Source organism: Petromyzon marinus, chromosome 42, assembly GCF_048934315.1.
Source record: "Petromyzon marinus isolate PM22_M1 ecotype Great Lakes invasive population chromosome 42, UKy_Petmar_22M1.pri1.0, whole genome shotgun sequence".
Taxonomy (NCBI): Eukaryota; Metazoa; Chordata; class Hyperoartia; order Petromyzontiformes; family Petromyzontidae; genus Petromyzon; species Petromyzon marinus.
In genome coordinates, this window is record NC_133708.1 from 12,501,944 (window position 1) to 13,053,017 (window position 551,074).

General features: G+C 49.3%; 6 protein-coding genes and 1 long non-coding RNA gene across 13 annotated transcripts; 5 read left to right on the forward strand and 2 right to left on the reverse strand.

Annotated features, from left to right (window-relative positions):
• The first annotated feature begins 26,748 nt into the window (after positions 1-26,748).
• Positions 26,749-46,757, forward strand: ALG12 (ALG12 alpha-1,6-mannosyltransferase). 2 transcript variants are annotated; one of them, XM_032969517.2, is made up of 10 exons: positions 26,749-27,239; positions 27,343-27,517; positions 29,703-29,835; positions 30,283-30,456; positions 34,281-34,475; positions 34,949-35,052; positions 35,924-36,153; positions 36,378-36,547; positions 37,512-37,587; positions 38,153-46,757. In XM_032969517.2, exons 2-10 carry the CDS (start codon positions 27,365-27,367, stop codon positions 38,427-38,429), a joined length of 1,512 nt encoding a protein of 503 aa, XP_032825408.1. In that variant the 5' UTR covers positions 26,749-27,239; positions 27,343-27,364; the 3' UTR covers positions 38,430-46,757. The 2 variants fall into 2 exon arrangements, with proteins under 2 accessions (XP_032825408.1, XP_075929650.1); XM_076073535.1 differs by having other exon boundaries at positions 26,749-27,517.
• A 33,677-nt stretch (positions 46,758-80,434) lies between these two features.
• Positions 80,435-271,828, forward strand: LOC116951108 (uncharacterized). 5 transcript variants are annotated; one of them, XM_076073536.1, is made up of 80 exons: positions 80,435-80,883; positions 82,840-82,911; positions 91,041-91,286; positions 92,326-92,506; positions 93,601-93,763; positions 94,435-94,528; positions 95,031-95,207; positions 102,356-102,513; positions 103,743-103,872; positions 110,024-110,143; positions 110,630-110,788; positions 113,803-113,922; positions 117,051-117,197; positions 121,658-121,777; positions 122,142-122,303; positions 123,357-123,500; positions 124,085-124,231; positions 124,539-124,694; positions 126,516-126,689; positions 128,040-128,156; positions 129,459-129,608; positions 131,096-131,158; positions 133,267-133,406; positions 135,578-135,704; positions 136,848-136,991; positions 137,299-137,483; positions 138,122-138,166; positions 138,971-138,988; positions 139,744-139,788; positions 142,594-142,662; positions 143,293-143,373; positions 143,720-143,755; positions 145,186-145,230; positions 146,143-146,211; positions 149,004-149,099; positions 150,379-150,405; positions 150,938-151,000; positions 169,616-169,678; positions 171,748-171,807; positions 175,165-175,200; positions 177,058-177,102; positions 184,006-184,041; positions 185,311-185,355; positions 186,853-186,888; positions 188,155-188,190; positions 189,072-189,104; positions 189,818-189,889; positions 192,087-192,146; positions 193,045-193,080; positions 200,908-200,988; positions 207,846-207,881; positions 209,282-209,326; positions 211,382-211,453; positions 213,691-213,735; positions 215,476-215,511; positions 218,230-218,271; positions 218,860-218,940; positions 229,247-229,282; positions 231,347-231,382; positions 233,489-233,569; positions 234,301-234,336; positions 235,016-235,087; positions 236,100-236,144; positions 236,693-236,728; positions 238,425-238,460; positions 239,110-239,205; positions 241,921-241,983; positions 243,255-243,290; positions 243,558-243,593; positions 244,665-244,712; positions 246,524-246,559; positions 247,029-247,169; positions 248,183-248,392; positions 249,342-249,377; positions 255,189-255,251; positions 257,742-257,814; positions 259,565-259,605; positions 261,244-261,315; positions 262,290-262,334; positions 264,312-271,828. In XM_076073536.1, exons 3-80 carry the CDS (start codon positions 91,214-91,216, stop codon positions 264,519-264,521), a joined length of 6,525 nt encoding a protein of 2,174 aa, XP_075929651.1. In that variant the 5' UTR covers positions 80,435-80,883; positions 82,840-82,911; positions 91,041-91,213; the 3' UTR covers positions 264,522-271,828. The 5 variants fall into 5 exon arrangements, with proteins under 5 accessions (XP_075929651.1, XP_075929652.1, XP_075929653.1 ...); XM_076073537.1 differs by having other exon boundaries at positions 91,048-91,286; XM_076073538.1 differs by lacking the exon at positions 264,312-271,828 and adding an exon at positions 262,970-263,249.
• Positions 247,083-255,735, reverse strand: LOC142930620 (uncharacterized). Its single transcript, XR_012946575.1, has 4 exons — positions 255,600-255,735; positions 255,180-255,256; positions 249,573-249,630; positions 247,083-247,452 (listed from the first exon to the last, which is right to left on the reverse strand). It is a non-coding gene; the product is annotated as an uncharacterized LOC142930620 (long non-coding RNA).
• A 27-nt stretch (positions 271,829-271,855) lies between the features above and the next one.
• On the forward strand, positions 271,856-343,265 carry LOC142930618 (uncharacterized). Of its 2 annotated transcripts, XM_076073540.1 has the most exons (34): positions 271,856-272,337; positions 274,488-274,520; positions 275,942-276,004; positions 277,021-277,056; positions 277,865-277,945; positions 282,826-282,894; positions 283,607-283,642; positions 284,749-284,808; positions 286,290-286,334; positions 287,833-287,868; positions 289,849-289,884; positions 296,355-296,414; positions 297,606-297,731; positions 299,066-299,137; positions 303,852-303,887; positions 304,072-304,131; positions 309,253-309,297; positions 311,718-311,753; positions 316,776-316,811; positions 317,063-317,119; positions 317,797-317,868; positions 319,566-319,637; positions 321,242-321,277; positions 323,263-323,343; positions 324,672-324,725; positions 326,195-326,248; positions 326,653-326,715; positions 327,687-327,749; positions 330,371-330,487; positions 332,313-332,390; positions 333,707-333,760; positions 337,218-337,266; positions 339,288-340,929; positions 343,167-343,265. In XM_076073540.1, exons 5-33 carry the CDS (start codon positions 277,943-277,945, stop codon positions 339,656-339,658), a joined length of 1,977 nt encoding a protein of 658 aa, XP_075929655.1. In that variant the 5' UTR covers positions 271,856-272,337; positions 274,488-274,520; positions 275,942-276,004; positions 277,021-277,056; positions 277,865-277,942; the 3' UTR covers positions 339,659-340,929; positions 343,167-343,265. The 2 variants fall into 2 exon arrangements, with proteins under 2 accessions (XP_075929655.1, XP_075929656.1); XM_076073541.1 differs by lacking the exon at positions 271,856-272,337 and having other exon boundaries at positions 272,344-274,520.
• A 2,238-nt stretch (positions 343,266-345,503) lies between these two features.
• Positions 345,504-354,673, forward strand: LOC142930619 (kunitz-like toxin PcKuz3). The gene is made up of 3 exons (XM_076073542.1): positions 345,504-346,826; positions 347,322-347,506; positions 348,567-354,673. Exons 1-3 carry the CDS (start codon positions 346,811-346,813, stop codon positions 348,603-348,605), a joined length of 240 nt encoding a protein of 79 aa, XP_075929657.1. The 5' UTR covers positions 345,504-346,810; the 3' UTR covers positions 348,606-354,673.
• LOC116951203 (laminin subunit beta-2-like) lies at positions 352,754-384,566 on the reverse strand. The gene is made up of 13 exons (XM_032969686.2): positions 384,392-384,566; positions 383,205-383,277; positions 380,124-380,460; positions 377,584-377,768; positions 376,337-376,581; positions 375,750-375,962; positions 370,769-370,913; positions 368,002-368,209; positions 367,418-367,559; positions 361,847-362,023; positions 360,574-360,925; positions 357,870-357,989; positions 352,754-357,226 (listed from the first exon to the last, which is right to left on the reverse strand). The coding sequence occupies exons 2-13, from the start codon at positions 383,257-383,259 to the stop codon at positions 357,087-357,089; spliced, it is 2,319 nt and encodes a 772-aa protein (XP_032825577.2). The 5' UTR covers positions 383,260-383,277; positions 384,392-384,566; the 3' UTR covers positions 352,754-357,086.
• A 43,661-nt stretch (positions 384,567-428,227) lies between these two features.
• On the forward strand, positions 428,228-537,460 carry LOC116951167 (uncharacterized). The gene is made up of 5 exons (XM_076073633.1): positions 428,228-428,414; positions 518,044-518,168; positions 531,508-531,763; positions 533,325-533,657; positions 534,809-537,460. Exons 1-5 carry the CDS (start codon positions 428,391-428,393, stop codon positions 537,458-537,460), a joined length of 3,390 nt encoding a protein of 1,129 aa, XP_075929748.1. The 5' UTR covers positions 428,228-428,390.
• The last annotated feature ends 13,614 nt before the right edge of the window (positions 537,461-551,074 follow it).

Here is a 551,074-nt window from a genome sequence, read left to right on the forward strand (position 1 = left end):
AACCGTAAGTCGCCACTAAGTGGCGGTGACTTCACCACGGCACTTGTGCCAGGCCATGTGCACGTTGAGGCCACGTGAAGTGTCGAACGCCCGCTGGCAGGAGGTCACGGGGCAGACTCAAGTGCCACGGGTCGACTGACTGAGATGACTGGCACCACCTGTATCCCCTACTGTGCCAACTTGCTGTGCTTTAGCCACCCGGCGCTCCGCTCGTTGTTAACACCTAGTTTAACACACACATACAAAACCTCTTGCTGAATGAGTTTGGTGTGTTTTCCTTCTCGGTGTATTCCAATCGTGCCATTGCCGTCATGTTGTGAGACAAATCCATTCGGGAAATATCGCATACTTGGAAGAAGGGCTAATTGAAGAGATTTCGTTTTTCCTCGGGGAATTTAAAAAAAAATCCTCCAAGTCGACTTTTCGACGTAGGGGGCGCAATATCCCCCGCACGCTACTATGGATTGTTACAATTTAACAAGTAGGCTTTCGCAACCAATATCATCCATAAGTTGTGTGAATATTGTAATAATTAGATCAGCTCTGAGAATTCACAATTGAGAGTTGTGTGAATATTGTAATAATACATATTTACGCGATCTAACCCAAAAAAAACTTTTATTATTAATTATTACAATCTTTACACAACTATCAATTGTGAATTATCAGAGCTGATCTAATCCAAAATAAACCTTTATTATGAATTATTACAATATTCACACAACTATAAATTGTGAATTATCAGAGCTGAAACGGTACAATGCCAATTGTAACACGATTCATAATTGATTTATTTGGTTAGACCGCATACAGTATATGCTCTGGCCAAATTTGTGTCGTGAAAAAACTTCCGCCGCCCGACACAGCCAAACAAATGTAATTGTCACTCGATGTACAAGCATTTCATGCTCCCATTATTATTATCGTTTCGGAACTCACCGGTCAGTCGAAAAATGCTCAAGACCAGATTTGGCAGCAAATTCGATGCACCGTTTTTGTTCGAAACTGCGTCAAGGATCATCAGGGCAAGGATCCAGAAAGTCACAGCCATCAACTCGCTATACGTACTTCATAAGCAGGATTAATTACAGGAAAATTGCCCGCATTTGAATCCAGGCTTTGGGCAGCATCGGTTCTGTGTGTGTGATGTCTGAAGCGACCCAGTCACCTCTGTGATTACCACCTACGAGCAGTCACTCGCAACAATCACTGTTCTATGGAATTGTAGAATTTGCTATGAACTCTCAGGGCATCATCAACGTTATCATCATAATCACGATCATATTAATTTTCCCGTCATCACTATAATTAACATCGCCACCGATGTTATTAACGTCAGCACCGTTATCGCTCCTTCGTTGTCTCCACAGTTAACGTTATTGTCATCAACACTCACCAATTTTTTTTTCGATAAAATATGAAGAAATTGACGTATCCTTTACGAACGCTGAAAATAGAAACCCCCCAGGCTTTTCTTACCGCGCACATGTAAGGGAAGCAATTGCAGATCCCATAATCTTTGAGAAATTAGACGTTCACAATGTCCTTGTATTATCCAATTAAACGACCAATTAACGTTAATGCATCCTAGCACTGACTATGTCTGCTTTTGCCTGTGCCTATGTGTGTGCTTTCCTTCGGAGGGGAGCGGTAGTGTCGCGGTTAGCACGCTGCGCTATGAACTCAGCGACCCCAGTTCGATTCGCGCTCACGGCCATCACCAATGACGATTATCTGTACCGGTCCTGGGCCTCCCCTAGGTCGACTCAGCCTCAAGTGAGTACCCAGTGCGGTGTATAAACATCGCCACTGGAGAGACAAAGGCGGCCGGGTGTGGTGCTGGCCACCCACCCCCTCGTGTGCCGTTCCGGCTTTCATAGGTGCTCGCCAACAGCACTTGCCCCACCAATCTGTTAAGGCTCTGTGGGGGATCTTTGTATTTTTGCTTTCCTTTGTAAGCGGTGCGTTGCTGCGTGCTAATTGCAAAGCGTATGCTGTGCTGTGTGCGAAGGGGCGGAACGTTTCACGCATCGATTCTTCCACTAATATCGATTTTTGTTTTGTTTTTCAGCTCACGATACACGCAGAGAATCGTTCGTGTACGAATAGATGCTCTATAGATGCTTTTCAATTTCGAATATTCGTTTGCGAGTGGGGTGATTTGATTTAGCTCTTCCTTCAGCCACTAGAGGCGCTACATTCTTCGCAATTTAACAACTAAATAGAGCATAGCAACAATTTACTTATCTTATATACATAATAGTTGTTTGTCTTTTAGTTTCATAATAAATGTTATGTATACAACCCTTTGGCTGATTTTTAAAGTGTTACATGAACAGGACAGGTGACGTGTTATCATGTAAAGCAATACGTGAAAAGACCTCGGTTTGCAATTCATGAGTAAAACTCTACTATCTACATAATATACATAGACGTAAAATGTAAAAACTTAAATATCTTGGGAACAGTAGCCAATCAGTTGTTTTAATCGTTATATTTGAATTCAGCACGTCAAAATCCATAACAAACAGCACATTTCATCTCTCAAGCAGACGACGTCTAAATAATTGTAGACCAGTGTCATTTTGAGTTCAACTCACGAGACCACGATATCGCAACGACGATCGTTGCACAGGGTCACAGTGGTCACAGTTGTGCCTCACAAGCAGCACGGGCCTGGGTTCGAATATTATTGTAGGAGTTTGATTCCAGACTCGTACGGCTTTCGACGTGCAGTTTGTATGTTCTCCGGCACCCCTGTTCTGGATGGGTTTCTTCTACCTTCGCGAGGTTTCATAAGCTAAAACATATAACATTGTATGAGTATTGACCAAACATTCCACAAATACTTAGTTGGGATTACACATAACAATCCTCACCCCCCCCCCCACCCCACTGCGAAAAAACCTGGTAGGACCTTTCTGGAAAAAAAGTTGCGAGACTTCTCTGGGCAAACGAGCGTACTAGCAATAATAGCATGATTTTTTATTTTATTTCAGTCTCGTCCCCGCCAGCGAAATGTGGAATTTCCTCCACTGGTTCGGGTTGTAATCAATAGGTCAGTGTTCTTCATGGCAAGGCCCGCTGGCCACCGGCTGCCTCTGCTGGCCTTGATTGCGACATTACATTGTAATAAACTTACAATACAGCTCACCTTATGTTTGTCCTCATTATACTGGGGCACCATAGGGTTAAGGGAATATAGGATACAATAATATAGGCTACAAAAATATAGCAATACTATGGATAGGCGTACCTTGTATTCTAGTGTTAGTGCCTTACACTAAGAATCCCTACTCAAAGCCAGCCTAACAGCGTTTCCGGGAAATGTGGGTGAGTAATGAAGGCCTGGTTACAATGAATGTATCGATGTACACATATGCAGTCTCCTATTCACTGGCACATTGCGCGTGTAGTTCCATTGAGCTCAGTCAAGCGCTAAAATAAAATCTGTTCTCGCCGACTGGGGAGATTTAATTGACATAATGATCAAATGCTGCCATTTGAAGGAGTTTACCGTGCTAACGAGAACACCATAATGCTATTCTGTAGGTGTGTGTGGCAGTGTGTGTGTGTGTTTGTGCAATGTGTGTTTAATTTTTATCATGTGTTTTTCTTGTGTCTGTGGATTGATTTGCTTCCCATATGCATTCGTCATACATTAGCATCATCTTCATCAGCGGACACAGTCGAACCTCAGCTAGGGGGACAAATACTGGGGGCATCCCTGGTCTGGCGAGCTGAAACGTTTGGCTCACCACGATTGCAATAATAATATATGGTGGAGGCGGAAACAATACACATGTGGATGTATCCATGACATATATATATGAGTAAGGGTCGTGTTGGGACACGTTGGAGGTCAGGCGAGGACACACTACAAAATAAATTAATAAACACAACGGCAATCAGAATCTTTATTTAGACTGGAAGAGGAATCCGATGAGCTATTAAGCTCTTTGTTTATACAGATGTCCAGTATCGGGGCGGGTCAGCAGAGTTACAACGGAAACAATACAACAACACACGATATGAATGCAACACAGAGAGAAAACACACGTGCAAGCAAATCACTAGATGTAATGCAATCGGTAAGACGGATCCAAGGCGAATTGTCTGAGGACTGGAGGAGAGAGATTTGGTGGGAGGGAGTAGAACGCTTCCGTGGTGTGAGGAACGTCAATTGAAGTCCTTACCCGAAGATGATCTGGCGTGGACTCCTTATTTCTCACGTACGAGATGAGTTCGACTGGATGTAGAGAAGAGGCCAGCACACGTGTGTTGAGTTAGGGTTGCTGAAGGTCGGATTAGCTCATTGGTAATGGATGGCATTTGACGTCCTTAAAATGTGTGTGAACGGGTTTATGTAATACGCACATGAATGTGTGTATGTGTATTGTGAGTGTCGACCGAAACAATTAATAGTAGTAATTATGCATTATATATTATATATTAGTGAACATTCCAAAGTATATGGTATGTAAATCGTATTTTTTTTACAAAATTCTGATGGGTTTTTTTTTTCATGAGCTAACCTGGTCTGGCTATCCAGTTTGATTGTGACGCCAGCGATGACATCATCATCATAACTACCACCACCAGCATTAGCAACACTACCACATCATCATAACTACCACCACCAGCATTAGCAACACTACCACACAATCATAACTACCACCACTAGCATTAGCAACACTACCACACCATCATGACTACCACCACCAGCATTAGCAACACCTCCACACCATCATAACTACCAACACCAAAGACAAAGGTCCCTGGTGTAGCCTTAGCAGACTGTTGGGGCAAGGTGCTGTTAGCGATCACCTATGAATGCCAGCACGGCACACGAGGGGGTGGGTACCACGCCAGACCGCCTTTGTCTCCCAAGTGGCGATGTTTACACATCATACCAGGTACTTATTTGAGGTTGAGTCGACCTAGGAGAGGCCCAGGACCGGTTCAAATAATCGTCACTGGTGTTGGCCATAAGCAGGAATCAAACCCGGGTCGCCAGGTTCGTAGCGCAGCGCGCTAAAAGCTTCACTACCGCACACACACTACCAACACCACCACCTTAATTACCACCCATGATTATCATAACCACTTTCAACACCACCATCATTAACACCACTACCATTATATCACTACCGTCATCACTACAACTACCAGTAGCAGCGCCACCACCATCATCGTTTTCTTTAGACATGCTTTGTGTCTTTAGTTTGTTGTCCTTCCCCCCATACCAACGATTAGCATGGTTGGCTACGTAAGGTGCAAAAGTAGTTGAGCATGCAAACACATGCATACATCATCACGACCAACACCACCACCACCACAATCTTCGTCATCATCATCATCCAGACTCATATCAGCCGCATCACAAGACGACCAATCAAAGTGTATTGGTCGCATACACAGTTCAGCTGATGTAATGGCGGGTGCAGCGAAACGCTTGAGTCAGCACCTCCACGGAAGTGCAATAGAATGTCGAACAGATAAACAACAAAACATTTGAAAGAAAAAACTAATTTGGAAAGACTTTAGATTTTTACTTTCAGTTCATGCTGTTAGCTCTCATCAGCAAGCCATAGCATGATAGACTATAACTAGTTCACACACCCGGTGGTTTGAAAATGATAATCTAGCAAACTGGCACCCTGATAGACTAGCAAACGGAAGTTCATGAGTTCATTTGGAGGGGGGGGGGGTTGAATCTATCGTCCGTCATGATTATTGCGGTTATATGAGCACCACGTTCTGACAAGTCAACATTCATTTTGATGTGGGTAGTATGACGAGTGCCATAGGAATGTGGAATTTTCCACCACTGGCTCAGGGGCCTGCAATAGAAATTAGTACTTTGCGATGGCTTGTTTGAGTCTGGAGACCATTTGACTTGAACATCTGGAAAACATATTATGCCAATAGAATGCGATACTTAACGATGTTAATTTCTTTTTTATGCGAATTTGGAGAGCGTGGGTTAATTTATTTATTCAATTATCCAGACTGCTCCACGGTAGCGTCCTGTCATGTAGACGTAGTGCTCTGACCGATTATATTTGGAAACCCAGCAGAATGTGCAAAGCAAGCCTTACTCTGCTGATGAGGTCAAAGAGGTCAAAACCAGAGCAGAAATGCTGATGACTACAAGCAACGTTGGGTCCGGAGGGCCCCATAGTCGGATGGACTAAGACATGTTTATTTTCATGGAGATACAGAACGGTGGTCTGTATTTATTTTATCACTTGCTAATGTATCTTCTCTTGAATGGGAAAGCAGATGGAGCTTCCTCAATGCATTAACCGGCGTAGCGTGCTTATTAATGTTGTATAAAGAAACTAGTAAAACGCTCGCTGGCAACTCTAAAAGGGCTGATGGACCAGGTTTACTCAATCCTGACATGATTCAGATATCCAGCACGAGGCACGGGCGACTTTTCTCAGATAAGGTCAAGACCCCTCTATTGAAGCTCATGTGTATTGCATTGATGTATTTAAACACAAGCTAACCAACAAGGACTGTGGTAAGCCTGACTCAGTCCGCTATACTTTTACCCCTAAAGCCTCACCCATTGCCGTGACTTTAACCTCGGAATTCAATTACCACTAGGTATCTTGCAAAAGCAAACATTCGCCCATATAGCCTACTTAGATTGTCGGCAGCGAGTGCTGTTAGCGAGCACCTATTAAGGCACGGCTGAGTGGTGTGACCCCTTCGTCTACCGAGTTACACAATGCACTCGGTATTCATTTAAGACTGAGCCTACCTAGGGGAGACCCAGTACCGGTTCAAATATTCGTCGCTGATGTGAGTGGGCATCAAACTCCAATACCGCGGGTTCATAGGGCGAGTGCGTTAACCACTGAGCCACTGCTCCATGTACACAAATGCAAAGACAAAGATCCCCCGTATAGCCTCAGCAGACTGTTGGGGCAAGTGCTGTAGGGAGCACCTATGAAGGCCAGAACGGTGCACGAGGGGGTTGGGTGGTCAGCACCACGCCCGGCCGCCTTTGTCTCCCCAGTGGCGATGTTTACACACCGCACCAGGTACTTCATTTGAGGCCGAGTCGACCTAGGGAAGGCCCAGGACCGGTTCACATAATCGTCACTAATGTTGGTGGCTGTGAGCGAAAATCGAACTCGGGTCGCCGGGGTCGTAGCGAAGCGTAGTGCTAACCGCGACACTACCGTGCGTGTGTGTATATATTTGCGTCACAAATGCACACACACACACACCTGCTGGGTAAAGCGAAGCACGCCATCTGCACCGACAGAATGTGTAAACAAGGGAATCCCGAGAAGCGGCACGACACTCGGGTTGATGAAACTGGGTCTCGGGTTGATCCGTGGATTGCGCTTCGAGGCGATGTCGGAGACTTTGGATCGGGACTCCGCGGAACGGGTAGAGGACCATTTAGATCTGGGCCCTTGAAAACGTTGATGATGTCAACATTTAATTTCACGTGAAAGGAGCCCATGGAAGCCAGATGCTTCAAACTGAAAAAGAGCACAATTTAGAAGAGACACTGAATTAGTTATTCATTTTTCAATTGTATTTCACTTACTGGTATGACCTTAAGAGTGGAGCATTATACAACTACGCAACGCTACCCTGGTTTTTTCGGTAAAGTCACGTAGATAAAATAAAATAAAAGAAAAATTTATTTTTATTTTACCTACGTGGCTTTACCGAAAAAACCAAAGAGTATGAATCCTTGCAGTCACGAAAGCTTTAAATCTACACAACGCTAGTTTTAAGTGGCTCTCGTACGACTGAATCAGAGTCAGAATATGTATTTATACCGGAGGAATCCGATGAGATACAAAGCTCCAATATAACAGATGTCTAGAAAGGGGCGGGTAAGAACGTTACGACAACCGGACCTGTCCCTGCCGCGGGAATGTGGAAATTCTACGACTGGTTCAACACAACACATACGCATTGCATGTATGCAACGTCAACATGGAACTCCATCTCCTGAAGCTGTACAACACACAGGGGCATGTGGAAACAAAGGACACGAATATCTCCCTGTATACACGTTGTGTTTTTTGTTGTTGTTAAGAAAATAGACATCGCCACAGCTTACTTTGCACAGAAATGCTCATGAATGTAATTGACCAAAAATGCGTGTGTGTGTGTGTAGCGGTTAGCGCGCTGCGCTACGAACCTGACCAACCGAGTTCAATTCCCGCTCACGGCCAACACCAGTGACGATTATTTGAATCGGTCCTGGGCATCCCCTAGGTCGACTCAGCCTCAAATGAGTACCCGGTGCGGTGTGTAAACATCGCCACTGGGAAGAAAAAGGCGGACGGGCGTGGCGCTGGCCATCTACCCCCTAATGTGCCGTTCCAGCCTTCACTACCACTCCCCACCCACTCACCCACCCACTCACCCGCCCACCCACTCATACACCCACCGACCCACTCACCACAATGCTTATCACAACTCGTCTATTTCTGCATTTTCCCCTCGCACCGCTTTGCTTTGAAACCCTCCCCCCCACCGCTCCCTCCCCCACCCCCCCTCAATATTTTATTTTTCAAAGCCCTCACGACCCTGCTCAATTCATGTAACGCAATGAACTTTTATCTATTACACCTTAAGTGGTACTGTTTGTTGCTGCACACTTGGCGTCTTAGGCCTTTGCGCATTGTGCTCACAGCAACTGGGAATACATTGTAGAAGAAAAAAACCCTCATATGCCAAGCAAAAGTCACTTACGGAGCAACTTCTACAACATTTTTTCGCTCGTCCATTAAGTGCCGCGCTCTTCAATGTTGCCCATTGATGGCCGAGAAAAGCCCTCCGACTCTAAATAAAGAACGGACTCAATCGCTCCGTAGACACACATTATAAAGTCACTAAATTATGCATCGCGGCGACTACGTGGGAATTTGCTTCCTCGGTGGCCGCAATTCCAGCTTACCAACAACGAGCTCGGGCACTCCTTGCTCTCACCGGCGAAGATGCCACAGGGCATCGAAGACAATCCTCGTGAATGGCGATACCGGACAGCTCTGTGAACTCCATGAATCCAGAGGTCGCCGATTCGATCTCCTGGCGTGGCAGTTGAAACCGGTTAACTTAAATCCGCTCCCGACTCTGTCCAGCCACCGTCATGCATGGGTAGGTGGAGCCACGCGCGGTGGGGTCAAGTGTGGTGGGGTCAAGTGTGGTGGGGTCAAGTGTGGTGGGGTCAAGCGTGGTGGGGTCAAATGTGGTGGGGTCAAGTGTGGTTGGGTCAAGTGTGGTGGGGTCAAGTGTGGTGGGGTCAAATGTGGTGGGGTCAAGTGTGGTGGGGTCAAGTGTGGTGGGGTCAAGTGTGGTGGGGTCAAGCGTGGTGGGGTCAAATGTGGTGGGGTCAAGTGTGGTGGGGTCAAGCGTGGTGGGGTCAAGTGTGGTGGGGTCAAGTGTGGTGGGGTCAAATGTGGTGGGGTCAAGTGTGGTGGGGTCAAGTGTGGTGGGGTCAAGTGTGGGTACTCCCACCACTTCCGCGCCGTTCCTGCCACCATCTGAGTGCGCAATAAATCTGCAGGGCCGTACAATTTTTTTCTTCCATTTCTTCTTCGGCTTCCTTAATTTTACATCGTTACTATCCTCTCGCCGTCACAATCAAGGCGTCCGCCGCGTGGACATGGGTTCGCTGGCGAGAGCGAGAAGCCCACTTGTCAACCCCCCACTTATCTTATCGTATGCTGACAAGATGGTTGCGTGAGGCGGAGCCGCACTTACGCGCTTGTACAATCTGTGCCAAACTGTTCCGAAGAGAAATTCATTGATTGTATTTTTATTCCCCCCCCATCGTATCGTGGGGGGCGTGGGGGGGGGCAGATAAAACGTGAAATACGATCACGCGCATGGGTGAAGAGGTCAGACGTGTAAAGTAAATCTTTGTCTTCGGGGTACACTTCGTAGTCAATGAATGACCGTGAGTTACAATATGCAATGATTGGCAGGTCCATAAATTGCTTCCTGTTCCCCCCCCCCCCCACGAGGATAGTAAAATATAAATATCGGTAAGGGATGTTCACCGATAGAAAACTTAAGAATGCTGTTAAGGTAAGGTTCGTATTAAATAAAGCTTGATGGCTCAGCCAAGGGTAATTTCATTTTTCACTCGATATTTTCCGGAACGCCACTAGGCTGCTTTGGGATTGTTAACATCGGCATAAGGCACTACCACGAGGGTGCGTACAACAAGGCACGCCTATCCATCCGAAATAATGCTATACAATTATTAATCCCCCTACTACTATAATTCTACGGATAAGTTGATTCAAATTGAGTGCGACATAAGCCGAGATGGACGTGGTGTGCCAAAATAATTGCCCAGAATAGCGTCGCTGACTGTCCAGAGTGGAATGAAGGAAAACAAATACCGGCCTCATTCTGTCCAGCGACATGTCTTTGCCCAAGCCAGGCCCGCACTGGCCATAGGGCATTCCGGGCAATTCCGAGGGCCGGTGGGCCGGGTCTGTGTGGGCAAATTGCAAATGTGATCAGAGTAAAAAAATATATATTTTCTAACATTTGATTACCTCTAATGTGTATGCGCTTAATTCTTCCTCACCGGCCCCATTTGTTTTATTGACCCAGCCCCAAATGGGGCAATGAGATTTCACGGCAAAAATCATGCCGAGACGTTGTCACATCGCCGCAGCATCTTGCTACTCCGTAGCCCGAATTTGGGGCCCGTATGTGTTAACAAGTGTTTCACGAGTGCCTGGGCCGATTTTTAGTTCCAGTCCGTCACTGGCCCAAGTCCTCTGACTCGTCGAAGCAGTCAATGTGATGTCTCTCCCTTGTGTGTGTTCCCTAGTCCACGTGTTTTCTCTTCGCTCTGCTTTATCGCCGACTGGCGAAAAAAAATACGTGTTGCCCTGCGCTGCTCACATGGTTACGGTAACTGTCTACAAATGCTGCTCCAATTTCCATTGCTGGCCGAATTCACATTCGCCACTGGTAGAATGTGAGACGTGGGTGCATAACATCGCGCGTGTATCCCAGCGTGCAAATGCGTATTGAGGGGCGCTCTTATTTGTTGACAAGTGTGAGCCAGTAGTGGAAATTCCACGACACTGTGGCAGGGACAGGATCTCCACAAGATGGCCCCTTTGGACTTTCCCCAGTACTATTCAGTTGACTCTGGAGGATTAATAATGATGATTACGATGATGATGACCTTACATTTCAATAAATTATGTTAACGAGCGGCGTAACATTTTATTGAAATACACACGTATGGTGTGGTGTAATGCCCAGCAGGCGGAACTTGCAAACCAGAGGTCGCCGCTTCGATCTCCCGTCGTGGCAGCTGAAACGATGGCGAAAGTTTCTTGAATCCCCTCCCCCCCCCCCACACCTGCCCTACCCAGCAGTACACAAGGGTGCAGCTACAGTGAGTCGATCGGCAGGTCACGTGTGGTGGGGCAAAGCGTGGGTACTCCAATTATTCCACGATGCCTGGCCAGCGTGAAAGAGTAGGCCAAGTGCCCTCGAGAGGAGCTATTTGGACATCTCTCCAATAGAAACCTATTCCACCAGCAGTGGCATAAGTCAGGAATTGCAGGGCTGAGCCTTTCCCTTACACGCTTATGAACACTGCTTTCACAAAGAGCAGATGTTGGCTTTTGAGCAACCGTGCATGTAATGCCGAGGATGTTACACATTAAATGGCAGGGAAGGGTATACAGCTCGTCAGTTGGGCGGGATCGGGGGGCTGTGGCGGGGAAATCGCCACGAACGAAGGGGAGATGTTCTCAAGAACGGGGAGGTTGCGATGGGTGAGCAGCCTGCGTGGGTTAGAGTCGGGCAAGGATTCCAAGACAGACGGGGGGGCACCCAGAGGTCAATGACTACGAGGGTAAACCCAGTGTGGCATCGTAACGACATTATCAGCTCAGGGGGTGCCGGAAAGCGGTCAGATAGCGCCCGAATATTTGATTTGAACTCGCACGGTCGCACCTCCAGCTATTAATACATTGCGGCCTCGTCTTGCACTAATCACATCGTCGTTACACTCACGGTCTCGAACGTTTAACGCCGTGGGGGCTTACACCGTCTTCGCAAAATTCAGCCACTATTACATTTTAAATTTTAAAGCATTTTCACCAATCAAAAAATCTATTTAAACCGCGTTTAAAATAAGTGCTTCGTCCTTTTACGCTGTTGTTGTAAACATATTTCATGGTGGTTGTCAAGGGGGGCCCGAACTCGTAGCTTTGGTCACCACGGGGGGGAGGGGGGGGCTCCCCCTGCGTGGCTCTACCATGGTCACGCTGCTGGGGGAAGACCTCGAGCCACGTGGTGGCGATGAGACCACAAGAGGGGTCCTCAGAGGTCCGTTTTAGACCGTGTCACAGGCGCGTGGGATCGGCCCACGGTCGACAATCACGAAGCTGTCAACCCGTACGGTTTACTACCCCGTATTGTTGTCCAGGGAAATTGAGTTTGCAGGTCCATTCGGCGTACAGCCGTTTCAATACGGGCAAAAACAATGTTTGTGTCTATTTGTTTGTGTTTCTCCCTTGTGATGGGACTTTGTAGGATGATCGTTGAGATTTATAAGGGCACGGGTGTAACCAATAAGGTCTGAATTGGTCTGTAATAAGGTACGGCACTGATAAGGGGTTGACAGGTGTGGAATCATTGCGCGCCACTTTTGCCTGTCAGTGGGTCACACTCCCTCCAAGTTATTTTGATGGTGGCCGATGACAAGACGACCACAATGCTCTACCTCAGCAAATGCTGATGGGGTCCTCCCCCACCCCCCATATGCGTGTTCTTCGTGTGTGTTGCTTGAAACTTAACAGGCGTGGGATCTTGCAGCAGGAAGGAAGCGATGGCGAGTGTGTGTGTGTGTGTGTGCGTGCGCGTTGACGCCATCGGCCACCTTGCGATAATCGTTCTCCGCGTAGAGCATTCATTTATCCGTTCGCGTACAGTGCCCACGACGTGAATGCGAATTATTGCTGAGCTCCGGTGGGGACACCGCGTTTTGTTTGCAATGCCGCCTATTGTCAGCGGAGTTTGGGGCAGCGCGTTTCGCCCGTGGGTGAGCGACTAAATATAGCGGCGATGTTCGTCCCCCCGTTGATAGCCCCCCCCCCCCTCGTCTCTCTGATGGGAGGGCCACGGCGCAGGAGGAGAAAGAAGGACGGCAGCTCGACGCGATGTCGCCACGTGCGCTGCGTGAACTTGCTGCGTGCGTTCGGTGAGAGAGCGGGCGAAGTGTGGTTCGCATCCGAGTACGAAACTCGGGAGGTAGCAAAACACTGGGGTGCGTTACGTTCGCGAGACGTCGGGCGAACAATCGTTAAAGAAGGGCCCACCTGTTACAAATGAACCCTCGCAACACTTTCATTGCTTTTGCTGCCCTTTGTCAATCCACTGCTGGAGGAAGGTTACGCCGTGACGATACGCTGCGCTGGCTAAGTGTGGGCCGGTGGATGAGGTGCCGAGGGCTGGTTTCAGATATCATTGCACGCCCACGTCACTCTCCGTGGCCAGGAATCACACTCAGGTTCATGCCAGATTCAAAGTGCTATCATCCCTCGACATCCCAACACCAGGTATCCACGTGTGCACCGACGTCGTTTATTTATCCAGGAAAGCGTTGCCGAGTCACAAGGGTTGTTTTAAGAGCGGCTTGAATGGGGAAGTGTTTTTTTGTTTTTCGGTTATGGTAGGAAACTGGAGTACCCGGAGAAAATCCTCACCACGCATGAGGGTACAACGTTCAAAAGTCCACGCACAAAAAATCACGAACCCACTAGCTGCCCGGCCATCTCCTGGCCACCTCGAAGTGTAACGGATTTGGGAGTTTCGCATATGATATGCAAGCTCAAGGGATGTTCCCGATGTTCCGATGTATCTGGAAAATGTGAAAATGATGGCCTCGATGTAAAATATTGGATGATCCCGAATTAAATGTTTTCATTCGTACGCAAGTAGGGTATAGGAGGTAACGTCGCTTTCACAATGCCCCTTCGTGGTTGCCCTACCAGATGTGTTGTCACTTGGCATCGGGTGATATCACAATGGTGAGCACGACGAATTATTGAATTTGTACAAAATGAAAATTATCTATAACAAAAAATGTTTTTCGAGATCTAAAAAAAATCCTTAAATCCCAACCTCATCCCAAGCCATAATCCACCAACCCTTGTATCTAAGGTGTTGCCACACACGGCTTGTAAGCAATATTTTCTGGGCAATGTGGATGTGCAGGAGGACAGTGTGTGTGTGGGTGTAGTCAGGTTCAGCACGACGCTCCAAGATTGCTTTTATCCACAAACCATGCCATCGCTTCCCACCCCACAAACACTGACCATGGCTGCGGCAAGATTTATGCTTTAATCTTCCCATGAATTTTTTTTTGCCGAGTTTCATTTGGAGCCACAAAATTACCAGGGACGATGTTGGGGTCAGGGTGGGGTCGGCAGTGGGAATAAGTGGTGGGGGATATATTTACTGTACATGTCGTACCGGGTTGGTGTATGTGTGTATATATACAGCACGTGTGTGGATGTACGTGTGTGTGTGGGGAGCGGTAGTGTAGTGGATAGCACACTGCGCTATGAATCTGGGTAGCCGATTTCGATTCCCTCTCACGACCAACACCAGTGACGATTATCTGAATCAGTACTGGGCTTCCCCTAGCATGATTTAGTCTCAAATGAGTATCTGGTGCGGTGTGTAAACATCGCCACTGGGGAGACAAAGGCGGCCGGGCGTGGTTCTGGCCACCCACCCCCTCTTGTTCCATGCCAGCCTTCATAGTTGTTCGCTTACAGCACTTGCCCGTACAGTCTGTTCAGGCTATACGGGGGATTGTTGTCTTTGTAGTCGATAGTACACTACCCTGCAAACTAGGGGACCTGCGTTTGATTCCTGTTCACAGCCAACATTCGGGGTGAATATCTAAACCAGTTCTGGGCCTCTCCGAGGCTGACTGAGCCTCAAATGAGTACCTGGTGTGGTGTGCAAACATCAGCATTGGGGATGCAAAGACGGCCGGGCGTGGTTTTGGCAAAAATCCCCCCTATATCCTTAACAGACTGTTGGGGCAAGTGCTGTTAGCGAGCACCTATGAAGGGCGGTACGGCACACACCCCATATGCTTTGCTGAACAGATGCGCATTGCATTTGTCTGCCATTCGCTTCCACTCGGGCAAACTGTGCAGTGAATTAAAATGATTTGATTTAAAACAGGCCACATACTGCAGGGAGGCACTGCACTGCCAAAAGGTAAAATTGAGTGCGGGCAGCGAACAAAGGGAGGCTTTTGGACATTTCAGTCATTCTTTAAAACCACCACGGGACTCATATCCATCGTGAGCACACACACTCCAGAACCGAGCTATACGGGTTTTTTTTTTACTCCCACGGTTACGGGTGCCTGGAAAGATAAGTGCGTGATTTCCCTTCCAATGCAGTGCCTATTTCCGTGCTGCAATTGGCCGATTTGAATTCCTAATCCTGTCCATTGGTCACCTTTTTAATTTCGCGATGACGTAATTGCTTTCCGCATCACGGGTCAGGTCCGGTTGCCGCAGCCGTCTTGGGATTTCTTGTTGTTGCTGTTGCAAGACAATGCTTCGACTGCGCCAAGGTCAAGAGGTCACCATGTCCAGCGTGTCGTTAATGCCACTTGCACCTCGCCATTGCTTCCTTCCTTCTGCTGAAACACGCGGCAGTCGCACAAGCGCTAACATTGCACCTGACTCGCGTCAGAATCAAGACTCGTTTCTATTTTTACACCGTGGGTGAATGGTAGCGCCTCCAGTGGCTGCACGGTCGATTCTCAGTCGCCCGATCGGACGCACACATCGTTGAGCTGAAGAATCGATATGAAACCATGAATCACTGGTAGCCACTCCCACTTTTACTCCAAAGTGAACCACACCAATCTTATTAATCCAGAGCACGTGTCACGATGTGGTGATTAGTTGCTGATGGAACAATGATCAGGAGCTAGCTAGTCCTCTCCAAGTCACTACCCGAGGCTCATCTGCCTTTGGTGATGCTATGATTGTCCAGGGTCTCACTACCCTGGGTCATGCTATGATTGCCCAGGTGTCATTGCCTCTGTAGTTATTCTTTGCCCGCAATCCCACAACCATTGCACAGTGGGTAGCAAACTAACCTCTGAACCCAGTGAGCTGTGTTTGATTTCCAGCCACGGCGACAGATATCGGAACTGGTCTTGAGCCCTCGCTTCGCCAACCTACAATATTTATCATGCATGCATTTATTGTTAATTACGGACGACGATGATGACGACAATCATATATTGATCATTGATCACGATACTTGATAGTAATAATGATTGATGATTGTCATAATGATGAGAATGACTATGACTGATGATTACGATGATTGATAATGATCATTGATCTCACATTTTGATGATGATAATAATAATGGTGACAATATAACGATTACAAAAAATCCGATGACGATAGCAATGAAAATTATAAGAATGATGATTTGTGATCATTATAATGACTATCATGGCTATTCTGACCCTTGACTGGAATTAAAAAATGCGACCGTTCTGTTTGGCAGTGGTGGAGTGACTGTACACAGGCCATCAGTGCCGTTCGGTTGATTGAATGCCCTGCCGTGTCGAGCGTGAGTTATGGCTGGACGCTTCATAAATTCCAGTGATTCAGCAACTGCTGCTAATAAAGATTCGCCTTCAATCCAAGCCTCACTCTCAACGTGACGCGAAAGCCGTGATGCTTGCTGCAAGTGGGCAATTGATGTCTGGCTGCCCAATGGAATAATGCTAACAGGTCATCCGCGACGTCAATCATCTCCCCCCGCCCCCTACCGCCGTGTTGATTTAATCCCGCTGTTGTCATCATCGTCACCATCAATGGGGACGGTGACACGGCCCAGCGGTAGCGCATTCGCCGCTCGCCGCAGAGGTTCCGCGGTTCAAACCCAGCGGCCGCCCTGGTTAATACCGCGGTGTATTAACCGCAACGTTTAAATGTTCAAGGTCCCGTCATTCAATATAGACATTGCGCGCCAGAGTCGTCCAAATTTGCCGGATTTTAAACATTGCATTTCTCGAAAATGACCGAATTAGGTGATGCAATGCGATTGTCTCCCCACCCCTTCCTGGGTGACACAAGCGTAGTAGCAGAAACAATGAATTATCTTTCCACTGCACTTTCCAGACTGCGTGTTCCAGGGTTACCTGGAGAGTGCGTACTCACAAGGCATTTATGGGTAGGTTGGGAGGGAAGGTCGGGATTTACGTATATGGGAAGGCAGGCTGGAGTTTGAGTAGGCAGGCAATTGGGTGGTTCCGAAAGTAGGTAGGCAATTATGTGCGTAGGTTGGTAGATAAGAAGTTAGGTGTATGCATAGGTAGGAAAGACGGTAGCAAGTCAAACGGGTGGGTAGGTGGGTCGATAGGTAGGTATGTAGGAAGATCAGTCGGCAAGCAAATAGGTGGTTAGGTAGACAGGCCAATACTTAGGTAGAGATCAAAATGTGTAATTAGGTGGGTGAGGAGGCAGGTTGGCAGAAAAATGGATGAGTGGGTGCTCTGTCATCAGATGCGCCCTTTAAAACATTCAATATGCCGACTTATTTTCATATTTAATCAACCAAAGTGGAACATCAACTGCAATACAATGCAGCACAGCATTAAACAAATTCAATCTCAACAAAATTGCCGATGCATATTTCTCCCTATTTTTGGTTATTTTTGTTTTGTTGAAACAGTGGAGCAATTTCAGCCCGACGCGGCCCTTAAACTGCCATCAAAATTAGCATTTCTTTTGTTTTACCGCACCTCCGACGTGAATGCTAACTCCTAACACCACCCACCGCGCGCCTGAAATGACTGTGATTAGCTATTGATATTGGCCACCAACACGGGCGAGATGAACACATGTTATTGGCAGGCAGTGCATTGCGTTCATTTGTACGTATACCCCCCATGTGCCAACAGAGTAAAAGCATAGATTGTTCGTATGTATGTTGAACTTCTTTTGCACCGTACAAAGCCACCCGTGCTAATCGGAGGTGCGGGCTAAAAAGAGGTGTTCCCATTATTCGTGTACTTAATGCAAGGTGACTGTGGGTAGAGTGTCCTAGTCACAGTTGGAAGGCTGCGAGTTCAAACTCTTGTTGGGGATCAACTTAGCTCATCGCCCCTCGGAGTTTCATGAAATGGAATCAACTTTCGGGAAGGTCAACAGGGGTTACACGATGTAGATAACGGTCCCGGATATTGTAGTAAAAATACAATCGCCATAATATCTTCATAATGTCCTTTTCCCCAGGAAGGTTTTACTGAGTCCAAAGATTATTCATCAGGAGGATGTTTGTCCACTGCGATGGCGTGTTTGAGGAATACTGGAGTGAGTTTTTACACGGTCATTTTGATTGGCCGAGGATATCGACTGTACTTCTGAGAACTCATTTTCAGTAGCAGGTGGCTGCAATTTGGATGTGAACCAAATTTCTCTCATTGGTGGCAGCTCAGTGCTGAGACTCCAAAGCCACTAGACCACATCTCCTGGACATCTGTGAAAAAGAGCTTGATAGCTCTTCGGATTCCTCCAGTACGAATGCCAATTCTTCTTCTTCTTTGTATTCTTCTCAATACAAATGACCTTGAGATTGTGTTCATCTCCGTCATCGGCTCCGATCCAAAGGTAAAAAATTCCACATTGCAACAGAAGGGGTTATAATTTCTCCATTACGGCAACAACCGTTTACTTCCCGTGATATATTGATGCTCATTTTATTGACCCCAGAGGTAAGATGAGCATGATTAGAGTCGACTCCTGACCAGAATTTGAACTCTTGATTCTTCCAAATGTGAGCCAAGTGCTCTAACCGTAACACCATCTGGCTGGATTACAACAATAAAAACACATATACACCTGTATGTAATCACGAACAGCAATATTAACTTTGAAAATGCCTCTAAATTATCCGCGAAAAATAAACCCATCAAGGCAAACGATAATTGTACATTTCGCTTAATGTGACGAACGCTGAATATGCCTTGCAAGAGAGCGAGGCGGGCCTTCGGGGCGGACTTGTGCATATGGCGCGGCGGTTACACCGTGTAATCACTGACGGAGAGATCCATTCTCCGGCGAGCTCGCCAGCCACGTCCGCCATCATTCCGCTTGAGCTTCCGTGCCAAGCCGAGCAAAACTTTCGCGTCGCCTATCGCACTAAGTGGCGTTTGCGTGTGATGTAGAGGCCGGCCCCGCGGGTAGACCTTCAAATAGCGGCGAAGCCGCAGATTTACCAAACTCTTAAGTCGTGCGCTGCATTTAAAATTGAATCGCGAACGACCTGCGACTGTGCCGGCACAGTTGAGTTCCATTGAATTTCCCAATTATTTAATCAGTTGACTGTCTCCTCTTGAGATTCATCGAGCCCATTTAGCAAAGAGATGGATTGCGCCAGTGCAGGAATGCATGGACGTTTGTTGACGTTGACAGAAATCAGCTGATAGACATCTCTCAATTTTGGATTTTATTTCTGGCTGTGATGCGAAGGAATCTGGCGGGGTAGAATTGTTGTTAGGATCCTTGCTTGTTTGGTGGAGTTCACATCCCATTGAGCCTTTCATCACCCTTATGATCATTACCACCAATACTATCATCATCATAAACACGATCAACTTTATACCATTGGCAAATTGGCATCTTAACCTGGCATAGCCCACCCTGAGGTCAACTCAGTATGAACATAGCATCTTGCTACTATGATTTGGTGTGGACATCATCAGCAGCAGCATCATCATCATTGACATTGCTCATCATAAAAACAGGACCGCTGTGTGTGAAGTCAATAGTGGTTATCCCCATGGAGAGACTGGTTCACACCTTTAGAATTTTTAATTTCCACCACTGGCATATGACAATCATTGTTGCCTCATTGCTCATTTGGGCAGAGATACATGTTTACTCCTTTCACGTTACAAATAGCACCTACTCTCAGAAAGAGTGCTCGTATGTTAGCAAGCACCTATTAAGCCTGGTGGATGTTGTGGTCAGCACCGCACATGCCTGACCACTACTGTCTGGCAATTGCCGATGCTGAGCACTCGTATGTATGTATATGTATTATGTTGAACTTTTTTTTTTGATCGTACGTAGCCAATTGTGCTAATCGGAGATGCGGGGGAAGGACAACAAACTAAAGTAGGTACTTACTTTAGGCTGCGTCAACCTGAGGGTGACCCAAACCAGTATTAGATACCAAGTCAGCACTTCTGATCATGTGCATCATGCTCAATAATTGAACACAGACTGTTGGGATTGTAGAGCACTCTGTGAACCGCTACACGACCACTCGCCATAACACAGGCTATAATAATAACACAGATGATGTAACGGACTCTGATGCTGTGACTTGCCAACGGATTTCAGTTTTTTTAAAAATTCACGTAGAGCGTGATGGAATTATAGAAACCTGATCAAATGATCAAAGTGTATAATTCATGGCAAGCGGGGCACCATTGATCAATGGAGACATGGATTTGAATCTGGGTTCAAGCCACCTATGGTACAGCTGCGTTCTCAAGCATAACAAGCTGATGACCTCAGCCCATTTACCAATGACTTTACAATAAAGCATCACCTCCGATTGTAACGATTGGCTATGTACGGTGCGAAAAAAGTTCAACATACATATTTATATTGGTTATCTCATTAGTTCAAAATAAAATATTTTTCTTACAATTATATATATATTTGTTTGACAGCAATGAAAATAACACTTCTCGGTAGCAAAGCCATTTTTTGAAATTCCACATTCCCATGGCAGTAACATCCACAATGGAAAAAGAAATACAATCTCTAGTTGAATATAACCACACTATATTATGTTTCAGGTGTTGTTGAAGACCTGACTCACACTTGAAAGTTTTCAAGTTCAAATTCCAGTTTGGTGTCCACTAAAGCTCATCATTGTCACTCAGCGGGTGGGTAAAAATAGTATAACGCTGTGTACACGTGTTGTGATTGCTGGATAAGGGTCTTCCGATGCCATGTGGGTTGTCGGGATTATTTAACCATACTTCACTAAACCGGTCAGTGCAAACCGGTCTGGGAGCACAGACGTGGGAACATGGACAGTACAGTACAATGCAATGGATATTGCTGCACTGTCCTCTATTGCCCACCACATAGCCCCGCAGCCTATGACACCCGTTATGCACAGCATTCACTCATCCAGGCACTATCCAGGCTCTCAATCCTGTTTGGCTTTATTGAGATGTGATGAGATCGGGTGCTTTCCATTTGATTCTGTCATATCCAGGAGTAAAAAAAAAAGTTAAATTAATATTTCCCAGGTCGCTGGTAAACTGGAGTAGGCATGCGACCAGCAGTCACGACCGTGGCAAGTGGTATACTGGATGTGGTGTGCGGTTGCGGAAAGCTTTTCTGAGTCACCAGCGTGGACATACCCGGCTCATATATTAATCCACGGCCGTGCCACCGAACGAAGTCACCGATGGTCGGCCGATAAGCGAGACCCTTTTGAAACCCAGTGGCCCAGGGCTACCAGTAGAAATGAGTGTCGTTACCCCATGCTCAAACGAGCAGAAATATACTTTGACTGTGTCGTAAAAATGCTTTGTTCTTCATAGATATGCGCATTTTTGGCTGCGACACAACAAACACAGACACTGCTGGGCGTTGTGTAGCGAGACGTTTGACGCCACGAGGCTGCATTGCAGTAGTGACGTTTTTGCTCGCACCGTACCTCTTGCTGAGCAATGCAATTACTCTCCTAGTCAAATGTCCTATTGATTTTTGCCCATTGATTAGTCAATATTCAGATCAATGCAAACCTAACATATGGTTGTTTCTAGTTAGGGTATGTGTGTGTGTGTGGATATGCATGTGGCCGAGTGTGCTCGTGTAAAGAGAGGCACGCACATATGTGGGTGGTCGTGCTCGAGTAGGCTGTCTGTCCATTCTCTTCTCTTGTCCTGGTGTTGTGGGGAGCAGTGGTGCAGCAGTTAGCGAGCTACGCTATGAACCCGGCGACCCGGGTTCGATTCCCACTCACGGTGAACACCAGTTACGATTATCTGAACCTGTTCTGGGCCTCCTCTAGGTCAACTCAACCTCAAATGAGTACCTGGTGCAGTGTTTAAACATCACCACTAGGGAGACAAAGGTGGCCTGACGTGGTGCTGGCCACCCATCCCCCTAATGTGCCTTGCCGGCCTTCATAGGTGCTCGTGAACAGCACTTGCTCCGTCAGTCTGTCGAGGCTACACGGGGGATCTTTGCCGTGTGAGTGTGCTCGTTGTAACGAGGCATGTACATATGTGGGCGGTGGAGTTCGAGTGGGCTCTGCCCTTTTTTCATGCCATGGTATTGACCTACGTCAGTATGGTCTTTCGGGAATGTATATGACAGTGTTCTTTTTGTATAAAAATGAGACGACGCAGCCCAGGATTTATCTTGGGTTGATAAAAGGGGCATTTTTTTTAAATCCTGAGTCTTAGTATACAATAAAATGAGATATCCATTCGTATTCGTGGCAGAGTAGTACAAGCCACCGTATCAAAATACGGTCCATGGAAGTGGATATGACGGAACTACCTCTGAAATCCCCTCAAGTGACCTCTGGTCCACACACAGTAGACAGAAGTCCTTCCCACCCACTCTGCATATGAGAGTGTCACATGATAGTCACAAATAAAATGTATTCTCAGAGCTGGAATTTAGTTAAATAAAGTGCAGAATCGAATTTAATGTAACGTTGTTTTTAGACTGTCAATGATCACGGGCTACGACCATTTATTCACTCTACTTGAGAAGCCGGTTTAATCACAGGCAACTGTTTGGATTCGTATCCAGGTGCAGTGTTGCCATCCCAGGGCTCTGACCTCCGAGCCAACTGGCCAACTCAGATGGACTTGAAATAGGACTGCCAATGAAAATGATTCCTGTCCCGTGCTAATTTGGACAGTCGGAAACGTTTGGCTCTTGGCTTGGCCACATGCAGACATGTACAGAAACCTACACCCACCTACCGGCGCTAACATGAACACACACACAAAAACTTGCATGCACACACACAAATCGATGTCCTTGCTCAAACTGTTGAGGGAGGTGGTCATCTCGGTTGGTGGCCCTGGGAATGGTGGAAATGCCATGTTCCAATGGAAAGGACCAGTTTATACAATCTACATCTACTGTTGACTACCCACAAAGTGGTACTTATTGTATTGACAAATTTCCCCCATAGGCTAACTTAACCCCCAACTGAGATTGTAACTGCTAACCTTCCAATTTCCATGCGCTCTCAATGACAGTGCCACCTGGCCATTCACACACACACACACACCTGCACATATAATTTTGCGGACAATTAAATACTTGTCCTCCAAAGGCGTACGTACTCAGCTATGAAGGAAGTACGCTTAATTAAATATCTGTAATGGGCCAAGTTGGCATGACAGTGCACTTTACTTGAATAAATGATGTAACTTGCGTTATTGAAAAGCGCCGAGAAAGTAACTCACTCGTATGGGGCTACAATAGAGCACTAATAGGTTTTAAAAATAGAGCAGATTGGCCAGCAAATTAACTTTTCAGCCATTCTCATAAATGTCACATACAAAACACTACCCGTTGACTGAATCAATGGCTGTGCTATTAAGACAAGTTTTTATTTTATTTTACAAATCAGTAAAGCTCTCAGCTTTGTATGAAAAAAATTTAAGAGCATTTTATGTTTGCTAAAGGCTCTTAAAACTGCTCATTATCCTCTCAAGTATCATCATTTATACGAAAGCATTGTTTCTGGCATCTGCCATCTCAATTTAATAAAAAAAAACAGATTATAAAATACTGCAACTATTGGGAATTTCAATGCACACCAGGTTAAGCACCTTGAAAATTGGGAATGGAACCTAGCAAGAAGATGTTGTAGATATACTGTAATCAGTTAGTGGAGGTTGCAATGGGTGGGACATCTGTTCAGGATGGAGAACAGGCCAGGCATTGGAGTCGCACGCATCGGTCAGCAACCAAGAGGAAAACCTAAATATAGAGGGTTATAATAATTGCGGAAAGCCTCAATCCAAATGGGGGGATTTTTTCTGGAGGGAACCATATGAGAATATTTATTCAGATCCAATAGAGTTTTTAGTATGTCAAGGCACCTGGAGAAAACCCACACTCAGAGCACTGCACAGTTAGGTTCAATAATCCATGACTCTAGTGCCATCTCCTAGCGGATTTTATCAAGAAGAGAAGGTTGTGATTGGTGGGGCACGTGTGAATGATGGAGGAGGCCAAGGTTACCACGGCAGGCATTCGAGTTGGCAGCCCAAGGTCAGTAACCAAGGGGAAGACCTAAAACCAGATGGTGGTCATGATGAGATACAAGAGGAAAAGGTCGATGGTTTGGCAGAAGGAATGCATAGTGAGGTGTGGCAGCATCATTAGCATCTCTTGACATTTTGTCCTTGGGACTTATATTTTGCACGATATTATATTGTTGTGGAGTAATAAGTAACAAGAAATGCCTTACTGTAATCAGATAACCAAAGATAAGGCACAAGTTATTCCATATTATTAGTCCATTTCAGCGTGTGACCAACAATCGTTACTCATCATTTGCCATTTTATTACTGTTTATGATTACTATACAGTATTACACACCGTCAGTACAAATTGTATTACAATGTTACACTCTTATGCTTGGTTCTTTCGGTAAAGTCACGTTGAAGGGAAACAATAAAATAATAAAAAATATATAAAACAATATTGTTTTATAAATATATATAAAACAATATTTTTTTTATATATTGTTTTAAATATATTTTATTATTTTATTGTTTCCCTTCAACGTGACTTTACCGAAAGAACCAAGAATATGAATCACTGCAGTCACGAAAGCTTTAAATCAAAATGTTACACTCATTCTAAAACCTCGTGTAAACAGTAATCACCCACTAATTATTTTTTAAAAGTATCCCTCCCAACGCTGATACTAGAAAACACTGTTACTGCTTATTGGGCCTTGCCACACATCCCATCGGAGCAGTTTTGGTTTTAAATGTTGAAATGCAGGCATTGAACGACTGGGTCACCTCGCCTATACTTGACCCCAACAGATTGAGTTAAATTTCGATTTTTTTTTTGGGATCGGTGACAAAGTGACATGACTTGCTCCTGTAATGACACCGAGATGGTGGTGGCAGTGGTCAGTAGAATAACAATTACCGCTTCGTGTATTTTATAAACCAGTGTAAACTAAGGGAAATGTTCACCGACGGTGTGTCTCATGGATCTTTTTTCAGAAGTGCATTGAAAATGACTGTGATGATGGTGTTAATGGTGGGATGTTATTGATGGTGTTTCTAAGCAATGGTGGATCAAGAATGGCCGATGGTAACGAATGATAACGTCTCTATTAAGCAAAGAGTCAAGAATCATGGTGATAAGGCTTAGATTTTTTGTTGTTGGGGTTATTCAGCAGCGCATTAAAATAACATATTATAAAGAATCATGCTGGTGGAAGTGATGATATTGGTGATGGTAGTGGTAATGTTGATGGTGTTGGTGGTGTTAAATCACTTTTCGTTCGGGTGTCGTGAATGTATGATGGGGCTGTAAATGATGTTATTTATGGTGATGTTTCTGAAGGTGTTGGTGATAATGATAAGTCCATTATTTTGAAGTGGATTAAAGATAATGATTATTGTGATGCAGATTACAGTGATGGTTGTTACAATAATTATAATTATGATGGTAATGATTCAGATTATGATGATGATTGTGCGGATGGCGATGCAGATGAGAGTGACAATGACGTTCCACGAAAACTCGTTATCTGCATCCCATTTGCTTCCTATTATCCGCGATGACCCTCTATTTTACCCATAATGCAAAGTGAAACTGCATCCTAACATCCGCGAACTTTTAGCGGGTAAGAGGAGTCTCTCTGTAAATTCATCCTATGAGGTATTTTCCGGTAATCGGCGTTACATCATTCGTCCTCATATTCATTTTTTTTCACAGACATAAGGAGTCGTGCTCTCAAGTTATCATACTGTCCGCGGGATTATTCGATAAATTTGTTTTCCCTGCGGCTAAGTAAAATAAAATCGCAGATAATAAGATCCGCGATATTGGTTCCCCACATCGCCGCGAAGACGGCGTTCTCCTTCATTTGACTGTGACTGAACACCACGTTATGTTTAACGCGTGCTTGAATGAGCACTAGGTAAACATCGAATGCATTTAGATTATTGGGATTATGTTGCTGCTTTAAATTTCTACGTGATAAGCCACTTTGTTGAGCTATCATTTGTGGCCCGGTCGCTTGTGAAAAATAAGTTAATACCTCGGTGGTCTTCACCTGATGAGATAAATAAATTTAGTATTATTTGTATATATAGTTTAAGTTATTTTCTTACTTTTCCTATACGTTGCACTCAGATCGTCTTTTTTTGTATTGTTTATTTTTGTAACGTTCTGACCCGCCCTACTGGACATCTGTGAAAAAGAGCTTTACAGCTCACCGGATTCCTCCAGTATATATAAAAAATATTCTGCCTGGAAACCGATCCAGTTTTGCTTTTAATCCTCAAAAAGGGCCCGAATCCTCCCGTTGCTAGGCAACATCTTGGCTGGACCCGTTACCATGGCAATGGGGACCCCCCCCCCCATTCTCCTCCCTACCACCACGCTCTCAAACTTGATTGGTCGAGAGGGCATCGCTGCGTCACGTGGCTACTCTCAACGGGCGGAAGCGTCGTCGTGGACCGCAAACTTGTGGAGTAAAATAAAAAAGAGACCGTCGATAGAACGTCGATAGAACGGCGTACACTTTGACGATCGGGTCGGGCGGTGGGAGGGTTAACGACGACACGTTTAGCATTGCAACTTACTGCGTGGCCGCAACGCAAACACACAGAAACAAATTGGATCGGCGCGACCCTGTCGCTCAAAAAGAAATCATCTGCTTCTTTCGGCGGCCCTCTTTGTGAGGGCCGTCGCCTCACTGGAAGCCATTGAGCGTCGCGGGTTGATGACACTCGGAGGGGAGGGGGCTGGCCCATCTATTAGCCGCCTGTTGATATTTCCCCACGTAAGATGGTCGCTTAGCTTTCAGTTCGACTTCCTGTGGACCGTCAACGCCGCCGCAACTTGTGCGACTTCTGTTTCATAGTCGCCGTTCAACCACGTGCCGGACCGGTCCCCGTAAGCCGATGCATTCGTGTGTCGCTTCGACACAAAGCGATACACTCCCCCCCCCCCCGCCGCTTAATTGTACATACGCACACCAATGTTGTTGAATTTGCAGTGTTAATGTACAGAGAGGCATCATGGTGGGGGTCTCCCTGCACGCGCTGGCGTTGTTGATGCTGGGCGCCGTGTGCTGCGTTCACCTCGCCGTGTGCCCCTTCACCAAAGTGGAGGAGAGTTTCAACCTCCAGGCAGCACACGACCTCCTGTACCACGGCTCCGACCTGCAGCAGGTGCGTGCCTGGCCCAGGGTACAAAGCGGGGCCGTAGCCGCAGCGCGGGCGCTCCCGCATTCCTGAATGTGTCAACAATGAGCCCCGTTTAACACGTAGACGTTTCGCGACCAATGTCATACATAATACAGGGGTTGTTTTTTGGGGTGGGGGGGTTAGATCGCGCAAATATATCAAAGTGTGGCTAATCACAAATCTGGCTGTTGGCTGATGAAACTAGTTGTAATTGCTGGCGATAAGTCGTACTCAGATTGTAAATGGTGTGGTTTTGCTCTCCAACACACCGGTGTGCTGTATTAGTAACGAATTGGCATGTTCTGTTTACGTGACAAATCTTACGAATTGGTTGTGGTGTGTATAACGACACTTTTATATATTTACGCTACCTAATCCAAAAAAAGAATCTGTATTATGAATGAGCCCCGTGGTGTGATGCTGATGGTGTTGTTGCGTGGGGAGCGGTCGTGTTGCGGTTATCGGAGCTGCGCGAACAAACCTGGGCGACCCGAATTCGATTCGCGCTCACGGCTAACACCATTGATGACTATCTGAATCCGTTCTGAACCTCCCCTAGGTCGACTCTGCTTCAAATGAACCTCCCCTAGGTCGACTCTGCTTCAAATGAGTCACCCACCCCATTAGTGTACCGTTCTGGCCTTAATAGGTGCTCGCTAACAGCACTTGTCCCAACAGTGTTAAGGCTAAACGGGGGTACAGCCTGTAACATTCTTGCTTCACTCATGTATTCATGCCTACCTTATTACAGACCAATTCAGAACAAGAATGACTGATTAGAGTGGTGGTAGTGCTGCTGCCTTCAATTAAGATGATGTGGCGAGATGTTTTTCTACCTCGCCTGATTTACAGAAGGCTCGTGGGTTCAATCCCGACCATGACACCTGTATATTTGGAGTTTGCATGTTCTCTTTGACCGTGGTCGTTTGTGTTTTTCCCCTAATCTAGAATCAACATGCGTTTCGAGTATTTGGCCGCTATACATTTCCACGTGATAAGCCACTGCATTGGGCTATCATTTGTGGCCAGGTCGCTTCTGAAAAAGAGCTGTGTAGCTCAGTGGGCCTTACCCGGTAAAATAAAAAAAATCGTCGTATTCAGTAGTGACAAAGTGATGATGACGTTGGTAATGTATTCAGCAGTGAATTGAGAATGGCTGATCATGGCGTTGTTGATGATGCAGCCCCTCTGGTAAAGGCCACGTTGGTGCCCTCTTGTTGACGATCCATTTCAGCAGGTCCTGGTTTTATCCCAGGTGGCTGAGCCCCAGATTCCAACCCATGAATTCAGTTGCCCAGATCCCGGATACACATCGATGAGCAAATTATTCATTGCACACTTCAATTGTGAATTACACACCCGTCAACAGCTTATCAGTGCCTACCTTATTACAGACCAATTCAGAACTTATTGGTCACCCCCGTGCCCCTTGTAAATCTCAACGTCCATCCTACAAAGTCCCATCACAAGGGAGGAAACACAAACAAATACACCAATTTTTCTTTGCCCGTATTGAAACGGCTGTACGCCGTATGGACCTGACAACTCAATTTCCCTGTACAGAAATACAGGTAAACCGTATAGGTTTACAGGTATGGAATTACACATTATAAGCAAACATGGTTATTCAACCAATTCTAACATTTACATGTAAATTATGAGAAAATTCGGAAAGTGAACATGTTTGACTCTGTGGGCTTCAAACCAGGCCACGTGCATTATACACGCAGATGTCACATGGCATGTTAGGTACGATGGGAGGACCCATGCAATGGCTACATTTGAGCCTTTTGTTGTCCAGACATATACCGTACTGTAATTTTTGTTTATTAAATACTGTAGTTTAATTGTTTTGGTGGCTCTTTGCCTTGTAATATCACTGATAGCCACGCGGGGGCGTCACAGTGTCAACCAATGTGGCTGAAGCGGATATATCTATCAAGCAGAAAGCTGTGATTAAATTTCGAGTTGAGTAATATTAAACACTAATTTAAATGAACTATTTATCCGTTAATTGATTTTATTGACCCAGAAACCACGATCGTGGCAGAGGGCATATAAACGTGCATGCAGGGTTTGCATATCCAAGGGTTGCGCTCTTTGGGTAGCGTGAATGATTACTTTTAACGATGAATGATGATGGCGATGTTGATTTATTTTTGCTGTGCAGTACGATCACCATGAGTTCCCGGGCGTCGTTCCTCGATCTTTCCTGGGTCCCCTTGTCATTGCTGTAATGGCTGCCCCATGGATGCACCTCTCCCACGCCCTTGGAGCTAGCAAGTTCGTCTCCCAGTACATAGGTAAGTTGCATTATACAAATGTTGTGAATCGTGTTATGTTGAATGCCATGCATGTAAATATATGTTCATTAAAAGTAATATTTCCCTTCGTGCTCGGATTGTGCACGTACATGTGGGGGAGCAGTGTGCGGCTGCCTGGTCATGTGCATCCATTATTGTGGACGGACGTACATACGTGTTAACATACACGGCCATTCACTCGTGCATTTGGTGTCGTGTGCAAGCTCAATGTGTTCTTGTGCACTGTTAGCGTGTAAGGGCACTCATGTTAGTACGTGCATGGGTTATTTGCGCGACTGCCTGGGCACGGGTGCACGTGTTACGGTGTGTGACATTTCACATGACCACAAGGTGCAGCTAACTTGCCACAAGTGCCGCGGTGACGCCACCGCCACCGTGTGGCGTACGGCGTTGCTCTCGTGTGTACGTCTTTGTCCGTGCGTGCAGTGCGCGGCTGCCTGGGCGTGTGCGTGCTGCTCGCGCTCTGCCGCTACATTGGGGCTGTGCGCGCGGCGTTCGGACACCACGTGTCTGTGTTCACGGCGCTCGTGACGGCGAGCCAGTTCCACCTGCTCTTCTATAGCTCGCGCAGCCTCCCCAACTCCATGGCCCTGCCCCTCGGTGAGTCGCCCGCCCCCCTGTCCTCCCTGTCTCTGCATCTGTCCCCTTAACGTTCTCTCCCCAACCTATCCCCCTCCCAGTTCACCTGTCCTGCTGCATCTCTCTCCTACCTAGCCCTTCAGCTGTAACTCTTTTTCCTGTCTGTCCATTTTCCTAAAATTGTATTTACACTTGACTTAAAGCTTTCGTGACTACAGGAATAAATATTCTTTGAATCTTTCGGTAAAGCCACGTAGATAGAGAAAATAATAAAAATAATAACAATATCACGACGTTTCAATCGCAACACAAGCAATCACCTGATGACGATTGCTTGTGTTGCAATCGAAACGTCGCGACATTGTTATTATTTGTATATTTTTTTCTATCTACGTGGCTTTACCGAAAGACCCAAAGAATATGTATTTACACTGTCTTCCTATCCAATCCTGCCTGTTCACCTCCTGCTGTATTTCTTTCATATTCCATCAAACTACTCTCTCCACTACCTCACTCTTCACCTCTCCGATCTCTCTTTTATCACCCATCTATCCATACGTCATGACCTGTTCACTATTTAATCTCGCCCCTTCATCTCCTCGCCGCTCCCTGTCTCTCACCTGTTCGTCTTTAATTATCCCACGAGGCGCTTTGATACGATTTTCCGCTAAAGGTGTTATGTGTGCAAAGTCAAACAGCTGTTATTTTGTAAATACACAACTGGGCTATGTGTCTTGGGCTGGCACAACACGAGTGTGAAGTTTCGTTAATGGGGACTGAATCTCATATTCATACACGCCACCACAGCGCCATCTAGTGATATCTCAGGAGTGTAATTGCATTTAGTACGTTTAACACCGTAGTCTTTCGCGACCGATATCCACAATACAGGTTTTTTTGGGTTAGATCGCGTAAATATATAAATGTGTCGTTAAACCCACCACCACCCGACACAGACAATTATTAAGGTTTGTCACATAAACAGAACATGCCAATTCGTCACTAGTACAGCACACTGGTGTGTTAGAGAGGCAAGCCACAACATTTGCAATCTTGAGTACGACGTTTCGCCAGTAATTACAACTAGCTTCATCAGGCGACAGCTTCATCCTCCTACATGACAAACCTTACGAATTGGCTGTGTCGGGTGGTGGCGGGTTTAACAACACATTTATATATTTACACGATCTTACCAAAAATACCTGTATTATGCCTTTAGTACATCTACCAAAGGCTCTGGATTAGGAGAAGCTCCAGAAAGTAAAAGGCAAACCAAACTATGGGATCGTTTTGAAAAAAATGTTTTATAATCGAGAGAATGCATTACTCTGGAGGGCTAGAAAATCATAAAATAAATAATTGAATGCGACGTTTCGATTGCAACACAAGCAACCGTCATCAGGTGTGAATGAATACAAGCTCGGAGAGAGGCACACACACACAGAGAGAGAGACACACATACAGAGAGAGACACAGAGAGACAACACACACACACAGAGAGAGACAGAGAGAGAGACAGAGAGAGAGAAACACACAGAGAGAGACACATACAGAGAGAAAGACAACACAGACACGGAGAGAGACACAGAGAGAGAGACAAACACAGAGATAGAGAGACACACATGGGGGAGAGACACATAGAGAGACATACGCAGAGAGAGACACACAAAAAGTGTCTGTGTGTGTGTCTCTCTGTGTATGTGTGTCTCTCTCCGTGTCTGTGTTGTCTCTCTCTCTGTATATGTGTCTCTCTCTGTGTATGTGTCTCTCTCTGTGTATGTGTCTCTCTCTGTGTATGTGTCTCTCTCTGTGTATGTGTCTCTCTCTGTGTATGTGCCTCTCTCTGTGTATGTGTCTCTCTCTGTGTATGTGTCTCTCTCTGTGTATGTGTCTCTCTCTGTGTATGTGTCTCTCTCTGTGTATGTGTCTCTCTCTGTGTATGTGTCTCTCTCTGTGTATGTGTCTCTCTCTGTGTATGTGTCTCTCTCTGTGTATGTGTCTCTCTCTGTGTATGTGTCTCTCTCTGTGTATGTGTCTCTCTCTGTGTATGTGTCTCTCTCCCTGTCTGTGTTGTCTCTCTCTCTGTATATGTGTCTCTCTCTGTATGTGTGTGTGTCTCTCTCTCTCTGTGTCTCCGAGCTTGCATTCATTCACACCTGATGACGGTTGCTTGTGTTGCAATAGAAACGTCATATTCTATTATTTATTTTCTTTTCTTTCTACGTGACTTTACCGAAAGAACCAAAGAGTAATTCCTGCAGTCACGAAAGCTTCAAATCAAGCCAGAAGAATGCTTTAAAATGGTGTCTACTGTATTTTTTTTTATAATAATGAAACTAAAACATGGCTTCCAGAAGATAATGTTTTATTCTGTTGAGGTGTCTTACTGAAAATGGTTTTGAATGCGCTCATTAAAAATGGGGAGAGATGTTGTGCAGAAAGACAATTCTGAATCACGGGTTGTGGTCGTCTACCCTCTGAGTGGTATTGTATTGTAATAGGTTTTTACCCTTTTATCTGGCACCAGATAAAAGGGTAAAAACCTATTACTATATCTTGCTACTGGCAAAGGAGGTCTCATAGTGGTATTGTATTGCTTGAGAGAAATGTCTTCCGGGAGACAATCTATTCTCTGCATTAAAATACACCCCCCCCCTCCCCAACATTTGCTTTCAAATGTAGTGATACAATTCCATCTTATAATATCGAGAATACGGTAAGTTGCAACACGCGGTGCACGCTGGGAGCTGTCCACGTTCAGTCAATGGAGGTCATCACGCGCCGTGAACATTTGAAACCCCTTGACGGCCGCGCTCTGTGTCTGTGACTGATTAACCGTGGTTACGGATATAAATGAGCACATTACAATTCGCAGCGGCGCATTAAACCATTGCTTCAGCCGTAGATGTTGTTTCGATGGTGAAATGAAATACCCCAGCTGTAACACCTCCAATTTTTTTTCTACCAATTGTTTTATTCCATTATAATGTCTGAACTGAAGCTGGGCCTCACCTAGCCCGACTGAGCTTTAAATTAGTATTTGTACGGTTTATTAACACGAGCCCTCCTGATGTTGTGTGCCGTGCCATATCTCATGGGTGGTCGCTGACAGCACTTGCCCAACTGTCTATGTAGGCTTCACGGGATGTCTTTGTCTCTTCACGAGTGTGTATCTGCTTGACGGCAGTGTTGGAAGGAGTGGCTGCGTGGCTTGGCACCTCCACGACGCAATAACCAAACCACACGTCTCTCCCCTGGCTCACTTTACACATCTCTCTGCTTGTGTCATTCTCTGGGTTCTATGTCTGTCTCTCTGCTTGTGTCTGCTTGTTTGTTTATCCCTGCATGTGTGATTCTGTGTCTTGTCTCTCTGGGTTTTTCTCGCTGCGTGCATCTCCCTGCCTGTGTCTCCCTGTGGGTTTATCTCTGCGTCTATCTCTCAGTACTTGTGTCTCCCTGCCTGTGTCTCCCTGTGGGTTTATCTCTGCGCCTGTCTCTCAGTACTTGTGTCTCCCTGTTTGTTCATACTTGTGTGTGTGTTTTTGCTGCGTTTGCTTCCCTGCCTGTGTGTCCCTGTGTGTCTCCCTCTCGGTTTATGTCTGTGTTTGTCTCTGTGCTTGTGTCTCCTTATTTGTTTAAACCTGTGTGTGTGTGTGTGTTGTCCTGTGTTTGTCTCTGTGCTTGTGTCTCCCTGTTTGTTAAAACCTTTGTGTGTGTGTGTTGTCCTGTGTTTGTCTCTGTGCTTGTGTCTCCCTGTTTGTTTAAACCTGTGTGTGTGTGTGTGTTGTCCTGTGTTTGTCTCTGTGCTTGTGTCTCCCTGTGGGATTATCTTCGCGCGACGGCAGTGTTGGAGGCGATGGCTGCGTGGCTGGGGAGCCGGCACGCCGCGTTCGTGTGGTGTTCGGCGTGTGCCGTGCTGGTCTTCCGCGTAGAGATCGCGCTTCTCGTCGGGCCCATGCTGCTGCTGTCGCTGTGGCGACGGCAGCTGAGCGTGGCCGACGCGCTACGCCTCGCTGTGCCCGCTGGGCTCTTTTTTCTCGGTATGTGCGACTCTTTGTGGGGTCAAAGTTAACATCGTCACATTCATCATCAGAGATGCCATCACTGGCATTGCCACCGTTGTGGTATTTGTTGATATCATCACCTTGGTCTCCATAAAACCCATCAAATTCAAATATTCTTTTCACCTCCCTCAGTCTGTTGCTTGTCCAATGATAATTTCAGCTTGATTGCAATGCGACAAACATTCGCACAGTGTATCCGGGTTCACCATCTAATATCGGATAAGTTTGCCAGTGAAGTGACTGCCAGAATATTTAAAACATCTTATCTTGCAAGGCCATTCCCTGGCTCGATGTGATCTTAGACTACCCACTGCGAGAGTCCCAAATGATAATTTCTCTAAAACTAATCGCACAACGCCGCCGATGGCCACAATGGAAATGTAATTTTAGAGGATTTTCTCTTTTATGAATGACGGAATGCAATGATGATCCTTATCTTTTCATTTCAGGGCTGACTGTGGCTGTGGACTCTTTGTTTTGGCGCCGACCATTGTGGCCAGAAGGAGAAGTATTCTGGTTCAATGCCATCCTCAACAAGAGCTCCCAGTGGGGTGTATCCTTTGTTCCCTTGTGTTCGATAATTGATCATTATTCTCTTTGCTTGAATAATAATCATAATAATGATGTGATTTATTTATTTTTTAAAAACCTCGCGGTATCTCAGACGCTAATTTTTTTTCAGGAGAATCCTTAATTGGGAAGTACGGCCAATTCATTTTATTGAATGAAAGTTTTGAATGTGCGATTGAACCACACTACCCAGAGAAATCCACGCTTTAGGGGTGGCTAACAGCCCAGGGTCCACGACTGCATAGGTTTTTCATGGCCATGCCTTTCTGGGTTGTACCTCGTGTCATTTGCTACAGTGTCCTGACGTTTTGCTCCACTTCCTTGGGGGGCTTCTTCAGGTTCTGAAGAAGCCTCCCAGCGTGTCAAACTACCCACTGGAGAGCCATTCGGCACTACCGTGAAAACTTACACGACAAGTGTGTAATCTTGCAGAAGGAAGGATGTGATCAGCGTCGACCTCTCAACTTTAAAGGTTGGTGAGATGGCGAGGGTTGCCACGGTGGCATGTTGTTGACTACCTCGCCTGGTATGCAGGATGTCGTGAGATCGATCCTGACACTGACGCATTTTTTCTCTCCCCATGGTCGCGTAGATTTTTCTCCGAGTCCTCCGGTTTTTCCCTCCACATTTAGAAACATGCGTTTAGAGTATTTGGCTGATATACATTTCCACGTGATACGTCACTTGTCGTTGGGGTCTCATTTTTGGCCAGGTGGCTTCTGAAAAAGAGCCATATAGCTCAGTGGGCATTACCTAGTAAGATAAAAGGAGTTTAGTTGAAGAGTTGAAAAACGTTGCGTTTATATACGTATTTAACCTTGACCCTTCCTCGACTCGCCCGTCGCGTCGCGCAGACGCAACCTCTGCCCTGGTACTTTGTGTCGGCTCTGCCACGAGCCCTCGCAAGCAGCGCCCCGCTCGTAGCGGTGGGCGCGTGGTGCGACCGGCGCGTGCTTCCCGTGCTGCTGCTGCCGCCGCTCATCTTCGTTTCGGCGTACTCGGCACTGCCGCACAAGGAGCTGCGCTTCGTCATCTACGTCGTTCCCGCGCTTAACGCGGCGGCGGCACGAGCCTGCGCCCTCGTGTGAGTAAGAGCGCCCCCGCCCCCATCGACGCTGCACCGTGCTGATGATCCTTAACCCTTTCCCCTTCCGACGACGTATATGTACGTTGGTCCATCTGTCAACGCCGCGCAACAATCTTCGCGTAAACGGCCTGTATCTGAACTGGGCATCCCCGCCACTTTTGCACAGAGCTCGAATTTCGATCTCGCTATCCATGCATCGCTCTGTTTCTATCTCCGTGCAGCTTTAACACCGTGCACAAGTCGGCGTGGCGCAAGCTGGCGGCGCTGGCCGTGTGCGGGCACCTGGCGCTGAACGGCGCGTACAGCGCATGCCTCCTGTACGCGTCGTCCCACAACTACCCCGGCGGAGAGGCCATAACACGGCTGCACGAGCTGGTGCCACCGTCTCAGAGTAAGGGGAACGCGGGGGGGAGGGGCGGGAGAGAGGAGCTCAGAGGGGACGTGGGTGTGTGTGTGTTTTTTTTGTGAGTACCTAGTGCAGTGCGTAAACATGGCCACTGGGGAGATAAAGGCGGTTGGGCGTTGTGCTGGCCACCCCACCGCTCTGTGTTTAGTGCCAGGCTTCATAGGTGACCGCATAACAGCACTGCCCCAACAGTCTGTTCAGGCTATACGGGGGATCTTTGTGTGTGTGAAGGTCATAAGTGGGGAGCGGTCGTGTAATGGTTAATGCGCCGCACTACAACCCGGGCGACCCGAATTCGATTCCTGCTCGCAGGAAATACCAGTGACGATTATCTGAACTGGTCCTGGGCCACCCCTAGGTCGACTCGGCTTCAAATGAGTACCTTGTGCGGTGTGTGAACATCACCACTGGCGAGACAAAGGTGGCTGGGTGTGGTGCTGGTCACCCACCCTCTTCGTGTGCTATGCCGGTTTTCATACGTGCTCGTTAACAGTACTCTCCCCAACAGTCTGTTAAGGCTTTATATGTATGTTGAACTTCTTTCTGACCATACGTAACCAACAGTGCTGATGGGAGGTGCTTCACGGGGTGTCTTTGTGCATGCCGATCGCGATGTTGCAGCTAGTGGCGAGAGTTGAAGGATGGCGGTGCTAGTGAGTCATGATGGAAATTGAGTTGGTGGTGCCATTGTGGTGGTAAGGGATGGTGGTTGTGAGGTGTGGTGGGAGGAGTGACTTGTGGTGGTGAGGTTGTTGTGTGGGGTTGTGGTTAGATTTGAATGGTGATGGTGGTAAGGTGTAGCAGTTGTGTGGTGAGGGATGGTAGTGGTGGTGATAGGGTTGAGGGGTGATTGTGGTGGTTAGTGCGATTTGTGGTGGTTATTTACTTTGCTTCTCAGTTCAGGCTAATTGTTCTTGATGGTGATGCACTTTGTCTCTCCCCCCACCAGATGTCTCCATTCACATGGATGTAGCAGCAGTCCAGACTGGCGTCTCAAGGTTTACGCAAATTCATGATCACTGGAGGTATGATAACACACAAAGATCCCCCATGTAGCCTTCGAAAGACTGTCGGGGGCATTTCCTGTTAGTGAGCGCCTATTAAAGTTGGCACGCCGCACTAGGGTGTGGCTTGTACTCCCAACCGCCTTTGTTTTCCCACTGCTGATGTTTTTTTTTACACACTGCACCAGGTATTAATTTATGGCTGAGTACATTTAGAGGAGGTCTAAGACCCCTCCACGCATGTTAGCCATGGCTGGGTGCAATTACCCGCGCACACGGAGACAAACGTACACAATGCACGTACAAACTCGTACACAAACACAAAAATACGTACACCCACATAAACAAAATATACTCGTACAGTTAATGCTGCGTGCGTGTTTCAGCCATAACATATGCATCTGCTGTGAAGCAGACGGCGTTCAAAGATGCCGTGACTTTATTAGGGTGCCGGTGTCACTCTCAAATTTGCCAAATTTCCCGCAAAAAAATTTGGTGAACCGTGGCGCCTTGGTGATGAGAACGGCGCTAGTACCCGGCCTCCTCGACTATAGCGTGCTGCCGAACGGCGCTTTGCCTGCCGCAGGTATGACAAGCGGGAAGACCTGGACCCGAGCGATGTGGACGGATCTCTTGCGTACACGCATCTGCTGCGGTCGGCCGAGGTGGCCCTGGCGGGGCTGAAGGAAGGCCCTTTCTCCAGGACCCACCGCATCCTGCATGTCGCGCGCGGCTTCGTCGGGGTCTCGTTCGATCGCCGCCGATTTCCGCCTTTCGCCGTCGAGCTGCGCCCCGCCGTGGTGCTTCTCGTGCGGAATCCATACGTGGAATCGGTGGAACTCCCCGGTGGCCTAGTTGCCTGAGGTCGCGGCCGGGGCATGGATTTGTGGCAAAGGAAGGGTGAAAAGAAGAATGAGCTCGGCTCAGAGTGTGTGTGTGTGTGCTTGAAATCTTTTTCGTTGCACGACTGACTGAAAGACAATGAAAGGAGACCGTTACAATGAGTGCCACTACTTCCTTCTGCCAGGTTCCACAGTTGTACCGGTGACACCCGACCTCCAAAGGTCTGCTCTGACAGTTTCATTATTTCCACCACCTGGCTTTCGTATTCCCCTTGGGCACTGACCTGTGGTTGCCACTCCACTGCCTGTCTCATTAACCTGCACTCCTCCCTCACGCACACATGTCCCACTCACCACAGCCTCCCCTGTCTAATTATATCAACGGTGCTTACCTGCTGCATCGGATTGGATGGTTGTCTCCCATCGTAATCGACGATGACAGCCCATCGATTTCTGTTTGTGTTTACGGTGCAGGAGTCCAGTAGGGGGCACAGGTGGTGCATCGGCCAGTCATCTCAGTCGACCCGTGGCACCTGGGTCTGCCCCTTGACCTCCTGCCAGCGGACATTCGACACTTCACGTGGCCTCAACGTGCACATAGCCTGGCACAAGCGCCGTGGTGACGTCACCACCACTCCAGGGCTGCGTTCAATGGGGCAGAGCACACTTCTATTGTCGGCCCAGAGTGCGGCATAACAGGAGGCAACGGTCCGACGGGCCGCCTCGCCGAACGATCGGTGGCTCGGGTCAAAGTCAAGCCAATCGGATGAAGCGCCCTATCTTCCTGTGAACTCCCGGTTTCTGGATGTGACACGCGCGCCCATTGGCTGAGCTGGTGCGTGATGTCACCCGCCGTTGCGAGGGACTTGGCATCCTTTTAAATCGTCTCGGTTGAAAACTCATTTGCTGATAGAACTCCTTTTTGTGTTTAGTTGTCCCACCCCGCACCTCCGATTAGCACGATTGGCTACGTGCGGTGAAGTTGAACGTGCATACATCCTAACAAACGTGCCGTTCGCGTATAGCTAACGTCTGCCGTGGCTCCACGACAGAGCCCTCTGCCCATTGAACGCACCCCTGATGTCATCCAAGCTTCCAAGTAGCCGTTTACCTTGGGCTACTATTACATTCCTATTATCCTCCATGCACCCAAAAATCCATGAGGTTTTTTTTTTTACTTGCGGCTTTGGTTCCAGGGGGGCTCACAAAGGCTCAATGACAACGTCAGAGCAATCGGCCGGCACCTGTGCGGTGTGGGGTATAAATCCCAGGCACTGTTATAGAGTCTCCCTGTGCAAAATATATTTTGAAACAAGCATCCCTCTCCCATTGACAGCTTTGAGCCAGTGGTGGAGAGTCCACATTCCCTCGCCAGGAGTCAGCCTCCTCTACTCCGCAGAGCAAACTCTTTACCTTCCATGAAGTGATGCTCATTTAATCTTTCCCGGAAGGATGATGGGCTGGGATGATAGAAATGCGAATATCAATGACGGTTGTTTATCCAGGGAAGTCTCGTTTACTTCTCGAGGATTTTTCAATAGGGTCCTGAATTTTAATGTTTGGCAGTTTTCTCATGGAGCATTATTGCATTTGGAGTAGGCATAATTACCCAGTGAAAACCCACACATACATTGATTACACGGTGTCACCACCGTGTAATCAATACATATGGTTACGCAACAGTTCTTGTACTGCCATCTGCTGGTCACTCCACTGCATCTGCATTCATCATCACCATCACCCTTGGTTACCGACCTCTGGGTTCCACTCCAATGCCTGTGTCGATAACCTGCCCCCTTCTAACCCACCACAGCCTCTTCACTGTTATCGCTCTTGCATGTGACTGTTTTTGCAAGGTTCACCAGGTCCGCCTAAAAATTCCTGAATTGCAGTCTCATGTCGCCAGCACCGCCATGTTCACCGCTCCTGGCTGTCCGTCCTGAGCGCGGAGCTGGCCTGGAAAGGAACACCGCGTGGATTCTCCCCACTGAGCGAGCATCTCTTCTGAGCCTGTCGCACTCCGCCGTAAACGAGTGCCGGTCGAAGAATTGTCCTCGTAGCCCCCCCCCAAAGGCTCGTGCCGTCCCATCCCATTCCATCCCGCGCCGCCACACCTTACTCCCTCCCAGGGAACGTCTGAAATCCGATACCCGCGATAATGGAAGTGTTGTGGGGGGTGAAGACAAACGCATCGTGTTTTACAACTGCCGGGCGTCTGCAAAAGGCACCCACCCTGAACCCTGTAATGCGACACTTCTGGCGGAGGGGAATGACTGGTTATTTGCCACTAAAGTTATCTCGCGTCGTTAATTGCGCATTGAGTTGGTCCTCCCACACTTTGGCTATGGTCCGGGTGCGCGATTGCCGCCTTTCTGTGTCGTGTTATTGGCCGGGTGGTGTTGTGGTTGGAGCACACGCCTCGCAATCAGAAGGGCGCAAGTTCAAACACCGGTCGGTCTTACTTGGGCCCATCATTAACATCACCATCGTCCTCCATGAAATAACGTTGCCCTTTTGTTACCCATGAGAGCTCCCACCGAGTTCAAAGGACATTTCTTTCGTAGGGTCCTTGTGTTGTGATGTTTGGTACATTCCGTTGATGGGCGTTTGGCTTTATGTTGGGAGATATAACCAGAGTGCCTCAAGAGAAACCCACACATGTCAAAGGGATGGGGGGGTAACGTAGTTTTTTTACTTGCAGACCTCAGGTCGTGAGTCATGCACTCTTAACCACAGCTCTACACAGTGGAATGATCGCCATGCAATGTGATGAAGGTTAACACAACACTATTCGCCGTTAACTTTTTTACACACTATCTCTTTGAGCATAATGTGCTCACCTCAATCGGTTGTCCTGAGCCACTGGATGAAATTCCACATTCTTGTGGTGAGGGGACCAATTTATCCGCAGGATTATTAGCACAATTGCCACTATGCGATGTTACACACGTGTGTGTGTGTACATGTACAACACTTCGTCATTTCACTGCTGGTTGAGGGCCTCCTCCCCGTGCCGTGAGGGTCATGGGAATTGTTTGGCCATACTTCACCATGCTGGTCAATGCAGGTTGATGAAGGCGTGGGGGGGCATAGATGTGTGGATGTGTGAGCGTAGAAAGTCCATTGCAACAATGTATTCATCTGCACTGCTTGCCACCCACCACGTAACCCCCCCCCCCCCCCCCCCAGCAGCCTATGACATCCTGCTGTGCATGGTGATTGCCCATCCAAACTCTGTCCAAATTCGAACCTGTTTAGCTTCCGAGGTCTGATTCGCTCGTTTGCATTCCAGGTGATGTAAGAAGCGTTGCCTCTGCAAGTAGCGCTCATTTAAATCTCCCAGAAGTATGATGATGAGAATGATGGCGACTGGATTTGAACCTGAGTAATAGTAATGCCCTTTTGCATTGTTTTATGCATTATGGCCAAGGATTTTGACCCTTAAGTTCATAACCTTGGAGCCCTATTGCTCCAGTAAAACTATTCCAACCTGGAATGTATTTTATGGCAAAAGTACATTAGCAATTCATTGTCGACTGTAATAGAATAATAATGAAATTTAAATATATTGGTTTAAATGTCACATGGCCATGTTCTCCCTGCTGTGTAAAGGATTAAAAAGGCCACTTGAAATCTTTTTTTAAAGATAAATCCTTTGAATGATCTTTTCCACAGCCATTCTGACGAAAGGGCAGACCGTGGGATTTCCAAATAGATTCTTCATTTCATGACATGATTCTGATAGCAAAATGCTTTTTAAAAAATTGATATAAGCAAAAAATATAATCATGAAAGCAGACCAAGCGAATATATAACGGTTAATTCACTGTGCCACGACCTAGCTCCCATTGGTTGAATCGGCCCTAAACGAGTTTGTGGTGCAAGATATAAATGCCAGCACCGGGGAGACAAAGGTGGCCAGACATGTGTGGTGCTGGCCACCTATTGTGCCAGCCTTAAGTGCCCTCCAGGCTTATTATTCTGTTTGTTGACTCGGGAAAGTCTCATCGAGTCTCGGGATTATTTTTATAAGAGTCCTGCCAATTTTTTTTTACAGTAGAGGCCGATGTTGCCATGTCTAATCCCAATGGAGTGATTTTGCGGTGTAATTTATCAAATTTATATCGTGGTGCCGGTAGCACACAATGGATTTCTCTTGCGAATTACGTCATGGCATCTTAAAATCCACTGTGAGCGAAGCAGACGGACCGAAGTATTTATATGGTTCAAACCCACCGCAGTATTATCCAGGGGCGGCCATTGGATTCTAACCGCGAACCTCTGCAACAGCGGCAAACGCTCTCCTGATGGGCATTGTCACCTCCCTATAATGCGTGTACCTACAGTCAATAAGGATTAATCGGGGATCTTAGTATATGTGTGGGCGTGGTGCTGGCCACCCACCCCTAGTGTGCCGTGCCGGCCTTCATAGGTGCCGGCTAACAGCACTTGCCCCTACAGTCTGTTAAGGCTACATGGGGGGTCTTTGTAGGTGTGCGTTGTCGCGTCAGTGTCACCTGTCAATCGAAGAATATTCCCACTGAGAGGCATCCCTTAATCCGTGACGGAATGTAACAGCTGATCATGTACAATCATATTGAAGTAAAAATGACGAAACCAACACTGGAGCGCTTTGGGCTGTGAAAATTTTAATTTCAAAAGGGCACGCTTTCATTTCAACACTGAATATAGTGACATTTTTTTAACATCCACGATATCGCTTTGCTCGATTTTTTTTCATCATTACACTTGTATCCTTTTAATGATACATCTCAGTTATGGGCATGTAACACTTATGTTAAGTAGTAATAATTATTCGCGTTTGAAAACCTCGCTCTGCGTAGTACTTTTATAACAGGGTCCTTCTGTTTGGTAATTTCCTTCGGTTTTTTTAGTGGTCGTAGAAACTCGAGGGCACAGCGAAACCCCGCATAGAAAGAGGAAAATTGTTGCAAAGGTAAGCTATCAACCTACTTGCACTGCCGTTTGTGGGCAGTGCAAGCATCTTACATACATGGTGACATCATCTTTGTATGATCCACCAACCCCCCCACCTGGCATGCATCCACGACATCTGGCCAAATGTATTCACAGTGTCTCCTGCTGAACAGGCAGTGTTCTTTACCACAGGTAACCCTGAGCAAGTGGTGGAAAGTTCACGTTACTATGATGGGGGGGCGAGTCTTTGCAAAAGACCACTACAGTCTGTTCTTTCACGTGGTAGTTGCGTTCCTGAAGTACACCACGTTATGGAAAAATCGCGTTATAATAATGTAGGGTAAAGCACAGTCCGCGATAACGTGAGATGCGTATGCAGGCTTAACAAATAGGGGCGCGTGGGTAGCATCTAGATTCTAGAAGCATCCCGCCTTGTGTGATGCTAAGCTAAGGCAGCCATACGACCGCCTATTTCTACTCGCGCGACGTAGTTCTGTTCACTCAATCGCGTTATATCCAATTGGCATCCGCGTTATGAAAAATGTACTCCCTAATGCACTCGTGGCATATTCAATTTGCGTTATGAAAACACGCGTTATAGGAGAACACACTGTACCTTCGACCTCCCACAAAGGGGGTGACTTTATTAAGTGAACAACATATGCACGTCTCTGTGAGTTTGGATCATTTTATGGTAGGTATATCTGCAACGATGGAGCTGCACGTGTACTTGGCCATGCCACTGCTGGAAGAAGGACCTCCACTAAAAGAGAACTCGCTCTGTTAGTGGGTATTTTGGCATTACTCTTCCACGCTGGCAAGAAGTCTCGGAAGAGATTAGTGTATGTTTATACCGTTGCGCTTAGCCAGAAACATCAGAAAACCGTACGAAGACTGCACAGAGGCTGTGTGTTCTGTAGTCCAGCAGTGGAAACGTGGAAGACTCCTTCACTCTCTGAGGTGGCTGCTTCTGTTTGCTCTTGGTAGCAAGTGTTTTAGTAAAAGGAAAAATAAGTTCCCCATCACAATTTACAATTAAATATATTAACATTATGCACCATGTTTTACACAGCAAAAGAGTTGCCGTATAGAAGCAGTGCTGGAAAGAAAGCATTGGTCCAGAATGCCCTGATGGAATGTCCACATTACCATCTCTTAAAAATATTATGGCCACATGTTTAGCTCTTTTGGAACTGGTGGTCTGAACAAGGTTTGGATCATTGAACATGCAATTTGGTGATCAGGTGGCATGAAAAGCACGCGGGAGTCGTGCCTTCCCGGTGTTTGAAAGCACACCTTTATACGTCGTTTTTTTACCCCCTTCCAGAATGTCCACAAAGTCAATTGACATTTTCTTTCTAAGCGATGTGTTCTGTGACTGTCGTATACATAAGAACTTGTCCTTCCTCCGCACCTCCGATTTGCACGGTCGGCTACATACAAAACGAAAGAAGTTCATATAATAATACTTAAGACACACTTACTTAATCTGTCAAACTTTGCATTCCTGTTGGGTGTCTTATGAGCTGTTGAGTATCTTTTTTTTATTTATCCATTTGCATCCAAGAGCCACCAATAATTGGATATCTGTGACAATCGCCCACATCGTCAGACAAAAGCCTCTGAACCTGTGGGTTGTGGGAAAACGTCCATTCATGCGTCAAGTGATTGGCAGTGAGGTATTTCTGGTTTAGGGACAATTGCCAGACACTTTTGAGTCACTTGACAGATACTAACAACAGCTGTCGTGAAAATACGAGGCAAGCGGTTACAGGTAGGGTACCTTGATTGTATGTTTGAACTTCTTATTACAAGCAGGTGGCAACTCATTGAGGCAGCAAGTCTCTTCTGCAAGGCAGACTTTTTGGGATGTTAAAGTTAGTGTCTTTGTTGCTCAAGTGAGCATTTCGAGTGTTGGAAATGCCATCACCATGTCGGGGGCCGAGACTACCCATCGAGCAGCTTCCTGTTGACTTCCCCATCGCACAGAAGCAATTCGGTGACAGCAGTCACTCGTCTTGGCAGGACTCTCAACATCTTCCAGAGTCTTGGGGCGCCACGGTGGCGAGATGTTAACTCCTTTGCCTGGTATGCAGGAGGTCGTGGGGTCAATCCCGACCCTGATGACGCCTGTATATTTGAAGTTTGCATGTTTTCCCCGTGGTCGCGTGGATTATACTCCGGGTTCTCCGGGTTTTCCCTCCACATTTTGGAACATGCGTTTACAGTATTTGGCTGCTGTAAATGTCCACGTGATAAGCCACTTCGTTGAGCTATCATTTGTGGCCAGGTCGCTTATGAAAAAAGAGCTACATAGCTCATTGGGCCTTACCTGGTAAAATAAAATACAAATTGTTTAGTAATGTTCACTTGGATGCCGGTGGGCCAGACTTGCGTTGGAGACTGCTGTCCGGTCCAGCAAAGTTGCCCCTTGTTATTTTGAAAGCCCGATCTGGATCAACGTAGTTCAGCCCCGACCCTTGGCCGTGCGCAGTTGTGACCTCGCCAGAAGCCAGCCAGGTTGATGCTGGACATGTTGAGGGCTTCAGAATCGTTAAGCACTTTTAAAATAAATCTAAAAACGTGCTTTTTTAAACTGGCTTTTAATTAGCTTATTCTTAATGTGTTATTTTTATTTATATCTTTGCTAGAATTTGTTACGTGATTTTATTTTGCGTACAATTTCACTTTTATTGTTCATGCCTGTTTAACACTATGTATTGCATTTTTTTTAATTTCAACGTACACACACACGTACGTTCTGATTCTGATGTGTTCTAGTTCTGGCGATGTACGTCGGAGGATCAAATGTTCTGTGCATTGCTCCCCCCACCCCTTGCCCATCATCCCCCAGGACCACGAGAGATGATGACACCTCGCGGAGGCCTTAATACACATTTATATAGATCTTGGATGATTATAATCATGATGATGATTACATAAATATACGGTGGATGTCATTTAGAGGAACTGGCCCACACCATAGGAGTATGGAATGTTTTGAACTGGCTCTCCCTGCTGCCAAAGGAGATGAGCCTGTCGATCACAGAAATGCAGACTTTGAAATGTCTTAATCTGGAGGCAGTCCAGGGCACGTTATAATGTGAGGAAGGAAACTAAAGACTAATACACTCTTGTTTTATTTTTGTTGTTGTAAATATAGGACTGCGCATTTGTGCCGTGTGCATTTTTCCACTCTCTGTAGCAGTAGTAAATGTTTGTTCTTAACCACAGTTTGGATGTAATATCCTGGACACTGCATCATGGACAGACAGTGGCAAGAGAACACATTTTTCTGTTCTCTTTAATACCACACATGTGTGTGAACTTTTATATTTCCGAGCTCTTTAGAAGTCAAGCGGTTGTAGAGCGTGTTTCTATTTATTTTGTGAATAAACAGTGATGAGTGTGTGTGTTTGTAAGACCGGGCCATTATGTACTCATCATTCATTGTCAGCCATGCTCTATGCACTGCTGGATGAAGGCCTCCACACTTTCTGTAGATGATGAGAAACTCATCCTATCAAAACGTGTGTGCAGCTTGGAAATGAATAAGAAAAATTACTAACGTAAAAGGTTATTTCTATAGACTGCAAGGGTAGCTATTAGGGCCAGGGGATTGGTCCTCCCGTCGTAATCAATGTGTCACATGATCTCAACATATGACTGGACATATGTAGATAAAGAGCTTCATAGCTCATCGGATTCCTCCAGTATAAATACATATTCTGAACATAATGCACTCGCCGTTGATTTAGACCACCGACTCAAAAAGGGTCAAGAGTGCGTTGTTGGGAATCATCAGTCCAGTCCACTTGCAATCGTATGGCCATTCTATTGACAAGTCAATATGGGGGGGAAAAAGGTATGGTGATATCACGTGACATGCAAGGCATGATGGGAAAACTGATCTTATGATCACAATTATCCATTTTTTGCTGTCTAAAAGTCGCACTGTACGTGCGTGTACAAATAGCTTCATCGTTTGGCGGAGCACATTGCCACGGAGGTATAGCTCCACTGTGCTATACGTGTCGCGCGGGAGATATCACCTGTATTGGATGATCATGACCTGCGTGTACTCTCGGTGTTGACAGGTGTCAGCACAGCAGACGCCGTTGGCACATTGGCGTGACGATGGCAGAAGCGTGTCGATCGTGCTGGCGATTACGTGAAGTGACCGACGTCGAAACTAAACTCTCTTTTTTTACCAGGTAGTGCCCGCTGAGCTATGTAGCTATTTTTCAGAAGCGACCCGACCACACACATGTTAATATCACGCGTTGAGAGCCACATACTCTCAACGCGTGACGTTGTTTCAAAATGTGGAGGGAAAAACCGGAGGACCCGGAGAAGAATCCACGCGATCACGGGGAGAGACGCCGCAGACTCCAAATATACAGCAGCAGGCGTCAGGGTCGGGATCGAACTCACGAACTCCTACATACCAAGCGAGGTAGTTAACATCACCTAGCCACCACTGTGTGGCTATTGTCAAAGGGTTCTGTTTACTGTGTATACTCTACCTCAACTCCAACGCAGGACGACGTCAGCTCCAATGGAAACCAAGTCATTATGAAGAATAAATGTGTTCCCCCGAATAAATGAATGAAAGCTGTGCCGCTCAAAGGCCCCGCAGTGATTTGTTGTAATCTTTGAAGTTGGTAAACTTCACGCATTTTCATTGAAAACAAAACATCTAATTTCCTAAGTTCTAATGTTAATCAACCAAGATCATTTCCCCATGACTGGCAATGCGTATTTTTGTTTGCAGTGAGACAGCATGAGTGTTAACTCGTTTGTGTAAGATTAATATGATGTGTGTACACACAGAGAGAATGAGAGAGAGGGAGATCGTTTAATGCGCCTTGAAAAATGTATCAAATGTTGGGAACGATGGCTCACGCACTCCCAACGTGATACCAAAGCCACACTCACACAGTCTCCGCGTGGGAGGGCGCACTTGGGATATATCAAACAAAATTAAAGCGCCGAAAATATTTTTCATTTACATTGGCAACACTCCCGCTTTCTTATGTGGTTTTGGAGACTTTCGCGCCGGCCACAATAACCAGTAGGGTTGTACTGTACAGCGGAAGCAATCTAACCAATGTTCTGCACTTAAGCTTTTGGTGGGAACAAAAATGAGAGGATGGCGATGGTCTACCGCGTTAAGACCCCGTTAAACTGCTTCAGAAAGCAGTTTCATGGAGATCCTTTAAAGTGCTAAGTTGAGAATTCATTGATTTGGAACTGGGGTTTTGTTTGTGTGTGTTTTTTATGTCCTTTCACCCCCACCGCACGTTGGGTCAGCGCGGTTGGCTACATACGGTGCAAAAGAAGCTCAGCACATTTCATATTATCGTCGTTTATATTGAAGCTGCATGAAACCCCACTGAGATTAATCATTATTGTCGTACGTGAGAAATGAAAATGTACTTACCTTTTTTTCTTACAAATCACAATGTTTGCTCACAGACTTTAATTTAAAAACACATGGCCTTTACAAACGCACACAATGTATCTTTTTTTTTTTTTACAATGATGCCACGGGGTATTCATTGGATCTTTGGCAGCAGAGGGAATGGATTGATTATTTGGTGGAAAATGTTAGGGAAAAAACCCCTATTTGTACGAGGGGCTGACACTCAAAAATCTGTACTGACAGTTCAGCATGGCACGTAATTACTCTACGCATGTATGTTGAACTTCTTTCGCACCGTACGTAGCCATTCGTGCTAATCGGAGGTGCGGGAAATTATTAATTACTGGGAAATAGCATGTTTCGAGTGAGATATTACTTTAGCTTACTCAAAGGCAGAAAGCAGTAATCTGGCTTGATTTTGTTTGCACTGTCTAAATTGTACTTTCACCGCTTAGCATGTACAAGTTGAGTACTCTTTCTGATTACTCTCATTTTAAAGAAGATATAGAAATAAATTTTAAAAAATAAAAGGGCGGGGAGAAATTGCATCACCAGCTTGGATTAATTATCACAACACAAAGCCTATAATCCTAGCATCATCCAACGTGTTTTCCATTAAATAGCTTATTTTTTTTAATGTAACTTAACGTATATAACCTTCCAAATAATCAGATCTCAATGCCTTGAAAATACCTCTTATGTTATTTACATTAAATAACTTTCTAGAACCTCAAGTAATCCGTCATGAGGCATGACCGATGAACAATAAACCCTTCCCACTGCTCCATCTCCCAACCACCTCACACCCCAGAGACGGCTTTGGCGTCTGGCAGCGCGCGAGGATCTTGACACGATCCACCAACCCCCACCCACGACGTGACGAGCGCGCGAGCGCCACGTCCGTCTCGAAGCGGTCCACGTGTTTTCGCCGCCTCATGAGTCGACTTCCTTCCACAGACGTCGCGTGTGGAATATGACTTAGGGGTCGGGTGGCCTCTACCGCATTGCCCAAACTGGGCCGGTGCCCGAAGCCGCCGAACTAAGGAGGAAGAGGAGCCGCCGGTGCTTTGATGCGATGCCCCGTGGCAAGGCGGAGAGATCCCCGCGTGTCTGTGGTGCGAGTCCCAGAGTTCTTGTCTGAGTTTCGAGTGGAATGTTGTTCGTGATCCAGACTTACAGACACTCTTTTTTTTTGTTAAGACAAATGACGTTTCGGGCAGTGACCCCTTCGCCATAGCACATGTTCTCAGACCAGTGGCTCTGAAACATTGACTGCAGCCTTGCACCCCTTTGGTTTGCAATCGTTACACCAATGTATTAATTGTTTGAACAAAGTAGTTGTACAAAGTAAATTGTAACTTACGCGTCCCGTGCTTAAATTTGCGCTTCGATGATTTACCTTCGACACGATCTGCCCACGTCTCTCACCCCCAGAGAGGACATCTCACACCCCCAGAGAGGGCATCTCGCACCCACAGAGAGGGCATCTCTCACCCCCAGAGAGGGCATCTCACACCCCCATTTGTTGTTCCTTTTAAGCCCGCGGTGTTGTCGACGAACGTGTCGAGCTCGCTGTTATTGTTTGTGCTTGTGCATCGCTACGAACGGAGCATCACCGTCGACGGAGCCACCATCGAAGCTCCAGCCTGGCACAAGCGCCGTGGTGACGAACGTCGGTTGTTGTTGTTGGTGGTGTGTTTGCGTGCAAACCGCGAGATGTCGCCTGTTATTGCTGCTGCTGTGTGTCTGAAATGTATCCGGCCTACGAGGTCGACCGGCCAAATTGTCCCCGAAACAAATATTTCGGGAGTGATTGAGGTTTGAGTGCGACCACCCGTCTCTCTCGTGTCTGTGCACGCCGAAGCTTGCGCACGGACGGCCGGGCGGACACGTAACCTCGCACATCGACAAGGGCCAGATTCACGACGAGAGTGACTTTTTGGATGAAGCAACAACATGTCCGACGTGCCCAGTTGTCCATGAAGATCGGGCTGTAAGGGGACTTTCTCCACGGCTCATTGTCATGAGGGTTCCACGCCGACTGTGGAAATTGTGCATTCATGTGGCAGTCATCAATGTCTCCGTAGGATCCTCCATGGACTCACCCCAGCCTACTACTCCCCTCCACGCACTCTCCTACCTCTCTCCTCTCATCTCACTCGCACACACACAAAGACACACATACACACATACACACTCAATCTTGCACGAGACAAAGATCCCCCGTATAGCCTGTAACAGACCATGGGGGCAAGTGCTGTTAGCAAGATGCACCTATGAAGGCCGGCACGGCACACGTGGGAGTGAGTGGCCAGCGCAACGCCCGACCGCCTTTGTCTCCCTCGGGGCGATGTTTACACATCACACCAGGTACTCATTTGAGGTTGAGTCGACCTAGGGGAGGCCCAGGACCGATTCAGATAATCGTCACCGGTGTTGGCCGTGAGCGGGAATCGAACTCGGGCGGCCGGGTTCGTAGCGCAGCGCCTTAACCGCGACCCCACCGCTCCCCACAGAACACACACACACACACCCATCAACAACAACCGCCATTCGCCACTCACACGTCCACACACACACGTACACATACAGACACGAACACACACTCACACATACGTACACACACTGACACTTATACAACAACCGCCATTCGCCACTAAGTGGCGGTGACGTCACCACGACGCTTGTGCCAGGCCATGTGCACCTTGAGGCCACGTGAAGTGTCGAACGCCCGCTGGCAGGAGGTCACGGGCAGACCCAGGTGCCACGGGTCGACTGACTGAGATGACTGGCTGATGGATCACCTGTGCCCCCTACTGTGCCAATCTGCTGTGCTTTAGCCACCCGGCGCTCCGCTCGTTGTTGTGAGCGGCGCTCCGACTACCTCCAAAAGCCCAGTAGCGTCCTTTACGAGCCTCCTCCACAGAGGCCGATCTTGACACCGCTGGTACCAGTCATCGGCAAGTCCACTCAGCTCCACGTCCTCCTGTACCACATCACTCCATCTCTTCTCTATCCCGTGCCGCGCCCGTTTAGCCCCCTCGATCCGGCCGAACAAAAACTGTTTCGGCATGCGGTGGCTGGGCATGCTGGCTACATGACCGAGCCAACGCAGCTTTGCCTGCCAGAGGAGCTCACCGATGGGACCTTGCCCAGATCTTTCAAGGATTTGTGAGCTCCTCACACAATCCAGCCTGGTTAAACCCAGGATGGATCGTAGGCAGGCTAGCCTAAATGTTTCTAACCAGCGAAGATGTTCGATTAAGGGGGTCCACGTGTCGCAAGCGTAGAGAAGGGAGGGAATGACCGTGGCCGAGAAGACCTGAAGCTTAGTGCGGAGCGACAGACCAGGTAGCTTCCATACAGCGTTACGCAACCGATGAAAAGATATTGCCGCTCGACTGATTCGTAATGAGACCTCTGCTTTAATGGTTACTCCGACTATACAATCCGCAAAGCAATCACTCAAACCATGAAGAAAGACCCTCTTGAGGAGCCTTTCAAAACAATCACTTTACCCTACATTGCGGGGATCACAAAAAAGATCTCCAAAATCTTGAATAAACACAAGATCCAGGTCCGTTTCAACATATTACATAAAATCCGTGATCTGGTTCCGTCTGTAAAAGATGTGATTCCGGACATACAATACCCTGGTGTCTACAAACTAAGTTGCCTCTGTGGTAGTAGTTACATTGGAGAAACCAAACGCCATGTCTCGGACCGCATTCGTGAACACAAAGCAGACCTTAAACACGGTAGGACCAACATCTCGGCCGTGGCAGATCATTGTTATAATTCAGTAGGCTCACATGACATTGACTTTTCCAAGACAGAGAGATTCGTTCATGAGGCTATCCACATATACAAGCACAGAGACAATTTCAACCGAGAAGATGGATTCTGGCTTAGCAATCATTGGAAAGATTTGATAAACCATTTCAGGTCTTAATTGATTGTTCACGCTTACAGTGGCTTTCAGACAGCATACATTACATTTTTCGTCTCCCCCCTCCTCTTTTCAGAACATAGATGGACTAGTCCTTCTAAATAAACTGCCAAATCGCTGCGCGTGGCGCTAACGTTTTTTTTTATAAATAAATAAATGCACCGTTTAAAAATAAATAAATTTATGCAAACCGACACACCTGATGACAGCCGTTTGTGTTATGGTCGAAACGTCGTGAGAATTTGTATTGTTTTATATATATTTTATTATTTTATTGTTTCCCTTCAACGTGACTTTACCGAAAGAACTAAGAATATGAGACCTGTGCTGTTAAACTGGAGCCGGTCATAAGCACACTGCCCAGGTATGGGAAACTCTCCACTCTCTCCACAACTGCCCCATCACCAATTGGGAGATACACCCACATACCCCCAGTGTCTCGGTGAAAGTGTGAGTGGCTGGGGTCAACTTGACTTGAACACATGTTACCAGTGGACTTGCACTGGCTGAGACGTTCTTTTAGGTGCCAACAGACGCCCAGGGCAGGTTGAGCGAGGAGGACTGACCTCTTTCACCTCTCTGTGCCACCTTTTGCCCCCAAACACAAAAAAAACCGCCTCCTAAGCTAAATCACGTTACTCGTAATTGCGGTGTTCCGCCGGCTTACACTGGAGCTCGGGGGAGATCCCATCACAACAGTTGTGTAATTGTAAGCTCTGCGTCAGGAGCGTAACTTGCGTGGGGCAAGCAGCGGTGTCTCGCCCCCCCCCCACCCTCCCCGGTGGTGGGCAAAGCTTCGAGTTGGGCCCCCTCCTTGACAACCAGTGTGAGATAATTTTCAACAACAGTTGTAAAAACAACAAAAACACGTATTTAAAGCGCGGTTTGAATTTATTTTGTTTACATATGAACATGCTTTCGTTGCCACGTTCTTTTTAAAATTTTAATCAGAGCAGGAAACGTTTGGGAAATTAAATATTAGGAGGGGGGGGCGGTCCCACCTGACCGCTTACCGCACCTCCCGAGTTGACAATGTAAGCTACTATGCTACGATTAATCGACTACTACTGTGTATATCTGAACATGTTTACATATAAATCGATTTTAACAATTTTATAGCATTCCAGCGCAGTCCTACAATTCGCTTGTTCACGCCACTGCTGGTCTGCTTTTTTGTAGCCTGGCCAGACGTCTTATGTCTCGGAGGAGTTTGAGTTTGAGTCACCAACACTTCATCCCCACTAACAACACGGATCTGCCACTCAACTGCAGTGCGCACATTTATACCCTGCTCCGTGGGCTAGAGGCGTAGCGGGGTGGCATTTCATGAACTTGAAACATCGTTTCAAATGCCGCGCCAGATAGTCGACTTGGTAACCTACAGGATTTGCGAGTCCACCACAGCAGTATGGATAAGAGACGGATAATTACGTGCGGATGAATTTAGATCACGGGATCCATCCGTGCGGTGCCTTCCCCTATCTCGGCATGGATATGGGGATGAGACAGAATTGGATCTGGAGTCACTTAAATAGAGCTAGCGCACCCAACCCCAACAATTCACACTTTGCAAAAGAATTGCTTCCCCACAAGTCAGCCATCCAATTAATTTAACAATGTTTTCCCTCCAGGCTAGGCCAGGCCACATTAAGAAAACCATACTTTTTGGTTCTTTTGGTAAAGTCACGTAGGTAGAAATAAAAAAATAAAGTTAATCAAATCACGACGTTTCGGAGGCAACACCAAGCTTCCGTCATCAGGTGTAACTAGCACAGCAAAATTACTGTAAAGAGAGCTATTTGTGATAAGAGATAATACCCTATGTAATATCTCTTATCTCTTATCACAAATAGCTCTCTTTACAGTAATTTTGCTGTGCTAGTTACACCTGATGACGGAAGCTTATGTTGCCTCCGGAACGTCGTGATTTGATTAACTTTATTTTTTATCTCTACCTACGTGACTTTACCGAAAGAACCAAAGAGTATGGATCATTGCAGTCACGAAAAGTTCAAATCTAGAATTCACATTAAGAGAAAGCCCAAATTTATACGACGAGGTTATTTTGTTCAGGCCCATACCTTCATCTCACTACAATTTGGATCCCGCATTTAACCACACGTGGTTGGATTTCCGAATTCAAACCGAGGGCACCAGTGGTGCCGACAGCGGGAAAAATGTCAAGCCGGGAAAAAATCATAAACCTCCGACAACAACAACCTCATTGGCGAGCTTGCAGACCGCATTTGGTTGTCCTGCCGCTAAATCGGCAAAAATGCCAGTGATTTTAAATATTCCGTCGGCCCCACGATATCCTCTCGGTCTGGTATTGCCCTAGGCTATCGTGAACCAAATGTGTTCTGTTATCGACAAGCATCTCTTCGCCTTCCATTTAAACAGCAAAAAATTTCCACCTAGGCACCACCCCTGGGCAAAGGGAAAGCAGATCCCTTTTCATTAACAGTCCCATTCCAAAGGCGTTTGCTGTTTTTTTTTTATAACTCTCTCACCCTTTTCACCTCTCTCAACACTTACAGCTTCGAGCGTGTTCCTTTTTAGACGTGGCTATGTTGATGTTTTGCATTGTGGCGCTGGTGGTGGTGGAGATAGCAGCGAGTCCCTTGATATTCTAACCAGCGATGTCCTACTGTAGTTCAGAATGTTTCGTGTTAAGCCACGCGGCGAAATTTTTTTTCACTAAATGTTTCTGAGACGATTAATGGAAAGAAGACGTGGCTTATTGTGGACACAAAAAAGAAGAAATACAAAAGGTTAAGGTGCAGCCCGAAAGTGTCTTGCTCATACTCCTGTTGGCAGAAGGGCCTCCGCTCGAGGGAGCTCTGGACAGCCTCTCTCGAGAGTATTTTTTGAGTATTTTTTTGCCTGATCTTCCCCACTGGCCGAACATTTTGGAAGAGGTGGTGAGTGCCCACGTTTTATGAAATGTGGGCACTCACCACGAAACACCACCTGGGTGGGTAGAGGCGGAAAGATTTCCAAAAAAGACTTGCTCCGTTGTTTCAGCTGCCGCGTCAGGAGAATGGATCGTCGACCTCTGGATTTGAAGTCCACTGCGTAAACCGCAACAGCATCACAATATAGAACACAAACAACAATTTCCTTGGAAAATGCCCCTGAAATGTCACGGTTTAACCCCCCCCCTCCCCCAAGCCCACCTGCCCTGTACCCAAAGGCTCAATGTTTCCCCAACATGCTAGCAGGACTTGTTTCTCATTTTACGAACTCGGTGCGGCCGATAAGAGACGCGTACTGACCCACAGCCGCTAAATCTCATTGTAAATGATGCGATTAATAACGAACAGCTTCTTTGTCAACCCACTGCTGGAGGAAAGTCTCCCCCATGCCCTACGTAAGTCGTCGGATTTGTCTCACCGTGCTTCCCCACGTTGGTCAGCATGGGCTTTTGTGAAGTGAGGGAGCCACAGAGACCAGTTCCGATGTCGCTCGCCGCTGCCGATAGCCGTCGCTGGCCGGGGAATAGAATTCGGGTCACCCGGGTGTAGAGTGCAGCGTGTGTTCTATAAACCGCTCGCCACCTCTGCGTCTATCATCTGGAAAACACTGGATAGCCCTCAGCTCAAAGGCACGACAACAACAACAAAAACAACAATAACAACTGCACAGCTACGGCTTCCACCTGTGGAATCCGCCTCATTAGTAGGTCTGGGACGAGGCTTCATCGCCAACAACATAAAATGATGCCCAAAGCACACATAGGGAACATTTACTCCGCCACCCCCCACCAGTTAAGTGCTTTGAGATTCTGGGACAGCTGAGAGCAAATGTGCGTTTTTCAATCTCTCCCTGGCCTTGCATCTCTGCGCCAAGTCACCCCCTCCCTCTGCCCCAGCCTCAACTTTAACAACCCCATCGCTCTCGACTGTGTGTCCACATACACTGTACACATTGGCCTGTTGCTGCTGCTGCTGGTAGGTTCTTTACAAGGCGATACGGGAGCAGAGCGGCAAGCATTCGTGGTGCGCCTGGGGGTTTTAAGGGGTTCGGGTTTCGCGTTTGAGCTCACGGGAGCAGTTGGGCGAAGTGTTGAGGTCAAGCCCGGACTGGCCACAGAGCAGCAGTCCGTAGGGCAAATGCCCAGGTGGGCCGGTCTGGTCTGAGGGTCAGTAGGCCGGTCTGTTCTGAGGGTCAGTGGGCCGGTCTGTTCTGAGGGTCAGTGGGCCGGTCTGTTCTGAGGGTCAGTGGGCCGGTCTGTTCTGAGGGTCAGTGGGCCGGTTTGTTCTGAGGGTCAGTGGGCCGGTCTGTTCTGAGGGTCAGTGGGCCGGTCTGTTCTGAGGGTCAGTGGGCCGGTTTGTTCTGAGGGTCAGTGGGCCGGTCTGTTCTGAGGGCCGGTGGGCCGGTCTGTTCTGAGGGTCAGTGGGCCGGTCTGTTCTGAGGGTCAGTGGGCCGGTCTGTTCTGAGGGTCAGTGGGCCGGTTTGTTCTGAGGGTCAGTGGGCCGGTCTGTTCTGAGGGCCGGTGGGCCGGTTTGTTCTGAGGGTCAGTGGGCCGGTTTGTTCTGAGGGTCAGTGGGCCGGTTTGTTCTGAGGGTCAGTAGGCCGGTCTGTTCTGAGGGCCGGTGGGCCGGTTTGTTCTGAGGGTCAGTGGGCCGGTTTGTTCTGAGGGTCAGTGGGCCGGTCTGTTCTGAGGGCCGGTGGGCCGGTTTGTTCTGAGGGTCAGTGGGCCGGTTTGTTCTGAGGGTCAGTAGGCCGGTTTGTTCTGAGGGTCAGTGGGCCGGTTTGTTCTGAGGGTCAGTAGGCCGGTTTGTTCTGAGGGTCAGTGGGCCGGTTTGTTCTGAGGGTCAGTGGGCCGGTCTGTTCTGAGGGTCAGTGGGCCGGTCTGTTCTGAGGGCCGGTGGGCCGGTTTGTTCTGAGGGTCAGTGGGCCGGTCTGTTCTGAGGGTCAGTGGGCCGGTCTGTTCTGAGGATCAGTGGGCCGGTTTGTTCTGAGGGCCGGTGGGCCGGTTTGTTCTGAGGGTCAGTGGGCCGGTCTGTTCTGAGGGTCAGTGGGCCGGTTTGTTCTGAGGGCCGGTGGGCCGGTCTGTTCTGAGGGTCAGTAGGCCGGTTTGTTCTGAGGGTCAGTGGGCCGGTCTGTTCTGAGGGTCAGTGGGCCGGTTTGTTCTGAGGGCCGGTGGGCCGGTTTGTTCTGAGGGTCAGTAGGCCGGTTTGTTCTGAGGGCTGGTGGGCCGGTTTGTTCTGAGGGCCGGTGGGCCGGTCTGTTCTGAGGGCTGGTGGGCCAGTCTGTTAGGGGACATTTAAAATGTGATCAGAGTAAAGATGAATAATGTTTTATTACCTCTAATGTGTATGCTTAGTTGCTTATTTACGCTTTAAGTTGGCAGTGACAGGGTGGGGGGGGGGGGCTCCACGGGGGTGATCTCCCCCCCCCCCCTCTGCTCCCCCTTGAAACCGTGACAATTTGTATTTTATTGACGTTTACCACAGAAAATTCATTAAATGTTTGTTTTATTCATGTCGGGCCCTATTTAAGGGGCGCCACGTTGGCGAGATGTCATCTCCCTCGCCTGGTATACAGGAAGTAGTGGGTTCGACCCTGACCCTGACGCCTGCGTCTCTCTCTCTCTCTCCCCGTCGTCTCGTGGATTTTTCTCCGCGTTCTCTTCTTCTTCTTTTCCCCTCCACATTTAGAATCGGCGTACATTAAAGAGTATTTGACTGCTATAAATTTCCACACGATTATGATAAGCCACTTCGTTGAACTGTCATTTGTGGCCATGTCGCTTCTGACAACGACGCTAATAGCTCAGTGGGCCTTACCTGGTAACATTTTAAAAAGTTTGGTTGAGTATTTAAAATGTTGGGATCGGCCCAAATCCTCCGTGTCGACTGATAACCGAATGTCCATTGAATGCGCCTGGTCTCATCCGATCGCACAGGCTTAGGAGGCTTCAGCGTGGCTGGTTCCTGCGCGGGAGACTGCGTGTGAATTTCAGGGGTTTTGGCCTCGGCATGCGTGCAGGCAGTGCGGCATAGCAGTGGCTCGGTCTGTGACATTGGGAGTGTGACCCAGGAGCGTCACTCGCAAGGCATCTCCCCGCCCCCCGGTGGCTAAAGCTGCGAGTTTGGGCCCTCTTGACAACCACCATGAGATATGTATTCAACGACATTGTACGAAAAAAAACTTTCTAAAACGCGGTTCAATCTTTTTTTTTTCATGAAAATCCTTAATGATGTGATTAGACAAGATGAGCCGCGATTTATCTAGCCGAGGTGCGACCGTCCGAGACAAATCAAATATTGGGGCCACATCTGACCGATTGCCGAACCCCCTGAGCTGATAATGTCGTTACGGCACTGGTGTGACCTCTATTTGTATGCTGTTTGAGTTTCCCCGGGTATTCTGGTCCCCCTCCCCAAAGACAAAGAACCCCCGTATAGCCTGAACAGACTGTTTGGGCAAGTGCTGTGAGCGAGCACCTATGAAGGTCGGTACGCCACACGAGGTGGTGGGTAGCCAACACCACGCCCGGCAGCCTTTGTCTCGTCAGTGGCGATGTTTACTACACACCGCACCAGGTACTCATTTGAGGCTGATTCGACCTAGGGGAGGCCCAGGACCGGTTCAGATAATCGTCACTGGTGTTGGCCGTGAGCGGGAATCGATCTCGAGTCACCGGGTTCGTAGCGCAGCGTAGCGCTAACCACTACACTACCGCGCCCCACTGGTCCCCCACCACCACACACACACACATGCCAAGCACGTGTTCATGGAATTGCCACACATTGACTTTAAACTCAAGAGAGGCTTTACTCGGTACATAAATGCATCATTATTAATATCAATTTACATCGATTCCAAAACAAAGCATGCATTGAAACGACCGAAAGTGACTTCACACCATGTTTTTTTAAGGAACATCCTTCAAGGGTTTGTCTTTTCAAAACCTCCGAGAAGTCGTAGTGCATCTCTCCGCCACGCTCGAATTGTAAAGTTAACCATCCATTATACAATCCTGTCAACCCATACGGTGTACCCGTGTTCTTGTCCAGGGAAATTGAGTTTTCAGGTCCATACGGCGTACAGCCGTTTCCGTACGGGCAAAAAAAAAGTTTGTGTCTATTTGATTGTGATTCTCCCTTGTGATGGGACTTTGTAGGATGAAAGTTAAGATTTATAAGGGGGTGACCAATAAGGTCTGAAATGGTCTGTAATAAGGTTGGCACTGATAAGGGTATGATTGTACCATGGGTGCATATCTGGGTTGTGCATTGAACATGCTTGCGAATAAATAAATATGTATTGATACATCTATGAGAGAGCTGGTTTAATAATTATCAGCTGCTCCTCACTTGTCGGGGGCAACGACTCGGTGCCCAACGTGACCGTCAAACGGATCAGCAAGTAAACCCGATGACACCTTAATAAACACTAAACACCGGTGTCGCATCTATACCCCCCCCCCCCCAACACACACAACCCCCCATCCTCGTCTTACATCGGTAACTACGTTGTTGTGTGGCTTAATTTTCAATATTCCTATTTTTCGTTTTACTATCACAACGGCCGTGCGGATATTCGACGACGGCTGACCGAACAAGTGCGCTGACCAACAACCAACCCCCTTGCCTTTTGAACGACTCTGAGAGGCATCTTCCCTGACAAGGAGCGCAAGTTCATGACCACCCCCGACAGCGTCTCTCATCCCGCAGTTATATAACCAACTCGTGCCTGCAATTAGAAACGATGGCGCGCGCGCGCGACACCAGCCGCTTCTGCGACCACGTGCTGTTCACGTTTGCCACGGCCGCCACTCGGGAATCCTCTTGTGTTTCCGCGTGTGGCGTACGAGCGATGCCATCGAAGAAACGAAGGGATAAAGGCCTTCTTGCTACGCCACCTCGGTCATGGGGCGGGGGGGGGGGGAGGCAGTGCCGGATGAAGCGAGTGGGGGGGCCTGTAGCATATGTTTTAAAGGGGCCCTAAATAGAAAATAAACACGTAAAAATAAAAAACAAAACATGTTTTACTTGCATAGTAAAGTAATTGTACTTTTTTCATTTGCTATATGGCCAGATAATACGACAAATTGTTAACCTTAAACATCCAGTCGTTCGTAAAAGTTGAAGGCGGTATAGTACTATAGTAATAGAGCAAGTGCAGAATCACTGAACCGGAATTGATAGCTTTAAAGCATTTAGCGTGGGGACCCTTGAAAGTGCGGGGCCCATAGCTGCATTTGTGGCTACTTTTTCTACGAGGATAATCCGCCACTGGGGGAAGGGGGGGGCGTTTGACCATACTTCACCCATGCTGGTCAGTGTGGGTTGATGATTATTTTGCTACTATACGTTTCCGCACGAGAAGCCACTTTGTTGAGTTATCATTTGTGACAAGATCACTTCTGAAAAACAAGTAGATCAGTGGGCTTTAACTGGTAAGATAAATATACAAGTTGCTTCAAAAAAATGTAAACACTTCAGAGAATTTGCAACAATACCACGTGACATGTGCTGCTGCCTCCGGGCTCTGGAGATCACCTGGAGAAGATTCCAGGCCACGTGTTGACAATGATGGCGAACAAGTGGATACTCTTTGACTTTTGGAAGATATTAACATACATTTGTTATCATGTTATGTCTTCTTTGGTTATTTCGGTAAAGTCACGTAGAATGAGAAACAAATAATAAATTAATACAATAGAATAACACAATAGAATTCTACACATCCACAGGCTTTGACTTTAACATAGCCATTTCTGTGACCAGTCAGAAGCTAATCACTCAGCTATTTCAATGCTAAATTCTCCTGTTTGATTTGTACTAGGTGCCTCTGTGGATGTGTAGGCTTTGACTTTAACATAGCCATTTCTGTGACCAGTCACAAGCTAATCACTCAGCTATTCCAATGCTAAATTCTTCTGTTTGATTTGCACTAGGTGCCTCTGTGGATGTGTAAGCTTTGACTTTAACATAGCTATTTCTATGACCAGTCACAAGCTAATCACTCAGCTATTTCAATGCTAAATTCTCCTGTTTGATATGTAAACCCCTTTGTCAAGGTGCCTCACTTCTCTAAACCAGCTTAAATATGCTACGAATCTTAACAACGTTCATTGAAGCTCTGTCGTCCCGACAGGTCTGTTCCTTTCACCTGAAGAAGGCCACTTGTGTTGTGGCCGAAACGTCGTGATAATTTTATTGTGTTATTTTATTTTATTAATTTATTATTTTATTCTCATTCTACGTGACTTTACCGAAAGAACCAAAGAAGATGAATCCTTGCAGTCACGAAGGCTTTAAATCGATTTTTTTTATAATGTATTATCTATTTTTTTTCCAATAAAAACTATAGGCTCATTTCAGTGTTAAAATTTTTTGAAGCACCCTATATATAGTTTCGTTTTATTTCTATATTTTTTTAAGTATTTTTTTTACATATTCTTGGCTCTTTCGGTAAAGTCACTTAGAAGGGAAACAATACAATAATTAAAATATATTTGTATTATTTTGAATAAAAAATATATATATTTTATTGTTTCCCTTCTACGTGACTTTACCGAAAGAACCAAGAATATGAATCCCTGCAGTTTACGAAAGCTTTAAATGAAAAAGTTATTTATTTACCTTTCCTATACTTTGCAGTTCTATCGTGTTTTTGTATTGTTGTTGTAACGTTCTGACCTGCCCCTACTGGACATCTGTGAAAAAGAGCTTTATAGCTCATCGGATTCCTCCAGTATAAATATCTTTTCTGATTCTGATCCTGAGATTTCGCTTGCCACCGATGTCAGCTGTGGCCAGGAATTGAACTCAAATAACCGGGTTCGTGTGGCATTGCACTAACCTCTGTGCCACTACTCAATCCTGAATGAGTTAGTCGATTAGTGAGTGTAGCGGTGTGTGAGTTGGCGAGGGTGTAAGTGAGTGAATGAGTGGATGGGTGGGTGAGTTAGAGCGCACGCGATTGAGTGATGTGGGTTGGTGATTGAAGGAGTGAGTGGGTGATTGATAGATTTACAACTCTGCCTTTTCTGTAAAGTTCCGGAATTAATTGGAAATTCTTTGGAGAAAAAAAAATGCCCGGTAGAAACGTCTGAGATATAATTGAGGGATATAATAGTTGGAGGTAGCCGGAGGGAGTGGGTGGGTGGTTTGGCTGGCTGGCTGGGAGGGTGAGTCAGCGGAAGATGGAAAGTGTTGCAGGGAATGTGCCTGTAATTTTGCTAGAACGTGGAAAAAAGTAATCGCTGCATGAAATTCAATATCGGTCTCATAATCATGATTTCCGAATTTAATTCCATTAATATGACCCGGTATGTATAACTGACATTGATACACTCACACGTACCTTCTTGGTCAAGGCTATTGAAAATGTTTATGCTTTGGGGTTTTTATGTAAAATAGACAAGTAAATAACAGAGTGTCTACGTGGCAAGCAGATTTTGGGCCATTTTCATATCCAGCGGCAGCTTTCAAAATCATAAATTCCCATGGCAGGGCCAGTATGTCTATGAGATGACAATGTTGACTTCCTCAAATTTTATTCCATTGTGTCCACCACGCTCAGGCCACTCTTTTATTTACAGAACCTTATCATCTATGCCAACGTTTTGAATAATCAGAGATGGATGAAATAGCGTTAAATATAAATTCAAATTTAACATGATGGGTTTTTTTTTTTATTTTGTCGTGCAGTCATTGGTGACCAATTTGGCCACCCAAGTATAGCCATCAACGGCGTCTGGATTCGAACCCAGGTAATCAGCATTGTTGGCCCGGTGCTTGTAGAGATTTGAACGAGTGGACACTGAACCGCATCACGAACCCTGAAACTGATCTGCTCGCCGAGCTGCATTGGCTTCCGGTTGCCGAACGGATACATTGATGAGGTCGCACTAAGTACCACACAAATTGCTCGCCACAAATGAACCACGACACCTCGCTGATCTCGTCAAGGAGCATGAACCATCTCGCAAGCTCCGGTCATTCTCCCAGCGGCTTTTGACTAACCATCGAACTAAGACAGTCACCGCGTTGCGCACTTTCAGATGTGCTTCTGCGACCGTCTGGAACGCTCTTCCTTACGATATTAGAAAGCCAGTGGGAGCTACGCACTTTTAAATCTACATTGCAAATATATTTATTTAGAACTGTTTTGTGTGTTTTAGTTTGTTGCACGTACGTTGCGAAATAAGTTCAGCATACAAATACAAAGACCCCCCGTATAGCCTTAACAGACTGTTGGGGCAAGTGCTGTTAGCGAGCAGCACCTATGAAGGCCGGCACGGCACACGAGGGGGTGGGTGACCAGCACCACGCCCGGCCGCCTTTGTCTCCTCAGTGATTTGACCTAGGGGAGGCCCTGGACCGATTAAGATAATCGTCACCGGTGTTGGCCATGAGCAGGAATCGAACTCGGTTCACCGGGTTTGTAGCACAGCAAGCTAACCCCTACGTCACGTATATACACGTACATACATGTGTAGTGACTGACTCAGGGACACTAAGAGCAGGAGGCACTCTGGTTTATTAACACGACCTGACAGTAACACTGAGTAACTAAAGTTCCCAGTCAGGACGGCCGGTAGACTGCCTGACTGGCGACGCCGAGACAGTGAAGACGGAGACGGGACCCCACTCCACACCACAGCCCCGAGGTCTCCTCCAGGGGGCCCCTCTTATATACTGCCAGCGTGGCCTGGCTCCGCCCCCGGCATGTATATACACACAAACATACACATACAAAGACAAAGATCCCCCATATAGCCTTAACAGACTGTACACATACATACACAGACATACACACATACACACACATATATAAACACACACACACACGTAACTAAAGCTTTGGAGGAACGGAAGAGGCCATGTGGTTGAAAGTGGAAAGTAACATATTGCCTTGTTTTTATTGTCCTTTCTGTTTCCACCCTCGGGCAGATTAAACCCCGAGTGTACGACTCAGGAATTTGGTCGGATCAGGTATCTCTGATCCACGTGCGCTGCGCCTGTGTCAGCCCAACACCAGTCGGCAAATGAAACACGTGGCGGGGGAAGGCTCTGTGGTCCTTGCTCCATGATCATTATTTGCCTATCGGATCATTATGACGCCACTTTATCAACAACCAATTAAACAACACTGCCCTTTGGGATGTGCAGGTGTGGGCTTGACAAGTTGCTTGGTGCTTAGACAAACCCCAATGTGTGTTGCGTGTGTGAGTAGTGCTGCTTAACGCATTATACACGTGTGTACGTGCAACATTAGTAACAGTAAGCATTCTTTATTTAAAAAAAACACCGGTGCAATTGTCATGTTGCTGGGCAGGTGCTGTTTTTATGGCTGGATTCATTGCCTTGGTGGTCCACACCAAAAACATCAGTGGCGAATAATCTTCACGGGTGATGCATTGGTCTCGGTCCTCCTCCCCGAGGTTGACACGGGCTTAATTGAGTACCTGGTGCAGTGTGTAGACGTCGGCTGTTCGCTCACAGCAGTGGATCCATCAGCCTGAGAAGGCTTCACGGGGATTGGGAGTCTTTGGGGGATGTACGTGCGCGTGTGTGCGTGTGAGTGTGTCGACACTTCACGTGGCCTCAAGGTGCACATGGCCTGGCACAAGCGTCGTGGTGACGTCACCGCCACTTAGTGGCGAATGGCGGTTGTTGTATACGTGTGTGTGTACTATGCGTGAGTGTGTGTACTATGTGTGTGTGTACGTGTGTGTACATCTGTGTGTACGTGTGTGTGTACTTATGTGAGTGTGTGCACGTGGCGATTATCTGAACCAGTCATGGGCCTCCCCTAAGTCGACTCAGCCTCAAATGAGTACCTTGTGCGACGTGTAAACATCGCGACTGGGAAGGCAAAGGCGGTCTGGCGTAGTGTTGGCCACCCACTCCCTCGTCTATCGTTCCGGCCTTTATAGGTGCTCCCTAACAGCACAAAAACCTTTATTATGGAGTCTGTCAAAGGCTACACGGGGGAATATTTGTCTTGCACGTGTATGTACACAGCCAGGTAACGGTGTGTACTCTATAAAACATAAATTCTAAGATCTTAATTTCTCGTCCCTTGCACAGCAGAAACACAACCGCATTATAGAGAGGCAACCCTTGAGAACAATGGTGGGAGTGTTCATATGGGCGTAGCCATGCCATACTCTGCTAAGCCTCTTTGAGATTACAGCCAAAATCCACCTCGGTCTGGCGTATTTGTCAGTCCAGGTCCTCCCGCGGTGCTTAACGTTTCGCTAAAACACCACGCTCATCCTATCTCAGTCGTCATGATCGTCAGCCGCCACGATTACCTGCGCGACTGTCGTCATTGTAATTTCATCATCGTGTTGGGGGTAGGTACACTGACTACCCGCCTATTGATGGTGCATCACTTGGTGCAGGCGGAACTCAGTGCATTGAAAAGAAACTGACAATTTGAACGTCCTCTTTGGTTCTATTGGTAAAGTCTAGAATTTGAACGTCCAAATCTGGGAGATCGAGTGACGAGGTCAGCTCGTCTGCAGGCGCTGGGTGGATGCTAGCATCGCATGATCTTGAGAGGTATGTACGTATGTTGAACTTCTTTCGCACCGTACGTAGCCAACCGTGCTAATCGGAGGTGCAGGGGGAAGGATAACAAACAAAAAGCAGTTTAAATGAAACGAGTTTTCAATCTAGATGATTAAAAAGTGCATAGCTCCAGTGGCTTCCTAATATCGGAAGCAAGAGCGTTCCAGACGGCCGCAGAAGCGCGTGGGAAAGCGCGCGCGTTGCGGCGACCGTCTTTGTTGCGAGGTGGCAAGGGCTTGTGGGAAACCTTCATCCAACAGTGGATTGATCATAGCTGACGATGACAACGACGGCGATGACGATGACACGGAGAGAGAGAGAGAGAGAGCAGCAATTCAAGCGTTTGCCCATAATGCATTAACACAAAAATAAAAAAGACACTAAAAACAACAAATCGCGTGGCGTAGAATCACCAAGATTGCGTTAGCGTGCGTGCAAGGCGTGTAACACAGAAGGCGAGAGACGGCATCGCCCCTTTCACGGAATATGGGGACGCACTGTGACGTTTTAATTAAAACACCACCACCACCACCCCCTTCCCACACGTTCAGTACAAACCAACCCCTGTAGCACAACACTCCCTCTCTCTCTCTTCCTGGCTCAACCTCCATTGGCTTTCACCGCGACATCTCGCGACAGTTGGCCCCATTCCGTGTGATTTGGTACATCGGCTCAAGTCGCGTGGAGGGCAGCACACACACACACATGTCGCGTGGAGGGCAGCACACACACACAACCCGTCACGTGGAGGGCGGCACACACACACAACCCGTCACGTGGAGGGCGGCACACACACACAACCCGTCACGTGGAGGGTGGCACACACACACACAACCCGTCACGTGGAGGGTGGCACACACACACACAACCCGTCACGTGGAGGGCGGCACACACACACATACCCGTCACGTGGAGGGCAGCACACACATACACATACCCGTCGCGTGGAGGGCAGCTCACACATACACACACCCGTCGCGTGGAGGGCAGCACTAGGGAGACAAAGGCGGTCGGGCGTGGTGCTGGCCACCCACCCCCTCGTGTACCGTTCCAGCCTTCATAGGTGATCGCTAACAGCACTTGCCCCTATAGTCTGTTAAGGCTATACGGGGGATCTTTGTTTGTGTTTGTGAGTGTGTGTGTGGTCCCCCTCTTTAAGAAGGGGGACCGCACAGACTGTAACAACTACAGGGGCATCTCACTCCTCAGTGTGCCCGGAAAGGCCTCGCCAGGCACGCTGAGGAGAGGCTTGCGGAGCCCCAATGCGGTTTCAGGAAAGGGCGGTCCTGCACAGATGCCATATTTTCTGTCCGTCTGCTATAGCAGAGGTGTAGGGAATTCCAGCAAGAATTCCAGCAAGACCTACACCTACATGTCTGCTTCATTGACCTGGTCAAGGCCTATGATACCATCAGTAGGCCTGGGCTCTGGGTTGTTCTTCGTGCTTTCGGAGTCCCTGACCCTCTGCTCATGCTCATTAAGGACCTTCATGATGGTGAGCGGGCCCGGGTAAAACTACGTGGCCGGGAGTCAGAGCCATTCCCTGTACACCTTGGGGTGCGACAGGGATGTCCTCTGGCTCCCACATTATTTAACATCTATTTTGACCACGTAGTTCGTGAACCCTTCAATAGCTGTAACGGGGGAATCTCCATTTGGTACAGATATAATGGGAGGCTGATCGATGCCCGGGTGCGGTCAAGGGATGGCTCCCTATTGGTCAACCACGTTATGTATGCCGATGATTTGGTAATAGCTGCTCATTCAGAGGAGGAGTTGGAGACGCTGCTGCTGAGACTGGAGCGTGCCACTAAGAGATGGGGTCTTACCATCAGCCCCACCAAACTAAGCACCTGCCAGGGTATTTTGTACCATCGGACACTCCACCCCCACAATTCCCAATCGGTGATGGGGCAGTTGTGGAGAGAGTGGAGAGTTTCCCATACCTGGGCAGTGTGCTTATGACCGGCTCCAGTTTAACAGCAGAGGTCTCACTCCGAATCAGTCGAGCGACAATATCTTTTCATCGGTTGCGTAACGCTGTGTGGAAGCTACCTGGTCTGTCGCTCCGCACTAAGCTTCAGGTCTTCTCGGCCACGGTCATTCCCTCCCTTCTCTACGCTTGCAACACGTGGACCCCCTTAATCGAACATCTTCGCCGGTTAGAAACATTTAGGCTAGCCTGCCTACGATCCATCCTGGGTTTAACCAGGCTGGATTGTGTGAGGAGCTCACAAATCCTTGAAAGATCTGGGCACGGTCCCATCGGCAGGCAAGGCTGCGTTGGTTGGGTCATGTAGCCCCGCATGCCCAGCCACCGCATGCCGAAACAGCTTTTGTTCGGCCGGATCGAGGGGGCTTAACGGGCGCGGCACGGACTAGAGAAGAGATGGAGTGATGTGGTACAAGAGGACATAGAGCTGAGTGGGCTTGCCGATGACTGGTACCAGCAGTGTCAAGATCGGCCTCTGTGGAGGAGGCTCGTGAAGAACACTACTGGGCAGTTGGAGGCAGTCGCCCTCCAACAACAACGGAGGACGGAGGAGCGACGCTCACAACAACCAGCGGAGCGCCGGGTAGCTAAAGCACAGCAGGTTGGCAAGGTAGGGGGCACAGGTGGTGCATCAGCCACGCAACTCAGTCGTCTCGGTCATCTCAGTCAGTCGACCCGTGGCACCTGGGTCTGCCCCGTGACCTCCTGCCAGCGGGCGTTCGACACTTCACGTGGCCTCAAGGTGCACATGGCCTGGCACAAGCGTCGTGGTAACGTCACGCCACTTAGTGGTGAATGGCGGCTGTTGTTGTTTGTGTGTTTGTGTGTGTGTTTGTGAGTGTGTGTGTGTGTATGTGTTTGTGAGTGTGTATGTGAGTGTGTATGTTTGTGTGTGTGTTTGTGTGTGTGTTTGTGAGTGTGTGTGTGTGTTTGTGTGTGTGTTTGTGTTTGTATGTGTTTGTGTGTTTTGGTTTCCGAAGCGCCGCAGTTGTTTAGAGTTGTCGCGCGCACGTGGGGGGGGGGGGGGGCACAAAACAGAGACACAGCGGTGACCCCCCCCCCCTCTCTCTCTTGTGTTATTGACACGTGCGTGTCCCGCCGTATGAAACCACTTAAGGGTTTGGACGTGGATGAGAGAGGGTCGTTAAAGACGTGGCCCTTCCGCCACAGCGTCGTGCCCCCCACCCCCGTCCTCCCCCTCGACCACGCTCGGCTTCGTTAATTGCACCGCGGAGCCACGCGCCCCCCCCCCCCCCGGGGGGGGGGGGGCAGTGCTGTGATAGCCACCACTGGGCCAAGCCGCCAGCCACCCCCAAAGGCAAAGACAAAGATTCCTCCCCCCGTGTAGCCTCGACAGGCGTTCGTTTTGGGGGCAAGTGCTGGTAGGCGAGCAGCACCTATGAAAGTCTGGCACGGCAAACACGATGAGGTAGGGCGGTCAGCACCACGCCCGGCCGCATTTGTCTCTCCAGTGGCGATGTTTACAGTTTGCGCATCGCGCCAGGTACCCATTTGAGGCTGAGTCTACCTAGGGGATGCCCGGAACCGGTTCAGATAATCTAGTGGTTCTTAACCTGGGGTGCTCGCCCCACATGGGGGTGCGAGATTCCTCTTCTGGGGGTGCGAGACATCAGAGATGTATTTTTTTAAGATCATTTGTAAATCATCGAAACACAAATGAATCACGGGCAAGTAAGTACAACTACTTTGTTTCGTCCAATCTATGAAAATGTAACATTATACTTTTTTAAGGATTGAGAACCAAAAGGGTGAAAGGCTGCAGTAAAGGTCGAAGAACCTCTAAGATCATCTCTATCGCTGGTGTTGGCCGTGAGTGGGAATCGAAATCGGGTGGCTAACCAACACTGTGTGTTGGTTCCGATGGGCTGTAAATACTATAGAGCCAGACAAACGTGTTACACTCCGCGAATTCACCGACCACACATTTGCTCCCCCGCCTCCCCTGCCATATCTGGTCGTTGTGGATCGTGAATCGCGGATAATTGTGTATCGAATCAGCTCAGTCGATCCTGCACCACCCACATCGAAGTCCATCGGGCAGGTCATCTTGAAAATGTCTGATTTTATCTTAAATTAAATTGTAGGGTTCACAGTTCATGCAAAAGAACGGCATTGATGTCCCATTCGGACATACATTTTTAGAGCAGTTTGTTCATATAACATGGGACCTTTTTTTGCCAGTATCAAAGTATGAAAAGTAATAATAGGGTTTACTCTGGCAATAAAACAGGTGTTAAGATGTCCAAACACCAAATATAAACATTTTGCAAGGGATGTCTTCATTAACCACACGTACTTGTGGTGAACATACAAACGCAAACATGCTCTGATAATATTTGCATCATCTTTGAACTGATTGGTCTACACCAGAGACAGCCTTATTTAGGGCCTAGTCTCACCAGTTGTTCATATAGTTGATCAGAGTGCTGTGTTAAATCGCCGTGTAAAATGTATTTTTTATGCAAAGAAATCGATGGAATAAAACTGTACGATCTTATCATAGCCACGATTCAGTGTTTTCTGGTTGTAATGCAGTGACTCCTCTATTTACGAACATTAGACTTACGAACTTTCAGAGATACGAACAAACCTGTCCGTATATCCCGTTGCCTGTTCGGACCAAGAGTCGTAAGTTCAACAGCCGCGCAATAGATGGCGATAGTGGTATCTACATCTGCATAACATGAAGAACCAGTGGCATCTACATCTAAAGGAGATTATACAACTTTTAAAGCCATTCCCCGTGTTTAGTGTACATGCCGTACAACATGTTTAGAATCGACAGGAGTAAAGTTGGACTTACGAACAAATCGACTTACGAACAGACCTCTGGAACCTAACTCGTTCGTAAGTACAGGAGTACCTGTATGCAGTTTACAGATCATACAAAACAATAAAAATAATAACAGAATAAAATAATAACAATAATAAAATTCTGTTATTATTATTTTTATTATTTTATTCCCATTCTACGTGGCTTTACCGAAAGAACCCAGACGATGAATCCCTGCAGTCACGAAAGCTTTAAATCGAAACAATATTGATGTCCGATTTATTCTTATATTTTGATAGTAGTTTGTTCATATAGTCGATCAGACTGCTGTGTTAAATTTCTGTGTAAAAAGTATTTTTTTTTACATTTACAAATCAATGTTAATGTATTCCGATGTCCTCTACTTCATCTTAAAATTCACTCTGTGAGCGTCCGATCTTTTATTAGACATCATGCGGTGAGCGCATAAAAAAACTATTGCATTCCAATGTCCGACTTCATCTTAAAATTTATTTTGTGGCTGTCAGGTTTTATATTAAAACTTCATTCAGCGAGGACAAACAATGACAAACACAGACAAAGTGAGATGTGCCTAGCACCTCAAACGGTTGCCGCACTCTCCGGAGAAAGAGAACCACAAAAGTCAGAACTCCACTCACGCCGATGGCCCTACGCAATCATGACTCACACGCACAGTCCACTGAGTCCAAAGTCTGCGCAGCGAATCTGCTCCACTGAACTTCAGCTGGGAGGCCAGGAGTCAAGCTTCAGCTGGCAGCAGTCTTGGTGAGGGTAGACAGGCCTGAGCTGGACCCTCGCTCCTGCCTCCACAAGACGACACTTTTTGCGTTGCCCCTGGCTGCTGCGGCGACCCGGTCTGTTTTTTGAGTGAGTGATGGATACGATGTGGTGGTGGTGGTGTTGGTGGTGGTAATGGGACCAGGATTGGTTTCAGCACCCCACTTAATAAACAATGTATTTTGCAATAGAATGCTGTCCAAAATGATTTTTTCTGACATACGTCTACGAGTAATCTTTAAGCGTCAGGTGACAGGTCTTCAGAGGAGCATATTTGCTGCGCAGACATCGATTCGGTGGACTGTGTGTGCGTGTGTGTCAGCATTGCGTAGGGCCATAGGCGTGAGTGAAGTTCTGACTCACGGTACCTCTTATGCATGTCCCTTTGTGGTTCTAGTTCTCTGGGACGTGCAGTACCGTTTGAGGTACTACTCACATCTCCCTTTGTGTGTCTCTGTCATTGTACTCGCTGAATGGAGTTTAATACACACTCTGATATCCAGAAAATAAATTTCAAGATGAAGTGAGACATCAGAATGCAATGGTTCCGTATGCGCCCACTTCATGATGTCTGGCAAAAGATCGGACACTCACAGAATTAATTTTAAGATGAAGGACATCAAAATGCAATGGTCCTGTATGTACTCACTGAATGAAGATGAACACAATCTAACACAGAATTAAGTTAAACATGAAGTAGGACATCCGTAATGCAATGGTTTTCTACGTACTTACCGAATGAAGTTCAACACAACATCTGACACTCAGAATCAAAGTATGAAAAATAATAATGTTTTACTCTTCCCGGCAACAAAACAGGTGCTAGGATGTTCAAGCACCAAATCGAAACCCCTTGCATGGAATCGTCTCTGCATTAAGCACACGCAGTGCTTGTGAAATCATAATCTAATTATCCTCATTTTGATTGGCTAACGTCAGTAAGATCGGTGTTTCCGTCGCAGTCCGCGTTCACTTTGTACCACAGACCCAGGTGCCACGGGTTGACAGAGATGACTTGCAGGTGCATCGGGTGAGGCCACGTCTGCTATGCAGGAGATCGGGGGATCGATCCCGACACTGATTTTTGGAGTTTGCGTGTCTCTCTCCCCGTGGGCGTGTGGATTTTTTGCTCCGGGTCCTCCGGTTTTCCTTCCACATTTAGACACATGAGTTTAGCTCTATGTAGATGAATTGGCTGCTATAAATGTGCAAATGATGAGCCACTTTGTAGAGCTATCATTTGTGGCCAGGTCGCTTTTGAACAATAAGTTAATACTCAGTGGGCTCTGTCTGGTATGATGGGGATGGTTTAGTGTTGTATTTGTTTGTGTTTGAGTGATTTGTTTACCTCTCTTGAACTTTGCACTCCTTTCGAGTTGTTGTGTACTGTTTGTTGTTGTGTACTGTTTGTTGTTGTGTACTGTTTGTTGTTGTGTACTGTTTGTTGTTGTGTACTGTTTGTTGTTGTGTACTGTTTGTTGTCGTCACGTTCTTACCCGCCCCGACTGAGGTCTGTGAAAAAGAGCTTTTTAGCTCTTCGGATTCCTCCTGTATAAATATTCCGATTCTGATCTTGCTGACGTTAAGCCAATCAAAATGAAAGGGGCCTGTCAAATCATAACTCGATCCATGGACCGATTGCCAATTTATCGACACATGGGATTAATCCGCAACTTACGATTAACCCCGGCTGTTGTGTGCGTACTACGGATCGAACTGAGCGGGAGTAGACACAATTAATCGCTTCCAACGATCCACAGTGGCTAAATATGGTGGGGGGCAAGGTCACATCTCTGATGGTGATTTTGTCGCTCCATCTATTCCAGCTCCGCGGTGGCGTCGCAGCGTCGCGGATGTTTACAAGTTGTCGTGCACACGGGGGGGGGAGTGACAAAACAGAGCCCTGGAAGTGCCCCCCCCCCTGCCCCCCATCCCCCCCCCCTCGCTCTCTCTCTCTCTCGTGTTATTGACACGTGCGTCCCGCCGTATGAAATCACTTAAGGGCTTGGACGTGGATGAGAGAGGGTCCTTAAAGACGTGGCCCTTCCGCCACAGGGTCCAGTCCCCCCGTTTCCCCCGTCGACCCCCACGCCACCACCCCTACCCACCCCACTACCGCACCCTCCCTACCCACCCACCCCAACCCACCCACCCACCACACCCACCCACCTACCCCACCCACCCCACCCACCCAGCACACCCAACCCCCTCGACCACGCTCGGGCTTCGTCAAATTGCACCGCGGTGCCACGCCCCCGGTACCCCCACGCCCCGGGGGACCCAGTGCTGTGATAGCCGCCACTGGGCCAAGCCAGTAGCCACCCCCAAAGGCAAAAATAAAGATGCCCCCCCCCCACCCCCCGTGTAGCCTCGTTCGTTGGTAGGCGAGCAGCACCTATGGAAGGCCGGCACGGCAAACACCGATGGGGTGGGTTGGTCAGCACGACGCCCGGCCGCCTTTGTCTCCATCGTGGCGATGTTTGCGCATCGCACCAGACACTAATTTGAGGCTGAGTCAACCTAGGGGAGGCCCTAGGACCGGTTCAGATAGTCGCTATCGCTGGTGTTGGCTGCCGTGAGCGAGACTCGAACTCGGGTCACAAGTTCGTTGCCCGCCCTCCCCCCACACACACACGTGTCCGTCTGCTCCCGTGCGTCATACGTGACTGTAAAATCACTCAGATGTACGTTGAACTTTGTTCGCACCGTACCAAGCCAACCGCGCTGCTCGGAGGTGCGGAAGGACAACAAACTGAACACCAAAAGCAGTTCTAAAGAAACGAGTTCTCAATCTAGATTTAAAAGTGCTTAGCTCTAGTAGCTGCCTCATATCGGAGGGAAAGAGCGTTCCAGACGGACGCAGAAGCGCATCTGAAAGCGCGCGATGCGGCGACAATCTTTGTTCGATGGACAACCAGAAGCCGCTACTGCGAGGTTGAAGATGATGATGATAATAACAACAATCAAGCAGTTTATTCATGCAGAAATTCCTCTTCTGCTTGTGTTGTTGTTTAGCTGGAGCTTCCTGCATTGTTGGGACGTGCGGCCATTTCCATTTATTTTATTATCATAGTTGTTGAGCGCAAGCTCGATGTTTTGTGATTCAAATTCGTGCGTGTATATAGCGAGTGGGGAGCGGTGGTGCAGCGGTTAGCGCGGTCCTGCGCTACGAACCCAGCTACGCGAGTTCGATTCCCGCTCATGGCCACCAACACCAGTGACGATTATCTAAACCGATCCTGGGCTTCCCCTACGTCGACTCAGCCTCAAAATGAGTACCTGGTCTGGTGTGTAAAACATCTCCGCTAGGAAAGACAAAAGTGGCCGTGCGTGGTGCTGGCCACCCACCCCCTCGTGTGCTGTGCCGGCCTTCATAAGTGGTCGCTAACAGCACTTGCCCCAACAGTCTGTGAAGACTATACCGTGGATATTTGTCTTTGTGTACTGCATAGTGAAGAGACTGTGAGCTGCCAGGCATGTGTGGGTGTAGCCACATCACTTGTGTACCGTTTCAACCTCAGCTGGTGCTAACAAAACATTCCCCCAATGTCTATATTCAACCTTAAAGACGAATCGTGTTCCTTCTCTTCATACAATGTTCACATTGTTGGTTATTTCGTACATACGAGCTAAAGCTTTGTTTGACAGACACGGCATTCACTGTGGACTTAGAACACGTAAACACATCTCGCACATAGAGCCTCTTACAGGCAGTTGTGGCCTGGCTGACACGCTCGCGAGCAGCTATTAAGGCTCACGCGTGGCATACATCAGGTGGCGTTGGTGTGGCCAACACCACGCCCAGTTTCCGTTGTATTCTCTCGGATGATGTTTTCACACCACACCAGGTACCATTTCAGACTGAGCCTACCCTTGGGGAAGCTCAGGAGAGGTTGAGAAACCCGATTTGCCACCAATGTTCGTAGTGACCTGGAAGCCAACCAGGGTGACGGGGATTGTAGCGCGTTGCAGTGGCGTCACCACAGCGCTTGTGCCAGGCTATGTGCACTTTGAGGCCACGTGCAGTGTCGAACGCTCGCTGGCAAGAGGTCACGGGACAGACCCAGGTGGCATGGGTTGAGTGACTGCGATGACTCGCAGATGCACCAGATGTGTCCCCTACTGTGCCAACTTGCTGTTTTAGCCACCCGCTCGCTGTGGTGAATGTCGCTCAACTGCACTGCTACACTCACACACACACACATGTATCTTTACAGGTGACATTCCTGCCTTGCTCCACTCTAATCATTAAAAAAAAATCCATAGTTAATCATTCGTGTGGTCACCTGCAAATATTCTCTCCATCTCGTCGTTTACACAATATCACACGCACACGGGTAATCAGTGCCGGATTATCACAGTAGCAAAAGAAGCTGCAAATGCTACGGGCCCCCGCACTTTCAATAGCCCCGCGCTAAATGCTTTCAAGCTATCAATTCCGGTTCAGTGATTCTGCACTTGCTCTATTACTATAGTACTATACCGCCTTCAACTTTTATGAACGACTGGGTGTTTAAGGTTAGCGATTTGTCGTCTTATCTGGCTGTATAGCAAATGAAAAACTAAAATTACTTTACTATGCAAGCAAAAAATGTTTGTTTTAATATTTACGTGTTTTTATTTTTTTATTTAGGGCCCCTCTATAACATATGCTACAGGCCTACAGGCTCTGCACTAGCTAAATCCGGCACTGCGGGTAATGCAACCATTGTCGAGACGGTAGACTATACAAATAAGTTGATCAGATTGACGCTCTCTCGAACAAAAACGTTAGCGTAATCAAGTATCCATACTCTTTGGTTCTATTCGGTAAAGTCACGTAGGTAAAAAATAAAACAACAAAAATCACGACGTTTGTATCTTGAAAACGTTTGTATCTTGAAAATGATGTACATCTCATGTCGCGATCGACTTTGGAGAAAGAGCGATGGTCACGTGGTTCGACCGCGCTGCGCACGTGACGCTGGCGGTGATTCGAGTTGACCGCTCGTGCGAGTGGCGTCGACGGCGAGTAGTGTGTGGACAGGTCCCGGGGTGGGGGTGGGGGTTCACACTGCACCAACCCGCACTGACCACCCAGTGCGGTCAAGTATGGCAAACGACACCGCAACGACCGAGCCAGCAACGGGCAGGCCTTCATCCAGCAGTGTACGGTATCGACAGAGGGCAGTGAATTTAATATAAATGTGGGATTGCTTTTTATCAATCAAAATAACATACATTCAGGTTGAGTTAACCTTAAAAAAAACTACAACACCGTGCCTCTGCAAGGCTTTGTATCCCTATCTAGAAACATGCGTTTAGATTATTTCTATGCGTTTGCGGCCACACATTTCCATATGATAAGCCACTTCGTTGAGCTCTCATTTTGTGGCCAGGTCGGTTCTGAAAAAGAAGCTCACAGCTCAGTGAGCCTTACCTGGTAAGATAAACATTGTTTAGTTTTATTGAAATTATAATATTTTAAAGTGATTTGTTTCCCTTTCTCATACTTTGCGCTCCTATCGTGTTGTATTGTTTGTTGTTCTAACGTTATGACCCACCCCTACTGGAGATCTGTAAAAAAAGAGCTTTATAGCGCATCGGATTCCTCCAGGATGAATACATCTTCTGATTCCGTGTGCATTGGCTGCTGATGTCCTTACTTTAACCCAAGCTGCTGACACCCCCCATCACCCCCCTTTAAAATGTATATTGCGATAACAAAAATACAACAGGTAAGAAATAAATAATAGGAATGAATCACACTGCACATGCTCAGTAATGCCACTCGGTCACCTGTTGCTGTTATGGATTAATTGCACTTGGAGGCTCAACCAGGACGCATGTTGAGCTGGTAGCGCCTCCCTCTTGTCAGCCACGCCTCCTTTTATAATAGCCCCGCCCACTTTCCGTGTAACCATGCCCACTCCACACGTAGCCCCGCCCACTCTTCACGTAGCCCCCCCCCCCCACTATTCACTTAGCCCCGCACATTCCCCACGTAGCCCCGCCTACTCCCCACGTAGCCCCACCCGCTACTCGCGTAGCCCCTCCCACTCCCCACGTACCCCCCCCCAACTCCGTACGTGCCCCGCCTACTGCTTGCGTAGCCCGGCCCACTGCTCAGGGAGCTCTGCGAACCACCTCTATTGCCCCGCCCACTACTTTGGTAGCCCCGCCCTTTGCCCAAATAATGAGCTGGGCTTTGAAACTCAAATAATTTAAACTGGGACAAATCTTAATTTTCGCAAATTCTTGGGACTAGGGTTGCCGACTCTAACACAAGAACAACAACAACAACAAAAACGGACATTTGGAAATAAGAATGTCTCACGACACCAGAAGAGGGAATAACTCCTTGTAAACGCATTGGCTTCATTGGTGTATTGTTATGCAACTTACAAAACACAGGACTTTGTTTTATATCACGGGAAAACCGACAGAAATTGAATGACAATAACGTGAAAAGAAGATGATCCTGGGAAAATCATGGCAGATGGTAACCATATTCAGCACACTGGGACAGCCTCTGAAACCAGGGACCATCCTGGCCAAACCAGGACATTTACCGTGTAGATAGTATATGGATTTATTTACCCATGATAGGCTCAATGAGTCTCAAGACTCTTTATAAGGAGGGCCCTGCAAAGTTTACACGACGGGGGTGGCGACGATTTCTATGCATTTCCCAATTAAATAATTAGCAAGTCATTTTTTCCATGCGGAAAATGTTGAGTCATGACGCAGGCACATATATTGGCGTAGTCTTCTTTGAATCACGTCGACTGCGAAGCGGACGGTTTAATGTTATGGTTATGACGCTCGTATTATTAACTAGGATGGCCTGCCAGATACCGACCGTGCAGCTCTGTAATGAGCAGCAAGTGGCGCTGCGACTGGGTCACGCTACACTTGTAACCTGTTACTTCCCAGCATTGCAAATTTATGAAGCTGCCTGGCACGCGTCCATTATGTCCCAGGGAATTTGTCAATGTAATAAAAAAAAATACTTTGGCAGAAACCAAACTGAACAACGCTCATTCAAATGCAACACACAGGGTGGCATTTATATATATAAACAATAGTGTGGCAATGCGCTGGGCATGATGTCGCTTGCATCTAATCCCATGCTTTAAATATGAGGTTATTGGATCACACAAAGAGATCATCCCGAGTTTGTGAGATATCTAAATCTTTCTTCTCTGTTATGTCTAACTGTATATGCGGCTCATCAGGAACCATGGCCATATTTATCTTTCGGAGAGAGGCAGTCAGTCGTAGGCAGAGGGGGGGGGAATAAGGAAGGTCTCATAACGATATTCGTGCCACTCTTGTAGCGCAGGGCTGTGGATCACGAAGGCGCTGTGGGTTTTCAAGACAGGTATAGCCTGCACTTGAACAGGGGCCAGGGATTCGACATCACGGGCGGCTGGGGATATTAGTTAAAGGCTATGCAGGTAAGAAAGGAGAATTAGCAGTCGTCTGGGTTGTAATAGGATAGCAGAGCTCGCATCATTCCTTATTTGCTGACATTTTTGTTTCGTTACACAGAAGTGGAAATTAGAATCTAAGTAGGGAACCAAGACGTGTCGGGCACATGTGGAGGGGGTGGGGAGGGGGATGATGCTCACAAGTCCACACAGATTGGTCGTGAACGCACTTGACAAAATCCAAAGCTGGTCCAGAATTTGCCTGCTCTAACGTGCACTGGTGGAAAAGATTGCTCCGCAGATCCCATAGGTCATTGCACCACAATGTGTTTTTTTACGTGAATTAATCAGACGAGAGCATGTTGTGATGATATTAATAATGAAACAAAAATTGCACGTTGTAAGACTGAGAGAGATGGCGATGGTTTGGGGAGGCCTTCATCCAGCAGTGGATAATGATTATACTTCCACTACCAGCACACATAGCGACTTTTGTACATAGTGTATATACCTTGACATGATGAGAACATTCTGCTGCTGTGTGATGGTTAACACACCGGACCTGCAACCCAGAGGTGGCCACTTTCATCTCCCGGTGCGGCAGTGGAAACAATGAATTCCTGCCGAACAGAATCTGCAGGGGGTAACGCCACAGTCGAGCGACAGGTCACGATTGTTGGGTTTAAAGTGTGGGTAATCCCAACTCATCCAAAACGTCTGGCCGGTGTGGAAGAGTAGGCCAACAACAACAGGGGGTCCTGATCTAGAGGGGCTTTCTTAAGCTTCCAATTTAGTCCATGAACCCAGACCAGATGTTTCACTTACCATCTGAGGTGGCATATATTTAGTGGCGGTTCCAATTTCTCTACGTGGCCGATACCATTCACTGATGTGCCAATCGTTTGAAATCAGGTAATCGGTTTCTCCTTTAGCTCATGGCCTACAAGAGCGGGCTTTCTGCCAGGAGTGGCATACGCAAACAATTACAGAAGTCCTGCACCTTTATCTTGGAAATTCCAATTACTTGGTTCAATTAACTACAATAATCCTCATACGAATGTAAACTTACGCTGACAGGAACTAAACAATTAATTTCACGTACCAAAAAACCCCTAAGGTTCAGCTACAGTGGTTTCTCTTTAGAGAACATTTATAAAAGCTGTGGTTGTCACATTCTCACCAGTGAACCCATTCATATAAAAAAAAACCCCTCCTAAGTCTCTTTAAAACATTTCTTTATTTAATTTCTTTCTTCTCCCGCCCATCCCACCATTTATTTTCTTTAATTCTTTATTTTTTTGGCCACTTTTCAGGCTTTGGGTGGATATGTGGGGGTGGGTGGAGTTAGCCACCCACCACCATTGGCTCTGCTGCCCCCGCTGTCACTTGGACAAACCTCACACACACACAAGTCGCCCGTAGACCCAGTCACACGCACACACGCGCACGCACGCACGAACACACACACAAGTCGCCCGTAGACCCAGTTACACGCGCACACGCGCACGCACGCACGAACACACACACGCGCGCGTCTCATTCCTTAGCTGACACACCTGTCTCTCTTTGCTAGAGGCGAAAGTGCACGGATAAACTCACTTCTTCGACTCGCGAATGAATTGCAGGTTTGTTGAACGCAATGTCTAACTTTCTCTCTCTCTCTCGCTTCTCGGTCCGGTTGTTATTTGCTGGTCAGAGATGGTAACAGATGTGACGATGAGATGTTGTGGCTGTGTGATGCTTTAATGCTCTTCTAGACTCTCCTTATGGAGAGAGGTTTGCTACTCCTCCTCCTTCGTTGAAGGAGTGCAGACTAACAGCGGTTTACTACGCGGTCCCATAGTTTGGGTTGCATGGCCACAATCACAACCTGGCTTGTCTTTTAATGAAGGCTCTAAACTAACGATGATCGTGGTGTTAATGACGACGATGGTGCTAAGCAGGATGAACAAAGTGAGTATGGTGCAGTAATGCTCATCTCTGCTGGCAGCCGTGAGTCGGTAGTAGAAATTCCACATTGCTATGGCAAGGCTCATACCATCCAAATTGCAGTAACTGTTGACTTTTATGCATTGTGGTTGTGATGCTTGTACAATTGCCCGTGTTTTTTGGATTAGTATCTTATTTTAGTTCTTATATTTTCCACAACGACCGCTCATGATTATTGTGTACGATGCATCTCCGGAGGTCATGGTTGGTGATTCGAGCAATCAGAGACAGCTGTTGTGAAACTCTCCATCAGCTGGGGGTATGCTACGGTCACCCGACAGCAGTACAGCAAATAGGTTGAAATCATATTTGCATGCATGTATATTGTTATTAAATTATATGCATTGCGGGGTTGCTCTGCAAACTCTGCTTTTACACCAGACGCTGAACAATAATTGGCCAGATATCCCAACGCAGAATCCTCCTTGAAAGGACTCTTGAGATTCACGCTTTCCAGAGTTAATGAAGCATTCATAATAAAGGTTTTTGGGTTAGATCGCGTTTATTTATAAATGTGTCGTAACCCTCCACCACCCGACACGGCCAATCAGCAAAAAAGTGTCACGTTGACAAAAGAGAAATAATTCACTACTTTAGCCCACCGGTGTGTTGAAGAGTGAATCCACATGTACAGTTTGAGTACGACGTTTCGCTGGTAAATACATCCAGCATCATCGGGCAATTCGCCCGATGATGCCCGATGATGCTGGATGTATTTACCAGCGAAACGTCGTACTCAAACTGTAAATGTGGATTCACTCTTCAACACACCGGTGGGCTAAAGTAGTGAATTATTTGTCTTTTGTCAACGTGACACTTTTTTGCTGATTGGCCGTGTCGGGTGGTAGAGGGTTACGACACATTTATAAATAACGCGATCTAACCCAAAAACCTTTATTATGAATAATATTGGTCGCGAAAGCCTACGTGTTAAACTTAATGAAGCATATTTAGAATTATTATCATTGCCACTGTACAATTATGCGTATTATTGACCATGTATTCACACATGGATGATTATAATTTATTTTTGGACATTTTGCCAATCATCATCATGGCACGGTGTGTTAATATTTAATAAATATTTGATTCAAGAACAATGCAGATTGTAAGAATATTGGAGATTTGAGCAGAATATTCGTACATTATTCTTAATCACCAGGTATAAACACATGCGCATGTGTGACTGTGCACATGGGAGCGGTAGTGTAGCGGTTAGAGTGCTGCGCTACGAACCTGGCGACCCGGGTTCGTTTCCCGCTCACGGCCAACACCGCTGATAGCGATTATCTAAACCGATCCTGGGCCTCCCCTAGGTCGACTCAGACCTCCAACGAGTACCTGGTGCGGTGTGTAAACATCACCACTGGGGAGACAAAGCGGCTGGGCGTGGTGTTGGCACACCCAACCCCTCGTGTGCTGTCCCGGCCTTCATAGGTTGCCTCTTGCTCACAGCACTTGACCCCAACAGCCTGTTATGGCTACACGGAGGAATCTTAGTCTTAGTCTTTTTGCATGAGCACTGCATGTCCATAATCAGCCCGTGTGTGCGCGTGTCTCTCTGCTTATGTGTGTGTGTATGTGGATAACAGCTCATAAGGGAAGACGCCTGGACTGAATATTTGTCTCCGCTCTGCTCACTGACATTCCCCCTATTGACCACCGTAAGTGACGCTCCCCTTTAAATTCACCACTTTGCTCCGAGTGTTATTCATTTCCGATCCACGGTTTTACGTTTTGTTCCCCCACCCCACTCCCTTCCTCCTCATCCTGCTCATATGGTCTTCTTTGATTCCTCTCGAAACGATGGCCGGCTCGCTCTCCTTTCTGCCAATTCACCACAGCGTAAAACAAGCCACTTAGTCTAATGCTGCTACGTTAGCGGCGCACATGTCAATGATTCGGTTATGTAATGGAGGAATGTTATAATGCCCCTGGTTATGCAATGTACAGCACATTACCCATGTGAATTCTTATTTTTGTTCAAATTAAATATACGAATGTTTGTTGAACTTGTTGCGCAACGTACGTAGCCAACCGTGCTAGCCATCCATGCTCATCACTCTAAGCAATATTAATTAGTGGTGGGAAAAGGCAACATCGCCCCCATACTGACATGTTAATGCCCGCTTGGCAAGGATGGTACTACTTCAGCTTGTGCCACGCAGGGACAGTTCCCATTAGGGAGTCCCCTAGGCTAATTAAGAAACCCACAGCTGGGCATTGCTATGATTTTAAGGCGACTTGAGATTCTAGGGCAGTTAAGAGTCCAATGCTTAGAGAAATCCCGAACACTATGAATGTGTCTTTGAGATTCTTTTTTTTATCGTGGGGAGCGGTGGCGCAGCAGTTAGCGCGCTGCTCTACAAAACGGGCGACCCAAATTTAATTTCCACTCACAACCGTCGTCAGTGACAAATATTTGAACCGGTCCTGGGCCTCTCCTAGGTCGACTCAGCCTCAAATGTGTACCCGGTGCGGTGTGTAGTAAACATCACTAGCACTCGGGAGACAAAGGCGGCCGGGCGTGGTGCTGGCCACCCACCCCTTCGTGCATGCCGTTCCGGCCTTCATAGGTGCTCGCTAACAGCACTTGCCCCAACAGTCTGTGAAGGCTACACGGGGGATCTTTGTTGCTGTGTGTTTCTTGCAAATGTCATCGACCTGCATGACGTGAGCACCCCATTTGTCAATCCACTGCTGGATGAGGTCCTTGCTGCGTGGTATGGGTCGTGGAGGATGTTTGACTGTTCAGTGCTTGACAAGCACATAAAGGTCCTGGAGTGGCCTAGCCAGTCTCCAGAGCTTAATCCCATAGAAAATCTGTGGAGGGAGCTGAAGGTTCGAGTTGCCAAACGTCAGCCTTGAAACCTTAATGACTTGGAGAAGATCTGCAAAGAGGAGTGGGACAAAATCCCTCCTGAGATGTGTGCAAATCTGGTGGCCAACTACAAGAAACGTCTGACCTCTGTGATTGCCAACAAGGGTTTTGCCATTAAAATTCAAATCAATTTATAAAATTTTTGACATGCGTTTTTCTGGATTTTTTTGTTGTTATTCTATCTCTCACTGTTCAAATAAACCTACCATTAAAATTATAGACTGATCATTTCTTTGTCAGTGGGCAAACGTACAAAATCAGCAGGCGATCAAATACTTTTTTCCCTCACTGTATATCAACAGAAACGTTAAATATGGTTTGGATATTTCACGCAACTATTAGGCCTGCTGATATGCGGCACCGGAATTAAAATTCGATTCGTGAATTGAGATGTGGATCCGGTGCCCTGAGTTCGATTCCCTTCCGTGGCCAACATCGTTGGTGCATCAATGATCTTGGACCAACTCGCATTGGACATCGTGACGAAGTGTCGGTCATATGACGACCCATGACCGACACTGGCACGGTGGAAAAATCTTTCGTCCGGCGGTAGAATGCCAGAGGGGCTGTCAATTATTGATACCGTATTCAGGAACGTGGAGAACAGCGGACACATACTCCGCCACAGTTTTCATTCGATGGAGGGAAGCATTGATTTCACCCGCAGGGGCGTCTCGTGCTCAGCACTTAAAAATACACCATCCCATGGTCGGCGAAAGCGGAGTTAGTCGTCCTCCCGTCAAGCGTGGCACCATAGCCAATAGAAACAAGAAAAGCCCCCGACGAGTCGCGTTTGTTCGGGATGAGACTCTTGATTCATACTGGAGGAATCAGATGGGCTGTTAAGCAATCCGATGAGCTATGAAGCTCTTTTTCACACGTGGTGTCGTGCACATACACTCTATTCTAATTCCAGGTTAAGTGGCACTGTCGTTTTAGAGTGGTCGATGGGCCAATCTGAGAGTTGCGGGTTTAGATCCTGAATAAGGTTGACTCGACCCATCATCAATTTACCGGGTTCAATAAAATGACTACCGCTTTGTTTGTAACAGATCTACAGTGGTTATACAACGAATAAACTGGATCTTGCCAGAGGAATGTGGAATTTCCACTCCCAGGTCAAGGTCACATATGGCGATTAGCATTGGCCCCACGTTCGTGTGGATAAGTTACCAAAAAAAACCTTTTTCCTTTTTGTGCTCTTGAGTGCTCAGAAGGTCAGGCTCACAAGAATACGGGGATGAATGCTCCGTGGATGAGATAATGGCCCAGCGGATAACGTGGGAATGCTCAGTGGGCCGGGGTGTGTGTGTGTGAATTCTTGGTGGAAAAATTCTGATTGCTCGCTGGAAATAATGGTAACGATACTCGTTTAGTTTAATATGAAGTTGGTCGTGCAAAATGCATCTTACAATCGCCGAGGAACCACAGACAAGCTGGTAGGCAGCCGGATGGTGAACCGGCATCATACATTGTCCGTGCTCTACAGACCTATATATATTAAGATATTTTCGGAAAATTTATGATTTTAAACTTGTGGGAGGAAACCGGAGCACCCAGAGAAAATCCACGCGTGTGAGCAGGCAATGCTGTCGAGAAGGGACAGACGACATTAGTTCGCACTTGGCTGTTCCGGCATTCTCCTAGGCAAGCCGGGCTATGGTCGAGTTGCACAGCATCAGTGTTGGGTTACAGGCGGACATAGCTGCCACCGCCTGCCTAAGCGTGAATGACAATGGATTCGCAGCCTTTCGTCAATCCGCTGCTGGATGAAAGCCTCCACTTAACTGTGTCGGTCAAGGGACCACACTTGACCACACTTCACCATGCCGATCAGCGTGAGTTGGTCGTAAGGTGGGCGAGATGCAGGACCGGTGCCGATATCACTAGCCGCGGACATTAGCCATGGCCTGGAGTCGAACTCGCGTTGCCGGGATTCACGAGTCGGCGCGCGAACCACCACTCCACCGCACGTCCCCGCGCTGGTCAGTGCAGGTTGGTGAAGTGTGGCCGGGACCAAGGACCGGTTCCTGTGTCAATCGCCACTGATGTCAGCCGTGGCTGAGAATCCAACTCAGTTTAACACATAGGCTTTCGCGACCAATATAAATCTCTAATATATATTTTTCAGATGAACATGATCCATTGTTATTGATGTGGCGACATTAACCCACCCCTCTGCTCTTCGCGCCTGATGGGCTCATCATCGTTGCTCGACTGAAGACTGAAATGGGAGGATGTCTTCACAATTCTGGCGAATCGCCTGATGAGGCTGGTTGTAATCACCAGCGAAACTTCACCAATATTCGAACTGTAAATGTTGTGGGTGTACTCTACAACACACAACGGTTGTGCTGAAGTAGCAACTGATTGGCAGTTTTTTTTACATGACGAACCTTACTCATTTGCTCTGTCGGGCGATTGGCGGGTATGACGACGTATTTATACATTCAACAAACAAAAAAACACTTTATTATGGAGAATCTCACTCAGGTTACCGGGTTCACAGCTCGGTGTGCGGACCCACTTGTTGACCTCACCGCTCCACCCACAGCGCGACTGCCCACATTGAAGACCGCTCTGCATTGCGAGCGGCTCCTGAGCCGCCGCGCAGACAAATCGTGGCTGCCCGCCGGAGGAGGACGATTGCCGTGGGCCCAGAGACGCATGTGGGTGCGCGCGTGCTCCCACCCCCCCCCTGCTCCTCCACGTTTCGGCACGCGTGCAAACTGTGGCACCACCAACCCTCCCCCCTCCTCCACTATTGCCGCAAGAATGCGGCTTGCTGCCACATCAAGACTGCCTGTCCAGGCGTTCAAAGCAAAGAGAGGGGGCCAGCTCTCGACCATAACTCATACCGACGTCAAGCCTCCGTTCGCTCGGCGCACTGTACGGCGACGTGCGCGACGAGGCGAGGTCTCGGGAGCGCGTGCCCAAGTCTCTCCCGGCCGAAATTCGCGTCGTGCGATGTGGCTGACAGCCATCGGACATGCGTGCGTGCGCGCGCGCGTGTGCGTGCGTGCAATGTTGAACTTCTTTCGCGGCGTGCGTTTCAGTTTCAGTTTCATTTAATTGGTATAGCCCTGTGAGCCATTCGGCTCTTGAATCGGGTGCAACCGCAACAAACAAAAAAACTAAAACATGGACAGGAAAACATCTAAAAGTGACTATGTGACTGTGCAAACAGAAAATCCAGGAAAAAAACAGCAAAATATTCCACAAAAAGCACCGTACACCAACGCTGTGTGCAAATAGCATACGACGTTTCGATTGCATCATCATCAGGTACAAATGAAAGAGAAAAAAAAACCTAGTAAACTTAGAAAGGTATTGCAATACAACACAGAGAGTCGGCTAACGTAACAGTCAACACCCCACCTGGTTGATAACGTTCTTCCAAAGATTGCTCAATTTGAGAGAGAGACAAAACACAGACACGGAGACACATAGACAGAGAGAGATAACACAGAGACACACAGAGAGAGATACACACATAGGCACACAGAGAAACAACGCCGCTGTGTCGAGGCCTTAAATAGAGAGAGGGGAGGTAGAGAAATTAGCATGTCAATGCAAAGCCGTAGCCATGGAGTCAACATTGGGGGGGACCAAATCTTCCAGGGGGTCTGGGGTCCCCCCCCAGAAAAAAAATGTAAATTTGAAAACAAATTTTATGCCATTTCCTGCATAAAATATTCAACAATTTCACTAAAACATGGGATGGAATTTGTTTTATTTGATACAATAATGTCTAAGAGTGTATTGTATTACATTGCTCTGTTTTTTCTTTTTCACCTTTTCTTGTTTCATACCATGTAATGGCAGAGATTATGGATTCATAAAGTACCACGCAATCATATAAACAGAAATCTATGCATTGGTATATGAAGACAAGTACGTAAGCCAACCGTGCTAATCGGAGGTGCGGAGACAATCGTGGAAATTCTACATTCTCATGGTGGGGTCCCCCCCCCCCCCTCTATTTGTAGAAGAATCAGGCTGCACTTTTCCTAAAACGGTACTTTGTTTTTTTGCGATGATGGGCCGAGTTCATTTCCCAACCGTTTAAGTTTTTTTTTCATTCAATCGCGATGCCAGAAAGCCACCCGAGGCAATATCTGTAACAGTTTGAGTACGATTAATAGCGATGGCATGTAACGTGTCGAGGAAATATTAATTGAGATTCAGCACTCCGGTTCAACAGGGTTCCTGTATTATAACGTTTGTCCATTTCGGTTAGAGTCTAAAGAGTGTTTTGCGGTAAAAACTTACCAAAACGGTGGTTTTACGTGAACGAAAGGAAGGTAAGATCGTGATATTTTGGCGAGCGAATACGTTCACCAACAACAATTGCCATTCTCCACAGCACATGGGTCAGAGAGGATTGCATCAATGAGTAGCGTATGTTAGGCGAAATGTAAATGTACGCCTAAAATCCACTGCTGGACGAAGGCCATGCGAGTGTGTACGTTGAACTTCTTTCGCACCGTACGTAGTCAACCGTGCTCAGCCGAGTGATGGGAGTTGTGTGGTCATACTTCAGTACAATGACCGGTGCGGGTTTGGTTGAAGTTGGGGGTGGGTCAGGGGAGGGGGTATTTGGTTGAAGGTGGGGGGAGGTCAGCGGAGGGGGGTTGGTTGAAGGTGGGGGTGGGTCAGGGGAGGGGGAATTTGGTTGTTGCAGTGTCCCAGTTCGGATGTCACTCACCACTCGTGTTAGCCGTGGCCGGGAATGCAACTCACGTGGCGGGGGGGGGGCCTTGGTTCATAGAGAGAGTGATATCTAAGCTCCGCATGAATGCGGCGCTTGTGCTCGTATTGTGCCATGCACAGGGGCCACTCTGCATGTGGACCGGTGGCCTTCACTAATTTTCAGATGCGGGTGGCACTTTCGCCGATAAGACACATCAGTGCGTCAGGGGCAGCCACACATTTGAAACCATTGGGGGTGGGGGGGTTGACAGCAGCACGATGACGATGATGATGGGTGGGTGGGGTGTTTTTACATTTGTGTATTTTATGGGGGGGGGGGGGGGGGTGAGGTGGCAGGCCGCACGTCAGGGGCCGCACTAAAGGCCACCGTGGGGGAGGCCGCCGGTGGCCCCGCGGGGCCTTGCGATGTGGAACGCCGATGCTGAACGATCGGGTGGTCATGTGGGACTGTGATGGGGTAACGAATATCGGCGGGTGTCAACAATCCCACTGGCCGTGCACGTGTGAAGAACGCCGCTGTTAACCGATTTGCGTACCGGGGTGCTTTTCTGCACAGCCACAACCGGCGAGGTGTGGATCAGCGGTGGAGCGAGCGGCTCGCGATCAGGAAGGGTTGCGGAGTTCACGTGCCGGCGTGGCTAAATTAGGTGTCACTTTGTGGGAAAGTTGACAGGCAATAGTGTCACCCCCACCAGAGGAACGGGGAATTTCCACCACTGGCTCCGGGGCTATAAACAGGGGACGAGCGCCGCTTCAATGCTGATTTGAGTGAGGAAATGAATTGGACTTTGCACAATAGGGATAAAGATGAGGGCCGTGTATGTATCATGATCTGTGTGTATATCAGCCCTATGCTATCATTGTAGGCTGTGTAACCTGATCTGTATACATTTCTTTTTGCTGTCCTCACGTGAACCCAACTGCTAACTCATTGCTTTTTTAAATAATTTTAGCTGGGTTTGGAATCTTTCGTGAGTTTCATCAATGAAAACTGATCGTAATAAAGCGGTACATTGATCAAATCCCAGCAATCACGTTCCAGCGGTGTAGTGATAAACTTAACCCTCTTTCAGCCCTTGCTAATCCAATTTACGGCAACGCGTGACTACTCAAGGTGCTTGTTCCCTCGGCGCCCTGCAACGTACTTTGCTCGGCGACCAGGTTGTAGGGTCTGCGTCCAAGCGGCACGTGCAATTAGCCGTGGCCCATTTCCTCCCGCGTGCCATGCGATACATTTACTTAACAGCAATACACTGACCACTGTTGTACACACTGGTGCGCATCGGATCCCCGCACTAAACCGGACCAGTGGGCGATATAATAATTCATCGGTTCACAGACCGACGTCAAATTGGTAGGGCTCGCGATGCGCGTGTCGAATTGCTTCATACGCGCGTATAGAAATACTCAACCTGTATTTCTAGACGTGTGGACAATGCTATGTATGGCACAATGTGATTTTGTCAAAAGAACCCTGTTGTGGAAATAAGACGGTGTATACGGTATATACAGGAGTAGATTGTGACATGGATAAATTAATGTAACACAAATCATAAAATAATAACTGGCAGTCTCTTGTCCATCAACTGATCGATGAAGATCTTCCCATGTCAGTCTTTAGATTTGTCTGACCATACTTCCCCACTTTTTGTCAGTATGGGTTGGTGAAGTGAGGTGCACTGGACCAGTTCCGATATCGCTCGCCACTGAGGATAGCCGTGGCTGGCTGGGAATGGAATTCGGGTCACCTGGATTCAGAGTGCATCGTGCCGAAGCTCTGAAGTCCTCTGTATATGAAGATGTTCTCCGCCAATTAATGAGTGTTAATGTCACAATGAGTGTATCATCGGTGACGACAGTCAATAAAGCAGGATGCTGAACATATCGATTTTCGCAGCCACTATTTCCCGACATTCTCTATTGTGATTCTGACTTACCAGATCATCTCCTGATGACGTTTGATGCAGTTTTAAATGAAACATCGCGTATCTTACTCGCTGCTCAAATGTGATCGTGAGATTTGGTCCATCAACCCAGAGGCGTGAAGCGCACCGTCAAACGTTTTGTACGCGTGACAATTGAAATGTCTTTTGGTCGTGTCGTGCCATGGCGGGTCTTTACGACACAGATTGTTTCGTGACCAAACCTAAACGAAGAAGCGTTTGTGCGCTCCCCCCCCCCCCCCCGCTCGTGTGTAAGCGCTCAGGTCAGGCGTTAATCTCCCGCTCGGACCTTCATCCGCGGCGTTGGCGGCGGCGGCGTCACGCGCGCGGTGGGTGGACAAGGGGACGACGCGGGCCCGCGAGGAGGAAGGACGACGCCGCCCTGGGTGGGAGGGCGCGGGGCTACGGAGCTCGCGGGGACCGGCGGCCATGGCACTGCCCTGGGCCCGGGTGCTGTGCTGCGTGGGACTCTCGCTGCTGGCGTGCGTGTCGGCTCAGGAAGGTAAAGTGACCCGCGCTACTGCAAAGCCAGTGAGTTAATCATTCTTCATCCCATGTGGGACGCAAGGCCGCAAACGAGTTCCCTCCACTTCTTCCTGTCCTCGGCAACTTGTTGAGCCTCGCCCCGAGTGAGGTCGATCGCCGCCGCCAGCTCGCCCCTCGCCGTCTTGCCCCACGTGGTCTCCCAGGTTTCCTTTTGCCCGTTGGTGTCCATCTTCGGGGCAGTTTTTGGTATCCGGTCCCCTGGTCCATTCTGAGAACCCGACCGACCCATCCGACTTCGCCGTCTCTTGATGTCTCGTGTGTGATGTTAGGGAAACCGGTCTTTCTGGGAGGCTCAAGATTTCCGTTCGGAAATGCACGCGCTTCCCTGACGTGACGCCGATAGCACAGTCCGTAACATTAAGAAGAGGTGCCCAATAACACATTAAAGCAGTCGATCAACTTTGTGACAAAATAAACGAAAGTCAAACGTCTCGCCAACACCGCTGCTCTGTCTTTTGCCACATTCTGCCACACTTCCACAACACGTCGTTCACAAACCTCCCTCGGTCTCACTCCCTTCAAATCTGGCCGGGTGGCTCAGCGGTCAAGCGAGCGGCTCACAATTGTGAAGCTTGTGAATTCAAATACTGATAGGGGGGGTTGGCCCATCTCCACCATCATCAACCTTCTGCGTTCGAAAGCATGATTACCACTTTGTGGAGAATTTCAACAGTGGCGGTACTATCGGCGAACTCGCACCTCCGATTATTGCGGTTGGCTACGTACGGTGTGAAAGAAGTTCAACATACATGCATTCAAACTCGCCACCCACCATAGTAATGTGGAATTTCCACCACTGGGTCAGGGCTGTAAACGGAAGATAAGCGCCGGATGAATGCTCGTTCGAGCCAGACATCTCGTTGACTTGTTTTCTCTCTCTCCCCATTCAAACAGTGTACCCATTTTCTCACCTCCCCTCCACCCTCCCAACCTCGGTGAACCCCCACCCCTCACCCCCCGACCCCTGACCCCCCCTCCCTTTTGCTTTGCTGCAGTGTGCCGCTCCGTGCAAGTGGCTGACGTCGCCTTCCTCGTCGACGGCTCCTGGAGCATCGGGCGGTCCAACTTCGAGGAGGTGAAGACCTTCATCGAGGGGATTGTGGGTGCCTTCACGGGGTCCGCGCTGGGCACGGCGGGTATACGAGTGGCGGTGGCGCAGTTCAGCGATGACCCGCGGTGAGGAACCCCTTCACACCCCCACCGCTTTGCCGCGGCCGTCGCCGAAAAAGTTTTGCCGTGCTCTCGCGCGAGGAAGTTTGCCCAGTTCTCGATCAGCCAATCGATCTTTAACTGCAGCCCATCGTTTGCTTTTTACCCATAATACACCGCGGCAGCGCATAATGAGTTTGTGTACGTACTGCTGTGTATGTTAAACGGGGTCCCGTAGTTTAAATGGAGTGTGCTTGCTCATAACATCCGGTAATCTGCTGATGAGACCCAGAAGGTCGAAAACCTGTCCAGACTTCGCTTGCTTGACAGTTTTGGTCTGGAGAGCCAATAGGCCGATGGAATACCATTGACCTGGCCACTTTGCAGCCCAGTACATTGAGCAGTTTCACAAATCTACATGATCCACCAACCCTTGCCCCCAAAGCGCTGAATTGCAGGTGTGCGGCGCCACACCCAGCTTTGACGACAGACGCTCTCCGTTTTAACAGGCCATTTCCAGGACCCACCAATATCGCTCGCATTCCTCCTTCGGCTAATTCTTGAGCCCCTAATCCTTCGCTGTCCGCGCACGAAGCACACTCATGTCAGGCGCAAGGCTGCGAGGAGGCGTTTAGGCGGAGCGCCGGCCATGATCTCGACCATTTAAAGGAATCCATCGCCTGTTGCGCCATCGGAGCGTGCACCCGCAGTGTCAGGCGTCGCTGATGTATGTTTCCGTTAAAGCACTCTCTCGAGGTCGCACCTGGTGAGTGAGTGAGTTAAACTGTGTATAAACTCTTTTTTTTTATTTGACCAGGTAAGGCCCACTGAGCTATGCAGCTCTTATTCAAAAGCGAGCTGGCCACACATGACAGCTCAACGAAGTGGCTTATCACATGGAAATGTGTAGCAGCCAAATACTCTAAACGTACATCGGTTCTAAATGTGGAGGGGAAAACGAGAGGATGCACATAAAACAAAAATCCATGCCACCACGGGAAGAGAGAACACACAAACTCCAAAAATACAGCAGGCGTCGGGGTCAGGATTGAACCACGAACCTCCTGTATACATGGCGAGGCAGTTAACATCTGGCCGTTGTTTGCATGCGTGGCTCTCAGGATGGAGTTTAGGCTGATGGACTTCACGACATCTTGGGAGGAGGTCAAGTCGGCTGTGCGAGCTCTCCCCTACAAGGGGGGCAACACTCGCACGGGAGAGGGCCTCAAGTTTGTGGCCGACACGATCTTCGCTCCGTCCACGTTGCGCGCCGACGTGCCAAAGGTGCCCCTTGCTGCGCTCGAGGCTGCAAGTGCCCCCTCGTTTCTTCTGGTTCCCACGACCCCGCATTGGAGTAGGCCCTCATCCAGCAGTGGATTGACAAAATGGCTCTCTCCACACGTGTACACGTGCCTATCAGGGTTGAGGGGTAGGGCGCTCGACTCGCAGTCACAAGTTAAACTTCCAGTAGTAGGACTGACTCAGCCCATCGGGTGAATGAGTCATTGAGTGCAGTTACACTTTGGCCATCCTATGGACAGACTGTTCCCCACCATGGGAATGTGAAATATCTACTCCTGCCTCAGGGTTGCTCGCGAAGATGAGTACTGATCAATGGTTATAACAATACCCGCTGTTTTACAAAAGAGACGATGCATTTATATGATATCCTACCTGATTAAGTAATCGGCACTTAGAATGATTTGGTATATTTAATGAGCCAGGAGATTAATGTGACTTTCTAGAGAAATTAACAATGGTCCTTTTATGGATAGACTGGTCCCCCACCGAATAAATGTTGAATTTCCACCACCGACTCAAGACTGCCCATACACACAAACATCGCTTAAGGCTCGTTATAGCGTGGGACCTCTGTGACTGAATTCATCAACGTTTAGGTTTTGTGACCGTATAGTTGACAGTTCTAACCAGTGATTGGCGAGGTGCTGTTGCAGGTGGTGATCGTTATAACGGACGGGAAGTCCCAAGACTCCGTTGAGAATCCCTCAAATCGTCTCAAGAGTCGTGGGGTCACGGTCTACGCCATTGGTGGGTTCCCACCTGTCATCACCGCACTCCCACACCGCTGTGACGCATCAGCAGCGCGACACGGAGTAACAATCAAGATTTGGCTAATTTTATCACAAATTACCTCACTTCATTTGGATGCCACGTAGTGACATTGCCCCCCCCCCCGACCCCCCTGCCAGCAGATTTATGCCCACTTCTCAGGACTTTGCTGCGTTCACCTTGTTCCACACAGGGACACTATGTGTGTATGTTGAACTTCTTTCGCACCGCACGTAGCCAACCGTGCTAAGCGGAGGTGCGGGGGAAAGGACAACAAAGTAAACACGAAAACGGGTTCTAAAGAAATTAATTTTTCAATCGAGATAATTTAAAAGCGCATAGCTCTAGTGGTTTCCTGATATCGGAAAGAAGAGGGTTCCAGACGGCCACTGGGGGTATCTCAAAGACATCGATGCTGACGATGGTGACGCCGCCACCGCTAATGCCTGGAAGTTGCGTCCGTCTCGCCGTATCTCGACAGGCATCAAAAACGCGGACAAGGGGGAGCTGGACATAATATCGTCACAGCCAAGCGAGCAACACTCGTTGTACATCGACGAATTCAAGCTGTTGAGGAGCGTCCTACCCAGGATCACACGGAGAGTCTGCCACGTGTTGGCAGGGCTGTCGTTTCAGCCCGAACTCCTGCCCACTGCCGGTAACTTCCCCTGTTTCGATGCAGCCCATTCCAACCTCCGCCGCCGTGACATCGCCCCAGGCGTGGCGCGTTGGCCGCTGGTTTGCAGAGGTTTGCTGTTCGAGCCACCCTTGTTCAAGCGGCGGGTGAACTTAGCATGAAGCAGGCACCGTTTGCGAAACGTTACGGATCCCGTGACGTTCGCCGGTGAGGTGTGCACGTTTGTAATCGGGCATTGCGAAGGCGAGGGTTGCTGGATCGCAGGACTCCCTTGCCGTGGGCGTCAAGGTGGTATAACCCGAGTTCGCCAGGAGAAGGCGGTACAGCAAAAATGTTGACTCCACCTCTTTCGTCTGCATGGGATAGAGCGTTTCCCCCTCGCACACGTGGATTTTCTCCGGATGCCCCGGTTTCCCTGCACTCGTAGGCACTCAATTGGCCGACAACACCTTCATATATTGAGGACCGCAAAGCTTGGGCAATTGTTGGCGCCGGCTGATTGCTCGGCCGCTTTCCAGCTTGTCTGTGGGTCCTCCACGCCCCTCTGAGTAGGAATGGTCGCTCTTCTGGAGTGCGCGTGATGAGTTGATATTAGTATTATTAGAAGGGGAGGAGGCCCGCGTGCTGGTGCCGTGGTCAAAATTTGGGAAATGTGACGACGAAAGAAACGATAGCTCGCAAAAACAAAACCGAATTGGGAAGCGCGAAGCGACCAGCCTTAGTAGGTCCCTTCGTGAAACAATAATTAGCGGGGCTCCCACGTGACATTCACCTGCCGTTGTCGAACACATTCAAATATAGTTAGAGTGTGTTGCCTTTATTTTCCCTGGTGCTTGAACAGACGCAGTTTGTGCATTTGTTTATATATTTATTATATTCATTATGTAATCCCCCCACCCCCCCACCCCCCCTTTGCCGCCTCCCTCCCGCCGCCAGATATTTCTTGAAAACAAAACAAAGCCACAAGCCCCATCACTTGAGATGGCAAAAGTTGCTTTGCATCTGCGGGCCAATGAAACTTAATATCGACAATGGGGGTGGGGGATAGAGGGTGGGTGGGGGCGGGTGGGAGGGGGGGACAGAGAGACGAGGCGGGGGGAGGGGGGTTGAGGGGCGAGGTGGGGGGATAGAGGGGCGGGGGGAGAGATTGAGGGGCGGGGGGATAGAGGGGCGGGGCGGGGGATATAGGTGGGGGGGATAGAGGGGCGGGGGGGATAGAGGGGCGGGGGGGGCTGAAGCAACATCACCGAGACTCTTCTTTAACAAGGAATGACAGATTTGTGTTTTTGAAAGGAAAACAAAAACTCCTGAAATTCCACGGCGGTATTTGAGGAGTTACAAAGGTTAAAGGTTAAGACACAGATATGATTTCCCTGCCCCCCTTTCCTCCTCCTCCTCCGAGTATTTTTTTTATTTTACTGCCAGAAAGATGTTAACGCCGCTGTGCCTCGGAGGCGGTGTTTACGGGGTGGGGGGTTCACAAAGGAGGAGTTCTGAAAGCCGCGTTTATGGGCATTAGACGGACGACTGTCACGTCCATTGCCCTACAGCATTTTAAGAAAACACCAAGCAGGCAACACTTTCCTTTCGCGTGGCATTGGAACCACGCAGCAGCAGGGCTACCGTTGTATTGCTAACAGGGTGCCGGCGGTCGTATTGGGGTAGCTGGTAGAGTAGTCCACTTGTCCCACCAGAGTACGCGTGTTGTATTGGGGTAGCTGGTAGAGTAGTCCACTTGTTCCACCAGAGTACGCGTGTTGTATTGGGGTAGCTGGTAGAGTAGTCCACTTGTCCCACCAGAGTACGCGTGTTGTATTGGGGTAGCTGAGTGGAGTAGTCCACTTGTTCCACCAGAGTACGCGTATTGTATTGGGGTAGCTGAGTGGAGTAGTCCGCTTGTTCCACCAGAGTACGCGTGTTGTATTGGGGTAGCTGAGTGGAGTCTGCTTGTTCCACCAGAGTACGCGTGTTGTATTGGGGTAGCTGAGTGGAGTCTGCTTGTTCCACCAGAGTACACGTTGTATTGGGGTAGCTGAGTGAAGTAGTCCGCTTGTTCCACCAGAGTACGCGTGTTGTATTGGGGTAGCTGAGTGGAGTAGTCCGCTTGTTCCATCAGAGTACACGTGTTGTATTGGGGTAGCTGAGTGGAGTAGTCCGCTTGTTCCACCAGAGTACGCGTGTTGTATTGGGGTAGCTGGTGGAGTAGTCCGCTTGTTCCACCAGAGTACGCGTGTTGTATTGGGGTAGCTGCGTGGAGTAGTCCGCTTGTTCCACCAGAGTACGCGTGTTGTATTGGGGTAGCTGAGTTGAGTAGTCCACTTGTTCCACCAGAGTACGCGTATTGTATTTGGGTAGCTGAGTGGAGTAGTCCACTTGTTCCACCAGAGTACGCGTGTTGTATTGGGGTAGCTGAGTTGAGTAGTCCACTTGTTCCACCAGAGTACGCGTGTTGTATGGGGCAGTCATATGCATCTAATGGTTTGCCCCTCACTGCATTCGCTGGTTGGTGGTGGCCTTCATCTTCGAAATCTTCCTGTAGAGTTCACACGAAAAAGTGAAACGAGTCCAATCATCCAGCCGGACGTTCGTTTGCTCAATGCCGGCTGTAAATAAATAAATAATGCCTTTTTAGCGATCGACAAAAAATCTCAAAGTATTGTCGTGCTCATGGAAGTACCGGGCGGTGTTCATCTCTGTTGGGTAATCCCAAGCAATATATTGACAAATGGGATTAATTTTCTTCTACACTTAATGAATTCAATATCGCGCCATGCACCTCGTCGCTATTTATGTGCCCGCAACAAGCGTACACAGTAAATCTTATTTACTACCGTCCCTAATTGAACCGTCACCAAACATTTAAATTACATGCCACGCTAAACGCGCACATAAGCGCCTCTTATAAATTGCCCTTCATGGCATGTTTATGGAAGTGGGTGGTCAAAGGTGTTTGTGAAAGAGGTGGTTAACAAGAAAAGGACACGGCAATGTATGGCTCAATGACTTGGCAGGCTTATAATGGCTGCGTCTGAGCACTGCTGAAATCCTGGGTTTCTAGCCCCCCTTAGTTTGTTGCGAGTCTCTATAAATCTTTTTAGTGGTGGGTGGGGGGGGCGCAGGACAGATCATAATGGCCATGTGAAGTCACTGAGTCCAGCACTGCTGAGATCCCTGTTTCAAATGTGGACGGACCACAAGCCATGGCTAAACTGGATTCTGAAGTGTAATGAGTTTTATGGTCTCAACACATTTACCGATGACAGCATGGAAAACGATCAGGTCAAATGTGGGTTTTCTCTCTGTGGCCTCATTCCGGCTCTTGATGACTTGTGGTTGTGTTCTCCTGTGTGTCGGGCGGCACTGGGGAGCGGTCGTGTAAGCGGTTCGCTTGCCGCGCTGCAAACCTTGCGACGCATGTTCGATTCCCGCTCACGGCCAACACCAGTGATGGTTATCTGAACCGGTCCTCAGCCTCAAATGAGTGCCGAGTGAGCTGTGTCAAAATCGTCGCTTGGGAGACAAAGTCGGCCGGGCGTGGTGCTTGCCACCCGTCCCCTCGTGTGTCGTCCCAGCCTTCATAGGTGCCCACTCACAGCACTTGCCCCAACAGTCTGTGAAGGCTATCCGGGGCATCTGTGTCTTTGAGCACTGTGTACAGGCCATATACGAACTCTGCAACTTATATGGATTAAGGGTTACTGCAGTGACCTCAGAGTTAATTCTGTGACTTTGTCTTCCATTGAAGTGATCAATCGCTCTCGATCCTCGGTTTTGATACACGATTCATTGGATAGGTAAAGCTTCGTGACATAATTTGTTTAAGTCACGCACAAGGTCAAAGGTCGACCACTGTCTTTGTCCTCTGACCTTTTGGAGATCATTCAAGTTCATAACGACTTGACATTTGTTCTAACTATATCGGTTTTCAACGCACACATCATAAATAGCTTTGGTAAATTATTTGATTCAAGTTTTTTTTCTATCTTTCTTGAAAAAAAATCGAATTGTCTTCTGAATAAATAATGGGGTAGTGCACACCTCGGTGATGGAAATTCCACATTCTCAAGGCAGTGGCCAGTCTATGTCATTGTTGAATATAATTACTAAATAAAAGATCATTGTTAAATTATTCGATGTAAGTTTTTTTCTACCTTTCAAAAAAATCCAACTCTCTGCTTAATGAGCAATGGGGTAGTGTACATCTGGAAATTCCATATTTCCATGGCAGGGGCCAGTCGACCTCCACAAGACAAATAATGTCAACCTTCCCCAACATCCGTGCCTCCCACAAAGTGACGTCTCGCAAATTGTGTTTCTCTGTCAAAGAAAAAAACAACCTTTAAAAAATGATGCATCCCGCAAACGATCATCCCTCCGCTGGTGACGAGTAAAATCAATTGACTGAGGTCCCGCTTGACCTCTCCTTCCTTCCTACCCGCCGCTCCCAAATGAGACCGCGGGTTTCACGCCACGTCCGAGAGCGCCACCCCATCTGGAACGTCCCTAGCGAAGCGGCCGTTGACTCGGGTCAACGGCCCCTCGCCCCGCGCCGGCCGGCCCGCGTTCCCACGCTCGAAGCCACCCACGAGTGGCACCCCCCCCCCCCCGCCGACCCCCCCACGACCCCCCCTCCCGACCCCCCCCCCCCCCCCCCCCCCCATCTCTTCGCACCCTTAAAAAGAAGTCGCGTAGACGAAGAGAGAGTGCTTGTGTGCGTGGCTTTGACACTAGGAGGACGGGCGGGCGGGAGGGGCAAGAGTGGTCCTTGGGATGGGTATGACTCCCGGCGGTGGCGAGGGGACCGTAGATCACTCTGCCCACTCCGCGGCCCCCTTAACCCACCGCCCGCGTCCCATTGTTCGGTCGTTGTGGCGGCGGACGTCGGTGCCCCCGTGGCTGCCACCCCCCCCCCCCCCCTTAGCCACTCGCTCTTCTGTGACAGTCCCCCCACCCCCACCAGCCCGCGTCGTCGCAGCTCCCACGTCCGTCTTGACAGGGCGCTCCGGCGAGTCGCCCACACGGGGGAACAACGCGGCGGCGGCAGCCGGGGCAGCGAGGGTTTAACTGGGGGGGGACGGGGGGCGGGGCAGTGCGAGGTGTTGTTGCGGGGGGCTTTTATTGGGGGGGGGCGGTGGGGAGATAGCGGCGTCAGTAGGGTTCACGTGGCGTGAAGTGGGGGAGTGGTAGCGTAGTGGCGGGTTAGCGCTACGCCGCGCTGCGAACCCGGGTTTGATCCGAGTTCGATTCCCGCTCGTGGCAAACGCCGGTGACGAATACCTGAATCCGGTCCAGGGCCTCCCCTAGGTCGACTCAGCCTCGAATGAGTACCTGGTGCGGTGTGTAAACATCGTTACTGGGGAGACAAAGGCGGCCGGGCGTGGTGTTGTGCCACCCACCCCCTCGTGTGCCGTGCCGGCCTTCATAGGTTCTGCTCGCTAACAGCACTTGCCCCAACAGTCTGTTAAGGGGGAACTTTGTCTTTGTGGTGTGAAGTACAAACAAAAAAAACGTTTAGTTTGGGCTCGTTTCCTCTCGCGTGTCCCCTTGCTAAACGTGCCCCCTTGCTCCGGCGAGCGTGGGTTGGCCGTCATCTCCGTTGACAGCTCTGGAAATTCCACATTCCTCTGGTGGGGATCGGTTTAATCATACATGGGTAGGCCACTGCTCCAATGCGGTAACTCACTTTATTGGCACAGAGAAAATATTATGATGATGAGGGGTTGAGTTAAATCGTGACCAGGATTTGCGAATTGAGTACTCTGCCCACTGTGCTAGTCAGTCCCATGTGATTATCACTTCCCATCACTTCTACAGGGTTCATAAAATGGGTACCACATTGTAGATAAACTGACCCATACCATAGCAATGTGGAATTTCCACAGCTGGCTCAGAGCCCCCAACGGAGATGAGCTCCGCACAATACTCGTCAGAGCCGTGAGACCTTGACCTTTGACTTTTGCCTCCGGTGTGTCGTTGAAACGAATGTAAAGATTTATCGTTTTAAAAATTGTATTCAATTGTATGTTTTTGTCACTTACAACATACACATCCAATTGTGCTCGAGAAATTTCCATTATTTCAATTGTGGTTAGCGCATTGTATCCTGAAACCCAATAACCTGAGTTAGATTCCCAACCGTTACTCTAATCAGTGGTGATATCCGAATTGTTCCTGGGCCCCCCTTCCCTCTGTGCCATCAGCAGTGACCATCGTGGTCAAGCATGGCCTAACAAACCCCGTGAACGACACGGCATGACGAGACTTTCATCCAGCAGTGCACTGACAAAGGGCTGTGCAAAGTATAATGATATACCGGTACTCATGTTACATTTAGGCCACGGACGAGACTACAAGAAAATTTAGATGACAAATGTATATATATAGAAAAAAATCCCACCTGGAGATAGATGTTCAAACGACTCCCATGACTTCTTAAATTAATCATCAATAATTACATATACGTATTTTTTAAAGATCGCACAGCAAATGTGCGTCCAAACAGTTTCACCACTCCATGCAAAATGAGATGAATGAGGGGGACCACAATAGAAAAAAAGTTAACTGGTGCTGGACAACAATAACAACAACACAATTTGGGTGCTGAGCCACTGGTCTGGGGCTCCCAAAGCTTGGCCCGTGAGTGTCCGTGACACCCTATGCGCTACGTTGTCTCCTAGGTCGACTCAGCCTCAAATGAGTACCTGGTGGTGTGTACTAAGTCATCGCCACTGGGGAGACAACAAAGCTGTCAACCCATACGGTTTAGACCGTATTCTTGTAAAGGGAAATTGAGTTTTCAGGTAAATACGGCGTACAGCCATTTCAATACGGGCAAAAATAGAAATCTGTCTATTTGCTTGTGTTGCTCCCTTGTGATGAGACTTTGTAAGATTAACGTTGAGATTTAGAAGGGCACGGGGAGACCAATAAGGTCTGAATTGGTCTGTAATAAAGTAGGGCACTGATAAGGGGTTGACAGGTAAGAGACGAAGGCGGCCGGGCATGGTGATGGCTACCCACCTCCTCGTGTGCCATTCCAGCCTTCATGGTTGCTACTCGCTAACAGCACTCGCCACAACAGTCTTGTTAAGGCTATACGGTGGGGGGGGGGGTGTCTTTGTTTTTGTCGACGTTTGTCTGAGTTTTACTCTGACGCTCTGCCCACCCAGCGCTCGGCGTGCAGGACCTCGTGGCTCTGCCCAGGGGGCCCAGCGCCCTGCACGTTTCTTGGACGGAGCCCGCCCCGGGCGACGTCGTGATTGGCTACCGCGTGCTGTACGCGCTGCTCGACGCGGCCGGGCAGCCAATCGCCGGCGAGCAGGGAGAGGTGAGGTCTACGCACGGAGCGATGCGAATCATGCATCGCTGTCAACCCATGCGGTTTAGTCAGTATTGCTGTACAGGGAAATTGAGTCTTCAGGTCCATACGGCGTACAGCCGTTTCAATACGGGCAAATATAATATGGTAGGCACTGATAAGGGGTTGACAGGTATGCGAATGCATATGGAAAAAAATATTTTCTTTACTTTTTGCTGTATTTATCTCGATTGTGCTATCCGCTTCACTTTGCCAACCCGCACTGACCTTCCTGGTGAAGTACGGTCAAATATCCCTCATTGACTGCAGGGCATGAGGAGGCCCTCATCCAGCAGTGGAGTGGCAAACTGGCTGCACACGCGTTATCGGTGTCGCGTCATCACGAGACGGAGAATCCATTTGGAATTATCGCAAGGGCAGGGCGAGTCTTCGTTTTTGAGAACAGCCCGCGGAAGCGGATATCACAGAGCTACCCCTGAAATCCCTTCAAGTCACACTTATTCCACAGAGTAGTGAGCAGCGCTTTCCCCTCACTCTGCCAGGGAGAGTAATTTTCGTCGCATGAAAGCCTTCATCTTTAGAGATGGCATTTATCCAAATTAAGCGCTGAACCAAATTGAACATGATATTTTTATTGGGCTGAATCCAGCAACTCGCGACGCTAGAGAACCCGGCTTCGTCACAGATGGCTGCCTGGTTATGAACTTAGGAACTCAAGAAATCTGAGCCACCCAAACAGCACAATTGGAATATAGTTGGAAAAAATAATAATAGTTACTCTCACGATAATTGTGTGTGTGTGTGTGAGAAATGACGATTTACAATGTCTGAAAATGATATGGGGACGATAGAGTGTTACATTTCCGCAATGTGAGAGAACAAAACTGCGCAAGTATGATGAAGACAAGAAAAACTTTCACCCTTTCTGGCAATGAAACAGGAGGTGGTAAAATGTTCAAACACCAAATCGAAACCTTTTACAAGGAATCAAGCCTGCGTGAACCACACGTGCTTGTGGTGAACATGCAAACAAACGCCTATTGTTATTTTTGTCTTAATTTAATACTGGCAAAAAGGTCCCATTTTATAAACTGTACAAATGAGATGGAATAAAGACCGAATACATACGGAACGATAAAAAATAAAATCTATGAATACAAACTTGATCCTGAATCGTGGTGAATCATGACTTACCCCCAATCATCGTCATCGCTACTGCCGTTGTGTCTTTGTCCCAGGTGGCGGTCCGTGGCGGACAGACGACCGTGTCGTTATCTGACCTCCGACCTTCGAGCGATTACTCCGTTACCGTGGTGACGCAATACGAGGGTCACCAAGGGCAACCGATCACGGCGACCGCGCGCACCGGTAACGCAGAGCACAGCACGGCAACAACAGCCGCCGAGGTGGTAAATAACAATCAATAAATAAAGTGGTCAAGGTGAAGAGGTCATCTTGGCGACGGTTTCTGATGAAACCACACCGTTCTATTGCTTCCTTCATTCTGCCAGATCAGGCAACTGCTGCACATTAACAACAAATGTCTCACGGTTACAATTTCATCACTGCCACCATCTAGCTCGAAGTCTTTACCTTGCTACGCATTTGATATGTTAACTCTCTCAATCTTATCGCCACCACCATTTGGTTTGAGTTCTGGGTGCCCGTGTGGGTATCCTACCCTCCATCATCCTACACAACCTCCTCCTCCTGATTACATCAACAGCAATTGAGAGCTACATCCGATACAAGTGTTCTTCATTGGAAGGCCCGGGGCTACTGGTGGCCTTTAGTGTGGCCACCAATGATACAAAACTGTGAAAACACCCCATCATATTAAAAAAATAGGTTTTACCCTTTCTGGCAATAAACAGGTGTTAAGATGTTAAAACACCAAACTGAAACCTTTTGTAAGGGATCGTGTTTGCATTAACCACAATGCTTGTGGTGAACATGCAGACAAAACAACATGCTCTGACAGTATGAGCATTGCCTGTGAAACTGATTGGTCCACACCAGATATAGCTTTCTTTAGAGCCTAGTCTCAAACAGCATTCGTCCAGAGGACGCCAAAGGCGAACAGCACAAAGACCATGCCACTATCAGGGCATTGAGAGCTCGGGGTGAGCAGCTACATCGTGGGACCTCCCTTGCCAGTATCAAAATATAAAAATAGGTTTTAGCCTAAGAATTGAGTTTTTCCCCTTTTTTCTGGCAACAAAACTGCATTAACCACAATATCTGCAGTCAAAATGCAAATAAAAAACATACTATGAGAATATATGCATTGTCCTTGAAACTGATTGGTCCACACCAAGGGACGGCTTTCTTTTGACCCTCGACCCAATTGGTGCTCGACCAGATGACGCCAAAAGGCGCATATGGAACAAAGATACATTTTAGTGGAACAAACATACACTTTGTGGTGACCTGGTTGTATTACAGTGAGGGAAAAAAAGTATTTGATCCCCTGCTGATTTTGTACGTTTGCCCACTGACAAAGAAATGATCAGTCTATAATTTTAATGGTAGGTTTATTTGAACAGTGAGAGACAGAATAACAACAAAAAAATCCAGAAAAACGCATGTCAAAAATGTTATAAATTGATTTGCATTTTAATGAGGGAAATAAGTATTTGACCACCTCTCAATCAGAAAGATTTCTGGCTCCCAGGTGTCTTTTATACAGGTAACGAGCTAAGATTAGGAGCACACTCTTAAAGGGAGTGCTCCGAATATCAGCTTGTTACCTGTATAAAAGGCACCTGTCCACAGAAGCAATCAATCAATCAGATTCCAAACTCTCCACCATGGCCAAGACCAAAGAGCTCTCCAAGGATGTCAGGGACAAGATTGTAGACCTACACAAGGCTGGAATGGGCTACAAGACCATTGCCAAGCAGCGTGGTGAGAAGGTGACAACAGTTGGTGCGATTATTCGCAAATGGAAGAAACACAAAAGAACTGTCAATCTCCCTCGGCCTGGGGCTTCATGCAAGATCTCACCTCGTGGAGTTGCAATGAGCATGAGAACGGTGAGGAAGCAGCCCAGAACTACACGGGAGGATCTTGTCAATGATCTCAAGGCAGCTGGGACCATAGTCACCAAGAAAACAATTGGTAACACACTACGCTGTGAAGGACTGAAATCCTGCAGCGCCCACGAGGTCCCCCTGCTCAAGAAAGCACATATACATGCCCGTCTGAAGTTTGCCAATGAACATCTGAATGATTCAGAGGACAACTGGGTGAAAGTGTTGTGGTCAGATGAGACCAAAATGGAGCTCTTTGGCATCAACTCAACTCGCCGTGTTTGGAGGAGGAGGTATGCTGCCTATGACCCCAAGAACACCATCCCCACCGTCAAACATGGAGGTGGAAACATTATGCTTTGGGGATGTTTTTCTGCTAAGGGGACAGAACAACTTCACCGCATCAAAGGGACGATGGACGGGGCCATGTACCGTCAAATCTTGGGTGAGAACCTCCTTCCCTCAGCCAAGGCAACAAAGGAGTGGCTCAAGAAGAAGCACATTAAGGTCCTGGAGTGGCCTAGCCAGTCTCCAGACCTAAATCTCATAGAAAATCTGTGGAGGGAGCTGAAGGTTCGAGTTGCCAAACGTCAGCCTCGAAACCTTAATGACTTGGAGAAGATCTGAAAAGAGTGGGACAAAATCCCTCCTGAGATGTGTGCAAACCTGGTGACCAACTACAAGAAACGTCTGACCTCTGTGATTGCCAACAGGGGTTTTGGCACCAAGTACTAAGTCATGTTTTGCAGAAGGGTCAAATACTTATTTCCCTCATTAAAATGCAAATCAATTAATAACATTTTTGACATGCGTTTTTCTGGATTTTTTTGTTGTTATTCTGTCTCTCACTGTTCAAATAAACCTACCATTGAAGTTATAGACTGATCATTTCTTTGTCAGTGGGCAAACGTACAAAATCAACAGGGGATCAAATATTTTTTTTTCCCTCACTGTACATGAACGCTGAACAAACTAAAGACACGAACGCAATGACAAGGAATTAAAAGCGCACGCTTTTAATACAGGCACTGGCACAAATAAATATATCCTAATTCAAGTTCGCGTGTTGGACGGTGGCCAATGTGTGTATGTATGTGCACGCGCGTGTCTGGGTGTGTGTGCGTGGGAGTGTGGGTATGGAGCCTTCGCTCGGAGGTTCGGAGAGCCGTGAGGCGCTGCACGGATGGGTGGTGGTCGCGGGTTGCTGAGGAGATGGAGTCTGCCTCAATGGCCCGCGATCACAAATCTCTATTTAACTTCATCAATAAAGTAACCTGCAGCGCCACACCTATTACCATCATTAGGGGAAAAAAGGTGATCCAATCTCCGACCCCCAGGAACAGGTTTGCAGAAATGCTGAGCATTTCTGTGAGGTCCTGGGGGAGGGAAAATCCCTCGGCCAGGAAAACATCGTGGTACAATGTGAGGATGACCCTGCTGAGGCTGCGGTGCCTCAAATATTGGAAGAAGTCACCCCCTGTGAGTGGCTGGCTGAGGTGCCATCTGTTGAGGAAGTACTGAAGGCGATCCGGAGTCTGAGACCAGGAAAGGCAGCGGGCAGAGATGATCTCCCAAGCGAAATGCTGAGGGAGGGTGGCGTTTATGCACAGACTGCCCTATATGAAATCATAACAACAGTCTGGACAACTGGACGGGTTCTGCAGGATTGGAATGATGCCCTAGTGGTCCCCCTCTTTAAGAAGGGGGACCGCACAGACTGTAACAACTAGAGGGGCATCTCACTCCTCAGTGTGCCGGGAAAGGTCCTGGCAAGGATTATTCAACATCGCCTTGCCAGGCACGCTGAGGAGAGGCTTGCGGAGCCACAATGCGGTTTCATGAAATGGCGGTCCTGCACAGATGCCATATTTTCTGTCCGTCTGCTACAGCAGAGGTGTAGGGAATTCCAGCAAGACCTACATCTCTGCTTTATTGACCTGGTCAAGGCCTATGATACAATCAATAGGCCTGGCCTCTGGGTTGTTCTTCGTGCTTTTGGAGTCCCTGACCCTCTGCTCACGATCATTAAGGACCTTCATGATGGTGAGCGGGCCCGGGTAAAACTACGTGGCCGGGAGTCAGAGCCATTCCCTGTACACCTTGGGGTGCGACAGGGATGTCCTCTGGCTCCCACATTATTTAACATCTATTTTGACCATGTAGTTCGTGAAGCCTTCAATAGCTGTACCGGGGGAATCTCCATATGGTACAGATATAATGGGAGGCTGAACGATGCCCGGGTGCGGTCAAGGGATGGCTCCCTATTGCTCAACCACGTTATGCATGCCGATGATTTGGTAATAGCTGCTCATTCAGAGGAGGAGTTGGAGATGGTGCTGCTGAGACTGGAGCGTGCCACTAAGAGATGGGGCCTTACCATCAGCCCCACCAAAACTAAGCACCTGCCTGGGTATTTTGTACCATTGGACACTCCACACCCACAACTCCCAATCGGTGATGGGGCAGTTGTGGAGAGAGTGGAGAGTTTCCCATACCTGGGCAGTGTGCTTATGACCGGTTCCAGTTTAACAGCAGAGGTCTCACTCCAAATCAGTCGAGCGGCAATATCTTTTCATCGGTTGCATAACGCTGTGTGGAAGCTACCTGGTCTATCTCTCCGCACTAAGCTTCAGGTCTTCTCGGCCACGGTCATTCCATCCCTTCTCTACGCTTGCGAAACGTGGACCCCCCTAATGGAACATCTTCGCTGGTTAGAAACATTTAGGCTAGCCTGCCTACGATCCATCTTGGGTTTAACCAGGCTGGATTGTGTGAGGAGCTCACAAATCCTTGAAAGAGCTGGGCAAGGTCCCATCAGTGAGCTCCTCCGACAGGCAAGGCTGCATTGCCTGGATCATGTAGCCCGCATGCCCAGCCACCGCATGCCGAAACAGCTTTTGTTCGTCTGGATCGAGGGGGTTAAACGGGCGCGGCACGGGCTAGAGAAGAGATGGAGTGATGTAGTACAGGAGGACGTGGAGCTGAGTGGACATGCCGATGACTGGTACCAGCTGTGTCAAGATTGGCCTCTGTGGAGGAGGCTCATGAAGGATGCTACTGGGCAGTTTAGAGGCAGTCGCCCTCCAACAACAACGGAGGGCGGAGGAGCGACGCTCCCAACAACGAACGGAGCGCCGGGTGGCTTAAGCACAGCAGGTTGGCACAGTAAGGGGCACAGGTGGTGCATCAGCCAGTCATCTCAGTCAGTCGACCCGTGGCACCTGGGTCTGCCCCGTGACCTCCTGCCAGCGGGCGTTCGACACTTCACGTGGCCTCAAGGTGCACATGGCCTGGCACAAGCGTCGTGGTGATGTCACCGCCACTTAGTGGCGAATGGCGGTTGTTATGTATGGAGCGGTAGTGTAGCGGTTAGCGCGCTGCGCTACGAACCTGGCGACCCGAGTTCGATTCCCGTTCACGGCCAACACCAGTGACGATTACGTGAACTGGTCCTGGGCCTCCCCTAGGTCGACTCAGCCTCAAATGAGTACCTGGTACGATGTGTAAACATCGCCGCTAGGAAAACAAAGGTGGCCAGTCGTGTTGTGGCCCACCCACCCTCTCGTGTGCCTTGCCGGCCTTTATAGGTGCTCGCGAACACAGTCTGTTAAGGCTATGCGAAGGATCTTTGTTTTTGTGTGTGTGTGGGTGTATGCGGTTTGTGCGGTAAAGCATGTCTCCGTTTGGCATAGTCCACACTGGTCTGCGTCAATAATTGCATTCATTTATTATCAGCATGGAATGTTAAGAATATGTGCGGCAAGAGGCGCCCTCGGCTTGCTTATTGACGCCGCAATGATGATCATCGTGGCCAGTGCCGGATTATCCCAGGAGCAAAAGTAGCTACATAATTTATGCTACAGGCCCCGCACTTTCAAGGGCCCCTCGCTAAATGCCTTCAAGCTATCAATTCCGGTTCGGTGATTCTGCACTTGCTCTATTACTATACTACTATACCACCTTCAACTTTTCTGAACGCCTAGTTGTTTAAGGTTAGCGATTTGTCGCATTATTTGGCTGTATAGAAATTTTAAAAATGACAATTACTTTACAAGTAAAACATTTGTCTTTTCATATTTACGTTTTTTTTGTTAATTTAGGGCCCCTTTACAACACATGCTACAGGCCCCGCACTCGCTTCACCCGGCACTGATCGTGTCGACCGCCCTGGCCGCATCGAAATGTCCAGACACCGAACGTTTCGCACTGTTGGCAGTTAATGACAGGATAATGAGATGGCTCTCTGCCCATCTATTTGGGGAGGGGTCGTAATGGCCGTGCCACACAGCACTCAGCCAGCACCGCTGAGGTCTCGCCCCAGAAACGTGGCCGCTGCCTAATGAATTATAATCAAACCTGCAGCACAGAATACTCCACGCCAAACCACTCGAGTGTAATCCCGGCCACCTTGTTCGCGCCCCCACGTGTGTGTGTGTACATACACAGGCGTGCAAGGGGGAAGACTTTGCCTTTGTGCCTCTTTGCAGGAGACCTCTCGGTGCAGACACGCCTAAGGGTGCTCGACGAAGGCCTCTACTCGCTGAGGGTGACGTGGGACCCTCCCGCGTCTCCCGTGCAGGGATATCGCCTGACGAACTCGCCGCGCGGTAAGACCTCGAACGCACGCGACGTGACGCGGGCTACGTGAACGTCTCCCCGTGAGAGCCTTGGAGCTGTCAGCGCGCAAGCGGCATCCTACGAAGGGCGGCGCGGCACACGAGGGGTGAGGGCAGGGGGGGCAGCACCATGCCCGGCCCACCTTTGCCTCCGGAGCGGTGGTGATTGTTTAACGCATCGCTACCGGGAACTCAATTAAGGCTGAGTTGACCCGGGGGAGGCACAGGGCCGCTTCAGATATTCCGTCACTGTTCTCGGCCGCGAGTGGGAATCGAGCTCAGGTCGCCGCGGTGGTCTTGCCGGCAAGGCTGCTGGCTCCTGCCTTAGGAATGGTGAATTTCCATCACTTGGTGCTGGGTCGCCAAGGGACATGAGCATCGCCCACCGCTCGTGGGTTTTTGCAAAATCGCTTTTCGTTGCTTCGCACGCGGCACCCCACGTGCCCGCACCGAGTCTCACTTGCGCGTCCACAACAGACTCGCGGTTGGGACCCCCGCAAGAGATGAAGCTGGCGCCTGGAGCGACGTCCCACCTGCTGGACGATCTTCGGCCGGACACGGAATACGTGGTCTCCTTGTATGCGCTCGCCACGTCGGGCAACCCCGAGGGAGCGCTCACGGCATCCGGCAGGACCCGTAAGTCGTCGCGGCGCTCGGGGGCGGCCGCCCGGTCCGTGGGGCGCAGAGCGGCCGTGTCGCACGACGCTGAACCCGCCAATGCAAACGACCGCTGCTTTTAACTCGAAATGACAAAGGCTAAACTGATTTTTTTTTATTCCGCCATGTAATTCCCGCTGAGCTTACCCGAGCGAGCGCGACGGTGGTGAGATATACCCACGCTCCTATGGATGGGCGGGTATATGGGCAAGTGTTTACGTAGGTATACAAACGTGTGTGTTAATGAACGCGGACAAATGGGAGTCGGCAGCAGACAGGGCTTAGCAACAACTCGCGTTTGGTGTGCTTGATGCAGACGTCATGGAAGCGAGAGAGAGGCAGATACTCGTCTGCTGTAGGGAGATGTTAACTACCTCGCCTGGTATACAGGAGTTCATGGGTTCGATCCCGACCCTGACACCTGCTGTATATTTGGAGTTTGCGTGTCTCTCTCTCCATCGTGGTCGCGTGGATTGTTCTCGGGGTCTTTCTTTTTTTTCTGTCCACATTTAGAAACATGCGCTTTAGAGCATGTGACGGCAATAAATTTGACAAGTCAAAAAAGAGAGCTATGTAGCTCAGTGGGCCTTACCTGGTAAAATAAAAATAGTATTAACTAGTTAATAGAGCTATATATCTATTTTTCAGAAGCGACCTGGCCACAAATGACAGCTCAACGAAGTGGGTTGTCATCACGTGGACATTTATATCAGCCAAATACTCCAAACGTGATGTTGATTCTAAATGTGGAAGTAAAAAACTGAATACCTGGAGAAAAGCCACATGACCACGGAGAGATAGAGACATGCAAACTCCAAATATACAGCAGGCGTCAGGGTCGGGATCGAACCCATGACCTCCTGTATAAATGGTATCCCTTTCTCTCATAAACCTCTGCTTTATTGTGTTCCACAAGGGCAAACTCACGTCAAGTTTTGGTACAAAACACAATTTCTATGCAGATGATACACAGATTTATATCAGTTTCAGTCAATCTGATATGAATCCAACTTCCACTCCATCTTCCTGTCTGCAGTTGCTAACTGGCTGGCAGCGAATTTTCTTTAAATTAATAACGCTGAAACTGAAGTTCTCATAGTTGGAAAAAAATCATTTGTCTCTAAGCATCGTCAATCCACTGCACGCCTGCTTGACTGATTTCCATATCAGTCAACAGGCAGTCAATCTTGGTTTTATTCTGAACTCTAACCTCTCTTTTACTTCTCACATTTCCTTTATGTGCAAGTCTGCTTATTTTCATCTCCGTAAAATTGTTTTTTATCGTATCCGTAACTGTCTCTCCGATATGGCAGCAAAAACAATCATTCATGCATTTGTTACCTCCAGGCTAGACTATTACAATTCTCTATGATATGGTCTTCCCTTGTCTCTCATCCAAAATGCACATTATGTGAAAAATGCAGCTGCAAGTGAACACACTCGTACCCGTAGGCGTTATTATATGACACCCTTTTAACGATCGCTCCACTGACTACCAAATCAGTCTCGAGCCACTTTCAAGATTGCACTTTTCCTGTTTTGCCCATTTTTCATTGGCTAGCCCCCTGCCCATTTTTCATTGGCTAGCCCCTGCCCATTTTTAATTGGATAGCCCCCTGCCCATTTTTCATTGGCTAGCCCGCTGCCCATTTTTCACCTCTCATTTCAGTTTGTTCCCCACCTCGGGTTCTCCGCTCTTCTTCACTCGAGGTTTGCTGTCCACCCCAAAAATTAAACACACACCAATTTGTGGACGAGCGTTCCCATGTGCAGCCCGAACAGTCTGGAGCACTCTCCCGCTACACATACAACAAATCAAATCAATGAACTTATTAAAATCTGAACGCAAGGCCTATTTATTTGTCCAGGCATGTGCTGGAAAATAGGAATCTCTGTTATGATCCGACTGGCTCGTAACTTTGTGGCCACTCCACCACCCCTCGTTTGAGGGTTCTCCAAAATCTGGTGAAATGTTGGGATTGTTGTCTGGGGTATGGAGACCGAACTGATTTATTTATTTTCTCTGTGGTGATATTGTCTTGTTATGTGTATTTTTTTCTCGTTATTTATGTATTCATTTTCTTGTTTTTGATTTGCTTAGTAGTGGGGTTTTTGTTTTTGTGTCATCTGTGTAAGGAACTGGCTAATTGATGTGCAGCGTTGCGGGATGCAATTGCACGAACGGCGCTCTATAAAATGTAATTATTTTTACCAAGTGAGGCAGTTAACATCTCGCTACCATGGGCGGGTCTCTCTCTCTCTCTCCATCTCTCTCTCTCTCTCCGGGTGGTTCACATTTGTATCAAGCACATCAAAAGCGAGTTGTTGCTAAGTCCCGTGCACTGCCTTGTCTCATATGTACCTTCGTCACCACTCTGCACAGAGCATAGCCTTGCTCCACATCGTATGGATTAGAGGCCCTTCGGAATAGCAAGCCATTGTGCGCCATAGCCACATTACAATTTAAATGTCTTGCAAATCAGAAGGGCATGAGGTCAAACCACAGCCAGCGGTCACCTCATGCCCACAACCCTCCCTGACACTTTTTTTTGGGTTCAATTGTGAACAACAGCCATATCAGACACTCGTACATCTAATCGGCATAATCATTGGTTCACTGCAGCTCAAAAACTGACTCCTACAAGACGTGCGGTGAAGTTAGGAGAAGTCCATGTGCTCGGCATTTGAAGGCCTGGAGACCAGAATCGGTGATTTCACCGACAAGGTGTACAGGGAGGCAGTTCCATACCCGGACGGTACGCATTGACGTGTACGTTCCTGTATCTACGTAACCACTTGCCCATTCTATTCTATTATTTCGGATTCAGCTCCGTGAAATTTCCACCTCTGGCTGTCGAGGGCCACCGATGTGGATGACCACGGGCGCCCCCATGCCTTGCCCTGCGTCGCCCCTTCACGGCGGTCATCTTTTGAACGTTCCGCGAAAACTTTTGCTTCTCTCCTCTCTCTCGTCGTCCTTTTTTGTCCCTCAGTGAGGCTGGAGGGCGTGAGGCGGCTGCTGCTGCAGAACGTGACGACCAACTCGATGAGGGCCTTGTGGGAGCCGCTGCGGGGGGCCACCGGGTACCGGCTCACCTGGGGAGCCACCGAGGGTACGGACGTAGAGGGAGAAACCGCGGCCGTGGGCTGGGAGTGGGGCTGGGATCGGTGAACCGGGATAAGTGAATCGAGATCGGTGAACCGGGAACGTGAACGGTTCACCGGAAGAAAAAAAAGGGTCTGTGACAGGCGCAGCCTTAGGGAGCAGCGAGGGAGCCTTTGTACGACCCGTGGGCTCATGAAACGGGGAGCTAGCGTTGCCCGGGACGCTTTCTTTCTCAAGCCGACGACCTGTGTCTGCACATATCTACCGACCTACTCGCCTACCTGCCTAGCCACCTTGATACCTACATCACTAGCCATGCACCCATTCACCCACCTGTCTACCTGCCTACCTGCCCATTCAAACACCCACCCAATCTACATACCTATGCATTAACGTACCCATTCGCCCAACTGCCTACCCTACCCACTGACCTTCTTCGTTAAGAAACTCAAAACATTCATAAAGAACACTGCCTTAAGAGGAAGACATACAGAAGATAGGTGCCATTTTTTGGAAAATGGCACCTATCTTCACAGCACGTGAATCACGTGACAGAGAACGTTATTAATTAACGCACGCTACCAGCCATGACGTGCGGATGCTGTACTTGGAAATTGGCGACAGAAAACAACGGAACAAAAGCTGAAAATTTCCCCAGGAACGGCAACGAGAGGCTGGAGGGGGAACACGTGGATTACAGAATGGCCGCAAGTCGGAGACGCTAGCGTCAACTGTGAAATGTTCGCCGGTGCTCGAGGGAGAGCGTGCACCTGGGAGGCGCCGTCCACCGAGGAGATGGAGCAGTAAGATCCGCGAGGATCAGCTCGTCAACAACGTACGAACGTCGGCCGTCACGCTGCATACGAGCTGTGCGGACGTGCCAACGCAAGTCCTCGCACGCGCGTGTGCTGATCGTGGACTTGTGCGCTCACGCACCCCTCCATTGGACATATTCCTGAGATCAAAGGCAGCTATGGTTTAGGGATGGGGGTGGGGGTGGGCAGGGGGGGGGGGGGGCTTCTGCGTCTCAGGTTTTTTTGCTGATCAGCCCTTGACAAATCGTTCTCTAACATCGTAATCCCAGCCTCCACGACCTTGACAGCTGTTCCCTCTCGTGAGACACGAGCGCTGCGTTTCATCGGCGGTGGCAGGGGGGTGGTGGGGGAGCGGGCGTAATGGGCAGATGTTTTCTCTTCTCTCCCTGCGCCCATTTGCTCCGCCTATTTGGGCCCTCTGCTGTGCCACGCAAGCGCGTGTGCCCGCGGCGTTATTTCCTGCCACCGCCCCCCACCCCCTCCCACAGATTTGGCGTTGACCGTCCCAGGTGGCTCGGCGGTGTAGCGAGCTGCTCGGCATGGGATGAAATGTAAAGAGCCAAACGTAAGCAGTGGAGATGTGCTGCTGTCGCCGACTCGGTCGAGAGGGTTGATGGAAGAAGAAAAAAACCCCATCGGCATCAACACCAACAGCAAACGGCACAACACGAATGCCATCCGGCGCACGAGCAGCAACTCTCCCCCAACAGTGTGGCCGATGCTTCCGCTCAAGGGGCTGGTGGCTCTCATCCCACCGGTGGGCAGGGAAAATGCTGCTGCTCGCTGCTCGCTGTTCTCTGCAGTGAATCGTTGTTCGCGATGGACAGCCGAAAAAAAATAAGTCGAGTCGGTAGAGTGAGCCGCCAGCAATCGGGAGGTTTGCGAGTTCCAATCCCGGTTGAGGGCTGACTCGGCCCATCAAACCCAAAAGAGTTGAAAGAAATTAGTACCTTAAAACATTGGTTTTTCGTAGCCAATACTATGATGCTTATTAACTTTTTGGGTTATGACCTAACCCAAAATTAATTATCGATCAAAACGAGTACCACAGTTGCCGACTGCTGTCCAGCAGCGGCAACTGCGGTGGACAGTTATCGCACACGCTGCCGTCGAGCACATACACACGGCGCCTGTGCCGGCAGGGCGGAGGAACTGGGGCAAGGGTCACGGAAGACCTCATCGGGAACCCCTGGAACCCGCTCGTGGGTTAGAGAAGGGAGGCGCGGCCAGGGCGGAGCCAGGCCGCGCCGAGGAGGATAAAAGCAGCGGAGAGCGGGAGCTCCGGGCTGCCGATTCCGGGGAGTGGACTCGTCTCGTCGTCGCCGCCGTCTTCGCCGCCTTCGTGGCTGCCGCCTTCACTAGATCATTGCGCGGCCGGAGAGTTGTTGGCTGTCTCAGTCGACGCCGTCAGTGCTACACGGTCAGGGTTGTGTCTAGGCTAGGCGACACGACTAGGGAGAAGCGAGGGCGAACCTGTTCACCTGAAGGTGTTGAATAAAGAAGGTGCCTCTTCAAGAATCCCGTCTCCCGCTCCGTCGACACTACACATGTATCTACGTTGAGTTTCTTTCGCACCGTACATAGCCAACCATGCCCAAACCAGCGGAGAGACCCGTCCTCAATAATAGTAAGGTGGTAAAGTCTCCGACTGGCTCCAAGCCCTAAGCAGGAGATGATCGCCAGCGCCTCAATGCTCGCCGCAGCAGGATATCGCATCGCTCCACTTTGACGAGACCGGTATGGACAGCGCGTTGCGTTGTTACGCCTCTGCAGGCCTCTACACGCTTGATCGTTTGTGATGCGTTGGTCGCATGTCGACTGTAAGTTGCACGCTGTTGGCATGTTCATTGCGCACTGGTCGTGCGTATGCACGTGGAACTTCTTTCGCGCCATACGTAGCCAACCGTGCTAATCGGAGGTTGCGCGGGAAGGACAACAAACTAAACACAAGAAGCAGTTGTAAAGAAATTAGTTTTCAGTTGTATGTCAATGGCATGTTGATAGCGTGCCGATAGCATGGTCGTTGTATATCAGTAACATATAGGTACCATATTAGTTGTATGGCATCAGCACATTGGTAGGATGTTGTTTACGTGTCAGTAGCACGGTGTTAGTATATCGGTATCACATTGGGCACAATGTTATTAGCATGTTGTTTTGTATGCGACGACGATATTGCGAGCAAGCTGTTTGTATGCCGGAATCATTTTGGCGCGGCGTGTTGTTTGCTTGTCGCGAGCGTTTTGTCGTATTGGCAGCATGCATCGTCACCGAGTCCTTCTACCCCCGTGTCGCTCTGCTCTGCTGCTGCTGTGAGCAGGAGGGGATAGGCAGAGCGTGACCGTCGATGGCTCCTACTCCACCTTCCTCTTGCCGGGCATGAGCACCGGCAGTGAATACCAAGTGTCCATCAACCCCGTGTACGGCAGCGTGGAGGGGCCCGTGGTGACGGCGAGCGCAACCACGCGTGAGTGACCTCGCGCAGCCGCCACGCAGATCAAAAGACAAAGGTGTCCCCTGCCCCGTATAGCCTTCACAGACTGTTGGGGCAAGTGCTTTTCGCGAGGAGCACCGACTGAGGTCGGCACTGCACACGAGGGGATGGGTAGCCAGCTCCACGGCCGGATACACACACACACACCCCTATCGACACACACACGAAGAAGACACGTTCAATTTGCTCGTAATACAGACCCAAATACAACAACAACCGCCATTCGCCACTAAGTGGCGGTGACGCTTGTGCTAGGCTACGTGCACGTTGAGGCCACGTGAAGTATCGAATGCCCATCGGCAGGAGGTCACGGGGCAGACCCAGCAGGTGCCACGGGTCGACTGACTGGATGGTTGTGAAGGGCTGGTAACCCCTCCACCTTCAATCAATTACCACTAAACAACAAAAAATAAATATCCAGACCAAAATACACATACATACAAGCACACCCGTTAAAAAAATACTTTCATATACAAAGATTCCCTCCAATAGCCTTAACACACTGTTGGGGAAAGTGGTATTCACGAGTACCACCTACGAAGGCCGGAATGGTACACGAGGCTGAGTCGACCTAGAGGAGGACCAGACCATGCAATCGCGACCTGTATTGTTGGCCGTGAGGTGGGAATCGAAGTCGGGTCGCCGGGTTCGTAGCACAGCGCGCTAACCACTGCGCCACGTGTCCAGGCACGCACTTGTCATGCACACGTGTGCACTCTACGCATGGTACTTTCACGATGCGGAGGACTGTAAGCACTGCGCACAATGCCTGCATACAATCATACATGGAGACGTAATGATTGATCGTCATCATACGTGATGTCATGCGCGCACACACGCACACCCACACGCACGCACGCACACATGGCCGGCAAGCACACGGCGCGATGCATTCTTCATTAATGAAAAGCATGGCTGGCCCCCCGAGCACATGGTCCCTGGTCCCTGCACCGACGCTGCCGGCACGCACACGTTGCGCTCCGCACAAGTTGAGCGTGGGACACGCGCTGACGCACGCTCGCGTCTGTGATCGCGAGAGTGCGTGCGTGCACACGTGCGTGACCGGCGATGCCCACCCATGGTACGTGCACCTACGCATGGGGGCGCCGCAGCGGCGAGATGTTAACTACCTCGCTTCATATACGGAAGGTCGTGGGTTCGATTGGAGTTTGCGTGTCTCTCTCTCCCCGTGGTCGCCGTGGATTTTTCTCCGGGTCCTTCGGTATTTCCCCTCCACATTTTGAAACGTTTCGAGCATTTGGCTGCCGTAGGGGGGTGGCGCAGGGGGGATCGGGGTCCCTAGGCCTAGACGTTTAACATGACTCAAAACAATTAATGCGTTTGCCGAGTTTCATGAGTCCTGGGCGCCTGTGTGGTGTTGTGTACGTACGTACGTTCAACTCTTTTTGCACCGTACGCAGTGCCAGATTAAGCTAGTGCGGGGCCTATAGCATATGTCATTAAGGGGCCCGAAATAAAAAAAAATAACACTTAAATATTAAACACACGCATTTTTTACTTGCATAGTAAAGTAATTGGATTTTTTCATTTGCTATACAGCCAGATAATACGACAAATCGCTCACCTTAAACACCCAGTCGTTCATAAAAGTTGAAGGCGGTGTAGTACTATAGTAGAGCAAGTGCAGAATCACTGAACCGGAACTGATAGCTTGAAAGCATTTAACACGAGGCCCTTGAAAGTGTGGGGGCCCGTAGCAACACATGTAGCTACTTTTGCTACTGAAATAATCCGGCACTGCACACGTGGCATTACTGTAGAGAAAATCCATCCCCCCTGTTTCACACGAGTCACTTCACACACACCACACAGATTGGACCCGGTCAAACATTACTCGGGGCGGTGGAGTAAAATCATCTGCACTTTATTACTCGTCACATCGCAATTCGTTTGGTCTCAACGTTAAGAATCTAGGAGGCATGTCACCGGCAGACAGGGATACAGGTCACACATTGATTTCATCTGATCAAAGAACGTATTCCCACGGCTGTGTGCGAATCTTTTGAGCAGCATTGCAGGATTTTTTACGGATTTTATTTATTTAGTAAAAATTAACTGCGGAATTAACAACCCTTTGTGCCGTTGCCGACATATCCTTGTTGGTGTGCTCTCGAGAGCTCGGCATTTTCTTCTCACGGTTGCCCAAGCCCAACAGCGTGATTCCATTCTCTCAGTGGAACACGATCCCTCGAACGGGGATCGTGGGATCAAAGGCCCGCTTCCCATCTGTCCTCATTGTCCCAGGATCAAACCTCTTGTTGACGCTGCTGTCCTGGGGATTCTGGTGGTGATGTATGTTGAACTCCCCTCGCACCGTACGTAGCCAACCGTGCTCTTCAGAGGTGCATGGTGTGGTTGATGGCGGTGATGATGGTGATGGCAGTGATGTATGTTGAACTCCCTTGGCAACGTACGTAGCCAACCGTGCTCTTCGGAGGTGTATGGTGTGGTGGTGATGGTGGTAGTGACATGGCGAGGCACCCCGTGTAAAGGTGGCTCCAGTAAGCCGGGTCTCTCCGTGAGCACCCACCCAAATGATCGAGAGGGACGGCGGCGAGAGACGGCGCCTCCTCCTCGGTAGCTCAGCTCGGGACGGTGCGCTCCGAGTTACTCAACTACGAGGATCCTGGTTCCGGGTTGGCCCCCTTACAGAATCTAGAACCATCGTGTCCCCCCTCCTCCCCCGTTAGAGAGAGAGGCACAAGACGCCTCTCTCTCAGGGCCTCCACTGGAAGGACCTCAAGAGACCTACACCTCGACTAAGAAACGCAAACCGCATTAATCCGACTGCCACTGCCGGGAGAGATCGAACTGGCGATGCTGTAAGTTGCGAGTCGAGTGTGGTACCCATCACACCACGGCAGTAGGGCTGAACGATTAATCGATTTCAAATCGAAATCGCAATTTGAAACAATGCGATTAGCAAATTGCAAGAGCTGCGATTTATTGCGATTTGAAAAGTCCTATTACTTATTGGAGTTATTAAATTTATTATTATTATAACTTTATTTATTTAACTTAACAATTGTTCTATGTTTGATTGTTCTATTTCGATTAAACCATTTTAATAAAAACATGTTGGAAGCAATTCATTAATTTTAAGTTCTCATCCTTGCATTAGAATATATAGAGCAGTTCATATATTGATGGTATCATGTGGTAATGCTCCATCACGTGTTTTAAATCTATTACACAGTAAATATTGAACTGAAGCTTGACTTAATTTTTTTTTACCGCAATCGCAACATCTATCAGAAAAATCTCAATTAAAGATTTTCCCCAAATCGTTCAGCCCGACACGGCATCATCTCCGGCAGGAGTCAAAAAGCTGTCTCCCTGGTCAGGCAAGCGTGGGGAGGAGGACCTCAACTGACCATCCTGGCCCAGGTGGTGTCAATTCTACACGAATACGGCGGATGGCAGTCTAGCCTTAGGACGAGCCTAACCTAATCCCCGCGATTAACAACGTCGTGTTTTTTTATCACCCCCCCACCCCCTCCTATAATCGCAGTGGCACACTGCGTGTTTGGGTTTCACGAATCACAAACACAAATTCGCCGCAAATTGTCCACGAACCGGTTGTGCATGAGGCCTCGTCCCAGACCATGGCGACCAGACGCTGGCTCCGGCTGTTTTCTCCCCGCCGGTTTTTTACACCTCGTGCTGAGCAGCCATCCGCACACGTGCCCTCCACGTGCCCGCGCTCTGGACGGGAGGCCCAATGTCGAGATATACTGTATGTTCATTCATACAGTGGTCGCCGATACCCCCAAAGCAGAGGCCACTGAGACACCGCCAGAGCTGCGCGCTTTGAAATCCACATTGGGAACGGATTTCTTTGAGGACCGCTTTTTTGTGCTTGGTTTGTTGCGCCCTTCCTCGCGGCACTTCTGATGTAGTACGGCTGGATATACGTACGGCGCGAAAGAAGTTCAACGTACATACGCTCGTACAAAACACCACTCCAGTGCCCAGCACTCGGGGAACTTTGGAAAAATGTGTGGGCCTAGGGGCTTCGCTCCCCCACCTCGCCCCTTCCCCACACCGCTGGATGAAAGCCCAATATCGAGATGTGTTTTTTTTCCCCCCAAAACTTTTCTTTCGTTAATTAGCAGTTTTATTTTATTGTTCGACTGCCGTCCATACGCATTGGCGATGTCACCGCGTGACGTGAAGACGATTTTCATTCGGCGATAAACAAAACAAAATTTGAGATCGCGTGGGGAGGGGCGGTCAGGAGAAACTGGACGGGCCGTCGGCGTCACGAGACCCGTGGGACGAGATGGCGATAGCTCTGGGGCAGACTTTCGCCCAGCGGCAAATAGATCGTAGCGAGCGACACGATGATGATGACGACGACGTTGATGATGATGATGTGTTTATTGCTTTTGTGTGTGTGGGGGGGGGGGCAGTGTCGTCAGGCGTGGTGCAGGACCTGCGCGTAACCAGAGTCACCTCGAGCTCTCTGCGCCTGGCGTGGACGTCTCTGCCCGGTGCCACGGGCTACAGCCTCATTTGGGGGCCCACCAACGGTGGGTCGGCCGTCAGAGCGAGGGCAAAATGTCAAAGGTCAAACCACGTGCACGCGTGGGGGTCAAGGTCGACATCGAAAGGTCACCCAACAAAGGGAAATATGGCGTCCCCGTAAAACGAATACGGCAGCAGCGGCAGCGGCAACAGCAGCAACAAGGCGCGATGTGAATTTGCTTCGCGTCTGAATGCAATCGCATCTCAAGGCACTCAACAGCAACAAAATAAATGTGGGATGCAGTTGTTGGTTTGGGGGGGGGGGGTTAGGCCGTGCAACGATATGACCAAATTTGTGTTGACGACGTGATTGCAGGAGGCCAGGCTGTTGACGATGATGAGTGATCACGAGTAACGATGTGAATGCAGGAGGCCAGGCTGGCCGGCGCCGCTCCCAGCAAGTGGTACTGCCCGGCACGGCCTCCAGCCACGAGCTGCTGGGCCTCTCTCGCGACACGGAGTACGTGCTCACCCTGCATGCCACCTTTGGCGAGACCCAAGGGCCCGGCTCCCCCACCACGGCCCGCACCGGTGAGCTCAGCCCCTTACTCCACCCCACTGCCTGTAGCCTCAGCGTCGTCCATCCGCTCACTGGGTGACCGCCGTGGCGAGATGTTAACTACCTCGCCTGGTGTGCAGGAGGTCGTTCGATCCCGACCCTGACATTTGCTATATAATCGGAGTTTCCATGTCTCTCTCTCTCTGCGTGGTCATGTGGATTTTTCTATGGGTCCTCCGGTTTTTCCCACCGCACCTCCAATCAGCGTGGTTGGCTACGTATGGTGCGAAAGAAGTTCAACATACACATAGAGTATCTGGCTGCTATAAATTTCCACGTGATAAGCCACATCGTTGAGCTATCATTTGTGGCCAGGCCGCTACTGCAAAAAAAGAGCGATAGAGCTCAGTGGGCCTTACCTGTTAAAATAAAAAAAAAATTAGTTTCGTTTAGTTCTATTGAACGAGGGCCCTCTTTGTGCCATAGCCTGCGACGGTTGCTATGGGGAGTGTCTGACCCTGACAGAGAAATGTGGAATTTGTTCAACCACCAGCTCAGGAGCTGCTAAATGCAGATGAGTGCCAATTCGTGCTCTTTTCTTGTTGAGTAACGATGATAAACATTTATAGAACGTTGAAAATTGAAATCCCAGTTTGGCAGTCGGTTTAGGCCAATATCATCATCTTCGTCAGCACCACGAATCATACTCATCAATAATCATCATTGACTTTGCAATCATTATATTCGCTATCAATATCAACATACTAATCATCAATTTTATAGTGATCATCATCCCTTAGGAGTCGATGAAATTAGTGCCACATTGTAGGATGTCAACAATGGTCATTGTTGACTTTTAGTTTATTGACCATCCCCCCGCACCTTCGATTATCACGGTTGGTTACGTATGGTGCGAAGGAAGTTCAACGCACATACACGTATGAGGGAGGTGGAAGCCAGGGGCCGATGCTGTTTGCCTGAGCGATGAGGCATCGGTTCTCTCCGTTTTCACGGCTCCGTCCGTTGAACCTCTGCTTCTGCTGCCCCCCCCCCGCCACGCGCTTCTCTCTCCCGCGCTCTCCCAGTCACCGCGGATGATGCGGAGGCGTCGCTCCCGCTGTCGGTGTCGGACCTGCGCGTGTTGGAGGTGAAGAGAAGCAGCGTTCGCATTGGGTGGAGCGGCGTCTCACGAGCCACGGGCTACCGGATCACGTGGGGCCCGGCCTCCGGTGAGAGATTCGCGATGATGCCACGGGGCCCCGTCGCAGGATCGCTGCCGTCTCCGTCGCCGTTAAATGTCATTGCGACGATGAACGATTTGGTTTTGCACGTAGGCTTTCGCGACCAATGTTATCCATGATAGAGGTTTTTTGGTAGATCGCGCAAATATAAGTGTGTCGTTAAACCCGCCACCACCTGCCACAGCCAATTTTGTAAGTTTTGCTACGTAAACAAAACATGGAAATTCTTCACTAGTTCAGCAAACAGCATCGGGTCATCCTCAGAGCAGCAGCAGCAGCAACAGAAGCAGCGGCTTTTAGCTAGCCATTGAAACAAAGACCGCAAGTCACCGCATCGCACGCTTTCTGATGCGCTTCTGCGGCCGTCTGGAACGCTCTTCCTTTCCGAAATTAGAAAGCCACTGGAGCCACTGGAGCCACGGGAGCACTTTCAAATCTATATTGAAAACGAACTTCTTTAGAACTGCTTGTTGTGTTTATGTTGTCCTTCCCCCGCGCCTCCGATTAGCACGGTTGGCTACGTAGGGCGCGAAAGAAGTTCAGCATACCTGCAACACATTGTGGCTTTGCAGGCGGAGCGGAGCTGGTGCGCATGGTGCGCCCCAAGGTCACGTCGTACGCCATCGACGGCCTGCAGGAGGCGACCGCGTACACCGTCGGGGTGACGGCAATGGCGGGCCGGAGGGAGGGCGCTTTGGTCACCATCACCGTCACCACAGGCACGGCCCCCCGCACTCGCCCACATAGCCTGTTGTGGTTTTTTTTCACGATTTCGATACCGGAGACGTAACTACTCGACCCGAGCTAGTGATGCCTTCATATTTACGTTGCCGTTGATGATTGATCGGTCGTGATGATGATGACGCCATTGCTTCTGATGATGTTTATGATGATCATTGATACGAATGATTCTGACGGTGCTGCTGTTATCGCTGCTGTCGTTGCCACGCCTGCTCTCCATCGCGATCACTGATCGCTGCTGCCAATGGCGATGGTGATGATGACGGCAACGATGACTCAACCCAGGTACAGGTGAACGCCTGGATGTGCCGTCGCAAGGATCAGACGTTGGTTCAGTTCGGAACCTCCGGATTGTGGACAGCGGGAGCCAGTATTTGCGAGTGAGCTGGACCAGACTGGCCCAGGTTTCTGGCTACAGGCTCAGCTGGAGAATTACAGACGGTAAAACATGCACAGTGGCTGGTTCCCCAAAGGAGCGACTGCACCGTAAAAAATTGAAATCAAAGCTTTTGTCTCATTGTTGACACCGGGGTGAGAACTCATTTTACTATAGCAGCCCTGGGGTCGCCGAAATTAAAAGTGCAGGAATGCCCGCCCACCTATAACGCTGTTTTCTCATAACGCTCTTTGCCCTGAAGGTAACTTCCTGCCCGGATCAGCCCATATATGGAAGTGGGCGAGGCCTTTGCCTTTAGGGGGCGCGTCTCTGCCCATGTTATAATGGCCTTCTATAGCTGCCGTTTTGTATATATAGTGCTCCATTTACCAGGAACGCATCCTGAGCGCTATAGTTAGGTGTGCCTGGAACAAAACATACAGTAGATCACAGCAATGAAGCGAGCGGATCATCATAGCAAAAGTAACCAACGTCTCGTGGTAAATGGAAACTTGTGCAACCGTAAAGCGGCGTTCAACAATAAACTCACAAGTACCTTGAGTCGGCTCGGGTAGATTAATAATTGTTTGTCGACTGATCGTAGGAAAATTCCAGTTAGGTTAAGGAAACATTAAACGGACATAGCCCGACTGTTCTAATATGTAAACAAGACGAGGCTACGTGAGTCAAACGCATCACCCTGTCGTTGCTCGGATCATCGTGACGATGCTCGCACGTTCGGGTACGTGTGAAGGTCATTTGTCCGGAGAAGGCGGTCAAGGTGTGTCGCGGAAACAAAATAAAAAAGCTGAAACTTGGGACGAAGAACACGGTCAGGTCCGAGACGTCTGATAACCACACGTTCACTCGTCGTGCGTCAGCTGTTTTCCCGACGTCTCATTTCCTCGGCGCAGTCTGAACGTGAGAGGGGGGAGCGCTCGGGGGGGAGGGGTGGGGATTAAACTAAAACTATTTTTATTTTACCAGGTAAAGCCCATTGAGCCGTCTAGCTCTTTTTCAGAAGCGACCTGGCTTTCACAAATGACAGCTCAACGAGACACTTACCATCGCGTGGAAATTTGTAGCAGCCAAATACTCTAAATGCGTGTCGTTTCTAAATGTGGAGGGAAAAACCGGAGGACCCGAGAGAAAAAATCCACGCGACCACGGGGAGAGAGACACGCAAACTCCAAATATACAGCAGCAGGCGTCAGGGTTGGGATCGAACCCACGACCTCCTGTACACCAGGCGAGGTAGTTAACATCTCACCACCACGTGCTGGGTGGTGGCGGTAGCCATGAGAACCCTCTACGCCTGTGTTTCTTAAGCGGGAGATCAAAGTCTTTTTCCTTGAGGGAGGTTTCTTTGAGTGGTCCCTTTGTGTGACTTTGGTCAAATTAAAGTATCTGCAGGCCCCAGGAAATCCAGTGGTTTATGTCGTCAGATTGAGTCTTAAACACCGGCGGTGCGACAATGCGTTGCCCCTGACCAATTCACCAGGAATTCACGCACGCGATCTCACCATATTTTTCGGAGGTTAAGCAAGGCTGTGCCTGCATACTGCTCGGACTACCATGCATGATGGGTGTTATCGGTTATACACCGGGGCATTGGAGAGTTCAGTGCAGCAAAATCAGCTGTTGTACTGTACAGATGCACTATACATTTCGCCGTGAGACCATTGCGCTGCCCGGGTGACGCAGTCCATCAAGCCCCTCAGGGCCCGTGGGCCTCCGTGCGATTGCACCGCTTACACGCTCAACAGCCACCTTTCCCCTCGCTCCCACGCCCCCCACAAAGGGCGGGGGGGACGGGGTAGAGGGCTGCCGTTCGGCGGTCGTGGACGCCGCCGAGTTTCTCCGCGTGGTCTCCTCTCTCGGCGCAGGGGGCCCCGAGTCGAGCCGCACGCTGCGCCCGGACGCGACGACGTTCGTGGTCGACGGGCTGCAGCAGGGCACGACCTACACGCTCTCGCTGGTGGCGCTCGCCGGAGGCAGGGAGGGGTCGGCAGCGACGCTGATTGCGAGGACGCATGGAGGCGGCGCGGAGGCTGGTGGCGGTACGCTTATGCACACATGCGTGGGCAGACGCAGTTCGACCTCGTGCCCGAAGTCGAACTGCGTCCGCACCGGAGGGATCGGTTGCGCAAGGGAATAGCTCTCGAAATCGAGCTCAGGTGTATTTCGTCTTGCCAGGTTTAGATCTCAAGGGAGCAGGATATAAGTTAAATGTGCAAGATTGAGCAACCGTGCTAATCACACCTCCGATTAGCACGGCTGGCTACGTGCGATGCGAAAGGAGTTCAGCAAACATATCGAAACGAGCCTTTTGCCCGTCCAAGGACGGGTGTATTGCAGTAAATCTGAAACTTGCATGCGAAAATCAGACCGCGACGTGATATATTCATTGCATTAATTCGTATGCAATTAGTAAGGGCGCGGTGACACAGACCTATTTAATTTAAAGGTTATAATCCCTTGTTCATCATCGTGACGTCCTTTTTACTTCAATGTCTCAACAGCATTACGGAGATCACGTGACGAGAGGGTTCTGCCTTTGTAGTGAGGGTTGTGAGTTGACACTGAGGAGGGGGGAGGAGGCGCCTCGGCCCCCCATGTGGAGTGACGTCACCCGCTAATTATTATTAATGGGGAGGGGGGGGTGTCCATTTGGAGGACGTCACCTAATAATGGTTATTAATGAGGGGGGCTGTTCAATGTGGAGTTACGTCACTTGCTCATGATTATTAATGGGGGGGGGGAGGGTGTTCCATGTGGAGTGATGTCACCTGCTCATGATTATTAATGGGGGGGGGGGTGTGTCCACGTGGAGTGACGTCACCTGCTCATGATTATTCATGAGGAGGGCTGGTCGATGTGGAGTGACGTCACGAGCGTTAAGGACAGACATTCCTGGATGATTAAAGTAGGGAAACATAGAGATGCACAGAGACACCAAGAGGGGCGTAGTGATCCTTAGAGACTCGTAATGCTACGCAGAGATACGTAGAGCCATAGTCGCAAAAGAGACCCACGGAGACACATTGCGGTACACACTCTGATTTGGGAGATCGTTTTAAATAAGAACATAAGTAAGCGGTCTTGGGCAGGACACATCGGCCGTGGAAGTGACGATGTCTGGTGGTGAAGGCTAACGACGGAGTGGCATCCGTCGCGGAGATGGAGTGGTGAAATCAGCTCATGCACAGGCGCTAGGCACAATTGTTGCATAGCAAGGCCATCATAGATGGTGATAGCTTAGAGATGCCTTCATCCAGCAGTGTATTGATCGTAGCTGTTAGACAATGATGATGACCATGATGAATAGGTGTGTGCGTCTGTACATGTATGTTCGTATGTACATGTGTGTGTGTACGTACATGTGTGTGCATGGGCCTACTCCTGTCCAGATGCGGAGTTTCTGGCGGTACAAGGGTTTCGGGTGTCCGACGCGTCAGCCGGAGTTCTGACGCTCACATGGCAACCTCAGCGGCGAGCCTCTCAGTACCTCCTCACCTGGGCTTCAGGTACGGACTGTGTCGGTGGCGCAAGCGGGCAAGCGAGACTTCCCTGTGGACACCACCGGATGATATGGGGGGGCAGCCCTCCATGGGGGACGCCAACATATAATCAGGAGGAGACAACAAACTGCAAATAGAGAGCGCTTCAAAACAAATGTTAACACTTCTGAAAATTTGCAACAAGCAATGTGCTGCTGCCCCCAGGCTCTGGAGATCACCTGGAGAAGATTCCAGGGCTCGTGTTGACAATGATGGCGAACAAGTGGAGACTCTTTGACTTTTTGAAGTTATTAACATTACATTTGTTTTGATTTAAAGCTTTCGTGACTGCAGTAATTCATATTCTTAGTTTTTTCGGTAAAGTCACGTTGAAGAGAAACAACAAAATAACAAAATATATATAAAACAATAAAAAAAAAAATTCTCACGACGTTTCGACCATAACTCAAACGGTCATCATCAGGTGTGTCGGTTTGCATAAATTTATTTTGAAAACGGCATATTTATTTATTTATATATATAAAAAAAATAACGTTTGCGTCACGCGCAACGATTGGCAGTTTGCCCAGGACTAGTCCATCTATTTTTTGAAAAGAGGAGGGGGGAGACGAAATTTGTTTTTATGTATGCTGTCTGAAAGCCACTGTAAGCGTGAACAATCAATCAAGAACTGTTCATGAGGCTATCCACATATACAAGCACAGAGACAATTTCAACCGAGAAGATGGATTCTATCTTAGCAATCATTGGAAAGATTTGATAAATCATTTCAGTTCTTGATTGATTGTTCACGCTTACAGTGGCTTTCAGACAGCATACATAAAAACAAATTTCGTCTCCCCCCTCCTCTTTTCAAAAAATAGATGGACTAGTCCTGGGCAAACTGCCAATCGTTGCGCGTGACGCAAACGTTATTTTTTATATATATAAATAAATAAATATGCCGTTTTCAAAATAAATTTATGCAAACCGACACACCTGATGATGACCGTTTGAGTTATGGTCGAAACGTCGTGAGAATTTTTTATTGTTTTATATATATTTTGTTATTTTGTTGTTTCTCTTCAACGTGACTTTACCGAAAAAACTAAGAATATGAATTACATTTGTTATCGTGTTACAGTGTATTATTATCCGTTCTTTTTCTATTAAAAAACGATAGTCCCATTTAAGTGTTAACATTTTTTGAAGCACCCTGTATACAGCAGGCGTGAGGTCGTTAACATCTGGTGAGAAGACGCTTCAAATTGCCCAGTGCATTCCAGCGCCGTGTAAAAACCACGAATCCCTCTCGTCTTGGTCCTTCAGATGCCGGCGAGCAGTTCAGCACGTCTCTTGAGCCCAGCGTGACCATGCACAAGGTGACGGGCCTTCTGGGCGGCCGCGTCTACACGTTCACCATCCTACCCATGTTCCCCAACGGGCATGGTCTCCCCTCCACGCTCACCCAGCACACAGGTGACCCCCGCAGTGCATCCAGCGTGAACCGAGCCAGCGTTGTTTCTCTCTGTCGTAGCGTTAAGCCCATTGGACGACGATCTGTGAGACAAAAAAGGGGGGGGGGAAATCGACAAACAAAAACCAACATTCACGGAAAAGCCTGTGGCCTTCAGAAGAAAAATGTATTATGGGACGATATTTTCATGAAATCGCCCCTTCGTAATTGCACGTAATCAATTTCACATGAAAAAGGGCAATTGCTGAAATGTTGCCGATTATATACATCTACTCCGAAGGTGACGCAGCGTTATAGACGGACGTGTGGAGTTGTTGGCTATGCGTGCTTGTGCACTGCCGCCATTGCCATGGCATCACCAAATAATAATGTGTGGAATCTTAGTCAAGTCTGAACGAAGACGGTCTGCAATGTAGTCCACGTGGCTGTGAGGGGTGCACAATTGTCTCCTCTCTCTGTATTGTCAGGGCAGCCGGTGAGTGAACTCTCATCGTATACAGACACCGACTTCAGAATGGGAATCTTTATTCATACTGCACGAGGAATCCGATGAGCTATGAAGTTCTTTTTCACAGATGTCCAGTAGGGGTGGGTCAGAAAGTTACAATAACAAATACTACAAAAACACGATAGAAGTGCTAAGTATATGAAAGGTAAACAAATCACAATTTATTTTTTAAATAAACTATTTTTATTTTACCAGGTATAGCACACTGAGCTATTAGTTTTTTGTTCAGAAACGACCTGACCACGAATGATAGTTCAACAAAGTAGCGTATCATGTGGACATTTATAGCGGCCAAATAATCTAAATGATCGAAGCTTAAGCTTAGACAAAAGTCAACTTGGGCACACATTGTGCTCTCAGATGTGTGCTTTACAAGCGACGTCATTGAATCGGCACTGCTAAGATGAACACATCAGAAGCTGTCCAGATGGCTCGGTGGTCAGAGCACACAGCTGGCACTCATGGGATCCTGAGTTCGAGTCCAGGTAGCCACCTGTGATTGAAATCAGTTTCTTGAGGTGAATGATCTCAGCCTCATCACGTAATGAGTACAAAAAAAATCGTGACATTAATTTTGGTTCTGCGCTTATAATTCGGGTAAAATACAGCTTTGGGAATTAAACATCAGTTTGTCGATCATACGAAGGGTATTGTTCTCAGTCGTGGGCAGGGAGGTGCTTGAAGGGATCTCCAAGGTAGCTCTGTGATATCCGCTTTCCATGGGCCGTTCACTCACGTGGGTGGCTGCATAACCGTGTGAGAAATTAGAACGGATTCTGCTTTCCAAGACGCGACAGACATCGATTGTGCAATGGGGCCAATATTTTGTTTTAAAAAAATGTTTAAAATACCCTGGGATATAGAGATGAACACATTATCCTTCCGTTGCAAGCACCAACCTTCGCGCTCACACCTTAATCCCACGACCTGCTCCTCTCCCCTGTACCCCCCGCCCCGCTGCTCCTGTGACTAAACATTCAGAAGGTTTCCAGGTCGTCGTTGGGCCCCCTGTATTTGAAGACGCCGAGTCAGGTTTTTGGGAGGGTGAGTTTTGTCCCAAAGAAAAGAGACCAACCTTAAAAAAAACATTAACCCCCAAGCACGCCAACAACCGCGCGCATGTTTGCCTGCTTCAAGAACAATGAGTGCTGTTACATTCTAACGTGGGCAACACCGACTCAGTATCACGTGGGCAACACCGACTGAGTATCACGTGGGCACCACCGACTGGGGGTGACGTGGGCAACACCGACTCAGTATCACGTGGGCAACACCGACTCAGTATCACGTGGGCACCACCGGCTGGGGGTGACGTGGGCACCACCGACTGGGGGTGACGTGGGCACCACCGACTCCCGCTTGTGCTACAATCTATTTGGGGGCGGCACGCTCCGTGTACTGCATTTGCTGCCCGTTTCCTCCCCCCCCCCCCCCGGTGTCTGGAAAAAAAAAACCTCCGTTCGCCGTCAACATTTCGAAAGATCCCACAAACCCCACTTCTCACGGGCCGCGGTGTCGATGCCTCGCGTGATGACAGCCCCGGTTGCCACGACGAGTCGGGGCGGTGTCGCCGCGGCGCTTACGAATTAAACTCCGCACGACAGACATCGTCCGCTATGCGAGTTGCCCGCATGCCGCCGCACGTCGAGGGGAAGAAGGCATGCGACTTGTACGGCACGCGCTCGGCATGACGTTGTGCTCGTGTGCTACGCCCAAGCGGCTCGCCGCTTGGCTTCGGCATTAACCGAATGGAAATGCGTTGCTCTTATTCGCAGAGGGTGGCCCCAAAAGTCGACTCATGGAGGGGGTCGCTGGATTTATTTTGACGCTGGCATAAAAAAAAAACATTTCAATTGTTTATCCTGGAAGTTAATGTTTTATCTGTTACCATTATTCATTAACTCTTGTTCTTCCTGTGGTGATCACCCTGTGTGATTTGTTGAAGTAAATATAACATCCCTACTGTATGTGTTCTGAGCTTTGGCCCACCCTGTATCATGTGTGTTTAGTTTGCGTGACCGCGTTAATTGGGAGGCTCACGAGCGCAATGTCAGAGAGAGACCGCTCAGCCGAGTTTCTGGGTTTGAACTCAGACTCGAGTTTCACGAGCGTGGCAGCTTGACGCTCCATTAACGTCTGTCTGCGACAACAGTAAAGACGCAAATTTTGCTCTGTGACTTCACGTGGCTTGACCTCCCCTAAGCAATAAACACTTCAGTCCGATTGCCACGTGACAAACACTCTTCATGCGTACGTGACGGACGACGCCACGGTACATCGGCTCGTGTGGATACGCGGCCTGCTGAATTGGCCGTTTACTCAAGACGTGGGAACCTACTTAAACACGTCACTTTTGATTAACTCTTATCACCTACACTTTCAATTGGCCTCATTGCTACGGCAATCCATGGTGGGAGGGGGGGGGGAGGTAGTGGGGTGGATCGGTAGCGCGATGATTTGGTGGACTCCACGGGCAACAACCGAAGTTCTCTCACTCGCTCTCACCAGCCGGCACCTGACCAGCGTGGTGAAGTATGCTCGAACAAACCCACCGTGGGGAGGCCTTCACACGTCGGTCGGTCGGTCGGTCATCGATCGATTGAAATATCCTTTCTAAGTTCAATGTTGTGCACGCTACGCACTGGAGTAAACTAATGTACCCCCATCGTCATCACGATCCATGGGCAGATTGCTCCGTAGGTGTCTACTGCATATTTCGTCATTTCTTTCCACTTTCCTCTGTCTTGTGCCAATATGCTCATGCAGTGGCCACATCTTTCTGCCAACAATCTCTTGTCGTCGTCGAGCCATTCTCTGCCAGGTCTCCCTCTCTTTCCCATGCCTTCCATGTTTCCCAACAACACACTTTCCATTTTCCTGTTTGTTCTCCGTCCTACACGTGTGTCCAAACAGGTGCCAGTTTCCTTCTCATCACTGCCTGCATCGTCAGTTTGGCTTCTTCTCTGCACAACCTCCATCTTACTTCTACGTCGGCCACTCTTTGGGTCCAGCTTTGACGCAGTATTAATGTACCTCGCCATTAATATTACGAACCGGACGGCGGTGATGGACGCGCTCGCGCGCAAGCGACGGGCGGGCTAACGGAGACGACGCCGTGCTGCTGTCCTGCGTTCTGCGCGTCGTGCGAGCAGCGTGCCTCGGCCTGCAGGCCGACGTCGTCTTGCTCGTCGACGGATCGGCCGCGGTCGGCGTCGGCAACTTTGAGCGCGTCAGGGAGTTCCTCGCCCGGATGGTGTCGCTCTTCCCGAGGATCGGCCCCAACGGCACGCAGGTTCTCCTCCCTCCCTCCCGCCCGCCCGCCCGCCTTGCCGCCGCGCGTTCTCGCACGGACGAAAGCGGGGGTCGATGGGGTCGTCGTCGTCGTGGCGAGCGTCCGGTGACGGCCCTCGGCGCGAGGCTGCCCCGGTGCCCGCGGCTCACCCGGTCCACCTGGCCGAACGCCTTCAATCGGCGCTCCGACGTTTTGTATTTCGCGGCTCACCCGTCGCTGTCTCCCTGTGTCGTCTCTCTCCCCTTCTTCGCTTCGAGCGACGAAATATTCCTCTTCCCCTTACCCCTGCGACAGAATAATGGGTGAATAATGTGTGAATGATGTGTGAGTGAATAATGTGTGACTGATGTGTGATTAATGTGTTAATAATGTTGCATGAATCCTGTTGCGTGAATATTGTGTGAATGATGTGTGATTAATATGTGAATAACGTGTAAGTGAAAAATGTGTGAATGATTTGTGGAATAATGTGTGAATGATGTGTAAGTAATATGTGAATAATGCTGCGTGAATGATGTGAATGATGTGTGAGTGAATAATGTGTGACTGATGTGTGAATAATGTGTAAGTGAAAAATATGTGAACGATGTGTGATTAATATGTGAATAATGCTGCGTGAATAATGGGTGAATGATGTGTGAGTGAATAATGTGTGAATGAAGAGTGAATAATATGTGAATGATGAGTGAATAATGTGTGAATGATGTGTGAATGCATAATGTGTGAATAATGAGTGAATGATCTGTGAATGATTAGTGAATAATGTGTGAATGATGAGTGAATAATGTGTGAATAATTTTGTGTGAATAATATGTGAATGATGTGTGAGTGAATAATGTGTGAATGATGAGTGAATAATGTTTGAATGATGAGTGCATAATGTGTGAATGATGAGTGAGTGATGAGTGAATGATGAGTGAATAATGTGTGAATGATGAGTGAATAATGTGTGAATGATGAGTGAATAATGTGCGAATGATGAGTGAATAATGTGTGAATGATGAGTGAATAAGGTGTGAATGATGAGTGAATAATGTGTGAATGTTGAGTGCATAATGTGTGAATGATGAGTGAGTGATGAGTGAATAATGTGTGAATGATGAGTGAATAATGTGTGAATGATGAGTGAATAATGTGTGAATGTTGAGTGAATAATGTGTGAATGATGAGTGAGTGAATAATGTGTGAATGATGAGTGAATAATGTGTGAATGATGAGTGAATAATGTGTGAATGATGAGTGAATAATGTGTGAATGATGAGTGAATAATGTGTGAATGAGTGAATAATGTGTGAACATCGTTGGCCTTTGTTGCAGCGTCTCGGGATGCGTGTGGCCGTCCCGTTTCAACGTTGTTGTTGTTGTTGTGTTGTATCATATCATGTTATATCGTGTTGCTTTCACTGTACTGCATTGGTGCATTGCTGTACACTACTTATATGCTCCCGTGTCTGTGATTTTCCGTGTGTTTAGTTTGTTGTTTCCCCCGCACCTCCCGATTTAGCGCGGTTGGGCTACGTACGGTGCAAAAGAAAAGTTAAACCGCTCCAGTGCCTAGCGCTCGGGGGGAACTGGGATATTGCCTTAATTGTTTTTGAGTCTCGTTTAACGTCTGGGCCTAGCGGGCTCCGTTCTCCCACCCACCTCGCCCCTCCACCCCTCCCGCTGGACGAAACCCAATATCGAGATATGTTTTATCAATGTTTTTTTTTTCAATCAGCTTGTTTTTTTATGTTCGTACCTCTGCGTGCTGCCAACTGTAATGCCACCACCACCATAGCAGCAACAGTAGCAGCAGTCACCTTCGCTCACTAGTTTCCACTCCGCACTCAAAACGTACTTATTGTCCCCTAGCTAACCCCACGAACCCCCCTTAATCTCCCCCTCATAACCGCCACCGTTACTTTTCCCTCCTCATATTCTCATTGGATCACTTTCGCTCACTCCCCATTCCTTCGGTCCATTCATCATCATTTACCGTCATCAATTTCGCTTTCACCGATGTCACGCGCCGTCGCAGATTTGCCCCCCATTGCTTCCTCTCATCCATTTCGATCGCCTCATCTCCACCAGTACATTCATAGGCACTCACGTTAATTCCGTGGTGAAGGCGCTACATGAATCCCCCGAAGATGATACGTTAAGGCGCAGCGGCAGCATCCCGCTTGCAGGTCGCCGTGGCGCAGTTCAGCGACGACGTGACCGTGGAGTTCAACCTCAACGAGTACCGCGACAGGGGCCTGCTGGACCAGGCCATCCGCGCGCTGCTTCACTCCGGCGGACCCGGCGTGCGCGCTGGTGAGTGCCCGCCCGTGGCGGTGGCGTCGCGTTTGTTGCGCCATCACCGTCGTAATCGTCGGCAGTAGGCGGCGGTGGCAAAGTCATCGGCAGAGTCATCGCCCTGGGAACGATTAAGGGCTTTTTTCGTAAATTGCAATTAAAAGTGTCATCGTCGTGAGCTCCGTCTTCATCGCCGTAATCATCGGCAGCGGCACGAGCAGCAGCATCATCATCAGCAGCATCATCATCAGCAGCATCACCAGCAGCATCATCGGCAGCAGCATCGGCAGCAGCAGCAGCAGCAGCGGTATCGTCAGAATCGTCATCAGCAGCAGTCTCATCAGAGATTTTGGTCAGTGGCAAAAGCAACAGCGGCATTGTCATGGCGGTCATATGTTCATCATCAGCAGTGATATAATCATCATCCATAGTAAAAATGTCATTATCATCATCAGCGGCTACATTATCAGCAGCAGCAGTGTCATGATCACCGCCATCGTTATGTCATCATCATCAGCAGCAGCATTCCCATCATCAACATATCCAGCAGCGTCGCCATCATCAAAAGTTACCCATAACAGAGGTTTTCTGGGCTAGATTGCGTAGATATAAATGTGTCGTTAAACCCGCCACTGACACAGCCAATTGTAGACAAAACATGCCAATTAGTTACTAGTTCAGCACGGTGTGTTGGAGAGTAAACCCAGAACCAAAAAAACAACAAAACCTCTGATGGATAATATCGGTCGTGAAAGCCTACGTGTTGACTGATTAATTATCATCATCATTGCTCTAATAATTATCGTCAATGATTGTTAAGCTCACACTGTTAGATATGCATACCTTTGTCCGCCATCTACGTGTCTGGTTTAAGGGCGCCAGATTGACGAGATGTTAACTACCTTGCCTGGTATACAGGAGGTCGTGGGTTCGATCCAGAACCTGACGCTTGTATATTTGGAGGTTACTTGTTCTCCCTGTGGTCGCGTTGATTTTTCTCCAGATCCTCCGATTTTTCCCTCCACACTTAGAAACAACATGCGTTTAGAGTATTTGGCTGCTATAAATTTCCATGTGATGATAAGCCACTATTTACTATAGCCAGGTCGCTTCTGAAAAAAAGAGTTTGTAAATTTTAACCTTCTCCCGTTCTCCACGCAGGCCGGGCGATCGACTTCGCCATACGGAACATGTTTTCTCCACTGGTCGGCATGCGCTCCCTCGTTCCCCGCATCCTCGTTCTCGTGATGGGTACTCCTTCACAGGACGACCCCTCGGGTCCCGTGAGGAACGCGGCGTCAGCCGGTGAGCTCCTAGGTCTCACGCGTTCTTCCCCGAGCACCTCGGGTCTGTTGTTGTTGTTGTTGTCTTGGTGTGGTCTGGGATTGTTGTTGTTGTCTTGGTGTGGTCTGGGACTGTTGTTGTTGTCTTGGTGTGGTCTGGGATTGTTGTTGTCTTGGTGTGGTCTGGGATTGTTGTTGTCTTGGTGTGGTCTGGGATTGTTGTTGTTGTCTTGGTGTGGTCTGGGATTGTTGTTGTTGTCTTGGTGTGGTCTGGGACTGTTGTTGTTGTCTTGGTGTGGTCTGGGGGATCTTTGTCTGCGCGTGTCCAGGTGTGACATTGTACCCCGTGGGCGTGGGACGCGTGGACGCATCCCAACTCCGGATCTACGTCCCGGACTCGCGTGTGGGCTTCACCGCACGCTCCTACGATGAGCTCACAGCCGTGGAGGCCGCCCTCGTAGAGGCGATCTGTGCCAGCGGGGGAGGGAACGGTGGCACTGGTGGAGGCCCTGCGGTACAAATCACCAGTACACCGCCTCCATCGCCACCACCGCCGCCACCAACTCCACCACCGCCGCCACCCCTACCACAGCCACCACCGCCACCAACAACAGCAGCAACAGTAGCAGCAAATGCAGTCACCGAATTAGCAGTGATGCCACCATCACGCTCGTGCCAGGCTAGGTGCACCTTGAACTTCAAACCAGGTGGTGGTGGCGTGTCCACAGGTGTTGTGGGTTAATAGACTTACTTGGGTGACTGGAAGATGCAACTTATGTAAAGACATAAGATATATCTTCATAAATTTTATTTTAAGGTTTTCTGGTAAAACAATATTCATATAACCAGTAACAAGAAGCGCGATTCGATGCAGGTATCATTAGCATACGATATTTGGCTGCGAAAGAGTATTTGGCTGCTATACATTTCCACGTGATGAAATGCCACTTTGTTGAGCAATCATTTGTGGCCAGGTCGCTTCTGAAAAAGAGCTGTGTAACTTAGTGGGTCTTACCTTGTAAAATAAAAAAAATTGTTTAGTTTCATCGATGAACTGATGCATCACTGGATAACGAGTAATTAGTACTGCCGCTGTTGTTGTGCAAGTATCGTGATGTCTGAAGCGTTCAATGTATTTATGTGTTCGCACAGGTTTACCCAGATCCTCCATCGGGCTGTCCTGCCCAATGTCCAAGGGTAAGTCTGACTCTTGAATGTGTTGAGTGGCAGCTCAGTAACTCAGGCGACACATAATGACCATTTCAGAACACTTAGCAAACTAGACCATTGTTAGAATCTGGTGTTCAGCCACCCATTATGATTTATATTTGTATTTTGCATAATTATACTCTGATCGGGGTTGCTGCCACAGTGGTGCAACAGTCAGGATAATGAACCTGCAATCCATAGGTCACGGGTTCGATCTTCTGGCATGGCAGTTCAAACTGCGCAAGTTTCTTAAATCCTGCTGTGGTATAAATGGGTGCACTACAGATGGTCGATCGGTAAGCCGCGTGTGGTGGTGGGGTTCGAGTGTGGGGTATTTTCACCTCTTCCAAGACGTCTGGTGAACGTGGAAGAGTAGGCCAAAATAAGCTCTGGCTGCAAATAAGCTCTGGCTCCTGGCTGCAAATCGCATTTGTCTGTGGCTTCCCATAACTCTAATTCATTGGCTGTCTTTTTTGAGCGTACAAATGTTCAGTATTATTATCATGCCATTAGCATGTAAAAAAAATTACCAGAATGTTATATATATGTCTAAGTTGATACAATATTATCTGTTAAGGACGAGCAATCTCTTTCTCTTTAACTCAGCTCTCTTCCACTTGTAGTGATTACAATGCATTAGTTATGTCATTATTGATGTGCATCCCTTGATGAGACACAGTGTAATTCGCTACCCTTGAGTTTGAAATGCTTTCGTGATAAGGGAAGCTCGTGTCGTTATTACATTTCACTGAACGTCGCTGATTCTCGACTTATCTTGTCTCCCCTTGGCAGGGAGAGAAAGGAGAAATGGTGAATTCAAGACGCCGCCTTTTGTTATTACCATGAGTGCTGTCGATTTATTGGCTGATTGTGCGGAATCACTAGATTAATATATAATTATTATAATTGCATGTTAATAATAATGTGTTGTGATTTATTATGTTAAGACGCCACAAACGTTTGCAAGTTTTAATGGCACAATTATTCTGCGTACTTTGTTGCATTCTGCACACGATTTAACGACGTTTTGTGTGTAACCAATTCAACATTGTCGCTTGTGTTTTGCAACACATTTGCACGTGATTTGAGATATTGTAGACCACCATAGCAAAGTAACTTTCATCATTACTGTGGTACAGCTTAGACAGCCCAGCCTAAAGAGCTCAACCAAACCAGGGAAGGGATGTAGTCTTCTCGGTGTATGAACACATGAGTTGAAATATTGTGGGACAGATGTTAATATTGTTATATATGTGTGTCAAATGTCTATTGGAGGACGTTCTATTTATTTTGACGGTCATGGATCGAACCAGCTTGTTTTGTTTTTAAATATCTGAATTTCTAACGAGCATTAGAAATGCTCATTTTATTATGCAGAGACATGTTGCCATGGTGATTCACCTGACCTCTTTTCAGCTCACGTGTCTGTAAATTATTAACACACATTGTATAGGTGAATTTAGGTTCACTGTAATTAATTTATAACACACATTTTATAGGTGAATTGAAGTTTGCTGTAATTAATTACACACGTAAAGGTGAATTGAAGTTTGCTGTAATTCCAGGGCAGAAGAGGGAGGCCTGGTCAAGTAGGCTCCAGAGGAGATCCGGTAAGATAACACAGTACCATACAAAATCCCTAAACATCGTTGACTACATCTGTGAAAAGGAGCTTAATAGCTCATCAGATTCCTTCAGTGAAAATACGTATTCTGATTCTCTATTGTGAATTAACCTTCATAAGATACAGTATAAGGATGTATAACCTGGAGATGGTGGTGCACCATCTCCATTGTTGGGTGGTGCCCCATCTCCATTTTTGTGTGGTGCCCCATCTCAATTGTTGGGTGGTGCCCATCTCAATTGTTGGGTGGTGCCCATCTCAATTATTGGGAAGGTGTCCCATCTCAATTGTGTAGTGTCCCATCTCAATTGTTGCATTGTGCCCCATCTCCATTGTTGGGTGGTGCCCATCTCCATTGTTGGGTGGTGCCCATCTCCATTGCTGGGTGGTGCTCCATCTCCATTGTTGGGTGGTGCCTCATCTCCATTGCTGGGTGGTGCCTCATCTCCATTGTTGGGTGGTGCCCATCTCCATTGTTGGGTGGTGCCCCATCTCCATTGTTGGGTGGTGCCCCATCTCCACTGTTGGGTGGTGCCCTATCTCCATTGCTGGGTGGTGCCCCATCTCCGTTGTTGGGTGGTGTCCCATCTCCATTGTTGGGTGGTGCCCCATCTCCATTGCTGGGTGGTGCCCCATCTCCATTGTTGGGTGGTGCCCATCTCCATTGTTGGGTGGTGCCCCATCTCCATTGTTGGGTGGTGCCCCATCTCCATTGTTGGGTGGTGCCCCATCTCCACTGTTGGGTGGTGCCTCATCTCCATTGCTGGGTGGTGCCCATCTCCATTGCTGGGTGGTGCCCCATCTCCATTGTTGGGTGGTGCCCCATCTCCATTGTTGGGTGGTGCCTCATCTCCATTGTTGGGTGGTGCCCCATCTCCACTGTTGGGTGGTGCCTCATCTCCATTGCTGGGTGGTGCCCATCTCCATTGTTGGGTGGTGCCCATCTCCATTGTTGGGTGGTGCCCCATCTCCATTGTTGGGTGGTGCCCCATCTCCACTGTTGGGTGGTGCCCCATCTCCATTGCTGGGTGGTGCCCCATCTCCGTTGTTGGGTGGTGTCCCATCTCCATTGTTGGGTGGTGCCCCATCTCCATTGCTGGGTGGTGCCCCATCTCCATTGTTGGCTGGTGCCCATCTCCATTGTTGGGTGGTGCCCCATCTCCATTGTTGGGTGGTGCCCATCTCCATTGCTGGGTGGTGCCCATCTCCATTGTTGGGTGGTGCCTCATCTCCATTGTTGAGTGGTGCCCCATCTCCATTGTTGGGTGGTGCCCATCTCCATTGTTGAGTGGTGCCCCATCTCCATTGTTGGGTGGTGCCCATCTCCATTGCTGGGTGGTGCCCCATCTCCATTGTTGGGTGGTGCCCATCTCCATTGTTGGGTGGTGCCCATCTCCATTGTTGGGTGGTGCCTCATCTCCATTGCTGGGTGGTGCCCCATCTCCATTGTTGGGTGGTGCCCATCTCCATTGTTGGGTGGTGCCCATCTCCATTGTTGGGTGGTGCCTCATCTCCATTGCTGGGTGGTGCCCCATCTCCATTGCTGGGTGGTGCCCCATCTTCATTCCTGGCGCTGAACCTTAGTGGTATAAATTCCACGTGCGGTTAGCGGGCTCTGGGTTTATCCATAGAACAAGTACCCATTGACTTCCCACAAAATAGTTCCCTTTTACCACAGAGATTTACGCTCATGTTAACGATGATGGGTTGAATCGACTCACGACCGGGAGTTGAACTCATGCTCAAACCACAGTGGCCACCGGCTGGATAGTTCAAGTCTATTCCATGTGTGACCAGATGAGAACAGAATACGTAATCAATTTGGAAAGGGAGATCTTCAGAAATGCATTGATAGGTACGGAATGACAATTTTAGAAAGCAGTGCAAAATATATGGTACATGTATTAAATCACAAATTTATGCAAAACTGTAACAAAAAGCATCCAGAACAGATATTTTAAAGTACAACAATACCTTCTAAATACGCTGTTCTAATAATAATATTGATAGTGGCCATAGTTGACCCAAGCAAGCCTCATTGAGTCTCAACCGGTGTTTCAAGAAGATCCCGAATTGTGATGTTTGCCCAAATCCTTCAGAATTACAATTTTGTATGGGTAAGGGTTTCCTGAGTATGCTAAGAAAAGCATTGCATAAGAGAGGACAGACAGCATTTACATAGTATATATCGATTGGCAGCCTACTTATTGCACTTCATCCGTGTGGCCACCTTGTAGCCAAGCAGTTGTTACATTCCTAGTGCAATCAGCTAAACCCGTCTAAAAAAAATGTTGCATTACAGGTGTGCACTAACTTCCAGCACCAGCACAATTTGGAATTCATCGCAGAAGAAGGAGAATACATACGCATGGATTAATTTATGTACCGCTGTCCAACACACGTCTATCCTTGGGACAATTATTATGAGTTGTAAGGAAGCTGCCAGGTAGCAGTCAGGACAAAGTTGCATTTGCTTGTTTGCAAATGGCGTTAGTCATGTTGCCTCTAGTTTGTGTCTTCAACGTTTTTGGGCAGCTCTTTGACAAAATGTGACCGGTTTTCAATCAAGTTAGATCCCCAGTAAGAACACACATTTATACGAAGTTCCGTTTATATTGGCTTATCGTTTTACGAGGGTTATCTTTACCCCAGACAGACAGACAGCTGCACGGAGAGATGGAAATAACGCATTAACCCATTCAACCTTGGTTTTGGAAAGGGTTTGTAAAACGATTACGATATCTCGAGTTTGTCAATTGATGATGTGATCTGACTGCTATGTTCACTGCAGGGTCCTCAGGGTTTTCCTGGGAGCGGAGGCGATGGAGGAATCGTTTTAAAGGGACAGAAAGGAGAACAGGTGACCGTGTGTGCAATGTGTGATGTGTTGCACTCTCTAGATGGGTACCTAAGGGGAGCAACGGAGCAATAGTTAACGCGCTGTGCAATGGACCCGGTGACCCGAGTTCGATTCCCGCTCACGGCCAACACCGGTGACGATTATCTGAACCGGTCCTTGGTCCTCCCCTAGGTCAACTCGGCCTCAAATTAGTTCCTGGTGTGATGTTTGAACATTGCCGCTAGGGAGATAAAGGCGGCCAAGCGTGGTGGTGCTTCCCGCACACACCCACCCACTCGTTTGCTGTGCCAGACTTCATAGGTGCTCGCTCACAGCACTTACCCCAACAGTCGGAATGGCTGTACTGGGGTCTTTGTGGAAAGGGGTACGAGCCGGGGGGTGAGCCTTGAACTTCGCCTTCATTGCTTCTTCTGCGCAGCAAGGAGAACAGCTATTATTTTCTTGCTGATTTCGGAGGGATGTTGATGCTAATGATGATAAAGGCAATGATGAGACAACCCCTTCATAACAAAGATAGTATATTGACTCAAAACATACATTTTTAACAAAATTACAATGCAGAATTGGATTGTGCCATCTGTACGGCCTGTGTTCTCTGTTAATCCGTGTTGTTGTTGATTTCGTCTGTAGGGTTTGGCAGGCCAGGATGGGTTGCCAGGACAACCAGGGCGTTCGGGCAACCCTGGGCAAAGTGGACCTCAAGGACCCCCGGTAAATTTTCCACTGCACAGCTCACACTCGTCAAATCATCATCATTGCCATGGTAAGAGTTGTTTTTTGTGGTCTTTAAAAGTAGTACCACTTTTTTGGAAGTGGACAGTGTTTGCAAAAGGAATGTGAAATTTCGACCACCGTTTGAGGACTGCTGTATGTATGCTGAACTTCTTTCACACTGTATGTAGCCAACCGTGCTAATCGGAGGAGCAGGAAAGAGATGGGTGCAATCCCACGCTGGTCTTCATATCAGAGAGATGCTTTGACTTTTTAATGTCAGTTTAAGCAGTAGTGGAATGGTCGTTTTGATGAGGCTGAAATCTTCCCATTTATTCTACCACAGGGGGCGACTGGTCCTCCAGGGACACCAGGAGAACCTGTAAGTAACCCACAATACTTTGCTCTATCCCACAATGCCTTGTGGCGACGACAACGCTTTGCGGCTTTCTCCAAAGTCTTGATGCAGCACCATGAGACCCGAGATGTTCCAGGAGCAAAGTTGTAACAGATCATGTTGGAATACTGATGCTGAGAGGACTCTGCCATGGTGGAAGGGCCAAGTACGCCAAACTGGCAATCCACAGGGGTCACTGGCAGGTTCAATTTCCCGGCACCGCAGTTAAAACAACGGTGCAAGTTTCTTCATGACACGTAGGTAGGCTCTCCAACACACCGGTGTGCTGAAGTATGAAGTAATTGGCACGTTTTGTTCACGTCACAAACCTTACTAATTGGCTGTGTCGAGTGGTGGTGGGTTAACGACACATTTATTTTTACGCAATTAAACCCAAAAACCTTCGTTACGTGGAAGTTCCTGTTCACCCAGTAGTATAAATGAGCACCCTTACATTATTGAGGGTGTCACGGTCGCGAGATGTTAATTACCTCACCTGGTATGCAGGAGGTCGTGGGTTCCGTCCTAACCCTGACTCCTGCATATTTAGAGTTTGCGTGTCTCTCTCCGCGTGAACGCGTGGATTTTTCTCTGGGTCCTCCGGTTTTTCCCTCCACATTTGGAAACATATGTATAGAGTATTTGGCTGCTATATATATCCACGTGATAAAAGCCACTTCGTTGGGCTATCATTTGTGGCCAACTCGCTTCTTCAAAAGAGATATATAGCTCAGTGTGCCTTACCTGGTAAAATAAGAGTCTAGTTTAGTAATAAATGGCTATACTGCAGTTAAGACAAGCGGAAGGTTGTGTGTGTGTGGTGGTGGTGGTGGGATAAAGTGTGGGTACTCCCCGCTCTTCCAAGACATATAGCCAGTGTTCAAAAGTAGACGGAATTACATTCCATAAGGGCCCTCTAGCCCTCCCTCTCGTGGAGGCTCTTCCACTGGCAGAGACGTGGGCAAGCAATTGCCGGGCTGCACCTTTACCTGAACCAATACTGTGCATTAACATTTCCAAAGGTGTGAGAAATAATTGGTGTGTTGGCTTTGTTTGTGTGTTGCAGACCACTCAAAAAAGTTATTAAATGTTTCGTTGTGACCTCCTACGCTGTTCATCGCATTGATAAAAGGACGCTGACGATCATGGCGACAGTGATAACGACCACAGTGCTGATAGCAAACATGGCAATGGCTCGAGGAGGCTTTCATCCAGCAGTAGACAGATTGTAGCTGATCATGATGTTGACTGTGATGATGATGATCACGATCATAATGATCATCACGAGGCCGATCGTGGTCATCGTTGTGGGGGTGATTGTGGTCATGAATGCCGATGGCGGTGATCGTGATGTTAATGATGACTTCATATTGAAACATTGTGCTTGCTTATCTCCTTATCTTCATCTTGTTTAGGGGCGCCAAAGTCCACCCGGTTTGCCAGGGATAAAAGGAGAAAAGGTATTTGCTACGATAAATCTATTATCCACTATCATTAGTGTGCATCGTTCAAACCTATCAGTAAATCTGTATTGTTACGTGCCAATATCGCCCTCAATAAAGTGGGCATCGGTGGACGTGACAGCGGAATGGGAACGGTACCGGGGGGGGGGGGGTGGAGGAGGCACGGAGCGAACAGCAATGAGAGACGAAACAACCCGTCATGCCCTCGGCGGCTAACGCCGACCGAGCAGAGCGAATTGCAAGCGCGCCTCGTGAACACAATTCCGCTTCTTGTGTCGTCTTGAGCAGCGGTGCGGTGGCTTTGCTTTGCTTTGTTCACTGCGCTATGAACCCGGTCATCCCCGGCCGTGTGCAACAACGGTGGTGGGTGGCCCTGGGCCTCCCCTCCACAGATTCAGTCTCACATCGGCATTCTATTTTGAATGTCGACAATGGGGAGACAAAGGTGGCCCTGCATTGTGCTGGCTGGATTAAATGCTCGAGTGAATAGCCGCCCGCTAACAGCAGGGCTACACGGGGACATCTTTGTGTTTTTGTGCGCTTGACAATGCGCGTTTGCATGTGGCGTGTTTGTATGCCTGCGAGTGTCCTTGTGCACGTGTATGTGTGTCTATGTGTGTGTGTGTAGCGGTTAGCGCTACACTGTGCTACGAATCCGGCGAGCCGAGTGACGATTATCTTAATCGGTCCTGGGCCTCCCCTAGGTCGACTCAGCCTCAAATGAGTACATGATGCGATGCGTAAACATCGAGCAACAAGGAGAGACAAAGGTGGCCAAGCGCGGTGGTGGGCACACCGCCGCTACGTGCGCTGAGCCGGCCTCTTATTAAGTTCTCGTCAGCAGCACTTGCCCCCGTCAGTCTTGTTAAAGGCTACGCGGGGGCACTTTGTCTTTGTTCTCCTGTGCAGGGTGAGCCGGGGGTCGTGGTGGATGGCTCGGGAGGAGTAATTGGCCGCAAAGGGGAGCCCGGCTCTCCGGTGAGTTCATGGCACCGGCCGTTTCACCACACTCCCGTCGCGTCGGAAGCGCGGCGTGCCCAGAGAAGGATGCTCGGAAGTTCGCGGCAAGTCAGGGTAGAAGGCATGGCGAGGTAAAGACGCCCACGGCGAGAACGAGCAGATGGCCATGGTGGGTTCGGTGGGGCCGGGGGGGGGGGAGAGGGGGGCGGGGAGGAATGGGGGTAAGCAAGTTGGGGGTCGAGAAGCGAGTATGGCAGGTGGGTGTTGTAGGTACGATCCGGCAAGACAAGAACGCTTCACCGTAGGGGGACCATGTGCGCAGGATGAGGCAGGGCCGGTTGCCGAGGCGGGCATCGGAGAGTGGTCCCCACGAGCCCGGCGACCGAAAGGGAAGAGCTGTGAGCAGGTCACGGGGAGACCGTGCGCTGACGACAGGCGGTCTCGGCGTGGGCAACACCACCCACACGCCTCTCGGGTTACTTCGCAGCGCCGCGCGCGACAAGACTCGATTCCGGACGATGCATTCCGAGCTCTCGTGGACGGGCCCACGCCAGTGTTGGCGAGCGGGTCAAGTGGCTTTTTTGAACAATCGGCGACGTGCTGTCGCAATTACACCGCCCCCCTTCCCGCCTGCTCGCGCGCTGCGTCGGTGTTTAGATGTGATCGCCAAAACCCCCCACGCTTTGCCTCTGTGCCCTGCGAGATTAAGTGAAGGGTCTGCCTGTGCGGGTGTTAGGACACAAACAGTTGGAAGCAGTGGCGTAAGTTAGCGACATTGTCGGCTCAGGGGGTGCGGCAAAGGGTCAGGTGGGGTCAATCTTGGAGGAAGCCAAAGGTTTACTGCTCTTATTAAATTCAAATAAGGACGCGGGACGTAAATGAAAGCATTTTCATATTTAAACTTAAATGTAAACCGCGTTTTAAGTGAGTCGTTGTTTCTTTGGCACTGTTGTTGAAAACGCATCTCGTGTTGGTTGTCAAGGGGGGCCCCATCTCGTAGCCTTGGCCACCAGGGGGGAGGGGGGCACCCCCTGCCCCCATGCCGCTCGTTCCGTGACTGGTCGGCGGAGGTGTTGCAGGGATGTTCGTCCATGAGCCGAGGGGAGTCGGATGGTACCACCTGGGCTGCCAAATGTTCCCAAGTATCCACCGCAGGCATATAGATGCACGCAGATTCCATATCTTCGTAAATTTTATTATTTTTATCATTTTTATATTTTCTAGACGTTTTATATGATAAAAAATAGACAATATGCTATCGAATGTACTACGATACTCTTCTTCAAAATATTTTTCTCATAAATGGCTACGATGGTGTCCTTGCTATCATACATATCCGAGCTATATAGATAAAATGCTTACAGAAAACTATTGTTATCATTGGCCACCCGACATGGTACCGATGAGTCACATTTGAAAGGATGTGCTCCCGGGCTAATAATGCACTATGCTGTAACCCCAGCAACCTGTCTTCAATTCAGGGCCATGATGCATGTATTTAGTGATGAAGTAAGAATAATTTAGAGCACTGTGTCAATCTACTGCTGGATGAGGGCCTCTCCACACCGTGTCGATCATGGGGATTGTTTGACCCATATTTCACCGCACTGGTCAGTGTGTGTCGGTGAATTTGGCGGCCAGGAGCGATATCAGATATACATCTGCGTGTGTTTTAAATGTGTGGGAATCACATTGTGCGTGTAACACACACACACACATACACGCGCGCGCAGCACACACAGAAACAAAGCAACGGATAACGTCTACTTGGTAATCCTTCGCCCCTCATGAAGTTAATCGGATCGGGAATAAATTGAAGCGGAATAAAGGCAGAGCTGACAAGTGCATGCGTATCGAATCGTCGCCAGGTGTCGCGTCAGCAGGAACGTTTAATCCCATCCCACCCCTTGATGCGAATGGTCTCCTCTCAAGTGATCTATTGGAGCTCGCCGAGGTATGCGGCATTGGGTACGGAGCGTCCCATTCATGACGGCGGGGGGTGGGGGTGGCGGTGCGGAAGGGGTTTGTGATTGAAGGCGAGTTGTGGAAGCCGCACGGATGCGGTTGAAGCCCAGACACCCAGGTGTCTTCCTGCGTTTGCGGGACGGTGCCCATCTCTGTTGGCCGAAAATTCCACATTCTCATGGCAGGGGACAATCTCTTTGCAGTACAAACAGTGTTGGCCTGCCACGAAGTGGTACTCAACTTTGTATCGTTCATATATCAGAATCAGAATAATTATTTATACTGAAGGAATCCAGTAAGCTGTAAAGCTCAATATCCAGTAGGGGCAGGTCAGAACGTTAGAACAACAAACAACAACAAACAACAAAAACACGACAGAAACGTGCAGGAGAGGCAAACAAAAACATAGAAATAAAACTAAACCATGCCCATCCCACCAGGCATCATCATCATCTGGTTGATGATGATGATGATGACGATGGTCTTAGTCGATTTCCATCGGGGATTGTAATTTTGGACACGCCAAATTTTCCCATGTCGGTTGTGGCTCATTGCGCCCACTCTGGAGGAATGACGTTGGTGAGGTCGAGCACCGGGACGACTTGGAGCCCGCACTCCTCCGCTCGTCTGTCCTCGGACTCTGAGTCGGGCGCTCGAGGGTGGCCATGCAGCCAGAGACAAGTGCAGCGGCGACTGCTTGAACTGTTGTCAAACCACAAGTGCGTGTGTTCATTATTTCCGAACGTGCATGTGTCCTGATCTTCCCTGTCCTCCCCCCCCCACCTCCCTACCCCCCCCCCAACTCCTTCGCCCCGACTCCTCTGCGCACTCCGATATTCCTCCAGGGAATTCCCGGGAATTCGGGCCCCCAGGGATTCCGTGGGGAACCTGGCCCCCCCGGACCTCAAGGGCCCCCCGGAGAATCGGGCCTCTCTGGCAAGGTAAAAACACCGAGGAAGACGATGGTCGCCAAAATAACAGGCAGCGACGTCACCACAGCCGCTTGTGCCAGGCTAGGTTCGCTGTGACAGGAGGTCACGGGGACGGTCCCAGGTGTTATGGGTTCATCAGTGAGATGCCCGGCAGATGCACCACCTGTGCTCCCCACCTGTTACCACCACCACCACCACGACCGCCACCACCTTCTACCAGCACCGAGAAAACATCGGCCCCAAATAAACTCCCAAAAAAACCCGTAAAATCCTCCATGGCTCGAGCAAGCCCTGGGCCAGCCATTGGTGGGAAATTCCACATTCCCAGGTAAAGGATAAGACTTTCAATTAGAGACCGCCACGGTCACGGCCGTGACGTACGTGATGTTCCATGGCTTGTGGTAACCTTTTTATTGCTCGTGATTTCTTGTTTTGGTTGCCATTTCTTAATTTGTTTAATGCTTTTTAGTAGGGCTTTTATTTGCTTGGCTGTGGCTCCGTATGAGAATTGGTTCTCATACGAACAATTAACGTGCAGCGCTGTGGGATCCTATGACCCACGAATGACGCTGTAGAGACCAGCGTCATTCGTGTACGAGCCACTTCGCGCGAGGAGCTACTGTTTGCAAGTCCCACACGCATGCGAGGGGGTTCGCGTGATCTCTTTGGCCACGGGAGGGGGAACGACGCGAACGTCGCCTCGTGGAGAAAATCGCCGTGACCATTGCGCGTTACCGACCGCGGTAATTGCGTTGACTTGCGAGGGGGAGCAACTCGTGAAAGCGGCTAATGCTCAAATTATCCTCTCGCAGAGGAACTGCAATAAAGGAATGCAAACTCGTTAATGCGGTTGCCGAGGATTATGGGTTAGCAAATAAATAGACACGTGTGATTGTTTCTGGACAAAAAATATATATGTATTTCAGTTTACCAGGCAATGGGCCTTCAGGAACAATATTATCCGGCATTGTTTATGTTAAATCAGCCGAGCAGTATATACCTCCGTGATTGCAAGGTAATCAGTTAAAGTCCTGGTCGGATAATTTTTTGACCTGCTCTAGCTCATTGGAAATGTGTAATTTCAACCAGCTGGGCAGCACTGCTGTATTGTGCGTATTAAAACGGGGAGACTTTGACTGTTAGATGCGCATTATAAATTGGAATTATTATTCGATGTATTTACACGATTGGGCGAAAACGACATCGCGTTGGCTTGTGGGAATCTTGTACTGAACGCCGTTCATGCGTTTGAATGCTCTTTGCTCTCACTCCTCTTGTTTCTGCACAGGGTGACAAAGGAGACAAAGGAGAGAGGGTGAGTAATCTCGATCTCGGTGGACTCTTGTTGATTTCAGACGGTGTCCCCGGGGGTGTCCAATCTCCCGGCACGAGAGTCGTAACGATGGGATGAGTTTACTTATGAACTCATCCAACCTCCGTCCCGACGAGCAGAATAAAATGTGCAGCCCGTGATTTATCGAACGGCTGGTGGCGTGTGGAATGGGGGAAAGTGTGGCTGAGTGAGAGGTGGACGCGGTATCTTCTGCAGGGGCTCTCTAGAGAGTACTTTTTTTCCTGCTTTTCATGGCAGCATTAACCGACGGTAAGCAGATAAGGAGGAGGCTGATCACCGGTGAGTGAATCAGCGAGTGCTGGATCATCGATCACCCTGACAGCCGCGCGTTGAATTCTGTCCGGCGGTGCAGCGAGGTGGTAACCGAGCGCCGCAGGCCCAGGTGTGACAGCGGCGCTGTCGGCGGGAGGCGAGGGCAGTCGTCGCGAAACGTTAATAACGCATCGTGAATAACGCATCGAGTGTTGGCGCTGCGCTTCCGCGTCTCTCTCAGGGACCACCCGGGTACGGCGGCGGCGGTGATGGCGAAGCCACTAAAGGCAGTCCGGGCCTCCCTGTGAGTTCCGCAATGAGCACGATTGCACGCACACATGCACGGAGGGGGGGGGAGAAAGAAAAAAAATTATGAAAAGAAAAAAACGCCCGGGCGCCCTTCATCAGTGGCGTATGTACGCACGTCGGAATAGTTTCGTGCCGTCACTGAGCCAACGCGAACCGCCCACGCACGTTGCCGGCCGCCGTGCGGTGGCTCTATTGGGCCGGCGCCCGCCGATGTTCGGACACCGGATCGGCACGCCCGAGGGGTGTTTTGTGGCCACTGGAAGCCCCCAAGAGGCTGTGGCTGCTGTCTTTCAGATGCCGATGTGTGTATGTACGTAGCTGGCGATAAGGTGGCGTTGCGGGATGCTCTCCCTGCATCGTTCTGATGATCATCATTACGCGCGTCATCACATCGAAATCATCATCATCATTGTCGTCATCATCTAAAGGAAAATAAATAACGTGGGAATGGGCACACCGTGTCATGAGAACATGTATGTATGTATGTATGTTGAACTTCTTTCGCACCATACGTAGCCAACCGTGCTAATCGGAGGTGCGCGGGGTAAGGACACAAAAACAAGTTCTCGAGAAATGAGTTTTCAATCTAGATTTGAAAGTGCACAGCTCCAATGGCTTCTCAATAACAACACTGCGTGGCTTTAAATGGAAAGGTATGTACAGTATTAGGAAACGTTTCAGGCAATGGCCCTCCTTCATTGCATGAAAACAGAGAGGCCAGAGAGGTCCAGGACACTCGGAAGCTGGTCTATGCGTTTGTTTGTCTCTCGTATTGACTTTTGCAAATCACTGTTTTGCCGGAATCCCCATTGTTAAATCGTTAACTCGCCCGCAGCGCGTGCGGAGTGCGGCCTGCCCGAATCCTTTCGCGAAGCTCCGCCGGTTGCCAGACATGTGACCCCCTTGCACTGGCAGCGCTCCGCTAGCTGCCGGTCCCGTTTTTGACAAGAGTTCAAGATTCTTCTCCTCGACCCACAAGGCTGCTTAATGATGCTGCTCCCTCATGCATACCGGGACCTCCTCCTTCTCCTCCTCTCACGCTCACGGCCAACACAAGTTACAATTATCTGAACCCGCTCTTCCCCGAGGTCAACTCGGCCTCAAATGAGTACCTGGTGTGACCCGAGTTCGAATCCCACCCACGGCTGACTCCAGTGACGATTATCTGAACCGGTCCTGGGCCCCCTCTAGGCCGACTCAGCCTCAAATGTGTACCTGGTGGGGTGTGTGAAAATCGCCACTGGGAAGACAAAGGCGGCCGGGCGTGGTGCTGGCCACCCATCCCCTCGTGCGCTGTGTCGGCCTTCGTAGGTACAGTATTGCTCGCTAACAGCACTTGCCCCACTGGTCTACTAAAGCCATACGGGAATATTTGTCTTTGTTTTATCCAGCACCTTTTGTGATATCCGAGTGAAAGGCGCTTCAGAAGTGTAAATAATAATTATTATTAATAGATTTAGCTGGCAGGGCCACTGATGTGGACAAGCTGAGAGGAGCTGGAGGAGGAAGGCGTTGGGTTGAGTATCGAATTGAAGCCATGAGAAGCTGTGAGGTGCCCCCTCGTACACAGATTACAGATTACACAGATTACAGATTGCACAGATTACAGATTACACAGATTACAGATTACACAGATTACAGATTACACAGATTACATATTACACATATTACATATTACACAGATTACAAATTACACAGATTACATATTACACATATTACAGATTACACATTACAGATTAAACACAAAGAAAACGATCCCTGAATCAGCCTTATGGAGCATGGACTTAATTATACACGCACGTGGTGCATAAATAAATAACATCATATCTACAAAGCGCACTTGCAAAGTATATATGCATAATTAAATAAATTTCTTTTCGATTTAAGGCGTTCGTGACTGCAATGATTCATCTTCTTTGGTTCTTTCGGTAAAGCCACCCAGCAACATCAGCAAAGACGAACGTTTTGAATTATCTCAATTAAAAAAGAGGGATGATATTGTCGTTCTCTCAGCCGACAAAGGCAATGCCACTGTCATCATGGACAAAACAGAATATAATAACAAAATTCAAGAACTACTCAACGATGGCAGCTATACAAAAATAAAAAGAGATCCCACCAACAGCCTGGTCACCAAAACGAACAAAATTATTTCTGATTCAACAGCATTAATTGATGAGATCAAACAGTTCTCGTTGAAACCCTCTGCTGCCAGACCACCAAGATTATATGGCCTTCCAAAGATACACAAAGAAGATACACCCCTTCGTCCCATCGTCTCTACTATCAGCTCCCCCACCTACAAACTGGCACGTTTTCTGGCTGATATACTGCGACCTTTCACTGGAAAAACCACCTCTGCGGTACTAAATTCTACTCACCTGGTATCGACAATCAAAGACATTTCCCTGTCCCCAAACGACCTGCTTGTCAGTTTTGATGTGGTGTCATTGTTCACCAAAGTCCCGGTACCTGACACCATCGCTATCATTGAAGACCTGGTTCATCAAGGACTGCATACTGATGTACCCCCCCTGGTGAGACATTGCTTAACCAACACATACTTCACCTGGAATGGAACTTTCTACAAACAAACTGAGGGCACCCCAATGGGCTCCCCCCTATCTCCGGTTGTAGCCAACGTATTCATGGAAAAATTTGAAACTGACGCCATCCAGACTGCCATTCTACGCCCGACCTTATGGAAGAGGTACGTTGATGACACCTTTGTCATCTGGCCACATGGCCAGCCTGCTCTAGACCAATTCCGCGACCACATCAATTCCATACACCCAGCCATCAGATTTACCATGGAGGTCGAAAAAGATGGCAAACTACCCTTTTTGGATGTCTTAATTAAAAGGAGACATGATGGTTCAATGAGCCACTCTGTCTACAGGAAAGCTACCCATACAGATGCTTACTTGAAACTGGATTCCCACCACCATCCATCCCAGAAGAACTCCCTCATCAAGACTCTATACCATAGAGCCCAATGCATTTCCGACCAGGAACACATTACCAGTGAACTCAAGCACGTACACCAGGCTCTCAGGGCTAATGGCTACTCCGACTACACAATCCGCAAAGCCATCACTCCAGTCATGAAGAAGGATCCTCTTGTGGAGCCACTCAAAACCATCACCTTACCCTACATTGCAGGGGTCACTAAAAAGATCTCCAAAATCCTGAATAAACACAAGATCCAGGTCCGATTCAACACAGTACACAAAATCCGTGATTTAGTTCCATCTGTAAAAGATGCTCTTCCAGACATACAGTACCCGGGCATTTACAAACTAAAGTGCCTCTGTGGTAGTAGCTACATTGGAGAAACCAAAAGACATATCTCGGACCGCATCCGCGAACATAAAGCAGACTTGAAACACGGTAGGACGAACTCCTCTGCCGTGGCAGATCACTGTTACAATTCAGTGGGCTCACATGACATTGACTTCTCCAAGACGGAGGTTCTTTGCAAACCAACCGGCTACCATGAGAGATTCGTTCATGAGGCCATTCACATATACAAGCACAGAGACAATTTCAACCGAGAAGATGGATTCAGGCTTAGTAACCACTGGAAAGATGTGTTAAATCATTTCTGTTCTTAATTAATTGTATTTTTACGATGACCTTCAGACCGCAGCTCTTTCGCCAGCATTGCCTCTTAATACCTCTCACACCACGGTTAATGGTATGGTTTACAACATGGAGTATACTAGGGCCTCGCAGCTGTCTCTCTCCCCCTCCTCTGTTCCGACCATGGACGAACTCGTCCGTCTGAACGGGGCCCGTAGCTATCCGTGGTGTGGAAATTTGAGGGTAAGAATCCACCCATTTTTTCGCCATATAGCATTGTGATATATAACGACTTATTGTTGGTAGCTTAGCTGATTGGAGAATATAGAGTTTATTGATAACATGAAGGTAATTTATATTTTAGTTTTTATTGGTTCACTATATAGTACTGTGAATAGCTCAGATGTGTAGTCATTTCTGTGACCAGTCACTAGCAAATCACTCAGTTATTTCAATGCTAAATTCGCCTAGTTATTTCAATGCTAAATTCTCCTGTTTGATTTGTACTAAGTGCCTCGGTGAATGTGTATGCTCTGACTTCAACGTAGCTATTTCTGTAGCAGTTACAAGCGAATCACTCAGCTATTTCAATGCTAAATTCTATGCTAATTCCATTGTCAAGGGGTGCCTCTGCGGATGTGTATGCCTTAACTTAGCTATTTCAATGCTAAATTCTATGCTAATTCCTTTTAACAATGGGTGCCTCTGCGGATGTGTATGCTTTAACTTTTAACATAGCTATTTCTGTGACCAGTCACAAGCTAATCATTCAGCCATTTCAATGCTAAATTTTATGCTAATTCCTTTGTCAAGGCTCTTTGTTCCTCTCACACAGCTTAAAAGCCGTGATCTGAACGTGGCTCTCTCACTCCAGCGCTGTCCTACCAGACAGTCTCGCCCCCTTCACCTGATGAAGGCCGCTTGTGTTGTGGCCGAAACGTCGTGAGAATATTATTGTGTTATTTTATTTTATCAATTTATTATTTTATTCTCATTCTACGTGACTTTACCGAAAGAACCAAAGAAGATAAATAAATTTCAACGTTGAGTCGACCGGCAGGTTGCTTGGTATGGGTGTGCCTACATCTGGCCAATGTAGAAGAGTGGACCAAATTTCCACCATAGAGTTGGCTGTAGTGGAGGCTCTTACCAATAGCATTGGCATGAGCAAGCACTTGCAGGGGCTGCACCTTTACCTTTTACGCTGTGACTATTCACCAGGAGTCACCGGATTTCTTCTCGGCTATTGCGTCGACATTCTCTCCAAAGACGTGCCAAAAAGAACAAAATGCAGTCGTCAACGGACTGATTTTACGTTTGTATTTAGCACAGGTGCAAACTCTGAGCAGATACGAACCTTCCCAGGCATTAATTGAAAAATATATTATAATAATAAAATGCTCCAAAACTATTGGTCAGAAATTATAGGGGGACCATACTTTTTTAGGTCAAAATTCAAACATCGTGGTTTTCTGATCGTGAAGTTCATATATACAGACCTGGACTCTGTTTATGCTAAGTTTCAGCTTCCTATCGCTTCTAAAGCTTCAGTGGCCCTTAATCCAGTTCTGTTTTGGTCTACATCAGTGGTTCTTAACCTCCATTGCAGCCTTGCACCCCTTTGGTTCTCAATCATAAGACAAATTGTGTAATGTTAATAAATACACAGGGTGTGATGACACAACGTAGTTGCACGTACGTGGCCGTGCTTGATTTGAGTTTCGATGATTTACCTTCGAAAAAAATCTGGCGATGGCTCGCACCCCCAGAGAGGGCATCCCACACCACCAGGAGGCACGTGCACCCCAGGTTAAGGACCCACTGGTCTGTATGTACGGGCTGCTTATGCAGCTTTACTCTTTAACCAGCAGATGGGGAAATAGTCCAGAAATTTTCAATCCACATCACAACTCGTTTGGATTTAGCGTGTAAACGCACCCATGTGACACATGTTGTATGATCCATACGTAGGCGTATGTAACAATGCACAGCTTTTATCGATTCATATCAATTCTCGTGATCACATTGCACGCATCGAAACGCGTGTGAGAATATTTTTTTTTTTTACCATGAATACAAATTCGATGGAACTAAAGTATTCCTTCCTAATGTCACATTTGGGCAGACGAAATGAGCGACAATGTACAAACGAGCTGAAAACAACCCTGACAATACACTCAGAGACTCATTTAACGGGTGTGCAAATATTAATCACGTGCCTACTTTAACACTGATCCTTCCACTCAATGTGCTCGCATATCACCGCTTGGGAGAACGTATGACAGCGCTCACTGTGATTGCACAATGGAAATTAAACACTCGGCTTACGTTTGGGATAATGCAGTGAGAGCGACTTAACATGTCAGACACCGTACGAATAAGGTGGAACAATGAAAATAAATAGGTTACGTTTTTTTATCATCGTTCCATCTCCGCGGCGACCGTCACACCTGAACACGTTTTCTCCTTCCCCTGCCATTCCGTCACCAGCCTCATCAGTTGGCCATCGCCGCGTGGTAATCAACTTAGCCCACTTAAGTTTTCTCAGTCAGCGTAAGGGTCTCTGGTTCTCGTCTCCTCCCTGAATCACGTGCTCCTCCTCCTCCTCATCATCTCTCTCAGAGTAAATTACCAGCGCGCAGCTCTCCTTGCCGAACAAGATAATACTATATAGCGGTAATTGTTCTTCTTCGGAAGGCACAGAGGGAGAGAGAAAGAAAGAGAGAATATTACTGGAGTTTAAATTATGTATTATAAACTTTGCTTGATTCAATTTTAAATCCACATTCGAAAATAATCAGTTCAGCTTTGTCCAAAATCCTGATTAGCAGTCTCCCGAAAAAAAGTTTTGAGACTTGGTGAGCCTTTAATGGTGAACAATCTTAAAAAAAAACATTGAGCTCACTAGTTCTCATCTGTTCAGATGAGCATGGGACATCACTCATCCCCCACGAGGGTCAGTTGCGTAAATTCCACATGCCTGTGGCGGTGATCGGTTTTTACATCGGATGACCATTTTCTGACGTCATATAAATCTGCACTCCCTGTGTCGACGGATTTGTTGGACTTGAATTGGCGGCATTTTCATTGAGTGCGTCGAGAGCTCTGCTCCAGTGCCACCCAGCAGTATAATGCAACATTGCAGCGCTATTGCCATGGACACGACTCCAACGTGAGCTTGCCGGCCTAGCTTTGATTCCCAGCCACGGCAAAGTATTAATAGTGAGTGATTCCTGAATCGGTCTTGGCCCGCAATTCTACCCTCCAACCCCCCACCCCGACCACCGCCCCAACTACGTGCCCCCCTCCCACCCACCAATTACGACTCCCTTCCTTGACCAAGCAGTACTAACCAGTGTGGTGAAGTATGGTCAAACATTCCCAATGACCAGGGGCAGTGATAAATTAACAAAGGGGTGTTTGCAAAACGTGCCAACGAGTTACTCCTTCGGCACACTATCCAACACCGGTGTGCTGAAGTAGCATCTAATTCGCGCGTTGTGTCTACGTGACAAACCTTGCTAAATTGGCCAGTGTTGGATGGTGGCGGGTTTAACGGCGCATTTACATTCACGCGATGGAACCCAACAGCAACAAAACCTTTTGTTACGGAGGGAGGAAAATCTCTCTGCGACGAATTCACTTCTCACCAGCCAGCCAGCACTCCCGACGTCCAGCCCGGTTGCTTGCTGCGAAGTGTTGTCGCGTAGGGGGGTGGTGGACGATACAAGAATGTGCGTGCCCCTTAAAATGTGGGCAGCAGCGTCTGGTTATTGAGGCTTCCGTCGCGGATTCTTGTTTGCGCCCCATTAAGAGATAACCTTTTGGAGCGATCTCGGCAAGGCGTGCTCGAATCTCGGGCACACTTGACTTATCGGACGTGCTTTAATGTGTCCGCTGCCTACGAGACGTAGCACCGCCTGCCCGCCATCCAATGCAGGAATGAGATTTGTTGTAATTCTTTTTTTTCCTCCTGCAAATCTGTTGCCGTGCAACATGTGTGAACGGGCTGCCTTTTTAAATGATCCTGTGTGCCTTTGGGATGTAATCCCAAATCCTGCTTGGCACGGTTTCTCTCCCCCTGCTAAAAGCAGCTTGGAGTAGCGCTTGACCTTAAAATTGTTGACCCCCCCTTTTTCTGGCCAGTTTTGGAAATTCAACATTCCTTTTTCTCGCCGGTGTTGAAAATTCAACATTCCTTTTTTTTTGGCCGGTGTTGGAAATTCCACATTCCTTTTTTTTACCGGTGTTGGAAATTCCACATTCCTTTTTTTTTGGCCAGTGTTGGAAATTCCACATTCTTTTTTTTTTGGCCGGTGTTGGAAATTCCACATTCCTACATTGCGGGTGACCAACGATCTCTCTGAAGACCAGACGACTTGGAACTTCCCATGCAACGGTTCTAGTATTCGTCGAACCTGGAGGGAAAATGAGCCAGATCATCCTCTCTCACTTCTCCCGAGGTCGCTGGGGACCACACATTTCTGGCAGCAGCAGCAGCAGTCCTCTACTGTTGCCAATCGTCCCTGTATCCCATGAGACGCAGGGATGATCGTTTTCTTACGTGCATTTTTTTGTTCGCTTTATTTACGTATATTTTTTGTTATTTTTTTGCTAAGTAGTGGGGTTTTTGTTTTTGTACCATCTGTGTAATGGACTGGCTAATTGATGTTGCAGCGTTGTGGGATGCAATTGCATGAATGACGCTCTATAAAAAAATATTATTATTATTATTAGAGCCTCCTCCTCCATTCCATCAGTCCACCTTCTATCTCTGTTTTCTCCCACGAGTGTTGCCATTGCTTTTGCTGGATTTCCCGTTTGGTGGCTCTCATCCCACATAACCGTACTGTTGCAGTTTGTGTACCTAAATTACATCGATATATTTTTGTGTTCGGCAACATTCATGGCTGCCTTTTTTCTCCCCAGTGTTTGATCTTTAGACGCCATTTCAGGTACTCATTTAAGGCTGAGTCAACCTCGGCGAGACCCAGAACTGGTTCAGATAATGTTAGCCTCGGCTGGGAATCAGACCCTGGTTAGCTGGTTTCGTAGTGCGTGCATAAACACACACGGTCACACCCTCACACAGATGCAGACTCACACACCCTCGAAAACACCCATACTCACATGCACACATTCACGCAGACACGTATGCATACATTCACACACACACAGACATGTGCACACTCACATTCTCACACCTGCACACACACTCACTCGTACAGCAATACGCACACTGACAAATTCTCTCACACCCGCAGACACAGACGAAGATCCCCGGTATAGCCTTAGCAGACTGTTGGGGCAAGTGCTGTTTGCGAACAGCACATATAAAGGTCGGCACGGCACAGGAGGGGGTGGGTGGCCAGCAACACCCCCGGCCGGCCGCCTTTGTCTCTCCAGTGGCGATGCTGACACAGCGCATCAGATACTCATTTGAGGCTGAGTCGACCCAGGGGAGGACCGGTTCAAATATTCGTCACCGCTACCGCTCCCCACACAGACACACATTCACAAACGCACAGCCACACATTCTCAAACGCACTGACACACATTCACAAACACACAGACACACATTCACAAACACACAGACACATATTCACAAACGCACAGACACACATTCACAAACGCACAGACACACATTCACAAACACACAGACACACATTCACAAACACACAGACACACATTCACAAACGCACAGACACACATTCACAAACGCACAGACACACATTCACAAACACACAGACACACATTCACAAACGCACAGACACACATTCACAAACACACAGACACACATTCACAAACACACAGACACACATTCACAAACGCACAGACACACATTCACAAACGCACAGACACACATTCACAAACACACAGACACACATTCACAAACGCACAGACACACATTCACAAACCCACAGACACACATTCACAAACGCACAGACACACATTCACAAACGTACAGACACATTCACAAACACACAGACACACATTCACAAACGCACAGACACATTCACAAACGCACAGACACACATTCACAAAACACATTCACAAACACATAGACACATTCACAAACGCACTGACACAGTCACAAACACACAGACACACATTCACAAACGCACAGACACACATTCACAAACGCACAGACACGCGCTCCCCCGTATCCACATCGATACACACGCACGCACAATTCACACACTCTGTCACACCTGCACACCTGCACACGGGCACACTCGCCGACACACGCACAGACACCCCACACAGAGGTGGCCTGCAATAAGGAGACGGCTCCGTGTGGTCCCTAGAGAGCCGCCGTCTCCACAGCTCGTTAGGTGTGACGGGCGCCGGGGCTGCCTGCGCAGATACGCAGCGAAAATTCCAGGGCCACTTTGCCGCTCATAACGCTCCGGTGGTCTGATAGCCAACTCCGAGCGCATCCTCCGAGTCCTGAAACCGCTGGCTCGAGAGAGACAGAGAGACAGAGAACGACACCGCCCGGCTTCCAAGCATCCGTTGTGTTACTTGTCGCGGTTTGTAGGCGCTCGACTCGCGGCCGGAAGGTCCCTGAGTTCAACTCCCGTCGCGGGGAACTCGGCCCTCCGGGGGTCGATTAAAAAAAAAGAAGAGCTTTTTGACTTAAGACTTTCGTGACTGCAGGAATTCATATTCTTGGTTCTTTCGGTAAGGTCATGTTGAAAAAAATGAAAGTAAATAAAATTAAATTATTTTACATTTTTATTTTATTTACTTTTATTTTTTATATAAAAAATAATAAAGTATTTTTTACATAAAAATAAAAGTAAATAAAAAATCAAACAAATAGTATTTTATTTACTTTTACTTTTTATTTATTTATTATTTCCTTTTACTTTACGGGACTTCACCGAAAGAACCAAGAATGTACAAAAATGAGCGCCGATTCGCAGCGGGTTGTAATGCCGTGCAGTGGATCCGGGTCAGTGTGTGTGTGTGCTGTGAAGGAATGTGGAATTCCAGCCACGATCTCAGGCCCACCCAACCGGGACACTTTGGAAGGAGCGCCGGGGTTGGGCCCGGGTGCTTTTTGTGTTCATCATGATCGTCACTATCAATAACGACGTTACTAATCATCAATGTCATCGTCGTGATCATCATCATCATCCCTCGGGAGTCGATAAAACTGGTAACACGTTGTCGGAACAATGGTCACTGTTGACTTTTCATTTGTTGTCCTTCCCCCGCTCTTCCGATTTGTTCGGTTGGCTGCGTACGTTGCGAAAGAAGTTCAACGTACATCGGTGGCTCACTGTGGCTGCGTCGGAGATATGAGCTAGCCGCCTCCTGAGTTCCTGCGTTTAAGTCACCAGCTATTACAGATTTCTTTTTGACGCGAGACCAGTTGATTGATGGGTCCTCAGTGCGGTTACCAGTGACTGCACAAAGCAATCCCAGCACATTACCGCAGAAAATTACCACAGCGTGGATTTTTCTCCGGGTCCTCCGGTTTTTCCCCTCCACATTTAGAAACAACGTCGTGCGTTTTGGAGTATTTGACTGCTAAAAATTTCCACACGATGATAGGCCACTTCGTTGAGCTATCATAGTGGCCAGTCCTTCCGCAAAAGAGCTACATAGCTCAGTTGGTTTTACCTGGTAAAATTAAAAAAACAGTTTAGTTTTAAAATACTCGGCTTGCTTCACAGTGCAAGTTAACGGTCACGTGTGCCGGTTTCAAAAGAGAGCAAGGTGGACGCGCGCCAGGCTACAGGGTCCAACATTTGCCAAATTAAAAAAAAAACGACTTGCGAACTCCGCACTGATTGGGAAGCGACGCAGCAACATCGCCCCCCTACCGTGAGACTTAGCAGTACCCCCCCCCTCTGCCCGAGAGAGAGGCTTTGGAGACTCCACGAGGCTCTTCCCGGGTGAATGAATGTCGGGAGACCCGCTACACAGTTCGTGCTGGGGGCCGGTGCGGTCAGTCGGTGGCGATGCAACAGAACGCGCGTCGAACCTAAATAAATTAGTTTTCGATCTAGATGATGCAAAGGTGCACCGCTCCAGTGGCTTGCTAATGTCGGAAGGAAGAGCGTTCCAGACAGCGCCGGATTATCCCAGGAGCATAAGTAGCTACACGTGTAGTAGCTACGGGCCCCGCACTTTCAAGAGCCCCGCGCTAAATGCTTTCAAGCCATCAATTCCGGTTCAGTGATTCTGCACTTGCTCTATTACTATAGTACTATACTGCCTTCAACTTTTATGAAGGACTGAGTGTTTAAGGTTAGCGATTTGTCGTCTTATCTGGCTGTATAGCAAATGAAAAAAAATACAATTACTTGACTATGCAAGTTAAACATTTGTGTCTTAATATTTACGTGTTTTTTTAAATTTGATTTTAGGGCCCCTTTATGACGCGTGCTACAGGCCCCGCACTAGCTTAATCCGTCACTGGTTCCAGACGGCCTCGGAAGCGCATCTGAACGCGTCGCGCGATGCGGTGACCACCGCCTTTGTTCGATGGCCTGCAGCCGAAAGCCGCCTGCCGCCGCCGCTGCTGCTGCGAGGATGACCGGAGTGTCGCGTGATGTTGTTGGTTTATGCTCCTTGACGAGATCAGCGAGCCATCGTGGTTCATTTGTGGCGAGCTCTTTGCCGTGTAATGAGTGCGTCCCTTATAACGTATTATTCCTTCGGCAACCGGAAGCCTATGCAACTTGTCGGCGAGCGAGCGAGGGAGGGAGGGAGAGAGGTGATTTGGTGGTGGGGCCTCGCTGTCCTGCGGGCAATCCCAGAATTTAAAGAGCGCGGGCGCCTTTTATTGAACGGCCGGAGACCGTGATGCAGCCGCGTGATTATAATGGATTCGAGGATGATCATTAGTGAGGCAATCGTCACGAGATCACTTGGAGATAAGAATCCACCGGCTCATTCTTCTGCACCCCCCCCCCACACACTTTGAATGGGGCGGTGATACCGTCGAGCGGGGAGACTGCGTGTCCCTTGTGTTGCAGCAGGGGCTCGTGGTTATAGCCCCGTGGCCACACGGGTTAATACTGCTGCGGGTGTGTTAACAACCAATGATGCTTTCCTAGGTGAATACATGTTATAAAGTCAATTTGCCCAAAATCATTTTGCTGGTAGGACTGGGCAAAAACAAAATTGCTATGCGAGATTATCAACGGGGGAGACTAATTAAACGGTTGGCATTGTTATGAATAACACCGGGCCACTGCCATATTAAAGTCGACGTTCAACCGCTGGCTCAACGTGGCCAAGGGAGAGAAGCGTTTCGCCATTCTCGTTTGTTGTACAGAGAGAGGCTTTGGCCTGACTGCCAGTTAAGTGATGGTGTTGTTATTGGGTCTGACAAAACAATAACTTTGGAGTGGCTGAGAAAAAAAGTGAATTGTGGCGTGCAATTATTTTCGTATGACCAGTGGGCAAATTTGGCCTCAAGGAAAAATGAATAAATCAATGTAGCTCTCATGCTTTGGACACAATATTGCTTGTCCTTTTCTTTTATACTGCTGTCGTTTATGGCAATTGATGACCGTATTGGACATATCTCTGTAAAAATATTCATATCCTGACTGAGCACGTGAAATAAATCTTCTCTTCCCATCATATAAAAATACACCTAATCGTGAAAACAAAGTTAAGATTTACGAGTAACGGTCCATATATATATAGATGGGCCGGCGGTCGTATAAATTGTGCCAGTTGTGGAAATTCCATATTCCCATGGCGGGGACGAGTCCAGCTCATTAAATTATCAGCGCCATCATGGTCATCGGCATTTTGTGACCTTGCCAGCATCTTTATCGTCATGATTAGGAACAAAAACCTCAAAAGATATTTCCTGCTCAAATGAGCATGGAGAGGCGGTGCCCATCTCTTGGTTACGGCTCTTAGCCAGTGGGTTAAATTCCACATTCCTATGGTGGCGGCGAGTCTATCCGCAGGACAACAACCATTGACTGTCCCTCGAAGCGCGCCCTATTTTATCGACCCTACCGGGAGGCATGATGATGATGATGGACGGGGCTGATTCAACCCCCAACCAGAATGTGAACTCGGAACCTTCTGATTGCGAGCCGCTCGCTTTAGTGTTGAGCCACCACCTGGCCGGATGTGATTGGTCGTCAGTCACGATCATCCCTTCATTTTAAATGATTGCACGATTAGCGCGGTTGGCTACGTACGGCGATACGTCGCCAGCCATGCGTTGGCGTTAATAGGTGCTCGCAGACATCACCTTCACCAACAAGTCTGTAAGCGATACAGGGAGTGTTGATCTGGCAGTTGTGCTGGTGGTGATGGTGCTGGTGATGGTGGTTGCGATGGCAGTGAAGGTGGAAGTGGCACGTGCTGTGTAATTAATGTAATATTTCAATTTGCAATATACTTTTAAGTGCCGTGAATTTTCAAATTCAACAAGAGCCATCAGTTTTCACCAGACTTGCAACCGATAAAAAAATGTGTTGCAATTCACACATTTGGGTGAGAATTTAAAAAAAGCTAATTCCCTTCGGGCGACAATGTGTGAATAATTCAGTGCCTTCCCATGAAATGTTGATTATATGGAAATTAATTATATGCCTATAATCCACCCACCTCCACCCTACATCCCTACCCCCGTCTGCAGCTGAGACCTCCTAATCCATGCCTTTATCGCACACCACCTCGACAAGTCTCAACGCCCCTCTCCTCTGTGTCCTCCCCAAACCCATCGCCAAAACAACTTTCATTCTCAGCCTTTTCTCTCCCCCCGCCCCCACGCTCGACAAATGAGCATTGCGCTTCCCCTAATCCTCAGCAACACCTCCACTGGCTGCCAATCATCCCAGCTCCTGGTTCGGCCCACAAGTTACCCTGCTGTCCTCGCCGGCGTTCACCGTTGCGCCGGAGAGCCGCGTGGCCGTGTTTGCGTCTCGTACCCCCCCCCCCGCACGTCGTTTGGCACGATGCGGATACCCCGATGCGCAAATATAAACCTAAAAACCTCTCCAGTAGCGGTGCGACTGTGGGTATCGTCCAGAACACACCGTAACGACGTATAACGACGCAATGGCCCGGTCCGTAAATACGTAGGAGACATTGCAGCGATACGCTACTCCGCTGTCTCCTGACGCGGTTATCTGACTTGACCACCTGAATGTGAAATTGTAGTCGTTGTTCTCTGCATCTGCATCAGCCGCACGACAAGAATGAGTTTGGCACGATGTCCGACGCTTCCCACCACGTTTCGCTCGCCATGCCAGAGCTCACAGCACGGCGAGCGGTGAAAGTTCGTAAAGCTCTCCGAACAACGACAACAAGGATAACAACAACGCACGGTTGAATGCAAAGCACGACCGTAGAGATCCTGTGTGAACTCATCACTGCCCAACCAGCACCACTCCTCTGTAATCTCGCTCGACTCTCCTCCACGTGTTTTCCGCTCCGGGCATCCGTCAAATCTACGAGTCGATCTCCGCTTAGTGCGACGTTACTCCTTCTTCTACTCCGCGGCCTACTGTGGTCTTGAACTCACTCCCCCTTGGTGTCCACGTGACCAATGCCCTACCCTTGTTTAAGTTCAGGCTCAAAACCTTCCTTTTTTCCTCTATCTATGATTGGCTGCCTGTATCCGATGTAACAAATTGCCACTGCCCTACCTTCCTACCTACCAGTGATCATTGCCTCTTCTCTCCTGTATAGTGCCTTGTAGCCTGCTCTTTCGTAACAATAACACAAGTTCAACCCGCTCATCAATAACACTAAGCTCAATATATATTAGGAACCGTTTCAGGCAATGACCCTTCTTCATAGCAGTCACTGTCTGTTTGTCTGCAATAAAGATGGCCCATTTCCCAAAATGTTGCCTATTATATATAAAATCGCATTTTATGGCGGTGTTATTGATGAATGTGTTGATTTACTGTAATTTGAGCTTGTGTACCACTGCCAATGTACTACAAAAAAAAACCTAAATCTTATTTACTTAAAATTCCTACACCCGAAGGAATGGCTCACTGCACATAACAATCATCAAAGGTCAACAAAAGGCCCCATCAAAAACATTATTGTATTTTATTGCCTCCCAGGCTATTAATTTGTTATTCACAAATGCATACTCGTTTCAATGAGTTTATAGACACATTGTGGAAATTTTAGGTCATATTTAAATTTAAAAGTATTTACCAAAAATTCCTTCAAATGACTGTAATCATGAAATGCACGACTGTAACACAGTTGTTGTGAGCAAGTTGAAATTAAGCTCCCGAGATTTTTGCCCATAATTCCACCAATTGCTTGGCAGCACTGTTGATCGGAACACCCAGTGGGGCATGGCGAGTGAGCTTTTCCACTTTACGAAGGTGCCGCTGTTGCAGTCGTCCACGCGGCTGATGATAAATGCGTGGACGAGCATCTTCCGCGGTCTCCACAGTCAGAGCGCGATGGAACTGCGGCGCAGTTGCCGGAGCCTGTAGAAGCACCGTGCAGTCAGGCGCCTGATGTGAGTGGCAAATCGACGAGAACACCAAGGCACGCGGTTGCCTTATCCGACACTGGGATGTCGCAGCCGTCTATGTGGAGAGGCTCACAATTGACTCTCGACAGCTGATGGCGGGTCCCAAGTACGATGAATTTAGTCTTAATCGAGTTTAGCTTCAGATGGTTTGATGTCATCCGGTTCTTTATGTCGTTGAGACACAATATGAGGCTTGGAACGTGTGAGACGCCCGGGTCAGCTTTCGTACGGAAGTAAAGTTCTGTGTCGTCGGCATCTGAATACACGCCGATACTCTGACGGCGGGCGATGCCGTTGACATCACCGGTGTAAAGTCGGGAGAGGCCCGGGCCAAGTAACCTGTGTGACAGGTTACCGGCAAACATGACCCTTTGTGACCGACCTGTAATGAAGGACTCAATCCATTACAGCATGGTACCCTGTATACCATAAGCAGTTCGATGTTACAATCAACCACGTCAAACACAGAAGACGGGTATATTAAGCAGAGTAGTGTGACTTCACCGCAGTCGGCTGCAATGGGTGCGTCATGGATGACCTTCAGCATTGCCGATTGAAGGCTTGGAATGAGGCTGTTTTGCTCTAGATCGGCTGTAAGCTGTCGACATACCAATCCCTCGACTATTTTCGAACATAAATGTCAAATTGGAGATTGGCCTGTAGTTACTCTGGTCGGAGGGGTCTGCTCCAGCCTACCTCATCCGTGGTGTGACTATAGCATGGCGCCGGCTTTTTGGTAGAAAAATCCTGCGTGGAGTGAAGCATTACACATACTCGCGATGAGAGGCTGAAGTTGTGGAAGTAACTCCTTCAAAATGTGCATCGGCATTGGGTCCAGTACACAGGACTCTGTTGGACCAGCCATGATGATCGTCTGGATTTTCGTCAGCTGTAGATGGCACGAAAATACCCATCAGGGCCTGGTCTGGCGGCAGAAATGACTCAGGAGCATTGCGTTCCGTTTCTCGACAAACGGCAGCAACCTTCTGAGTGATACTAATTTAATGAGGTCCTGCACTGACGGGCAATTTGCGCTGTTTGTTATTGCGGCAGGCACTCGTTGAACGCGTTGCAGCATTTTCGCTCCGATGCGGTTCTTTTATTTGGGAACACTTTTCGCAAGATGCAGACCGTGTGCACCGTTATAGCGCAGACCGCGCGCACCGTTATAACGTGGAGTGCGTGCACCGTTATAACGTGGAATGCGTGCACCGTTATAATGTGGAGTGCGTCCGCCGTTATAACGTGGAATGCGTGCACCGTTATAACGTGGAGTGCGGCCACCGTTATAACGTGGAATGCGTGCACCGTTATAACGTGGAATGCGTGCACCGTTATAACGTGGAGTGCGTGCACCGTTATAACGTGGAGTGCGTGCACCGTTATAACGTGGAGTGCGTGCACCGTTATAACGTGGAATGCGTGCACCGTTATAATGTGGAGTGCGTCCGCCGTTATAACGTGGAATGCGTGCACCGTTATAACGTGGAGTGCGGCCACCGTTATAACGTGGAATGCGTGCACCGTTATAACGTGGAATGCGTGCACCGTTATAACGTGGAGTGCGTGCACCGTTATAACGTGGAGTGCGTGCACCGTTATAATGTGGAGTGCGTCCACCGTTATAACGTGGAGTGCGTGCACCGTTATAACGTGGAGTGCGTGCACCATTATAATGTGGAATGCGTGCACCGTTATAATGTGGAATGCGTGCACCGTTATAACGTGGAGTGCGTGCACCGTTATAACGTGGAATGCGTGCACCGTTATAACGTGGAGTGCGTCCACCATTATAACGTGGAATGCGTGCACCGTTATAACGTTGAGTGCGTCCAGCGTTATAACGTGGAGTGCGTCCAGCGTTATAACGTGGAATGCGTGCACCGTTATAACGTTGAGTGCGTGCACCGTTATAACGTTGAGTGCGTCCACCGTTATAACGTGGAATGCGTGCACCGTTATAACGTGGAGTGCGTCCAGCGTTATAACGTGGAGTGCGTCCAGCGTTATAACGTGGAGTGCGTCCAGCGTTATAACGTGGAGTGCGTGCACCGTTATAACGTGGAGTGCGTGCACCGTTATAACGTGGAGTGCGTCCAGCGTTATAACGTGGAGTGCGTGCACCGTTATAACGTGGAGTGTGCGCACCGTTATAACGTGGAATGCGTGCACCGTTATAACGCGACGCACGCGCCGTTATAACGCGGTTTCTGAGCGGTCGATGACGAACTACTTTCTCGAGCTCCGCGGCTGAGCTGTGCGATACAGCACACGGATTGATGCGGTAAAGCAGTGGCGGCGGCGTTATACCCTCATCTCACTTCTTTGTCCCACCTTGGGATGACTGCTGGATAATTCTACGGTCCAAATGCGGTTCCAAGCTTCCATTCTTATTTTTGTTATTCATGCCCTGAAATGTGTGCGCAGTAACTCCTCGCCTAACGCGTTTTTCAGCACTTTTACGGAACGCATCTACTGCTCCTGCCACTACCATTGAACGATGAATCGCTGTGCATTTCTTTCATTTCCCAGGGATCACCGGGCCCAACTGGACCCAGAGGAGAACCAGGACCACCAGGACTCAAAGGAGAAAAGGTTAGCACGATTACCAATCGATCAGTGTAAGAATGTCAAACGGCTCACACCATGTCGCTACACACCTGGGCTGCTGTGCTTCGTTGATGGTGGTGCAACGTCCATATCGTCACAAGGCAGTGTCTGCATAGTTACAATGCAACCTCTGTGTAGTTGCAATGCAATGTCTGTAAGTTTGCAATGAAGCGTCTGTGTAGTTGCAATGCAATGTCTGTGTAGTTGCAATGCAATATTTGTCAGTTTACAATGCAATGTCTATATTATTGGAATGCAATCTATAGGTTATTGCAATGCAAGGTATGTGTTTTTGGAATACAATGTCTGTGTTATTGGAATGTCTGTTATTGGAATGCAATGTCTGTGTTATTGGAATGTCTGTTATTGGAATGCAATGTCTGTGTTATTGAAATGTCTGTCATTGGAATGCAATGCCTGTGTTATTGGAATGTCTGTTATTGGAATGCAAGGCCTGTGTAGTTGGAATTTAATGCCTGCAAAATTTAATGCAATGTCTACATTATTGCAATGCAATGTCTACGTTGTTGCAATGCAATGTCTATGTTATTGCAATACAATGTCTATGTTGTTGCAATGCAATGTCTATGTTATTGCAATGCAATGTCTCTGTTGTTGCAATGCAATGTCTACGTTGTTGCAATGCAATGTCTATGTTGTTGAAATGCAATGTCTATGTTGTTGCAATGCAATGTCTACGTTGTTGCAATGCAATGTCTCTGTTATTGCAATGCAATGTCTACGTTAGTGCAATGCAATGTCTACGTTAGTGCAATGTAATGTCTATGTTGTTGCAATGCAATGTCTATGTTATTGCAATGCAATATCTATGTTGTTGCAATGCAATGTCTATGTTGTTGCAATGCAATGTCTATGTTGTTGCAATGCAATGTCTATGTTGTTGCAATGCAATGTCTATGTTATTGCAATGCAATGTCTATGTTGTTGCAATGCAATGTCTACGCTAGTGCAATGCAATGTCTACGTTGTTGCAATGCAATGTCTACGTTATTGCAATGCAATGTCTCTGTTGTTGCAATGCAATGTCTATGTTGTTGCAATGCAATATCTATGTTGTTGCAATGCAATGTCTCTGTTGTTGCAATGCAATGTCTATGTTGTTGCAATGCAATATCTATGTTGTTGCAATGCAATATCTATGTTGTTGCAATGCAATGTCTACGTTGTTGCAATGCAATGTCTATGCTAGTGCAATGCAATGTCTACGTTGTTGCAATGCAATGTCTACGTTATTGCAATGCAATGTATATGTTATTGCAATGCAATGTCTATGTTATTGCAATGCAATGTCTATGTTATTGCAATGCAATGTCTATGTTGTTGCAATGCAATGTCTCTGTTGTTGCAATGCAATGTCTATGTTGTTGCAATGCAATGTCTCTGTTGTTGCAATGCAATGTCTATGTTATTGCAATGCAATGTCTATGTTATTGCAATGCGATGTCTATGTTAGTGCAATGCAATGTCTACGTAAGTGCAATGCAATGTCTATGTTATTGCAATGCAATGTCTATGTTATTGCAATGCAATGTCTACGTTAGTGCAATGCAATGTCTACGTAAGTGCAATGCAATGTCTATGTTATTGCAATGCAATGTCTTCGTTGTTGCAATGCAATATCTAAGTTGTTGCAATGCAATGTCTATGTTATTGCAATGCAATGTCTATGTTAGTGCAATGCAATGTCTATGTTGTTGCAATGCAATGTTTATGTTGTTGCAATGCAATGTCTATGTTATTGCAATGCAATGTCTATGTTAGTGCAATGCAATGTCTACGTTGTTGCAATGCAATGTCTGTTGTTGCAATGCAATGTCTACGCTAGTGCAATGCAATGTCTATGTTATTGCAATGCAATGTCTACGTTAGTGCAATTCAATGTTTATGTTATTGCAATGCAGTGTCTATGTTATTGCAATGCAATGGCTATGTTATTGCAATGCAATGTATTCGTTATTGCAATGCAATGTCTATGTTGTTGCAATGCAATGTCTACGTTGTTGCAATGCAATGTCTACGCTGCGTTCTTCTAGGGTGGACCAGGCCTTGGTCTCCCTGGCCTCACTGGCCTCCCTGGCACAGACGGACAGACGGTACCACTCGCACCTCACCTCCTCCTGCCGCAGCCCCCGCCCGGCAGCGGTCCCACGTGGCACACTCGCACGCACAGAGAAAGTGGCGCGGCTCCCCTCGCTCCGCCGCAGCGATTTCCGTGAAACAAATCGCGTGCACGAGCCAGGTCACGGGATGTCACCCAGCCAGCGAGTGGATTTTGCGCTCGTTCCATCGTAGCGTCACGGCTAACTTGACCGTCGCGGCTGCGGCAAGAAACGGACGACTCTTCTTTCCTCGTTCGCATTGCTTCTGCCTCGAAATAATTTCACTGCAGACAAGGCAACTGTACTTGCGCTCCACAGCCCCAATCCATTACAACAGCGCAGCGAACTGAGGCTCCCTTTGCGATGCGTCCGGATTTTATTTTAGTTTTCATTATTCTTAGAATGAAATCCCAATTTGCCGCGCGCTATGGGCGCCACGCTATGAGATGACCACGTGCACCAATTAGAACGCTCCCAGTTAGTGGTGGCATGGCCACAGAAGATGCCGTCACAGCACTATCTGCCGGGAGGCGGTGGTGCGGTGGTCAAGCGGTAGGGGGCATTCGCCACTCGTTGCAGAGGTTCACGGTTCCAATCCATTTGACTGCCCTGAATAATACCGCAATTATAGCACACGTAGGCTTTCACGCGGCACTATCGTCCGGAATGAAAAGCAAACTTCATGGGTTAGATCTCGTAAATATGAATGTGTCCTTGAAACCCCGCCACCATGTGTCCTTAAAACACGCAACATTTACAATTCGAGTACTGTGACCTTTTGCTGGTTATTAGAACCAGATGGTTGTAAAGCAGGTTCTGTTTACGTGACAAACCTTACTAATTGACCATGTCGGGTGGTAGCTGGTATAACGACAAATTTATATTTCCGTGAACTAACCCCCAATTTTTTTTTATTACGTTGTAATTATAACAATACTGATTTTGATTAACAAAACATTCTGGACGCTACGCGCCATCTGCTTCACTCCCATTGGACGTCAAGCATCCCGTGACGTCATTTTGCAAGAGCAGGCCACTGTGTGTCGTTGATAGGGTCGAAATCTCCCAAGTTGCAAAATCGCATCGGACGTTACTCAGTTGGGATTACGCAGAGCAATTATCGCCCCCCCCGACCCGACCCGCTACCTGCAGCAGACGTAACCTGCCACAGGTCAGTCTCGAAAACTAAACATAACATTGATCTCTTGAATTCTGGCCTGGCTTGATTAAAAGTAAACTTGACACTATTTTTAGTCACTTTGGTAGCCCCTCCTGTTGAATGCCGCTTGTCGGTAAAACCATAGGCAAGTTCGTAATGCAATGTTGGCGCTCTTTGTTGTATTATTTTATTTATTTTATCCCAAAAAATGTGCAGACGACTTCGCGTCAAATCAGACGATGATTTGCCCAAGACAACATTTGTATTCTCTACATCAGCACGTCACCCACTCCACCTCTGTTTATTTATCATCGCGTATTTTTTTTGTTGCCTGTTTGTTTACGAATACTCTCGTTCCTTTATTATAATATCCGCACCGCAACTTTCTGGTTGTTCTTTACATTGCCTGGAGACCCGCACACACATGAAGGTGTCTTTTTTGCATAACAAGCAGCATTGCTCTCCATATTCATATGCAAAATGATTATAATTACACATTCAGCCCATCTGTTCATTGGTACAAATGTGAATTGCGGGCCTGGGGGGGGGGGGGGGGGGGTAGAACGCGCGGCGGGCGAGAGTTTTGGAGTTCGTGAGACTTTGGCTGGCGCTGCTGTGCTCGCGACGTTTTCACACCCCGGGGGGACTGGCTCCACGCGATCCGTGGTGCCGCGGCCGGAGCACGTGACCCGCGATCGCAGGGTTGCGAGTTCGAATCCGGCCCTGGGGGGTGATCGCGAGTCATCGTGAATCGGTTCATCTGTCGTCATCATCGATCTATAATCATCAATCTGTCATCATCATCATCATGCCTGTCATCAATTTATCATCATAATGAATCTGTCATCAATATATCATCGATCTGTCATGATCAGTATGTCATCAATATATTACCATCATCAATCTGTCATAAATATGTCAACAATATATCCTGATCAATCTATCTTGATCAATCTGTCATCATCAATCTGTCATCATCAATATATCACCATCAATCTATCATCTCTGTATCATTATATCATGATTGTCAAATTATCATGAATGAATTATCAACAAAGAATCCATCATCAATAAACCTTCAGTCGTCAATCAAATAACCCCGTCATCGCCATCATCAGCAACGCGGCGCTGATTATCGACATGAACGAATGGTTGAGGGGGGTCTCATAGTGGCCGTCGAGAGACGCTCAACTCCCCTGGGTTCACATCCACGTCCTGGTGCGATCCCCGACCCATGCGTCAGCGTCCCTCGGTGTGCTGCGCGGGGGGGGGGGGGGAGGGGGCGGCAGCCCGCAGAGCTCCGCTGAAATCCGTGGGCAGTCGCCAACAGAGACGCGACGATGTTTGTGACGTTGCGACGCCGCGCGGCAGTGGTTGTGACAGGGAGACACAGCTGCGGTCGGGGGGTTCCTCGAGAAGACCGCAAACGGTGGGAGGCTTTGCCGCCGGCAAGGTGTCGCCGTTCGCGTTTGCCAAGCGGGATGAGCCGATGGTCTCGGCCTGGGCACCAGCGACTGCGAACAAATAACGCGTCGTTTTTCAACCGGCTATATATAAGCAAAAAGTTTTGCCCCCCCCCCCCTCCCCGCCCCTTAACGTGGCTGCCCTAACACGTCGAAAAACAAAAAGCGTTTTCTACACATGCCATCAGCCACGCGGCCTTCTGGGAGTGCATCACTTCAGCAGCATTGGTCTCCTTGCGGGCATTCGCACCCACTAAGGAGTCGTTGTCTTGTGGGCGGCCGCCGGCGGCGAGGTGGTGCACCGCCAGCTTGCGAGGGTTTCCCGACGGGAATTCCAGTTGCCTCGTTGCGACCCCCGATGGCGCGTTCACAATGTAATTATCGGCGCTCGCTCGACGCGTTCCGCCGGTAACACCGCCATCAAGGGACAGCGTAAACAGGCGACGTTTTGAGCAATGACCCTTGTTCAGCACACGTGCTGGGAAGAGCCGTCGCAGTGTCATCGACGAACGCGTTGAGTTTATTTTTTGTTTGCGGCTGCCCACCCACTACCGTCAATGCAGTGTCACATTTAATGGGCAATATAATTGGTGATGTCTAAGAAATAAACTTTTCTTACACCAATATGGAGATCCTCCTCTCTTAGCTCATGACTCATGTAACGCATATTTAATGCAATCCATCACATTACAATTAAACTTTAATATCTTCTGTTTTTCAATGTTTTAGGGTCCAAGGGGCCCTGCCGGTACTCCAGGCATTAAGGTAATTGTATTTTTTGTCTTCACAAATTCTCTACATCTCATTAACGCTGCTGCTTCATTGAAATTATACGGCGAATAACAAGTCGACGAGAGGAATGCACACAAAGACAAAGATCCCCCATATAGCCTTAACAGACTGTAGGGGCAAGTGCTGTTAGCGAGCACCTATGAAGGCCGGAACGGTACACGAGGGGGTGGGTGGCCAGCACCACGCCCGACCGCCTTTGTCTCCCTAGTGGCAATGTTTACACACCGCACCAGGTACTCATTTGAGGCTGAGTCGACCTAGGGGAGGCCCGGGACCGGTTCAGATAATCGTCACTGGTGTTGGTCGTGAGCGGGAATCGAACCCGGGTCGCCAGGTTCATAGCGCAGCGCGCTAACCGCTACACTATCGCATAGACAAAGGTCCCCCTGCGTAGCCTTTCTCAGGCTGTTGGGGCAAGTGCCGTTTTCGAGCAGCTATGCAGGCCGGAACCGCGCACGAGTGGCTATTGTGTCGCGAGCACCACGAAGCTTGACTGCCTTTGTCTCCCCGGTACTAATGTTTACATGCCACGCACCAGGCGCTCATTTAAGCCTTGCAGGCTGGAGGAGGGCAGGTTACCTAAGCACGTACTGGGGCAGCGCGCAGATGTCGTCTGCCTACCAAGGGGACGACAACACCAGATGGTGGCGGTGGCGGGAGTGATGATGGGGAGCGGTGGCGCAGTAGTTAGCACGCTGCGCTACGAAACCGACGACCCGAGTTCGAATCTCGCCCACGGACGACTCCAGTGACGATTATCTGAACCGGTCCTGGGCAACCCCCTTGGCCGACTCATCCTCAAATGGGTACCTGGTGTGGTTTTCGAAAATCGCCACTAGGAAGACAAAGGCGGCCTGGCATGGTGCTGGCCACCCACCCCCTCGTGTGCCGTGCCGGCCTTCATAGGTGCTCGCTAACAACACTTGACCAAAAAGAATCTTGAGGCTATGCGGGACATCTTTGTCTTTGTCTGGTGATGATGGGACTGTCAGAGCAAACTTTGCAAGTCGAGTGCCGACTGTGCAACGATTGTGGATTCTGGCAGGAAGAAGGGAGCTTTGGCGAGTTCTGGTGGGATGAAAACATAATCAGCACATACTTGGTGCCATGAAGAAGGGCCGTTGCTTGACGCGTCGCCCGTTGTGTTTATTAGTGTTATTCGTGAATGTGTGAGTTCATTTTTTACATGTATGCTGAACTTCTTTCAAACCATTTGTAGCGAACCGTGCTCATCGGAGGTGCCTTTGCACCACTGCCAATGCAGCAGCACCACCACCAAATCGTTGTATGGGGGAATTGGCGTCGGAGTAAAATGTTAAGCCACGATCGTCAATATCTCTGAGATGGGACACGGCATTTCGAGGGAAAGATAGGGGCCGTAACAACCTCGTGATGTCGATGAAGCTATACATGACAAGCCACTTTGTTGAGCTCTCATTTGTGGCCAGGTCGCTTCTGAAAAGGAAGTTAATACCTCGGTGGGATTTACCTGGTAATGTAAACATAGTTTAGCTTAATTATTATATATTTTTAAGTGATTTATTTACCTTTCCTATACTTTGCGCTGAAATCGTGTTTTTTGTATCGTTTGTTGTTGTAACGTTCTGACCCAGCCCCTACTGGACATCTGTGAAAAAGAGCGCTGTTCCTCCTGCAGTATAAATAATCAGATTCTGCAATTCAGCTTCTTGAATTTGGAATAATCTGAGAGACGCATTGACTCAATGATCAACTCGCTGACTCACGCGTGCATATCATGGCACCGACGCCTCACTGCTCCTCTCTCTTAATGGTTGTAAAGAATAATTGCTGTGAATTATTATTTTACAGGGGGATTCCGGTTCACCAGGAAACCCTGGGCCTCAAGGGGACAGAGTAAGTGTTCTCAAATTGTCACTCAACTCGTGTCGAATCACAAGTAGCTTTCATTGATAATTGCACCGTGCTATCCCCGAACCTTAACCCTGGCTCTGTGAGTGCATCTGCTCAGACAAGTGGAAGGGGCAATACTTGTCTGTATGTATGCTGAACTTCTTTCACGCCCTACGTAGCCAACCACAGTAATCGGAGGTGCTACAGAAGGACAACAAACTAAACACAAAAAGCAGTTCTAAAGAAATGAGTTTTCAATCCAGATTTAACAGTGCATAGCTCCAGTGACTTTCCAATTTCGGTAGGAGGAGCATTCCAGATGATCGCAGAAGCGCATCTGGAAGCACATGATGCAGTGATCGTCTTTGTTCGATTTTACATGATTATAATAATTATTATAGTCGGCTATTGAAGCAATTGTAGATTATGCTCTTGTGGAGTAATGGTAACTAACACACTGGACTTGCAATCCAGAGGCCACAAGTTTGATCTCTTGGTGTGGCAGTTGAAACAGGGCAAGATGGTATCTCTCTTGCCTAAGATACAGGAGGTTGTGTGTTCGATCCCAACCGTGATGCTTATATATTTGGAGTGCATGTTATCCCCATGGTCACGTAGATTTCTCTCTGGGTCCTCCGGTTTTTCCCCCCACATTTAGAATCCACGTTAGTTTAAAGTGTTTGGCTGCTATACATTTCCACGTGATAAGCCTCTTCATTGAGCTATCATTTGTGGCCAGGTCGCTTCTGATAAAGAGCTATATCGGTCAGTGGGCCTTACTTGGTAAGATAAAAATTGTTTAGTTTTAGTTGAACAATGGTGCAAGGTTTTTCAATCACCCCTCCACCGCCTCTGTCTACCCAGACGTATCAATGGGTACAGCATAGTTCAGTTGATTGGCAGGTCTTGTGTGGTGGGGTTGAGTGTGGGTACAACAGCCCCACTTCTTCCAAGACCGAAAGACTCTTCGGAAAGAAAAGTCCAAAATCGCCTCTGTCGCGTTGCCTCAGGTGGAGGCCCTGCTGCTCGGAGTGATGTCATCAAGTAATTGCACGGCTGAACCTTTACAAACATTTTGATTTAAAGCTTTCGTGACTGCAGTGATTAATATTCTTGGTTCTTTCGGTAAAGTCACGTTGAAGGGAAACAATAAAATATATATAAAACAATAAAATTCTCCTCTTTTCCGAACATAGATGGACTCGTCCATCTACTAAACAAACTGTCAAATCGCTATCCGTGATGCTAACGTTTAGAAATAAATACATAAAAACCGCCACTTCTTTCAAATGTTCTTGCCGTTGGTTTTCACACCTGATGATGACTGCTTGTGTTGCAGTCGAAACGTCGTGAGAATTTTATTGTTTTTATATATTTTATTATTTTATTGTTTCCCTTCAACGTGACTTTACAACATTGTTTTGTTTTGTACTCTTTCAGCGATCGTGGTTAATATTGCAACAGTTGTTGAAGGGAGCTCACGCAATTCCCCAGTTCCAATTGCATTGCAAATTGTGCAGAATAAACAAATGCGGAATTATAATTATAATGGCGAAAAGAGAGCAGTCGTAGGACTTGCATTGGCCTGAGAGGGACGGCATTGACCCCGTGACCTGGGCGAGATTTTAACTCCCTCGCCTGGTATGAAGGAGTGCGTGGGTTCGATCCCAACCCTGGTGCCTGCTGTATATTTGGAGTTTGCATGTCTCTCTCCCCGTGGTTGCATGGAGTTTTCTGCGGGTCCTCCGGGTTTTTTTTTCTACATTTAGAATCAATGTGCATTTGGAGTATTTGGCTGCCAAGCCACTTTGTTGAGCTATCACTTGTGGCCGGGGCACTTATTCAAAAAGAGACATATTGGCTCAGTGGGCCTTATATGGCCAAATAGAAATAGTACAAAATAAATAGTTTGTGACTGTGATTCCTGCGCTCTGTTCACAGCTCTGCCTCTCCAGCTTTAGCAATTACAACAATCGTCCATCATTTCGATTTAAAGCTTTCGTGACTGCAGAAATGTTTTGAAAAAAAAAATTCTTGCCGTGGTTTTCGCACCTGTTACAATCGAAACGTCGTGATAATTTTATTGTTTTATTTTTATTATTTTATTATTTCCCTTCTACGTGACTTTACTGAAAGAACCAAGAATACTCGTCCATCATTAAAGATACTCGTTTATATTATTAATGCTTCCCACACGCATAGGTGCTGCATATATGACGTGTCTCAAAGTTGCATTTCTTTCCATACATTTTAAAAACCTTAATTCTTCCACTCTCAAAGTGTCATTTTAAACTCTTAAGTTTCAGAATGCCTTCTTCGAAAAAGTGTTTTCTGTATTGGTTCCAACTGTTTCCCATTCCCCACGTTAATATCCTTGCGAGCCCAAGCGCGGGTTATTTTTATTCCAGCCTTTCAAAATCTCCACAAAAATCCATTTTCCTCTTTGCTCAAACGCATCGCTCATTATTATTTGCACGACGCCAAGCGTGGGATTCACGACGGATTACCTGCTAGCAAGCTCTCTCCCCCCCCCCGCCACTCACCAGAGATAGCCTTCGCATCCCGTTCATAACACCACAGACTCGGGTCAGTGGCAGCTTCGTGGTCGGGCGGAGACGGGACGAGGCGCATCGACGTCGAAGAGAGGGGTCCTGACAAACCCCGTGACGTCGATGCAGCCATTTAGATTGTTTTGCTGCTATACATTTCCACACGATAAGCCACTTTGCTGAGCTATCATTTGTGGCCAGGTCGCTCCTGCTTTTGGCAGCACAGGTGGTTATACAGAAGGTCGGGGATTCGATCCCCGACCCTCACGCCTGTATATTTGGAGGCTGCATGTTCTGCTCGTGGTCGTGAGGATTTTTTTTCTCTCTCCAGGTCCTCCGTTTTTTTTTTCCATCCACATTTTAGAAACGTGCATTTGTACAATTTCGATTGTTTTTACCGCGATACATTTCCGCATGATGAGCCACTTTGTTGGGCTGTCATTTGTGGCCAGGTCGCTTCTGAAAAAACTGAGTTAATACCTCAGTGGGCTGTACCTGGGCAATTGTTGGCTCCGGCTCATCGCGTTGGCTGCCTTCCCAGCATGTCTGTTGTTCTTCCTTGCGCCTATGAATCATTTTCTCTCTCCGTGGGTGTTCTAACCAGAGCCTCCAATTCTCTCGTAGAAGCCACCAGCCACCAACAGAAACAAAAAAAGAGCAAGCTGGCAACACCAGTCTACAAAGCGAGCCTTCATTTTGTTTTCCAGTCCAGTCCGTGTACTCCAAAGTACTCAAAATCCCGTAAACACACTCCTCTCAGTACTCTTGGTTCTTTCGGTAAAGTCACGTAGGTAAAGAAATGAAATAAATAAATAAAACAAAATAAATAAATCACGACGTCGTGATTTCATTTATTTTTTAATATTTGTATTTTCTTTACCTACGTGACTTTACCGCAAGACCAAGAGTATGGATCTTTGCAGTCACGAAAACTTCAAATCTAGAACTCCTCTCGGTATTTTTGGTATTGTTTTTTGGGCATTGTTTTTGGGTATTGTTTGTTGTTGTAACTTGCTCACCCGCCCCTATGCTGGGCATCTGTGAAAAAAAGAGACGTCATAGCTCATCGAGTTCCTCCAAGTCTTAAATAAATATTCTGATTAAATTATAAAATATAGATGTCAGAGTACTGAGCAAGAGCCACTTGATAGTCTCGGGTTGAATCCAAGCAGACGTCCTCAGTTCAACTGGTTCCTCAAGTGCCGCGAATATCGGGCATCAGTCCGGTTTCTCACGAAGCCAGACAACAGCAAAACAACCATCGTGATATTAAAAATTGTTTTGCACGTACTTTGGCAAACGTTTTAGCGCTGAGGAGTCGTAATATCCTGTTTGTCATTCGACAAACAATCTGACAGCAGAGTTTATTAGATAAGTGCGACCTCTGCTTTGTCAACGATGAAGATCACTTGAAGGACGTCTTTTGGTTGAAGTCCCGCCGAGTAATAACCCTTTTCTAGCTCTTCTCTTACACACAGGGTGATGCACTGCTTTCTAAGTGACGAATGGACTCGTTTCAAAGGACGTGACACAGATAGCAAACAATTCTAATGAACCGGTCGTAGTAAATAAAATAATTGTTACAAGAAAAGTCTAAAATATTTTTAAGGTTACTTAAAATGGAATGTGTCAAATATAGGCATTGGCTTAACACTGCATAAACTGCACGAGAGAAAGCATCCATTTGGCAGCAATGGCGTTTGAAACTTCCTCTGTGATGCCTTGTGGAGGTGATACAATTCATTAAGCGTGGGTGATTTGCGAGCAACTGACTGCGAAAACAACTGCATGGTTAAGCCCTCGAACATTTGAGAACGCGTGTGGTAAATAGGTCTGCCGCCAACTCAGTTGGCAAAGGATATAAAGAGATTTTTAAAAATGTATGTATACAGTATAAAACAATGATATGAAATCTAAAACAAACGTTAGATCTTGTCACATCGCTCTTACGCAATGTCTCACACACCCCCCTCACCTCAGGGCAGACTTGACCTTGCCTCTGGTGTCTGTGCTGCTCCTGCTCTTTATTGTCTGTGTGTTGAGTGCTCAGCCAGTGCCATGGGGAGCCTGGGTTCAAGCCCAGGTTCTTTGCGTGCAAGAGAATTTGACGTGTGTCATCATCGTCGTCGTCGGCCATCGTCTATCCGCTGCTGGATGAAGGCCTCCCCAAACTGCCGCGACTTACGATTTCTCAATTAGCGGCGCAGTGGTGATGCTTGTGCCTCACAGCAAGAAGGGCCTGGGTTTTACACCTTGACTTAAGGCTTGCGTGACTGCATGAATTCATATTCTTTGGGTCTTTCGGTAAAGTCACGTAGATAGGTTCAAAGAAAATAACAAAAAGTAACTAAAAAGGACGACGTTTCGATCGCAACGCAAGCGGTCGTCATCACGAAGATAAAAGAGTGGGTTTCATTCTCGACTCGGGTGCCTTTCTGTATTTTTTATTTTTTACGCTCTCCCCTTGTTCTGCATTGGTTTTCTCAGGGATCACCAGTTTCCTCTCAAAGTAAAGAAAACCAGACACACACACAATGTAATGGGTGTTGTCCAAACATCCCAGACCCCAAAAACAATCGCCTGCAAATCACTCAGTTGGGATCGCACACGGGACAACATCGCCCTCTTCTGCCAAAACTTGGCTGGACCCTCGTAAGAATAGCCTTTGAGACTCGGTGAGGCTATCCGGGTAAACAATTGCACACACGCAACAAATCCACCTTGCTCCACCACGTGAACTCATTTCATCTTTCCATCTCCCCTCGGTGGGCGTCATCGTGGACACGTTTCGTCCACTGGTTTGGCAGTCGTCCCTCCGAGCAACGTTGTCCTGGACTGGCCCACTGCCCCGTAAATTATCATCATCTCCCTGCGCTCTCGAATCTGCGTGTTCCTCTCTCTGTCTCTCGGTGTTAATCCAAGAGTGTGTGTCTCTCTCCCTCCTCCTCTTTTTTTTTTTGCACCTCAACACACGCAGCATGGTCAGAGGTGTGCACGTTCCAACAAAAATAATCCATCCCTGCAGATTGTCCTCAGATTGTAAATGTTGTGGCTTTGCTCAACAACACTGTGCTGTACCAGTAACGAATTGGCACGCTTTGTTTACGTGACAAACCTTGCTAATTGGCTGTGTCGGGTGGTGGCGGGTTTAACGATCTAACCGAAAAAAACCTGTATTATGTATAATCCATCACTTGTTGAATGGATATAAATGATGGATGATGATGGTGATGATGATGATGGGTCAAGTGCCGAATTGCTTAAGGTTATAGAAGTAACCCGAATGTAATCCTTCCCTTTATTATTGAAGTGAATTAGTTGGTGATTCTGCTTCTGCAGCATTGGCAGCAGTGCACAAGCACAATTTAAAACAACAACAACAACAACAACAAAATCTCAACAAATTCGTCAACAACACTGCCTTAAAAAGACAAAGTGCATAATTGGTTGACTTTTCGGCTCCTCCTTCAGAGTACACATTTTCAGAGACAATGGAGGGAGCAAGAGAGGTCACAATAAAGCCCCCTTCTCTACCTATTGGCGGTATTTCTTCACGTTTATGTAATCTGACTCGACGAACCTTGTGATTCAATATTCAAAGTTGAAGTGTCTCTGTGATTAAATGACCGCGGGCCACATTTGAGCTCTGTCGGTGGAAATTCCGCATTTCTATGGCAGTATTAGGGGCGCCATGGTGGAGGGATGTTAACTACCTCACTAGGTATACAGGAGATCATGGGTTCGATCTCGACCCTGACGCCTGTATATTTTGAGTTCGCGTGTTCTCCCCGTGGTCGCGTGGATTTTTTTCTCCGGGTCCTCCGGTTTTTCCCTCCACATTTAGAAACAATGCGAGTATTTGGCTGCTCTAAACTTCCACGTGATAAGCCACTTAGTTGAGATATCATTTGTGATAGCCAGGTCGCTTCTGAAAAATAGCTATATAGCTCAGTGGGGCCTTGTAAAATAAATACATAAATACAGAATGTATATTGACAACCACTTTGGGCTTCCCACAAAATGTTTGTAACTTGACCGACCCCGGTGCAATGACGGTGTCTTCGGGAATTGAACTCGTGACCTTTTGATTGTGACTGTTTCGTCATGGCAGGAGTGTACTTTATTTTTAGTTTGTTGTCCTTCCCCACCTCCTCCGATTAGCACGGTTGGCTACGTACGGTGCGAAAGAAAGTTCAACGTACATATGGGTCATATTTGCAAATGGCTCTATCCTGGTCTCACCTGGTTAAATACGTCAATAAGTAACTTGATACTTGAGCGCTCTGACCACAGTGCCACTGGGTCAGACAATGTGTGTGTGTGTCCTTGCGTAATGTTTTTCTTTGCCACTTTCTAGGGGGACAGAGGTCCGTCTGGTCCTCTCGGGCCAAAGGTAAAGAGTGAATATCAAACTGCACATCATTCTGATTCACATCGTCATCTGACCAAATCGCCCAGACATCTAATTTTCTCATCACATCTCCTTGCTCTCCTCTCCTTCAACAGCTTCACCGGCTTCATCTCTATCGCCGCTATCTCTTTAAATTACTCACCTTAGTTGTCAGAGCTTTGCATGGACTGCCCCCCAACCCTTACCTCTCTTCTCTCATTTCCTGATATGTCCCATCACGCCCGCTCCGATCACAAGCCGCCAATCTTCTTGCTGTGCCGCCTCTACCCTGCGACAAACCTCGCTTTCGCTCCTTCTCTCTGATTGCCCCCTTCCACCGGAAAAAAAAAAACTCCCCCTCCACATCCGAACCTCCCCCTCGCTTTCCCCTTTTCGCACTGCCCTCAGGACCTGTGTTTGTTTCTCGACTGCCTTTCCTCTTCCACCACCCCTACCAGCACCACCGAAAGCCTCCACGTCGCTCCCTCCACCCTCGTCACAACCCCATCCCTTATTTTGCCATTTAGTACCGTAGTCGGTAAGCATTTGTCGTCAAGCGCCTTGGTGAAAGACGCTTTATAAATCCGAAATAGAATAGAATGGTGGAAATTCCACATTCCCGTGTCAGGGACTATTCTATCCGCGAAACAACTGCTGTTCACTTACCGCTAAATGTTACTCATGGCGCGTGGCGAGTATCGGTAATTTACAATTTGTTAGCCTTATTTTATCTTTTTATTATTATTATTAGAATATTTGATTAGACTGGGGGAATCCAATGTGCTATGGAAATGTAGCAGTCACAGCTATACAAACGAGACATGAACCAGAAATAATGCCGTAGAGTTGGACAAAAATATATATTGATTCTTCATTTGATCTACGATTCTAGGTTTGTGACGATTTAATCAAATCAACCTGTCTTGTTAGACTTGAGTCACCCCCTCCGCCAGGAATTGACCTCGTGACTTTCCCGTTGCCAGCCGAGCGCTCCTCCCACCCAATCACACCACAGCCATGGACAGACAAAAACAAAGCTAAGCAGCGTGATGAAGATTAGCCGCGATCTAATTAATCTTAATGTAAGTTCATTGAAATTAATTTCGGTGGCATCGGTTAAATATATGAGCGAGACCAAAGTGGTTACAGTGGGACTCGATTGCAAAGTGAGTTAATTAATTTGATTAAGCCAGATTGCTTGCAGGTGTGGGTGCTGCTGTCTGGGCCATGATCGTTTACCCATTGTCCCTTTTTCGTTTTTTTTCTTTCCAGGGAGAATCGGGGATTCCAGGACCTCAAGGACCCCAAGGACTTGCAGTGAGTGACATCATCATCATGATTATCAGCAAAATCATCATCGTCGTTACTTTTGTCAGTAACAGGATCATCATTATTGCTATCAACATTAATCATCAGTAGCAGCAGCATCATTGATATTGTCATGATTAGCAGCAGCATCCTAATTATCATCATCATTATTTTCACTCACAGCATCATCATTATCATCAATCATCATTTTCACGAGCATTATTGATACGATAGGTATTATCATTGTCATCATCAATGTTATTATTAGGAGCTTAATTACTATGGTTTACATCATCAAAATTAACATTGGCATCATCATCATTACTATTATTTTCAACTACGGTGTCATCAGCACCATCAACAACATCATTGTTCATAATTAAATTAACATAATCATGCTTAACGTGCTTCATATGACCGCTATCTTCATCCATTGTCACCATCATTATAATCATAACAATAATCATCGTCAGCAGAATATCTCGAGACTGCTCCCACATAGGATCTAACGACTCTCAAAAGCCCAAGCAAATGGGGTGAGAAACCTATTTGCTTTACTGCAATCCGTCCACCACCGCCGCCACATTACCCAGCAAGTTAAGCGCCTCGCCTTACACAACAACGATCTCTACTTAATCTGTAAATCTAAAGCACCGCGCGACAGAAACTGTTACTTTGTCAAATTAGGTCATATAAACACGAAAGATGTGTTCTCCGAGTTAAAATGTTTGATGAGGTCTCTTTAATATCTGCTTGGCAATGTCACGTGATCTTCATAGGCACTTAGCAAGTTTCACTAGTTCCTGTCTTAATAATTTTTACTCTATTATTTAAATGCATGACACTCGGTTTTAACGTGACATTATTGCCTTTGCATTCCTATCACGCACATTATTGTAGTACAGCGTTAGACTGATGGCCTTAATTTTAGTTGTCCTGTGGTTGTTGTTGTTGTTATTTTGACTTGCATCCCACTGGGATTTTTGCACACAGCGTCGGTGTACGGTGCTATTTCAGGAATATTTTGATGGTTTTTTCCAGGATTTTCTGTTTGCACAGTCACATAGTCACTTTAAGATGTTTTCTTGTTCATGTTTTTGTTTTTTGTTTGTTGCTGTTGCACCCGATTCAAGAGCGAATGGCTCACAGGGCTATACCAAATAAATGGAACTATGAACTATAGAACTATGAGTGGTAAATATTGCCACCGCAAATATAAAACCTTGGATATCTTATGCTGCGGGGAGGAGTGATGGTACAAGAGTAAGCCCTATGAACTCGTCGACCTGAAGTTCACTTTCAGGCTCGCATCATTGGCGAGTGATATCTAAACCAGCCCTGGAATTACACTAACTAGACCTGACCTTCATTGAGTATCGAATGAGTTTTTGTGAACATCGCCCATTAATCATGCACGCATTGCAGCCGGTTAGTGATTCCAGGTCTAGATGTAACATACGTCGAGACTTTTAAAGTGTCTTTTTTTTCATTCATCTCTTTCTTCAGGGTCTGCCAGGCCCTGCTGGTCCTCGTGGTGAAAAAGTAAGTTGATGACAAGAACATGAATCACAAGCACAATTTTTGTCAATTCAGGAACTGAAGAATAACCCAGCATGTGACGCGAATCTTGCGGTTCGTTCAGTGTCCCGGAAGCATCTTCAGGAACGAAAATTTCAAAAGTGGAAATTGGGTTCTTGGAGATGCTTGGAAGAACGTGGGGCCGAAACGTCGGACATCGTGCCGAGCAGCACGTGCGGTCTAACCCGAAAACACAGAAGAGAGCTCGACAGCTGTGAAACATTTACAAAGCCTTGACAACATTTTATGAATTCGTAATTTTCTCCTAACATGTATTGTGTTTGCTCCTGTTTTTGTTATTTAAAAAAGTACGTGTGTCGATTATTTAAATACAATCTAATTGAGGATCTCCATGCTCAAATGAGCGCAGGGAAGCACCCATCCTCAGTTGATCGTCTTCTTCCTTCATAGGGCAAGGTGACATTTTACAACGCTATTTGTACCCTATACATCGAGGCTATTAAGTAGCTCAGTCGCCTCCTTGGAGAGCTTGGTGGTGCAAGGGAGGCAATGTGGGATTGCGTGACACATGGTCTGTGAATCGGCGGTGAAGGGGGGGTACTTGTGCTGGAGCACGTGATCCACAGTCTGGCTCTGGTGACCACAGAAGTCGCATTGCAGAATGTGCTTAATGTTCCATTGATGGAGTAGGTGATTGCCTCTGCCATTACTCTGTTCCATTGGCTGACCCTGAGCCAGTGGTGGATATTCCGCATCGCCACGACCGGATGTGGATAACCAATAATGACCAATAATGGTCATCCAAAGGGTGAAAGGATTAATAAAATAATCTGCTTATATATACGTATCATGTCACCCATAGGATGACAGCTGCCGACGTCTTCCTAAAGTGGTTCTCATTTTTAGCAACTCTGTTGGGATGATGAGCCGAAGTGAATCCTTATGCGGGATTCAAACTCTTGAGATTCCAAATCTGCCCTGAGTGCTCTAACCACAAACAACTCCACCTGGCCCAATGCAATTATCTTAAAATATTAATCATTTAACAGCACCCCCCCCCACCGCCCCCACCCCATTTGCCAGACTGTGCGACAAATTGAAATATACTTTTTTTTAAATGTAACGAAAATTTCATTTCCGAAATTAGCATTGTCATACAAAAATAATCGTACTGTTCTAGAAATTCATTTCGCAGTTGCACATTTCTGTGACCCGTATTAAACAAAAAAATTCCATTGTGAATGACAAATTGTGTTTGTATATTTTCAGGGATCGTTGGGCTTCCCTGGAGAACCTGGCCCAACGGTAATCTTGCACCGTACAACACAAATATTCTTGCTGCAATAACATTCCACTCGTCACTTCCGAGATGTTAACTACCTCGCTTGGTATACAGGAGGTAGTGAGTTTGATCCGACCCTGACGCCTGTATATTTTGAGTTTGCATGTTCTCCCCGTTATTGCATGGATTTTTCTCCGGGTCCTCCAGTTTTTCCCTCCACATTTAGAATCAACATGCATTTTAGATAAATCTGACTGCTATGCATTTCCACGTCAGCCACTTCGTTGAGCTATCAATTGTGGCCAGGATGCTTCTGAAAAATGACCATATAGCTCAGTGGGCCTTACCTGATTAAAATAAAATATGGTTGAGGTCATTGTTTAGTTTCAATCTTGCACAGATTTCAAGGCATTGAAACCAACTGACCTCAAATACTGGATATTTTATAAGTCCACAAACCAAAACCATTTCACAAACAAGCAAGCATGGAGCTGTGTTCACCTCCCTATTTACAGGCCCAAGCCAGTGGTGGAAATTCCACATTACTATGACAGGGAACAAATCCAGCCACATTTTAAAATAGCAATTTACCTCCACGTGCAGTGTGGTGAAAAATGTGCGTGCCTGTGGAGGGGGGACCCGAGTTCGATTCCTGCTCAACAACCAGTAACAGTGTCGGCGAATATTTGGACGTGTCCTGGGCCTGCCTTAGGTCAACTCAGCGTTAAATCTTTACCGAGCGCTGCGTGTAAAAAAACTATAACATGGGGAAGACAAAGGTGTGGCGTTGGCCACCCCAACAGTCTGTTGTTGAGGCTATACGGGATGAATATTTGTCTTTGGTTGTCTCTGCAGTGATGCATGTGGTGTCGCGCTCATTATGGTTTGTGTTTATTTGCTGCAGATAGCTGGGCTACCCGGTGCCAGAGGGGAGAAGGTGAGAGACGCTCCGGGTTCTGTTGTGCCAACTCTATTACGGCGTGGGTGTAGGCGCGCACTCGCTGGTGCGCATTGTGTACGCGCGTGTGTGCGCGTGTGCGTGGACGTTGTGGCACACAGGCACCATGAACCTGGCGACCCCGGTTGGATTACAGCTCTCGCGCTGCCAATATCGGTGCCGAATGTCTGAACGGGGTTCCGGGTCTCCCCCTAGATCAACTCGGCCTTGAATTAAAAAAGAGCTTCGAGGCTCGATGGGGCCCTTACCCAAAAGAATTTTAACCCAATTGAGTGCCTTTGTGTGGCGTGTGCTTAGTACACATCAGCACTGGGGAGACAAAGGCGGCGGGGGCGTGGTTACTGTCCATACCACCCCCTCGCGTGCTGTTCCTGCTTTCGTAGGTGCTCGCTTAACAGCGTTGACCCCCCCTAACGTTCTTTACGGCTATGAGAGGGGCGGGCGGGGGTGGTGCGCATGCACACGTCATGTCAGTCAATTTACGTGTGACACCTGTGGCCGGTACGTTTTGTTCACGAGGCCACAAAAGTCCGCACGCGTCTAGCCCGGCTCAAGTGCCGTGGCGACGTTACCGGCGCTCGGTGGCGAACGGCGTTTTGGTTGCCACCGTGGCCATTGTTGTTGTTGTGTGCATGCGTTAATGCGCGCGTGCGCGTGTGCGTGTGTGTGCGTGCCATCGTGCGTGCGTGAAGGGTGACATTGGTTTTCCCGGACCCCTGGGTCCCAAAGGGGAGAAAGGTGAAGCGGGAGAGAGGGGAGAAAAGGTGACACTCTTTTGATTTAAACTTCTGCATCCGAAGCTCAGACACGAGACTCACTTGCGCTCCCAGCGTATTACATTTAATAATTATTAATTGCGTCTACAAAATGTGGTTTATGTTGCACCATCAACAAGCCCACGCGCAAATGCAAGCAAAACACACAAACATAGCCACATTCACACGTAAAAAGATAAAGGCAAAGATCCTCTGCAAAGCCTTTAACAGGCTATCGGGGCAAGTGCTGTTCGCGAGCACCTACGAAGGCCAGCACGGCATACGAATGGGGCGGGTGGCCAGCATCACGCCCGGCCGTCTCGTCTCCCTATGGGCGATGTTCACACACCGCACCAAGTACTCGTTTGAGGCTGAGTCGACCTAGGGGAGGAGGCCCAGGACCGGTTCAGATAATCGGCACTAGTGTCGGGCCACGAGCGGGAATCTGGTTCGTAGCGCAGCACACTCACCGCTACACTAACCGCAGGCGCACACGCACACACACGTACACGTGTGTACGTTTATGTACGTACACATGAAGACACATCTCTTGCAATAAACTCTGATTTGAAAAGAGATGTTTGAAAGAGCGGCATTTTCAGTTTCAGCTAGTTTTTGCACAATTCCTACCTATTTGCAACACACGTGTGATGTCCGTGCGTGCTTCCTAACGTAATTGTGTCTGTTGACTCGAATGTACGCGGCTCTTTTAAAACAGGTAATTTCGTTGGAACACCTTAATGTGTTATTCTATATGTCATTACAATTGGATTACACTTTAATTAAGAGATCCCTTCTCTATCTGTCTGCTTTGCAAGGCTATCGTCTTAAAGCCTTGCTGGAGTTGTCAAAGTAAAGTCTCTCTATCTATTTGTTTATTGTCTACGTTTTGTGTCGATTGCACATACATCACTAACACCATTGTATTGCTTTTTTACAGGCCTCTGTGTATATATTTTTTGTAGACGATGAAGCTACTGAAAAATGTGGTCATGTTGGTAATTATGGTGTTTGGTGGTGGTGGTGGTGACGATTCCCACCCATGGCCACCAACACCGGTGACGATTATCTGAACCGGTCCTGGGCCTCCCCTAGATCGACTCGGCCTCAAATGAGTACCTGGCACGGTGTGTAAACATCGCCACTGGGTAGACAAAGACGGCATGGGCGTAGTGCTGGCCACCCACCCCACGTGTGCTGTGCCGGCCTTCATAGGTGCTCGCGAACAGCACTTGCCCCAGCAGGTTATATGGGGGATATTTGTCTTTGGTGATTATGGTGATGATAATTTTGATATTGCCACTGCTGCTAATCCTGCTGTAATTATAACGATCACGCTTCTAGTGATTATGATGATACTATATCAAATATTCCATAAACTCTTCATTGGTCACATTGTAACTCACCTGCGATGATGACAGAGAGAGGAATGATGGCACTAATTGTTGTTGTTTCACTGCAGAATTTGAATATCCCATGATTTAGAACCGCTTTTTGTCTTTAGATTTGTTGCCCCCCGCCGCACCTCCGATGAGCATGGTTGGCTACGTACGGTGTGAAAGAAGTTCAACATACATGAATACATTTAAAACATGTACTTGAGTAAATAGTTTGGTGTTGCTGCTGCTGCTGCATTGGCAGTGGTGAACAAACAACTCAACACGCTCCTCAACAATAACGCCGTGTGTGGCCATGAAAGGAAACATTATATTAGCTGCCGACGTTTCGGGTCATGGTCCTTCTTATTAGCAAATAAAACAAGAACAATTGCGAATAAGAAGGGCCATTGCCTGAAACGTCACCTGTTATATATGTATTCATATTTTTCAGGCCACAGTTTTATTGACACGTGTTGAGTTTTATTTTTTAACTATGCCCAATATCCGATATTGAGGTTTACTTAAATAAACAATCATCACAAAATGTGATGGCTTGATATTTTATCTAAATATATACATAATTGAGGATATAATGTTAAATTATGATGATGATGATGATACGACTGAGTCGATGCAAAGAATGGCGCTGCATTTATAATGATGAAGATTCCGGCAGCAGGGGCCAAACATTTCGATATGCATTGAAATGTAAAATCCATTTTTAACAGGCAGGCTTAAGAGCCATCGCCTCTCCTGGGAAGCCAATGATTATGAATGAAGGCAATCATCCCTCCACCCACTCACGCCGATGCTCTATTTATTTCCAGGGCGTAACGGGGTTTGGTGTCCCTGGTCAGCCTGGGTCAAAGGGAGAGAACGGAGAGAGGGTGAGAATGGTTCCTTAACTTCTTGTTTTTTCACTATGCATAATGCACACCGCACGGGAGTGGCGGTGTGGCGGTGAGCACGCCGCACTTTAAACCCAGCAACCTCGGTTAGATTCCCCACTAAGTTTCGTTGCTAGGCGATGTCTGAACTGCCGTCTGCTCCCTCATCTTCATCAAACTGCGCTCACCAGCGTGGTGAAGTATGGCCAAAAACCACCACCACTATTGTGTGTGCAGCCCTTCATCCCGCTAGTGGATTGACACACACCTGTAAGTAAATGATTGTTCATTGCAACATAACGTCGGCGTATACCAATGCATTCAAACTCATGATTACAACTCGCAATACATGCTTGGAATCATGCTTTACAAGAATCAATCATTTGCGATGTATGCAGTGCCGGATTATCCCAGTAGCAAAAGAAGCTACATATGCTACGGGCCCTGCACTTTAAAGGTCCCAGTGATTCTGCACTTGCTCTATTACTATAGTACTATACCGCCTTCAACTTTTATGAACGACTGGGTGCTTAAGGTTAGCAATTTGTCGTCTTATCTGGCTGTATAGTAAATAAAGCATGCATTTACTTGACTATGCAAGTAAAACATTTGTGTTTTAATATTTACGTGTTTTTTTAATTTAGGGTCCCTTTATAACATATGCTACAGGCCCGGCACTAGCTTAATCCGGCACTAGATGTATGTTTTTATTTACGTTGAAACTTCTTTCGCACCGTTTTGTAGCCAGCCATGCCAATCGGGAGGTGTAAAATGTATGAAGGTTATATCTATATTTTTACTGGGAATAATGTAAGGTGATTGAGATTTCGAGTCTCACGCATTCGCATGGGTCCTGTTATGCTGTTGTTATTAGCTAAAGAGTTTTGTTTAATTGCAGGGTAACGTTGGACTGTCTGGCAGGCCAGGTGACAAGGTAAGTGACATTTAAACAATGCACTCGCCATGACTCACGGTGAGTTTGAACAAACATCAAAGTCGGGCAGTTATGTGCCGATGGTAAATGTATTATTCCTATTATGGCCAAGGTTCAGACACCAATTTGCCACCAGGTGCTGGAGTTGAATCCAGGTCTCTTGGATTATGAACTCTGTGACACACATTTACAGGCCACATACGGTGCACTGACAACTACACTGCCGCTCCCCACAATTTGCACGGAGGCAAAGATACCCCCCGTATATCCTTGCCAGACTGTTCGCGAGCAGCACCTATAGTATCATAGTTTCATTTATTTGGTATAGCCCTGTGAGCCATTCGGCTCTTGAATTGGGTGCAACCGCAACAAACAAAAAACATGAACAAGAAAACATCTTAAAGTGACTATGTGACTGTTCAAACAGAAAATCCAGGAAAAAAAACATCAAAATACTCCTGAAATAGCACCGTACACCAAGGCTGTGTGCAAAAATCCCAGTGGGATGCAAGTCGAACAACAACAAGAAAACTTAGATTAAGGCCATCAGTCTAACTCTGTACTACAATAAACAAAAAACATGGCCAAACCAAAAAACGTTTTCAAAATCACCAAAATAAAGCCATAAATGCAATGTAACAGTGATCATAGGAACTGTGACCGAATTTTTTACAATAAACTACATAAATAACGTGAAGGCTGGCACAGTGCACGAGGGGGTGGGTGGCCAACACCAAGCCCGGCCACATTTGTCTCCCCAGTACTGATTGTACACTGCACCAAGTACTCATTTAAGGCTGAGTCAACCTAGGGGAGGCCCAGGACTGGCTCAGACAATTGCCACCGGTGTTGACCATGAGCGGGAATCGAACTCGGCTCGCTGAGTTCGTAGCGCAGCGTGCTAACCGCTACACTACCGCTCCCCACACATGATACACACATGTGTAATGGGTTCTGGAGACACTTTGTATAGGCAACTTCTTTATTACAACACAGCACTCCAACAGTCCTCCTGATACACTGCTACAGCCTAGGGACACAGCCTACTCCTAGCGTGCCGTGACACTGCCTACGCTCTCGGGTCCTCCGCTATAATAACCTAGGGGAGGCTACCCTGACCCCACCCAGCCAAAATGTGGGTCTAGACTCTGGCTTCCTCGGACCTCGCCCTGACAAGGGCGTGGGGCCGGGAGTCCCAGAGTCCCACCACTGGCCCAGAGTCCCACCACTGGCCCAGAGTCCCACCACCAGCCCAGAGTCCCACCACCGGCCCAGAGTCCCACCACTGGCCCAGAGTCCCACCACTGGCCCAGAGTCCCACCACTGACCCAGAGTCCCACCACCGGCCCAGAGTCCCACCACTGGCCCAGAGTCCCATCACTGGCCCAGAGTCCCACCACCGGCCCAGAGTCCCACCACCGGCCCAGAGTCCCACCACCGGCCCAGAGTCCCACCACCGGCCCAGAGTCCCACCACTGGCCCAGAGTCCCACCACTGGCCCAGAGTCCCACCACTGGCCCAGAGTCCCACCACTGACCCAGAGTCCCACCACCGGCCCAGAGTCCCACCACTGGCCCAGAGTCCCATCACTGGCCCAGAGTCCCACCACCGGCCCAGAGTCCCACCACCGGCCCAGAGTCCCACCACCGGCCCAGAGTCCCACCACTGGCCCAGAGTCCCATCACTGGCCCAGAGTCCCACCACCGGCCCAGAGTCCCACCACCGGCCCAGAGTCCCACCACTGGCCCAGAGTCCCACCACCGGCCCAGAGTCCCACCACTGGCCCAGAGTCCCACCACCGGCCCAGAGTCCCACCACCGGCCCAGAGTCCCACCACTGGCCCAGAGTCCCACCACTGGCCCAGAGTCCCACCACCAGCCCAGAGTCCCACCACCGGCCCAGAGTCCCACCACTGGCCCAGAGTCCCACCACTGGCCCAGAGTCCCACCACTGACCCAGAGTCCCACCACCGGCCCAGAGTCCCACCACTGGCCCAGAGTCCCATCACTGGCCCAGAGTCCCACCACCGGCCCAGAGTCCCACCACCGGCCCAGAGTCCCACCACCGGCCCAGAGTCCCACCACCGGCCCAGAGTCCCACCACTGGCCCAGAGTCCCACCACTGGCCCAGAGTCCCACCACTGGCCCAGAGTCCCACCACTGACCCAGAGTCCCACCACCGGCCCAGAGTCCCACCACTGGCCCAGAGTCCCATCACTGGCCCAGAGTCCCACCACCGGCCCAGAGTCCCACCACCGGCCCAGAGTCCCACCACCGGCCCAGAGTCCCACCACTGGCCCAGAGTCCCATCACTGGCCCAGAGTCCCACCACCGGCCCAGAGTCCCACCACCGGCCCAGAGTCCCACCACTGGCCCAGAGTCCCACCACCGGCCCAGAGTCCCACCACTGGCCCAGAGTCCCACCACCGGCCCAGAGTCCCACCACCGGCCCAGAGTCCCACCACCGGCCCAGAGTCCCACCACCGGCCCGCACAGCGTCCCGGGCCTTACAAGGACAGCGGGGCGAGGGGGTCCAGGGTCCGATCTAGCTGCTGCTGGTCTTCCTTCTACGGCTGCGACTGGTCCCGGATCGGCTCGGGAGGTCCCCTTTTATGCCCCTTGCCCATTGAGGGGTGGGGCTGCGAGGGGTCCTAGAGCCCTCGCAGCCCCCCCCCCCCCCCGTTGGGGGCGCCAAGGGGCTTAGCTGTCTGGGGATCCTGAGCCCCCAGCAGCCCCTCCCCTCTTGGGCTGGCACTGCAGCCCCTCCCCTGACGGTACGAGGTTCCGTTCCATCTATGGCGCTACACATGCATACATAGACACACAGACGCATACACCCTTATCTGAATAAGCCTTCTAGACTGTAAAGGCAAATGCAATCAGAGAGCACCTGTTAATTCAGACCTTCACGACATGACGATTGACAATGCATGCATACACACACACCTGCGTGTACACACGTGCACACATTCGCACGCTCCAGCTTACACAGAGGTAAACACGCATGCATGTGCACACACACTACTGTCAGTGTCTTAACCGGAGGGAGCAATGATGGATCGTTTTGTTTAAAAATTTGCAGAACGATTGTAATTAAATGTTGCCTGGGCCAGGATGTAAGTCAGGAGCAGAATAATTCTTGAAACAGGGTAATACCCCAATGGGAAACGACTGTGAATCTCACAGTTGGATGTGTGAGTGTGTGCACACGATATGCATAGTACACACTAGGTCGACTCAGCCCCAAATGAGCACCCGGTGCGGTGTGCCAACATCGCCACTGGGGAGACAAAGGCGGCCCGGCATGGTGCAGGCCACACGCCCCCTCGTTTGCCGTGCCGGCCTTCATAGTTGCTCGCTAACAGAGCTTGCCCCGACAGATTGTTAAGGCTATATGGGGGATCTTTGTCCGTGTAGTTGCTAACAGCATCTGCCCAAACAGTCGTAGGCTGTATGGGAGATATGTGTCCTTGTTTTGTCTTTGTGTGTGTGTGTGGGTGTCTCCATGTCTACATATGTGTCCCTATTTGCCAGTGTATTTTGCCAGTGTCTAGTGTATATGTCATTATTTCTGCATTCTTCTGTCCAAAATATAATTACTCCAATTTATTTATGTCTGCCACTGTCTCTTCATATCACCCATCTTTTCTACGTTTGTCCAACTGTGTCTCTCGACATGCCTCTATCACTGCACCCATCTGTCTCTGTGTGTTGGCATCCATCAATACCGCTACACATTTTCACATCAGTCTGTTGGTGTCAGTCTATGCCTCTTCGCATCTGCCCCACCTTCAGCTGAGCTAAGCCTGTCCGCCAGAATCTGTCTTTGTCGCAACAAGTATCTGTGTACGGTCTCTCTATATCACGATGACATCTCAGTCTGTGTGTCCGTGGTCGTGTATAATGCTGCATCTTGCCTACCCACCCCTACTGGAGATCTGTGAAAAAGATACTTCATACGTAGCTCATCGGATTCCTCCTGGCTCACTACAAATTCTGAATAAATACAGATTTTGAATACTACACCCATCTCTCTGTGGCTTTCGGTCTGTATCTGTTTGTGTCTATATATATGTACGTGTATATGTTGAACTTCTTTCACACCATACGTAGCCAACCGTGCTAATTGCTGATTAAAACAAGTTTACTGCCGGGTATGACTTTATGGAACATAAATCATGGACATTGACATAGGAATATTCTATGGGTCTTTTGGTAAAGTCACGTAGATAGGTTCAAAGAAAATACCAAAATAACTACGAGGTTTCAATCGCAACACAAGTGGTCGTCATCAGGAAAAGGGGGTTAACTTCTAAAAGTAAACTGTAAAGGTTTGAAATGGGCGTAGCCCAAATGTCAGCAGCCAATGGCAATGCGAGTGGTGGGCAGCGACCGCGACGGTGGTGGGTTTTCCACCAATCAAAAGGCTGCCAGGTAAAAATTAGCATGTCATTGTAACATCGTTGAGCGGCCTCCACGGCGAGCGAGCTGAGGTGGCTCTGTTAATGTGAGAGATTAGAATGTTAATGTGAAGATTAGCATGTTAATGTGAGATATTAGCATGTTAATGTGATAGATTAGCGTGTTAATGTGAGAGATCAGCATGTTAATGTGAGAGATTAGCGTGTTAATGTGAGAGATTAGCATGTTAATGAGATATTACCATGTTAATGTGAGAGATTAGCATGTTAATGTGAGATATAAGCATGTTAATGTGAGAGATTAGCATGTTAATGTGAGAGATTAGAATGTTAATGTGAGATATTAGCGTGTTAATGTGAGAGATTAGCATGTTAATGGAAGATCGAAGAGCAGCAACCTCGAGTTTGGCGCGTGAGGTGGCTGTGTTAGTGTGAGAAATTTAACCTGTTGATATAACATCACAGCCAGTTATGACTTAAACTGGTTAATAACGTCCTTCCAATGATTGCTCAGTTTGTACCCATTTTCTCGGTGGAAATTGTGTCTGTGTCTGTATATATGGATGGCTTCATGAACGAATCTTTGTTGATAGCCAGTGGGTTTGCCAAGTACCTTCATCTAAGCGAAATCAATTTCGTGTGAGCCCACCACATTAAAATAATGATCAGCCATGGCTGAGGTATTGGTCCTACCGTGTTTCAGATCTCCCTTATGTTCACGAGGGACGGTCTGAGACATGTCGCTTAGTTTCCCCAATGTAACTACTGCTGCAGACACAGCTTAGTTTGTAAACACTTGGGTATTGCATGTCAGGGATCAGATCACGAATATTATGTACTATGTTAAATAGAACCTGGATTTTGTGTTTGCTCATGATTTTGGAAATCTTTTTGGTGACCCCTGCTATGTATGGCAAAGTGATGATTTTGATTGGGTTCTCAAATGGTTCTTTCCCAGTGGTTGGGGTGATAGCTTCACGGATTGTGTAGTCTGAATATCCATTCATCTTAAGAGCTTGGTGTACGTGTTCCAGTTCACTGGCTTGGTGATGATGGTCGGAAAAACATCGAGCTCTATGGTGTAGAGTTTTGATGAGGGAATTCTTCTGGGATGGATGGTGGTGGGAGTCAGGTTTTAGGTATGCATCCGTATGGATGGCTTTCCTGTGGACAGAGTGTCCCATTGAGCCATATGGTCTCCTTTCGATTAAAACATCCAAGAATGGTAGCTTACAATCCTTTTCCACCTCTATGGTGAATTTGATGGCTGGGTGTATGGAATTGATGTGGTTGAGGAATTGGTTCAGAGCTGGTCGGCCATGTGGCCAGATGACGAACGTGTCATCTACGTACCTCTTCCACAAGGACGGACGTGAAGTGGATGCCTGGATGGCATCTGTCTCAATTTTTTCCATAAAAACATTGGCTACAACCGGAGATAAGGGAGAACCCATTGGGGTACCTTCAACTTGTTTGTAGAATGTTCCATTCCAGGTGAAGTGTTGGTGAGGCAGTGTCTAACCAGGGCCGGTACATCAGCATTCAGTCCTTGTTGGACCAAATCTTCAATGATTGCAATGGTGTCAGGCACAGGAACTTTGGCAAACAAAGAGACTACATCGAAACTAACGTGCAAATCACCTGGAGAGAGTGAGATGTCCTTAATTAACGATACCAAGTGAGCTGAGTTAAGTACAGCTGAGGTGGTCTTACCAGTGAATGGTTGTAAGGTCTCGGACAGAAATCGGGCCAGTTTGTAGGTGGGTGAGTCAATGGTGGATACGATAGGACAAAAGGGTGTAACTTCTTCATGGATTTTTGGCAAGCCCTACAATTTGGGTAGTCTAGCAGCAGAGCATTTTAATGAAAACCGCTTGAATTTTGTTATTGCATGTGGTTTTGTCCTTGATGACTGTGGCATTGCCTTTGTCGGCTGAAAAGCTGATGCCATTTCTCTTTTTTAATTGAGAAAGCTCAAAGGGCTCATCCTTACTGATGTTGCTAACAGGTGTCTTAGCGTTTTTGAGGATTGCTGCGATTTCCAATCTTGCCACGTCTGCAGTAATGTGTCCCAAACCCTTAAAGGCTACCTCAACCTGGGCAATTATATCATCAACTGAGATGTGTTTCGGGGTGACTGCGAAATCCAACCCTTTAGCTAGCTAACGGGTTGGATTCGCCCATTTCCGAAATGGGGGAAAGACAGTCCGACAAGCGTACGTGCTGCCACATGCTTGGGAATGACGCCGAGAGGGACAGAGAGAGGCACGTGGGGGATTGGAGAACATCAACAAAGTCGGAGACACCACGGGAGGAGGCCGCTGGAAGGGGATGATGGCTGACGGTTTTGAGATTCGGCGTGGAGTGGCACAACCAAAGGAGGCATTTCACTCTGCTGGAGGATGTGCCCAGGCGGGACAGAGCGATGACGATGAGCGATGGCGACGGTGGCGATGTGTTGACTACCTCGCCTGGTATACAGGAGGTCGTGGGTTCCATCCCGACTCTGATGCCTGTATAATTGGAGTTTTCGTGTCCTCCCTCCCCGTGGTCGTGTGGATTTCTCTCTGAGTCCTCCGGTTTTTCCCTCCACGTTTAGAATCGTGCGTTTAGGGTATTTGGCTGCTGCTCTACATTTCCACGTGATGATGATGAGCCACTTTGTTGAGCTATCATCTGTGGCCAGGTCGCTTCTGAAAAAGAGCTCCATATCTCAGTGGGCCTTACCTGATAAAATAACAAAAGTTTTATATTTTAGTAGATGGCAACGTCTGTGAGGGAAGCCTTCATCCAGCAGTGGATTGATCATGGCTGAAGATTATGATCATTCTAAATCGTATTCTTTGTTCTTTTGGTAGGTAAAGTCACGTAGAAGGGAAACAATAAAATAATAAAAACATAAAACAATAAAATTCTCACGACGTTTTGACTGCAACACAAGCAATCATCATCAGTTGTGAAAACCACACCTGTGATGATGCTTGTGTTGCAGTCGAAACGTCCTGATGATGATTGCTTGTGTTGCAGTCGAAACATCGTGAGAATTGTATTGTTTTATATTTTTTGTTATTTTATTGTTTCCCTTCTCCGTGACTTTACCGAAAGAGCCAAGAATATGAATCCCTGCAGTCACGAAAGCTTTAAATCAAAATTTCATTCTAAATCGATTCGCCGCATATGTCTCTTGTTTATTCGTAACTGCGCACTTCTCTGTCTGCCTTGTTTCATCCACGTATGCATTCCCCGCCTACGTCTGCCGACATCGCAATCCAGTGATCTTGTCTGTCGAGCAGCGTGACAGTGCCTCCGCGCAGCTTCCTTTGACTCTGAACATCGAATGCGCCCGCCCTCCGTCTCTGCTCCCCCTGCCGCCCGTCCCCCCCCCCCCCCCCCCCCCCCCCCCCCAGGGAGATCCTGGCGCGAAGGGAGACAAAGGCGAGACCGGGCGACTGGGAAATCCGGGGCAGATTGGCATGCGGGGAAAAGAGGTAAGAAACCGCATCCGAGCCCTTGTCCATAACCCTGAACCCAGCGAAGAAAGACCACGGTCACCGCAACACTCTGGCGCCTCCATTAGCAGCCATTCTCATCGTGGGTCAAAGGTCATTCAAGCAAAAACTCAACTCTGTGCCTCCGTACGTGAATCACGTTTCTTTTTTTAGTCCGTCAGCCTAGTGGCTTTTCCAGGCCAGTGTTATCAAACAGCATTTGTGTTAGCAAGGCTAGCTTGGACCGATTTCGACAAATGGTGCCGTTTTTAACAGACGTCATTGGCAAGACGACTCTTCCTCTTTGGTTATATTCGGTAAAGTCGCTTAAAAAACAACAAAAAATAAACAAAAATTCACGACGTTTCGGCCACAACACAAGTGGCCTTCATCAGGTGAAGGGAGCGGACTGTCTAGAGGACAGCGCTGGAGTGAACACAGCCAAGCTAGAAGACGACTCTTCACTTGTCGTGGCTTATACCCACCGCAGAGCGCTGTTGACCATGCGGCGATTTGGTTGCGAAGAGGTTATCGTACTGGGCTGCGATGGCTTAGAAATACTGGGCTGCGTAGCAGTCCGGCAAGCAGGATGGCGGTGTGTCCGGAAACGTACTTAAACAAAACAAAAATCTATGGTCCTTTGTTGCTCAATTTATTCTGTTTGTGCTATTGGCATTATGTCTGAAGGCAAAGAATCCAAGGCAGCGCGATCTGCCCTGTCATATAATAGATGCGCGATAGATTTTCCACGTGGCTTAAAAAAAAATCTTCACGTGGCCTGCCTCTAAATATTGATCGTTATCCCATCGTATATGTGTTCGAGAGTTCCTGGCACATGAAGTTTCCATTTATCCAAACATCAATTAAATAATATAACATTTTAGTTAGTTTAACATGTAGGCTTTCGTGACCAATATCATCCATAATCTAGGGGTTTTTTATACATATTAACCCCAAAAAACCTATATTATGAACATTATAGTTGTTTGTACAGGACAGGCCTCCTCTACAATACGTGGCTGGCACCAATGACATGGTTTAAGTTACAGGAGAAAGTAGAGAACATACGAACCTCAAACAGAAAGACGCCCGAGTCAGGAATCAAACCCAGACGCTTCTTGCTGTGAGGCGCAGGTTGTTACCACTACGCACGTCTCCTCAAAAGTAGCCTTGGTACACTGAGGCTCTTTTTTATATAAATATATAAATATAAATACATGTGAAAGGACTAAACATGTAAGCTCTGGTGCTATTTGACAAACACCATTTACAGGGCATGCAATATTAGCGTGCACCACCGGGTTGTGGACAAGAGGCCCATTGAATTGACACGGGTTAGCGGCACTGCTGTTGGCAGCAGTTTCCAATACAAGTTTATTTATCTTATAAATTCACGAGCTTGTTTGCCCGTCCAAGGACGGAAGCTGTAATATTTACGAAAAAAATGAGCAGTGTAATTGTATCTTGTGTAAATTTAACGGCAGTGAATCTTGCACAAAACTACGTCATAAAAACCTTACTTCATGTCACTGTTACACTGTATGTAACTGACCTTCAATTTAAATTTTGATTTAAAGCTTTCGTGACTGCAGTAATTCATATTCTTAGTTTTTTTCGGTAAAGTCACGTTGAAGAGAAACAACAAAATAATAAAATATATATATAAAACAAAAAAATTCTCACGACGTTTCGACCATAACTCAAACGGTCATCTTCAGGTCAATGATGACCGTTTGAGTTATGGTCGAAACGTCGTGAGAATTTTTTTATTGTTTTATATATATTTTATTATTTTGTTGTTTCTCTTCAACGTGACTTTACCGAAAAAACTAAGAATATGACCTTCAATTTGTTCAAATTCACTGCTCTGATACTTTATTCTCTTCTGCTTTCGATCGCTGGGGTTGAAATAAATTGGTAATCGATACAATATCTGTAAAATCACCGAGAAATGTCTATTTTACCATAATGTAGAAGTCTCCTTTTGTCTCAAGTGCTGAAGAAATAAATAAAGACACCAAATCCATACTCTTTGGTTCACGACGTTTCGCTTGTGTTGCCTCCGAATTTAATGAACTTTCTTTTTATTTTTACCTACGTGACTTTACTGAAAGAACCAAAGAGTATGGACCATTGCAGTAACGAAAACTTCAAATCTAGAATTACACCAAATCCACTTTGTTGCTGCGGATAATTATTTTTCAGATTTCCTTTTAAATAAAGAAACGGCTCATTATAAATGCATGCCTATTGCACAATAGGAATTCAATGTTCCCTTTAAAAGAAAAAAAGATTAAATATAAAAGTAATAATAATAACAATTAGGAATTCCTAGACATTCTCAATCCACCAGTGAATGAAGGTATCACCCACGCCGTGTCGGACACGGAGGGAATTCTGATCATACTTCACCACACTGGTCAGTGTGCAGTGGCGAAGACAGGGAGGGGTGTGTGGGGGAGGCCGTGTCTGGTATCACGTGTCACCGATGTTAGCCGTGGTTGGGAATCGATCACGGATTCTTTGCGTGGCTGCACTGGTTGCATTTCAAATTCTTCTCCACTTTCACAAGTCACCAACCACTGTCCTCGCGGATGAGATCATGAATCTCAATGGGCTGCCGACCAGTTCGATGGCATTCATGCACCGATTGATTGTCATGTATTGATTGTTTGTCTGCGCGCTAATTGGCACTGGTCTGGTTTGAGAGTCGATGCAAATGATTTCATTGTAGAAGTGGCGTTGGCAACACATTGACAAGGATATTTTTTTTTTCAAGACATTAAACTGGTTTCCTGTTTAAACAAGCCATGGTGTGGCACTCAGTCCTGAGACAAATCATGGATATTCCACTTTACAGGGACTCCTCTACTTGCGAACATTCAACTTACGAACTTTCAGAGATACGAACAAACCTGTCCATATGTCCAGTCGCTTGTTCGGACCGCGAGTCGTAAGTTCAACAGCCGCGCAATAGATGGCGGTGGCTGTTCGGTGTCGATCACTTGCAGAACCCAAACACTGCAAGGGTTATGAAGGTGTTGGCAGCTGATAATTGTTTTTTACCCTTTTTTCGGGCAACAAAACTGAAGCATTTTTTTTACAAGGAGTCATGTTTGCATTGACCACAAGACCTGCGGTCGGAATGCAAACAAACAACATAACTCTGATCATGTATGCACTGTCCTTTAAATTGATTGGTCCACACCCGAGACAGCTTTCCTTAGAGCCTAGTCTCACATGGTGTTGGACCAGACAGTCCAGGGTGTCAGTTTTGTTGCCAGATAAAAGAGTAAAAAAACAATTATCAGCTGCCAACACCTTCATAACCCTTGTAGTGTTTCGGTCCTGCAGTGCTTGACACTGAACAGCCACCGCATGTATTTCGCGGCTGTTGAACTTACGACTCCCGGTCCAAACAGGCGACTGGACATAGTCTCACATGGTGTTGGACCAGATGGTCCAACACCATGTGCGACTAGGCTCTAAGGAAAGCTGCCTCGAGTATGGACCAATCAATTTAAAGGATAGTGCATACATGATCAGAGTTATGTTTTTTGTTTGCATTTCGACTGCAGGTCTTGTGGTCAATGCAAACATGACTTCTTATAAAAAAAAGGTGTCAGTTTTGTTGCCAGATAAAAGGGTAAAAAGTCAATTATCATATTTTGCTACTGACAAAGGAGGTTCCAATGGTGTGTTGGCAGCTGTTCACGATGCAATTGCCTGTTACAAGTTGATTTATGAAGAGCAGAAGAGAGCGACTGTGCAGACACCTCTTGGTAAGTTTTTCGAGATGGTAGAGAGGAAACGCGAACACCAAAGGGAATTAGCATCTACATCTGCAGAACATGAAGAACCAGTGGCATCTACATCTGCAGAACATGAACCAGTGGCATCTACATCTGCAGAAAATAAAGAACCAGTGGAATCTATCTTCTTGGTTCTTTCAGTAAAGTCACGTAGAATGGAAATAAAATAATAAAAATAATAATAATACAATTCTCACGACGTTACGGCCACAACACCAGTAGCCTTCCTTAGGTAAAGAAACAGAACTGTCGGGAAGACAGCGCTTGAGTGAACACTGACAAGCTTGGAAGCGTCCGTGGAATCTACATCTGCAGAACTTAAAGAACCAGTGGCATCTACATTTGCAGAACATGAGGAACCAATGGCATCTACATCTGCAGAAAATAAAGAACCAGTGGCATCTACATTTGCAGAACATGAAAAACCAGTGGCATCTACATCTGCAGAACATAAAGAACCAGTGGCATCTACATTTGCAGAACATGAAGAACCAGTGGCATCTACATCTGCAGAACATAAAGAACCAGTGGCATTTACAGCAGCGGTGGTGCAGGAGGATCACGTTTCAAGGTCGTCAACACATCGCCACCATCGCCATCTCTCATCGTCATCGCTCTGTCCCGCCTGGGCACATCCTCCAGCAGAGTGAAATGCCTCCGTTGGCTGCCACGCCGAATCTCAAAAACGTCAGCCATCATCCCCTTCCAGCGGCCTCCTCCCGTGGTGTCTCCGACTTTGTTGATGTTCTCCAATCCCCCACGTGCCTCTCTTTGTCCCTCTCGGCGTCATTCCCAAGCACGTGGCAGCACGTACGCTTGTCAGATTGTCTTTCCCCCATTTCTACTGGGAATCTGTGAAAAAAAGAGCTTTGTATCTCATCGGATTACTCCAGTATAAATTAATATTCTGATTCTAATTTTCTTTGTCAATGGGTCGCCAAAATAGCAGCAGCAACAGCAAACAGAATAACGTGCGTCCACGAAGCAAAGAGAAATCGGTATAAAAACAGCTGCGAAATCAAAAAACACTGCGCAAATGCAAATCTGTGCCAAGTAATAAACTCCCCCGCAGTGCGAGTCGGCCCGAGAATATTATCCCCAGACCACGGTGCGATCCTGGTGATCTGAGATTAACTCACGGCCATGGCTAACATCAGCAGTGGATTTGGGGCAGGCTTTCATCCAGCAATCAATCGATGATAATTATTAAACTAAACTTTTTATTTTACCGGGTAAGGCACACTGAGCTAAACGGCTTTCAACAGAAGCGACCTGGCCACACGTGATAGCTCAACGAAGTGGCTTATCGTGTGGACATTTACACCAGCCAAATACTCTAAACGCATGTTGATTTTAAATGTGGAGGGAAAAACTGGAGGACCCGGAGAAAAATCCGCGCAACAACGGGGAGAGCATGCAAATTCCAAATATACAGCAGCGTCAGGATCGGGATTGAACCCACAACCTCCTGTATACCAAGTGAGGTAGTTAACATCCCTCCACCACGGCGCCCCAGCCTGCAGTCAGTCACAGGCCCCAGCCAGGGTGGAGCGAGCACAGGCAGTGCATTTTAAAATGTTTGTAAAAAAACAGCAAAAAATATTTATAGGCCTCCTTGTTCCGCGCGACGCACTTCCACTGTTTTGTCCACCTTGAGATGCGTTCACATGCAGACGCCACGTCCATACAAATTGTTAAAGTCAACAAAAAGTCGCGAGTGGTTTCCTGCTCGAATGAGCATCAATAAGTTGCTCATCTCCTGATTATACAGCCCCCGCGGAGCCAGTGCTGGAAATTCTGCATTCCCATGGCGGGAGCAAGTCTTCCCAAAAGGCCACTGCGGTTGAATGTCCCCATAAAGTGGCGCCCGTTTTATCGACCCCGGAGGGATGTTGAGCTGAGTCAACCCCTAACCGGGAGTTGAACTCGCTTCCTTTCCGATTGCGAGCCGCCCCCTCGACCGCTGTATCACGTGGCTGGATGCAATGTAAATACAAATTTATAATTGCAAACTATCCTGTTGTGATCTGTGTGCCCTAATCACTGGGCAACCAACCCGAATTGTGAAATATTTAAACATAAATATATTAACACAAACACCCAGTATAGCAACGTCGAAAAGAAACAAGAAATCAGCGAGCTGTCCGGGCAACGTGATCGATATATAAATGTCAGCTGTGCTTGCTGAGGATTGTGATGGGACTGTCGTTTGTGTCTCATTAAAAAAAAATTCTCAGCTTCAGCTATCCGACCCCGGGACTTTGATTTATATTTCCACACGGAAAAAAACAGCCGGATGACAACAGGCGGCGGCTCTTAAGGGAGTCGCGGCAGTAGCCTCGCGCTCGCAGAGTTTGATACGTTCCGTTGGCGCGGTTATTATTTTAAGGAAAGTCTTAACGCGCCGCTCGAACACGATCACGGCGCCGCTCTTTTCATTTCTATTCCTGCCCGGTGGCGGGAAGCGGGAATCTAATTCGGGTCGCCCGGTTCGTCGGAGCTCAGTGCGCTAATCACTGCGCCGCCACTTCCCCCTCCGCTGCCCCTTCCCTTTGCGCCCACTGTGGGTTAGGACTTGGTGATGGTCAAAGTTGCACTGGTGTAATGCGTTGACGTCTAATGGTAGATGTGTGTGTGTTCTTGCCCCAGTATGGGGAGCGGTAGTGGGTAGCGGTTAGCGCGCTGCGCTATGAACCCGGTGACCCTAGTTCGATTCCCGCTCACGGCCAACACCAGTGACGATTATCTGAACCTGTCCTGGGCCTCCCCTAGGTCGACTCAGCCTCAAATGAGTACCTGGTGCGGTGTGTAAATATCGCCACTGGGGAGACAAAGGTGGCCGGGCGTGGTGTTGGCCGCCCACCCTCTCGTGTGCCGTGCCGGCCTTCATAGGTGCTCGCTAGCAGCACTTTCCAAAACAGTCTGTTAAGGCTATACGGGGGATCTTTGTCTTTTGTCTTGCCCCAGTAGTCTGGTGGTAAGGGTATATCTAAAATTGGTATACGGGGCCTTTGTTTTTTGTTCCTGATTTGATTTTTCTTGCAGGGCGAAAAGGGAGAAGCAGGAGCGCTTGGACCCAAGGTGAGATGTGTTTATTATTGTATCATCATCTTCAGCATCAGCAGCCATGGTCAATCCACTGCTGGATAAAGGCCTTCCCAAGCCCCGGCACTGTCTCACGATCCTGCGATGCAACATTTAAACTTAAGCCTGCACACTAGAGCCGATTTCATCGCTCCATCTCCTTTATGTAAGTTCTCTCCGAGGCGTTCCATTCCTTGGCATCCACCCCCTTGTTATTCCTGACCGTAGGCCATCATCCTATCTCGTTACGCGCACTTTCAGATGCGCTTCTGGGGCCCTCTGGAATGCTCTTCTGATATTAGGAAGCCACTGGAGCTATGCGCTTATAAATAATTTAGATTGACAAACTAATGTCTTTAGAACTGCTTTTTGTGTTTCATTAGTTGTCCTTCCCTCACACCTGCGATTAGCACGATTGCCTACGTATGACACCAAAGAAGTTCAGCATACATACATACATAGTGAGTGACTTCTGAGATGCGTTGTGTCAAGAGCTTCTCATTTAGTCTCACACTCGGCACAACACAGGCCGATACATATATACACACATATATACACATATATACACACATATATACACATATATACACATATATACACATATATACACACATATACACACATATACACACATATACACATATATACACATATATACACGTCTCCTCTCACTGGGCACAACACTGGGTAATATATATTAGTCTCTACTTTAGCTACGCACAGCCGACCTCTCGACATAGTCCCATCGCCTACATCCAACCACACAGCTGACTGACTGGCGTGACGATGACGGCGAAGGGAGCCATGCAGAGGATCTTCCATGCGGCCGGACGACGGAGAGAGATGACGGAGAGAGATGACGGAGAGAGATGACGGAGAGAGATGACGGAGAGAGATGACGGAGAGAGATGACGGAGAGAGATGACGGAGAGAGATGACGGAGAGAGATGAACGGCGAGCAGCGACGCAGCCAGGACTCGGGACCCCACAACAGCCCTGAACCTGCGGTTCCATCCCCCTTATATACCTCTCGGCGTGGCCAGGCCACGCCTCTGGCCACGCCCCCTTCCAGAAACTTCCAGCAGGTTCCCGGAGCTTCCCGACTAACCCCACCTTTTACCTTCAACCCAGATACGCCCCCCTTCTGATTAGTTGTTACATAACCTTGCCCATACCCGTGATTACCCTTCCAGGTCGACAGGTGGCACCCTGTTATTACACATACACGACGTGTCCTACCCAAGCCCACTTGCTTTTTATGAATAGTTTTGTCGATCTCATGTAAACCTGCCACATGTTGCATATTTTAATAATTTGTTTAAATGAATTTTATTGCAACGTTTGATTTAACGATTTTACTTTTTCCCCTCCCCTGCCCCCCCCCCCCCCCCCCACAGGGTGACATGGGACAGCCTGGGGCAGCGGGGATCCGTGGATTGCGGGTACCTGGAGAAAAGCACTCGGGATGCGTCGTCGCCATCGCCAGCGTCACCACGAGCCGCGAATCTTAGAATCTTAACTGCGCCGCACCACTCAAACGATCCGCGGGGCGGCCGCTTCATCTCTATTGGCGGCCCCCGATACGAGTTGTGGAAATTCCACGTTCCCGTAGCAGGAGCCAGTTAATCAATCAATCGGGAGGATGAAACCATTTGACATACAGTAAGATGACCTACTTTTATGTTGCAAGTGGCAGGGATGCCGCGGTGGCGAGATGTTAACTCCCTTGCTTGGTACGCAGGAGGTCGTGGGTTTGATCTCGACCCTGACACCTGTATATTTTGAGTTAGCATGTTCTCCCCGTGGTCGCATGGATTATTTTTCTGGTCCTCTGGTTTCCTCCCTCCACATTTAGAATGGATGTGTGTTGACAGTATTTGGTTTGTCGCTATAAATTTCCAAGTGATGATAAGCCACTTCGTCGCGCTATCATTTGTGGCCAGGTTGCTTCTGAACAAGAGATATATGGTTCTCTAGCGCATCACACGTGAACTGCCAGTTCACTAACTGTGGCAGTACCCATTTACTCTGCTGAGTGGACAGGAGTGGAGGGATTTAAGAACATTGTCCCATTGCTCGAATGGCCGGGGGTTTGAACGGGCCACTTTCTGGATCGCAAGTTTGGTGCGCTAACCACGACACCTTAAACAAAGCGGTGCTCGTGTTATGTTTCACAAAAGCACGACGACAGTGCTAATTATTAACTAAGTCGACCCCCGACCTGGATTTGAAACCCGCGACCTTCACATTCTGAGCCGTGCACTCTTAACCACAGTACCACCCAGGCAGATCAAATTGCCCAGGCACTCGCTAATTAGCTGCTGCCGGCTTAATCAGTGAGTTTCCACTGAAACGCAATGAATATTCAACAAGCCTTGATGCTCCCTTTGAAATGAAATTCCCTTTCATGGCCTTGAATTTCTGCCAAATCAATTATGTGTCGAATAATAACGCGCAAACCCACGTTGCTTTACAAATTTTCGTGGCCCATCAAAAAAGGGGAGAGGGGGGGCCTTCATAACTCTTCAACGTATAACCCACCGCGTTTTATTCAGCCCTAATAGTTTTCACGGTCGTCAAACTTTACCGCGGTTCATTCGGTAAGTTAAACTTGCGAATGTACCCAGTAATTTTTGTATTAAACCACGCCAGGTCCACCTGCGTAGGTGGATGTGGTGGATGTGGACGATGCTCGGGCGTCCTTATCAACGTTGCCGAGCCGAGGCTCAAAAACACCGAGTGGCCAGCAACAATCAGAAATTTCTTATGTATATAAATAGACAAAAAATATTAGATTTTTGTTCAATGCAAGGACTCAAGGCCGTGACACTGGACAACAATGACAAAAAAAACAACCGGGCCGAGACATCCACGAGGGGTATGGACCCCATCGCGATCGATCAATGGAAGGGGGGGGTGTGGGGGTGGGAACAGTCGACAACAAACGACAACACAAAGGCACTGAAGCCCTTCCTGCTTGTCCATCGTGGGCCGGGGCTACGCTTGTACCGTCAGTCTTGGCAGCCCTTCCATGGCAGCATGCATCGGCGGCAGCCTGAAACCTGACGTCGTTTGCCCGCTCGTGGTGGGGGGTGGGGCCCCCTAATTCGGCGAATTGGAGCAGTAAGTCCCTGCCACCGAGATCCTCGTTTACACCCCCATGCACGGGTGAGACGCACAATGGAATTGTCTGTTTGTGAGAATCGATTATTTCTAATTCACGCTGCTGATGCTTCATTGAGGTGAATAGAGCGGGCAAAACTGTGCAGACGGGATGGTAAAATTTGTATAAAAATGCAGATTTTTTTTTATCTTAAAAACGACCCTGAAGTTAGTGACAATTGATTCGAATCTCTGGGCAGGCAGATCATCGCATACACCCATTCTGGCTGTGTGTTGGCTATGACTGGCTGGCTGTAATAACAACCGGCCTTTTCACCATCGTGTCAACCCTCGATGACTCGTCCGGTATGTCATCCGTCTGCGGCTGGATGCAGGGGCCAGCCGGCGTCAACGGACACATCGGGGACAAGGGAGACAAGGGAGAGCCAGGTCCGGCGGGGAGCGACGTGAGTTCCCCGTCCACGAGGCCCACGCGCCACGTGGCGTTGTCTTGAACAACTCGCGAATTGAGTCATTTGCGGTGCAAACCTTTTTGTTACGATTGGACCGCGACGCCAGCGCACCGTGGCCCAATCCCACGAATGACGTCACGGAATCTTTAACGTACACTGTGAAGCGTGCGGCGCGCATTACGGTCAGTTACACCGCCGCAGTATTAACCAGGGTGGCCGCTGGAGTCGGACCGCGAACCTCTGCAGCGAGCGGCCAACCCGCTTACCCGTTAGTCCATCGGCTTTTTTTTTGCTTTCGCTCCTTTCTCACTCCCGAAGCGTCAAACCCGAGTAAGACAGCCAAGGGCACGCACTCTTAAGAGTGTCCAAGATAACGGCTAGTTTTGTTTTACCATCGCCCCCACTCGCCTTGCTCGCCCACCTATTGTGAACAATTAGCCGGGGTCCTCCTGAAAAAAAAGTCATAAGACTCGTTGAGGTTTTCTCGGCAAAATGAGCATTATCATAATACAATTATAACAATAGTGTGTTTTATTAGGTTTGTTTTTTTTTCCTTTAAAAGCATTATCCCATGAGCCTCAAAACTAAAGCTAAACATATATTTTTTTCCCAGATAAGGCCCACTCATCCGTACAGCTTCTTTTCAGAAGCGACCTGGCCACAAATGATAGCCGAACAGAGAAATGGCGTATCACGTGGACATTCATAGCAGCAGGCAAATACACTGAATGCACATTTCTAAATAATGCTTCGATGCGAGCAGCTTCCTCGTGTGGATTAGATGCCCCTTGGTGGGTCATCTGTGGAGCGGCCACTTTCCATGCTCTCCCGAGCGACGTTATAGCCTCCCATTAAAGGGTTTGTTCGGTGTCGAATTAGCTCCACGGATTCCCCCGGCCGACAAGGGCGGGCGGCGTTTATTAATGACGCAAGGGGAAGCAAGTCGACTCGCCGGGCTTCGTACCGTTGGCATTTGCACATTGAGTTTGCCGCCAGTTAAATGACACCGTGAAAAAAAAATCGGAAGGAAACAATGTAAACGATCAATCAGCATTAATTATTTTCGTGCTTCATTTTTTTTACAATTAAAATGTCACATCGGTATTCACGGTGCCGATGATGGATTGGATAACAATAAAAAGTCCCTCCCCTTGACCTGTGAACACGCGAACGCGATTAAAAAGCGAAATAAGTCAACTTGAAGAGTCTCGCTGCTCAGAAGGGCGTCCTGCAGATTGTACCCAACACTGTGCTGCAGTGGTCAAAATTCCACATTCCCATGGCAGAGGCCCAGTTTATCCATAGGACAAATTATATTGTCGAGTCAAAGTTTTCTCTTACATGGGCATTTGGCGGTGCCGGTCTCAATTGGCTGCCCCTGGAACAGCGGTGGAAATTCCACATTACTATGACAGGGGGGGCATTGTTTAATTTTTTTTCAAAAGGGACTCTCCAACAAAGATTTGAACTTATACAACTTTCTTTCCGAGTGCGAGTTCGAGTGCTTCAATCACGGCACCCCCTCCCCCTCTGCCCCAATTGAGCAGAGTGAGACTAATTAATTTGTCTTGACGATTCAATGAATTGTGATGAAAACCGGCTCTGAATTTCATTCAAGAATTGATTCGTGGATTTGTTTTTCCTCCTACCCTCTTGTTTGTACACTTCCGCTCAGTCCGCCTAATCTGTCTCATTTGTTAAGACTCATTTGGTTTGTTCAATATTGCATCTGTGCCGTCTGCCTTGTTCATACAAGCTTTGCTGTTAACCCTATAGTTTGTTACTGCCTCATTGGTCCCATCTCATTTGTACTCCCCACGCACGCTATGCCATTTGCAATGTCTCGTGCATTGTCTGCCCTATTTGTACTCGTTTGTGCTGTGCTTTGCTGCCCTTTGTTATTATCTGTCTTCTTTGGTTCGTTAGCCTAGAGGTAGCATGTTCATTGAGTGAGCAAATTCTGGGTGTGCATTGTAAGTGATCATCCTTTAATACACAATGTCACGCACGTATATCCTGGTCGTATGGATACAACATTTTACAAGTTTATTACTCATCACGTGCCTATTCATGAGCAGAGCCTTTAACAATATATATGTTAAATTTCGATTTAAAGCTTTCGTGACTGCAATGATTCATCTTCAAAGTCACGTATGTGACTTTACCAAAAGAACCAAAGAAAATATATATGTTTTTTTTATAATATGACTCTTGTTCTCTTTGTTTCACAGGGAACTTCAGGAGTAAATGGATCTAAGGGCAGTAAAGGGGACATGGTAAGTCACGTGCTTCATATGTTTAGGATACGGATTTGCATGTGTAGGGGAGATTGTTTACATGCCATAGCAGAACAAGGCACCTTACATTGCATCTCATCTCAACAATTCCATTGCCCGAGCAGTTTAGCCAAAGGGAGCCCCCAGTGGCATCTGTCCTTGTGCAGCACAATGTGGATATTAGTCTGCCAGTAGGCGATGATTGATGTTGCTGCATGGTTATTCCCAATTTAGTTTTTTTCCAGTACATCATCCGATTTGTGCCATGATGTATGGCGCACGTGGCAGCCTCTTACTCTCTTTCTGAATAACATCACGGGAGTTTTAATGTCCACCCTGAAGCAGACGGCGCATATGTTACGGTTACTACGCCCACAGTATTAATTAGGGCAGCCGCTGAGGTCGAACCACGAACCTCTGCAATCAACGGCAAACGTGCTGCCGCTCGACTGCCATGCCCTCCAGTATGAATACATATTCTGATTTCTGATGCCATCAATTTGAATGGGGCACCTCGTCTTCTGCTCTGCGCGGTGTCTGTGGGAACCTTTTGTAAACGGGTGGCTTATTGTGGGCTTGTAGGGGCTGTGCTAAAGACGCAGCCTGCGATGCAGTAGAAGCTGGGTTCAAAGCTGGGTTGGAGCCATCTGTGATTAAGTCGAATTCCCAAGTGCGGCGAGTTGATGGGAGCCAGCCTCATCGCCAATGGCTGCACATTGCGCAGCGGCCATCTGGAACCCCCTTCCCTCCGATATTAGGAAGCCACTGGAGCTATGCACATTTAAATATAGATTCAAAACTCATTTCTTTACAACTGCTTCTTGTGTTTAATTTGTTGCTCTTCCCGCGCACCTCAGATTAGCACGGTTGGCTACGCATGGTGCGAAAGACGTTCACTTTTTACAGCTTATTCCAGCTGTGGGAATAAAAAAAATGGCTCTAATTGACATGCAACGACCACTGTTTGGAGAGCTTATCAAACATTTTCTCTAGTTTGGATAAAGAAGCCTTTTGAAGTGACTTCAGAAGTACTTCCGTGATGTCTTCTTCTGGGGGGGCCTTCTCTGAAGCGACGTTGCGAGACTCTGCTGGCTGCAATGTTGATTGATAGCGCATATATATTTGTTTTTTTTTAATGGAGATTTAAATGTGTTTCTTGGGAAATGGTGTGTTTAAAAAAATTCCACTCTTTGAGCCTAAGATTGCACTTTATTTGATTCCTTAATTGGCTAAAACTTTTAAAATATAAATGTTACATTTGAAAGTATATGATTTATAACCATTTCTTTGTCTGTATTCATTTGTGTTATTATGTTTATTTGTCACTGATCTGTTATGTCTGTCATGGAAACGGTGTTTTTATCGATGAATCCCACCTTAAGAGCTTGTGAGCTAACACAGTCCTTTGAAATAAACTGGACTTGAGCACTGACGACACAACTTAAATTGTGTTCAAATTTCTATGCTGAAAAAAAATCTAATCAGTAGAAATCTAGTGGTAATTAAATCTAACAAGAACAAAACTTTCGCACCAATTGCCTTCCCATCAAGACATCAATCACTCCTGAAATCCGCTTTTCACGAATGCCAATTTCTGTTCATCCCATAGCCCCGGGTAGAAGGGGAACAATCGTCAATAAGCATTAATCGGTGGCTTTGCCCCGTAACAGTCCATTCATGGCTCATTCATCAACAAACCGCGCCCCGCTCGTTACTGATCTCACCTTCATTTATTTCCAGGGCGAGCAAGGCGTGCCGGGTCCTCCTGGGAAAGTTGTAAGTCCAATGCGAGCCTCTCTCCCACTCACCCCCCCGAGCGCCGGCAAAAAAAACCCCTTCGCTTTGCCACTTCCTGCCTGGCTAAGCAGAGCAGACGGGAGGACGGTTAAAGATCGTGGGGGGGGGGGGAGGTGTGGGGCAGTGTGCTGCTGTGTACAATTTGTTTGCTCTGTCCACTGCTGCGGGGGTTGATAGCGCGGGAGGACGGATGGTTATACGAACAGTCAAGCGACGGGGACGCGGTGGTCTCGTCGTCATCCTCATCATCATGCCCTGTCTGTGCAATGTCTGGAAGCGGGAACAGTATGGAAACCGTCAAGCTGTGTAATCGGGGCAGGTGTAAGAATTGGATTTTAATTTTATTCGTGCGCGCGCAGGGTTTGGACACTCTTAGAGCGGCGAAATTAGGTCGAACGATCCCTGCTCGTGATCGACACGACGTAGCGAGGCCTTCATCGTAGCGGTGGATGGACAAAAGGGCTTCAATGTGTACACACGTCTCCTCTTTAGTGTGGCGGTTGAAAAAATAAGATATAGGCTTCAATTGTAAGCCATTCCACGGCAACGCAGGGGGGACGGCTGGGTGAAGTCCGCTTGTTGCACCAGAACACGCGTTGGTGTATTGGCGCAGTCATCAGTGATGTACGCCTCTTGTGTGCTCGTTATGGAGCTGCGAGGAATTCTCCGCCAAACCTACAACATGATGCTGCTGCTGCTGCTGCCAATGCTGCTGCTGATCAAGATAATGAGAATGCTGCTGCTAATAATAATGCTGCTAATAATAATGATAATACTGCTAATAATAATGATAATGCTGCTAATAATAATGATAATGCTGCTGTTAATAATAATGATAATGCTGCTAACAATAATGAAAATGCTGCTAATAATAATGAAAATGCTGCTAATAATAATGATAATGCTGCTGCTAATAATAATGATAATGCTGCTAATAATAAGGATAATGCTGCTAATAATGATAATGCTGCTAATAATAATGATAATACTGCTAATAATGATAATGCTGCTAATAATAATTATAATGCTGCTAATAATAATGATAATGCTGCTAATAATAATGATAATGCTGTTAATAATAATTATAATGCTGCTAATAATAATGATAATGCTGCTGCTGCTATTTCTGCTGCTGCTACTCATGATGATGATGGAGATGATGATTTGATCTCCGGCCAGGAGTTGATCTCACAACTCAACAAGGTATCCTGGCCAGCTTCAACGGAATATGCCACACGCGTAATTTGCTAAATAAATTTCGTTTCACAGCCACGCAAAGTTGACCCGGGATCCTCGCTGTGCTGCATGCATTCGGACTACGATTCAACATGGACATGCTGATCTTTTTCCCAGTGGGGAAATGAGTAATGTTATTGACTTAGCATGGATGCGTAAATGTCTTCTTTGGTTCTTTCGGTAAAGTCACGTAGAATGAGAATAAAATAATAAATTAATCAAATAAAATAATACAATGAAATTCTCACGACGTTTCGGCCACAACACAAGTGGCCTTCATCAGGTGAAGGGACGAGACTGTCTGGAGGACAGCGCTGGAGCGAACACAGCCAAGCTCAGACCGCGACTTTTAAGCTGTGTGAGAAGAAACAGAGCGCCTTGACAAAGGAATTAGCATAAAAAATAGCATTTAATTGGCGGACTTAGCATGATGAACGGTGTAGAGGGGGTGAACATGTGCAGACCGGCGAGTGGGGGGGAGTTTACCTATTGATGGTGTGAAAAGGGAATTTAAGCTGCTGCGAAAGTTTGGGATACCACTACTTGAAAAAATATACTGTACCATTGAAAATTAGTTTAATGTTTGGTTCGGATAATTTAGCATTGAAATAGCTGCGTGATTAGCTTGTGACTGGTCATAGAAATAGCTATGTTAAAGTCAAAGCCTTCACATCCACAGAGGCACCTAGTACAAATCAAACAGGAGAATTTAGCATTGAAATAGCTGAGTGATTTATTGTGTTATTTTATTTGATTATTTTCTTATTTTATTCTCATTCTACATGACTTTACCGAAAGAACCAAAGAAGATGAATCCTTGCAGTCACAAAAGCTTTAAATCGAAATTTATGCATAAATGTGTTGAATTGTTTGGCCTTAATCTGGATTACATGGGTCTCAAAGCCCTTCTGCAGGTTACATCTTGATACGTCTCCAACTGCCTCTTGAATGCCATGATGTTCCACACAACATATGGGAGCACATTATTCTGGTCATTTACATAGGCCGAATTTATAGAGTCTGAATGTTATGTTTTATGTATTTATATAATTATATATCATGGGATCCTGCCACGGTGTAACGGTCAGCACATTGCGCTCGCAATCCAGAGCTCGCCAGTTCAGTTCGATCTCCCAGAGCACGCTGGTGGTCGAGACGAAGCATCTTCAATTTCCTCTGCCGCCACAGTTTTTCACCCATCGGGTGCGGCACAATTAGTCGGTCAGCTGAGCTGGTCACGTGGGGTGGGTTGAAGTGCGGTGGGGTAAAGTGTGGGTACTCCCACCCCTTCCAAGACATTTGACCAGTACTTAAGAGTCAGCCCCATACCCTCTTATCGAGCAGCGGCATGAGGAAGCAATTGCAGGGCTGCACCTTTACCTATATAGGTTGTTATTGTTGTTGTTTTCTCAGTCCAGTGTTTATGATGTTGTTTGCACTGCTGCTTCTGTCCCCCTGCAGATTGAGGTTGAAAAGACCCTCGCGGGAGATAAAGGCGACAAGGTCGGTCATGTTAAAGTTTCAGCAAATGCCTTTTTTTTTTGCATTCTTTTACAAACAATCTCTGATTGTATTCCTGCTCTCAAGTCAAAGCGATGTTCTACTCATACGATGCGGTGCTCAACTCCTCTGTACATCCCTGAAGCAGTGGTGGAAATTCCACATTGCTATGATGGGGGGGGGGGGCGGACGGGGGGGGAGGAGTCTCTCCATAGAACAACCACTGTTTGACGTTGCCCGTAAATTGGTGCTCATTTTATCGACTCCGGAGGAACGAGCGATGGGCTGAGTCAACCCTCTACCAGAAGCTGAACTCGCGACCTTTCGATTGTGAGCCACTCTGCCCTCCCGCTGAGCCACCCGGCCACTTCTCCCTTTCCCCCTCGCTCCTCGTTTGAGCAGGGAGATGGCGGGACTTGATTGATAATTCATCGCCGCACTCTTACCCGTGCCACCGATGTCTTCGCGGTGAAAATGAGGTCACGGCCCGGCTGTCCTCTAAGGTCGACTCGTCGTCGAGGCGCTCGTCAAGATGCCCGCGGCCAGATGCCGAGTGAGCGAGTGTCTGTGTTCTTCCCCCCTCCACGACAGGGGGAGCACGGGGACCCCGGAGAAAGTGGAATAAATGGCCAGAAGGGAGACAGAGGACCCATAGGCCTTCCCGGGGACCGGGTGAGCGATGCACTCGGGTGACGAGCTATCGTGTTCGTGAACGAGCGCGCAAAAACAACTCGCATTTGCATTGTGTTCGTAACGTGATGGACGTCTCAAACCACAGGGTGTTTTTTTTTCCCCTCCGGGGACCCCCTGGTGACAGCTGTCCCTGTGTGGGCACAGGATGAGCACAGCGTCGGCCTGAACGTGTGTTTACAGTAGGGGGACGATGATGCTCTTCGTTTTCCATCGAAATAATTTGCACTCGCTGTTATTTTCTGTTCACAAATTTGGCCTACTCTTTTCCGAATAACGCCACAGGATCTTTGACACTCTGCTCTGAAGCAGACGACGCGGAATAATATATGCTCATTAAATCCGCAGTATTAACCAGGGAGGGGCGCAGGGTCTGAACCACGAACCTGGGCATCAAGCAGCACACGCACGACCTCTCAGTGATGTCACCGCCCCATGCACACGCGTTTATATAATCTGTGTGTGCGTATGTGGTGTGACCGGCTCCGGTTTGACAGCAAAGGTCTAACTTCGAATCAGTTGAGCAGCATTATTTATTCATTGGTTGCGTAACGCTGCGTGGAAGCTATCTGGTCTATCGCTCCACACGAAGCTCCAGGTCTTCTCGTCCACACTCATGCCCTCCCTTCTTTACTCTTGCGAAACGTGGACCCCCCCCTAATGGAACATCTTCGCCGGTTAGAAACATTTAGCCTGGCCTGCCAGCGATCCATCCTGGGTTTAATCAGGCTGGATTGTGTGAGGAGCTCGCAAATCCTTGAATGATCTGAACAAAGTCCCATCGGTGAGCTCCTACGGCAGGCAAGGCTGCGTTGGCTGGGCCATGTAGCCCGCATACCCAGCCACCGCATGCCTAAACAGCTTTTGTTCGGCCGGATAGAGGGGGCTAAACGGGCGCGGCACGGGCTAGAGAAGAGATGGAGTGATACAGGAGGATGTGGAGCTGAGTTGACTTGCCGATAACTGGTACTAGTGGTGTCAATATCGGCCTCTGTGGAGGAGGCTCGTGAAAGATGCTACTGCGCAGTTGGAGGCAGTCGCCCTCCAACAACAACGGAGGACGAGGAGCGATGCTCACAACAATGAGTGGAGTGCCGAGTGGCTAAAACACAGCAAGTTGGAACAGTAGGGGGCACAGGTGGTGCATCAGCCAGTCATCTCAGTTAGTCGACCCGTGGCACCTGGGTCTTCCCCGTGACCTCCTGCCAGCGGGCGTCAACACTTCACGTGGCCTCAACGTGCACATAGCTTGGCACAACCACCGTGGTGACGTCTCTGCCACTTAGTGGCGAATGGCGGTTGTTTGTTGTTGTTGGTATGCTGGGCCTCCCCTAGGTCGACTCAGCCTCAAATGAACACCTGTTGCAGTGTGTAGCAAGCATCGCCACTCGGGAGACAAAGGCAGCCGGGCGTGGTGTGCTGGCCACCCTACCCCTCATGTGCCGTGTGCCGGCCTTCATAGGTGCTCGCTAACAGCACTCGCCCCAACAGTCTGTTGAAGGCTCTACGGGGGATCTTTGTCTTTGGTGTGCTGGTGCGTGGTATGCTTTGTCGGCCCTAATACGTGCTCACAAATGGCACATTCCTCTATGCTCTATAAGGCCAAGCGGGGAATCGCTGTATGTGGCTGGCCTCAGAAGGCAACAAATCAATAAAATTATTGATTTAAAACCAGAGTGAAAACCCTGTGAGAATCTTTTCGTGGAGACCCGTGTCAAACATGGGATGTACATGACAATTACTGTGATTGTAAATGTCCACAACAGAGTCTGGTGTTCAAACCCAGGTTTTTTTTGCCGCGATGATTAATCTGGGTTCTCAGGCGCCCAGAGAGTTGATGGTCTCAGGCCAATTGCCCAGCGGCCGTCGCGATGGATTTGGTTCCGACCTGGCTAAATTCCAGTCTCATAGAATGGAAACATATTTTTTTTGGCTGCCATGTGACGAACATTCGTTTCACAGAGTGTGTCAAAAAGTGCAACCCGCTGCTTTGTGCGTTGAATGAGGTCCCATTGTATGGAGTGCACTTGGCAGTAGCAATGTGGTCAATAGACCAACATTTGTTTAACCACCCTAACACTGATGAGGAAACCCAGTATGCGTAAAAACTGGTCCAGAGTTTGTTTTGCGTTAAACAAATGTTGCTTGACAATATTGGTCTGGAAAGCGCATCGCCTGATAGACCAAAACGTGTTTTTGTTCACATGTTCAGTCACAGGACGCAATCTTGCTTATATTTGCTTTTCAAGGGATCTAAAGGTCTTGAAGGATATGTCGGGAGAGGGCCGGTTGCAAAACCTCTCCGGCAAACCAATGCCTGATGCATGGGGTGCATTGCCCATCGATATTTCCCCAATGGCTTCTAAATCTCTTGATAAGTTGCCAGTGGGAGGACTCCACGTGCGATCAATTGGTGCCCACCACCGCTTTGTATCTCCCTGGCCTGGTACGCGATAGGCCGTGGGTTCGATCCCAGACCCTGACGGCGATGCCTGTGGTATATTTGGAGTCTGCGTGTTCTCTCTCTCTCTCTCTCCCCGTGGTGGTCGCTTGGATTTTTCTCCGGGGCCCCTCCGGTTTTGCCCCCCACCTACCACACATTTAGAAACAACATCATGCGTTTAGATTATTTGGGTGCTACTATAAATTCCCGCGTGTGGTGATGATATCAACCACTTCGATGAGCGACCATGTAGGGGCCATGTCGCCTCTGAAATAGAGGTCACAGCTCGGTGGGCTTTAGCTGTGCAAAATAAAACAGTTTAGCTGCCTTCCATATAGAATATCCTCTCAGCTACATTGTGAGCAAATATCACGTTGAGTGAGTTTCATTTAAATATGTAAAAAGGATGAGGCTGGAGCTCGTTCCACGTTGAAAGCAGCTCTGGGTCTGAATGAGGGAGAAGCGTGTTTGGGGTTGGTTTTTTTGTATGGACGGTTAAAAAATATTTCAATAAATTGGTTTGCAAACGTTCCAAAGAAATGAGTAATGGGTTGGTTGTTGGTGGTCATGGCCAGCTCCTGGTGTTATGGCAAAAGGGGGCTCGTTCTGAATCAGCTGAGAGGCATTTTCGTTCCGTCGGCTGCGCAATGTTGTGTTGGAAGCTGCCTGGCCTGTCGCTCCGCATGACGCTCTCGGGTTATCTTCCACCAGAGTCGTGCCCTCTCTTTGTGCCTTTGCAATGGACCGGCCTTTAAGGGAGGGGGGGGGGGTAAAACCTCTGCAATAACGTGCAATATTCAAGGCTGGTCTGCAGACAATACTGTTGGTTTAACTCGGCTGGACTGTGTGAGGGGGCTCACAGATATTTCAACGATCTGGGTAGAGTTTCACTTCCCACGCAGAAAATACTCAAGATAGAACTCACCCTACTTGCTAAACATGAACCTGCATCAACAAAAAGACTCGTGTGACTCACTGAAATTGTCCTGGGATATTATTAATTCAACCAGGTAGCGTTAGTAATAAAAAATTATAATAAAATATATTACCAGAGTTATATTCGGAATATCATTCTATTTTTTTTCTCTTCAAATTATAATCCAATTACGCTGTCAAGTCCCTGCGATGAAACAGACGTTTTCATTTATCGCAGTTGGTGAGTGATGTACCTCCACCTCATTGACGTGGAAGTTAACGTCACCAAACGAATTCAGCAATGTGACGTCATCATAGGGTTTGTCCTCTTTTTTCTGGCAACAAAACTGAAACCTTTTTACAAGGATTCATGTCTGCATTAACCACAATACCTGCAGTAAAATTGCAAACAAGCAAAAAAATACTATGATAATATAGGACAATGCATATAAATGCAAAACTGAAACCTTGTAAAAAGGTTTCAGTTTTGTTGCCAGAAAAAAGGGGAAAAACCCAGTTATTATATTTTGGTACTGGCAAAGGAGGTCTAATGATGTACAATGTGACGTCATTCAGATCCAGGGAACCAGGCTGGTCCTGCATTGTCCGTGTTTTTGCCTTTTTTGTTGAGCACGTGGGGGCTACATTGGAGGACTTGGAGGAAACCCACGTGTTTGAGAGGACATTCAAATGTCCACACAGATGGGTTCTCAGGAACCCATTTGCTGGGATGAATGTACGTCCTAGCTACATCGCAGCTACAGTGGGGTTTTTGAGTTTCACAGATCCACATGCTTTGCCCACCCTTGCCTCCAAAGCGCTGAAAGTACAAGTGCTCACCACCACGCTTGTACGTATGCACGTTGAACTCCTTTCGCACCGTACGTAGCCAACCGTGCTAATCTGACGTGCGGGGGGGAAGTACAACAAACTAAACACAAACAGGCAGTTCTCAAGAAATTCGTTTTCAAGCTAGATTTAAGAGTTCGCAGCTCCAGTGGCCGCAGAAGCGCATCTGAACGCGCGCGGTGCATTGGCGGTCTTTGTTCGGTGGCGAGCCAAAAGCCACTGCTGCGGGGATGACCGGCTACCGTCGGGCCAAACCTCTGATAAAAGGTTAAAGTGCAGCCCTGCATTCGCTTGCTGATGCCACTTTGCTAGTGGAAGGGCCCAACACTTGAGGGGAGCTCTAGAGGGCTTCTCTTGAGGGTGTTTTGGTCTACTCTTCCACGCTGGCCGAGCGTCTCGGAAGAGGTGAGCGTACTCACGTTCACCCCTGCCACACACGACCCGCCGGGCTGTGGTAGAACCCGATTATCCTGTTGCGTGGACAGAGGCGCAGTAGAGGGGTGACTTTAAAACCTTGCCCCATTGCCTCGACTGCCACATGGCCTCTGGGTTGCAAGAGCGGCGTGCTGACCGTTTACATTGCTGTGGCAGCATCCAAACCTCGTGTATGCCACGCTAATAGTGTTTGTTCCTCAACAATCAAATCGAAATGTTTAAGTCTCGAGAGCTGGAAGAGAATCAAATATAATCATAACTTTATATTTATGCAGTTGTTCGTTACTGAACATCTGTGAAAAAGAGCTTCATAGCTCATCGGATTTCTCCAGGATGAATACGTATTCTGAGTTTCCGAGCAGGATGAGTTGTAACATCAGCCCACTCTGCCACAAACCGCAGGGTCAATCACGCACTCCTGAAACCTGGAGTAAAACCTAGGCTCCAGGCGATGCCGGCTGAACGTCATGACGCAGCGTTGGTGCCCTGAGCAAACCACAAGCCGCCTCCTGTTCGGAGATCATTGAATTAAGTTCCAGACTCGGCGTCGACGAGTAATTCAACGTGAAAAAATGTCACGGAATGTTTTTTTTTTGCTTTAATTTAAAACAAATGAGTGGAAACATTTCCAACAGATGAAAGCGGCGTGCAAATATTCGCACGCATGCCTCCGCACATACGCATCTTCCATTACGGCCCATAATCATCTGAGAGATTGTCACTTTTCATAACGTTTGCACGGGAATGTCTCGTGGAACCGAATTCTCACGGGTGCGTAATTTGCGCTCGCCAACGGCGTAAATGGTTTCGCGCGCTGAACTCGTGATGCCGCCGATCGCTGGTTCAAACGCGACGCCGTGGCTCCGGCTGTGTTGTGTAACCGGCCGAGTGCGACCTTGAATTCGACCGGGCAGCACGAACGGTTGGCACCGCGGTATGGTCGGGGGGTAAAGTGTGGGGCACTCGCACCGCCCTTCCGAGACGTCCAAAAGAGGAAGGCCAAGTAGCGTCGCGAGAGAGGGTCTCTCACAGTGGATGTCCTTCCGCCAGTAGTGGAGTGAGCAAACGGATTGCAGGGCTACAGCCGTTACACCATTACCTATCCAAAAGTGTTTTTTTGGGTCAGATCGCGTAAATATATAAATGTGCGTCGTTAAACCCGCCACCAACCGACACAGCCAACTAGTCAGGGTTGTTACGTAAACAGAACATGGCCAATTCGTCACCAGTACAGCACACCGATGTGTTGGAGAGCCAAGCCACAACATTTAGAATCTGAGTACGATGTTTCACCAGTAGTTGGCTGTCGCCTGACGCAGCTATTTGTAAGTACTGGCGAAACGTCGTACCGGTGTGCTGTACTAATGACGAATTGGCACGTTCTGTTTACGTGACAACCCTTACTAGTTGGCTGTGTCAGGTGGTGGCGGGTTTAACGACACATTTATATATGTATGCGATCTGACCCAATACATCTTTATTTAGGATGATATTGGTCGTGAAATCCCACGTGTTAAACTGATCTTTACCTATAATGGAGCTTTTTACTGACAATACAATTCTCTCCGGCCAGGTAGTGCTGTTGTTAGAGTGCACGCCTCACAACCTCAAAGCGTACAAGTTCAATTCCCAGTCACAGGGGGGTTGGCTCGGCCGGTCATCATCGTGTCTCCAGGGTAGATCAGAATCTTTAAATTTACACTGGAAGAATCTGATGAGTTAGGAAGCTCTTTTCGCAGATGTCCAGGATAAAATCACGTGCGCTGAATTGAGCTAAATCAGCAGTGTTCATCCTATGGAAGCCAGACTCGTCCCAGACATAGGAATGTGGAATTACCACCACGTGGTCACGTCCATGAAAGGAAAGGAGCAACTGGCAAATGCTGTTTTGAGCAGCTTGAGATGCCACTGCCATTTAGATTTCTCGTGAACCCAAATTGTATTTCGTTTTATGAAAAAAATGTATAAGATAAATTCCATCCATTCTCAATCCACCAATGGATGAAGAGCAATCCACCAATGCCATGTCAGTCGTGGGGGTTTTCTGGCCATACTTCACCACACTGGTCAGGGCAGCTTGGTGAAGGGTGGTGATCGCGGGTTACCACGTTCACAGCTCGACGGCACTGTGCAGGGCACTTCGTGAATTAATTTCAGCCGGCTAAAGAAGGCATTAAAAACCCTATGAATGGCATTCGCAAGTCCAGTAAAAAATAGTTTTCCTTCATTTCATACGGAGGCTTTCACAACCAAGATGATGCTTCGCTATTGGGATCACATCAGATAGAGATATAACCTCGAATTTTGTGCAAAATTGTCAACGTTTTGCCTGCTTCTCAAAAAAATTGCCGTTTTTTTGCTGGCAAACGAAATCGGCGTGGCACATTTTGCTCCCACGCGACAGCTGACTTGGCGTGGCTCTGGTCGGGTGGTGCAGGGCGACAAATCGAATTGACAAGGCACCGCCTATTTTTCACCGTTTCGTACGCGCGAAAGGGTGTGTGATGCTCGCTTTCATTTGGGCACTCCAACATTGAGGGTGGGGGGGGGGTGAAATTCCATTGTCTCATGGCAAGGCTCAGTCTCTCGCCTGCGGACGGCCGCTGCCACCTGTCGCGGCCGCAGGGCTTCGCCGTTGTGCTGCTGCTGCTGTGCAGCTCGTCCGCTGAGTGTGCGTGTCGCAGAGCGTCTTCCTCGGTGTGATGTCCGCACATTTCGCTTCACGGTGGCTAGGAGATGTTAACTTCCTCGCCGAGGTATACAGGAGCTCGTGGGTTCGATCCCGATCCTGACGCCTGCTTTATATTTGGAGTTTGCACATTCTCCCATAGTCATATTTCCCAAGGCATTACATTAACCTTGCTCAATTCGATAAACGCATGAGCTTGTAATCCATTACACTTCGTTCCCGGGCCACCTGACACTTTGGGCATTTGAGTTCGTGCTCGGCAAACTGTGATTTCGGGATAATTCCGCGCGACAACGAAAAAAAACACGCGCGTGTTGCCAAATCGCGTCGAAATTACTCTTAGCAAACCGTTGCCTCCCGCGGGGATAATAACGGAAGCCACTTTGTGCGTTTTATTTGTTTCCAATTGATCGCGCAAGATGACCCGCGGAAACTCCCACCACAGGTTGCTGTCGTCGCCGGCGTCTCGTTAATAAATCATGCATTTGTCATAGATTCCGTTGAGTGTTAATGCAGACAAGGCACTGCGTCAGTCGCGAGATTCATTGTGAAGTAAAACAATGGGAGTATGCTCAGCAAGCTGTGCAAGCCTATTCGATAAGCGAGCCCTTGCATTCTTTTCCAAAGCCTCCTGCTTAGTTTTTTTTTGTGCAGTGACGTGCTTAAATCAAGGGCCTCGGTGGTTTGTGCGGTTAAATGGTAAAGTGTGTCTCTGCCTGGAATTATAATGTAGGCCTCACTTGTCTCTGTTGGTGGTCTTTAAATGTTGCATTCTCACTGTTGCCGTAGGACGACTTCGACATTGCACGAGGAATGATGAGACCGTTGTAGATGTTGACTGTTATGTCCAACAGAAAACTAAAATACTAAAAAAAAAACCAGAGGTGGCAAGTTAGCTCAAGGTGGCTCACAATGGGCATGTCAGGGACACCAGCTCGGCCTAAAGCTGGTTTTGAATTCGGGTTTGAGCCACTGATCATCAAATTAAGTTCACACGTGATTAAACCGGTACATTGAAACCATGGTCTCGGCCTGGTCACCAATAACTAGACAAAACAAGTAATACAGTATTACATTTGCGTTTATTGGTAATTTGCCTTTTATATACAATTGCAATTCGACAAAAGTTTGCTAAACGTACGTGGGTCCAACTACTGAAGTGACTCCAGAAGTAGTTACGTGGCGTCTACTTTCAGGGCCAGTTAACCAACACGATATACTGGACCTCTCTGAAAAAAAGAGCTTCATTGCTCATCGGTTTTCTTCTAAATAAAGCTTCTGATTCTGATGTCACGTGACACTCCTTACTCACTGTGAGCAATAAGAACGTAAAGTTAAACCATTTTCAAAAATGCACAGGCTTTTCTCAATCCACTGCTGGATAAAGGCCTCCCCATGCTGTTTCGGTCGTGGCTATTAATGTATTATACTTCACCGTGCCGATCAGAGTTGGTTAGTGAAGGTAGGCATGGCGCCAGTTGAAACATCCCTGGCCACTGATGTTGGCCGTGGCTTAGCATCGAACTCAGGTTGCGGGTTCATAGCGCAGTGGGCTTAAGCCTAAGGGCTACGCCGCAGCTTTCTGCCCAATAGGAATATAAATAAATACATAAATGTGAATTTTTTATTTATACAATTTTCGGCGCAAATAGAGATTATGAAATTTTTAAAAAATGGCTCAGGAAGAACTCCAGGAACATTTTTTAAAATAAATATCTTCGCTGCATGGGAATTTAATGAGCGGATTGAAACAACGTTCAACGAGTCTCTGTGAGACCAACCCACACAAACGTAAGAACAGCTTGGCATTTCACGAAGAGAGCAGTGGACCATGTAACTTCGCACTCGGCCAGTACATAAACTTGAATGCGGTGGACGGGTGAGTGGGTGGGTTGGTACATATCCAATTCATCGACTTTCCGACAAGGCAATTGAATGCCTAAATCACTTAGAATTGCATCTCTAATAGTGGCTCCTTCATTGGCCGTACGGAATCGCCAGTCGGGCAGTAATGCGTCACCATTAAGGCATACATTGAGGCATTAAAGCATCGCGCTGCATCTGAAGAAGTCTCCAAGTGATTTCTGGCTCAAATGAGCTTTGAGGTGGTGCTCATGTCCTGTCTGCAGCCCTGAACCCGTGGAGGAAATTCCACATTCATATGGCAAGGGCAAGTATCTCCATAGAACAACCAATGTTGACTTCCCTCCTAAAGTGGTACTCATTGTATCAATCCCAGAGGGATTATGAGCTGGCACCACTGAGTTTCCTGGATTTCGAATCCAGGCAGCTGCCTGTGATTAAACTGGGTCCTAAAGTGAATTGAGTTGATTGATGGTCTCAGCCCAGTGACAAAATGAATGCATAAAATAAAGGATACCGCATGAATGGTCCTGCACTTAAATTCCAGCTCTGAGAATAAAAATATCGCATTGACTGTCCGGTAAGAGACATTACTCTCGTACGTAGGGTAAGTGGATAAGTGCTGCTTTATACTGTGTGTGGTCTAGAGGTCACTTGAAGGGATCTCCGAGGTAGCTCTGTGACATCCGGTTCTGTGGGCCATTTTCTAAATCGAGAATTAAGCAGTGCTCTACGAGAGATACGAAGGGATATTTAATCTTGGGAAGTGATGCCGAGAGCGTATTGGGGATAAAATGTGGGGATAATTACAGGAACTAAATATATATTTTTTCAAGGAGTCGAACCCAGGTCACTGGGATCGTAGCGCAGTGAGTGAGAACACTGTGACACCCACAATTAGGCAAGCACGAAAAAAAATTAAGATTAAACAAGCTAGAAATGGATTTGTATAAGGAATTATTATTGATTCAAATGCGCCTGAGATTAAAAAAAAAAATTATATCAGCCGAGAATGAAATTGTTAATGGTAAAACTGCCACACTCCCAAATGTCACGACTTTGCTAATTTAAATGTATTTTTTTTTCTTTCACAGGGACCAGAAGGTGTAGCTGGGCCTCCTGGAGTCAGGGTAATTACCGCGACACACGAGGGATGGTGGGAAAAGTCCATGGCCTGACATAAAATGTGCTCCAGTTAATGATGAATAAAAATCTAAATGTCATCTCGACGGTGGAAATTGATTGGGTTTTTTTTTACAGGTGGGTGACATCATTTTGTTTGTGACTTAAGCGACATCTAGAAATTAATGATTTTAGAAAATCCAGAGGAGACTGGAAAAAAAACCCATACTTGGCAGAACAGATTTCCAAATGTGGTGAGAAGATGTTATCTCTCTCGCCTGGCACGCAGGAGATCGTGGTTTCAATCCCAGACCCTGACGATGCCTGTTGTATATTTGGAGTCTGCGTGTTTTCTCTCTCTGTCCCCGTGGTGATCACGTGGATTTTTATCCGGGTTCCTCCGGTTTTGCCCTCCACATTTAGACTCAACACGAATTTAGATTATTTGTCCACAACTATAAATTCCCACATGTAATGATGATGACGATGATAAAAGCCACCTCTATGATCAGCTATCAGCACGTGTGGCCAGGACGCCTCTGAACATTACCTGCTAAATAAAATATAATAATAAATATTCCTTGGGTCTTTCGGTAACGCCACGTAGATAGAAACAATAGTAAACATATCACGACATTTCGATCGCAACGCACGCAATCGTCATCAGGTAAAACAAATAGCGAGAGAGCTGCTGAGGCAGGATGTTATAAAGGTTTGCGATGGGTGTAGCCCAAGGGTCATAAGCGAAGTGGGCAGGGCTAGTGATGAAATTTGCATGTCAATGTAAGATGGGAGAGCTGAGCTACCTCCACGACGACGAAGCTGTGGGAGTGGCCATTGTATTGTGTGTATGAGCAATGTATGAGCACCACAACCTGAGAACCACTGATGGCGCAAATGCATTGAGCGTCCACGGGAACATGCAGAGACACATTACAATTGCATCTAATTTATTAATTCCTACTCAGGCCATGGAACAATCAATGATTCCTCATTCGTACCCCAGCGGGACACGGGACCTACAACTTTATAGCCCGCGTACATTTCCAGAGAGCAGGTGATGGCGGTGGCGGTGGCTTAGGTGAGACCTTAATCCAGCAGTGCATTGACCCATGGCTGTTGGTGACGAAAGTTAAATTCTTGAAGATGCGACTCAAATAGAGGTCGCGTCACAGACACTGATTGCTCCAAACGAGCAAATGGAAGAACGCTCATCGCCATTGGCAGCGGCCTTGAGCAATTTGGTGGTAAATTCCACATTATCATGGTGGGAGCAAATCTATTTAAAAGTGGCATAAAATTGTTATAAAAAGATCAGTACTATGCTCATTATGTAGACCCCCACAAGGATGAGACTTATGATGATGATCATAATGATCATGATGGTTTTTTCTGAGTTTACCCCAGACACATTTTTTCCAAATGCCAGTTTCAGTGCTCTAACCTCTCTCTCTCTGTCTGACTGCGCCATGTCCTTTCTCAAATGCTTCGGCGATCATGGCCTCTTCCTTCCACTCAGCTTTGTCCCGGATTTTTTTTTTTACTCTGGAACTTTGCATCAGACACTCTGCATGCAGTTGTTCAAACTGCTCATGCACTTAATTCGCTTCCTCCCCCGGTTTGGAATCACAGCCACAGATTTTGACATTTATTCAAATGGCCAACTATGCTCGTGTCTGTAAATGTTGTGGGTTTACTCAGCAACACACCGGTGTGCTGAACTATTAAGTAATTGTAAATGTTGTGAGTTTACTCTCCAACACACCGGTGTGCCGAACTAGCAACTAATTTACACGTTTTGTTTACGTGACAAACCTTACTCATTGGGTGGTGGCGGGTTTAACGACACATTTATATTTACGTGATCTAACCCTAAAAAAAACCTTTATGGATAATATTGGTCGCGAAAGCCTCCGTGTTAAATGATGCGAGTGTCTGCCTACTTCAGGAAGCGTTGACGTTGACTATCATCTATACTGGTAACCCATAGCTGTGCGAACTCCACCTTCCCATGGTGGGGACCAGTTTTATCCGCAGTGATAATAAATCTTCCTTTTTTTGCGTGCATGCAGGGTGACCCGGGGGAGCGAGGAACTCAAGGCGAGAAGGTAATAACGGCTCTTGCGGGGAAAGGCAGAGAAATATAAAATATAGATCTTACACAATTACTTTCATTTAATCAATATTACTGTCAGGCGTGTGGGAGCTGAAACTTGCTTAAGTATTTGAGCTCGTGCTCGGCGGACGTGTCCGGGACGTTCGATTCATTTGTATGGAGGTGATGGTGTGGAGGACGCTCCTTTTTTTTGCGAGTGCACCCGCGTGCACGCAGAGACAAACATCCCCACCTTGAACGGACTAGTGGGGCAAATGTTATTGGCGAGCAGCTATTAAGGGCCCGGAAGAGTGCACGGAGGGGACTGCGCGGCCAAGATTAAGCACGGCCACCTTTGTTTAAAAGTTACGCATACGCTCATAAGCAGACAGAAGGCATATAAATTCCCCGTATTGCTTCCAACAGACTGCTGGGTAGAAGTGGTGTTAGCGAGCACCTGTTAGTGCTGGTGGTGTGATCAGCACCATGGCCAGCCACCAGTGCAGCAGGTACACATGTAAGGCTGAGTCAACTGAGGAGAGGCCCAGGAATGATTGAGATGTTTGCAGTGGGCCTTAATCGACCTCAGGTCGTCGGGTTCGTAGCACAGTACGCTAATCACTATGCCAGTGCACCCACCCAACACAGGCACAAAGACAAAGATCCCCCGTATAGCCTTGAACGGACTGTTGGGGCAAGCGCTACTAGTGAGCACCTATGAAGGCCACCGTGGCACACGAGGGGGTGGGTTGCCACCACCACCACGCCCGGTCGCCTTTGTCTCCCCAGTGGCAATATTTACACATCGCACCAGGTACTCATTTGAGGCTGAGTCGACCTAGGGGAGGCCCAGGACAGGTTCAGATAATCGTCGCTGGGTGTTGGCCATGAGCGGAAATTGAACTCGGGTCGCCGGGTTCGTAGCACAGCGCGCTTAACCGCTACACCACCGCTCCCCACACACCCACACACGCGCCCTATCTAAAACTAATACATACACATACGCTCGTACATACATTCACACGTACGCTCCATAGTAATGCACGCTTTTTTCTCAGTTAATTAATGCACAGACACAGTTTCATAGGAACGCATGCACATGCACAGTGGTGCAACACACTCTGTCACACACTCACAGTAATGCATGCAAACACATACACAGTCACTGCAATGTATGCACACTCACACAAGACACACCGCGCCAGGTACTCATTTGAGGCTGAGTCGACCGAGAGGAGGCCGAGCACCGGTTCACATTATCGTCACTGGGTGTTGGCCGTGAGCGGGAATTGAACTCGGGTCGCCGGGTTCGTAGCACAGCGCGTTAACCGCTACACCACCGCTCCCCATGCACACTCACGCACACACAGCGACACACCGGCACACACTGGCGTCATGTCAATGACGGTGACTCAACTATTGTGTTGATGAACTATTACATTTCCTGACTCTGATAATGAAATATTTTCTTTCACGACAATTAGGGTGATGGGTTTTTATGTAAAAGTGATGGTTATGATTAAAGTTACGTATTACATCTTTTCCCTATGATAATTATTTTCATGCTGATCCTTTGTATAATGGAATTGTTATCTGATGGTTATTATGGTAATTGGATCATGATTGTGTTGATGATGAACGTTTTAATAACGGAAATGATAATGATGTGAATGTTAAAATACTTGGATGATGATGATGATGATGATTATTTCTTTAACGGTTATGAAAGCGATGATTAATATTTTTCAATGAAATGTTAATGATATAATTACATGTGCTTATTGTGATGACTGAATCTCTGCTTCCTTCTTCATAATATTGTTTTATGATTCTGTTTATTCGTATTTATTTCTGAAGATTTGATAATTTAATGGCAATCAGAAAACTATTATAATATAATCAAGGCAATTACGTAATATTTTTTCGATTATGTTGATTAGTATTTATAATCTAAGATTTGATTATTTACTGGAAATCTAATGATGATGAAGATGATGGCAATAATGATGAGAGTAGTCATGTCAGATTATTTTTATGAGGATAATGATTATGGTGGTGGTTATTGTTGGTGGTAGTGGTGGCGACTATTTATTGGTACATTGTTGTTGTTGTTGTTCAGGGAGAGAGGGGGCAACCGGGTCTTGATGGAAAGGATGGCCTTGATGGAAAAGATGGCCCGCCTGGACCTTCAGGACCCCGAGTGCGTGCCTTTGGTCCATGACATCAACATTCGTCAGTGCCATCATCTGCACAATGAAGACCGCACTGCACATTCCATCCTAGGATCCCAATGCGCAATACATGGAGAGCAGGAGACAGAACCAGGGGCAACCGACCAAACTAAAGAGGGAAGGCCACTTTAACGAGATGGGTTTTCAAAGCAGACTTAAATATATCTACCGACTCACCATTCTAAACAACGCATTGCTCACAGTTTTTGACGTTTACCATAACAAGATCCCGTATTCAATGTTGTGCGATTACCCTTATGTGGAGTAATTATATTACTCGATTGTTCTCACGATTGCCTTCTTGTAATTGACGTGCAGTCTGATTATTGGGTTGATTTACTTTCAGGAATGTAACCATGGGCAGAGAATGGCGACTCTCACAATTGGAAGGTAGCAGGTTTTAAATGCCAGGTTCAATGCCAGGATCACAATCGGAAGATGATGTCTGGTGGTTGACCCAGCCCAATAATTTTCTCCAACGGCGCTCCTAATGTAGGCACCACTTTGTGCGAAGTCAGCAACGGTCGTTTTATAAATCGACTGGCGCCGGCATATGGGCGTGGAGTTTCGAAGCTTAGCTCAGGCCATTAATGGCGATGAGCTCCACCTCACGCCCGTTTTGAGTGCAGAAACACAGGAGAGTTATTTTGATGAGACGTGTGTTGTCACGTGTGTCTAAATGTGTGATGTCAATTCACAGGGAGATCCGGGCAAGCTGGGCGACCCCGGGAGAGATGTAAGTTTTATCCCAACCAAAACCTGAGAGACATTTCTGAACGCATGTATCGCGCTCTGTAGTCACACCACGTCCGACAGTGGATGCTTCTCCACGAGTCTTAATGTTCACGAAATCGCCAACGCCCAAGCATAGCCATCCCGCTGTGTTTACGGCGGCAGATGAGCTCACGCGCACCATCAACCGTGGTGCATGTTGGGGGATCACTGCCGTTCTTGCCCTTACGCTGCCGCCCTCGTCACCAACGTCTACTGCCGCCGCCCTTGAACGGCGTGACCCCCGCTCGCTGTCACGCGTGCAACACGCCGCCCCTCCAACCGTCGTGAAATCCGTCGTGGATCTCGGCGGTCTTTGAACCGCCTTTCGCTGCATTGTTGATCGTGGCGCTCTGCTTCATAAGGCACGGCCACATCGTCTTCATCGCCATCATCCCACCTTAGTTTACGACTACCGTGGTGCCCTTGTGCGGCCCTGAGTAGGGCTGCCCAGATGTTCCCGGAGGGCCAAAGCTCGAGGCCGAGGGCAAGGTGCCACGTGGCGCTGGCCACCCACCCCCTCGTGTGCCGAGCCAGCCTTTGTAGGTGACAGCACTTGCCCCAACAGTCCGTTGAAAGCTATCGGGGGATCTTTGCCCTTTTTACATATTTGTTTTTGTGCTTTCTCTCCTAATGTGCCGCAGGGGTTGCCTGGCCTGCGAGGAGAACCTGGAATTCCTGGAGCAGTGGGGCCACCGGGAACTCCGGGAATCAACGTGAGTTTATTTGGACGTCAACGATGATACGAGACGCAGACCCATTGACGAGGTCTCCCTTCGGTCACGTCGACAGCGCGGCTCAAACAATGTGGCCAAAATGCACGTGGCCGCCGTGCTGCTCAGGAAAAAGGGGGGCTTTGTAGTCCGTACATTGAACTTCTTTCGCGCCGTACGTAGCCACCTGTGCCGATTTGGAGTAACTCATCGGCACCATCATCAGGAAAAACTGTCATCGTTGTCGTTTTTGTCAAATTCATCGGCAGTAGCGTCGACTACAAGATTTGCCTCAGTGCCTCGACTTTTGGCCGTCCACCGTATTTCTATTCGCGAGCATTGCTCAGCACTCCGGCTCGCAAGAGAGCTTTCTGCAGCAGCAGCAGCAGCAGCCGCACCTCCGATTAACACGGTTGGCTACGTACGGCGCGACAGAAGCTCAACGTAAATACGCACGTACACAGAGAGCGACTCTGAACCTCCTCTTCGACACCAACTGCCAGGTGTCGTTTCGTTTCACCGTGGGTGCCCCCCCACGCCTCCCCCCCCGTGTCTCTGCCTGCTCTCGTGGCCCCGCACCGCAGCTCACGGTGGATTTGTCCCTGCAGCGATGCTCACAGCCTCCCCGAGAGAAGCAGCACCGTTACCACCGGGCGTCGTTTTTCTCCGTGGGAACCCACTGCCGTCTGAAACGCCATCCCGCTGTGCTTTCGCTATGACAGCAGCAACAGCAGCGTTCAATTCTGCACCGAATTCGAAGAGACACTTTAAGATTCTCACCTCCTCTATCCCCTGGCTTTCGAACGACGCACTGAGACAGCGCTACACGCCTCAGAGTCACGGTCATTTGCGTCCACTGAAATATTGTACGAGATACAAATTGTATTTGTATTATTGTCTCCAATTCAGGCAAAGGGTTGGTGGATTACATAACGCTGCCCTAAGAGAGGGCCATTGCCATAAATGGCCCTGCTTTTATATGATTGCCTTGTTTAATTGTTGTGTTTGTCATCAGGGGAAAGCGGGAGAAGATGGAAAACCCGGTGAACCTGGAAAAGATGTGAGTGCTGCCCTCCTTGAACATTCCCATGATGTCATTAGACCTCTTTTGCCAGTACCAAAATGTAATAATAGGGTTTTTCCCCTTTTTTCTGGCAACAAAACTGAAACCTTTTTACAAGGATTCATGTCTGCATTAACCACAATACCTGCAGTCAAAATGCAAACAAAAAAAATACTATGATAATATATGCATTGTCCTTGAAACTGATTGGTCCACACCAAGGGACGGCTTTCTTTTGAGCCTCAATCCAAATGGTGCTCGACTAAACCGATCGGTTTGAAATCATGAGGGTCACGAGGTCAACTCAGCCGATCATCATCTTTCTTAGGTGCATAAAATGCGTACCCAAGGCAGCAGTGGCTCTCCTATGCAGTCGTTCAATCCCTTGCCATAGAAACGTGGAATTTCCACCACTGCTCCATAGTCATAGGGAAGTTTCATGGACCGGGCAACCTCGACAAACTCCATTGAGCATTGCCTCGTGACATTGTGTGGCAGTCGTGGCATTGCCGGCGTCGCGCTGCGTGCGTGCGTGTGGCGTGCAGGGTGCTGAAGGGAGCCCCGGTGAAGATGGGAAAAAGGTGAAGCCTGCACGTTCCTCCGCGTCGCCACCGCATTTGCATTTCAATTGCACTGCAATTCGCGCCGCTGTCGCATCGCCTTGCCGCCGCGACGCACGCCGTCGCGTTCCGGCGTGCGGCTTGTTGCGGCGCATCGCGTTCTGTTGCGCAGAGCAAACCTTGACTCTTTCCGCTGCAGTGCTTCCAGATGCATTGCGGTGCCTACACTCGCATCGCACCGGACGCATTTCGTTGCAGCGGGTTGCAATCACGTCTCGCCGCGTGTGCCATTACAACGCGATGGCATTGCCTCGCATTGACCCGCGGCGCATTGTTCCCACTGCACTGCATTAATTTGTCCCGCATATTGCATTGGCCCCTTCCCATTGCATTGCCTCCCCGAGTCACGTTGCCCGTGTTCATTTGCTCTGTGCTGTATTTATTTCGACCGTTCCGTCGTCTGTTTCCAGCGCGTTTCAATAATTCTGTTAAACTGCATTGCATCCTTCTCTCCGTATTGTATTAGCCATCGCGTTGTCTCTCCGCTGCACTATTCTTTTCACTGCACTCCACCGGCTTCCTGTCAGGTCTGGGATTCGTTTCAATATTGCAGAGATTTTTTTATGAATTCATGATGGGCCTTCCCCTGCCTCCTAACCTCTCTACTCTCTCTCTCATCTCACTCTGCTCCCCCTCCACCCTCTCTCTTAGCTCTCCCTTCTCTCTCTCATCTCACTCTGATCCCCCTCTACCCTCTCTCTTAGCTCTCCCTTCTCTCTCTCTCATCTCACTCTGATCCCCCTCCACACTCTCTTTTAGCTCTCTTTTCTCTCTCTCATCTCACTCTGATCCCCCTCCACCCTCTCTTTTAGCTCTCTCTTCTCTCTCTCATCTCACTCTGATCCCCCTCCACCCTCTCTCTTAGCTCTCTCTTCTCTCATCTCAATCTGCTCCCCCTCCACACTCTCCCTTCTCTCTCATCTCACTCTGCTTCCCCTCCACACTCTCCTAGCTCTCCTCTCTTCCCTCTCTCTCATCTCACTCGACTCTCCGGCACACTGTCTCCGCTCCAGCAATCAAGGCCGCCCGCAGACAGTCACCCACAGGCAAACTTCATTCAGTGGGAGCATCGCTCCTTTTGCGGCCTCTGCTCCCGAAGTCTAGAATTCTCTTACCGCTTCAACTTCGTGCAGTTAAGACGCGGCTGCCCTTGCGTGCAAATGATTACTTAAGACCCTCATCTATTTTCGTTGTGCATAGAGCTAATAATCGTTATTTTACTTTGTGTTTTTTTTATTCCCCCTGTGAAACGTCTTGAGATGCAGTTGTATGTAGACGCTGTACGAATGTGAAATAATTTTATAATTTGCTGTGCCTCTTATGATCGCATTGTGCTGACTTCTATTGCATTGCATTGCACGTTCTGGCATTGCGTTGCCTCTAAGCAATTAAGTTCTGATTTGGTTTCATCGCATTGCTTCTTGATTGTTAATGCCTTCATTAATTGTCATAAAGTAAGCATGGCATCGTCTCTTCATTGCGTTGTCTTTGCCCCTTTGCATTCTATTGCATTGCCTTTTTCATTTGCGCTGCATTGGATAATTGCATTGCACGTATATTTGTATTGGCTTGCTGTGTCCCATCGCTGTGTGTTTCCAATAGGAACATTCCATCGTATAGCATTGCAATCTGTATTAACGAATTATGTCGCCTTCAGGGGGACAAGGGGGAGACCGGCACGCCGGGGCGAGATGTAAGTACATTGTATACAAGTAGAATAGTGCACTTTGCCATGCCCATTCGTGACCAGTTGATGTCCCATGAATATACTGACCACCAGCATAGGAATGTGGAATTTTCACCGCTGGCTCAGGGCCATAAATGGATATCCGTGCTGGCCAATTTTCATTCATGCAGGTACACTCTCTAACTTGCTGCTTTAAATTGGCTCCAGTGACTCATTGAAAAAAATGGCCACATCACCCCTCTACTAGCAGGCTATTGTCCACTTGCGCGCCGGTGCTGTGTTTATCATTGTGTGCACAGGGACAGCTGCCATCAGGGCGTCCCCAAGGCAAAACAAAATACCTGTGCTTTGAGATGTTTTCTTTTTACTCCATGGGTGCAATGTATATATGCAAGCTGTTGTTGATGAGTGCCACAATTGATCAAACTTTGACATCCAGCTGTCGTGGCAGCGCATTGATTGGGCTCTCGGTCAGCCTAGGCCTATCAAACCTGTGCGGTTGACTGCAATGAAGTTCAACACAACGCCGGTGCCCAAATCAATCCCTGCCACCTGAGATGCGGAAGCCAATTCCCGAGACTGCCCCGGGGGTCAAACCCGGCACAGGTGGCAACGCTGGCGTTGATGGAACAGCTCTCTTGCCTTGTGACTGTAGGGCAGGGATGGCTCCAAAGGTGAACGGGGAGAGGTGGGATCCCCAGGAACTCAAGGAATCCCGGGTTTCACTGGACCAGCAGGACCCCCAGGGCAGGTGAGTACCCTGGGTAGTCGACGACGATGATGATGATGCTTGGTATAGATGACTCATAGTGGCGGTGACGCGGCCCAGCGATAGGTAGCGTGGTCACTGGCGGGGGGGTAGGGGTGTAAACCGCGGTGGGCGCTAAAGTCCCCCGTGGCGTCACTGAGTGGGCAATCGCGCGCCGGCGTCAGGGTTAAAATTTGATCAATTACGCGGAAATTATTCCACTGGGATTAGACTCACATCAACAATCATCTCCCGCCTCCCCGCCACCTCCCACTTACTGGTAGACGAATGCCTGCTTGCAGGCCAGGTGCTAAGTCACCGTGTGCCCGCAGGGATAGCTGCCACTGTGGGGCGAGATGCGATGTAAGTCGCTTATCGCGTTGTTAAAGCATTCTGAGACGCCCCGGCTTAGAGGGGCGTCTGTCAAAAAACAAATCGTTATCGCCGCGACGCCCCGGTGCTTTCTCTCCCAGCACTAGCCCCTACATTCGGGAATCCCTCTCCTCTTCGTCTGCCTTCGTAAGTCCTCTCCGTCATCGCCTTAATGCCAAAGGTGACACCGTATGATCGGCGAGCCTCGTCAGCTCGTCCACGGCTCACCTCCGACCCCACACGTCTCTGCCTCCGGACGCAAAGCCTCTCTGGCTCCGACAGCGTCGGCACCAGTGAGATCCAGTGGTCCACGGTGAGTTTAGGCGATGGACCAAGTCTCCCCTGCGCTTAGCAGGGAACTTCCTGGCACGGCCGTCAACACAGCTGCTGCACCCTCCGCCGCTAGTTCAGGCTCTGCCATAGGTCCTGCTACTCGCTGACCGGAAACTAGATCGCCCGGCCAAAGGCCTTTGACAACAATCGTGAGATCATGCGGGTTCCAGAACGGAGCCCACTTCACCTTCGTCTGCCACTTTTTGGGCGTTCGCTTCCTTCCTTCTGACAGATTCTGCACACGTTTCACAGTTGACAAGCTGGTGTCCTAGGTCGCTCTTACAGTTTCATCATGATCATCGCCACCACCATTATTGCCGCCACCATCGCCGCCACCACCATCGTCGCCACCACCACCATCGCCACCACCATCGCCACCACCATCGCCGCCACCACCACCATCGCCCCTACCACCATCGCCGCCACCACCACCATCGCCACCACCACCATCTCCACCACCGTCGCCACCACCACCATCGCCGCCACCACCATCCTCGCCACCACCATTGCCACCACCATCGCCACCATCACCACCGCCACCATCGCCGCCACCACCATTGCCACCACCATCGCCACCACCATCACCACCACCATCGCCACCACCATCGCCACCACCATCGCCACCACCATTGCCACCACCATTGCCACCACCATCGCCACCACCACCATCGCCATCGCCACCATCGCCACCACCACCATCGCCACCGCCACCATCGCCACCGCCACCACCACCACCACCACCACCGCCGCCACCACCACCACCACCATCGCCACCACCACCACCACCATCGCCACCACCACCATCGCCACCACCACCACCACCATCACCACCACCCTTGGTTGCTACCCTTGGTTGATTTTAGGAAGCACCCCCAAAATGTGCATCTTATATTTGTAAGAACACGGTATGTCTGAATTTAATAAAAAAAATCATTAAAATAATGAAATCAGTTTACATTACTTTAAATATACTGAATGTGGGATTACATTCGGCTACTTCTGAGACCTCTAGCATCGGTAATTAGAATCGGATTACTTTAAAATCAGGGGGTGCTGCTGTAGTGTTACGGGCAGCATGCTGGACACGCCCACAATCCAGAGGTCGATTCCTGGCACGGCGGCTGAAACAACGGTGCAAGTTGCTTAAATCCCAACACTTCTATCCACCCAGTAGAATAAATGGATACACCACGGCTGGTGGGGTAGAGTGTGGCTACTCTTACGTCGTCCGTGACTTTCGACCAAAGCGGAAGAGTTCAAATAATAATCGTAATACCTTCATTTCATATAGCGTCATTCACGCTAATAGCATCCTACAACATTGCTTTCAGGAACTGATCCACTTATATACACCACCAATGAGATCCTTCAGATCTTCTAATCTCCTTTTTACTATCCCGAGGTCAAAGCTACGTACCTGGGGGTGATCGGGATTTTGCCAGTGCAGCCCCAAGACTATGGAACGCGTTACCTCTGACAATTAGACGACGCGAATCTCCGGTGCTATTTAAATCTCTGCCTTTACCACGTAGCTGTGTGCGTGCACGCTGCTGGCTCGGTCTCACATCCCTGCTTCCAGACACGGCGGCACCTTGGGATCCCTGCTTGAGATGCGCCTTACAAACGTAAATTAATGTCATTATAACGCTGTACATTAATTACATATGAGCTTCAAATTCCATATACAGCCTCTACCAAGCAAATGAAACCCCCGACTACTCCCAAGCAAAAAAATAAAAACGAATGAACAAAGTAAGAAATGGCTGTCTCACAGCTCCCGTCTGGCGGAGACGTTTCCCCGCAAGCGACGGCTCAAGCGAGCGCCTGCTGGGCCGCCCCAGCAGGCGCTCGCACGGCACTGCCGCCGACGCCTTGCAGTCACGGACGCCGTCGGGGGATCAGGCGCCATCGACTAAAACGACTCGTCGCCCGCGCCCCCTTGATGAAACCGAGTGCACCGCGCGCGTGCGTGTGTGTTTGTGTGTGCGTGTGTGTTTGTGTTTCTTTTGCCAGGTTCTTATGGTGAAGGGAGACTACACTCAGACGCAAGGCTTGCCAGGGTCTGCAGGCGTCCCGGTAAACGGCAGACTCTTCTCGCCGATGTGAAATGCGTGCGTGCGTGCGTGCGCGCCGCGGTGACGAGATGTCAGCTACATCGCCGGTTACACAGGAGGTCGTGGGTACGATCCCGACCCTGACGCCTGCTGCTGTATATTTGGAGTTTGAATTATTCTCTCTCACCGGGGTCGTGTGGATTTTTCTCCGGGTCCTGCGTTTTTTTTACCTCCCTCTGCATTTAGAAGCAGGACGCATTTCGAGTATTTTTTTCCGCTGTAAATTTCCACGTGATGATAAAGCCTCTTCGTTGAGCTATCATTTGTGATAGCTGGGTCGTTTTTGTACAAAAAAGAGATACAATAGCTCAGCAGGGCCTTACCTGATGAAATAAAAATAGTTTAGTTTAGAGATGCTGCCGCTGAACAAGCATCGGACCGAATGCATACTCCGTATTAACATTTATATGAGTGCCCGCCCGAGTGGAGCTCTGGCGAGAGGTGGGAGTGGGCTTGGCTCACGTTGCAGAGGTCACGAATTCAAATCCCGGTTGGGGGCGGGGGCTTCGAGGTGGGTGTGGTGGCTCCGCAGGTCAGAGCGCTGGGCCGGCGCCGCTGAGAACCCTGGGTTCGACTCCAGGCAGTGACCCGTGATCGCCGCCGGACTCCCCGAGGGGATGGAGTTGATGGTGTCAGCCCGGTCAGCAATGACTGCAAAAAAAATCACATTAAACTTTGGTTTTGTGCTTGATGTGGCTGACATTCCAGCTCTGGGAATGAAAAAAACAACCGTCAGTTTGACTTTTATCAGACAAACTCATATCCGAGTGTGTAGGAAAGTGAGATCCCTACTAAGTTAAGGATTAAAGGGTCTCTCGGATTATCTTCATGGCAAGGATTAAGCGTCTTCACAGTGAGAGGTTCTTATACTGAGACAATTTGAAAAGCGAGGTTAAGCGTCATACCAGGGGACAGCGGATGGCGATGAGAAGCCGAAAAAATTGATATCATGCAACGAATTAACAACGTGGTTTACCATTTTAATAACACGTCATAACGGTAAAAAAAATCTACATCGCTACACTTCAAGTGAATGATGTCTCGCGATCTATAAACGTGGCGCGAGCCGTTGTTTTGAAGCGCAATGACTTCAGAGCCGCGGCGCTTACCAGCGCACAGTTTCCACGACGATGTGTGTCGCGCCGTGGCCGTAGATCCAAATCCACCGCTTCCGAAGTGACGCCGCTTCAGTGACTCCGCTCTTTGTGTGTGTGTGTGTGTCCACCCCCACAGGGCATTCCGGGTGTTCCCGGTCCAATGGGTCCACAGGTTGGTGAAAATAATTCGAAGACGTCGTATTTTTTCAACGGCAACAATTAATTGTTATTGTTAGTATTGTCATCTGCTTTAGCCGTCGTGAAGAAGGTGGGGGGGGGAAACATTTGTATTTATCGTGCCGGATGGAGATGGGATCTTGTTTGACATTGTGTGTTTGGGAATTTGATGCTCGTGTGGTGGAGGTGCGAGCGATCGATTTTCCTTTCTGCTTGTTGGCCCGCGCGCTTTTAATGACCTGTGTTTTATTGTCTCCTGCAGGGTGATAAAGGAGACGCTGGAGAGAGGGGAGAAAAGGTAAGCCTCGTTAGATTTTATTTGTTTATCCGTAATTTAATTTGTTTATGCAAATACTTTGAATTTTCTGGGTGGGAGTGGGGGGGGGAGGCCATGGTTGGAGTGATTAGCGACACTGCGCCATGAATACCAGCGGCCTGGGTTTGAGTCCCCGTCATGCCTAACCTCCGTGACAAGTGGTATCAGAACCTGTCCTGGGCCTCCCCAAGGCTGACTCGGCCATAACTAAGTACTTGGTGAGGTGTGCGAGTGTCAGCCCTGGGAATACAAAGGAGGCGAGGGATGGCGATGAGTCACTCCACCCTCTCGCATGCCGTCCTGGCCTTAATAGGTGTTTGCTAACAGCAATTGCCTCCACAATCGATAGGGATACACAGGGGATCGTTGTGTTTGTGTTCGTGTGTGTATCCTTGTACGTGGGGAGCGGTAGTGGGTAGCAGTTAGCGCGCTGCGCTACGAACCTGGCGACCCGGGTTCGATTCCCGCTCACGGCCAACACCAGTGACGATTATCTGAACCTGTCCTGGGCCTCCCCTAGGTCGACTCAACCTGAAATGAGCACATGGTGCGGTGTGTAAACATCGCCATTGGGGAGACAAAGGCGGAAGGGCGTGGTGCTATGGCCTCCCACCCCCTCGTCTACCGTGTCGGCCTTCATAGGTGCTCGCTAACAGCACTTGCCCCAACAGTCTGTTAAGGCTATACGGGGGATTCTTGTCTTTAGTTTGTCCTTGTACGTGCACGTGCATGGGAAGTGGTAGGCTAGCAATTTACGCACTGTGCTGCGAACCTGGCGACCTGAGTTCGCTTCCCGCACACCGCCAAACTCATCGGTAATTCATCATTTGAACTGCTTCTTGGGCCTGAATTGGTCCTGGGCACCAATGCAGTCGCCTTCGTTTCCAACTCCCGAAGATGTTCCCGCCGTGATGCCTGGTGAACGTTTGAGAGTTGATATTCTCAACACGCAAAAGCCCGACCTGGAAAAAAACTGCATCTGGATAGTCAGATGCATTTGCTAATCCTCTAAGGTACGGAACTGTCGTTGTTTTTTGTTGTTGTTGTTGACAGGGTGTGCCAGGACTTGACGGAAAGCCTGGCATGCAAGCCGAAATGGAGGTCAGTGTCTTCATTCAACTGCAACCAGAATCGCGATCTTTATTTATCCTGGAGGAATCCGATGGGCTCCGAAGCCCTTTTATCACAGATGCCCACTGGGGGCGGGTCGGCAAGTTAACATCAAAGCTAACGATAACAAACAAAACTATATGAGTGCAAAGTACATAAGAGGTATGCAAGTCAAGAAAAAAATAAGACACATGAGTTCAAGTTGCAAAACTACGTAAATTCCCACCGATTTTCAACACTAAATGCAAGGCTTGGGCCCAGGTAACACGAAACAACAACGACAACAACCATCCCCAGACCACACCGAGACAACGCACACACCACTCACAACACGTCCGGCAATGTGCACCGTCTCATCCTGGGTGGCGCATTCGTGACGGAGCGTTCGAACTCGCGACCGAGAGGTGACCATACCTCCCCACGATGCGCGACCGTACTTGCCCGCGCTGCCCAATACGTGTTTGGCGAAGGCGTAGGTGTTCGGGGCTGAGAGTGCCGTAAAATACAATGACGGATTTTGCTTCACCATCATCCGCTAATGTCGTCATCCCCCCGGCGGTTCGTCTCTAAAACCTCTTCTTACGCACGTGGCGGCGGCCGTCCCTCGAAGCGCTGCCCCGGGGGGGGGAGGGGGGGGGGGACTGTGCCGAGATTCTGAGGTCCGATGAGGTCGGGCTCATTTGTGGGGTCATTAGGTCACAGAAGGGAAGAAGTCACATGGGTTGGCTCAACCTACCATGACCTCTGGGATCGATAAAGTGCGTAACCAGTTTGTGGTAGCCGACATTGTTGTTGTGGCTGGCGTATGAAATAGCTTGGTCCCTGCCACAGGAATGTGGGGTTGGTGTAGGACCACCGGCGGAGTGGGGCACTTCCCCAATGCTTCCTCGCACGATGAGACATTCCCCCATTTGCTTGACGAGAATCCCGCGCGAACCAAATTGCGTTGCCGAACCCCGTCCGTCTCGCCGTTCGTGATTCCCCTACATTCTCCAGCAACAGCTTTCACGTGTCACCAAATGTATATATGCAAGATATAAATATATGCAACAGAAAAATATATTATTTCTAAAAGAAAATGAAGTAACCTTCTTATCGCAGATGAGCAGGATCTCTTTGAATCGTGCGGCCTGTAATAAAGTGTGAATTTTAAAAAAATTAAAGCGAGGATTTGTATTAACGCCGGAGCGATTTCATCGTTTTTTTCATACATTGTAATTCTCTCCTCTGGTATTGATTCGAACCGTCCCTCGGCTCCAAACTTCAAACCCACCAAAAATTGCAAACCCATGTCCTCGCTTGAACCCCCTGAAGAGTTGTTGCCGTGTCACCACTCCTTCAGGCTCCAGTTTACCGTTTATCCCGTACCCTTTCTGGGTTTCTTACACTTTTATTTCCTTTTTTAAAGTTGCTGCGCAATGTCAAGGACCTGTTGCAACGAATATCTAGGACAGTTGAACGACTGACATTCAAGTTTTAATCAGGTGGGAAGACAGGTGTGTGGGCGATTAACTAAACTTAACTAGTTTTTACTTTACCAGGCAAGGCTCTCTTAGCAATATACATGATGAGCCTGCTTCGTTGAGCTTTCATTTGTGGCCAGGTCGCTTCTGAACAAGGGCTATATATCTCAGTGGCGACCCATACCTGGTAAAAATGGTTTATTTCCCACCACTGTGAAGCTACTGCAGACTTTACTTCTTATCTGTGATAGATAGCGGGCGCCTTCGCCAGAGCCCTTGCGCTATCAGACCGTCGTGAATACCGGATGTGCCGGCTGATGTTGTGATTTTATTTCGCAGGACCTGGAGTCATTTTTCCTCTCCTACGGGATTGGCGTGAGTAGCGCAGTTCCGTACACAACCGTCCGTTTTTGACACAGAGTCGGTGTAAACGCGCGACCGTGAACGTCACCGCACGCTCCGAACTCGGATATCGATTGTCTTTGCTGGGCGGGCGTGGTATAGCATACGCCTGTGATCCAGTAACTGTGGGGAGGCAGGAGTTGGTGAATCACGAAGATCGTGGTTGCTAAGAGAGGGTCACTAGCTGTGCCTGCAAGACAGCCATTGGCCAATCGTGTCTGAAACAGTCCTAGGCCTATCCTGGGTGGGACTTAACCTCAATTGAGCACCAGACGCAGATTGTAAAAGTCAGCATTGGGGGAGACAAAGGTGGCTGGACGTGCTGCTGGTTACACCGGTGGGGGGGGCCTTAATAGGCGCTCACTAACAGCACTGGCCGTGAAGCTAAACACGGGCTCTTTGTCCTTGTGTTCTTTACGTGCGTGTGTTCTGTGTTCACCAGATGAAGTCTTTGAAGGAGACCCTGGAAAGGGGCGTCATCGATACAGGGGATAAACGCCCAGGAGATGTGGGCCCCCGTGGGGAAAAGGGCGACCGAGGGGAGCGAGGGGAACTGGGGCTTCGTGGCCCTCCGGGTCCAGAGGTGAGAGTTGAACTCCGGTTCGTTTAACACAACCGGACAGCCACAAGCAGCAACGGTCGTCATTTGTACCAGGTAGGCGATGACGTCACCGCGGGGGTTGTTCAAGGCTCGGTGCACTTTTGAGGGCTCGCTGGAAGGAGATCACGGGACAGTCCCAGGTGTTATGGGCTCCCTGATTATGATGATTGGCAGATGCACGCAACCTGTGCTTCCCCACTGTACCACGTCACTGTGATTTGTCCACCCGGCGCTCCGCTCGCTGTCGTGAGTGACAGGACACCGTCTGCAAACACACACAGACACACACGTGTTTGACAAACGTCACCTAGTGTCGGGGTGACCTGACTTTCAAGCGGCGTTCCAGAAAATGTTTCATTTTGTCGAGCAAATCTGCCCTTCGGTTTTTGACACGACCACACCGAGTACTTTTCAGGGCCTTGAAATGCAAGTGACGAGCCATGTTGATAAGCACTACTCAACTCATCTTTACCCGGGCTGGTCGGCCGAGACCTCCACAGCGGCGGAGGAATGACCGAGCGAGGTTCATGGGAACAGTAAATGGCGGTGGTAGTAGCGATAGAAGAGCGATAAAGAAGTGACCGACCGCCCAGTATGCGAGTGACCGGAGTGAATCAGCGAGTGCCGAATCTTCAATCAGTTTGGCCGCTTTACGTTGAATTATAAATTGTAAATTTTGATTTTAAGCTTTCGTGACTGCAGGGATTCATATTCTTGGTTCTTTCGGTAAAGTCACGTAGAAGGGAAACAATAAAATAATAGAAATATAAAACAATAACATTTTCTTGTTGTGGTTTTCTCACACCTGATGATGATGATTGCTTGTGTTGCAGTCGAAACGTCGTGAGAATAATATTGTTTTATATTTTTATTATTTATTGTTTCCCTTCTACGTGACTTTACCGAAAGAACCAAGAATATAATTACGAATTGTAATTGTGCGGTGCGTGCGTGCGTGTACGATGCGTGCGTGTCTGCTCCTTTCCTTGCGGCAGGGCCCAGTGGGTTTGCCCGGGGAGCGTGGCTTGAAGGGCAGCCGTGGGGAAGGAGGTTTACCAGGACCCCCCGGGCCTCCCGGCTCCGTGCTCACGGAGCAAGGGCCCCAGGGCCCGGCCGGGTTTCCTGGAGAACCCGGAAAACCGGGCACGTACGGCACTCCGGGAAATCCCGGCTTTCCGGGAGAAAAGGGAAACCCAGGCAGCAAGGTACGGCACAGACCCACAGATGGGGACGCTTGCAGTGCCAATGTCATCACGCGGCGCGCGATGGGAAAGGGGAAAAATAAGTGTGGCCAGATGTGATGAAGTAACGTGGACCTTTGCCGCAACCGTTAGCGGTCTTCCTAATTATTTTTACACAACCCATCATCGGCCGCGCAGGCTTTCTGGCACAGAGTTGTTCCTGTTTTGAGACCACTTTTTTGGGATGCACTCCCAGAAGGTTGTGTCAAAAATGACTTTAGCGTTTTTACATGGCAAGACAAATATGGGAATAAAGCGCTGAATACGTCATTATTAACGTTCTCCACGATGACGCTGAACGAGGTTTTGTGTAATAACATTGATGCCTGTAAACATACCGTGAATTGATCATTCACCCTTTGTCGCTGCACCACTCCTCCTGTAGCAAGCCGCCGATTTTCTCTTCTTGTGCACAACAGCAGCAATGTGTTCAGGAGCTAAGTGCCAATGTCGAGGTCTGTTGACCACGACGAGAGGGCTTCATCAGAGAGGGAGGCAGAGAGTTTGTATAGTTTTGCTATCTACCCCCCCCCCCGTCCATTGAAGGAGCGCAGACCACAACGGTGTACCACGTGGTCCTGAAGCCACTGTGGTCTGCACCCCTTCAGCATATGTGGAATAACAAAAAATCAAGCCATCCAACGACTTATTGTAGTGCAAACTAAATTGAGTGCTCGACAAGAGTCTGCTTGCAAACTTATAATCGGCCCGTGAGCGAGTTTTGTGTAAGCAAGGTGACACATTCGCCGTTCCCCTTTCTGCGCTTCTGCTGATCGGCGCTGATTTTTCAACACGCCGGCGCGGAGCGAATGGCCTCTTGTCGTGGGGTCGTTAAATCGCCGCTCCGAGGAGAGAGAAAAAATAATGTTCACGTTTGCGCTGTTGTTGTGTCGTTGTGTTAATCCGGCGCCAGGGAGAAGCCGGTGATAGAGGAGAGCGAGGAGACATGGTGAGTTTATCGCCAAGAGCTTCTCGCCGCCCTTGAACGTATTGAGACGTGTGCACTCTCTTGATTGTCCGTGCGGTAAAATGCGCTGTGGCGATTTGTAGGGTGGGTGGAGGGAAGTAAGAGACAATTTGAGTGCAGTGGTAAACGATTAAAATCAACTCGTGAAGTCGGGTTTGTGGATCACGCAGCGCTTACCGCATGCTACGAGGCTCAACGATGCACCGGGATGTCACGTGTCCAGGAAGTTGCTGATCTGACACCGACACATGAACACTCATGAACACTCATGCACACAAATATACACGCAAATATACACACAAATATACACACAAATATCACCCAAATATCACGCAAATATACACACAAATATACACAAATATCACCCAAATATCACGCAAATATACACACAAATATACACACAAATATAAAGATCCCTCCCCCCCATAGCCTTTACAGACTGTTGGGGCAAGTGCTGTTAGTGAGAACCTACGAAGGTTGGCACGGCACACGCAGAGGGTAGGTGGCCAACACCTTCGCACGACCACCTTTGTCTCCCCAGTGGCGATGTTTACACACCGCACCAGGTTCTCATTTTAGGCTGAGTCGACCTAGGGGAGGAGGCTCAGGACTGGTTCAGGTAATTGTCATTGGTGTTGGCTATGAGCAGAATTGACCTCGCGTTGCCAGGTTCGTAGCGTGGTGCGCTAACCGCTGCACCACCGGTCCCCGCTTTCACAAAAACACACGTGCATGCAAATTTAACACGTGCAGTAGTTTTGTCGTGCTGAACGTTACAATTCACAATTGATTTCCGGGCGAGGTCACGTCAGTGAAGTCTGCGTCGTACACCCTCCGATCGTCAAGAGGTCGCAACGCTTCAGGTACGACACAAGGTTTGATCAAATTAAAAAAAAGCATTGCAATGCAAGACAATACAATTAAGTGCGAACAGATTGCAGCGAGTCAAGCCACTGTGTCCAAGTGAGTTTTACCAAACTTAATTACTGCTGTGTGGGAAGCCAGCGGTTTGTCATCTTGAAGAGGATTGACTTCTGCCCGCGCCATCTCCTCTCGCTTTACCGGCGACCCACCCCCCCCCCCCCCCGGCTCCACGTAATTCGTTTGGCCTCGCTCGCCGATTTTTAATAAAAGTCTCGCAACACCCCCCCCCCGCCCCCCGCCCCGTTGAACTTGAGAGTGACGTAAATGAGCGGCCCGGCGACAGATGTCCTTCCACGGGCGGCGCGCGCGAACGTGCTAGCCGCCGTTACGTAAAAGCCGACGGTCATTATTCACCCCCCCATCAAATCCTTGTCTGGGAACCAAAAATAAAGAAAACATGAAACACCACCGCCCCAGCCCTGCAGAGAAATATGGATGATCCGGGCTGCATTAAGAATGCATGCGAGCCCTCTTAAGCCATCGCTCACCGCCCGCTGCTTACTAATGGCCACAGCGGTGCACTCCTTTCCATTTGTATCTCAAGGCAGTTTGCAGACACTGCTTAAAACGCCATTGCCCTGTTGCTCGCGGCATAGCATGCCATCAAATCGTTCAATTAGTTGCAACGGACAACAATGCATCTTTTTTTTTATCATCTCTGCGGGGCAACATGCTGCTGGGTCTCGGCGCACAGATGCGTGCGCTAATGTTGGGGAATTTACTCGCATCGTTGTGGGATTGTCGGAATCGTGGTTTCACAGGTGGTTTTCTACGGGGGTAATTTGTCAAAGCGTGCGACAAATTTAAAGACAAAAAAAAATGACCGGCAGTTTTCTCAGTTGGGGCAATAATCGCTCCCTCACGGCTAGACTCATGGTCTACCTGCAGGCCGTCGATGAGCGATCTTGTCCCACACAGGGGCAGCTACCATTGGGGAGTCCCCCAAAGGTAAAAAAACTGCACTCTTGAGATGTGTTGTTACGGCTATGAGCCCAATGGAAGCTCAAGTATTTGTTGAATCGGGCATCGAGTCGTTTAAACGTTTCATGGTTCTCTTCTGGGTGGTTGACCACAGTCTCTGTACACTCCCAGAGAGTTTAAACTTTTCCAGTTGTGCATCATCATCATCAAGCACCATCAAGTACCCGCATCTGCTGCTACCATGCTTTGTAGTCACGTGGTGCAGGGTTGTGGCCCCATAAGCATCCCGGGAGATCACAGCCGGAGATCTTCTGCATCGGCTCTCTCACGAGGAGGTGTTTTGTCTGTAACTTCTTGCAAACTCCATTCGTCTTTAATGATTGAGGCGTCCGAGGTTAATATAACTTCGCAAATAACCGCCTGTCAGCTCCCTCATATCCTCTGTGTGCATTGGCTGCCCCGCCGTGTTGGCGTTGTACAATGCTGCTGGTGAAATTAGTTTCCCTTTTAATTCATTTCCAAAATTGTGTGTAGGATGTAAAATTCTATTGAGTAAGTAAATTGGGCAGAAAATGTCAATTCCATACCACTGAGATAGCATTACCTGACACCCCTCATAGGAATGGTACCCTCCAACCTATACGAAGCAGCATGTGTCTGTTAATGTCTAGATTCGTGGACTAGGGCACTGCGTAGCGATTGGGATGTTTGTGATTTATAATTCGGTTTTGCAACAGCAATAACATTCATCAATCATGAAAGTCTGCAGAGGGTCATTTTTAATCTCGGAAATTAATGTTTAAAGTGGTTTGTGCTTTTCACAAGCTTATATCAGCCCTGATTAAAGAAGGTTATTGCCTTGGGACAAATTAATGGAATTATGTAAATTAGGGTGTGATGCATTGTGGTCCAATAATATTGCGAAGCATTAACATCTGTTACGGTACAGCTTGCCTACACCACTGTGACTCTTAGCATGGGTAGGCGAGGTGGTGGTGGTGGTGGCTCACGACTGTAATGCAGCACTGTGCAGGCAGTAGCGAGGGTTGGATGGATCACCACTCCCTTCCCCTGGGTGGAATTGAGGATCCACAACCCTGGTTGTGCCAGCGCAAGGCGCTGCAGCAAAAATGTGGACCCCACCTCTTCCTTCTATATGGAATAGAGCGTTTCACCCTTGCATGCGTGGTCTTTCTCTTGGTGCTCCGGTTTCCTCCCAGATGTAAACACTATTCATCGGTCAATAACCCCTCAATATATAGAGAGGATCACAGAGCTTGGGCAATTGTTTATGCCGTCTCACCACATCAACTAAAAACTCACAACTATTGCCATCTACTACACTATTAAAAAATATACAAACATTACCAGTAGCGACCTGGCAACAAATGATAGCTCAACGAAGTGGCTTACTACGTGGACATTTATAGCAGCCAAATACTTGAAACACACATTTCTAAATGTGGGGGGGGGGGGGGGGTGGAAATCAAAGGACCTGGAGGAAAATCCACGCGACCACGGGGAGAACATGAAAACTCCAAATACGCAGGGGTCAGGGTCGGGATTGAACCCACACAACCTCATGTATACCAGGCGAGGTAGTTAACATCTCGCCACTGTGGCGCCCCATGGCTGCTGGCTGCTGCCATTCCGGCTCGTCTGTGGTTCCTCCTCGTGCCTCCGAGTCGTTCTGTCTCTGTGCGAGAGCGAGCGATCGCTGTGCGGCGTTACAAGTTGTAATTGTTATTGTCATTGTACCATAGTTTTACGCAATACAATACAATGTATTCAACGTACAGCACATATCCAGCCGGACGGCGCTTTGGTTAGAGTGCTTGACGCGGGGCCGCAAGGTTCACGAGTTAGAATTCAGATTGGGGGGGCCAACTCGGACAACAATAATTGTCTCCAGTTTTAAAGATGTGTGTACGCGCGTCATCGCGCGTTTGCCGTGTACGGTTTATTCCATTACCTTGGACACCTGTGCAAACAAAATGTTCCATATCAAGGGGTTTCCAGATGAAATGTTTTAATGAATATGATCGAAAAACTTAATGTCATGGTTGGTCAAATGAGCACCACTTTTTAGCATTTTCACGAATAGTGTGCGTATGTACACAGAACTGTTCATGACAATGCTAAAAAAGTGGTGCTCATTTGACCAACCATGACATTGCCACAGTAATGTGGAATTTCAACGACTGGGCCACTTGCTGAGAGGAGTGCCACCCCATTGCTCACTCTGACTTTGAATTTCGAGAGTAATCTTGTAATCAGATTGCGTTATTTCAAAAATGGCAAACGTGGAATTAGATTGTTACAATTGAAACCATCAAGAAATTAGTAATTGGTCTGATTTGTTTTCAAGTATAACTCGACTGACAGTGTTATCCATTCATATCTAAAGCACAGATGCGTTAAGCAGTCCTTAACGGGCTCTCATTTTGTCGAAACTCGAGGGGAAAAGGCACAAAATACCCCACTTCGTCAATACTCATCACAGTACGAAAACAGCCCCGGCGTAGCGTAATGAGTCATCTTGCATTCATGATTATTTTGTTATGATGAGGAGACTAAATTAAAACGGTAAGTTCTATTAGCCGGCGTGCTGGCAGATTTTCACAGGGACATCGGTTTTAAAAGCTCACACGCACAGGTGCACACACACGTGTGTACACGCTGTCTAATGAACATATGATTCATATAAGGAACACTGCAAGGGTACGAAATGCCCCTTTATGTGTTTCTCAATTACTTGTTCTTTCAACTGATGAAAAATTTATATGTGTATTGTGCTATCGGCATCATGTTATGAGATGAAAAATGTATTCCTTCCACCCGAATTAGAATTCACAACCTTTTGTTCGTAAGAGCCACGTGTCTATTTACCAGAGCGGCAGTGGCTCTAACGCCGTGTAATGTAAGTCAGAGATAATGGCACAATTGGGTTGGAAAAAAAATTAAGCCGAAGCTCTCACTGGTTGATGAATGCTCCGAGCACTTAGCTGTTGTGTAACATCACTCTTTTTTTTCAGTAAATTAATCAGATTTCTTTCCGTCTAAACTTTTATACACTTATCGTTCTTTAATTGCGTAATGTTTAATCACAGTTTCGTTTGTACTTTGATTAAAATTGATGTAATTTTCCCGTGGCACGTCCTTCCTTCAGCGTAGACAAGCGCGCAGTCACACTCAAATCAGCATTTTGTAATGAACTCTTTAGCTTTAATCAATGTCAACTTGAACCATATTCCACCAAATGTAATTAGCCGGCAAAGGATAATTATTTGATAGGCGGGGAAAGGTAGGGCGTTATTGGAGAGCATGCTTACTGCGAAATCAGAACACAAGGATTGATGGGGTCAAATCCCGTCCGATGATTTGTGGCTCGGAGCAACGGGATCAGATGGAGGTCCGCAAGCGCTTGGTGGATCGTTACATTGCAGGATCGTGAGAGGCGGTGGCTGCCGCTAGGGGAGGCCTTCATCCAGCAGTGGATTGACCGCGGCTGACGATGACGATGACTGTGTAGTTGATGGCAGAGGATTTAGGATGGGCCCCCGTGCACTTTCATCACAGCGGCCATGTGAGAACGTGGTGATAGAATGAGAAACGTGTATGGCAGTAAATGTGCATTAAACAATGAGACATGCGGGTTGATGACCGTGGGGACCATAGATGCTGGAGTATAGTACAGCACAACAGTGGTTGTTCCTGCTCTAAGCTGACCACAGCGCAGCCCCGTAAGAGTCTGCGACAGCTTGTTTTGTGCATGGCGGTCACCCGTCCAAGCACTGTCCAGGCTCCGCCCTGCTTATCTTCTGACGTGTCGATGAGATTGGGCGCACTGTGGGTGAATTGTTTGTTATACTTACAGCGCATATTTATAAAAAAAAAAGTAATGACGATTAATGTGTTAATGTGTTACGCGTGCCACACCTGTTGCAGGGGAGATCTGGTCCAGAAGGAGCCTCTGGTCCACCTGGGCCTCCCGGTCCTCCAGGAATACCGGTACACTGAGCCACACACACAAAACAAAAACAAAGATGCCCCGTATAGCCTTAACAGACTGTTGGGGCAAGTGCTATTAGTGAGCACCTATGAAGGCCGGCACGGCACACGAGGGGGTGGGTGGCCAGCACCACGTCCGACCGCCTTTGTCTCCCGAGTGGCGATGTTTGCACACCACACCAGGTCCTCATTTGAAGTTGAGTCGACCTAGGGGAGGCGCAGGATCGGCTCAGACTATTGTCGCCGGTGTTGGCCGTGAGCGGGAATCGAACTCGGCTCGCCGGGCTCGTAGCGCAGCGTTGCGCTAACCGCTACACCACCGCTCCCTACTGTGACACACGCACTCACCCACGGTTACGTCATGCGTACGTTAATCGGCAGTTCTGCTTTGTGTTTGTTTGTTGTTGACCGCGTGCATTCTGAATCCACGTCTCTGCCCAGTGTCTTTCCCAGTAACTTGTTAGTCTCCGCGGGCTCTCGAAGGCCTTGCTACCGTCGCTTGCGCACAGCGCCAGGCGTGTGGCACCCACGCACCCTCGTGGACTACCCCAACCGGTGCCTCTTCCTGCCCGACTCAGAGCCCCCGTGGTGCTGCGAATGCCGTGAAAGGGAGTGCCATAGCAGGCGTGCGGATCGGGCATGAACAGTTTCCAACGCGACGCCCACCACGTCGCCTATTTCTAACTGCAGTGCTTGCCACAGCACCGTCCTGTAATTATCGGCCGGATGCATATTTTTGTTTTTATTTTCTTTCTCCGAATTGTGCCGTTGACGTCGCAAAATCCACATCTCTAGTCCCTTCTGCAACGACTCGTAGGTAGCCACATTGTAGGTCGGTGTTCTTCTTGCGTGCGCGATCAGAGGACGATATCCAAATCAAACCAAATTCAAACGAAACGTGCTTTTTATTTTATTTTACCAGGTTAAGCAAACTGGAGCAACCTGGCCATAAATCATAGCCAGGGCCGGATTAAGATTGTGTAGACCCCTGGGCTACAGGTACTGTGAGGCCCACAGTAATATTTTCAAAAGGAAAACAAAGTTAAAGAAAAATGAAATGTATTTTTTACAAGGATAACAACAAATAAAATTCAGCAATTCACAAACGAAATAACTTTTTACTTCATCTCTGGAGGCCCTCCAGCTGGCGGAAGCCCCTGGGCTGCAGCCCCTAAAGCCTTGATCCGGCCCTGATGATAGCTCGTCATCATCGAAGTGGCTGACATCATCATCATCACACGTGGGAATTAATAGTTGCAGCCAAATAATCTTAAGCGCATGTTAGTTCTAAAAGTCGAGGAGGGACAAAACCGGAGGAACCTGGAGAACAATCCTCGCGGCCAACACGGGGAGCGAGAATATGCAGACTCCAGATATGCAGCCTCCTGTGTGCCAGGCGAGGGAGTCAACATCTCCTCGCCACTCAACCGTCACATCATCGAGATCAAACTCGCACTTGTCGAATTCCACCTTCTCAGGGCAGACCTCGATGATATGGATGACTGTGTGTTGGGCAGTACACCCTTGTAGTTTTCTACAAAGCGTGTTCATCACAAGGCAATAAAAATGTAAATGTTTAGTTCTGAGAGCTGAAGTAATACAAATTTATTGGGAAAAAATCTAATATTTCAGTCACGAGGAACTCATTGCTGGTTACATTTGAGAACCCAGCTTTAATTACAGGTGGCTGAAACATGAATTCAAATTGAAGGACCTCAAGCTATTAAGCCGACGTTATCACTCCTTCACGTATCTGTCCCTCGACACATCCCATCAGACACGCTGCCTCGCGGGAGTGTATAATTTCAGCAGGATTGGCTTCACGCAAACAAGCTCCGGTGCCAGTTTCACATGCCATGGTCTCAATGAGCCGGCTCTTTTTAATTTGTTTTGTTCCAACGTTGCCGTCGCTGCACTCCGACACCGCCCTTAGCCTCGCGAGCCATACGGCTGCGTCGCGCCAAACGTGAACCCCTCTGAATCGTTCATTCATGGGAATTTGCCACACAAGACTGTTTGCAACTCACGCATATCGATGTTATGCTAATTGTACGTGGCAGTTTAATAGGGGAAGGTGGGTATGATGTTAAAGCGAGACAGTATTGTGTGTATGTCGTGCTTACGGTCCGCGCGCGCGCTCTTGAGTGTACTATGCACAAGTGGGGAGCTGGTGGCACAGCGGTTAGCACGCTGCGTTTTACAAAACCCCGGCCACCCGAATTGGATTCCCGCTCACAGCCAACATTGGCGACGATTATCTGAACCGGTGCTGGGCCTCGCCGGGAGTCAACTCGGCCTAAAATGAGTACCTGGTGCGGTGTGTAAACATCGCCGTTAGGGATACAAAGGCCGTCGGCGCATGGCGCTGGCCACCCACCCCCTCGTGCGCCGGTGCCGACCTTCGTAGGTGCTCACAAACAGTACTTGCCCCAACAGCCTGTTAAGGCTACGTATACGGTGAATCTGTTTTCTTTTGTATCGCGTGCACAGGCACCGGAAGGCTCTGGGTTGCTCCCATACCCAGGGGAGAGTGGATTCATGGGTCCTCAAGGACCAAAGGCAAGTGTCTCCTTGACTACACAAGCCCACTCACTCATTCATGATGAAGGTTTTTTGGGTTAGATTACGTAGGTATGAATGTATCATTAACCCGCCACCACCTGACACAGCCAACCAGGAAGGTTTGTCACGTAAACACAACGTGCAAATTAGTTACTACTTCAGCCCATCGGTGTGTTGGAAACGAAATCCACAACATTGACAATTTGAGTACGACGTTTCGCTGGTAATTACATCCAGCATTATCAGGCGATTTTGCCAGAATTGTCACTAAAGCCGACGTGTCAATCTCACCCACTCATTATTTTCTTCACTCATTCTTCATTGTCATCCGTTCATTTGGTTATGCATCTGTTTATTCAGTCGTTGCATTCTCCAAGTCAGTCATTCATTCATTTTGTCATCCACACATTCAGTCATTCATTAATCCGACCAACTAATAATGAATTTTGTCCATTCGTTTGGAAATTCATTCATGTAATAGCTCTAGTTTGTTTCAAATCAATGGCTCCTTTCCCATAACCATTCTACATATGTAAGCATTTAAGTGCGTGTTTGTTTGCTAGTGTTGAATTGCCATTCTATGTGTGCTAGCTGTGCAATAAATACGCGTGTACTGAACCTCCGTGTGTGTGTGTGGGACGCGTGCGTATGGGGAGCGGTGGCGCGGTGGTTAGCACGCTGCGCTTCAAACCCGGTGACCCGAGTGATGATTATATGAACTAGTCCTGGGCCTCCCCTAGGTTAGCTCAGCCTCAAATGAGTACCCAGTGCGGTGTGTAATTTTCGCTACTAAGGAGACAAAGGCGGCCGTGCCGGCCTTCATAGGTACTCTCTAACAGCACTTGCCCCAACAGTGTGTTAAAAGCAACACAGGGGATCTTTGTCTTTTTTTGGCTTGTGTATGGTGTACATGCAGTGGCATAGTTATCCAGAGTACAGGCAGTGCAACTGCATTGGGGCCCATGGGCCAGAGATAACCTTGTGAATCATAAGCCTGACAAGCGGATAGCAAGGATGTGGGTATAGCAGGCCTCTGCAGTTCAGTCGCACAGGTGTCCGAGTCAGACGCTCGAAATGTCGTGGCAAGACAGTATACGCCGGTGTTCTTCACTCATTTTACAGAGGGGCTGCCACTATTCCCTGATAAGACGTGATCAGTGGGAGGGCCGCCACACATTTGAAACAATTGGGGGTTTTACCGCAGCACGATGATGATGATGGGGGATGTTGTCACGTGTTGTGTGGTGTCGGGTGGCCGCACGTCAGGGGCCGCACTAAAGGCCACCATGGCCCGCCAGTAGCCCACAGGCCTTGCAATGAAGACCACTGATATAAGCAATGCAAAGGGCCAGGTGAGCATTGTAGATATGATTACGGTTGCGCTGGGTGGGACACGAGTGTGCAGGATGGCGAGGCGGCAGGCGGGGAGGTTTGGGGCGTGGGGGCGGGTGGGCGGGATTGCGGGGGGCGGGGAGGTTGTGAGGGCCGGCGACCAGCGGGAAGAGAAGACCTAAGAGCAGATGGTGGGAGACTGTTAGGTTGTTAGGTCAGCTCTCGGAGGTTGCATGTCTGCTGTCCAGCAGATGCGGGATTCGGCAGAGGGTCGAAAGCGTTGGCGGGGAGTGTTGGCATTAATGGCTTTGGCGGTGACAGCCTCTTGGCGTTGAGGTGAGTAGAGTTCCGTCCTTGTTGTCCTTGTCATTATCGTTGTTGTTGTTGTTGTTTGCGTGTCTGGTTTGTCTTTTAGGGAGACACGGGGCCGCCCGGATTGGTGGGATCGCAAGGCGACAAGGTGGCTCACGCGCACGCCACACAGGACGCTCCGCTTACAAACTCTCTTGGGATATTTCACGTGGCAGTTTGTTTCCTTTGCGCGTTGGCTGGCAAGGCTTATAGACCGAATGCCTCGTTTGACGATGCACCCGATGACATCCTGGGATGATGCAAATCCACACGTGAGATGATGTGTGCCCTCGTTAGCTCGGAACTTGCCAGGTGATGTCATGAAGAAGTCGATGGGGCACCTGAAAGCGGCCTTGCGGTCGGAAAAGCATGAGAAGCCAAACACATTGCCGATCATCGCCCCCTATTTCTTAAGTGGCTTACTGCGGTTTGCCATACTTTGCACTCCTCTATCGACTTTTGTATTGGTGGTTGTTGTTGTAACTTTCTGATCCACCCTTACTGGACATCTGTGAAAAATAGCTTCGTAACTTATCGGATTCCTCCCGGATAAATACAGATTCCGATTCTGAGACGAGTGCCCATTTACAGGCCATGCTACTGAGTCACATAGTTCCCACAGGGAGAGCTGTCACTGGGGGTGCCCTTTTAAAAGTGTGCGTGCCTCTCTCCCCATGGTCGCGTAGAATTTTCTCCAGGTCCTCCAGGTTTTCCCTCCACATTTAAAATCCACGTGCGTTTACAGTACAGTAAAACCTTGGATTGCGAGTAACTTGGTCTGCGAGTGTTTTGCAAGACGAGCAAACATTTTAAATAAATATTAATTTGATAAACGAGCGAGGTCTTGCAATACGAGTAGTGTATGTATACGCTTTGTCTGCCGAGCGTCACGTGATCACAACTGATGTACGGGTGCTTTGATATACGAGTGCTTTGGATTACAAACACGTTTCTGGAACGAATTATGATCGCAATCCAAGGTTTTACTGTATGTGGCTGCACATGATAAGCCACTTCGTTGGGCTATCATTTGTGGCCAGGTAGCTTCTGAAAAAATAGCTATATAGCTCAGTGGACCTTACCTGTTTAAAGAGAAAAAAAGCTTTTAGTTCATGCGGTGAGCCGGCACCAACAATAGTTTAGTTTTAGTTTAAATGTCAGAGCTCTGAGATGCCCCAGAATATGGGGCGCTCTATCAAATTCAAAACCTTTTCGTCATTATCATCATTTACATCGGTGTAAGAGGGTATTTGGCCTACTCCTTCATGCTGCACAAGAGTCTTGGAAGAGGTGGGCGTACCCCTTGTCTACCCCAACGCCACCACCGCCACCACCGTCACCACCGTCACCACCGTCACCACCGTCACCACCGCCACCACCGCCACCACTGCCACCACCGCCACCACCGCCACCACTGCCACCACCGCCACCACCGCCACCACCCCCACCACGCGCGACCTGCCAATTGACAAACTGTGGCATACGTATTGGGGGTGGATTTAAGAATCTCGCCCAGTGGCTTCAACCGCCGCCCCCGGCAGATAGAATCGAACCGTCGACCTCTGCATTGCAAGTCCAGCATGGACGTAGACCGTTACACCCCACCGAGAGCGCCCCATTGACTGTTGGTCGCCGTTACACACTGGACATCCGTGGACAAGGAGCGCTTTGTGGCTCGTGGGATTCCTCCGGTACGAATAAATGTTCTGAAATTGCTCGCTCCGCTTTGTTTTCCTGCCAAAAACAGGGAGAGGTCGGGCAGAAGGGAGAAAAGGGAGACCGTGGCGAAAAGGGGGACAAGGGGAAAGATGGCGAGGAGGTAAGCGGAGTTGTGTTTGTGGTTTGTTTCCCCTTTAACTGATCTGCGTTAATCGATTTTACATTCTTGGACAATTACGTACATGCACGGTCCTTTTGTCAGTTCACTGCTGGATGAGGACCTCCCCACAAACGTTGTGCAGGGTCGTGTGGGTCTATTGATGAGACTTCACCACGCTGGTTAGCGCGGGTTGGTGAACACAGGGAGCGTAGACGTTGAGCATAGTATAGTACAACCAAGTTATAGTTTTACAAAGATAATCAATTCGCTGCACATGAGAACACGGTTGAACCACAGCTTCCTCAGGACACAAACGTGTGTGTATGTTTGTGTAGACTTACGAATGCATACAAAAACAAAGATCCCCCGTATAGCCTGTAACAGACTATTGTTAGCAAGCACTTACGAAGGCTGGCACAGCACAAGAGGGGGTGGGTGGCCAGCACTAGCACCACCGCCTTTGTCTCCTTAGTGGCGATGTTTACACACCGCACCAGCTACTAATTTGAGGCTAAGTCGACCTAGGAGAGGCCCAAGACAGGTTCAGATATAATCATCACTGGTGTTGGCCGTGAGCGAGAATCGAACTCGGGTCACCAGGTTCTGTAGTGCAGCGCGCTAACCGATACACTACCGCTCACGCATGAATACACACACACACACAGGCTTAAATGAGTACCTGGTTCAGTGTGTGATATCGGCACTGGGATAATAATTCAGCCAGGTGTGGTGCTGGACACACCGAGCCTTCAGACGTGCTCACTAACAGCACATCTCCCTATATTCTGAATGGCTAAGCAAAGCTTCTTTGTTTGCTTGCCAAGGGCCATTTGAAAATGTATTAAACGTTATGATCTTGGCATGCCCTTTGCTTTTTTGCATTCGGTCCGACTTGCTCCCAGACATTAATTATCGAGATATCTTGTCCCTGTGTTGACTCGGTGCATGTCTGTCCATTTCTGTTCATAAACCAGGGAATGCCAGGTGACCCGGGGGACGATGGGAAGGACGGCAAGCCTGTAAGTCAGCCGGAAGTGGCTCATTCCGGAACTTCCCGGGCTTTCCCCTCTCATCTCACTCTACTCCCCTCCCCTCCACGTGCTGTATGCTCCAGCAACCAAAGATTTCTAACGAAGTACCCTGCCTCTCCCTCACCCGGTCAACCTTGGCTAAGTTAAAGGTCGCTCCTTCTCCTCTCCTGCCCCCAATGTCTGGGACTCCCTTCCCCCAGCGACCCGTGCTGTAGATTTCCTGCGCATGTTCACGGTGGCTAGGAGATGTTAACTACCTCGCCTGGTATACAGGAGGTCGTGGGTTCAATCACGACAATGACGCCTTTATATTGGGAGTTTGCGTGTTCTCTCCGTGGTCACGTGGATTTTCTCCGGGTCCTTCCAGTTTTTCCCCTCCATTTAGAATCAACGTCCGTTTTCGAGTATTTGGCTGCTATAAATGTCCACGTGATAAGCCACTTCGTTAAGCCATCATTTGCGGCCAGGACGCTTCTGAAAAAGAGCCGTAGAGCTCAGTGGACCTTACCTGGTCAAATATAAAATAGTTTATAAGTCCAGGTTCACAATCTTCCTCTTCTCCTCAGCCTCTCTATTTCTCAGCAACAAAAGTAAACACGTAGGCGTGCCTTCCTTTTTCCCAGCATGCCCCAGGTCCCACACTGCCCCCTTCTGCGGCTGCGGCGAGAGACGTGGACCCGCAGGGCGCGCCGCGCACAACTCCGGACCGCGTGGTTTGCGTTGCGTCACCGCGTTCAAAATTGAATGTTGCTCCGCAGAAGCCGAAAAAAAAGGCCCAATGCCTGCGCTTCGGTCTTTGATAGGGGGGTGAGGACGCGTGTCGCTCCCTCATACGCGCCCATGTTGTGGGAACCCAGTTATAGATCGAGGCACGCTCCGAAACAGGAGCACGGGGGGGGGGGGGGGATAAAAAAAGTCTTGTATAATGTAATAAAGCAGAATGGTGTTGCATGTTTTCTGACTCGTTGGATCTCTGAACCAGTTGGCCATGTGGTGAAAGCACTCGGCTCACAATCCTAGCCTGGGGTTGACTTAACAAGGATGTCTCCTGGACCTCGCCATGGGAATAGTGAATTTTTCTGGCCGCTGGCTAGAATGGGATGGAGACGTTTTGACATTGATTGTTACGTCGTTCAAACGAATGAGAAGCAGCACTCACCTCCATTGATGGTGCTCATCCGCTTGTGTTAATTCCATAGTCCTATGGCAGGTGCTAGACTCTGATATAGGACAATCCAATGGTCGCTTCCTGCAAAGCGGTGCTGCTAATTTTATTGGCCCCGGAAGGAGGATGATGATGCTGATGAGGGTGATGACAGAGATGGTTGATGCAGCTGCTACTATTTCTGCTCAAGATGATGATGGTGATGATGTTGAGAATGGCAATGAAAATGTTGATTGACCAAAATGATGTGAAATTGGTGGTAATGGTGACAGTGGTGGTAAATTGTGATTATTGATGATGAAAATTATGGTGGCAGTGATGCCGATGAATCCTGCCGTGGCTGCTGCTCATGATGATGACGCTTACAGCGGCATTAAGATGATGAGGAGTTTTAAGATGGTGATGAAAGTGGTAGTGTGATGATCATGATGAAGATGGGAAAATCGTCACGGTGACGACAGTCGTCACGGTGACGCTCGGCTGAGTCAACCCCTCCACCTATTTGTGAGTCGAAAGCTCGAACCACAGCGCCACCCAACTCCGTTTTAAGCGCGTGACTGTAGTGTACGTGTCTTCCCAGTAAACGAGCAACATCGGGCGAATGTTGGCATGTGGTTGAAACCTTTCCGCTCAACGTTGGCCTGACGTTACGTGTTTGCTGGGTTCTCACTCGTCTGCGTGCTTGCCGTACGTGCGTTCTACTCCCTCTGTCAGTCGCTCGCTCTGTGACCTCCACCCTCTAAGCCCCCCAACCCACCTCACCCCTTTACCTGTGCCGGTGACAACGTTCATATTTTCAGGGAGCGCGTGGCTTTCGAGGTCCCCCAGGTCTGAACGTAAGTGGCTGCAGGAAGAGCGGACGTGGAGGAGATGCGACGCGCGGAGAACACGCACGCGCACGCACGCGCACGCACACACACACACGCATGCGCACGTGCGTGCCTGCATGTGCATCAGCCCTCCTGTGTTCACAGGACTTTATAAAAAATTGTTCGAGCAAATTACAATAACAGCGAAATTGGACAGAGGCAATTTGAATAGGTATACAATTAAGTGCACGTGCGTTGTACGTGTGCTTGTATATACGAGCAGTGAAGAGGAGTGACAAATAGTGACCGCAGTGATTTTTTTGGTTTTTAGTTCCCGCCACGCAACCGTTGTCACCTGGGTTCGATTCCCAGACTGCGACGATCACGTTACCAGTTGCCAATCGGTGCAAGGACTTGTCTTGGGGCGCGTCTAGGTTTACTCATCCTAAAATGAGTACCTGGTGTTGATTGTGTATCTAAAATGTGGCACCTCGGTGGCTAGGAGATGTTAACTTTCTTACCTGGTATACAGGAGGTCGTGGGTTCCATGTCGACCCTGGCGCCTGTATATTTGGAGTTTGCATGTTCTCCCCGTGGTCGTGTGGATTTTTATCCGGGTCTTCCAGTTATTCCCTCCGCATTTACAAACATGTGTTTATAGTATTTGGCTGCTATACATTTACACGTAATAAGCCACTTATTTGAGCTATCATTTGTGGCCAGCTACGTAGCTCAGTGGGCTCTTACCTAGTAAAATAAAACATAGCTTGGTTGTATCTGCCACCAGCACTTGGGAGACAAACTTGGGCTGGCACCTGGAATCCAGGGCCACAGATGGAGTTGACCGCTTCGCCATCCCTCGAGTGAGCAGAGTGACACCGTGTCATTTCTAATTCATACAGAGGTCACCAGAGGTCGCCAGACCCGAGAGGTCACCAGTTCAGTCTCCCAGCACGGCAGTTGAAGCAGCTGATCCTCATGGCGGTACCCCGTGGTACCAAATAATACAAAATGGCAATTAAATATTTTATTTCTGAGACACTATTTTTTCCCAGGGATGTAATTAACTCCGCGACTGGGGTACCAATCAATCCGACATCAGCGCTACTCCACGATGTCGAAACGCAGCGAGGACGATTGCGCCGAAACCCTGAACGCTCGCGGTACGCACCGTAGTGGTGCATCGTGAGTACAGCTCGTCGAGATGAGTCGATTGCCGCATCGCCGACCATCAACAGACTAAAAATGACCGCATCACGGACATTATGCAAGACTCAGTGTACTATCATACCCCGGGGTACCGCCATAAGGTTAAATTCTAGAATTTTTAATAAATTCCCCCCCACCCCACTGTGAGCCTCTGTTCATCCAGCAGTATATAATGGACACACCGTAGTTATTTGGTAGGTTCCTTGTGGTGGGGTCCAGTGTGGGTACTTCCGCTTCGACCAAGATGTCTTGGCAGTGTGGTAGAGTCGGCCAAAATCGCCTCTGGAGGAGGCCCTTCTGACAGCAGGGGCGTGAGCGAGCACTTGCAGGACTGCACCTTTGCTTTCGCCACTTTTACATTTTTACAAACCATCAATTTTTACGAATTGGAATAAGTGAACATTTCAGCCAGCTTTCCAATTACAAAGCGTTCATGGTAAAATATTACATGGTAAACGTTTTAAAGCTGTGCTGTTAAAACACACATTTAATGTTTATCGACGTTTTATTTTCTAACTTATCAGAGTTGTAACGTTATCACAACAGATTAAAGGATTTAATATATATCCTGTGAATACCAGGGGGCTGATTCCTCAATTAACCCAAATAACTCGAATGTATTCCGTTACCCACAACCCCCCTTGCTGAATCTGTTGAATCTCTTCTGTCAGCAGAGCCTTGCAAGTTTTCTGCATAGAGAGATACCGCCTGAATATTAACATCTTTCCTTCCTTTCAGCATCAACAGAATCCCCTCTTCACAATTCGTATTTTATTTTTATATATATAAAAACACATTTTCAAATTACTTGATTTCGAAAAATGTTTTGTTAAGTAATCGCGATCGTACTTAATTTCCTTACCTTTCTTGTTGTTAAATGCGTGACAATTTGGCGGCTGAACCAAATTACTCTCCTTGGGGGGGGGGTTATGCAGCGATTTGCACCGCTGAATCCTTTTTGCCGTAATTGTCATAATTAAGAAATGGGAGAAAGGCAGTTAAAGCAATTTCACTTTGAACCGAGCAGCAACGTGCACGGTTATTGTCCTCTGGGCCCTTCAATTTACGTACTCGCTGGAAATCCACACGCCGTTAGCTCCCATGGTAAATGGCGAGCGGTGTCTTAACCCGTTGAGAAAACGGGTACCTCTTTTGCGAGAGACATCCGGGTTTTAATACCAAAATTAGATTTATTTAAACGCAAAAAATAATATGGCAACATTCAGGATTTTCCATTTCAATTTGCTATCCTGCAAAAGCCTCACCGGGTAATTTTATTCAAAAAATATTTTGTTTTTATTTCCCCAGTTGCATCCCGGTGTAATGTCACGAACCGAACAATCCAAATCAGGAAACTCGCGAATCAGCAGCAGAACTCTTCGTGTTGTAGAATGACCCACGGAAGCAGAAATCACAGAGCTACCTCGGAGATGTCTTCGAGTGACCGCTGGCCCACACAGTGCGTGCCAGCACTTTCCCACCCGCTCTTCCACACGAGAGTAATGTCCATCGCTTGGCGGTCAAACTGGCTCATTTATTTTCATTTCTGATATGTTGCCACGTTTAAGTGCCGAACCTAATTTTTTATCCAATTTTTTTTTTATTATCGTGCAATCCCACTGAGACTTAAGAGTAATTTGCAGCACTGCCCTGTATCGGATGAATGGCCGCAATGCAATAGTCGTCCCACGTCTGTGCCTTGCCTTGACTCCAAATGCAGCCAGCACTGGACAGATGCGATCAGGGTTCTCAGAATGGCCAAGTCCAACACAGCCGGAAAAACTGTGTTTGAATTCTGGTTTCAGCCGCCCTTGAGCAGCGAGCTGGTAATCTCAGCGTTGTAAAAAGAAAAACAATTTCAGTTTGTCGTATAATTTGAGATTTTGCGGGGAACTCAAATTGAAGGTGTTGCTGTTTCTTGTCTTTAGGTGACTTCAGAGGTATCTCCGAGACAAATAAAGTATACATTCGTGAAGCTAATGGCGGCCCTGAAGTGCAACACTTCATGAATGCCTTTCCGCTTGCTGTGAGATTTCCCAATGGATTATTTTGGCTCACGACATGACACCAATAGCAACTTTTGGGTAATTATTTTTACGCTATAAAATGTGAATTTTACGAACGTTTTAGGGGAAAAACTAATGGCCGCTAAATTTTTCAAATACATACCGAAGACGTCATCGTCGTCGTCATCGTAACAGTTAAAGAAAGATCGGCTTGGGCAGGGATGAAGGCCATTGGACGAGACTCGAGATTGAATGTCGCCTAAAGGAGGAACATTGCCGAGACAACAACCACCTTGGAGACGGAAGCGATGAGATCAAAAGTTCCTGTGCAAAATCGAGACGGATTGTGGCATCGAAGAACTATATGACGGATGGCGATACCGTAAGGGGGAGGTCTTCATCCAGCAGTGAGAAAGACAGTATGTATAGATGTTGAACCTCTTTCGCACCGTGCGTAGCCAACCGTGCTAATCGCAGGTTGTGGCGGAAGGATAACAAACTAAACGCACAAAAACAAATTATTTTCAATTCAGGAATGAGTTTTCAATCAGTGGTCGATTTGCAGCATAAATGCCTGTCACAGACAGGCCTTCCCTTTTTTCGATCTCTCTTGCAAAAGACAATGTCTCTCAAAGCGTGTCTCCCACTTGCGTATGATTGAATTAATTTAACGGCTGAAATTTGAAAAATAACTTGGTGAAGCTTTGTAGAAATCCGCGCATATTTTCACCGTTTTGTACCACGCAGACTTAATTGCGATCGTGCAAGGAATACAAGCGCTGCAAAGGAGGAGGAGAATTTTTTTTTTTTAACCTGCATGTGCATCTTAAAAGTAACAATCATCTTAAAGCCGCAGGTGACATCATTGTGAGCACAGATGGAGGCGACTCATTAGTTGGTTTGGGTGAAGAAAAAAACAACAAGAGAAATGAAGTCTATTTTTTTCTGCCTTTTTTTTTATTTAACTTCCTGTTGCTGAATTTTGCATGACGTTCCTGCATGATCAGGGATTTCCTGGCTTCCCAGGAGCACTGGGCCGCCCGGTATGTCGCCTGCAAATTATTTATATTTCCCCCCTCTTTGTTCTGAATTAGATTTCACCTTTTACTGAACGCTAGAGCACTGCCAACAACAAGCCAACAGGGTGGAGCTCAAAGTGCAGCACTCGAGCTGGGTCTACTCAGCCCCATAATCATCACCACCACCATCGTTGTGATCATCATCAAACTCATTAGCACATTTGGTAAACGTGCCATTCTACTGGTGCAAGGCTACTAGTATCATAAAGCCGTTGTGTTGACCTCCCCCCGCACCTTCAATGAGCACGGTTGGCTACGTACGGTGCGAAATAAGTTCAACATGCATGCACGAGTCGACACCGGCGTTAATTTCGCAGTCGGGAGCGACGTTGCTGTGAATCCCCAGTTGAGTCATTAGCGGGTAACTTTTCAAATTTGAACCGTAATGCTGGCTCACGTTTGGCGCAGGCCACGTAGTAGTAGTATTTCTTCTCTCAAGGTATAAAGGTTTCACCATGCACTGAATCTCACTCGTCATCCTCTTGGTCCACAGGGCTCTTGTGATTGGATAGTGCCTTGTTGGTCACCACCCCCCTGAGTCTGATCTGTTATTTGTCCAGGGTAGTTCCACCCTAACAGAAAGTGATTGTCTTTTGGTAAGACTGGGCCCCCGTCATAGGAATGTGGAATTTACACCACTGACTCAGAGCCATCAGCAGAAATGAGGACTGCCCGATGGAGTGTTCAGTTGAGCGAGATTATTTATCGCACCTCCGATTAGCGTGCAAACGAAGTTCAACATACACGAACCGATGTTTCCTGCAATAGTTAAAGATGTTTGTTTTAACAGTAATTGTTATCTGGCTGTAGAGTCTGAAAATGGCCAAGTCGGAGACATCTAGCCAACACTGCTGGATTCCTGGGTTTGAGTCCCAGCCACTTGAAACCAGATCCGGATTCTCCGAAGCAAATGAGATTCATGGCCTCGGCTCATTTACTCCCAATGGCGCAACATTAGAAAACCATCACTGCAAATTCGGTTGGTCCGCATCATTATAGCCCTGCCTCGTGAGATAACTTCGTAAAATATTACCGGCGGATTGACGCGTAGAGCACCACATTTTATTGAGCGTGAATGAGCACCGTTTAACGTCGCCTACTGTCGCAAGCCTGGAACTCGGGGTGCCGTGCTTATCATCTGCCAGATTGCCCATTCTCCGATGTGATCAAACGAACCAATGCCGGCTGTAGGAGTCCCCGAAACCGCTTTGTCTTGGTCTCGTAACAACAACCCCCGTGGAATGCAAATTGTCATATAATTGGCGCCACAGTCTAAAAAATATATATATACTGCTTAACAAAACACTCGTATAATTGTCACCGTTCTTGGATTGTTTGCCAAGTAATTAAGTGTATTGGACATTTTTATTGCATTGTTCATATTACGGGGGGGGGGGGGGGGGGGGTGTTACGTTATTCATCAATAGAGCGAGAACAAAAGCAAAAAGTAGCAATATTTAAAATGAGAAAATAAGAAGTCGGTCACGTGACTTTCATTTCCGCAGGCTGGCCCGCTTGGAACAAACAGCCCTGGGACAGCCCCCTCCCCCCCCAGCCTTTACTTGAGAGCTGTCGGCACCTGTCGTATGTGAAATTAAAAACTCCCCTTGGTCAAATCTTATCAGAGGGTTTCTCGTGAGCGTCTCCGTCTTCCAATAAGCGCTGCTTATCCGAATGGGGGGGGGGGGGAGAAGGAATTGTAAAATCGCAGTAACAGATATTTGTTTGCCCGCATTCAATTTTCGAATTGAAGCATCGTACTTCCGAGGAAGCAAATTTCTGCTTGGTTTACTGATGACGACAATCATGTATCGGGAAGAAAACAAATCAGTAGGCCCTGTGTGTGTGCCGGCTTTACGGTTCATGTTTGCCAAATTTGAAAAAATACCCAAAAATGTATCACTTGCGACAACATGGCAATCGACCCCCATTGTGAAAGCGAGCAGGACCCTGAATTTAAAAAAAACGTCTTGACACTCTACTGATGTGCTCTCCTGTGTAAATAAATGTTAAGTGGCAAGGCACGTGACTGAAAGCAATTTAGGAGTTTGGGTTGCCTCTGCCTTAGAAGTTTGAAACCAATTGAACCCAGAGTAATTTGTCCAACGCAATTCTCTCGTACGAAGCGTGAGGGTTGTTTTTTATCTCTTCCCCTTTCTCTCTCCCAAATTGCAAAAAAATATATAAGGCTCGTTGGGGAGAATTTGACCGAATATCTCAACGCATGACCCTCCTGGATATTTTTATTTATTTATTTAAAGATGCCACTTCAGAGAGCAGCTTAAAAAGTATACGGATAACTTTTATTTTTACATGATTTGTAACAATCCTCAGATTTGACATTTAAATTATAATGCACTCTGAAGTTAAACGTTGTTTTTGGTCCCTTAATTCTACTAAATGTGATGGTGTTTATTTTAACCAGGAAACTAACACAACTCTGCTGCGATTGCATAACCACAGGCCTTGCGTCGTGATATGCATGCATTTGCTGCAACACTTACATCAAACCCAAGCCACTTGCATAAAGCATTCACACATTTTTTTTATCACTTTTTCATATCATTGCGATGATTTACAAATGTTTTTTTCTGCCAAATGTAAACGGCTGTTGGGAGGCTAATCCACCAACGTACACGTACGCAGGCCTTTGTTAATCCACTGCTGGATGAGGGCCTCTGCACCCACCATGCACGGGACACGGGTGATTATTGGACCATACTTCACCACGCTGATCAGTCGGAGCCGGCTGGTGGACACAGAGGGCATATATTAACGCGGCAGCACGGCAATTCGAGTACGGCCGTTGATGTTACTGCACTGCCCATTGCTGCCCACGACATGTCCCCAGCGGAGCCCCCTGATGCACGCTAAATTATTGTAATCGCACAAACGCACTGAGGAAAGGGTTACTTTAATAATAATAATAATACGGGATTACCCGTGTGTTAACTTTCGTAATCGCATTACAGTGACGCGCTGATTTAAAAATTACTTGTAACGGATTACCCGTCGTGGGTTCACTGGCCGGACGGCACGTGCACCTCTGCCCTTGCGATACGTCGCGACGTGGGGAGACAAAGGCGGTCGGGCGTGGTGTTGGCCACCCACCCCCTCGTGTGCTGTACCGGCCTTCATAGGTGCTACTCGCTAACAGCACTTGCCCCAACAGTCTGTTACAGGCTATACGGGGGGTGGGGGGGGGGTCTTTGTCTTTGCTGCCACTGTGGAGACAAAGACGGTCGGGCGTGGTGCTGGCCACCCACTCCCTCGTGTGCCCTTCCGGCCTTCATAGGTGCTACTTGCTAACAGCATTTGCCCCTGCAGTCTGTTGAGGCTACACGGGGGATCTTTTTTTGCGTGTGATTATCGGTTGTATATTGCCCTACCAATCCGAGTAGCCTGAGTTCGACTTCCAGCCACGCACAATACCAGTGGCAAGCGGCTGCACCTGAAATGTGGTCACCCACGGTGATTCAGCCTTCAATGAGCACCGCCGCTGGGAAGACCCAGACACCTCACCCACACGCTCGTAATTCCACACTGGCTAAATACCTTCTCGCAACAAGCACTGGCATGATACAGTAACACTGTCAATATATTGAAAGCCCTATTGTCTCAAGGTATTATTGAAGTGTTTCTCATTAAGTGCTGGGTTGTTGTTGTTTGTGTGTTCAGGGTCCTGCAGGTATTGCAGGTCCCCCCGGTCCCCCTGGGCCAAAGGTAAGTTCTCTGTGCATTTGTAGTGAGTTCAACTGAGTCGCAGCCGAACTCTTTGGAGGCAACACATTTCTTTAACACCAACATTGGGTTAACACAATAACAACCTATGGTGGTGACCACCAGGCTAACTACACTAATTACAACGTAACGAGCTACAACGGACCGGAGCCCAGCTTTGGGTCCCGCTCCACGTGTTGGTGACTCTGTAGGACGTAGAACGTAGATTCTTCAGGATGACAACAGCAGCCGGTCCCTCTCGGGGACCCGGCTTCTATCCCCTGTGGCGTGGCTGGCCCCGCCCTTAGCCACGGCCACCTTCGAGAACCCTCGAGCAGGATCTCGGCCCTGACACGTGACCACCCCTGGTCCCCACCTGGGGGCCCTGTGTAGACGTTACCGGTCACGTGTCCTCTAGGGTCAACCAGAGTGCCATGGCCCTTCGTAACCCCATTACCATGGCCGGCACTTTCACACCCCATCCTGTAGGGGTCGGCACTGCACGCTGAGCGTGGTGCCACCCAGCGCTGTCTGTCAGCGCTCACCGAGCCCCTCTCGGGCCGGGACTGCACCCACATCCACGTGGTGCCCGCGATGTCACTGCACATTGAATTAATAGACACGCACGGCACACACACACAGGCATATAGGTTAATACTCCACGTATACAAAGAGCAAATGCATACAAACAGCGGTCATTCGCCACTCGGTGCCGTTGACGTGATCATCACGGTGTTTAGGCCGGGCCAGGTGCACTTTGAGGCCATCACGTGGAGTGTCGACTCGGCTGCCAGGAGATCAACGGGACAGGCCCCGTGTGTTATGGGTTGACTGGCCGAGATGATTGGCAGATGCCATCACCTGTGCCCTTCCCCGCCGTGCCACCTCACTGTGTAGTAGACGCTCCGCTCGTTGTTGTGAACGTCGATCCTCACACATACAAAGATAAAGACCCTCGCCCCCGTATAGCCTGAACAGACTGTTGGGGCAAGTGCTGTTAGCGAGCAGCACCTGTGAATGCTGGCACGGCACACGAGGGGGTGGGCGGTCAACACCACGCCCGGCCGCCTTTGTCTCCCTAGTGACGATGTTTACACATCGCACCAGGTACTAATTTGAGGCTGAGTCGACCTAGGGGAGCCCCAAGACCGGTTAAGATAATCGTCACCGGTGTTAGCCGTGGGCGGGAATCGAACTGGGGTCACTGGGTTCATAGCGCAGCGCGCTAACCGCTACCCACTACCCTACCGCCCCCCGCATACGTATACAAGTCTAAATACAATGATACACAGACACCTGCTGCTCGCCGTGAAGTGGCGGTGACTCCGCCGCGGCTTGTACCGGGCTAGGTGCGCTCTCGCAGCCACGGCGGGAGGTCACGGCGCACAGTCTCATCTCGGGTCTAGCGAGCGCCTTGCGTCACTCCTGCCCAAGTGCCGGGCCTAATGACCCACTCGGAGGTGGAGGGAGGCGTGAGTCACGTAATCAATTCCTGCCCCGGGTCGTATCACCCCTCGAGGTAAATCCCCCTCAGGCATTCGACGCGTCAGCCTTGTCACCCACCCGGGCGCCCCACTGATGTTCAACTTCGGTGGAGCGGGGGAGGGGGGCATAGGCAGCTGCCACCCGCCACCGTCATTCCTCACCCCCTGTTGGTGGGGCAGCGACCCCACGGCATGGACTCGCAGTCTCGTCGATCTCACCAACACCACACAACTCCCAGGCTCCCCCGCTTCTTGCTCTGAGTCAGGTGAAGGGCCACTCAGCGCTCTTTGACGCCTGCCTGGCGCGAGTGGTGGACATTGTTGAGCGGTGATTTCAACGGGAAGGCCTTGTTGGGGCTGCTGGTGGTGGGAGGGTAGGTTGAGTGGTAGCGGATGGTGCATGGAGGGTTTATAGAGATGAGCGGGGAGAGGTAGGAGAGTGCGTGGAGGGGAGTAGAGTGAGATGAGATGGGAGTGGGTAGGAGTAGGCAAACAACCCATTTAGGGGTGCTCTCTAGAACTCCTTCTAGTCCGAGGCCCATCCACCAGCAGTGACGTGGGAAGGCAATTGCAGGGCTGCACCTTTTAGCTTTTACTCTTAAAATTGTAGTGTTGGAAAGGTTGTTTTTTTGTGATCAGGATTTATCTCAAAATGTCCATTATTTTCAGGGAGCGAGTGGCCCTCAAGGATTAACAACAGTGGTAAGTTGTGAAAAGTAAAAAAAACATGCCTGCTTACATTGCCATACCATGGGACATTTTTCTCGTATGAAAGTATGAACAGTAAGTGTCGGAACACGGAGGCTGGGCCATGAAGAAGACTGTCTCTGGTATAGGCAAGTCAGTTTCAAAGACAATGCACACATTCATTATCAGAGCTAGTTTGTTTGCATGTTCACCACAAGTACGTGCGGTTAATGCGAACTTGATTACTGGCAAAAGGCTTGTATTTGGTGTTCGAACATCTTAACGTCTGTTTTATTGCCAGAAAGGGGTAAAACCTATTCTGCTATTGCCATATCCTCCACATTATAAGGCGCTCCAGAAAGTAAGAGGCACCACAAACAACGTGTTCCCTCGTTGTCAAGAGAGCTGTACGAGCTGGTGCCACACACAGACACCCACACACACAGACAAACAGACACACACACAACAATAACACCGCCATTCGCCACAAAGTGGCGGTGACGTCACCACGACGCTTGTGCCAGGCCATGTGCACCTTGAGGCCACGTGAAGTGTCAAACGCTCGCTGGCAAGAGGTCACGGGGCAGAACCAGGTGCCACGGGTCGACTGACTGAGATAACACACACACACACAGACACACACACACAGACACACACAGACACACAGACACACCGAGCGACTGACCGGGGGGAGGAGGAGACACGTGCAGCGTGACCCAATGACCCTGAATGTTTAAAAATATATATAAGGAGCTTTACCCTTTCCGACAAAGAATAGAGGAGTTCAGACACCAATAGACACAACGATTGCAAGGTGTCACGTGTGTATGTATATTGAACATCTCTCGCACCGTACGGAGCTAACTAAACACAAAAGCATTTCTAAAAAGAAATTTGTTTTCAATCTAGATTTAAAAGTGCAAGTCTCCATTAACCACAAAGCCTTGACAGACTGTTGGGGAAAGTGTTGTTAGCGAACACCTATGAAGGCTGGAATGGCACACGAGGGAATGGTTGGCCATCACCAATCCCCGGCCGCCTTTGTCTCCCTAGTGGCGATGTTTACTACACACGAAACCAGGCACTCATTTGAGGCTGAGTCGACCTAGGGGAGGAAGCCAAGGACCGGTTCAGATAATCGTCACCGCCGTTGGTGGCCGTGAGTGTGGATCGAACCCGGGTCTCTGCCGATCTCATCACATCGCAGCACCGACGTCCTACAACCATCGCTCCCCAGCGTCAACCATGCACGCTTGTGGTCAATGCGTCACGAATGGCTACGTACGGCGCGAAAGAAGTTCGACGTCGTGCTTGCGTACAAAACGTGCAACAGCAAAAACAAAGTGCCTCGATAATGTCGTGCGTGTGTCCGACCCTGCCCCCCGGGTGAACCGATTGCTCATCCCGTGTCCTCGTCCGCGGTGTTTACTTTGCAGGGCCCACCTGGCCCACAGGGCGGCAGGGGTCCTCTCGGCTCCCCCGGGCCACCCGGCCCCCCTGTGAGTCTCTGGCGGCTTTAGTTTAGTCTATCGACGCCCCCCCCCCCTCTGCCCTTTCTGTCAGCCAGTGTGCGTCGTGCTCTCGCGATATCGTTTGAATGGTGGGTGATTGAATGAATGGGCATGGCGTGTGACCGGTGCCGGGTCTAGGTGTAAGCTACAGCTTCGGTCTAACATTATAATCGTGGGGGGGGGGGGGGGCTCTAAATACGAATAAAAAATGCAAAGCTTAAAGTGTTACGCAATCAAATGTTGCACCTTTTGCCGATGTATATCTGCGAATATAAATTTTTACAATTGCCATGTGCATTGACCTTTTTGTGAGAATAATGAACTTTTTTTGTAATTTTATAGGGCCTCCTGAGCTTGACATAGCTCAGAGCCCCAGCATCGGCATAATCCGGCCCTGCCTATGACCCATGTCATCTACGACGCACCCGATCTCATCACATCTCCAAGGAATTAGTACTTCTATTTTACATTTATTTATTTGTAACTTGATTATGTATTCTTCGTCTCGCTGACCCGGCCCCCTTACTGGTCACCTGTGCAAAATATCTTCAGAGGTACATCGGTCCTCCTGCAGTCTAAATAAAGATTCAGATTTCTGATCTCAGATGCCAAACACAGTTTGGGCCACGCACTGTCTGACCACTGCACTCTCACCTACCTTTTGATGGATGGGTATCCGACACGCGCGGCAGGTGTTATAGGCTGCGAGGGGCTATGTAGTGGACAGCAGAGGGTGGTGCAGCAACATCCAATGTGGATACTGGACTTGTATTTTACTTCAGGGGAGGGCGGGTAGGGCGCATGAAGAGAAATAAGTTTCACCAAGACCTCCTCTTGCTTTCCGAGTTAGGAAGTCGAGCCACATGTCTTGCAGTCGCCCATTGTACGTGAAGAATAAAAAGTCAAGCTTGGTGTGGAGTGCCAGGCAATCCTGCACTTTGGAGTTGTGCTCTTGTCGATGCCTTGTCAGCATTGATTATATGACTTATGCCTTCTATTCACAGGGTCCTTCGGGTCCTCCCGGTCTCACAGGAAGAGAGGTGCGTACATGTTTCAGCGCAGTCCCTTTCGTCGAATTGAACGCTGCACCTCGGACATTCGACCTCGCCTGAAACCGTCGCATGCCTTTAAAGAATTGTGTAGAGATATTGTGAGTGTCGTGCCGCACACAAGCAGAAGACGAGCACCGTTTAATTGAACCCGGTGAGATCCCACTGAATATGAACATGCTGTCCCAAAAGTGATGGCTCCTGTTTAATTTCTCAGTAATCATTTCATTTCACTGTTACAAAATTTGAGCTGTTCAATTTTTGGAATGTCGAGAAATGTAATGAAAGTTTGCCAGATGGCAAAAGGCCTCCTTTAACAAGACAATGCCAGGCTACACTTGAGCCTGAGAACATCAGCGGCCATTGCAAGATTAGGCATGGACTGTGCTGACTCAAGAGGCCAGATCTCATCACCCTTGCACTTTTATCTGTTTGGCCTGCTAAAGGATGGCCTGTGTGGGCAACATCTTATAAATTACACTCGTGTGCACGATGATGTTTTAAATCAAGATTACTGTCAGCATCATTGTCCCTGTATGGTTACTGAAATGAGTGCGACTACTTATTTTATAATTTAACAGCCCTCGTCCTAAGAACAGACTGGGCCCCATCGGAGGGACGTGGAATTTCCATCACCAGCTCAGAAGCCACCGAAACACATCAGAGACGCATCAGAGCGTTGCGCCACACTCTTTGGAGCAAGGCCCCTGAGTCACGCGTTGGTGGTGGCCGCGAGTGTCTCCGCGTTTTACGAGCGTGCCACTTTGTTCATTTTATTGTCGTTCGTGGTGTGGCACAGGGAGAACCCGGAAAGCCAGGATCTCCTGGAAGAGACGGCGTTCCCGGAGTGAGAGGAGAAGACGGGACGCCCGGAACGATGGTTCGAGCTCACGTTTTACCCATCGCACTTCAGCGCACACTGCATGTGCATGTACTCATACGCGTGCGTGTGTGTGTGTGCCCGCTGCGTCTGTCTTAGGGAGCGGTATGGTAGCGGTCGGTTAGCGCGCTGCGCTACGAACCCGGCGACCCGGGTTCGATTCCCGCTCACGGCCAACACCAGTGACGATTATCTGAACCGGTCGTGGGCCACCCCTAGGTCGACTCGGCCTCAAATGAGTACCTGGTGTGGTGTGTAAACATCGCCACTGGGGAGACAAAGGCAGCCGGGCGTGGTGTTGGCCACCCACCCCCTCGTGTGACCGTGCCGGCCTTCATAGGTGCTACTAGCTAACAGCACTTGCCCCAACAGTCTGTTAAGGCTATACGGGGGAAATTTGTCTTTGCAGCGTCTGTCTTGTGTATTTGTGTGGGGAGAAGGCGGTACAGTGGTTAGCGTCCTGTCTATACAAACCCGGTCGCTTGGGTTTGATTCTCGGCTGTGACTAATATATCGGTGGCAAGTAGTATCCGAACCGGCCTCTCCTCGGATCAAATCGGCCTCATAAGAGTGTGCAAACATCAGCACTGGAGAGACAAAGGTGGTGTTCCGGCCACACCACCCAACTTGCATGGCGTGTCGATCTTGACAGGTGCTGTCGGCCTATAAAAATATATATATAACTAGGCCTCGTTGCCTTTGTGTGCACGCACCTGCGTACGTACGCAGGTACATACATACTAACGTACGTGTCATTTGCACAGCTTTACACGGACACACGCACGTATCATGCATGAATGTACGTGTCGTTAAACGTGTATTCATTTCAAACAATTAACTTGGAAAGATGCTTACATTTGCTGTCTCCCAGCATCGTTACTGAAAATGGGGAAAAAACATAACAATATAATTATAGTCCTTGTTCCTAAGTAGAGTTTCAAGGCGCTGAAATTCTCATTTATTATGAATCCAATTTCAATATGAAGCAGAGCAGATCAATGGGACATTGAAAATACAACTTTATATGACTTCAAATTAAGGCTACGTCTCACTCGGCTTGCTTGAGGCCGAATTTCATTCGGAGTTTAGCATTCAATTAGCTTACAAGATCCTTGAGCCCAAATCCCATACGCTCAATGAAATGCTCAGACGACGTGTTAATTACTGCGAATCAACAGCCTTATCGGAGAGCGTATATTCATCTAATTCTTAATTATGTTTGCACGAACAGTGTATGCAGTGCAGGGAGGAATCCTTTTCAAAACCTCTAAACAAAAGCCAATGGTTTGATCCTTGAACGAGCATTTCAGTGGCGAATATCTCCATTATCTCCTGTGTGCAGCCATTCATATGGTTGGAGCAAGTCTATCCATAGGACATCCGCTGTTTACTCCCCCCCCCCAACAAAGTAGTCCCTGTTTTAGTGAACCCCGGAGAGGAAGGGATTATGAGCTGATTCGACCCCCAACGTAGATTTGAACTCTCCACCTGCAGCTGGTACTGCCGCTGAGCCTCCTGGCCGGATAGCGATGCCTTCATAATTTATTCTACATTGCACCCCTTCGTTATTCCACCACTGGATGAAGGCTTCACCGTTCCCCCGTTGATTGGTCACGAGGTCTGCGGGTCACGGAACTATGTTCAGACGTTTGTCTACTTCGATTGACACGATCCCTGGCTCCCCCCACCGCATCACGAACCCACACTGACCAGCGTGGTGAAGTATGGTCAATCACCCCCCCTCCCCCCACCAAGATTGACACCGCATGGCGGGAAGCCTCCGTCGAACAGTGGAATATAAATTGCTGTTATTACGATCATGAGATTGAAGGCACGATTGATGTGCGCGCATTAAGAGGGAAAGAGTGCCGTGGAAACTTTGATGCATCGCATTTAAGGCGCACAGCGCACATCAAAGCAGAATCGTCTTCAAAGTGCACATCTACGTATCCGTGTGCTCCATTGTCCCAGCGCTATTCTGTTTGACGGGTGTTCGTAAAAGCAAATTGGTGTTGTGTGGTCGGTGGTTTGAGCGAAAGGAGACAGACAAAAAAAACCTTGGAATATTCTCATTCAGTAACCATGGGCAAAGTACATTATCACCATTGTCTCCAAGCTTCCAAGTGGTAATGATCGCTGGCCTGGCACTCACTTCGGTGACGAGACACACTGTGCGCCTAATTCGCGTGGTGAAGAAAGCTTACCCTTGCCAGATTATTTCAGATTTTAGTTTTTTTTCTCGGGCAGAATCCTGTCCGCGTTTCTCCGTGAGAACCCGACAGGGGCAAACGTGCCTTCGGCCTTGGTGGCACGGTTAATGGAAGTCTGTGAAAAGAAAACAGCTTTATAGCTCATCGGATTCCTCCAGTATGCATACAAAATTCTGATTCTGATCTATCGTGGCACTCGGACGTTGCATTTCGAGCGCTGCAAAGCTTGCATAACACTGACCGGTTAATGTCAGGGGTGATGGAAATATCCATTTGGGGTGCCCCGTGCGTTTTGCGCCCGTGACTCTTGCAGCACGAGAGCCGTTCATTTTTTTTTCGCTCTCACAATTCTCCCATTGCCCACTGAAGCCGCAATCATTCACCGATTCTCCCACCGAGTATTAATTTTATTCGCAAAATTACGAATTCGGTTATTGATGGTTTGTCATGCGAACAGAGGCACGGGAGAATCAATTGGAAAGAGGGAAAAGTCTTCAGATTCGGAGAGCTGTGATAACGCCGATGCGTGATGCAGTGACAGAGGAGGAAAGAGTGAATCCCAGATGATCGAAAACATTCACGTGATGGGAACTCTATGTGAGCCTGTATGAGTCTAAAAGTCTCTGTGTGAGTCTATGAGTCTCTAAGCGATTCTTTGAGACTCTATGTTAACTATGGGGCTCTGAGTGAGTGTTGGGGTCTCTGAGTGAGTCGAGGGGTCTTTGTGGGAGTCTATGGGCATTAGTCTATGGAGGCAGTGAATTCAGACGGCCGGAGCTGCGACAGACAACGAACGCTCGTCCCATCTGGTCGAGAAACGATGGGGCTTGACGAGGAGGGAGGAGCAGGGGAGGAGAGAGAAGGGGAGGAGGAGGGAGGAGAAGGGAGGAGGCCGCTTGAGTCCATTTGGAGGCAGCAAGACAAAACGTACAATGAGACAGCAGAAGCCAAGCAGGCCGGCTGACCCAGGATGTGGAATTTTTAACAGATGGCAGTGATGAAAATATTAATCAACAATTAGTTGTTTTTATTGTAGTCAACGATGGTGATAGGTGGACAAAAATCATAAAGCGTGACGGTGACTACGATTTGCCGACCACAGACTAAAGCACGCCTGGCTCTGACGAGATGAAGTTTTTTGTTCATCTGTATGAAGACGCAGATTAAGATATATATTTTTTACGTTATTTGAGGTTGCAGTGCTCCGAGGAAGACCAAAAATGGTAATTGACTCCAAGTGTGTATAATTTTTAAAAATTAAGTTCGCTGATTGCCTGACCCGGTGGTATTAGGAGGAGAAAATGTCTTTCTCCCTCACACCAACGATTGATAACTGAGTATTGCTTTAGTCGATTAGATTAAACTGGTCGAGGCAATTTAATATATTTTTTCTGGGACACTATTTTTTCCCAGGGGTGTACTTAACTCCGCGATTGGGGGTACCAATCAATCCGAAATCAGTGCCACACTCCGCGATGTCGAAACGCCAAACATCAGCATAACAAAATCCCTCGTCGAGATGAGTCGATTGCCACATCGCCGACCATCAACAGACTAAGAATGACTGCATCACGGACATTATGCGAGAGCCGGGGTCCCATGGTACCCCGCGGTACCGCCACGAGGTTCAATTGAAGGGCTGCACCTTGTCCTTTGCGCATATATACACAGGACCGTGTATAAAAATCGTACCTTATGCAGAGCCACGCGCGTATAACATTACAGTTGTTCATTTGAAAAATCACAAAAGGTCTTGGGCGTGCGGGGCGAAAATTAAAAGTGAAATAGGAAGGGGCCCGAATTAAATTCCAGACGCGGAGTACTGAAAGCTCCCCAGGAGGAGTCATCTCATCTCCTCCAGCGTGCGCTCGCCTTGCCTTTATTTGCACGATAGGGCCCTCTATACACTTGCACCAGGCAGTGCCACATATTAAAATATCATGTTTAATGTCTATTATTTATTTTAAGGAGGGAGGGGGTTAAATTTATTTATATAACCGAGAATATTTAGAGGAGGAAATTTACATGAGATAGGCAGGCCGAAGTTTCTCTTGTGATGTTTATTGCTTTTTGTTTTGTTTGTTCGGCAGACGTTGTGTTTGTAAAGATTCTGAATGATTGTGTATTCGGTGTGTGTGTAGCTTGCGCGTTGTGTGTGTGCGTGTAGGTTGCGTGTGTGTGTCTCTCTCAGTGTGTCTCTCTCTTCGTGTGTGTGTGTGGGGTGGAGGAAGCTTTTATAAGAGCATCTGATTTTGCGTGTGAAAATAGCCACCGGGAAGGCAAAGGTGGCTGAGCGTGTTGCTCACCACAATCACGTTCTCATGTGCTGAATTGCCCTTACTAGGTGGTGTTCGCTCACAGGCACTTGCCCTTGCCGATCAATGAAGGCAGAGCAAGATCTTTGTCTCTCTGTACGCATGGGGGAGGGGAGTGGTTACTTTAATTACTGGTATTAAATCAAGAGTGTATGCATTTATATATTAATATGTACGTGTATTCTTTAGAGGTAGAATTACGCCGCAATTAATATTGATTCTGAAGCTCCACGGTACAGCGCTTCGAACCGCATGCGTGAGAATGTATATGTTTATGGATTTACACCCGTGAATTGCAATCGCGCACGACGATTGATCTAGCGCGTTGAATGTTTGTCGGCGGTGTTGTTAATAGGGCCCTCCTGGTCCCACTGGTCTCGCCGGATTCAAAGGAGAACCCGGCTTCACTGGCCCTCCCGGTGTGGTAAGAGTATCTCGATCAAGGGGATTGACACCCCCACCCTTTTCCGTTCGTGCAGTCGCTTCCTCCCTCCCTTCCTTCCGTTCATCCGCCAGATCTCATGGTTGTTGCACAGCTCAAAATCAACCTCCAACGTCTGCTCTCACAGTCTCATCATCACCATTGGCATCACCACAGCCACCACTGCCTGGCTTTTGGGCACTCAGCACTTGTTCTAAATTTGAGTGTCGTTCAAGAACCTCTCTTACGGTATCTGAACCACACAGCTGTGTGGCTTCCCCCTGAATTAACGCACGGCTGAGACAACATTCAAGGCCCTCCCCTTACAGCCGCGCAACTCCTGGCTTCAATCTCCTGGTGTCATTTCAATGCCTGTCTCGCTAACCTGCCCCAACCGTGACAAATAACTTTTTATTTTTTTTATTTTCCTTCCTTTTTATATCCACACCTTTAAATGCATTTCGACCGGAGCTTGGCTAATCTAAGGCGAGAGCTCGTCCGTTTGATTCCGTACTATTGCGGTAATGTCCTTGTCCACTTTTGTTTAACCAAAGTCTTACGTTGTCACTGCCTTGCCACGGCGTGCCAGCCGGGCCTATTTTTAACGGCTCGGAACAATTGACACGAAGACAACATCGCATCAGCGCGTGCCTTGAGCGCGGTGGCTTTGAGTTTTTGAAGGTGAATCTGGGAATCCTGTTTTGTTTTCTTTCAGTCTGTACCTGGAACGATTGGACCTAAGGGAGACAAGGTAAGGGCTCGTGTGTGTGTGTTTTATTTCATACAGAAGGAATCGTATGCAAGGAGTTTAAATTGAAATCGACTTTCTTTACAACGCTTCTTTGTCTTTAGTTTGTTTTGTTTCCCCCGCGCCTCCCCACCTCTGATTAGCGCAATTGGTGACATACGGTGCGAAAAAAGTTAAACATACATACTTCCAATTAGCAGGGTTGGCTACGCACGGTGTTGGAATATATGTATCCGTGCCTGCATACACAGTGATATAATTAGTAATTTAAAACAATTGGTATGCATGCCATTCTTATAGCCCCAGGCTATTGCGACGGCGCTCATATTTCACAGACACGGTCTGCAGTAGTTTCAAAGTATGGGGGGCCATGACTCCTATGCGTAATCCCACATTTGAGTAATTAGCGGGTCATTTTATGAATTTTAGGAAATTTGCTAAAATTGGCAACTTCCCACCGTGACGCCGGGCACACGATGGCCTGCTCATTTTGAATGACGTCAGGGAATCATCTTTGACGTCTGCTGGAAAGAGGATGGCGCATGCATCGTTATTACACTGCGCAGTATTAACTGGGGAGGCCCGCCGGTTTAGAACCGCGAACCTCTGTAACGAGTGATGAGTGTGGCCACCACTGGGTCCTGTCAGAGCAACCCCAAGTGTGCGATTTGTTTCACTTGTTGTTACCGTTGAACGATCCTAAAATATATGCGAGGTGCGTCTGATTACCTATTAACAGTTCCCAGATTTCGCACACAATTTGGATAAAAGGCAATGAATGTAGCAGCCCCCCAAAGTGTTGGTAACCACCTAAGTTTTGTCTCTTGGCATCTCCAATTCTGCCATCTGTCTTCATTTAAACCGACTCTGTTATTAAAGTCACGAACGGTTTTAAGTGTGAATGATGTAACATTTCAACACAATTGCTATTATTGCGTCAGTTTTTTTTCTAAATCTGTAATTGTGGAATGCTTTGATGTTCTCTGCCAGCCGAATCGTTCCATGAAAAAAGAGATTATTTGGGCTTTACTCAGGAAATACATTTCTGATTCTGGTATGTATACGTGTGCGTGGGTGTCTGTCTGTCTATTTGTTTTGTCTTTTGCCAGGGGGAGCCAGGTGATGTGGCTTTTGGGCCAACAGGGATGAGAGGAGAGAAGGGCGAGCGGGTGAGTTTCAGAATCGGAATAGAAATCTTTATTTATCCTGGAGGAAATCCGACGCGCTTCCAAGCTCTTTTTCACAGATGACCAGTCGGGCGGCGGGGCCAGAGAGGTCACACCAACAAACAATACAAAAGAAACAATAGGAGTGCAAAGTTGACTCAAGGTAAGCAAGTCAGTAAAAATAAATAACTGCAATAAATAAAGTATAAAGTAAAAATTGCACGAGTGCATAAATTCCTGCCGATTTTCCAACACTAAATGCAAGCTTGGACACAACAACAACAACAGTCCCTGACCACACCAGGACAACACATGGTAGTCCCTTGATACATTTGCACATTCAAATTGAACCATCGATACGCGGTGTAGGAATCAAAGTTACAAATGACATTTGCAAAATGTGATTTGTGGTGCGGCACTGAATGAAACCTGCAACCCGTGGGCCACAGCAGAAATCGGTACCGCCTGAGGTGGTAAAATATTAGCCGTACCGATTTGTTTTATGTGACTAACAACAGGAATTTATTTGAAAAGTCACTCGTTTCAAATGGTGATCACACGATTCACTGTTGTTGGACACTTTGAAGATACTAGAACCGCTAGGGCTGTTACCGACAAGTGATACATCTGGCCTGAGCTCATAGACCACTGGCCGTGATTTGAATCTGTTTCCTTCTGATTGTTTGAAATGAGAATAATATGCTTTATACCCTTTCTGGCAATTAAACAGGAGGTGTTAAGATGTTCAAGCACCAAGTCTGCATTAACCACACGTACTTGTGGCAAAACATGTAAAAAACATGCTCTGATAATATTTTCATTGTGTATGAAACTGATTGGCCTACACCAACGACAACCTTGTTCATGGCGGTGTCTCGCCAGTGTTTGACCAGAGAACGCCAAAAGGCGAACAGCAAGAAGACAATCCAAATATCTAGAACACTAATAGCTCAGAAAGGGTAAACAAAAAAAAACAATTCTTATTTTTCATCATTTTGGATGCTGGCAAAAAAGGTCCCACATACTGTATATAGCTGCTCGACCAGAGCTATAAGTGTTCTTTTTCTATACTCTTTGGTTCTTTCGGTAAAGTCACGTAAGGATAAAATAAATTAAATCACGACGTTTCGATTGCAACACAAGCAATTATCATCAGGTGGGAAAACCACAGCAAGAAATAGTTTTGCTGAAGTGAGAGAGAGAGTTGCCGTGGTAAGAGGTTATAACCTCCATGGTAGGAGATTGCTTGTGTTGCAATCGAAACGTCGTGATTTAATTTATTTTATTTTCTACCTACGTGACTTTACCGAAAGAACCAAACAGTATCGATCCCTGCAGTCGCGAAAACTTCAAATCTAGATTATTAGTTTTCTGTTTGTGAGTCGAGCACCTTGTTGAAGATCATCAAGGGGCTCTTGTCTCGGCATGCGTCGCTAACTCTGTGCCTTTTCTATACCTGGACGATCACGTGTCGTCAACTTTAGGGAGAAAAGGGAGACAAGGGACCGGAGGGATTCAAAGGCGATAAGGTGAGCCAACCTTGATATGACAATAATAACATCGCCAGGCTTACATCTGTTCCTGTGCTTGTTTGGTCGATGAGCTCTCGCTGCATGCAGGGGCTGGGACGCTTGGGTTTGTGCGTCAAAAGAGAACTCGTCACCTGAGGACGTGCCACTGCTGAGTTCGTTTAGTTAAAGCAAGCTCCAACAAAACACGAGTCCAAATGCATGCCCCGAGTTGGCAGGAGGGAAGTTGCCACATTGCTTATAAACTCTGCCTCAATTGGCCTCCTCCTCAGCCTCGTCAAGCGCCGTCATCTCTCGAGCCGGACGAGGGGAACGTCGCTTCTCTGTCGCTGCTGCAATTCACTCCCTCCATAGACTCGCACAGAGGCCCACAGACTCGCATAAAGACCCAAAGACTCACACAGAGTAACACCGACTCGGAGACCCATAGTCTCACACGGAGACCCTTAGGCTCACACAGAAACCCATAGACTCACACAGAGAACCACAGGCTCATACAGATAACCACAGACTCAGAGACCCATAGTCTCACACGGAGACCCTTAGGCTCACACAGAAACCCAAAGACTCACACGGAGACCCATATGATGAATTTGCTCTGCGACTCTTCTTATCCGCCAAAACATTGCAAGTATTTGGAAGCAGCTTCGTTGTCCATTGTTGGTAAAATCATGGATAACAGCGGATAATAGGAAGATAATTGGGATTTCGCATGTTAAGGCAATTGTGTATATTTTTTACTTTTGGGGGGGTGGGAATGTGATGAAGTCACGTGGGAATTGCGAATGTGCCAAGCGTAGAGTGAGGCGATTTTCTTTTAATACTAAGGGTCTAGTTAGCCCCAAAATAGTGTTGTTTTATAGGGCATAGCTGGAGAAAATCCATGTTTTAGAGGTGATTCCTTTGTTATGGCCTTTTAATAATGAACAAAAGAAGAAGTAGATATTGAGTATGCTTTAAATACATACTGTGTCGTGATGAAACCAATGTCTGGGTCTTCTTTTGCCTGGCTGATACAGAGCCGTGGCCAGTGCAGTTCATTCAGAGCACAGGAGAGTTCACGCACGCGTACGGAAGCCTTACTAAGTTAGCGGAAAGTTCGGGAGGAGGATCAGAAAAAGTGAATGTGTGTGGAAAAAAAAAGTTGAATCCTTGCTTCCTTCCAGAATGCAGTCGCAGGGTTCAAATGTTCACTCCTAACCCAATACACGGCGTTCCGGCAACATTCCCACCACTGTTTTTCTCGGGCAGCGTGATTGAGTATTTGTTAATCCTGCCCGTTTGCCGCTGTCCACGTGACGCAGTATCGTGGCTTGTGAGTTTTTTCTTTCTGTCGTTATCTACGACGACGCTTTTTGTCCCCCCCCCCACCGCCCGCCCGCCTCTCGATGTTATTCGTGATCCGTCGCCGATGGCTCTTTGTGGCGGCTCACCCTCGGCCGCGTGTCGTTTGCTTCTGTTTGCCGTGCGTGCGATTCGTGCTGCGCGCACGCGTTAGGGTGATGATGGCGAAAAAGGAGATCCAGGAGAATCGGTGAGTCACGGCGAGCCTTTATCAAGACCCATCGTCTTCATCGTCGTCCGCCACGATCTCTCCGCTTCTGGATGAAACGCCTGCCCAAAACGTCGCCATCGCTCACGGACTTTGCAGAGCGACGATGCGCCGTTTCCCTTGCACGCCCGCCGATTTCATCACTCCATCTCCACTCGTGCGCGTGTGTGCGTGCGTGTTGCGCGTGTGTGTGTGCGTACGTGTGTGTGTGCGTGTGTGTGCGTACGTGTGTGTGTGCGTGTGTGTGTGCGTACGTGTGTGTGTGCGTACGTGTGTGTGTGCGTGTGTGTGCGTACGTGTGTGTGTGCGTGCGTGTGTGCGTGCTGCCTCCCTTTTTGGCTGTCAAAAGTGGACAAGAGAGCCCCCCCTGCTCTAGGATATTTCCCCCGACTCTTCCACACCGCGACGTGGTGGCGAGTCCCCCGCCCTTACCCCACCACGCTCACCCCACCGTGCTCACCCCACCACGCTCACCCCACCGCGCTCACCCCACCGCGCTCACCCGACCGCGCTCACCCCACCGCGCTCACCCCACCGCGCTCACCCGACCGCGCTCACCCCACCGCGCTCACCCCACCGCGCTCACCCCACCGCGCTCACCCCACCGACCTGTGGCGGTGCGTGGGCGACCCAGCTGTGGGGCGCACGCCAATTTTTGCACGGCGACTGAGGGGTTGGCTGGGGTGGCAGCGGGGGTGGTGCGGGGGAGACTTCATAGGCTGGCACCGTCGTTTCGAACCGGCGACCTCTGTGGAGTGCGCGCGAGCCCAGTTCGTTAACACCGCGGCGGCGGCGGCGGTGGGGAGGAGGGGGGGGGCGCCTTTGGCTTGTTACAAGCCGAATTAATTGACAAACCCAATTTAATATGATTTTTGTTGCCGCAGTCAAATACGTTCTGCTTGAGAGCCCGGTTTAATCAGCCACCTGGCCACCTCGCATATAATCAGGTTTTGTGCATTCTTATTGGGGGAGTTGATGGGGGGGCAGGGAGGATGGGGGGGCAGGGGGATGGGGGGGATGGGGGGGTCAGGGGGGATGGGGGGGGCAGGGGGGATGGGGGGGGAGGGGGATGGGGGGGGAGGGGGATGGGGGGGCAGGGGGGATGGGGGGGGCAGGGGGGATGGGGGGGGAGGGGGATGGGGGGGGAGGGGGATGGGGGGGCAGGGGGATGAGGGGGCAGGGGGATGAGGGGGCAGGGGGGATGGGGGGGTCAGGGGTGATGGGGGAGCAGGGGGGATGGGGGAGCAGGGGGGATGGGGGGGAGGGGGGATGGGGGGGAGGGGGGATGGGGGGGGCCGGGGGGATGGGGGGAGGGGGGATGGAGGGGGCAGGGGGGATGGGGGGGCAGGGGGATGGGGGGGAGGGGGGATGGGGGGGGAGGGGGGATGGGGGAGGGAGGGGGGATGGGGGGGGCCGGGGGGATGGGGGGGCAGGGGGGATGGGGACGGGGGTCTCACGGCGTGGGACTCTCGCTTCAACATTGAACATCAGGACAATACCAGGGGCAGCGTATTATTTTTTTTTCAGGCTTCACTCGGCTCATTTCTGACCGCAACGCTGACCCCCCGCGTCGGGGTCATTCCATTGCCCGCATTGAATTCATCCGCAGGGCAACATTTTCAAAGAAACTGGCGCGAAGCGGGCCAACGTAATTTCGAACAAAATTTGCATGGCGTAATGGGGGTTTGTGGCCCTTACGGTTTTGAAGTTATAATGGGAATGCGGGCCACACTAATACAACTTGTTAGCTTAATTAGGCGGCCAGGAAGGAGGCGTAATGCACCTGACAGCCGCACGCACGCAAGCATTGCATCGCGCACAACAATAACGCTGCTCGGTACGGAGTGATTGCGGACGGCCCAAGCATGCATTGCGCATATTGAATCACTATCTTCGCGCCGCAGTATTTACAATTAGCGCGTCGGTTATTTCTCTCTCTCTTTTTTTCTTTCTTTCTTGTAGGGATTCAAAGGCCAACCGGGACAAAAGGGCGACAAGGTGAGCTTCATTAACCGTGTTGTATTATTTTTTTTTATATATATATGTATCTCTGGCACGCCTTTGAACGGTGGCTGACAGGGATCGGTGCGTGCCCCTCGGGGTACTCGCAGCAACAAAAACACGCCAATGAGGCAGCTGCCAACGCAACGGTAGCCACACACCGGGGCGGCCGCTGCCTCCATTCCGGCGATGCGCGGGGCGGCGAGGGTTTGCAGCTACCTCCCCATTGTGCGTCGAGGTGGAGGCCGTTACCCCCCCCCCCCCCCCAGCTATGCCAGGAGAAGGCGGCACGGCAACAAACGTGCCCCCCCCCCCCCCCCACCTGCGCTCCGTCTGTGTGGGATCGAGCGTTTCCACGTCGCACGCGTGGCGTTTTCTCCAGGGACGCTCCGGTTTTATTCCGCACGTAAACACTCGTTGATTGCCTAATAACATTTTAATATATAGAGGACAACAGAGCTTGGGGGGGTGGTAATTTGGCATCGGCTCACCGCGTGGCTACCCGTTTCTCTGCTCGTCTGTGATTCCTCGCTTCTCCGATTCATTTGCTCTCCCTACAAGAGCATGTGAATACCCTGTGGCGCATCACAAGTTGAAGTGATGTTTTTACATTCTGCAGAGTGACGCTCGTGATTATTTTGAGTGATGTATTTCAACATCTTCGGTGAGCTAGGAACCACCATCTTAAAGAGAGGGCCCTTGCCTTCAGCACATGGGAGTTCACCAGCGGCAGTCGAAGCAATTCTCTCTCTGCCGATGAGACGCTGGATGTGACGACCGGTCCAGAATTTGCTTGTGTGGCATCGATGGCTGCCAAAATTAGGAGCTCTCTGAAGGCTGTGCAGTGGATGGACTGTGTAAAAAAAACTATTTTAAAAAATGTCGTCTTTACTTTGGTCCTATTATTGCTGCACTGCACTACAATCTCCGCTGTCTTAATTCAAATCCTCCCTAGATTCGAATCCTGCTGTCTGGAACTGGCCTGAAAAAAAATGCACGCTTGCTTTTTCAGTGCAAACATTAGCACTGGGGAGGCATTGGCAACTGGGCATATTTGATTCTGGCAAAACCAACACCTATTAGGGCCATTAATTTTTAAGCCATTCTGACCTTAATATGTGCTCACTAACAACACTCGCTCCAATATTCACACCACAGAATGGGGTGTGTTTATTCTTGGTGGTCCTACCGTTCGAGCGATCGAGAGCTCATCTCAAGTCACGCGTTCAAATGCCTGGTCAGAGTGTCAGGATTTGAAGGCAATACATTACCGCATGACTGGGGGATACAAAGGTGGCTGGCCATAATTAAATACTAATAAACTGCATTTCATTATCAGTCCACTGCTGGATGAGGGGGGCCCTGCGCTCTGTGTTGATCGTGGAGTTAGTTCTCACGTTCTCACCCGCCCCGACTGGACGTCTGAAAAATAACTTTATAGCCCATTGGATTCTTCCAGTATAAATAAATATTCTGATTCAACCAAACTTCACCACGCTCACCAGGGCAGGTTGGTTAAGGGAAAAGCCCATGTTGGGGTGGTGTTGCCAGTAGCACACTCGGCCACCTTCTGTATGACCAGCGCTGACGTTTACACAGAGCCTTTGTGGCACTGTAGGGAAGTCCCAGGCAAGGTTCGGATAGCTCTCGCCACCACTGCTGTTAACCACCGCCGGTAAAGTGGACCCGGGTCACCGTGTTCACAATGCGCCTTCTCCTCGACGTGACCACACACACAATAGCTGCTTTCAAACAGCACTCAGCCCCAGCGGAGGCCACGGAGAGATGACGAACACATTTCTCAGGGTGCCCTGATTTTTTGTTGTGTTGTAAAGCGCCCGTAATGGATGGGGAAACGTGTGAACGCGCGCTTGGCTCGCGTTAGAATCGCGGCCGGGAAAGAACGGGCTGGTGTGAGTGAGTACGAGTTTTCTCTTTGTCTTGCGCAGTGGTAGAAGCCACGGCACACGCACGTAGTAAAGTAAATTAATAGGAACACAACGTGAAGATGAATCGAAATATGCGCACGCACACACTTCTCTCTCGCTCTCTCTCTCTCGCGCGCCCACGGCTGTTTCTGAAAAACAAAAACAAAATTTAGCACCACACGGAACCACAAAACAGCAGCGCTGAGGCGTGACTCGCAACCGATCGCCTTTTATGCTCTTCCGAAAATATGTGTTTGTTCCCATTGAAATACAAGCCACGAGTGATGTAGTTAATAATTGACAAGATTCACACTGCCTAGAAAGGATAGTGGTGCTTGGGCAGGACGCGGTCATGGCTAGAATGGGCGATGGCAGATGAAAGAGCAAATTATGAAGGGATAAAAACACATCTGACGGGACGTCGTCTACCAAAAGAGACGCAGCGATGAATTCGGTGAATTGTTGAAAATTAGGATTGGGGGACGTTGTGGCGCGGCTGCTTTTTGTTGCCTTCATGCAGCAGTGGATTGACCAATGATGATGATAATCATTCCATTCTCAAAGACTTTGCAGCTGTGAGAATCAATTGCAATAATTGGGAACTCAAAAGGGTAGGAGAAGAAATGACGCAGTGGTTCATACGCTGGATTTTGAACCCTGTGATCTGAGTTGGATTGTAACCTGTAAACTATTTGTATTTTTCCGGAAAAGGCCCACTGTACTATAGAGCTCTTGTTCAGAAGCGATCTGGCCACAAATGATAGCTCAATGAAGTGGCTTATCGTGTGGACATTTATCGCAGCCAAATACTCAACGCATTTTTCTAAATGTGAAATGGAAAAACCGGAGGAGCTGGAGAAAAATCCACGCGACCGCAGAGAGAGAGACGCGCAAACTTCAAACGTACAGCAGGCATCAGGGTCGGGGATCGAACCCACGCACTCATGTATACCAGGCTAGGTAGTTAACATCTCGCCACCGTGAATTAATAACCAACATCAGTGGTGAGTGATATCTGAACCGGCTAAGGGCCCCCCTCCTTTAGCTTTATCAACTGATCTGCATGGCGAAGTAAAAAAAATCCCCCATGACCGACAGAGAATGGGGAGGCCATCATCCAGCAGTGGATGAACAAAGGGCTGACAATTGTTGTAAGTATTATTTATTGTTCCAATGTGCCGTTGATGTAATGTCATAAGGAAAATAAGTTTCCATTGGGATAAAAAGCAGTGTAACATTACAATGTATCTGGAATGGCCCCCGGAAGATGGCATCATAGAACTAATTCTAAAAACACTTCAAATAGGTCCCTCACCCAAAACTCAGTGGCACAATTTAATATTCTATAATAATAAAAAAGACTAGTTTGCCTGATGTCAATCATTGAATAGGTTTTTTCAGTTGATGAGGCTCAGTTGATGAGGCTAAAGATATACGCAAATTTGTCCTGAAAATTGGCGATAATTTTTTAGTTTGTTTTATGTGCAGTCAAAGGTAACTGGCCTGAAACCCATGGGCGGAGTTTCCGGGGGGGCACGAGGGGGCAATGCACCCCCCCCCCCAAAGTGAATACCTTTAATTTATTTTCAGTAGTTAATTATATGCACCTGCGATTCATAATGTAACGAACAAAGCGAACCCCCCCATCCCCAAATATAGAAGTCAAACTCCGCGTATGCTGAAACCATCAAGTTACCGCCCCTTGAGAAGGGCCGGACTTAACCGTACGCGTGGCAGAACCCAGGATCACGGCACCACCAATCGGCTGCCTGGGGGCGGCACCGCAAGAGGAGCCCCTTTTACAAAAAGCAAAAAAAGTCCCCTTTTAATTTCACCACTGTTGGTGGGAATCTGGCCGAGTGTTTTTTTTGGCCGCAGAGAGGCGCCCCGCGATTTTAATCCCGATTTAAGGCCGCGCAAAAGCAAACGGGCCCGGCGGATGAGCTCCGAAGGGCTCGCAAACGCCTTCGCCGCATCCGCGACAACCCACGGCCGCGGGGACACTTTGCAATCCCATCTCTGTCCCGGTGCTGCGCGGTGCAAAGAAAACCTGAGCCTGCGAAGCTGTTCCCTGCAGATGTGTAGGAATTCGTTTGCGAACGTTATGCAACGGCTGTCTCGCCTTGTTGAGTTTATGTGCCGAAGTCGAAGACGGAAAGTTACAAAACAGTATCGTATATTAATAGAATTTCGCCGACCTTATTCTGACTCCTGCAGAGGGCTTCTCGGCACTTTGCGCTTTGCCCTTCGCCCCCACCGATGACCTCCTCTTCCCCCCCCTCCCCCCCCAATGTGTGCAGATACTACTGACTATTGAATGTAGGGTGTGTAGGCAGATGTGCCTATGGAATATATTTATTTTTTGTTGGGTGAAATTATTTTTTCAACAAGTTTTGGATTAAATTTTTATCCCCACGTTTGGGGGTGGGGGTCCACTTTTTTCTATAACGTTTTCATTCAGGCCTTCTGAAAGGCTCTTATAATTTCGTTGACGGACAAACAGAACGGCGGGCTTTTATAATAGATACTGTCATCTACGCATTATATTGTATAGACGTTCCCGGAAAGTAAGACGCACCCCAAAACTTATACCCGGTGTTATGCAAATCTGCTCTCCAGCACAGAGATCCCCCGTAGAGCCTTAACAGACTTTTATACATCACCACTAGGGAAACAAAGGCAGCCGGGCGTTGTGCTGGCCACCCACCCCCTCGTGTGCCGTTCCGGCCTTCATAGGTGCTACTCGCGAACAGCACTTGCTCTGACAGTCTGTTGAGGTGATTCGGGGGATCTTTGTTTTTTTTTTTACTCATATGAATGTGTGCATGTGTCCCTGGTAAGTGCGTATTGCATGCATGTTTGTGTATTCCTATGTGTGTGCCGGGAAAGGTCATGGCAAGGATTATTCAACATCGCCTTGCTAGGCACGCTGAGGAGAGGCTTGCGGAGCCCCAATGCGGTTTCAGGAAAGGGCGGTCCTGCACAGATGCCATATTTTCTGTCCGTCTGCTACAGCAGAGGTGTAGGGAATTCCAACAAAACCTACATCTCTGCTTTATTGACCTGGTCAAGGCCTATGATACCATCAGTAGGCCTAGGCTCTGGGTTTTTCTTCATGCTTTCGGAGTCCCTGACCCTCTGCTCATGATCATTAAGGACCTTCATGATGGTGAGCGGGCCTGGGTAAAACTACGTGGCCGGGAGTCAGAGCCATTCCCTGTTCACCTTGCGGTGCGACAGGGATGTCCTCTGGCTCCCACATTATTTAACATCTATTTTGACCACGTAGTTCGTGAAGCCTTCAATAGCTGTACCGGGGGAATTTCCATTTGGTACAGATATAATGGGAGGCTGATCGATGCCCAGGTGCAGTCAAGAGATGGCTCGCTATTGCTCAACCACGTTATGTATGCCGATGATTTGGCAATAGATGCTCATTCAGAGGAGGAGTTGGAGACGCTGCTGCTGAGACTGGAGCATGCCACTAAGAGGTGGGGCCTTACCATCAGCCCCACCAAAACTAAGCACCTGCCTGGGTATTTTGTACCATCGGACACTCCACCCCCACAACTCCCAATTGGTGATGGGGCAGTTGTGGAGATATTGGAGAGTTTCCCATACCTGAGCAGTGTGCTTATGACCGGCTCCAGTTTAACAGCAGAGGTCTCACTCCGAATCAGTCGAGCAGAAATATATTTTCATTGGTTGCGTAACGCTGTATGGAAGCTACCTGGTCTGCCGCTCTGCACTAAGCTTCAAGTCTTCTCGGCCACGGTAATTTCCTCCCTTCTCTACGCTTGCGAAACGTGGACCCCCTAATGGAGCATCTTCGCCGGTTAGAAACATTTAGGCTAGCCTGCCTACGATCCATCCTGGGTTTAACCAGGTTGGATTGTGTGAGGAGCTCACAAATCCTTGAAAGATCTGGACAAGGTCCCATCGGTGAGCTCTTCCGGCAGGCAAGGCTGCGTTGGCTGGGTCATGTAGCCCGCATGCCCAGCCACCGCGTGCCTAAACAGCTTTTGTTCGGCCGGATCGAGGGGGCTAAACGGGCACAGTACGGGCTAGAAAAGAGATGGAGTGATGTGGTACAGGAGGACGTGGAGCTGACTGGACTTGCCGATGACTGGTACCAGCGGTGTCAAGATCGGCCTCTGCGGAGGAGGCTCGTGAAGGACGCTACTGGACAGTTGGAGGCAGTCGGCCTCCAACAACAACGGAGGGTGGAGGAGCGACGCTCACAACAACGAGCGGAGCGCCGGGTGGCTAAAGCACAGCAAGTTGGCACAGTAGGGGGCACAGGTGGTGCATCAGCCAGTCATCTCAGTCAGTCGACCCGTGGCAATTGGGTCTACCCCGTGACCTCCTGCCAGCGGGCGTTCAACACTTCACGTGGCCTCAAGGTGCACATGGCCTGGCACAAGCGTCGTGGTGACGTCACCGCCGCTTAGTGGCGAATGGCGGTTGTTGTTGTGTGGCTGTGTGCGTGCTCACGTGCGCGTGCCCGTGTGTGTGTGTTCTTTCATTCTTTATACACAGGGCGAGCCATCTATAGGAATTCCCGGACCCAGTGGGCAACCTGGATTCCCAGGGCAGAAGGTAACAACCCTATAAATTTACCAAAGCACTTACCAGCACACCGCAAAAATTATTCCAGCGAAGACAAAAATCCTCCCCCCATATATTTCTTCAACAGACTGTGCAGGTGCTGTTAGTGTGCACCCATGAAGGTCAGCCTAGGACATGAGGTGGTGGTGTGGCCAGAACCACCCCCCGGGCCACCTTTATCTCCCCAGTACTGATGTTTACACACTGCACCAGGTTCCCATTTATGACTGAGTTGACAAAGAAGGGGCTCTGGACCGGTCCATATGTTCACCACGGATGTTGGCCTTGAGCAGCATTTGAAATTGGGTTATAGAATTTGTAGCAGCGCACTAATCACTCCACTACCGGCTTTCCCTAAATGGACGCACGCACGTGGCTAAATTAGACACGCTGTAATGCACACAATCATTCAAAGCGTATACAATCCCAACACCCACGGGGATGCACTGGTCTCATTTACTCGGATATTTCAGTCACATTTTTAAGAGCTGAATCATTTTTATTATGAATTTACCCTGTGCAGGGGGAATTGAGCACAGCATTATATTGAGATGTGGTGGGTATCACAACGAGGATGAAATTAGCCAGAACTTTCTCCGTCATTTGTTCCCTTTATAGTATCATTATTAGCAATGCTTATGCTTGCAGTTATGTAGGTGGGCACGTGCATGTGGTGCGTGTGTGTCATCTGGGGAGCGCTCGTCCAGTGGTTAGTGCACTGCGCTGCCAACCTGGTGGCCCGAGTTCGATTCCTGCTCACGATCAACAACAGTGGTGAATATTTGAAACGGTCCTGGGCCCTCCCCTAGGTTCACTCAACCTTAAATGGGTACCTGGTGCAGAGTATCAGAACTGGAGAGACAAAGGTAGCACAGTGTGCTGTTGGTCACCGACTCTGTGTGTATGTTGAGCTTATTATGCTAATCGGTGGTGCGGCCTGTGTGCCGTGACGGCCTTAATAGGTGCTCGCTAACAGCGCATGCCTGTCTTAAGGCTTTTGGGGGGATCGTTGTCTTATGTTGTGGCGAGTAGTGCACAGTGGTTCGTGCACTACTCTAAGGGTCTGGTGACCTGAGTTTGATTCCCAGCACTTGAGGATCATCAAAAACACACGTTTGGAAAAGCATTTCCGTATACCATGCATATGCGTGATTTTTCTTCCTCGTCTATATTCTTTCACAGGGAGAATCGGGTCCACCTGGCCTCCCCGGGGCCCCAGGTCCCCAAGGGATCCAGGGAAATTCCGGCCTTGCCGGGATCCGTGGAGAGACTGGCGCACCGGGCCAGCTCGGTCCTCCGGGAGAGAAGGTGACTGACATTAATTAACCAGGCCACGGAGAAACACGTGTCTGGGATACGTGGCGAGATGTTAACTACCTCGCCTGGGGTACAGGAGGTCGTAGGTTTTGATCCCAACCCTGACGCCTGCTGTATATTTGGAGTTTGCGGTGTCTCTCTCCCCGTGGTCGCGTGGATTTTTTTCCGGGTCCTCGGGTTTTTCCCTCCACATTTTAGAAACGTGCGTTTAGAGTATTTGGCTGCTGTACATTTCCACGTGATACGCCACTTGTCTTTAGGGTCTCATTTGTGGCCAGGTTGCTTCTGAATAAGAGTTGTATAGCTCCGTGGACCTTACCTAGTAAAATAAAAGTAGTTTAGAAATAGTTTTAGTAGCTATTCCCGTTTTCTCTGAACTATAAGACGCATCCCAACTATTGGGGTTATTTTGAGAAAGAAAATGTCTTTTATAATCGAGAGAATGCCATACAACCAGCATACCCTCCTGAAACAGAGTCAGGAGACTCAGTAAGGCTTTCCTGCGTTAACAAACGACCCAATAATAATAACAATAAATATACACAGGGTTATTGTATCAAATGCACGTGGATATTTGCATACAGTCAAAGGCCAAGGTAAAAATGAATGCGTTTTCATAGTTATTGGCATTGATGATGATAATGACGATGCCACCACAACACCTCGCCGTCTCTTCTTTCCATCTATCAGATACTGAAACTGGTCACCCAGTTGGCAATTGACCCATGGTCTCGGAATCACGGGTCCGCTGTGCAGTGTTGCTAACCACAGCACCACTGCTCCTCTACAAACTATATTTACCCGTAGTGGTTTTTTATCATTTCAAACGATCGTGGGAACTATCTGAATCACTATTTTGAAAGAACGAGCTTTTCGGCCTGCCAAATGTGGTCGTGCGTGGAGGACGGTAGGAATCTAATGGTTAGGAAGGGTAGGTCGACTTGGAGACCCAGAATAGAGTGCGGGAGGGAGGACTGCAGGAGTTTACGATGGGTTGTGCGTGTGTGGAGGGGATACAGGAGGGCAAGGTGATACTGAGACAGACTTTGGAATGGCAATCAGGGGTCGGTAACAAGATGGTGACAATGATGATGACATTGACGATGATGAGACCAAACCTTGGGTGATGGTGGTGGTGGCTTGCTGACTTTTCAACTACAGTGAACCCTCGGTTTAACGGACCCCCCATTCAACGGATCTCAGATTTAACGGACGAAATCTGCTAAATCAAATTATTGTCCGAAGTTGGCCTTGATGGCCAATGCCAAAATTCCTCGCCAGTTATTTGAGATTTTGCTCATGCCACTGTTGTATTCTCTTTGCAGGGTCCCCTTGGATTTTCTGGCAGGGATGGTGACATGGGCCCGTCCGGCCCTCCTGGGCCCATAGGGCCTCCGGTAGGTGCAACACAGACCAGGATCCCACATCATAAACGTGAATTGTGTGCCAATGAAACTTGGTAAAAAAAAAAAGATATACATTTTCTTCAGTTAATCTGCACGTGTGCAATATCACTCAATACGCAGCAATTGCACGACCGTATTATTGCGCGAAGTGTCTCCTGTAGATTGAACGAGAGGGAAGTATACAAAGTTTGTTGTTATGTTGAAACATAACAGGATGACTACGTACATTCTAAAATGCGAGCGAAAAGCATATCCACTTGGGAATGTAGCTTTTTCCACAGTGGTGATGGCAAAACAAAACAATTTAATGCATAAACGTAGTCGCTCTGAAGGGGTCTTGCACATCAATGCACGGACCGAATGAGTGAAGATAGTAGCCACTGTTGTTTACGGTTCAGTTTCTTACAAACACAACGTATATTGCGAGCTGCGATCTCGTCCCGGAGCTCACCACGGGTGGTGGTGGAAATCAACATCGCAATAATTCTAATAACTTCAACTTGTAACACGCCGCACAGCGTCATCTCACTCGCGAAGGGGGAGAGAGAGAAAACAACACAGAGGTTTGGAACCAAGGGCAAGCAGGAAGGCAGCCGCGCGATGAGACAGCGCCAACAATTGCCCAAGCTCTGCAGTCCTCGATGTACGAAGGTGTTATCGACCAATTAATTAGTGTTTAGATGCGGGAGGAAGCCTAAGCTCCCAGAGAAAACCCACGCGTGCGACGGGCAAACACTCAACCCCATGCAGAGTCCACATTTTCTGCTGTACGGTATTCCCCTGACGAGCCAGGTTACAGGCATCTCCGGCGCTGCCTCCGCAACGCTGCAGCAGCCACGTGGCATAGCCACCACCGCCCGCCCCGGCACTGCGAACAAAGTCCATGAAAGCACGGGAATGGCTGGAGTGTCAATACGGATAGCCAGTGTGGTGGGTGTGCAGCGTGGGGAGCGTCTGGAGGTCTTGAATCGGTTCGACCAAAATCGATTGAATATGGCAATATATTCACTAAATAACTGAAATTGCCGGTTCTACTTATGTATATATATATTTTGTTTACACCGGTTATTTGTCAAGTATTTTTTTTTTTTCATGTAAATACAATGAGAAACATCGACTTTATAAGACCTTATTCTGTGACCTTTCCGCAAATTGTCTTTTTTTTCCGCACCTCGGCCACGGATTCCGTTAAAAACTTCCGCGGCAAAATCGTCGCCTTGATTACCTTCATCTTGCACGGCGGTGATGAGGTCAGAGCGATGGACCCCCAATGGGGAAACTCATGAGTTAAATTCCCACTCGGAGATGGACTCAGCCCATTGCTATTTGTCTGCCATCAGTCGAATAAGTTCCACTTTACGAAACAATAGTGGCTGTTTTATGGATAAAACTGACCCTTGCCATGGGAATGTGGAATGCTCACCACTGGATCAGGGCCGCCGATTGAGGTAAGCGCCGCTTCCATTGCTCGATGGAGCGTGGAGGGAGACACTTTCATCTTAGATTTACTGACGATGGCGAGGAGGTGTCATCTTCCTTGCCTGGTGCGCAGGAGGTCAAGTGTTTGATCCCGGACCTTGACGATGCCTGTTGGAGTCTCTCTCCCCGTGGTGGTTGCATGGATTGTTCAACGGGTTCTGCTGGTTTTGTCCCCCTCCACATTTAAAATCAACACGTGTTTAGATTATTTGGCTGCAACTATAAATTCCCACTGTGATGATGATGTCAATTTTAGATTTAAAGCTTTCGTGACTGCTAGGATCCATACTCTTTGGTTCTATTGGGTAAAGTCACGTAGGTAAAAAATAGAATAACAAAAAAAATCACGACGTTTCGGCCACAACACAAGCGGCCTTCATCAGGTGAAGGGACCAGACTGTCTGGAGGACAGCGCTGGAGTGAAAAAAGCCACGCTCAGATCACGACTCCAGCGCTGTTCTCCAGACAGTCTCGTCCCTTCACCTGATGAAGGCCGCTTGTGTTGTGGCCGAAACGTCGTGATTTTTTGTTATTTTATTTTTTACCTACGTGACTTTACCCAATAGAACCAAAGAGTAGGATGATGTCAGCCATTTGGATGATAAGTTATCATCATGTGCGGCCAGGTCACCTCTGAAAAATAACTAATATATTTACCAGCTACCTGGTAAATATATTTATATAAAAATGGAAGATTTTGCAATGTCACAATGTGCACTCAACAAAACTGGGATGTTAGCTTAAAACAAAGGGTCTTTTTCGATTTAAAGCTTTCGTGACTGCAAGGATTCATCTTCTTTGGTTATTTCGGCAAAAGTCACTTTACCAAAAGAACTAAAGAAGACAAAGGGTATTTTTAGCCAATTCAGTGATCCATACAGTGAGGAAAAAAAGTATTTGATCTCCTGCTGATTTTGTACGTTTGCCCACTGACAAAGAAATGATCAGTCTATAATTTTAACGGTAGACTTATTTGTACAGTGAGAGACAGAATAACAACAACAAAATCCAGAAAAACGCATGTCAAAAATGTTATAAATTGATTTGCATGTTAATGAGGGAAATAAGTATTTGACCCCTCTGCAAAACATGACTTAGTACTTGGTGGCAAAACCCTTGTTGGCAATCACAGAGGTCAGACGTTTCTTGTAGTTGGCCACCAGGTTTGCACACATCTCAGGAGGGATTTTGTCCACTCCTCTTTGCAGATCTTCTCCAAGTCATTAAGGTTTCGAGGCTGACGTTTGGCAACTCGAATCTTCAGCTCCCTCCACAGATTTTCTATGGGATTAAGGTCTGGAGACTGGCCAGGCCACTCCAGGACCTTAATGTGCTTCTTCTTGAGCCACTCCTTTGTTGCCTTGGCCGTGTGTTTTGGGTCATTGTCATGCTGGAATACCCATCCACGACCCATTTTCAATGTCCTGGCTGAGGGAAGGAGGTTCTCACCCAATATTTGACGGCCCCATCCATCGTCCCTTTGATGCAGTGAAGTTGTCCTGTCCCCTTAGCAGAAAAACACCCCCAAAGCATAATGTTTCCACCTCCATGTTTGACGGTGGGGATGGTGTTCTTGGGGTCATAGGCAGAATTCCTCCTCCTCCAAACACGGCGAGTTGAGTTGATGCCAGAGCTCCATTTTGGTCTCATCTGACTACAACACTTTCACCAAAGTTGTCCTCTGAATCATTCAGATGTTCATTGGCAAACTTCAGACGGGCATGTATATGTGCTTTCTTGAGCAAGGGGACCTTGCCCTAGGCCGAGGAAGATTGGCAGTTCTTTTGTGTTTCTTCCATTTACGAATAATCGCACCAACTGTTGTCACCTTCTCACCAAGCTGCTTGTCAATGGTCTTGTAGCCCATTCCGGCCTTGTGTAGGTCTACAATCTTGTCCCTGACATCCTTGGAGAGCTCTTTGGTCTTGGCCATGGTGGAGAGTTTGGAATCTGATTGATTGATTGCTTCTGTGGACAGGTGTCTTTTATACAGGTAACAAGCTGAGATTAGGAGCACTCCCTTTAAGAGTGTGCTCCTAATTTCAGCTCGTTACCTGTATAAAAGACACCTGGGAGCCAGAAATCTTTCTGATTGAGAGGGGGTCAAATACATATTTCCCTCATTAAAACAAATTTATAACATTTTTGACATGCGTTTTTCTGGATTTTTGTTGTTGTTTTTCTGTCTCTCACTGTTCAAATAAACCTACCATTAAAATTATAGACTGATCCTTTCTTTGTCAGTGGGCAAACGTACAAAATCAGCCTCACTGTATTTGTTTTTAGAGTTATGCCATTGTGGCGGTAGTTTGAAGCCAAAATTATTCTCATTAACAACCCTTAACCCCCTCACAAGATTGCCACGCTGATAAATACATAATTTAGACGTGTTAATGTATTGATAGCATTTCTGAACAATATTGATCTCATATTCTTCGATCTTTTGGTAAAGTCACGTAGATAGGTTCAAAGAAAATAACAAAAAATAACAAAAAAAACTCCGACGTTTTGATCGCAAAAAACTTTTCAGGAAAAAAACTTTTTCAGAAAAATCTTCAGGAAAAACCTTTTTCCTGAAGAACCTATCGACGTGACTTTACCGAAAGACCCAAGAATATGAATCCCTGCAGGCACGAAAGCTTTAAGTCAATCTTGATCTTGACTTCAGTCGTGAGAAAGCTTTTAAGCCTAGGGTAAGGAGCTGTATTGGTAAAAAAAATTCACCAACACATTGATAAGTTCAAATTAAATATTTGTCAGCGTGGCAATGTTGTCGGGTGATGGAGGGTTAATGACGAGACCTTTGGCATACAACTACTACTAAGACTAAGAACCCCCGTATAGCTTGATGAGACTGTTGCGGAAAGCGCTGTTAGCGAGCACCTGAGTCCCGCCACACGAGAGGGGTGTGGGTGACCCGCACCACCGCCGCCTTTGTCTCCCCACACACCGCACCGGGCACTCGTTTGAAGATTAATCAACCTAGGGGGAGACAGAGAACCGGTTCGGATAATCGTCACCGGTGTCGGCCGTGAGCGGCAATCAAACTGGTGCCTCTGTTGGGTCCACAGTGCAGCACGCTGTCCGCTACACTACCGCTCCCCTACATAGCCACATCCAGCGAACAAATATGGATAAAAAACCTGGATGTGTTGCTCAGGACATTGCATATTGCGTTGTTTCTCTTGTCACGTGTGAACGTCCGCGCTGTGTTTGTGCGCCGCAGGGCCTTGCGGGCTCCAGGGGAGACAAGGGGGACAAGGTAGGCCTGCTGAGCGACATCAGCCACTTGCTGTGTATCATCGGCACGCGGCGATTCCTTCAGCCAATTCTGTCATGCCCGATTCGACGGATTGTAGTAGGATACGAGGAAAATGATCGCCGGCAATATGAAGTTTCAGTTTTTTATTAATTGTCTTCACGTGACGTGTGACTCCTTCTTGTAGGGAGAGACTGGGGTAGGAACACCTGGACTGAGAGGAGAGAGAGGTGAACCTGGAATTCGGGTACGTATTTGTGCCTGTGTGTTGTTGGTGTTGTGTGAGTGTGTGTGTTGTTGTTGTGTAAGTACGTGTGTTATTGGTGTTGTGTGTGTGCATGGTATAGCGGTCAGCGTGCTTTGCTATGAACCCGGCGAGCCGAGTTCGATTCCCGCTCACAGCCAATACCAGTGACGATTATCTGAACCGGTCCTGGGTCACCCCTAGCTCGACTCAGCCTCCAATGAGTACCTGGTGCGGTGTGTAAACATCACCACTGGGGAGACAAAGGCGGCCGGGCGTGGTGCTGGCCACCCACCCCCTCGTGTACCGTTCCGGCCTTCATAGGTGCTCGCTTAACAACACTTGCCCCTACAGTCTGTTAAGGCTATACGGGGGATATTTGTCTTTGTAGTGGTTAGCGCGCTGCGCTGCGCTACTAACCTGGTCACCCGAGTTCGATTCCACTCATGGCCAACACCAGTGATAGCGATCATCTGAACCGGTCCTGGGTCACCCCAAAGTCGACTCACCCTCCAATGAGTACCTGGTGCGGTATGTAAACATGAGCTGGTGCATCTACAATTTCATCTCAGTCAACCCTGAACACGTGGCTCTGTCCCGTGAGCCCCCTGCCAGCCTTGCATACTTCACGCGATGCCCTCAAGATGCACCGAGCCTGGCACAAAAGACGTGGTGACGTTGCTGCCATTTAGTGACGAACGGCGGTTGTTGTTGTGCAAGTGGGTGAATCGCTAAAGTATAAAATATAAATAATCGATTCTTAATTCACGTTGCATTGCTGAATTGTGACGATTCATTTAATTTCTGAAATTGGCGGAATTTAGTTTTAATTGCGACAAAAAGAGCAAAAGTCATTCCTTGAGGCTGTACTCGCTTGCTACTTATAGCCCTGAGCCCTTGGTGGAAATTCCACATTCCTATGACAGGGGCGAGTATATCCAGAGAACAACCATTGTTGACGTCCACACAAAGCGGTACTCACTTTATACGACCGTGCAGGGATGATGGCCGGCGTCAAGCCCCAACCAGATTTGAACTCTCAGCCTTCCCATTTACGAGCTGCTTGCAACGAGCACCGAGCCACACCTCTGACATCGATGTACGTCAGAGTTTGCACGCATGTGCATTTCGCGGGTTTGTGCTTGCAAGACACGTACCGGTGCGCTGGGAATGTGTGAAGGACAAAGATCCCCCGAATAGCCTGAACAGGCTGTTGTGGCAAGTGCTGTTAGTGCAAGAGGTTGCCAGCACCACGCACCGCCACCTGTTGTCTCCCTGGTGACGATGTTTACACATCACGCCAGGTACTGATTTGAGGCTGAGGTGACCCGAGGGGAGGCCGAGAACCGGTTCAGATAATCGTCACTGGTGTTAGCCGTGAGTGAGAATCGATCTCAGGTAGCCAGATCCGTGGCACAGTGCAGTGCGCTAACTGCTGCACGACTGCCCTCCACATGCACAATGAATATATTATGCACGTTAAAAAAGATCCCCCGTATAGCTGTAACGGACTGTTGGTGCAAGTGCTGTTAGCGAGCACCTATGAAGGCCGGCACGGTACACGAGGGGGTTGGTGGCCAGCACCACGCCCGGCCGCCTTTGTCTCCCTAGTGGCGACATTTACACATCACACCAGGTACTCATTGGAGGCTGAGCCGACCTAGGGGAGGGCCATGACCGGTTCAGATAATCGCCACTTGTGTTGCCCGTGAGTGGGAATTGAACTCGGGTCATGCCGGGTTCATAGCGCGGCACGCTAACCGCGACACCACCGCTCCCTCTTATGCGCACACGCACGCACGCACGCGCAGAGGTGCGTGCACTGGTGCATGAGTGCGCGTGCGTCCACTTGAATCCAGACACATTTTCGCTCGGCTCATTTCTCTACCGGAGATAAGGGCCCAGTGGTTTCAATCTCTCTCTGCGCCCACTTCGCTTCAATCACGCTGCATTGAGCAGACACACACGTTATTTGAACCACACATCACAGCCATCACCCGCAGGTGCCCACTCCCCGTGCATTCACTCCAAGCCTCCTTACACATTTGGACAAAACAAAAGTCAACGATCCCCCCCCCCGTATAGCCTGTATGGACTGTTGGGGCTAGTGGTCTTTGGCAAGCACCTTGGTTCACGTATTTAAACCACTTTGGGTGCATGTCGAGATGCAATGAAATGTGAAGCATCTACTGGACATCTTCGACAAAGAACTTTATAAGCTCATCGGATTCCTCCAGCATGAATAAATATTCTGAAAAAATATGATGATGTTAAAAATGGTAAATGATGATGATGATGAATGAAGTGCCCGTCAGAGGTGGAAATTCCTCATTACCCTGGATGAAGCAACTCTTTCCATAGAATGACCTCCGTTAAGAGTTCGCACTAAGTGGTATTTAATTGAAAACGATCAACTATTTTATCAGCACCCAGGGGGGGATGCTTAGCTGAGTTGATCCCTGACCTTGCAATTTTGAACTCGCAGCTGTCCCACTGTGGAGCCCCGGTGCTTTAACCGCAGCGCCACCCGTGGCTGATTAAAGACATTTACGTGATAGGGCAAGCGCTGAATATTGAGAGACAATTATTTTAATCTGAAATGTAGTGCTACAAATAACAAAACTTAATTGAGGTGGTGCTGCTAATTGGTTCTGAAATATTCCACTCAAAAGTTACAGAGTTTACGTGTAATTGGAGCACCGTAGTTCGAAGGGGCTGTGGAAAATCGGAGCTTAGCAAATGAACGGTCTTATCTGCAGACTCTGCGGAGACATGTACGTATGCAGATTTTTTTTAAAAACGTATTAAAATGTGAATCAAATAATAAGCAGCTTTATTAAGGAATTGATTTTTGCATGACCGGCAGCCAGGCGGGGAATTTGGATTAAGAACTAAAAGCGTGCGTGTGTCTTTTTTAAGGGTTTTATTCTCAAATAATTACGGATTGGGAATTTGTATTATAGCAACCATCTCACTCGGTGATCAAACCTGTCACAACATCAGCAAACGTCAACAGATTATCCCAGTTACTGGTCGTGACATTACCCAACATTCCCATCGCTTCCTTCCTCCTGCCAAGATCACGCGTCTGTTGCAACAGTTGGCACTCCACGTCCAAGGTTTAATCTCACAGTCGCATCGCTATCGCCATCTGCATTTTTTTTAGGCCTTCTGACCTTGGCCACAAAAAAATAGCAGAGCTATACAGCACAGCGGGAACTAACCTAGTAAAATCAAAAAATATTTTGGTAAGTAAATGAGTGAAACTAGCTACTCCTCCAATGCCTCTCTCAGTAACTTGCCCTCCAACATCCTCCTCACCGTGTCTCACCCATCGCAACCTTCACCCTCACAAAGGCAAAGATCCCCTGTGTAGCCTTAACAGACTGTTGGGGCAAGTGCAGTTAGCGAGCGTTTATGAAGACCAGCATGGCACTCGAAGGGGTGGGGGGCCAGCACCACGCCCGGTGGCGATGGTTTACACACTGCACCAGGTACTCTGATTTGAGGCTAGGTCGACCTAGGGGAGGCCCAGGACCGGTTCAGATAATCGTCACTGGTGGTGGCCGTGAGCAGGAATCGAACTCTGGTCGCTGGGTTCGTAGCGCGGTGCGGTAACCGCTATGCCACCACTCCCCACAACCCCCTGCGTGACGCACAGCGGTGCCTAAGAACACAAAGGGTTCTCGACTGCATCCACGCTCTCACTTTCCCACTCTGATAACGGTGCACGGGGTGCATCCTAAACCTCTGCCATCAACTACACATTCATCATCGTCAGCTACGGTCAATCCACTGCTGGATGAAGGCCTCCCCTAGCCGCAGCCGCCGCTGCTCACGGTCCTGCGATGTAACGATCCACCGAGGGCTTGCGCACCGCCAGCTGATTCCGTTGCTCCGCGCCACAAATCATCGGACGGGATTTGAGCCCATCAATCCTTGTGTTTTGATTTCGCGTAAAAGCATGCTCTCCAATAATGTCCTCCCTTTCCCTCCCCCCCGATCGAATGATTATCCTTTGCCGCCTAATTACGTGCGATGGAATAAAGTTCAGTATGACATTGATTAAAGCTAAAGAGTTCGTTAAAAAATGCTGATTTGAGTGTGACTGTGCATTGTCTACGCTGAAGGAAGGACGTGCCACGGAAAAAATGACAAATTTTAATTAAAATGGTAACAAAACTCTTGATTAAACATTACAGAAATTTGGAAAAGATAATGGCATAAAAGTTTAGATGGAAAGAAATCTAATTAATTTACTAAAAATTAACAAGTGTGGTGTTGCACAACAGCTCTGTGATAGGAGCATTAATAAACAATGGCAGTTTGTTTTAACTTTAATTTCATCCCAAGTGCGCCATTTATCTCTGAATTACATTACACTGCGTTTGAGCCACTACCACTGGTAAATAGACACCCGCCTCTAACGAACAAAAGGTGGTTCATTCTTATTCGGGTCACAGGTCAGCTTAGCTAATGATCATGTCATGGCAGATCCAATCAAATAACACCACAGAGGTGGCCTGGTGACTCGGGAGCTAAACCATTCAGCTGGCCCTGCTGAGATCATGGATTGTAAACCTACATTCGTCACCTGCGATCAAACTGGACTGTCAGGTTTTAGCGAGTTCATGGTCTCAGCTGAGTCCATCAGTGACTGTCCAAAAAAAAAACATTCAAATGTATTTTTCACTTTCTCAATTTTGGCAAAATTCCAGCTTTGAGAATTCGAATGGTTGCTTTTTGACTTCAATGCTGCGAATATCTCGGCAGCAGAGCAGGCAGGAAAGAACAGCGGCCTGGAGAGCATCAGAGGTCACCTTAAGTGATCTGAGAATCAGTTTCCGTGATATCCAGTTGCATGGGCTATTCTCTAACATGGGGCCGATGCACTGCTCTGCAGTAGTTTCGGACGGGCATATATTAATACAATTGCTTGAGAGCGAAAGCATGGCAAAAAGATTACTGCCACTGTGTAAAGCATCAGAGGAGATCGTAAGCATGGTAAAGTGTGGCCCCTGGCATGGGAACGTGGGATTTCCACCACTGGCTCGTGGCTGCTGTTCAAGTCATTCGTATGCTGCGTACGCACGCGCCTCAACGTGAGTGTTTTGTCCCCCATAGGGAGAAGACGGAAGACCCGGATTAGTCGGTCCCAAAGGTTCCATGGTGAGAGCGTCTTACTACAGTTGGCACATGACCGGCGTTGTGGAATAATTGTGTCGCTCCAATCGGATGCCAGTCGGACGAGCAACGGTCCGCACGCTGGACTTGCAATCCTCACGGCGCGTGGCAGTTGAAACAGTGGAGCAAGTTTCTTAAAATCTCCCCCTCTACCCCCCCCCCCCCCCGCGCTCCTATCCACTCAGCAGGAGACATGGGTATAACCACAGCTAGTCGATCGTCGGGTCGCATGTGGCGGGGTAAAGTGTGGCGACTCCCACCTCCCCATTCAAGACGTCTGGCCAGTGTGGAAGAGTAGGCCAAGTACTCTCTTAGAGTGGCTCCATAGAGCTTCTTCTGTTTGGAGGCCTTTCCGCCACTTCTCCGCCGCTTGCCTCCTCTGCCCAAAAATGTAACCAAATAAAACCACATACACAGCCAAGCGAACACACTGCACCACAAACCAGCCGTTTCTTTTATATTGCATCGTAAAAAAATACAATTGTAAGGCAGCACCGAAACGAATTTGGGGTGGAGGAAGTTGCGCGGTGGATCACGCGCTGTGGATCGAGCAACTGCGGATCGTGCAACTGTGGAACATGCAACTGTGGATCGCGCAACTGCGGATCACGCGCTGTGGATCGTGCAACTGTGGATCACGCGCTGTGGATCGTGCAACTGCGGATCACGCGCTGAGCGATGAACCCGGCCGTCTGGGTTCGATTCCCGGCCACGACTTACATTCGGTGGCGAGCGATTACCCGAATCTGTTCTTGGGGCACCCCTCTCGCTCCCTTCACCAACCCGCACTTACCAGCGTGGTGAAGTATGGTCAAACACCTCCCCTTCCCCCCACATAACCGAAATGGCATGGGGAGACCTTCATCCAGCAGTGGATTGACAACATGAATAATTTTACATTTGATACATTGTTATTGTTTATGTAAGTGGACCGGCAAGAGTCTTTTCTGAGGATGGTTTTAGTGGAGCCCCAAGTCCTAAATTGAGAAGAAATGTGAATTGGTTGCTTGATTTAAATCTGTGACCCCGGTCAGCACAGAGGCCTTGGTTGTGACCCTTAAAGTTGGTTAACTCCACGCATTACCATGCAAGCAATGTTTGTGTATTCCTCCAAGGTCTAATGTGAGCCAATAAGTGTCATTGTTCCGTAACCTTCCCACGTTTCTTTTTTGTTCGTGTGAAACCACCTCTGTCAAAATCGGCAATTTAATAATGTGCAATTATTTATTTATATTTTCTGCAAAGGCCATGCCAGAAAAAACACAGAGACACAAGGGCACTCAGCATCCAATGGCCAGCATAAGCATAATCTTTGGGCACAATATAAATCAGCAGAGAACAAAACGTCAGTCCCAGATCTGCCCCTAGCAGATACCATCACCCACACCGGCCCTCTGAGAGTACATCATTTTAACAGCGTACTCTGGACCGGTTTCGACATTCAGTGTCTCATCAGCAGGGTCAGGCTCCCTTGACCTAATGCTGGCGGACCGCCAGCATGTTTATAGGGCAAAAACCATGACTCGTAGATATGGGTCCTAGTTTGACACAAAACTATATAATACGTTGGATACGTAATAAAATAAAATAAAAACAAATTACGTATCGAGGAGGATATTTTAAGCAGACATTGATTATTTATTTAGTTAATTGTATTCTCCACAATGATGTCGTGTTATGTCACATTTAGTTGAGCGACGAAGCAGCCTCGCTTAGCACCGTTGTGTCTGCCACTTGCGTGGTCTCTGCCACACAGAGGCCTGCTCTGTCAGGGTTGACGATCGTCGGTGTGACGAGCACAGTTGCCAGCTACTCCCCCACACCCTCTAGACACACATTAAATTAAAACTATATTTCAACTATTTGTTTTACCAGGTAAGGCCCACTGAGCTAAGTAGCTCTTTTTCAGAAGCGACCTGGCCACAGTTGATAGCTCAACGAAAGTGGCTTATCGTCGTGTGGAAATATATATCAGACAAATAATCGAAACGCACGTTTCCAAAGTCGTCAATAATCGTAACGACAACGCAATTTATAGCGCGCACGAATATTTCACAGATAACAATAAGTGACCGCGACTCTGAAGCGCAAATAAGGACAGCCGTCAATGGGTCATGAAACACGTTTAGATGGCTGGCAACATAAATTGTTTTTAAAAAAATGTTTTTTTAAATGGTGACGCTGTCTTGCATTGGCAGTAGTGCACGGGCACAAATAACAAAATGAACGACGCGGAGATCTCTCTGCTATGCTCGACAATGACGAAGAGCCATTGCCTGAAGCATCGCATATTTATCACACGTATTTATTTTCCATCCCCCCCGTCGGGGGTTTATTTTACGAATGAACGCCTTGAGACGAGTTTCGCGTCACAATGAATGTCACCGTCTCTTGTCCCAACGCAGGGTCTCCCTGGTCTCTCCGGAGACATTGGAACGAAGGTATGTGGTTTCCGATTCGCTGTGCGGTGGCGGTAGATGCGTTCCAAGAAATAAAACGGGGGGCACGCAAAGAGAAAGCGCGCAGGGCAGCTGCGTGCCGCGAGTAGCTCGCTCAGGACACATACTTCGTGTTGGCCCACGTCCGACCGCAGGCCTCCATGGAGCCAAATGTGTAGTGTATAGTGTTGTCTATAGTAGTGTATAGTGTAGTCTATAGTAGTGTATAGTGTAGTCTATAGTAATGTAGTGTATAGTGTAGTCTATAGTAATGTAGTGTATAGTGTAGTCTATAGTAGTGTATAGTGTAGTCTATAGTAGTGTATAGTGTAGTCTAGTAGTGTAGTGTATAGTGTAGTCTATAGTAGTGTAGTGTATAGTGTAGTCTATAGTAGTGTAGTGTATAGTAGTGTAGTGTATAGTAGTGTATAAAAGTGTAGTGTATAGTAGTATATTGTAGTTAGTGTAGAACCGCTCTTAACGACCACCCCTGTTAACGACTCATCACTTAACAACGGGCCTCCATGGAGCCAAATGTGTAGTGTATAGTGTAGTCTATAGTAGTGTAGTGGTATAGTAGTGCAGTTTATAGCAGTGTAGTGTATAATAGTGTAGTGTATAGTAGTATGTGTAGTGTAGTGTATAGTAGTGTATAAAAGTGTAGTGTATAGTAGTATATTGTAGTTAGTGTAGAACCCCTCTTAACGACCACCCCTGTTAACGACTCATCACTTAACAACGGGCCTCCATAGAGCCCAATGTGTAGTGTATAGTGTAGTCTATAGTAGTGTAGTGTATAGTGTAGTCTATAGTAGTGTAGTGTATAGTGTAGTCCATAGTAGTGTAGTGGTATAGTAGTGCAGTTTATAGCAGTGTAGTGCATAATAGTGTAGTGTATAGTAGTATGTGTAGTGTATAGTAGTGTTTAAAAGTATAGTGTATAGTAGTATATTGTAGTTAGTGTAGAACCCCTCTTAACGACCACCCCTGTTAACGACTCATCACTTAACAACGGGCCTCCATAGAGCCCAATGTGTAGTGTATAGTGTAGTCTATAGTAGTGTAGTGTATAGTGTAGTCTATAGTAGTGTAGTGTATAGTGTAGTCTATAGTAGTGTAGTGTATAGTGTAGTCTATAGTAGTGTAGTGTATAGTAGTGTAGTGTATAGTAGTATGTGTAGTGTAGTGTATAAAAGTGTAGTGTATAGTAGTATATTGTAGTTAGTGTAGAACCCCTCTTAACGACCACCCCTGTTAACGACTCATCACTTAACAACGGGCCTCCATAGAGCCCAATGTGTAGTGTATAGTGTAGTCTACAGTAGTGTAGTGTATAGTGTAGTGGCTCTATAGAGCCCAATGTGTAGTGTATAGTGTAGTCTATAGTAGTGTAGTGTATAGTGTAGTGGCTCTATAGAGCCCAATGTGTAGTGTATAGTGTAGTCTATAGTAGTGTAGTGTATAGTGTAGTGGCTCTATAGAGCCCAATGTATAGTGTATAGTGTAGTCTATAGTAGTGTAGTGTATAGTGTAGTGGCTCTATAGAGCCCAATGTGTAGTGTATAGTGTAGTCTATAGTAGTGTAGTGTATAGTGTAGTGGCTCTATAGAGCCCAATGTGTAGTGTATAGTGTAGTGTATAGTGTAGTGGCTCTATAGAGCCCAATGTGTAGTGTATAGTGTAGTGTATAGTGTAGTCTATAGTAGTGTAGTGTGTAGTGTAGTGGCTCTATAGAGCCCAATGTGTAGTGTATAGTAGTGTAGTCTATAATAGTGTAGTGTATAGTGTAGTGTAGTGACTTTATAGTGCCCAATGTGTAGTGTATAGTAGTGTAGTCTATAATAGTGTAGTGTATAGTGCAGTGTAGTGGCTCTATAGAGCCCAATGTGTTCACTTACCGACCTTTCCCCTGTTAACGACGGGCTGTTGCAGGTACAGTAAATATTAATTCATGCATCGATTAACCGTGTTTATTTTAATATTGTGTGTTTATAATGTTGTTAGTATATTTATGTATTTATATCCATGGTTTAAATATTAGAAAGTACGTTTTTTGGGTGAAAAACGTTCATTTCCATGCTATTGGAACGAATGAAGCCTTTAACATGTATTTCCTATGCTCAACAACCAAATCACTTAACGACCGGTTTTGTGGAACCCATTTTGCCATCGTTACAGGTGAGCTGTATATACGTCGCACAGAACGAGGGAAACCCGAATAATAGTTTAAGTTATGCGTCTTTGTAAATACAGTATTTTGTTGAAAGTCATCTATATTTTTACCACCCTTTTATAATCAACCAATATGAATGACATCACAAAAGCATGGACGCAACGTGGGAAATCACACAACCCTCCGATTAGTGACTGTTGGCTACGTGCGGCGTGAAAGAAGTTCAGCATACGTACATAATGTTCCTACTTTTTTTCGTTTTCCTGGCAGCAAGATCCTCCTGTTGGTCAAAAATATACAGTGAGGGAAAAAAGTATTTGATCCCCTGCTGATTTTGTACGTTTGCCCACTGACAAAGAAAGGATCAGTCTATAATTTTAATGGTAGGTTTATTTGAACAGTGAGAGACAGAAAAACAACAACAAAAATCCATAAAAACGCATGTCAAAAATGTTATAAATTTGTTTTAATGAGGGAAATAAGTATTCGACCCCCTCTCAATCAGAACGATTTCTGGCTCCCAGGTGTCTTTTATACAGGTAACGAGCTGAAATTAGGAGCACACTCTTAAAGGGAGTGCTCCTAATCTCAGCTTGTTACCTGTATAAAAGGCACCTGTCCACAGAAGCAATCAATCAATCAGATTCCAAACTCTCCACCATGGCCAAGACCAAAGAGCTCTCCAAGGATGTCAGGGACAAGATTGTAGACCTACACAAGGCCGGAATGGGCTACAAGACCATTGCTAAGCAGCTTGGTGAGAAGGTGACAACAGTTGGTGCGATTATTCGCAAATGGAAGAAACACAAAAGAACTGCCAATCTTCCTCGGCCTAGGGCAAGGTCCCCCTGCTCAAGAAAGCACATATACATGCCCGTCTGAAGTTTGCCAATGAACATCTGAATGATTCAGAGGACAACTTTGGTGAAAGTGTTGTAGTCAGATGAAACCAAAATGGAGCTCTTTGGCATCAACTCAACTCGCCGTGTTTGGAGGAGGAGGAATGCTGCCTATGACCCCAAGAACATCATCCCCACCGTCAAACATGGAGGTGGAAACATTATGCTTTGGGGGTGTTTTTCTGCTAAGGGGACAGGACAACTTCACCGCATCAAAGGGACGATGGACGGGGCCATGTACCATCAAATCTTGGGTGAGAACCACCTTCCCTCAGCCAGGGCATTGAAAATGGGTCGTGGATGGGTATTCCAGCATGACAATGACCCAAAACACACGGCCAAGGCAACAAAGGAGTGGCTTAAGAAGAAGCACATTAAGGTCCTGGAGTGGCCTAGCCAGTCTCCAGACCTTAATCCCATAGAAAATCTGTGGAGGAAGCTGAAGGTTCGAGTTGCCAAACGTCAGGCTCGAAACCTTAATGACTTGGAGAATATCTGCAAAGACGATGGGGCAAAATCCCTCCTGAGATGTGTGCAAACCTGGTGTCCAACTACAATAAACGTCTGACCTCTGTGATTGCCAAGAAGGGTTTTGCCACCAAGTACTAAGTCATGTTTTGCAGAGGGGTCAAATACTTATTTAATGTTGTTATTCTGTCTCTCACTGTTCAAATGAACCTACCATTAAAATTATAGACTGATCATTTCTTTGTTAGTGGGCAAACGTACAAAATCAGCAGGGGATCAAATACTTTTTTCCCTCACTGTAAATGTGTGTTTGTAGTCCTTCATTGCCTCCACCACGGGTGACCAAGCCCATGCTCTAAGCCATGCGAGCACAGTGCTTTGAGACGGTCATTATGTGGCTTCGTGCTACATTAGCCTCTCCGTCGTGTGGCGCTATTTGGAACACAAATGGCCCATTGTCACAGCCAATATCAATTCATGCAGAAGTGGTGGGGGGGGGAGTTTTTTGTTGACATTTTTAATTTTTCTATTTCAAGTGCCGGTAATTGAAGTATTCTTTTTTTTCTCTCCACTTTTCATTCGATGATTTCATTTAGCTTCGCGCAAAGGTGACCGGCATTTGCTTTTTGTCTAGCGTAAACAATAACAGAATCAGCTCGCCATTGCCGAACGCCTGCTAACAAAAAAAATATCTCTCGGACGAACGGAAAATGGCGTTTGTGTCGAAATGGGTTTCATGAAAATTACCTTGCCCAGTGGAAATGTTCATACCGTTGGAAAACGTGTCCATGCATTTAAGTACAAATAAGGTTCGTATTATTATTTTGTATATTCTTGGAATGTCTCAACAAAGTCTCAAGGCTTTTTCTCAAGAGAGTCCTTCTTTGGTATTGTTTGGCCGATTTCTCCAAAATAATAATGTAAGCACGTTTTTAAACAACAACATTAAAAAATAAGCACGATATGTAACGCGCGCATGTGTCACGGGTCGGACGCAATTTTCCATCGAGAACTCACGAGGCACGAAGCCAAAGCTCAAAGCTCCTCGTACACCAAACTAATTGGATGAGAGCCTGGCCGGGTGAGGGGCTGAAGAGGTGGGGGTCTAAATGGATGAGAGCCTGGCCCGCTGAGGGGCTGAAGAGGTGAGGGGCATGATATTTTCGTGTGATTTTACCCAGAGAGGTAACTTGTCGAGGGATTCTTAAAGTGTGGACAGTGACGCCGGCACACGTGGCCTGCTGTCTTTTTGAGCGATGCCACACGGGATCTTGAACGTCTGCTGTGAAGCAGACTTGCGCATGGTATTTATGGTCGAAACACCCGGAGTATTAACCAGGGTGGCCTATGGGTTCGAAACCGCGAACGTCTCTGCAAGAAGCGGCGCGCGTTCTAATGTTTGGCCGTGCGAACGTTCGGCCGTTTTACTAACGCACATCGAGATACGTTTTATTTTTGTTTAAATTTGTCATCATTCTCTTTCAGGGTGACGCTGGAAGTCCTGGGTCTAAAGGTGACAAGGTATGGATTTTTTTACTGATTTTTCCATATTTTCTTATCACCAACTGTGTTAACCAGAGGTCACTTTGGAAGGGATCTCAGAGGTATCTCTGTGATATCCACTTCCTTGGGGCCTTTACTTCCAAGGGATTGTTTCTCGCAGGTTATGACACCGAGATCACAATCTGGATAACGTTGCGGACAAAGAAAATGTATTGAATACTAAACAATGATATTTCCTGTTCGTTGTCCCCGTGATTATTACTGTGCAGGGAAACTCAGTGGGTGTTGAAGGACTGCCCGGAGCGAGAGGCAACAAAGGAGAGCCAGTGAGCACGAGCATCACCGACACCCACACCCTACAAAGACAAAGATCCCCCGTATAGCCTTAACGGACTGTTGGGGCAAGTGCTGTTAGCGAGCACCTATGAAGGCCGGCATGGCACACGAGGGGGTGGGTGGCCAGCACCACGCCAGGCCGCCTATGTCTCCCCAGGGACAATATTTAAGCACCAGACCAGGTATTTATTTGAGGCTGAGTCAACCTAGGGGAGGCCCAGGACCGGTTCATGACACCGGGTCGCCAGGTTTGTAGCGCAGCACGCAAACAGCTACACACACACACAGACACTCTTCCTAAATCGGCGATTCTTAAACTTTTCTGGGGGAATGCACCCACAGGCATGGATGCCGTGCAGGAGAAATTTTGACAGTGGCAACGGTGAAAGTCAGCATCACGTTGTGGTGATGACATGAAATTAGTGCCTTGCTAACACTGCACTGACTAGAGGCATGAATGTGTATTTAGATCTTAGTAATAATTTGCTTTTAGGAGTTTGATGGGGTAGGGGCAATTGGAAGGCCGCTCTACCAAACAGGCTGAGAACCACTGCCCTAAGTACACACCTCCTGGATGGCTCGTCATAAGTGGCAGCCAGGATCTACCCACTGCACGTGCCCCTGTGTATCTGTGCGTGTGTTAATCGCAATGTGTGTGTGTACGCAGGGTGAACGTGGCTTCAAGGGGCTGGATGGAGAGAGTGGATTGAAAGGTGACTCTGGGATGCCAGGGCAGAAGGTAAACGTGGAGCCAGAATCGGAATTCGAATATGTATTTACTTATTTATTTATACTGGCGGGTTTAACGACACATGTATATTTACGCGATCTAGCCCATAATCCTCTATTATGGATAATTTTGGTCGCGGAAGCCTACGTGTTAAGCTAACTATAAAGCTCTTTTTCATCAATGTCCGGTAAGGGCAGGTCAGAACGTTACAACACCAGACACTTGGTGTCAGGACTTGAGGATCGGGATTTTTAGTTATCGGGCACCTAACTACCATGGCATCTTAACGCTCTTTACGTGCAAAAAAAAACACACGAATCGCAGAAAGACACAATTTTGGTGAGCGTTATGAGCGTGGTGAGTGTGGCGAGCGTGGGGAGTGTGGCGAGTGTGGCGAGCGTGGTGAGTGTGGCGAGCGTGGCGAGCGTGGCGAGGGTGGCGAGTGTGGTGAGTGTGGCGAGGGTGGCGAGTGTGGTGAGGGTGGTGAGGGTGGCGAGTGTGGTGAGGGTGGTGAGGGTGGTGAGGGTGGTGAGGGTGGCGAGCGTGGCGAGTGTGGTGAGCGTGGTGAGCGTGGCGAGTGTGGTGAGGATCGCGAGTGTGGTGAGTGTGGCGAGTGTGGTGAGTGTGGCGAGTGTGGCGAGCGTGGTGAGGGTGGCGAGTGTGGCGAGCGTGGTGATTGTGGTGAGCGTGGCGAGCGTGGCGAGTGTGGTGAGCGTGGCGAGCGTGATGAGTGTGGCGAGCGTGTGGGTGTGGCGAGCGTGGTGAGGGTGGCGAGTGTGGTGAGCGTGGCGAGTGTGGTGAGGGTGGCGAGTGTGGCGAGCGTGGCGAGCGTGATGAGCGTGGCGAGCGTGGTGAGCGTGGCGAGCGTGGTGAGGGTGGCGAGTGTGGCGAGCGTGGTGAGTGTGGTAAGTGTGGTGAGTGTGGCGAGTGTTAGTGCAGACCCGTCGTTTTGGACTTTCCCTCGTGTGTGTGCACTGTTAACGCCAACCCTCTCAGAAATGCCGTCTCCACCTCCATCAAGAAGTAACGGAAAGAGACTGAAGTATAAAACCCTGGATCTGTGAGACAAATACAAAGTTTTGGATATAATTGATGCAGAGTGTTTGTCAATGCGTACGGGGTGTGAAAAGTTTGGCAAACTAATTTGGATTATTTTTCTAATTGTGGCAGGAGGCACTGGGGAGTACCATTGTACATCATTTGGAATATTGGATAATTCGGCAAGGCCACAGCCCCATATGTGTCGAATTGACATGGTTTTGCTTTGCAGTAATTACATTGTGAGTGTAATTCTGGTGCACATGGCATCATAGTCTTTTTTTTGTAATGTCACGGGATCTTGAATGTCTGCTGTAAGCTAGACCGTCTTTATTTGCTTAATGCACCAGAAGTATTCGTTTTAGTTCGCTTATATCCATGCCTGGCGGCCACATTTAATCGAATTTATTTCCATGGCGACCTAAGAAAATAGGACCACAATGCAGTTCTTCGATGAAATGCCGATGGGTTATTTTTTTGCATAATGCATTCATGCTTATTACCCACGTGTGCGTGCTGTTTAAAACTCACGCCTAGCACCAGCACCGCATGTGGAGCTCGTCTCTGACTCTTGATAAATCTGAATTCGTAACTCATCGCTGCCATCTCACCCCCCCCCCCCCCCCGTCCTTCTCTCTATCTCTGTCCCTATTGCTGCACCTTGACAGGGTGACAAAGGGGAACCGGGTCTACAGGGGTCAGTGGGAATTTCCGGACCTAGAGGCCCACTGGGAGAGAAGGTGAGAGCTGCCTACTTTGTATTCCCGTCGGGTGGCTGGAGCAGCCCTCTGCATAGAGAACGTCCGACCGTGTCCGTCCATTGCTCGCTGAGCCCCATTAGCTTCCATTACACACACAAAGTGCCTGCCACAAAATGAACCACGATAGCTTGCTGATCTCGTCTAGGAGCTTAAACCATCGTGCAAACTCAGGTCATCAACGCAGCGGCGGCTTTTGGCAAACCATTGAACAAAGGCACTTTCAGATGCGCTTCTGCGGCCGTCTGGAACGCACTTCCGTTCGATATTAGTAAGCCATCGGAGCTATGTACTTTTAAATCTCGATTTAAAACGAATTACTTTATAACTGTTTTTGTTCATTGTCTGTTGTCCATTCGCCGCATCTCCCATTAGCACGGTTGGCTACGTACAGCGCGAAAGACATTCAACTTACAGATATACGTACTGCTTAATCATCCAGTCCACATGACTCTGCTTGTGCGGTCACACAGCCCCCCACGTAATGGTTCATGAGAACGGCCAGTTGAAGTGAACTCCAGGAGAAACGACTGATGAACTTTGCGAGTTGGCCTCGAGACAGATATGACCGGAGCAAAAGTCGCGGAGACGTTTCGCGAAGCGAACGGAGACGTTTGTTGGACAACGCAGCCGTGTTTGTTTGGAATAAAATGGTTAAATTTAAGAAGCAAGTGAGAGCAGGTGCTTTTGTGAAACTAAATTTTATGATAAAGAAGTGCCAGAAGAGGAATAAAGTGTTCAGTGAGTGGGCATTGCCCGCGATCGTGTATGGTTTGAAAAGCATGTTCATAAACAAAAGTCATGGCGCAAAATGTGAAAAGTGTGCAAAGAAGCGTGGGGAGATACGCGCCTTGAATTACACCGACAGAGGATTGCACTGGATCAGGGACCAACCAACGATTATGGACGTCCAAAATGGAGTTTTTTTTGGGGTTAGATCGCGTCAACATAAATGTGTCGTTAAACCCGCCACCACCCTACACAGCCAATTAGTAAGGTTTTTCACGTCAACAAAACATTGCAATTCGTTACTCGTGGAGCACATCGGTGTGTTGGAGAGTAAACCCACAAATCGTAAATGTGACAAACCTTACTAAGGGGCTTGTCGGGTGGTGGCAGGTTTAACGTCGCATTTATATTCACGCAAAATAACCCCAAAAAACCTGTTATGGATGAAATTGGTCGCAAAAGGCAACGTGTTGAGCTGATTACGGATGTTTGTTGGACTTATTTTGCATCGTACGTCGCCAACTGTGCTCATCGGAGGTTGCGGGTGGAAGGGCAATAAAGGAAACAGTCAATGTGGTTGAGAGAGACATCACATTGACTGTTGAGGACAGTGAAGTGGGCTTGGGCTGGATTCGTCCGCTCCGAGGGATAACAGCCGATGGATGAGACTGGGAACAGAATGGGCAGAGGTCCCGTGGTTTACAAGAGGCTTGAGCTGGTTGAGAGAGATATATCGAATGGCTGAGATGGGGAAAACTTTAATTTTACACCACCGGTTAAAATCCACCAAAGGTATCGTAGAAACGTGTTTTGATAAAATGTCAGTTCTTTTTTTGTCCACTTCTCATTTATTTCAGGGTGAGCCAGGTGAAGTGGGCCTTCCAGGAGACCCGGTAAGAATTTCATATATCAATATATATAACCGTATTCTCCGGAAAAAGTTGTCGATAGAGCTATGCAAATCTGGTCGCGCACACACGGGGCACTAGGTTATCAGAGGTATCCTCAACTTTTGCTTTTCAATAAATGTTGAAAAGTGCATCTTTTAATCTGGAGAAGAAATCATAATTTCTTTGTGACATGACCATCAATTTAGATGTGAGGCTGGTGGATCACTCAAAAGATGGAAGCACGATGTTTGCTAGTCTCCCACAAATTAATGGCTTTAGGAGGGAGTGCAGGGAGTAGGTTTGTGACTGGCCACCGTGTGAAATGGAATTACACTGTTAGCATCTCGAAATTGTCAGTTATCTCATGGAACTCGGATTTATTCTCACACAGCATGAATATACAATTTGAAATTGGCCAAACAGCTTTGAGTCTTGAGACTAGGTATGGCTTTCCATGATGCTGCTTCTGGAGGTGGTGCTGATGCTGATGAGACCGAATATGAAGCTGCTACTGCTACAGTGGTTGCTGTTTATAATGATGATCATGATATTCTTGGGTCTTTCGGTAAAGTCACGTAGATAGGTTCAAAGAAAATAACAAAAAATAACAAAAACCTACGATGATCGCTTGTGTTGCGATCGAAACGTCGTAGTTTTTTGTTATTTTTTGTTGTTATTTTATTTGAACCTATCTACGTGACTTTGCCGAAAGACCCAATAATATGAATTCCTGTAGTCACGAAAGCTTTAATCAAGATGATCATGATGGTAATTGTATTGGCGACAATGCTTAGGAATATTAACAATTAATCAATGAATAGATTCTTGCACTGACAATGCATGCATAGAAATGTGCGTGTAAGAATACACGTATTTCATTTAATTAGTATATACTTTATTTTTGATAATACCACTATGGATTCCATAAACTCGTACCACTGTAGCTTCTATAGATTCACACAGCACTATAGCTATCCACATCACTATAAAATCAACATGCACCACAATGGCAAATGTTAATTAACCAATGGAATAATGCCTTCGAATCGTGACAATTCATGAAATTGTGGGGGAGATTAATTGTTGCACTGGTAACGATGCCACTGATTCAACCGCAATTACAATTTGCATTTATATAGCATCTAAATGCAACAGCATCTCAAGATGCTAATGATGGTGATACCATGATAATCAATGAATATTTCCTCTCCCATTCTTTAACTTAGTCAATCCTCCCTCCGGCGTTGATAAAGCAGAGCGCCACTTTGCTGGTGAAGTCAACGGTGGTTGTGCTATGGATAAACTCGCCCCCGACATAGCAATGTCGAATTTCCACCAACTGACACCAGTTGAGATAAGCACCACCTCCGTGGTCATCTGAACAGCGAATCGCCGTCACTTTGATGCTAACCGCACGGTGGAGTGGTGGCAGGGCGGTGAATCCACTGCGCCATTAAACCCAGCCACGTGATTTCATTTTCCAGCGAAGGCTAACATCAGTGGCGAGTGATATGCGAGCGAATCTTGGGTACCCCCCGCCCAACCCCCCCCCCCCCCTGATCCTCTTCCAAGACGTCTGGCCAGAGTGGAAGAGTAGGCCAAAACATACTCTCTAGAAGGAGCTCCCTAAACGGTGGAGGGTTAGGCATGGCACATATGCAGCAATCATAGGACCTGGCAGAGGGTGACTTCTACGCCGCTGGCCGTGGTGATCTCCCGGTTCTGACCTTGTGGGGTACCCTTCCACCAGCAGTGGAGTGAGCAAGCAATTGCAGGGCTGCCCCTGGACCTGTTTTTTTAATTTTAGTTTTAGCGATGGGCAGGCCGCGTGCGGTGGGGTGCGGTGCGGGTCACTCCCACCTCTTCCAGGATGCCTGGCGGGCGTGGAGCAGGAGGCCTAGATGCTGCCCTTCAGCGGGGCTCGCGAGGCAGCAGTGACGTGAGCGGGCACTTGCGGGGCTGCCCCTTTGACTTCTTTACTTCCTCAGGGAGAGGACGGGAGGTACGGCATCAACGGAACGAAGGGGGACAAGGGGGAGCGAGGCTTCCGTGGCCCAAAGGGCGACGTGGTGAGTACGCGCGACGCGGTGAGTACGCGCGACTTGGTGAGCACGTGGTGAGCACGCGCTACGTGGTGAGCACGTGGTGAGTACGTGGTGAGTACGCGCGACTTGGTGAGCACGTGGTGAGCACGCGCTACGTGGTGAGCACGTGGTGAGTACGTGGTGAGTACGCGCGACTTGGTGAGCACGTGGTGAGCACGCGCTACGTGGTGAGCACGTGGTGAGTACGTGGTGAGTACGCGCGACGTGGTGAGCACGCGCTATGTGGTGAGTACGTGCGACGTGGTGAGTACGTGGTGAGTACGTGGTGAGTACGTGCGACGTGGTGAGTACGTGGTGAGTACGTGGTGAGTACGCGCGACGTGGTGAGTACGTGGTGAGTACGCGCGACGTGGTGAGTACGTGGTGAGTACGCGCTACGTGGTGAGTACGCGCGGTGCCAGAGGCGTGTTGCGAAAAAGAAGCCCCGGCACTTGGGAGCAGCAACTTGGGAGCAGAAACTTGGGAGCAGCAACTCGGGTGGTTTTCGGAGTGTGGGACGCCGGGCGCGAACACGCCGCGGGTGTGCGTGCGTGCGTGTGTGTGTGTGCGTGCGTGCGTGTGTGTGTGTGCGTGTGTGTGTGCGTGCGTGTGTGCGTGTGTGTGTGCGTGTGTGTGTGCGTGTGTGCGTGCGTGTGTGCGTGTGTGCGTGCGTGCGTGCGCATGCATGCGTGTGTGTGCGTGTGTGTGCTTGCGTGCGTGCGCGTGCACGTGTGCGTGTGTGTGCGTGCGTGAGTGCGTGCGCACACCCCCAGCGGGTGCGATGGGCTCGGCCGCTCCCGTTCAGGATGCCGCAGGAGCACAGGCGACCCCAAGAGAAAGACCAAAATCCACATGGTGGGATGCCGACCATAAGAATCATCCTTGGAGGATATGTCAATCGTGTAACACGGGAAGGCACTAACGATATTGAAAACTCATTTCTTAAAGAGCTGCTTTTTGTGTTGAGTTTATTCCCCCCCCCACACCTCCAATTAGCATGGTTGGCGACGTATAGTGAAAAATAAGTCCAATGTACGTACATGCATAGCAACAGCCGTGTTGATGAGACTTCTGACAGCAGACCTTGGAGGTCTGGCATCGACACGTGCAGCAATTACGGGATCTGGCAGAAGGAAGGAAGCGATGGCGATGCTCGGTGACATCGACGCCACCGGCCATGATCTCCCAGTTATGCCAGGGCACCCTTGCCACCGCTGGATGAGACTAGTATCTCAATGACACGCTCCTGTACGTGAAGTCGCTCTGGCTTCTATGTGACTGCTGCACGATCTGTGTTGCTGGTCTCTTCCTAGGGCCTCATGGGCGAAAAGGGGAAATGTGGCAATGATGGAGTTAAAGGCGACAAGGTGAGTATTGGGCATACGCTCCTCAATGCATCGTAGCTGTTTTTCGCCATCTTTATGAATCTTCAGCATGGGATTATGGGGAATATTTTTCGTGCCTCCTAAATAGATCGTTCCCTTATTGTCATAATTTAAAAAGTCATCATCGAGACTGGGTTGTACCTCTTGCGAATGGCAGCATATATTGAGCAAGCCAGTACTGAGCCAGAACTTCCCCATTCTTATGGCAGGGACGATAACATCCTTATGACAACCGCCATTGTTTTCCCATGGTGTGGTACCTATTTAATGAATCTGCAAAAAATATTATGGTGATGATGATTTTGTTATTTATGAAGGTGATAAAGATACTTTTCATGATGCTGATGGTGATCATGCTGATGAATATTATAACTGATACCTACCAGACGATGAGACACACCACACAACTCTTCACTCCTGCCTTGAACATTTTAAAAAGCGCGTCTTATAATCCGGAGATAACGGCGAGAGCTGAAACTTAAAAAAAAAAATACAACTTTCAACCGAGTAGTATAAAAGCAGTGACCACATTTTTCTAACCAATGTAACAAAAAAATTGACAAAATATAATCGAACACCGTTCGTCAATAACACGGCTGCCGTAAAAGGAAATAATTATAAAATATGCTACGTGTTGGGCAGTGGCTCTTGGCACAGGGCTATTGCCAAACACTCCTTGCCTATTGCTTACTTGCACACTTAACCCCGATGAAAGTCAGAACTCATAAACACCTTATTGTGAAAGACCCAGCGCAGAACATCCCTGTGGGGTCGATCTTCCACAAAGCTCGTCGTCCTCCCCAAATCGCATCCACTGCACAAACCATGGCAGATGCGGACACCCGATGCGAAAAAGGAAAATATTTTTTTTTTAAACTCTCCAGTCGTGTGCGACTGTGGTCCTCCAGAACAGAGACCGGTAGGGCGTGTGATGATGCAATGCTCCGACCCACGAGTGCGAAGAAGACGTCACGGCGGCGCTGTACTCCGCTGCTCCTTAGGCGGTTTATTTGGCTTGACCACCTGAATGTGAAATTGTAGCTGATGCTCTGCAGCTACATCAGCAACCGTCTGACAAGAAGAATGAGACTTTATTCCACGGCGGTGGTGTTATTGACGAAGGAGTTGAGTTTTGTTCACTGTGACCGTGCACCACTGCCATAATGCAGCAGCATCGCCGAATGATTTGTTGACATTACCAATTTGAAAGGCGCTTTATAAAACTGACTATTATTATCGTTAATTAACAGTGCACCTCGGGGAATTCCATTTTCTAAATGGCTCTGGTTATTTTAAAGAACGCAAATCGTCTGTTAAAAACTCAAAACACTAGTGAACAACGCTGCCTCAGTAGAAATAGAAATGTATAAAATTAGTGAGGTTTTTATGTGCATAGCACATATAAACCCCCCCCTCTGTTGGTCTTGAATGCCTCTGTTTTGTTCTCCTAGGGCAACTCGGGCCTTCCTGGGAGGATGGGACTCCCTGGACCACGTGCTGACAGGGTATGACCGTTTTGTGAAATCTCCTGAATGAAATGTCGAGTATTTTTGTCGAGATGGCCTGGTGACTCGGAGGTTTCATAATGGCCGTGTGGAAGCACCACTAAGATGCCGTCACCACTGAGCTGCTGGGTTTGAATCCGGCGTTGAGACGCGCATGATTAAACCGGCGTCTCGAGTGCGGCGAGATGATGGTCTCAACTCACAGCGATCAATGAATGACCGCACAAAAAATGTACATATTTTGGCTCAATAACTTTTTTCATGAAATTTGTCTGTGAGATACGTAGTAGATATGTAAATATATTGTATGTGGGAGAGGCGCCTAATTGTCGTTCGTATGACCGAGTTGATTACATTTTTATTCCTTTATTCATTAATTTGTTTGTGTTGTGTTTTTCGGAAAGGGGGAATCGGGAGTCTCTGGAGCTCCTGGACAGCCCGGGTTGGAAGGATTGCCGGGAGCGAAGGTAAACATTCTGTTTTAAATTTTGATTTAAAGCTTTCGTGACTGCAGTAATTCATATTCTTAGCTCTTTCGGTAAAGTCACGTTGAAGGGAAGTAATAAAATAATAATATATATAAAACAATAAAAATGCTCACGACGTTTCGACCATAACACAAACGGTCGTCATCAGGTGACGACCGATATTGTTTTATATATATATATTATTATTGCCTTATTTCCCTTCAACGTGACTTTACCGAAAGAGCTAAGAACATTCTGTTTTAAACTTTATAAGACAAGATTCTAACATCTAGCGAAATCAAATGCCGTGTTTTACAGTATGGTTGGCCAAACAAGGTGACCGACCGAATATCCACGTCGCATGTCTTATGTTTATTTTAACAGGACCATTTGTCTGACTAAGAATAATACGAATATAATAATATGTAAGAAAGTAACATTGTGGCTTACGGGTCATCACCGCGAAGACCCTTGGTTTGACTCCAGGTTTTAGCCACCGGTAATTGAGCCAGCTTCTCAAAGTTGATGTTTTCAGTCTGGTCACTAATGACTTCACAAAAAAACCATTATTATTATTATTGTTCTGTTCCAACTTCATTTGCTTTCATCCAACTCAACAACAATTTCAGTTTGACGAACAACAGTTTGCAGATAATTAAAAGGCATGACCCTCGTGTGAATTATCAGCATTTGGTTTTAAGCAAACAAACTCGGGACTAGTTTCAACCTTGCATGCCCACTCTGCAACACAGGGTGATGCACTGTTTAGCTGCTGATTTCCAAATTAAATTTCCTTCACCTCATGACCTAACATCACAATTGGAATATTATTTTCTAAAGCCAAAATAAAAACATTGTTATAAAATTAAACACGAAGCATAACGGTACTTGTTTTGGGTTGCCTTCATACATTCCCGACGACGATATCTCAAATCCTACAACACTGATTTGTCATTCGTTCTGCCTTCCAGGGAGACCGCGGTCGCGATGGAGCACAAGGGTCGCAGGGCGATCGTGGAGAAAAGGGCGACCGTGTAAATATCCTCTGTCCTGTAAAATAAACAAATAGAATATTAATGGGTAATAATAATAATAACGATATCAACAAAACTTTCTTCTGCCGAAGCTTTCGTGGAGTGAAATGTCGCCCACGTGCAAAATACATGGCCGAGCTCGTCCTATATTGCATAGATTTATAAAGCACCTCGCCTCAAGGTGATTTATAATAATTAAAACATTGTACGTCAGCTGACAGTGGTTGAAATTAAAGAGTGGCGTTATTCACAGTGTTGGCGTGGCTATGGTGACGGTGAGGCGAATGGGGGGGGGGGGAGTGATTAAGGAGAGGTTGGGGTAGTGATAGGGGTTGGAGTAGTGATAGGGGTTGGGGTAGTGATGGGGGTTGGGGTAGTGATGGGGGTTGGGGTAGTGATGGGGGTTGGGGTAGTGATGGGGGTTGGGGTAGTGATAGGGGTTGGGGTAGTGATAGGGGTAGGGGTAGTGATAGGGGTTGGGGTAGCGATAGGGGTTGGGGTAGTGATGGGGGTTTGGGTAGTGATAGGGGTTGGGGTAGTGATGAGGGTTGGGGTAGTGATAGGGGTTGGGGTAGTGATAGGGGTTGGGGTAGTGATAGGGGCTGGGGTAGTGATAGGGGTTGGGTGTAGTGATGGGGGTTGAGGTAGTGATAGGGGTTGGGGTAGTGATGGGGGTTGGGGTAGTGATAGAGGTTGGGGTAGTGATAGGGGTTGGGGTAGTGATGGGGGTTGGGGTAGTGATAGGGGTAGTGATAGGGGTTGGGGTAGTGATAGGGGTTGGGGTAGTGATGGGGGTTGGGGTAGTGATAGGGGTTGGGGTAGTGATGGGGGTTGGGGTAGTGATGGGGGTTGGGGTAGTGATGGGGGTTGGGGTAGTGATGGGGGTTGGGGTAGTGATAGGGGTAGTGATAGGGGTTGGGGTAGTGATAGGGGTTGGGGTAGTGATGGGGGTTGGGGTAGTGATAGGGGTTGGGGTAGTGATGGGGGTTGGGGTAGTGATGGGGGTTGGGGTAGTGATGGGGGTTGGGGTAGTGATAGGGGTTGGGGTAGTGATGGGGATTGGGGTAGTGATGGGGGTTGGGGTAGTGATGGGGGTTGGGGTAGTGATAGGGGTTGGGGTAGTGATAGGGGTTGGGGTAGTGATAGGGTTTGGGGTAGTGATGGGGGTTGGGGTAGTGATGGGGGTTGGGGTAGTGATAGAGGTTGGGGTAGTGATAGGGGTTGGGGTAGTGATGGGGGTTGGGGTAGTGATAGGGGTAGTGATAGGGGTTGGGGTAGTGATAGGGGTTGGGGTAGTGATGGGGGTTGGGGTAGTGATAGGGGTTGGGGTAGTGATGGGGGTTGGGGTAGTGATAGAGGTTGGAGTACTGATAGGGGTTGGGGTAGTGATAGTGGATGGGGTAGTGATAGGGGTTGGGGTAGTGATAGGGTTTGGGGTAGTGATGGGGGTTGGGGTAGTGATAGAGGTTGGGGTAGTGATAGGGGTTGGGGTAGTGATAGTGGATGGGGTAGTGATAGGGGTTGGGGTAGTGATAGGGGTTGGGGTAGTGATGGGGGTTGGGGTAGTGATAGAGGTAGGGGTAGTGATAGGGGTTGGGGTAGTGATAGAGGTTGGGGTAGTGATAGGGGTTGGGGTAGTGATAGGGGTAGTGATAGGGGTTGGGGTAGTGATGGGGGTTGGGGTAGTGATGGGGGTTGGGGTAGTGATAGGAGATGGGGTAGTGATAGGGGTTGAGGTAGTGATAGGGGTAGTGATAGGAGTTGAGGTAGTGATAGGGGTAGTTATAGGGGTTGAGGCAGTGATAGGGTTGTTGTAGGCCTGGTCGTATATGTGGGACAGGGGCAGTGAGTAGCACCCAGAGAAGAGGAAGATCTGGACGTTTAGGAAAACATCCTCCTTCAGGAAAGACTGAGATTTACATGAATTGAGTGATTTGCCCAGTTTAGAGTCCACTGCTGGATCCATCTACTTCTGGATGAGGGCCTCCGCATGTCGCATGGATCACAGGAGTTATTTGACCATACTTCACCATGCTGGTCAGTGCCTGCTGATGAACGTTGGAAGCATAGGTGTTGAAGCATAGAAGTGCAGTACAGCAATAGGCTTGGCTTATCACATTATCCCCGCTGCCCCACATGACAACCAGTGGGCATACAGAGGTCACCTGTCCCAGCACTATCCAGGCTCAACTCTGCTTAGTTTCTTAGACCTGACAAGATAGGGCACATGTCCAGGTTACTTTGTCATAGGCTTGTAGCGTGCTGTGTTTATGCTCGCATATGTTATGTGGGGAGCAGTAGTGTAGTCGTTAGCGTGCTGCACTACGAACCCGATGACCCGAGTTCGATTCCCGCTCACGGCTAACACCGGTGACGATTATCCGAACCGATCCTGGGCCTCCCCTAGGTCGACTCAGCCTCAAATAAGTACCTGGTGCAGTGTGTAAACGTCGTCACTTGGGAGACAAAGGCGGCCGGGCGTGGTGCTGGCCACCCACCCTCTCATGTGCCGTGCCGGCCTTCATAGGTGCTCACTAATAGCACTTAATCCCAACATTCTGCAGGCTATGCAGGCGGATCTTTGTCTTAGTTTTGTATGTTATATTGCTTCTGATCGCCAGGGTATCATTGGCATGTCCGGGGCACCTGGGCCAAAAGGTTCGGAGGGACAGCCTGGCCCATCTGGCCCCCCTGGGCCTCCCGGGCTCCGTGGCCTTGAAGGAATTCAAGGCCAGAAGGTACTGAACCCCACGCACAGTGACATCATCATCAGCTGGAGCAAGTCACCAGTTTCATACGGTCATTTTTTTCCATAATCTTATCCCAATTGTACAGTCGGTGCCATGTCATGAGATAATAATGACAGTAGTTAAAAATGTAGGTTTTTGTGGACAATGCAATAATCCACAACCCGTTTCTTTGGTTCGGCTGTGTGACGGTAGTTTTATGCCCACCACCCAACAAGATTGTCACATTTCCAAAGATGTTCTGTTCACAGTGGGCCAGTGTGTTGAATGATTTTTTTTTAAATAACGCTCCTCACTGGTGACGTAAGAATTTTCCTGATTAGATTTACCACCAAACCACCAGTTAAAGGCCCACTAAGCTCTATAGCTCTTTTTCAGAAGCGACCTGGCCACACATGATAGATCAACGAAGTGGCTTATCACGTGGAAATTTATCACAGCCAAATACTCTAAACACTTGTTTTTAAATGTGGAGGGGAAAATCCCGAGGACCCGGAGAAAAATCTATGCGACCACGGGGAGAATATGCAAACTCAAAATATATGGGCGTAAGGGTCGGGATCGGATCCACGACCTCGTGCATACCAGGCGAGGTAGTTAACATCTCGCCACCAGCGATGCGACTACGTGTCTCTCAAACAGCGTTGAGCTTCTTCAGGTGGTGAACGAACACCGAGTGAGGTTGCATCAGATGACTCTGCATTAGCCGACTGGTAAATGCACTGCGGGCAGGGGCGGAGCCACAGGGGGGGCTGGGGGGAGGGGGGCTCAGCCCCCCCTGATATTTTGGGAATGTCGGTAATCGGGATAACCAGATATCCGGCTGCTGCAAAATGCTGGCTACCACCTTGTGCTGCCCTGCAGGCTGCCACCTCGTGCTGCCCTGCAGGCTGCCACCTTGTGCTGCCCTGCAGGCTCCCACCTTGTGCTGCCCTGCAGGCTGCCACCTCGTGCTGCCCTGCAGGCTGCCACCTCGTGCTGCCCTGCAGGCTGCCACCTCGTGCTGCCCTGCAGGCTGCCACCTCGTGCTGTCCTGCAGGCTGCCACCTCGTGCTGCCCTGCAGGCTGCCCCCAGGTGCTGCCCTGCAGGCTACTTGAGCGGCAGCCTTTCGAATTTATCGAACTTATTAGCCACGTCAGCGGCTCCGAACCTATTAATAAAGTCCGCGTTCAAATCCAATAAAATTTGTTTTATACATTTGTGGCGCCCATTGGAAAACATAAACACTGGATATCTCAGAATATTGAAGTCAACCCCCAAAGTCAAAATCCTGGCTCCGCCCCTGACTGCGGGCATTTAGGAGTCAGCTAATGCAGAGCCAACTGGTGCACCTCACTCAATCTCTGACACATTGGTCACGTATAAATTACATCTTTGTAAACGTGACAATCTTGTCGGGTTTGTGGAGGGATAAATGGCAAGAATCTTGGTGTAAAAGACTACTTTGGTGGCCGAACCCAAAACTTAAAACATATGGATGTTAATAATAAAAATCATTTAGAATTTGTAGAGCACACAGTTTTCGTTCACTCCCAAAAATCACAACATTTAACTCCAGTATTAATGAGGACTTTTATGCTTCCTCAATTCCCACTCATAACTAACATAAGTTGTGAATATCTACATCGGTTGTGAACCTCCTCTAGCTCAACTCAGCCTTAAATGAGTGTCTGGTGCGGTGTGTAAACATCGTCAAAGGTGGTGAGACGTGGTATTGGCCTCGTGTGCCATGCCGGCCTTCACAGGTGCTCGCTAAAAGCACTTGCCCCCAACTATCTTCGTGTCAATATAGGTGGTCTTTGTGTGTGTATGTAGGGTGATCGGGGTCCGGCTGGACAGGGGATGAGTGGCCCTCGTGGTGTCCCTGGAGTTCCTGGTGAGAGGGGAGACCCTGTAAGTACAACATCTTACCACCACTGTCATCATCCTTGTCATCATGACTTCCGTCATCATTGCCGTCATCATCGTCGTCCTCATCAGCAGCAGTAGGAACAGTTAGAGCAATTGAGTCGAGATGTGGTGTAGCAATAAATAAGGGTCTTGATGGCAGATGAGACGAGGAAGAGGCAATGTGAAACATGTTGCAAAGGCTCAAGCAGGAGCTTCTACAGAGTTGAGAGATGTGGAAGGCGAATGGGAACTCTTGGTCAATGGCAACGCCAAGGTGTCTGACACGTTCTAGCAACTTGATGTCAGAATTTATATATAGCACCCACGAACCTGCGGCTTTAGCTAAAAGACTTGAGTTTTCTTTAAATTCTCGGGAAATTTTAAATAATAATTTGCAGCGCTTTGTAAATCCGTATCTGAATGAAGACCTCTCCATGCCATGTTGGTCGTTGGCGTTTTTTAACCATACAATGCTGCCCTTGCCAATACCTTGAAATATCCTTTAAAAATCGGGACACAGTCCCCATCATCAGTGAGCTCCTCTGGCAAGCACGGCTGCATTGTCTGGGTCTTGTAGCCCGCATTCCCCGCCAGGTAGAGGGAGCTAAATGGGTGCGGCACAGGCCAGAAAATACATAGACTGATGTGTTATAGGAGGATTTGGAGCAGATTGGAATCGCCGATGACTGGCACCAGTGGTGTCCAGATCGGCTACTGTGTAGGAGGCTGGTAGTGTTAGGCAGAAAGCCGACACTGAAAACATTCAGTGGAATGCCAGGCAGCTAAAACACAGCAAGGTGCCACAGTGGGGAACACGCTTTTCGTACATCTGCCAGGCATCTCGGTTAACGTATAGCACCTGGGTCTGTCTGTTGACCTCATGTCAGCGAGTCATTGACACTTCACGTGGCCTCAAAGTGCACTTGGCCTGGCACAAGCACAGTGGTGATGTCACCGCCGCTTAGTGGCGATCGCCAGCGTGGGGTGGCGACGAGGGTTCCAGGTTCAGATTTCCCCTCACCTCTCATATTTGGTTAGCCGTTGCAGGGAGTCAAACTCAGGTGATCAGCTTGGTGTGCAAACTTCCGCACCACAGTATTACAGTATTTGGTGTCTGTGCGTTTCCACATGATAGGCCACTTTATTGAGCTATCATTTGTGACTAAGGTCACTTGTGAATAAGAGCTTAATAGTTCAAGGGGCCTTACCTGGTAAATAAAAAGTTGCGTTGCAATATTGCCTTGTAAATCCAAATCCTGTTGTGTTTTGTCACTTCATCACTTCACTATTTTAACCCTGAGAACTGTGGCCGTTTGCAGGGAGATTTTGGAGTGGACGGCTCGAAGGGGGACAAGGGTGACGCTGGGCTAAACGTGAGTGCTCATGTCTGGGCTGCCAACTAGGATAGACCCAAGGCTTCAGGCCTAAAGCTTCATAATGTATCACAGTGACGGGATGTGTATCACGGTGGCGAGATGTTAACTACCTCGCCTGGTATACGGGAGATCTTCGGTTCGATCCCGACCCTGACGCCTGCTGCATATTGGGAGTTTGCATGTTCTCCCAGTAGTTGCATGGATTTTTATCTGGGTCCTCCGGTTTTTCCCCTCCACATTTAGAAGTGTGCATTTAGATTATTTGGCTGCTGTACATTTCCATATGATAAGCCACTTCGTTGGGCTATCATTTGTTTCCAGGTCGCTTCTGAAAAAGAGCTATACAGTATATTGCTCAGTGGGTCTTACCTGGTAAAATACAAAAAAATGTTCAATTAAGTTAGCTATGTTCATTTTTCTCCAAGTCCTCTGGTTTTTCCCTCCACATTTAGAAGCGTGCTTTTGGCTGCTATAAATTTCCCACACAATGATAAAACCACTTCGTTGTGGCCAGGTCGCTTCTGAGCTATCATTTGTGATAGCCAGGTCGCTTCTGAGCTATCATTTGTGATGGCGAGGTATCTTCTGAAAAAGAGCGAATAGCTCAGTGGGGCCTTACCTGGTGAAAAAAAAAGTAAACCGTCACTTGGTGTAAGACTTTAATGATAAAAATAATAATTCACATTTAAATCAATGTTAACGTGGGAGGTTCCGAGACAATTTTGGAAATTACACATTCCTGTTTTGGGGAGGGGGGCCGATTTGTCTTCGTCCATATTCCAACCCTCTGCTGACTTCTCACCAAAAGTGTTACTCACTTTATGTGGATGCTGAAGGGCGGACGATGGGCTGAGTCAACCTGCTAATAAACAAATGCTCAGTTTAAAACGTAGGCTTTTGCAACCAATGTAATTCATAATAAAGGATTTTTATTTTAAACGTGTCGTTAACCCACCACCACCCGACACCGCCAATAAGTAAGGTGTGCCACGTAAACACAAACGTACCAATTAGTATACCCACAGAACCCACAACACACCGGTGGGCTGATGAATGGCTAAATGCTATTGACCTCGTCCACAGACTCGAGACTTGTCTAACATTCCACAGGTAGCCGTTGAGATAACCGAGACTAAAATTATATCTTAAATTAGCACTGCCGGTGGTGACCTTTTTATTTGCGCGGGTGATATTTAATCGCCGAGACAATGAACGAACATTGACATTCATTTGACCTGTGGGACTACTCCCAGTGGTATTTGTTTATGAAACAAGGTGTCAAGTTTCCCCCGGGTCGTAATTGCGAGGCACGCAAAGATGCACCAACTGCTTGAATGCAGCTACATTGCGAAGCTCGTGATTACGCATACACTACGTGCATTGAGTCGTGTGTGTGCGTATTAATCAGTGGTTTACAATTTGCGAGAAATATTTTCAAATTTATATTCCAATATTACAGCTGTTCCGAGTGAATTCAATTAAATTGTGCAAACAATAGAGAGAGAGAGAGAACAAAAATATATTAACAATAAAATTAGATGGCTAAAACTCATCCACAACAAAATAATTATTATTGAATAGCATCATGACCCACGAATCCGGACAGCTTATTGGACCGCCGTGCGGCTGACTCGTTGATGGCCTAGCAGTGGTTCATCTGGCTTGGTGCCATGCTTGCCAACCTTTTCAGCAAATCAAACCCGGGACATGTCTCTCAGTCAGCACTCAGTCTTTTCTTAAAACTACGCGGCAAAACAATACCGCCAGCAGATATTGATGCAAATCAGTTCCTGATGGCACCCGGACGAAGAGGCCGATTCCGTGGCAACTGTCCGGGTCCAACCCAGACAGGGGGAAACTCTACCTGGTGGCTCTGCGGTTAGGGCACTCAACTCGCCATGGAAAGGTTACAAGGTCCAAATCCCGGCCTTGGGTCGACTCAGCTCAGCCAATCGTCTTCATCCATCCGCACCTCAGATTAGCACGGTTGGCTACGTGCGCTGCGAAAAAAGTTCAACGTACATGCAGGCATCATTCTTCCCTCTTTAACTTGATCAAATGGGAGTTCCACCACTCTGGAAAAAGTCAACAGTGGTCATCCTTCATCGAGCCTGGCCATCGCTAAAACAATGTGGAATTTCAACCGATGGCTTATGGCCACCAAATCTGACGCTCGTTCGACTCGTTTATTGAACCAGGCCGATGTGTTTTGCCCAGCAAAACATTGTTTTTTTACTCGCAACACTGTTGGCAGAAGGGCCTCTGTACAGTATATGTGAGAGAGCTCCAGAGGCCAGCCTCGAAAGGATATTTGGCCTACCCTTCCACGCTGGTCAGGGATGTCTTGGCAGAGGTGGCCCCCACCACAGGCGACGTGCCGATTCACTTCATGTGGCGAACACCGCTGGGTGGACAGAGGCGGTAAGGGGGGGGGAGGGGTGAGGGAGGAGGTTTTAAGAGGTGTGCGCCATCGCTTAATCTGCCGCGCCGGGATATTGAACCCGGCGACTTCTGGATTGCAAGTCCAGCGTGCTGCTGACCGTCAATCCGCTGGAAGGTTGCTGTCTCGTAATAAAATAAAGAGATGTTTACTTTGTGTGACGGTGCGAGTAGCGGGATGCCTTCCGCTCCTCCTTAAAATGTTAGCGTCTTTTAACCTCGCGTATTAAAGCGGAGCGCGCACGCACAGCCACGCGGATGAGAACGTGTCAAATTATGGTAAAGTGTTGCCCGAGGGTTGTACGGATGGATATCTTGATGGGTGTCATTTGCGAGCGGCTAAGCCGCAGAAGTGTAAATTGACACCAGTCAAAGAAGCCAACAAAAGCCAGACCGACACGAGTGAGACGAATATATATCGACGATCCAGACATAGACAGGAAGATCGATTGGCGCACAGTCAGACGCGCAAAGAAGTCCGAACGTGCAACAAACGAGACGGGCGGTGAAAACGAGACGGACGAGAGCGTACGAGACAGGAAATACGAACGCGGAATGCGTGCCGTAACGAGACGGCACTGACGGAATGGTAACACCGTCTCTGCGTGGTCTCGCTCGGGGTGGCGAACCTCAGCGCACACCGGTCCCGGAGGTTCCGAGTAACCCCCGCCACCACGTGCCCCCCACCGCTGCCCCACTCCCGTGGAGATGAGCGCAACCCCAACGCCCGTTTGAGTAAGGGGAGGGGATTTACGCTTTGAGCTGTGTTTCGTTTATAGATATTAAACCCACAGGAAAACATCAACAAAAAACCCATTGTAACAACGACAGAGCAAAGGGGATTCATTTCGCCGACGAGAGATGGGAAACGTAGGAGGAGGGCAGGCGAACAAAGCCAAAATTGTACGAAACATTAAACCGTGACACCAGCTCCACCCTTTTTTCAAGAATCCGGACAGCATTTGATAATAAATCCCTTGTCTCCTCTCTCTCTCTCTCGTCTCTCTTCTCCCAGGAATTGGCAATTCGAGTTTTTATTCGCCAGGAGATGGGCAAGCATTGCGGTGAGTGTGGACAGACGCACGGAATTCATTTGTCCGGTTGCAAGACAGCAGAGGCGGCGGTGACCGGGGGTCCCAGGATGGGCGGAGATCGCATCGCGTGCGACCGTGCGCCGCTTTTTTTTAATGAAATCCCGTCGGCCCACCGCTGACGTTTATTTGTGAACCGTGCGCCGCTGCTGACGTCACTCTGTAATGAAACGGAGATGGGGGGGGGGAGAAATTCTATCAGGAAATGCTTCCCAAAGTCAATTCAAATTGGCCTCTTGTCCCCACCACCCGAAGGTGAAAACGCATTCTCTCAGAAACGCGATATTTATTTAGACTGGAGGAATCCGATGAGCTATGAAGCCCTTTTTTCACAGATCTCCAGTAGGGGCACGGGGTCAGAGCGTTACAACAACAAACTGTATTAAAACACAACAGGAGTGAAAGGTATAGGAAATAATAAAGGTTTTTGGGTTAGATCGCGTTATTTATAAATGTGTCGTAACCCTCCACCACCCGACACGGCCAATCAGCAAAAAAAGTGTCACGTTGACAAAAGACAAATAATTCACTACTTTAGCCCACCGGTGTGTTGAAGAGTGAATCCACAACATTTACAGTTTTTTGTACTCAAACTGTAAATGTGGATTCACTCTTCAACACACCGGTGGGCTAAAGTAGTGAATTATTTGTCTTTTGTCAACGTGACACTTTTTTTGCTGATTGGTCGTGTCGGGTGGTGGAGGGTTACGACACATTTATAAATAACGCGATCTAACCCAAAAACCTTTATTATAAATAATATTGGTCGCGAAAGCCTACGTGTTAAACTGAGGTATAGGAAAGGTAAACAAACCACTACCACAAAATATACAAATAAAACTAAACTATTTTTTTTATCTTATCAGGTAAAGCCCACCGAGCTTATTAGCTTATTTTCAGAAGCGACCTGGCCACAAATGATAGCTCAACAAAGTGGCTTATATATGTGAAAATGGATCACGTTAAAATAATTTAAATGATCTCTTTGCCCTTCATACGGTGTTTGTCGAACGGCAAATCAAATCAAAACGATTTGAGCTGGAATACGCCATGTTGGCTGTGACCAAGCATGTTTAAAACGCCAAGTTCACCCGTAATCCCACCAATCAGTCGGTTGGTAAAATTTGTAACCGGATTGGAACATCGTCAGCGGCGGTTTCCACCGAGGAAAGTGGAATTTCCCACCGTCGGTTTCACGCATCGACAACGGAGGTGAGCGTTGCCTAACTCCCATTTGAGGCGAGAGAGACTCGGAGATTGCTTCGATTTAAATGTGATCAGCGAGAGACAATAGGCTCATTGCGGGAATACGGCCTTTTGATTCCCAGCATGCGAGCCGTCTGTCTCCGTGTCTCTGTCTGCGGCTTTATCTGTCCGCGTGTGATTTCTCATCACTTTTATCGTACAAAGGCAGCAGCGCCTTTCCTGCACGACGATAGATCTACGTTTTTCATTGGAGTTTTTTTTTTATTTGTTCTCATATAGTATCCGTGCATCACACGACTTTCCCAAGGCTTGCTGCATCGTGACATCGGTCGCGGAACTCAAGTTCATGTTCAATCCAATTGTGTACATATCGTCATCATCGTCATCATGATCATCATGATCATCATCATCATCGTCGTCGTCGTCGGTACTGGTCAATCCACTGCTGGATGAAGGCCCCTCCCAAGCCGTTGCTTACCATCCCACACAATCCTACGATGTCACAATCCCACATCGCATACGTCTCATCTCATCGCTCCATCTTCTCCGTTGATGTCATCTCGGAGTTGCCTCGGCCCATCATGAATCCCTATGGCATTGTCCTATGTTAGAGAATCACCATGGAAATGTGGAATTTCCACCGCTGGCACGGGGCTATTGAGAGGAGATGCGCGTGACCCCAACGCTCATCTTAGTAACGAGTTCACTCTGACTCGTGGTCGCGACAAACGGTATCTGCCTGAATGTTGACGCCGCTCTTCTTGTTCTGTTCTCTGTTGTGATTTCAGCTTGCGGAGGTGAGTGGAGCTCTTCCCGGGCCCCTGTCGCTCACATACACAGCACACACACAGCACACACACAGCACACACACAGGACACACAGCACACACAGCACATACACAGCACACACACAGCACACACAGCACACACACAGCACACACAGCACATGCACAGCACACACAGCACACACACAGCACATACACAGCACACACAGCACACACAGCACACACACAGCACATACACAGCACACACAGCACACACACAGCACATACACAGCACACACGCAGCACACACACACAACCCACACACGCAACACACACACACAGCACACACACACGGAACACACACAGCACACACAACACATCTCATTAATTGATTGAATTTAAACTAATCCGGCCGATCATCCACTGTGGTCAGACCACTCGATTCGCAACGATTCGACACCAGCACCTTTCGTCACCCCCTGCGATTAACGATGAGAGTCATCGCCACGGTCGCAGTGACTGCCACTACGGTGGTTGCTGTTGTTGCTGTTTGTTGATGTCGTTGTTGTTGACGTCCTTGATCGATTTCACTCTCCCGTTGTCATCGCCATCGCAGCGGAAAAGTCAATTCCGTGCTGGCACGAGAGTGAGCGGAACGCAACCCTCAGTGCAGGTTTTTATTTTATGAGAATAAGTTCTGAGCAAATTCCGAGCAAGTTTGGGGGACCATTGCAGTAAACATAAAAAAAGCAATATTGAACAAAACATTTGACGGCAAAAAAATATTAAATTCCGAGTAAACGTTTGCACAGGTTAAGGTGCAGCCCTGATAATTTATAACTGGAGCTGCTTTGCCTTGCAATCCGCTGCTGCGAGAAGAGCCTCCACTCGCTGGAGGAAGAGCTTGAGAGTCCCTGCAGAGGGGATGTTGGCCTACTCTTCCACGCTAGCGTCGGACATCCGTTTCCATGGCACGTGACTCTAAATCAGTGGTGGGCAACCTGGACTTCGCCGCCCTGGTCATCTGGACGTCCATGGTAAATTGGACGTCCATGGTCATCTGGACGTCCATGGTAAATTGGACGTCCATGGTGAACTGGATGTCCATGGCAAACTGGACTTCCATGGTAAACGGTACTTTTCCCATGGTAAACTGGACTTCCATGACAAACTGGACTTCCATGGTAAACTGGACTTCCATGGTCATCTGGACGTCCATGGTCATCTGGATGTCCATGGTAAACTGGACGTCCATGGTGAACTGGACTTCCATGGTAAACTGGACTTCCATGGTCATCTGGACGTCCATGGTAAACTGGACGTCCATGGTGACTGTATGTCCATGGCAAACTGGACTTCCATGGCAAACTGGACTTCCATGGTAAACTGGATGTCCATGGCAAACTGGACTCCCATGGTAAACTGGACTCCCATGGTAAACTGGACTTCCCTAGTAAACTGGATGTCCATGGCAAACTGGACTCCCATGGTAAACTGGACTTGTTATGGAGCTGTGCACTGACAATGCTTATTTGAGCGCAGAGACATTTCGACTTTTCACTGCCCTTTGCGTTGTGTGTCGCAAATGAGAATGCTGCCCGTGTGTGGTTTTATTATTCTTCTTATCCCAGTGGCTGTTGCACGAGGAGACAACATTGACTCCCTTGGTAAGTGGTGGTCCCTGTATGGTGGCACATGTGTGGTGGTGCATGTATAATCGTGTCTGTATTGTGGTGCATATACCATCGACAATGTATGGTTGTGCATGTATAATCGTTAATGTATTGTTGTGCATGTACAATAGTTAATGTATGGTGGTGTGTATGATAGTGCATGTATAATAGTACATGTATGGTGGTGCATATATAATAGTTCATGTATGGTGGTCCATATATAATTGTGTCTGTATGGCGATTCATATATAATAGGTAACGTATGGTAGTGCATGTATAATGGTTTATATACGGTGGTTCTTGCATAATCATAGATGCAGTGTGGTACATTTGGAATTGCAAGTGCCGGGTGGTACGTGTGTAATCATGCATGCCGATTCCTGTATAATTGTGCCCGTAAGTCGGTGCATGTTTATTCACGGATGTAGGGCGGTACATGTACAATTATAATTGCAGAGTGGTACATGTGTAGTGGGTTCCACAGAGGCGCACACTCGAACTTGGAAGCAACACGTTTATTCTGAATACAACTGGGTAACTATATACAGTATAACGTTCATGGAATTGGGTGGTGACAACCACGGGTAACTACGTAACCACTCGACGGGATACTACATGCTAGTAACCACCACGGGTCACTACACATTCGGACCAGGTCAGTTAGCACCCTGCCTGGCCCCCGATGCCGTGCACGAAGACCGAAGATCGAAGACTCAACCCGGCGAGTTCCATTCCCAGAGACAGCCCGGGTCGGCGCTCGGAACTTCCCTTTTACGCACCTGAGCGTGGCCTGGCTCCGCCCTAGACAGTGCCCCTTTCTAGAGCCTACGAGAAGGTTCTGGGCCTCATGTCACGTGTCCCTCTCGCCACCCTTTGGCCCCCCTCGCTACCCTCTCCTGGTCACGTGCCCTCTCGGGTTCACCCAGACTGTCGTGTCCTGAAGTGCCCTCTCTCTGGCCCTCACCCCAAGCATGCCCCTTTAGGGCCCGCTTCTATGCCATACACGCTCTGGTGCCAGAGAGACGCTAACATGCACACTACCACCCTTCTGCCAATAGTTGGCGTCAGATGCCATAGTGAATCAATATACGTCACTACACATGTATTATGGTGATGCGTGAATAATTGAATGTGTACGGCCGTGCCTTTACAGCACACTGTGTGTGCGTGTGTGTGTGTTTAACTCGTGAGACTGGAGCGTGCCACTAAGAGGTGGGGCCTTACCATCAGCCCCACCAAAACTAAGCACCTGCCTGGGTATTTTGTACCATCGGACACTCCACCCCCACAACTCCTAATCGGTGATGGGGCAGTTGTGGAGAGAGTGGAGAGTTTCCCATACCTGGGCAGTGTGCTTATGACTGGCTCCAGTTTAACAGCAGAGGTCTCACTCCGAATCAGTCGAGCGGCAATATCTTTTCATCGGTTGCGTAACGCTGTGTGGAAGCTACCTGGTCTGTCGCTCCGCACTAAGCTTCAGGTCTTCTCGGCCACGGTCATTCCCTCCCTTCTCTACGCTTGCGAAACGTGGACCCCCCTAATGGAACATCTTCGCCGGTTAGAAACATTTAGGCTGGCCTCCCTACGATCCATCCTGGGTTTAACCAGACTGGATTGTGTGAGGAGCTCGCAAATCCTTGAAAGATCTGGGCAGGGTCCCATCGGTGAGCTCCTCCGGCAGGCAAGGCTGCGATGGCTGGGTCATGTAGCCCGCATGCCCAGCCACCGCATGCCGAAACAGCTTTTGTTTGGCCGGATTGAGGGGGCTAAGCGGGCGCGGCACGGGCTAGAGAAGAGATGGAGTGATGTGGTACAGGTGGACGTGGAGCTGAGTGGACTTGCCGATGACTGGTACCAGCGGTGTCAAGATCGGCCTCTGTGGAGGAGGCTCGTGAAGGATGCTACTGGGCAGTTGGAGGCAGTCGCCCTCCAACAACAACGGAGGGCGGAGGAGCGACGCTCAGAACAACGAGCGGAGCGCCGGGTGGCTAAAGCACAGCAGATTGGCACAGTAGGGGGCACAGGTGTTGCATCAGCCAGTCATCTCAGTCAGTCGACCCGTGGCACCTGGGTCTGCCCCGTGACCTCCTGCCAGCGGGCGTTCGACACTTCACGTGGCCTCAGGGTGCACATAGCCTGGCACAAGCGTCGTGGTGACGTCACCGCCACTTAGTGGCGAATGGCGGTTGTTGTTGTGTGTGTGTGCGTGCGTGGCTTTGCTCTCAACACAGCGAACAACATAAGCCCTATGTCGAAGAACAACAAGCATTCGGACTACGAGGACACGCTCGTCGAGGAGGACAGCTGGGACGACTCGGACATGGATTACGGTGGGTTGTCGCGTGACTCGCGCCGTCGCCTCCTTCCCTCTGCCAGGTCCCTTCAACTGTTGCACAGTCGACACCCGGCCTCTTAAAAGTCTCATCATCACTTCACGTCTCGCACAGTTCCTCCCGGAACCGCGTTCCGGATTCCCGCCATCGCTGCCACCGCTGCTATTGTCGCCACAAAAGACAAAGATTGCCCCGTATAGCCTTTACGGGCTGTTCGGGCAAGTGCTGTTAGCGAGCACCTACCAAGGTCGGGACGTCGCACGAGGAGGTGCCTTTGCCAGTAACGTCCCCGGTCGCCTTTGTCTCCCCAATGCTGACGTCTACACACCCCACCAGCTACTCATTTAAGACTTAATTGTCCTAAGGGGAGGCTCATGACCAGTTCAAATATTCGTCACTGTTGTAGACTGTGATCGAACTCGGGTCGCCGGGTTCGTTGCGCAGTGCGCTAACCACTACACCACCACTCCGACAGACCCACACGCCACCGCTGTCACCACCACCACCATCTGCTTTTACATTGTTCCATCGGCCCCGCATCCCTCTGGGTGCTACTCTCATGGCTGCATGGGTGACCTGCCATCCTACATGCATGTCCCACCCAGTGCAGTTATTGTTTTGTTTGGTGCGTATTTTGAATACACGACACTTTCCAGCCGAGTTATGTTCCGAACTTCCAATTTGCTTACTCCACCTTGCCATGCAATCTCTTCACGTGCGATGAATCAATACTAGAAGGACATAAACTTATTTTCCAGTTGCCTTGACACCGTTCAAAAGGACGTGGTGAGGAAGCATTGTTGACGACGGAGGGAGAAAATAAACTTTTTTTTTATTTTTATAAAACTTTATGATTGGACAATTATCTCGCCAGGAGATGGGAGAGAAAAAAAAACCATTAATACAAAATGAGACCGTGGTCATAACCACAACGGTGGCAGCGGTGCCCTGAGTTAAATCACGCATTCAATTTAACACGCAGCAGGCTTTCGCGACCAATATCATCCATAACAGAGGTAAATATGAATGTGTCGTTAAGCCCGTCACCACCCGACACAGCCAATTAGTAAGGTTTGTCAAGTAAACAGAACGTGGCCAATTCGTTACTAGCACAGCACAGCGGTTGTGTGTTGGAGAGCAAAGCCACAGATTGTACTCAGTGGGACGCGTGTGCAGGATGGAGGGGAGCAGCTCAACGAGTTGGGCACTGGACTGGCAGGTCAGAGGTCGGCACCCAAGGGGAAGGCCTGACATCAGACGGTAGTGGTGGTGGTGACGATGGTGGTGGTGGTGGTACTGTGAGAGCGGCGGCCCTTTGAAGGCATGCGTGAGTGAGCGTTGTGTAACAAGGGGAAGGGATGAAGCCAGACGATTGTGGAGATGATGAGACTGTGAGAACATATCTATGATGATGTCAGATGTCAGCCGTGCAACAACATCCGTGTGACGTCGAGCTGAATAATTGAAGCGATGTTGAGCTGCGGTGACGTCATCTGCGGTGCTCATTGGGTTGGTGGATCACAAACCCGCTGGGCATTTGAGGTCGCCATCTCGTGGCTTGCCAGGGTACGACTGCAGGCCAGCATGAAGTGTTAATTTTCATTTGGATGTCATCTGTAAGGGGGTTCGGTTGTTGCCCCCCCTTCCCCACCCTGTGGGTTTTCTCCGGGTACCCCCGGCTTCCTCCCACGTGTTTACATTCGCCCGCGGAGTTGGCCAACCTGCTTCGGTATAGGACCTCAGAGCTTGGGCAATCATTGACAGCGAGTTCTGGCCGCGGTTTCCCCGCGCCCTTCCGTTCAAAAGCTGCGCTCGCTTCCACGAACGTGTCTGCGGCGTTCTCCAATTAACAGGAACGACGATGTTAGAAAAATGCATCTTTACTCATTATCATTATTGCACCTCGGGATTTTGGCCTATGTTACAGCGCAGCTGTCTGTAACCGTAGAGCAACGCGCGCGTGTCTCACTCGAACGCCCGTCTTGTCAGCACCTGAAGCTGACCCCCGTCCTTCCAGAACGGTTCACGTAAGCCTACCTCCGGTAAACTCTCGCGATTCCCCTGCGCCGGGTGGCTTGCGAGTGCCGCACCGGCGAAGGGATCCGCGAGCATCATCGCCCCGTCAAGACGACGCCCGTTGTTGTTGTTGTTGTTCCGCAGACTACGAAGCGGAAAAGACGACCCAGACGCCTCGAAGACTCAAGAGGGAGTCGATCGACGTGGGAGGAGGTAATGTTCGGCCTGGCTGGCTGGCTGGGTTGCTGAGAGGTTATCTGGTCCAGACAAAAGTTGACGCTCACGATAAAGTTTCCGGGTTCCATCGTGTTAACGTAAATGTGCCGTAAACCCACTCCCCACCGGCACCTCAGATTGGCACGATTGGCTACGCACGGTTCAAAAAGAAGTTCAACATACATACATCCGACACAGCCGCCTAGAAAGGTTTTCACGTAAATAGGACGTACCAATTAGTTACCACTTCAGCACACCGGTTGTGTGTTGGAGACCACTGCACAACGTTTACAATTTTGACTGACATTTCGCTGGTGATTTCAACCATCATCATCATCATCGGGCATCTGCCTGAAATAACATTTCCAACGGCGACGATGCGCACTCGTTTGATCTGGGAGACTCTTTGACTTGGCTATGGCATGCGCAATTTGGCGTTGGAACTGACGTCCGCAGCTCGTCGGATTCTACCTTGATGAATAAAGATTCTTGATTTATGATCAGCGGGCTTGGGCCGGACACGTCGCTACTAAAGGGGATGATGGCCTCTGGTCAAGAATAATAACGGAGCCAAAGGAATGGAACGCGTCCGTCTGGTAGCAACGCCGGTCCGAGGAGATGGAGCGATGAAATCAGGTTTGCGTGCTTCGTGATAGTGAGAGCTGGTGGTAGCTGTGGGGGGGGGGGTGACAACATCCAGCAGTGGATTGAACATGACTCACGATGACGACGACGACGATGAACCTGCGGTTAATTTTGCACGATCGTTGGCCGTGAATGAATGCACGCCGGGGGGTTTTTCTGCGCACGTGGCTCCAAACAATAGAAGGAAGGGAAGAAAAAAAACATTACGCCAACGGAACCACCTCCACGTGCGCGTCTCGCAAGCCGCTGCCTGCGCTCGGCCACGCTGGAGCGTGCGCCTGCTTCCCGGCAGGGACGCGAAGGCGCTCCCTGCACAGAGACACAGCCCAGTATTGACCGACACTGCTCCCTCGCCCGAAGCTTCCGGATCGTTAACTTTCCGGAAGCGCGCGTGCGTCCGCGTTGTGTGGCTGCGTCCGCGTTGTGGGGAGCGCCGGTCGTGGCAGCGGTCGGCGCACTGCGGCGCCGCGCGCCCGCCCACCCGAGTTCGATTCCCGACCGTGGCTAACGTCGGTCGCGAACGACGTCGAAAATTGGTCCTGGGCATGCCCCAGGGTCGACTCAGCCTCAAATGAGTACCTGGTGTGGGTGTGTAAACATCATCACTGGGTAGACAAAAGGAGACCGGGTGGTGGTGATAACCACCCCATCATCGCTCATGTGCCATGCTGGCCTTAACAGGTGCTCACTGACAAGACGTGCCCCAACCGTCTGTTTAGGCTATACTGTGCCTGTGTGTACGCGGCTGTGCGCGAATCACTGCGATTATATGCGCGTGCGTGAAAGGCCACGTGTTCACGCCGTGCGGTTGTCGCTGCGTGTGTGTATCCCAATCGTGGTGCACGCACGGACTAGCATGCGTGTGTGGGGAGCGGCAGTGCGGCGGTTAGCTTCGCTGCGCAACGAACCCGGACGAAACGCGAGTTCGATTCCCGCTCAGGGCCACCAGCACCGGTCACCGTACCTGGGTCATTCCGAACCGGTCCTGGGCCTTTCCGAGATCGACTCAGCCTCAAATGGGTACTTGGCGCTCCGTGTAAACATCGCCACGGGGGAGATAAAGGTGGCCGGGCGTGGTGCTGACCCCCCCCTAACGTGTGCCTTGCTCGCTGACGGCACTCGCCCCAAACAGTCGTGCTAAGGCTATTCCAGGTGATCTCTGTCTTGTTGCGTCAGGCCCCTGCTCGCTGCCCCTAGAGGAGGGCAGCTGCTCGCGCTACACGATGCGCTGGTACCACCACGGAGAGTCCGGCCAGTGCCGACCCTTCATCTACAGCGGCTGCGGCGGCAACAGCAACAGCTTCCTCAGCCGCCAGCAGTGCCGAGATCGGTGCTCACCCCCCGGCACCGACCAGCACGAGGTCAGCCCCCGGATCCACACTCCCGACCCCCCCCCCCCGCCCGCCCCACCGCAGCCCATTATCATCGTCGTCATCATCATTATTGTCATCATCATCATCGTCGTCATCATCATTGTCATCATCATCGTCATCATCATTGTCATCGTCATCATTATTGTCATCATCATTGTCATCGTCATCATTATTGTCATCGTCATCATCATTGTCATCATCATTGTCATCATCATTGTCATCATCATCGTCATCATCATTGTCATCGTTGTCATTATCATTGTCACCATCACCGCCACCGTCACCATTAGTGTTGTCTTTGTCCTCGTGACTCACATCAATCAACATTGTAGCTCGTGCCCACGTTGTCACCACCCTCGTCAGCATTGTTAGTTCAGCCTCTGCATCCCCTATGGAAGAGAAGGCCGCACCGCCGTCAGAATTGTGATCATCACTATCCTCCACCTCTTGACCAGAAGTCGACCAGACAGTAAAAGAGAATCATTGATAAGATTTTGAAAAATATGTTTAAAATGTTCTCTTTTTATTCGGCTATTCGATCGTATATTTGTCATTATAATTTTTTTGTGCATTCTTAAATGTACGTAATGGTTCGTTGTTATGTCGATGTGAATAACGTTGGCGAATAATAATAATAATCATAGTTTCCACTTGTAACGCACTGCCACCGCACGGCGATATCTCGCTGTCGGAGGGAGCGAGGGAGGAGGGGACGGCTCAGAACGGCGAGGAGAAACCACCGACTAGCGGGTCGGAAGCCACACGATGAGCTGGCGTCGACAGCTCTCCGAACTCTGCGATTCCCCCCTAACACGTGACGCCGTCGTCGGCCACCATCGTGGGAAAACCGCTGCTACGATTTGAACTGGTCAACACGTGGCACAGTATTCGATGGCTCTCAAAGAGACACAGAGAGAGAGAGGGAACCAACGGGTGTCACCCGCTTCCACTCTGAAGCCCCTTTTCGAAATGCGTATTTCGTTTGGGCGACGGTGAACGTCGCGCGAAAAAGTATTTATTGACCGATCTCTCTCCTCGTGTCTTTAAGGTGGCGCAACCTGAAGAAGATGAACGTCTGTCACCATGACGACCTGGAAGATGATGTCGGAGAAATTGTTACTTGTAGAACATTAATAACCACTTACTGCATGGGTGTAAGATTGTTGTCAATGTTTTACATTTATATATATATATTTGCATATATGGGCTGTGTATATCAATATATGGGCTGTGTATATCAATATATGAGCTGTGTATATCAATATATGGGCTGTGTACATATAGCAATATATGGGCTGTGTATATCAATATATGGGCTGTGTATATCAATATATGATGTTTTTTGTCAGTATACAACATCCCAATAGTGCTATAAGGGACACGGACATTCAAGTGTCGTTATACCACGAGAATAAAGATTTATTTTGTTTAATGTTAACGGAAACACTTGTCCATAAATGTGTCGTTAAACCCGCCACCACCCGACACAGCCAACTAGAAAGGTTTGTCACGTAAAGAGAACATGCCAATTCGTTACTAGTACAGCACACCAGCGTGTTGGAGAGTAAACTCACAAGAATGTTTTGTTGTGGGTTTACCCACCAACACAACAGGTGTGCTGTACGAATAACGAATTGGCACGTGCTGTTTACGTAACAAACCTTTCTCATCTTCTTTGGTTCTTTCGGTAAAGTCACGTAGAATGAGAATAAAATAATCAATTGATAAAATAAAATAACACAATAAAATTCTCACGACGTTTCGGCCACAACACAAGCGGCCTTGTGGCCGAAACGTCGTGAGAATTTTATTGTGTTATTTTATTTTATCAATTTATTATTTTATTCTCATTCTACGTGACTTTACCGAAAGAACCAAAGAAGATGAATCCGTGCAGTAACGAAAGCTTTAAATCGAAATTTAAACCTTTCTCATTGGTTGTGTCGAGTGGTGGCGGGTTTCACGACACATTTATTTACGCGACCTCACTCAAAAAACCCTCTTATGGATGATATTGGTCACGAAAGCCTAAGTGTTAAACTGGAAAGACTTGTCACGGTCATTGCCGGCCAGTGCTGTTCATGCCACAACATATATCTTTCTGTCTTATCTTTTGCTTCCTTCCTTCTGCCAGATCACCGACTATTGCACAGTTGACAGGCAGCCTTAGCGGATCCCTCTGGCCGATTCTCATCTCCGACCTTAGCTCTTCCCCGCGTTACACGACGATTGGAAACTAATGCAAAGATTGAAAACTCATTTCTTTGCAAGTGATGTGTGTGTGTTGGGTTTGTTGTCCCCCCGCACCTCCGATGAGCACGGTTGGCTCCGTACGGCGCAAAAGAAGTTCAACAAAACGTCCATACAACGCGCCCCCCTGGTGTCCGATCTCTGCCTGAAACTCCGTTGTCCGTCTCGGTAGCCGCCCTCCGTGACCCTACGCTCGTGCCCAACCCGTCACGACATTCTTTCAAGACGCTACGCAAGCACGGCTGTGTCGATTTGGTCTTTCCCCCAAACTCACACTGACCAACGTGGTGAAGAATGGTCAAACAAACTCCATGGGGGGGAGCCTTCGTCCAGCAGCAGATTTACAAAGATCTGGAAATCGACGATTAACGTGGCATTGTACTTAACTCAGTCCGAGCCTAGCTGTGAGGTTTACGAATTGTGAATATATCGTGGCGCTGGCATTGTGATCCAATCTTTTTACGGAGCCTGAACACCCCGCTGCCTCTTGTTGGGCAACAACGGTCCTGTAAAGTGACACCTATCGAAGTAGCCCTTTGTATTCTAAGCCACAAGGGCCATCGGGTTAACGTGACGACCAGGGCCGCGTTGATCTCTGTATGGAGAGTGAACTTGGGTTGGACCAACGGGACATCTGGTAGTGCAGGGCCCAGTTGGCCTCACTGGCGTCTCACCCTCGCCCGTTTGCCTGCCGTGGCCTCTTCTTCCGGTTGCCTCTACGCTCGGTGTCCCTCGCGTCCTTCTGCCCCCTTTCAAAACTCGTCTCTCCCATCCCGAGTTTGCTAATCTCTTCGTGAGCTCGTCGCCCTTGTCTTGCACGCCTTATAGCGCCGCTAAAGCCAGGAACAAAGTCCACGGCCTGCTATGGAACGCAGTGACGCCACTCACTTTTTGTCGCGTTGTTCCGTAAAATCGCAGCGCGCTTGTTCCGCTGATGAGAAATTATAATCGAGAAACCCTCTTCGTCTCGCCCTCTCAAGCCACTCGTTGATGGCACACTTCCCACCAGCTGTCACGAGATCATTCTTTTTTTTTTTACAAATCTGCTTTCTAGCTGGGGCCACAGGTAGGACTCGAAGTCACATTTCGCAATGATGGCTCTTCAGATTCCTCTGGATGTTTTGTTTCCTGTTCGTTAACCTTTGTTGTTGTCCGATCTTTAAAAAATATATATTTCGGTCAGAGTTAATGTATCACCTCTGCGATTTTCTCTTTGGTATTCGTCCTAAAAGGTAGAGAGTACATTTTAACTGAATGTTGCTTCTGCTTTCATAGCAGGCCATGGACTGGCTCTTCTATCACCCCTCACGCGTTGTGGTACATTCCGAATCCAGTGGCAGTCCCTACCACTCCCCCGGGTAGCTCCGCTTTGAGTTGGACCATTTTTATTCGGAGGGAGAATTATTGTTCGATACGTGATCCAGAGTTGTTCTATGTTTCGTAAACATTCGCAATGTGTTGTTCCGTCTTGGGTGAAGATGTTTTTGTTCTTTAAAAAAAATTGTCATGAAGTTTGAAGATATTGATATACACATTTAACCTTGAAAAGTATTCAATAGGTATTGAATCTTTTCCGCTGACTGCAAACCCACAGCTCCCGCTACCCCTAGATATCCCCATCCCCCTCAGGATTGGAGGGGGGAGTGGGTAAATATTTATGGAGCTCAGCCCGGGACAGCTCCGGCTGAAATTAAGCCCTGGTCATATCAAATCTATTCATTAGCTTAACATGCCAAATACATATATAGATATTTACTTTTCTGAATATATTTTAAATAAATTGAGTAAAATTGTGTTCATGTTAGAACCTAAAGGTTAATTGTAGTGTACGTGTCATTAAGGTTTATGTTAAACACATTGAAATAAATCAAATAACTGCAGATAGTACATTTTGGATGGTAAATGGCGTCGTCTTATTCAGCAAAAACTAATATTCCAGTCATGCAGAAATTAACTTGAATTATATATAAATTTCAAAATATTGTAGGCATTTGTTAAATGTTAATTTTTAGAATGTATACTTCAAAGACATGATTAATGAATATCGCTTTAATCTCGGCGTTTTTCTTTTTTTCTTAAGCGGCTTCGTCACCGCGTGCGATTATTTTAAAATAGTGAGTAAACGGTGCTACGAACAGGCGCTCATCCGTGTGTGTGTGTGACTGTCGCCATGCGCACAACGTTAGTCACGCTAACATAGTCGCGATACCGGATTCCTCCGCGCGTCTCGGTAAAACGTTTCACTTAAAATGGCATCTTCGTCGTCGTAGTCTTCTTCAAGAAGGAATTTTAAAAAAACGATGTTGCCACGACCTATACCCCCCACACAAAAGTCCGGCCCTAAAACCGGGCCTATAAGGCTCCTGAATTTCCACGGTGAAGCCCCAAAAAGTGTGGCTGGCATTGGAGACAGTGGGTGAACATTGCCGCGCAACGTCAGATTGTCGAGTCAAATTCCATCAACAACCAAAGCCGTCATTTCTCCCCGTTGCAAAGAACATTCCTTTGACACTCAAATCTAGCGGTGGCTTTGAGACGGGGTGGAAATTCTACAGTCCCATGGTGGTGGCCGGTCTATTCGTAGAAATAGATACGATCGACGCACCGCAATGTGGTACTAATTTTATCTATCTTTTGAAGGTATCGTGGGCTGAGCCAGCTGAGCCAGCCCATTGCAATTACGGCCCTTTGTGTAAACAAAAGCTAAAATCTGAACTTAAAAAAATATATTTCTGCAGATTGAACAATAAAAAAATCAACTGAATGATGGCATCGCTCATAACAAGTAAAAGAGTTTGGTAAAAGTATAGAGGCATTTGAGCAAACAAATAAAACTCATGACCTGAATCGTGAGTTGTGCTCTCCGCTGCAGAACAAAACAAATCATAAATAATCACATTGCGAATTATAATAAAATTGGCTAGACGTGGAAATCTGGACTGGACTTCACGTAAAAAAATGGACTGGACTTTTTGTTGAAACACCATTCTTAGATGCTCTTATAATTTGTATGAGTTGATGTATCTTTTTATTTAAAAAGGTGTTACGTGGTGCTTAGTAAGACATGAAGGACAACATGCGTTGGTGTACTGTACATGTTAACAGTGTGACTTCAAACAATTAGGAATTGATTGTTCATTTTCGGTGTTATATTTTAATGAAGGATGATGATGATGTTAAACATATAAGCGCAAATGTTGAAGATTTATATTGGTAAAACCCTTGTCATGTTTTAAGAAGTCAAAAGTTGTTCTGCAATATTTTAGCAAGTTATACCCAAAAAGCACATCTGACAATGCTTGCGTTTCATTTGGGTGGTGATTACAATGTAAAGGTCAAAGTGTATCCCTGCCCATCTCCACTGGTGGCCCTGAGTCACTGGTGGAAATTCCACATTCCTATGGCAGGAGGTCCATGATTTACATCGGACATCCCCGATCAATGTTTCGCTAAGTGGTATCTATTTTAATCCACCTTATGCGACGTTAATGATGGGCTGAGTGAGTGAACTCAATGGTCGCGTGTGCTCTCACCACACCACTTAGGAGTGTTCATTAAGGTTTCGTACATTATTAATGTATTACAATCAGGCGGCAGTACATTATTAATGTATTACAATCAGGCGGCAGTAAATTATTAATGTATTACAATCAGGCGGCAGTACATTATTAATGTATTACAATCAGACGGTAGTACATTGTTAATGTATTACAGTCAGACGGCAGTACATTATTAATGTATTACAATCAGGCGGCAGTACATTGTTAAAGTATTACAGTCAGACGGCAGTACATTATTAATGTATACAATCAGACGGTAGTACATTGTTAATGTATTACAGTCAGACGGCAGTACATTATTAATGTATTACAATCAGGCGGCAGTACATTGTTAAAGTATTACAATCAGGCGGCAGTACATTATTAATGTATACAATCAGACGGTAGTACATTGTTAATGTATTACAGTCAGACGGCAGTACATTATTAATGTATTACAATCAGGCGGCAGTTTCTTCGATGTCAATAAAACTTGAAAAGATAACAGATCGCGACGCTCCGATCGCAACAACAAGTGACCGTCTTCAGGTGAGAAGACAAGCCACGTCTTCTCTCACCTGACGGTGGTCGCTGGGTGTTGCGATCGAAACGTCGTGATCTATTATTTTTATTTCTACCTACGTGACTTTACCGAAAGAACCAAAGAGTACAGCATATGTTATTCTCTTGGTTCTTTCGGTAAAGTCACGTAGAAGGGAAACAATAAAATAATAACATGTTGTTTCGGAAAATCTGCTTGGAATAAAATATACACCACCACTCTCTTCAAAGACGCCGGTGGTATTTTCCACATTCCTCTGGCCAGGAGCAGTCTGTCCGGAGTACAACCAGTGTTGACTTCTCACAAAGTGGCACTCATTTTTATTCAGCCCAGAGGGGTGATAATGGGATGTGTCAACCCCTGCCGACAGATGTGATAGCAAGTCGAGCGCTCTAACCTTGGCGTGCCACCTGTTTGACAAATCACCTTTCTAAGCGTCATGGACTAATCCACTCCGTGTGCCCTACACTTGGGCTTTGGGCCGGTCCATTTCTCCACAGGAGATCCCGGTAAAAAAAAATCAGTTGGCCCGTTAGAACCAGAATTCGCCATTCAACAAGTATAAATAACAACAAGGCTCAATTGACGATGATTTTTTAAGTGCCTTCTTGAAAATAATGTTAACCAGTCCATTGGACTTTTGAATGAAATGCAATAATTTAAAGTGTTATATGCACACTGGATTAGAATTATGTTTGCAGTCTGGTTTCAAACGTGTCGCATCAACATCGCATGTGAATGTATTTCGCCGACCAAAACGAATTGCCTTCAAATAAACGGTCGCCTTGTGTGCTCAGGAAGGTACACGGTGTGAAGAATGTGATGTGTGTGTGTTTAGTTGAACACGTAGTAGGCTTTTCCGACCAATATCCATAATATAGGGTGGGCTTTTTGGGTTTGATCGCGTAAATATACAAATGTGTCGTTAAACCCGCCACCACCCGACGCAGCGTACTCAGATTGTCAATGTTGTGGCTTTGCTCTCCAACACACCGGTGTGCTGTACTAGTAACCAATTTCCATGTTCTGTTTACGTGACAAACCTTACTAATTGGCTGTGTCGGGTAGTGGCGGGTTTAACGACACATTTATATTTACACGATCTAACCCCCCAAAAAAACCACCTGTATTATGTGTGTTTAGTATTAAAAAAAATAGCCCGTGCCGCGTCTGCGAGTGTAAATGCGAGACCCCTGACACGGCGGAAGGGTCTTCTGAACGCGAGCCCTCCAGAAGGCGACGGGCGCTGGTGGCGGAAAGAGGCTAGAGGTGGCGCGGCCCGGTTGTAGCACGGTCACCGATTTGTTGAAGAGGTTCGCGGTTCGATTGCCAGCGGCCGCCCTGGTTAATGCTTCGGTGCGGTATTAACCATAAAAATATATATGCATCGGGCGTCTAAAGATCCCGGCGCTCGCATTTCGCAAGTGTGGGAAGGCCTTCATCCGGCAAGCGGCTTTACCGTTGGTATTGGTTTTAACCATCGAGAATACGAATGAGCAACGGGAAATGAACACAATTTGTGAAAACAAAAAACGAACATTATTTTATTATTTTGTGAAAACTATATGAACCTGCAACAGGTGTGGCAGTTTCTGCACAGGCGGCGGAGATAATAGGACCAGTGCCGGAGTATCCCAGTAGCAAACGTAGGGCCCCGCGCTAAATGCTTTCAAGCGATCAATTCCGGTTCAGTGATTCTTGCAATTTCTCTATTACTATAGTACTATACTGCCTTCAACTTTTATGAACGACTGAGTGTGTAAAGTTAGGGATTTTTCGTCTTATCTGGCTGTATAGCAAATGAAAAAATACAATGACTCTGCTATGCAAGTAAAAAATTTGTGTTTTAATATTTACTTGCTTTTTTGTTAATTTAGGGCCCCTTTACAACATATGCTACAGGCCCCGCACTAGCTTAGTCCGGCACTGGGGAGGACAGAAACATTAACCTCCACGTGGTGTTGCAGATGTCACCGCCGGGAGATGTATCCGCCGGCCTGTGATGACGTGCAACGTCAGCCCTGGCGAATGTCTGAATTTGGTGTGAGTAGGGTGGTGGCTGCCATCTCACACACAGGAACCCGCACCTGCACACTATTCTCAGCCAGCCGAGTTCTACACAAAAAAACCATTGCAGCGTTACCGCAGTAGAATTGCAACACAATACCCGCACCAGGTGTCGGTGCGAATCAACGCCCTGGCCGCCCGGACGCGGATTTACAATTCCCGTGTAGACGACGCCGCCGCTGACACCCCGCGGGTGGCTGAGTGGCTCGACTCAGCCTCGAACAAGTGCCCCGGTGCGGTGCGCAAACACCGCCGCCCACGCCCTCGTGCGCCGTGTGCCGGGACCTCACGAGGTGCTCCCTCGCCGCACTCGCCCCGACGGCAGTCTGTTGGGGCTACACGGGGAATCTTTTGTCTCGTCGTCTTTGGCAGAGTGGGGTTTGCGCGAGTGCGAGCGATCGTCGTGTGAAGAGCGATGCCGGCACGATACGTCGTCGCATCGTTGACGGCGATGTTGTTGGCCCAGTCCATGCTGGCTGGCTGGCTGCTGGCAGGCTGACTTCTGACTGGCTGCTGGCTGGCTGGCTGCTGGCTGACTTCTGGCTGGCTGACTGCTGGCTGGCTGACTGCTGGCTGGCTGACTGCTGGCAGACTGCTGGCTGGATGGCTGCTGGCTGGTTGACTGCTGACAGGCTGGCTGCTGGCTGGCTGATGGCTGGCTGATGGCTGGCTGACTGCTGGCAGGTTGCTGGCTGGCTGGCTGGCTGCTGGCTGGCTGGCTGCTGGCTGGCTGACTGGCTGCTGGCTGGCTGACTGCTGGCTGGCTGCTGGCTGGCTGGCTGCTGGCTGGCTGCTGGCTGGCTGACTGGCTGCTGGCTGGCTGACTGCTGGCTGGCTGGCTGCTGGCTGGCTGGCTGCTGGCTGGCTACTGGCTGGCTGACTGGCTGCTGGCTGGCTGACTGCTGGCTGACTTCTGGCTGGCTGACTTAAGCTGGCTGCTGGCTGGCTGCTGGATGGCTGCTGGCTGACTGCTGGCTGCTCAATGACTGCTGGCTGCTGGCTGACTTCTGGCTGGCTGACTTCTGGCTGGCTGCTGGCTGACTGCTGGCTGGCTGCTGACTGGCTGCTGGCTGGCTGCTGGCTGACTGCTCAATGACTGCTGGCTGACTGGCTGGTGGCTGCTGCCTGGCTGGCTGTTGCTGGTGTGCCGCTATCCCTGGCAGACGAAGTAGAACTGGACTTGCTTGTCGATGGCGTTGCGAAGGAGCTCCGCTTTCTCCTCCAGCCCCGCCAGGCTCTGAGACCTCCGCGCCAGGATATCCTCTCCCTCCGCTACAACCTGCTCAAGGCCTGCGCACAACAACAACACGAGGGATGAGAAAGGTTTTTCATTATTTTTGTTAGGACATTTTTCTTTTAAAATGTGTTGTTATTATAAATATATTTTTTTATCATGACTTAAAGCTTTCGTGACTGCAGGAATTAATATTCTTTGGGTCTTTCGGCAAAGTTACGTAGATAGGTTCAAAGAAAATAAAAAATAACAAAAACTACGACGTTTCGATCACAACACAAGCAATCGTCATCAGGAGGGGAAAAAAACGATTGCTTGTGTTGCGATCGAAACGTCGCAAGTTTTTTTTTTATTTTCTTTGAACCTATCTACGTGAGTTCACCGAAAGATCCAAAGAACATATTTGTATTAATTTGTCGATATATTTTTCTGTTTGGTTTTGTTAACCATCATCATTATTCTTTTTAGGTGAGGACATGTTTATCAATCTGACTTTAAACGCTGCATTTAATGTTTATTTTACGTGCATCTCTTTCGTTCACGCGAATCCCATCTCTCACTATCGCCGAGGAATCACAGGCGGCCTGGACGGCAGCGGGCCAGGCCGCGAAGCGGCGCTACCAACGGTCGTCCAAGCTCTGCAGTCCTCTGTATATCAAGACGTTTCCATCCGGTTAGCAGTTCGCGCGCGAGACGTACTCTGCAAGCGCCGCATGCGGTCGCGCGCCGAGTCCAGCAGCGCCGTCGCCTTCTGCTGCAGGGCGAGGGCCCTCTGTGACGCGCTCCCTCCCTCTCCTCCTGCTCCTCCTCCTGCTCCTCCTGCCGCGGGCCACGCGGGACAGGAAAACGACAACAAAAACGTCCGCTCGTCAAGCGGCACGCTCATCGCTCCCCCCCCCCCCCCCCCCGCGTCCAAACCGATTGGACACATCCGCACGCAAATCTGTCGTCCCTGCCGTGGCGATTATCTCCGCTAGCAAACCCCCAACCCTCCCCCCCCCCACCCCGAGTACTACGCATCCCGACGGCTGGGATAGCAGGGCTGTCCGCAAGACGCACGGGACGGAGGCACCTTTGTTGGCTTGGCCGTGCTGCGCTTCACGGGTAACAATAGGGAAGACGACGACGACGGTGGTGGTGATGATGATGGCCACGCGGCGTGTCGACGAGCGTCCGCTCGTGGGGTTTACAGCGGAGAGCCCCGGCCGGCTGCCGCCGAGAAGGGATCGCGTGCCAGGGAAACCGTCGGTGCACGGGACGCGCCGCCGAGTCTTGCTTTGACTAATATTGATGACATTTGCCGCGGAAAGGTTAAGAAAGCATAACGTCTTGTCTGAGATTGATTTTCGAGTCAAAAGGGCACCGTTGTAATTTGGAGTAAACATGCCCAGCGAATTTTTTTTTTTGTCATTGCGCAACACATTGCCGTGTTTGCAAAAAGAAATATTAATATCGCCGCGTCAAAACATGTCCCGTCGCGCTCAACCGAGCGCTCGACCGTTGCTTGGATAACTGTGGAAATTCTAGAGCTAATACATGGCGTGCAAACGGATGTTACAGTGGTCCAGCCCTCGTCTCCATTGGTGTCCAGAGCCAGCCGTGGAAATTCCACATTCTGAACTAAACTATGAAACGTTTTTTTAAATTTTTTACCAGGTAGGGCCCACTGAGCTCCACAGCTCTTTTTCAGAAGCGACCTGGCAACAAATGACTGCTCAACGAAGTGGCGCTGTCATCGAGTGCAGCCTGTCGTCGCGTGCAAATGTATAGCGGACAAATACTCTAAAACGCACGTGGATTCTAAATGTGGAGGTGAAAAAGTGGGGAGAGAGAGAGAGACACGCAAACTCCAAATATACAGCAGCAGCAGGCGTCAGGGTCTGTATCGAACCCACGAACCTCCTGCATACCAGGCGAGGGAGTCAACATCTCCTAGCCACCGTGGTGCCCTTCATGGCAGGGGCCAGTCTATCCCATCGGATGACAATTGTGGTCCTCACTATAATGACCCTGTGGGGGAAGACGAAGCTCTTGGGCCAAATTGACCCCCTCCCCCCCGTCCCCCAAACGGGAATTGAACTCGTGACCTTCAAGCTTTGAGTGGCGCGCATTCACCACCAGTAGCCTCCCGGCTCGATTCACTTTGGAGGAAGGAAAACAAAGGGATCTTCTTTTTTCCCCACCGACCCCAATTTCATCGCAGCCGCGCGGTCGCCATCACGCGTCTCGCGGATATCGCAGCGCTGCTGCTTCTGAGATGCGAGATCCCATCCAGTGACCTCTGGTCTCACTCGCTCTGACAGTAACGTCCGTCGCACGACACTAATACAGATTTAGTTATTTGTTCACAATAGAGGTTTTTTTTTGGGTTGGATCGCATAAAGATATCGATGTGTCGTTAAACCCGCCACCACCCGACACAACCAATTAGTAAGCTTTGTCACGTGAACAAAACGTTTATTTGTTTATTGGATATTTTTTTTCCCCTCCACGGCTGCAACTTAACGAATTAAGTGCGGAAAACAAATATTATTGTCATGTTATTTGCGCGCTGCTATTGCTCACGTCCATAGAAAACGAATTTCTTTAGAACTGCTTTTTGTGTTTAGTTTGTCGTCGTCCCCCTCACCGCACCTCCGATTAGGGCGGTTGGCTACGTACGGTGTGAAAGAAGTTCAACATACGTACGGTTTAACACGTTGGCTTTCGCGAGCAATATTATCCAAAATAGAGGGGGTTTTTTGGGATAGGTCGCCTTAATATAAATGTGTCGTTAAACCTGCCACCACCCGATTTGCTCACACCTGATTGGCTCACAGTGACGATATCACATTTACCCCTCTATTTAAGACCGAAACAACTCTGGCTGTTGCCTGATGAGGCTGGTTGTAATCACCGGTAAAGCGTCGTACTCGAATTGTAAATGTTGTGGGTTTAATCTCCAACGCACCGGTGTGCTGAACTGGTAACTAATTGGCACGTTTTGTTTACGTGACAAACCTTCCTAATTGGCTGTGTCGGGTGGTGGCGGGTCAAACGACACACTGAGACCGTCAACACGCTGCACCTGATAACCCTGCCTTCATCCTTCGGTGAACATCTGGATCTCAGAGGTTTCCCACTCAGCGCTCTGTCCTTTGTTCCATGTGACTGACAGGGCACAATTACTCACACCGAGCCTTTTGGGGTGGGGGGGGAATCTAAATAACGCCACTTTGTCTACAATCGGTGGCTGGCCTCCAATTGACAGTCCGCCCTCTGCCATAGGAATGTGGAATTGCCACTGCCTACCTCTAGGCAGCCAAAGGAAACGATCGCCGCTCCATGCACGGTCTGCGTTGCGACGGTTACATTCACGATTTGGCCCTGTGACCTCTCATCTGCAACGTTCACATCTAATCACCTGATGATCCTCCTCCTGTTGCAGATCCTCCTCCTGTTGCAGATCCTCCACCTGTTGCAGATCCTCCTCCTGTTGCTGATCCTCCACCTGTTGCAGATCCTCCACCTGTTGCTGATCCTCCACCTGTTGCAGATCCTCCACCTGTTGCAGATCCTCCTCCTGTTGCAGATCCTCCTCCTGTTGCAGATCCTCCACCTGTTGCAGATCCTCCTGTTGCAGATCCTCCACCCGTTGCTGATCCTCCACCCGTTGCTGATCCTCCACCTGTTGCAGATCCTCCTCCCGTTGCTCCTGACCTCCCAGCCGCCTCTGTCCTAAACCTATCCATTAACTCACGTAACGATGGCAAATCCTGCACGCACACACCGGGATAAAGCAGATGATGGAGGACATTTCACGGAGAGGAAATAAAAACGGAGACGTAGGCAGAGGAGGAAGGGTCTTAAGCCAGGAGGAGATAGAGTCGGACAATCGAGGAACTGCAGACAACGGGGGCAGCAGCAGAGAAGGAGTGACCTCCCACGGATGACTGTGATGCTTTGACGCGGAGGCCTTCGGTTGCCCGGAGCGGAAAGCCCACGGAGGGAGGGACGAGCCGACGAGAGGGAAGAGACGGGCGAGTCAGACGACTCCAGGCGGGCGAGCGGGGGCGACACCACAGAGAGGATCTTGAAGACGGCGTTGGGGAGACGTTGCGGCCGACCCGAGATTGGACCGGCGAGGCACCGGCAGAGAGGATCTCCGACACCCGGCGCGAGGTATCCCGTGGAGGCACTCGTGCCCGCGCGCTTCCGATTGCTGTTGCCAACTGCTTGTTTTTTATTTGACCAGGTAATGCCCACTGAGCTAGAGAGAGCTCTTTTTCTGAAGCGACCCCGCCAGTTTCCCTCCCAATGTCGACCGGCATATTGTGCTGGGCTCGTGTTTTGTCGGGAAACAAACACAAAAAAGTGACCTGGCTATGACAAATGATAACTCAACTTAGCGGCTTATCATCAGCAGCAGCAGCAGCATCGCGTGGGGATTTTTAGCAGTCAGCCAAATACTCCAAACGCACATCCACGCGACCACGGTGAGAGAGCGAGAACAAACATACAGCAGGCGTTAGATTCGGGATTGAACCCGCGATCCCTCCAGCATACCTGGCGAGGGAGAGTCACGTGTCCGAGCCACCGCCACCACCACCGTGGCGCCCGCCCTCCCCTCTCACCTCGCCCTCCCCTCTCACCTCGCCCTCCCCTCCCCTCTCACCTCGCCCCCCCCCCCCTCTCACCTCTGCCGCGCTCTCGGCCCCGGCCGCGGCCTCCCGTGCGGCGCGCTGGGCGTCCTTCGCAGCCCGCTGCACGCCCTCCGACTCGGCGAGGAGGAGCCCCGTGCCGGACGCCAGCGTTTGGAGGGAGGTCGCCAGGCCCGGGATCCGTGCGGACGCCTCTCCAGCCCGGGACTCCACCTGCGGAGGTTATTAGAATCCAGGGCTTTTTGTCTTTTTTGTTTTATTTGGGGTTGAGCACGCGTCTGTGTTGTTCGTGGGTGGGTGGGTTAGTGAGAGTGTGAGTGAGTGAGTGAATGGGTGGGTGGGTGAGTGAGAGTGTGTGAATGGGTGGGTGGGTGAGTGAGAGTGTGAGTGAGTGAATGGGTGGGTGGGTGGGTGAGTGAGAGTGTGCGTGAGTGAATGGGTGGGTGAGTGTGAGTGAGTGAATGGGTGGGTGGGTGGGTGAGTGAGAGTGTGAGTGAGTGAATGGGTGGGTGGGTGAGTGAGAGTGTGCGTGAGTGAATGGGTGGGTGAGTGAGTGAGAGTGTGAGTGAGTGAATGGGTGGGTGGGTGAGTGAGTGAGAGTGTGAGTGAGTGAATGGGTGGGTGGGTGAGTGAGAGTGTGAGTGAGTGAATGGGTGGGTGGGTGAGTGAGAGTGTGAGTGAGTGAATGGGTGGGTGGGTGAGTGAGAGTGTGCGTGAGTGAATGGGTGGGTGGGTGATTGAGAGTGTGAGTGAGTGAATGGGTGGGTGGGTGGGTGAGTGAGAGTGTGAGTGAGTGAATGGGTGGGTGGGTGAGTGAGAGTGTGAGTGAGTGAATGGGTGGGTGGGTGAGTGAGAGTGTGCGTGAGTGAATGGGTGGGTGGGTGATTGAGAGTGTGAGTGAGTGAATGGGTGGGTGGGTGAGTGAGAGTGTGAGTGAGTGAATGGGTGGGTGGGTGAGTGAGAGTGTGAGTGAGTGAATGGGTGGGAGGGTGAGTGAGAGTGTGAGTGAGTGACTGGGTGGGTGAGTGAGAGTGCGAGTGAGTGAATGGGTGAGTAAGTTCAAGCTTCAAGTTCATTTTGTTGAGCCTGATGAGAAGTCAAGGGACCAGGATGAGTCTCATATTCACACACGCACACTAAGACAAAGATCCCCCCGTATAACCTTAAGACTTTTCGAGGTAAGTGCTGTTAGCGAGCAACTATGAAGGCCCGAACGGCACACAAGGAGGTAGGTGGCCAACGCCCACGCCTGGCTGCCTTTGTCTTCCTCGGGGCGCTGTTTACACATCGCACCGCGCACTCATTTGAGGCCGAATCGACCCTGGGGGGTGCCCAGGACTGTCTCAGATATCTATCACTGGTGTTAGTGGCGGTGAGCCGGAATCGAACTCGGGTGGCCAGCTTCGTAGTGCGGCGCGTTAACTGCAAACCACTACACTCCCCAAACCCACACACGTGCATATATATATACACACACAATCGCGTAAAGACAAACACAAACGTCTCTTATGTAGCCTACACAGGCTGCTGGGGCAAGTGCTGTTAACGAGCGCCTATCAAGGCCATCACAGCACAGAGGTGGTGGTGGGGGCTGCAGCGTGCCCAGCTCTGCCTTTGTCTTCCCAGTGCTGCTGTTCACGAATGTGTACACACTGCCTCAGATGCTTGTTTAAGGGCCAGGTCTACCTAGGGGAAGCTTAGACGGCGCTATTGGTGTTATCCTTGGCTGAGAATTTTACACGGGTTACCGGGTTCATTCCGCAGTGTGCACACCAATGAACCACTGCCCCCCCCCCCCCCCCCCCACATATAATAAGACAAATATTCCCCGTATAGCCTTAACATAGTTTTGGGGAAAGTGCCGTTAGCGAGCACCTATGAAGGCCGGCACGGCACACGAGGGGGTGGGTGGCCAGCACCACGCCCGACCGCCTTTGTCTCCCTGGTGGCGATCATTTGAGGCCGAGTCGACCTAGGGGAGGCCCATGTCCGATTCAGATAATCGTCACCGGTGGTGGCCGTGGGCGGCAATCGAACCCGGGTCGCCGGGTTCGTAGCGCAGCGTAGCTAACCACACACACGCTCCCACTCACACTTACATACAGTAACACACACACACACACAAGCAAACAGACACAAGGCACACGCTGAAGGGGCCAGCTTACAAGCAGGAATTATGGTCAGATGGAACTATTTGTCTTGGTCAGGCGGTTCATAATGGCCACGTCAAAGCACCGAGCCAACACTGCCGGGATTCTGGGTTCAAGCACTGGGGTTTGAGCACTGTTGCTGTCTGAGGACGACGGTTCTTAGCCTTTTACTGCAGCCTGCACCCCTTTGGTTCTAACAAAAATAAACATTTATAATGTTAATAAATGCACAGGGTTGATGAAACAAAGTAAGTTGTGCTTACGTGGCCGTGCTTCATTTGCGTTTTCGATGATTGAGCTTCTAAACAAAATGTGGCCACGTCTCGCACCCCCAAGAGGGGCATCGTGCACCCCCAGGGGGTGCAGCGTGCAGCCCAGGTTAAGATCCCACTGCCTTAGGACGTTCACAGTGGCCATGGTTAGAGAAGGCAGCCAGCACCACTGAAATCTAGGAGTTACAAATGCCCGCGTGTGGGTGTCTCTACGCGTATCTGACGTTTAGCTCCAATTAGTTGATCGGTCGCGTGCGGTGGGGTAAAGTGTGGGTACCCCCTCCCCCACCCACCTCTTCCGGGTTCGAAGAGAAGGCCAAAATACTCTCTCGAGGAGGGTCTATCTCTACTACTTCCCCTTGTTGAGGCTCTTCTGCCAGTAGAAGCAATTGCGGGGGCTGCACCTTTACCTATATTAAGATTATTTTTTTGCTTGTTGAATTCCTAATTATTGATGCTTGTTTACTGAGCCAAGCCTCACCGAGTCTCAAGACTCTTTTTCAGGAGGGCCCCACCACGGGTTTTCTTTTTTGCGGTTGTGAGCAATCTTTTTGCGTGAATTACAAATTGAGCAATTTACGATGTCCGGCTGTTGCCCGTCAGTCACACTGCGGATTTGTGGAGCGGGGAGGTATGGCTATGGGAGGAACCCAGTGACGTTCGATCAATGAGCTATAAACCATCATCACGCGAGCTGCGGTCATTGCAGCAGCGGCAGCGGCGGCTTTTGGCGAACCATCAAAACCGAAACGCGGTCGCCAGATCGCGCGCGCTTTCAGATGTGCTTCCGTGGCCGTCTGGAACGCTCTTCCTTTCCGATATTAGGAAGCCACCAGAGCCACACTTTTAAAACCATCGCGATTGACGAACTCATTTCTTTAGAAGTGCTTTTTTTGCGTTTAGTTTTTTTGGCCTTCCCCCGCACCTCCGGTTAGTCACGGTTGGTTACGCACGGTACGAAAGGAGGTTCAACATACTAAGATAAAATTCCCCCGTATAGCCTTCACAGAGTGTAGGGGCAAGTGCTGTTAGCGAGCACCTATGAAGGCCGGCACGGCCCAAGAGGGGGTGGGTGGCCAGCACCACGCCCGACAACCTTCATCCCCCCAGTTGTGGCGATGATTACACACCGCACCAGGTGCTAATTTGAGGCTGAGTCAACCTAGGGGAGGCCCAGGACCAGTTCGGGTAATCGTCACTGCTGTTCGCCGTGAGCAGAAATCAAACTCGGGTCACCGGGTTCGTAGCGCAGCGGACTCACCGCTTAACTAACTACTGCTCCCCATCTTTGGTTCAACATAACGATAGCCGGCCATTCGCCACGAAGCGACGGTGATGTCACCACGGCGCCCGTGCCAGGCCAGGTGCACTTTGAGACCACGTCAAGTGTCGAAGGCTCGCCAACAGGGTGGTCACGGGACGGATGCATCAGTTTCCACGGGTTCAATATACACACGACCATAATAGAGGTTGTTTTTGGCTTAGATCGCATAAACATATAAATGTGTCGTTAAACCCGCCACCACCCGACACAGCCAACTAGTAAAGGGTTGTCACGTAAACAGAACGTGGCCAATTCGTCACTAGTATAGCACACCGGTGTGTTGGAGAGCCAAGCCACAACATTTACAATCCGAGTACGACGTTTCGCCAGAAATTGCAACAACAACACCTATATTATGGATGATATCGATCGCGAAAGCCTCTACGTGTTCAACATCCACACACAGGCACGTACACATGGCTCGGCCGTGTCTGTACAACGTAGTTTCAAAGCCACTGCGAAACAACTTTATAGAAAAGAGGCTGGGCCGATTGCCATGAGAGTCAGCCTCCTCTTACACGCTCTGCGTGAATGTTTGTTCCACCGCTGCCAATGCTCTCCCTTGATGTGGCCGCCCGTTTGTTGTTATCGGGGGGGGGTGGGGGGATATTTGCCACCGCCAAACTTTTTAATCGAAAGTGAGAAAAATTTAGGGGGGTGGGTGGTGGGTTTGGAGGCGAGCCACAGAGCCACAGAGAATGTTGCGCGTGGCCTTCTGATTTGTCTGCCATGCGGGTTCACACATCGCACGCCAGGGGGGGGGGGGCGAGGTGGTGTGTGCTCAGGCATTCTGATCAGCATAAAAAAATTAATCGTGCACGGAATGTGCAAATGGCCCTTGTGTTCGTGGCTTTGACCGTTCGTCCGTCCGTTCGTTCGTTTCTCAGTCCGCTTGTTGGCGAGCGTCGCGGTGGTAGCAGCAGCATGTTGAGTAGAGCGGTCCGGACCTCCCTTGCCCTCGCGACAGAGTCCAGCACTACTACACTATATACTACACTACTACACTATACACTACACTATACACTACTACACTATACACTACTACACTATAGCAGCGTGTTGAGTAGAGCGGTCCGGACCTCCCTTGCCCTAGCGACAGAGTCCAGCACTACTACACTATACACTACTATACACTACACTATACACTACTACACTATACACTACTACACACTACTACACTATACACTACTATACACTACACTATACACTACTATACTATACACTACTACACTATACACTACTACACTATGCACTACTACACACTACTACACTATACACTACTATACACTACTATACACTACTACACTATACACTACTATACACTACACTATACACTACACTATACACTACTACACTATACACTACTACACTATAGCAGCGTGTTGAGTAGAGCGGTCCAGACCTCCCTTTCCCTAGCGACAGACTCCAGCACTACCACACTATACACTACTATACACTACACTATACACTACACTATACACTACTACACTATAGCAGCGTGTTGAGTAGAGCGGTCCAGACCTCCCTTTCCCTAGCGACAGACTCCAACACTACTACACGATACACTACTATACACTACACTATACACTACTACACTATACACTACACTATATACTACTACACTATACACTAAACTATACACTAAACTATACACTACTACACTATACACTACTACACTATACACTACTAAACACTATTCACTACTATACACTACTATACACTGCTACACTACTACACCATACACCACTATACACTGTAAACTACTATTCACGATGCACTAGTATAAACTACTACACTATACATTACTATACACTACACTACTATACACTGCTGGCAGCGTGGACGTGCCCATGCGCCCTACCTGGGCAAACCTCCTCCTCGCGGCCTCCAGGTCGTCCGTCATACGGACGTCGGATCTCGTGGCCAGCTCGAGTGCTCTCCGAGCACCCGCGAGCCCGTCCCGCACGCCGTCCGCCAGCTCCCCCACCTTCTCGGCCGCCCCCCTGCCACACACACAGAGCGTGGAGCTGAAGTTGCGCTCAACAACAACAACAAGCTCAGCGTCACCACGGCGCTTGTGCCAGGCTACGTGCGCGGTGAGGCCACGTGAAGTGTCGAACGCCCGCTGGCAGGAGGTCACGGGGCAGAGCCAGGTGACCCGGCACAGCCAATTAGTGAGGTTTGTCACGTAAACAACGTGCCAATTAGTTACTAGTACAGCACACCGGTGTATCGGAGAGTAAACTCACAACATTTACAATTGAAATACCGTGACGTTCCGCCAGGTAATTACAACCAACTTCATCAGGCGACAGCCAGAGTTGTGGAGAGATCCACCCGTTTCGGTCTTAAATAATTTTTTTTTTACATATATATTTTAAAATACATTTCAGCAACTATTCAAATAATGGAAACACGTCGAACGGCGATTCCCGTCCGGCACACCTGGCGGCGTTGGCCTCCCCGGCGAGGCGTCGCGCTCTCTCCAGGTCCCGTCGCGTCTCCTGGAGCACCTGGTCGACGCTCGCCAGCCGCCCGGCACTCCCGTGGATTTCTGCCACGAGCCGCTCCACACTGAGCTCGCTCGCAGGCAGCGCAAGGGCCAGGACCTCGCTAGCCACTCGCTCCACGATCCCCGGGTCCACGCCGTCCTCTGTCAGCGGTGGGGGTAGCGGGGGGGGGGGTCAACGGGGGGGGGGCGGAAAAGGAGTTTGGGGGGGGAGATATTTCACGACAAGGGTTATGCATATTCTTAGTTTTTTCGGTAAAGTCACGTTGAAGAGAAACAACAGAATAACAAAATATATATAAAACAATAAAAAATTCTCACGACGTTTCGACCATAACTCAAACGGTCATCATCACACCTCAAACGGTCATCATCACACCTGATGATGACCGTTTGAGTTATGGTCGAAACGTCGTGAGAATTTTTTATTGTTTTATATATATTTTGTTATTCTGTTGTTTCTCTTCAACGTGACTTTACCGAAAAAACTAAGAATATGAATTACTGCAGTCACGAAAGCTTTAAATCAAAATTTAAGGGTTATGCATTTACGCTAAGTCCTCGCCTAACTCGTGTTGTTCACACTGTAACGCGTTTTCGCTCGAACGTGGTTCTTCCATCAGGTAACACTTTGCACAACGCGGAACGCGCACCGTTATAACACAGTTTCTGATCGGACGACTATGATCTACTTCCCTGAGCTGCATGGCCGAGCGGTGTGATGTAGTCCGTGGAATAATACAGTAATGCAGTCCCTTGCCCCGCCATCTCACCGCGCGTGTGTGCGTGCCGCATCACAACTCGCCACACTTTACCGCTACATTATTTATGGGGAAATTGTTTTCGCTCAACGCGTTTTTTCGCTTGACACGGCACTTTCCATGGACGCATCCACCGCGTTAAAGGTTTACCATTTGCTTTCCCCTTGCTCAAATTGCACACTGCGCGCACGCATCTCACCGCCACCGCTGCAGGGCGTTGCAGTGCGGCCTGGCGGCAGCCCCGTTTAATACTGCGGGAGTATCGAGCAAAAGCACTACGCGTCGTCATCTTCATCACACGGGACGTTAAACATCCCCGTGACGTCTGTGACGACCAGATGTCTGTGAAAAAGAACTTCGTAGCTCATCGGATTCCTCCAGCATAAATATTACACCGATTCTGAAACGAGCATAACGATAATAAAATATGTCGTTATTTTCGGCTCTGATTCTACATTAACAGGTGAAAATTGCCACACTAACACAGCCATCTCGCTCGCTGAGCTCCACGTTGCTGCTCTGAGATCTCCCATTAACATGGTCATCTCTCACATTAACATGCTCATCTCTCACATTAACATGGTCATCTCTCACATTAACATGCTCATCTCTCACATTAACATGCTCATCTCTCACATTAACATGCTCATCTCTCACATTAACATGGTCATCTCTCACATTAACATGGTCATCTCTCACGTTAACATGCTCATCTCTCACATTAACATGCTCATCTCTCACATTAACATGGTCATCTCTCACATTAACATGGTCATCTCTCACATTAACATGCTCATCTCTCACGTTAACATGGTCATCTCTCACGTTAACATGCTCATCTCTCACATTAACATAGCCACCTCCACGCCCTCGTTATGATTGCCTTTCAATCCATCATTAGCATGCTAATTTATCACATTAACATCACTAGCCCCGCCCACTTCGTTTATGGCCCTTTGGCTACATAAAACAGTCTGCCTCAGCAGCTTTCCCCCTCTTTGTCCTTCCTCCTGATGACGATCGCTTGCGTTGCGATCGAAACGTCGTAGTTTTTAAAATTATTTTTTTGTTATTTCCTTTGAAACCTATCTCCGTGACTTTACCGAAGCACCCAAATAATATGGCTCCTCCTGTATAGAAGTTGAACATTGGAGGGTTGTGTCACCGCTGCCGTCTCACAGCCCTTTTTTTGTTTTGTTAAACAAGACCACTGTACATGGTTTTATATACGATGTAAAAGTGAAGCGAACGCTATAAGTGAATGTACTCTGTTGTATTGGCGACGCTATAACAAAACTATTCGGACTATTTTGTATTTTACCAGGTAAGGCCTACTGAGCTACATACGGCTCTTTTTCAGCAGCGACCTGGCCACAAATGATAGCTCAACCAAGTGGCTGATCACGTGGACATTCATCGCAGCCAAATACTCTAAACGCATGATTCTAAATGCGGAGGGAAAAACCGGAGTAACCGGAGAAAAATCCACGCGACCACAGGGAGAACATGGAAATTTTGAATAAACACCTGTCGTGAGCGTCGGCATCGAACTGACGACCTCCTGTACACCAGGCGAGGTAGTTAACATCTCCTAGCCACCGTGGCGCCTTAACGAAACAGCGTTGATGGAACCGATGTAAGGCGTGGACTCCCTGTGTACTCGTGATGCAATATACAGTCGTGCCTTTCTGAACATTTCAAATGATATGGAAAAATGTACGTCCCTTCGTCGATCCACCGCTGGATGAAGACCTTCCCTCGCCGTGTTGCACATCTTTGAAAGAGAGCTTCGTAGCCCATGGGATTCCTGAGGCTACCTGAGAGCACTCCACCAACTTCACTGATCGGAACAGTGGCGAATTGGGGGGACGCATAGAGTAGCGCAGAAGTACATGACAACAACGATAAGGCCCGCCCGCGTAGTCGAAGCCGAATCGCTTACCCGAGAGGAAGTGACGGAGGTTGTTGAGCAGCGCTCGCACGTCGGCGATGGCGAGCCGGGTGTCGTTGCCGGCGCGGCCTGCGCGGTCCGAGAGTTCCCGCGCCGTCTCCTTCGCGTCGTCGGCCCCCCTTTTCACCTCCTCCGCCTGTCCGAAGGGGGGGGGGGTGTGTGTGAGGGTGTGGGGGGCCCACGACCACGAGTCACGCGTGAGTCCCCCCACTGTCGGGAGGCAATGCAACGCCGGCGGCGTCGACACCCCCCTGAGCTAAGAGAATCGGCAGAGGGGGCGATGGTCATAAGGGACCGGTGCCGGATTAAGCAATTGCGGGGCCTGTAGCGTATGATGATGTTATAAAGGGACCCTAAATAACTAAATAAACACAAATCGCTAACCTTTAACACCCAGTCGTTCATAAAAGTTGAAGGCAGTATAGTACTATAGTAATAGAGCAAGTGCAGAATCACTGAACCGGAATTGATAGCTTGAAAGCATTTAGCGCGGGGCCCTTGAAAATGCGGAGCCCGTAGCTACTACATATGCAGCTACTACATATGCAGCTACTACATATGCAACTACTACATATGCAACTACTACATATGCAACTACTACATATGCAACTACATATGCAGCTACTACATATGCAGCTACTACATATGCAGCTACTACATATGCAGGTACTACATATGCAGATACTACATATGCAGATACTACATATGCAGCTACTCCATATGCAGCTACTACATATGCAACTACTACATATGCAGCTACTACATATGCGCTACTACATATGCAGCTACTACATATGCAGCTACTACATACGCAGCTACTACATACGCAACTACTACACATGCAGCTACTACATATGCAGCTACTACACATGCAGCTACTACATATGCAGCTACTACACATGCAGCTACTTGTGCTACTGGGATAATCCGGCACTGTAGGGGACATGACGAGCCACAGCTGGCGCCTGCCAATATTTTGGTACACGTGGGGAGGGGGGGGGAGAGGCCCAAAGTGCCATCATCCTCCTCTCTGATGATGGAGGTGAGGAAAACCGCACCAGCGGTAGAGCGAGCGGATTCACTCAGCCAGCCAGCACCCCCCCCACACACACACACCCCATCATCATCTCTCAGGGGGGTCGATAAAGTGAGCACGACTTGGTGATAGAACTCAAAAGCGGTTGTCCTATGGATGAACTCGCCCCCGTCGTAGGAGTGTCGAGTTTACACCACTGGCTCGGCGCTGCAAGTAGGATAGAGCATCTAAATGCGACAGCGTCTCATGATGCTAATGATGGTGATAACATGATAATCAATGGATATTTCCTCTCCCACTCTTTAACTTAGCGTTGATAGAGTGCCACTTTGGTGGTGAAGTCAACTGTGATTGTGCTATGGATAAACTCGCCCCCTGCCATAGCAATGTCGAATTTCCACCAAATGACACCAGCTGAGATAAGCACCACCTCCGTGGTCATCTGAGCAGCGAGTCGCCGTGAATGTGATGCTAACCGCAGAGTGGAGTGGTGGCACGGCGGTGAGTCCACTGGGCCGTGGGGCCCAGACGCTTGAGTTCAGTTTGCAGTCATGGCTAACATCCGTGGCGAGTGATATTTGAGCCAATCCTGGGCACATCCTCTTCCATCCCATCCGCCCCTCCTTCACCGACCAAACATTGGCCAGCATGGTTGAAGTATGGTCAAACCTCACAGCATAGGGAGGCCTTCATCCAGCAGCGGATCTACAGAGGGCTGTAAACTACTACTCTAACTGCAGTGGCTCTGGGCCACATTTACGTCATAAGGCCACCACAATTGATTGAACTTTTCTGGGCTGTCTATGACAACTTAATGTTTAAAAAAGCCATCCTTAATGTGAATGTCACGAGGTTAAAAAATGTCACGGAACCAAAGAGAGATTCATGGTTTCAAATGCCAACTTAGTTTCAAGCTGTTGCCTTGATTTGGAAGGGGGCCAAGCTACGTTTGACCGGGTTGCAAAATAATGACGATGGGGTTTTTTTTTTCCCTTTCACAATCGAGGCTTTGATTTAAAAAAAAAAATAGCAGCGTTGGTGCGCGGCGGTACAGCGCGATGTGCACGGAGCTCGTCCGCACTGCGACGCAGTGCCCAGTGCCGTCACTCTACCCGCTTCATCGCGAGTGCTCAAGCTAATAAACTAAAAACCTATCTCGTGTTCTACCAGCTGTAAGGCCCCAACTGAGCTATTCGGATCTTTTTCAGAAGCGACCTGGCTATCGCAAATGATAGCTCAGCGAAGTGGAAATGTACAGCAGACAAATACTCTAAAAGCACTTTAACACGTAGGCTTTCGCGACCAATATTATTCATAATAAAGGTTTTTGGGTTAGATCGCGTTTATTTATAAATGTGTCGTAACCCTCCACCACCCGACACGGCCAATCAGCAAAAAAAGTGTCACGTTGACAAAAGACAAATAATTCACTACTTTAGCCCACCGGTGTGTTGAAGAGTGAATCCACATTTACAGTTTGAGTACGACGGGCAATTCGCCCGATGATGCTGGATGTATTTACCAGCGAAACGTCGTACTCAAACTGTAAATGTGGATTCACTCTTCAACACACCGGTGGGCTAAAGTAGTGAATTATTTGTCTTTTGTCAACGTGACACTTTTTTTGCTGATTGGCCGTGTCGGGTGGTGGAGGGTTACGACACATTTATAAATAAACGCGATCTAACCCAAAAACCTTTATTATGGACTCTAAAAGCACGTTGAATTTTTAAATGTGGAGGGGGGGGGGAAACCGGAGGACCCAGAGAAAAATCCACGCAACCGTACAGAGAGACACATGCAGACTCCAAATGTACAACAACAACAACTCGCCACCGTTGTGCCACGATTGCAACTCGACGCCGCACGCTGTCCGCTCGCTCTCGAGAGAGAGAAGTGAGGAGCCACGGACGAGCGGGAGGGCGGCCACGCGATGAGTCGGTGCCAATAATTACCCAAGTCCCGTGGTCCTCTATGTATAGTGATGGTGTTATCGGCCAATTCACGATTATTGACATTCCCCCAGTACAGCCAGCAACCGCCCGATCCCCACCCCATACTTTTATAGGGACTCCAAGAAGCCTCCGTCTCACTCCGCGTGTCTCACTCTGGGTGTCTCACTGCGTGTCTCTGTGTGTCTGCCTCTCTTCGTGATTTGTGTCTGTGTCTGTAATTGTCTGTGCCTCACTCGTGTGTTTGCCCGTCTGTCTTGGTCTTTCGGCGGGTCTCTTTTTGGTAATTACTCCATGTGGCTGGTTGTCTTTGTGTCTGTCAGTATTCACGTCTCTCTTAGCACGCTGCGCTACGAACCCGGCGACCCGAGTTCGATTCCCGCTCACGGCCACCCACAACAGTGACGATTATCTGAACCGGTCCTGGGCCTCCGCTAGGTCGACTAAGCCTCAAATGAGTACCTGTTGAGGTGTGTAGACATCGCCACTCGAGAGTCAAAAGCAGCCAGGGCATTGTGCTCGACACCCAACCTACGGCGTGCAGTGGCAGTCTCCATAGGTGCTCACCAATAGCCTCAACAGTCTGTTCAAGGCTAAACCGTGGTCTTCGTCTTTGTTGTCCGCTGTCTGTGTCTCTGTGCGTCTCTGTCTTTGTCTCTCTGACTTGCGTCGGTCTCACTGTGTGTCTAGCTCTGTGTTGGGACCCTGGCCCCTGCCCATGAAACATGGAATTTCCACGAGTTGCTGAGGGCCACCAATGGAGCTGAGTGTTGCAGAGGGCTGACGAGATTTTCTCCGCATGTTGCGCAAGACGTAATGAATTAATAACAAATACAAATCTTTAATTTACGAATGGGCTACCTCCTACTGAGACCGACTGTCAGCCCTTTGAAAAGGAGACCCAAAGAAAAATCACATTATACTCTCGGCTCGAATATAGCTCATGAATGAAATATCCGTACGGCTTGCTCACCGATTGTGTGGACATAACGTGACACGTACTCACACGCACGCACAATGCGCGTGCATACGCACTCGCACGCGCACGCGCACGCACACTCTTGCACAAATGTGCACACACACACACTCAAATTTAAGTAATTCACTGGTTATTAACCGTGGGCGGGTGGACACACTGTGATGCAAAGAAGTCGACGTGAAAAACGAAGGTTTGTCATGTTGAACTTTTACGGATTCAAGTGCGAATGAGATCCCATGCAGAGAAACAGCAACAAAAAGTCAAAGTGAATTTCAAACTCAAATGAGCATTGAAGCGGCCACTCATCTGCTCTTTACAACCCTGAGCCACCGGTCGAAATGTCACATTCCTATGGCAGGCGCGAGTCTATCCATCGAACCTCCACAAAACGGTATTTATTTCAGCAACCCTAAATGGGAGAGGGCTCATGAGCTAAGTAAACCCCCCAAACCAGGAGATGAACTCGTAACTCTCGTGATCGCGAGCCAATCGCTCGACCAACCGGCCACCTGGCTGGATTACAAACACACATTTTTTAAACTATTTCTTTCTTTTACCAGGTAAGGCCCACTGAGCTGTATAGCTCGTTTTCATAAGTGACCTGACTATCACAAATGAAAGCTCAACGAAGTGGCTTATTATCATGTGGAAATTCATAGCAGCCAAATGCTCTACACGCATGAATCCAAATGTGGAGGGAAAAACCTGAAGACCTGGAGAAAAATCCATGCGATCACGGGGGGAGACACACACAAACTCCAAACAGACAGGCGCCAGCATCAGGATCGGACCCACTACCTCCTGTATACCGGGCGAGGTAGTCAATATCTCGACACCGCTACGAGATGTTAACAAATCAGCGGATGGGACGATCGCGATGGGCCGAAACCGCTGGTGCAGACGCCGCCATCGCCTCCGCGAGTCCTCGAATCGGCGACCCGAATGGTGACGCCGGCGCCGACTGCGGCAAGAGAGCGTGGAGGGGGGGGGGTGGCGGTAGAGTACCGTGCGGGAGACGACGTCGAGTCTGCGCGCCGCGTCTTCCGTTTGCTCTCCGGCCCTCCTCGCTCCGTCCAGGGCCCGCATGGCCTCTGCGGCGGTGCCCTGGCATCCGGGCCCGGCGCCGCACCTCAGCAGCCCCGTGGCGGCGTCGCGGCAACCGCCTCCGCCGCACGGAGGAGCGCCGTCGCACGGCGCGTCGCCCCGAGAGCCGCACACCTGCGCCGCGGTGGGGACGCCGCAATGATGCGGCGCAATGCAATGCGGTGCGACAACGTGCGACGTGGCGCAATGCAATGCGGTGCGACAACGTGCCACGTGGCGCAATGCAATGCGGTGCCACGCGGTGCAATGCGGTGCAATGTGGCGCAGCGCCGAGCAGGAAAATGGAATGGATTGCGGCGCGATGCAACGTGGCGCAGCATGACGCGTTGCAATGCCGCGCAATGTAATGCAATGCGGCACCATGCAATGCAATGCAATGTGGCACTCGCAAATACAATGCCGCAGAGTGCAAAGCAATGTGGCCCAATGTGATGCAATGTGGCCCACAATGCAATGTGGCCCAATGCACCCCCCTCCCCCAGGCGGACCTTCTCGTTGAGGCGAGCGTTGAGGCCGTTGTTGGCAGCGACGCCTTCGACCTCGCCCACGGCCGCCCCGAGTGCCGCCACCCTCCTCGCGAAGTCGCCCCCCTCCAGGCGAGCGAGGGTCTCGGCTCGCCGCCGGGCCGCCCTCGACTCCTCCAGGGCCCCCCCGGGAAGCTGCACGGCGTCGTTGGCCCGGCTCGCGGCCACTTGGGAGTCCCGGAAGGCCGAGCGGATGTTCTCGTACGCCCCTGGTTAAAACAGAAACGGGTAGACGTGGGGCACAGACTGCAGTTAAACTTAACGATTCAAACGGAGGTACGGGGGAAGGACAACGAACTAAACACAAAAAGCAGTCCTAAAGAAGTGACTTTTGTCAATCAGGAAAATAGGCCAAGGCCAGGGGCTGGCAACCAAAATAACAAGAGGAAACATTTTATTCGAATTCGGTAAAAAGAAAACGCTATTTTTCAAGAGCCGCAATGCACTGTGGGTGAATACAAGACGGTGGTCCTTAATAAATAACGTCACGAAGCACTCCTTAAAGTTCCGCAGGTTACCTACCAACCCCTGGTTTAGGACGACTAAGAAACCATGTCCTGGTTTGGTTGACAGTGGAAAAGGAAAGGAAACCCTGCCGTGTGAGTCCACCATGCAAAAGCTGAGAGAAAGCTTGTGGAAGGAAGCGAAGTGAAGGCAAGGTGTGGGGAGATCGATGGCTTTCACCGTGATGACCTCTTGACGTTGATCTGCATCATGACTGATCAGCTGATCTTTTGGAGTGGTTCGCGTGTCCAAATAATTCGGAGCACCTGATGCAAGACCACACGTGTAAATAATACATCCTCTATTTAACCAGCAAATCATCACTGAGTTTCGAGAGTACATTTTTCAGGAGGGTCCTGCATTGAGATGTTTGGCCAATTCCATTAATGAGCAGTATGTGGGAGTATCCACATAAAACGCACTCATTTATTGAGGGTAACACTCAAAGGTCTGCATAGATAGAATCAAGAAACTCTTTGGTCTACTGCCATCTCTGGGCTACTTTGCAGCGCAAACCTACAACACCTGGTATTCCCATCCAGTATCTCAGCCAATTGACAAACAGCCTCATGCCTGCTTTGCTTCTGAGATATTCCAGGGGTGCATTGGGAGGAGGCGATTCGATCAGATCGCCGCTGAATGGTCCGCGCAGACGGGTCAACGTAGGACGTGGCGAGTTTCTCTTAACGGCGACCACGACCGCCGACCTTGAAAGTCCGAGTTGACGAGGGCGCTGAGGAAGCGTTGGACTTTGGTGGCCGTGCCGTTGACGCGCAGCGCGCTCAGCTCCAGCCGGTCCAGGGCCCCCTCGGTGCCGTCGCGTCGCGAGCTCAAGGCCGACATCGCCCCGTCGGCTGCGCGCTGCCGCGAGCCCAGACGGCTGGCCAGCTCCCTGCGGCCCGGGGGGTCGCACGCACGGACAAACGCACGCACGGTCGCACGGACAAATGCAGGGACAGACGCACGGACCAACACACGGACGCGCGCACGGACGGACGAACACTCAGCCGTGCGGCCAAGACCGGTGTACGCCACTTTTGCTGCCCCCCCACGCCCGACAACCCCCCCCCCCCCTCGCCGCTGCACCACCCCCGCCCCCCCGACCCCTGACTAATATTTATTTTCCCCAGGAGAACAAAACAAAAACGTGACGTCACAATGCTGACGGATTCGTGGGAGTAAATCTGCACACAGGTAAAAGGTGCAGCCACTGCAATTGCTTGCTGGGGCCACTGTTGGCAGACGAGCCTCAAAAAGGGGAAGCTTTGGAGAGAGCCCCCCACGTCTAGAGAGTATAAAGGCCTACTCTTCCAACCTAGCCAGACGTCTTGGAAGAGGTGGGGGCGGGGGTTACCCACGCATTACTCCACCGCAGTACGGCCTGCCAATCGACTCGCTGCGGCACAGCCATGAACACGGCCAGCAGGACGGAGGCCATGGGGGTGATTCAAGGAAGACCCATGCCATCGTTTCAAGTGGCGAGCCAGGAGGGTCGAATCGAACCGGCGACCTCCGGATTGAGCTGTAACCATCACCCCAAGACATCACAAGCCCCCCCCCCACCAACCACCCCACACTTTGCAAAGGAATAAAAAATATAACGAGAAAATGTTGTCTCCGTTACACATTTGTATTTTCATCGTGGGACATTGCGTTTACAGCAGAGGGTGAGTGGGGGGGGGGACCATGCCCCGAGGCTTCCCGTAGCTACTGGCCTGTACATGTCCAACGTTGCTAATGCAACGGTGCAAGTTTGCTGGATGACACGGGCGGGGTGGGGGGCAGCAGTCGATGACTGCTGAACATGCCTCGCTGTGTAACGGGCCGTAATGTGCCAGCGCTGGGGCATCGCAGGCACAAACATGCCGCGCATCTTAATTGCCGCCGTCTCGCTGTCAAGACGCTCAAAGCCCTGCATAGATGCACTCAGGAATCCGCTGCTCCCAACCGGGGATTTGAACTCGCAACCTTCTGATTTGCGAGCCGCTCGGATCTACCGCTGAGCCACTTGGCCTGCTCAACTCGGCTGGACGACGATGACTAAAACTGATTGTCACGATTTAACGGTATTGGTGTCTAATGATGATGATAATGATTCAAGCAATCGCATTTAGATTATTACAATGATGACAGTGATGATAATGATGATGATAATGATTATTATTATGATCAAATGTCATTTAAGATCATGACGATGCCCAATTGTCGCTAATGTGACAACACTGCTTAAGGTGGTCTCTATAAAAATGGAGCAAGGATGATGATGACAATCGCTTCTCATCTAAGGCTCTTATTGTGTCAATGACGGCGGAGAAGAAGATGTCAGCAGCCTCCACGCAACCCACTCTGCAAGGTGGGAAATCACGACGAACGCCATCAACGCGGCAGACGAACACCGATCATCGATCTCCCGGTCTCCACAGCAATAACAACAAGAAGAACAACAACAATAACACGTGCCATGCCAACGGCCCTCTTCAGGACCAAACAACAACCACGTGCCAGATAGGCCCTGGGACTAGGATCCTCCAACTGGACATTGAGGGACTCTCCCGGGCGAAGTGCCAGCATCTGGCTTGACCACCTGAATGTGAAATTGTTGCGCTGCATCTACATCAGACTGACGCTGGCCGTGACAATAACGATCGCCTGACATCCACGACGACGACGACGACGTTAGCGATAACCCTGACAACAGCGACGATGACGTCAATGATAACCCTGACAACAGCGACGATGACGTCAACGATAACCCTGACAACAGCGACGACGACGTCAACGATAACCCTGACAACAGCGACGACGACGTCAATGATAACCCTGACATCCGCGACGATGACATCAATGATAACCCTGACAACAGCGACGGAGACGTCAACGATAACCCTGACAATGGCGACGACGACGTCAACGATAACCCTGACAACAGCGACGATGACGTCAACGATAACCCTGACAACAGCGACGATGACGTCAACGATAACCCTGACAACAGGGACGATGACGTCAACGATAACCCTGACAACAGCGACGATGACGTCAACGATAACCCTGACAACAGCGACGATGACGTCAACGATAACCCTGACAACAGGGACGATGACGTCAACGATAACCCTGACAACAGCGACGATGACGTCAACGATAACCCTGACAACAGCGACGACGACGACGTCAAAGATAACCCTGACAACAGCGACGACGACGACGCCGAAGAGCGTCCCCCGGGCGACCTCACCATCCTCACCGGTTCCTCCTCGCCGCGCCCTCGATCCGTTCCGTGGCCGCCCCGTCGCTGCCTTCTCCCGTGGCGGGACACGCGTCCAGCAACTCCCGCGCCCTCTGCAGGTCCCGCTCGGCCGCCAGGAACGCCTGCTCGTGGCTCCACGCGGAGCCCATGCTGCCCGCCGTGATCATCGCCTTGGCCCTGTCGCGGAGTTCCCCCACGCGGACCCCCAGCGCCTCCGCGTCTCGTTCCCAGGCGCGAAAGCACGGCTCGCACGAGCGGCACTCCGAGCTCGACAGCGGCGGCGGGGGCCTCTGCCGTGCCTCAGGCGCGCGGTTCGGCAGGGCCCCGGAGAAGCCTGCGGAAGGGAACGGTCGCTCGGCCCGTCAGACGAGGGCCGGCGGTGGCGCCGCTGTGATGAGATGTTAACTCCTGGTGCGCGGGAGGTCACGGGTTCGATCCCGACCCTGATGCCCGCTGTATGTTTGGAGTTTGCGCGTTCTCGCCGTGGTCGTGTGGATTTGTCTCCGGGTTCTCCGGGTTTTCCCTCCGCACTCAACGTGCGTTCAGAGTATTTATTTGGCTTCTATAAAGATCCACAGGGTGCGCCACTTCGATGAGCTCTCATTTGCGATAGCCATGTCGCTTCTGATAAAAGAGCTACCTATATAGCTCGGTGGGCCTTGCCCGGTACAAACACATCGTGGAGTTTATTTAGTCTGTTGAGTTTGCCGCCCGTTCTTTGGCAGAGGCTCGCTGTGCGAGGCGGCGAGCGGCCGCCCTCGTATCAGCCCAACGATTACTACGCGCCGTCAGTGGACGTTGAAGACCCCACGATTTTATTCAAAATTAGATTTGACGGTGGGGGGTTTGGGGGGATTGTGTGTGTGCGGCCATCGGTGGCTGTGCTGGGACCGTCAATTCCCTGCAGTAGGGAAGCAGGTTTAGTCACAGGCAAGCTGCCTGGATTCGAACCTAGGCTCTCAAAGGGGGCAGCTCAGAGCTCTGACCCGTGAGCCACCCAAGCGGAGTTTGTGTTCTCGGACATGGAGCAAGGGTGGCCATGACGATGGTGATGATGATGATAGTGATGATGGTTATAGGGATGATGATGGTAGTGATGATGATGATAGTGATGATGATGGTAGTGATGATGATGATGATGGTAGTGATGATGATTATGATGGTAGTGATGATAGGCTGCATTGACACAAAACCAAAATGTAAGTTTGAGGTATTCTGACTGTTGGATGAGTTTTCTGACCACACCAATAGTGGCCCCCTCCCATGGATGGACTGGACCCTGCCATAGGAATGTGGACATCCCACTGGTGGCTCAGAGCTGCCAAAGGGAAGGAGCGCCGCTCCTGCGGAGAGGCTTTGTCCTGGCCCCCCTTCTGATCTTCGATGAGCTTGTTAGATTCACTGATCAGACGATACGAATAGCAATGGGTTTTGAGTGATCCTCGCCATGAAACGTATCTAAATTTAAATGCGCACTTCATTTCGACGGCAATTTATGTCCCTGTATTGTAATCGCCGTTTTTGTTTTGTTTCCTGTGCGACGCTCCAGTGCCTCGCTTGCGCGCGTCCTTTGTGCCCAGGAAACCCCTTGGCAGCCAAAGACTTTCATTCTCAACGGCCTCCCATGATTATCATCATCATCTTCGGCCACGATCTATCCACTGCTGGATGAGTGCCTCCTCAAAGCCGTCGCCGTCCCACGGGGTCTCGCAATGGTTCGCGCACGAGCTGATTTAAACGCTCCATCTCCGCGGCAGTTCCGTTATTGTCACAATTTTTATTGTTATTCGCAAAACTTGAGAGCACAACCTCGCCTCGTTATGTTGTCGTTCACCGAAGGCGATGCTCGTGGGGAAATGCCCCCGAGGTTGAGATGCTATTTGAACAATCGCCAAGTCAAGTGGCCCCGCTTGTCTGCCAATCACAGACCTACTGACTCATTCTTGCCAACAGCGCCACACCTCACCACGTCCTCCTCGCATGTCACCTCACGGTGAGCAACAAGAGAACGTAGACGCGTGAGAGACACAAAACCGCAGTCCGTGAAGGGCACGCACACACACGCTCACCCGCGCGCGTGTGTGGGTGCGTGTGCGTGTGGGGAGCGGTGGTGTAGCGGTTAGCGCACTGCGCTACGAACCTGGCGACCCGGGTTCGATTCCCGCTCACGGCCAACAGCGGTGACGATTATCTGAACCTGTCCTAGGCCTCCCCTAGGTCGACTCAGCCTCAAATGAGTACCTGGTGAGGTGTGTAAACATCGCCACTGGGGAGACAAAGGCGGTCGGGCGTGGTGCTGGCCACCCACCCCCCTCGTGTACCGTTCCGGCCTTAATGAGTGCTCGCTAACAGCACTTGCCCCAACAGTCTGTTAAGGCTATACGGGGGGTCTTTGTCTTTGTCTGTGTGTCCTCTACAACGCATGCGTGGACACGTCGGAGTTCCGACCGCTTCTCAAATAAACCAAACTCGGCACGCAGTCCACACCCTGCCCTGGGCTGGATACACTCACGCACGTGCTGACACACAGACACTGACGCACTTGCCCCTACAGCCTTAACAGACTGTAGGGGCAAGTGCTGTTAGCGAGCACCTATGAAGGCCGGAATGGTACACGAGGGGGTGGGTGGCCACCACCACGCCCGACCGCCTTTGTTTTCCCAGTGGCGATGTTTAAACACCGCACCGGGTACTCGTTAGAGGCTGAGTCGACCTAGGGGAGCTCCAGGACCGGTTCAGATAATCGTCACCGGTGTTGGCCGTGAGCGGGAATCCAACTCGGTTGACAGGGTTCGTAGCGCAGCGCGCTAACCGTTACTCTACCGTGGACGTGTGTATGTGTCACATACTGGTACATACACACTGACACACATACAGACTCATAGGTACAGACACGCACACGCTGACACACACACTCACTGTATTGCAGACACAGATTCACTCTGACACACACAGATGCATAGACAGACGCACACACACGCGCGCTGACACATACGGACTCACGTGTACAGACGCGCAGTGCCCGTGAAGCCAAGTCCAATGCATTGTCTGCCAAGTAAATCCGAGATTGACACTCACCCAGAAGGCCGAGCAGCAGAGAGAGTTTCAGGGCGTTCATCCCTGTCGCGTTCATCCTCAAGTCGCTTGGAGTCTGTAGAGGCAAAAAAAGCATTGTGGGTGCAGGCATCGGCACGCGGTTGTGGATGATACCGGCAATGTCACGTGGGGGAGCGGTGGTGCAGCGGTTAGCGCTACAAACGCGGCAAAAGCCCCGGGATTGATTCCCGCTCACGGCCCACCAACAATCAGCGACGGTTGTCGGAACCGGTCCTGAGCTTCCCCGAAGGCTCGAACAGGTACCCGGTGCGGTGTGCAAATATCAGCACTGGGGAGACAAAGGCGGCCGCGCGTGGTGTTGTCCACCCACCCCCTCGTGCGCTGTTATCGGCCTTCAAAGGTGCCCGCTAACAGCCCTTGCCCCCAAAAGCCTGTGAAGGCTACAAGGGGGGGGGGAATCTTCGTCTTTGATGTCATGAAGTGGGAATGTTGTGTGCAATGATGGTGATTACAGTGGTGCGAGAGCAGAATAATGATGTAGTGGGGTTGTGATTAAAGAGTTAGTGTGAATAATCGGTGGTGGTGGTGGTGGTGTGATATAAACTGACGACAAAGATCTGTTGATAATAATGATGATGATAACGCGAGTGACTTTTCTCCTGGCTCTGTTCGCGTGAGGAGTCGTGGTGATCACTGAACAATCGTCGTGAACATCTCGTGATGATCCGGATGTTGTTTTGTTTGCCGCTCTCAGCCCATTTCGTCCGTCCGCTCAGTTTGTTGCGCTGCCCCGCACCTCCGATGAGCACGGTTGGCTATGTACGGTGCGAAAGAAGTTCAACATACACACTATTGTTCTCACGACACGGCCTGCCCATTCCCACATTATATAATTTACTTTAGACGAGGACGACAATGATGATAATGATGATGCTGATGATTTTGATGAAACCACGCGCATGATGCTGATGATAACGATGCTAATAACAATGGCGAGGAAGACCGTCACTTAGAGCGATGCCGAGAACAACCCGCAGTGCCAGCTCATTGCCACTGTCCTTTCGTCTTTGTGTCGCATCACGCCGCACGGCCATGCGTTAGCTGCTGTTAACGTGCGCCGGGTAAGAGATGCGCAATCAATGCACTATTCAAGCCACGCGTTCGCCCAAGCGTCGCCGCCTTTCATCCCCAGACACCGTTGCACTCACCTTGCGAATACTCCCCGCAAGTTTGATTAGAAAACCCCGCGGAGCGTTCTGCCGGTGTCTACCGCACGGCACGCGCGGCAGCTCTTGTCGGCTCTTCCCGTTGCACCCAGGTGTGTTAAATATGAAGAACCACACCCAGAGCAACCTTGCATCGTCTGCGGGGGCACACCCTACACCGCTGATGATTGTGGGCATCCCACCCACCACCCCCACCCCCCCGTCTCTCCCTCTCTCGGTCTATAACCTCCTAGCGCAGTGGGCTCTTAATCGAGGGTGCACGCATCCCCTGGGGGTGCGAGACATGGCCAGACTTTTTTCGACGGTAAATCATCGAAACACAAGTTAAGCACGGACACGTAAGCGCAGCTACTTTGTTTCATCAAACCCTCTGTGTATTCATTGACAACATAAAAAACGAAATTGTACGATTGAGATCCAAAGGGGTGCAAGGCTGCGGTAAAAAGAAAAGTTAAGAACCACTGTCCCATCATGGGGCCTCCTTTGCCAGTACCAAAATAACACCGCTTGAGACTAGGCTCGAAAGCGGCTCTGTTAGGACGTCCACAGCTGAGCCATTGCAGGGTGGGAAAGCTCCAAACGAACACGCTCAACAACAAACATTATTCACACGAGACGCAGACAAGTTGAGGATGGGCGAGATTAATTACTATTTTGTCTATGTTACGTAGCTTATGGTAATTCACATTTGGATTCCAGCTGATATTTGGTGTATCCATATGCACCAAAACAGTGAGACCGACGCAAAATCTTGGATCAGGATAACGAGGCTCCAACAACAACAATGAAAATGATGAGTCACAGAGGCAGACAGAGCAGTGGCTCTGAATCCGGTGTGGGATCCATAATCAGTTTTCATTACTATCCATCAAGGTAATTCCTCCTGCTTGTTTTTATATATATATGAATCAGCCCCCCACCAGAAAATCGTGGAGTTTCCAGCTCAGGGCCCCCAAAGAAGATGAACAGCGCACTTTGACTTTTGTGGAAGTTTGTAAATCGTGTGTGCGCGTGTGAGACTTCGTGTCTGTATGTGTAGCGGTGAGCTCGCTGCACCGCGTCCCCAGTTCGATTCCCGCTCACGGTCACCAACACCGGTGACGATTATCTGAACCGGTCCTGGGCCTCCCGTAGGTCGACTCAGTCTCAAATGAGTACCTGGTGCGGTGTGTAAAAAACATCGTTACTGGGGAGACAAAGGCGGTCGGGCGTGGTGCTGGCCACCCATCCCCACGTGTGCCGTGCCGGCCTTCATAGATGCTGCTCGCTAACAGCACTTGGCCCAACAGTCTGTTGAGGCTATACGGGGGATCTTTGTATTTCTTTGTGCATTTTTTGTGTGGCCGGGTATCTCTGGGGGCTCAATGGCCATGTTATAAATCAGGGGCTCCTTTGGCTGTGAAACCCCTAATTTAATGTAATGGGTTGGGTTTTTTTTCTTTCAAATTTTCTAATGCAGTCATTGATGAGTGAGCTGAGGTCATAAACTCACTGACAATCCAGTTTAGTCATGGGCAGGCGACACGTGGATTTTGAACGCAGATCTCACCGGTTTGGGCTCAGCACTGTGACTCGACTATTAAAGACACCAGGGCGCAGACAGTCGTGCGAATGTGGTCATGCAAGCCCCAAACGACGATGTTCCCATAAACTAAACCACTCGGTCTACCGCAACTTCAACGGAGGAGGAGGAGCAGCAAAACGACACGAAGTCTCTCTCTCTCTCTCCTGATGCCCTCTCGGCGGCGAGCAGACCTCGACGTTAAGCGCACTGGCACCGTAACACGAGACGGCGAGGCGCATTCCTTAGACCCCCGGCCATCGCAAGTGGGTTTTTTTCGCTTCCTCTTAGTGACTCATTCAATTCCATCGCAGGTGACTGTTTGGTGGGGTCGGAGAGACAGGACGCGATGATGATGATGAACAAACCAGTGATGTGGGCCCAGACTTGCCCGTTGGGCCAATGATACGCCGAGTAAGATTGTCAACACAAAACGCGTGAGCCAAGGTGCCGGGCCGGATGTTCCCTACATGGGTTGGGAGACACGTGCCGGGCCTCTGAGTGTGTGTCTGTGTGCGTGTGGACGTGTCATCGCCACTGCGGGGCGCGGTGGTGGAGCGGTTAGCGCGGCTGCGTTACGAACCCGGCCACCCGGGTTCGATTCCCGCTCACGGCCATCACCCAGTGACTATTATCTGGACCGATCCTGGGTCTGAGTACCTGGTGCGGTGTTTAAACATCGCCACTGGGGAGATAAAGGCGGCCGGGCGTAGTGCTGGCCTCCCACAACACCCTCGTGTACCGTGCCGGCCTTTCATAGGTGCTACTCGCTAACAACACTTGCTCTGACAGTATGTCAAGACTATACGGGGGATCTTTGTATTTGTCATCTTCAACCATGATCGATCCACTGCTGGATGAAGCCGCCGCCGCCACCTCCCACGGCCCCGCGATGCAGCGGATGATGGGTGGTTGGTTGCCGGGCATCAGCAAGCAAACCCCCCCGTCAGCCGAACTTAATTCACGAACAAAAATCGACGGCTAATGTTTGAACACGTTCTGGGCCTCTCCTTACATTGTAACCTGGTGCGCTGTGTAAACATCAGCACTGGGTGGGGGGGGGGGCGACAAAGGCGGCCGGGCGTGCTGCTGGCCACACCACCCCATCGTGTGCCGTCTCTTGCCCCAACAGTCTGTTAAGGCTACATGGGGGGCCTTTGTCGTTGTGCTTGCACGTGAGCGAGCCCATGTGCGGCGTTGTGTGTGCGCATTACATTCGCGGTGCCAGACGTTAGCACCGTGCTGCTGTGCTGTGTGGGCAATGCTGTCGTGTGTCGGGGAGAGAGGGAAGGAGGGGAAGATGTAGTGAGTTGGTTGTTTACCCTCATGGCGTACTCATCCACAGCAGTAAGCGGAGTGATGAGAGTCCAGGCTCGTGGATTCGATCCCGACCCCGACGCCTGCTCTATATTTGGAGTTTGCGGTGTCTCTCTCCCCGTAGTCGCGTGGATTTCCTCCGAATTTTCCCTCCACATTTTGAATCAACGGGCGTTTTGAGTATTTGGCGACTTCGTTGAGATAGCATTTGTGTCAAAAGAGCTATATACGTAGCTGAGTGAGGCCTTTACCGGATAAAAACATATATTATTTAGTTTTGTTTTGTTATACGTTCAGACTCAGCTGACTTAAGCAGCTCTCTTGCCAGCACGCTTACAGCACAAGACCGTCGGCAGTGGCTGCAGTTCAGAATCAGAATATTTATTGATACTGAAGGAATCCGATGATCTTTAAAACTCTTTGTTACAGATGTCCAGTTGAGGTGGGTTAGGACATGACAACAAATCATTTCAAAAATATATACAAATAAAACTAAACTATATGTTTCAATTTTGCCGGATGAAGCCCACTGAGCTATTAACTTATTTTCAGAAGTGGCCTGATCACAAATGAGAGTGATTTGAGGCATCTAGTGCTGGGGCTCGAACCCTAGATGCCAAATGTGGAGGCAAATATCCACGTCTCTCCATTAAACACTCAATTGAAACTACTGAAATTTCATGGCCTGTTTATAAATTTAGTATTGCTCTCAGAGCCAGTGGAACTGAGAGATTTAAAATATATACGTATATAAATTTCTCACTGTTCTTGATGGCATTATAAATTAGGCTGCCGGCCAAAGATTTGTTTAAGTGGACCATTTTTGATTTGGAATTATAAATTGGTATCGTCTTAATTGACATCACATCTCAAAAGGGCTCCACTTTTTGATTCCGTAAAACGCCGGCGGGTTATGTGACCTCATTAAAATTAAGCCTCTCATCCAGGGCTCATCACAAAAAACCTCATCCTGATCATTTCTAAGAGTGCAAAGGATTCACTATAAAAGGGACAATGCATCCATTATTATCTTCTTAAATATTACGGTCTGATTAATTTCCCCATGAGACCTAGAAGCCCATAGACTTGACATATCTAATTTTGGACTACAACTTCATACAAAACTGGAATATTCATCGCTGCCATAAGTATGTGGAATTTCCACCGCTGGTTCAGGCCTGTTAAACAAGAGTTGAGCACTGCCTCACTGCTCATTTGAGCTGTAAATCCCTTTGACTCGTACACATAGCACACAGTACACAGTACACTGAACAGACGTACACACCACGCACACGATCGTCGCTGGGTGCCTGACGTAAGTTATAATGGTGTTCTGGCAAGGGCTACAAAGATGACATTTGTCACAGATACATAACGAATGCGTTATGTATTTTCATCCGCTGCGTCGTCGCGGTTCGTGAATTCGCAGTGATCCTTGGTCACCTGGGTTCAATCCCTGGCCAGGATGCACAACACCAGCTGGCCGATTTGTACCTGAGCGAGTTCTGTGGCCTAGCCTAGGCTGGCCTAGCCAAGCCCTCTCACGTGTGTGCAACCGTTCTTGACAATACTCACTCACAACACTTTGCGCTGACACCATGAGAGACTAAAAACGATTTACAATTTTTATTCACCAGGTAAGGCCCACTAAAGCTACATATCTCTTTTTTTCAGAAGCGACCTGGTCACAAATGATAGCTCAATAAATTGGTTTACTATCATGTAGAAATGTATTGCTGCCAAATACTCTAAACGCATGTTTCTACATGTGGAGAGAGATGAGCCAGCAGCCAACAATTGCCCGAGCTCTGCGGTCCTATTTATATTGAGGTGTTATCGGCCAACATAACGAGGTGTTTACATTGCAGGGGTCGTGAAAGGGTGGCGGTGGCTTGTGGGAGACCTTCATCCAACAGTGGATCGAACATGGCTGATTATGATGGCGATGATGATGCGAAATCAAACATCACACTGTGAACGTATTATGGCACACGATGCACGCACACTCGTTTAAGTATGTACATACTTACCATGCTGTAGATGTAATAGGTATAGGCTATGGTATGTGAGTTTTTTTTAAGGACCTGGCATTTAATAGCGTATTCTTAGACTGGTACAATAAATGTACACGACGTGGCTGGGAAGATAATGATGGCTGGACCTGGTAGAGAGAGAGAGAGAGTGCGTGTCAGGCAGTGGTGCTGTAAGAATCTGCGGACAAAATCGACAAAGGCGTGAATCCCTGGTGCTGATGGATTTGACATTTGGATTAATCACTGTGTGTGTGCAGCGGTTAGCGCGCCGCACTACGAAACCGGCGACCCGTGTTCCATTCCCGCTCACGGCCACCAACACCACCGTGCGAAAATCTGCACCGGTCACGGGACTCCACTAGGTCGACTCGGCCTCAAATGAGTGCCCGATGCGGTGCGCAGAAATATTGCCACACGGTGGTGGGCACCCACCCCCCTTGTCGGCCTTCGTCGGTGCTCGCGAACAGCACTTGCCCCAAAAGTCCGTCAAAGCTACATGGGGGGATATTTGTCTTTGTATTCAACAGACAAAGATCCTCGCATATAGTCGTGCAGATTGCTGGGAGCGCGTCCAGTTTAGAGGGGGGGGGGGCAACCTGTAAAAACCCGCACCCCTGCTGGCCGCTAGGTTTAAGTGAACCAGTCGCACGATTCGATGCGAGTATCGTAACCACAAGGATAGGCGTTAATCTATACGCGTTACTTTCGTCTGCACGTACGTGCGCGTCACGTACGTGCCTGAGAGTGCGTGCACCTGTGGTCGCGTAGTTTGCGCGTCTGTATTTACGTGGGATACGTTCGCGTCATTATGCATTGTTAGTCTTTGGAGTGGGGGGCTTTTGCGGCTCAGAGCGTCGAGCCGCTACCGCAGGGGACTCAACACGATTCTCAAAAACCCCACCGTGGCTTGTTCTTTGCGAGAGTCCCGAATGGATTCGTTCAAATGCACGACGTTGCTCCACACACACACACACTTCGATCTGAGTGGCTTGCCCTTCGCTTCGTGGGTCACGATTAATGCCATCACCAAAGGGCACCTCCACTTTCTCCAGTCCAACAACAGCCTGGGTTTACGTGATGGTGGCCTTTGGGCCATAAGCTGAGTGAGTAGACCACTGGTGCTTAACTTCAGTCTGAAAAGTCCGGAAGCCCTTGACAGCAATTATCCTGGCATGCCACATCCATCTCCCCATTGTAGTGTCCTCATGATGCTGCAGACATTTGTTTTAAACATTTGTTTACCCACAAAAGGCTCGTCGAGTCTTCTACGACTTGATGTTCTGGAAGGTCGTGCTCAATATTTATCAGTCGTGGAGGACGATGATGTTTCGTGCGTTTTCCCAATTGAGGTTTTTTTTTTTATGTGGACTCTTATGAAAAATAAGAATGGGTTTTACCCTGGACTGTGACTGGCACACATGGCCTACTCCTTTTCCTTCAATCGGATTATAGGAATATAGGGTTTAGTAAAATAGGATTATTATGGATATATGTAAAGTACATTGTGATAATCCCAACTACAAGTTAGCCTGGCAGCTAAAAATAAACACCTAAAAAAGGCTCCACAAAATGTAACTGGTATTGGCGAAACATCCCATTGCTGACAAATAATCTGCAAATTCATCAGTTACACAGATTACGCAGAGCAGCATAGTCCCCCCCTGCGAAAAAACTTAGAAAGACCCTCCTGGAAAAGATAAGTGAGGAATTAAGCCCTGGAAGAGACATTCATGGATTCAGCCACATCAAATAAATATGGGCACCCCTTAAGCTGCAGACGCCATAATTAGCATGCCTTTATTAGCCGTAATTATTTTTACCAAATGAAATATACTGACTGAATTGCTTCACACAAATGTATGATAATATAAATGTATGTCATTAGGTTATCGCTCCAGCCCAGCTTTTATTCTTTATAGGCATGCTATTGATGTCTGTGCTACTCTCTGCACTGCGTGTGTGTTGAACTTCTTTAGCACCGTTCGTAGCCTCCTGATGACGATCGCTTGTGTTGTGATAGAAACGTCGTAGTTTTTTACTTTTAAAAAAATTCTATCTACGTGACTTTACCGAAAGAACCAAAAATATGCATAGCTCCAGTGGCCTCCTAATATCGGAAAAAAGAGCGTTCCAGACGGCCGTGGAAGCGAATCTGATGCAGTGACCATCTTTTGTTCGATGGCCAGCCAAAAGTCGATGCTGTGAGGACGAGTGGCGTGTCGCGTGACGATGGTTGATGCTCATTGACGAGACCAGCAGCGAGGTATTGCGGTTCATTTGTGGCGAGCGCTCTGTGTGCAATGAGTGCGACCTTATCGTTACCTATGTGGTGAGGAGGCTGGAGGCATGGAGAGCCTTCAAACACAACAAGTGATGGTGATGTCGCCAGATCGGAACGTACACACCTCTCTCTTGACTCTCTTCCGTCCCTGCTCAATTGCCATTTCTTATTTCTTCCACGTATTTTAGGCACATCTCACTACTATCTCTTCATAATTCTGGAAATCGCTTGTATCTCGTATGAATGCTGTTTTCTGTCTGTAGTTGATCGCTCATGATTTGCATACCTCTCATCTCTTCAATAATACCTCTCGCATATCTCTTCTGAGGGCATATCTCTCCTCTATCTAGCTCACCATGTTGCATCTCCCCCTTCATTTTAGAACGCATATATCATATCTTGTTGATCACTTATCAATGATGTCCTACTGGACACCTGTGAAAAGGAGCTTTACAGCTCATCAGATGCCTCCCGTATGAATGAATATTCTGATTCCGAATGCAACTCCCCCATCTCCTTATATCGCTGCTGAACACCTACCCTCCGGCACGCTTCTATAACACCGGTTTTATGAGTTTGGTGGTCACAAATTCCTGTTTTGTTTAGACGGTATATTTCTGCATCTCACTCTGAGTTTATGTTCTAAAGGGCAGGTGGCGGGGGGGGGGACAATGTATGACTGGCCAGCATCGTCACAAGGCTTACCCAGCCTAAAATTATCATAATAAAGGTTATTTGGTTACATCGTGTAAGTATAAATGTTGTGTCATAAGCCTCCACCACCCGACACAGCCAATTAGTAGGGGATTTGTCACTAAAAACAAAACGCGCCAATTAGTGACTACTTCAGCCCACCGGTGTGTTGGAGAGTAAATCCACAACATTTACAATTTGAGTAGTACGACGTTTCGCTGGTTAAATGACCACCCGAGTGTGGTGGTGGGTCATGAATATATCAGCACTCACTGTGTGTGGGAATGCAAGCGATTGAATAATTGACTGAATAAAGAATTTTAGGAATTAATGAGTGACATTGGATAGCGTATTGTTTTTTTTTGCAAGATGCCTTTGGGGATGGCAATAAATGTTTCACCTCGACTCCCAATCCGGAGAAACTCGAACGCAGTGAATGAGGAATGTTTTGAATAAATATTCATCCGAGGTGCTTTGAAGACGATCTCACCGCAACTTGACAGCTCAGCAAAGGGGCTCAGTCCGCGGACCCTGCTTTTGAGTGGGTGGCCACGACTTTAATGAACGTCCTGCTCTTGGCAAAGACTTGCGTCCTGCCATAGACACGTGGAATGCCCGCCACTAATCGATCGTTTGAGCAGAGAAAACGCTTCGCGCTTGTTTGGTGACATTGAGCCGATAACTCTGTGGGCCTGAGTTCGATACCAAATAACAGTCAGACGCACATGTATTAAACCGGGTTCCCAAGTGGAGTGTGAGCTTAATGGTCTCAGCCTGGCCACCAGGGATTATTTTTCTGCGATAAATGTCCACACGATGAGCCACTTTGTTGTGCCATCAGTTGTGGCCAGCTCGCTTCTGAAGAATATGATAGTACCTCAGGTGAGCCTTACCTGGTATAATGAAAAAATTGTTTAGTTTAATTTGTATACTTTTTTGTAAGTTATTTGTTTGCTTTGCCTAAACTTTTCACTCCTGCCGTGTTTGTTGTTGTATCATTCCGACCCTCCCCTACTGGACATCTGTGAAAAAGAGCTTTAAAGCTCATCGGATTCTTCCAGTATAGATAAATATTCCGATTCTGAGCGCACGATAAACATTTGTAATAAATGTGTGTGTGTGCGCTTCCATCTGATTGGTCTAACCCAATGTGTTGTGTTTGGGCTGTTAAGCGACAACTGGAAGGTAAACAAAATGTGAAGGGCAAGATCCATAAACTTACAACGTGGGGCCTAACACATTACACTCATCATCAGCCATGGTCAATCCACTGCTGGATAAAGGCCTCGCCAAGTCGTCCGCTATCCACTGCAATCGCGCGATGTAACAATCCGTCCAGGACCTGCACACAATCTGGGCGCCACGGTGTCTAGGGGATGTTAACTTCCTCGCCTGGTAAACAGGAGGTCGTGGGCTGGATCCCGACCCTGAAGCCTGCTGTATATTTGGAGTTTGCGTGTCTCTCTCTCTCTCATCATCATCACGGTGGCTAGGAGATGTTAACTTCCTCGCCTGGTGTACAGGAGGTCGTGGGCTCGATCCCGGCCCTGACGCCTGCTGTATATTTGGAGTTTGCGTGTCTCTCACCATCATTATCATCACGGTGGCTAGGATATGTTAACTACCTCGTCTGGTGTACAGGAGGTCGTGGGCTCGATCCCGGCCCTGACGCCTGCTGTATATTTGGAATTTGCGTGTCTCTCTCTCTCTCTCATCATCATCACGGTGGCTAGGAGATGTTAACTACCTCGCTTGGTGTACAGGAGGTCGTGGGCACGATCCCGACCTTGACGCCTGCTGTATATTTGGAGTTTGCGTGTCTCTCACCATCATCATCATCACGGTGGCTAGGAGATGTTAACTACCTCGCCTGATGTACAGGAGGTCGTGGGCTCGATCCCGACCCTGACGCCTGCTGTATATTTGGAGTTTGCATGCCTCTCTCTCTCATCATCATCACGGTGGCTAGGAGATGTTAACTACCTCGCTTGGTATACAGGAGGTCGTGGGCTCGATGCCGACCCTGACGCCTGCTGTATATTTGGAGTTTGCGTGTTCTCCCCGTGGTCGTGTGGATTTTCTCTCCGGGTCCTCCGGGTTTTCCTGCCACATTGAAAATCAACGTCACGCGTTTAGGGTATTTGGCTTTGCTATACATGTCCACATGATGAGAAGACACTTTCATTGAGCTATCATTTGTGATAGCCAGCTCGCTTCTGAAAAAGAGCTACATAGCTCAGTGGGCCTTGGCTGGTCAAATTTAATTTAAAAAAACAGATTTCGTCACTCCATCCACGTTAATTCCCAAATCCATGCAACACAAGGCACTCCCATAACCTTCAGCCTCCCCACTGCCGCACCACGCATAGTCACTTCTCCATCAGATACAGAGGTTACGTACTCTGGGATTCCTATCTTCACATTGGCAAAATATCATCAATGTCGTCATCCCTCAATAACTTCAACCATAGACTGCGGGTCAGCCTGATGAGCCAAACTACCCCGGTAGTCTCCTCCATGTAGCCTAACTCTCACACACTCACACAACAACAACCGCCATTCGCCACTCAGTAACGGGGACGTCACCACGGCGCTTGTGCCAGGCTATGTGCACGTCAAGGCCACGTGAAGTACGTAGCTAAGACTCACACACACGTGCGCACACAAAAAACATGGGTTTTTATATATACAGAGTTTAACATGTTTAATTGTGATTAGTATGTTTTGTTTAATTGATTGAACAATCTGTTTTGTATATATGTTGTTCTCTTTTATTTTTTCTGTGGTTTTCATATTAAGCCCCCTTGGGTGTACAACCTCACCTGCACCACCTTTCCACCTTGTTAGATCTTTTTTGTATCTGCGCTGTTTGCCTTTCGCTTGCCATTGGGTGGCCACTCGCATTGCGCTCCGTCCCCTCGCGTCCCTCCGGCAATGTCACTGGACCGTCGGCCTGCATCTCGTCCTGTCCACGTCACCTGTCGAAGAACGCGTTTGGTTCAAAGGATGTTCCCGAGGTGGTAAAAAAAATCTAAAACATTTTTTAAAAAATCACGTGGATGGACGGGTTGATTGTGAGTGAAGTGTTACATTTATCCTGGCCATCAACTGCAATCGGTACCGCACTGAGAGCAATTCCTACTCACGGCCCTGAGTGATTTTTTTTAATACATGGATCAGTGATAGACCCAACCCATCCATCCCCTCCGGTTTCGATACAAATCGGCCAGCAGCGGTTGTTTTTTTGACAAGAGCACTCCTGCCACAAGCATTGTCTAAGTAATGCTTTCGATGTGCATGCTTATTCATGAGGGGTTGGGGGAGGGAGAGAGGGCGGGGGGGGGGAGCCCCCCGCGGAAGTCTTTGTGGTATTTTGTTCTTCAGTGAATGGATTTTTACTTATTAAGTTACTGCAAAGAAACAAAAAACAATCGAGGACATTTCGAGTCACGATTGGACGAGTTCGAATGCAACGTTAATTCGTTGTTGAATCCCAGTCGCCCAACTTTTAATTATTTCCGTTGTTAAAAAAAACATAAATCGACCCCCTCCACAGCCTCCCCTGCATCACCTCCCTCTCCTCTACCCCCAAGGCGTCAAAAACCCTCCGATTAAAATGAGCCTTTCTCAAAGCTGGAAGAGAGAATAAGCCACAATGCTATTTGCAACCGTCGACGTAAAATAATAAAGCGTGACGAAGCTTTTATACTTCCTTGTTTGTGTGTGTGTGTGAGAATGTGTGTGGGTTACGTGCTCCCTGCAGATTCATTAGAAACGCGCTACCCATTCATTATTCAAACGCTCGCTGATGAACACAGAATTGAATGATTCTCCAACGTATGCGGGGCGCATGCGTTATTGGAGGGCTCGAGGACAGAGGGCACTTTTAAAGGAGTGGCACGCGCTCGGATTTTTTTCTTAAAGGCACCGATGAGTGTTCATTTTCAGGCGCTCCACATTTACCCCCCCCCCCCCACACACTGACCTTCCCCTCCGACCGCTCGTTGTCAAAGTGTCTCCATGTAAACGGGGCAAATCAACGGCCCGATCAATTGCGTCTTAATTTATTTTGCGCACTTCCTGCAAGGTGCATTTCAGCAAACGCCGGAGAGCGTGCCAACGGGGGGATGCGGCCACCGTTTGGACAAAGCAAAGGGTAGAGGGAAAGAGAGAGACAGAGAGATTTGGGAGAGATTGGGGATCGCGTGCCATTTATTTCCCCACGACTGTGGCCAATTGACGGCGATTTAAAGGACGCAGCCACTATTTAAGTTTTTTTCTTCAAGGACGAACGCTGGAGCCGTTTCTGAAACTGGTCACCGACCGCCCCCAAACCACCAACCCACAATGCCCCCCCCCCCTCCCTGCCCCTGCTTCTTGAGCGTGTTGTTTGACTCGCAACAGGGATGGGCGACGGCCGATGCGACGAGCGGCTCTTGGGCTTGAGCAACAACTTTCCCCCGATTGACACTACACAAAACAGGCAAGGAGTGGGTACCCACTTTTGCGTGAAGTCGGCGGTTGTCATCGTACGAGGAGAGCGTTGGGGGGGGGGGGAGCGCAGCGGAGATCTTAGGTTCGTTTGACTTTGTGATCTACAAAGCCGAACAGCGGCACCCCACCCCCTTGGCAAACTCGCGGATTTTGTAAAAACAAAAAAAAATTCGTAACAAAGAATATTTTTTTGTGGCGTGCCTTCTCTCTCTCTTCACAAAACAAAAAGGCCAACAGAAATTCCGGCTCGCGTGTGGAAAGAGACGAAACGCAATCGGGGTTTGCCATCGAGTGTCAGGCAACAACCACAGGCAGCGCGGAATCATTGGGAACGATTTCTAACAACGTTCTACAAAGGATTTCTCCTTAAAGGGACAGGGTATTGATCAGTGTTTCACGCGCAGCATTGTTTATTCGGGGGGGGGGGGGGGGTGGAGAAGGGTCCCTTCGTCAAAGAAGAGGAAGCATCTGTGGTGTTGAGAATGCTGGATGTAATTACCAGCGAAACGTCGTACTACTCAGATTGTAAATGTTGTGGATTTACTCTCCAACACACCGGTGGGCTGAAGTAGTAAACTATTTTGCGTTTTGTTTACGTGACAAATCCCTTACTAATTGGCTGTGTCAGGTGGTGGAGGGTTACGACACAACATGTATACTTACGCGATCTAACCCAAAAATCTTTATTATGAATAATATTTGGTCGCGAAAGCCTTCTACGTGTCAAACTGTTTTGAGAATTATCTTCGGTGTGCGTTCTGTCGGCTTGTCTCGCGTGTCACTTCGGCACGACGTCCGACGTTTCGCTCAACGTGCCGGGTTGCTTCTTCGGGAGCTGAATTCGTGACCACGACTTGTTTTTTTTTTTGGGGGGGGGGACATCTGACAGCCGTACAGCACAACCTGTAGCAGTGATGAGATCAGAAAGATGTTAACCAAAACCTAACGCAGCATTGATGAGATTAGAATGACCTCTTCCAAAATCAAACGCAGCAGTGATGATACAGTGAGGGAAAAAGTAGTTGATCCCCTGCTGATTTTGTACGTTTGCCCACTGACAAAGAAATGATCAGTCTATAATTTTAATGGTAGGTTTATTTGAACAGTGAGAGACAGAATAACAACAAAAAAAGCCAGAAAAACGCATGTCAAAAATGATATCAATTGATTTGCATTTTAATGAGGGAAATAAGTATTTGACCCCCTCTCAATCAGAAAGATTTCTGGCTGGCTCCCAGGTGTCTTTAATACAGGTAACGAGCTGAGATTAGGAGCACACTCTTAAAGGTAGTGCTCCTAATCTCAGCTTGTTACCTGTATAAAAGACACCTGTCCACAGAAGCAATCAATCAATCAGATTCCAAACTCTCCATCATGGCCAAGACCAAAGAGCTCTCCAAGGATGTCAGGGACAAGATTGTAGACCTATACAAGGCTGGAATGGGCTACAAGACCATTGCCAAGCAGCTTGGTGAGAAGGTGACAACAGTTAGTGCGATTATTCGCAAATGGAAGAAACACAAAAGAACTGTAAATCTCCCTCAGCCTGGGGCTCCATGCAAGATCTCACCTCGTGGAGTTGCAATGATCATGAGAACGGTGAGGAATCAGCCCAGAACTACACGGGAGGATTTTGTCAATTATCTCAAGGCAGCTGAGACCATAGTCACCAAGAAAACAATTGGTAACACACTACGCCGTGAAGGACTGAAATCCTGCAGCGCCCACAAGGTCCCCCTGCTCAAGAAAGCACATATACATGCCCGTCTGAAGTTTGCCAATGAACATCTGAATGATTCAGAGGACAACTGGGTGAAAGTGTTGTGGTCAGATGAGACCAAAATGGAGCTCTTTGGCATCAACCCAACTCGCCGTGTTTGGAGGAGGAGCAATGCTGCCTATGACCCCAAGAACACCATCCCCACCGTCAAACATGGAGGTGGAAACATTATGCTTTGCGGGTGTTTTTTATGCTAAGGGGACAGGACAACTTCACCGCATCAAAGGGACGATGGACGGGGCCATGTACCGTAAAATCTTGGGTGAGAACCTCCTTCCCTCAGCCAGGGCATTGAAAATGGGTCGTGGATGGGTATTCCAGCATGACAATGACCCAAAACACACGGCCAAGGCAACAAAGGAGTGGCTCAAGAAGAAGCACTTTAAGGTCCTGGAGTGGCCTAGCTAGTCTCCAGACCTTAATCCCATAGAAAATCTGTGGAGGGAGCCGAAGGTTCGAGTTGCCAAACGTCAGCCTCGAAACCTTAATGACTTGGAGATCTGCAAAGAGGAGTGGGACAAAATTCCTCCTGAGATGTGTGCAAACCTGGTGGCCAACTACAAGAAACGTCTGACCTCTGTGATTGCCAACAAGGGTTTTGCCACCAAGTACTAAGTCATGTTTTGCAGAGGGGTCAAATACTTATTTCCCTCATTAAAATGCAAATCTATTCATAACATTTTTGACATGCGTTTTTCTGGATTTTTTTTGTTGTTATTCTGTCTCTCACTGTTTAAATAAACCTACCATTAAAATTATAGACTGATCATTTCTTTGTCAGTGGGCAAACGTACAAAATCAGCAGGGGATCAAATACTTTTTTCCCTCACTGTATGATAATTATTTTAACCAAAATCTAGCGCAGCAGTGATGATATGAGAATTGTTTGAACCAAAACCTAACTTAGCAGTGATATGATAATGATTTTAATCAAAACTTAATGCAGCAGTGATATTATAATGATTTAACCAAATCCTAACGCAGTAGTGATTATATGATATAATTCTCTTTTTCAAACCCCAATGCAGCAGTGATGATATAAGAATGGTCTCTTCCAAAAGGTACGCAAGCAGTGATCATATGAGACCGACACTGGCCCGTGTTAGATAACTGCGTAAATGCGAGACGAGTTCCGTCGGCTACCTGTTAAACATCTTCACAAACTACGCCTGTGCCCCACGTCAGAGGTGCGGGTGGAGTGACAGTAATAAGTAATATTTAAAAATACTTTTTTTAAACACGCTTTAATGAAATGTACCGTACTAGTAATGGAAGAACTCCACGACTCCAGGAAGTGGCCCCGAAGCTTGCCATAACGTAAGGGGACCGTGGTGGTTTACAGCCAACGTCAGTTGAACGTGGACAATTAGACCCAAGGCGAAACATAATATATAAAAAAGATGGTTAAAACATTTTTTTAATTTGTAATGATAGAATATAGTATTGTCATCAGTATGACACAAGTATAGCAAGTTTGCAGTCGATACCACATTGGGAAGTGGGTTACAATTGAGTTACAAGATTAGAGGATACGACAACAACAACAGACAGAGTTAATAGAAAGTGTGTAATGATAATAAAAACTAAAGTACGGCCGACTGCGCGCGTCCGCCCCAACTTCGCCGAGCATCGCTGAATAATGCAAAGGCGGCGGCGCCGCCGAGAGATTAGTTCATTCGCTTACAGCTCTTTTTGTTACGTCAAATATTCATGGCTATTGGCTTATCAATCATGCACGATTTCATCTGCCGCGTGTTCTCCGCCTCTAAAACAATCTGCGATCCTAACCCCGAGGTTATTTCAATCATTTAAACGTCCATTCTTATTTCATGACGTTTGTTGTATCCTGAATTATTTTACTTTTTTAATATATATATAAGTATTTGTATATATAATGTAATACGGTGTCCAAGTTGGCCAAATCCATTTATCGGAGATGATGTGTTTGGAGCTCTCTGCTGCACGACGAGATATCCGTGGGGATTCGACTCAGCCCATCACATCCAGTCAAGGTTGATCAAAGAGACACTCAGTGCCGGACTAAGCTAGTGCGGGGCCTGTAGCATGATGTTATGAAGGGGCCCTACATAAAATAAACATAAATATTAAAACACGAATTATTTTCTTGCATAGTAAAGTAATTGTATTTGCTATACAGCCAGATAATAGGACAAATCGCTAACCTTAAATACCTAGTCGTTCACAAAAGTTGAAGGCAGTACAGTATGCTTGCTTCTTTCGGTAAAGTCACGTAGAAGGGAAATAATAAAATAATCATAAATATAAAACAATGCAAATCTCACGACGTTTCGACTGCAACACAAGCAATAATCATCAGGTGTGAAAACCACAGCAAGAAAATTTGAAAAAAGTGGCGTTTTTTTCTTAACGTTAGTGCCACGGACAGCGATTTTGGCAGTTGTTCAGACGGACGAGTCCATCTATGTATAGTACTATAGTAATAGTGCAGAATCACTGAACCGGAATTGATAGCTTGAAAGCATTTAGCGCGGGGCCCTTGAAAGTGCGGAGGCCCGTAGCATACATACGTAGCTACTTTTATACTAGGATAATCCGGCACTGGAGACACTACTTTGTGAAAAGTCAAACGTTGAGTGTGGAAATGAGGAGAATGAAAACAACCAAACCAGTGAGAAGCCTCTGGTCTTTGAACGTAGGAATTGTTGCGCAGGAATTTGGGAAATGTTGTAAGCAGACAGGGTTGAGCAACTTGGAGGTGAAACTAAACGATTTAAAACGAAGATCTTGTTTATTTTTACCAAGTAAGGCCCACTGAGCTATACAGCTCTTTTTCAGAAGCGACCTGGTCACAAATGATAGCCCAATGAAGTGGCTTATCACGTTGGAAATTTAGAGCAGTCAAATACTCTCAACGCATGTTGATTCTAAATGATGGGAAAATCGGAGGACCCGGAAAAAAAACCACGTGACCACGGGGAGAGGGACACGCAACTTCCAAATATACAGCAGGTGTCAGGGTCGGGATCAAACCCACGACCTCCTGTATACCAAGCGATGTAGTTAACATTTCACCACGGGGAGAGAGAGACACGCAAACTCCAAATATACAGCAGGCGTCAGGGTCGGGATCAAACTCTCGACCTCCTGTATACCAGGCGAGGGAGTTAACATCTCGTCACCGTGACACCCAGGTTAGGAATCGAACTCGGGAAGAGATAGTTGTGGATACTATTGGCAAGATGAGGTTGTGAAGAGTGGCACGAGCATGCAGGATGGCGGTGGGTAGGCGATTGAGGACAAGGCAGTAGTGGCTGCCAAGAAGTCCGGTGACAGAGAGGGGAGCCGTGCAGCCGAAGGTGATGATGGCGATGGTGCTGAGACTCATCGTGAACCCTGGAAGTGGGCCGTTGACTTTTTGCTAAAAATCAGAACTGAGAATCTGGCAGAGGGAAAGAAGCGACGGGGGAAGGTGGCATCAGCAGCCGCGTTGGCGACTACGTGCTGACGACGCTCAGGGGTGGCTCTGGGAGGAGCTGCCAGCGACTGTCAGTGCCCTGCGGTGAACCATCCAGACGGCGCCGCCCCACTCCCAAACTCCAAGGGCAGATCTCGGCCGAGATTTTTTGGTAAAAACTGGGAAACATTTTTCCCCCTATTTTCCGTTTAATGTTTTCTTTTTTTAAAGCGCTTTTTTAAGCGTAAACAGTGGCATCGTTATTCGGTTTGTTCGTCCGTCCGTCTGTCCAACCGACAAATCCTCAGATGTGTTGAGAAATTAATTATAATTCACATTCCCTCTGTATGCGCACGGGAATTGAAATAATGACGTCTCCGTTATTTTTGTTATTTTTTATTCATGCTTTTTTTTTGCTTTTAGACAAGGACTGCTCGATTGCACACAACTAGTTAGGTTTTTGTTGTTGTTGTTGTTGTTAAAACGTAATATTAGTAATTTTCATTACAAAACTCCACCATGTAGCTGAGACGGAGTGCTGGGGCAAGTGCTGTTAGTGAACACCTATTTATTAATATCAGCACACAGGCAACGCCTTGCGTGGCCTTTCACGGGCTGTTGGGGCAAGACCTCTGACTAAGGGCAGCACAAAAGACAAATATCCCCCGTATAACCTGAACAGACTGTAGGGGCAAGTGCTGTAAGCGAGTAGCACCTATGGAAGGCCAGAACAGCACACGTAAGAGTGAGTGGCCAGCAACCACGCCCGGCCGCCTTTGTCTCCACAGTGGTGACGTTTCCACATCGCAAAGGGTACTCATTGAGGCTGAGTCGACCTCGGGGAATGCCCAGCACCGGTCCAGATAATCGTCACCGATGTTGGCCGTGAGCTACGAATCGAACTCGGGTCGCCGGGTTTAGTAAACGCAGCGCGTTCCATGCTACACCACCGCTGCCCGGTACAAAAGACAAAAGATCCACCGTGTAGCCTTAACAGACTGTTGTGGCAAGTGCTGTGTGCGAGTAGCAACTATAAAGGCCGGAACGGAACACAATGGCTATACATCCACCTATATAGGATACGCACACACACACTCAACACTGTGAACCAAACACGATAGGGGGACATCACTGTCTTTGCGTTGTAGAGCGGAGAGAGATTATATAAAAAAAAAGCATTTGTTAAGTGCAAATGAAAGCATGCCCGAGTGGATACGTGGCCATAGCCTTGTACTGCATTGACTACCGCGCGTGCCCTTGAAAGAAACATCACAAAATCTCTGTTTTAAAAAAAAAAATCACGATGGAATATAGACACACACGCACACATATATACACGCAGCCGTGTCTAGGGCACGGCGAATCGTAGCGACCGCCCTGGGCCCCTCGCTTTGGGGGAGGGTGGGTAGGGGGGAAGGGCTCGCTACGATGTCACGGAGTCAGCTGTGATTACTCCAGTTTAGTTTGAAGGCTGCGGGCGGCGGGGGGGAGGCCCACGAGGGGTGGTTTGCCCCGGGCCTTACCCGCATCCACACACACATATATATGTATAAAACATTACAAAGAAGAAGACGCGCGCAGGATGGATGGTGCCACATCAAGCGCATCATTTTCTCGACCTTTAGGATAAGATATCGAGTGTCATTTGCTGGTGTTTGGTAAAACCTTCCCACAAAGATTCACGTCATAACAAAACATCTCGTGCTCAAGATTGAGAGCGCTGCGTGTGCGTGTGTGTGCGTGCGTGTGTGCGTGCGTGCGTGTGCGTGTGTGTGTCCGTGTGTGTGTGTGCGTGCGTGTGTGCGTGTGTGCGTGCGTGCGTGTGTGTGTGCGTGCGTGCGTGTGTGTGTGCGTGCGTGCGTGTGTGTGTGCGTGCGTGCGTGTGTGTGTGCGTGCGTGCGTGTGTGCGTGCGTGTGTGTGTGCGCGCAACCGGAGCGGTGGCGGAGCGGTGGCGCAGCGGTTAGCGCTACGCTGCGCTACGAACCCGGCGACCCGAGTTGGGTTTCCGCTCACGGCCAACAGCAGTGACGATTATCTGAACCGGTCCTGGGCCTCCCTTAGGTCGTCTCAGCCTCAAAGTAGGTACTTGGTGCGGTGTGTAAAACATCGCCACTCGGGAGACAAAGGAGGCCGGGCGTGGTGCTGTGCCGTGGCGTCCTTAACAGGTTGCTGCTCGCTCACAGCACTTGCCCCAAATGTCTGTTGAGGCTATACGGAGACCTTTGTCTCTGTGAGCGCATCAGTTAGTGTGTTCTCGATCAATGTCACATTGGCTTACAGCGGTCTCGCAACAAAAACGCATTATTCCATCACAATAAGAGCAAAAGGATCAGACCCCTTATCAAAAAGGACGCAAAGTCGACTGACTAATGTTTGATGTGCAATGTGAATTCAGTTCAGCTTTCAAGATGTTCCATGCAGGTAAGATACCACATTTTTTCTCTGTGTGCATTTATTTCAGACATACATGTGTATGCTTTTGTATTCTCATTACCTGTTGTCCTCCCCTCGCCTTCACAAAGCCTGCAGCACCGATCGTCGTGGTGAAAGTATGGTCAAGCAATCCCCATGTCTGACGAGGTAATATCGGAGGCCTTCATCCAGCAGTGGATTGATAATCTCGACCATCGGCCACCATCTCCTCTAGTGACGTGCCCTGCCCAAGTCGCTGCTCTTATCTGACCAATGCGATGACTCGAACGTATGGTCTCGAGTCCATGCACTCCTCCTGTTCATGGTCTCCAGGTGCTCCTCCTGTTCATGGTCTCCAGGTGCTCCTCCTGTTCATGGTCTCCAGGTGCTCCTCCTGTGTGTGGTCTCCAGGTGCTCCTCCTGTTCATGGTCTCCAGGTGCTCCTCCTGTTCATGGTCTCCAGGTGCTTCTCCTGTGTGTGGTCTCCAGGTGCTCCTCCTGTTCATGGTCTCCAAGTGCTCCTCCTGTTCATGGTCTCCAGGTGCTCCTCCTGTGTGTGGTCCCCAGGTGCTCCTCCTGTGCGTGGTCTCCAGGTGCTCCTCCTGTTCATGGTCTCCAGGTGCTCCTCCTGTTCATGGTCTCCAGGTGCTCCTCCTGTGTGTGGTCTCCAGGTGCTCCTCCTGTGTGTGGTCTCCAGGTGCTCCTCCTGTTCATGGTCTCCAGGTGCTCCTCCTGTTCATGGTCTCCAGGTGCTCCTCCTGTTCATGGTCTCCAGGTGCTCCTCCTGTTCATGGTCTCCAGGTGCTCCTCCTGTGTGTGGTCTCCAGGTGCTCCTCCTGTTCATGGTCTCCAGGTGCTCCTCCTGTGTGTGGTCTCCAGGTGCTCCTCATGTGTCTGGTCTCCAGGTGCTCCTCCTGTGTGTGTTCTCCAGGTGCTCCTCCTGTGTATGTTCACGAGTCCTCTTCTTGTCTCATGGTGAAATTCACTTCACATTCCTCTCCATGCTTTTGTTGCTCACTTGTCAGGTTTCGATCCATGTTGTTGTTGTGTCAGTGTTGTTGTTATTGTTTCATTCCATTTCGTTGTTGTGTGTCAATGCCCCCGGTTATTGATCGGTACGTCATAGCCCACGTGACAACCTGATGCGATTGGCTCCGTCGGGTGGTGGAGGGTTACAATTATGGAAAAGAAATTATTGCGCGCCTGCAGGATCTGTCAACCGAGTCATCATCGCAGGCAATGCTCCCCCATGGGCGAGACGCCCGAGAGAGGACACCCACTGCAGCGGCGAAGACGGTGACATCGGCTCGTGCGCAGAGGCGACGCGGATTGATTTTATTTTTTTAAAAACGTGGAGCAAGGGCGACGGCTTGTGGTGTCCGTCATTCAGCGGTGGATAGACCACGACCGCTGATGGTGATACTGATGATGGTGATGGTATGGACATTGAACTTTTTTCGTACCGTACGTCGCCAACCGTGCTAATCAGAGGCGTGCGGCGGGGGGGGGGGGGGGGGTAAGGACAACAAACTAAACACCAAAAGCAGCTTTGAAGAAACGATGATTCTGACGACGTGGTCTCGAGACTCACATTTGGCCCAAGATTTCCACTCGTGACCTCCGCCACGAGCGAGAATTGCTGCCCACGTGCTGCAAGATTTCATCGCTTAAAATAAATAAATATGTATCTTTTCCCCCAAATGGGCATCGAGAAAGTGCGGGGAATGCAGTTGCCAAATAATGGTCCCACAGCTCCCTTCGGGCAGGTGGATTCAGCCGGGGTCGTCTGTAACACCGCCCCCCGCTGACCTCTCTCCTGTCAAATCCTGCAAGCACGAACGGCAAAGAGGTGACCTTTTGTCCCCGTGACCTTCTAACCCGTAAAGCAATGCAAGCTCCACAGAGCCGTGCATTTGTGAACCGTGAGTAACGATACGGAGCGGGAGAAGATAGAACACAGCGGCCGTGTTTCATCCATTGAATTGCACGGATAAAAAACAAAACAAAGATCCCCCTCCGGATAGCCTTACCACTGTTGGAGCAAGTGCTGTGAGCGAGTAGCACCTATGAAGCACACGAGTGGGTGGGCTGGCCAACACCACGCCCGGCCGCCTTTGTCTCCCGCCGAGTGGCGATGTTTACACACAGCACCAGGTACTACTTTGAGGCTGAGTTGACCTAGGGGAGGCCCGGGACCGGTTCAGATAATTGTCGCTGGCGTTGGCCGTGAGCGGGATGCGAACTTGGGTCGTCGGGTTCGTAGCGCAGCGCTAACTGCTACACCCACCGCTCCCCCTGCACGCGCATGTGCCACACGCACGCGCACGTCGATACAAAACAAATACAATCGACAAACATCCCCCACCCACCCACCTCCTCTTCCCACGTGGTCTCGAACAGACCGCTGGGGGAAAGTGCTGCTCGCGAGCACAACATTCAAAGGGGAACAATGAATGGCACACGAGGGGAAGTTTGAACCCGCCGCACTCTGGGAACGCATTGTGATGCCGAGTTGACCTTGGGGAGACCCAGGAATGAGTCGCATTGCACTCAGTGGAGCAGTGCCACCGTGCATACGAAGACAAATATCCCCCGTGTTGCCCTTTATAGACTGTTGGGGCAAGTTCCGCTAGCGAGCGCCTGTGAAAGACGGGACGGCACACGAGGTGGGGTGGGTGGTCAGCACCACGCACGAACGGCCGCCTTTGTCTCCCCAGTGCTGATCTTTACGCACCATGTACTCGTTTAAGGTTGAGTTGACCTAGGGAAGGCCCAGTACCGGCGCTGCACTGGCCACCAACCCCCTCGTGTGCCGATCCGCCCTTCAGAGCTGCTGCTCGCTAACAGCAGTCCGTGTAGAAACACGGGGGGTGGGGGGGGGTGGACGGGATTTCTGTTTCGGCTCTGGACATTAGGCGGCTTGAAGTGCCGCTGAGTCGTGCCCTTGTTTTGTCATACACTCCAGCCACGTGGCGTCTATGTAGGCACGTGTTGCCACCAGATAAACCCCGACAAGTCACGTGTTGCCGCCAGATAAATCCCGACAAGTCACGTGTTGCCACCAGATAAACCTCGACAAGTCACGTGTTGCCACCAGATAAACCTCTACAAGTCACGTGTTGCCGCCAGATAAACCCCGACAAGTCACGTGTTGCCGCCAGATAAGCCTCGACAAGTCACGTGTTGCTGCCAGATAAGCCTCGACAAGTCACGTGTTGCCACCAGATAAACCTCGACAAGTCACGTGTTGCCACCAGATAAACCTCGACAAGTCACGTGTTGCCACCAGATAAACCTCGACAAGTCACGTGTTGCCGCCAGATAAACCTCGACAAGTCACGTGTTGCCACCAGATAAACCCCGACAAGTCACGTGTTGCCACCAGATAAACCCCGACAAGTCACGTGTTGCCGCCAGATAAACCTCGACAAGTCACGTGTTGCCACCAGATCAACCTCGACAAGTCACGTGTTGCCGCCAGATAAACCTCGACAAGTCACGTGTTGTCGCCAGATAAACCCCGACAAGTCACGTGTTGCCACCAGATAAACCTCTACAAGTCACGTGTTGCCGCCAGATAAACCCCGACAAGTCACGTGTTGCCGCCAGATAAACCCCGACAAGTCACGTGTTGCCGCCAGATAAACCTCTACAAGTCACGTGTTGCCACCAGATAAACCCCGACAAGTCACGTGTTGCCACCAGATAAACCCCGACAAGTCACGTGTTGCCGCCAGATAAGCCTCGACAAGTCACGTGTTGCCACCAGATAAACCTCGACAAGTCACGTGTTGCCGCCAGATAAGCCTCGACAAGTCACGTGTTGCCACCAGATAAACCCCGACAAGTCACGTGTTGCTGCCAGATAAACCCCGACAAGTCACGTGTTGCCGCCAGATAAACCTCGACAAGTCACGTGTTGCCGCCAGATAAACCCCGACAAGTCACGTGTTGTCACCAGATAAACCTCGACAAGTCACGTGTTGCCGCCAGATAAACCCCGACTAGTCACGTGTTGCCGCCAGATAAACCTCAACAAGTCACGTGTTGCCACCAGATAAACCTCGACAAGTCACGTGTTGCCGCCAGATAAACCTCGACAAGTCACGTGTTGCCACCAGATAAACCTCGACAAGTCACGTGTTGCCGCCAGATAAACCCCGACAAGTCACGTGTTGCCGCCAGATAAACCCCGACAAGTGACGTGTTGCGGCCAGATAAACCTCGACAAGTCCCGTGTTGCCGCCAGATAAACCTCGACAAGTCACGTGTTGCCACCAGATAAACCTCTACAAGTCACGTGTTGCCGCCAGATAAACCTCTACAAGTCACGTGTTGCCACCAGATAAACCTCTACAAGTCACGTGTTGCCGCCAGATAAACCCCGACAAGTCACGTGTTGTCGCCAGATAAACCTCTACAAGTCACGTGTTGCCGCCAGATAAACCTCGACAAGTCACGTGTTGCCGCCAGATAAACCCCGACAAGTCACGTGTTGTCGCCAGATAAACCTCTACAAGTCACGGGGTGTCGCTATTTTGACATTCGAAAGTGGGCAACAACAAAGAAAGTCGCCAGAAAAATGACGACGTCTGTACTCTGCAAATGAAATGTAAAGACATTGCTGGAAGTCGCCATTTGGAGTGGTTTATGCACAGGGAGAGTGACATTTGTATGTATGTTGAACTTCTTTCGCACCGTACAATGCTAACCGTGCTAATCGGAGGCGCTGATGGGAGTTCTGTCGTGACCTCATTAGAGAGAGAGATGGTTTGTAAGGACGGATTGGAGGTGGTGTGTCAGATGGCGTTCCATTTTTCCGAGTTTGAGAATAAGGTTTTTGCCTCCACATTTAGAATCAACAACACGCCGTTCAAAGTATTTGGCTGCTATAAATTCGCTCATGATGATAAGCCACTTCGTTCAGCTATCATTTGTGATGGCCAGGTCGCTTCTGAAAAAAAGAGCTATATACAGCCTTACCTGCTAAAATAAAAATATATAAATTTTGATTTAAAGCTTTCGTGACTGCAGTAATTCATATTCTTAGCTCTTTCGGTAAAGTCACGTTGAAGGGAAACAATAAAATAATAAAATATATAAAACAATAAAAAATTCTCACGACGCTTCGACCATAACACAAACGGTCGTCATCAGGTGTGTCGGTTTGCATAAATTTATTTATTAGTCCTTCTAAATAAACTGCCAAATCGCTGTGCGTGGCGCTGACGGTTTTTATAAATAAATAAATAAGTGCGCCTTTAAAAATAAATACATTTATGCAAACCGACACACCTGATGACGACCGTTTGTGTTATGGTCGAAACGTCGTGATAATTTTTTATTGTTTTATATATTTTATTATTTTATTGTTTCCCTTCAACGTGACTTTACCGAAAGAGCTAAGAATATGAATTACTGCAGTCACGAAAGCTTTAAATCAAAATTTAACCGCCTCTACGGGGAGGGTTTCCACATAACTTTAAGATCCTTCAACAAACGCCGGGATAAGAAGGCTCAGCTGATCGAGTCTCACCTTTCTGAAGAGATGCCGCGACTCTGGGGTAATACCAATCGCATTTACACTGACCTCTGCTGCTGTAACTTCTTCTAATGCGAAACCTATTCTTTTCAAAACTAGCTTAGCTCTTATCTCAGAAAAAATCAGACTTTTACGCACCGAACTAGATCAGTTAGACAAGACACTCTACAAATCACACTTATCATTGACGGCAACAATGTCCACATCGGATTGGTAACATGTAGACAATATGACTGCCTCTTCAGCTGCTACTATGTCGACCAAATGCAAGGAAAACCTGATTTCCAAATTTAACCTCCTCTTCAACAAAAGACCGGACCCACACACCAAAAAGTTAGACGTTAACAAAGTCGTAATTAATCGCAGTAACAGTTCTATTTCCGATGGTCTGAAATCCGTTTTAGCTAAAGGTCTAAACTTTGCAGTCACACCTACACACATACCAGTTAATGATATAATTGCCCAAGTAGACGTTGCTCTCAGGGGCCTGGGTCACATCGCTACAGACGTAGCAAGATCTGAAATCGCTGCAACCCTCAAAAACGCTAAGATGCCAGCTAGCAACCTCAGCAAAGATGAGCGTTTTGAATTATATAAATTAAAAAAGAGGGATGATATTGTAGTCCTCTCAGCTGACAAGGACAATGCTACTTTCATCATGGATAAAATAGAATACAACAACAAAATTAAAGAATTACTCGACGATGGTAGTTAAGCAAAAATAAAAAGAGATCCCACCAACAGCCTCGTCACACAAACCAACAAAATAATATCTGATTCAACCGCATTAATTGATCAATCTAAACAGTTTTCGTTGAAACCTTCTGCTGCCAGGCCACCAAGATTATACGGCTTACCAAAAATACATAAAGTAGATACACCCCTTCGTCCCATCGTCTCTACTATCAACTCCCCCACCTACAAACTGGCTCGTTTTTTGTCTGAAATCCTGCGTCCTTTCACTGGAAAAACCACCTCTGCGGTACAAAATTCTACTCACCTGGTATCGACAATCAAGGGTATTTCCCTGTCCCCAGATGACCTGCTTGTCAGTTTTGATGTAGTTTCCTTATTCACCAAGGTTCCTGTACCTGACACCATCACAATCATTGAAGACTTGGTTCATCAAGGACTAAACACTGAGGTACCCCTCCTGGTGAGACACTGTTTAACCAATACATACTTCACTTGGAATGGAACTTTCTACAAACAAACTGAGGGCACCCCAATGGGCTCCCCCCTATCTCCGGTTATAGCTAACATTTTCATGGAGAAATTTGAGACAGACGCCATCCAGACTGCCACTATGCGCCCAACCTTATGGAAGAGGTACGTGGATGACACTTTTGTCATCTGGCCACATGGCCAGCCTGCTCTGGACCAATTCTTCGACCACATCAATTCCATACACCCAGCCATCAGATTTACCATGGAAGTCGAAAAAGATGGCAAGCTACCTTTTTTGGATGTCCTAATTAAAAAGAGACCTGATGGTTCAATGAACCACTCTGTCTACAGGAAAGCTACCCATACGGATGCTTATCTGAAACCGGATTCCCACCACCATCCATCACAGAAGAATTATCTCATCAAGACTCTGTATCATAGAGTCCAATGCATATCCGACCAGGAACACATAGGCAGTGAACTCAAGCACGTACACCAAGCTCTTAAGGCTAATGGTTACTCCGACTATACAATTCGCAAAGCTATCACTCAAACCATGAAGAAGGACCCTCTTGAGGAGCCTTTCAAAACCATCACTTTACCCTACATTGCGGGGATCACAAAAAAAGATCTCCAAAATCTTGAATAAACACAAGATCCAGGTCCGTTTCAACACATTACATAAAATCCGTGATCTGGTTCCGTCTGTAAAAGATGTGATTCCGGACATACAGTACCCTGGTGTCTACAAACTAAGTTGCCTCTGTGGTAGTAGTTATATTGTAGAAACTAAACGCCATGTCTCGGACCGCATTCGTGAACACAAAGCAGACCTTAAACACGGTAGGACCAACACCTCGGCCGTGGCAGATCATTGTTATAATTCAGTAGGCTCACATGACATTGACTTTTCCAAGACAGAGGTTCTTTGTAAGCCATCTGGCTACCATGAGAGATTCGTTCATGAGGCTATCCACATATACAAGCACAGAGACAATTTCAACCGAGAAGATGGATTCTGGCTTAGCAATCATTGGAAATATTTGATAAACCATTTCAGGTCTTAATTGATTGTTCACGCTTACAGTGGCTTTCAGACAGCATACATTGATTTTTTCGTCTCCCCCCTCCTCTTTTCAGAATATAGATGGACTAGTCCTAAATAAACTGCCAAATCGCTGCGCGTGGCGCTGACGGTTTTTATAAATAAGTAAATACACCGTTTAAAAATACATTTATGCAAACCGACACACCTGATGACGACCGTTTGTGTTATGGTCGAAACGTCGTGAGAATTTTTATTGTTTTATATATTTTATTGTTTCCCTTCAACGTGACTTTACCGAAAGAGCTAAGAATATAAAAATATATAGTTTATGGGGTTTTTTATATGCATAAAAGGGAACCTTCTCTGAAGAAGTCTCAAATGTCCATCGTTGTGCGCGTGGCCGACACCCGGGTCCACTGGCAAACTTATCTCTAAAACTTATCTCTAAAACTTATCTCTAAAACTTATCCTTAAAACTTATCTCTAAAACTCATCTCTAAAACTTATCTATAAAACTTATCTCTAAAACTTATCTCTAAAACATATCTCTAAAACTTATCTCTAAAACTTATCTCTAAAACTGAACTCTAAAACTTAACTCTAAAACTTATCTCTAAAACTTATCTCTAAAAGATTCACGGTGCAGCGACTCCACTGCAGCGTATGAAGCTCCGCAGATTGGGAAGTGCTGCACGTGACAGAATATAAATTATGGAACGAGGTAGCAATGCCGTGGTCTGCTAACCACGACAAGGTGGGGGGGGGGGGGGGGGGGGGCTTCAGCTGAGACTTGTGGGCATTGAAAATGTAGAGTGCAACATGGGGGGGTAGTCAGGAGAGGGACTTTTAGTGCGATAAGGGGTTTGGAAAGCGCGCCCGATACAGGGTTGGTCCAGATGTCTTGTGACCCCTCCCAATTTAATTCGCAGAAACGTCATATGTGTGGATAACAATGGCTGTGTAATGCAATGTACGCAATATAAAGAATGACGCAATATCTTTAATGAACTTAAAGCTTTCGTGACTGCAGGAATTCATATTCTACGGGTCTTTCGGTAAAGCCACGTTTCGATCGCAACACAAGCAATCGTCTTCAAGACGACCGCTTGTGTTTGCGATCGAAACATCGTGATAGTTTTATTATTATTTATTAATTTTCTATCTACGTGGCTTTACCGAAAGACCCATGTAATATATCTTTAATGAAGTTTAACACGTAGGCTTTCGCGACCAATATCATCCATAATCATCCATAATCTCACCAAAAACACCTGTATTACGAACTTTAATTAAATATAAAAAATAACTATAAAAAATGCCCTTGTCAAGGGTCCAGTGAGTCTCGGTGTGAGAGCCGGAATTTTATTTGCACAGGACGATTCGGTGCCGCGTCATGTGAGAAATGTTACGCAATATCGCCAGGTCCTCTTGAGCAAATGCATTGCCGTGAATAAGCAAAGGAGAAAAAACATGATAGGGGCCAATTATCAATAACACAGGTTGTTTGGGGTTAGATCGCGTCGATATAAATGCGTCGTGAAACCCGCCACCACCCGACACAACCAACTAGTAAGGGTTGCCACGTAAACAGAACGTGGCCAATTCGTCACTAGTACAGCACACCGGTGTGTTGGAGAGCCAAGCCACGACATTTACAATCTGAGTACGACGTTTCGCAAGATATTACAACTAGCATCATCGGGCGGACAGACAGATTTGTCAAATATTTATATTTGACGACGCATTTATATTTACGCGATCTAACCCCCCCAATAAAAATCTGTTTTATGGATTATATTGATCGCGAAAGCCTACGTGTTAAACAGGGGTCAATGAATTGGGGGTCACAAGACATCTGGACCCACCACGTATTTTGACAGCGTGTGCGAGACTGCCACTTACATGGTGGAGCCGGGCATTAGGAGTCAATATTCACATTCGCCTCATTAGGCACACACACACACAGAGTGCTTGCCACACACACATGAACCACGGTGCCTCGCTGATCTCGTCAAGGAACTCCGGTCATCCTCGCCACAAGAGCGACGGCTTTTGGCTGGCCATCAAACAAAGGCGGCGGTCACCGCATCGCTCTTCCTCCCGATATTAGGAAGCCACAGAAGCTATGCGCTTTGACATCGACATTGAAAACTCATTTGTTGAGAACAGCCTTTTGTGTGTTTCGTCTCTTGACCTCACCCCGGCACCTCCCGAGTAGCACGGGTGGCTGCGTGCGGTGCGAAAGAAGTTCAACGCACATACACACGTACGTAGACGTGGAGTTATAACTCAGGATGGTTTAGATTTACATCTAAACAGCGGAGCTCAACGTGAGGGTGACCTCTGCCACCTGAACCAACCTGCGCAACGCCTCATGTGGCCCCCATAATTCATCGCCATTGTTACGATGATGCTCATTGTACCATCTGGCGCTTTCTGCGTCGCCTTATCGCTGTTGTCCGCGATTAAAGTCGCTGCTGCTGCTGCTCTCTGGAAAAGGGTTTTTTTTTCCTCTCTCTCGCGAGGCAAACGCAAAAGTCCGTCAAATCTCTCGACGACGACGCCAAGTTGACATCGCTGATGAGGCCTGACGCAGGCCTGCTCGGTGTCTAAACACAAACTTCATAATATAGGGGTTTGTTGGGTTAGATGGCGTGAATATGTGTCCTATTTATGCGATCTAACCCAAAAAAAACAATATTATGGATGATATTGGTCGCGAAAGCCTCCGTGTTAAACTAAATACAAAGCTTTCGTGACTGCAATGATTCATCTTCTTTGGTTCTTTCGGTAAAGTCACGTAGAATGAGAATAAAATAATAAATTGATAAAATAAAATAACACAATAATATTCTCACGACGTTTCGGCCACAACACAAGCGGCCTTCATCAGGTGAAGGGACGAGACGTGACTTTACCGAAAGAACCAAAGAAGATAAATACAAAGCGTCTACATCTTGAGAGGTATTTCAAAATAAATGTATTTTCTTTCCATCGACCTGCAAGCACCTCGTATCTGCATTTCGAACGTGCAACAACGTTATTCATTCTGATTGTCGTCATGCTGTCGAAATTCCAAAGCATTAAGGAGGCCCAACTAAGGTAGGTGGGGTTCCTTGCCATAGGGAATGTGGAATTTCCACCGTTTGCTCCGGATCGCCAGTGGAGATAAGCAACCACTCCGATGTCCCTTCAAACAAGGAGAAGCTGACAGGTCTGGACACTGCTGTGTTTGATGGTTTGCAAACACAGCAAACGTGAGGACAGTGACAGAAACCCGCAGGACGCGGTGATTTCAGTTACAAATTATAACGGCAACCTTTTGACCTTCAAATCAATCGCGGACAAAAAATATTGCGCTTTCTTTACCGTACTACAAAAAATGTCATCAACATTCGTCACGCGGCAGCTCGGGCAATGCGTCTGTAGACTCACAGAGGCACTCACGCGCAATGCTTCTCTCGACGAAGGGTGGGGGGCAGGGCTTCTCCCCCCCCCCCCCCATTATGAGTATCTAGCTCTTTCAAGTCCAGTAATCGATTCTAATTTGTCAATCAATTAACGATTGTCCATCAAAGTCAAAGCATCTCCCCGCTCATGCGAGTGTGGGTGGGGGTGGGGGGGGGGGGGTTACTCATGGCTTCCATCGGCCCCTCGCTTGTGGGTGGTGTAAACTCTACATTCCTGTGATGGGGGCCAGTCACTCCCATATGCCAACTGCGCTGCTGACTTCCACCGATGGCCAGGGTCGGCTACGTGTGGTGCGCAATAATTTCGACCCTGCATACATACAAGTGGTGCGCATTTCATCGGATATGCAAAGATGATGAGCGATGACTCCGATGATGCTAACCGTGATGGGCCTGAGTCAAGGCCCCCAACTGACGCGTGAGCTCGCGACCCGCACCGAACCGTGAGTACAATCAACCCGGGCGGGCGGCAGTGGGCGCGCGCGTCGTTGAATCGATTAGCTATTTAAGTCCAACGTGAACGCGTTCCCTCTGAACGAAACGAGAGATCGTGCACGCGCGTCGCGAATCGCTGATCGCCCCCCCCCCCTTTCCTTCTGGCGCAGGCGGTCGATCTGTCCATCGCGGTACATGCACTGTGTAAAGTTTGTTTAACTGGTAGAAGGCTTTCGCGACCAATGATCATAATAAATGTTGTGTCGTAACCCTCCACCACCTGACACAGCCAATTAGTAAGGGATTTGTCACGTAAACAAAACGCCAAATATTTTACTACTTCAGCCCACCGGTGTGTTGGAGAGTAAATCCACAACATTTACACTTTGAGCAGTACGACGTTTCGCTGGCAATTGCATCCAGTATAATCGGGCGATTTTCTGTGTCGGGTGGTGGAGGGTTACGACACAACATTTATACTTACGCGATCTAACCCCAAAAACCTGTCTCATGTTAGAAGTTTGTTCTTGTTCGTTCTCAACCGATGTTTTATTACAATTGTGCTATCGGCTTCACGTCGCCAGATGACGAATCCATTCACAGCTCTCGTGGGGCGATGCACGTCCGACCCTGTGTGACAGAACACCCCTGTGGAAGCAGTTATCACCTAACTACTTCTGAGATCCACTTAAGCAACCTCGTTTCCACATCTTCTTTGGTTCTTTCGGTAAAGTCACGTAGAATGAGAATAAAATAATAAATTGATAAAATAAAATAACACAATAATATTCTCACGACGTTTCGGCCACAACACAAGCGGCCTTCATCAGGTGAAGGGAGCGAGACTGTCTGGTAGGACAGCGCTGGAGTGAGAGAGCCACGTTCAGATCACACTTAGTGGTGCTTGTACTTTCCCACGCTGCCCGTGTTATAAAGATGTTTATCATATGGAAATTAAACGATTTATTTTCTTTATTCCAAATTAAGGAAACAATAACATTTTACGTGATGTTTTTTTTATCTGCGCGCAGTAATTCCTGACGAATGTCAGCGAAATAATTTACTCCAATTGAAAAACCGGTTTGATCACTCTTGGCTGAAACCTGGAATTTGGTTAACCCAGGATGTTACCAGTGCCGGCTCAACGCTCTGATCTCGAAGTCACCCAACCACCTCTTTAGCTGCTGTGCTTTTTTTTATCAACCACAGAGAACGGATGATGATGCTGATGATGGTGTTAATGATTGTATGAGTTGACTCGCAACCGAGGTTTGAATTGACAAGCTTCTACATCTGAGATAAGTGCCCTGACCGTGAAACCCACGTCAACCCAGCACTCACTCCGCACGCTGCTAGACTCGCTTGGAGTAGCGATTATCCACAAAAGGTTTCTTCTGCGATATCAGAAGCTATGCATACCCACAGTAATCCGACATTATTGTGCCCCGTATCCCTGTGATTCTACGAGCACGTTCTTACAAGTAATGACAATACGGAGAGAGGTGTGGAGCTTGACAAATTACACGTGGAACAAGCGTTCCGGATAAAATTTAGCCCTCTGTGTAGAGAAGTTTAATTTCTTACTCTGTGAGTTACACGGGTGATGCAATTTTAATTATAATAACATCATACTCTTTGATAACATCGTTTGTGGAGTGGGAAGCATTGGAATTCCTTCCAGACTGATGACTCTTCCCTTTACAAGGGCAATGCTAATATTAATCATAAACTGGGGTAGGTTTATTTTTCATATTTCTGTCATTTAGGAATACGGTATTCCGATGTTCCGAACAAACTGCAAGGCTTCAGGGACACTATCTGGTATTTTCTTTGATGTATCGTTGGTCCATTAGCTGTATACATCCAGAAGTGTATACTTATGAATACAATAATTGTTGTCCTGTATTTAAATATGGCGATAAAAGTGGTCACGTAGTTCAGAGGGGTTCAAAATACCTTGCCAGCACATACTGAGCCGAAATCGCTGAGATCCTGGATTCAATTCCAGCCATGGGTGGTGGATAAACCGATTGCTCACGTGCAGGAGGCTTAAATCTTGGCTTAAAGCTTTCGCGACTGCGGGAATAATTTTCTTTGAACGTATCTACGTGACTACCGAAAGACCCAAAGACTGCGGTAGGCTTGATGATCTCAGCCCGGTCACCGATGACTGCTACAGAAGGAGCGGTTGTAATGAATGTGGATTAAACTGGGTCATCAGGTCGAGCGAATTGCCGGCCTCAGCCTCGCCATTCATGGCTACACCAACACATGATACCACGGAAAGTTTAAAAAAATGTTATTTAAATTCACAAAAATACAGCTCTGATTATTAATTTTAAAAAGTGTTGGTTTGATTGACACGTGACGATTACTTTTCATTTGCAGGCAATAGCAAAGATCCCTCCGAAAGATCCCTCCGAAAGGTGCTTCGGATATAATTCTATGACCCCTTATGTCGAGGTCATTCTCTCCATCGCAAGGTGATGCAACGCTCTTCGCAAGCCTGAAGCCGATGAGGTGTTTGTCAGCGCCGTCGTTCCGAGCGCCGTGAACCGGTGTCAGACGAGTGCAGAGGCCCCTGTTGCACGTGGTTCACATAGTTCATGTGCAAAAAATCTCGGTTTCAATCATTCTCTCTCCTCGGACCTCTTCACTGGAATCAACTGCCGTTGCACGTCAAACAAGCACCCTCTCTCACTACTTTCCGCTATTCACTTACAACCCACTCGTTCCCTCTTGCCTACCCTTCCTCTTCCCCCGTTGTTGTCCTCTCCACTCGTACTAACACCGTCCCTGTCCTCAACTCCCCACTGGCAACCAACCATCAAGCCACTCGTCTCATGTCCATCTCCGTTTATACCACGCATCGTCACCACCACCTCATTTTACACGTATCCCATCCGCTCATCTCGTTTCATCTCGCCAACCAACTTGTACCATGATTAAATGGTTAAGGCGCTATGTAAATGTATGATGAGATAAGATAATGATGGTGGTGACGCTAATGATCATGAGCGGTGAGCGTAACTCGCGTGGGCGCCAGGGGGTGCCTTGCCCACACACTCCCCACCCCACCACCCACCCGGGTGGCCAAAGCTACGAGTTGGGTCCCCACTTGACAACCACCATGAGATTTGTTTTCAACAACAGTGTCGGAGAACAAAACACTTATTTCAAGCGTGGTTGAATTTTTAGTTGAATTAAAATAATTTTACTTTGAAGTGACTGCATTTTTGCGAAGACGGAGCGGCCCTACGTAGTTAAAGACAACAGTGTCGGAGAACAAAACACTTATTTCAAACGTGGTTGAATTTTTAGTTGAATTAAAATAATTTTACTTTGAAGTGACTGCGTTTTTGCGAAGACGGAGCGGCCCTACGTAGTTAAAGATTCGAGACCGCGAGCGTCACGACGATGTGATTTGGGCAAGATGGGGGTGGGGGGTCCGCGATACATACAGTGAGCGAAAAAAGTATTTGATCCCCTGCTGATTTTGTACGTTTGCCCACTGACAAAGAAATATAATCAGTCTATAATTTTAATGGTAGGTTTATTTGAACAGTGAGAAACAAAATAACAACAACAAAATCCAGAAAAACGCAGTTCAAAAATGTTATAAATTCATTTGCATTTTAATGAGGGAAATAAGTATTTGACCCCATCTCAATCAGAAAGATTTCTGGCTCCCAGGTGTCTTTTATACAGGTAACGAGCTGAGATTAGGAGCACACTCTTAAAGGGAGTGCTCCTAATCTCAGCTTAATAGCTGTATAAAAGACACCTGTCCACAGAAGCAATTAATCAATCAGATTCCAAACTCTCCACCATGGCCAAGACCAAAGTGCTCTCCAAAGATGTCAGGGACAAGATTGGGCTACAAGACCATTTCCAAGCAGTTTGGTGAGAAGGTGACAACAGTTGGTGCGATTATTCGCAAATGGAAGAAACACAAAAGAACTGTCAATCTCCCTCGGCCAGGGGCTCCATGCAAGATCTCACCTCGTGGAGTTGCAATGATCATGAGAACGGTGAGGAATCAGCCCAGAACTACACGGGAGGATCTTGTCAATGACCATAGTCAACAAGAAAACAATTGGTAACACACTACGCCGTGAAGGACTGAAATCCTGCAGCGCCCGCAAGGACCCCCTGCTCAAGAAAGCACATATACATGCCCGTCTGAAGTTTGCCAATTAACATCTGAATGATTCAGAGGACAACTGGGTGAAAGTGTTGTGGTCAGATGAGACCAAAATGGAGCTCTTTGGCATCAACTCATCTCGCCGTGTTTGGAGGAGGAGGAATGCTGCCTTTGACCCCAAGAACACCATCCCCACCGTCAAACATGGAGGTGGAAACATTATGCTTTGGGGGTGTTTTTCTGCGAAGGGGACAGGACAACTTCACCGCATCAAAGGGACGATGGACGGGGCCATGTACCGTAAAATCTTGGGTGAGAACCTCCTTCCCTCAGCCAGGGCATTGAAAATGGGTCGTGGATGGGTATCCCAGCATGACAATGACCCAAAACACACGGCCAAGGCAACAAAGGAGTGGCTCAAGAAGAAGCACATTAAGGTCTTGGAGTGGCCTAGCCAGTCTCCAGACCTTAATCCCATAGAAAATCTGTGGAGGGAGCTGAAGGTTCGAGTTGCCAAACGTCAACCTCGAAACATTAATGACTTGGAGAAGATCTGCAAAGAGGAGTGGGACAAAATCCCTCCTGAGATGTGTGCAAACCTGGTGGCCAACTACAAGAAACGTCTGACCTTTGTGATTGCCAACAAGGGTTTTGCCACCAAGTACTAAGTCATGTTTTGCAGAGGGGTCAAATACGTATTTCCCTAATTAAAATGCAAATCAATGTATAACATTTTTGACATGCCTTTTTCTGGATGTTTTTGTTGTTATTCTGTCTCTCACTGTTCAAATAAACTTACCATTAAAATTATAGACTGATCATTTATTTGTCAGTGGGCAAACGTACAAAATCAGCAGGGGATCAACTACTTTTTTCGCTCACTGTAACAAGCCTGGGTGCGACCGTGCGCGACAAATCAAATATTTGGGGCCCCCGCCTGACCGACTGCCGCACTCCCTGAGCCGATAACGTAACAACACCACTGCTCATCAGCATCATCACCGTCGACCATGATCAATCCACTGCTGGATGAACGCCTCCTTTAACCACCACCATCTCTCGCGAGCCGACAATGTAATGATAATCCACCTTGACACGGACTCGGATTTAATCGATCCATTGCATCGCTTGACTGCCACGCCGCTAATTATACTTCAAGTCGTGGATCTTCGTCGCTTTTAGCTGACGCTTTCCTGACCCAGGCCTACTTACTATCCTGAACATTTGAGCGATGTTATCAACTAGCACGCACGCGTTCTCAAATCCACGTGTTCCTCTTTCTCTCTCTCTCTCTCTGTCTCTCGCTCTCGATATAGTCACCGTGGTCTAGTCACTGCTGGATGAACATCAACGTGACGGTGATGTCTCTCTCCTGCGTGTGTTCTCTGATCCACGTGTTCCTCTCATTCTCTGTCTCTCAGTGCAATTCCAGGCGTTCACGTCTCGATGCCTCGTTGCTCCAATCTCCGTCGTCGTTAATACATCGCGCCATTCTTCATCGTTGTAGAATGCAGGCAGTACACACTGATTAAAACGCATTCTTCTCTTCGGCTATATCGGTAATGTCCATTTTCAAAAGGACGTAACACACATGTGTGCCTAACTGGTTCCAGGTGAAATTATCTTAATCTCACAACGTTGATCCGATAGCACCTTTGAAACACACACTATCTAGGGATGAGAGGGGCAGCTTACCGGGGTGGGGGGGGGGGGGGGGGCAATGGGGAGGGTGACCTCGGAATGCGGGATAATGTTCTAAACTCACAAAAAATGTACTTTTTTTATAATTACCAGGTAGGGCCTGCGAGACCACGGGGAGAGAGAGACACGTAAACTCCAAATATACAGCAGCAGCAGGCGTCAGGGTCGAGATCTGAATCCATGACCTCCTGTATACCAGGCGAGGTAGTTAACATCTCATAGTCACCGTGATGATGATGAGAAAGAGAGAGACACGCAAACTCCAAATATACAGCAGCAGAAGGCGTCAGGGTCGGGATCGAACCCACGACCTCCTGTATACCAGGCGATGTAGTTAAAATCTCTACAGGGAGAGAGAGAGAGACACGCAAACTCCAAATACACAGCAGCAGGCGTCACGGTCGAGATCTGAATCCACGACCTCCTGTATAACAGGCGAGGTAGTTAACATCTCGCCACCTTTGCAGTGTGAGATGTGCTGAGGTGCTTCAAGAGTCGACGATCCCGCGTCGGAGTTGACGGTGGTGTGTGCCGCGCGTGTGCATGTTAACGCACTTTCACAGGCGCTGTGTATTCAGCACTTTCCCCAAAAGTATGTTAAGGCTATACGGGGGATCTTTGTCATTATCGGTATTGTGTGGGGAGCAATAGTGTTGCGCTCTCGGCCACTAACAGAAGTGACGATTATTTGAACCGGCCCAGAGCTTTCCCTAGCCTCAAATGAGTACCTGGTGCGGTGCGTAAACATTTCTACTTGGGAGACAAAGGCGGCCGGGCGTGGTTCTGGCCACTCACCCCCTCGTGTACCGTGCCGGCATTCACAGGTGCCACTCGCTAACAGCACTTGCCCCAACAGTCTGCTACAGGCTATACGGGGGATCTTTCACTATGTTACTGTATGTATTGCTCTGTGATTGTGTATATGCCGGCGTTAATTCATTAGCATTTTTATACGGGAGTGTGTGTATTGTGTGACAGTAAATTATATTATCTTCGCTACTGTGTGTGTGCAAGTATTATGTGAGTCTATGTTGGCGTACTATGCGAATGTGCGTATGCTAATGTCCATGCATTGATATACTGTATATATACTAGTGTGTGTGTGTATTATGAGACTACAATGCTACTGTGCATGCATTCAGTGATATATACACAGTCGTGTGTATTGCTCTGTGGCTATATACTGATGTTCAAGCATTTGTGGGTGTATATGCCGGTGTATATCTCTATTGTGTGACTGCGCATATGCTATTGTGCATGCATTAATTGCTGTATGCACATATATTCTAGTGTTGTTCTGCTGTGTAACTAAATGCTAATGGTCACGCATTGGTGCTCGTGTGTATGCCCGTGTGTGTGTGCGGTAGTGTAGTAGGGGTTAGCGCTACGCTGCGCTACGAACCCGGCTGCCCAAGTTCGATTCCCGCTCACGGCCAACACCAGTGACGATTATATCTCAACCGGTCCTGGGCCTCCCCTAGGTCGACTCAGCCTCAAATGAGTACCTGGTGCGACGAGTAAACATCGCCACTGAGGAGACAAAGGCGGCCAGGCGTGGTGCTGGCCACCCACCCCCTCGTGTGCCGTGCCGGCCTTCATAGGTGCTACTCGCTAACAGCACTTGCCCCAAAAGTCCGTCACACGGGGGGGGGGCCTTTGTCTTTGTAGAGGCACAGGGGTATTGAGACTGGCGAGATGGGGGGATACGGGGAGAGAGGCACAGGTGACGACCGTGCGTGTGTGCGTGCGTGCGTGTGCGTGTGTGCGTGCATGTGCGTGCGTGTGCGTGTGTGCGTGCATGTGCGTGTGTGCACGTGTGTGCGTGTGTGCGTGTGTGTGTAGTCCGGAAAAACAACCCTCTACCTCCTCGCGGTGCCGGACGGGCAACTCTGTCGTGGACAGTGCTGTGGCGTCTGTGACCACCACAGTGGCTAAACGGGGGCTCTGGACGGGTGCGAGGGGCTGGCAACCCCTCCACCTTCAAAAAATTACCACGAAACCACGACTTAAATATATAACTAATAAGCTTGTCCCGGAGGCCCAGGGGGGACAGGCGTCTATGACGTCTCCTGGCCAAACCCCAATTGGCGGAGCCAGGAGATTTAATCTCTACCCTCGGGGCTCCTCCAGAAACAACGAAAAGCCACTTCGTGTGGCCACGTGGAATCTTCGAACTATCACTGCGGAGGAGATCCAGGCGGTACCTGGACCGGTACCGCCTGGATCTCTGTGGCATTCAGGAGGTCCGGTGGACCGGTTCTGGCTCCTGCCACCATGAGGGGTGGACAGTCCTCTACTCGGGGTAGCAGACTGCCAAACAACAGGGTGTGGCTCTTCTTTTGAACAAAATAATGAAAGGTGCGTGGAAGCGTGGCGGTGAGGTGTGGGAAGCTGTAAGCCCCAGGCTACTTTGGGCTCGCCTTCCCATCAACCAGAGGCGAGGAGTGGTGGTCGTGGTTACTTATGCCCCCACCGAAGACGAACATCAGTGGAGGGATGCAGGCAAAGCCGATGAGTCAGATGCCTTCTATGACCTCCTGTCACAGGTGCTGGCTAAAGTGGCCCATCGGGATAGAGTCATCTTGTTGGGTGACTTCAATGCCCAAGTTGGTCATGATGCTGGCACCTGATCTGGAGTGATTGGAGAGCATGGGCCAGATCAGCTCAATAACTACGGTAGGAGGCTGCTATATTTTTGTGCAGCCCATGGGCTTGTAATTACCAACACGCTGCTCCGGCATCGGCGCATCCACACAACATCATGGATGCATGCCGGGTCCAAGCAAGAACATCTGCTGGACTACATAGTGACGGACCAGCGGATGGGAGCCCATGTCTTTGACACCAGGACCTACCGTGGAGCTGATCTGCCCTCTGACCATCGACTAGTCATCTGTAAGATGCGCCTGCCATTCTTCCACTCCGGTGGTGGGTGTACACCCAGGACCCCATTCCAACCTAAAGTGGCTTGGTCTCAGTTAGCTGATGAAAGTTGCAAGCGAAAATTTCATCATCGCTTGCGGCTGGGGTTGGCATCGTCCCCCACTCGTCCTGATGTCGAGGGTAAATGGGCGAGGTTTAGGACTGTGACTCATGCAGCTGCAATGGCTGCTTTGGGTACTTGGTCCAGACCTCCCCAGAGACCCTGGCTGACAGAGGAGGTGTTCAGGATAGTTGAGAAAAAGCGACAGGCCCACTGTCATCGGCTACAGAATCCCACGTCAGAGAATGAGGAGACTTACCGCAGCCTTCGCTCGGAGGTTCGGAGAGCCGTGAGGCGCTGCAAGGATGGGTGGTGGTCGCGGGTTGTTGAGGAGATGGAGTCTGCCTCAGTGGCCCGCGATCACATCTCTATTTAACTCCATCAAAAAAGTAACCTGCAGCGCCACACCTATTACCATCATTAGGGGAAAAAAATGGTGTTCCAATCTCCGACCCCCAGGAACAGGTTTGCAGATTTGCTGAGCATTTCTGTGAGGTCCTGGGGGAGGGGAAACCCCTCAGCCAGGAAAACATTGTGGCACAAAGTGGAGATGACCCTGCTGAGGCTGCGGTGCCTCAAATATTGGAAAAAGTCACCTCCTGTGAGTGGCTGGCTGAGGTGCCATCTGTTGAGGAAGTACTGAAGGCGATCCGGAGTCTGAGACCAGGAAAGGCACCGGGCAGAGATGATCTCCCAAGCGAAATGCTGAGGGAGGGTGGCGTTTGTGCATAGACTGCCCTATATGACATCATAACAACAGTCTGGACCACTGGACAGGTTCCCCAGGATTGGAAGGATGCCCTGGTGGTCCCACTCTTTAAGAAGGGGGACCGCACACACTGTAACAACTACAGGGGCATCTCACTCCTCAGTGTGCCGGGAAAGGTCCTGGCAAGGATTATTCAACATCGCCTTGCCAGGTACGCTGAGGAGAGGCTTGCAGAGCCCCAATGCGGTTTCAGGAAAGGGCGATCCTGCACAGATGCCATATTTTCTGTCCGTCTGCTACAGCAGAGGTGTAGGGAATTCCAACAAGACCTACATCTCTGCTTTATTGACCTGGTCAAGGCCTATGATACCATCAGTAGGCCTGGCTCTGGGTTGTTCTTCGTGCTTTTGGAGTCCTTGACCCCCTGCTCACGATCATTAAGGACCTTCATGATGGTGAGCTGGCCAGGGTAAAACTACGTGGCCAGGAGTCAGAGCCATTCCCTGTACACCTTGGGGTGCGACAGGGATGTCTTCTGGCTCCCACATTTTTTAACATCTATTTTGACCACGTAGTTCGTGAAGCCTTCATTAGCTGTACCGGGGGAATCTCCATTTGGTACAGATATAATGGGAGGCTGATCGATGCCCGGGAGTGGTCAAGGTATGGCTCCCTATTGCTCAACCACGTTATGTATGCCGATGATTTGGTAATAGCTGCTCATTCAGAGAAAGAGTTGGAGACGCTGCTGCTGAGACTGGAGCGTGCCACTAAGAGATGGGGCCTTACCATCAGCCCCACCAAAACTAAGCACCTGTCTGGGTATTTTGTACTATCGGACACTCCACCCCCACAACTCCCCATCGGTGATGGGGCAGTTGTGGAGAGAGTGGAGAGTTTCCCATACCTGGGCAGTGTGCTTATGACCGGCTCCATTTGCGTAACGCTGTGTGGAAGCTACCTGGTCTGCCGCTCCGCACTAAGCTTCAGGTCTTCTCGGCCACGGTCATTCCCTCCCTTCTCTACGCTTGTGAAACGTGGACCCCCTTAATGGAACATCTTCGCCGGTTAGAAACATTTAGGCTAGCCTGTCTACGATCCATCCTGGGTTTAACCAGGCTGGATTGTGTGAGCTCACAAATCCTTGAAAGATCTGGGCAAGGTCCCATCGGTTAGCTCCTCCGGCGGGGAAGGCTGCGATGGCTGGGTCATGTAGCCCGCATGCCCAGCCACCGCATGCCGAAACAGCTTTTGTTCGGCCGGATCGAGGGGGCTAAACGGGCGCGGCACGGGCTAGAAAAGAGATGGAGTGATGTGGTACAGGAGGACGTGGAGCTGAGTGGACTTGCCGATGACTGGTACCAGCGGTGTCAAGATCGGCCTCTGTGGAGGAGGCTCGTGAAGGACGCTACTGGGCAGTTGGATGCAGTCGCCCTCCAACAACAACGGAGGGCGGAGAAGCGACGCTCACAACAACGAGCGGAGCGCCGGGTGGATAAAGCACAGCAGGTTGGCACAGTAGGGGGCACAGGTGGTGCATCAGCCAGTCATCTCAGTCATCTTAGTCAGTCGACCCGTGGCACTTGGGTCTCCCCCGTGACCTCCTGCCAGCGGGCGTTCGACACTTCACGTGGCCTCAAGGTGCACATGGCCTGGCACAAGCGTCGTGGTGACGTCACCGCCACTTAGTGGCGAATGGCGGTTGTTGTTGTGTGTGTGCGTGTGTGCTTGCTCGCACTATAACCGCTTCATAGCCCATCGGATTCCTCGCGTATAAATACATAAATCGATAATATCCAGGCGTGCACAATTGTGAACTCCCAGACGTCTGTAATTTCAATTTTCATGTTTAAATAAAAACAAGCGCTGTGAAAATGGACTTAATTATGACTTGAACTCACGATCAAATGTTCAACCTCTGCAGCATTGTCAGAAATAACTCATTTTTTTGCATTTAAAAGGTCAGAATGTTTGTTTTAAAACGTGTACCCGTATACGGACATGCGTACGTGCGATGATGATGATGATGTACTTGCCCATTAGGGTGTACGGATGAACGTGCACCATGTAACCCATTGCATACGCACGAATCGTACAATGCGCGCACAATGTATGCTCACGTGCGCGCGTGTGTGTGTACACACCGTGAATGTTCAACGTGTAGAGACGACGACATTGGTGATGATGATTGTTGTGAATATGACATTCACCTGTAGATATACCGTCTCCTTATAATGTGCATTCTCCCTTAACATAATAATGCGTCGCACACACGTATGCACGATGTGAATTAATTGTCCACTGGTAGGTTGATATGCGCAATATATACGCGTACATGTTAGTACTAATAATGCTTATTGATTGATATGGCTGTGTTTTATCGCCTATAACAACTAAACAATGGGTGAGAGGAGACGGAGGGAGAGTGGATGGAGAGCTAAAAAATAAATTAATCTACTCGAGGAGTGTCGGGGAGTAGCGGTGGGGGGAGTAGGGGGTGGGGAGAGAGTGGGGGAGGGGATGGTGGGTGGGGAGAGAGTGGGGGGGAGAGAGTTGGGGGGGGGGGTTGGTGGGTGGGTGGGGAGAGAGTGGGGGGAGGGTGCAACAGGAGGGAGGAGAGATTGGTTGCAGAGATGCACACACAGACACAGAGAGAGAGACTCACACAGACACACAGTCAGAGAGAGAGAGAGACTCACACACGCGCACATATCTTATGAGAAGCTCTCAACACAAACCAACATCAAGTGAGCAGCAATCGCCAAGGCTTATCAATGTGCATGGTCATTTTTGCACCGGTAAGAACTTGACCGTTCACTCTGGCCGGACGCGAGGTTATTTGTTTGCGTGAGTAGACTGATGCGTAATGTGCAGCGTGCCGTGCGTGTGTGGTGCACGGTGTGATGTGGATACCTCTGTCTCCGCGTCTGTGTGCGCCTCGTGGTGTTCTCTGCATAGGTGCGCGTGTGCATGGGCAACTCTTTATTCAATATACGTGAGTGTCATATGTGTTTTGCAAACGGGCCAGTGGGTTTAAAATTAATAGAGAGAAAGAGCATGCAATTTTGGCCAAATGTGTTCTCATATTATTACTTATCAATCCCTGCACTCGGAATGCGCCTGCTATACTGCATACGTTTAAAAAAACATTTTATTGCATGGGAATGTGTCCACTAAAACGAGATTGATACGTAGATGCAAGCATCGGTTTTTTTTATTGTTGGCAACGATTCTAGACTGCGCTTATTATACGTGCATGGGTTGCTGTGCGTTGATTCGTGCGAACGGAATCGCAGAAAGCCGGAGATTAATTATCGAGAGAGAAACGGGAACGGGGGGACAGGGAGTGCGACAAGAGACGGAGAGACGCGGGGAGACAGAAATCGGTCGCAGAAAGAGACCCTGAGACAGAGACACGGAGAGAGAGAGACATACATTTGAGAGATAGAGAGAGAGACACGCTGTATTATGAATGTTCATGTATTATTGATCGTAAGTACACATTCTACGTGGTTATGTGTGTGCTACATTTGCATACGCAGCATTCATACATGCACCGCATTAAGAGTGCAAATACTCTGCAGTTAAAGACTATGCACGCTTCTGTGATCATTAATGTACTTGCGTGCACAATGCAAGCGAACGGTATAATGTATGCATGCGTATAACTATGCAATGACCTGTCAATCAGATAACACAGTATGTCTACCTATGAACAGGTGGTTGTTTTTGCATGTCTGCAGACGCGCATGGACACGCGTGTGTATGAACCTGAGCTTCTGTTGCTTACGAGCAGGAAGAGATGCTCACTCATCATTAAGGATGGTGCTCTGTTGCAGATGCACAGAGAGGTTCTGGAGACAGAGAGGGCTGCACACCGCAAGAGAGAGAGATGGGAGAGAGATACAGGCACGGGGAGAGAGATAGAGAGAGCCAGGGAGATATATATACGGACACAAGGAGAGATGCAGAAAGAAACGGACGCTAGAGGGAGGTGCAGAGAGATGTGGGCAGATACATAGGAAAAGAGGAGTCGGGAAATGCACTGAGACAGAGAAAGAGGCAGATAAATAGGCGCTCAGTCAGACACAGAGACGGGGATAAGCACAGACAGACAAACACAGACTTGCAGAGAAAAAACATCCACACACACACAGAGAGAGACACACACACAGAGATAAACAGACACAAATAATGATGCGGACAGACAGGCACAGCGTGAAACGGACAAAGAGGGACACATGGAAATTCACAGACACCAAGACACAGAGAGACATGCGGAGAGACAGTGAAAGACGGAGGGAGTCTGACACAGAGAAAGAGAGAGACAGTCGCACGTGGAGTCAAAGCCAGAGGGACAGAAACGGTAAAAAAGACAGCGAGGTATTTACATAGAGAGCGACACGGAGAGACAGACAGAGGGATGGAGAGACAGACACAGATCTAAGAAAGACAGACAATAAAGGGAGGACTACGTCGAAAGACAAGAATGCGTGACACAGGGATGGACACACACAGAGACACAGCGAGATAGACACACACAAAGACAGAGCGAGATAGACACACACAGAGAGACACCGCGAGATAGACAAACACACACAGAGACACAGAGAGATAGACACACACACAGACACAGCGAGATAGACACACACAGAGACACAGAGAGATAGACACACACACAGAGACACAGAGAGATAGACACACACACAGAAACACAGAGAGATAGACACACACAGAGACACAGCGAGATAGACACACACACAGAGACACAGAGAGATAGACACACACAGAGACACAGCGAGATAGACACACACACAGAGACACAGAGAGATAGACACACAGAGAGATCGACACACACAGAGACACAGAGAGATAGACACACACACAGAGACACAGAGATAGACATACACAGAGAGATAGATACACACACAGAGACACAGAGAGATAGACACACAGAGAGATAGATACACACGTAGAAACACAGCGAGATAGACAAACACACACAGAGACACAGCGAGATAGACACACACAGAGAGACACAGCGAGATAGACAAACACACACAGAGACACAGCGAGATAGACATACACAGAGACACAGAGAGATAGACAAACACACACAGAGACACAGCGAGATAGACACACACACAGAGACACAGAGAGATAGACAAACACACACAGAGACACTGAGAGATAGACACACACAGAGACACAGCGAGATAGACATACACAGAGACACAGAGAGATAGACAAACACACACAGAGACACAGAGAGATAGACAAACACACAGAGAGACACAGAGAGATAGACACACACAGAGACACAGAGAGATAGACACACACACGCAGACACAGTGAGATAGACACACACACAGAGACACAGCGAGATAGACACACACAGAGAGACACAGCGAGATAGACAAACACACAGAGACACAGCGAGATAGACACACACACAGAGACACAGAGAGATAGACACACACAGAGACACAGCGAGATAGACACACAGATAGATAGATACACACACAGAGACACAGAGAGATAGACACACACAGAGACACAGCGAGACAGACACACACACAGACACAGAGAGATAGACAAACACACACCGAGACACAGCGAGATAGACACACACACAGAGACACAAAGAGATAGACACACACAGAGACACAGCGAGATAGACACACGCAGAGACACAGAGAGATAGATACACACAGAGACACAGAGAGATAGATACACACAGAGACACAGCGAGATAGACAAACACACAGAGACACAGCGAGATAGACACACACAGAGACACAGCGAGATAGACACACACACAGAGACACAGAGAGATAGACAAACACACACAGAGACACAGAGAGATAGACACACACAGAGACACAGAGAGATAGACACACACAGATACACAGAGAGATAGACAAACACACACAGAGACACAGAGAGATAGACACACACAGAGACACAGCGAGATAGACACACACACAGACACAGAGAGATAGACACACACACAGAGACACAGCGAGATAGACACACACAGAGAGACACAGCGAGATAGACAAACACACAGAGACAGCGAGATAGACACACACACAGAGACACAGAGAGATAGACACACACAGAGACACAGCGAGATAGACACACACAGAGAGATAGATACACACAGACACAGAGAGATAGACACACAGAGACACAGCGAGATAGACACACACACAGACACAGAGAGATAGACACACACACAGAGAAACAGCGAGATAGACACACACAGAGACACAGCGAGATAGACACACACAGACACAGAGAGATAGACACACACACAGAGACACAGAGAGATAGACACACACACAGAGATAGACACACACACAGAGACACAGAGAGATAGACAAACACACAGAGACACAGCGAGATAGACACACACAGAGACACAGAGAGATAGACAAACACACACAGAGACACAGCGAGATAGACACACACACACAGAGACACAGCGAGATAGACACACACACAGAGACACAGAGAGATAGACACACAGAGAGATAGATACACACAGAGACACAGAGAGATAGACACACACAGAGACACAGCGAGATAGACAAACACACAGAGACACAGCGAGATAGACACACACACAGAGACACAGCGAGATAGACAAACACACACAGAGACACAGCGAGATAGACAAACACACAGAGACACAGAGATAAACAAACACACACAGAGACACAGCGAGATAGACACACACACAGAGACACAGAGAGTATCTCTCACGAAGTGGATTCGCCGTACCCATACGTAAAAAAGACAAAGATCCCCCGTATAGCCTTAACAGACTGTAGGGGCAAGTGTTGTTAGCGAGCATACATACACCTTGCTGTACAGACGTGGGTAATGGCATTGCACCCACGTGCCCAGGCGCTGCTGCTCATTAAGGCAGAACGCTACCGAGTACTTGACGGCGTTCCGAACACGTGTGTTGGGTGACATACGAATTCTGTAGCAGGTAGCACTGTCGTCGTTAAAGAGCGTGCGCTTCTCGGCACAACGCCGAATAATTCTGAATGAGAATCTTTACTCTTGGTGCAACACCGACTAATTGTGAGTGGGAGTCTTTATTTAAGACTGGAGGAGAGTTATTTTTATCACAAACATGCCCAGTCATGGGCAAGTGAGCAAGTCACCCACAGCTAAACAATACGAAGAACAATGTTCCGGTGGTTAAATTTCGATTTAAAGCTTTCGTGACTGCAGGGATTAATATTATTGGTTCTTTCGGTAAAGTCGCGTCGAAGGGAAATTATAAAATACTAAAAATAAAACAATAAAATTATCACGACGTTTCGATTGCAACACAAGCAATCATCATCAGGTGTGAAAACCACAGCAATATATTTTTTTGAAAAAAGTGGCGGGTTTTTTTTCCGAGCATAGATGGACTCGTCCGTCTGAACAACCGCTAGTCGCTGTCCGTGGTGCTAACGTAAAGAAAAACCCGCCACTTTTTTCAAAAAAAAAAATTGATGTGGGTTTCACACCTGCTGATGATTGCTTGTGTTGCAATCGAAACGTCGTGATAATTTATTGTTTTATTATTTTATTATTTCCCTTCTACGTGACTTTACCGAAAGAACCAAGACTAATGTTCCGGTGCTTAGTTGTGAAATCTATAATTTACAATGATAAGTATTGTTATTTGGTGTGAGCACCGTGTTGAATTTGAACAAACTCCGTGGAGAATTGGCGGTGAGCGCGCAGCAATTACACAAAACAATCCACCTCATTAATCGGACGGAGAGGAGACGAGGGATGGGGGTGGTGTGAGCGTAGAAGCGGGAAGAATCAATGTCGCAGTTGTGTTCACTGGGACCGAGAAAAGCCGCTGGACTCGTGACCTCTCGGTCCATTCAGCGTCATCTCTGCTCGACTCATCGAGCGTGGCGTGGCGCGCATCTCCGCCCTCGACACCGGAGCCACTGTGGGAAATTCCACGTTTTTTTGTTTTGTAATTATACGGCGGTGTGGTGAATGGCGAGACCAAAACCCCACACACGGTCGGGGTTGCGATATTACGATCGGTCACGGGTTGAGACTGAGCGGTCAGTCACCGCTCCTCGCAGTCGCTTCCCTCCCTCCTTCCCTCCTTCCGCCCGATTCTCACGCGACGTTTTTTTGCGTCGTGTTTAGTTGCGTGTCTTGTCGTCAGTCGGCGCGTCAAGGCGTCTGTGTGGTCCAGGTCGAGTGGTGGACGCGCAGTGGCGGCAGCAGCCTGACGATTTTCCCTGCACGCGAGCGCGTTCGCTGGAGGGAGCTTCTAAGGGGGCTTCTAAGGGGGCTTCCTCCCGACGGTGTATTATTATTTTTATTATCATTTTGTTGGCCTAATTTTACACGCTGGTTCAAAGTGGTGGAAGTTACCCACACTTTACCCCACGGCACGTGACTTGCTGATGAACTCACATTGATGACTATTTGTTTTATTTTAGCAGGTAAATCCATAGCGCTATACCGCTCTTTTTGTTTCTCAGTTGCGACCTGGCCACAAATGATAGCTCGTAGAAGTGGCGCATCACGTGGACATTTATAGCAGCAACCAAATACCCGAAACGCGCGTTTTTAATGTGGAGGGAAACCCCGGAGGCCCCGGAGAAAATCCACACGACCACAGGAAGAGAGACACGCACGCTCCAAACACACAAGTCGGGTGGACGGAACCCGGGGCTGGACAGGGCGAGGTGGTGGGGTGGACGGGAGATAGTTGGAGCGATTGTAAGAAACTCTTTGCAACATCCGTCATGAACTTCCGCGCGCCGAGAGATCTCGACCCGAACCCACGAGTGGTGAACCGGAGCGGTTCAACACTCGGGGCCACACGCGGGGTACAAACGCACCCAGAGGGTTTAGAACGGAGCCAGCGGTGAGCGTGGCGCTGTGTTTTATAACCACCACCAACGATGGCACGCGGCTTTTGAAAGTTACATGTCCCCGAGTTCGCCGTTAAGCACGGTTGGCTACGTACGGTGCGAAATAAATGCAACGCACATCCCTGTGATGATCAAATGTAGCTACTTGTTCATTTATGTCTGTACACGTCTTTACGGGGGGTTGGGGGAGGGGGAATGACTTTAGATGGGGCGCACGCACTTTGGATTTGCGTGTGCAGTGATTTATGAGCCCCATAGAGAGAGGGAGAGACACTCACGGTGAAGAATCGGAGACGAACGGAGAACATGGATCAACACATTTAGACACCCGAGAGATGGACAGAGGGGAAGAGGCGGAATGACACCAAATATGGGGCCAATTGAGGCCCGGAATTTGGATCGGTCACAGCTAAGGGAACGGGGAGAGACAATGAGACGTACGGAGACAAATGGAGACATGCGGAGACAGGGGGAGAGAAGGGGAGACGGAAGTGGCAGTCGCGATCTGAGATGCAATAATACATCAATTGTGACAAGGCCATAGACAGTGTAGAGTCACGTGGGCACGGACAGAGACTAATTATTACAGGTAAATGCAAGATTAGTCGGGGATGAACACAAGATATGACGTGAACAGAGACAAGATGAGAAATGCAGAGGGAAGTGTAAAATACGTTCATCGTTGTCATTCGTGTCGCCACCATCATCACGAGCATCGACATTCGTCCTATCGCCACCATCATTTCCATCAGAATCATCATTATTATTATCATCATCTGCCTGGGATTGATGCGACTCGATACAAAAGTGTTGCCAAGTAGGCGTCCTATGGACAGACTAGGCCCCGCCACGGGAATGTGGAATTGCCCACCGCTGGCATGAGGCTATGGACAGAGTGAAGCATCATCCGCCCGTTCGTTAAAGCATGGGAGGTTTGTGTTGACCTGTTGATTACAACTCTCAACAAGCATTCGTTTGATTTCCGATCATCGTCGAACATTGGCGTGCCGTCCGGTGAGAGGCGGTCTCGCATACTCCAGAAACGAAGGCGAATATTCGTTCGTCGGTATATTTATTTGATTTCCCCGTGCCACATTTTTTCTCTCGTTTTTATTTCATTTGTTTCTCAGCGATGGAGAAAATTTAAAATTGTGCGCGTGCTGCGAGAGAGAGGAGAAGCAGAAATTTAATTTGAATGCCGAGCTTACAGCGAGAGACACGGGGGGGGGGGGAGGGGGGGTCAGGCTATCGCAAGATACGAACACGGTCAAGTGCAATGAGCGACGTGCGTAGAGTGACACAGATTCAACCCTAGACGGACATTCAGAGTCACGGCGACACGGAAAGGAAGAGAGGTGTGGAGGAAAAAAATAATTTTCTGGGCATGGAGAGGCGTAGAAAGTCGGAGGTACCGAAAGTGGGATGGTGACGGAGACAATGAGATACAGAAGCAGAGAGATGCGGGCAGAGGGACATTGAGACGAGGATGACAGTGGCTAACGACAAATACACGCAAATATCCCCCCGTGTTGCCTGTAACAGACTGTAGGGGCAAGTGCTGTTAGCGAGTGGCACCTATGAAGGCCGGAACGGCACACGACGGGGTGGGTGGCCACAGCACCACGCCCGACCGCGTTTTGTCTCCCCAGTGGCGATGTTTACACATCGCACCAGATACTCATTTGAGGCCGAGTCGACCTAGGAGAGGCCCGGACCGGTTCAGATAATCATCAATGGGTGTCGGCCGTGAGCGGGAATCGAACCCGGTTGACCGGGTTTAAAGCGCAGCGCGCTAACCAGTATACTACCGCGGGCACACACAGACACATACACACGGTCACACGGTCACACGTAGACACGGTCACACGGTCACACATAGACACGGGCACAACAACAGTGGCCACGCAGTGAGATGCGTGTCCACACTCCAACCCCCCCTCTCACATCTCCGCGAGAGCACTGACAAATGAATCGCCAAATCCCATTCACTCCGAACTGCGACACATTATCAAGTGTTGCCATGCCGCTGCCCGGAATTCGGATGTCATTGTCCATTTAAATGTAGGTCAGTGACGCGTGTTGCTTGGTGTGCAGGCAATACACCGACGCACATGAGCCGGCGATTTGTAAACAAGGTGGGGGCCGGGGGGGTTGCTTGCTGTGCTGTGAAATTCTTCCGGGGATGGAGGGTGGTAAGGAGTGGGGGGGGGGGGGGTGTACCTGCAGAAAGCAGTACAGCAAGTGGGTGTGGTGATCTTATCCTGTGGTGGTGGGGGGGGGGTGTTTTGTTGAATGCTCAAGCCCTCTTCTCGCGCGTCATACGATTTGCCCCGCCACGTGATGAATACCAAGGCTTGGCTATTGGAATTGGCCAAATATCTCAATGCAAGGTTGTGAGTTATAATAACTCACGGTTGGATGTGGACCCAATCGTTTGCTATCATCATCATCTTTCTGGAGGGGTCAATATATTAAGGACCACTTTGATTTGTCGCTTGTCGCCGATTGTTGTCCTGTGAGCAGACCAGCCCCTGCACAGAAATGTGGAATTTCCATCATTTTGAGCAGGAAGACTGACTTTAATGGTGATGACGGTGATGATTTGCTGCTGACTAGCAATCGTGGTAATTGTCCATTTTTTTAATTGCATTAACTTTAATAACTGAGTAGTTCACCACTATTAATTTTTCATGTATTATTTCTGTTTTCTAGAAAATATATTTACATTCATCTCTGTCTCTTCCTTTGTCTGCATCGTTCCTCACGATACAAGAGGAGAGCGAGGATGAAGCCCTTTGATATTCTGTCTGAAAGCATGACAACTATGGCACGACAATGTCGTGCCATAGTTGGTCCAAAGTGATGCGTCACACCCTCATGTCACCACCTATTTGTAGCAGCAGCAGCAACAAAACCCACACCTTCCCCATACCACGTAGCATCGTCTCTATTTAAGTTTCAAGAATCGACAGCTCGGCATCACATTATCATTCAGACGGGAGAGCAACCGTGGAATATATTTTTAAAGCGATCGAAATTCCAGACGTTTGAGACATTAATTGCTTTGCATTGCCCCTCTACATTCTATGACACGAACCAGGTAGGAACCTCTTGAGACCGCGAGATAGGCGGTAGTGATGGGTGGGACGGGTGGTGCGCGGGGTGGAGGAAGAGGATGAGGGTGGGCAGCTTGGAGGTTGGGAATAGGAGGAAAACGGAGTGATGGGTGGGACGGGTGGTGTGCAGGATGGAGGTAGATGATGGGGCAAGCAACTTGGAGGTCGATGGGTGGGACGCGGGGAGGAGGGCAGCTCACCGAGACGGGCATTGGAGTGGCACCCACGAGGTTGGCGACTAAGGGGAAGAGCTCCAGACAGGAGCGGTGGTGATGACGACGACGATGAGACTGTATAAGGTCCGTACCGTGGAGATCGTTCGACAAGCTGCACGAGAGTTGTCAGGATCTTGCAGGAGGAAGGGAACGGCGGTGGCGGCAATGCCCTTGGGGACATCTTCAGCATTGACCCTTGGAGATCATTTGGCGTTCATCGACGCCCGTGGTGCTGTGGCAGCTGCAAAAAAATGTTTTCACGTGGCCCCGGGTGAATTGATTGACAGGGAAACGGCGTCAAGTGGCAGGGAACGGGCTGCACATTCCACGCATTCATTACCAAGAGGCGGAAGCCTCGCGGCCCTGGAGGTGCTCGCGTCTAGGGGAGACGGATCTTGCAAGCGGAGTTAGATTGCGTTTGCTTGTTTGTGTGTACATGGGGGGAGGTGGGGGGAGCGGTGGCGCAGTGGTTAGCGCGCTGGCGTCTGAGAAATCCCAGCGACCCGCGTTTCAATTTCCCGCTTACGGCCAACACCAGTGATGGTCATCTGAACCGATCCTGGGTCTCCCCTAGGTCGCCTCGGCCTCAAATGAGTACCCAATGCACTGTGTCAACATCGCCACTGGGGAGACAAAGGCGGACCGGTCGGGCGTGGTGCTGGCCACCCACCCTGTCGTGTGCCGTTCCGGCCTTCATAGGTGCTCGCGAACAGCACTTGCCCCAACAGTCTGTTCAGGCTACACGGGGAAGATCTTTGGAGTGGAGAGCGGTAGCGCACTGCGCCCTAAAGCCGACCGCCCAAGTTCAAACCCCGCTCACGACCAGCGACAGTGACGACTGTTTGTACCGGTCCTAGGCCCCCCCTAGGTCGACTCGGCCTCTGATGCGCTGCGTCAACATCGCCACGGGGAGACGGGGGCGGCCGGGCGGGCGCGGTTCTGCCCACAGCGCCTTTCCCTCTCGTGCGCCGTGGGATGTTGTTGTTGTTGTTGTCCGGCCTTCACAGATGCTGCTCGCTCACAGCGCTTGGCCCCAAAAGTCTTGTCGATGCTATTCGGAGGTGGCGGGGGATCGGGCGTGGGGGGCAGAGATCTTTGTCTTTGTGTGGGCAGGGTGTGCGCGTGGCGTCTCGTTTCAACGAGCCGAGTGCGCCTCGCCCAGGACTCAATGTCGATCTGCGAGTGAACGTGCGGAGCGCTGCGACCATTGCGCCTTCGCCCCAGGAGATTCACCGCCGGGAGAATGGGGAAGTCAATAAGACGGCGAAGCATTTGCTGCCGCGGATGGGCCGGCGTTTGGCACGGGAACAAGCCCGTGAAGGAGTCCCCCTCGTGAGAGAAGGATGGGTGGTGTTGGTGGTGTATGTGTGTGGGTGGTGTGGGTGGTGTATGTGTGTGGGTGGTGTGGGTGGTGTATGTGTGTGGGTGGTATGAGTGGTGTGTGTGGGTGGTGTGAGTGGTGTGTGTGGGTGGTGTGAGTGGTGTATGTGTGTGGGTGTTGTGAGTGGTGTTTGTGTCTGGGTGGTGTGAGTGGTGTATGTGTGTGGGTGGTGTGAGTGGTGTATGTGTGTGGGTGGTGTGAGTGGTGTGTGTGTGGTGTGAGTGGTGTATGTGTGTGGGTGGTGTGAGTGGTGTGTGTGTGGTGTGAGTGGTGTGTGTATGTTGTGTGAGTGGTGTGTGTGTGGGTGGTGTGAGTGGTGTGTGTGTTGTGTGAGTGGTGTGTATGGGTGGGTGATGTGAGTGGTGTGCATGGGTGGTGTGAGTGGTGTGTGTGGGTGGGTGGTGTGAGTGGTGTGTGTGGGTTGTGTGAGTGGTGTGTGTGGGTGGTGTGAGTGGTGTATGTGTGTGGGTTGTGTGAGTGGTGTGTGTGGGTGGTGTGGGTGGTGTATGTGTTGTGTGAGTGGTGTGTGTGGGTGGGTGGTGTGTGTGTTGTGTAAGTGCTGTGGGTGGGTGGGTGGTGTATGTGGGTGTGTGGGTTGTGTGAGTGGTGTGTATGAGTGGGTTGTGAGTGGTGTGGGTGGGTGGGTGGTTGGTGTGAGTGGTGTGTGTGGGTGGGTGGTGTGAGTGATGTAGGTGGGTGGTGTGGGTGGGTGGTGTGAGTGGGTGGGTGGGTGAGTGGGTGGTGTGGGTGGGTTGGGTGGTTACTCGTGAGAGTTCTGTTCAGAAATCCGCCCTTTAATTAAAACAGAATAAATTCTCAAACGCTGTAAATATCAAAGGGCCGGCCCTCTCTAATGAGACGCGGTGGAGGGAGGGGGCGGTGCGGGTGCTTGCGTGGACCCAGAGGGTGACAGTTCGACTCCCGATAACGAACAGAGAACTAACAAAGACAAATATCACCCCTTCCTTCCCCGGTATAAACATCCAGGCTGTTGGGGCAAGTGCTGTTAGCGAGCAGCTGTTAAGGCCGACACGGCGCACTATGGGATGGTGTTGGCAAAACCACACTCAACCGCCTTTGTCTCCTCAGTACCGATGTTTACGACATCGCACCAGCTACTCGTGTAAAGCCGAGTAGACCTTAGGGATGCGCAGGATAGGTTCAGATCTACGCCACTACTGATGGCTGGGAATTAAAAATTCATACCGCGGTGTTCCAAACATCACACTGCTGACAATACTTCTCTATAGCTGTAACGGACTACCGGGGCAAGTGTTGTTAGCGAGCAGCAGCACCTATGAAAGTTCGAGACGACACGAGAGGGGTTGGTGTGGCAAGCACCACGCCCGCCCGGCCGCCTCTATCGCCCTAGCGCGAACATTTACACACCGCACCTGGTACTCCTGTGAGGCTGAGTCGACCTAGGGGAGGCCCAGGACCGGTGCAGATATTTGTCACTTATGTCTGTGGTCGTGAGCGGGAATCGAACTCGGGTCGCAGAGTTCGTAGCGCAGCGCTCTAAGCACTGCACCACCTACACACAGCACCCACTCAAGAACATCTACACCGAGATGCATACACAACACATGTGTGTGCACATGTGTGTGCACAGACACGCGCACGTGTGGTCGTGTAGATACATACCCACACACGGATGCTCTCTCACACACAGAGAAAGAAGCAAATTAACGCACACACGTACACACAAATATATATAAAGACAAAGATACCCCGTGTAGCCTTAACAAGAGTGTTGGAGTGAATGCTGTTAGCGAGCACCTATGAAGGCCGGCACGGCACACGAGGGGCTGGGTGGGTGGCCAGCACCACACCTGGCCGCCTTTGTCTCCCCAGTGACGACGTTTACACAGCGCACCAGGTACTCATGTGTGTGGCTAAGTCGACCTAGGGGAGGCCCAGAACCGATTCCGATAATCGTCACTGATGTTGGTCGTGAACGAGAAATCGACCCTCGGGTCTCTGGGCCGGGTTCGCAGCACGGCGCGCTCCCCGTTCCATCACCGCGACCCCCACGCGCGCGTCCAGCGCCACTTTGGACTTGAGCTGCGCCGGTTGCCAGAGTCTGCCATCTGCTGCTGTGAGGACGGACGTTTCGCGAAAGCCTCTGGCGCCGTCGTCATTCGCACGGACGCAATTGAAGCGAACAGACGAAGAATGAACGCGGGCGATTGAAGCCGAGTGAAGGAGTGTCTATGTAGGAGTTGGGTGGATCGGCGGCTCTCGGTAGTTGTCACGCTGCGATATGGGACCACCCCCCCCCCAATCCCCTGCTCACGGCTAACATCAGTGACGAGTGATATATGACGTAAACAAAAAATATATGTATCATTAACTTTTTATATTTTCATAATAAAGGGTTTTGGGTTAGATCGCGTAAGTATTCATGTTGTGTGGTAACCCTCCACCACCTGACTCAGCCAATTAGTAAGGGATTTGTCACGTTAACAAAGCACCAATTAGTCACTACTTCAGCCCACCGGTGTGTTGGAGGTTAAATCCACAACACTTATCATTTGAGTAGTACGACGTTTCGCTGGTAATTACATCCAGCATCATCGAGCGGTATCGATTTTTTCAGAAGCGACCTGGCCACAAATGATAGCTCAACACAGTGGCCTATCACGTGGACATTCATAGCAGCCAAATACTCTGAACGCGCGATGCTGATTCTCAATGTGGAGGGATAAACCCGGAGTACCCGTAGCAAAATCCACGCGGCCACGGGCAGAGAGAGAAGCTAACTCCACATATACAGCAGCAGGCGTCAGGGTTGGGCTCGAAGCGACGATCTGCTGTGTACCAGGCGAGGTAATTAACATCTCCTAGCCACCGTGGTCCCTAGACTCCTGGCACCCGCCCTTCGGCAATCAGCAGTGATCTGCACGGTGAAGTATGGTGAAGTATGGTCAAACAACGCCCATACCCGACACAGATGGGGGGGGGGTGGGAGCCTGTTTTCAGCAGGGGATCGACATAGGACTGTGAATAAAAACATCGTGTTCATTTCATTCGCCTAACAGTGGGGCCAAGCGACTGCTCAGCGACGTTGTGTGTTGCTGTAAATGCGCAGATTCCTATTCCTATTGAAAAGCGATCTCTCCGCAGGGACAATCAACGTCGACTTCCCACAGAGGAAGTCGACGTTTTAGCCACCCTCGAAGGGATGAAGAGGGCACGGAGTTGATGCCCAAAACTGGGAAAGTTTGTCCACCGACATCAACAAAAACTAACAAACCAAACGTCGCATGAGCAAAGGACGGACATCCCTAGAGCAGGGGTGGAGACGGGGGGGGGAGAAATGGGGGGAGGGGACAGTGCCTGGTTATCCCAGTAGCACAAGTAGCTACTACATGTGTAGTAGCTACTACACATGTAGTAGCTACTACACATGTAGTGTGTAGTAGCTACGTGTGTAGTAGCTACATATATAGTAGCTACGTATGTAGTAGCTACGTGTGTAGTAGCTACATGTGTAGTAGCTACATGTGTAGTAGCTACTACACGTGTAGTAGCTACTACATGTGTAGTAGCTACTACACGTGTAGTAGCTATGGGCCCCGCACTTAAAAGGGCCCAGCGTTAAATGTTTTCAAGCCATCAATTCCGGTTAAGTAATTCTGCACTTGCTCTATTACTATAGTACTATACTGCCTTCAACTTTTACGAACGACTGGGTGTTTAAAGTTAGCGATTTGTCGTATTATCTTGAAAATAATACATTTACTTCAATATGCAAGTAAAAAATTTGTGTTTTAATAAAACAATTTATTTAGGGCCCCTTTATAACATATGCTACAGGCCCCGCACTAGCTTAATCCGGTACTGGGGGGGGGATGATCGACCCCCCCCCCCAACACATCTGATAGCCCAACAAATTGTTATTTGATATTTACCAAAGAATTAGTTTTTTTTGTTTTAATCAAGGAAATGCGCGGCTGAACCCCGTTACAATCATGGCGATGTGGAGATTGAATAAGCGGGTGATTGAAAGCAGAGAGAGGGGGGAGGAGGGGAAGAAGGGGGAGGAGGTTGTAGAAAGATGAGGAGCAGTGCCTCGAGCGATACAATCGTACAGCCCGGCAAAATCACCCATCAGAGATTTGCCCACCCCACCGCACCCCGTGTATATATATAAATGGGAGAAAGTCATTATTAACACGTAGCCTTTTGCAATCAATATTAATCTGCAGAAGAAGAATTGTGGAGGAAAAGCGGGCGTGGCTTTGCCCATATGCATGTGTAGCGTCAACGATTCAGAGACAGAGTTTCTAGGAGGCACTTTCTTTATTAACAACTTCCACGGCCTCGTCCGCACACTCTCCACAGTAGCTGAGCCCAGCCTGTACACAACACCGGCCGTCTAACACTGACGGCGCTGACTGAGATAGCCAACTACCATCCTTCGTAGAGCAACGTCTAGCAGAGACGTTTATCGACGACGGCGACAAGGCGACAGCGACGACGAGACGAGTCCACTCCCAGCACCGGCAGCCCCGAGCCCCCCCCCCGCTCTCGGCTCCTTTTATGCTCCCGGCGCGGCCTGGCCCCGCCCTGGCCCCGCCCTGGCCACGCCCCCCTTCTCGAACCCGCCAGCAGGTTCCAGGGGCCTCCAGACGGGGTCCTCCGTAACCCTCGCCCCAGTTCCTCCCCACACACCGTGCTCACCCTCACCGGCCTGTGTGCTGTCTGTCCACCACAGTTGCCGCTGATGTCCACCAGCCGGCGCTTTTACACTACTTCTTTATGGTCATCGCGGATCGTTAATCGCGATTAATTTTATCGATTCCGCTCAGTTCGAGCCATTGTAAACGGACGTCAAACAAACTACGGGGGGTGGGGGTTAATCGTAATTTGCGGGTTTAATCGCCGTGTCGAATAAATTGTCAATCAATCCATGGATCGAGTAATGATGTGACCCCCCCTTCAATTTGATTGGCTAATATTATCAGCATAGGAGGGTGGGGGAGGGATTATCCCCATTGGCGGAGTTTGTAGGCTTTCGCGACCAGTATCCATAATACAGGTTTTGTGTTTTTTTGTGGGTGTTAGATCGCGTAAATATAACAACAACAAAATCTGGCTGCCGCCTGATGATGCCGGTTGTAATTACTGGCGAAACGTCGTACTCGGATTGTAAATGTTGTGGATTTGCTCTCCAACACACAACCGGTGTTGCTGTACTAATAACGAACTGGCACGTTCTGTTTAGGTGACAAACCTTACTAAATTGGCTGTGTCAGGTGGTGGCGGGTTTAACGACACATTTATATGTACTCGATCTAACCCAAAACACCTGTATTGTGGATTACTTTCAATAGTTTGCAATTAAGATTTTAAAAATGTATGTATCATATGCATCCGCGATTCCTGCGAGAGACAAACAAATATAGAAGAGGTCAAACTCCGCCGATCGTTGTATCCCTGATCATCCGGTCCCTCTGTCCCGACCCCACCATCCGGCGAACGTATTTCAGATGTTGTATAAGAGGGGACCCATCTGGCCTCGAGTCCCCCCGCCGCTGCTTTCCCCCAAGCAGGTGGTTCTTCTTCTTCTTCACCTGGGGTGCATCTCGCGCCTCCTGGGCGTGCGAGATTCTCTTTCTGGGGGGTGCCAGACAGTGCCGGATTATCCCAGTAGCACAAGTAGCAACATATGTAGTAGCTACTACACATGTAGCTACTACACATGTAGCTACTACACACGTAGCTACACGTGTGTAGTAGCTACAGCTACTACACACATGTAGCTACTACACATGTAGCTACTACACACGTGTAGCTACACCACGTGTAGTAGCTACCACACGTGTTGTAGCTACGTGTGTAGTAGCTACTACACATGTAGCTACTACACATGTAGCTACTACACACGTAGCTATACGTGTGTAGTAGCTACTACACTACACGTGTAGTAGCTACTACACGTGTAGTGTATCGTGTAGCGATTATCGTGTAGTGTAGTAGCTACTACACGTGTAGTAGCTACTACTACTACACGTGTAGTAGCTACTACACGTGTTGTAGCTACATGTGTAGTAGCTACGGGCCCCGCACTTTCAAGGCCCCCGCGCTAAATGCTTTCAAGCTATCAATTCCGGTTAATTGATTCTGCACTTGCTCTATTACTATAGTACTAGATTGCCTTAAACTTTTATGAACGACTGGGTGTTTAAGGTTAGCGATTTGTTGCATTATCTGGCTGTGAAGAAAATGAAAAAATGCAATGACTTTACTATGCAAGTAAAACATTTGTGTCTTAATTTACGTGTTTTTGTTTATTTAGGGCCCCTTTATAATATGTGCTACAGGCCCCGCACTAGCTTAATCCGGCACTGGGGGGAGGAGAGAGATATCAGGGGGGCAATGGCTGTTGCCGGCGGGGTCGAATCTTCCCGCGGGTAAAGTGAATCATGACACTCGGAGGTGAACAGTGGCCAGACCCGTCCATTCTTCGCGGGGCCCCGCGCTTTGGGGGGGGGGGGGGGGAGCGCGCTTCGACGTAACGGGGTCCGATGTAATACTTTCCACTTTAGTTAGAAGGCGGTGGGGGGGGGGGAAGCCCACACAGTTGTACGCGTACGTGCGTTGAACTTCTTTCGCACCGTACGTGCTAATCGTAGGTACGCGGGGGGCGAGAAAGGGGCGACACACGATTAGGGGACCCCCCCCCCCCCGCATCCCACCCCGCCCCTATGGACTTTGGTGGCCGGCGGCTGCCCGACCCAGCAGGGGCGTCGTGCCACGCGCTCCGTGGGGGGGGGGGCGTGGGGGGGCGTGGGGTGGGGGGCGCAAGAGATAGCCAAACGCATTCAACTCAAACCTAATTCATTCTCGTAAATCATTCTCGCGTGTACTTCCAATGAAGTCAGCATATGGCACTGTTCGCTTAAATTATATACTTTTTGTGTGTGCCATTCTTTCGAGTTGGACATATCCTTGTTTTTTTTACATCAACATTTGGTTTCATTTGTGCCGGGGCTGAGCTGTTTTTAATCATCCAATGCCCTCCGTTGACAAAATGGCGCGAAGGGAATTGAGGTGGATTTGGAGAAGCAGTCATTCATATTTAATGCCTCTGTCGATGCCATAGCAAAAGGATAAAATTATCGGCACAAAATGTGACTTACAGTCAGCGTATCAAAACAGAGTTGTCTGATTAAAGAGATTAAAGGATGATAGATAATTCCTTCATCCCATCTAATTAACTAAAACAGCGTGGCTGTGCGACACCATCGCATTACGATTTGCTTTGTGTCTCGTTTTAAGCGAGGGTTTTAAGAAGATGTTTCACTGGTCGCGATGTATCTGTGTGTGTATCTGTGTGTGTATTTGTGTGTGTGTGTATCTGTGTGTGTGTGTATCTATGTGTGTGTGTGTGTGTAGCGGTGTGTGTGTATCACGTGGACCCCCCTAATGGAACATCTTCGCCGGTTATAAACATTTAGGCTAGCCTGCCTACGATCCATCCTGGGTTTAACCAGGCTGGATTGTGTGAGGAGCTCACAAATCCTTGAAAGATCTGGGCAAGGTCCCATCGGTGAGCTCCTCCAGCAGGTAAGGCTACGTTGGCTGGGTCATGTAGCCCGCATGCCCAACCAACGCATGCCGAAACAGCTTTTGTTCGGCCGGATCGAGGGGGCTAAACGGGCACGGTACGGGCTAGAAAAGAGATGGAGTGATGTGGTACAGGAGGACGTGGAGCTGAGTGGACTTGCCGATAACTGGTACCAGCGGTGTCAAGATCGGCCTCTGTGGGGAAGGCTCGTGAAGGACGCTACTGGGCAGTTGGAGGCAGTCGCCCTCCAACAACAACGGAGGGCGGAGGAGCGACGCTCACAACAACGAGCGGAGCGCCGGGTGGCTAAAGCACAGCAGGTTGGCACAGTAAGGGGCACAGGTGGTGCATCAGCCAGTCATCTCAGTCAGTCGACCCGTGGCACTTGGGTCTGCCCCGTGACCTGCCAGCGGGCGTTTGACACTTCACGTGGCCTCAATGTGCACATGTCCTGGCACAAGCGTCGTGGTAACGTCACCGCCACTTAGTGGTGAATGGCGGTTGTTGTTGTTGTGTGTGTGTGTATAGCGGTGTGTGTATGTATATGTGTATTTGTGTATCTGTGTGCGTGTGGAGCGGTGTGCCGTCTCGACCTGCATGGCCGTTACTCGCTAACAACATTTGCCTCTAAGGTTCATAGTTCATAGTTCCATTTATTTGGTATAGCCCTGTGAGCCATTCGGCTCTTGCATCGGGTGCAACAGCAACAAACAAAAAAACAAAAACATGAACAAGAAAACATCTTAAAGTGACTATGTGACTGTGCAAACAGAAAAAAGGTCTGTCAAGGCTGTAACGGGGAGATCTTTGTCTTGTGTAGAGCGCTCGGACGTGGTGCTGGCCGAACATTCATCTCGTCGTGTGCCGTGCCGCCCTTCATGGGTGGGAATCTTTGCCTGGGTTGTGTTGTGGCACGCACGTCACGTGTGGCTCTGTGATGTCTTCTCGGGAAATAAACTTCCCATTCTGATACTTCTACAGCCCCAATGGCTCTGTGCGCACCATTCCCTCGCCCCCCCCCCCCCTCGTCCTCCTCTCTGTGCGCACCGTTCCCTCGCCCCCCCCCCCTCGTCCTTCTCTCTGTGCCCCCATTCCCTCGCCCCCCCTCCTCCTTCTCTCTGTGCCCCCATTCCCTCGCCCCCCCTCCTCGTCCTTCTCTCCGATAATTGCCGTGAGTTAATAAGACGGCCGCCGCTAGATTCGCAAGGCTTTAGTAGCTAACCGGCCCACTTCTAAGAGAGAGAAAAAAAATTCCATCCAACTTCAATCAACCGCTCCTCCCCAAGGTGGACTCTCAGTTTCCGCCATCTGCTCCGCGATTTTGTTGCCAGTTTCCTTTTTCACCACACGCGACTCACGCTCCCACCAGTACCACCACCACCCACACACACCCCACTGCCCCACTCTGCGATAAGAATAACAATCGTAAATAAAGTCACCTAGTATAAGTTCAAAGAAAATAACAAACAAAAAGCTACGACGTTTCGATCACAACACAAGCGATCGTCATCAGGCCGACACAAAGAATATGAATTCCTGCAGTCACGGAAGCTTTAAGTCAAGATTTAATCGTAAATAATTGAATACATTTGGCATCGGCGCTGACGCTCTGAACAGGCCTGCAAACGCTTGGCTCGCGCCGATGCTGGCCGGAAGGGCCTCAGCTGTAGGGGGTTGCTCTGAAGGGGCCCTGTTAGAGGTCGCCTACCCCTACCGAACTGTGGACAGCGGTCTTGTACAAATGTGTGCGTGCCCACACTTTTTACACACCTCCGCAAACGTGACCTGCCGATCAACTCAATGCGGCGCATCAATTTGCACCGCTGGGTAAGGGGTACGGAGTGGATTTTTAAGAGACTCGCCCCGCCCCTCCCCACATTGTTGTTGGCTGCCGCGTCCGGAGATTGAGCCGAGAACTGTCTTGTTGCACTCTTGGATGTCGAGTCCAGTGGCGCTGCTGAGCCATTGCACACCACGGTAGCTCGGACTTATACGCGGCCTTCAGGACATCGAGATGGTCAGAGAGAGAGGTCGGTGTAGGGCAGTCGTTTAATATCGTCTCCATGGGTGGGTGAAGTTCAAACAATGGGCTCTCTGGGGCGCAAAGCATCATCAGTGACATTGATGTTTCCATTCATTATAGAAGTCCGCACGTCGATTGTCAGAGAGGAGTGCGATGCATTGTGTGGGCTTCACCCAGCATCGGACCATAATTGACTGATTGATTTGCGCTTGTTGCAATGAGTAGGACCGCGAATGTGTGAACCAAACCTTTTGAAGAACAAAAGGGCATCCGTCCATTGATTTTAGTGCCTGGGGCCATCGGCCCAAAATTGGCTTATCGGTACCACCCAGGGTGGCACATGCTACCGAGGATTTTTTGGGAGTTTTTTTCCCTGCAAATTACAAAAATGTGTGATAGCAAGGCTATTCAAGGACGGGTGTATTGCAGAAAATCTGAAACTCGCAAGCAGAAATCAGACCGCGACGTTCATTGCATTAATTCGTGTGCAATTAGTAAGGGCGCGGTGACACAGACCTATTTCATTTAAAGGTTCTAATCCCTTGTCCATCATCATGATGTCCTTTTTACTTCGATGTCTCAACAGCGTTACGGAGATCACGTGACGTGAGGGTTCTGCCTTTGTAGTGAGGGTTGTGAGTTGACGCTGAGGAGGGGGGAGGAGGCGCCTCGCCCCTCATGTGGAGTGACGTCACCCGCTAATTATTATTAATGGAGAGGGGGGGGTGTCAATTTGGAGGACGTCACCTGCTTATTAATGTTAATGAGGGGGGCAGGTCGATGTGGAGTCACGTCACGAGCGTTAAAGACATGCCTGGGTGATTATGAATTCCTGCAGTCACGAAAGCTGAAAGTCAAGGTGAGATTACATTGTTTTAGAGAGACAAGTGTGAAGGGGTTATGAAACCTCTACGGAACATGAACAAATACCAGTGACGTGTGCCTACAAACCACAGTATAGAGACGGAGGTGGACACTCCCCATGGTGGACACCGCCCATGGTGGACACTCCCCATGGTGGACACTCCCCATGGTGGACACCCCCATGGTGGACACTTCCCATGGTGGACACTCCCCATGGTGGACACCGCCCATGGTGGACACCGCCCATGGTGGACACTTCCCATGGTGGACACCGCCCATGGTGGACACCGCCCATGGTGGACACTCCCCATGATGGACACTCCCCATGGTGGACACTTCCCATGTTGGACACTCCCCATGGTGGACACTCCCCATGGTGGACATCGCCCATGGTGGACATTGCCCATGGTGGACAATCCCCATGGTGGACACCGCCCATGGTGGACATTGCCCATGGTGGACACTCTCCATGGTGGACACTCCCCATGGTTAACATTGCCCATGGTGGACACTTCCCATGGTGGACACTCCCCATGGTGGACATTGCCCATGGTGGACACTTCTCATGGTGGACACTCCCCATGGTGGACATCGCCCATGGTGGACATCGCCCATGGTGGACACTCCCCATGATGGACACTCCCCATGGTGGACACTCCCCATGGTGGGCACCGCCCTTGGTGGACACTCCCCATGGTGGACAGCGCCCATGGGTGGACACTTCCCTTGGTGGATGGCACGGTCACAATTTTCTCCGCGTTGTAATCCCAATAACCCCTGGGCCTGTTTCCCGTGATCCTCCCAACAGCCGAAAGCTTTCACCGCACCACCCCCCGTCGCCCTCAACCTCCCATTAGCGATCGTCCGCGAGACGCGTCCCGCTCGACCCCGTGGGCCTGTCCCTTGAACCTTCCGTCAGCCGTCCGTCACTTTCTGAAAATATCCCCGGGAGCCAAAGCCGTTCCCGGCGCCACCGGTGATGCTGTCTCTGCTGCTGCTGCTGCTGAGATTTTCACCGCCGCCACTTAGGCGGTGAACGGCGGCCCAACCGTTTTTGCTGTCGATGTCCCCGTTCTTGTTGCGCGAACCTTGATCCCCAAAGCTGCGCGCGCGGGGGGTGTAGCGTGCACCACCTTGGCCGCCGAACCACGGAGGGCCGAGTTGCCCTCCGTTACTCGCGATGCGGTTTGGGAACTCCAACCCCCAGCCCCCCACTCCCCTCTATCCCTAAGGGCGTCGCAGTGTGGATTGGCGAAGTGTCTTCGAAGGGAATTGGGAACCTCCCCACCACCGCGCAACTGGATGATAGATATACCACTTGGCAAATCGCGCAACACTCCACCCTCGCATCACACACGAAGCCTGTAATTTACACCTAAAACGTGTGTAATTTTGTGTATTTTTTTGTTTGCCGAGCGCAAGGCAGCCGTTTGCGCGTTATGTACTTTCCTCGGAGATTGCGCCGTAAATGAACATCGCCCCTCATACTTCAATCGCTCTGCCAGGAGAGAGGGAGGTAATCGGTATCAGATTAATCGGTTCCGCAAGGATGGAGTGGTCTAGTAAAGTTGCGCGGCGTAATTCCACGCTGTCATCGGCATTGTCAATGATCTAATGAGACTCCTCTACTTACGAACGAGTTAGGTTCCAGAGGTCTGTGTTCGTAAGTTGATTTGTTCGTAAGTCCAACTTTACTCTTGTCGATTCAAAACATGTTGTACGGGGTGTACAATAAACATGGCTTTAATAGTTGTATAGTCACCTGTAGATGCCACTTGTTCCTCGTTTACCTGCAAATGTAGATTCCACCACCGCCATCTAATGCACAGAGGTTGCACTTACGACTCTCGATCCGAGCAGGCAACTGGACAGACAGGTTCGTTCGTATCTCTGGAAGTTCGTAAGTCGAATGTTCTTAAGTAGAGGAGTGGCTGTATTTCTTTGCACATTCACAAAGTTGCTCAACTCACAGTGTTTTGGCGGTGATGATAATACTCGCGTGAGAACCCCGGTGATTTGGTGGAAATTTGACAAGAAGTTCAACATGCATACATCCACACTCGATCTACATCCGAAACTAAACTCTTTCTTTTACCAGGTCAGGCCCACTGAGCTCCTTATCCCTTTTCAGAAGCGACGAGGCAAATCACAAATGATAGCTCAACGAAGTGGCTTATCGTGTGGACATTTATAGCAGCATTACACACGAAACGCGTGATGTTGATTCTAAATATGGAGGGAAAAACCGGAGGACCTGGAGAAAAATCCACACAGCCACGGGGAGAGAGACACGCAAACTCCAAATATACAGCAGGCATTGTCAGGGTCAGGATCGAACCCACGACTTCCTGCATACCGGGCGAGGTGGTTAACATCTCCCAGCCTCACCCTCCCAAACGTCACTCTCAACCTCGCTCCTTGACTCTTAAAGCTTCAATCCAATGTGTCACCCGCGTCGCTTTTCCTCCCCCAAGCCCCCCCTCCCCGCCCACCCACAGTGTAAGTAGGAGTTTCCGTCGCCACTGCCGCCATGAGACGTCACAGCGGTGCCCTCGGTCACGTGAGGTCGCGGTGGTTTGCCACGGTTCGTGTGCAGCGTCACGAGGAGCCCTGTTGGCTGTTGTTGTTGTTGTTGTTCTAATTATTGATTTTGACGGAATGCACAAATTCGTATGAATTTGTTGTTTCCACAATTTCTCCCCCCATCCCCACACCCTAGGATAACCGGATTCGTCTTGAAATGCCTTTAAGTATGACAAATAAAAAATTGGTTTTAACCCTTTCTGGCAATTATAAAACAGGAGGTGTTAAGATGTTCAAACACCAAGCACTGCATTGATCACACACGATACTTTGTGGCGAACATGCTTGCAAACAAACATGCTCTGATAATTAAATATGGCATTGCCTTTGACACGGGTTGGCCTACACCAGTGGCAGCCTTCTTTTAATACGCGTTTCAGTCGTTTGTTTAGTCTTTACATTTTAATTATTAGGTCACTATTAATTATTCATTATCGGGTCGCTACTGTCATTGAATTAGCCCAAGCTATCCCGCGTAAGTATATAACCCCCCTCCCCCCGTTTCATTTGACTTCGTAATCGTTTTCGGGAGAGATGGGAAAGAGTAATTCCTTCGCGATGAATAAGGGTCATATTTATTTCTGTTCAAAAAACAAATGGTAACCTGTACAACATGGATCAAGGGATTCTTTGAGAATTCAAACTTCACCGCAAACATTTACCTACTCGCCAGCCTCGTCTAAATACGGGCTCCCGCCGCATGTAAATAAAAGACACGCCATTCAACAGTGGACAGCGCTTCACGATGCACACAAGAAAAGCAGATCACAATACATCTGAAGACCGCTTCCCGTATTTTGCCTCTCCGCATCACAAAACAAACGCGTTCTTTGGTTGGCACGGCCACGCGGCCTTCTGGGAATGCATCTGAGCAGCAACCGCAGCAATCGCAGCAACAGCAGCAGTAATAGCAGCAGCAACAGCAGCAGCAGCAATAGCAACAACAATAGCAACAGCAGCAATAGCAACAACAATAGCAACAGCAGCAGCAATAGCAACAACAGCAGCAGCAATAGCAGCAGTAATAGCAGCAGCAGCAACAACAACAGCAGCAATAGCAACAACAATAGCAACAGCAGCAATAGCAACAACAATAGAAACAGCAGCAGCAATAGCAACAACAGCAGCAGCAATAGTAACAACAGCAGCAGCAACAGCAGCAGCAATAGCAACAACAGCAGTAGCAATAGCAACAACAACAACAGCAGCAATAGCAACAACAGCAGCAGCATTAGCAACAACAACAGCAGCAATAGCAACAACAGCAGTAGCAACAACAGCAGCAGCATTAGAAACAACAGCAGCAGCAGCATTAGCAACAACAGCAGCAGCAATAGCAGCAACAGCAGCAGCAATAGCAGCAACAGCAGCAACAACAGCAGCAGTAATAGCAGCAACAGCAGCAGCATTAGCAACAACAGCAGCAGCAATAGCAGCAACAGCAGCAGCAATAGCAGCAACAGCAGCAACAACAGCAGCAGTAATAGCAGCAACAGCAGCAGCATTACCAACAACAGCAGCAGCAATAACAGCAGCAATAGCAGCAATAGCAGCAACAGCAGCAACAGCAGCAGCAACAACAGCAGCAGTAATAGCAGCAACAGCAGCAGCCTTGATTTCATGTACAGCAAACTCCTGCACCAGTTTCTGCATGCGGCGTCTCATCAGCTGCGCGTGCCTCGCTGGCTCCGCACCCTCCACCCCCAAGCTTCGCGAAGCGCCTCGCGCACGGAAAGATACCCGCGTGGAGGGGTGGGGGGGGTGGGGGGGTGGGCGCACACGTTGGTGTGTGCACGTCTGTGTGTGTGTGCACGTGTGTGTTTGCGCGCACGTGTGTGTGTGTGCGCGTGTGTATGCACGTCTGTGTGCGTGTGTGTGTGCACGTGTGTGTGTATGCACGCGTGTGTGTGTGCGCGTCAGTGTGTGTGTATGCACGTCAGTGTGTGTGTATGCGCGTGTGTGTATGCGCGCGTGTGTGTGCGCGCGTGGATGTGTAAGACGTGGGCGGTAATGTCGCGGTTAGAGCGCTGCGTTACGAAACCGGCGACCCGGGTTCGATTCCCGCTCACGGCCAACAGTGGTGACGATTATCTGAACCGGTCCTGGGCCTCCCCTAGGTTGACTCAGCCTCAAATGAGTACCTGGTGTGGTGTGTAAACATCGCCACTGGGGAAACAAAGGCGGTCGGGCGTGGTGCTGGCCACCCCCTCGTGAGCCGTTCCGGCCTTTATAGGCGCTCGCTAACAGCACTTGCCCCTACAGTGTGTTAAGGCTACACGGGGGATCTTTATATTTGTCTTGTGCGCTCGGACGTCGGTTATAATGAACACGCGGCCCGGGTTCATCGGAGGTGGGATTGGGCAAGGTGTGATGGCGCAAACATTCACCCAATTGGTATCCCATTAAAATCGGCTCAAAGGGCCGGCGTGTGGCGTCGGGGAGGTGAGCTCCTATTGAAATTAAGCCTCATCAAATAAATGTCATTGTCAGCCCGCAAACACTTACGCACGCACGCGCGCGCATCAGCAAGAGCAACAGCAGCATGAGCCTTGAATTCCGTGCAGTTGTGGCTCATAACCCCACTGTGATGTGTTCCCAGCTTTCGGAAACCCGATTACATATGCATGAGGATGCTGGCTGAAAGAGATGCTGTAGCTTCATATCTCCAGCCGTGGGTGGACAATGTGAAAAGTCTGCCTTGATTGCTGGTATATGAAAATAATATATATATCGTACAGTACTGGATGTGATGGGTTTGAGTGTACACGCGTGTGTGTGTGTATATATGTGGGGAGCGGTGGTGTAGCGGTTAGCGCGCTGCGCTACGAACCTGGCGAACCGGGTTCGCATCCCGCTCACGGCCAACACCGGTGACGATTATCTGAACCGGTCCTGGGCCTCCCCTAGGTCGACTTAGCCTCAAATGAGTACCTGGTGCGGCGTATAAACATCGCCACTGGGGAGACAAAGGTGGTCGGGCGTGGTGGTGGCCACCCTCCCCTTCGTGTGCGGTGCCGGCCTTCATAGGTGCTGCTCGCTAACAGCACTTGCCCCTACAGTCTGTTGAGGCTACCTTTGTCTTTTTTATATGTGGGGAATGGTGGTGCAGTGGTTAGCGAACTGATTTATGAAAGCTGACCACCCCATTTCGCTTCTTGGCCACGGCTGACAACGGTGGCCCATCATACCTGGTTACTATCTCAGCCGGTTGTGGGCCTCCCCTAGATCGACTTGGCCTTAAACGAGAGCCTGGTGGCACGTGTTAAAACACCAGCACTGGGTATAATCGAGGTGACTAGGGGGTGGTGCCGACCATGCCGCCACGGTCATTCGCGGTGCCGGCCTACCCAAAGGTGCTCCCAAGCAGCACTTGGCCTCGGTCGTCCGGTAGAGGTGATAGGAGAACCCTCGTCTGGCGTTGTACGCGCGCGCTGTCTGCATGGTTCTTTTTTTGCATTTGCGTCAAGTTGCGCGCGAGTGTTTTAGACGCATGCGCCGTACCACGACCCCGCACAACCCGGCGAGCATCCCTAAGGTTTACTCAAATAATGAAGGCAACCAGGTGGTGCACGAGCTTGTGGACCCGACAGCTCACGACGCGCATCGCCGCGTGAGCCTTAATAGGCGCTCGCTAACAGCGCTCGCCAACGCTGCACGGTTGGCTACGCACGGTGCGAAAGAAGGTCAACGTTTATACTCCACACAGTAATGACATCAATGGCACCACTGTAATCAGATTACAGGACTAGAATCACATTAGCAAAGGACTTGTGCGTGTAATCCTGTATTTCCACTCGATGTTCAGTGTGTAATACGATCAGCGTTACTAGCCACATAACGGGTTAATTACGTTTTCAACTATTACGTTAATTTACGAAAAAAAAGTATAAAGCAATGTAAAAATTAAAATTAAACAGGGTGTTTGACCGTGAGTGGCGCGTGAGCAGTGGCGCAGTGATTAGCACGCTGCGCTGTGAATCCAGCAGACCAAAACTAAACTCTGTTATTTTACCAGGTAATGCCCGCTGAGCTATATGGCTGTTTCTCAGGAGCGACCTGGCCACAAATGATAGCTCAACGAAGTGGCTCATCATCACGTGGACATGTACAGCAGCACAAATACTCTAAAGCGCACGACGTTGATTATTAATATGTAGGGGGGGGGGGGGGGACAAGCAGAGGACCCGGAGACAAACCCACGCGACCACGGGGAGAGAGAACACGCACACTCCAAACATGCAGCAGGCGTCAGACTCGGGATGGAAACCCACAACCTCCTGTATACCAGGCGTGATAGTTAACATCTCCTAGCCACCGTGGACCTGAGTTGGAATCACGGCTAACGTCAGTGGCGAGCGATGTCTGAAGCGGTGCTGGGCCCCCTTCGCCCCCCTCCACTTGTCACCAATCTGCACTGACTCGAGGGGAGGAAGTATGGTCAAACAACTCCCGTGAGCGACAGACACATCGACGGGAGGCCTTCAGCCCAGCTGTGGACATCAGCAGGCGCTGCATACACAGCATGATTTAAACAAAAGCCGGCAATCATATAATAGCGCCCCGATTTCCAAGATTAACTCAACATGTCACGTACTAAATCGTATTGCAATCATATATGCGCCTGAGACTTGCCTCGCGTGATCCGAAAGCGCAGTTATGTCACGTTACTTATAAAACCTCACGTAGTCGGAATTCAGTCTTAGGCTACCATATGTCTCGGTATATATATAATTTTTGTCTTCTACTGGATTTCGATCCAACTTTTAAATGTTCTGGCTTTCAAAACTTGGCGGCTCGCGATGCAAATGGGCAGCGCTGAGTGACCTGTGGGGGGAGGGGTGTGGCTTGGTAGATGAGTGGCCGGGGCCTTTTTAAGCAGTGGGCGGGGCTAACGACAGAGACCACGCCCAATGTGGGTGGGGCTAGCTGCCGAGTGGGCGTGGCCATGCAAAAAATAGGTGGGGCTAACACAAATTAAGACAGGGGTGCTCACCAGCTCACCACGTGTCCCTGGTTGAGCCTCCCATAATTCTGTGCAGGGCCTCCTCTACTTACGAACATCGGACTTACGAACTTTCAGAGATACGAACAAACCTGTCCATATGTCCAGTTTCCTGTTTAGACTGAGAGTCGTAAGTTCCACCGCCGCGCAATAGACGGCAGTGGTGGCATCTACATCTGCAGAACATGAAGAACCGGTGGCATCTACATCTACAGAAGATCATACAACTTTTAAAGCCATTCCCGTGTTTAGTACGCACGCCGTACAACACGTTTGGAATCGACAGGAGTAAAGTTGGACTTGCGAACAAATCGACTTACAAACAAACCTCTGGAACCTAACTCGTTCCTAAGTAGAGGAGTCTTAAATCGGACAGTAGTTTGCAAGAGAGAACCCCCAAAGCAGCGTTCTTCATTGCAAGGCCCCGCGTGTCACTGGCCGCCCCCTTGTGGCCTTTAGTGCGGCCCCTGACGTGCGGCTCAGCGACAATAAACAACACGTGACACCCCCCCCCACATCATCATCATCGTGCTGCTCCTGTCAAACCCCCAAAGGTTTCAGATGTGTGGCGGCCCTCTCACACTGATGATGTCTTATTGCCGAAAGTGCCCGCCCACCGCTCTCTGAAAATGAGTGAAGAGCAGAGCTCCAAACTCTGGCTGCTCACTCGCAGAGAGGATTGTACGACAACAACAACAGCCATGGAACTATATTTACTTTACCCTCATTGCGTGTTCATAAATCTTACCATGACACTTGCTTACGCGTTCGTTCGTGCGTGCCGACGGAATCCTTCCGCTGTCGACTCGCTTCTCCATTTTTCAAGTTGTCAATTTATCACAATTCACTATAAGGGTGGGGGGAATATTTTAGACAAACTAAACAGAAACAAAACTTTTTTTTATCTTACCAGGCAAGGCCCAGATAGCTACATAGCTCTTTTTCAGAAGCGACTTGGCCACAAATGATAGGTCAACGCAGTGGCTTAGCACGTGGAAATGTATGGTTCCTGGACTCCCACGGGGAAGGGAGTTTCACACCATCTGTGCGGTGATCCACCAACCCCAGCTGCTGCCTCCACAGTGCTGGATGATTATAGGCAGCCACGAGCGGCATAACCACCAACGCCGTCTAAGGAATATCATTTAATTCCAGAGCGAATACTGCATGGCCATATTGTCAGGTCATGGACCATCTAAAGGCACCCCACACAACGGCAAATATAACAACATCCACTCATACTCGTTAATATCACACCGGCTACAATTAAAATATTAAGGTTTTTTTGTGTGTGTACCCTTTTTCTGCCATGAATTTCCCCGTATCATCTGCATGCATTTGCATTCAAAAGCCACGTGCTTTCTATTCTGGCTACTTTGTTTAAATGCAGCTCTCTGATCCGTGCAAGATTAAGTACGTGACATGTTCTGACACTCAGGTTTACCGCTGGATTCTTCCAAAAGTGTGTTTGATGTCCAACAAAGTTGCCTGTCTTCTTATCTGTTTCCCGTAGCGTTAGGCAGTCGTAACATCGCACGCTATGAAATATAAAGTTGCCTTTGTGTCTGATATCCTGAATCTGTGAGGCCTCCCTCTTTGTGACGTTGACTCTCAAAGCGAGCCATGGAGCATGGCGGGCTGTCTCTATTGGGGACTCCGACCTGGCGCTTCACATTTCCCACGTGCCTACGGCACAGGCCACTCTCTCCCACAGACACTTTCGGTCGCGGGTGTGCAGGTTCGTCCGCAAATGCCACACAGCGACGTCGCCTACGTCGGGACACGCAAGACTCACGAACAGAGAGCAGTAATATTTGCACCGAGACCGACAGACTTAGAGGCACACGGGCTCGCTCAGAGCAATGCAACCCTGCGGGAAGTCACCAGTTGGCGGCGGGCAACTACCTCGCCTGGGATACCGGAGGCCGTGGGTTCGATCCCGACCCTGGGGGTGGAGGGGATTTAATAAATATGCCTCTGAAATCGTTTCAACTGCCGCGCCTGGTGATCGAATCCAGCCGGCGACCTCTGGGATTGGTAGCCGCTTCAGCGCGGTAGCACAGCAACAATGCGCGCTGTCGACTATACATTCATATCTGCCAGCCGCTCGTGTGTGTGTGTGGTGTGTACATATGCCGTGTATATCTCGCGCGATGTGACACGGAGATGTACCGCATGGCTACGTGCGTGTGTCTGTGTGCTCTCTCCCTAACGATCGCATCGCTCAGCGAAAAAAAAAACCTTTTACCTTTGGAAGCTCATACATTAAATGCCAGCCAGCCAGGGAAGGAAGACACAAGATTAATGTGACAATTAAAAAGTAATACAACATGGGTGGTGGGGGGGGTAGAGGGGGGAATTTATTTTTAAAAAATACTGGCAGGTTATTGTTGCATCTGTCGTTGCGCAATATCCGTGCATCTGCGGCAGCCGGCGATTGTCCTGTGGATCGATCCACTGGTGCCCGCCATAGGAACGGGGAATTGCAGCGACTGCCAACGGAGAACAGCGCCTTGCAGTGTTGTTATCACTTCGAGCCGAGATGCGTCGCGAATATTTTGCAACGCTCGTGGTATAAAATAATGTAAAAAAAAATGTTTTATCTACTGCTGGATGAAGGCTTCAACCCCGCCGTGTCGGGTGATTAGCCACACCTCGCCGTGCTGGTCAATGCGGACATGAGCGCTGGTGTGTCAGGTTAACTCAGAATACATTCTTGAGAACCGTGCTGCAATCGGTATGGTGATTGGTGGTGGTGGTGTTGTAAGCATCAGAGTGAAGGAGACAAAGGCAGTCGCGCATGTATGGAGCTGACTAGATCAAAGCCAGAGGGAAAGATCCCCCGTGCAGCCTGCACAGACTGTTGGGGAAAGTGCTGTTAGCGAGCACCTACGAAGGCCACGCCCGGCCGCCTTTGTCTCTAAAGTAGCGATGTTTGCACACCGATCCTGGTCCTCCCTTAGGTCGACTCGGCCTTAAATTATTACCTGGAGACAAAGGTGGCCAGCTATGGTGCTCGCTAACAACTACGCTGGGGTGGATCTTAGGGGAGGCCCAGGACCGGTTCAGATAATCGTCACTGGTGTTGGCCGTGCGCGGGAATTGAACTTGGGCCGCCGGGTTCGTAGCGCGGCATAGCGCTAACCACTACACTACCGCTCCCCACTAGACGACATCGCCCCCGACACGCACATGCTTGCCATGCTGATCTTTACAGGAGATCACTCACACCACTTACCTGATGATAGGTGTTGAGGCTCAATATTACTATTTACATAAATGTACACTCACGGTTGGACTCATCAGGGTGATGGATATTTCTCGAGTTCAAATTCCCCCCCCCCCCCACCCCAGTCTGTGGGGAATCGACTCAGCCCATCATCATCGTGCATTCGGGGGGTGGGGGGGGATAAAGTGAGTACCACTTTGTACGAGGCCAAGGAGCGGTGGTTGTCTTGTGGACGGACTGGGCTCGGCACAGGTCACACGGAATTTCCAGACGTGGCGACGCGCATCTGTAATCCATTTGGGGTTGGTGGATCACGCCGATTTGAGAGGCTTGCCAACTCTGCGGGCTGCACGGTGAGCAGGAGATAGCAATCCAGCAGGCGGGGTTCATGAAACCATCGGTGCGGAGCTTGGAATCGTATCCCCCTTGCACGAGTGCAACGTTATCTCCCTTCCGTCATGGTGGCAAGATGTTAACTAGCTCGCCTGGTATCGGGAAGGTCGTGGGTCCGATCCCGACCCTGAAGCCCACTCTATATTTGGAGTTTGCGGTGTGCCTCTCTCTCTCTCCGTGGTCGCGTGGACTTTTTTTTCTCCGAGCCCTTCGGTTTCCCCCTCCACATTTAGAATCATGTGCTCAGAGTGTTTGGCTGTAATAAATGTCCACGTGACGATGGGTCACTTCGTTAAGGTATCATTTGTGGCCAGGTCGCTTCTGAAAAAAAGAGCTATATAGGTAGTAGGTCAGTGGGCCTTACCTGGTAAAATATTTTTTAAAAAATACAAACATTGTTTCATAGTTTAGGTTCTCTCCGGGTGCTCCAGTTTCCTTCCACGTAGAAGAGAAAAAGAGAAGAAAAAAACTCCTTCAAATGGAATCTGGCCAAACCTCCGAATGCAGAACACTCTTGACAACGACTCTTCACACTCACTGATGGTGATCTCTGTCTTTTTATAGATTTGAAGCTTTCGTGACTGCAAGGATTCATACTCTTTGGTTTTATTCGGTAAAGTCACGTAGGTAAAACAAATTTAAATAAAATAAACAATTAAAACACGACGTGTCGGAGGCAACGCAAGCTTCCGTCTTCAGGTGGGACCAGTCACAGCCTTGGTGCAGCGATTTTGGCTGTGACTGGTCCCACCTGAAGACGGAAGCTTGCGTTGCCTCCGAAACGTCGTGTTTTAATTGTTTATTTTATTTTAATTTGTTTTACCTACGTGACTTTTACCGAATAAAACCAAAGAGTATGATCTCTGTCTTGTTTTTGTTTGCCATTGGCTCTGAGCCACTGATAGCGAACATTAAACCACCGTTGACTCTGACCGCCACGTCATCATTACGGTCGTCTGTCGTTATTTCCCAAAAGGCGGAGTCGCAATCGATGTATCTCTCTTAATTAAAGGGCTACATCAGACAGATTGTTGAATTCGCCAGAACGCCTCTTAACACAGCGAGAAGACGCATGAGACCGAGCTTGTTAACTCCCGCAATGCATTGAAATTTGTCCCACGCGCCGATGACTCTCCGCCACCACCAACCGCCGCCCAGCAAGACGATCCAAGACTCTTTCAGTGTAATAATTATCAATATTGTCTTGATGAAGGCTAGTTCGCTGAAATGTCAAGACGTTTATTAGTTCCTCTCAGAGACGGTACACATACTGTTTTTGTTTAACACCCGTTGTTATTTTGCGAGTGGCCTGTTACTCTACGGAGATGTTCTGTCAGGGCGTAATCTTGGCTGGAGTCGTCGGGGGCTGAGCTCTGGAAAATATCTGTCCCTAACCCACCCCACGCCAACGATTGGCCGAGCTCTGCGGTTCTCTTTATATGAAGGTGCTATCGACCAATTAAGGAGTGTTTCACATGTGGGAGGAAACCAGAGCAGCCGGAGAAAGCCCACGTACGTATGCGAGGGGGAAACGCCCTATCTCATGCAGACCACCCTGGCGAACCAGGGTACGACACCTCAACGCCCGTGGGCAGGGAGTTTCGCAACATCTGTGCGGTGATCCATCAACCCTCGCTGCTGCCTCCACAGTGCTGGGTCACAGGTGGCGACGAGGTAGCCACCATCACCGCCCTGCTGATGGTGCAGTCAGTGGTGGCCAGACTGAGATGACCAAACATCAAACACAGAACAATGGATTTAGTTCAACTGAGAGCCTGGAATCCTGGATCTGGCCCTAAGATCAGAATCGGAATATGTATTCATACTGGAGGAATCCGATGAGCTATGAAGCTCTTTTTCACAGACGTCCAGTAGGGGCGAGTGGGAACGTTACAACAACAAACAAACACGACAGGAGTACAAAGTATAGGAAAGGTAAACAAATAACCTAGGAATATACAAATACATCTGAACTATATTTTATCTAACCAGGTAAAGCCCACTGAGTGTTTAACTTGTTTTTTTAGAAGCGACCTGGCCACAAATGATAGCTCCACAAAGTGGCTTATCGCGTGAAATTTTATAGCAGGAAAAAAATAATCTAAATAATCTCAATGCAGGTCCCAACATTGGCAGCTCATTGTCCTGATATAGGTGCAGGATGAACCGCTCGAAGCCACCAAATCATCAGCACACGTGCACTTATATTCTATGTTTTAAAAAAAAACGAATGTAAGTGATTCTTCACTCAAATGAGCATTGAAGCATCGCTGCTCATTTTCTGGTGTTTACAGCCCTGAACCAGTGGTGGAAATTCCAGATATCTTATAGCGGGGCAGCAAGTTAAACCCATAGGACAAACTATTTGTTGACTTCACCCCCACAAAGTGGTAACCTCCTTTTATCGACCCCTGAAGGTGTGATGGGCTGAGTCATCCCACTAGCACCAGGATTTGAATAAATTCGCAACCGCACGATTGCCAGGCCGCTCGCTCTGCCCGCTGAGCACCCCCCCCCCCCCGGCCAAATGTTTACATTGCCGTAAATTACAATCGTTGTTGACGAGCGAGCTTGCCAGCAAGTTTCACTTCCTGCGACTTTAATCTTTCGAGCATCTGTCTCTCGATGCGCAAGGCGCGTTGAATAAGTAAAAGCGCGGTCAAGCTCTCCAGCGCGTAACGCCCGCCGCTTGCAGCTCGCGGATGCTTACGCAATACCCACGTGCCAATTACATTTAGAGACGCAACTGAAACCAAATTAACATTTGAAGTGAAGAAAAAAGCACAAGTCTGCCTCGACCCGCAGGCTGTGCGTGCGGACGCTTGCCACGGCGCAGGACTTGCAACCCACAGGTTCGACTCCCCCTCGCGGCGCAGCGGTCGAAGTAACGGCGCGAGGTTCTGGATTCTCCCCCACTCCCCCCGTCTCCCCTGGGCTCTGTACACCCGATGGGCGAAACTGGTGCACCGCAGTTCGGGTCCCGTGTGGCGGGCTCAAGTGTCGGTACTCCCGGCTCTCCTAATATCGTGTGTGAGCAGTCGACCACATCACCAAATCAACTTTCTGGAGGCCCCCTCCAGCCGAGGCTTAGTGAATTGCACGATGAATAATTCGACCCTTTCCATACTTTCCACGGAACGACTGTGACCCCTCCTCTCCCCCGCCACCCCACTCTTTCCCCTGCCATGGGAACGTGGTGGAATGTCCAGCGGCGGAGTTTGTGCACCGACTCCGCTCTCGATTTGAAAGGGGGGGGGGGGGGAGGGGTTAGTTCCTCCGGCTGGACTCGACCCTTGGTGCCTCTCGAGCAGATAATGCGGCGTGCATTTCGATGCGGTTCTAATGCGATCTCAGCGAATCGAAGTCGACGCTCACTTAATGGACCGGTTTAGCCGGGGTTTTTTGTATTCCTTTGGTTTGTTTTTACGCCATGAGCGGATTTTCGCAGACAAAATCAATAGGCCGTGATTGGGGATTTAGATTAGAGTGACTGTCAGATGTAGAGTTTCCAGGTCAGGGATTTCTGAAAGGCTTCTCGAAAACAAAATCGTATATTTATGTAATGCGTTTTCGTTTTCTAACTGATTGAGAAAATAAGTGGGCATCTTAAAAAAATATTTTTTTAAGCCATCAAAGATTAACAACAAAAACACACACTTCACTGATAGAGGCTGCACATCAACAAGCAGATTGCACGATGGGTCTAGCAAAATCAATTGCAAGCAATACGATGAGAGATATGCCACGAGATTTAACTGGTCTTTTTTAAAAATCTTATCACCAATTATATTTCCACTTGCGCTATCAGAGTAATGTCACGGGGCGATAAAAAAAGGGCTGGCAACGCCATCAGAGCCTGGCGCGATATCAGCGAACAGCCACGGAGAGTGATGCCACGCAGTTGAATTATTCTATAGTTAACTTCAGCCAATGCCGCGTAGGTCGGCAAACCTGCGGTGGACAATTTAAAGGACTCTGCGGTGCGGCTCTTGAATTCGACAACAACAACATCTCTTCTTGTTGTTTTGATTGACGACACCTGGCCATGGAAGTCCACTTCACCATGAAAGTTAAATTTACCATGGGAGTCCAGTTTACCATGGGAGTCCAGTTTACTATGAGAGTCCAGCTCACCATGGAATTCCAGTTTATCACGGGCAGCGGTCGGCAAATCTGCGGCTCCGGACCCGCACGTGTCTCATCGAGAACCGTTTCGTGACGTTACCTATGAAGAACCGCCGCGTCTCGTACCCACGATGCATTGCGTGCTCAAGAAATATTGGGGCGGTTTTTTTGTTGTTTTTGTACCGAATTCGAAAAACCCCAAAAATGTCTCTTCTCGTTGCTTTGATTGCCGGACCCCTTGGTCGTGCCCGAGCGGTGATCGCGTTCGCCGCACGCTGCAGGGATTCGCCGGTTCGAGCCCCAGCCAGGCGGCCGCCCTGGTTAATACGCGCGCGTGTGCGTCGACCGTGAGTACGCGCAGTCCGCTTCGCCGTGGACGCCAACAAAACATCCCGCGATGTGTTCGCCGAAAGGGGTAGGCCACGTGCGCTGGAGGAAGAAGAAGGAGAAGAGTGAAAATGTAGTGAAACATCACGGCGACACATCGCCCCCCCCTTGCCGTGTAAACGACTGCAGATTGCACACGCGTGACACGTTGCGACTTCGCGATAATTATTTAATTTGACCGTTTGTGTTTTGGTGCTGGGTGTCACTCGACTGCACTCCTCCACGCGGCTCAGCACGTGCGCCATGCCCCCCACCGTTCTTCACTCAATATACGGCAGGCTCCGCTCGTGATCACAGCCCAGAACTCACGGGAAAAATTGTCACCCGTTGGTGGTTGCAAGTTCATCTGTGTTCATAGTACTCTGGTAAGAGCACCTTCTTTCAAGTGTGGGTTCTCTGCGGGCACTTCACAGTCCTCCTATACGTCAAGCACTCATTAATGGAATTGGCGAAGCCTCTCAATGCAGTACCTCTCTACTGATGAAATGTTTTCTACACACAGAGTGCACTCCATACATGAACCACAATACCTTGCTGACCACGTCAAGGAGCATCGAGGAGCAGCGACACTCCGCTCATCCTCGCAGCAGCAGCGGCTTTTGGCTGCTAGCCATCGAACAAAGGCGGTGGTTACTGCATCGTGAGTTTTCAGATGCGCTTCTGCGGTAGTGTGGAACGCTCTTTCCTTCTGACATTATGTAGCCACTGGAGCTGTACACTTTAGAATCTTATAGATTGAAAACTCATTTCTTGATAACTGCTTTCGTGTTTAGTTTGCACCTCCGATAGGCATCGTTGGATACGTACGGTGCGAAAGAAATTCAACATACAAATGTTCACTCTAAAATATGGCGCACCGTTCCATATTGCATCTTGACATGCAATTTCGTTGAAATGCTACGCAAGTCGGAAATGTATTGCCTTTTAACGTGGGACTTGTACTGCATATTAACACGTGAGGTAGATTCTAGAATACTCTTGCCACCACCTCGCAGCCCAAGCTTATTGACACGAGGAATTCCCAGCGAGGCCGCAGCAGCCGACTTGCTCTACTGCCACACGCTTGTCATTCCCAGTGCCCGGCAGCGTGTCTGTACGCGTGCGTACAGACACGCTGCACTACGCGTGCGTACAGACACGCTGCACTACGAACCCGGCGACCCGAGTTCGATTCCCGCTCCCCGCCAACACCAGTGACGATTATTTAAACCGGTCCTGGGCCTCCCCGAGGTCGACTCAGCCTCAAATTAGTACCTAGTGCAGTGTCTAAACATCGCCACTAGGGATACAAAGGCGGTCGAGCGTGGTGCTGGTCACCCACCCCCTCGTGCACCGTTCCAACCTTCATAGGCGCTACTCGCTAACAGCAGTCTGTTACGGCGATACGGAGGCGTCTTTCCCTTTGTGTGTGATCCCGCCAAATTAATGTGACACCAAATCTTTCTCACAATGCGTAACACACTGCACGTGATGACGCCGGGCGCTTGGCAGTATTAAAATAAAGATCATTGCAGTGCTGGGGAGTGGGACTCGGGGCCACTGAAAAGCATTGTGAGGGTAACGAGAGAGAAAGAGAGATATTCAAGTCAATGGACTTGCAGGTGAATCGTGGATAAGTGTGACCTGATCTCTTTGAAGGGTTCAAGCGACAGCCCTAGCTGTATCTCTCGCTCTCAACTGACGGCTCGGAGATTACGAGCTTAGGGGTCCAAAGGACTGCGCCGCGGACAACAGGGGCCAAAGGCGCATTCGAAACGAGGCCGCCTTGCACGCAATTGCCGGAGATGAGAATTGTGGACATCGGATTGCGCCTCGTAACAATCCAGCAGACACCCCCCCGCCCCCGCGGCTCAGCGATTAAAGCGAGCGGCTCGCAATCGGAAGGGTGAGAGTTCAACTCCTGTTTGGCGGCGCGGGAGAGAGCGGGGGAAGCGGGGGCGGGGGTAAATCGACCCCTCTTATAATGAGCGCCAACAGTGCTCGTTGTTCTATGGATATACTCGTCCCCGTCACAGAAACGAGGAATTGTGACACCACTGGCTCAGCGCTGTTAATTCGAGATGATGCCTTGCCTGTGCCAGGAGCACTTGGACTCTCTCGCTCGGAAGGGTATGAGTTCTCATCCCGGTCTAGATTCTATTATGGGTTTCAATCAGGCCATCGTCATCGCCGTGGTAGAATCTAGACCGGGAATCTAACTCATTATAACGGACTACCCACTTGATTAAGTCAAAGGTGAATTGTCCCGTGGAAAAAAACTGTTCCCTGCCATAGTAATGTGTAATTTCTACCACTGGCTCAGGGGGCAGGAAACCTTTTTATAAAAAAAAAACAGTTTTCATCCAGTATTTCATTTAGATTATTGCCCTATTTGTTTGCTGGACGGCAAACTAAAATTGGGACAAACATCGTGGTGCTGCATTGAGTTGGTGAATCACACAGAGACCTGCTGGGTTTTGCGATGACGAGTTAGGGGTCGGCAGTACGGCAAATAGGTTACTGGTTTATCAGCAGGGTTTTGTTGCAAACAAATCTGAATCATTATTGACAGCATGGTAATTACATGACGACGTCATTTTCTGAAGTTGTGATTATTTCTATTATCTCATTGCGTTATTGGCCGCGCGTCGCTTTACAGCTCTCACAGTGGCAACGATCCAAAGGCCTGAGGCAGGCTTTTGTCGAGTGAACTGCAAGTTGACATTTTTGTTGTTTGCTTATTTGTTTTTTAAGCAATCGCATTTCGTACATTTGTAAGTGCAGCACAGCAAAAAAAAACACACTGGAAATGTGAACGGCGATTACAAAAGCAGTGGGAGGGGTGAAATAACCTGTCGCGTCGTCGGGTTGAAAAATACCAATAAGAATTATCTCATCGTGAAGAAGTATGTCACGGTAACCAGAGCGTTGGTCCACCGTCGTTCGTTTGTAGTCACGCGGTGAGCGCTTCTTCGCTCAGCTGTGTGCGCGATGGCATGTGTCGTTGTGAGCGCCGTGACACTGGGTAAACTGAACGGGAGAACATTGCCATTATAGGGGCGCCACGGTGGCTAGGAGATGTTAACTACCTCGCCTGGTATACAAGTGGTCGTGGGTTCGATATCTGCCCTGACGCCTGTTGTATATTTTGAGTTTGAGTGTCTCTCTCCTCCGGGTTTTCCCTCCACTTCGAGAATCAACGTCACGTGTTTCGAGTATTTGGTTGCTGTACATTTCCACGAGATAAGCCGCCACTTTGATGAACTATCATTTGTGGCGTTGTCGCTTCTCAAAAAGAGCTATGTAGCTCAGTGGGCCTTACCTTGTAAAATAATAAATATAGTTTCATAGTTTATTCAGAATTTGATTCGGAAAATAAGCTGTACACGATTCAATAAACTGTCTGTCTCGTAATCGGCCACCTGCCAAACCTGTCGATGTATGGCTGGATGGGTCAATTTATATTATATTTATATATGTATATGTGTCAGTAAATCGTTTTATAGTTCGCTTATGTAGCCCACATAAAGCAAGATCATTACTTGGTTCGACTGTAGCACAGAGATGCTACAGAAATGAATAAAATATGTTCTTATTCATCAATGACTTAAACCCTTCAAAGGGTCATTGCATGAAAATTTTATGCACCATATTTGCAATTCAGAATCCATTCAAAACACATTTTTTTAAAATCCTAAGGCCAAACAATGGCTGTTGCAACAAGAATATTCGTGTTCAACAGGTCAGAATTATTGACAAATGAGTCCACACTGGAAAAGGTTCTTATTTAGAGTCGGTGTCATAACCCCAGAATTAATTTAGTATCGCAACACGGTCTACACATTCACCCCTAGATCCGTAATCTGGGTTCGTTAAAATTATTCTGGAGAGTGGGATGTTATTAGGGGGCTGAACCCAGAAAAGGGGGCATAACATTTCAATTTTCAGTTGCATGGGGTCACCCTTAGACCTAATGTACACAGTGCATCCAAACTGCTCCAACGCGTAATCAATCTCAATTAGAGCGCCGGGCTGCCTTCCCGCTCGGCCGTACATTCCTCGGAGCGACGTTGTGCCGACGATCAGCAATAACCGCGGAACACGCATACGGTAGATTTGCAGAGGCCGCTTCGATGATAGCCACCAACCGTTCAGAGCAGTGAAGTGGCCTGTAGGGGTCAGTACAGCAAGTGGGCTGGTAGGTTGGTTCCCTTGCACATCTGTGAAAATTACTGGACATCTGTGAAAAAAGAGCTTTACAGCTCATCGGATTCCTCCCGTATAAATAAAGATTCGTATTATGGTATATGTACCACCGGGTCAACAAACATTTCGTACGCACTCCGGTGGATATGGAGGGGGTTCGGGGGAGTGATAGAACAGCATCCTATTTGCCGTATTGCCACTTAACTTGCCATCGCAAAGTCCAGCAGGTCTCTGTGTGATCCACCAACTCCATGCAACACCACGATATTTGTCCCAACATTTTTGCTGTCCAACCCTTCTGAAATATCCAGATAATTCACACCAGCAGTAATAATCTAAATGAGATACTGGATGCAAACTGTTTTTAAATAAATAAAAGTCTCCAAGAGAAATAGGCTGGTGGGCATCGCTACTGACAGTCCCCTGAGCCAGTGGTAAACATTCCACATTACTATGGCAGGGAACAGTTTATCCACGGGACAATCACAGTTGACTTAAACAAGTGGGTACTCCTTTATCATCCATGAAGAGATGGTGGTTACGGCGATAACGATAATGATGATGGCCAGATTGAAACCCATGACACAACCTAGACCGAGATTATAACTTACATGTATACCCTTCCTGTTTGAGAGTCCCAGTGCTCCTTGCACAGGCAGATCTCATCTCGTATGAACAGGTTGGCTGCCAGCTCGTCACGTGTCACGGTTGAGCCTGCCCAGAAAATCTGTGAGCCTCTACTGCGAGCCGTAACAACAGGCGACGTGAGCTGCGCAGGCTCTCGTGTGGTCCAGCGTTGACATGTTGGAGGAGGGGGAGGAAGATGTGGGGGTGGGGGGGGCAGGGGGAGGAGTTCCATCATCTGAATGCGGTGGCGTTGCGGTCAGCGCTCTGCGCTACGAACCCGGCGACCCGAGTTCGTATTCCCGCTCGCGGCCAACGCCAGTGACGATTATCTGAACCGGTCCTGGGCCTCCCCTAGGTCGACCCAGCCTCAAATGAGCACCTGGTGCGGTGTGTAAACATTGGAGACAAAGGCGGTCGAGCGTGATGCTGGCCACCCACCCCCTCGCCTTCACAGGTGCTACACGCTAACAGCACTTAGAGGCTATACCTGGGGGGTCTTAATCTTGTCACGTTTGGTGAAGGGTCGATATAAAAAAAAACACAATGAGGTGAGATTTTAAGAAGAAAACAAATTGGGAGGAGTTCGTTTTTGGGGGCGAGTCTCGCGCCGGCCATTGGCGGCAAAGACATGGAAAGGTTCTTATCTCATCTTAAAATAATTTATATATAGAGCCTTATCCAAGACGCTTCACGCAGAATGAACAATAGTGCATTTAAATGTAATGGTGCGGATGAGGTCAATGAAATAGATGAGCGGAAGCAAATCTGTGATGCGCGTGAAATCGGTGAAAGCCAAACTGATGACAGTGAGTGATGATGAATGGCTCGAATGAATAGGGAATGAGTGAGAGTCATGTAATGGCAACATGAAGAGGAGAAAAGCAACGGTGGCGGTTATGAGGGGGCGATTAAGTGGGCGTGGGGTAAGCTGGGGAAAATAAGTGACCTTTGAGTGCGCAGCGGAGACCAGTGAGTGAAGGTGACCGCTTAATGTGGAGGGGGAAGTTTGTTCCAGTGAAGAGGAACAGGAAGAGGGAAAGCGTGGATTGAGCGCACGGAGGCGAAGGAGGAACAGAGAGAGAGAGGGAGAGAGACAGCAAAGATTGTGAACGTCCACGGCGAGAAGGCGACGCGTGGAAATAAATTCGCGTGGGAAGATATGGTGGGGCAAGACCACTCCGACTGATGCTCCTGTTGTTGTGGAGTGACTCATGCAGCCAGATATGGCTCTAGGGCTTGGTGTTACATGTAATTTATGTAGTTTATTGTTAAATATTCGGTCACAGTCATTATGATCACTGTTACATTGCATTTATGGTTTTATTTTGGTGATTTCGATAACGTTTTTGGTTTGGCCATGTTTTTGTTTATTGTAGTACAGAGTTAGACTGATGGCCTTAATCTTAGTTGTCTTGTGGTTGTTGTTGTTGTTGTTGTTTGACTTGCATCCCACTGGGATTTTTGCACACAGCGTTGGTGTACAGTGCTATTTCAGGAATATTTTGATGTTTTTTTTCCTGGATTTTCTGTTTGCACAGTCACATAGTCACTTTAAGATGTTTTCTTGTTCATCTTTTTTGCTTGTTGCGGTTGCACCCGATTCAAGAGCCGAATGGCTCACAGGGCTCTACCAAATAAATGGAACTATGGATTGGAAGACGAGGGTGAGGAATTTTAACGGGTGACGGTCATAGACAGGGATCCCGGTGCGGTTGTATGAGGAGGGTCGAGGTATGGGAACTGTAGGGAAGGTTGAATACGAGCCGAGCAGAGTTGTTTTGGATTTGTTGAAGGAGGTCAAAAGAGTGAATGGGCAGGCCGAGCGTAAGAGAGTTGCAGTAGTCCAGACGGGTGTGGATAAGTGGGTGGATTAGACGTTTCTTAGCAGAGGTGGAAATAAGCGGTCGGGTTTTGCGACTGTTGAACAAGTGCAACCGACAAGCCGTGGGTGGTGGTGAAAATGTGATCAGTGACGGAGAGGAAAGAGTCAAAGAAAGTGGCTGAGGAAATCGTGAAAATTGTAAAAAGGAGGGGGGAAAATGGTTGGACAGGGAGGAGGGGAACGGGAGGTAGGGAAAATATAATTTTAGTTTTTGGAAGGGTTGAGGGACAGAAAGTGACGTGACGTCCAAGATTAGATAGACACCAGGCAGGATGAGATGCGGGAGGCGAGGTCGGGGGAAACAGGAAGGAACGGAGCAGAAAACGTGGATGTCATCTGCGAAGAAATGATGGGGGAAAGTTCAGCGAAGGAAGGAGGTTGCAAGCGGTTAGATGTAGAGGCAGAGAGAAAAGTAGGGGACCGAGAACTGACCCTTGAGTAAGACCAACAGTGAAGGGGGCCTGGGGGGGTCGGATTGCCAATGATTGAATGAGACCGCAGAGGTGCGCACAGAGAGATAGGACTGTAGCCGGGATAGTGGTGCGCCAGAGGCACCAAGAGAGGAGAGAGCAGAAAAAAGAGTCGGCGATGGTTCACCGTATCGAAAGTTGACGGCACATCGAGGAGCATTAAACTCGAAGGGAGGCCAGCATGGGCAGAGTTCGCAAGGTGATTCTGAACTGAAAGAAGGGCAGTGTCGGTTGAATGAGAGGGACGACACCCAAATTGGAATTGCAGGTAGAGAGATTCGCCGTGGACAATACGAGAGTTTACCAGGCGTTTTAAGAGTTTGGAGAAATAGGGGAGAAGGGAAATGGGCCGGTAGTTGGCAGGAGAAGAGGTATCAAGAGAGGATGATTTTTTTGAGGAGCGGTAAAATGATGGCTGACTGAGAGATTGCAGGAAAAAACACCAGATCAGAGGGAGGAATTGAGTGGGGACACGAGGCAGAGTCGAATCAAAGGAAGGATTCTGGGTAAAAGGGATGCAGGGATGGGATCGAGGAGAGAGGAAGTGGGATGGGGCCTTAGAGATGATAGAAGAAAGTTCGGTCATAGAAGTTGTAGGGAAAATGGCGAAAGCACAGGCATTCTGGGTTTGATGTGGGGGAAGAGGCTGCGGAGGTGAGCTCGGGAAGGAGGAGGATAGAAAGAATTGATTAAATCTTGGTGGAGATGTAAGAGGCGAATACGAGAGCTGAAGGGGTGGGGGAAAGAGAAAACATTGTTTGGGGTAGGAGGCTGCAGGATGTTGTTGAGAGTAGAGAAGAGTTGGCGGGGGTGGTGAGCAAGGGACGAGATGAGAGCCAGGAAGTCGTCTTATTTGGCAAGTTATAGAGCACGTTAGAATTGGGAAAGGAGGGAGTGGCAGGAGGGAAGGTTCTGACGTGAAGGAGTCGATTTCGACAGCCGTTCAGCTTTACGTAGGGGTCGCCGCTCTGATTGAAAGGACGAAGTGAGCGAGGGTTGTGGAGGCTTAGTCGAGGGGGATCAGTGAGGGAAGGGAGCTCGGAGGTTGAGGGAGTAAAACGAGAATGAGAGAGTGTGGAGGAAGCCAAGTCAGGGAGCAGGGAGGAGAAGTCGGAAAGAGGAGGAAGGAGAGGGGAGATGTGAGCGGTTATGGAACTGGTTTGAAGTGCGTGGAGGTTGTGACGCAGAATGGGATGAGCCATCATGGGACTGTGAATAGGGGGGGGGGGTGTTAGAGAAATAGAGAGGGAGAGGAGGAGGTGATCGGAGGGTGGGAGGGGGCGGTATTGATAGATGAGGCTTTGCAGCCGGAAATGAAGCTAAGGTTAAGAATGTTGCCAGCGGTGTGAGTAGAGGGGGATGGATGAAGATGGAGGTCAAACGAGCTAGTGAGGGGAAGGAGGGTAGAGGTAATGGATGTGCGGCTAACCTGGACATTTACATTTTCCAAGAAGAATAAAGGGGTGGGTGACTGGAAGGGCTGAGGCTAGGAGGCAGTCGAGGTGGCCAGGGGGACAGTAGATTATATGGAAAGTGACGGAGTAAAGGGAAGCAATGGATGCGAATGAAAATTTAAATGAAGGGGAGTGAATGGTTGAGGGGACGGGGGTGGCAGGGATCTAAGAAGGAGGAGAAAGAAAACCAACGCCACCACCTTATCCAGCTGACCGAGGAGTATGAAGAAAAGAGGAAGAAGAAGAAGAAGAAGAAGGAGGAGGAGGAGCAGGAGTGGCAGTGAGATCAAAGTTACAGACGGAACGTGCATTCTAAGAGCCCTAGTTTAAATTGACAGTACGGGGTGGAGGGAGTGGATGGTGTAGAATGAGGGGGGTGTGAGCGGGAAGATTAGCGAGGGGTTGGATGTGGATGAGATTTGATGGCATTGAGCGTGGTGGCGTAAGTCAATTTTTAGCGGTTGACCGAGGGCGGCTAAGGGAGGAGACGATAGGTATTGACGAGGCTGATGATGAAGCGATGGTAGGCGGTGGATGATAGTACGAGGCGATGGCGGTGTTAAGGACGCGAGGTAACGGATGGACGGAGGAGATGGACAGAGCGAGCATGTGCAGCATGAGGAGCGACATGGAGGGGATGATTCCTGCCACCTCGGCAACTGCGATGGCGAGGTCTGGGACGTTTGACTTGGAGAATACCGACACCGTGACGTATAAGATATTTTAGAGACGCGTTTTTTTTCATCGCAAGGCCACGAGCGGTCCTCCTGGTGGCCTTTAGTTGCGGCCCCCTGACATGCGCCCCCCCCCTCCCCCTCATCATCATCGTGCTGCTGCTGTCAAACCCCCAATGGTCTTCAAATGTGTGGGGGGCCTCACACACTGATGATGTCTTATCAGCGAAAGTGGGGATACCCCCCCCCCTTTGAAAATTAGTGAAGAACAACTGCTGATCTGTGGGGGTCGCCGTGCCGGTCAAACGGTGGCTGCCCCCCCCCCCTCAGCAGCCAATCCAAGGCGCCACACACACACACGCGTGCTTCAGCAGCCAATCCAAGGCGCCACACACACGCGTGCTTCAGAAGCCAATCCAAGGCGCCACACACACACACGCATGCTTGAGCAGCCAATCCAAGGCGCCACACACACATACGCGTGCTTCAGCAGCCAATCCAAGGCGCCACACACAAACGCGTGCTTCAGCAGCCAATCCAAGACGCCACACACACACACGCGTGCTTCAGCAGCCAATCCAAGGCGCCACACACACGCGTGCTTCAGCAGCCAATCCAAGGCGCCACACACACACACGCATGCTTGAGCAGCCAATCCAAGGCGCCACACACACACACGCGTGCTTGAGCAGCCAATCCAAGGCGCCACACACACACACACGCATGCTTCAGCAGCCAATCCAAGGCGCCACACACACACGCGCGTGCTTCAGCAGCCAATCCAAGACGCCACACACACAGACGCGTGCTTCAGCAGCCAATCCAAGACGCCACACACACAGACGCGTGCTTCAGCAGCCAATCCAAGACGCCACACACACAGACGCGTGCTTCAGCAGCCAATCCAAGGTGCGCGCGTGTGAGCGCCCGTACAGACAGACAATGATATATATTTATTTTTACAAAATTGTTCAAAAATAAAACTGTCTAGCGCGTTTGTACACTCGCCCCGCTGAATGCGTGATCATCTTCGGAGGTTTCCTTAGGGCAGGAAAGCAATTAGGAGCCCTGTAATGAGAAATTAGGCCAGGTCACCAACATTTCATTCTCGTCGGTTTAACGTATAAATTAAGACGGCCAAGAGACAGAGAGGGATCGCGTTCCTTTTACCAGTCACGGTACACTCGTAATCCGATTTTAATTTCATATAGATTTTTTTTGTAACAATTGATGTATTATTCAACTCTGCTGTTGATGGCACGGCACACATGGATATTATTAATCACAACGATAGTGCTCAACTCTGTTGCCCAAGTAAGAGTTCGCGTGTCCCCGTGGCCCTCTGCCTTTGCAGCAAGGCTCTACAAGTGGGATGTCTGTGGAGCTTTATAAAGCGAGTGACCTTGCACTTCATGGCCACGTGGCGCAGGGCTCAGAGTACAAGAGCGACCAACTGCTGACCATGGAGTTGTCTCCCGCCAATAAACGTGTTGAAGAAGCCCATCAGTACTCTACTGATGGGACCCTGAAGGTCAAAACCGGTCCAGAGTTTCCTTTGCTAAAAAAAAAGGTTGGCTGCCGGGGGCTAGACGAGGAGGTGTGGTGGGTTCGATCCCTGACCCTGGCAATGACTGTTGTTGAGTTCACGTGTTCTCTTCCTCTCTCACCGTAATGGTCCTCCGGTTATTGCTCCCCTCCACGTGTAGAATGTTACGTGCGTGTAATTTAAATTATTTAACCCCTACTATGAATTCCCATGAGTGATGATGATCATATGTTTCTCGATTTTTCTACACCTGTCATATTGTTTGTATTGTTGTTTTTGTTGTATTGTTTGCTGTAACTTGCTGACCCGCCCCTACTGGACATACTGTGAGAAAGAGCTTCACAGCTCATCAGATTCCCCCCAGTCTTAATAAAGATTCTGGTTCTCGAATCAGCCACTTCAACGATGAGCTATCATTATGTGTGGCCACGCCGCTTCTGAAAATAGCTCATAGCGCAGTGGTTCTTACCTGGGAAAGACAGTAGTTTTTAGTTGTGTAATGTTTATCTGGAAAGCCAAGAGACTGATGGACTAAATGTTTTATTTATAATTGGAGATGCAAAACAGAGGACTACTAATATTTGCTTAAACTACTGAAAATGGCATATTCACATCCAGGGCTTATCCTCCCATGATTAAACCGGGTCCTCGAGTGCCGTGAGTGAATGGTCCCAGCCCAGTCACCAATAACGGCACACAGCAACCAAAATAAACCCTTCACGTTAAATTTGATTTCGCTCTTCATTTAAATTCCAGCAGCTCTCCGACAATTTAAAAGTCAGTTTGACTGCCACGCGGTAAACATTTCTCTTGTGTCACCCACATACACCACACACGCACACCATTCGTGTGGAGGAAATATGTCACTTGATAGGATCTCATATGTGCTTATGAGGTGTCCACTTCCGCGCGCCGTTCTCTAGCACGGGGCCAACAACGCGCCGCTATATGCGAGAGATTCAAATGGGCACTCCGTCTCACGACGTAACGGCAATGGCACAGTCGGAATAACAGAGGTACGTAACAATCACAGTGTGTATTTTGTGAAGGCCGTTAGCCTATTGGCTGCACTGTCAGCTGCGAGCTCCCACCATTTCAAGCCAAGCAGTAAATGTGTATAGCTCACATAGATGGGCTCGGCGGTATCAATCGACGACCTACCTTGATCTATTCATATTATCTGCGGAGCCCAGCAGTGACCTGGCCGAGGCACGTTATATCAAGATTGAAAACTCATTTCTTTACAACTGATTTTTGCCTCTAGTTTGCTGTCCTTCACCGGGCACCTCCGATTAGCGCGGTTGGCTACGCACGGTGCGAAAGAAGTCCAACGTACACACGTCACGTGCGTTAACCCTCTCCACTTGAAACGCGGGTTTTGATCGCGCACAGGCGAAATGTGGATTCGAACCCAGGCCTCTCGGCGGTGAACCGGCTTAGAGTGTCTCCGACGGCCGGCCATTATGAGCCCTCACGCACCCCAGCCGCTCCAGGCGTCCGTACGTTTGGTGCAGTAATTGGTGCTGGCGGCTGAGACCATCCAACTCCTTGAGAAGCCAGCTTCATCAACGGGCGGCCGAGACCCAGATCTGAACCCCAGAGGACCTCCTCAGCGTTGGGCGCTTGAGTTTTCAGATAAATGCGTCAGCTCTCCCTCGATAAGAAAAAAACATTTACTTTAAAAACACACACACATACAAAAACAAAAAAAACCGGAGAGATGAGATACCCCACCATCCCCCCCCCCAGCCCAGTCATTGCTGTGGTTACGACAGCCCCCATCTGAGCATCCGTAGTGAAAGCTGACTAATTAAATATCTACTCCGCAGAATAAAGGTGTCGCTACAAAGAGTGCAGACCTGTTGTTGCTCCATCTTGGCACCGTCTCCCCCACCCACGCTCCCACCCCCCTGTCAGATTTGATAAATTATCTCCTCTCGGTCATTTCAAACCCAGGAAGGGCTGCCTCCACCTATCAGCACTTCGCTAATGGTGTTGTTTTCCTGACCCCCGTGGGTCACTCCTCAATAATCATGCGTCCACACCCCCACCTCTCCCGTGCCAAGAGCTGCGGTTTCTTGTCTGGGCCCTTCGTGTCTCAGCCTCTTAGCGCATTCAAATGCCGTGGCCTCGGCGCGTCGATCCTCAGCAGCAGCACGCGCAGCGCACGTTTCGCCCGCTGCTATGCGCTTGCGCGTTGTGTGTGTGCTGAGCTGAACCCTTCGCACCGTACGTAGCCAACCGCGCTAAATCGGAGGTGCGGGGAGGGGGAGAATGACAAGAAGCTAAACGCAAAAAGCAGTTCTAAAGAAATTAGTTTTTCAATGTAGATTATTTAAAAGTGCATAGCTCCCTCCCCTGCGTTTCATAACCGGTCTAGCTCATGTTTACGATGTGCTCACGTGCGTTACAACGTGATGTATCGGGCCCGCACATGCTCAATATTTTTTTGTTTTTAAGCATTTGTATTAAAAAGAAAGTGCGTAGCTCCAGTGGCATCCTATTATCGGAAGGAAGAGCGTTCCAGACGGCCGCAGAAGCGCACCCAAAAGCGCCGCGCGACGCGATAACCACCGTCTTGGGCCGATCGGTAGCCAAAGCCTCCGCCACCGCCGCTGCTGCTGCTGCTGCGAGGATGACCGGAGATCACGTGGTGGCTCATGCCCCTTGACGACGATCAGCGTCGAGCTAAATCCACTGCTGGATGAAAGCCTCCCCTAGCCACTGCAATGCCAGAGTCCGTCCTGCCTCGTGACCGTGAACTCTTGAGACGCCACAATAGAGGGGTTTTTTGTGGGTTACGTCGCGTAAATATATAAACGTGTCATTAAGCCCGCCATCACCCGACACAGCCAATTAGTAAGGTTTGTCACGTAAACAGAACGTGCCAATTCGTCACTAGTACAGCACACCAGTTGTGTGTTGGAGAGCCAAGCCACAACATTTAGATGAGACGCGTTGCCGTTCGTTGGCTGCCACAGCGGATTACTGCTGGTACCTGCCACGGACACTGAATTGCAGTCATCCGATTACAACAACATATGGCCCTATCCACAATACATCTTACAATTTATCGCTCGATTAAAATGACGCTAATTACATTTCAATTTATTTTTTATTTTTAAACCCAGGTCTCCATTGCCGGCTGTAAAATAAATTAATTGAAAAACAATGTTAATTAGATTATATATGTGTGTATTTTATATTTATATATAATCTCTTAAGTGGCATGCTATTTCTCATTATTTTCACGATGCGAAATTCTTCGATCATAACTACATTACCGGAACGTGACTTACCCTTAATTGCATCATTTTCAAGTGGCATTCTATGACCAAAAAAAAACCTGCACACACACAGTATAGAAATGCGTGTACTTTAATCATCACTTTAAATCTATATGCTTTTTAATAACACATTCCAATCATTTTATAACCATTAAAGCGCTCATGCTCTTGATTTAAAGCTTTCGTGACTGCAGGAATTCATATTCTTGGGTTTTTCGGTAAAGGCACGTAGATAGGTTCAGAGGAAAATAACAACAAAATAACAAAAAACTACGACGTTTCGATCGCAACATAAGCGGACGACCGCTTGTGTTGCGATCGACTTTACCGAAAGTCCCAAGAACACTAATGCTCTATGACAAAGAGGAAAAAAATCAACATTGCTCTGAAATTTTAGCTGACATATATAAACACTTTCGTTTTTTTTACCCCCAAACATATAAATGATATTAATAATTTCCCCACGATTACCTTAATAGAATTACAGATTATTAAAAAAAAACATTGCGCACAGTTAATTCCCCCCGTAAAGCCAAATAATAATTATACTGCCATGGGGTGAGAGCTTTCGCGCTGCGGGGCTCACCGTCCAGAGGTGACCGGCTTGCTGACCCTGCACAACTGTACGTCTGTGAAAGAGAGCTTCAAATCTCCATCGCATTCCTCCAGTCTAAACAAAGATTCTGTATGTATGTTGAACTTCTTTCGCGCCATACGTAGCCAACCGTGCTCATTCTGACTCCACATGCTGGTGCAACCGTTGAAACAACTGCCATGGGTTGACACGGCAGTTGTTTCACTTGCAACAACAACGGTTGCAAGTGAAACTGCTTTGGCAGTGGTGCAAATTCAACAGGCAACGGCTCAACACGTCCACCACCACCACGACTGCTGTTGTGCGGTTCAAAGTGAAACACCCGGTTAATTGTACCTCACCCCCTCCCCCCCCCCCCCCCGTGTACCAGCTGAACATCTGTGATTTTTGTTATTGCTTTGTAGCTCATCGGATTCCTCCTCCAGTCCAAATTAAAGATTTCTGATCCTGATGATTCTACCATTGAGTTGTCGGGTCGCACTACCGCGCGTCGCGCCGCCACGATTGCCCGACGTTTCGCGTCACGTGCCAGGAGCTTCTTCAGGAACCGTTGCCATGACTTGGCTCCGTTGCCATGGCGTGGCCATTCTGAGCCCCCCTCTCTAAAGAGAGACGCCCTGACCGCACTGGGCTTGATCGCTTGGCTCTCTGTGGTGATGCCGAATCAGCCAATCGTCGTGGGCAACCGTTTCACGAGCCTCCCGAGCCATCCGAACAGAACGTTTCGTAAAAAAAAAATACATAAAAAACGATGATGCTAACGTTTCAAATGAAGTTAAGTTCACGAGAAATTTTTATTTCGCTATCGGGGATCAAATGGAAAGCGGTGATTGAATATTCTTGGTGTGTGTGAAATGTCAGGAAGAACAACAACAACAACAATAAAGGGTAAGAGAGATGTATCTCGGATTTAGTTCACCCTTCATATTGTTGTTCTTAAGCCGAGATTGTGGATTTATTCAAACGAATCTGTTCTTACCCAGGCACAAGTAATTACTCAAACGCAATAAAAATGCAAATTGGTTGTTTTGTTTTTTTACTTCAAATGGCTTACCTCGTGCTCTTTCAGTAATGGCCACAGACATTTTTAAAAATAACAATTGCAAAATATTTCAGTTTTTTTTTATTATTTATTCACTGCCAAAAGTGACAATTGCCAACCGCGATTAAAAGGTAGTTAAAGGCGCAGCCCTGCAACTGCAATCGGACTGCGACCATGAGTCCGTGACAGTCCGTCAGATCATTACACGCCTGAGTTTATAGAATCATCATTATCATCTAACGCTTCCGTGGTGGGTAAAATAAGGAACTACCTTGTGGTGATTCGAGATCGTTTGTTCTAAAGCGCCTTGATATTTTTCAGAAAAGGCGCTCTCTCGGCACACGAACGTGGAGTTGTCGCCATCGACTAAAGGCTGCAAACGGGAGATCAACACCATCCCCACTCACTGCTTTATGTGCTGAGCTATTGGGGGGGGGGGGGGTGGTCAAGTGCAAGGATGGAGCGACAAAGCGTAGAGAAGCACTGAATGGGGGTCACATTGCCGCCCGTTAAGGACGAAGGGGTGAATGTTGTGAGCTAAAGGGTTCAAATCACGGACAGTCACTCATTAACGTGTCGGGTCCCAACAGGAAAATGGCAATTACCACATCGGAGCAATTAAAAAAAAACCGTGCGTAGATTGCTGCAATTGTAGTGATGATGATGATAATGACGACTTTAGTAATGATGATGATGATGATAATAACGATGTTAATGATGACTGCCAGGGAGACGTTGCCGCTTTATTAAGCAAAGAGACATTCACGTGTCGACGAAGCGCCCCCAATGAGTACCTGGTGCGGTGTTTAAACGTCGCTGTAAGGGAGACAAAGTCGGCCGGGCGTGGTGCTGGCCACGTCATCACCGCGTGTGGCGTGCGGGCCGTCTTAGGCGCACGGTGACGCCACTCGCCTCGAACCGTCTGTGAAGGCTGCACACTTGAGTTTTTGTCTTCACGCGCGCGGGTGCAGGGAGCGGTGGTGCAGCGGTTAGCGTGCTGCGCTACTAACGCGGCGGCCCGATCAGCATCAAATGAGTACCTGGTGCGGGGTGTAAACATCGCCACTGGGGAGACAAAGGCGGCCGGGCGTGGTGCTGGCCACCCACCCCTTTCTCGTGCGCCGTGCCGGCCTTCGTAGGTGCTGCCCGCTCAAAGCACTCGCCCCAAACAGTCTGTCGAGGCTACACGGGGGACCTTCGTCTTTGGGGGATGTGGGAAGCGTGGCTCTTTCATGGCGCGGGTGACAGCTGCCGCTGCGCTTGGATCCCTCTCGGCGCGGCAGCCTCAGCGTTCGTGGAGCCAAAGTCTGCGATCTGACGCAGCAGAAGCAGAATATGTATTTATACTGGAGGAGTCACGATGAGCTATGAAGCTCTATTTTTCACGGATGTCCCATTACGGCCGGGTCAGAACGTGATTGCAAGAAACAATACAAAAGTAGTGAACTATTTGTCTTTTGGCAATGAACAGCGGGCCGCGATGATGTTCTGCGTGGGTCCACCCATTAAAGTGCCATGCGCTCTCTGGGGGGGGGGCGACGGGGTGGGGACTGGAGGGGGCATGAACGTCCCACGGCTTTAATCTCCCCCCCCCCACAACCCCCCCCCCCCCCCCCACAATCCACCCCCACAAAAAAGGGAGACATGGTAGACTCGGTAAGGATTCCTGTTTTTGGATAGATGGATACATGGTTGTTATTGTGACGGTGAAAAGTCTGTTCTGAATTGCGTCTGCAGAAAATGTCAACACTTTTTTTCTTTAAATTTACTCTATAAAATATAGATGTTTTGTTATGGCTAAATTATTCCCTCGGGTTGTCTTTAAAACATCGCGTGTAGTTTGAGTGATGACGCGAGGCCTTGTCAGTCAGTCGGGCACGACTTGAGTCCGTCAAAGTTTTCCAGCAACTTTTTAGTCTTTTTTCATTGAATGTCAAGTCCAAGTGTCACTGATATAACGAGTTTGGCACAGCGCTAGTTTCTGCTGGAGGCCCTTTAACACCCCCCCCCACCCCTCCAAAAAAACATGCCAACGCTGGCGAATCGTTGGGGAAATGTTGGCATGCGGTTAGAACTGTAGGACCAACGTTGTGGCCCAAAGTTGGAGAATGACCCGCGGAAGTGGATGTCATAGAGCTACCTCCGAAATCTCCGTTCCAGAAGTCCCCCCCCCCACGCCCCGCCTCTACTCACCCTGCCACTGAAATTAATGTTCATCGTATGACAGTCAAACCGATATTTTGTTTAATTCTCGGAGATGGAACTTATGCAAATTAAGTGCAGAATCAAGTTTCATTGTCATGAATTCATTTGTGTTGTGTGCAGTCACTGGTTTAAGGGGTTGAGGCCATTTGCCAGTGTTAGTGCGTGTGTAGTGTGTGTTGAGTTTGTGTCGGGAGCAGGAGCGGAGTGGTTCACCACATCTGCTACAAACCCTGCAAAAGCTATGCTTGATTCTCTGCCATCCACATCAGTGGCAAATGGTATCTGAAACTGTCTTGGGCCTCCCTAGCAGTGTGCAGACAAAATTGGCCAGGTGTGGTGCTGCTCTCTTCTGCCCTTAATAGGTGCTCGCTAATGGCTCTTGACGTTATGGTCCATGAGGTCTAAACGCAGGATACGCGGAGACTAACATTCAAAACAACAAAAAATGGTCTTCAAAATTATGGCACCTTCATTTATGTCGGCTGTCCGATCTCATTAAAATCCTGACGTCCCCTTGCTGCCGGGAGTCATTGGGGTTGGATCTGCTTATACTGCACGTGTCTGTAGGTCTTTAAGTGAATGTACACATGAACATCTTTCCCCGACGCCTGCGCGTCGTGAACGGATGTGTTTGCTCAGCGCTTATGGGATTTTTGCAGAAAGGAGAACAATAAAACATAAAATCAACCCCCCACTCCCCACCCGTCCCCGCCCCCCCTCCTATAGAAAACCCCAAAGGAGCTGCTTCGAAATTGAACTTCCCTCGCCATCAAAGCCTGTCGAATCCATACGAAGTTTGGGGTTTTTGTTGTTGTTGTGTGTGTGTGTGCAAACACACTGGCGTGAAACTTGGTCGCAATGATTGGAGAGAGCGAGGGAGGAGAGAGAGGGGTGAGGGAAGTGATTTTCCTGCAAGAGAATCGAGACATGCACCCTTTACTCGATGGCTCACTGAGCGATTAGAAAGGAGCCGTGTTCACGCGCACGTGGAGGCGGACAGTCATCGGACTTTGAAAGTCCAGGATTGGCACGCGCGTCGTGAGAGTCCTGTGTGTAGAGATACGAAGCCTGTGGTGGGTCGGACGAAGGCAGCGGAGTGGCGCCCAGGAGCCGATAATCGAGGGGAAGAACTCATGTCAGATGGTGGTGGTGAGACTGTAAGAGTGGGGGCAGGGTTGGCAAGAATCACGACAGATTTCACTCAGAAACTGACACTTAGCATGGCCAGGGATCAAACTCATCTCGCCGGGTGCACATCGCAGTGCGCTGACCCACTATGCCAGGCATTTCCACCCCCAATATATATAGTATACGGCAAATGTAAATTGCAACGTGCAGCATTTGAAACACATGGCCTGCTGCAAAACGCGGAGGCGTCTACCATCCGGGTGTTCTCTGGCTGGTTGAGAGTTAAGCCGCGGAAGGAGCAAAGATGGTGAAAAAAGGCAGGAGGATCCAGCCTGTCATCATTTTAATTTATCCCCACGCTCACAACCAGAATGGGATTATTGTAAATCCTTGTCGAGCAGGTAGCAGCTGAGAGTTTAAGATGGAATCGTATCACAGCCGTGTCGCCTGCTGGCATTAATACCGTGCGGTTTCTTTTTAACTACCGGTAGGCAAATTCATTTAAATGCCGTGGGGTGCTTGAAGGGATGTCGGGAATTAACTCACAATGCGGAATTCTCCGTGGGTTTTATGACGCACGTTTCACTTGTCGCTTTCATTTTCCACTTTAACGGATTTGCCAGCGGTGGCCCTTCGGATGTACAGCCGCTCGTCGCGGAGATGTGGATTATTATTATTTTAGTTTTGCCCCCCCCCCCCCCACCGAAACGACTGTTGAGGTGGAAACAGCACTTGGCCGTCGACTTAGCAAGAGAACAGGCACTTGGCCCTTTAATAATAATTATTATAATAATTATTCTTATTATAATAATTATTATAATAATCATCTACACTTGTAACGAATCGCTGTCGCACAGTGATCGCTCGCTCTCGTAGAGGGAGAGAGGGGCGGGGTAGCGGCTCAGAGGCGCGAGGAGCACCCACAGACGAGCGGGCAGGCAGCAGCTGCACGCTACGTCGGCACCAAGCTCTGCAGTCCTCTATATATAAAGGTTGTCATCGGCCGATCAATTCGTTGCTTACGCATGATGGAGGAGAACCCGCTTGTGCGTCGAGCGGGACTACTCAACCGCGCGACGCACAAGCGAGGGGTGCCGCTCAGAGATCGTTAAAACAGCGAACCCACTTGCTGCACTGCCAACGCGCCAGAGGCCGAGCAGGCTGGGGGAATGAGCAGCGCCGCAGGGCTCCGTTAATTGGTCACCTCGGGGCAATCTGCCAACGTCGCACGCGACAAAGCGCCGGGTTGCTCGATGGCTCGCTCCCCTCTCTCCCTTGGCCGGGCAGCTCCCAGCCGACGTGATGATGTTTTGTTTACTCCGAAGAGTCTGCGGTGCGCACGGATTGAGCCCCCCGCCCCCTCCGCTGATCCCCTGATCACTGGCAAAAGGGCAGCCGAAGCAGCACGTGATGATGCGAATGCAAATGCGGCCGCTGTCATGTGTGCGCTGAACGTAAACACCGCTGGTTTGGGCTGCGTCTCGCCCCCCCCCCCCAGCCGTACCCCCCCCCCGTGCCCCCCATCCCCAGTCCCCCTCTCTCCATCCGTGACGTCTTCACCGCTCCCCCCGTGGGCCCAGAGCAGCCGACTCGGTCGTCTGGGCGCTGCTGAGCGCGCCCCCCCCCCCCCCAGCGGGGCCGCTGCCGCTGGGGGGGGGGGCCCGGTGGCTCTCTCGCGACGTGGCAGATGAGGAGGGGGGGGGGGTCTCGACAAACCCAGGCCGCTCTATTTCTCACGCATGGCTGATGGTGCCGCGCGACAGCTACGACCGCAACGTTCCGCTGGTCAAGCCCGAGAGGGGCAGCACGCGGAGTAGTGTAGTCATCAACGCCGTGACGTCTCCTTCTTCGTATTTGCGGATGACCCACCGTCGGACCTTTAGGACTGGAGGGTGTTTCGTGTTCACATTCGTGCACCAGGCTATCCGCATCCGCTGTTGCGTTGGTTTGCGCAGTGAATGCGGTTTAGGGTGCACCACGAACAGCTTCGTGGAAGATTTTTAAAAAAAAAACCCGGGGAGATTTCTGAGCGTTGCAACTCGTCCTGACGGAGTGCTTGGGGGAGTTGAGTTGGTGGCGTTGGATTTTGTTTGCATGAATGCACGCACGGGGAGTTGGGTAGCCAAGGAGAACGCTAGGGTTAACACACGCAGAACAGAGTCACGGTCATGATTACTTGTCGCTATGATGATCACCATCATTAGCCTTGGTCTATGTGTGTGGACAATGTTGATCTTCTTTCGCACCGTACGTAACCAACCGTGCTGATTTGGAGGTGCGAGGGGAAAGGCCATAAACTAAACACAAAAAGCAATTCTAAAGAGTTGTTCAATCGAGATTATTTTAAAGTACTTAGCTCCCAGTGACGTCCTAATATGGCAAGGAAGAGGGTTACAGACGCCCCCCCTCCCCGCCCCTCCAATGGCCCAAAATACCAAGCGGCCAGCAACAAACAGCACCGTTGAAGTCGTGCTGGATAACAAGTGAATTACGCGTGTGTGGATGGAGCGAGATTGTTTATTGTCAGCTGCGTGGGGGGGGGGGGGTCGCGAAAGAGGCAATGGGGTGGGGGGGGGGGGTCCAAAGTGGAGCGGTGGGAGGGGGCGTGCAGAGATAAGTGCAGTGTGGTGAGTGGGTGGGTGAGTGGGAGTGTTGTTGTGACCTGCAGTGTGGTGAGTGGGTGGGTGAGTGGGAGTGTTGTTGTGACCTGCAGTGTGGTGAGTGGGTGAGTGGGAGTGTTGTTGTGACCTGCAGTGTGGTGAGTGGGTGGGTGAGTGGGAGTGTTGTTGTGACCTGCAGTGTGGTGAGTCGGTGGGTGAGTGGGAGTGTTGTTGTGACCTGCAGTGTGGTGAGTGGGTGGGTGAGTGGGAGTGTTGTTGTGACCTGCAGTGTGGTGAGTGGGTGAGTGGGAGTGTTGTTGTGACCTGCAGTGTGGTGAGTGGGTGGGTGAGTGGGAGTGTTGTTGTGACCTGCAGTGTGGTGAGTGGGTGGGTGAGTGGGAGTGTTGTTGTGACCTGCAGTGTGGTGAGTGGGTGGGTGAGTGGGAGTGTTGTTGTGACCTGCAGTGTGGTGAGTGGGTGGGTGAGTGGGAGTGTTGTTGTGACCTGCAGTGTGGTGAGTGGGTGGGTGAGTGGGAGTGTTGTTGTGACCTGCAGTGTGGTGAGTGGGTGGGTGAGTGGGAGTGTTGTTGTGACCTGCAGTGTGGTGAGTGGGTGGGTGAGTGGGAGTGTTGTTGTGACCTGCAGTGTGGTGAGTGGGTGGGTGAGTGGGAGTGTTGTTGTGACCTGCAGTGTGGTGAGTGGGTGGGTGAGTGGGAGTGTTGTTGTGACCTGCAGTGTGGTGAGTGGGTGGGTGGATGAGTGTGTTGTTGTGACCTGCAGTGTGGTGAGTGGGTGGGTGAGTGGGAGTGTTGTTGTGACCTGCAGTGTGGTGAGTGGGTGGGTGAGTGGGAGTGTTGTTGTGACCTGCAGTGTGGTGAGTGGGTGGGTGAGTGGGAGTGTTGTTGTGACCTGCAGTGTGGTGAGTGGGTGGGTGAGTGGGAGTGTTGTTGTGACCTGCACTGTGGTGAGTGGGTGGGTGAGTGGGAGTGTTGTTGTGACCTGCAGTGTGGTGAGTGGGTGGGTGAGTGGGAGTGTTGTTGTGACCTGCAGTGTGGTGAGTGGGTGGGTGAGTGGGAGTGTTGTTGTGACCTGCACTGTGGTGAGTGGGTGGGTGAGTGGGAGTGTTGTTGTGACCTGCACTGTGGTGAGTGGGTGGGTGAGTGGGAGTGTTGTTGTGACCTGCAGTGTGGTGAGTGGGTGGGTGGATGAGTGTTGTTGTGACCTGCAGTGTGGTGAGTGGGTGGGTGAGTGGGAGTGTTGTTGTGACCTGCAGTGTGGTGAGTGGGTGGGTGAGTGGGAGTGTTGTTGTGACCTGCACTGTGGTGAGTGGGTGGGTGAGTGGGAGTGTTGTTGTGACTTGCAGTGTGGTGAGTGGGTGGGTGAGTGGGAGTGTTGTTGTGACCTGCACTGTGGTGAGTGGGTGGGTGAGTGGGAGTGTTGTTGTGACCTGCAGTGTGGTGAGTGTGTGAGTGGGTGAGTGTGTTGTTGTTACCTGTAGTGTGGTGAGTGTGTGAGTGAGTGGGTGAGCGGGTGGTGAGTGGGTGGGTGAGTGGGAGTGTTGTTGTGACCTGCAGCGGTCGAGCACAGCGTGATGGATGAGACAAAACGGTGTCTGGTAGGCCGAGTCCCCAACACGAGAGGCGCAATCGATCACTGGGAGTTCACGGGAACAGGAGCCGTGGTGGTCCCGTGGGTGTGGTGTGGTCGCGAGTGACAGAGAGACTCGCGTGGAACGCGGATTTCCCGCATCCCGTCGGCTCCTGGAGCTCCCTGAGTTCAAGAAACCTCCGACTCTCCAATCTGTTGCGCCTTCGAGAGTGCGGTATGCTGCTGGCCCCTTGACGTTTTGAGCACAGCACCCCGACTGTGCTCAGCAAACCCCGTGCTTACAAAAGAGAAGCATTAGAGATGACAGGTTGCTGATATGTAATTACCTAAAACGTTTATTTAAAATATTGTTTTCTTCTAAATGAAGCCCAATGTAATGATAGCCTTGCAGAGAGAATTCACATGGTTGTACCTGGTGCGATGCGTAAACATGGCCACTAAGGAGACAAAGGCGGCTGGGTGTGGTATTGGCCAGCCACCCCCTCGTGAGCCGTTCCGGCCTTCATAGGTGCTCGCTAACAGCACTTGCCCCAACAGTCTGCTGAGGCTAGACGGGGGATCTTTGTTAAAATTGGGTAGACACGCATTAGGTGTCTAAACTAAGGAAGCAGTGGTTCACGGATGACGGATTTAACATCCTGTTCAGTGCCGACCTTAAAGATCGTGTGACAGCATTCCCAAGAGTAACCCATTGAGTGACAGCGTCATTGTAAAAAAATAAACAATTGCCAAAAAATCACCGCAAATTATTTTTTTTGAATCTACTGTACGTAGCAATCATCGCTCCCTGGGCTACAAATTGGCAGGGACCTGAAAATAATAATGAGACTGAGTGAGTCTTTCCTGGATAACCAAGCGAAACAATAAACAATTATGATCATTATGACAGCAGTGGGGCTGATGGTGATGGTGACTTTGGTGGTGATGATGGTGATCATAACTTTAGTGATAGTGGTGGTGGTAATGATGGTAATTAGAAGCGACGCTCACAACAACGAGCGGAGCTCTGGGCGACTAAAACGCAGCAAATTGGCACAGTGGCGGGGGGGGGGGGGCAGGTGGTGCATCTGCCAGGGGTCATCTCGGTCGGTAAACGCACGGTACCTGCTGGGTCTATTCCGTGACCTCCTTGCCAGCAGCGCGGCGCTTCGACACGTCACGTGGCCTCGAAGTGCACCTAGCCTGGCACCAGCGCAGTGGTGACGTTCCCGCCACTTAGTGGCGAATGGCGGTTGTTGTTGTTGATTGTGGTGGCGGTGACGCGCGCACGGGTGATAATGACGGTGTGGTTGATTATGACGATGGCGGCGTTGGTATAATGATGATAATGGTGATAATGGTGGCAATTATGATGAACATTTTGTTGCTGCGGTTTGCGTACGCATGTTGTTAGCGGGGCGGGGGGTGGGCGGTGAGGTGGTGACGGCGAGCATGGCCGATGACCGTGGTGATGCCGATGTCTGCTACGATGGCGATGATCATTTGAGTGTTGGTGCCAGCGATAGTGGCGGTGGATGGCTTGGAGTGTGCCTGAACACTTTGCGCGTGGCCGAGCAGTGCTCGCCGGACGAGCGGCTGCCGGTGGGGGTGCAGGTGCCGTGGCGAGGTCGCTTTTTAATTCACGGACATTCTGGAGATAACGAGGGGGGGTGACACGCGCGCTGCTGTGCGGTAGGCCAGGATGGGTAGGGAGGCATCACCGTGTGACAACATTAACCCCCCACACCCCCCCACACACACCCCCCACACACCTCCCCCCCCCCCACGCTTATCTCGCCAGGGATCACAGCTTCACTGCGCAGGTGTCATGGTGACAAAAATTGTACACGCACACAAAGACAAAGATCCCCCGTGTAGCCTTAACAGACTGTAGGGGCAAGTGCTGTTAGCGAGCACCTATGAAGGCCGGAACGGCACACGAGGAGGTGGGTGTCCAGCGCCACGCCTGACCGCCTTTGTCTCTCCAGCGGCGATGTTTACACACCGCACGAGATACTTATTTGAGGCTGAGTCGACCTAGGGGAGGCCCAGAACCGGTTCAGATAATCGTCACTGGGTGTTGGCCGTGAGCGGGAATTGAACCCGGGTCGCCGGGTTCATAGCACAGTGCGCCAACCACTACACCACCGCTCCCCACACACACGCACGCACCCACACATACACAACCCTCCGCTTTCCAAGCGGACGCGTTATGTATTTTCCCTCTCTCTCCCTCTCGCTCCCCAAACGCGTGCATACGCCCTGTCGCTAATTGCACGGTGACAGCCGCCCCTGAGAGATTGTGTGTCTGTGTGCGTGGCTGGGTACGTGCGTGAGTGTGCGCATGTGTGCGGTTAGCGCGCTGCGCTATGAACCTGGCGACCCGGGTTCGATTCCCGCTCACGGCCAACACCAGTGACGATTATCTGAACCGGTCCCGGGCCTCCCCTAGGTCGACTCAGCCTCAAATGAGTACCTGGTGCGGTGTGTAAACATTGCCACTAGGGAGACAAAGGCGGTCGGGCGTGGTGCTGGCCACCCACCCCCTCGTGTACCGTTCCGGCCTTCATAGGTGCTCGCTAACAGCACTTGCCCCTACAGTCTGTTAAGGCTATATGGGGGATCTTTTTGTGTGTGTGCATGTGTTTCCGTGTGTGTGTGTGTGCATACGTTCGTCTATTTAAATATAAGTGTGTGTTCGTGCTCGCGTGTGTCTGTGTGGGTGGGTAGGTCCATGAGTGTGCGCCAGATTGTGTCTGTGTGTCTGTGTGGGGGGGGCGGTGGTGTAGCAGTTAGCGCTGCGATACGAAACCAGCGACCCGAGTTCAATTCTCGCTCACGGCCAAACACCGGCGACGATTTATCTAACCCGGTCCTGGGCCTCCCATAGGTCGACTCAGCCTCTAATGAGTACCTGGTGCGGTGTGTAAACATCGCCAATGGGGAGACAAAGGCGGTCGGGCGTGGTGTTGGCCACCCACCCCCTCGTGTGCCGTGCCGGCCTTCACAAGTGCTCGCTAACCAACAGTCTGTTAAGGCTATAGAGAGAGGGGGGGGGTTGTATTTGTATATGCATACAAACCCTAGTTTTGGGGTTGACTCAGCACATCATCGCTTTGGGGTCGGTAAAATAAGTATCACTTTGTGGGGAAGACACATTCATATGCAATGACAAAGATCCCACGATAGCCTTTACAGGCTGTTGGAGCAAGTGGTGTTGGCGAGCAGCACCTATGAAGGCCGACACAGCACACGAGGGGGTGGGTGGCCAACACCATGCCCGGCCGCCTTTGTCTCCCCGGTGGCGATGCTTACACACCGCAGCAGGTGCTCATTTGAGGCCGAGTCGACCTAGGGGAGGCCCAGGACCGGTTCAGATAGTCGTCACACCCCTATACACACACACTCTCGCCCCTATACACACACACACGCCCCTATACACACACACACTCGCGCCCCTATACACACACTCTCGCCCCTATATACACACATTCTCGCCCCTATACACACACACTCTCGCCCCTATACACACACACACACACGCCCCTATACACACACACACGTGCCCCTATACACACACACTCTCGCCCCTATACACACACACTGACGCCCCTATACACACAAACACTCTCGGCCCTATACACACACACTCTCGCCCCTATATACACACACTCACGCCCCTATACACACACTCTCGCCCCTATACACACACACACACGCTCCTATATACACACACTCACGCCCCTATATACACACACTCACGCCCCTATACACACACACACTCGCCACTGCTGGCGGACGCCGTCTCCGCTCGTGGTGGGGGAGCCCTTCGAGAGGGACCCTCGAGAGAGGGGGGGGTAATTGGCCTACTCTTCCACGTCTCGGCCAGATGTCTCGGAGGATGCGCGAGAGTAGCCGCATTTCACCCCACTCACCGCACGCGGTCGTGAGTGGGGTGGTGGCGAAGGATGTAAGAGACGTTGTCATCACTGTTTCGACTGCTTGCCGCGCCCGGAGATCGTGTCAAAGCGGCGACCCCTCTGCGTTGCAAAAAGTCCGGCGTGCCGCTCACCCGACAGTGCACGCGGTGTCGGCATGCGTTACGTAAATGTGTGCCGACACAAAGCGGCCGCGCGTGCTCTGCGCGTGCGTGTGCACAGGGGGGCACGGCTGTGCCACGCGCGTGCGTGTGCGCGCGCGTGCCAAACACCCGGCGACGGTGCGCGAGGTTATGGAACAGAGAAAGAGCATCGGGACATTTAATTTTCACCGCGTCAGCCGCAAGTAGCCCTCGTTCCGAGACTTTCGTTTAAAACGGCGCCTTCATTGTGTCCGTGTCCAAGCCCCGTTGATGCCACCCGCGCACCTCGCCATCGCTCCCTTCCCTCTGCCAGCAAACAGTGTCATCGCTGACACCCAGAGACGTAGAACTTGCCCCAAGCTAGAGGGTGCACGGTCCCGAAATGGCACGCCCTACATTCATAACGAGAAATATCCCGTGTATTTTCTCCAGTAAATATCAATCCGTTGTCGTTGTTTGGCGTCTCTGGTGGGGGGTTGTAGGGCTGAGGGTGGGATGGGGGAGATTGTACCCAACGCCTTGTGCCCACCATTACCAAACACCCGCCTGCCCCCCCTCCACCCCGGCCCCTCCTCCACCCCGCCACCCTCCTCCACCCCGCCACCCTGCTCCACCCCGCCCTGCTCCACCGCCCTCCTCCTCCACGCTGCCCACGTGGCCCCATCCTTCACATCCTCCCCTTCCTGGCTACATCGGCAATGATTTCCTGCCACGTTTAATGCCGAACGTGCAAGCCGCTGTCCCAACACACTGCCGCGGACTCCCCACTCACGTTCCACTCCCCACACTCCGGGGGCGAGCTCTCCTCTGACCTGTGCTTCGGCACCGCTGACATTACTCCCGCCTCGATCGTCCGCCTCCCAACGCTAACCGGTGACCTCTTGACCTGTCCCGTCCGTCCCACATCCACCAGTGTCTCTCACAGCGCATCAATCGGCAACGTCCTGAGAGAAAGCAGGCGGTGGATGACAAACGTCCTTTAGGTCCCCTGGGCTTGGTGAGAGACCTCGAGCAGAGCGCCTGCGTCAGCGGGCGGAGCGCTGCGCTGACACCCCCCCCGGCGGCCCGAGCAACACCGGTGGCGATTATCTGAACCGGTCCCGGCCCTCCTCTGGATCGACTCAGCCTCAAATGAGTGGACACAAAGATTCGTCCCAGTGCAGTTGTTAAACGAGCACCGTACCTGGCCATATTTGTCTCCAGGTGCTCATTTCAGGCTGAGTCGACCTAAGAGAGGACCAGGATCAATTTCAGAGATGATTCGGCGCTCATGTCAGCCAAGGCCGGGAATCAATCTCAGATGTTTACAGTGCGCTAATCAATTGAACACCGCTACCTAAAGACTAAGCTTCCCCGTATAGCCTTCAGCAGACTGCAGCGGCAAGTGCTGTCAGCAAATGCCTATGATGGTCAGCACGGTACACGAGAGGATGAGTGGCCAGCACTATGTCCGACCACCTTTGTCTCCCTAGTGGCAATGTTTACACACCGCACCAGGTACTCATGTGAGGCTGAGTCAACCTAGGGGAGGCCCAGGACCGGTTCAGATAATCGTCACCGATGTTGGCCGTGAGCAGGAATCGAACTCGGGTCGCCGGGTTCGCAGCGCGCTAACCGCTACACTACCGCTCCCCGCACACCCCACACACACCCACACCCTCACACACACCCACACACACCCCACACACACCCACACACACCCCACACACACCCACACACACCCCACACACACCCACACCCTCACACACACCTACACACACCCCACACACACCCACACACACCCCACACACACCCCACACACACCCACACACACCTACACACACCCCACACACACCGCCAACCCACACACCCCCCACACACACCCACACGCACCCCCAACCCCACACACACACACTGCCGGTGTATGCACATATTTACGTGCCTCGGAATCGTAATGGATGTTATCCACGGTTGAACAAAATCGTAATGTATGGCGTGACATTTTTGGCAGCTGTACTTACCAGGAAAAAGATAACACGACGCGTGAACTACAATTGTCAGTTGTTCAACTGCGCGCGCGCGCGTGTGCGTGTGCGTTAGTGTGGCGTGTGTGTGTGTACGTGGCCTTGTGTGTGCGTGCGTAATTGGTTACGTCGGCAGCGGATGAGCGATGGCTCAGCGGTTAGCGCGCTGCACTTCGTACCCAGTGACCCGAATTCGATTGACACCCAGTGACGATTACCTGAAACCGGTGCTGGGCCTCTCCTAGGTCGACTCAGCCTTAACTCGATTTACCTGGCGAGGTGTGCAAAACATGGTCGGGGCGTGGTGCTGCCCGCCCGCCCGCCCGCCCGCCAGATCGTGTCCCGCGCCGGCCTTCGGAGGTGCTCGCAAACAACAGCAGACGCCCATCCCAACAGTCCCGTGCGGCGTGAGCTACGCCCGAGACGGTGTTGGTTGGGGCGATCTTCGTCACCGTCGCAATTGGTTCGTGCCGTCTCGTATCGTAGAAGCGCGAGTGTCCTTCCCCCTCGCTCACAGCGCGAGGAGCGTGGAGGCGCGCGCCTCCACGTCAGAATTGCCATCTCTCCTCGTGTGCGTGGTTCGTATTATTGTGCCAGCCCCGCATTAATAACGACCACCGGTCTACAGGCCAAAAATGTTTCCGAAATAAATGTAGTCCAACTTTACTCATTCTGGGTCGCTGAGAATGAAAATGATGATTAAAGTTGTTGATTGGCTCTCGTTTTCAAGATGTGCTTGCTGGGTCAGTATATACGACCCTCGACTTGGGGTTCGCTTCGAGACAATGGGAAGCCGCGGCACTTAGCGATTGGTCTAGCCGCCGCGCCCTTTGTGACGACGACGATGACGACGACGTCAACGCAGCCTCGCTTCGTGCCACGTTCTTGAACAAGATGGCTGTGCCCCACGGAGACGCTGGGACAGGGGAGCGACGTTGAGGTTGCCACGATGGGAACAATGGGGAGGGGGGGGGGTTCCCCAGCGCTGCTCTACACTACAAAACAAAGACAAAGATCCCCCGTGTAGCCTTAGCAGACTGTTGGGGCAAGTGCTATTAGCGAGCACCTATGAAGGCCGGTTCGGCACACGAGGGGGTGGGGTGGCCAGAATCACATACATACACACACACTCATACAGATACACACACACACTCACATTTAGACACGCAGACACAGACAGACTCACACAGGCACACTCATACAGAAACACTCACACACACTCACACAGGCACACTCACACAGAAACACTCACACAGAAACACTCACACACACTCATACAGACACACTCACACACACTCATACAGACACACTCACACAGAAACACTCACACAGACAGACTCACACACACTCACACAGACACACTCACACAGAAACACCAACACACAGAAACACTCACACAGACAGACTCACACACACACTCATACAGACACACTCACACAGACACACTCACACACAGAAACACCAACACACAGAAACACTCACACAGACATTTGCGCGGGATTCGCAGTGCGCTCAAGTCCCCCAAGTGACTGTGGTGAGGTTGGGGCTGGGGGGTTGGGATGCCTTGGGGGGGAGGTTGGAGTGCCGGGGGGGGTGCTGGGTGCTGGGATGGGAGGCGGGACTGGAGCGCTGGGGGGAGAGTTTCCATTCCTGCGGGCAGCGCTGCCACTCCTACCGACTTGGGGGTGGGGGGGGTGACGGCGTCCAATTCGATTACAAATGAGAGAGATTTTACTGAACGCTGCCGAGCCCAGAAAGCGAGGGGCACCGGGAGGGGGCACCGGGAGGGGGCACCGGGAGGGGGCACCGGGAGGGGGCCCCGGGAGGGGGCCCCGGGAGGCTCGCCATCGTCGTGGCCCCGAGCGCGTGCTGAGCCCCCGCCAGGACTGGGCGTCCAGACACTGGCGGGGTGGGGTGGCACGTGCCCCCCTAATGATACGATCGAAATGGGGTTTATTAGTAACTAGCTTTACTACCCGGCTTTGCCCGGGACTTGGATTCACGACGCCCGGCCGCCTTTGTCTCCCCAGTCGCGATGTTCACACACCACAGCAGTTACTCGTTTGAGGCTGAGTCGACCTAGGGGAGGCCCAGGACCGGTTCAAATAATCGTCACCGGCGGTGGCCGTGAGCGGGAATCGAACTCGGGTCGCCGGGTTCATCGCGCAGCGCGCTAACCACTACTCTACCGCTCCCCCACCCCACACACACGCGCGCGCGTCCATAGGTACACATACACGCGCCTGCTGCAGACACACACACAACTTTCAGGGTGCGTACGGCAGTAAACGACTGAAATAATAAAGCAATGCTGCGCTAAGAACGCCTTAGACCTGCAACACATTTGTATGGCACTGTACCCACGGAGGGTTGGGGGGGGGGGTCGTGACATGAGCAGGCACACTGCGTGACGCTTCCGCATACGGGTTACATGACAGATGTGACGTCACAGCTCACTTGCCGTGCATTAGTGCGCCCCCCACCCCCCACCCCCCCCCCCCCACAAAATATACAAAAGTGTATTTTTATTATGTTTGCATGGTGTACAGTCTGGAGAGTACCCACATGAAAAGTTTGTTGCATGTCGGGAAGTACGCTAAACATTTTTAACAGACACACATATTCACAAATTAGCCTTTTATATATATTAGTAATAAATCCGCATTTTGCGACCCCCACTGCCACTGTGTAGCATATTATGTGCCAGGGACTCTATGAGATGATAGGACATTAGTCTGAGTCCATAATTGGCAATAAGTAACGGCAAAGCGGTTATAAGTGACTCACAGAATTGTGCGCAGTTGCGTGTACAGGACACGACTTCCCTGAAGGCATTCACCTTCAGCGAGTGCCATCGCCGCACACGCGTCAAATAAAAAGCAAGGGACAAGTCCTCACTGACTGACAACTCTCATAATTTTTCATTGCTGCAGGGGGTTGCCCCCTCCTACTTGAAAATCTTGGCTCCGCCATTGCGTCCAAAATCTGAATATTAATTTTTACTGCAAGAGGAATCCGATGAGCTATTAAGCTCTTTTTCACAGATGTTCAGTCGGCACCAGGTCAGAACGTTACAAAAACAAACATTACAAAAACACGACAGCAGTACAATCTATAAGAAAGGTAAACAAATCACTTAAAATATATACAAATACAACTAAACAATTATTTTTATTTTAGCAGGAAAAGCCCGCTGCGCTATGAGCTTCTTTTTTCAGAAGCGACCTGGCCACAAATGATAGCTCAACGAAGTGGCCACAAATGATAGCTCAACGAAGTGACTTATCGTCGTCACGTGGACATCCATATCAGGCAACTAATCTAAATAATAATAACAGACGCGTGCTTACGAATGTGGAGGGGAAGAATGACAAACAAAAACCAGAGGACCCGGAGAAGCAAACAAATCCGCGTCGGTTGGCAGCTCCCGGAAAAATAAAATCTTGGCAGGGAATTCTACGGGTGGTCTTCCCTTTTCGAGAGACGATCGATGGTGATGGTGGTGGGGGGCGGTGGGCTAATGACAATTTTAGTTGGAAGGGGTTGTGGTGGTGGTAGCGCACCCTGTTGGGGTCAGTTGGTGCATCGTCCGCACAAGTGTTGGAGAAACTCCCTTTTCCGTGAGTGTCCATGAGGAAGGAGCCCGTACCCTGGCTCGAACGGCATCAAGACAGTACAGCGAATACGGACTCAAACCTGTTGCGTCTGTGTCGGGTGGAGGGTATTCCTCCGCTCGCGCGGATCACCGCACGGATATTGCGAAACTCCCTGCCCACGCGCGTCCACGTGTCATGCCCTGGTTCGCCAGGGTAGTCTGTATGGGATCGAGCGTTTCCCCCTCGCACGAGTGGGTTTTTCCTCTGGTTGACCCGGTTTCCTCCCGCATATAAACAATCATTAATCGGTCGAAAACACCTTCATATATAGAAGACCGCAGAGCATGGGAAATTGTCGGTGCCGGCTCATCGAGTCGCTTCCTCCCCACCTGCCTGTAGTTCAATCTCGCGCCTCTTCTCTCTCTACGAGAGCGAGCGAACACTGTGTGGTGGGATCTCCAATTCGCACGGTTGGCTACGTACGATGTGAAAGAAGTTCAACATACATGTACACGAAAGTTTTTTATTTTTTATTTTACAAGGTAAGGCCCACCGAACTATGCAGCATTTTTTTCAGAAGGGACCTGTCCAAAAATGATAGCTCAACGAAGTGGCTTATCACGTGACGTTGATTCTAAATGTGAAGGGGAAAGCCAGAGGACCCGGAGAAAAATCCAGATAACCACGGGGGAGAGACACGCAAACTCCAAATATACAGCAGGCATCAGGGTCAGGATCGAACTCACGACCTCCTGTACACCAGGCGAGGTAGTTAACATCTCCTAGCCACCAATATAGACGCAAGTTAAAATTGTTATAATTTAATTATTGTATTTTCTACCTCTCTATGCTTCATACGGGTTGACCCAAGTTCCTTTCCCGCTCTCAGATACCAACACCAGTGACGATTATCTGAACCGGTCCTGGGCCTCCCCAAGGTCGACTCAGCCTCAAATAAGTACTCGGTCGGTTGTGTAAACATCGCCACCTTAGGGAGACAAAGGCGGCCGTGCGTGGCGCTGGTCACCCACCCGCTCGTGTGCCGTGCCGGCCTTCGTAGGTGCTCACGAACAGCACTTGCCCCAACAGCTTGTTCAGACTCTACGGGGCAACTTTGCCTTTGAGTGCATTGAGATTGGTATGTATGTACGTTGAACTTCTTTCGCACCGTACGTGGCCAACCGTGCTAATCGGAGGTGCGGGGGAAGGACAACAACATTTGGTGGGAGACATGTAGAGGCTTTGACGTCAATGGTTGCTTTTCGTTATGTAGTAATTTCTGAAACAAATCCGATTCTACCGTCTAGCCCCATGGCCTCTTGAGGCCGGTGCTGTCAGCGAGCACCTATTAAGGGCAGCACCGCGCAAGAAGGGGGTTGGTTGGGCAGTCCACTGGACATCTGTGAAAAAAGAGCGTTATAGCTCATCGGATTCCTCCAGTATAAATACCTTCATAGACTGATTCGGATTTCTGACACTGCCTGGCCATCGTTTTGACCTCGGTACCGATGTTTAGACACCCACACCGGGTACTTATTTAAGGTTGAGTTGACCTAAGCACGCGGCCCATATGTAGTGGGTTCCCAGGACACGGAGACGGTAGAGTAGAGGCAGCACTATTTATTGAACAAGAGGTCACACTGGAAGGGGTAGCGGCCCCTTCACCCGTATATACTCAGGAATAACCCCAGGCTATCTAGCCTAAGCCCTAGGCTCCCGATTCCTCCGACTATAGGCCCTAGGGGAGGCTATCTGATCTGGCCCTGGTCAGACACAGATCTCGGCACCCCACCAACCAGACCGGCCCTTAAAAGGACTCCGGCTCTGGGGCTCTGGGGCCGCACCACTGGCTTGCTGTGCCGGCCCTGAAAAGGACAGCGGTCACAGGAGTCCCAAGGTCTATCCTAGCCGGCCTTCTTTCTTCACTGGCTCTTCAGTCTTGGCCCCAACACACTGCCCCGAGCTCTCTGGCTCCCCGCCCTTTATACCCACGGAGGGTGGAGCCATAGCGGACGTGGTTGTAGCCACCAAGGTGTGGGTGTGCCTCACCTTCCCACACCGTGTGTTTCTTTCCCATAGCACCCCTACACATAACTAGTTCCGATACCACGTGCTGCCGCAGGTGTTAGGCATGGCCAGAAATCGAACCCACGTTGCCGGGATCGTAAGGCAGCGCGCGAATCCACCGCGCCACCTCTCCGAATGCAATAGTCATACAAAGACAAAGATCCCCCGTATAGGCTTTAACGGCCTGTTCGGGCAAGTGCTGTCAGCGAGCGGCATCTATGAGGGCCGGCACAGCGCACGAGGGGGTGGGTGGTCAGCACCGCGGCCAACCGCCTTTGTCTCCCCAGTGGCGATGTTTACTACACACCGCACCAGGTACTCGTTTGAGGCTGAGTCGACCTAGGGGGAGGCCCAGGACCGGTTCAAATAATAATCGTCACTGGCGTTGACCGTGAGCGGGAATCGAACTCGGGTCACTGGGTTCGTACCGCTCCCCGCCATGCAATATCCATACACCCACGCACGTACACACACGCACGATAGAAATGTCTTGCCCTTTATGAAGGTGCACGAGTATAATAACGCAGATTTGGCATTAATAGGATGGGATTCTGGACTCCTCTCTCTCTCTCATCTAACGCGCGTTCTAAATCCAAGGACACTCGTTTCGGGCCCCAAAAAAAATCGAATTTGCAGGATTTTGCCTCCCCCCCCACCACCACCACCCACCTCTTCCTGAGTGTGCCGGGGACTTGTTGAAGCGGCCGCACGGCCCCGGTGGTTGTCTCTGTCGGGCGAAGCGCGTTCGCCTCGCACGTCCAGCAGCAGCAGCGTGCGTGCGTGCGTGCGCGCTCACTCTCGCACGCCAATTGTGTTGTTGGGGGCTCGGCTGTCAAACGTCGTTTTTTTTAGTGTTGTGTGTAAAGTAAAATTTATAGATATCGTCACCGTCATTATCATCATCATCTTCTGCTTTTTATTCTCTGGTTGCTCGAGTTTCCAATTCTCCTCCGCGTTTCTCCTCGCTAGTCAGACAAATCTGAATATTGATTTATCCTGCAGGTGAAATCCGATGAGCTGTAAAGCCTCTTCTTTTTTCACAGATGTCCAGTCAGGATCAGATCAGAACCTTACAACAACAGCAAGAAACTGTACAAAAACATAATAGGAGTGCAACGTATAGTAAAGGTAAACAAATCACTTTAATATATATACAACTAAAACTTACTTTTATCTTACCATCACATCCACCGTCCTCGCATCTCGCTCCCGTCTCACCCTCCGCTCCTTGCGCCCTGCGCCGTTGGCATCTCCACGACCCCTTCCATCTAGGGGCCTCTGTGTGAGGCTGTGGGTCTCTACGTGAGTCCTGTGGGTCTCTGTGTGAGTCAACGGGGTCTCTCTGTGTGAGTCCTGTGGGTTTCTGTGTGAGTCAACGGGGGTCTCTCTGTGTGAGGCTATGGCTCGCTACGTGAGTCCTGTGGGTCTCTGTGTGAGTCAACGGGTCTCTCTGTGTGAGGCTGTGGGTCTCTACGTGAGTCCTGTGGGTCTCTGTGTGAGTCAACGGGGGTCTCTCTGTGTGAGTCTGTGGCTCGCTACGTGAGTCCTGTGGGTCTCTGTGTGAGTCAACGGGGGTCTCTGTGTGAGGCTGTGGGTCTCTGTGTGAGGCTGTGGGTCTCTGTGTGAGTCAACGGGGGGTCTCTGTGTGAGGCCTGTGGGTCTCTGTGTGAGGCTGTGGGTTGCTACGTGAGTCCTGTGGGTCTCTGTGTGAGTCAACGGGGGTCTCTCTGTGTGAGTCCTGTGGGTTTCTGTGTGAGTCAACGGGGGGTCTCTGTGTGAGGCCTGTGGGTCTCTGTGTGAGGCTGTGGGTTGCTACGTGAGTCCTGTGGGTCTCTGTGTGAGTCAACGGGGGTCTCTCTGTGTGAGGCTGTGGGTCGCTACGTGAGGCCTGTGGGTCTCTGTGTGAGTCAACGGGGGGCTCTCTGTGTGAGGCCTGTGGGTCTCTGTGTGAGTCAACGGGGGGCTCTCTGTGTGAGGCCTGTGGGTCTCTGTGTGAGTCAACGGGGGTCTCTCTGTGTGAGGCCTGTGGGTCTCTGTGTGAGTCAACGGGGGTCTCTCTGTGTGAGGCTGTGGGTCGCTACGTGAGTCCTGTGGGTCTCTGTGTGAGTCAACGGGGTCTCTCTGTGTGAGGCTGGTAACACCTTAACATATGTAGAGGACCGCAGAGCTTAGTGAATTGTTGGCACCTGCTCGTCACGTGGCTACCTCTGCGGTTCTCGCTTGCACTTCTGACGAGTTATCTCTCGATCTAGTTTGTTGTCCTTCCCGCGCACCTCCGATTAGCACGGTTGGCCACGTATGGTGCAAAATAAGTTCAACGTACGTACATACGAGAGGTAGCGGATACTGTGGTGACGGCTGTGGTGAGTTTCACGTTGATGTCATCATTCTTCCTCCCTTTGCCGTGTCCCGCCATGGCTAACACGCTGTATAAGTTCAAATGGACCAGCGGTTCTTCACCTGGGGTGCACGCTGCATCACCTGGGGGGGGGGGGTGCGAGATGCCCTTTCTGGGGGTGCGAGACGTGGCCACATTTGTTTTTTAAGGTAAATCATCGAAAGACAAATTAAGCACGGGAAAACTGTATTTGTTTCCTCAAACCCTGTGGGTGTGTTCACGTTGTTCGTTTGCTTTTTAGCGATTGAGAACCCAAGGGCTTTGCAAGGCTGCAAGTAAAAGGTTAAAGGAACAGCGGCAATAGACGAACAGACGGACGCGTGGACGCGCGATGTGCGGTGGACGAACCCACCGAGGCATGAAGAGGCGCTTGGTCAGTGCGGGAGTCCAAACCCATCATCGCACCCCTCCAGGGTCCGTAAAACGAGTACCACTTTACAGAATGTCGAGACTAGCAGTGGGGTTTTCTACTTCTTCTGTTGGCAGTAGTCCCCGCCATAGGGATGTGGAATTTCCACCACTGACTTCGGGAATTGACATCAATGAGGACCACACCAGTGATACATTATAATCCCAGGATTGAGAAGGGGAGGGGAGTGTGGAGGGTGGGCGAACTGCATTGCATCGTAGTCGATGAATTTCAAATTGTAATTCGTGAGGATACACGCGGAATATGTACAAAACACGAGTCGGCCGGGCGACACAGGGGATTCATTACTGCCGTGCCCGATGCACCGGACCAGCACGGCTGAGACCAGGGCTTCGCACGTGTCGCGCGTTCACAGCGGCCACACATTAAATCCAGCCTCGTATAAACGTGTCGTTCTTTTAGTTGTTGTTGCGTTGCATCTAATTCCTTTTGATCCCGGCTCAGAAAAGCTCTCCCCGATTGTGTTGTCACGGCGTTGTTGTTGCTGCTGCTGCTGCCGCTGCTGGCTGCTGCTGCTGGCTGGCTGCTGTTGTTGCTGTTGTTGTTGTTGACACCGCACGTCTGTTGGGGGTGCCGTGAGCGTCTCCGCTGTTTCCCCGAAGCGGAAGCGACACTGCGAACCTGTCGAGCCCGGAGCAACGCGCGACACGAACCGGGATCTGAATATTTTATTTATGTATTGGAGGAATCTGATGAGCTATAAAGCTCTTTTTCACAGATGTCCAAGTAGGAGCGGGTTCAGAACGTCACAACAACAAACAGTACAACAAACACAATAGGGGTGCAAAGTACAGAATAGGTAAGCAAATAACTAAAACGAATATATACAAATAAAACTAAACTATAGATTTTCTATCTTACAAGGTAAGGCCCACTGAGCTATTAGCGTCTTCTTTCAGAAGCGACCCGGCCACAAATTATAGCTCAACAAAGTGGCTTACCATGTGGAAATTTACAGCAGCCAAATAATCTAAATCAGGGGTCCCCAACCCCCGGGCCGGGGACCGGTACCGGTCCGTGGCCTGTTAGGAACCGGGCCGCACAGCAGCAGCAGGAGGAGGTGAGAGCGGTGAGTCCGCACGTGGCCCATCCCCATTATTTTATTATTTACCACTTCCGTCCGCGCCTCTTTCCCGCACTGCGCACTTGTCTCAGTCACGGTGTTGCTAAGCACCACAAGCTCTAACCCCCTAGTAGCCACAATGAGTAAAAACACAAACGTCGCTGGAGAGCCTATTTGAAAAGGGAGAAAGACCCAATGATGACCCCCCCCCCAGTCCGTGAAAAAATTGTCTTCCACGAAACTGGTCCCTGGTGCCAAAAAGGTTGAGGACCGCTGATCTAAATAATCAAAACGCCTGTTGATTCTAAATGTGAAGGGGGAAAAACGGGAAGACCCAGAGAAAAAATCCAAGCGACCACGGGGAGAGAGACATGCAAATTCTAAATATATAGGTGTCAGGGTCCTCCTGCATACCAGGCGAGGTAGTTAACATCTCGCCACACTATACGGCGAAAATGAACATCCTTTATTTAACCAAACGAGTGCCCTTTAGTAGGGTCCTGTCACATGGGGTTATTATTTTAAGATGGCTTAATCCAACTCGTGATGAGTGCTCATACACGTGGGAGGGAAATCTAGAGAACCGAAAGAAAACCCGCGCGTGTGAGGGGGCAACGCTATATCCCCGTACAGATAGAAACCGATGGCGATTCGTTTACTTACTGTGCCGCCTTCACCTGGCGAGCCAGGTTATGGTTCCTAGATAGAACCCACGACATCCCGTGACCGGGCGAGGTGGTTAACATCACTGTTTGGGTTCGTATCCAGGCTCCACGCGACCATGGGAAGAACACGCAAACTCCTCACATACAGCAGGCATTGTCAGGGTCGGGGTCGAGCCCCCGGCCTCCTGCACACCGGGCGAGGGAGTTAACATCACGCCAAGGCAGCTGGCGCCAGAGAGCTGCACGGATCAACCGCTCAGAGCCACGCAGCACACCCAGCTCTCAGAGCTTTACACCGATAGCCTTGAGATCCCTCGTGTAGCCTGGACAGACTGTTGGTGCGAGTGCTGTTGGCGTGTAGCACCGATGAAGGCCGGAACGGTACGCGAGGGGGTGGGTGGCCAGCACCACGCCCGGCCGCCTTTGTCTCCCCAGTGGCGATGTTTACACATCGCACCAGGTACTCATTTGAGGCTGAGTCGACCTAGGGGGGGGGCAGGACCGGTTCAGATAATCGTCACTGATTTTGGCCGTGAGCGGGAAGCGAACTCGGGTCGCCAGATCCGTAGCGCGGCGTAGCGCTAACCACTACACCACCCCTCCCCACACACACACACACACCCACACACACACACCCACACACACACACCCACACACACACACCCACACACACACCCACACACACACACACCCACACACCCACACACACACACCCACACACACACACACCGACACACAAACACCCACACACAACAACAACAACAACCGCCATTCGCCACTAAGTGGCGGTGACGTCACCACGACGCTTGTGCCAGGCTATGTGCACCGTGAGGCCACGTGAAGTGTCGAACGCCCGCTGGCAGGAGGTCACTGGGCAGACCCAGGTGCCACGGGTCGACTGACTGAGATGACTGGCTGATGCACCACCTGTGCCCCCTACTGTGCCAACCTGCTGTGCTTTAGCCACCCGGCGTTCCGCTCGTTGTTGTGAGCGTCACTCCTCCGCCCTCCGTTGTTGTTGGAGGGCGACTGCCTCCAACTGCCCAGTAGCATCCTTCACGAGCCTCCTCCACAGAGGCCGATCTTGACACCGCTGGTACCAGTCATCGGCAAGTCCACTCAGCTCCACGTCCTCCTGTACCACATCACTCCATCTCTTCTCTAGCCCGTGCCGCGCCCGCTTAGCCCCCTCAATCCGGCCAAACAAAAGCTGTTTCGGCATGCGGTGGCTGGGCATGCGGGCTACATGACCCAGCCATCGCAGCCTTGCCTGCCGGAGGAGCTCACCGATGGGACCCTGCCCAGATCTTTCAAGGATTTGTGAGCTCCTCACACAATCCAGTCTGGTTAAACCCAGGATGGATCGTAGGCAGGCCAGCCTAAATGTTTCTAACCGGCGAAGATGTTCCACCAGGGGGGTCCACGTTTCGCAAGCGTAGAGAAGGGAGGGAATGACCGTGGCCGAGAAGACCTGAAGCTTAGTGCGGAGCGACAGACCAGGTAGCTTCCACACAGCGTTACGCAACCGATGAAAAGATATTGCCGCTCGACTGATTCGGAGTGAGACCTCTGCTGTTAAACTGGAGCCAGTCATAAGCACACTGCCCAGGTATGGGAAACTCTCCACTCTCTCCACAACTGCCCCATCACCGATTGGGAGTTGTGGGGGTGGAGTGTCCGATGGTACAAAATACCCAGGCAGGTGCTTAGTTTTGGTGGGGCTGATGGTAAGGCCCCACCTCTTAGTGGCACGCTCCAGTCTCAGCAGCAGCATCTCCAACTCCTCCTCTGACTGAGCAGCTATTACCAAATCATCAGCATACATAACGTGGTTGAGCAATAGGGAGCCATCCCTTGACCGCACCCGGGCATCGATTAGCCTCCCATTATATCTGTACCATATGGAGATTCCCCCGGTACAGCTATTGAAGGCTTCACGAACTACGTGGTCAAAATAGATGTTAAATAATGTGGGAGCCAGAGGACATCCCTGTCGCACCCCAAGGTGTACAGGGAATGGCTCTGACTCCCGGCCACGTAGTTTTACCCGGGCCCGCTCACCATCATGAAGGTCCTTAATGATCGTGAGCAGAGGGTCAGGTACTCCAAAAGCACGAAGAACGACCCAGAGCCCAGGCCTACTGATGGTATCATAGGCCTTGACCAGGTCAATAAAGCAGAGATGTAGGTCTTGTTGGAATTCCCTACACCTCTGCTGTAGCAGACGGACAGAAAATATGGCATCTGTGCAGGACCGCCCTTTCCTGAAACCGCATTGGGGCTCCGCAAGCCTCTCCTCAGCGTGCCTGGCAAGGCGATGCTGAATAATCCTTGCCAGGACCTTTCCCGGCACACTGAGGAGTGAGATGCCCCTGTAGTTGTCACAGTCTGTGCGGTCCCCCTTCTTAAAAAGGGGGACCACCAGGGCATCCTTTCAATCCTGCGGAACCCTTCCAGTGGTCCAGACTGTTGTTATGATGTCATATAGGGCAGTCTGTGCACAAACGCCACCCTCCCTCAGCATTTCGCTTGGGAGATCATCTCTGCCCGCTGCCTTTCCTGGTCTCAGACTCCAGATCGCCTTCAATACTTCCTCAGCAGAGGGAACCTCAGCCAGCCACTCACAGGGGGTGACTTCATCCAATATTAGAGGCACCGCAGCCTCAGCAGGGTCATCCTCACTTTGTGCCACGATGTTTTCCTGGCTGAGGGATTTTCCCTCCCCCAGGACCTCACAGAAATGCTCAGCAAATCTGCGAACCTGTTCCTGGGGGTCGGAAATTGGATCACCGTTTTTTCCCCTAATGATGGTAATAGGTGTGGCGCTGCAGGTTACTTTTTTGATGGAGTTAAATAGAGATTTGTGATCACGGGCCACTGAGGCAGACTCCATCTCCTCAGCAACCCGCGACAACCACCCATCCTTGCAGCGCCTCACGGCTCTCTGAACCTCCGAGCGAAGGCTGCGGTAAGCCTCCTCATTCTCTGACGTGAGATTCTGTAGCCGATGACAGTGGGCCTGTCGCTTTTTCTCAACCATCCTGAACAACTCCTCTGTCAGCCAGGGTGTCTGGGGAGGTCTGGACCGCGTACCCAAAGCAGCCATTGCAGCTGCATGAGTCACAGTCCTAAACCTCGCCCATTTACCCTCGACATCAGGAGGAGTCGGGGACGATGCCAATCCCAGCCGCAAGCGATGATGAAATTCTCGCTTGCAACTTTCATCAGATAACTGAGACCAGGCCACTTTAGGTTGGAATGGGGTCCTGGGTGTACACCCACCACCGGAGTGGAAGAATGGCAGGCGCATCTTACAGATGACTAGTCGATGGTCAGAGGGCAGATCAGCTCCACGGTAGGTCCTGGTGTCAAGGACATGGGCTCGCATTCGCTGGTCCGTCACTATGTAGTCCAGCAGATGTTCTTGTTTGGACCCGGCATGCATCCATGATGTTGTGTGGATGCGCCGATGCCGGAACAGCGTGTTGGTAATTACAAGCCCATGGGCTGCACAAAAATCTAGCAGCCTCCTACCGTTGTTATTGAGCTGATCTGGCCCATGCCCTCCAATCACTCCAGACCAGGTGCCAGTATCATGACCAACTCGGGCATTGAAGTCACCCAACATGATGACTCTATCCCGAGGGGCCACTTTAGCCAGCACCTGTGACAGGAGGTCATAGAAGGCATCTGACTCATCGGCTTTGCCTGCATCCCTCCACGGATGTTCATCTTCGGTGGGGGCATAAGTAACCACGACCACCATTCCTCGCCTCCGGTTGATGGGAAGGCGAGCCCAAAGTAGCCTGGGGCTTACAGCTTCCCACACCTCACCGCCACGCTCCCACGCCCCCTTCATTCTTTTGTTCAAAAGAAGACCCACACCCTGTTGTTTGGCAGTCTGCTGCCCCGAGTAGAGGACTGTCCACCCCTCATGGTGGCAGGAGCCAGAGCCGGTCCACCGGACCTCCTGAATGCCACATAGATCCAGGCGGTACCGGTCCAGCTCCCGACAGAGGAGTGGCAGCCTCTCCTCTGCAGTGAGCGTTCGAACATTCCACGTGGCCACCCGTAGTGGCTTTTCGTTGTTTCTGGAGTAGCCCCGAGGGTAGGTATTCAATCTCCTGGCTCCGCCAATTGGGGTTTGGCCAGGAGACGTCATAGACGCCTGGCCCCCCGGGGCCTCCGGCACAAGCTTAGTTGTTACATATTTCAGTTTAACTCGTGGTTTCGTGGTAATTAATTGAAGGTGAAGGGGTTACCAGCCCCTCGCACCCGTCCAACGCCCCCGTTTAGCCCCTGTGGTGGACACATATGCCATGAGGGGAGGAGCCAATCAAAATTGGATCTCCCCCCACAGCGCTGTCCACGACAGAGTTGCCCGTCCGGCACCGCGAGGAGGTAGGGGGTTGTTTTGCCGGACTACACACCCACACACACCCACACACACACACACACGGACCCCCACCCCTCGCTCCCCCACATTCCTTCACACCCACCGCCCCACGAACGATCCCGGCTCTCTTGTCACTTCGCTAAATTAAAGGTCGCCATTAAAACAATTTCTATAGCCGCTGAGGTTTTTTTGCTCGTTAGAGCGAAGACAGCCCCAGCCTCAACCCCAGCCCCAGCCCCAACCCCAACCCCAGCCTTAACCCCAACCCCAGCCCCAACCCCAGCCCCAACCCCAACCCCAACCTCAGCCCCAACCCCAGCCCCAGCTTCAACCCCAACCCCAGCCCCAACCTCAGCCCCAACCCCAGCCCCAAACCCAACCCCAACCCCAGCCCCAGCCCCAACCCCAACCCCAGCCCCAACCCCAACCCCAACCCCAGCCCCAACCCCAGCCCCAGCCACAACCACAACCCCAGCCCCAACCCCAGCCCCAACCCCAGCCCCAACCCCAGCCCCAGCCCCAACCCCAACCCCAGCCCCAACCCCAACCCCAGCCCCAACCCCAACCCCAGCCCCAACCCCAGCCCCAACCCCAACCCCAGCCCCAGCCTAAACCCCAACCCCAGCCCCAACCCCAACCCCAGCCCCAATCCCAGCCCCAACCCCAGCCCCAGCCCCAGCCCCAACCCCAACCCCAGCCCCAGCCCCAACCCCAACCCCAACCCCAGCCCCAACCCCAGCCCCAACCCCAGCCCCAACCCCAACCCCAGCCCCAACCCAACCCCAACCCCAGCCCCAACCCCAACCCCAGCCCCAACCCCAACCTCAGCCTCAACCCCAACCCCAGCCCCAGCCCCAGCCCCAACCCCAGCCCCAACCCCAACCCCAGCCCCAACCCAGCCCCAACCCCAGCCCCAACCCCAACCCCAGCCCCAACCCCAAACCCAAACCCAGCCCCAGCCCCAACCCCAACCCCAGCCCCAGCCCCAACCTCAGCCCCAACCCCAGCCCCAACCTCAGCCCCAGCCCCAGCCCCAGCCCCAACCCCAGCCCCAACCCCAGCCCCAACCCCAACCCCAACCCCAGCCCCAACCCCAACCCCAACCCCATCCCCAAACCCAACCCCAGCCCCAACCCCAGCCCCAACCCCAACCCCAGCCCCAACCCCAACCCCAGCCCCAGCCCCAACCCCAGCCCCAGCCCCAACCTCAGCCCCAACCCTAGCCCCAACCCCAGCCCCAGCCCCAACCCCAGCCCCAACCCCAGCCCCAACCCCAGCCCCAACCCCAACCCCAGCCCCAACCCCAACCCCAGCCCCAGCCCCAACCTCAGCCCCACCCCTAGCCCCAACCCCAACCCCAGCCCCAACCCCAGCCCCAACCCCAGCCCCAAACCCAACCCCAACCCCAGCCCCAATCCCAGCCCCAACCCCAGCCCCAGCCCCAACCCCAGCCCCAGCCCCAGCCCCAACCTCAGCCCCAACCCCAACCCCAACCCCAGCCCCAACCCCAACCCCAGCCCCAACCTCAACCGCAACCCCAACCCCAGCCCCAATCCCAGCCCCAAACACAACCCCAACCCCATCCCCAATCCCAGCCCCAACCCCAGCCCCAGCCCCAGCCCCAACCCCAACCCCAGCCCCAGCCCCAACCCCAACCCCAGCCCCAACCCCAGCCCCAACCCCAGCCCCAGCCCCAGCCCCAGCCCCAACCTCAGCCCCAACCCCAGCCTCAGCCCCAACCCCAACCCCAGCCCCAACCCCAACCCCAGCCCCAGCCCCAACCCCAACCCCCGCCCCAGCCTCAACCCCAGCCCCAACCTCAGCCCCAGCCTCAGCCCCAACCCCAACCCCAGCCCCAACCCCAGCCCCAGCCCCAACCCCAGCCCCAGCCCCAACCCCAACCCCAGCCCCAGCCCGCCCGCCGCGATCGGTTGATTCGCGGCCAATTAGTCGACCACATAGAGGATGGAGGAGGCGGATTCTGTCGCAACAGCCCCCCCTAGGGAAGCGGTGTGGGGTGTTGGGGGGGGGTTAGATGGCTTTGTCGGGTTTGAACCCTCGAGTCAGCCGCGACCGCATCGCCCCGCCCGCCCGCCGCCACCACGCCACGAGCGAACACCCAAACAGGGCCCAGGGCCCACGGATTTGCGCCATGGAGAATTGTGCCCGGGATGTTCCCTTTTAATGATGGGCTCGCGTCCCGTGGTTCAGGCGGCAGGGGCTGGGGGGTTGAGTTCGCGCGATGGATTGCGGAATAAAGCGGCGGGTTTGATGCTGTAGACAATCAGCCGTGGAGGATGTTTGTGTTCGTTTTTGTTGTTACCGGTGCGATATTTTTGTTGTTGTTGTTTTTTTTTGCGTGGTTGTTACGAGTCGTCGACGTCTCTCATCGTTACTGTCACCACCGTGGTGGTTATTAACGCTTCGTCATCATTGTCATCGTCATTATTATCTTTTATCGGTTTTTTTTTAATTGAAATATATCACCCGCATTAAACCACCGACATGGGAACGCCGCGTTTGCGCCACGGTGGTGAGATGTTAACTCCCTCGCCTGGTATACAGGAGATCTGGCGGTCGATCCCAACCCTAACGCCTGTATAATTGGAGTTTGCGTGTCTCTCTCTCCGTGGTGGCGTGGATATTTCTCCGGGTCCTCCGGTTTTTCCCTCCACGTTTAAAAACGCGCGTTTAGAGTCTTTGCCTCCTGCTATAAATTTCCAAACGACGATAAGCCACTTCGTTGAGCTATCATTTGTGATAGCCAGGTCACTTCAGAAAAAGAGCGACTATCGCTGAGTGGGCCTTACCTGTTAAAATTAAAAAAAAAATTGTAGTTTCATTTGTAGATGTTGTTGATTTACTCTCCAACACACCGGTGGGCTGAAGTAGTAACTCATTGGCGCGTTGTTTACGTGACAAACCTTACCGGCTGTGTCGGGTGGTGGGGGGTTACGACACAACATTTATACTTCGGCGATCTAACCCAAACACCCTTATTATGAATAATATCGGTCGCGAGAGCCTAGGTGTTAAACATACTGTGCATACATAATTATCGTCACTATCATCATCAACAGCAGCACCACAATGGGATTTGTCGTCATTACCATCACCACTATGATTCTCATTATCAAGCACAACACCACTTTTCTCATCAACAACACCACAATATCCTCAACTTCATGGGGGGGGGGGGGAGTGGGGCTTGCTCCTGCTCAATTAATTTTTTTGCCTAATAATTAGCGTGTTCCATCAGGAGCCACGTCGTAGCAACAATTATTGTCATTTTATATTAGAAAGCAAAAATCGTTCGCACGAATCGCATCTCGAATTCGCCCGTGCAATCACACGGGCTCCATCGAAGAACAGCGCTTACAAAAGCGCAGAAAATCGACCGGAAAATGACACCCACGAAAAATAAACACGGACGTGATAAAATGATGTTTCCCTGCGTGGAACTCTGCGCTCCTCACACCAGCCAATGACAAAGATCCCCCATATAGCCTGTGACAGATTGTTGAGGCAAGTGCCGTCAGCGAACACCTGTGAAGGCCGGAACGGCGCACAAGGGGGTGGGGTGGCCAATACCACGCCCGGCCGCCTTTGTCTCCCTAGTGCCTGTATTTACACAGCGAAGCAGGTACTCATTTGAGGCTGAGTCGACCTAGACCTAGGGAAGGCGCTGAACCAATTCGGATAATCGTCACCGATCAGTGTAAGCCGTAGGCTTTCGCGACCAATATCATCCATAATCGTCACCGGTGTTGGCCGTGAACGGGATTCGAACTCGGGTCGCCGGGTTCGTAGCACAGCGTAGCGTTAACCACTACACCACCGCTCCCCCACTTTGTCTTTGCCAAGAGCATCTCTCCCTCACTGACCTACAACCCACGCATGGGTGAACGGCCCCAGGAGATGAGACCGCATAGCCACTTCAATGCTCCCCCTCTCCCTCCCTCTCTCTCCGCGTCTCTCGCTCTCTCTCTTTCTCTCTGCATCGTATCGAGAGCCCTGCGGGGATTTTGCAAAAAGTTAATAACGCCGGGAGATTCCAGTGGAAGGATACACCGATAACTAAAAAAAACCACCCAGCAGAGCCACTCCACAGTCGGAGGAGAGTGGCCACACAATCCCGGCTCTCTCACCCAACTCCTTCTTTCGCGTGCATTTATGGCAGCAGGTTAGTTGTGTCAACATTTCGCTGGCATAGATGAACCGATGGGTCAACGGATCGTCTCGTCCGGCCCTGACGAGGAGCTTTGTGGCCAGGCTTTGTTGTTTATGCTGTAACCCAGTGGTCGACTGACGACGCGCGGTTTCCTTTCGCGATTTCATTCTCTCACGAAACTTGGTTCAGTTTGTTTTAGTTGAGTTTATTTTGAAGTACCATGTGAGCTAAGAAGCTGCCCTTGAATCGGGGGGGGGGGGGGGGTGGGGGGGTGGTCATCGACGAAAGCACCGGTTCCCTGGTCAAACACAACGCGCAAAATAAATAAAAATTATTACATAATGAACAGGAAAAGGACAGCAAATCACGTGATGTAGAGCATATTACAAAATTATCGTTTCAATATTTCACTGACGTGAGGATTACGATTAGAGAACGTATTGCAAATGAGGCATAAAAACGCAAATGGTGAAATAGCTTCCCCGAGAGTAGTGGCGTCAGTCAGGGGGTTGCGTGCCGCCCCGGGTGACACCATCAGTGGGGATGACACAAAAATGACTGTCTCTATCATTTGTGTGCATGTTTCAGCATAAATTTAATATATTTTGTATAAAAAAATATCCCTTTAGTTAGCTACAACAATAAAAACATTTTTCGTAAGCCCAGCTTACCTGTACCGTATCAATATACCTGCAAGGCTAAAACTCTGTGCTAATTTACGTTTTTGAACCTTCTAATGCGCTCCGGTCAGAGGTCTCATTGTTACCCAACTCCAGTGACGCTTCGAGTCACGTGGTTTCGTCCGCACGCGCTACAAGCACGCGCTGTTGTGTTTGTCGCTGCTCGTGTTTTTATAGTCGCTGATTTTGTAAAATTTTCTGGCGTTTTAGCTACAATGTTGTGGTAATTAGTATTTGTGAACCTACATCAATAACATTTTGAGGCTGAAGTAGTAATAAAAGCAAATTTAAAGGTGTCATTTTGATTTTGCTCGTTGTTTATGTCACTACTATTACCATTACATCAGTGATATACGGAAATCAGGATGTACGAGTAACATTAGTACAAAAAACCTGACTAAGGGTTTTGTATGGTCTGGTACGGGCGGAGGAGGTCCATGAGGGGTGACACCGTGAGTTACGCACTGGTGACACCAACCCTAGCGACGCCACTGACTGAGATGCATCACATTTCAAGTTACAGGAATCATTGCAACGATCACGATTTTTCACTCGGTACAAAAAAAAAGATTGTAAGGCAGCGCTGTTGTTTCAACTTCGTTCGCGGTACGGGGTAGAGGCCACGAGTAAGTCGGCCGGACGTCACTCAGGACGAGACGTAGAACACGCACGACGGAGGGGGGGGTGGTGCCACTGTGGCCAATCAGCCCACGAGGTTTTGACTCTCAGGGCTCTGAAAGCTGCCTTTCATTACAAAAAAGCCTAACTTACGTTTGTCAATGTCTTCTTGCTTTCGCGCAGCTGTCGGTCACCTTAGTGCGCTTGGGAATCCGCGTGACTCTTGCGTTGACGGCAGCGTCCCAGTACCAGGATCCTGGCACCGCTGGCATCTTTATCTTTGTTGAGAGCAGCGGTTCTATACCTTTACCGCAGCCTTGCACCCGTTTAAGTTCCCAATCGTAACAGCATTTTATAATGCCAATAAATACGCAGCGGTTTGATGAAACAAAGTAAGTTGTACACCTACGTGCCCGTGCCTAATTTGTTTTTCGATTATTTACCTTCTAAAATGAAATCTGCCCATGTCTCGCACCCACAGAGGGGTGCAGCATGCACCCCAGGTAAAGAAGATTAAGAACCACTGGCTTAGAGGACTGGGGAGCGGTGGTTCACTGCGCGGTGCACTGAGTGCAGTACGTGGCGACATCTAAACGGCTCCTCCTGGGTCGACTCGGCCCCACAATGAGTGCCGGCTGCGATGTGAAAACATCGCCGCTGGGCAGACCCACACACACAGCCACACACGCCTCGTGTGCCGTGCCGCTCCTTCCTATAGCTGCTGCTCGGTTACAGCACTTGCCCCAGCAAGCCTGCTGGAGGCTACCCCGACGGGGACGAGACCTTTGTCTGCTGTGTGTGTATCCGTGTCAAGGTGCGACGCTGTGGTTTTTTTTTCAGTAACTGGGCTGACTGGGAAACGAGAGGTTATGGGTAGAACCCATCTTGCCACGGCCCCCCCCCCCCCCCCCGATAATGGGCAACCTGTCGGTCCCATCAGGAGGCCCCCCGCCACCTCCTCACCACCCCCCCCCCCCCCCCGAACACGCGATGCCGTCAGGGGCGATGTTGCAGTGGCGCTCACCGCTGTAGCGACATCGTCTCGCTGATGGGTTCCCCAGCACCGATGCTCGGGGATTTTCTGTACATTTATTTTTTTTATTTCACGAGACCTCCTTTGCAAGTATTACATTATGATAATAGGGTCTTCCCCTTTCTGGCAATGAAACAGCTGTTGAGATGTTAAAACTACAAACTGAAACCTTAGCAAGGAATCACGTCTGCATTAGCCACTTATAATGAGAATATTATTGTGTTATTTTATTTTATCAATTTATTATTTTATTCTCATTCTACGTGACTTTACCGAAAGAACCAAAGAAGATGAATCATTGCAGTCACAAAAGCTTTAAATCGAAATTTAGCCAATATACTTGTGGTGAACATGCAAACGAAGCAACATGCTCTGACAGTATGTGCGTTGTCTTTGAAACTGATTGGTCCACACCGAGCTCTCAATGCCCTGATCGTGGCATGGTCTTTGTGCTGTTCGCCTTTTGGCGTCCTCTGGTCTAACGCTGTTTGAGACGAGGCTCTAAAAAAGTCAGTTTCAATCAGTTTTAAAGACAATGCACATACTGTCAGAGCATGTCGTTTTGTCTGCATATTCACTACAAGTATATGTGGCTAATGCAGACGTGATTCCTTGCAAAGGTTTCAATTTGTTGTTTTATTTGTTATCCCCCATCTTGGCAGCAGCGAGAGAGATTCCCTGTTGATGACAGGTGGGGTGAGGGGGGATGAGAATAGACTTCACTCTTTATGGCAATAAAACAGGTGTTAACGATAATAACAATTTACATTTGTGAAGGCGTATCTCATACAATGATCCCAAGGCGTCGCCGTGTCTGGAAGCAGGGACGTGAGACCGAGCCAGCAGCGTACACGCACACAGCTACGTGGTAAAAGCAGAGATTTAAATAGCACCGGAGATTCGCGTCGTCTAATTGTCAGAGGTAACGCGTTCCATAGTCTTGGGGCTGCACTGGCAAAATCCCGATCACCCCCAGGTACGTGGCTTTGACCTCGGGATACTAAAAAGGAGATTAGAAGATCTGAAGGACCTCATTGGTGGTGTATATAAGTGGATCAGTTCCTGAAAGCAATGCGTGGGCTAACCCATTGACAGCGTTGTAGGTCAATAGCAGGGCCTTATAATGAATTCAAGAGAACGGGTGTGACGTGCTCACGAAATGGCGTTCGCGTAAGCAGCAGCATTCTGATGTCCACACACCAAATGGACACACCTGTTGCAAGGCATCAAGTCTACATTAACCACACGTGCTTGTGGGAAGAAAAAAACATACATAAAACAAACACGCTCTGATTGACTTTGAAACTGATTGGCCTACACGGAGACAGGCTTCGTCATGGCTTTGTCTCCCCGGAAGTGTTCGACCAGAGACCACCAAAATGCGAATAGTACAAAGGCAATGCAAGTAATGTATCACAAAGTATGAATAGCTTTACATAATTGCACCCATATACAGAGTGGGCACATGTCCTTGTAACTTTCTGACCCCAACCCCCGCTACTAGACATTTGTGAAAAAGAGCTTCATAGCTCATCGGATTCCTCCTCCTGTCAAAATAAAGATTCCGATTGTGACAACAGCAGCGTAGGGAAGCACTTCATCCAGAATTGGAATTTATTTATTTTCTAATTATCGGATTACTTTCAATTACTTGTGACATCAACAACAAACCTGAAACTAGAGTTATTCGGATCGATAACCAGATGGATTTTAAGGAAGCCGGACAACCGTCGACATCTCTGTGTCATGTCAATGTTAGTGTGCGGTGGTGGGTCGCTCCAGGTGCTAGCCACCTCCCGGCAGAGCCGCCTGTGCCGAGAGGTTGAACGCGGCTGTCTACGCTCGCCCGGGGCCCCTGAACCCAGTTGGAGGTTCACTCTGCCAATCAGCATCGGCATCATTCCTGGGGAGCGCGGGCGGGTGGGGGTGCATGTTGAGCTTCTTTCGTGTCGTACGTGGCCAACCCGTCCTAGTCGGAGGTTGCGGAGGAGGGGAGGCGGGGAGTTGTGGTGAATGGAGTAGGAAGTGCCGTGTGGTCAAGTAACCAGGGCGGCCGACAACAATCGAAGCGTTGTCTCTTTGTCTCTTATTCCTCCTCCTCCCCCTCCTCCTCCTACCTCTTCTTCCGTCAGATTTTTGCCATCCTCGCCTTTGCGACATGCTGCGGCTACCACGGGGAGCTGCTCTTCCAGCTGCCGTGCGGGAACAGCTCGGAGCGCCTAGGAGATGTCCACGTGCCCATCCAGTACCCATTTCGGTGGGTGCCTTCCTGCCGACGATCACGGATTCACAGCTTTGTGTCTCTCTCATCTCTCTCATCTCTCTCATCTCTGTCATCTGTCAATGTCGCTCCCGGATTTGCCTGATGGGGTCTCTGCCTGGCAACGCTGCGTCAGGAGGATGTGCGCGCGACACGAGTAGCAGTAGCCGCGGCCGTAGCGAGGGCATCCCTGTCAACCCCTTGTCAGTGCCTTACCTTATTACAGACAATTTCAGACCTTATGGGTCACCCCGTGCCGTTAAAAAGCTCAACGTTCATCCCACAAAGTCTCATCACAAGGGAGAAACACAAACAAATAGACACAAACATTATTTTTGCCCGTACTAAAACGGCTTTTCACCGCATGGACCTGAAAACTAAAATCTCCCTGTGCAAGAATGCGGGTAGCCCATGTGGGTTGACAGGTATGCGAAAGGTTTATGTACTGACCTAACCCATTTACCTTAACCTATCGTTATGTTCCCAGGTAAGGCGCACTGAGCTACAGAGCTCTTTCGTTCAGAAGCGACAAGGCTAACATAAACGATAGCTCAACGAAGTTGGCTTATCACGTGGAAATGTATAGCAGCCAAATACTCTCTAAAATGTACAGGCGTCAGGGTTGGGATCGAACTCACGACTTTCTGTATACTAGGCAAGGTAGTTAACATCTGGCCACCGCAGCACCCCTGCAGTGGCGAGATGCTAACGCCCACATACTGAATGTGGTGTGCCGGGTAGGGAAATACGTTCCGGGTCTCTGGTGAACTGGAATAGCCACGGTCATCGTGAGATGTTTAATAACTCTATTCTGGTAAGCTGGGTGTAGCAATATATTCTGGGGCGCAGGTCAACATGGAGTGACCATTGCGAGAGGGCTTGAACACTTTACGTGCTGTTGTGCTGGGTATACAAATGTGTTCCGGGTCGCTGGCAACGGTTGGCTACGTAAGGTGCGTAAGAAGTTCAACATACATTCACTGTGATTCACACACATGCAGAGGGAGGAATTTGTGGACTCTGCGGGAGTGCAACAGCAGCAGCGGCGGGATTGTTTAAATGTGTGAATGTGTGAATGTGTGCACTCCACGGTGACCCGCGTGTGATCACCAACTCCCCACACTTGAGAACCCGATTTCATCACAACTTGGTCTCTGTGAGTCTATGAGTCACCATGTGAGTCTGTGGGTCTCTTATGTGAGTCTGTGTGTCTCTATGTGAGTATATGGGTCTTCCGTGTGAGTCTGTGTGTCTCTATGTGAGTATATGGGTCTTCCGTGTGAGTCTGTGTGTCTCTATGTGAGTATATGGGTCTCCTGTGTGAGTCTGTGTGTCTCTATGTGAGTATATGGGTCTTCCGTGTGAGTCTGTGTGTCTCTATGTGAGTATATGGGTCTTCCGTGTGAGTCTGTGTGTCTCTATGTGAGTATATGGGTCTCCCGTGTGAGTCTGTGTGTCTCTATGTGAGTATATGGGTCTTCCGTGTGAGTCTGTGTGTCTCTATGTGAGTAAATGGGTCTTCCGTGTGAGTCTGTGTCTCTATGTGAGTATATGGGTCTTCCGTGTGAGTCTGTGTGTCTCTATGTGAGTATATGGGTCTTCCGTGTGAGTCTGTGTGTCTCTATGTGAGTATATGGGTCTTCCGTGTGAGTCTGTGTGTCTCTATGTGAGTATATGGGTCTTCCGTGTGAGTCTGTGTGTCTCTATGTGAGTATATGGGTCTTCCGTGTGAGTCTGTGTGTCTCTATGTGAGTATATGGGTCTTCCGTGTGAGTCTGTGTGTCTCTATGTGAGTATATGGGTCTTCCGTGTGAGGCTGTGTGTCTCTATGTGAGTATATGGGTCTTCCGTGTGAGTCTGTGTGTCTCTATGTGAGTATATGGGTCTTCCGTGTGAGTCTGTGTGTCTCTATGTGAGTATATGGGTCTCCCGTGTGAGTCTGTGTGTCTCTATGAGAGTATATGGGTCTCCCGTGTGAGTCTGTGTGTCTCTATGAGAGTATATGGGTCTCCCGTGTGAGTCTGTGTGTCTCTATGAGAGTATATGGGTCTTCCGTGTGAGTCTGTCTGTCTCTATGTGAGTATATGGGTCTTCCGTGTGAGTCTGTGTGTCTCTATGTGAGTATATGGGTCTTCCGTGTGAGTCTGTGTGTCTCTATGAGAGTATATGGGTCTTCCGTGTGAGTCTGTGTGTCTCTATGTGAGTATATGGGTCTTCCGTGTGAGTCTGTGTGTCTCTATGTGAGTAAATGGGTCTTCCGTGTGAGTCTGTGTGTCTCTATGTGAGTATATGGGTCTTCCGTGTGAGTCTGTGTGTCTCTATGTGAGTATATGGGTCTTCCGTGTGAGTCTGTGTGTCTCTATGTGAGTATATGGGTCTTCCGTGTGAGTCAATGGGTCTCTATGTGAGTCAATGGGCCTCCATGTAAGCCATGTGAGTCCATGGGTTACCGTGTGAGTCTGTGGGTCTCCGCGTAAGTCACTGGTCACTGTTGTGAGACCATCACCTTACTCCACTTGAGAAACCAGTTTCATCACAACTTGTTCTGTGTGAGTCCATGGGCCTCTACGTGAGTCTGCGGATCTCCGTGAGAATCTGCCGTGTCTCGGTGCAAGTCATCGACGACCGAGCCGAGGCCACCAGCTCGCTGCACCCGGATTCACGCCCCAGGATCCCTGCGGCCGCCGGCTCAGAGGCTCCGGCACGGCCCATTCCCGCATCGGCCTCCTGAGATGCGGAGAGTCGCCAGGTTCCAGTAACTTGATGGTGGGGAGCGAAGGGTGGGCGAGGGGCTACGAAGGCTGGGTTGGAGGCGTGGCCAGCCGGCAGGCGCATGATCAAGGATTTAATATTTCACAAACATCTGGAGAGAGAAGGGGGGGGTGTCCTCCTTCCTCCTCCCACAAACAAAAACAGGATTGAGCCGTTTGTAATAGCGGCGGCGATATGAAGACAGAGTGACGATATAAAGACACAGAGTAGCGATATGAAGACACAGAGTGGCGATATGAACACACAGAGTGGCGATATGAACACACAGAGTGGCGATATGAAGACACAGAGTGGCGATATGAAGACACGGAGTGGCGATATGAACACACAGAGTGGCGATATGAACACACAGAGTGACGTTATGAAGACAGAGTGGCGCTGCATGTCATCTCAGGGGGATAACACCGCATTACCACTTGAGACGTGTTCATCCGCACGTGTGTGTTTCTGTTTGTGTATGTGTGTTTGTGTGTCTGTCTCACCACCACTTAGTGGCGAATGGCGGCTGTTGTTGTTGTGACTGTGTGTGTTTGTGTCTGCTGAGGCTGCGGTGGCTCAAATATTGGAAGAAGTCACCCCCTGTGAGTGGCTGGGTGAGGTGCCTTCTGTTGAGGAAGTACTGAAGGCGATCCGGAGTCTGAGACCAGGAAAGGCACCGGGCAGAGATGATCTCCCAAGCGAAATGCTGAGGGAGGGTGGCGTCTGTGCACTGACTGCCCTACATGACATCATATACAACAGTCTGGACCACTGGACGGGTTCCGCAGGATTTGAAGGATGCCCTGGTGGTCCCCCTCTTTAAGAAGGGGGACCGCATAGACTGTAACAACTACAGGGGTATCTCACTCCTCAGTGTGCCGGGAAAGGTCTTGGCAAGGATTTTTCAACATCGCATTGCCAGGCACGCCGAGGAGAGGCTTGCGGAGCCCCAATGCGGTTTCAGGAAAGGGCGGTCCTGCACAGATGCCATACTTTCTGTCCGTCTGCTACAGCAGAGGTGTAGGGAATTCCAGCAAGACCTACATCTCTGCTTTATTGACCTGGTCAAGGCCTATGATACCATCAGTAGGCCTGGGCTCTGGGTTGTTCTTCGTGCTTTTGGAGTCCCTGACCCTCTGCTCACGATCATTAAGGACCTTATTGATGGTGAGCGGGCCCGGGTAAAACTACGTGGCCGGGAGTCAGGGCTCCCACATTATTTAAAATCTATTTTGACCACGTAGTTTGTGCAGCCTTCAATAGCTGTACCGGGGGAATCTCCATATGGTACAGATATAATGTGAGGCTGATCGATGCCTGGGTGCGGTCAGGGGATGACTCCCTATTGCTCAACCACGTTATGTATGCCGATGATTTGGTAATAGCTGCTCATTCAGAGGAGGAGTTGGAGACGCTGTTGCTGAGACTGGAGCGTGCCACTAAGAGATGGGGCCTTACCATCAGCCCCACCAAAACTAGCACCTGTCTGGGTATTTTGTACCATCGGACACTCCACCCCCACAACTCCCAATTGGTGATGGGGAAGTTGTGGAGAGTTTCCCATACCTGGGCAGTGTGCTTATGACCGGCTCCAGTTTAACAGCATAGGTCTCACTCCGAATCAGTCGAGCGGCAATATCTTTTCATCGGTTGCGTAATGCTGTGTGGAAGCAACCTGGTCTGTCGCTCCGCACTAAGCTTCAGGTCTTCTCGGCCACGATCATTCCCTCCCTTCTCTACGCGTGCGAAAGATCCCATCGGCGAGCTCATCCGGCCGGCAAGGCTGCGTTGGCTGGGTCATGTAGCCCGCATGCCCAGCCATCGCATGCCGAAACAGCTTTTATTCGGCCGGATCGAGAGGGGCTAAACGGGCGAGGCACGGGCTAGAGAAGAGATGGAGTGATGTGGTACAGGAGGACGTGCAGCTGAGTGGACTTGCCGATGACTGGTACCAGCGGTGTCAAGATCGGCCTCTGTGGAGGAGGCTCGTGAAGGATGCTACTGGGCAGTTGGAGGTAGTCGCCCTCCAACAACAATGGAGGGCGGAGGAGCGACGCTCACAACAACGAGCGGAGCGCCGGGTGGCTAAAGCACAGCAGGTTGGCACAGTAGGGGGCACAGGTGGTGCATCAGCCAGTCATCTCAGTCAGTCGACCCGTGGCACCTGGGTCTGCCCCGTGACCTCCTGCCAGCGGGCGTTCGACACTTCACGTGGCCTCAGGGTGCACATAGCCTGGCACAAGCGTCGTGGTGACGTCACCGCCACGTAGTGGCAAATGGCGGTTGTTGTTGTGTTTGTGTGTGCCTGTGTGTGTGTGTTTGTGTGTGTGTTTCTCTGTTTGTGTGTCTGTGTGTGTTTGTGTCTGTGTTTGTGTGTGTTTCTCTGTGTATGTGTCTGTGTGTGTGTCTGTGTGTCTGTGTGTTTGCCGGACGGGCAACTCTGTTGTGGACAGTGCTGTGGGGGGAGGTCCAATTTTGATTGGCTCCTCCCCTCATGGCATATGTGTCCACCACAGGGGCTAAACGGGGGCTCTGGATGGGTGCTAGGGGCTGGTAACCCCTCCACCTTCAATTAATTACCACTAAACCACGAGTTAAACTGAAATATGTAACTAATAAGCTTGTGCCGGAGGCCCCGGGGGGCCAGGCGTCTATGACGTCTCCTGGCCAAACCCCAATTGGCGGAGCCAGGAGATTGAATATCTACCCTCGGGGCTCCTCCAGAAACAACGAAAAGCCACTACGGGTGGCCACGTGGAATGTTCGAACGCTCACTGCGGAGGAGAGGCTGACACTCCTCTGTCGGGAGCTGGACCGGTACCGCCTGGATCTATGTGGCATTCAGGAGGTCCGGTGGACCGGCTCGGGCTCCTGCCACCATGAGGGATGGACAATCCTCTACTCGGGGCAGCAGACTGCCAAACAACAGGGTGTGGCTCTTCTTTTGAACAAAATAATGAAGGGGGCGTGGGAGCGTGGCGGTGAGGTGTGGGAAGTTGTAAGCCCCAGGCTACTTTGGGCTCGCCTTCCCATCAACCGGAGGCGAGGAATGGTGGTCGTGGTTACTTATGCCCCCACCGAAGATGAACATCCGTGGAGGGATGCAGGCAAAGCCGATGAGTCAGATGCCTTCTATGACCTCCTGTCACAGGTGCTGGCTAAAGTGGCCCCTCGGGATAGAGTCATCATGTTGGATGACTTCAATGCCCGAGTTGGTCATGATACTGGCACCTGGTCTGGAGTGATTAGAGGGCATGGGCCAGATCAGCTCAAAAACAACGGTAGGAGGCTGCTAGATTGTTGTGCAGCCCATGGGCTTGTAATTACCAACACGCTGTTCCGGCATCGGCGCATTCACACAACATCATGGATGCATGCCGGGTCCAAGCAAGAACATCTGCTGGACTACATAGTGACGGACCAGCAGATGCGAGCCCATGTCCTTGACACCAGGACCTACCGTGGAGCTGATCTGCCCTCTGACCATCGACTAGTCATCTGTAAGATGCGCCTGCCATTCTTCCACTCCGGTGGTGGGTGTACACCCAGGACCCCATTCCAACCTAAAGTGGCCTGGTCTCAGTTATCTGATGAAAGTTGCAAGCGAGAATTTCATCATCGCTTGCGGCTGGGATTGGCATCGTCCCCGACTCCTCCTGATGTCGAGGGTAAATGGGCGAGGTTTAGGACTGTGACTCATGCAGCTGCAATGGCTGCTTTGGGTACGCAGTCCAGACCTCCCCAGAGACCCTGGCTGACAGAGGAGGTGTTCAGAATGGTTGAGAAAAAGCGACAGGCCCACTGTCATCGGCTACAGAATCCCACGTCAGAGAATGAGGAGGCTTACCGTAGCCTTCGCTCGGAGGTTCGGAGAGCCGTGAGGCGCTGCAAGGATGGGTGGTGGTCGCGGGTTGCTGAGTAGATGGAGTCTGCCTCAGTGGCCCGTGATCACGAATCTCTATTTAACTTCATCAAAAAAGTAACCTGCAGCGCCACACCTATTACCATCATTAGGGGAAAAACGGTGATCCAATCTCCGACCCCCAGGAACAGGTTTGCAGATTTGCTGAGCATTTCTGTGAGGTCCTGGGGGAGGGAAAATCCCTCAGCCAGGAAAACATCGTCGCACAAAGTGAGGATGACCCTGCTGAGGCTGCGGTGCCTCAAATATTGGAAGAAGTCACCCCCTGTGAGTGGCTGGCTGAGGTGCCATCTGTTGAGGAAGTACTGAAGGCGATCCGGAGTCTGAGACCAGGAAAGGCACCGGGCAGAGATGATCTTCCAAGCGAAATGCTGAGGGAGGGCGGCGTTTGTGCACAGACTGCCCTATATGACATCATAACAACAGTCTGGACCACTGGATGGGTTCCGCAGGATTGGAAGGATGCCCGCACAGACTGTAACAACTACAGGGGCGTCTCACTCCTCAGTGTGCCGGGAAAGGTCCTGGCAAGGATTATTCAACATCGCCTTGCCAGGCACGCTGAGGAGAGACTTGCGGAGCCCCAATGCGGTTTCAGGAAAGGGCGGTCGTGCACAGATGCCATATTTTCTGTCCGTCTGCTACAGCAGAGGTGTAGGGAATTCCAACAAGACCTACATCTCTGCTTTATTGACCTGGTCAAGGCCTATGATACCATCAGTAGGCCTGGGCTCTGGGTTGTTCTTCGTGCTTTTGGAGTACCTGACCCTCTGCTCACGATCATTAAGGACCTTCATGATGGTGAGCGGGCCCGGGTAAAACTACGTAGCCGGGAGTCAGAGCCATTCCCTGTACACCTTGGGGTGCGACAGGGATGTCCTCTGGCTCCCACATTATTTAACATCTATTTTGACCACGTAGTTCGTGAAGCCTTCAATAGCTGTACCGGGGGAATCTCCATATGGTACAGATATAATGGGAGGCTGATCGATGCCCGGGTGCGGTCAAGGGATGGCTCCCTATTGCTCAACCACGTTATATGCTGATGATTTGGTAATAGCTGCTCATTCAGAGGAGGAGTTGGAGACGCTGCTGCTGAGACTGGAGCGTGCCACTAAGAGGTGGGCCCTTACCATCAGCCCCACCAAAACTAAGTACCTGCCTGGGTATTTTGTACCATCGGACACTCCACCCCCACAACTCCCAATCGGTGATGGGGCAGTTGTGGAGAGAGTGGAGAGTTTCCCATACCTGAGTAGTGTGCTTATGTCTGGCTCCAGTTTAACTGCAGAGGTCTCACTCCGAATCAGTCGAGCGGAAATATCTTTTCATCGGTTGTGTAACGCTGTGTGGAAGCTATCTGGTCTGTTGCTCCGCACTAAGCTTCAGGACTTCTCGGCCACGGTCATTCCCTCCCTTCTCTACGCTTGCGAAACGTGGACCCCCCTAATGGAACATCTTCGCTGGTTAGAAACATTTAGGCTGGCCTGCCTACGATCCATCCTGGGTTTAACCAGACTGGATTGTGTGAGGAGCTCACAAATCCTTGAAAGATCTGGGCAAGGTCCCATCGGTGAGCTCCTCCGGCGGGGAAGGCTGCGATGGCTGGGTCATGTAGCCCGCATGCCCAGCCACCGCATGCCGAAACAGCTTTTGTTCGGCCGGATTGAGGGGGCTAAGCGGGCGCGGCACGGGCTAGACAAGAGATGGAGTGATGTGGTACAGGAGGACGTGGAGCTGAGTGGACTTGCCGATGACTGGTACCAGCGGTGTCAAGATCGGCCTCTGTGGAGGAGGCTCGTGAAGGACGCTACTGGGCAGTTGGAGGTAGTCGCCCTCCAACATCAACGGAGGGCGGAGGAGCGACGCTCAGAACAACGAGCGGAGCGCCGGGTGGCTAAAGCACAGCAGGTTGGCACAGTAGGGGGCACAGGTGGTGCATCAGCCAGTCATCTCAGTCAGTCGACCCGTGGCACCTGGGTCTGCCCCGTGACCTCCTGCCAGCGGGCGTTCGACACTTCACGTGGCCTCAAGGTGCACATAGCCTGGCACAAGCGTCGTGGTGACGTCACCGCCACTTAGTGGCGAATGGCGGTTGTTGTTTTTGTGTTTGTGTGTGTCTGTGTGTGTGTTTGTGTGTGTCTGTGTGTGTGTGTGTTTGTGTGTGTGTGTCTGTGTGTGTGTGTTTGTGTGTGTCTGTGTGTGTGTTTGTGTGTGTGTCTGTGTGTGTGTGTGTTTGGCCTGATTGTGGGGAGCGATAGTGTAGAGGTTCGCGCTACGCTGCGCTACGAACCTGGCAACCCGGGTTCGATTCCCGCTCACGGCCAACACCGACGGTGACGATTATCTGAACCGGTCCCGGACCTCCCCTAAGACTCAGCCTCAAATAAGTACCTGGTGCGGTGTGTAAACATCGCCACTGGGGAGACAAAGGCGGCCGGGCGTGGTGCTGGCCACCTATCCCCTCGTGTACGTGCCGCCTTCATAGGTGCTACTCGCTAACAGCACCAACAGTCTGTTAGAGGCCATACGGGGAATCTTTGTCTTCGTTCATCCTCATTGATTCTCGGACGCAGCTAACATCAGTGGCGCGACATTTTCAAACTAATGTCCGTGGCCCTCTCCTAGGTCGACTCAGCCTTAAATGAGTGTTTGGCACTGGTGGAGAGGGGGGGGGGGTAGAGGAGACGGGTGACCGGGCGGAGTGCCGATCTCAACATCGAGTAAGACAGAGAGATTTATTTTTAATCTAAATTGTCTTCTTGGTGGGAATGCCGCCACCAAATCGGGGCAAGGGATCTCTCCGCTGACCCGGGCCAGCGACGATTGATCGCGAGCCGAAGTGCTCGTGTCAATTTTCTCCTCCTCCAATTACTCATCGAAAGGAGGGCGGCTTGCGGTCACGAGATGAATGCGCGCATCCTCCACGTGGTCACGCTTAGACCGGGCGCCACGTGGACGAGATGTTAACTACCTCGCGTGGTATACAGGAGGTCGTGGGTCCGATCCCGACCCTGACGCCTGCTTTATTATTGCAGTTTGCGGCATCTCTCTCCCCGTGACCCCGTGGATTTGGAGTTTGCGTGTTTCTCTCTCTCTCTCCGTGGTCGTGTTTTTTTTTTTCTACGGGTCCTCCGGGATTTTCCCTCCACATTTAAAATCAACACGCGTTTAGAGTATTTGGCTACTATACATTTCCACGTGATACGCTGCTTCGTTGAGCTTTCATTTGTGATAGCCAGGTCGCTAGAAAAAAAACAGCTATTTAACTCAGTGGGCCTTACTTGGTAAAATATATATATAAATAGAGAGAGAGTTTAAACAGCTTTATAGACTGTTGGGGTGGATTTCTTTTTGCGAGCACTACGTTGAGGTCGGAACGGTGCACGAGGAGGGATGGCGAGTCCAGGGTCAGGGCGCTCCGCCTTTAGCGTTGTCTCCACAGTTGCCCGTAGTTACACACCGCACCAGGTGGCAATTTAAGTCTGAGTCGACCTAGGGGAAGCCCAGGACCAGCTCAGACATCACTTGCCACTCACAGACATCCTATGAATCGGCACAATTCCAGGTTTGCCGATTGGTAATTACCAATCCGGCGTTTTAAAAAATGGTTGTGGATGTAGCGGCCTCTGGTGTCTGCAGGGGTAATGCGTTAACTCAGTGTGTGCGACGTGAATCAATGAAAACATTCGTAGCCCACGTGGAATCGAAATTGAATCAGGGAAACATTGGACCCTCCCCTATAACATCCTCAACGCGTGTCCGCTTGGATATTGGGTCGATTAAGTAAGTAACTTGCAGCGGGTGTGGGTTTTATTTAAAATATATAAGTATATAAATGTTCATCGAACAAAATCGTGGAGGACGTTTAATATGTTTTGTGTGATCCTCGTAGCGTACGGCTGTGGCGAGGGAACGGGGTGATTGGAAGGCAGTCTGCAGTTGCTTCACAGCAAATGTTGCTCGGAGTTCCTTACAACCGGCACGTTTTATTTTCCCCCGAGTTTATTTGGACCATGGCCACCGGCGCTCGTTGTGCCGACACTCGTCCACGAAGTCCTCGCCGCTCCGCGCGTGGCGGCGGTGTTCTCACGACGACGCGATGTCGCCACAACGTGGTTCTGCCATCAGGGAACAACTTTTCTCACAGCGCGCAGAACGCGCATCCCGTCGTAACGTGGAACGCGCATCCCGTTATAACGGGGAACGTGCACCGCTATAACGGGGAACGTGCACCACTATAACGGGGAACGTGCACCACTATAACTGGGAACGTGCACCACTATAACGGGGAACGTGCACCGCTATAACGGGGAACGTGCACCACTATAACTGGGAACGTGCACCACTATAATGGGGAACGTGCACCACTATAACTGGGAACGTGCACCACTATAACGGGGAACGTGCACCACTATAACTGGGAACGTGCACCACTATAACTGGGAACGTGCACCACTATAAAGAAGTTTTCTGAGCGGTTAACGACGGACTACTTTCCTGAGCTGCGCGGCTGAGCGGAGTTATACAGTCCGCGCAATGAGACAGCAACATGGAGGCGTTCCCTCTGATATTTGTCCCGCCATCTCTTTTATAAATTTCTGTTTTAAATTAATGTGCATGTATTTATATGCGTATTTATACGCGGGGTTATTCATCAGTGCAATGCATGTGTGCGTGTGTTTTTTATGAGCCAATTCATTATTTTACTCCTACGTTCACACGACTGCATCTATTCACCAGCTCTAATTGCATTTTTACCTCATTGAGCGATTTATTTACTAATTGCATTTAAAATTTGCATATTTTAATTTTGAAGCGGTGAGGGTATTTCCGAAAAACACTTCTGTAATGCTCGCGTATTATTTTTTAAATATCTATGTTTAGATTTTTATAAGCAAATACCTACAACAAAATCTGCCATTACCATCTACAAATACATAGCCGAAGGTCCCCTGCATAACTCCGCCTTTGTCTCCGCAGTTGGCGACGTTCACACACCGCACCAGGTACTCGTTGAGGCTGAGTCGACCTAGGGGAGGCCCGGGACCGGTTCAGACAATCGTCACCGGTGTTGGCCAGAGCGGGAATCGAAACTCGGGTCTCTCCCGGGTCCGTAGCGCTAACCGCTACACGACCACTCACCCCACCACTGTTACATATGCACACAAAACTCATGCATCACGCACAGATCCCTTCAGAGCGCTGTGGCAAAGTGCTTCTGGAGAGCGCCCATTAGGGCTGGCACGGCGCGCGAGGGGGCCGCGTTACCAACCACGAATCACCAACGGGTGCCGATTCAGAGGCCATCAAAGCGGGGGTGGTGGGGTGGTGGGGGGTCATTTTGTGCTCACTAAAAGTCAGAGATCGGAAATTAGAAGGAGGTTTTGGTTTCTTTCGTTTGTTTACAATGTTCTCCCGAGATGTTTTGAGGTGGATTTTTTTTGTTACTTGGCAACAATTCCCCGTTGCCTCCGCTTAACCGGCTGGGACACGCTAGCACACTGCGCCAGGTTAAATGCCTTATTCTTCAAATGCCACGCAGAAAACGTCAAAACTATTTCAGATCTGAGACTTTTTTATTTTCCCCTTCCCAACTTCACCGGTTGATTTTTTAAACTTCCAGTTTCACTTCAATTTCGATTCATCATTTTTTTTCATCTTAAGATTAGTTTTCCTTTTTGGTGAAAAAAAAAGTAACCTTTAACCATACGGGAGCCAACTTTTTGATGACTTAAATAACGACTCGCCTGGAGTGTTCCTTCACGTTGGAGAAGAGCCAGCCGAAAAGTCGAGCGCAGATTTGCCAGGATCAGAGCACCTTTGCAGTTAACATCGAGGGAGCAACACTTTCCCTATTCGTCGCACGACTGTCCAGCGATATTTCAGGCATCATCAGCGCTGGGATTTATCCAAATTTAAGCGCAGCACCGAAGTGAAGTCACGGCGGTTTTGTTCTTTGTTGTTTTGTGCCGTCATGACCGAGGCTGAGGCCATCAACTCGCATCACTTGGGACTCCAGCGGCTGCCCTCGATTCGAACCCAGGATAGATCAGCTGCTCCGGCTTCGCACTCTGACCTCTTGAGCCGCCTGGCTGCCTCGCCTCGGTTGGCGTGGGGGAATGGTGGCGCAGCCGTTTGCGCGCTCCGCTGAGAACCAGATGCCCCAAGCTCACGGCTAAAACATCAGTATCGAGCGATATCCGAACCAGTCCTGGGCCTCGCCTAGGTCAACAGGTACTCATGTACGATTGGTGCCCGCTGCAGTGTGGAAGCAACAGCACTGGCGAGACAAAGGTGGCCCAGTGCGCCACCACTTGCACGCGGCACCGCGCACACTAACAGCGCTTACCCCAACATCCCGGTGAAGGCTACACGGGGGATCTTTGTGTCTGTGTGCATGTATGTTGAACTTCTTTTGCACCGCACGTAGCCAACCGTGCCAATCGGAGGTTGGCACGGTTGGCGTGTGAGCGCAGGGAGCGGTAGCCAAGCTGTTAGCGCATCACAACTGCAACTCCGCTAACCTGGGTTGGATCATCGGCAGCGAGCGCCGTCTCAACCGCTCCTGCCCACCCAGCCCACCCCGGGCTACGTGAGCGGGCGGCAGGGGACCACGACGTCTGTGTTGTGTTGCGTGCGTGCGGTTTGTGGCGCCCGCAGGCTGCTGGGGGTGGTGGCGCGGGTCTCCGGCTGCGTGCCCGCGGGCCTCCCCGTGCGTCTGGCGAGCGACGGCGCGACCGTGGCCATGGACGCTGGGCGGCCGTCGGCGCTGCCGGCGGGCCTGGCCGGAGTGGTGCCGTCGGCGCGGCTGCTCGTCGCCGTGGGGGTGGTGTCGCTCCTCTACTCCCTCTGCGCCACCGTCGCCACCATCTTCTACCAGCGCAACTACCTGCGCAACAACCGCGGCCCCAAGATCGTACGTGGCCACGTAACCACGTGCCCTCGTGCCCACGTGCCCACGTGCGCCCGTGATCACGCGCCGGGAAATTGATTTGAAGCCTCGGCGCCAAATTTTTGCCTAAGCTCTGCCGTCCTCGATATATATTAAGATATATTCAGTCAATGAATGAGGGATATGAAGGCCAAATGGTGTATTGTATGGTTGTGCAATGTAACCTAAAAGAAAACACAATCGTGAATCATAATATCGATCGCGTAAATCTACGCGTTAACGTGTAAATGTGAAGAAACACTATAAAGAATTTGTTCACGTAGCTCGTAGCGATGACACGAAGTGATGCTGAGGCTTTTATGACCAAATTAGCTCGGGGATTTGTCGTGGTGCTTCAGCCTTGCATTTAAGCTGTTATTAAGCAGCGAATATTCTTGGCAGTGGTCCCTCAATATCCAAGGCCTCAGGCTGCTGCCTCTGAAGTCCCAGCGCTCATCCAGCCTTGGCTGCTACAGCGAGAAAATAAAATGAGCATTTTGAACTAAAACACACTTTGATCTGTAACGCACTCAACTTTGTTCAAACCCCATTTTTTATATTTTTCTTCCGCATATTAAACGTGCAACGTGGTCCCCTTCTTTCGTACAGCCCATGGAGAGCAACTGAGAGATTCAGTCGCAAGACAATTAGCCATTCATTTGCTTTGTCTGAGAGTAGGTGGATGGCAGAATCACCGATCCACCAATAAACATCCTCAATCCATCCACTCCCTCACCCACCCGTCCACTCACTCACCCACCCTATAAGGGTAAACGGAGGATATTTTTTAATTCACGTTAAATGCGTATCGCACATTGTAATTCAATATATACATACTTTGCGGTGTACACATCTTGGCAAGCAATCATCCAAATTTGACATAACCGCGGGCGGTAATGCCACTTGAACTCACGTATACGTACAAGTGGGACGTAAATCGATCGGTGTTGACAAGAGGTTTAAATGCCCTTACCAGATTTGACACAGACTGCATTTTTTAATGCGCGCTGGCACTGACGCTTAGAGGCACGCAACTCCGATGACAGCGCGCGAGAGAGACGGTGAGAGGATGCGACGGAGAGAACAGCAAGGCCACATCCGCGGGCACCGCGAATGCGGAGGCAAAGATCCACCCCGTATAGCCTTGAACAGACTGTTGGGGGCGAACGCCTATGAAGGCCGGCACGGCACACGAGGAGGAGGGTGGCCAGCACCACGCCCGGCCGTCTTTGTCTCACCAGCGGCGATGTTTACACACCGCACCAGGTGCTCAATTGAGGGCTGAGTCGACCTAGCGAAGGGGGCCGTGAGAACGCGCGTGTGTACACACGCAGCACTCAGGAGGCAGAGTCGGTGGCGAGCGTCGGTGTTTGCGCTTGCGACTCGAAACGCACATCTGTGACAACGACCGAACACGTCTACGGGAAGGGGAATAAAAAAAGAGCTTCATGGCTCATCGGATTCCTCCGGGATAAATAAATCTTCTCAACATTCCGATTTGTGAGCCGCACGGCCGCGTTAACTCCCCGCCCCCGACTCCCCGCAGGACGTGTCCGTGTCGCTGGCGCTCTCCCTGCTCTGGCTCCTCGCCTCGTGCCTGTGGGCCGCCAGCCTGGCTGAGCTGCGCGCCTCCCTGCAGCCGGCCCACCTCGGGGCCCTGGTGCCCGCGTGCCGCGCAGCCTCCGCCGCGGCGGCGGCGGCCGGGAGGGACCCCCCCGCGGCCGCCCCCCCCCAGCCCCTGCCGGCGGGGATGGCCGCGGCGGCGAGGGGGGCAGGAGGAGGGGGAGGAGGAGGAGGGGGAGGAGGAACGGGAGGCGTGGGACGCTCGCGGTGCGAGTGGAGGTCGGCGCCGACGCTCTCCTCCCTCGTGGTGGCGGCGGTGAGTCGGGCAACGCGGCGATCCCTTCTCAGGCCCCCCCCCCCCCTCTCTCTCAGGGCCCCCCTCTCTCAGGACCCCCTCCTCTCTCTCAGGGCCCCCCCTCTCTCTCAGGCCCCCCCTCTCTCAGGGCCCCCCTCTCTCTCAGGGCCCCCCCTCTCTCTCAGGGACCCCCCCTCTCTCTCAGGCCCCCCCCTCTCTCAGGGCCCCCCTCTCTCTCTCAGGGCCCACCCCTCTCTCTCAGGGCCCCCCTCTCTCTCTCAGGGCCCCCCCTCTCTCTCAGGGCCCCCTCTCTCTCTCAGGGCCCCCCCTCTCTCTCAGGGCCCCCCTCTCTCTCTCAGGGCCCCCCCTCTCTCTCAGGGCCCCCCCCCCTCTCTCTCCGCCCCCCCACTCTCTCCGTGCCGTCAGCGGCTCGCACGGGGCTCGTTTGACCATGGCCCAGCACGCCGGGTCGGTGCGGTTTGGTGGAGGCAGCTGGAGTCGGCCTGGAGGGGGGGGAGCATGGATGTAGAAGCATAGAAGTAGAGTACAACGTTAGATTTTGCTGTACTGCTCTCCGCTTTGGTGTTTAAACCTCTCCGAAAAATGCGTAAAATTTTTCTTTTGGGTTTCGAAATTTGCTCCGCTACTTTTTAGTTTGTCCTCCCACTGGCCAACGTTTTCTTTGTTTATAGTGGCGAACAGTGCTGTGAGTACTTTGTAGAAAGGCGCTTTATAAATGTTAAATATTATTATCATAATTACTGCCCACCACATAGCCCCGTAAGGCCTGTGACTCCTGGACATCTGTGAAAAAGAGCTTCACAGCTCATTGGATTGCTCAGAGATAAATAAAGATTCTGAATAAAATAAAGATTGCGGCGACCTGCTTTGTCCATGGCGTTCACCCATCCAAGCACTACCCGGGACTCAAGTCCAGAAGAATTATAATAAATTTATACTGAAGGAATCCGATAAGCTTTGAAGCTCTTTTTCACAGACAGTCCTCTTGGCCTGTGAGATTCCCGATGAGATCGGCAAACACGAGCCGCGGAGCTCTGGGCTTCGGGCGGCACCATCGTGGCCACGTGGCGGAGACGCGGGAAGCGCCGGCGCGCCGCGGTTCCCGCGCCGAGTCCATAACGAAACGCTTCCCCCGCCGCCGTCGCCCGCAGGTGTTCGGCTTCATCAACTGGCTGCTGTGGACGGGCAACGTGTGGTTCGTCTACAAGGAGACGGGCTGGCGCGCGCCGTCCCTGCGGCCCCTGCTGCGCCACGGCTCCGCGTTCTGCGCCTCCGAGCCGGACCTCGCCGCGTCCACCCGGAGGAGCGACCGCGGCGGCGGCGGCGGCGGCGGCGCCGTGGCATCCTCGGCGATCGGCGACCGCGACTTCGAGCGGGTGGCCGGCGACCACGTGCTGGTCGACCTGGGCGGGCAGCTGGGCACGAGCCCCAAGGCGCGGCTCCTGCAGCCGCAGGCGTCGTACCACGAGTACGACAACCCGTGTTACACCCACGGCGAGGACCCCCCGCTCGTCGAAGCCAGGGCGGTGGCGGCGGCGGGCCCGGCGGAACGCAAGGGCGACGCGCGGATGATGCTGGCCGAGGAGGTGCAGGAGGTCCTGTACCGGCGGCTGGGCGTGGCGGCTCTGCCGGCGGAGACGGTCGCGACGCTCGCCTCGCTGTCGCCCTCCTCGGTCGTCCTGTCGTTCTTCTCTACGACGTTCTGGTCGCCGCCGGCGGCGGCGGGGGGGGAGGGCGCGGGGGCGGCCGGGCCGGCGCAGGCCACCGGGCGCCCCCCACGGGCTCGGGGCGTGCGCCTCTCGACCGGACACAGCTTCTCGGCCGACGACGAAGACGAAGACGACGAGGACGACGGCGGCGACGACGGCAAAGACATCGATGGCACAAAGCGCCCCAAGAAGGTGTACGTGAGCATCCCCAAGCTGGAGTGCCACGACGACGACGACGAAGACGAAGACGCCGACGGACACGGAAGCGGCGGCAGCGGCGGCAAACGCGCCCGACCGAAGAGCGTCCACCCTAGCGCCGTCCGGAAGGTGGACGGCGCGGAGGAGGCGAGCAAACGCGACGCCGCTATCATCAACGACCTCATCAAGAAGGGCTACCTCATCGTGCAGAACGACGGCTGCGGCAAAGGTGGCGACGACGACGACGACGACGGCGCCGGAGGTCGCCCGCCCCGCCTGCGGAGGCAGCACCCCATCGCCAAGAGGAAGTACGTGAGTGGCGGGAGTCAGAGGTCCACGCTGGGCCGCCAGAGCCTGGACGCCGGCGGCAGCAGGTTCTACTGTGACGGCAACGATGGCGATGGCGGCCTGGCCGACCCGCACGAAGTGCGGGCCAGGAAAATTCACGTGAGCGTGCAGCGGCGCCGCTCGACGGGCGCGCGCAGCCTCAACGACGTCGACTATGACTTCGACGACGAGGGCAGCCGGGAGGTCGGCTCCTACAGGGGCGGTGCCGGGGGCGGTATCAGCAGCGCCGAGGAGATCATGGTGTCCTGCGGTTGGGGCTCACGGCGCGGCGGTGGCGGCGGCTCCGTCATCGGCGGCGGCGGCGGCGGCGTCGTGGTCGCGAAGGCGGCGCGGCCGGCGTCTCCGACGCGCAGGTCCAGCGCGACTCTTACTCGGCCGCGCTGGGCCGAGAGCCGCAGCTGTAACTCCACCGACACGCTCAGGGTGGACGCGGCCGTATGCGCGGGCTCGTCGGGCGGGTCCATGAGGCTCAAAAGTCCCGAGCGAGCCTGGGGTGAGCGTCGGGCAAGCTCCGTGCGTCACCACCACGCGGCGGCCGGCGCCGGGGCGGAGCGTTTTAAAAGCGAGGCCGGCGGGGACGCCAGGGGCGACGGTGGGGGCGCGCGCAGCAGGGGAAGGTCGACGGACGGGCGGGGACGAGAGGGCGGCGGCGGTGTCGATAGGGGACGGTCGATGGACGGGAGGAGGAAAAACAGCGGCGACGTCGTCGTCGACAGGGGGAGATCGATGGACGGCCGCGGTAAAGAAGTCAGCGGTTGCAACGAAGGCAGGGGCAGTGACCAACTTGGCAACCGGCTAAACTTGAACAGGACGAGTGACTACATGTTCGAGAGACGCAACAGCACGAGCAGGATCCCAGCACGCAGCGGGAGCAGGAACCTGATCGTGACGAACGGCGGCGGTGGCGGCGGGCTGCGGAACACCGCGTCTAGCGGCTATGCCACGTGGGCCACAGCGGGCACGGCCGCGATAAGAACGTCGACCAGCGCGGGCGACCAGAGGAACATGGCCGGCGGTGCTGTCACGTCTTCGGCCACGGCGTCGGCCACGGCGTCGTCGTCATCGTCGTGGAGCAGGAGGGACTCGGTTGAGGCGACGGGGCCGGCGCGGCGGAGACGCAGCCGCGAGCGCGGTCGCGAGCGCGGCCGCGCCGCCCCGCGGAGGAAGCGGCGCAGCGCCACGGCGGAGGGGGCCCCGCGGCACGCCGAGGACGACGAAGCGGCACGGCCCGTCGGCCGAGAGGCGCGGGGGGAGGGGGCGACGACGGCCGCGGCGACGGCGGCGGCGGCGGAGAAGCAGTGGTGGTGGCGGCGGGCGGCGGCCGACGCGACGGAGCCGTGGGGGGTCGACACGCTGCTGCCCGACCCCGAGCGGTGGCGCCGGCACGGGTGGTGGCGCGGCGGGCCGAACGATGTCAAAAGCGAGCGGCACGGCGACGACAGCAGCGAGGGCGACAGCGACGACGACGAGGATGGCGGCAGAATCGGCAATGAACAATACGCGTACGCTGCCAAACGGAGGCCGTCCACCAGAATTGAGAATTTGTAAAGATGACAACAACAAAAAACGCGTGTACAGAGTTTAGTGTGCTGGCTTGTGCGGATGCGATGTCGGGGGGCGGGGTCAGGATTTGCACATGAAACTCCCACGGTTCATTTGCTGCAAGTATGTTTTGTTTGAACACGTTTAAATGCGCAAAGGAAGCGAGGCTGCGTGCATTCACCTCGCGGAACGACAGGGGTTACGTTACGGTGGCCCTGTGCTTTGGTGTCAAGGCCTGGTTCACATGCAGTAGAATGGTGCCATATTTCTGGACCGTTGCTTTTTCCAATGTTATGTAAAATCCTCCTTTTAAACTGCCCACACAAACCGCCTCAGTTGTGTCACTTTTGTTTTCAGACGACCCAGCCAAATTAACTAACTTGAACCAGGCAGAAATGTAGGCGAGGTAATATTGCCTGTTCAGCCCATCAAACTAAAACAGTGGTAAGGTATTTAGGATAATAAAGTTTACACGAGGAAATGTGTAGAAAAAAAACTATGTTGGGCATGTTATTTACCTTAAAGAATATTTACTCGTCCAATTGTCTAATTAAAACTCTCCACGACTTCATCCAATCACTACTATGCTGTTGCAAGTACTCTACAATAAAAGAAGTTTCGTATCCCCTTATTTTTAACATTTGTATCCAATATAACGGAGCAACAAGGCTATGTTTTTGAAAGTGGCACAGCAGAACATTTGCGACACAGCATGACAAAGAAACCACGTGCACGCAATGAATGCATGCGATTTTTTATTCCCCTGCTTGCAAACGGGATGGCATCTTAATCCGACATTAAAACAACAACAACAGCAACAAAGTTGTTACCACATTCTCACGTAGATAGGTTCAAAGAAAAATAACAAAAAAACGACGTTTCGATCCCAACACAAGCACGGTCCCCCCCCCCCCTCCTTTTTCCTGATGACGACCGCTTGCGTCGCGATCGAAACGTCGTAGTTTATTTTAATTTTTCTTTGAACCTATCCACGTGACTTTACCGAAAGACCCAAACAATATGAATACCTGCAGTCACGAAAGCTTTAAGTCAAGATGTAAAGTTGTTATTACCTTAAACTAATGTCGATGTCCTTTTGTTCGATCCAACAATCGACGGCAACACCGTCGTGACATGAAGTTGCACGTTGCTCTGTGACATGAAGTTGCACGCTGCTCTGTGACATAAAGTTGCACGTTGCTCTGTGACATGAAGTTGCACGTTGCTCTGTGACATGAAGTTGCACGTTGCTCTGTGACATGAAGTTGCACGTTGCTCTGTGACATGAAGTTGCACGTTGCTCTGCAACTTTGTTGGAACCAAGCTTTGAAATGTGTTGCCCCCCCCCCCCCATACGTAACACAACGTTCTGATTGGCTGGTCGTGGTCACGTGGTCAGCACGTGGCGATGCTAAATCCACCGTGGCGGATTTGTTTTTTTTATGCATGTGGCATAAAGGCATTCTCTTTATTTTTATGGAAATGTTCGATAAGAGAGGCAAATAATACATGTGATGATAAGCAACTTGCGTAACTTAGTGATTTCACAGTAATCTTATTTATTTCTCGTAAATGCCCGGCTTGCAGCCACGCCACCTGCAGAATTACCCGACGGCAATCAAAAGGCACAAAATCACGCGATCCAAATCACGTGCACCCTATTGGCAGAGACATGTCACGTGGCTGAGCGGGTAGGGCTAGTGATCGAGTGGGCGTGGCTATGTAAAAGTAGGTGGGGCCGAAAGAGGGGAGCCGGGGGGGGGGGGCGGGACTTCCAGCTCACCGCATGTCCATGTTGAGCCTCCCAGAAATTGTGTCTCTTGACATTAAACCCTTTCCCGTTCCGAGACATCTGCAAATTGCAGGGTGGGTGGTGGTATCCTGTTCACCGCTGAATCTCGTAACGCGTAAGCGGCTCAGCGTTCATTTTATTTATAGGGGCGCATCGCCTTTGGAAGAACAATTGATGACGTAAACATACGTACGTTATCAGAACGGGAAAGGGTTAAGCATCACTCTTGTAACCGAGAGCAGTGGCATCGCATGCATCCCTAATGCGCTGTTGCCATGTTTTACTGCGTGACGTAACAAGGCTCACAATTGGACGGTTGCGAATTCAATTCCCGATCAGGGGGTGACTCGGCTCATTGTCCCCTTAGATCCAATACCTGACGCAATCACTGGTGGGACGTCGATGGAGGCTATCCTATGGAAATTCTGGCTACCCGCCATAGGAATGTATGCCGGATCAATATTCCGAGTAGAGTTTAGTTAGCATGGAAGTTGCTTTTATACGACTCGCACGGTTAAGTTAATTCGAAGATGGCCAAAATGTAACGCGGCCATCGCCAAATTGTCATACAATGCACGCGCATCGGGGCAGGCTTAGACACTCACTGCGGGTTATAAAAGCTAATCGCAATTTTTTATGCAGGGATATTGTAACAGGGATGCGAAACAGGATGCCATTACCATTAAGATTAGAAAGAAAATAATAATAATAAAAAGTCCTCCCTGTCAGCCCCACAGTGTTGCAACAACTTTATTAAAAGTTTGTATCCGCCTGACGTTTCCGTATACGGGATTAGCGTGCCACTAAGTCTTGGGCCGCTGTTGCCCATCTGCTCGTCTGGGTATGAGCAATTTCCCTCATTTCAAAAGAATTGGACTTAGTGGACACTTCAGACATGCTGCTAATACTTGATAGCTGATTAAAAAAATATTTGCCCTTTTGAATTTAATTTAAAGTCCAAAGAAAAGACGCAGATACTAATGTGTTTTGTGAGCTGAATTCATAATGTCTATTCCAAAAAAAAATTGCCTTCCCTCGCCTCTGCCCTCCCAGCAGTATAGATGGGTAGACTGCAGTCAGTTGATCGGCGAAGTGTGGGTATTCTCACCTCATCCAAGACTATCACTTTGTGCAAAGATATCCATGGTCATCCTGTTGCAAAAACTGGCACCAATCGATAAAGATATAAGCAGGCTCCGCTTTGAGTTAAGGATTGCAAATCTAACTAAAACATTCTTGCGGCAATGCATTCTGGGAGTACACGCCGGGCAATATGGCCGTAATAAAAATAAAAAACCACTGCCATTAATCAGGTGAAGTGCTGTAAATTTGATTGTTTTGGGCCAATAATTAGTATCTACGTTGGTTTAAAGATTAAAAAAAGAAATGTAGTGTTTGTGTTTGATTACCATGGTCAGTAATTGGTTATTAATGATATCTGTTTGATTACTTGAGATAAACGCATGCAGCTTTCACCAGTGATTGGCTAATTGAATGTTTGATTTTTTGAAAGGTAATAATTATCATTGCAGGCACTTTGCCTGCTCTCCCCCCCAACTGTGATTTGTGCATGGCTGTTTGTACTTTGAATTTGAAAATAAAATACGGGCGACTGGGAGGTGTCTTGGTGGCTCGGGGCTCACGATGGCCGTGTCAGCGCGCACAGCTGAGAGATCGTGAGTTAAATTTCATACCGCCACGAGTGATTACACCGTAAAGCGCAGCGAGTCGGTGGTCTCAAGCCGGTTAGCAATGACCACACTTAATAATCCCGTAAATTAGATTTGTTTTGTTGCTTAATTTGGTACGGTTCTTCTTCGAGGCCTAACATTTCGGTTTGATTGCCATGTGACAAACGCAATATTATGCAGGGGGAATTTAAGGGTGCACTGGCCAGTGTGGATAAGAGGCCCCATGAAGTGGATTCAGAAGTAGTTATGTGGCATCTACTTCCAGGGGGAGAGTTTCTGACACGGGGAACAACAGGTCGGTGCACCGCTTGCCCGTGAGACTTCTAAATTTTAAAAAAAATGACGTTGCCTCGTATCGTAACGTCTTTGCCGATAAAAAAAAACAATTGTTATAAATAAATAGATGATGGAGATGGGTGAACGGCTCAGGGGACTCATAATGGCCATGTCAGAGCACCGAGCCAGTGGCCGCTTTAGATCCTTTCAAATCCCACCCTCCCATCTGTGATTAAACCAGTTCAAGTGTAGCCGGTTTGATGACGGTCTTAGTCCAGTTATCAATGACGGTTTAAAAAAGAACCGTCATTAAAATAAGTAAACCATTGATTTTGTGCCCGTATTGGTTAAGGCCGTTTATGATGATTTATTTACGAGCTGGGGAGCAGGGCAAATTGCGGCTACAGGGAATGCCATCTAGCGGCTGGGTAACCATAGAGGCCCTCGAAGAGAGTCGGTGAATGCCCTGACACGATGCGTGTGACAATGAGGATCTGTTCCCTACATAGGGGCGGGGGCGGGGGGGCTGGATTGGATCTTAAGTTCGTATATAAAATCGTTTTGTTTTGTGGTTTTTTCTTGTTAATCAAGGAAAAAGCCTCGCTCAATTTCAGGACTTTTATTTCTGCAGGAGAGTCCTTCGTCGGAATATTTGGGCAAAGATCCATTGGCGCGCACGTTTGATTTGCGTGCGAGGAAACCGAGCAGAGAAAACCGTAACACGTCCTGAGAGCAAACGAACGAATATGCCGCGGTCACTCCAGCAACCTGCTTTTGCTGTACGGCCATCTCATGCTCGCGCAAGGCTGATAGTCTCGCTGGATGAGCCACCAGCCCTGCGCGATTGCATCCATTGTGGTCAGTACGTCCAGAAAAGAGATATCAGGCGTGGCCTGTAAGAAAAAAAATAACTTGATAACCCACGAATGCAGTATGTCCTCGTTTAACGCGGTAAATGCGTTCCTGAAAAGCGCCGCGCGTTACAATGTGCCACTACACACACACACGGTGAGCTGGCGGGACAAATAAAGAGGGTACATCGTTGCGTTGCTGTATCATTCCGCGCACTGCACCGCACCGCTCAGTCGCCCAGCTCAAGAAAGTAGTTCGTCATCGTCCGCTCAGAAACAGCTCTCTAACGGTGCGCACGTTCCACTCTCTAACGGTGCGCACGTTCCACTCTCTAACAGTGAGCACGTTCCACTCTCTAACGGTGCGCACGTTCCACTCTCTAACAGTGAGCACGTTCCACTCTCTAACGGTGCGCACGTTCCACTCTCTAACGGTGCGCACGTTCCACTCTCTAACAGTGAGCACGTTCCACGCTCTAACGGTGAGCACGTTCCACTCTCTAACGGTGCGCACGTTCCACTCTCTAACGGTGCGCGCGTTCCACTCTCTAACGGTGAGCACGTTCCACTCTCTAACGGTGCGCACGTTCCACTCTCTAACGGTGAGCACGTTCCGCTCTCTAACGGTGCGCACGTTCCACTCTCTAACGGTGAGCACGTTCCGGTCTCTAACGGTGAGCACGTTCCACTCTCTAACGGTGAGCACGTTCCACTCTCTAACGGTGAGCACGTTCCACTCTCTAACGGTGCGCACGTTCCACTCTCTAACGGTGCGCACGTTCCACGCTCTAACGGTGAGCACGTTCCACTCTCTAACGGTGCGCACGTTCCACTCTCTAACGGTGCGCACGTTCCACTCTCTAACGGTGCGCGCGTTCCACTCTCTAACGGTGCGCACGTTCCACTCTCTAACGGTGCGCACGTTCCACTCTCTAACGGTGAGCACGTTCCACTCTCTAACGGTGCGCGCATTGTGCGAAAAGTATTCCGATGGAAGAACCGCGTTGCAACGACAACCCGTTATAGTGTGAACACCACGCGTTAAGCGAGGACTTACCGTATACATAGACCTGACGACCCACGTGTTTTAAGATCAGCCATGCGAGAGTCGAAAGACGCATTAGTTAGTGATGTTGCATTGCCAGTGGTGCACAAGCAATGGCCCTTCATCATAATAATAAATCAATAATAGCACGTGTTCATAGTACATACACCCTCGTGTGCTATGAATAAGTGATATCATGGACCATTGCCTGAAATGTCACATGTGATATATATTTTTTCAATTTAAGGCCAATGTGTTAATAAGGAATGTGTTGAGTGTTTTTTTTGTTTCATTAGAACACTTTAACAACTATCCACTTTTGCAGGGGTTTTTTTCTTCATTATATTATCTTCCCACACTTGGCCGCAAAACAATCATTTTAACATTTCACTTGATTCAACCACTTAATCTCCCCTATGCAGCAAAAGTCTACATTCTGCAGAAATAACTTGTACGGGTTATGAATATAGATATATTTTTTCCCAGGAGTGTTCTTGCTCTGTATATTAATCAAGTGATGGCCAAGGCCAATGGGACCCAGAATCAAATATCTATATATTAAAATATGAATCCAGGAAAAGTTTACTGAGTCTCAAAACTTCTTCAGGAGGGTACTGCGTGGTGATGTTTGACCCATTCCGTTCAGGACAATTTCGCTTGTGGGAAGAAACTACGGTACCTGGAGAAAATCCACTACTACGAGGGTATAATACTCAAATAAGTTCCGCACAGACGAATTCAAGAATCCGCTCTCTGTACTGCCACGGTGGCGAGACCTCCACTCCCCTCGCCTGCATGTTCTCTCTGCCCGTGGTCGCGTGGGTATTTCTCCGGGTCCATCCACATGTAGAAACATGCGTGTCGAGCAAAATTTTTGTTCGAAGGTAAATAATCGAAAACACAGATTAAGTACGGGCACGTAAGTACAACTACTTTGTTTAATCAAACCCTGTGTATTTATTAACATTATAACAAATGTATCGATTGAGAACCAAAGAGGTGCAAGGCTACAGTAAAGGTTAAGAACTACTGGTTTAGAGTATTCGGCTGCTTTAAATTTCCACGTGATAAGTCACTTCGTTGAGCTATCATTTGTGACCAGGTCGTTTTTAAGCACGAGCTATACAGCTCATGGGCCTTACCTGGTAAATAAAAAAAATAGTTTAGATCTCCTGATCACCACCCACGTCGAGTGGGTTTGGTAATTTCACGAATTTGCATGATTCACCAACCCCTGATTCCAAAGTGCAGCACATGGGTGCGCCTGAAGGGGCTCTGGTCAAGTGTTTTGGGACCAACTCTTGCGTGTAGAACCAGCTACCGCATTCTCCAGATTATTACCCACTCCCCCCCCCCCCCCCCCCATATATTTCAAATCAAACAGTTGGGGGTGCGTTTCACAATCCGGTGTGTGTGTGTGCGCTGACAGATTTGTAAAGCTTTGTTGACACCGGGAACAAGTGTGTTTTTGGTTACGTCTTACAATCCAGAGAATGCGGTACGTGTCCGCAAGGCCAGCTGAGTGAAGTGGAGATGGCACCACAGCAGCGACAATAATTAGACCCTGGGTAATCATAGCATCACCACAGCATGACCCTCCACGAGTGACAATGACACAACAGCAGAGTAATGAGACATACCTTGGGCAATCTTAGCGTTTCCCCCGGGGTAGTGGGACCCTGGGTAATCAAAGCGTCACCAAAGACAAGATGGGTCTCCAGTAGTGACGGTGGCTCCGCAGACACTGGTGAGAAGGATTAGCTACTGCTCAGCGCCGCTACCAGCCAAACAACCGCTCTTCCGATAGGTCGCGGGTACAACTGAGTGAGAAATTGATGGTTTTCTTGTGGAAATTGTGGTTTAAAAAAATGTGAACGTGCAATGCTGTAGTAGCGATTAAAACGATGTTGCACAGTAGTTGTACCAGTGTGCGTTCAGCTCGGTGTGAATTTCCCATACGGCAACTGAACCTCGTGGCAACTAAAATCGCGGATTTCAAGCGCTCAGAAAGTCGAAAATGTCTGCGATGGATTTGTGTCATGATTAAAAAAAACTTTTAAAAAACTGTGATCGGTGTCTCTGTCTTCTCTGTCGTTTAACTCAACAGCGGCGATTCTAATGACTCGGGAAAGCCTCATTAGGCCTCAATTGCTTGTTTTGTTTGTTTTAAAAACACGTAAACATTCCTGTATGTATGTTGGACTTCTTTCGCACCGTACGTACGCAGCACAACCGTGCTCATCGGGAGGTACGGGGGGAAAGGACAACAAGCTAAAATTCAAGAAGAAGTTCTAAAGAAATTAGTTTTCAAATCTAGATTTAAAAGTACATCGCTCCAGTGGCGTCGAAATGTTGGAAGGAAGAGCGTTCCAGACGGCCGCAGACGCGCATCCGAAAGCGCGCGATGCAGTGGCCGTCTTTGTCCGATGGCCAGCAGCCAAAAGCCGCTGCTGCGAGGATGAGCGGAGTTCGCGTGATGATGGTTTATGCTCTGTGTTCGTGGGGAAAACCCGCGCAAACAAATGGGTAAGCCTCAAACGTCATGCCAGCAACGTGCTTGGTTTAGTGCCGTACCTAGGGTTGGTGTTGGCGATGGCTATGGCAATGGTGATGATATTTATCGGGTAGTTTTGGCAATGGTGAAGATGGTGATGCCTGTGCCGCAAAGGTAAGCCACTGCATGAATCATCACATTGCATTAACTCATCCAGATTTCTATTCAATTGTAACGCATGGCATACGGCACCAATATGCATTACATGCAACCCATTGGAAGACTCATTCATCCGCGTTTAAATCCGGCTCTGCAGTATCGCCAGCCGAGGGTCTTATCCTGGCCACTGTGTGCATGTGTAGAGCGCTTTGGTCAGTCCGGTGCTGGATGAGGGCGTCCAGGTGTTGTCGCGGGTGGTGGGGGCTTTTTCACGACCGTTCTACGCCGCACCGGTCAGTGCAGGTGGAAGGTTTTGAGAGCATAGACCAGTGCCGGATTAAGCGAGTGCGGGGCCGGTAGCATATGTTATAAGGAAGCCATACATTTTTTTTAAACACGTCAATATTAAACACACATTTTTAACTTGCATAGTAAAGTAACTGTATTTGTTAATTTGCTATACAGCCAGATAATACGACAAATCGCTAACCTTAAACACCCAGTCGTTCATAAAAGTTGAAGGCAATCTAGTACTATAGTAATAGAGCAAGTGCAGAATCACTGAACCGGAATTGATAGCTTGAAAGCATTTAGCGCGGGGCCCTTGAAAGTGCGGGGCCCGCAGCATATGCAGCTACTTTTGCTACCAGGATAATCCGACACTGGCATAGACGTGGGCACACATGTACAGTATGGTACAACAATGGATTTTAACCGCACTGCCCACTGCCTATAACGCCGAGTCATGCGGACTACCTGTCAGCTTATAACACCCCCATCAAAGCACACTCCAGCCTCAAGCTTGCTTAGCTTTCGGAGGGCCGACGATATCCGACGAGGGTGATTTGGTCAAAGGCAAATCTTGGTACTGTATTTAAAAATAAAATAAAAATGCATGTCCCTTACTTGTAAAGAGAGGCCGGTTTACTGTGCGTCAATGTTGCTTTTCCGTCCTCCTTGTAACGTCGTAGAGATACTGGGGGCTGCATAGCAATTAGATTGTAGAATTTTAATATATATCCGTGGTGTTGGCTCTTATGATTTCTAAATTAATAAAACCGTATTCTCCGATTATAAGATATCTTTTTCCCCCGTTGTATGTTAAAGGAAACGGGGATGCGTCTTATAATCCAATAAATCCGTATGTGCGTAACAGACACTGGTCACCAGTTCGCGGTGTGTATTACTATCCGGAACGTCTTATAATCCGGTGGGTGTTTTTTTTCTTTTACAAAAAAAAGACAGTCCTGAAAAATTGTGCCTTGAAGTGGGAGTTTCATGGCTCCAACCTTGGAAGGTCATTTTGTAAGATTGTAGTCTTAAATTTGGCGCAAAAAAATGGGGTTGAATCAATAGGTCAGGAGGGAAAAGTTGGCCGCAATAGAGGCTAGCATTCAAAATAAGAGACAAAAAATCAAGCTGTCATTCATTCACTCACTCATCGATCATCACCGTGAGTTTTGGCCTTGTGGCGGTTTGTCAAATAGTAAATCATTTATGCACAGTGACCTCTCGGACCACCTCTGTCCACCCGGCAGTATAAATGGGTGCATCACGGGCGATCAGCGGGCCGCGCGTGGTGAGATCAAGTGTGGGTACTCTCATCTCTTCCACGACGTCTGACCAGCACGGAATTAGGCTGAACACCCTCTCGAGGGGGGCTCTTCAGAGCTCCCTGCAGTGGAGGATAACCTGCCACCGTTGGCACGAGCAAGGAATTGCAGGGCTGCGCTTTTACCTTTAGGCCACGAGGCAAAACCTCAACGCTTTTGCGGCGTGAATATATTATCTAATGTAAAGTATGTACATTGTAGAGGTTTTTGGGTTAGATCGCTTAAATTTAAATGTGTCATTAAACCCACCACCACTCGACAGAGCAAATTAGCAAGGTTTGTCACATAAACCTAAACATGCCAATGGATTACTAGCTCAGCACACCGTTGTGTTGGAGAGTAAACCCACAACATTTACAATTCGATTACTTGTAGCGACGATGTAAAGTTTGCCGTAGCTAAGTTTGAGATACGGAGGGAGGGGGCAAAAGTGCCGTCGCGCGCCGTGCGTCAAGCCCGGGGTAACCCGAGTCCACGTCACACTTAATGCCAGCGATGAGTGATAATCTCAACCATTTCTGGGCACATCCCCTTCACTAACCAAGTAATTGGTCAACCCCCCCCCTCCCCCATGAGTGACAAGGCACTAGGAGGCCTTCATTCAGCAGTGGGTTGAAAAATAGCCCTGAAAAAAGTAGCGTAGAATTTTAACTTAAAACTTTCGTGACTGCAGGAATTCATATGTTTGAATTCGACCAATCAAAAAGAGACCAGATGGCTCAATGAACCATTATGTCTACAGGAAAGTAACACATACTGACGCCTACGTAAAACCTGATTCCCACCACCATCCATCCCAGAAGAATTCCCTCATCAAAACGCTACACCATAGAGCTCAATGTATCTCCGACCATGAACACCTAACCAGTGAACTCAAACACGTACACCAAGCTCTCAAGGCGAATGGATATTCTGACTACATAATCCGCAAAGCCATCACCCCAACCGTGAGGAAGGAGCCATCTGAGGATCCAATCAAAACCATCACCTTGCCATACATAGCAGGGGTAACCAAAAATATTTCCCAAATCATGATCAAACACAGGAACCAGGTCCGATTTAACACAGTGCATAAAATTCGTGATCTGATCCCATCTGTGAAGGACAAGATTCCTGACATGCAATATCCCAGTGTCTAGAAACTAAGCTGTATCTGCGGCAGCAGTTACATTGGGGAAACTAAGCGACATGTCTCCAACCGAGTTCGTGAGCATAAGGCAGATTTGAAACACGGTAGGACCAATACTTCTGCCATGGCTGATCATTATTTGAATGCGGCTGGCTCACACGTCGTCGCTAGAAGTACTTTGCAAGCCTATTGGCTATCAACAAAGATTCGTTCATGAAGCCATCCATATATACAAACACAGACACAATTTCAACCGAGAGGATGGTTATAAACTTAGCAATCATTGGAAAGATGTCATCAATCACTTTGGGTCATGACTTGACTTGTGTTTTCTTGTCAATCAACGTCCACCGTCAGCAGTGTGGTGTGTGGAGCGGGTGCAGTAATTGCCTGGCGGCCCTTTGATTGGTGTTGACCCACTGCTGGTGTCGTTATTGTCTCCTGCATTGGCATCAGCTGCCCCGCCCACGCTGCTGGTGCTGCTGACACACTTGGGCCACGCCCATCTCCAAACCTCTATAAACAGTTTACCTTTAGAGGCTAACCCCCTTTTTCCTGATGATTACCGCTTATGTTGCGATTAAAACATCGTGGCTTTTTTATTTTTCAGGCTATAGTCTACATTATAGCCTGCTTGTATGCTCACCAAGGTTGTCTGCATTATAGACTGCCAGTACACTCACCAAACTTAATAACCAGGCTACAGTCTACATTATAGACTGCCAGTACACTCACTCCGATTAAGAACCAGGCTACAGTATTATTTTAATTTGTTGTTATTTTTATTCACTTTATTTTTATTTTTCTATCTACGTGACTTTACCGAAAGAACCAAAAAATATAAAAATAGTGTAGGTTTAAATGTTACTTTGTTTAGCTAGGTGAGAGCTCAAGAGACCAGGATGACTCTCATTTACAAGAGTGGCCCGGATCATTGATCTGGGTAGAATTTCCAAGTGAGTAATTTGGGGGTAATTTTTTTTAATTGGCAAATTCGGTCCTTGACGCCAGCTGACAATGGCCTGCTCACTTGGACCGCGTCACCGCCTTAAATATAAAATAATCCGCGGCCAGATGGCTCAATGGGTAGAGCGAGCTGGCTTGCATTCGGAAGGTTGCGAGTTGAACTCCTGGTTGGGGAGGAGGGAGTAACTCATCGCGGCATTTTAGGCGTGAAATAATCCCAGCCGCATTGGTGGCACACCAGCAAACGCTCGACCTGTGTTGAAATTCAGTGCCTCGTCAGCATTGCCTGAACCCGGGGGGAAGGGGGTCGGCAACCTGCGGCTCCGGAACGGCATGCGGCTCTTCAAGGGCTGCGTCGTGACCCTTATTTGTTCAGGAGCGCCGTCTCGTATTCACGGGCATTGCGGCTCTTGCAATATTGAGGGGAGGGGGGGGTTGTTAACCAAATTCGAAAAAAATAGCTCTTCTTTGTCATTTTGGTTGCCGACCCCTGCCTTTACCAATGCTGGAGAAATGATAGCAATTAATTACGTGCTGAAATAATTGGATATCCCAGCTCCAATTGCAAAAATAATAATTATTATTATCCATTCCTTGACCACAACCATCGCCACGTTATAATTGAGGCAACAGCGCCGTCTGCTGTAAGCATTTGCGAACTTCAGTCTTTACACGATACATTCAAGATGCAGTATAGCAATTACGGTACACGACTAATGTCGTATGTGTTAGGGTCGTGCAGGGTCACGCTGAGGTTAGGCGCTGGAACAAGAGACATACAGCCAAGATTATTTAAGGGCCACGTGGGGACACGGGGCCATAGCCAAGGGGAGTAAATTAAAGAGGACGCGGTTAACGAAGGCGCGGACAACGAGGTAGGGATATGGCAAGAAACCCACTTGTGGAAGGTTCCAGAAGGTGCGGGGGGAGTGAGAGAGATAAAAAGGGGTGTTTGTCAAAAACTCACGGGCTCCACAAGAAGATAAAGGGGCCGAACAAAGAGCGTCCTACGAGTGTGTTGTTGCTGAGTGTGCGTCGCTGGAAAGATGCAACGCCCGTTCATCAATAATGTACATGACCAGTTGAACACGTAGACTTTCATATTCCTAGGCTTTCGCGACCAATATCATCCATAAGAAAGGTTGGGGGTTGTGTTGGCTTAAATCGCGTAAATATCAATGCGTCGTTAACCCCGCCACCAATGTATCATCTGGAACGCGCCAGGCCGGCCGCATGAGACCTGCGACGCCACGCAGGTTCGGAGCCTGGACAGCGACTTGGACAAGGCGGGTGGCGCGGCCTCGCGGTAGCGCAGTCGTCGCTTGTTGCAGACGGTTCACGGTTCGATTCGGCCACCCTGGTCATTGCTGCGGTATTAACGGTTGACGTTGAGGGCGTCAGGGTACAAATACCGGACATGTGTGAAAAAATAGCTTTATAGCTCGTCGGATTCCTCTAGTATAAATAAATATTCTGATTCTGAATTTTAAAAGATGATATTTATGTTCGGCAAACGTAGCAATCCCCCCCCCCTAACTTCGAAAACTTTGCAGGACCTTCCTAATAAAAGCATTGGGACTCGGTGAGTCTTTCATAGGTAAAAC

Bases quoted from the DNA above. Each gene is read 5' to 3' on its own strand.
- ALG12 (XM_076073535.1), top strand. From the start codon at position 27,365: ATGGTGGGGGTCTCCCTGCACGCGCTGGCGTTGTTGATGCTGGGCGCC. The intron at 27,518-29,702 runs GTGCGTGCCTGG...TTTGCTGTGCAG, and splicing joins ACGGCTCCGACCTGCAGCAG to TACGATCACCATGAGTTCCC. The intron at 37,588-38,152 runs GTATGATAACAC...TGCCTGCCGCAG, and splicing joins CAAATTCATGATCACTGGAG to GTATGACAAGCGGGAAGACC.
- LOC116951108 (XM_076073536.1), top strand. From the start codon at position 91,214: ATGGCACTGCCCTGGGCCCGGGTGCTGTGCTGCGTGGGACTCTCGCTG. The intron at 117,198-121,657 runs GTGAGTGACCTC...GGGGGGGGGCAG, and splicing joins GACGGCGAGCGCAACCACGC to TGTCGTCAGGCGTGGTGCAG. The intron at 137,484-138,121 runs GTACAAATCACC...GTGTTCGCACAG, and splicing joins GCACTGGTGGAGGCCCTGCG to GTTTACCCAGATCCTCCATC.
- LOC142930618 (XM_076073540.1), top strand. The intron at 321,278-323,262 runs GTAAGAATTTCA...TTACTTCCTCAG, and splicing joins TGGGCCTTCCAGGAGACCCG to GGAGAGGACGGGAGGTACGG. The intron at 326,716-327,686 runs GTAAACATTCTG...TCTGCCTTCCAG, and splicing joins AAGGATTGCCGGGAGCGAAG to GGAGACCGCGGTCGCGATGG.
- LOC142930619 (XM_076073542.1), top strand. The intron at 347,507-348,566 runs GTCAGCCCCCGG...CGTGTCTTTAAG, and splicing joins CCGGCACCGACCAGCACGAG to GTGGCGCAACCTGAAGAAGA.
- LOC116951203 (XM_032969686.2), bottom strand. From the start codon at position 383,259: ATGAACGCGACAGGGATGAACGCCCTGAAACTCTCTCTGCTGCTCGGC. The intron at 380,461-383,204 runs GTGAGTGTCAAT...TCCCTTCCGCAG, and splicing joins TCTGCTGCTCGGCCTTCTGG to GCTTCTCCGGGGCCCTGCCG. The intron at 376,582-377,583 runs GTCGGCGGTCGT...TGTTTTAACCAG, and splicing joins CGTCAACTCGGACTTTCAAG to GGGCGTACGAGAACATCCGC.
- LOC116951167 (XM_076073633.1), top strand. From the start codon at position 428,391: ATGTGCATGGTCATTTTTGCACCG. The intron at 518,169-531,507 runs GTGGGTGCCTTC...TGGCGCCCGCAG, and splicing joins CCCATCCAGTACCCATTTCG to GCTGCTGGGGGTGGTGGCGC. The intron at 533,658-534,808 runs GTGAGTCGGGCA...CGTCGCCCGCAG, and splicing joins CCTCCCTCGTGGTGGCGGCG to GTGTTCGGCTTCATCAACTG.